The sequence below is a fragment of the Macaca nemestrina genome, chromosome 11 (genome assembly GCF_043159975.1).
Source record: "Macaca nemestrina isolate mMacNem1 chromosome 11, mMacNem.hap1, whole genome shotgun sequence".
Lineage (NCBI taxonomy): Eukaryota > Metazoa > Chordata > Mammalia > Primates > Cercopithecidae > Macaca > Macaca nemestrina.
Window position 1 is genome coordinate 69566554 of NC_092135.1, and position 576716 is coordinate 70143269.

Here is a 576716-nt window from a genome sequence, read left to right on the forward strand (position 1 = left end):
AATATTTTTGAAATGAATTCAGTCCCATTCATGACGTGGTACTTCCAGATTTCTCTGCCTTGTGACACTCAACAATGAAGGGAAACAATTCCAGGATGTAAAGAATACATCAAAATTTAATGAGAACAAGAGCCTTTTCACAAATAAGCTATGCTGATTTTCCAGGTTTTTCTATAAACCTTCAATTCTATGCTTTATGTTTCATAGATATCCTCCCTCTCCTTTCAAATAGCACAAATGCGATTTTCTTGATGGAGCATTATTTCTGGATGGTAAAGATTACTTTAATTCTCTGTAAGAAAAACCTGGGATGTTTCCCCCCTTTACTTAGTTGAAATGTAAATATTTTAAAACCTTCCATATCAATATGGAAGTTTTCTCCCAGTGACTTAGTGGCTAAATACCAAATGCTCTTTACAAAATGCAAATCGCTTATTCAAAATACAATTAAATTATAGCATACATAGTTTATAAGTAATTATAGTCATATAATGTATGTAATTTGGATTTCTTTGGGTAAAAATCTATAAATGCTGCTACATTCAAACCAAGAAATAGTTCTTTTTAGAAATACACTATAGCAAAAATACCATTTTCAGGTAAGATGTAAAGTAAGTAGGGTAGGTCTTTCTGAAAGAATACCAATTAAGCCTTCCTCTTCAGGAATTCTGTGGGGGTCCTGTCAGTTAATTCGATCATTTTACAATGAGAACAGATACCAACCTTGGAGTCTGGATTAATTCTATGGGTATGAATAATGATTGTTAAGATTACTAGTGTCCATTTTTTTTATCACTTCTTTTGAGCAGTACCCCCTCACCAAAAACAAAAACTAAAACAAAAAACCAAAAAACTTAATTGAATTGAAATATCCTAAAAGAAAGATTTCTGAGTTTTCATAGGTCTAACCAGAAATCCCATTAAACTCAATCTTTCGTGGACACTGTGATAAGTCACCTAGATGTCCGTCAGGAAGGACTTTGTGTTAGTTTCCTAGGGCTGTCACAAAAATTACCACAAACTGAATGGCCTGAAACAACATGGGCTTATTTTTTCAAAGCCATGAAGGCCAAAAGTGTGACATCAATGTGTAGGCAGGGCCTTGCTCTCTCTGTAGGCTTTAGAGGAGAATCCTCTATGTTTCTTCTGCTTCTCATGGCTCCAGGCATTTCTTGGCTTGTGGTTGCATAATTCCAGTCTCTGCCTCTGTCTTCACATGGCTTTTTCCTCTGTGTCTCTGGGTTGTCTCCTCTTCTATCTCTTAAAGGGATACTTGTCATTGGATTTAGGGACCCCCCCCCCAGGTAATCCAGTATGATCTCATCTTGGGGTCCTTATTTACATCTACAAAGATCCTTTTTCCAAATGAGGTCACATTCACAGGTTTTGGGGGTTACGATAGGGACATATATTTTGGGGGGCCACCATTCAATCCATTGCAGACTTATTCCCTGGACTTCTGGGAGAGGTGCCAGAAGGAAGTCTCAGCTGTTAGCCTTCTTTGGGGATTGCCTCAGCTGAAAGAAGCTGCCTTGTCCATGGTCAGGGTTCCTTCTAGGGGGAGCTCATAGCCAACACTGGTTAAAATGGGTACAAAGGCCAGCTTGGAGCTATACTTCAGAACTACTCCAGTTCCAGAGCTCACACTATGGTGAGCTGAGGCCTTCATTAGGTCTGCACCAGGCTCAACTTCTCCTTGGCCTTCGTCCTCCCCTTCCTCCTCTCCCTGGTCCTCCTGGTCAGTGTCTTCTGACTCAGCTTCGCAGGGAACCCAGCCTGAAACACTTAGATGAAAATCATTCATTCATTCATTCATTCACTCCTTTATTCATTCACTCATTCATTTTATTTCATTCGATAAACATTTATTGAGTACCTACTGTGTGCCATGTGCTTTCTTTCACAAGTTTGGCACAATGATCATATTTGACTCTTTTGTAAATCAGGATCTTCTAGTGCCTCAAACTAACCATCCTGAACCTCATTTGTTAGTTGTAGATCTTAAAGGTTTAAGACAGGAACTCATAATTTATCCTAGAATTATCTTTTGTTTTGAATAAATCCCAGCCTAACATAAGTTTTTTCTGCAGTGATATGCAATTTTTCCCCCAATAAAGGTACCTACAAAATACATCACTTGAGTGGTCTGATCTATCAGGATTTGTCTAGGTTCTGGATTTTCTGTGTTGTTTAAGGTCTATCTTTTAACCTTATTAAAATGGGTAAGTGGAGAAGAAGTGACAGACTTCCAGTGTTAGAAGCACCACAGGATTTCAGAAGGTTAAAGCACTGCCAGAACCAAGGAATTATCCAGCCAGCCCAAATTCCTTGTATGACAAATGAGAAAACTGGGAGTTCATCCCATAGCTGCCTTCACCATGTAGAGTATGGGACTTCTATCTGGTTGTTGTATATATGGGGCTGGGGGGTGTCTTTCCATTTCATTTGTAAACTCCTTCTGGGCAAGATCTGAATCTCATATTTTTCTGCCCTGCTCAGTGTGTAGAAAAATAAGAAGTAAGATTTTGAATAAATAATTGGTTGATTGAGCCCTCTTCATCTAGCAAAACTGCTCCAATCATGTAGGTAGTCAAGGGTCTTAATTTTTTATATGCAGACCTCCAGAGGAAATAATGTCCCTCATCACTTGAATCCTAGGCTTAACAATAATCACTGTCAAGGAGTTCCTCCTAAAAAATAACCCAGCTTTACAGAATAGCCCCAAAATGTCATAAATATGCACATAATTTGTACTAGCCCTTTTCTTTGTAAGTAGTTCACAGATAATAAACCAGATTGGAAATAAAATCAGTACTTTTTAAAATTTGAAATGTTTAAATAGCTACTTAACCATTATTTTTACTCCACCTCATTCCATAAAGGATTCAAGGTCACTTACAATAAGACACACATTTCGATATTTTAAAAAATAAACATGATGTGAGAAAACTGAAATAGAAAATAAGATAAAGTACAGCATAATGTTAATATCCAAAGTTCATAAATTGCTAGTGGGAGGCCTGAAATCTGGCTCTGAGCATTCCAATTAATTGATAATAACTACTTTTATAGAAGGCAATAGAGTGGTCCAAGTTCCTAGTCATCAGAGTCTACTTCAGAGTCTACTTCATCTGAGATAATAAATCTAAGTCAATCACAGTAATCCTACCTCTTGTTAGTAAGCGTTTTAAGGATCTACATATGACTGAATTCTGATAAAACAGACACAGGAGAAAGTCTGTGGGGGAGGAGAGATTTCCAGGAAGTCTCCTCATTCTTAAATGAAAGACAAGAAAGGTTTGGTTCCTTTCTTTTGCTGGATGGTGTTGTGGTTGGATATCATGCTTGGAACTGACAAGTGTCTTGCTATCAGCCTGAGAATGAAGCCAAGACACAGAGCAGGGAAAAGCCAATAGAATCCCTGCCAAGAGAAACTGATGCCTTGACAAGGTGCCCTGGAGCCACATGACCTCCGCATCTCTGGTTTTGTGAGTTATGACATTTTCTTTAAGACAATGTGAGTTGAGATTTTCTGTTACTTGCAGCCAAATGCATCCAAAATGATATAAAAGTAGCATTTAAGAACAAGGGTTTGAAATAGACCTGCTTCTGCCATCTAACTTGTACTATGTAAACTTGAGAAATAATTGAAGTCTTTAAACATGAGTCCTTTTGTCCATAAATCAAGGTAGATAATGGCTACTATACAGGGTGGATATAAACATGTAATGGAGAAAAAAGCATGTAAAGCGTTTAGAGAAACTAATGCATAGTAAGTGCTTGATAAAGAGATGATTTTAACACTGAGGAGAAATACAGATAATCAATACACAATTGTCTGGCTCTTTGAAACGACGATGGAGCTTTCTGAGGCTGTAATTCAGGCTCTTAACCTGTCTTTAGTGACCATGGAAGACAACTGACCACTTCTTGCTGTAAAATAAGCCATTACACTGGGTGCGGTGGCTCACGCCTGTAATTCCAGCACTTTGGGAGGCCGAGGAAGGTTGATCACCTGAGATCAGGAGTTCGAGACCGGCCTGGCCAATATGGTGAAACCCTGTCTCTACTAAAAATACAAAAATTAGCCGGGCATGGTGTTAAGCACCTGTAGTCCCAGCTACTCGGGAGGCTGAGGCAGGAGAATTGCTTGCATCCAGGAGGCGGAGGTTGCAGTGAGCCAAGATTGCACTATTGCACTCTAGCCTGGGTGACAAAACAAGACTCCATTTCAAAAAAAAAAAGAATAATATACTGTATTTAATTCTACTTAGAATAATATACTGTGTAACATTTCTGGCACTATAGAACAATTTATTCCTTTTGTATTTGTAATTTTTTAAAAATTATGCAAATCAAAAATACAGAAGCAAAACGAAAATAAAAATAAGATATAAACCACCCCTCAGAGATAACCACTCAGTATTTTGGTGACTACTTTTCCTGAACACACACACACACACACGTATATTCATATATATAGGATCATTATCTATAAACACTTATGTTAACTGGGGTTTTTTTTTTTTAACATAACATTGCAAGTACATTTCCATATCAACAAACACATTTCTGCAATTATATTTTTGCAACATCTTTTATAATCTCTACATAGTACTCTATTATATAGAATCTGTATGTTCTATATTATAAGTAATATGCACAACCAAATCATTAGTGTGGGATCCTGAGGCTTTTCTAAGTTTTTGTTGTTATAATTAAAAGCACAATGATAATTGTAGCCAAATTCCTTTTAAACCTTCTTATTAAACTCTTAAATTCCTTAGTGTAATTTCTGAAACATGGACTTGCTGGTTAAAAGTATTTGTACAAAAGGCATATAGCGTGGTATAATGGACACTGGAGACTCAGAAGGAAGGTCCATGGGAGGTGGATGAAGGATAAAAAAACTACATATTAGATACAATGTACACTAAAATCTCAGCCTTCACCATTATACAATTCATTCATGTAACCAAAAATCACTTGTAACCCCAAAGCTACTGAAATAAATATATATATATAATTTTAAAAATAAATACTTAAAAAACAAAGTATTTGTACAATGTTCTTTTAAACATATATTGCAAATTTCAAAATGTACATTTAAATATTTTTATAAATAATGTTTCTACTTACAGAAAATTATATTGGCCTTTTAAATAATTATACCAAAATTTTCAGTTTATTTCTCTATACCTAACAGCATCATAACAAGGTTATTACATTATGATGGTGATGAACTTACTATTCTGAAATTGTAGGTTTTATTTTTACTCAAAGTTAAAATTCTTCCATTATTTACTAGCTTCACGCTTTCTTGAATTTCTTCCACACTTGGAATACCAATAATTGGGTTTTATAGCCCAATCTTTTGGTCTCTTAATGTAGGTAAATCTCTTTTGTAGTTCTATTCATCTTTTGATTAACTTGATCATATTGCATAGAACAGTAAGCTGCCACTATTTAAGTGAATTCAATGAAGGCAATGCTAGGCCTTTTTGATTTGCAAATTTACTTGAAAAGCCATGTCCATATAGCAGTTAAATGCTCAGTCTTTTGATATTAGCACAGCATGAAAAGCAACAGTTTTTATATTTTGGTGGCATACATTTACTTTAAAAACACACATACATATATATAGGCATTTCCTACCATGATATGCTTTATTGCTTATAGACATGAAATAAAAAATTTAGCTACCAAGCCAAATATTTGAAAATGTGTTTTGTTATTGCTTCTTATCTGTATAAAAGACCGTAGTTGCTTCCTTTTCTGCTATCTCAACCTTAGCAAACAAGAGTACAATTTAGCACTTTTCCTTGATGATTAACTGTCTAAAGGCCAAGAAAATGTTGATGGTTAGGCAAGGGAGAGAGTATTTCTACTTTGTATTTTAGCCTATGTTCACAGCATAAACTACTTCATTCACACGAAACTGAGAAAAAGCTAGAAAAATATTACCATTTTAGGGACAACTGTTATGACATGCATGAGTCTCCCTAAGTAAATCTAATGTAAATAAAGAAGATGCATTAAAAGATAATACACTAATTCAATCTACTTGATGCACTGTGAACATGAGATTTGGCAGTTCATTTTTATGGGGAAATCTGATATTTAGAAATATAACAGATTGCACACTGGTATTATGACTCTAATCATCTGAATGAAACAATGAGCTAATTATCTATAATGACTCACTGTTATACTTTCAACACCTTTAGGGATCAATTTCACCCAAAAGTGAACCAAGCCAGTACCACATGGTCTGCTCTCAAGCAGTGACCTCTCTGATTCAAATGCAAAATGCTATTGCAGATGAAATTCACTGGTACAAAATGTTCAATAGAAAGATTACATTTCCAGTGGGGCAGAAAGATATTTGCCAGCATCTCATTAAGGCCTCGATACAAAGTCTTGGATTTCAATCAGCATTGAGATAGAATGACAATAATCCAGTAGCAAGAATGTAGCTAGGGCTTTGTTTCTGTAAGCATTATGCATTTTTCCCATCTAAAATAAAATCTTGAAAAAAATTCCAAGAGAATAGATATGGAAAGAAATAACCTTGTAGTCATTTTAGTGTCAGCCACAGAACGCGTTCTGTGAAGCCTCTGCGGCCTGATAACTTTGCCTCTCACTCAGGGAGGAGAAGGTGACATCATTTACATTTAGGCCAACACGTGAAAAAGGCTGAAATTCTCTGCACTGTAAATGTGGCATCAATTCTTCCACCTCTGCAGCCCCACCTCCCATCATTAATATAGTCCAGCCATTTTATCACCAGCATTTTCTTTTTCCCCTAGAAGTAATTTACTGACTTAATGGAAATGTGAGAGATTTGCTTTAACAGATTTTACGAATTTAAGCAAAAGGTCCTGCCGAAGATTTCTCTGTGGAGAGAGGTTATTCTTTGGCCAGGAGACATTTGTAATAGTTCAGTAATCAAAAAAGATTTGCCTTGGACTTGCTAATTTGCTCAATCTCTTAAGTAACAAAAGGGTCTAAACTCTGCCTCTCAATTTAAAGTGAGCCCCATAAAAGCTTCCAGCTTAGCAAGAAATCTAAGAATCCACAATGTGAGCTTTTAACCCCATTTCAATTTGTGCAAGTGTAATATCATTAGGGACCGATTTCTACTACAAGGTAGTTGTGGCTTTTCAGGGAATTTAGTTCTTTATCTAAGAGGTGGCGAGGTAGTGGAACACACGAAAGAGGACAAAGTACTGCAGAAATAAAGTTTGTTTTTCCTGAAGGATCAGAATCCGGGAACATTGCAAGAGAAAGCCTCATTCCTATGAAACTTTTGGTTAAATACTGCCAAGTAAGAATTTGCAAAATCTGGATTGGACTTTGATTAGGGGGTGAAAAATTCAACTGTACTCTTCTTAATTTTCATGGTTGAATCTGAAAAGGATACAAGTAGGCAGAACTGTGTCACTGTCTCCACAGCTGTGTCCCCAGTATCTAGAACAGTGCCAGGCACTAGGATACTCAATAAATATTGTCTGAATGAATAAACTGCAATAGAACAGAGTCGTCCTCATTGTTTAGTCATGGAAAGAACAGTTGCTTTGCCTTGGGTTGTATCAGTAGCCAGCCATTCTTTGACTGACTTTTTGGGGCTGGTTGCTGCGGCTCCTTCTGCATCCAGACACCTTTTTCTGGAATCAGCTAATCCAATTGTGCAACTTCATGGGAAAATGTATAATGAGTAATGGGGCCTCTTAACTGGGAAAACAAATAGAAGAAAAATAACCTGTGAATTTATCATCTTGCCCCAAACCTTGGTACGCTAAAAGAAATCTACACAATTGAGAGCCATATTTGCTGGAATTCCTGAAACAGTTTTGATTTTAAGTATCTTGTCTCCCTGTCCCTTAAGTCGTTGGCTGACCATGTGCTCATCACAGACTGGAAGGTAGGGAGAGCAAAGAACTAAGAGAGCAGGAAGGAGGTAAGAGGCTCTACCCAAGCTTAATTTGAACTAAATTATCTCCTCTAGATATGTCATTCTGTTAATTATTAAAAACTCCATCACGTATGGCAAGCCTCCTACAGATAAGGTAAAAAGGTAATACCAGGAGCTGCAGGACTAATTATGGTTGCCTCATAAAGTATGTATGAAAAATCGGTAGCTAAGAAAATACAACACATTTTGGAAACTTGGAATAGTTCAGTCTGACAGAAATATAAGCAAGAATGTTTCAATATTTTCAATATTATCTTTGCCTCTGGTAATATTCTTCCTAAACACCTTGCCACTTCTAGTACGGTTTTTCCTGATCATTTTGTACAGGCACTGTCTGAGGACTTTACCTGGTCTGTCTCATTGCGGCTAGTCATGTTTGTTAATTGGCTAAGTCTTACTGAAGTCTTTCAACTTCTGGAACCAAAGAACAATAACAATAAAATCACTTTGGTTAGAATAAACGTTTCTGGAAACTACTACTTGCCAGAGGCAGAAAAAAGAAAGAAAGAAAAGCAACAACACTTGCAAAAACACTTGCAGGGATTTTGCCCTTGTAAATAATCCCTACTTTTTTATTTTCAAAATAAATACGGGTAAATTTTTGTCTTAATTGTAATTTTTGCCAAAATAACACACATATGTCATTTACACAGTCAAATAGTAATAGAAGGGTCCCGTCCTGAACCTCCCCAGTAATAATATCTGTACTTTTAGCTGTTTCTTCTAATATTTTGATTTTTTTTTCTGACTTCCTACTATGGTAGATGAGAATTTGATTGTTGCCCACATATAGCCCCACCCTCCTCACCCCTGGTATATCTTCTTTCTCTTTTCATCCTCTTATGTAGTTTTGACATAATTTTCATTCAACCAATATTCAATGTTTACATTATTATCATTTTGTTAATATTATTCAGAACTAAACTACATAGTATACTATAAATACAGTTTCTTGATGGTATAATTTCCTTGTATTTTTATTTGATTAATTCACTATGAGTCATCATTAAACTCTCTAAAAGACATATAAATATCCTTCCAATACATTTGGACATTTCAAGTAATCTAGCAGTTTCATTATAATCATTTTAGCCATGTCTCTACTGCATTCTCAGGCTCATATCTGGCTTGTGTCCAGGCCTGCTGTATGCTAAGAACTCCCTTCCCTCCGGCCTAGATAATTCTTTCCAGGTCCCATGTCTTCTTCCTTGGCATACTCTTTTATTTTGTTGAGCAATGTTGTTAAATTTTCTTCATATATATATATAACAAATTTGTTGTAATATTAAAAAATGTTCTTTTGGGTTTTTTAAGCTACATATTTTTCTGTGTTGAATTTTAAAGCAACTTGCATACTACCTGAAAGTCAAAGATCACCAGAGCTTTTCAGACTGCCCTTTAAGAACTCTTATTCTATTAGCTTAAGAAATAACCAAAAACACATAGTTAGAACTATTCTTGTTGCTATGAGAAATACAGATAAAAATATGAGACATATATGAAGCTTACAGCATGTAAGATGCTGCTGCTGCTGCTGATGACTAGTGGGGTCAATGAAATCACCAGGGTCCCTAAATATGGGAGGGGGAGGCAGAAGTCAGAGTGTTAGAGTGATGCAATGTGAAAAAGACACTGGCAATTGCTGACTTTGAAGATGGAAGGAACGTGGACCTTCTCTAAAATCTGGGAAAGGTAAGAAAACAGACTTTCTCTGGCAGCTCCAGGAAGAAACACAGCCCCGTCAGCACCTTGATTTTGGCCTAGTAAGGCTCATTTTAGACATCTGAACTACAAAACTGTAAGATAATGTTTGTATTGTTTAAAGCAACCAAGTGTGTGGCGATTTGTTACAGCAACAATAAGAAACTAATACATGGAGATAAGATGAATACATACACAGTATTAGCAGTTTCATTGAATAAGATTATGTAATTATTATATGCTTAAACTGTGTTGTTTGGATCAAAACTTTAAAAGGCAATAGCGGAGAAAGGAAAAGGTAGTAGCTAACATTCATTGAACATGTACAACATACCAGGCACTACAAGACACCTTAGATTTGACATTTCATTGGGTCAATTCCAGTGCTCCAGTAATTGAATAGGAAAGATGGAAAATAGAGAAAGATATTTGCCTTTGCATAAGAGGCTTACATACTCATCAGGTATGAATTTAAATGAAACTTGGGTTGTGATGCTCTATGTTTCTATTGTTTTGTCAAAGATTCCATTTAAAATAGCAATCATTTCAAAGAGTACAACTTACGTATTTCCTTCCTTCCTTCCTTCCTTCCTTCCTTCCTTCGACAGACTGTAGCCCTAATCTCCCAGGCTGATCCTCCTACCTCAAACTCCAGAGTGGCTGGGACTACATGTGTGTGCCTCCATGCCCAGCTAATTTTTGTACTTTTTTGTAGAGCCATGTTGCCCAGGCTGATCTTGAACTTCTGGGTTGATGCAATCTGCCTGCCTCGGCCTCCCAAAGTGCTGCGAGTGAACCACCATGCCCAACCAGCCTATGTATTTTTTCTTAAGCAATGGACTTCCAACTTTTGAGTTGAACACAAATGACTTAACTCTACCCATTGCTAGTAACCATCAAATACACAGAGATGCAGACACACACACCTGCACTGAATCAGCCAACCTACTGAAGCACTAGGGAGAAGTTTGTGTTCTGAGAGAATCTGGCACAAGGTATATTAACCTGGTTGAGTTTTAAGTGTGTGAAAAAATATTTGTTCAAATTTCTTGATACTGGCTTGTCCTTTAAAGCCACTGATACATGCCACCTAAAACCTATAGCTAAACAAGAACAGAATAATTGTTCAAGCATCATAAATTAATCTGTTTGTTGACAGTTTTATTTCCTCTCATCAACTGGAGTTTGGTCTTGGAAATCTGGAAACCAGTGATCTATTTGGGCACAAAACCTACAACAAAAGAGCGAGATTGTTCCTTGATTCCTCCCAACTTGACAAAATGAATCCTTCCTACGAAGACCAGATGCTTTCAAAGTCAACTTGGTTATATCCTCCTAAAACAACCTCAGGGCCAATACAAAAAGAACACCAATGCTCACCTGCATATCCTTTTCACATGCAACAAATATATCTTGCTCTACGTGTGCTTTTCTAGGCAATAAGTGTTTCCATTTGTTTGCTTGAGGTCTTTGCAAGTCTTTTCTCTGAGAATCTGAACTGTTATTTTTAGTGATTTAGAATGCCAAGGCAAACATGCCAAGAATTGATGACAAGGGCCTGATTATTTATTTTTCAGTGGTTAATTATTTGTCGCATTTGTATTTAGAAATAACAAAAGGTTCTTCCCTTCCCTCTGCAGAAAGTTGCAACAATGTTTTCACCTCAGGCTTCAATCGCCAGGGCTATGGGGGTATTCTCAGTGTTGGGAACGTCACTAGTGTCGAGAATATTTATTTATTTATTTACTTGTTCATTTATTTTTGAGACAGCGTCTTACTCTGTCATCCAGGATGGAGTGCAGTGGCATGATCACAGCTCATGGTAGCCTTAGCTTCCCGGGCTCAAGCCATCTTCCCACCTCAGCCTCCTGAGTAGCTGGGACTACAGGCACGCACCACCATGCCCAGCTAATTTTTTAATATATTTTGGTAGAGATGGAATTTCACCATCCCAGGCTGGTCTGGAACTCCTGTGCTCAAGCAATCCACCCACCTCTGCCTCCCAAAGCGCTAGGATCATAAGTATGAGCCACTGTGCCCAGCCTGAGAATATGGGAATTTTTAAAGAGAGGGCTATATGTTTTTTAAAATGTCATTAAACAAGAACCTTATGTAATCAAGCTTTTCCTTGACCGGTCCCTCACTGGTTGTAAGTTCTTGTGGTTTATAGAAAGTAACTAGAGATAAAAAGGTGGATGAATCTTCTGTCCAATCTGCCTTGTCTCATTTGCGATTTGAAGTGAAACATCATGCATTTACAATGCAAACTTTTATTCTTTACCTATTCCCAGATGTGAAAAAAGAAACTGCACCAAAATCCTAGGAGACAGAAGAAAGAAATCAGAAGATGGAGATCAGGAAATGTATGTTGAAGGATCAGGGCAAGGAGGAAAGAAAAGCGTTCTGAAAGACCTCTATTCATTCCATTAGGTAAGTTGCTTAAGCAAGTCAGGAAGCAAGGGGCTTGAGAGACTCAAGATTTTTGTCTTATAATGTTTTAAAATTTTTAACTTAACAGCCGAGTTACATATTCGATCAGTTAATGACAATCATATAGAGCATATATGATTTCAAGTTCTTAAAATGGAAAAGAGGGAATATTGCATAAGGGAGTGTTTTTGGTTAAGATAATCAGGACTTGAGTAATATCCTCCTGCATTCCCAAGATAATAAAATCTGCCTTCTGGTTTTGGACCCAGTGTTTTGTTTATACCCTAGATCATGTCTCCAGAGATGTTTGAAGAAAATAAATTGTTGATTTTTAAAAATCACTACACTTTCTGAAGTGAACTGAGTGAATGGCAATAACTTTTTTTTTTTTTTTTTAAAGACAGGGTCTCACTCTATTGCCCAGGCTGGAGTACAGTGATGTGATCCCAGCTCACTGCAACCTCTGCCTCCTGAGTTCAAGAGATTCTCCTGCCTCAGCCTCTTGAGTAGCTGGGACTACAGGCACCCATGACCATGCCCAGGTAATTTTTGTATTTTTAGTAGAGACAGGGTTTTACCATGTTGGCCAGGCTGGTCTTGAACTCCTGAACTCTGATGATCTGCCTGCCTCGGCCTCCCAAAGTGCTGGGATTACAGGTGTGAGTCACCACACCCAGCCAATAATGCTTTAAAATAGTTTTTAAGAAAAAGTAAATTTTTAAGAAAAAGAAATTTTTCCTGATCAAATTCTGAACTAAGAAAGCAGTGTAATCTACATTATTTTAAATTAGCATTTCACAATGAGGTAAGCACAAAAAGCAAGGATTTTATTTTGTTTTCCTAAATCCAGCAGATTCTATTCTGTTCAATGAAATACTACAAAAGACACAAAGGAACTAACATTTACAGAGCGCCTTTTGTGTGATTTAGAGTGCCTCCTATGTTGGGGGCATTGTGTGGTGATTTGCAGTAAAAATAACCCTCAATATATTCCTAAAAAGTAGATACTAGTATGCTTATTTTTCAGAAAAGAAAACTGAAGTTCAGAGAGGTGAACCAATTTGTCTGCGATCATATAACGTGTAATTGAAAGGACCAAAAAATTTTTTAATTCCAGATGTATTTTGCCAAAGCATGTGATCATTCCACCTCCCCACTCTGTTCTCAGGGAGTTAACTGTCTAGTAAGGTATATGACAAATTCTCAAAAACATATAACAAAAGCTGAATGTTATAAATGTCTTTAGAGGCTGGGCGCGGTGGCTCAAGCCTGTAATCCCAGCACTTTGGGAGGCCGAGACGGGCGGATCACGAGGTCAGGAGATCGAGACCATCCTGGCTAACACGGTGAAACCCCATCTCTACTAAAAAGTACAAAAAACTAGCTGGGCGAGGTGGCGGGCGCCTGTAGTCCCAGCTACTCGGCAGGCTGAGGCAGGAGAATGGTGTAAACCCAGGAGGCGGAGCTTGCAGTGAGCTGAGATCGCGTCACTGCACTCCAGCCTGGGTGACAGAGCGAGACTCCGTCTCAAAAAAAAAAAAAAAAAAAAAAATGTCTTTAGAGATATATAAACAGTATCTTGGTCTTCAAAGGAGAGAGATTTCATTGGGTGGAAGTGGAAAGCCCAAGGCCTAGCCTTCTGTGTAGGACGTGGTTTGGAATTTCTTGGCACAGCAGAGTGGATACCACCACACTAGAATGGCCCTGGAGTCCTGCTGACCAATGGAGACCCATCTGATCAGGACACATGAGACAGTTGAGTCTGGCTGAGAAAAGAATAGGCCCAGCACATTTCCTACTTCTTTTTTTTTCTTTTTCTTTTTTTTTTTTGAGACGGAGTCTCGCTCTGTCGCCCAGGCTGGAGTGCAGTGGCGCGATCTCGGCTCACTGCAAGCTCCGCCTCCCGGGTTCCCGCCATTCTCCTGCCTCAGCCTCCCGAGTAGCTGGGACTACAGGCGCCCACAACCGCGCCCGGCTAATTTTTTGTATTTTTAGTAGAGACGGGGTTTCACCGTGGTCTCGATCTCCTGACCTTGTGATCCGCCCGCCTCGGCCTCCCAAAGTGCTGGGATTACAGGCGTGAGCCACCGCGCCCGGCCCACATTTCCTACTTCTATCACGGGTACCTGCTAGCTTGGACTCTTGCCTAGCTCACCCACTTGCACCCATCTTATCCACTTGCCACCTTTTCACTAACCCCAACCACTTTAGTTTCTTTCTCAGTTCCTCAAGTAATCCAAGCTCTCTCTCCACCTCCACTCCCACTTCAGGGCTTCTGCACATTCCTGTAATCCCAATGTCCTCCAACACTGCCGTGTACTCCAATTCCTCCCCTCACCCCCCATATTCATCAGGATTCTTAGACGGAATCACCAGAAACTGACTTGGGCTGATGTAAGCCTAAAAGAAATGTATTGGAGTGCATTGAGTGGCTCACAGAATTTCCGGGAGGGCTGGAATATCAGGTTTGGAGAACAGGAAGAAACAAAGCAAGCCTGGACAGAGCTTCAGGCAAGATCACACCTGAACCCAGTCTAAGAGGCCCCTGTTGCTTTTGCCTCTGCCGGTAAAGCTGTCATAGATAAAGGAACTCTGGAGTGGTTGCTCCAGAAACTGGAGGTTGCTACCACAGTCACTGCCACCAAAACCATTTCTCTGCTGTGCTTCTGAGTAGCACTAGTTCTTGATTCACTGACTTGGGCAGGTGACTCTGATCCGAGCCTGGCTCAAGTGCTCATACCCTAACTGCTAGGAAGGCTAAGAAAGTGAGTAAATGGGCTTTGGAGAAGCCCACCTCCTACCAAGACTCACATAGTGGAAAGTCCTCACACACAAGAAAAGAATTCAGACGATAGGCAGCCAAAAAATGTCACTCCTCTATTATTTCCTTGCTTGCCTTTTCAAGACTGACCTCTTTACAGAGGTCTTCGTTGAACTAACACCTCAAAGAGGCCTTCCCTTGACCACCTTATCTTAAAAGATCTTCAGTCTGTTCTTATCTGCACCTGGTTTGTTCCTTCGCAGCACTTATCACAGTCGATAATTATAGTCCCCAGGGCAAATGAACCCTCCTTGGATTATCCTAATTTGCGTGTATTATCTGTTTTAGCCTATTGGCTCTGCTTTAGTCAGTGAAAGTAAACTAGTATATGAATTTCTATTTTCAATTTTTTCTATCTTCAAATTGTATTCATAGAAAATTTCTTTGTTTCTAAACCCATTTAATAAATGGTGAACTTGGCCGGGCGCGGTGGCTCAAGCCTGTAATCCCAGCACTCTGGGAGGCCGAGACGGGCGGATCACGAGGTCAGGAGATCGAGACCATCCTGGCTAATACGGTGAAACCCCGTCTCTACTAAAAAAATACAAAAAACTAGCCGGGCGAGGTGGTGGGTGCCTGTAGTCCCAGCTACTCGGGAGGCTGAGGCAGGAGAATGGCGTAAACCCGGGAGGCGGAGCTTGCAGTGAGCTGAGATCCGGCCACTGCACTCCAACCTGGGTGACAGAGCGAGACTCCGTCTCAAAATAAATAAATAAATAAATAAATAAATAAATAAATGGTGAACTAAATTATTATGCTGCTCAGAACTCTTATGTGTCCCATAACCTAAATTAGTCATGGAACCCTGCTGCTTCTCCTTATAAATATTCCTCAGATCTATTCCCAACTCTCTCATTGTCTTCTTTCATCTCATTGTTTCTTACTTAAATTTTTAATTGGTCTCCCTACCCCTGCTCTAGATTCCCCACTCATCCATCTTCTATACAACTACCAAAAATATATATTTTTAATTTTTAACTTTTACTTTTTAATTTTGTAGATACATAGTAGGTATATATATTTATGGGGTACACAAGATATTTTGATACAAGCATGCAAGGTATAATCATTACATCAGGGTAAATGGTAACCTCAACCTTTTATCCCTTGTGTTATAAACAATCCAATTATACTCTTTGGGTCATTTTTAAATGTACAATTAAATTATTTTTTACTACAGTCATGCTGCTGTGCTATCAAATGCTAGTTCTTTTCATTCTTTTTAACTATTTTTTTTATAACCATTAACCATTCCCACGTCTCCCCTACCCTCCCACTACCCTTCCTAGTCTCCAGTAATAATCCTATTCTCTATCTCCATTAGTTCAATTGTTTTGATTTTTAGATCCCACAAATAAGCAAGAACATGCGATGTTTGTCTTTCTGTGCCTGGGTTATTTCACTTAACATAATGATCTCCAGTTCCATCCATGTTGTTGCAAATGATAGGATCTTATTCTTTTTTATGGCTGAATTGTACCTCATGTAGTATAAGTACCACATTTTTATCCATTCATCTGTTGATGGACCCTTAGGTTGATTCCAAATTTTAGCTTTTGTGAATAGTGCTACAGTAAATGTGAGAGTAAACATTCCTATACATGAATAACAGACAAGCAGAGAGCCAAATCATGAATGAAATCCCATCACAATTGCCACAAAGAGAATAAAATATGTAGGAATACAGCTAACAAGGGAAGTGAAGGACCTCTTCAAGGAGAACTACAAACCACTGCTCAAGGAAATCAGAGAGAACACAAACAGATGGAAAAACAATCCATGTAGATGCTAATATCCAGAATCTACAAGGAACAAACATGCACATCCTGCACATATAACCTGGAACTTTAAAATAAAATAATTAAATTTTGGTCTTTATGCCCGAATTGTGTCATTGATCATTAGTGCTCAACACTATAGTTGAATATAACAGTTCAACTGTTAACATTTGTTATTTTATATTATTGTATGTATTCTACTTGGGATGCCCTATAACCTGTCAACAGAACAAAGAAATAAATCCAAATGAATCAAATTTTTAAAAATACTACTTTCTCTTGGCTTTTTTGTTTTGTTTTGTTTCGGAGACAGGGTTTTGCTCTGTGGACCAGGCTAGAGTGCAGTGGCACAATCTCGGCTCACTGCAACCTCCGCCTCCCAGGTTCAAATGATTCTCCTGCCTCATCCTCCCGAGTAGCTGGGACTACAGGCGCATGCCACCACATTCAGCTAATTTATTGTACTTTTTAGTAGAGACAGGGTTTTGCCATGTTGGCCAGGTTGGTCTCAAGCTCCTGACCTCAAGTGATCCACCGAACTCAGCCTCCCAAAGTGCTGGTATTACAGGAATGAACCACTCTGCTTAGCCACTCTTGGATTTTCTTTTACCTACTTTTCTCCATTACCTTTTTATATTCACTTCTTCTCACCTATTCCTTGAGTGCTCGTGTTCGCCAGTATTCCAAAGAGTTATCTTCTCCTCTTTTTATGTACATAAATCCAAATCATTGTTATTCATATCCATCTCCAACTATTATTTATCCATATGTATATGACTCTCAAATCTACATTTCCAGCCCAACATCTCTCTTGAACTCCAGATCCATATATGCACCTTCCTACTGTATATCCCCAACTTAATGTTCACTTGCAACCAAAGTCAAACATTTCTCAAACCAAGTCACTATTTTTCCTTTCTTTGTATATTCTCTATTGGCATCCAGTAAGCCAAGATATTGTCTTCTATAGGAGAAGCACTTCCTCTCTCCTCATCTTAGTGTTTTTTGTAGTGGGATCTCTCCAGAGTACCACCCTTGCCCTCTCTCCATCCCCTCCCTTACTCCTCCCTGCAGGAGGGGGAGAGAATTATCTGATTGGTGAATTTGGGAGAAAAAAACTTTGGTACATGCAGCTTCCTACTTTCTCTCTACTTTATTCTTTCCTTTGGCATCTGTGCACCTAAAGAAAGCACACATACATTGCTGTCTGTTCTCTGCTATGAGTTTCATACAAGCAGGCCCTCCAAGGGGACCTGCCTGAGTTATTTGTCCTTGCCTCTGTCTCTCTGTCTCTGTCTCTTTCTCTCTCTCAAATAGTTCTAAGTTTGGCTAGAGAAAAAGCAGTGTTACATATCTACCCCATCAAATACATTGTCTTTAAATAATTCTTAAGTCCTTCATCTCCCTCTATTTCCTTATGTCTAATCAGTTCACAATAAAGGGCAGTGTTGGGTCATTGCTCAGGGGGCCCAATTAAAGGATTCATTTATTATTAGAATTAATTAGAAACATAGTGCCAATTAGCTCAGGGTTTCACGTGCAACTTCTTATATGAGTGGCAAAATGTACATTGGTCTTATTCCTGGAAAATATTGTCCTTGAATAGTAACAAACAACACACACACACACACACACACACACACACACACACACACACACACTCCTTACAGGCATTGTTCCAATCCCCATTGAGTGTTTTGTGACATGTAGCTACCTTGAGATGAGCTATCATTTGCCTGAAGCCAGTAGCTCCAGTCAGCTTAAATTGAAAACTTAAGAATGTATGGTTGTCTACCAGGAGCAAGTGCTTACCATTACCACCTGTAACATGTCATCTGATACCTTCCCTTTGCCCCTCCAGATGCACTTTCACCCTTCTCCACCCTGATTTCGGCCTCAGGAGGCTGACCTGGGTGAATGGTCTCCTGTGCCTACTGGTTTCCAGTAGGGTTTGGCCAATGGGAAGCCCCAGGAGGAGATCAGAGTGACGTCAGGGTCACTTATTCCTTGGTTTCCTCCCTGTGAGGTCACCTGAGCTGCCTGGGTTCAAGACACCTCACCCTGTACAATGTTCTTGGGTCGGGTTTCTGTTACTCTCTCTCCCTTTCTTTAGGTCTTGGGGGTGCTGATGCCCCTGCAGCTGTGGGCTCTGTGCTGGTTCCCGCAGTATCATTTGTAGTTATCTCACACTGTCTCATACCTGAGAGTACTAGTATTTTTCTATGATTTCCATGAGTTTTTGGAATGTCAATATTTGTTTATTTATTTATTTGATATGAGGTCTCACTATGTTGTCCAGGCTGGTCTTGAACTTGTGAGCTCAAGTGATACTCTCGCCTTGGCCTCCCAAAGTGCTAGGATTACAGGCATAAGCCACCACACCCGGCCCCTCAAAAATAATTTATAAGTAGCATCTTTATTAATTTAAATGTTTTGCTATAGAGCTGCTTGAAAACAATATATTGAACATCACTCCTAGTTTTACTTGTTTACTTTGTTACAATGAGAAAAGCAAGATTACAGTTTGTGATGTCTTAACTATTAGAATCTAAATCTGTAAGGTCCAAAGTAACAAATACCATTATAATTACATAGTTATTCAACCAAAATTAATGACTGTTTCTTGTATACTCTCCATGTGCTAGATACTATTCTTAAGGCTGAGGAAACAGTGGTGGCCAAGCAAGATGAGGCATTTGCCCTCCTGCAATTTACTGTCCTAATCCAGGTACCTTGGTAATCTAGTATATACCTGAGAACAGCCAAATATTAACACATGGCACAAACACTGTTCTTTTGAAACTGTGAAATTATTCAGAGAAAAATATCTTAACCAATAAATTAAAATGATAAGGGAGCTGTTAATGACACACAGATAGCATCCAGAGATAGCCATGTGATGACCTTTCTGGCCGCAAAGTCCCAGAAGATGGAAGCTGGGACCACCCAACTCCCATCTGCTCCTGCATTCCTATTCCAGCCTCTGAGCTTAATTTGGCTCCCAAGCCAGGGAAATGTAAGGACTACGGGATCCAGAGCTTTGTGGCTCTGCATTAATAGAAGTGTTTACTGCTGGCCCAGTTGTGACCTTTTATCTTACTTGTAGCAAGTGACCATTTAGGCCATATTTCACCACGTCCTGCTTGCCATCCCAGTTCCAGGAATATATTCCCCATCTTATGTCTCCAACCCCGGCATTCACTCATTACTGCTTCGTTTCCCCACTAATCTGTTAGTTATCTGAGCTTGGGACTATCTTGCCTGAATTTCCGCACTGCCAGTCCCGTGGCTGGATTCTCACTTCCTGTGTTCACCCTTCTCTCAGGAAGACCATCTGCCTAGATCTGATGCTAGATTCATGCTTGCTACAGCCTGCCCACTCACACTACAAATGTCTTCCTGTTGCCTCCAGAAAATATGTAGGAGATGGAATCAACAAATGTGGAGGATATGAAATCTGAAATAGGATGATTTTGAAGATTGTGGCTTGGTTGACTGATGGTTTCATCAGTGAGGTCAGAAACAGGGGAGGAGGAACAGGCTTGTTAGGAAAGGTGACAATTCAGTTGTAGACATGTAGAATTTGAGGAATCTCCTGCAGGATCTCCAGGAGATAGCCAGTGGAGAGTTGGATGCACGGCTTGAGAACTCAGGAAATGGTGTTACATTTGTGTGAGTATTTCTCTGTGCGCGTGTGCACACACACACGTTCAAGCATATCCACAAACAACATTTTAAAAACTAAAATTCTGGCTGGGTGTGGTGGCTCACACCTGTAACCTTAGCACTTTGGGAGGCCGAGGTGGGCGGATCACGAGGTCAGGAGATCGAGACCATCCTGGCTAACATGGTGAAACCCCATCTCGACTAAAAATATGAAAAAAAAAACAAAAAACAATTAGCCGGGCGTGGTGGCGGGCGCCAGTAGTCCCAGCTACTCAGGAGGCTGACGCAGGAGAACGGCTTGAACCCGGGAAGTGGAGCTTACAATGAGCAGAGATCCTACCACTGCACTCCAGCCTGGGTGACAGAGCGAGCCTCCGTCTCAAAAACAAAACAAAACAAAACAACCCTAAAATTCTGTCGGTGATCAAGATTTCTATATTTCTATACTTACATATAGCTGGAAAGATCACTGAGCAAACCACAGCTCTTTTCTCATTATGCAAATCTGTGCATGTTGTTAATCAACAGCTCTCCATAATTAGAAGCTCATTTCAACATTAATGTTGAAAGTCTTAACCACTCTTAAATTTATCTAAAGTCAGTAAGGTCAAATGTTGAATAAATATTTATTCAGTGAGGAGTATTACAGGTCAATGCTTCTAGCCTGAAAATTAATCAATCTGGGTCTGGTTTGGGCTTTACATAGGGTTTGTGGTTGTTTAAATATATTCTACCTGCCAATTAGCAATTTTTATTTTACATTCCCACATTCAAAAGATGATATATTGAATAGTCAAGAGGAATTAAAAATATAATACAATATTTTATTCTACCATAAGAAACTAAATCAGTACAAGAAACTCTGGTGAAGAAAGAGTATCCCCCTACCACATTTTGGGGGTATATGCTCCTTTAACAGGGCACTCATAATTCCCATTATAGTTAATGGGAGTTGCGTGTGTGTGTTATCAAGAGCACAGGCTCACCATCTCTATCAGAAAATGATTCCTTTTGTGTTGATCTCCTAGCTGTGTTTTCATTCTACCTTTTAAAACCATTACACCTAACAGAGTTTTTTTTAGTGCATTATCAGTAACTTTAAGAAGCCATCATTATCTCCTCTCTCTTAACCACATAATAGGGGGTAGGAAAGTGAGAGTGCAGTATATACACCATGCTGAGTAGAAGGAACTTGCCTTGAATTTGTGAGCCCCTCAGCCTATTTTCTGTAATGCTCAGTGGTGAATCACTCTTAAGTGCTCCATCATTCACTAGGATATGTGCTTCATGCCAAAGGTTACCAGATTACAAAAGTATTCTAGGCTCAGAAGGGACTCATAATTCACCGTCACCTTATTTTGACACTAAGAGAGAAAATATGTGCATCAAGACAAGTAGAGGTAATAATGAAAAAAAAACCTATATTAAGTTAACAATGCAGCAAACACTCCAAAGGGAAAAATACAGACTAGAACAATAATAAGGATAATAGAAAAGTAATGCTGTTAAATTATCAGAGACTTGCTGGTCGGCTCATGAACACTCCCCTGAGTGAAGATAGTTTCTTAAAGAGCTTCTCTTAGACATGAGAGGAAATGGGAAAGTCAAGATAGTTTCCAAAGTTGGAAGAAAATATTTTCTTATGCCAATGTTTCTAAAAGGGTCAAATACATTTCCCGAAGGTGAAGTGGAAATATTTAGAAAAAAATTAAAAACACAAGTGACTCAGAGCTGTTAACATGAGAAGAACGAACAATCTTAAGATTCCACAGGCAATCTGGTAGAAACCTCGTGAACTTAACCAAAGTGAAATCTTAGAGGGCCTCTGATTAAAATGTGGAAAAAATAATAACGATCCAATATTTATGAAAAGGTCCTGGGAAATATGTTCTTTGCATGGTAAGAAGGTCACAAGAATGTATGTATTAAATTTTACATGTCATTTTAGCAAAGTTATAAACCAATCAAGTGACATTTACACAAGAACACTGAAAGTATAATTACTAGAAAGTTTCATGCATTGCTATGGAGCCACAACTTTCTTTTCACAACATAATTTCATTAAAAACTTGTATGATGAGGATGTATATAACAAGGTTATCAACAAATGGCTACAGATGCTCTAGCTGATTACTTGGGACGTACTGGAGTTCCTGGAATATTTTGAGATGCCTGAACTGCTGGGTAGCAGAATACATTTTTAACCCCTTCAAATTCCTTCCTCTTCCAATTTGGTGTTTGCTACATCTTTTTGATGTTTTATACATTTGTTTAAGTCCCATGGTTTAATAGCTACTTTTTTCTTAACTATTTTTTAAATATAACATACATACAATAAAAAGGACCCATGTTGAGGGTAGAGGTCGATGAATGTTTTACAGATATGTAAATGTGTGTAACCCCCACCAGATGAAGAAATGAAAAAAAGCCTCCCCATGTCTCTTGCCATCAATACCCCTATACCTCAATAGCCACTATTCTGACATTTCATTAGTTTTACCTGCTTTTGCATTCTATATAAATGAAATCCTGCATTATGTCAATATATTAATTGTATTAAAATTTTGCAAACATTGGCATATTGAACTCAAATGTAAATCCAGATATGAATTTGTTCAACAAATTCATCTGTATATATTTCTACCCTCTCCTACAAACCATTATAAGAATTTTTTTTTTTTTTTTTTTTTTTTTTGAGACGGAGTCTCGCTCTGTCCCCCAGGCTGGAGTGCAGTGGCCGGATCTCAGCTCACTGCAAGCTCCACCTCCCGGGTTCACGCCATTCTCCTGCCTCAGCCTCCCGAGTAGCTGGGACTACAGGCGCCCGCCACCGCTCCCGGCTAATTTTTGTATTTTTTTAGTAGAGACGGGGTTTCACGTGTTAGCCAGGATGGTCTCGATCTCCTGACCTCGTGATCCACCCACCTCGGCCTCCCAAAGTGCTGGGATTACAGGCTTGAGCCACCACGCCCGGCCTGTAAGAATTTTTAAAATGCAAATTCTCCCTTTCGAAAACACCCTGCAGCACATATGCTTATTAGGATTCCTCCCCAGCCCTTCCAACTTAAAAAGTAGGAAGACATAGTGGTTTGAACTATGTAATGTCCAGGGTACAGTCTTTCTAATCAGTGCTGATAATGGGTTTCTTCAAAAAAGTGTTAAAAATAAAAACAAAAACATGGGGTTTTTTTAATTACATATTTTATATCTTAATACATTTTTTAAAATTTTATTTGTTTAAGCAACAGGATGTCACTCTGTCACCCAGGCTGGAGTGCAGTGGTGTGATTATAGCTCACTGCAGCCTCAAATGCCTGGATTCAAGCAATCCTCCTGCCCTCAGCCTCCTAAGTCGCTGGGCCTACAAGTGAGTGCCATCATACCTAATTTTTAAATTTTTTATAGAAATGGGGTTTTGTCATCTTGCCCAGTCTGGTCTCAAACTCCTGCGCTCAAGTGATCCTTCCACCTTGGCCTCCCAAAGTGCTGGGATTACAGGCAAGAGCCACTGTACCCACCTAAAAGCTATATTATCCAGTCAGCATATTTAGTGGTTTTCAGTGGGAAGGGGTATCTAGTCTGTTTTACTGCTGTAGAAGTCTCACATAATCTTAACATCTCTCCAATCCATCTGCTTTTCTTAATTCTCACTGATGATGCATTAGTTCATGCATTTATAAATGCTGGCTCTACCCAAAAGTCTTCCAGTTGCATTCCCTGCTTCCAGTCTCTACCTTACCTCTTTTCTCCACCTCTCATCCCTCTAGGCAAGCTGTATCAATAAGGGTCTCAACAAGAAACAGAATTCACAAGATAGTTCATATGAAAATACTTTAATGAAAGGACGAGTTACAGAGGGGTGAGCAGGTAGTAAGGGAACAAACAAGAGATGACGAGGCACTCAGAGACTAGCTACAGAGGAGGTGTTCAAGAGATAAAAGGAGAACATAAAATCACCAGAGAGCCCGGCGAAAACTAGAGCCATGGAGAAAGAGCCATCTGGCAGCTACTATAGTCATGAAGGAATGAAGCTGTTGCCGGACATGTGACACTCAAAGAAGGAAGGAGCAAGGAAGAGACGCCCCAATTTCCCTTTCTACCCACTTTCTGATATCCTTGCCTTGGCCTTCTTTATGTCCAATCACAAGGCAGTCCTTAAAGAAACTGAGGTCAACCCTCAGAGGCATAGAGCTTAGCAGAGAAGGGCAGGAAATGAATCTGGGGGGCAAAGAAAATAACCAGCATGTTAGTCTTTTTCCAGACTACTTTGAAAGGTCAGCTACCTAAAATGCAAACCTTATCATACCATGCACCCGCTTAAAATCTATCAGTGGATTTACACAATCTGTAGGACTAAATCTAAACTGGGATGTGCGACTTTGCCCCTGCTTATGGCTTCATTCCCCAGTTCCTGTCTTAGCCTATGGCCACTGTGAATTATTTCCAGATTCACCAGCATTCTATGCTCTCACACCTCTGTCCTTTGTCCATATTTTTTTCTCTTCCCAAGGTACCTTTCTGAATCTGCTTGGCTAACTTCTTCTACTCAGCCTCTGAGAATCAAAGACTTAGCTCTAGAATCACCTCCTTCCAGAAGTTTCCTGAAAAGTTTTTCCAGGTGTTTCTATGACTTCCTTACCTAATCCCATCATTATAGAGATGCTCCTTGAGTTATGTCCTGATAAACCCATTTTAAGTCGAAAATATATGTTGAAAATGCATTTTACTCTAATAAGCCCATCGTAATGAGAAAAAAAAAAATCGTAAGTTAAACTATCAGTCAGACGCCATCCATAATTAGTTGAGTGAGTGTCCTGTCTTTCTCCCTTGAGAAGAAGGATGTGCAGTTTTTTGTTTTGTTTTATTTAGTTTTTTGAGGCAGGGTCTTGCTCTGTCTCCCAGACTGGAATGCAATTGTGCGATCTCAGCTCACTGTAACTTCCGCCTCCTAGGCGCAAGCCATCCTCCTGCCTCAGCCTCGTGAGTAGCTGGGACTACAGGCACATACCACGCACCCTGCTAATTTTTTTATTTTTTGTAGAGACGGGGTTTCACCATGTTGCCCAGGCTGGTCTCTAACTCCTGAGCTCAGGTGATCTGCCTGCCTCGGCCTCCCAAAGTGTGGGATTACATCCGCGCCGGGTCCATTTTAGTTCTTAATACAGCACCCATCACCATTCCTGGCATATGGTAGGCAATCAATAATATATTTTTTTCAAATTAATAAATGAAAACTAAATATTAGGAAAGAAGTAAGAAAATAACATAGCTATAAAGCTCTTTGAATGTTAGGTTATTGGGAAAAGCTGTGGAAAGCCAAGGATTTTCTTTCTCAAATTCATTTTTAGGATTTTCTTTCTATACGAAAGACCACAGATAATACAGAGAAAGGTAAGAAAAAGACCACAAACCCAATGACTTGGAATTTGAATCATAAAGGTTCATTCTAGACTTGGGCAATATCTAGAACTTCTAGAACAATCAGTTTTCTATAACATAGGAAAGATATTGCCTTGATGTTAGCTTTAACTCCTGCCAAATAATGCTTTAAATTATTTAAACTTTAAAAAGGTGTATCAACGCATACATTGCCGGTAAATTCATGTTCCAGTAACTTTTCTTTGTATGTTAAAAATCTAACTGTGGAAAACATTCTAGCTTGGTTTGAGAGTCTAATAGTACAAAATGCTTTATCTCCTAAAATTCTTTGAGAGAAAACCAAAATGCTACCACACTGCAACAAAATACTGAAGAATTATTTGCTATGTCGGTTGACGTATTTTTATTTAGATTTTGCCTAAGATGCCACATGAAGCCTCTATAAGACATTTTTTCCCTAAAACTTACATACGTATGTACATATATATATGTTTTACATCCTAAAAAGTCTACTTCGTGTCTTCACCAAATGTGCAGCAGTGTGATTCACAGGTTCACCACTGGAAAATAGCCCTTCTTAAAATTCCGCCAATGTTGGGTCAAAGATCTTACACTACAACACATACTACACTGTGAGCACGGATCAATTAGACGAGAATACAGAGAAGCTTCTCAACGGAAGAAGGCCTTGGAGTTGGAAACCTAAAGGAGGGGACACACTACATGTCCCAGCACATCTTGCAACGCCCAGCGACTGCAATTCCCAGAATGCACTGCTCGTCGCACGCAGATTTTCCTTGTTGCCGGGGCTTGTAGTTCTTCCCGGTCGTGTCAGTTTGTAAGGCAAGGGCGGTAGTTGGATTCCTGGCCCGAGGATATTAGGCGTAGTTTTCCAGTTTTTGGCAAAGCGGAAATACTTAAGGCCCCTGGGTTTGCTGAGTTCTTTGTTTTATCTACCGGCTTCTGCTTTACGACAGGTAAGTCACGGAGGAGCTATAATTCCTCGTAGCAGGGCCCCACCTTTTATTTCTGGGAGCGACCTCGTTCTGGTGAGGATATTTGTCCCTAAGCTCTCGCCGTAGCAGCCGCCGCCCATCCCTCTTTGTGTGCTTTGGAAAGCTGCGGAGCTGGTGGTGGCTACAGTTGGTGTTGGGGGCTTAGGCGAGAGACGTTACCGGGAAGTTGCAAGCGGGAGGTGTCTTCCTCAGCCAGTCACCTGGCAGGTGAGTTGACTGTTGATCCCTCAAGGCCTCCCCGCCTGTGTTCCACGTCGCAAATCGAAGGGCGGCTTGGCAGTTCCTGCTGACAGCCCCTCCCGGCCCGGCTTTGGGGAGGAAAGGCGGGGAGACCCGGGTACGGTGACTCAGGGCGGCGCGGCGAGAGGAGTCCACTCCTTTCCCTTCTCGACCCTCCAGAGGCGGCCTGGGGAGCCTCGAGGCTTCTCCGGCGCCCACTGGCTTCTCCTGGACTCCCTGCCCTGGACCGCGCCCTCCTGGCGGTGACCCCAGGGGAGAAGGTGATTCCTTTTTGCCTTGCCCCATTTTACAAATTAAGGCCATCTCAACTTGCCTTGATAGGGTCTCCTCTCACCTTAAGTGTGATGGAAAGTCCCCGAACACGGAGGTTCTAGCACAAAACTCTAGAGTTTCTCTTCTCTTGAGTTTTAAGAACGTGAACATGTCAGTCATGGAGGAAGGCTCTGGCTTCTGTGAGGATGAGAGGATTGGTCAGCTATAGTTCAGCTGGTCAAGACTTTGTTGTTGGGCTTTAACTAAAAATGCTCTTGTTTTAATATCAATTAGTGTTGGTATATCTATTTTACAGTTGACGTTGAGCAAAGCATAATATGCCTAGCGTAGCATACAGTTACGTATGGAAGTTCTCTTCACCAGCCGTTTGGATGGAGCTGTTTAGAGGTGTAGAAAGGGTGGAATAAGAAACACGGTCGCTTGCTTTTAGTTTGTTCAAACAAATACTGTGTATGTATTTCAGGGTCTGCCATGTCAACTTTTCATCCTTTTCGTATGCTTGAAAATTGTCAATTCGCTTGCCAGTCTTAATGGAGTTTAGTAGCTGAAATTTGTTTTATCCATTTGTTAGTAGGTGAATTTCTCCTCTTGACTGACTTACCTTTATTCAGATTTAACAATTGTGCTTTTTAAGAGATTTTCCCTAACCTCTGGGAATACAAAACTGTCAGAGGTTATTCTCCTAGTTTTCTTGATCTAAAGCATTTAATACTTCACTTGTACAGGGACATTGAAAGAGATTGATCATTAGGCAATAAGTCAATCCTGTGGAAAAGGTAACGAGTTCCTGGCTCCTGCCTTATGCTCAGCTGCTAGGCTACTTTAAAAAAAAAAAAATCCTAATTCATTGCTTCTTCCTAAAACTCAAGCTGAAGTAGTGTTAATGCAATTGATTTTTGAAGCTCAGTTTGTAATTCTGTCTACCGTATCTATTATTCATTAGCCAGTGTCAATTGTAATGTTAAGAACCTTCTGCCGGATGTTGTGAAGACGACAAAAATAACTAAAAAACAGTCCCTGATTTCAAGTACATTACAATCTAATAGGGAACATTTCAGGTATGTCCACAAATAATTGTGCTAAAAGTGCCATCACAAGATATAGGTAAGGTGTTGTTGTGGAGAAATACAAAGTCGTTTGATTTGATAGCTAATGATGGTAACTCTGGCATTTTGCTTGTCTTTAGTATTACTACAGCACTTTTAGAACTTACAGAAATTTTCAGTTTGACTTCCTATTGTTTTTTGTCAAGTTTCTGTGAATGCAATAGAATTGGTAATAGTTTTGATCCCTGTCATATAGCTTAAGAGCTTCTAAATGCCAAACCTTCTCCTCTGTTTTATGAGCCAGTTTTGACCTTTATCTTGGGTACCTACTATATTGTCATCAAAAACTTTGAGACATTGTGTATGCAAACATTAAAGTGCTTACTATAGGCTAGCTACTGTGCTCTACTCTAGGTATATTATATATATTTGTTTATACATTTTTTAAGTCTTAGTAATAATATATATGCTTCCTTTATTTTATTTTTTAAAAGTTTATTTTTTAGAGACGCTCTGCTGCCTAAGCTGGAGTGCTTTGGCATGATCACGGCTCACTGCAGCCTTGACTTCCTGGGCTCCAGCAATCCTTCCAAGTAGTTGGGACTACAGGCACATGCCACCATGCCCCCCTAATTTTTTATTTTTCTTGCCTTTTTTTTTTTTTTGGTAGAGATGGGGTCTTGCTGTGTTGCCCAGGCTGGTCTCAAACTCATGGCCTGAAAGCAGTCCTCCCACTTTAGCCTCCCAAAGTAAGCTACTGCCCAGCCCCATTATTTTAAAAGTAAGATTTTTGTGCTCTTTTGAGATAGCATTGAACTATATGGCCTTTTGGGACAGTTCTCTTCTTGGAACACTAGTTTTTTCAACTGTACTGCTTTTACCAATGTAACGATTACATGTTTCTAAGGTCACAAACATGTCAGACAAAAGTGAATTAAAGGCTGAGTTGGAACGTAAGAAGCAGCGACTGGCCCAAATCAGAGAGGAAAAGAAGAGAAAAGAAGAAGAAAGGAAAAAAAAAGAAGTATGTTTCATTTTTTTCTTAAATAAACAACATAAAGTAATTGTGTTTTATTTCACATATTTATGTATTTACATATAGATTGGTGCAAAAGTAATTGTGGTTAAAAGTAATGGCAAAAACTGCAGTTACTTTTGCACAAACCTAATAATTTCAGGATACTTAAAAATCTGGCAGTTCTGACTGCAGACATAGCACTATAAGTGAATCTTGAAAGAAGCAAGATATGTGAAAATGACAAAACTGATAAAATATTTTTAAAAACAATTTCATATAGATTGATGCATTTCTAAAATTTCATTTATAAAAGTTCAGTTTACATATTTAGTCTTCTAGGAGTATATTTATTATAAAGTAAGGTGCATCTGTATTTTTTTTTGTTTTGGGGTTGTTTTTTTTTTTTGAGACAGCGTCTCACTGTGTCACTCAGACTGGAGTGCAGTGGTGTGATCACAACTCACTGCAGCCTCAATCTCCCCTGACTCAGGTAATCCTTCCACTTCAGCCTCTGGAGTAGCTGGGACTACAGGCACATGTCACTATGCTAGGCTAATTTTTGTATTTTTTGTAGAGACGGGGTTTTGCCATGTTACCTAGGCTGGTCTCCAACCGCTGAGCTCAAACAGTCCTCCTACCTCAGCCTCCCAAAGTGTTGGGATTACAGGCGTGAGCCACCACACTCAGCCAAGAGGTCTATATTATAATAGCTCATAAATATGGTATATATATATCATAACTTAGTTTGGACTTTGAATTTATCTGAATATTTTGCTAGTCTGAACTGCTAATTTGTAAGAATGGATAATATTAATGGCAAATAAAATATACATAATAGATGATTTAATTGACTAAGGGATTTGTTCTTATCTCTTATGAGTTAGTCATTGAAATATTTTTACCGAGTAGTAGGTATGATGGTACCATAAAGGTGGACCAGGTACTTCTTTTGATTTTTTGTATCAGAAATATGCATCACGTTATATACAGCAAATGTACATTGACCCTGAGCTGGAGACATTTTACTTGTTCCTACATTGAAATATACTTTTATCCCTATGGAAACTCTTTAGACATATCTGTGTACTTTTACTGCAGATATCTTTTAAATAGCTAGCGTAAGGTACTTTTTCCTGTGTGTCTTTAGGCCCAAGTTTTTATATATGATAGCATAAATAATAGCCAAGACTGCCAGAACTATCTCTTGGGGACTAAGAGAAAAACAAGTAGTAGAAAAGTTGAAGGTACAATTTATGTGCAGCTTTACTATGATGCTGTAAAGGCCTGTAATTGAAGAATTTGCTAGTTTATTCTGCACCTTTCTGTGATACATTATAAGAGGGTTGGAGCTTTACATTAGCTATTAGATTAAAAGCTGACTGGTAGAAGCATGATTCAGGTTGGCAGAGCTATTCCAAAAAAATGTTTATAACCCTAAACATTTCTGTGCTGAGAGCAGATTTCATTTTTGTTTTCTAATGATGGCCATAACTGGCAAAAGTGGCTTCTAAGGGATATCTATTGCATGATTTATACCTAATTTAAAGTTTATAAAACTATTGAGTCACACAGACCAATGGGAGAAAACAAAGTTTATAAAAATGTTATAAGAGATAACACAATGGTATTAAACTGTGAGTCTATTAATATATTTTTATCAACAGTGAAGCATCAGCTTGATACTACAACCTGTTTCGTTATTTTGATTAATTTTTCTGATGACTTTTAAGTCAAAATGGTATAGAATGTTATGGCTAACAAAATTCACTCCAGACAATGTCTAAGTAATAGTTGTCTAGTTGGCATAGGGATTTGAGATTTACATAAAAAAACTTTTCCTTGGAAAGCTTACATTTTACTTGAGATGTCTTGGATGATCTGAGAGTATTGAGGTTTATCTAGTTTAACCAGAAGATTGTGCTAAAACTATAAATGGCTGAGATAAAAGCTGGCGAAAATTTTCATAACAAAATGTTTTGTGCTATGCAAAAGTGAGTTTAATTTTACAAAACCCAATCCCAAATAAAATGAAGACATCATACAGAAGTCTGTGATACTGTTTTTCAACAAATATTGTTATTTACTTAAAATTTATTACCTCTTAAATAATTACACTGTAATTTTTTCATTGTATGTGATATTGTATCTAACCTTTTGTGCCACTTGGGGAAAATTGTCTATTATTCCTAACCATAGACAGCAATTTCATACTGTAGATAATTTGAAGTTGACTGTACTTCTTGAGTGTATCTGTTAGGAAAATTTTTGTGGAAACTCCTTGATTACATATAAAACAGAGCAGTTTAGTACATATCATTTGGAGGTTATTTACTAGAACTCTGTTGAGAATGATTTTCATTTAATGACTATAAAAAAACTTAACCTGTACTCAAAACTAAGTTCATGCCTTAAAAGTATACAGTGTTAGCATATTATTTAAAACATTTTTGCAAATAAATGTTTCATACTATATGTAAACGTAAGTTTTTAACCTAAAAATTTTAGACTGATCAGAAGAAGGAAGCTGTTGCTCCTGTGCAAGAAGAATCAGATCTTGAAAAAAAAAGAAGAGAAGCTGAAGCATTGCTTCAAAGCATGGGGCTAACTCCAGAATCCCCCATTGGTAAGGTTAAGAATATATCCATTTATAAGAGATAGGCATAGATTCTGTTCAGCTCAGACATAACTGAGTGGGTTGACTTGATATATTTTACATATTTTCCTTGTATCTCTAAAATTATTAATCTTATAATTTATTTGGAATTGTCTTTTTTCCAGATATGCTAGTACATGGTTATTTTATTTGTTCAAAAGAGCTGCAAGAGTAATTATTAACATATACTGAACTACCAATTGACTTCTCTTATTAAATCAGTAATTTATTTCAACAAACATTTGTTAAGCAAGTTTTGTGTGCTATACTGTGTTAAGCTCAAAGATAACTGGGATTCCTGATCTGAACTCTGTATTCTTTTCTGGAGATTAGAGAGAGATACAATCAAAATTATATTGTTAGTATGCAAAATATATTAATATTCAAAGGTACAGGATTGGAAGGATAAGCTTATAGCCTTCTGCTGTCATTGCTAATAAGGGAGATAATTTTGGTAGCTTACTTTGGCAGTGATTTGACTTAATCTTTCTATTTTTCTGGGTTATTAATTTTGATAACAGTACTAGACGAAAAAAGCTGAAATAGTAGAGGTACACAGGCAATCTAGTTACATATCAGGAACAAATGCTTACTTAAAATAGTTCTGTGCTGGGTGCTGTTACATAGTAGTTTAGTTTAACATGGCCTTTATCCTTTAGAGACCTAACATTTTAGGGCTAGTTTGTGGGCTTATTTTATCTAGTCCAGGGGACAAATACTGGAGATTGTAAATGCTCTATGCTTGTTGTGAAACTGCAACATAACTGTCCTTAGAGCTGATATTTCTAAAAGGTTTCAAGGTGAAAAGGCTGGCTACTCTTATGGTCAGCTTAATTATTTCTTTTCAGCTCCTTTTCTTTTCTTGTAGAATTTGAAGACTGAAGTATATTAATTTTATGTATTTATTCAATAAGCTTATGTTGAATATGCAATTTTAAAAGTAAATGAATCAGAACACTTTTTTCTTGTAACTAAACCAAGTTGCTTGTTAGCCTTTGTTTGAGTTACCTTTTTTTTCTGTGCATTGGCTTTTGTTTTTCTCCTATAGGGTTTTTTTTCTTTTATGTTCTTCTTAAGACTTTAGTTTCACTGAACTCACTTGTTCATATTTCTTTTTTTCTTTCTTTTTGTTTTTTTTGAGACTGAGTCTCACTTTCTCTCCCAGGCTGGAGTGCAGTGGCACAATCTCAGCTCACTGCAACCGCCACCTCCTGGGTTCAAGCAATTCTTCAGCCTCAGCCTCCTGAGTATCTGGGACTACAGGCTTGCGCCACCATGCCTGGCTAATTTTTGTACTTTTAGTAGAGACAGGGTTCAAACTCCTGGCCTCATGATCTGCCCACCCCCAAAGTGTTCATATTTCCTAATTTATGGCTGGGTTAGTTCTTTGTGTTGCTATGAAGGAATACTGAGGTTGGTAAACTTATAAAGAAAAGAGGTGGCCGGGTGGGGTGGCTCACGCCTGTAATCCCAGCACTTTGGGAGGCTGACGTGGGCAGATCACCTGAGGTCGGGAGTTTGAGACTAGCCTGAGCAACATGGAGAAACCCCATCTCTACTAAAAATACAAAATTAGCCGGGCTTGGTGGCGCATGCCTATAATCCCAGCTACTTGGGAGGCTGAGGCAGGAGAATTGCTTGAACCCGGGAGGCAGAGGTTGTGGTGAGCAGAGATCTGGCCATTGCGCTCCAGCCTGGGCAACAGGAGTGAAACACCATCTCAAAACAAGAAAAGAGTAATTGGCTCATGGTTCTGCAAGCTTTACAGGAAGCATGGTGCTGACTTCTTCTGACGAGGCCTCGGGAAGCTTCCAATCATGGCAGAACGCAAAGGGGTGTCAGCATGTCTCATGCAGTGAGCAAGAGCAAGAGGTGGGGGAAGATGCCACACAGTTTTAAACGAAACCAGGAGGGGTCCGCCCCCATGACCCAAGCAACTCCCAGTAGACCCCACTTCCAACACTGGGGATTATATCTCAACAAGAGATTTGGAGGTGATGTCCAAACTGTATCAATGGCCCATCGCCATCATTAATTCTTGAAAGACCATTCTCTAGGGTTTGTGTATGTGTCCCTCATTTCTCATATCTAATTCCATTCTCATTCCCACTAATGCATTAAGTGCCCGCTTTTGCAGTTTTTTTTGTTTGTTTTTCATTTTTTGTTTTGATTTTTGAGATGGAGTCTTGCCCTGTCGCCCAGACTGGAGTGCAATGGCGTGATCTCAGTTCACTGCAACCTCCACCTCCCGGGTTCAAGCGATTCTCCTGCCTCAGCCTCCCGAGTAGCTGGGATTACAGGCACATGCCACCACACCTGGCTAATTTTTTATGTCTTTAGTATAGATGGGCTTTCACCATGTTGGCCAGGCTGGTCTCGAACTCCTGACCTCGTGATCCGCCCTCTTCGGCCTCCCAACGTGCTTGGATTACAGGCGTTAGTCACCATGCCCGGCCCACTTTTGAATTTTTAACATACATCCTGCCGGGCGCGGTGGCTCAAGCCTGTAATCCCAGCACTTTGGGAGGCCGAGATGGGCGGATCACGAGGTCAGGAGATCGAAACCATCCTGGCTAACATGGTGAAACCCCGTCTCTACTAAAAAATACAAAAAAACTAGCCGGGCGAGGTGGCGGGCGCCTGTAGTCCCAGCTACTCGGGAGGCTGAGGCAGGAGAATGGTGTAAACCCGGGAGGCGGAGCTTGCAGTGAGCTGAGATCCGGCCACTGCACTCCAGCCTAGGCGACAGAGCGAGACTCCCTTTCAAAAAAAAAAAAAAACATACATCCTTCAGATTATCCTCTGTTTTTCAAGGTTTCACATGTCTGTGTATACACACTTTATATACATAAATGGCATAGTGCTGTATGTCTTTTGTTTATTCCATGTTGCTATATACAAATTTAGTATTTATTTCTAATATACTGTATCCTATTATGTACCACATTTTACTTATCCATTCCCCCAGTGCTATGCACTCAGTTTCCTTTTGTCTCTTTGCTTTACCATCATAAACAACACTGCAGAAAGTATGTGTTTTTTCCCTTGAGAACTGTGGAATACTTTCTCTGGGGTGTATGCCCAAGAATTGACTTGCTGTGTTATTGTATATAAGACTTAGCTTAATTAGGTTCTGCATATCACTCTCCAGAATGGCTACAAAGTTTAGCCTACCATTACCAGTGCCTGAAAAAGTAACTGCTTTACCATATTCACGTCATGACTGGATGTTATCCAGCTTTCTAATTTTTGCTAACTTGAATATAAAGTGGTACATCGAAATGTTTTAATATACATTTATCTGATTACAGTGAGATTGACCACCTCTTTATATATCTTTTAACCATTCAAGTTTTCCCTTCTGCGAATTGCATATTCATATCCTTCTCCCCATTTACTACAATTGAGGTTCTTTATCTTCTGATTTGTAGGCATTCTTTGTGTATTTTGTATATTTTAGGGAGGACTTTTGTCTGTTTCAGTCTTTTAAAAAACCCTTCTCCTAATCTGTTACCTGTTAACTGTTTATAGTATTCTTCATTGAACAGAATCCTTTATTTTGGTATGGTCAAATCCTTCATTTTGATATGGTCAAATCTAGCAATTACAGGCTAAGTATTCCTAATCCAAAAATTCAGCATTCAGAATGCCCCAAAATCTGAAACATTTTAAGCACCAACGTGACACTCAAAAGAAATACTGATTAGAGAATTTCAGATTTCAGATTTTTAAGTTAGGATACTGAACTGCTAGGTATAATGCAAATATTGCAAAATCCAAAATAATCTATCACCTTTGGTCCCAAGCGTTTTGGATAGGGGATACTCAACCTGTATGACCCTTTTTTGTGTGCTTTTGGTCTTTTTAAAAAGAAATCCTTTCCTATGTTGTGGATGCAAATATATTTTTCTGTGTTTTTCATATTTTATAGTTGTACCCTTCACATGTAGATATTTGGGTTATATTTTTTAAAATATGAGGTAGGGATCCAACCTAATTTTTCTCTGTATAGTTAGCTAATTTTCTCAATGCCATTTATTAGTCTATCTTTCCCGCCCCACTGAAGTCTGATGCCAACTTTGTCATACAGTAAATTTCCATATATTTCTGGGCTCTATTTTCACTATGGATCTATTTGTTTGATTCTACACAACTCAGTTTTAATTACTGTACCTTTGTGTTATATTCTAATATCTGGTATAGAAAATCACCCCCTGTGTTCCTTTTACAAAATAGTCCTAGGTTCACAAACATTTTTCTTCCCCTCAAGAAATTTGGTTTCCCTCCAAAGTGTTGCTATACCATACGTACATTGCGTTGCTATATGTTTTTATATTTTGAATTTTTATTACTATTTTTTGAGACAAGGTCTTGCTCTGTCACCTAGGCTGGAATGCAATGGTGCAACCATGTCTTGCTATAGCTTCAACCTCCCAGGCTCAAGTGATCCTCTCACCTCAGCCTCCTAAGTAGCTGGGACCATAGGTGCACACCACCATGCCCAACTAATTTTTTTTTTTTTTTTTTGTAGAGATGGGGTCTCACTGTGCTGCCAGGGCTGGCCTTGAACTCCTGGGCTCAAGCGATCCTTCTGCCTTGGCCTCCCAAGGTGCTGGGATTATAGGCATGAGCCACTATACCCTTCCTAATTTTAAAAAATCTAGAATATTCTCCACACACATACTACTTTTTGCCTCATGATATCTACTTGTTGAAGAGGGTGGGCCAATTGGTTTGTAGACTGTCTCCCCTCCTGGGTTTGTCTGATGGCATTCTCACATTTAGCTTTTATCCCTTATATTTCCTTTGAACTGGAAGTTAGATTAAAAAGCTTGATTTTGATCTAATTCAAACTGTGCGTGGTGGTTCACACCTGTCATCCCATTGCTTTGGGAGGCTGAGGTGGGTGGATCGCTTAAGCCCAGGAGTTCAAGACCAGCGTGGGCAATATGGCAAGACCCTGTCTCTACAAAAAAAAAAAAAAAAAAAAATTAGCCAGGCATGATAGCAGGCACCTATAGTCCCAGCTACTGTGGAGGTTGAGGTGGGAGGATCAATTGAGTTTGCAAGGTTGAGGTGCTGGCCGTGATCGCACTACTCAACTCCAGCCTGGGAGACATAGCAAGACCCTATCTCACAAAAAAGAAAAGAAAATAAGCTTGATTCACTTTAGGCTGAACTTTTTTGGCAAGAAAATCTCGTAAGTGATGTTGTGTCCTTCGTATTGTATCACATCAGTAGCACATCTCTCTGGCCATTGAGCGATGCTGAGCTTCATTATTGGGTTACAATTGTGATAAGCTGATCTTTCCATCATAATTACCCCCTTGTGACTAATAGGTAATATCTGAGGGTGATACTTGGGCACTATGTGACTATTCATTTCTTTATCAGCCTTTTATCTGATGGTGTTAATACTTACTGACCTTCCTCATCTAAGTTGTTTAATTAGGAGTTGCAACATTGTTTTTGTAATTCTGCCATTTGTTCTATGTTTATTGGCTAAAGTTCTTCCGTAAAGGGGAGCGTTTCCTCAATAACTAGGGCTTTTTGGTTACCCTAAATGGTAGAAAAGCAGGAGACATGTTTACTTTTTTGCTTTAGTTACTAATAGTCACCTCCAGGCGTGGCAGATGAGTTTCGCATGTATTTTATCTTTTTTATTTATTTTTTTGAGACAGAGTTTCACTTTGTCACCCATGCTGGAGTGCAGTGGTGTGGTTTTGGCTCCCTGCAACCTCCGCCCCTCCCAGGCTCAAGCAATTCTCCCACCTCAACCACCCGAGTAGCTGGGACTACAGGAACGTGCTGCCACCACATCCAGCTAATTTTTGTATTTTTAGTAGAAACAGGGTCTCACAGGCTAGGCGCGGTGGCTCACGCCTGTAATCCCAGCACTTTGGGAGGCCGAGGCAGGCGGATCACGAGGTCAAGAGATCGAGACCATCCTGGCTAATGGTGAAACCCCGTCTCTACTAAAACTATAAAAAATGAGCCGGGCGTGGTGGCGGGCACCTGTAGTCCCAGCTACTCGGGAGGCTGAGGCAGAAGAATGGTGTGAACCCGGGAGGCGGAGCTTGCAGTGAGCAGAGATGGCGCCACTGCACTCCAGCCTGGGCCACAGAGCGAGACTCCGTCTCAAGAAAAAAAGAAAAAAGATTAGCTAATACTTTATTGAGGGTTTTTTGTATATGTACTAATGAATGAAGTTTGCCTTTGATTTTCTTGTACTGTCCATGTTCATGTTTCATCATGGTTATGGTTTTAAAATAAATTGGTCAGTTTTTGTTTTTGCTATTTTGTAGAATAATTTATAAAAGATGCCTGTTTCTTAAAAACTCGATAGATTTCCATTGTAGAACTGCCTTGGATTATGACTTTTTTCTACAGAGAGTAGAGAGCAGGGGTTATTCATTTGGAGTGTGTGTGTGTGTGTGGCGGCGGGTGGGGGTGCAGTTTAGAGACAGGGTCTCAGTCTGTGGCCCAGACTGGAGTGCAGTGGTGTGATCTCAACTCACTGTGGCTTCAAACTCGTGGGCTCAAGTCCTTCTCCTGCCTAACCTCCTAAGTAGCTGGGACTACAGGCAGGTATCACCATGCCTGGCTAGTTTAAAAAAAAATTTTTGTAGAGATGGGGTCTTGCTATGTTACCCAGGCTCGTTTCAAACTCCTGGCCTCAAGTGATCCTCCTGCCTTGGCCTCCCTAACTGCTCAAGTTGTTTAAATAGTTATAGTCTCTTCAGATTTTCTATTTCTTCTTATATCTGTTTTTTCTCCCCAAAATAACAATAAACATTTATTATCTCTCACAGTTTCTGCTGGTCAAGAATTTGGTAGCAGCTTAGCTAGGTGGTTCTGGCTCAGGTTTTCTCATTGGGTCAAAGTCAATATTTCAATTAGAGCTTTAGTGATCTCAAGTCTAGACGGAGGCTTGAGAACTTACTTTCATGGTGGTTCATTCACATGGCTGGCAAGTTGGTGTTGGTTGCTAGCGGGACAGCTGAGTTCCCATCCTTGTGGGCCACTCCACAGATCTACTGGAGTATCCTTGTAGCATGTTGGCTAGGTTCTCCCAGAGTGAACATTCCAAGAGAAAAAGAGAGTTAGAAGAAAACTGTCCTTTTTATGACTCAGATTTGGAAGTCACAAAGCATCACCTTTGCCACATTCTGTCCATTAGAAGAGAAACACTAAGTCCAGCTCACATTCACAGAGAATTTACCCATAAATCAAAGTCACAAATTTTTGAGGGATTTTCTGAGAGATTTCAACATTTTAAAAAATTGTAGCCTTATAGGTGATGAAAGGCATTTTCATAGAGTTTTAAGCAGGGTAGTGTCTTAGATGGGTCATTAAACCAAACTACTGTAGAGACTAAAGACTGACTTGTTTAATCGTAGCTATAACCAGCTTTCAATTATCCTACTTTGTTTGTTTTTTTGAGACGGAGTCTTACTGTGTCACCCAGGCTGGAGTGCAGTGGCACGATCTCGGCTCACGGCAAGCTCTGCCTCCCGGGTTCACGCCATTCTCCTGCCTCAGCCTCCCAGGTAGCTGGGACTACAGGCGCCCGCCACCACGCCCGGCTAGTTTTTTGTATTTTTAGTAGAGATGGGGTTTCACTGTGTTAGCCAGGATGGTCTCGATCTCCTGACCTCGTGATCCGTGTACCTCGGCCTCCCAAAGTGCTGGGATTATAGGCGTGAGCCACCGTGCCTAGCCAATTATCCTAGTTTTATAGCTTCTCTTAGGTGACTCTGATTTTTGAGAGTTGACTCTGAGAAAAGTTGGTTAAGATAAAAAATATGTCTTGATAAACCATTTGTAGCCAGTAACAAACTGATTTTATCTTAATCAATTAGAACTCAAAAAAAAGCTTTTTGCTGGGGGTAAATATTGTAGTATTAGTATTTTATTTTTATATTCATCTTGAATGGGCGTGTTTAGACTATAAACTTTAGAAGAGATCATTCCCTTGCTATTTTTCTTCTTTTTGGAGACCGAGTCTTGCTCTGTCTCCCAGGCTGGAGTACAATGGTACGATCTCCGCCTCCCAGGTTCAAGTGATTCCCCTGCCTCAGCCACCTGAGTAGCTGGGATTACAGGCATCTTCCACCAAGCCCAGCTAATTTTTGTATTTTGGGTAGAGACAGGGTTTCACCATGTTGGCCAAGCTAGTCTCGAACTCCTGACCTCAAATGATCTGCCCACCTGGTCCTCCCAAAGTGCTGGGATTACAGGCGTGAACCACTTCACCCAGCCCCTTGTTTCTTTATGCCAACTTTTTTTTGTTGTTTATGAGTGTAGATATGAGAGAGAAAGGGAGAAGGAAGAAAGATATCACTAAACCTCATACTGTTAGTTTAATGTTATTACTAAATTAAGCCATGGAGAGATAATTTAGTAAGTAGCTACTTTTTAAAATAAAAATGTCCTTAGTGAACATGATTGGCTATAGAAAGGTTTTGAAGAACATTTTATATGTGATTTAAACTTTAGTTGAATATTTGGATTAGTTGCAAGACAGTGGGGAAGGTAGCATATTTTATTTCCAGTCATTTTATAAATAGATTATTAATAAAATTTATTTTTTTGCAGAATATATTTTCTGGCATAATTTTCAACCAAGGTTTTTCTCAGTGGGGTGGAATAGTATCTTCCTCTTTATTAAATATTAGCTTATCTATTGTGAACTATTTAACTTCAGAGTTTTTAGCTGTCAGTAATTAAGAGTAGAGACTCAATTCTGGTGAGGATACAACATTGTAGGGAGCAGTAAATAAATATGCTTTGAAAAACAATTCAAATGTCATTGCTTTAGTTTATTTAGCTTATGATATCAATTTGAACTTTTCAATAATGTGAAGGCATGTGAGATTGTGTTTATCAAAGCAGCTTGAGCTGATTAACAATCGAATTACGAGTTTCCTCAAATAGCTATAAACAGTGTTGACTATTCCTTCCCAAAAAAGGTTAACACTGTGTTTAGATGTAAGAGTTTAAGTTTCCAAGTTAGATCTACAGACATCTTTTCCTTTCTTTGAGGTTCTTATTTCTAAACGATTTTTCCCTTTCTTGTTGGCAGATTTACCATTATAATGGAATCTGTGAAGGGTTAAAGGCTTTCTGAAGATCTCATTACCTTTAGAAAATTAGGCTAAGTGCGTGTCATAATCCTTAAAACATATGCCTACAAGTCCAGTACTTATTTATAATTTGGCCTGAAAAATACAGGATACGGATGAAGGCAATGGCTTTCAAACCTTTTTTGACAGTAAACCACAGTAAAAAATCTATTTTGTGTCATGACTCAGGATGGATACTTGTTCTTTTCAATATAGAATGTACTCCTTGAGTATTTATTAAATATTTTTAAATTATAGTAGTATAAAAACACTGGGTTTATTTTAAAAAAATCAATCTATTGTTTTCCTAAAGTGGAATTTTTTTTCCTACTAAAAAGAATTTGTTTAAAGAAAAAAGAGATACAGCTAATCAAACCTCTCATAACTTTTCTTTGCTGGTAGTTTTTTGTTTTTGTTTTTGTTTTTTTTTTAACAGAATCTCACTCTGTTGTTCAGGCTGGAGTACAGTGGCACAAACTACAGCTTCTGCCTCCAGGCTCAAGCAATCCTTTCACCTCAGCCTCCCGAGTAGCTTGAACTACAGGCTCACTCTATCATAGCCACCTAATTTTTTTTATTTTTGTAGAGATGGGGACTCACCATGTTGTGCAGGCTGGTATCAAACTCCTGGCTTTAAGCGATCCTCCTGCCTTGACCTTCCAAGATGCTGGGATTACAGGCATTAGTCACCATCCCTTCCTACTGGTAGATTCTTAATTACTTGGTAACTTGACTACTTTTGTTAGAGATTCTTGAGAGCAAGCAGAATATATTACTTATATTTTTACCCCTGGTACCAGCACAGGCTAGACACCTAAATTTTTGTTCCATTATTTCTAGGTCATATATGTCTTACCACCTGGTAAGGGCGAATTAAAGCCATTCTGCTTTAGGTCAACAACTAAATTGTATTTTAATTTAATTTAATTATTTTTTGAGACAGGGCCTCACTCTGTTACCCGGGCTGGAATACAGTGGTGCAGTTATGGCTCACTGCAGCCTTGGCCTCCTGGGCTCAAGCAGTCCTCTCGCCTCAGCCTACTGAGTAGCTGGGACTACAGCCATGCACCACCATGCCCAGCTAATTTTTTGAGAGACAGAGTCTTGTTATGCTGGCCAGGCTTGTTTCGAATTTCTAGGATCAAGGAATCCTTTTGCCTCAGTCCCCCAAAGTGCTGAGATTATAGGCATGACACACCACACCCGGGCTAAAATTTTATTTTCACTTCTTTCTTTTTTTTTTTTTTTTTTAATGTAATGCTCTGAATCACATTGAAAAGGAGAATAAAGGAAATGAAACACTTAAGAGAGATTAGTAGAGGATATTTAAACCTCATTATGAAGAGAAGGAGCAAGGGGAAGGGATAAATTAATATTTCAGAGAGTTAAGGTTTAAAGTAACATCTTTCAGAAGGTCAAAAAAAAAAGTAAGGTATGATAAATAGTTATTTAAATTTTAATAATCCACGCTAAGAACACTTGTGTCCAGAAGGGGGCATTATTGTAACGTGGGCTATGTTTGAGTACTGAGTATCATTGATGAGCTTAGAAGAGACTTCACAACTTTGGGTTACATGCATCCCAAAATCTCACTCCTTGCATTTCACTGTCTTCTACCAACACTTCCAATCCCTACATTCACCTTACTTGGCTGTCTAGCTTTTCCAGGTCTTTCTTCCTGATAAAAACCCCTTCTTGCCAGAGGCTTTCTTCTACTTGAAAAATAATTCAGCTATGTGCTATCCTTTGCCCTTGAGACTTCTGTGTAGTTCTGAGTGATTGACCCAGACTTAATGCTAATTCTAAATCTAGGTGCATTCCCAGGTCCTTTGTGGTCTAAAAATATTCTAGTTGTTTCTTCACAGGCCAAAAGCCAGCAGTGTTAATTTTATATCCTTGGAAGGCCAAGGTCTAAGCTGGCAGGAAAGGCTTTCTTGATTGGCTTTTTGTCCTGGAAAGTTAAAGAGGTACAGAGGTACAGTCTTTTTCACATTACTTACATGATCAGTGACTGCCATGGTTTAGCTTTTTTTTTTTCTTCTTCTGCAGTGGTTGTCAAAACAGGTATCTGTGCTTGAAACTTCTAAGAAGATGAAATTCATTAACATACTCCCCTGTGTTTATATTAATTCCTTTATTTTATACCATTTAAAGCCTGTTTTAGGCTGTTTTATATACAGAACTGTGGAGTAAAGGTAATCTGATTGAATCACTGTTCTTACTAAGCAGATCATATCTCATATACTTGGCAAAAATTATTAATGGTTTATGTTATTTTCAAGGCTGATTAGACTTAAAAACTGTCCTTAAAAATGAGTTCCAGAAGCGAGTCTTTTCTTACGTTTGAGAACCTATGAGTTGATTAGTGTTTCTGTTTTGTTTTTGCCTCCCGAATGCATGCATTCGTTTGTTCTCAGGGGTTTATTGAAGTCTGGGAATATAGTGGTATTTGCCTTATTGTGTAATTATAGTATTCTTTGATTTTTCTAGACTAGTTGGGTTAAAATGTAGCAGTCAACAAATAACACTATCATTCCCCTTTTTAAAAATTAATTTTCCTCGTTTTGTAATGATAGTAATTTCTTTCTAGGATTGTCCCTTCTGTGGTATACATTATTTATTATTGCAAGATGTAGCTGTGGCTCAGATAATAGCTAAGAGTCCTTTATAGAGCCTTTTCCATCATTTGGCTTGAAACTATCTTTTGGTAAAAGAAGATAGTTCTGGAATGGAGATATTTATATAATTACAAATTTGAAGTCACTGATTTATTTTGCCTTTGTTTGGCTAAGAAACTGTGATAATATGGTAGCATCACCCTTTGGATTTTTTATTTCTGAAACTTTTATTTCAGAACTGGCTATGTTAATGTATCTATTTATGTCTGTATAATTAGTATTTAGCCTGTTTCTGTAAAGAATTTTTGATTAACATTTTTTAAAAATGTAGTCTTTAACCAAGTGAAATACTGTTGAACTTGTTCAGTGGAGTCATTGGTACTTGAAATCATCAGAAAGGGGGAAAAGCATGTTAAACTGAAAAAGAATTCTCTAGTTCATCACAAATAGATTGATGGGAATTTTACTAATTTTCCTTCAACCCCTCTGATATGTACACTTGGAAAAATTGTTTTTCTGAGTATGAAATTAAGTATGTAATTTAAAGCGTACAAAATTTCTTCTTTAAAAATCTTGTAAACGTTGTGGTACCTCACTATAACTTAATAAACATTTATTTGTGTTTACAGCACAGTAGGCAAACAACTGTTAAGTATTACTCTATTCCTATATCAGTTGGGACTTAGACTAGGGGAAGCCTCACAGTGAAAGATGGACAAAAAGATGAGGAAATGTAACCTAAGATAAATTAAGGGACATTAATATTCTTCTACTTTAGATAAAAATCATTTTTAGCTACTTCGAATTATACATATAGCACCTAGCACAGTGTCATCTACATGTAAACTATAGGAAACTATCTGGTCTTATAGTTTTTTCCTGACAGATTTAATCACAATATTAGAAACATTATGTTTTTATAGTCCTTTGAAATTTAAGCAGTTAGTCACTGTATCTTAGGAAAGAAATATTCTAGTTGTGATTTTTTTCTTCTAATCTTATTGGTGTCAATTAGAATTTGCCATTGAAAAAATAAGGATGATCAGTTTTATACCTATGTTTAAGATGCAAGTCATCATAATATATTATACATTTCGTTACATTACCAAACCCACTGTTTTTACTGCAGCGTGTATAAACATTTAGACCTAATTTTAAGGTTCAATGGATGTGACTATCCTAAAAAACACAGACTTTTAATTAAATACTTATTTCTTTAGTTCCTCTATAACTAGGAACTTGCCTTCTTTTCAGTAGACTATTAAAAGAAGGGCTTTCAGCTCAACATAAACTGTATTAGTCACTTAATATCATACACTGAAAAATTATTTTGAAAAGATACTTGGGATTGGGGACATTTATGGTAATATTTAACCAGAAGATGGCAGTGATGATCCTCCTATACTCCCTGCAACGGTAATCAAAAAGTTTTACAAATGTCATAGCATGAAATGTGCACGTTCAGCTGTTGTTATATAATGTTAAAAGTTGAGGATCTAGGGGAAAGCACTTGCTGTTTATTTTATATACTATGAAAAATGTGTATTTTTCTATAAGAAGGGATTAAGAATATTTTGGGTGTCTGTATCTTTGTCTGTACACTTCAGTTTTTTCTGAATACTGGGGTAAGGAAGTTCCCATAAGTCTTGCCTTGTTTATTTGCATGTGTCACTTTATGTTATGCATAATGTCTAGAAGGCATGCTGTTTTATGGCCTGTTTGCATTTTTCACCCAAATTGCTGGAAACTAATGAACGTTTTAAAGGAGCCATTCCTTTAGCTGCAGTCGTTTCTCTAAACTGACATCTTTTTGGGGGGTTTGGGGGGACTGAAATCATTTTAAACATTACTTTTTGAAGGAAAAAATTATTAGACAAAAGTTAATATTTTAAAATAAATCTTGAGAAACCAGAGATTAAATAACTTAATGAAACATATTTCCAAGTTGAATTTTGGCAGCAATTGTAAATAATATTTATAATCTGGTGATATTAAAAGTGCAAAGTTATAAAGGGGAGAAGGAATGCTCTCCTTTCAAAATTAGTGGCCACATTTGGTGGTGGATGAGATGAAGATGCATCCTTCCATAATCTTGCCTTTTAAAAAAAATTATAAAGCTCAGATGCATTTTGCCAGAAAAATTGCATGAATCTTCAGCATGCGTTGTTAACTTTTTGTCTTTTCCCCTTTCTTTCTGCTGTTCATTTTCATTCATATATTTTTGATTTTTGGTTTGCCATTGTTTTTTTCTTTTTTGTTAATTACTTCATGTTAAATTATTTTTGAAACGTCATAAGCTGAGCAACCTCTCCGTGTAGTAACAGCGGATACCTGTCTATTTCACTATTTAGTCCCTCCTCCTATGTCTCCATCCTCCAAATCTGTGAGCACTCCGAGTGAAGCTGGAAGCCAAGACTCTGGAGATGGCGCCGTGGGATCTAGGTACAGTAATTTTCCTTTTAATATTTTAATGATAGAATGCATTCAGTGCCCAAATACTGTTGATACTTTAAAGGGCCTCTAAATAGTTGTGTCAAGTTAGTCCTAACATTTTAAAATCTAAAATGGTATAGAAATTCTCTGTTGGACATTGGGAGAAAAAAAACTTTTTTTTGTTAATAATATTTTGACCGTCACATTTAATTAGTACTAGTCAACCAGTTTTATGCTAATTATTTTATATTAAAAATAGTGATATTAATGGATTTAGATTTTTCTGTTTAAACAAACTTTGTTGGTTATCATGTGAATGTTTTGGGTGTAAATAGTGTAAAACCTCTCTCTTGTGCTTGATTCCGCATTCAGTAATTGAAAATGTAAACAATTCTGTTAAACAGCTCAATTCTGTTCTATTAAGTCATTAGTTCTACTAATTAAGAGAGTGAATAATAATGCATAAAATGTCAAGAGTAAGGAGTAACTGCTAAGGACAACATTAAGAATGTTTACTGTCAAGTATTCCTGAACTTGCATCTTCCTTGTAAAATTACATTTCGTGTTTGTTTTAGGATCCCGCATACATGTTGGGTCTTGCTTTTCAAAAGTTCAGTAAAATTTCAGCTTTCTTTCAAAGATCATATTGGGAAAAGTATCACTACTTATTCCTCTTTGTCACACGCATACACACACAAAATAGTATTTAATAGTATCATACTTTTTGACTTCTGAAATGAAATTAAACATAGGTAGTCAAAATCCACAGCTGATTAAGAATGCTTATTTTGGGCCAGGAAGTTGCATGTCCTCACCAAGAAAATCTCTAACACACCTTTTAATAAAACATAAACTGTTAGAAGTTTTATCCTTTTTTTGTCTAGTCCCTCTAGTTGAAGTTGCAAACCAGTAATAAATATCTAAAAGACAGGGCAAGAAAAAAGAAGCAAGTGACTAGATGATCTGTAAACTCAATACTTCAATCAGCTCTTGAATAATCAGGTTATCATTAATGATTAAAAGGCACATAAAGCTTGCCAGCTTGAATTTGAGAAGTGCTTTCCAAATAGAACCAAAATTGCATATCTAAGCTATGCTCTCTTTGGAGGTAAATGACATAACTCTTTCATTTAAGAAAAATCAAAATTTTCTTTTTAGAAATAATGTTATTAGCTTATAATATAGTATGTGTTACAGAATAAGGACAATTTGTCTAATGTAAATTCACTTTTATAGGTTAATTTTTTTTTCGTATTTTGTACTTCTGTATTTTTATACAAATATGTCATTATTCCTTTATTTATTTATTTATTTTTTTGCAGACAGGGTCTCTGTCACCCAGGCTGGAGTGCAGTGGCGCAGTCTTGGCGCACTGCAACCTCTGCCTCCTGGGCTCAAACGATCCTCCCACATCAGCCTCCCAAGTAGCTGGGACTACAGGCACACGCCACCATGCCTGGCTAATTTTTGTGTTTTTTGCAGAGACAGGATTTTGCCATGTTGCCCAGGCTGGACTCAAATTCCCAGACTCAAGTGATCCACCCACCTTGGCCTCCCAAAGTGCTGGGGTTATCGGCATGAGCCACTGCACCCAGCCACTGTTCCTTTAGATAATTAATAATCAACTGGCATTTTTAAGTGAAGGGTTTTTTTTTCCCCTTCTACATTACCATAGTAAAAATATTTCCCAATATAAAAAATTACTATATTTATTAAATGTCTTTATTTGATATTATACATTATTTTATGTAGATACTATACTGTGTACATTATGACTCATTGTTCCTGATTTTGAATAGTAGATTATTTTAATTCGGTGTTGGCAAGGTTGCTTTCAAAAGTACTTTGACACCTACTTAAGTTTTTAAAATTAATATGAATTAAAACATGTCCCCATGAGTTTTATGGACAAGCCAGAGATTATTAGAGACCTTTTAGAATATTGTAAATTAATAGAGGGAGTAATGCTGGTAAGAAAAATATTTATTTGTCTATAGAACAAATATTAAGTTACCAACTTTATTAAATACTATGGCTTACCACAGAAGATAAAACATTGATGGTCCTTGCTTTCATAGAATTTACATTGTAGTGATTACATCATGAATTTAAAGATACTGTTGGCTTTATTGAAAAGCCATAAGGGTAGTGTGCTAACCTATGTTTAGTGTGAAGCGTAGTTTTTTTTTAAATAAATTGTAAAACACAAAAATAGTTAATATTTTTTAAAGTATTTGTTCTTGTTAGATAATGAATACAAAATTCGTTTCTTGTGAGTTTAACAGAGAGAAAAATCCTCTTTTTGAGTGAGGTGACCTTACATTTTTCTTTTTTTCTTTGAGATGACATTTCCTTCTTGATACCCAGGCTGGAGTGCAGTGGCACGATCTTGGCTCACTGCAACCTCCACCTCCCAGGTTCAAGTGATTCTCCTGTCTCAGCCTCCCAAGTAACTGGCATTACAGGCATGCACCACTGCGCCCAACTAATTTTGTATTTTTAGTAAAGATAGGGTTTCGCTCTGTTGGCCAGGCTGGTCTTCAACTCCTGACCTCAGGTGATCCACCCGTCTCAGCCTCTCAAAGTGCTGGGGTTGCAGGCTTGAGCCACCGTACCCAGCCACATCTTTTTAACCTTAATATGTACATTGTCTCCTTTGAGAGCACAGACTCACTTGGAAACATTAATTTTCAAGAGGGCTAAGTATATTCTTTTTTATGTATACACACACAGGCACACACGATAATAGAAAATGATGAATTCTACTGAATCATATACAGCTTTCATAGAGGCAGTTATAATTGTGATGGTGATATTGGCAGTGAAATAATGCATTTCTAAATATGTGACATTTAAAAAGAGTGCCCAGGTCTGAGAATGAAACCTAAGGAACTCATATTGAGCAAACACAATGTTAATGTAAGAATAAAGACAGTTAGAAGAAATATAATAGGAAAATGCATGAAGAAATGTGAGATATGTGTATGCACCTGTACATGTAGTTTCAGTTGGCCAAGATGGTCTAAGATTAGTACACTCAGGGAGTAGGAATAGATAAGACATTATAAAATATGCTATTTAAACATGTTTGAATCACTCTGAGTGCCAAGAATTTCTGTTGGGACTGGTGGTAATTTATGAATAAATATAAAAGGCCATGAGAAATGATCTCTCTCCAACTTTGCAGATTAGAAAGCTGCATTACATTTGTTATCTCAGAAATTTAGGAACAATTATTCAGTGGGGTAATCCAGGCCTCTTGTTCCTTTTTTCCTTTCTTTTTTTTTTTTTTTTTTTTTTTTTGAGTTGGAGTCTTACTCTGTTGTCCAGGCTAGGGTGCAATGGCGTGATCTCGGCTCACTTCAATCTCTGCCTTCTGGGTTCAAGCGGTTCTCCTGCCTCAGTCTCCCCAGTAGCTGGAATTACAGGTGTGTGTCACCATACCACACCAGCTACTTTCTGATTTTTAGTAGAGATCAGGTTTCACCATGTTGGCCAGGCTGGTCTCGAACTCCTGACGCCCACCTCGGCCTCCCAAAGTGCCAGGATTACCAGTGTGAGCCACCGCGCCTGGCCCATTTTTCCGTTTTTGATCAGTTTACTTCTCAAGCTTTGTACTTGGAATTGTACTCTATATGCCTGAAGATGCCCCTAATAAATGTAATCATCACTTTGGGAGGCCGAGACGGGCGGATCACAAGGTCAGGAGATCGAGACCATCCTGGCTAACATGGCGAAACCCCGTCTCTACTAAAAAAAACACAAAAAATTAGCCGGGCGAGGTGGCGGCGCCTGTGGTCCCAGCTACTCGGGAGGCTGAGGCAGGAGAATGGCGGGAACCCGGGAGGCGGAGCTTGCAGTGAGCTGAGATCTGGCCACTGCACTCCAGCCTGGGCGACAGAGCGAGACTCCGTCTCAAAAAAAAAAAAATAAAAAAAATAAATGTAATCATGTACATGTATGTCCAGTGCATTTTCAGTACTGGCTGTATTTTGAGGTACAGTCTTACTTGATTTTAGACTAAAATGACATCCTCAACAAGGAATTTTATGTCATTGGTAACAGAGCTCTTACTTACATAATGTAAAGGCTGTTGACAGAACATTCCTTGGAGACCATCTCATAGAACTTTTGATTTAACAAAGCCTAAGCTTGTTGCTATTCATTGCTTAGTACAAAGTAGATCTTCACTGTGGCTGCTTCTTACATTGCATACACATAACCTTGTTTAAATTCCAAGATCTTTCTTTATATTTTTTAAAATGAAGGATTTCTCTAGATTCATTATTATTTTTCTTGATAAATTATACAGGCAGGTAGAGAAACCATTTGTTGTATTAAAACATTGCAGCAACTAAAACTAGTTGTACATTATAATGTCTTACGTAAGTGAAAAATACATTTGACAAAAATGGTAATACTAAATGTATTGTGCTTAACTTTTTTTAGTGGGGACTGTGAACATTATATAGTATCGTACATAATTATCTTATATATTGCTAACCTATATAAATGTCAGTATGATAAAGTACCTTTTGTTCTATTAGTAACTAAGTTTGGCTTAAGTGGAAAAGATGCTCTGTAAGTTACTTAGCCAGCAGGCGATGCTAAAACTTATCACTGAATATTTAGGATTGATATTTGAACATAAAATATTTTTCCAGGGAAAAATCTATTTTTTCCTAGAGACAGAAATCTTTAGTTGTTTTCTTTAAGCAGATGATATGTAAGCCCAAGGCAGTGCTTAACCCGTTGATTATAGAAGGGTCACATTTTGGAAACTTTAGCTATTTTGTATCCCAGTGGGATAGTCTTTGGTTTTATTACCAAAAGGCTTATGTGTTGACTCATTTCCTTTACCAGTATGACAATTTCCTGCACACATTTAATGCTTTGGGGAAGATTAAAATGTTAAAGAGGTCTAAATGTGTTTGTTTTCATTGGGAATCTTAAAATTTCAACCATTTTATAGCCTAGCTTGTTATCCATAAATAATTACTTGGGTTGTGTGACTTTAGTTGTTCTAAAGCAGATCTATTATTATACAATATTAGTTTCCCATAATCTGCACATGATGTCTTTTAACTGTTCTGGGTTGTATGCTTGTATCTTTAACAATAGGAAGCCTATTGCATGCACTAGATGGTTGAGTGACCTGGTGTATTTTTTGTTTTGTTTTTTTATTTTTTTTTCCAATACTAACCAGAACATGTGTTTTTAAATTGTGAATAGTACTTTAGCTTTAGCTATTCATAGAATGTATTTGCTTGACTAACTTATGGCCTTTTTTGCTAATGCTTCATGGTTGTCCTACAACCATTTAGGACGCTGCATTGGGATACAGATCCATCAGTTCTTCAGCTTCACTCAGATTCCGATTTGGGGTATTGAATAGATTTTTTACCTTCCCTGTTTTATAATGAATTTGATTCTTTGTGAAACTGTCCTAATTTTATTTTGCTTAAGTTTATAATATTGTATCATGTAGTAAGGACAAGAGTTACATTTTACTGTGACACCTCATTTATCCAGTATCTTTAGTGAAAGGATATTCTATGTGATGTTCTAGGTACCCTAAGTCCATTTAAGTGTCCAAACTTTTAAAATTATTTCTGTATTTTTAATACAAGTTTTCCAGGATGTATTGAAAAACTTCTCAGACTTTTTCTAATATTCTACATGTAATTGAACCTTTTCAGGGTTACTTGATATGAATGTTAATTTATTTTTCTGTATTAAAATTCACTGATGATTTCTAAGGTTTTGAGAGTAACGGAGATACTGGTCCTTACACTGTTCATTCATTCATTACTATTTATTCATGAATCTAGAATAAAACTATTCATGAATCTAGAATAAATGAGTGAATGAATGGATGAATAGATTATTCATAGAATGTATGGATGAATATTCTTAATATAATTGTCATTGAGCCCCTATGTTAAATAAATAGATTTCTTTCTTCCTTTTATATATATATATTTTTTGCATATTTTCTTAGCGAAACATTAGAAAACTGATGCTTTATAGTTTCTATGTTTATGTCTTTGTTGTTTAGAGTTTTAAAACTTGTTCTTTTAGAAGTTAATGCTGTAAGCTGTATGTATGGTTTTTTAAAATTTTGTTGACATAGAGATAAGATTATTCATCCATTCATTCATTCAATTATTTATTCTAGATTCTAATGCAAATTATAAATGTTTGCTGCTGCCATTTTGCCTGACTCAGATAGCCCTTTTCCCCTGATAATTTACAGCTTCTAAAACATATGAATATACCTTTTGAAATTGTGTCTAAAGTAAGGTAAATAAGCCTTGATTTGAGGCATATAAGAAAAATATGAGTTTCTTGTACATGAACTGGAAGCCCTCTGTATTGGCCACACTGAGGCTTCCCCCCCTGCCTCCCATTGCTTCCTTATTTTCAGTAAAAGTAGCTTTTGGATAAGTGAGGTATTACTTCCCTACCCACCTCCTCCTATAAAATCTTGGAATATTTTGTTTGTTTAATATTATGGTTTTTGTCTGTTAGACTCTGTATGCATTCAAGTTGGTAATTTGTTCCTAATATTGTAGGCTTGACAATATTTTTCCAGCTATGTGAGTGATTTACTTTTTATATAATTTGCATCTTAAAAATCAGAATATAAAGTGTCTTCAAATTTTATTCTTAGACTTCTAGATTACTTCAGGTTACTTAAATTGTCCACTTAATTCTTTGACTATACTTTTTTTCCCTTTCTTTTTTATTTCTAAACTAGAAAAGACATTAAAAAATTGTTACGGCCCACATTTTGGAACATTAATTTTTTAAATGTACTAATTTTATTATACTTTATACTTTATAATACTTTATTATGCTTTATTAGATTGTACAGGGCTTGGATTTAGTTACTAAACAGAATGAAAAGAATATTTACATAAGAAAAAAGTTAGACTACCAGTGATAGCCTGCCTTATATTCTGAAAGTTGCAGCAGTGTCTTTATTGTGTATCCTTTTAAGGCAGCTTCATCACTGAGAACCTTTTTGGGAGTTTGGAAGCGTACTTTATTTGGTTTCGAATTTAAACATCTAATAAAACCAATAAAAGATCTTCCAGATAGCTAATAAAATATATTTTTCTTTTGGTTCATTTTCCTCAGCCACAGCTCTCTTTCATTGTCAAAAAAGAATGTGTTCCCTGTATTTAACTTAAACAGAAGTGACTTTAGTAGATTTATGATATTCAAAAGATCTGTTGCTTTAGTCTAAGTAGAATATCTGGACCTTAGTTTGTCCATATATGAATCAAGGACAGTATTGATCATGCAGAGATTAGAGATTTAAAAGTTTTAAATATTTCATTTTAAAGTCTAAATTGATAGTGTAATTCTCAATTTCTGCCAAATATAAGTAGAAAAACAGCTTTCAGTAGAAACCTGTTTTTCAGTCGTAAAGCTGAATTCTCCTAGTGGCGAGATCAACTAAATGTGGTCTGAGTGATATCCATGTCTGATTCTATAAAAAAAAAACCAGAAAGTACCATATCCCAGCTGAAACCAGTTCTTATAACAACCTTATTCAGTGGTCCACTCTGAAGTTCCTATTCTCTTACTGCATTATTGCCCACACATTTGTTCTAAATAATGAAATTACTTGCCCTTTTAAAATGAAAAATAAAAACACTGAATGATTCAGAAATATCTTTTGCTTTTGCTACCTTCTCATTCTTTTGCTAAAATAAAGCCAATTGTTAATCTAAAATTTCTTGAATAAAATGGATTGAAATTACAATGTTGGGTGCAAATGACTGTTTAATTCTTAATTTTTGAAAATAACATGGTTTGATGTAGTTAAAATGTATTGTTTGTATTTACTCAATTTAGACGAGGACCTATTAAACTTGGAATGGCTAAAATCACTCAAGTCGACTTTCCTCCTCGAGAAATTGTCACATATACAAAGGAAACTCAGACTCCAGTTATGGCTCAACCCAAAGAAGGTGAGTATCTATCCTTAGTATAATTGTCATTGAGCACCTATGTTAAATACATAGATTCTTTTTTTCTTCGTTTGATTTTTGTTTTATTTGTTTTTTGCTTTTGTATTTTGGCATATTTTCTTAGGGAAACATGAGAAAACTAATGCTTTACAGTTTCTGTATTTATGTCTTCATTTTTTGGAGTTTTAAAACTTACTAGAAGTTAATGTTGTAAGCTGTATGTATGGTTTCTTAATTTTGTTGACATAAATTTAAGTCTTTCAGCCCTTATTTTGTCATTAATATATACTGCCTTTAGAAGCCAAAAAGCTTAAGAATGTTCTATTTCTGTCATTGAGCATAATTCTTCCCCAAAAGAGAGTGGGTCCCATAGTAAACAAAGTCATGTAAATTATTTCTGAATAGCACACTGTACCCTGATGTTATTCATACTAATGAACAAATCTAGACTTAATTCTTAAACTTTCTCTTTTATGGTATAGTGGCTCTATTGTGTTGATTAGTTAGTAGCCTGTAATTTGTGTATAATATGGGGAAGTATGCACAGACCTATTGAATGTGGAGACCCTTTGGTTCTTAAACCAGAAAGCATTGCAAATAGCTAATGATTCCAGCATAAAGTACTATGATCTCATTTCCCAGTAAGGCTAATGAATTTATATCATACAAAAAAAAAAAAAGATTTATGTGAGATCCCTAATACACTTCACAGTATCTTATCTGAAGCTTTTGGGGCCACATATGTATTAGAATTCCGAATTTTTCAGATTATATAAAAGTAATAAAACATGTATATCATATGTTAACACTCCAGTAGTATTTTGGGCATTAATATTTTGGCAGCAAAGCATGTGAACATACTGAGTGAGAGAAGTAATGATTATAAATAGCTTTACCTCTGGTCATGTCAGAGTTTACCATCAAATGAGTTATGGATTTTAGAGCTGTTAACAATTTTGGAATAGAAGTTTTATCAAATGTTTGAATTAATGTATTTTTAAATTTTTAATTAAATTACCATGTTTCTCCATTAAGGAAAAACAAAAGTTATATTCATTGCAGAAAGTCAGAAAATACAGGTAAGCAGGAGCAAGGAGAAATCCTTGAAATCCCTGTCTAGTGCCAAAGAAAATCTTTAAAATTTCATATTTGCATATACCTAAAAAAAAATTAGGATTGTGGCCAGGCGCGGTGGCTCACACCTGTACTAGCACTTTGGGAGGCCAAGGCAGGTGGATTGCTTGAGATCAGGAGTTCAAGACCAGCCTGACCAACATGGTGAAACCTTGTCTCTACTAAAAATACAAAAATTAGCCGGGCGTGGTGGTGGGCGCCTGTAATCCCAACTACTCGGGAGGCTGAGGCAGGATAATTGCTTGAACCCAGGAGGCAGAGGTTACAGTGAGCCAAGATTATGCCACTGCACTCCAGCCTGGGCGACAGAGCGAGACTCCGTTTCAAAAAAAATTAGGATTGTAGCTATTTACAACCTTTTGACTTAATAATAGATCATCACAGACACTTTTAACTATTCTCCTTTTGCTGTCCTCTGAGGATGGAAATGAAATAAATACATTAAACTTTTCCTTTCGCTCTTCTCAAAAGGGGATGACAACATTATGATACATATAATTACACTTTCAAAATTTTGAGGAAATTTTGTTCAAGTTGTTTGTTTGTTTGTTTTGTTTGTTTGAGACGGAGTCTTGCTCTGACACCCAGGCTGGAGTGCAGTGGTGCCATCTTGGCTCAGTTCTCCCACCTCAGCTTCCTGAGTAGCTGGGATTACAGGTGCCTGCCACCATGCCCGGTTAATTTTTTGTATTTTTAGTAGAGATGGGGTTTCACCATGTTGGCCAGGCTGGTCTCGAACTCTTGACCTCAGGGAATCCACCCACCTTGGCCTCCCAAAGTGCTGGGATTACAGGCATGAGCTACCGCGCCCGGCCATGTCCAAGTACTTTTTACTTGGCCATGTAAATTTTCTGTGTATTCATTGTTTTTCATTCCTGCTGCTCCATTGGTTGGTAAGATAGCTTTTGTAGATGCAAGGTCCTCATCCTAACAGAAGAAAAACACTGATGATAAACTTGCTTGAGACATAAGCAACTTTTTTTAAAAAGGAAGGAAAGAAAGTGTGGAGCTGTCAGTATGAGAATACTAATACTGCAGGATTCTGTAATTTCTAGAAAATATTATTTTGTTAACTAGTATATTAATTTGGTGAGTATTATGTCTGCCATTTAGGAGCTACATTAGTAGATATGTTAACTCAGAAAGTGAGCAGAACAGCCAAAACGAAGGCACCGTAACTCATTTAAAAAAATAAATTTAGGCCTTTTTTTTCATCTGATAATTTGGAGAATGTATTTTTAGTTACACTATTACACTTATGGTACAGTGCATTTTGGATTGTTTCAAATATAAAGTATTCTGAAACTATTTTGAGTAATGCCTATTATATATATAGTTATACTCAGTTTAAGTGAAGCCTTTTTTTTCTTTTTTTTTTTTTTTTTTTTGACAGAGTCTCACTTTGTCACACAGGCTGGAGTGCAGTGGTGCCATCTCAGCTCACTGCAACCTCCATGTCCTGGGTTCAAGTGATTCTCCCTCCTCAGCCTCCTGAGTAGCAGTGACTACAGGCGTGCGCCACCACTCCCAGCTAATTTTTGTATTTTTGGTAGAGATGGGGGTCTCACCATGTTGGCCAGGCTGGTCTCAAACTCCTAGCCTTAAGTGATCCACCCACCTTGGCCTCCCAAAGTGCTGGGATTACAGGCATGAGCCGCTGCATCCAGCCAAGACTTTCATTTTAAAAAAAATTTTTTTCTAATTACTATAGTGGTATATCATAGAGAATTTAGAAGTACAGAAAGGATATAGAGAGGAAATGTCTTTGATACTGCTGTGTACCACCCATTGTTAATATTTTGGTTCCAATGAATATGTCTCCAAACTTCTTATTTAACTTGGTGACTCAAAATTATAACACCAAGAAGTGCCTACCACATATCAGGCATAGTATGAGACACTTTACATCATCAGTAATGCTGTCACCAAAGCCCTGAAAGTTAGGTATTGGTTTTGTTTACACACCAAGAAGCTGAAACTGAAAGAGTTAGTTTATCGAGCATCACATAGCTAGTAGGCTGTGATTGTAAACCAAATACGACTGATTCTAAGGTGTACTTTCTCTCGCCACTGAAGTAGCAACTCCTGTTTTTCTATAGTAACCTGTAGTAAGTTGTTTAGTTTATATTATCTAGCACTGATTCTACATGTTTATAGATTATTTGCTCTATATAGAGGCACTAGCTTATCCTTTCTTTGGATTTGTCATCCTTTTAGTTACAGGTTGAGGTATATAAGTGAAGGGGAGGAAAATAATGCGTCCTGATACGATGGAGGTATCCTTACCCTTTGGAAATATTTATAAAAATGAGATACTTGGGCAGTATCCTTTGGGGAAAAAATGAGATAATTTCTTTTCTCTATCATTATAGTTATTTTCATGTCAGGACCTCTTACATTAAGTTTCTTTTCCCAAATTTTATAAGTTTTAGAAAGAAGGAAAGAGAAAAACCTTGAAATTAAGGTTTTATAATGGAAACACTGTGTGCTTAACTGTTCTTTTGCTTACCCATCACTTTAATACAGTGGTTCTCAAACTTTGCCTGGTTGGTTCCCATTTAAGAATGATGTAATGAATTCCAAAACTCACCGTAAAACAAAATTGGTGAAATCACAATTGGCGTGTAACAGACAGCAAACTGAACTTCGGTAGGCAGTAAAATCCGTGCAGAAGTAATGTAACTTACCAAATTGAAGGTAAAAATTGGTCATAGACTTAACTCTTATCTTTCTTTTGTATTCTTTTTTTAAATAAAAATGGCCAAGCCTATTCCTTTAAAAAAGCAGTTTTTATTCTGCCTTGTTTTTCTTTTTCCACCTTCTGGCCACCTTCTTGCTTTCAAGTTTACTCTGTAAGTTGGTAGTACTGTCTCTGAACTGCGGTGCTTTGCTGTCTTAAAGCACCTACTGTGAATGAAATTGACTAGTACCACGTGACTTCAGTCAATTTTCTTCTCAGCAGGTGAAAGCTTCTCTTGGCAAGAACGTGGTGCCCACAGATATGCTCCTGAAAAAGTTACTTTCTTTACCTTTTAAAAGTTTTACCTCTTTTGAAAAATGGCATTATTTTTTCTTATTCACTTCTTCTGTATGGATTTTTTTTTTAATTTTGCTATTTTTTGAAAGATTATTAAAGGAAAAAGAAATCCTCAAGGTTACCTAATCTAATCAGCTTGTTTATCTCTGAGGAAACTGAGGTTTAAGGGGATTAATTGGTGAGCCTGAGTCCACCATCTGAGAGAATATCAGGCATACATCCAGAAACTGGTACTTGATTTCTAGTGAAGTGCCATTTCTCTTATTCCATTTCACTTTCTTATCTGTGAAGGAGTTTATAATTACTGTTGGTATTGGCTTAGTAGCCAGATATGTTTTCTTCAATACCTGTTGATTAGCTTCATAGTGTGTAGAAAATTATTATATGTGAATATCTTGTAATCACTTATTGCATGATCTTAACATTTGGAATTCACTCCCAGAAGACCAGATTTGTATGCCTTCTGGTTAATACATCGTCCTTATCTAAAGCACTTTGGGAGGTTGAGGTGGGGCAGATCACCAGAGGTCAGAAGTTTGAGACCAGCTTGGCTAACATGGTGAAACCCCATCTCTACTGAAAATACAAAAATTAGCCAAGTGTGGTGGCACACACGTGTAATCCCAGCTACTTGGGAGGCTAAGGCAGGAGAATCGCTTGAACCCCAGAGGCAGAGATTGCATTGAGCCAAGATTGTGCCATTGCACTCAAGCCTGGGTGATAGAGTGAGACTCTATCTCAAATAAATAATTAATTAAAATGGATTTTTAAAAGATTCTGGAATGAATAACACATTTAATAAATTAGTTTTAACCCTCAGAGGACCTATGAGAATATAAATATAATTGAAAATTGAAGCATTTGTTCTTAATCTTGATTGAAAGACTTTAACCAGCATATCTGAAACCCTAGCCTCAGAAAAATGTAATATTTGATGAGATCACAGATAACATGACCTATGTAAGAATGCTAATACTGCCAAAATGAAACCCAAATTTTATATAAAAAGGACTGTGATTGGTCAAGGTGGTGTGCACCTGTAGTTCCAGGCACTCAGGAGGCTGAGACAGGAGGATCACTAGAGCCCAGGAGTTTGAGGCCAGCCAAGGCACATAGCAAGACCCTATCTCTTAAAAAGAAAAAAAAAAAAAAAAAAAAAAAGGCTACGGAGAGACAAATTTTGTGTTAAAGGAAGTGGTATAATTAAACTATTAGTTGTTTCTTATTTCCCCCCCAAGCTAGCATTATATCTATATTGAAATCATTTCTGATTAAAAAGTCAGCTGTGTATTTTTCCCTTGTTGAAAAGCCAAAGAAAGCCAAGTGACCTTGCATCTTCTTCTAGATGGTGTAAAAAAAGAAAAGGAATGGATTCCATTGATACATTCATGAAGCTTTGTCCCAGTGAAGATTTTCTTTAATATACATTTGATTTTAAAGAGTAAGGTATAAGAAGATGAAATGATGGACAAATGGATTGAAATAGAGTGATTCAAAATGAAATTCACCCAGAAAAGAAGGGATTTTTTGAAAATATTAAAGGAAAATCATTCCTATGTAATCTGTATTTTTAAACTAATGGTTAAAGCATTTTCCTCTAATATTTTCATAGATGTTTGTGAAGTTATTCATAAGTTGAATTTTTATAAGTCAAATCATATTTTTATATGCAGCAAATGTCCTGACTTTTAGAATTCAGTGTCAGCTTCCTTTATACCAGGAATAATCAGACTACCTTGTAAGTTAGGAATTTTTCATAGGATATTAAATTATCTTAAAATGGGATGCACCGTTATAATAAAACTACATTAGTAAATTGATGGACAACAAACATATTTCCTAAACAACAGTGCACTAATGATGGGATTTTTCACTTCCTATTGAGATTTAATCATTAAAAGTGATAGATTCATAAGTAGCAATGTTTGTTCAGTAAGGATTTTCTAAGATACTGTATTACCTTTTAAATGTCTTGTAATATTTTAAAATAATTCAAAGTATGCTTTGTGGCATACTCTTAGCTTATCTTAAAGGTATCTTGAATGTAAAATGTATCTTAAATGTACCATGAGGTACAGATGAGAAAACTTGCTCTGAAGGCTCCTTCCTTCAGTTTAACAAAAGCCACCCATTTCACAGATGATTTAACTTTGATTAACCTACTCCATTGTAACAGGTTATTCCAACAACTGGAATTTCATTCTTTGGTGTTATTTCTAGGTGCAGCTTAATTTACAAAACAGCTTTTCTTTCTGTCTCACCAAAATACATCACAATTTTGATGTTAACTCAGTAAAAATTCAGTGGTTCATTAAACCTAGTTTTAGCATTCATTGACAAGAGATTTGTCATTTTAAAAGTAACTGCTACTTTTATGCACTCTTTACTGCTCAGTTTATAACCTTAGATTCCTTGTCAGAGAAAGCATGGAGTTAACCACTTAGCATATTGTAATGAATATTCATCAATAAATTGATGTGACATGGCAGCCCCATTTTTCAGTCTTCCTGCTCTGTTACAGTCTTTTCCAGTTTTAAATATAGCTCATCGTGTAATAAGGACTAGATTAGAAAATCTTTAGAACTGTAATTTTATTTTTTTGGCCATGTTAATAGTCCTTTGGTAGCTATCATATTAGCTTATAACAAGAAAAGCGTATTTGTTTCAGAAGAACATTCTTTAATCTGATGTTATTGATGTTAAGCATTTTTGTCAAATATTTAGTAAATTTGATAATTATTTAAGATCAACCTTACAGCAAAAAGATTGCATTTTACAGTTTTTAAGAACAGCGTTGTTTTTATGTTCCTTGAAATTTAATCATTTTTATGAAGCTTAAGTACCAATGATAGTTTTAAAATCTGGTTTTAATCCATGTAGAAAGGGAGGGTATGTACTTTAATTCTAAAATAAAACCCTGAGAGCATGTGTTTAAATAGTTGATACTCATCATTCAGCTACAACTGAAATAATTTATATGGACAAACAGGCATGGCACATGCTGTATAGTACACAGATATAGATCACTGTCTGACATATTTCATCTGCATTTTAAATTTTAAAAGGAAAAGAGTGTCTATAAACAAGATCTTTTCTGTTAAATATGTAAATTATGAGGTCACTTAGCACTAAAGTACTGACCATATGCATTATGACAGGAATTTGACACCTGTCATTGGAAATGGTACTTAGAGGCCGTATAATACAACAAAGTTGAAGGAGGAGAATAAGATGTGGGTAGGAGGCTGTAATTTATAATTCACAGTGCTCAAGAATGACCCGTCCTGGGTGATTCAAAATTCCTATCTTTGATTTTAGGATTTACATACAGTGAACCCTACTAGTAAACAAACTTGATTAGGGTAACTGGTAGCGTTAGCAGAAAGTGGAGAATATATGTATATTCTTACAGTGAATTTTTAGTTGAAGTAGATGTCCTATATTCTAAAAGACAACTTGTAAGTTAAATGTAATAAAATTATTTTATTACATTACACCTGCAGGTGACTTTATGGAAGAATTTCATTCTAATGCTTGAGTAATGTAGTATAGAATTGCTACCAGTTATACTATTTTCAGATTAATAATTCGTTGCATATGAGAATTCATCTAAAAAGGAGTAGTGTCTTTCTGTTTCTCTATGTGATTATTTTGCCCCAAAAAGCTTTTCATTTTTTTAAGTAGCACAAAAGCTGTAATTGGCATGCTTTGTAAGGAAGTGTTAGTGTGCAAGAGAGTGGCGATCACTAAGAATTCTTTTACGTGTTCTTTCCCCTTTGCACCACCGCCTCCTCAGCAGGGTCACTGAGATCACTAGCTTTTCTTGAAATGGCCATTTTCACTGGCAGGTGCATTATACCCTGTATTTTCAGATTGTTTTTCCATTCTGAATGTTTGGCAGGTTGATTGCTCTGGCTGCATTGACGGAGAAAGGGCTGACAAATGTGGTTGGGCTGGCTGAAAAGACAGTGATTACTGTTTTCCTTTGTGGCTGATTGAGGCCCTTGAAAGGAAAAATTTTAACCTTCACCATTTGGTTCAAAAGTATGAGCATATATTGAAATCACTCGTGCCATTTATCCTAGTTCTGTAAACTTGTCAGAACGTAAAAATCGCTCAATTTCAAGTAATGTAGGATTGGCATACGTCATTATCATTTTGATTAAGTTGGAGGTTGTTTCATTGTGTGCATTATACAGTGTCATTTAAAGCTTTCTTTCCACAGGTACAGTTATATTTTTATTGCTTATACTATAGAGTTAGAAAGATTTTCATAGCTCTCTAAACCTAACACTATGTGTGTGGTTTGGCAGCTGGTGTGGCCTACAAGCTGCATTTTGTTTGCTGGGTAAAGGCTTGTCTTTAGGCCTCCTGGAGTGCTGGTAATTTGCACAGACCCGCCATTGGGGAGAGACACAGGATTGGAAGCAGTGAAGCGGAAGAATGTTATGCCATCCCATTGCCACCTTGTAGCAGAAAGACACAATCCCAGCAGTGCCATCTGGTTGTTGCTGTCTAGTCAGCTGGCCTGGCTGCTGGGACCATGACTTGGCAGCTGGTTCCCATTCTTGACCATTCTTTTGTGTACGTCGTATGTATGTGTGTTTTAGATAATTTTGAACATGAGTCAGGGAAATGACTATAACAAGTAAAGTCCCCTTATTGAATAGGCTCTCATTACTTGAGCTGCACTCTGCTGCAGATGCCTGCTGCCTTTCCCTTGTAGACAAATAACGCATGTGTTTAGGCAATAAAAATAAACATTTTCTTCATAAAAACCCATCTCAGTGTGTAGCAAAAGAAAAGGTAGGCAGGCTTATGTGTTCTATAACATTTTAAAATAAATGATTTTAAATTACTTCCTGGTTTGGGATGTAAGAGATTTAGTAATTTTTTAGAAGTCTTATAAACATTGTATATTATCCCAATGTATACTTTTATTCAGATTAAGAAAACATTATTTTAAGTGCTTATTGCCACATCATGTAACAATAGATGATGAGACTTGCATTTAAAATGACAGAATAGAAAATGTGGTCTTATAGCTATTATCTTCAAAATCTGCCTCTCAAATAGCAACCTGAGAGTTAATGTAAGCCATCTTTATGCCATATGAAGACCCATTAGACACTGATGGTGTCAGATCACAAGTAAGCAGCCAGCCCTGTAGGCTATTTTAGACATTTGATTTTCCTCATTCTACAGCATTAATGTGTCAGCATGCTATATAAAACTATGCAGGAGTTGCATGTTGTTCTGTCTAGAATGATAAATGCTTGCAAGCTTTTAGAGACTTCATGAGGAATTCATCCTAGTTGCTTATATATCTTATTTCAGTTTATGTAGCTACAGAATTTAGGGTGGCTGTTGCTGAGGTACCACATAGGTATGTATAAAAACCAAGAGGTTCCACTTAATTATTTGATTATGTTGACAAAAATCCCTATTATTTGTCCTTGTTCTGTCCTGTCCGTGGTTTAGTTTTGCTTTTATCTTGGGAGTTGTGATACCTTCTGAAATACTGTCTCAAAAGTTACCAGCTATTTTCATTAAAATAATTTATTATATCCTTCTTTTTTTTTTTTTTTCAGATGAAGAGGAAGATGATGATGTAGTGGCTCCTAAACCACCTATTGAACCTGAAGAAGAAAAAACTTTAAAGAAAGATGAGGAAAATGATAGTAAAGGTATCTTAAAGAATTAAACTTTAAAAAATTTTGTTGATTTCTGTTAAGATCCCTTTTATTACTTATGTATTAAAGCAGTGTGAAATGCTGTAAATCAAATAAGTGAATCTGATTGAAAAAGAATGTGTAACATTCATTGATCCATACTGTGATAGTGAGTTGATGTGATTTGCCTGACATAAATCATACTTCAAAAAATTATTTATTTTCCAGTTCCCCCTCATGAGCTGACTGAAGAAGAAAAGCAACAAATCTTGCACTCTGAGGAATTTTTAAGTTTCTTTGACCATTCTACAAGAATTGTAGAAAGAGCTCTTTCTGAGCAGATTAACATCTTCTTTGACTACAGTGGGAGAGATTTGGAAGACAAAGAAGGGTAATGTTGAATTGCTATGATCTTTAGCTTCAATAATGTTAAATTACTTTAAGATTAAGAGTGATAAAAATTATAACACCATCTTTTGTGGGGGTTGGTCTTTTTTTGTAGAGAGATTCAAGCAGGTGCTAAACTGTCATTAAATCGACAATTTTTTGACGAACGTTGGTCGAAGCATCGGGTTGTTAGTTGTTTGGATTGGTCATCTCAGGTAAAATGCAACAAAATGGCTGCTCTTAACTCATTTTTAAAATTATAATTAGCAGGTCATTTTATTTTAATTATGGGAATTTTGTGTAATAAATCAATATGTATTATTTAAAATTAATTGGATGATGGCTCTAATGTTAACATACTCATCTTATGTACTTTAGAAGAAAGATTAGAAGCATTGTTTATTTTTAAAATTCAGGACTTGATGCTATAGGCCAGTTTTACTAATTTCAGTTGCTCACCAAATCCTTTGTGTAAAATTTGGACACATATTTTAATTAAATGTTTTAACATTAAAACGTTTAAAATAATTAACTGTGCTAATTTAAAATTGTACTAATGTCCCAGTGAGTGTAACGCTAGAGATGTCTCTCTTGATGAAATGTTAGGTTTTTGTATTTTCAGAATAATAATCTGATAAAGACAAATGACTAGGAATATAAAACAGTTCTTATTATAATGCATAGCCTTTCTTTTCCTCTTGATTCTTCTGAGCAGTATCCGGAGTTACTTGTGGCTTCCTATAATAACAATGAAGATGCCCCTCATGAGCCTGATGGTGTGGCCCTTGTGTGGAATATGAAATACAAAAAAACTACCCCAGAGTATGTGTTTCACTGCCAGGTATGGTGGTCTTTTAACAGTCTTCCTCAAGTTTAAGAATTCATTGATGAATTAAGACAAGTGCCTTTTTTCTTTTCTTGTCAACATAATGATTTCATTGGATTGGCATTTTACTAAACCACTCCATATTTGCAAACAGATGTTAACAGAAAACTGAAGACTTCTCAGTTCAACATGATCTGCCTTTTGTAGCTTTTCTGACACCTCTTATAATGTTTAATCACACCTAAAGTCCTTTGCAGTTGTGATTTTCTTTTATGGTGATTGACTGTATAAAAGGAATCTTTTATAAAATGTCTTTCCTACAGGGAGTTTCCCAGGAACTTATTTGTGAATATACAATTAGATGGTTGGCCCACTGAATTACTTATACATGGCCTGAGGAATTGGAACTAAATGGTTTTAAGTAGAAACATATGGTTGAAGTAGAAAACAGATGCAGATTTTTAAAGTAGATTTAGTAGAAGGTTAGAATTTGCAAGCCTTTTCTGGTTGCATAAGTTAAAATATTTTAATAATGTCATAATCTTGAGTAAACACTTACTTGAATCAAACTAGCATGTACTCTACTGTTAGATTACTGTCTCAGAGGCTAATGCAGGGCTAGTTATCTTTTTAATACTATAGTTAAATAACTTTTTGCTTTCTTTGATAAATTGGTTAAACCTACTTATGTAAACAGCCATTACATTGGACTTTTAAGCAAAGAATATCTTAAAGATACATTTTTATATTTCTGAAACAGTGAAAACTTTTAATTAATTTAGTTAGTTTTTTATAACCTCTAATATACAATGAAGAAAGAAATAATTCGGAAATAGATTGGTTTTTAGAACTTGTCAGGCTTTTTTCATTTGAATCTCAAGTATGAAAATCTTACTTATTTGCAGTCAGCTGTGATGTCTGCCACATTTGCAAAATTTCATCCAAATCTTGTTGTTGGTGGTACATATTCAGGCCAAATTGTGCTTTGGGATAACCGTAGCAATAAAAGAACTCCAGTGCAAAGAACTCCGCTGTCAGCAGCTGCACACACAGTAAGTAAATAAGGTTATTTCCATTAGACTTCTGAGCTCCTTCACCCTTAGCTATAATACTTAGTGTAGTGGCCATCAGAGTCATCTCAGAATGCACTTCCTTTGGTGTATGAATTCCTCACCATTTAGCAACCAAGAATGAAGGCCGTCTTTTTTTTTTTTTTTTTTTTTTTTTGGAGATTTATTGGAAACTCATCTCTCTTCTTTGACAACCTTCTGTTAATAGCAAACTTCACATTAAGAATACCCACAAGTTATGGGACTTGATAATAAACAGAATGCTTATAGTTAGACTAAAAATTTTGTTTTGCTTTTTGGTAAAATAATCCCTGAAAACTTTTTTTTTTAATATCTCTAGCACCCTGTATATTGTGTGAATGTTGTTGGAACACAAAATGCTCACAATCTGATTAGCATCTCTACTGATGGAAAAATTTGTTCATGGAGTCTGGACATGCTTTCCCATCCACAGGTGGGTTATACTTGGGAAACTGAAATTTTGAGGTAAATATTATGTTTTACATGTGTGTATACCTCAACTTATGTTTCTCATAAACTGTTTTATAGTAGTGTTACAACAGTTTATAAGCTGAAGCATGTTTAATATAGTTTTTTATGTATATATTTTACTTTGAAACCTGCTTCATTTAATTGAGGTAGATTTATGTAAATAATACAGTAAAAGAATTGTTTACAATCAAAGACTAGAAGTTTTTCTACAGAAATTTAAAATTGCAAGTTTACAAACTAATTTTCTCAGGTTTTTCTATGTAGGATAGCATGGAGTTGGTTCATAAACAGTCAAAAGCAGTAGCTGTGACATCTATGTCCTTTCCTGTTGGAGATGTCAACAACTTTGTTGTTGGGAGTGAAGAAGGTTCTGTGTACACAGCATGCCGCCATGGCAGGTAAACCTAAACTGGAATTTGCAATAATTTAAAATTCTTCCTTTAATCCTATTGAAACAAATTGCCTTATTTAAGTAGAAATCTGTCATAGATCTACTTGTTATTTGTGACAGATTTTTTGTGTTCAGGCACATAAAATTAAAACTTAATACCTTTTTGTATAAAAGATAATTTGGGATTCATGATGTGTGCTAGATTTTGTGGGTTGTGGTTTTGTGTGTGTGCATGTACTCACATAAGTTAGTGATAGGCAGGAACATTCAGTAGTTACAAATACAATATACACATGCCAATATTGACCTATAGACTTATAAATGAGATTTTCAGCTGTTTCCTATTTTGATGTAGTTGGACTTTCAGCATTAGTTAAGTCTCCTGATAATTGTACAGTAATGTCATACATATTTTAAACTGAGTAATATTTCTCCTTCCATTCTGTTTGTTTTGAAATCGTCTAGCTGTACCTTATTGCTTCCTTTAAAAAAAAAATTGCCCAGATTTCATCTCAAATATAGATCACCTTCACTTCAAAGCTTTTGATTTAAAAGTAGCCCTGATTGTCTCTCTTAAATGTAGTGTATCTTTGTTTCTATTACACCATTTCAGATACTGGACTTTTGAGGTCTGTTGTCAACAGCATGATGTTTACAGTTCCAAAGGTACTTACTGCTTTTGTAGTATTACTAAATGTGGATGGAATAACACTCAACAAGGTTAATTCTGATAAGTTATGAGCGCAGAGTTAAGTCTGTCAAAATTAAGTGAAGGCCTGATATATAAACCTATAATAAAAAGTGTGTGTATTTGGTCTACTTATAGGAGACTTCGCTAACATTTTCACTTTTATGAAATTAGCAAAGCTGGAATCAGTGAGATGTTTGAAGGGCATCAAGGACCAATCACTGGCATCCATTGTCATGCAGCTGTTGGAGCAGTAGACTTCTCACATCTTTTTGTCACTTCATCATTTGACTGGACAGTAAAGCTTTGGACAACTAAGGTATCTAAAATATAGATGTCTGCTATTTGCTCAGGTTTCTGACACAAGGTGGTGATCTGATACTACACAGGAATGATGAAAACCTTTTAAATCACAATTGTTTACTAATAGATGAAACCTGCTAAGAAGTTACACAGAGCATGAGTGAACTACTAGATGTTGTAGTTTTTATAAAAGTATGCTAACAAGTATGGTGACCCTACACAGAATCAAAGACCAGTCTTCCCACCACTTCAGTCTTTTTGAATACAGAACTGTTTACCCTGAACTGCATTGGGGAAAAAGCCCTGAGTATCTCGCATAGCACCTCATATAGTTGTCATTCAGCTCAGCACAAAAGCTATGCATTTGCCCTTTGGAGAGTTTTTAACAGCTTATTCGTAACTACAGTGGTTCACAGAGTTGATGAGAAATAGGGAAAAGAGAGAGAGAAAGTGATTTATAATTAAGTCGTGTATAATATGGCTGTATGTAGTAAACTGGAATCCTTAGGAAAGCATTGTGTAACAGCATGGATGCATATATTTTTTGTTATTCTATGATAAGCCATTTAAATCATTTATTTTGATTTTAATAAACTTCAGTATTTAAAAAACCCATTTATGTGATAAAATGATTCCTGATCCTTCAGTAATTCCAGATAAATGTGACATTGTCTTACCTGTTAAAAAGTCTCAAGACAAATCCAAGTAGGCAACATTACCTCCTGTGATAGACTTATAGTTTCATTTAATCTCATTTTATAATGAAAGTGCCTTAACTTTGCTGTCTAGTTTTTCTGTGGTATTACATTATTGTTGGGAAAATGCATACTAAGCATCAGATTCTATTTAAATTAAATTCTAAGGTTTTTTTTTTTTTTCTGTTTCCATCTGCCTTATCCTAAATATTGACTTTTTAAATAATCCATCATGAGACAAAGTTTAGAGATCTTTGGTTCTTCAGTTTCTGTGAGAAAAGCTAATGTAAGAGATGTTCTTCACTATTTTAGTGAACTCCTAATTATTTATCAAGTGTTGGCCTTAGAAGTCTGGGATGAACTCATTATTCATTCTTGTCCTTTCTTGATGCCTCCTTTCTGTCTAAATGGGTTAGAAAACTTTGCCTCTAAAAGCTCGCCTTTTAAAATTGAGCATTTTCGGGTTTATCATTAGCAGATATAAAAATAGTGTTTACCTTAACTCTAATAAAGGAGACAGAGATGCTTAACACAGTGTCCAGCAAATAATAGGCACTTACCGATGTTTAGTGTCTCTTTTACCTCTTAATGGGGATCAGACAGAGCCTGAATACATTTAATAAGTCGTCTCTTTCCTTTCTTGAATTGTTCTTGAATTTTTGTTCTTTTAATGAAATTTATACAGTGGGAAAAGGTAGAAGAAGATTCTCAAAGCTCACAAGCAAAGAAATGCATAATCTAGCTAGCATAGGTTGAGCATTCCTAATCTGTAATGCTCCAGAATTCAAAACTCTTTGAGCGCAGACGTGACCCTCAAAGGAAACACTCATTGGAGCATTTTGGATTTTGGATTTTTGGATTAGAGATGTATAACCATAAGTATGACACAAAAACAGCAGGTCATCAAATAGTGTGTTTTGTCATAAAATTGACAAGAATAAACACTGGCCGGGCTCAGTGGCTCTTTGTAATCCCAGCGCTTTGGGAGGCCGAGGCAGAAGGATTACTTGAGCCCAGGAGTTCAAGACCAGTCTGGGTAACACAAGGAGACCCCACGTTTACAAAATATTTAAAAATTAGCCATGCATGGTGGTGCGCATCTGTGGTCCTAGTTACTTAGGAGACTGAGGTGGGAGGATTGCTCAACTGGCGTGTCTAAATTGTCCCAGTCTGAATGAGTGTGCGTGTGTCTGAGTGTGCCCTGTGATAGAATAGCATCCTGTCCCTGGTGGGTTCCTGTCTTGTGCTCTGACCAGCTGTGACCTTGAACTGCAAAAAGCAGGTTGGAAAATGAATGAATGAATGAATACAAATTGTCATAAAATAAAAATTTGTAAGATACATAGTAATCATACAAAGGCACGGCAGTTAAAGGATGCAGTGTGAAACTGCTCAGCGAACCTGCTGTCTTTGTCATTGTTGTAGAACTGCCTGGTGATAGGGTGTGCTCCTTACAATTTTCACTTTGCAAAACATTTATTCCTTGATTTAACTTACTACCTCTACTACCACCATCATTCACTGGTTCACCAAAAATTGGGTTAATAATTATCTTGTTTTTATTAATCTTTCTGAAATGTGACCATGTAATCCCAGCACTTTGGGAGGCCGAGGCGGGTGGATCACCTGAGGTTAGGAGTTTGAGACCAGCCTGGCCAACATGGTGAAACCGCATCTCTACTGAAAATACAAAAATGAGCTGGGCATGGTAGCGGGCACCTGTGATCCCAGCTACTCGGGAGGCTGAGGCAGGAGAATCACTTGAACCCAGGAGGAGGAGGTTGCAGTGAGCCGAGATCGCACCATTGCACTCCAGCCTGGGTGACGAGCAAAACTCCACCTGAAAAAGTAATGATAATCTTTCTGGATTGTATGTGTAGCTCACATTTTATTTCAGTGTTTAATATTTGAAGTGTTTAGGGTCACTATTTAGAAATTTGGTGATTTTTTGTGACCAGATAAATGCCATAGGGACTTAACTCTTGTTTATATCAATTAGCCTGTGGTAAAACTGGTTTTGTTTTATGTTGTTTTGCTTAACATCAGTTTCCAAGAACCTATAAATGATGTTAAGTGAGGACTTCCTGTATTCTAAAATCTGAAAAAGTCCAAAATCTCAAATGCTTCTGGTTCTAAGTATTTCAGATAAACCTATAAAACCAAAGCAAGATGCAGAATTGGCGAGATGAAGCCAACTATTTCTCCAAAGGCTTCATACAGCCATGTAAGTTGCTAGATTTTTAGATGCACTTTCATCTTAGTAGTCCCGTGTATAGTCACAGGAGACACATTTTTGTAAGATTGTTAGCCAACTTCCTTTTCAGTAATTGAAAGTAATCTTTTTTTTTTTTAAACTTTCATTTTACATTCAAGGGTACATGTAAAGGATGTGTGGATTCGTCATATAGATTATTGTGTCACCCAGGTATTAAGCCTGGTATCCAGTAGTTATTTTCCTTCAGCCTCTCCCTCCTCCCACCCTCACCGTCCGATAGGCCCCAGTGTGAGTTGTTCTCCTCTATGTGTCTGTGTGTATGTTCGTTGTTTAGCTCCCATTTATAAGTGAGAACATGTGGTATTTGGTTTTCTGTTCCTGCATTGGTTTCCTAAGGATAATGGCCTCCAGCTTCATCAGTGTCCCCACATAGGACATGATCTCATTCCTTTTTATGGCTGCATAGTATTCTATGGTGTATATGTACCACATTTTCTTTATGCCATCTACCATTAATTGGCATTTAGGTTGATTCCATGTCTTTGCTAATGTCTCTATGACAGAGTGATTGATATTCCTTTGGGTATATACCCAGTCATGGGATTGCTAGGTCAAAAGGTATTTCTGTCTCTAGGTCTTTGAGGAATCACCACACTGTCTTCCATAATGGTTGAACTAATTTATACTCCCACCAACAGTATAAAAACGTTCCTTTGTCTCCACAACCCTGTCAGCTTTTTTTTTTTTTTTTTTACTTTTTAATAATAGCCATTCTGCCTGGTGTGAGATGGTATCTCATTGTGGTTTTGATTTGCATTTCTCTAATGATCAGTGATGTTGAGCTTTTTTTGATATGATTGTTGGCCACTTGTATGTCTTCTTTTGAGAAATGTCTGTTCATGTCCTTTGCCCTTTCTAATGGGGTTGTTTTCTTGTAAATTTGTTTAAGTTCCTTATAGATGCTGGATATTAGACCTTGGTCAGATGCATAGGTTGCAGAATTTTTCTCCTATTCTGTAAATTGTCTGTTTACTTGATAGTTTTTTTGTTTTTCAGGGTTTTTTTTTGTTTTTGTTTTTTGCTGTGTAGAAGCTCTGTAATTAGATCCCATTTGTCAATTTTTGCTTTTGTTGCAATTGCTTTGGCCATCTTCATCATGAAAATTTTGCCCATGGCTTTGTACTGAATGGTATTGTCTAGGTTTTCTTCCAGGTTTTTTGTAGTTTGGGGTTTTACATTTAAGCCTTTAGTCTATCTTGAGTTAATTTTTGTGTAAGATATAAGGAAGGGGTCCAGTTTCAGTTTTCTGCATATGGCTAGCCAGTTCTCCCAGCACCATTATTAAACAGGGAATCCATTCCCCATTGCTTGTTTTTTGTCAGGTTTGTCAAAGATGATGATTGTAGGTGTGCGGTCTTATTTCTGGGTTCCCTATTCTGTTCTCAGTCTGTGTGTGAAAATCTTTTATCTATTTCTTACTATCTCAGGGTGTCAGTTTGCCAGCATCCTTTGGCTTTAAATTTGAGGCTTCCATCCTTATATACATTAACAATAGGATTTGAAAGTAAGGAGTTCATCTTGACTAATCAAGAACAATTTATCTTGTGATAGCAGACTGATTGATACTTGCTTTTGTGGTACTACACAGCTAGTTGAGGGGTGGTTGATATTTTTAGTCTTGTATTTTAATGTGTTTCAACATAGAAGTGCCTTCTGAATAAGAATGACAAGTGGGCATATCTCTTTCTTTGCTAATTAGGCTAGGCATTGCTTCCTTCCTTGAGCCTTATATAGAAGACTCATTTATTCATTCAATTGTGATACATGCCTCTCACCCTGCCCCCAACGTCCCTCCGATGTTAGTGTACAAAGGATGGGCCACCGTAGAACACGGTGTTTTTACAAATGCCCAAGGACCCTCTGAAACTTTATCAGAATAATCACCCTTTATTCTAACTTTCTGCACACAAGTAGTTCTACTCTGTGAAGGGTAGAGAAGGAATAGTCTGTTGATGAATTCTTTTATATTTGGCCATACCGTGGCTCCAATGTCAATTTACACTTCCTGGTTAATTGTGTTGCTGGTATTTATTTCTGCCCTGCTGAAAAACTGATAGAGCCTCTATGCTGTAATAATGACTGATGGGCAATGTTAATTAATAATGAATGACAAAGAGTAATAGGCAGTGTTTTTAAATAATCTCTCTTTAAAAACATTGTTCCAATTTCATTTTAAACCAAAGTCTTCACACTCTTGAATTTAACAGACTTTAAATGTTTTGCTTCTCTGTCTCTACTTTTTAAGTGCTCTCTGACTCTAGGAGTTGAGTCCTCATAAACTGGAAGGCTGAATCGTGGGATATTGCTGTACCTTTGTGTCCTTAAGATCTGGCTCTGCCCTGATAGCAAAACAAGATTTCTTCCTTTTCTCTCTTTCTATGAGTCCTCTAAAAATCCCTGGGAATCTCAATTTGGCACAGCCTCATATTTAGTTTAAAGTCATCTACAGCTAGCCACTAATCTTTGCCTAGCCAGAGATTTATAATTCAGTCACAGAGTTCTGGTTCATCAACTTGTTTTCATTACTTTATTGAACTCAACTATTTTTTTTTTTTTTTTTTTTTTTTTTTTGAGACGGAGTCTCGCTCTGCCGCCCAGGCTGGAGTGCAGTGGCCGGATCTCAGCTCACTGCAAGCTCCGCCTCCCGGGTTCACGCCATTCTCCTGCCTCAGCCTCTCGAGTAGCTGGGACTACAGGCGCCCGCCACCTCGCCCGGCTAGTTTTTTGTATTTTTTAGTAGAGACGGGGTTTCACCGTGTTAGCCAGGATGGTCTCGATCTCCTGACCTCGTGATCCGCCCGTCTCGGCCTCCCAAAGTGCTGGGATTACAGGCTTGAGCCACCGCGCCCGGCCAGAACTCAACTATTTTTAATACAGGCTGAGCCCCCTAATCTGAAAATTCAAAGTCTGAAATGCTCCAAAATTCAAAACTTTTTGACTACTAATGTGACACTCAAAGGAAATGTTCTTTGAAACATTTCACATTTCAGAGTAGGAACGCTCAACCGTAAGTCTAATGCAGGTATTCAAAAATCCAAAAACATTTGAAATCTGAAACACCTCTGGTTCCAAGCATTTCTGGTAACGGCTATTCAACCTGTATAGAAGACAAACAGAAATAGATTATTTTCCATATATGGAAGTTTAAACCAATAAGACAGTGCTTCTAATATATTTAAAAGACTGTTACCATCTCAAAATACCAAATTTTAAATTCACAACAGAAGCACTTTGGCAGGTCTGAAAAATGGTTGGGAGAATAAAGAGTGAAAGCTGCTGCAGGGTAACAAGGATTCTAGAAGAGTTTGATTATGGGTAAACCTGGTAGATTCGCTTAATGTTCTACCACATTTAACCATACTTGTTACAGATTACTGTTGAAACATAAGAATTATTTACTTGGGGACAAGATGGATTTTGAGCTGTGTGCACAAATGCTTATCAGAACCGTATTTACCATAAAGTGATGAAAAGTTAAGATTGTTAATGTAATTTCCTGGAAGGGGGAGTTTTCACACTTTTGTAGTCCTTACACATCTTGAAATTATTCACACTTTCTGATAAGTCTTAGAACCCCTCCTTATTTTAATAGCTTACTTAGTTAACTCTTAGAGGGCACCAGCATTTAAACAGGGTGAAAAGTTCCTACTAGTCCTTAGAATAACAACTCTGCATATTTAGACAAGTTAAAATGAAAAAATGCTTTGAAGTTGGGTGTTCTTAGGGCAGGCTGCCTATTCATCTGGACCCAGGCCTGCACAGCAGCATTTGCCTCAGTAAGTTGCTACTGGCCAATGTCCAGGCTCTCCTTTGCATATTCAGAAACTCAATTTAATCAGTATACTAGAGTTGATTAGACAGGGAGTGCTAACTGGAGCTAACAGGCTCCTAAGACACTGGTACATTGGAGAATGTCAATTTATTAATTTACAATGAAAAACATAACTGCCAGAAGGTCCAGATACTCCTGTGAGCCTGACCAGCTCATTGTTTCCCTGTAGACAATCCACATGGGAAGCCAAATTATAATCAAAAGATTGCTTGGTGAGTAAGGAATTGGAACAAAAGGAGTTTTATAATTTGAATGTTTAATGGCACCAAGCTAAGATAGCCTGATTCATTCTAGCCTTGCCATGGGGTAGTAATTCTCAAAATCTATTGGTTGAGACTCCTTTCTCCTGGACGATGCTTGAATGGGTGCTGTCTTCATTTTCCTTGTAAGATTGTTTCTTTGTATTTCTATTTTAATAGACACATTTGGTCTCAAAAAGTTAATACATTCAGTCAAGTTATATAGAAAGGTATTTCTGACCTTGGAATTCATTTCTTTTGAAAGAGAATCCATTTATTTCTCTTCTGATCCAAATTGATGACATATTTATTTCCCAGTTCTCTGGGAAGCATCTCACTATTATCTTCACGTGTTCACTGTAGGGACTCTCTTTGTTATTAATCTAGAACTCCCCACTTACCCCAGCTTTGAAAAGTAATCTATATTCTTTTCCCGAAGCTGTCATAACAAATCACCACAAACTGGGTGGCTTAAAATGACAGAAATTTATTCGTTCACATTTCTGGAGGCTAGAAGTCCAAAATCAGGGTGTCGAGAGGCTAGTTACTTTTGGAGATTCTGAAGGAGAATCTGTTTCTTGTCTCTCTCCTGACTTCTGATGGTTGCCAGCAGTCCTTGCTGTTCATTGACTTGCAGCTACCGTCACTCCAGCCTTTGCCTCTGTGATCAGATGGCATTTTACGTGTTTGTCTCTGTGTCCGAATTTTTCTCTTTTTTTAAGAATACCAATCGTGCTAGATTTAGGACCTACCCTAATTCAATATGACCTCATCTTAACTTGATTACATCTGCAAAGGCCCTATTTCCAAATAAGGTCACATTTACAGATATCAGGTAGACACAAATTTTAGGAAGACACTATTCAACTCAGCGTGCAACCTTAAAGAGCTTAGTAAAAATATGGCTTGACTCGTGACCATGCTGTGTTGTCCAGGCTGGAGTGCAGTGGGGTGATCTCAGTTCATTGCAACCTCCACCTTCTAGGTTCAAGCGATTATCATGCCTCAACCTCCCAGACAGCTGGGATTATAGGCATGTGCCACCATGCCCAATTAGTTTTTGCATTTTTAGTAGAGACAGGGTTTTGCCATCCTTGACCAGGCTGGTCTCGAAATCCTGGCCTCAAGTGATCTGCCTGCCTCGGGCTCCCAAAGTGGTTGGGTTATAGTGTGAACCACCACGCCCAGCCCTGTTTTTCTTTGTATTGTCATCTTTTACCCAGTTACAATGCATCCTGTTTTTGTCTCTGGCTGCGTATTAGTCCACTGAGTAGGTGAATTTTTTTTTTAATTTTTAGGTTCAGGGGTATGTTTGCAGGTTTTTTATATAGGTAAAATCATGTCATGGGGGTTGTTGTACAGATTATTCCATCACCCAGGTACTCAGCCTAGTAACCACTTCATGATACATTTAACAATCTTCTTTTATATTATAAATACAAGTAAGTTTTAATCTAATTTGCATGTAGCTTTTTTCATATTTTGTGTCATATAAAAATGGAATCATACAGTATAAAATACTCAGCCAGGTGCAGTGGCTAATGATTGTAATTCCAGCACTTTGGGAGGCCAGGGCGGGCGGATCACCTGAGGTCAGGAGTTCGAGACCAGCCTGGCCAACGTAGTGAAACCCCGTCTCTGCTAAAACTATAAAAATTACCTGGGCATGGTGGAAGGCACCTATAATCCCAGCTACTCGCGAGGCTGAGGCAGAAGAATCGCTAGAAACCGGGAGGTGGAGGTTGCAGTGAGCTGAGATCGCACCATTGTACTCCAGCCTGAGAGACAAGAACGAAACTCCACCTCAAAAAAAAAAAGAAAAAAAAATACTCATTTGTGTCTGACTTCTTTTGCTTAACATTATATTTCTGAGATTCATTCATTTTTTTTAGTATAGTTGTAGATTATTTATTCTCTCTGCTATATATACTATTCCATTGTGTAAATATACCATAATTTATCCATTCTACTGCTGATGGTATTTGCATTAATTCCAGTTTGGGGCCATTACAAATAGTGTTGTTGTGAGCATAATTGTAGATGTCTTTTGATGGCCGTAAGTACTCATTTCTGTTGGGTATATACCTAGAGTGGAATTACTTGGTCTTTGGTGGAAGACATAACATTGCCTAAAAATAAGCTGTTTTGAAGTACACTATCACCTCAGGAGTCAGCAGCCTTAGCACAGTGGTTCTTAATCATTGGTGTGCATCAGAATCCGAGGAACTGCATCTGGAGTTGAGCCCTGCATCTGTATTTTTCAAAAACTCTGCAGATGATTTTGCACATCCTAGGTTGAAAACCACCTTCTCAGCTGGGCACGGTGGCTCACGCCTGTAATCCCAGCACTTTGGGAGGCCGAGGCAGGTGGATCACCTGAGGTCAGGAGTTCGAGACCAGCCTGGACACCATGGTGAAACCCCATCTCTACTAAAAATACAAAATTAGCCATGTGTGGTGGTGCATGCCTGTAATCCCAGCTCCTCGAGGGACTGAGGCAGGAGAATCACTTGAACCTGGGAGGCAGAGGTTGCAGTGAGCCAAGATCACACCATTGCACTCCAGCCTGGGTGACAAGAGTCAAACTCCACCTCAAAAAAAAAAAAAAGAAAACCACTTTCTCAGAGTGAGACTTCGTTTGGTAGTGTTATCAGGGAGAGTGACAGACAGTGATCGTAAAAGAAAAAGACTTTTAATTTTTGTGTTTAGCTTAGTTTTAAGTTTTATTAAAATTTTGGTTTTTAAATTAAAAACAAACATTTTTGGCTATTAAAATGATCATGCTGTTGACATTTACTATATCTCAAAAATTTTAATTCACAATTGAAAAACATTATGGAAAATCGCTGATACAAAAGGAGAGGGAATAATATAATGAAACCATTATTGTTCCCAGCTTCCACAGTTAACACATAACCAATCTTGTCTATACTTATCTCTGCATTATTTAAAATCAAACCTATACATACCATTTCAACTATATTCAATATGTATCGCTAAAAAATAAAACCTCTTAAAAAAATACTACCGTATCATTATTAAACCCCCCACAATGAACATTGGCTCCTTATTTTCATCAAATGGCCTATCAGTGTTCAATTTTTTTTTTTCTTTTTACTATGTATTTGAAGCAGGATCCAAAGGAGGGCCATCCATTTGCGATTGACATATCTTTTTTTTTTTTTTTTTTTTGAGATGGAATCTCACTCTGTTGCCCAGGCTGGAGCGCAGTAGCGTGATCTCGGCTCACTGCAACCTCTGTCTCCCGGGTTCAAGTGATTCTTATGCCTCAGCCCCCCGAGTAGCTGGGATTACAGGCGCCCACGACCATGCCCGGCTAATTTTTATATTTTTTGTAGAGATGGTTTCAGCATGTTGTCCAGGCTGGTCTCAAACTCCTGGCCTCAAGTGATCCGCCTGCCTCAGCCCTCCTCGGCTCTCCTCGGCCTCCCAAAGTCCTGGGATTACAGGCATGAGCCACCAAGCCCAGCCACAATTGACATTATCTTCTAAGTTCCTCTTTAAAGTAGGATTTGCATCCCTCTTTTTTTTCTTGCTGTTTTATTCTTGAGGAAGAAACCAGGTTGATCTCTGTCGAGTTGGTGCTGTGGGGTTTCTCAGTCTCAATTTTGCATTCCTGTGATGTCATTCATATTAATGTGTGTGGTTGCAGATTGTTTATGTTTCCATAATGAGATGTTTACCCTCGTAAATGACTTGGTTATCCACCAGACATTATGTTAACGTCTCTTCGGTCTTTTTGGTCATCTGAAGCTCATTCTATAGTATATGATACAGAAGGTGCCCACAGGTGCATTATTCCCATATTCCACAAAAGTATATGATTATGAAGGTTAGTTTGATTGTTTATAAAATCCATGACTTACATTTTCTTTCTTTGCATACCTTAGTTACTCTATGGACTTCTGGAAAAAAGCATTGCTGTCACAAAGTCTGATGACAATCTGATTTTCTTTTCCCTACTTGCAATTTGTTTTTTTTTAAAAAAACCTGGGTGATCAAATGATTTTTTCCCTTTTCTTTAAAGGGTCAGTGTTCCTAGATACGCAGGATACCCTTTCAATATGTAGTTTCAAGCTGTCTTATTTTAGGAGAGTTCTTTTGAGTTGTTTTTGGTATTTGTTCTGTATTACTGCTTTGGTTTTCTTCTTCAGGACCTGCCATTGTAGATGTACCTTTGCTGATCTTCTTTATCACTTTTTCTAAATCACCTTATCTCTTCTTTTAAAATTAGTTTCTTTTTAAATAACAGTTTTATTGAGCAAAATCCTTACACCATGAAATTCACCCTTTTAAAGTATACAATTCAGTGGTTCTTAGTATATTCACAGAGGCATGCATTATTGCCAGTATCTAATTCTAGAACATTTTCAAATTTTAGAAAGAAACGTTATACCCATTAGCAGTCACTCCACATTCTCCCCTATCCCCCACAGCTCCTGGAAACCACTAATCAGTCTGCTTTCTGTCTCTTTGGATCTGCCTGTTATGGACAGTTCATGGACATTTCATGGAATCATTCAACTGTGTACTGGCTTCTCTCACTTTGCATAATGTTTTCAAGGGTCATTCCTTCATATTGATATTTCTTGTATCAATGTATTGTTCCTTCTATAGCTGAATGATACCCCATTGTATAGATATACCACTTTTTGTTTATCCATTCATCAGATGAACAGTTCAGTTGCTTCTACTTTTTGGCTATTGTGAATAATGCTGCTGTGAATGTGCAAGTTTTTATTTCTCTTGGGTATATACCTAGGAGTGGGATTGTTGGGTCACGTGGTAACTAATTAGCATTTTGAGGAACTGCCAAACTATTTTTCAAGTGGCGGCACCATTTTACGTTCCCCAGCAAGGTATGAAAGTTCTGATTTCCCATATCCTCACCAACCTTTGTTACTTTTTTATTCTAGCTATCCTAGTGGTATGAAGTGATACCTCATTGTGGTTTTGATTTGCATTCCTCTCACGACTAATGATGTTGAGCATCTTTTCATGTGTTAATACTTATTGGCTATTGTAAGCACTGTGGACACAGTGATGTATCAGATACATGGTTTTGCAAATTTTTTCTCCCATTTTGTAGGTTCTCTTTTCACTTTCTTGATGATATCATTTGAAGCCCAAAAGTATTTAATATTGATTTAGCTCAGTTTACCTACTTTTTCTTTTGTCATTGTGCTTTTGGCTTCTTAACTGAGAAATCATTTCTGAGTTCAAGGACACAAAGATTTACTTGTATGCTTCCTTTAAGAGTTTCATAGTTTTGACCAGGCGCGGTGGCTCACGCTTATAATCCTAGCACTTTGGTAGGCCGAGGTGAGTGGATCACCTGAGGTGAGGAGTTCAAGACCAGCCTGGCCAACATGGTGAAACCCCTTCTCCACTAAAAATACAAAAATTAGCTGAGCATGGTGGTGCATGCCTGTAATCCCAGCTACTTGGGAGGCTGAGGCAGGAGAATCACTTGAACTCAGGAGGCAGAGGTTGCAGTGAGCCGAGATCATACCACTGCACTCCAGCCTGGGCTACCGAGTGAGACTGTCTCAAAAAAGAACAAAAAAAAAAAGTTTCATGGTTTTACTTTCCATTTAGATCTTTGATACATTTGAGTTAATTTTTCTGTATGACTTAAGGAAGGAGGGATCCAGCTTTGTTTTATTTTTTTTAGTTTTTTTGAGACAAGGTCTCACTCCCATCGCCTAGGCTGCAGTGCAGTGGCGTGATCTCAGCTCACTGCAGCCTCAACATCCTGAGCTCAAGCCATCCACCAGGTAGCTGAGACTATAGGTGCATGCCACCATGCTCAGCTAATTTTTGTATTTTTCATGGAGATGGGGTTTTGCCATGTTGCCAAGCTAGTCTCAAACTCCTGAGCTCATGTGATCCACCCACCTCAGCTTCTCAAAGTGCTGGGATTACAGGCATGAGCCATGGCGCCTGGGCCAGCTTTATTCTTTTGCATATGTATATCTAGTCTTCCCAGCACCATTTCTTGAAAAGACTATTCCTTTCCCATATAATTTTCTTGACACCACAATAACTTTTATGGAATCTGAGATCCTTTTCTTTGCTATTGTCTGCTAGTGAAATGAATTTTTCTGTACTTTTAGGAGGGAGGGAATGGGCAAGGATAGCTTTCCTAGCTCATTTTCTAGGTTAAAGCTCTCTCTTCTCTGGCTTTTGCAAAGTGAAAATACATGTATCTTGTGCTTTCTGAGATGTGCCTTTTCTGCTTCTCTCCACCACTTCTATCTGAACTTTTTGCTTTGTCTCTTTTGTCCAGCATTCTACAACTGTGATTCTATTCCCAGCAGTTTCTCTTCTGTGAGACTTTGTCTTGGAAAGGAACTTTGATTTGTTAATTTTGAGAGTTTATAGCACCCACACTGTACCAGGAGACCTTACTTATACTGCACTGTAGTCTGCTTGCGTTTACAGTTGACCCTTGAATAATGCAGGGGTTAGGGGTGCCAGCGCCCATCCCAGCAGTTCAAAATCCACATATAACTTCTGACTTCCAATAAACTTAACTACTAATAGCCTACTGCTGACCAGAAACCTTACTGACAACATAAACTATTGATTAACACATAGTTTTTATGTTATATGAAGTATATACTGTCATCTTAAGGGCAAGCTAAAGAAATGAAGATGTTAAGAAAATCATAAAGAAGAGAAAATATATTTACTATGCATTAAATGGATGTGGATCATCATAAAGGTCTTCATCCTTATCATCTTCACAGTTGAGTAGGCTGAGGAGGAAAAGAAAGAGGAAGGGTTGGTTGTGCTGTCCCAGGGGTGGCAGCAGCAGAAGAAAATATGAGTATAAGTGGATCTGTGCAGTTCAAACCTGTATGGTTCAAGGGTCAAATGTATTTATAAACGGAATTGTGCCAAACTGTCTCCTAGTTTTTGCTGCTGTTCTCAGATTGGCCCACCACACTGTCCAGTGAGCATCTGCTATGACTGAGGTTCTGTTCTCCACCTGTCAGAAGTTCTTGTGCCTTCCTTCATCTTCTTCCCACACAGATACTGATACCATGCAAGTCTTGTAGTTGTCAGAGGTTTGTTTCCACCTGATTTTATTTGGAAGTTTGTTTCCTGATTCTGCTGTAGATGCTGTCTGTGAATCTTTGCTCTTCCCGCCCTCATTGCTTTATCTGAGTTTATGGGGAGATCTAGAGGAGATTTAAAAAGTACACTGCTATTGCTGTTATCTTCCCAGAATCTTCTCATTGACAGATGTTTTTGAAGCATGTTCTATTTCTTTTTTTAAGCAGTATGGCATCTACAAGTTAAAAGGAAAATGCAATCAATAGTTGATTCTTAATTTATAATACCAGATAATTCTGTAGTGAAACAAATTATAGAACTTTTTCTCGGCTGAGTTAAATATCATAAAATGTTATACTTGTTGAATGTATGTCTTTTTTTTTAACAGTGATAAGTAGTTTAATGATTTGTATGTCATATATGGACTATGCTAAAAATCAACTTTTCTCCTTCAGAATAACAAGCCTTTGTATTCATTTGAAGATAATGCAGACTATGTTTATGATGTTATGTGGTCACCTACCCACCCAGCCCTGTTTGCCTGTGTGGATGGCATGGGGAGATTGGATTTGTGGAATCTCAATAATGACACAGAGGTGAGCAGGAAAATAACAAAAATTGCATTGAAAAATAGAAAATTGGATATTTATTGAATAATTTGCGAAATTCCTTTTATTCCAAAGAATGTAAAAGGGCTCTGTGATTGTAGCTTCATCACAAAGAACTCAAATAAGCTTTGTACCCTAAATAATAAACAGCATGCTGTGAAGAACTAAAGGGAGAAATAATGTTGACAGGAGTACTGGGGCATTTCCTTTTACTTCTGAAAAGCACTATCATGTCTCTAATGTCCTGGCAAAGTCTCATTCATAAGATAACTGGGATATTTTTCATTCATAGGCTAGCAGGCAGATAGTTTCAGACTGTTGAAGTATGTTAACCTTAATTCTGAATTTCTAAATTATCTCTTAGCCTTGATAGCATTATATATCATCCATAAACATTAATCTTAGCCTGATTTGTTTGAAGGAAGGAAAAATGTATTTTGATTTTTGATGAGTTTTTTTCATGAAGGATTGAAAACAGAGTATTACTATAAAATGAATATAGAAACTGTCAAATTTCCTAATTGCTGTACTAAAATCACTTATTAGCAATTAAATTTAATTGCAACTCTTATTTATTTTTAGTCACATGTATTTTTACCAGCTTAGAGAAGCTTAAAATGTTCTTAGAATTCTTTTATATTGCTATTGGTAATAGAATTAATATTAGTATTTCTATCAATAACAATTGTTGAGAGAGAGTCAACTCAGATCTCCCACATCTCTTCCTAGTTACCTAGAATGGTACCAATTCTGTTTTATTTGGATTTCAGTCTTAGAGATTTGAGGTTACAGTTAAATGTGGATTGAAATGTAATATTTCTTTATAACTATTTTGGTATTCTGTGTATGGGGTTAAATTATTTGGGGATGACTAATACAAAGGATTTTTTTGTCAAATTTCAAAAATTTTTAAAAATTTTATCATACTTTTAGTCTGAATCAAACACTGAATGTTTGCTCCATGTGTAGCAAATAAAACTCTTCTTCCTTAGCAAAGAAGAGGCATAGTCAGATTCCAAGGAGCTGGTGCCATTGTTTTGGTGCCATCATCCTGGCTCTTTCCCGCTAGCTCATGGAACAGGAGGCTTTAGACAGACTCATACTGCACCTTCAGTATGAACTGTTTCTAGGAACAATGAGTCAAATACAGGTTTCAGCTGATAGAGATACACGCTGCACAAGTGATTCCTGTCCTCTACAATCAAACCATAATCTGTTTATGAGGGCTTTTGAAGTGTTTTCTTTTTAAATGGGTTTTGGCCATGTGTTTTCAAACAGCTTGACTTCTTAAAGACATTAAAACAACAAAAAAGGACTCTTTATTAAGAGAAGACCTTTCAAAATAATGTGTCTAATCTTCTGAGAATTTTTTATACAAGGACTTACTTTCGCAAACAATTTTCAAGGATTGACTATAATGTCATTCATAATATGTCACTGAAGAAGAAAAAAGTTGGGGAAATTCTTTATTTTCATCTTTGTTTTTAAAAATGTAGCCAGATTGAGAGAAGAATTACTGTTTTACATGTTTATAGAAATCTTGACGAAACTTTTAACACTGTCCTTTATTTTAAATGACTTTAGGTACCAACTGCCAGCATTTCTGTGGAGGGTAATCCTGCTCTTAATCGTGTGAGATGGACCCATTCTGGCAGAGAGATTGCTGTGGGTGATTCTGAAGGACAGATTGTTATATACGATGTGGGAGAGGTATGGGACTCCCTGCCTATAATTTTGACACATCTATTTAGTTGCGTTGTAGTAAAGGCATCTTTGTGGCTAACCCTAGGCTTTGAGGTTTATGAGTTGTATAAACTATATCGTTGTAAAGATAAAATTTACTTTCTACCACAGAAGCAACTCTTGAAATATTTTCTTTCTAAACCAAATGGTCTGTCTCCCATGCAACAGATTTTGAGGGTAATATAATAAATACATTGAACGTACCTTGTTTCTTGAAGCATGCATTGCTGGAAATTAGAAATTCTTTGGGGAGAAGTTTGGAGTTATAGGTGGACTTTGGGGTTTTCTTGATATTGAAATAAGATTTATTTTTCTGTATTCATTAATTTGAGCCAAGTAGTAGAAACCAAAAGTAATATCTGCTACTACAACTGAAGAACTGAATTTTTAATTTTAATTAATTTTAATGTAAATAATCACATGTGGCCAGTAGCTACCCTACTGGATAGTATAGATTTAGAAGCAGGCACAGCCATTTGCCACAGTGAGTGGTTTGTGCCCTAACATGACAGTGTCAGACTCCTATGATATTATAATGGCAGTTATCGAAAATATTTGTTATTGGGGCCCGGCATGGTAGTTCACACCTATAATCCCAGCACTTTGGGAGGCAGAGGCGGGTGGATCACCTGAGGTCAGGAGTTCGAGACCAGCCTGGCCAACATGGCAAAACCCCATCTCTACTTAAAATACAAAAATTAGCCAGGTGTGGTGGCACATGCCTGTAATCCCAGTTACTCGGGAGGCTGAGGCAGGAGAATCACTTGAACCTGGGAGGCAGAGGTTACAGCGAGCCGAGATCGTGCCACTGTACTCCAGCCTGGGCAACAGAGTGAGACTCTGTTTCAAAAAAAAAAAAAAAAAATTTTGTGTGTGTGTGTATATATATATATATATATATATGTGTGTGTGTAGCTGCCTCTATGAAGTAAAGCATCACAAGCCTCTTTTGCCACCGGTGCAACACTAAAGCAGTGAATAGTAGCATAGCTTTTGATGAAGGAGTTAGGGTATCAAGAAAGATTACCTTATGTTCCAAACAAAAATACAAGAAACCAGCCCCCTTATGAAACCATGCTTCAAACATTGTTTCTTACAGAAAAAAACTCAGTTATTTACTGTATGCAAGAATACAGTAAAAAAAATTTTAAGGAATTCCTCTCCAGCAGAATCCATGAGATGGTGCATAGGAGTTATATTTACAAAGCATCATTGTTATTCTCTCTTGGATTGGTGGTGATAATAGCCAAGTCATTTCTGAGGCTGTCACAACACACTTCACAAACACCGTCTTTTGTTTTGAAATGTTGTAAATCATTGTTATAGTCCCCGTAATTATGGAAAGGCCATTCAGGTCAATTATTACTTTTTAACAGAAAAATTATTTGAAAACAAACTGAATAATAGTGGGTAAAATGATCTTTTATTTCATTGTATATAAAACATTGTCTTTCTTTTAATAGCAGATTGCTGTTCCCCGCAATGATGAATGGGCACGGTTTGGCCGAACACTTGCAGAAATAAATGCAAACCGAGCTGATGCAGAGGAGGAAGCAGCTACCCGAATACCTGCTTAGTTCCTGAAAAGGGGAGTGTAACTAGTGGATTTGGGAAAGGTTCTTAAGTAGATCCCAAGATTATTTGCATGCTTCTATCTAAATGATAATTAAAAGGAAATTTCATGGATTAAACCATGGGTTTAATGCAGTAAGGCAACTTACAATGTCCTTTTATATATAACATGCATCTTGTTTTGGATTTGTGTCATTTTTTAATATAGCTCATTGACTTCACAGAAAGCAGCTTTTTTGAATGCTAATACACAGGTGTATATTTGGTATTATTTTGAATTCTTTTCAACTTATAACACTGTATACAGTTATTTCTAAAGCACAGATGAAATAAGTTCTGCATATTTTTAAATGATCACGGTTCCCTATGACACAGATAATGTTCTCACTACCCATAATATATAGGAACATTGTTTCTCATTGGCCGTAGTATGCATACACCTATCCATGTTCCATTCTGACATCCTTTGTTGTCCTTATAATTCATGTGGTAGTTACCTATAAATAAAAACAAATATGCGTTAACTTCTCAAATTTTCATTTTTATTCCTTACAACTTGAATTTTTCCATCTTTTATAAAATATATTTTTTCCATATCTTTAAGCTCCTGCTGTAAGCAGCCATCTCAAAGCTGTGTGCTCTAAATATACCATGTGGTATATACTATAGATCTCCCAGTGCATTGTGAATTGATGTCTAGATAATCTGTTGGTGAAAAAATTTCCCCTAGGTTAACTTTTGTTTTACTACTTTATATTCTTTCCATCTAAGACATATTTCCTTTAAAGGATAAATAGAAAGCTGCCTATAATTTTCACTGATTAAGAACTATGTATGTGACCTCACTGAGAGTAAAACCTTTGAGAGAAATTGATTTCATAATTTCAGTAGCCATAAAGGCAAAGTGCTCAGATGGACCATACTTTGGCATTAAAATCTACATCTTGAGATCTGTTGCCACAGCATTGTCTACAAGTCAGAAAGGTAGGTGACAAATATCTAAGAATTAGTATTGAAATCAGTGAATTTCAGGAATAGAGGAAAGGACTATGATCAGATCTTGATTTTATCTACTTTAAATTGTCGATTTACTTGATCCCAAACTTTTGTACTTCTGAAATGTAACTGTCTTTTATTCAACAGAACATGAACTAGGAAGAAAGATTAGAAATCAGAATTTGAACATTTTTCTTTCAATAATTGTAACAAAGAATTGTTGGGAGAGAAATTTCCAAATAATGAGTAGTGTATAGTGTAAGGAATAATTGACCTGGAATTATTGGCCCCAAACTCTCATTCTTGCTGAAGCACCTATGAGAAGTGTGATTTTAGCCAAGTCTGTGCCTCATTCTTTATATGTGGGAATTAAGTTTTGATTTAATGATTTCTGAATTTTCTCTCAGCTCTACTCAGTTATGGGGTATCAATATATGAAACTGAATATAGAAAAGTAGGCAATTCTTTGCTTTTCTGTATTCAGTTTCATAAATTGATACCCCATAATTGCCCATTATATACCAAAGACAACATCTCAAGTTATCTCATTGTAGCAGTGTCTGTGAGTCAAATCTTCAATTTTAGCAGTCACACTGTCTTTATATAGAAAAATTCATGTACTCACTACTCATGTAGTTACTGTATCTCTACCTTTGGTTTGTAAAAATGACTAAAAGTAGGGAAAACAAGTGTTAAAATATAATGGACAAGAAAAGGTTGGAAATCCTATGTCAAATCAGATGTTCCTCAAACTCCAGGTGTTGTGTTTAGTTGTGAAAGAAAGAATAAAATTGTTTAAATGTTTCACTTTCTGGGAATGACTTCTCCCCTTCTCCCCCAGAAAATGCGATGTATACCTTTGCCCATTCAACTTTAGTCTGTATTTTTAGGAACACACAAATTTACTTTAAGGAATTACCTTAAGTTGACTATATAATAGCAAAAGAGAAAGTATTGAGACTGTCAGTGTGGATATAGAAGCTTGGATTAGGTTGACTAGAAGTGCATCACAGTTCTTTATACTTTTAGAACTAAAAGGCTTATAATTTTGAAAAATATCCAGTTACAGAAATTGTACCTTATCAGTTGTACTTTTTTTCTGAGTAAGAAAACAAGCTGTAGCTTTCTGGTTAATTTCTTAATTTTTGTTGTTTGGTTTTTGTCTTTTTGAATGGAACATTAAAGTTTATTACCTTTATGTTAAGGAATATCCAGCTTCACAGACAATTAACTTGCAGTAAATCTCTGAAATAATCATTTTTTGGTATTTAAACCAAATATTCATTGGTAGAAGCTTTCTTCCTATTTACAGATCCAGTTCCCTATAAAGTTTAGAAAGTCTCTTTATATAAAATGTTGTTACAATAATGCTGAAATACTGCATCTCGAAGGAATGGATGACTTAAAATTTAGTGGGAGGAACTATAGAAAAGTAGTTTTAGGAATGATTGGTCCTAGTCTTTCAGTGTTGTTAGAATGTTTTAGTCTGTTCTGTACTAGTGTGGATAGACTGTAATATCCACCCCTTGAACCATACAGAAAGACTTGAATGGATGAGTGAAAATCTGCTGTGAAGCATATCATACTATTTTTCCTTATATTGAGTAGTGCATTATTTTTAAGTCAGAAATCCAGTAGGGTTTTTTTTTTTCCTAAAGCGCTGTCATAAATTTCAGTGGTCACCCGCCACTCACTAGGCAGTGCATTTTTAAATGTCTTTTCCACAACCCCAGCGTTTCAACATTGATATTCTAATAGTTTTCTAAATGAGAAGACTGTATAATTAAATGTATGCTAAAGAGAATGGAGCTCCAAGTGCAGCTCCAGATGCTGCTTATCATCTAGGGTGCTGGTGTCATGTCTCAGTCTTCAGGATAAGCTAAGGTTAAATAGCCAACAGCTTTGCTGCTTCTTGATGACTTAGTGATGGGGTTCCCATTGAGTTTTGTTTTTAATCCAAGCTACACAGCAACAAGAAAGGAGTTCTTGCTTTCCCGATACCATCTTGCTGATTGCTAGGCCAGCAGTCCCCAACCTTTTTGGCACCAGGCATCAGTTTCAAGGAAGACAATTTTTCCATGGACCAGGGAGGTTTGGGAGGTGGTTTCGGGATCAAACTGTTCCACCTCAGGTCACCATCAGGCATTATTAGATTCTCATAAGGAAGGAGCTCACACAACCTAGATCCCTGGATGGGGAGCTCAGGTGGTATTGCTCACTCGCCTGCCTGCCTGCCACTCACCTCCTGTTACATGGCCTGCCATGGGTCACTGCTGGTTCTGGTTTGCAGCCCAGGGGTTGGGGACCCCTTTGCTTGGCAACTTAAGGACCTTACAGGTTTGAGGAACAGTCACTCCCAACTTGGACCTTATCATTTACTAATTAAAAATTATTGATGCTGTGAAATTATTTACTTAGAGATCTGGCTTACAAATCTAGGGGCTCCTAATGCTGTCAAAGAATTGGAAATTGCCCCAAAGGCAATATTAAGAGAACAGCCATTTTCAGTATTTCTTTTGAAGGGGAAGATTACAATTAGGAACATTCTTTTAATCAAGTTTTTCAAAAGTTTTACAGCCCCCAAATGGTAGTAATTTGCTTGTACTGTATTACATTTTGTAAATCCTTTTCATAAATAGGAAACATGTTATGGAGTCCATCTTAAAGAAAAATCCTACACTGCTAACCAGAATACCAACTATAAGACTTGGAATTCCTCACACTGGAATGCTTTTCACAATAGGCCAGTTCTCTCATTCCTTTTGTTGGACTTTAGGTATTTAGATTGTCTTTCTGCCTGCCATGTTCACAATTTCCAAACTTCTAAAAGTTCAAATGGATGGCAGGTATTTTAAGTTTTCAGTATGTAGCTTTTAGCCACTGATAGTTTCCACATAGCCAATCAGCAGACTTTTACAAACTTTTATAAAATTATGGTATTTTGTGTTGTTAGTTTCATAGCAGGAATCCCAGTTTTGGCTTCTTAATATTCCATTACCAGTTCCCAGTCAGAGGATGGAACAGCTTGCACTCAGGTAAGCTTTCTGAAAGGTCTGTTTCACTTTGTGAGGTCACTTATTCAGGTCTCTGGTAATGTATTATCCTGCCTCTCTTATAATGTACTTGATTTGGTCAGAAAGCTGTGGGGCGGTGATTGTATAGATGTAGAACACACCTGCGTTGGGCCGAACATGCAGAGACCTGACACTGTGACTCCTGAAATCAGATATGCCAGTGGTAAGACTTTGATAGCAGTAATTTTATCTTTTGTGAATTTTTGTACTAGGTTTTTGGTTTTTTTTTTTTTTTCTGAACAAGGTAATGGAAATGCATTGAAACAAAATTTCTTGTATTTAAGAGTGGCTTGGTATATAAGAGAAAGAACACTAGGCACAAAAGACCCAAGTTCTATTCCTGATTTCCCCCATTTCTAATAATGTAATCTAGGACAAGGGTAAGTATTATCATCTTTTAAATGAGGAAAATATTTGCTTTCTGTGACAATTATGTGAGAAAATGTATATGTGAAGGCCTTTGTAAATTATATTACAAAATACTATACAAATAAGAGATTTTATTTTTCATGTTCTTTTTAAGAATACAAGAATGGAGAGAGACCATCTGTGTACGCCTCTGTGCAATGTAACGAGCTCAGGATAAAGTGGGTTGGTGTTTAAGAAATTATTTTTTAATTCTAGGAAATCACATAACTTAAACCCTCAGCAGAATCCTCAGGTTTTCAGGAGTAGCAGTGAACTGAGAAAAATACCAAATGCTTTTAATCAGTGATATTTTTTCTAGGAATGTTTTATTACATTCTATGATAAAGTTACAGATTATGCTTAGTTGAAAAAAAATGACCCACTCTGAATTTCTATCGTAGACTCAGCTGTTGCTCTTCTGTTAGTTATATACAGAACATCGACTGTGGTATCTGGAGCCTGTGAAAAGGGGAAGTGGAACTCCTTTTTTGAATCAATGAGAGAACAAACTTGGTTCAAGACTACACAGTTAAATAGTGGCAGAACCGGAATCAGTCACTTCTCTATAAATCTAGGAACAACAGCTATTCAGCTGTTACACTCTTTACATAGTACTTCTCCCTTCCCTAGGGTTAGTCCCCTTGGAAATAATGTGTGCTTATGTGAGAAGATGATCACTAAAAGGAAGACCTTTGTTCCTTAAGGAACTGTGTATTGGCTGTCGGGCTTACAGGACACCTTGAGATCAGTCCTGCAGAAATAGCTCTTACCTGCTTCTTATCTGGATTGGCAGGTAGGGATCTCTCTTACTGTATCCAAAATGTGATTTCCAGAAACAAGGCAAAACCTGATAATAATAAATACCCACTGAGGAAGAAACGTGGTAAAATGACTAGCCCCTTATTAATGGGCCTTATTTCTAATAATGTTTGATATAGTCATGAATTTGTCAGTACTTTAAGGGTTCTTAAATGGATTTGAAGGAAACTTCATTTTCTAGAGGTAAAATAAATGATGAGGCTTATTTTTCCTCAAACTCAGGAGTTACTTAAGTTGTATTTGTATCAAGAAAAAATGTTTATTTTGTGCTAAAAGTCCAATAAGGAGTAATACAGTGTGATGCAAAGAAGACTGCCCCTGAGTTTCCTGCTCCTCATCTTAGACAAATTCTTCATCTCTCTAGACCTTCCCCCTCTTTGCTGTAAAATGAGTGCTGCAGTATCAGCATTACCAGGGAATAACTGGAATAATACATTCATGTAGATCAGATGCCCCAAAATGCTAAATGAATGTTAAGAAGATGTGGTTTAATTGGAATTACATCAACTGAGAGGAAATAATTGACTCCAAATATTAATATTTAGTTGGTAGATTAGCCTTTTCAAACATGATAGTCTTGAAATTTATATTTCTAGTTCTAACAGCCTTGAATTTTAAGAGTCAACTTGTGTTGAAACTCAGTTAACCATGTCTTTGGGCAAATGTTTTCACCTCTCTAAGCCTATTCTTTCATCTACCACTTCTCAAAGAAGTTATGAGAATTATACCCGAATATATGTGAAAATGCATGCTAATCTATGAAGCACCATACAGGTATGAAGCACTGGTATTATGGAAGGTGAACCTTCAACAGGTTCAGTATCTGATCTTCAGTAGCTCCTGTAAGCTTTGCAGGCTCTGTCTCCTGGCTGTTAGCGGTTAAAAACAGGCTCCTAGAAGTTCAGGTATCTTTGCTGACACAGCTGCTTTACCACACAAAGCCTTCCTGACCAGTTGGGATTCACTGATAATCTTTATCTTAGCTTTTTTATTCTGCTTTTGAAAGAGAGTGCTAAATCAGTATAAGTTTCAAAAAAAAAAAGAGATGGGAGTGATATGAGAACCTACTCAAAGATCTTTTACCATTACTTTATACTTAGTGGAAATGTACAGCTGTTTCTAAAGTTACCATTTCCTCTGCCTTACAAAGAACTGGCCTGTGTACATTCTGACCATGTAGTAGTAGTAACTGCTGCTATTTACTGAGCATGTATTAAATTATATATATATATATATATACACACACACACACACACACAGATGTGGGAAATATGATTGCTAATTTACAAAAGAGGAAACTGGTGTGTAGCCAGTTTGCATGATGTAGATGTTCCCACCATGGCCAATTGCAAACAACAAATGTAGTATCAATGAAAATGGAATTGGGAAGATACACACATAGTGGGTCCTCATTGGACTGGTACAAGCCAGGTCCAGCATATCCCTGGGACTAGGGGCATTAAGCGAGTCATAGTTTAGGAACTAAACACAAAGTCTTGATTTTAGAGTTGTGTACTTAACCAAGTTGCTGCACTACTTTTATGATAGTTTTCAGCTCAAATAAGCCTACATATAATACTACATATTTAAAAGACCACAAAGCAACTCTTTGTGAGAGAGAGGAACTAGGATTACTCTTCTGGCTTCTAGGAAAGTGATTCTAGAACTTTTTTTTAAAAAGTACTTTAAGTTCTAGGGTACGTGTGCAGAACGTGCAGGTTTGTTATATAGGTATACACGTGCCATGCTGGTTTGCTGTACCCATCAACCCATCATCTACATTAGATATTTCTTCTAATGCTATCCCTCCCCCTAATGCCCCACCTCCAGACAGGCCCCAGTGTGTGATGTTCCCCTCCCTGCATCCATGTATTCTCATTGTTCAGTTCCCACTTAGGAGTGAGAACATGCAGTGTTTGGTTTTCTGTTCTTGTATTAGTTTGCTGAGAATGATGGTTTCCAGCTTCATCCATGTCCCTGCAAAGGACATGAACTCATCCATTTATTTATTTATTTATTTATTTATTTATTTATTTAGAGATGGAGTCTCACTCTGTCGCCCAGGCTGGAGTGCAGTGGCGCGATTTCAACTCACTGCAAGCTCCGCCTCCCGGGTTCATGCCATTCTCCTGCCTCAGCCTTCTGCGTAGACTGGGACTACAGGCGCCCACCACCTCGCACGGCTAATTTTTTTTGTATTTTTTAGTAGCAACGGGATTTCACCATGTTAGCCAGGATGGTCTCTATCTTCTGACCTTGTGATCTGCCCGCTTCAGTCTCCCAAAGTGCTGGGATTACAGGTGTGAGCAACCACACCCGGACGAACTCATCCCTTTTTTACGGCTGCATAGTACTCCATGGTGTATATGTGCCACATTTTCTTTATCCAGTCTATCACTGATGGGCATTTGGGTTGGTTCCAAGTCTTTGCTATTGTGAACAGTGCCGCAGTAAACATACATGTGCATGTGTCTTTACAGTAGAATGATTTATAATCCTTTGAGTATATACCCAGTAATGGAATTGCTGCGTCAAGTGGTATTTCTGGTTCTAGATCCTTGAGGAATTGCCACACTGTCTTCCACAATGGTTGAACTAATTTACACTCCCACCAACAGTGTAAAAGCATTTCTATTTCTTCACATCCTCTCCAGCATCTGTTGTTTCCTGACTTTTTAATGATTGCCATTCTAACTGGTGCGAGATGGTATCTCATTGTGGTTTTGATTTGCATTTTCTCTAATGACCAGTGATGAGCTTTTTTTCATGTTTGCTGGCCGCATCAGTGTCTTCTTTTGAGAAGTGTCTGTTCATAACCTTTGCCCACTTTTTAATGGGGTTTGTTTGTTTCTTGTAAATTTGTTTAAGTTCTTTGTAGATTCTGGATATTAGCCCCTTGTCAGATGGATAGATTGCAAAAATTTTCTGCCATTCTGTAGGTTGTCTGTTCACTTTCATGATAGTTTCTTTTGCTGTGCAGAAGCTCTGTAGTTTAATTAGATCCCATTTTTCAATTTTGGCTTTTGTTGCCATTGCTTTTGGTATTTCAGTCATGAAGTCTTTGCCCGTGCCTCTGTCCAGAATGGTATTGCCTAGGTTTTCTTCTATGGTTTTTATGGTTTTAGGTCTTACGTTTAAGTCTTTAATCCATCTTGAGTTAATTTTTGTATAAGGTGTAAGGAAGGCATCCAGTTTCAGTTTTCTGCATATGGTTAGGCAGTTTTCCCAACACCGTTTATGAAATAGGGAATCCTTCCCCCATTGCTTGTTTCTGTCAGGTTCGTCAAAGATCAGATGATTGTAGATGTGTGGTATTATTTCTGAAGCCTCTGATCTGTTCCATTGATATATATATGTATCTGTTTCGGTACCAGTACCATGCCGTGTGGTTACTGTAGCCTTGTAGTATAGTTTGAAGTCAGGAGTGTGATGCCTCCAACTTTGTTCTTTTTGCTTAGGATTGTCTTGCCTATGCAGGCTCTTTTTTGGTTCCATATAAAATTTAAAGTAGTTTTTTCTAATTCTGTGAAGAAAGTCAATGGTAGCTTGATGGGGATAGCATTGAATCTGTAAATTACTTTGGGCAGTATGGCCATTTTCATGATATTGATTCTTCCTATCCATAAGCATGGAATGTTTTTCCATTTGTTTGTGTCTTCTCTTATTTCCTTGAGCAGTGGTTTGTAGTTCTCTTTGAAGAGGTCTTTCACATCCCTTGTAAGTTGTATTCCTAGGTATTTAATTCTCTTTGTAGCAATTGTGAATGGAAGTTCACTCATGATTTGGTTCTCTATTATTGGTGTATAGAAATGGTTGTGATTTTTGCACATTGATTTTGTATCCTGAGACTTTGCTGGAGTTGCTTATCAGCTTAAGGAGATTTTGGGCTGAGATGATGGGGTTTTCTAAATATACAATCATGTCATCTGCAAACAGGGACAATTTGACTTCTTCTTTACCTAACTGAATACCTTGATTTCTTTCTCTTGCCTGATTGCCCTAGCCAGAACTTCCAACACTATGTTGAATAGGAGTGGTGAGAGAGGGCATCCCTGTCTTTTGCTGGTTTTCAAAGAGAATGCTTCCAGTTTTTGCCCATTCAGTATGATATTGTCTGTGGGTTTGTCATAAATAGCTCTTACTCTTTTGAGATATACGTTCCATCAATACCTAGTTTATTGAGAGCTTTTAGCATGAAGGATGTTGAATTTTGTCAAAGGCCTTTTCTGCATCTGTTGAGATAATCATGTTTTTTTGGTCATGGGTTCTCTTTATGTGATGGATTATGTTTATTGATTTGCATGTGTTGAACCAGCCTTTCATCCCAGGGATGAAGCCAACTTGATCGTAGTGGATAAGCTTTTTGATGTGCTGCTGGATTCGGTTTGCCAGTATTTTATTGAGGATTTTTGCATTGATGTTCATCAGGGATATTGGCCTGCAATTTTCTTTTTTTTTGTTGTGTGTCTGCCAGGTTTGGTATCAGGATGACGCTGGCCTCATAATATGAGTTAGGGAGGATTCCTTCTTTTTTATTGTTTGGAACAGTTTCAGAAGGAATGGTATCAGCTCCTCTTTGTACCTCTGGTAGAATTTGGCTGTGAATCCGTCTGGTCCTGGACTTTATTTGGTTGGTAGACTATTACTGCCTTCATTTCAGAACTTGTTATTGGTCTATTCAGGGATTCAACTTCTTCATGGTATAGACTTGGGAGGGTGTATGTGTCCAGGAATTTAGTCATTTCTTCTAGATTTTCTAGTTTATTTGCATAGAGGTATTCATAGTATTCTCTGATGGCCGTTTGTATTTCTGTGGGATCAGTGGTGATAGCCCCTTTTCTTATTGCATCTATTTGATTCTTCTCTCTTTTCTTTATTAGTCTTGCTAGCAGTCTATCTATTTTGTTGATCTTTTCAAAAAACCAGCTCCTGGATTCCTTGATTTTTTTGAAGGGTTTTTTGTGTCTCTGTCTCCTTCAGTTCTGCTCTGATCTTAGTTATTTCTTGTCTTCTGCTAGCGTTTGAATTTGTTTGCTCGTTTCTCTAGTTCTTTTAATTTTGATGTTAGGGTGTCGACTTGAGATCTTTCCTGCTTTCTCTTGTGGGCATTTAGTGCTATAAATTTCCCTCTACACTGCTTTAAATGTGTCCCAGAGATTCTGGTACCTTGTGTCTGTTCTCATTGGTTTCAAATAACTTTTTTCTGCCTTCATTTCGTTATGTACCCAGTAGTCATTCAGGAGCAGGTTGTTCAGTTTCCATGTAGTTGTGTGGTTTTGAGTGAATTTCTTAATCCTGACTTCTAATTTGATTGCACGGTGGTCTGATAAACTGTTACGATTTCCATTCTTGTGCATTTGCTGAGGAGTGTTTTACTTCCAGTGATGTGGTCAGTTTTAGAATAAGTGTGATATACTGAGAAGAATGTATGTTCTGTTAATTTGGGGTGTTCTGTAGACGTCTATTAGGTCTGCTTGGTCCAGAGCTGAGTTCAAGTCCTGAATATCCTTGTTAATTTTCTGTCTCGTTGATCTGTCTGATATTGACAGTGGGGTGTTAAAGTCTCCCACTATTATTGTGTGGGAGTCTAAGTCACTTTGTAGGTCTCTAAGGACTTGCTTTATGAATCTGGGTGCTCCTGTATTGGATGCATATATATTTAGGATAGTTAGCTCTTCTTGTTGCATTGATCCCTTTACCATTATGTAATACCCATCTTTGTCTCTTTTGATCTTTGTTGGTTTAAAGTCTGTTTTATCAGATACTAGGATTGCACCCCTGCTTTTTTTTGCTTTCCATTTGCTTGGTAAATATTTCTGCATCCCTTTATTTTGAGCCTGTGTCTTTGCACTTGAGATGGGTCTCCTGAATACAGCACACTGATGGGTCTTGACTCTTTATCCAATTTGCCAGTCTGTGTCTTTTTTTTTTTTTTTTTTCCAGACAGAGTCTCCACTCTGTCGCCCAGGATGGAGTCTAGTGGCATGATCTCGGCTCACCACAACGTCCGCCTCCCGGGTTCAAGTGATTTTCCCACCTCAGCCTCCTGAGTAGCTGGGATTACAGGCCTGCACCATCACGCCTGGCTAATTATTGTATTTCTAGTAGAGACAGGGTTTCACCATGTTGGTCAGGCTGGTCTCAAACTCCTGACCTCATGATCCACCTGCTTTGGCCTCCCAAAGTGCTGGGATTATAGGCGTGAGCCACCGTGCCTGGCCAGTCTGTGTCTTTTAATTGGGGCATTTAGCCTATTTACATTTAATATTGTGTGTGAATTTGATCCTGTCATTATGATGCTAGCTGGTTATTTTGCCCGTTAGTTGATGTGGTTTCTTCATAGTGTCAATGGTCTTTACAATTTGGCATGTTTTTGCGGTGGCTGGTACCAGTTTTTCCTTTCTATGTTCAGTGCTTCCTTCAGGAGCTCTTGTAAGGCAGGCCTGGTGGTAACAAAATCTCTCAGCATTTGCTTGTCTGTAAAGGATTTTATTTCTCCTTCACTTATGAAGCTTAGTTTGGCTGGATATGAAATTCTGGGTTGAAAATTCTTTTCTTTAAGAATGTTGAATATTGGCCCCCTCTCTCTTCTGGCTTGTAGGGTTTCTACAGAGAGATCCGCTGTTAGTCTGATGGGCTTCCCTTCATGGGTAACCTGAACTTTCCCTCTGGCTGCCCTTAACATTTTTTCCTTCATTTCAACCTTGGTGAATCTGACGAGTATGTGTCTTGGGGTTGCTCTTCTTGAGGAGTATCTTTGTGGTGGTCTCTGTATTTCCTGAATTAAAATGTTGGCCTGTCTTGCCAGGTTGGGGAAGTTCTCCTGGATAATATCCTGAAGAGTGTTTTCCAACTTGGTTCCATTCTCCTTGTCACTTTCAGGTACATCAATCAAACATAGATTTGATCTTTTCACATAGTCCCATATGTCTTGGAGGCTTTGTTCATTCCTTTTCATTCTTTTTTCACTAATCTTGTCTGCTCGCTTTATTTCATTAAGTTGATCTTCAATCGCTGACATCCTTTGCTGACATCCTTTCTTGCGCTTGATCGATTTGGCCATTGATACTTGCATATGCTTCACAAAGTTCTCATGCTGTGTTTTTCAGCTCCATCATGTTATTTATGTTCTTCTTTAAACTGGTTATTCCAGTTACCAATTCGTCTGACCTTTTTTCAAGGTTCTTAGCTTCTTTGCATTGGGTTAGAACATGCTTCTTTAGCTTGGAGGAGTTTGTTATTACCCACCTTCTGAAGCCTACTTCTGTCAATTTGTCAAACTCATTCTGCATCCAGTTTTGTTCCCTTGCTGGCGAGGAGTTGTGATCCTTTGGAGGAGAAGAGACATTCTGGTTTTTGGAATTTTCACTCTTTTTGCGCTGGTTTCTCCCCATCTTCGTGGATTTATCTACCTTTGGTCTTTGATGTTGGTGACCTCGGATGGGGTCTCTGAGTGGACGTCCTTTTTGTTGATGTTGATGCTATTCCTTTTTGTTTGCTAGTTTTCCTTCTAACAGGCCCCTCTGCTGCAGGTCTGCTAGAGTTTCCTGGAGGTCCACTCCAGACCCTGTTTGCCTAGGTATCACCCAGGCTTCAGGACAGCAAAGATTGCTGCCTGTTCTTTCCTCTGGAAGCTTCATCCCAGGGGGCAGCCGCCAGATGCCAGCCAGAGCTCTCCCATATGAGGTGTCTGTCAGCTCCTACTGGGAGGTGTCTCCCAATCAAGAGACACTGGAGTCAGGGACTCACTTGAGGAGGCAGTGCTCAGATGCTGTGCTGTGAGATCCACTGTGAGATCCACTGCTGTGAGATGCTCTTTTCAGAGCCATCAGGCAGGGACGTTTAAGTCTGCTGAAGCTGTGCTCACAGCTGTCCCTTCACCTAGGGGAAGGTGACATCTGTCCCAGGGAGATAGTGGTTTTATCTCTAAGTCCCTGACTGGGGATGCTGCCTTTTTTTGTTTTTTTGTTTTTGTTTTTCAGAGATGCCCTTCCCGGAGAGGAGGAAGAGAGAGAGGCAGTCTGGCCACAGCAGCCTTGCTGAGCTGCAGTATGCTCTGCCCAGTTCGATCTTCTAGTTGGCTTTGTTTACACTGTGAGGGTAAAACTGTCCAGTCAAGCCTCAGCAATGGTGGACGCCTCTCCCCTCACCAAGCTCGAGCATCCCAGGTCGAGCTCAGACTGCTGTGCTGGCAGCAAGAATTTCAAGCCAGTGAATCTTAGCTGGCTGGGCACTGTGGGGTTGGGACCCACTGAGCCAGACCACTTTGGCTCCCTGGCTTCAGCACCCTTTCCAGGGGAGTGAATGGTTCTGTCTCACTGGCATTCCAGGAACCACTGGGGTATGAAAAAAAAAAAAACTGCGGCTAGCTTGGTGTCTGCCCAAACAGCCACCCAGTTTTGTGCTTGAAACCCAGGGCCTTGGTGGTATAGGCACCGGAAGGAATCTCCTGGTCTGCAGGTTGTGAAGACCATGGAAAAAGCGCAGTATCTGGGCCCGGAGTGCACTGTTCCTCACAGTACAGTCCCTAATGGCTTTCCTTGGCTAGGAGAGGGAGTTCCCAAACACCTTGCACTTCCTGGGTAAGGCAACGCCCCACCCTGCTTCAGCTCGCCCTCTGTGGGCTGCACCCACTGTCCAACCAGTCCCATTGAGATGAACCAGGTACCTCAGTTGGAAATGCAGAAATCACCTGCCTTCTGCGTCGGTCATTCTGGGAGCTGCAGACTGGAGCTGTTCCTATTTGGCCATCTTGCCAGCAGTCGATTCTAGAACTTTTTACTCCTCATTAGCTCAAACTACTGGAAGAAACTAGTTAGATACGGAATATGTTTCCACTGGCTGAAAAAAATGGTAGTAGCTATAAGTGGCTTACCTGCAACTCAGCAGGACTACTTTATGAGATCACTGTTTGCAGGTATGCTGCCTGAACCCACTTAGGAATCACTCTTTCTCCTTCCTAGGCCCTCCCCTAAAATTTGCAGGCCCTGAAGCAATAGGTAGGTCAAGATATTTCAGTGTTATAAATCAAGCTTAAAAGCTACTAAATTATATGCACAACATGCAGGTCCACCTTGGATTTTCATACTTCTCAGAATTCCATTCCCAAAGATGACAGCCAGCGGGGACCCAGCCTGCAGCACATTGCCCTCCTTCTTTCCACCCGCTCCTTCAATATTCTGAAGGGCTTCACAGGAACACTTGTGTATTCTTCAGCCTACATGCCTAAGTTTTTCCACAGCCTTGCACATAGCTGCCCCTTGGCCACCTTTTCGACCAGGGTAAGTTTGGGCAAAAGATAGGCCTTGTGAAAGCCCTGGAAGTTGAGCAGTTTAGGCAGGAAAATCAGGGTTTCAGGTACCTTGAACGTGGTCTAGAAGAGAATGAAGTGAGTTCCCAGTAGGCATAACCCATTGGCCCTGCAGACTTTTTGCCCCCTGGGAAAGAACACAACTACAGGAGGGCCTCTAAAACAAGGCACCCGAGGGCAGTGCTGGACCTGTCTTTTCTCCTAAAGTCAACTGAGTCACTTTTTAAAAGATAATTCTGTTGTCCTTAATGGTATTTTTTCAATGCAAATAAAATTGTTTATCACTGAATACTATTTCATGACTCCTAAGAGTATTCACTACTAGAAATCGCTGTTTAGTATTAACAGATTCATCACAAAATGTGTGTTAGGAAGCAGGGAAAAGAGCTGATATTTTAATAAAACCTTGTAAATGATGTTCTGCGAATTACTAGTTGCACAGCACATTTTGTAACTATAGGATCATCCCAGGAGTCACTTCAACAAGAGAAAGAAAAGAGTTTTCTGTTTGCTTTAAGTGCTATTAGTGAGATTGGATCAAGATGGCAAACAGAAGTATCTGCTCTCCCTCTAAACTCTAAATTCCATAAAGTGCTATAATAAAACAGAAGAAAAATAAGAAATCTGCTATAGCACTGAAAGATGAGAGGGCTAGCAATGGAATAGAAATATGGAAGAATGCCATAAACATCAAAAACTGGTAGGATCAGAGTTATAAGCAAACAAAATGATAGGGAATCATAATTGAAAACAGGCAAGACTACTATAAAAGGAGGCATGGGTTGGAACCCAGAGTCAACAGATGCAAAGAGCAGGAGGGTTCCCTGGAGTACCGGACAGGGTGATTCATTAGGGAGCTCATTCAGAATAGCTACGCAAGTCCCATTTCCCAACCACAGACTGAGTGGTGGACAAAAGGAGTGTCTCTGGCCAGCCTATAACATAACTGAGTGATGCCACTGGAGCTGGGAAAGCAGGGCAATACCCCCAGACACTTGCTGACGCGCAAGAGGAGAACAGAAGCCCATACATTAGTTGCCCCTTATCCATGGTTTGGCTCTCCACAGTTTGTTACCCATGGTCAACACAGTCCTAATATATTACATGGAAAGTTCCAGAAATAATTCATGAGTTTTAAGTTGCAGGTCATTCTAAGTAGTGGTATGAAATCTTGTACCGTCTGCTCTGTCCTTCCCAGGATGTAATCATCCCTTTGTCCAGTGTATCCACACTGTCTACACTGCCTACCTGTTAGTCACTTAGTAGCTGTCCTTGTTATCAGATCAACTGTCACAGTATCTCAGTGTTTGCATTCAAGCAACCCCTATTTAACTTAATAATGACCTCAAAATGCCAGTAGTGATGCTGGCAATTCAGATGTGCCCAAAAAACTGTAAATTGCTTCCTTTAAGTGAAAATGTAAAAGTTCTTGACAATTTTTTTAATTGTATGCTGAGGTTGCTAAGATCTAAAGTATGGCTTAGGTCTAAGGTATGAACAAATCTTCCATCCGTGAAATTGTGAAGAAGGAAAGATAAATTCATGCTAGTTTTGCTGTGCACCTTAAACTGTGGAAGTTACCCCACAGTGCAGGTAAGCACTTAGTTAAGGTGTAAAGAGCATTAAACTTGTGGATGGCAGACGTGAATGGAAAGGGTTCCAACTGACAGCAACTGGGTTTGGTACTATTCATGGTTTCAGGTATCCACTGGGGGTCTTGGAGTATATTTCCTGCAGATAAGGGGGACTACTGTACCCAGAGCCAAAATACTGACATATCCTCAACACAGCACAGCCCACCAGTCTCATCACAGGCTATGATAAACAGATATGACATCCATAAAAAGAGGCTCTCAGATACAAAAATGAGCAACTAAATAACTTAAAATTACAACTATGAATCACTAAAATATTTGAAGAAAGCCAGTAATATGGAAGGCCCCGAACAAATCTTTTTAAAAAGTCCAAATAACAGCATATTAAAGAAGACATCAAATAAGTGTATTTAACATCCCAAGAGTATACAGGATGATACAGCCATAAAATAAGTATAGGTTATTATAGAAGAACCAATCCAATCTTGGATATTACAATTATGGTTGTTAAAGTTGTTTTAAAAGCTAAATAGTAGAGGGTTACAGCTGGAGTAAAACTATCAGTAGAATAATCACAAGGTGTCTCTCAGATTCAACCAAAAAGTAGTAACAAAGAAAGTATCAAGGAAAGCTCAACGATACAGGGATGTGTCCCAAAACTCCAGTATCTAAATAGGAGATAAAAGATGGGACATAGGCCGGGCGCGGTGGCTCAAGCCTGTAATCCCAGCACTTTGGGAGGCCGAGACGGGCGGATCACAAGGTCAGGAGATCGAGACCATCCTGGCTAACCCGGTGAAACCCCGTCTCTACTAAAAAAACACAAAAAACTAGCCGGGCGAGGTGTTGGGCGCCTGTAGTCCCAGCTACTCCGGAGGCTGAGGCAGGAGAATGGCGTGAACCCGGGAGGCGGAGCTTGCAGTGAGCTGAGATCCGGCCACTGCACTCCAGCCTGGGCGACAGAGCGAGACTCCATCTCAAAAAAAAAAAAAAAAAAGATGGGACATAGGAAAATATAGACTAGAATAGCCTTCTTTGGTTTGAAAAGGCACAAGTCTTAGGACTATAAAGGAATTTATCTCTTTTAAATATGAATCATTGACCAAAAGTGTCAGAATATCTCAACAGGAGTGATTGTAGGTATATTTTTACCATAGTGCACTAAAACGTACATTTTTAAATGCAAGGCTTGCCGAAAAGAAAATTTTCAAATTCCCTTCTAAATAACTCAGGGTAAAAGTAAATAAAAAATAATTTAGTAATTAATACAGAATTAGGGCTCTGTGGAGAAATGACTAATGTCGGGTCTTGGCAAGAAATAAAAGCAAGAGTTTGGAGCATCTTGTCATACCAGAAAGCTAGGAAGCTATCAAAGATGACTGAGGGCCAAACACAGCTCATGTCTAATCCCAGTGCTTTGAGAGGCCAAGGCAGGAGGACTGCCTGAGCTCAGGAGTTTGAAACCAACCTGAGCAATATATTAGGTTGGCACAAAAGTAATTGTGGAAACTGCAACCTAATAGCAAGACCCCTGTCTGTACAAAAAATCGAAAAAAAACCCATAAAAACCCAGCAGGTGCAGTAGCATGCATCCGTAGTCCTAGCTACTCAGGAGACCGAGGTAGGAGGATCACTTGAGCCAAGGAGTTTGAAATCAGCCTAAGCAACATACCAAGACCCCATCTCTTAAAAAAAAAAAAAAATCCTGAGGTAGTATCAGTAGGACTCAGAATTTAATTGCAAGAGGCTCCCACTGGCTGAAAATGTGACAAGTTGAGTACTTAAAAAAAAAAAAAATTACATGGTGGCTCACACCTGTAATCTGAGTACTTTGGGAGGCTGAGATGGGCAGATCACCTGAGGTCAGGAATTGGAGACCAGCCTGGCCAACATGGTGAAACCCTGTCTCTACTAAAAATACAAAAATTAGTCTGGCGTGGTGGTAGGTGCCTGTAATCCCAGCTACTTGGGAGGCTGAGGAACGAGAATCGCTTGAACCTGGGAAGTCGGGGCTGCAGCGAGCTGAGCTCATGCCACTGCACTACAGCCTGGGTGACGGAGCAAGACTCTGTCTCAAAAAAGAAAAAAATCCCAAAGGTTTTCAAGTATGTTTAATTCTTTGACACTTTTCAAAGAAACTCTCATTGATCATCTCTGGAAGATGCTGGGGAAATATTTTGAAAATAGAAAAAATCAAGCATTTATCCTGTTTTTCCCCTCTGTGTAACCAAATAATTGTTACGTTTCTCTTTGTAAAAGTATCTCAGCTAATATATAAGATATAATAGAATACCACCATTTTGCAATTCCTGATGAAATAATGGTTGAAGGTAATTATCAAGGCCTGCTAGTATTACCAAAAGAGACATTATGTGCCTTCTTTTGGATGTACCCGTAACACACCCACAAAGTATTCCTTTTTTTTTTTTTTTTTTTTTTTTTTTTTGAGACGGAGTCTCGCTCTGTCGCCCATGCTGGAGTACAGTGGCACAATCTCAGTTCACTGCAAGCTCTGCCTCCCAGGTTCATACCATTCTCCTGCCTCAGCCTCCCAAGTAGCTGAGACTACAGGTGCCCGCCATCACTCCCGGCTAATTTTTTGTATTTTTAGTAGAGACGGGGTTTCACCGTGTTAGCCAGGATGGTCTTGATCTCCCGACCTCTTTATCTGCCCGCCTCAGCCTCCCAAAGTGCTGGGATTATAGGCGTGAGCCACTGCGCCTGGCCTCCACAAAGTATTCTTACCAAAAAAAAAAAAAAATCTTCAATGTTGTCAAGCCTCTAGAATACAACTACCAATTTATACAAAATTCAGGGAAATAGAAACAGCTAAACACCACCACAAGGATGCAACCACCAAAACTGAGAATGTAGGAAACTACGGGACAAACAGGCTGAAGTCTTATGTGCAAGTAAAAAAGAGGAGGAGAGGGAAACCAAAAGCTAAAAAGAGATTTAAGAGTGATACCAATCTATGGACTTCACTTGGATACTGATTCGAACTCTGTGTGTGTGTGTGTGTGAGAGAGAGAGAGAGAGAGAGAGAGAGAGAGAGAGAGAGAGAAGGCAGAAGGAAAAAGAGACTGAGACACAGTTGGGGAAATGGTGGTGTTAGATTTAAGAGAGATAACAACTATATTCCATGTATGGACTGGACTTGGATACTGATTCAAACTGTGTGTGCGTCTGTGTGTCTCTGTGTGCATGCGCACGTGAGAGAGAGAGAGACAGAAGGAAAGAGACTGACACAGCTGGGGAAATTGTGGTGTTACGTATTTTTTTCAAAAGTCCTTAACACGTAGAGGTATATAAGGAAATATTTCTGGATGATCTGATATCTGGGGTTTGTTTCAGAATAATTCAGTAAGGGTGGAAGAGACATGGATGAAGTATAATTGAAACAGGATTAGCTATGAGTTGATAATTTTTGAAGCTGGGTGATGAGTAAAAATTGTAAATATTACAGTATTCTGTTTACTTTGCATACGTTTGAATTTTTCCAAAAGTTAAGTCAATACAGCATATACCTTTGTTAATAAATTTGAAAGCCTTGACAATATAGAAGAAAAACTAAGGAACATATAAATTGGTGAAGTTGATCTAAGAAGTAAAAACTTAATTAGACCAGAAAACCAAAAAGAAGTTGAAAAGGTTACCAAAGATTACTCCCTTGAAATACATAAGCTTTTTTTTCAGCCAGGGTCTCATTCTGTCATCCAGGCTGGAATACAGTGTCATAATTTCAACTCACTGCAACCTCCTATCTCTAGGGCTCAAATGATTCTCCCATCTCAGCCTCAGTAGCTGGGACCACAGGTGCATGCCACCTCTCCTGGTTAATGTTTGTGCTTTTTTGTAGAGACAGGATTTCACCATGTTGCCCAGGCTGGTCTTGAACTGGTGAGCTCAAGTGATCTGCTTGCCTTGGCCTCCCAAAGTGCTGAGAATACAGGCACGAGCGACCACGCCTGGCTGAAAGACATAAGCTTTAAAGGCACAATTTCTAGAGCTTTAGTAACAGCTATTCCAGAAACTAGAAAACGATGGAAAATGCAGTGAACACCAAACCAGACATGGATGGTACAAAGTCAAAACAAAAGAATAAGCCAATCTCAGGAATGAACAAAAATGCAAAAATTGAATATAACACTATTTAAAAAGATTAAGATATCACAACCAAGTAGGGTTAATCCTAGAAATTTTTTAATGTTTCACTATGAGACAGTGTATTAATATTGCTAATCACATGTAAAAATTAAAGAGAAAAATCTCAGTGGAGGCAAAAAAGTATATGATAAAATTTAATACCTATTCTTGATTTTAAAAGAAAAAAGAAACACCAAAATAAATTAGGAATAGTGAAAACTCTTAAGTCAATAAAGGGTATCTATTGGCCCAGCATGGTGGCTCACACCTATAATCCCAGCACTTTGGGAGGCCGAGGCGGGCAGATCACCTGAGGTCGGAAGTTCGAGACCAGCCTGACCAACATGGAGAAACTCCATCTCTACTAAAAGTACAAAATTACCCGGGCGTGATGGTGCATGCCTGTAATCCCAGCTACTCAGGAGGCTGAGGCAGGAGAATCGCTTGAACCTGGGAGGCAGAGGTTGCAGTGAGCCAAGATCATGTCACTGCACTCCAGCCTGGGCAACAAGAGCGAAACTCTGTCTCAAAACAAAACAAAACAAAAAAAAAAAATTCGTATCTATCAGTAACCTATAGCAAACATCACACTTAAGGGTGAGATGTTAGAATCATTCTCACTAATGCTAGAGAAATGCAAGGATGCTTAGTATCACGCTCCTTCTGTTTAACATGGTGGTAGAAGTCCAAGCATCTGCATTAAGAAAATAAAATGTAAATATTGAAAAGACACAAAACCACCTTTGCAGATAAAATTTTTAACCACAAGAGGACAAGATAATCAGTCAACTGAAAAATATTGCAAGAGTTCATTAAGATGACTGAGTATAAGATTAGCATATCCAAATTGCCTATTACATTAGTTAGAAAATGTAATGGGCAATAACTCTGTTCATAATAGGAATGAAAATATTTAAACCTAAGCATACTACAATAAAAGGAGTTTGTAAAACCTACTTAATACTTAAGAATATAAAATTTTGCTGAAGGATATTTAGAAATCTGAAAAATGGACAGACCTGAGATAGAAAGATTCCATATTATAAAATCAGTATACATCCTAAAGCAAATTATAACTTTCCAAGGAAAATTCCAACAGAATTTTTAACTAGAACTTGAAAAAATGTTGACTGTGTAACTCATGCAAGAGAAATGATGGAAAAATAAGCAACACAATTTTGAAAGTGAACACTGAAGGTGAACTTGCTCTCCTAAATGCTACTTTATATTGCAACTGGCCTTCCCTCCATATTTGTAGGTTCTATATCCACGGATTCAACTAACCAACTTGAAAATATTGGGAAAAAAACTATTAAAAATAACAATACCCAATAAAAATAATGCAAATAAAAATCCAACACAGCTACTTACATAGTATTTACATTGTATTAGGTACAAGTAATCTAGAGATGATTTAAAATACATGGGAGTATGAGCGTAGGTTATATGGAAATACAACACCATTTTATTTGGGGGAATTGAGCATCCTTGAATTTTGGTATTTGTGAGGGATCCTGGAAATCAAGAGTAGATACACTAATTTCAAACAGAGAATACTCCAGAGCAAGGAAAGTTACCAGGAATAAAAAGGGGCATTATATAATGATAAAGGGGTCAATACTCCAGGAAGACAAAACAGTTCTTACGTATGCTCCCAACAAGACAGCATCAAAATATGTGAGGCAAAAACTGATTGAACTTCAAGGAGTTCACTATTATGGTTACAGGCTTCAACACCCCTCTATCAGAAAAGGACAGATCCAGCAGGCAGAAGATCAATCAGTAAGGACATAGTTGAACTCAGCAACACCATCAATCAACTGGATGTGATGGATGTCTATTGACTACTACTTAAAACAACAGCAGAATACATATTCTTATCAAGCTTACATGAAACATTCACAACTACCACATTCTGGGCCATAAAAACACACTTTAAAACATTTAAAAGAATAAACATATAATGTCTGTTCTCAGGCCTCAAAGGAATTAAACTAGAAATCAATAACAAAGATAGCTGGATACCTTAAAATACCTGGAGATTAAACAACACACTTCTAAATAACACATGGGTCAAAGAATAAATCTCAAGAGAAAATTTAAAATATTTTGAAATATATGAAAATGAGGGCGGGCACAGTGGTTCACACCTGTAATCCCAGCACTTTGGGAGGCTGAGGCAGGTGGACCACTTGAGGTCAGGAGTTTGAGACCAGCCTGGCCAACATGGTGAAACTCTGTCTCCACTAAAAATAAAAAAATGAGATGGGCTTGGTGGCACATGCCTGTATTCCCAGCTACTTGAGAGATTGAGGTGGGAGAATCACTTGAACCCAAGAAGTGGAGGTTGCAGTGAGCCAAGATCATGCCACTGCACTCCAGCCTGGGTGACAGAGCAAGACTCTATCTCAGGAAAACAAACAAAAAAGACAGTGAGCAAACGGAATAAAAAGAGATCAACATTTAGGCATGTAATATTCAAAAAGAGGAATTTTTGAAAGCAACAAAAGAAAGATGACTTACCATATATAAGGGAACAACAATATGATCAACAGTTGATTTCTTATCAGAAACCATGAATGCCATAAGGCAGGAAGATAACATATTCAAAGCTGAAAGGAAAAAGAAACTGTCAGCTAAGAATTCTATGTCCAGCAAAATTAGTCTTCAAAAATGAAGCTAAAATAATGACATCATTAAACAAATGACTGACAGTATTTGTTGCTAGACAACCTACCTTGCAAGAAATTATTAAAGGAAGTCCTATTGTCTGAAAAGAAATAGCAGTAGTGTTTTAGACCATTTTATGCTACCATAACAGAATGACACAGATTGGGTAATTTATAATGAACAGATATTTGGCTCACAGTTCTGGAGGCAGGGAAGTTCAAAAGCATGCATGGTGCTGGCATCTGGCAAGGACCTTCATGCTCCATCATCCCTTGGTGGAGGGCAAGACAGGGTGAGAGCAAGAAGGGCCAAACCCACTTTTATAACAAACCCACTCTTGTGATAACCAACCAACTACTGAGATAAATATGTTAATCCATTCATGAGGGCAGAGCCCTCATGACCTAATCACCTCTTAAAGGTCCCACCTTTTAACATTGTTGCATTTGGGATTAAATTTTCAACACATGAACCTTGTTGGATACATTCAAACCATAGCAGATGGTAACTCGAATTCACATGAATGAAAAACACCTATAAAGGCAGTACATAGGTAAATGTAAGACTACATTTTTTTTTATCTTAATTGATTTAAAATACAACGGCAAGGAACAGTAATTATAAAACTTTACTGTGGGGTTATAACATATACAAATGTAATATATATGACAATAGCAAAAGGAGGAAAAGAAATGGAGCTATATTAGAGCTATGTTTTTATATTTTACTGGAACTTACTGGCATATACTTTCCAGAATTAATATTACTCAGTACATTGTGATAAATTTATATATTTTAACCCCTAGATAAATCACTAAGAAAATAACTCCAAAAAATAGTTAAAACAAAAAACTTACAACGGAATACTATAAAATATATATTTTTAACACAAAAGAAAGGAGAAAGAAAGAAACAAGGAAAAAAAGAGACATAGAAAATAAAACCTGATTATCAAAACCAGTGAGTTCAGCAAGGTTGTAAGATACAAGATCAACATCTAAAAATCAGCTGTTTCTCTATATAACAATGAACAATCTGAAAATGAAGAACATTGCATTAATAAAAACATCATAAATAAAATATTTAAGGACTGGGCGCAGTGGCTCACATCTGTAATCCCAGCACTTTGGGAGGCCAAGGCGGGCAGATCACAAGGTCAGGAGTTCAAGATCAGCCTCACCAACATGGTGAAATCCCGTCTCTACTAAAGATACAAAAATTAGCTGGGTGTGGTAGTGTGTGTCTGTAATCCCAGCTACTCAGGAGGCCAAGGCAGGAGAATCGCTTGAACCTGGGAGGCAGAGGTTGCAGTGAGCTGAGATCACGCCACTGCACTCCAGCCTGGATGACACAGTGAGACTCTGTCTCAAAAACATAAATAAAATATTTAGGGATAAATTTAACAAAGAGGTATTAGACCTGTACACTGAAAAATATAAACATGGGTGAAATTTTAAAGATCTAATTAGAGATCCCAAGTGTGTGGATTGGAAAACTCAAGATTGTTAAGATGGCAGTTCTTCCCAAATTGATCTATAAATTCAGCAAAATCCCTATCAAAAAAAGAACAGCTGACTTTTTTGAAGAAATTGACATGCTAATCCTAAAGTTTATATGGAAATACAAAAGATCCAACATAAGCAAAACAGTTTTGAAAAAGAACAAAATTAGAGGATTTACACTTCCCTATTTCAAAACTTAATGTGAAGCTACAATAATCAAAATTGTGGTACTGTCTTAAGTATAGTGATATAGATGAATGGAACAGAAATGAGGGTCTAGAAATAAACTCTTACAGGCATTGTCAATTTATTGTTGATTAAAGAACACCAAGGCAATTCACTGAGGAAAGGATTGTCTTTTCAAGAATGGTGCTGAGGTTGGACATAGTGGCTCACACCTGTAATCCCAGCACTTTGGGAGGCCAAGGAAGGAGGATTGCTTGAGGCCAGGAATTTGAGACAAGCCAGGGCAACATAGTGAGACCTCATCTCCACAAAAAGTAAAAATAAAAAAAAAATTAGTAATTGGACAATTGGATATTCACATACAGAGTATGAATTTAAATCCTTACTTCATACCATATACAAAAATTAACTCAAAATAGATCATAGACCTAAATGTAAGAACTAAAATATTAAACTTCTCAAGGAAAACAGAAAACCTTCATGACCTTAGTTTAACCAGTTTTTAGATGACACCAAAAGCATGAAATTGAACTTAATAAAAATGTTAAGCTTTTGTGCTTCAACAGACGCCAGTAAGAAAACAGATTGGGAGAAAATATTTGCAAATCTGATATAGGACTCACATCCAGAACGTATAAAGAACTACTACAACTCAATAATAAAAAGACAAACCTCAATTAAAAAATAGATAAAAGATTTGAAGAAACATAGATACCTATAAGCACATGAAAAAACACTCAACATTAGTTATTAGGGAAAAGCAATTAAAACCACAATGTAGTATCACTTCACATCCACTGAATAGCTATAAGAAGATAGTCAATAATTAAGTATTGGTAAGGATGTGGAGAAACTGTAACACTCATCCATTACTGGTGGGAGTATAAAGTGATACATTTTACATTTAGAGCATGATATCAATCCACTAAAATTTTATTGTGGTGATAGTTACGTAGCTCTGTAAATACCCCTTCAGTAAAGCTGTCAGAAAGAAAACCGTACTGCTAGACTAACTTCCAGTTTATTATACTGGAACAAGTCAGATGACACCAGGAGGAAGCAATCAGATAAACAATGTGAGACATTCTGTAAGACAACTGGCTTCCAATGTTATGAAAAAACCGAGTTATATTCCTACATACCAGAAATGACATTTCCAAAAAAGATATTTATAACGGTATCCAAATGTATGATGTACCTAGGAATATATGTAACAAAAGATTTACAAGACCATCTTGGCGATTAATAAAATTTTATTAAGACATTAAAAGGACTTAGTGATATATCATGTTCATGGATTGAAAGGCCCACTGTGATATAAATTCTCCCAAAATAGCTTATAGATTCATTGCAACTCCAGTCAAATTTTCAATGTGTTTGGCATTTTTTAGTGAAACGTGATAAACTATTTCTAAAATATATAAAGAAGAGCAGAGAACCAAGAAGAGCCACAAGCTATTGATGAATAACAAGGATGTGAAAGGACTTTGATATATCAAAAAAATTTTTTGAAGATGATGGAGTAATGAAGAGGGTGTACATTAGCAGAGGGAAAAAAAAAACAATATAATAAAGAGCTCATAAAAGATCTTTGCATATATGGACAATATACAACAGAAAAGGCACTTCAAAGCAATAGGACAAGGAAGTTTTTTTTTTTTTTTTTTTTCAATAAACAGTGCTGGCACAACAGACTAGCCTTAAAGCAGCAAAAAAATTACCTCATACTATATGTTGAAGATTGTTCCAAGTGGGATGACACCAAAATGTGAGAGGCAAAACTACAAAGCATGTAACAAGAGAATATTAACTATATTTTTAACGTAATGATTTTTAAAAGTGAGCTAACCATAAAGGAAAACTATTGATATATTTGAAGATATTAAAATTAAAATGTTAATATATTTTATAAACACTGTGAAAAGACAAGCACAAAGTGGGAAAAGATTCTGCAACACAACTCTTAAAGGAGTAGTATCCAGAATATATAAAGAATCACCTGCAAATTAATGAGAAAAATGGTCAAACTTTAACATACTTCATTCACCAAAGATGAAATCCAAATGGCCAAAAAATATATGAAATGTGCTCAGCCTCATGAACACCTTTCATATTTTTTCCATATAAGGAAAATGGTCATTTAAACGACAATGTGATACCATTATACATCTACCAGATTGGGGTGGCTGGGGGAAAGCCAGTACACCCTGGGAAGAATGTAAATCAGTACAAGAATCTTTGGGAAACAGTTGGCATGATCTAGGTTCCACTCTTATGTATATGTCCTTTTAAAGATGCAAACTCCAGAAGACATGTTCAAAATATCCATAGAAGCACTGTTTGAAATATCCCCAAAGTGGAAAAAATCCAGATTGTCCATCAAGAGTAAAATGAAAAAAGTATATGTAATACATTCATACAATGGAATAAACACACTATAGCTACATTCAGTGATAAGGATGAATCTCATAATGCTTAGCGAAAGAAACCAGTCTCAAAAGTGTACATATGATTCACATAAATTCCAAAAACAGAAACTAAATATGGTCTTTAGAGACATATACATGAATGGTAAAACTGTGAAGAAAAGCAAAGCGAAAAGTAGGGATGATGTTAAAGTGGACGGCAGGTTGTGTTAGGGAGGGACATATAGGGAGCTTCTGAGATGTTGGAGATGTTCTATTTCTTTACTCGGTAGTCATATGGTACGCACATTATGTTAAAAATATATATGTGTGTACATATCTGTTGTATACATGCATACGTTTCACGTACTTTGTCTATATTCCACAATAAGAAAATATACAAATGACCAGTAAATATGAAAAGACATTCAGTCTCACTAGTAATTAGAAAAATAAAATAACCATGATCAGCTCTCATGATTTGCTGAAAAAGTAAAAGACTGATAATATCCCTCTTTGCTGAGGTTGCAGAGAAATAGGCATTCTCATATGCTGTCAACAGGAAAGTAAATTAATAATTCCTTTTTGAAGACCGATGTGGCAATATGTATAAAAACGTAAAGCTTGTCTTAAAAGTCTTCAATTCCAAGTATCTATCCTAATGAAATTCACATGCACTCAAGATATGTGTACGAAGATGTCTGCCATTCACTACAGCATTGTTTGCCGTAGTGAAAAAAATGAATAAATATCAAAAGGGGAGATTTATGAAAAGTATTATAACCCATAAAATGAAATACTATGCAGTCATTAAAAATAAAACTTTATAAACTGACATGGAAAGATATCCAAAATTACAAGCAAGACACAGAATAACACACACACAGCATAATCCTGTTAAAATATAAATATGTACATATATTTATATAGAGTTATGAAAAACAGACTACAGATTCATGCTGTAACCTATTAGCAGTGATTACCTCTGGGCCAGGAAGTGGTGGAGGTAGAAGGAGGGTAAGCGGGACACTTTCCCATCTTACTCTAGATACATACATAGGATTCTTTTATAATCACATATCCATGGACTACTCATATATTCCTAACAAGTGGTAGTAGCAAAACAACTGTATTATTATTTGTTCCATTCCTATGAGATCAATCTAACACATTTGAAAATAACTTGCTTTCAAAGCTAATTCTTTTGTTCCTGGAGGGCCTTCAAACAGCCTACAGTTGTGGTCACAGGGCTGTCAGCCATCAATCAAGGAGCCCTGTGCAGGATACTAAGTAACTTGGTCTGTCTCCAGGCTCGCCTCTTGAAAATATTTGCATACATTCTCATATTCCAGCTTACTGGCAGTAGCAATGTCTTCCAAGAGCACTTTGGTAAGGTAAATAAATTCTGATGATGCACATCAAATCACATCCATATCAAAGTATAGATGTGGCTGTCAAGATGTATGTTTAGATCCAAATTAGTAATCACGCCTTTGGTGAGTGACTTTTAGAACAGTTTGCATTTGGATTCCAAAGTAAGAACGTAGACCCCACTAAATCACCATATAGAGCCTTTCTTCTCTTTCTTCTTCCCTCCCTTCACTCTGCGCTAGCCCTTTCTAAAACTAATTTTTCTATTTTCTATAAAGGTGGAAGAAAGGGCGAACCTGATCATGAGATTTTTGGAAACAGTAGTCAATCAGAACAAAAAGCATTATCAGTATATTTACAAAGAAAAATCAAACTACATGTACACATTTTGGTGTGCATTTTATTTTTGACTGGAATCATATCCATATGAAGGAAAACTGTGGAAGTATCCTTTACTCTTTTGAAAGCTTGGCCTTTGCCTTGCTGTGTCAAAGGAAAGCAAAACTAAGCCAGTAATGATGGAGATATCCCTGTTTCTATATGCACACTGACAGGAGAGGAGCTGCCTAGGAAATGCTTTTTGATTGATGAACAGAGGAGGGTCTACACACACATTAAAATACAAATGGAAACATATCAGCACACACAAGTCATTAGCCTGGTCCTCTGGCATCCACTGGCATGCATCTTTCCAAAGTACCACTTATTCAATGGTATCAGCAATATGTCTCATTATGCCTTTTATCAGCAAATACCTTTTTATTCCAGAATGGAAAACAAACTAGGAATTAAATACATCCAATATTGATGCTTTATTTCCATAAGTCACCAATAAGAGAATGAATTTAATTTTAATACATTTATTTTTGTGTGATTCTTAATAAAACACTTTCAAAACATTCTGTACATTTCAAGTCACTCAGAACCGCATTACATTTCTACAAATGTGATTTGTTGGGATGAGGTGCCAAGATGTCTCTGTACAAAGATGTACAATATGTACAATCACTGTAAGTGCAAGCTGTGCAAAGCAGAGTCTAGAACACTAATTCATGCCAAGGCTTACGAAAACATTTCAACACATAAGACTAAAGCTTGAAACAGCATTGTGGTTTTTTCCCTGGGCAAATGATTATTTTATAAACAAGTATATGTATATGTCATATAGAAAGAATAGTTTGACTCCTCAGCTCAGTCAGCACCATGCAGCTGACTGGATACATTACAGGGCTGCTCTCCTAGGCCTCTTTCTTCAAGGTGCCATTTTGCCACACTCAACAGTTGTCTCATCACTGAGTGGCTGCCACTGCTGCCTTTGGCTGAACCACAGCAACACTAGGAGACTTAAATTTGGGGAGATAAAGGCCAAATTTGTTTTCGATGCCTGCAAACGTGGCTGTGGCGAGTCTGTATCCACCGATGTGATCAGGGTTGGCAGGAGGAAGGTCTGCAATGCGTGACTTAGGTGTTGGTTCTGAACCAGCGGGTTTGCTGTTGACAGAAAAAAAGCCAACGGTTAGCATGCTGAAGGTGGATGAGGGCAGCTTACCGCTGGACATTTTCGGACTGACCCATGTGCCACAAAGAAGAGTGTTTGTCTCAACTATTTCCATGGCACCTGTGCTGCATGACTAGAAACAACAGTCATGATTTATGGCTGCTTTGACAGCAACTTATCTACACATCTGATTTACAAGAGAAATGGCCTTATTTCCAATGCTTGTATACATATATAAACAGATCCATAGGAAAAAAGTCAGAAGAAAAGACATTCAAATATGAAGATTCTCTGGGAAGTAGGATTATGGATGATTTTTTTCTTTTTTCTTTTTGTAAAGATGGGGTCTTGCTATGTTGCCAAAGCTGGTTTCGAACTTCTGGTCTAAGCGATCCTTCTGCCTTGGCCTCCCAGAGCACTGGGAGGTGTGAGCCACCACACCCAGGCTGGTTTTTTTCTTTTATGCTTTATGGTTTTCCAAATTTTCTGCACTTATCATATATGAAAGTAATTTTTAAAGTATATATTTTTCTTTTGACATAACTTTAGAAGTTAACTTTTTACGTAGTAGACTCATAAAGATTATCAATTAAATTATTTAAAGAGAAATAGGCAGGGCACGGTGGCTCACGCCTATAATCTCAGCACTTTGGGAGGCCAAGGCAGGTGGATCACGAGGTCAGGAGATAGAAGCTATCCTGGCTAACACGGTGAAACTGTGTCTACTAAAAATATAAAAAAAAAAAATCAGCTGGGCGCAGTGGCATGTGCCTATAGTCCCAGCTACTCAGGAGGCTGAGGCAGGAGAATCACTTGAACCTGGGAGGTGGAGGGTGCAGTGAGCCGAGATCGCACCACTGCACTCCAGCCTGGGCGACAGAGCGAGACTCTGTCAGAAAAAAAAAAAAGAGAGAGAGAGAGAGAAATAAATAGCTTTAGTTCTTTTACAGAAGTTGAAAGCATGGAAAAGCCTGAAGCTTCACATTTCTACAATGCAACTGTAAGACTACTGTTCTCACTTTTTTTGTATAGGTCCCTCCACTTGATCCAACAGCTGATTCCATATATGGCCTTTGGGCACAGAGGAGTTCACAGGCTTCCGATGTGAGGACTCAGGAATGGTACTTGGTCTTCTGCTAAAAAGCTAATTGCTTGCTTGCTTTGGGTACAACTTCCCCACCCAGAAAATTCAACTAATAATTCCTCTTCTCAGTGCAAGCTTCAAATGATAAACTTTTAGAAGCCCAATTTCTGGCCTACAGCTCACTAGTGATTATATCCATGGGCAAAATCTCTCTTCAAGCCTATTGGTTTTTCCAGTAAATTAGCTTCAAGAACATCTACACCTAACTAATAATAAATTGTGGTGAATAATGAAGTATCAGAGATGCAAAAAGGCTTGGGACTTTGAAAGAAAATGCACAAAAGTGTTACTGGTATACATTTACATTACTTCTGTGAAAGGGCCATATAATAAAATCCACATAATGAGAACACCATGAAGTTCAGTATTTGCTTATGTGAAAAAAGACAATTATTTACACAGCATTTTAATCTGCTGCCTCCTGGCTAGGCACGGTAGCTCATGCCTATAATCCCAGCACTTTGGGAGGCCAAGGCTGGTGGAGTTCGAAACCAGCCTGGACAACACCGCAAGATCCCATCTCTATAAAAAAGTACAAAAATTAGCTGGGTGTGGTAGCACGCCTCTGTGATCCCAGCTACTCGGGAGGCTGAGGTGGGAGGATCACTTGAGCCCGGGAGGTTGAGGCTACAGTGAGCCAAGATCATGCCATTGCACTCCAGCCTGGGCAACAGAGGATATCCTGTCTTTTAAAAAAAATTTGCTGCTTCCCTAAAATCCCCCAATAGCTTATTAAAGGTTCTGTCTTATCAGTTTTCTAAGAGTTGCAACAATGCCTTTGTAGACAGAGCAAACATTTGTTTTGGTTTTAGTGATTTCTTTGTAAAGGAGTTGAGCAGCTGACTTACAGGCCTCCAAAATCAATGTAAAACCACCGCTGGAGAAGTTCATAAGTGACCAAGGTAACACCAAACTGGGGAGAGGATCGAAACACTCGAGCTGAAAAACAGAAGCAGGGGCAGGGGAGACTTAAAGCCAGAACAAATGTGGTAAAGACAGCCACTGAGTCACAGGGGAGGATGCTAGAGCCAGCCAGCTATTCTGTATGGCTCCAGCCCCTGCCTACCTGCAGTCCCTTTCCAAAATGCTGAGGGCCCTTCTTCCCGGAGAATCTTCCTGAAACAGTCGATGACACCACTGTATGTCGTCTGGCCAGCACGGGCAGCCACCTGCAGTCTTGTCTTGATGACATCAGCAGGGGTCACCAGAGATGCAGCTGGGACACCTTTCAGAATAAAACTACATTTATCTAGAGTACCTTATAAAAGATAGGAATACTACTAACATCTACTATAGAGTCTGCAACTTCAATCACTTGAGCGGAACTCAAAACTCTTTAAATAGATGTCTGGCCACTAATGGGAAAAGGACATAGAAGCCTATTAGCTGTTTCAATGTGATCAGTGGAAAATTATTTCTTTTTCCGAATTAAAAAAAAATCACTCTACATTGCACGATCCCAAATAACTGTGAAACGAAAAAAAAAGTAGCAATATTAATAAGGCAATTCCCGTGTTCTCTTTCAGTTTCAATTATTTTACCTCCTTTTTTTCTTAAATAAGATACAAGTATTTTTTATGTATACAAAAGGATAATGTCATTTTAGTGAGTCACTAAATGTATCTGACACCAAACTACTGTTTTTCCTGATTCTTGTCAACTGTAGTGTGGGAGGTGAGTATCAATACTCATAATCACTCGCTTGTTTGAAGGGCTACCTGAGAGTTAACTGTGACTCCTTTCAGACATGCTTACATGACAAAAGTCATTACAACTGGAGCGAGAGGTGGCCAGACAGCCAGTTAAGAAACAATAGGGGAGCTGGTCAGGGAAAGGCCCCTGTGCCCAAGCTCCCTGGGGTCATGTTGAGATTGATCAGCATCAGGACACAGAAGACGGATTTCACAACCACACCTTTTACTTATAAAATAAAACGGAGAGCAAAGGAGCAACATAATCTTCCCCAGGGGAAAGAAATTCAATTTGGCCTGAATATCATTGTATCCTCACTAGGCAGATGGAGCTGGCAGCCTTGTAGGGGGTTCTGCTAGAGAAGAATGCAAATACCTCCCCTTGGCATGGCCTTGCACCCTATTCAGATGAAACTAGGTAAACTGCCTGCCTTTGGAGACAGACTTTTGAATGTTGTCAGTTCCTGCTAGCAAATCTTGACTGGTAAAAATTAGAAAAAATAATTTCATTCTGAAAACTGACATCAAATGTCTATGGGGAAAAAGATGCTGCTGACAGTTCCATGGAAATATTTAGTTGGTTCAGTCAACCACTGGCAAATGCCTGTCCACAATTAGACTCTTCTTCCCTGGCTGTTTTTCGTTGTTGATTGGGAAGCACAAGGAAAAGCCTGGAAGGCAAATGTTGCCCCCATTTAAAAGTAGGAGACTGGGCCAAGTGTGGTGGTTCACACTTGTAATCCCAGCACTTTGGAAGGCCAAGATGGGTGGATCACCTGAGGTCAGGAGTTTGAAACCTCACATGTACAGCCTGACTCTTTTTTTTTTTTTTTTTTGAGACGGAGTCTCACTCTGTCGCCCAGGCTGGAGTGCAGTGGCACGATCTTGGCTCACTGCAAGCTCTGCCTCCCAGGTTCACGCCATTCTCCTGCCTCGCCTCCCGAGTAGCTGGGACTACAGGCACCTGACACCACACCCGGCTAATGTTTTGCATTTTTAGTAGAGATGGGGCTTCACTGTGTTAGCCAGGATGGTCTCAATCTCCTGACCTCGTGATCTGCCCACCTCGGCCTCCCAAAGTGCAGGGATTATAGGCATGAGCCACCGTGCCTGGCCTCAGTCTGACTCTTGAGTTAGGAAGGAGCTGACTTGGAAAAGGAGAGAACCAGATGTCCTTGGCTGCACCAACACTCCGAAAAGACAAAGGAAGGAAGGGGTGCATGTTTGCTCTCTATACAACTAGTAATGAACCATTACAGAGCTCAGTGTGGCTCTGACCAGCTGTGCTGGCCAACATGGTGAAACCCTGTCTTTATCTAAAATACAAAAATTAGCCAGGCATGGTGGTACACGCCTGTAGTCCCAACTACTTGGGAGGCTGACGCAGGAGAATCGCTTGAACCCGGGAGGCAGAGGTTGCAGTGAGCCAAAATTGTACCACTGCACTCCAGCCTGAGTGACAGAGCAAGACTCCGTCTCACCAAAAAAAAAAAAAAAAAAAAAAGGTGGGAGACTGGTAAGTACCAGAAAGGGGCTGCTACACACAACTCACTGCCAAGACTGAGCGGGTAACTTTACTGGCTTTTAAACGCAAAACTTACTGAAATTACCACCGCTAGGGGAGAAAGGACTTGCTGGGCCCCAAGTAAGGGCGGTAAGGTCCCTGGGGCCGTTTCTTAATGATCACAAGTCATCCCTGTCTTCACAAGCAAGAACAATGTGGTCCATCCCAACACTCTCAGGCCCAAGGGCTCCTGCCACACACCAAGCACAGCACACTCCAGGAGCTGCTCAGGTTGCCGCGATGTTTAGCCAGAGCCTCCAGAGGAGAATGAGCCCAGCAATGAAGAGCCACACACTGAACATAAGCCTGGCTGGTCACAGCCACACTGAGCTCTGCAATGGTTCATTACTGGTTGTATAGAGAGCAAACATGCACCCCTTCCTTCCTTTGTCTTTTCAGAGTGTTGGTGCAGCCAAGGACACCTGGTTCTCTCCTTCTATTCCAAGTCAGCTCCTTCCTAACTCAAGAGTCAGGCTGTACCTGTGAGGTCAGAAGGAAGCATCTCAGTACGTCCCTGCTCTTACAAGGCTCCTCTTTCAAATGGAATCTCTTCTGTGCCTAATTTGGTATCTTAGATGAGATGAAGGTTTTCCTTCATGTTATTGACATTTATTGAGCACCTATTACTACTACACTGGCCACACAGGAAAGGCAAGGATGAAGAGAATGAAACTCTTGCCCTCAAGAAGCTATTAGCCTAGTACAGAGGATAACACTTATGCAAATAACTATTAATAAAAGACAAACTGTTTTTGTTTTTGTTTTTTTTGTTTCTTTGTTTTTTTGTTTTTTTGAGACAAGCTCTCACTCTGTCACCCAGGCTGGAGTACCGTGGTATCATCTCGGCTCACCGCAGCCTTGACCTCCCAGGCTCAGGTGATCCTCCCACCTCAGCCTCCCGGGTAGCTGGGACTACAGGCACGCACCACTATACCTGGCTAATGACAAAGTGTTAAGGGTTAGAAAAAGTACAAAAATTGAGTTCAAGGTGGTTTGCTGAGGGGTACTGCTTACTTTGGTCTAATGAGGGCAATGGTAGGAAAAAGAGGGACACTTTCACGACAAAAGCTCAATTTTGGGCCAAACCATGTAGATTCCAATATACAGAGAAAGTAAGAGCATGCTAGATCTGTGCATAAGCATGAGATACAGCAAAGCAACTGATGTGAGGAAAAACTTTCCTACCTTAATGCTTAGCTTGGCTGTACTCAGGGTTTCAGGGGCACAGGAGACTAAGAAACATGTTAATGATGAAAGCCCAATTTAGATGGGCAGATCTAATTTGGCTCTGAGTTGCTAAGCTGCATTAAGCTGTTTATCCACATTATGCAAATGTAATTAACTCTCATCAGAATTACAGCACATCCCACAAAGGAGAAAAAGTGATATTTAAACTAAGTCAGGTACAAACAATAATCCTTCCAGAAATAAAAGGGGAAAGTACATAGAGATTCTGTACTTTTTAAATAATGGGAGAATTCTTGCAGTTAAAAAAAAAAAAAATTCGTAGTTACCTGCCATAGCTCCAGCTGCAAGAAGATTTAAACCTCCCACATGTCCATTTTCATCAGCCAGAAGTAGTTTGCAATGAGCATAAACAGGAAAATAGATCGCAGAGAAGGGAATGTCTCGGAGGAAACACGCTTTGGCACCCTGTCACACAGTGAGGAAATAGTGCAAAACAGTGTGAAACTGAGTATGAATGCCCAAATGGGATCCATGTGACATTTTTCAGTGACAAGCCTGAGGTGTCCCTCAAACAGCATTAGAACTGATGTGCAAGGGAAATGGGGGAGGCGGGAGATGAGTGGGGAATAGGGAAATCCGTATATCTCAAAGCTTGTGAAAGCATGGTGAATCCTGCAGTCCTAGAGTTAATAACTGGGTAATGATACTATCTGAAAACTAAGAACTTTCTGGCGTTTTTAATATAGATTCAGGGTTTTTTAAATTAATTAATCTCTTACTATGGTAAAAACACACAAGATCTACCCTCTTAAATTTTTACATCAGGTGAGAGTCCCCGCAGTGCCAGGTAAAAAGCTAGCAGCAGTGGTGAAGGAAGGTAACTACTCTAGAGCAGGGGGAAAAGAAACCCAAATCTTCCCTCCTCATTCCCCATGTCCTAAATATCAGACAAAATATTTTAGCAGCAGATTTCCACAGGAGTAGAAAATCATTACCCAGGGGCAGCTTGTCCCAATGACTGAGGTCTCAAAGAACCCCTCTCTCAGCTCTGTCAGAAGCCCACACCATCCACTACCTAGCTAGCCAAACACTCCACCTTGGCGCTTATTTTTTTAATGACTCTGTTTTATTCTTCTTCTTTTTTTTTTCTGAGACAGGGTCTCACTATGTTGCCCAGGCTGGAGTGTAGTGGCGCGATCACAGCTTGCTGTAGCCTTGACCTTCTGGGCTCAAGTGATCCTCCCACCTCAGCCTCCTGAGTAGCTGGGATGACAGGTGTACACCACTGTGCCAGCTAATTTTTTTTTTTTTAAAGTAGAGACAAGGTCTAGACATTTTGCCCTGGCTGGTTGAACTCCTGGGCTCAAGCAATCCCCCTGCCTCGGCCTCCCAAAGTGCTGGGAGTGCAAGTGTGAGCCAGTGCTCCCAGCCCTGGCTTTTTTTCAAAAAGACAAACTCAAACATTGAAAAAAGAAAAAAATCCACGGACTCGCTAAAGGATAATACAGAGAGAAGCAATATTAATAAATTCATCTCTCAAAGGGAATTCAAAAAGGATGGAAATTGGGAGTGGGGAGGAGGAAGCAAAAATGTGTACGAAACTCTCTTGAGACAGGCATCATTGTTTGCTGGTCTCCAGAGAACCCTGTAGCTGTGTGATTCCAATCTAGAGAATTTCTAATTTCTAATTTGCAGTTACAGAAACAAATTTACACATTTCTGCAGTGATGGATCTATATCAGATGCTGTGGAAACACAGTTGTCTATGGTGGCTAAATTTACGTATTCCCCTTACACGAGGCAAAGGAATGGAAAGAAATACTCTTCCTTGTTTAAGAAAAATAATAGCTTCTGCTCCATTACATCTGATCTGTAATGATGGGAGTAAGTATGCCCGCAGGGAAGGAATCTGTTGACTGGCATTTTGTTAAAGTACAGTACACTCTGTTGTTGTTGGTTTTTTTTTTTTTTTTTCCTAAATGGAATTCATTATTGACAAATCCTACCACTTAACTTCTTAAAGACCTGAATCCTACCAAACTCTACTACTGTTTTACTGTGGTCAAATTATTAAGACAAAGAAAAGCTCCCACTGGGAAGTTAACAATAGAGATAACTCAGACTGAAAATAAACATAAGACTATTTTGAAGCCCTAAACCAGTCCAAAGAGAGCACCAAGGAAAGTCTTCCCAAACCCCCCAGCAAATGAAAGGCTGTGAGCCTGAGGCCAGTAGGTCTGCGGTACTGGCCTCCTTGCTGACAGTTTCACAAAAGCCTGAAGATGACAACAGGAGAGGCTGCATATGTATTCCATAGCCTCTCATACAAGTGTCCTGATTCTTTTCTTTTTTTTGATTTTCTACTCCACAGACTACCCTGCTAGACAACATTGCTTTTCAAGTTGGAGGGAAGAAGTCTGGTTTCCACATTCTTTCACATTTTATTGAGTACATTATAACCTAAACCTACCCACCTTATACAGACCAAAAATTCCCAAGTCCCGGAGTACATTCAGGGCGCTGACTCTGGGTCCCGTGGTGATCTCTCCAGCTACTTGCAGACGAATCTTCACTATCTCCAATGGGTTGGTAAAAATGACCTGAGAGCCTCCGGCCTGTAGGCAAGGGAGAAGAGACAGGCAGATTCCACATCAGAGCCCGACTGGCAGCGTAAAAAAGGAAAATCCAGCAAAGCCTCCACGTCTTGCTATCTTGAAAAGAAGAAGGTAAAACCTCCTTCCTCATGGGGGAATGACAGTTTGACACTTAGGCCCACCCTGGAGAGGTTCAGAGGGATGGTCTCAAACTCTGTCTCAGATCAATCTACCCCTGGGTTTGTTTCTAGCTGAAATGTCAAGACTATTTCTCAGACCAGTGTTTCCAGGATCACCCCAGCCATATTCCAAATAACAAAACTAATAAACCCATTTGGAAAAAAAAGTAGAGACAGATGTGGCAGCAAGGTACTCAATGAAAGAAAAAGAGATAGTAGAAGACTGTCATATTTTACAAGCCAGAGCTAAAATTCAGAGCTACAATTATTTTTTTCCTCTTTGTGGTAAGCATTCTTGGCAGCAAACCCACTTGCTTCTGCTTCCTTGGATTGTAGAGCAATTAAAACTACTTTGGTGCCTTAAGTCAAAAGGGGAAAAGTCTCCTCCAGTTCAAATTCTAAAATGTATTATCCTAAGCAAAATTTGGATACAGGTACATGGCTACACCCACACAAAAGGGAAGAATTTAGAAAGATAAATTTCAGTATCATTTCAAGACAAAACCAGAAAAACTCTTCAAGGCAAAGCTGAGAAATGGAACATCTAGTTACCATGAGTACAACACCCTCAAGATCAAAGCCACATTCCATATTCCTGTGGTGAGTGACAGAGATTTGAATTTGGATAATGAGAGTATATTTGCATCTGAAATCTGTTAACTAGTAGAGAAAAAAAAAAGTTTAACAAAAACTTCTACCAACTTCTTTTTTTTTGGTTTCTGTAAGACAAGAAAGAAAAAAATGTGTGTGACCATGGATATATAAAAATAAATAAAATATATATCTCCTTTCATGAAATGAAAAATCCCATTTGTACATCTTCAACTGTAGCTGTTTATATTATATAATCATAACCATATTCATATAATATTCATAATGATATTCATATCATCATAATCATTGTATATAATCACATGTGAAATACGAAATCTGGGACACTGTAATTCCACAGGTAAAGATTACAAACAATACCAAAAATTCACATGCAGCTTTCAATGGTACTTCAGTGCTCAACCTTTGCCCACATTCCTGCTCGTTTATCTAAAACCCAAAGCCCTCCCAGACCCGCTTCCAAGGCGCAGCAACATGGCTCAGTCCATTTTCCTAATTGCCTTGGGACTATAAATCCCCCAACTACCCCTATTCCAATCCTGACTCCTTAACTCCTTTCAATATTCAAAATTGCCAGCAATGATACTAAATGCCTTCCCTCTTCATGGACAGCTTATTGTTCTGGATTCCCTAGGGCCTCAATCCCCTTTTTGTCCTTCGAGCAGGGAGGTGCAGCAATTTGCTGTCTCTCTCTCACGGTTTCCTCTAACTCCTCAACTCAACACAATCCAGACCACTGGCGCACAGGTCCCCCAACTATGTACTGACCCAATTTTACATGTTGATTTGCCTGCGTTTCTCTCTCTTTTAATCTGTTGCACTGCAGGCAGAAAGAAGCACTTTAATGTTTCAATCTAAGCAAACAATACTTTCAAAAGGATTGCTGGGTGAAAAATTATGTTAAAATGATAATCCAACTAATTGCTCCTGTAGCTAGTATTAAAGACCAAATCAACTGAAAAAGTTCACTACTTCCCTGAAATCTCTTGTTTAAATAATGGTTGCAAAGACTATCTTTTGGAAAATGTGCTTTATGTTTTAACTAAAGCAGGTTTAAAAATTAATAGAACTGAAAATTTTTATTCTAATTCCCCCAAATTTGCCACTACCAGACAGTGTCAGTCCCTGGGTGCCAAATGTTAAATGTGGACATTATGTTTAAATAAATACAAAGGTCTTTCATGTTTGTAATCATTAGTAAATTATAACATCCTGCTGGGCAGGAGTACTCCAATCCATGTCCCCCACCCGCACCTCACAGCTGCCTCCTCCCCTTCCTTCTCTCATGCACCCTTTTAGAAATAACTGCCAATTGATTGAGATTTATACTCCTTTAACAATGCTTCAAATTTTTTGAAGTATACAAGTAACAGGCTTTCTACTGAAACTACAAAAATGGTACAATAAAGAGAAATAATTGATGTTTTATTTGTTTGTGAGACAGGGTCTCACTCTGTCACCCAGGCTGGAGTGCAGTGGCAGGATCAGCTCACTGCAACCTCAACCTCCCCGGGTTCAGGCGATCCTCTCACCTCAGCTTCCCAAGTAGCTGGGACTACAAGCGTGCACCACCACGCCCAGCTAATTTTTGTATTTTTTGTAGAGATGGGGGTCTTACCATGTTGCCCAAGCTGATCTCGAACTCCTAGGCTCAAGCGATCCACTCGCCTTGGCCTTCCAAAGTGCTAAGATTACAGGCGTGAGCCACTGCACCCAGGTGGGACTACATTTTAAAAATACATACACCTTAATTGCTGTATGATTTGAAGATTAGTTACCTAGCACACATACCAAATCCCAACAATGCACAGGACATAACCACAAAACTCAATTGATGTGCATTTATAAACACATTTAATCTGGCAAGTAAGAGTGCAAACAATCAATGACACTATAGCAAGGCACACATCTATAAGTTTGTTTCATGCCTATGTTTGAAGGAGGAACACTTCTGACAATTACATCATTTGTATATGCTTTAAAAACTAACATACACGCCAAGTGCAATGACACATGCCTGTAGTCCCAGCTGCTCAAGAGACTGAGGCAGGAGGATTATTTGAGCCCAGGAGTTCAAGGCCAGCCTGGGCAATGGAGTAAGACCCCTACCTCTTAAATTTTTTTAGTAATTAGTATACATTTTTAAAACCTCATGATAGGCCTAGGAACATAAGGCAAATACTTTCCAGAAACGCTGAATAATTTTAGCAAAGATAAAGACTGCAAAAACCACAGTTACTTTTGTACCAACATAATAGTTTCTCTAAAACTCTGGATGTTTATAATGCTTAGAGGGAAACATACATGGCAAATATGCACTGTTCTTTTTCAAATTCTGAGGTTAATCACTCCGTCTCTCTCTCTCCTACATATTAAATTGGGGATAGGGAAGGGGGAGTAAAATCTGAGATTCGTTCAATTATACTGGTAAGAAATCAAGCAACACAGAATGAGGGACTATGTTATCAAACTATTGAACTGGGTGTTTCCTCTCTGAGAAACAAATACAGAGAAATAGAATATTTCTTCCAAGACTCTATTGATTATAAATGATATCATTAATAACAGCTTTCCAAAGGGGAAAACCACTGCTTGCAGTAAATATAATCTTTAATATATAGAATTCCATAAATACAGTAACTTTTCAATAAAAAATAGTACCTGTATTTCTACAAATATGCTAACATTTGCTATTTTTAATAGCAAAATTGAACAGGAAGAAATTCAAATTCCCAATAAAACTGCCAAGTAGATACAATTTTATGCTGTTAATTGGGCAATATGATTTGATAATAAAATCATGCCAAATGACAAAAACAGAACATAAGATATTAGGTACACATTTGATCATAAATATGTCAAAATTTACCTAAGTTTCTCAAAATCAAAGTGGCTTAAAGATTAAAAAATTGATTGCCTCCTGGATAAAGAAACTGAATAGCTGGGAGAAATAATTTTCATAGCATACTCTATTGTACCTTTTAAATTTCAAAACATATGAATGTATTAACTACTCAACAACAACAAGAAACACACCTGGTCTTAGAAACAATGGCTTCTTTATAGACTAAGTCTTCTCTCACATATTCTTCTTCATGGTAAATTTGGTAATTTGGCAAATATATTTTTTAAACTAGTTGGCATTAGTTACTGTGGACCTAAGGTTTTTTAAAAAGCTTATTATATATGAACATCAAAAAACCTAACCAAATATAGCTAGTGATCTGAAATAATCAACACTAAGATATATAAAATTTTAAATTAAACCACAATGATACACAGCTACATAAATTTAAATGGACATTGCTAAATTTGACATCCTGTTGCTTCTTTTATAAATGCTTATATTAGATAACATACCATTCAATACCATACCTTTGCTGAATTTTTTTCACTCATGAAATCACCAAAATTAGCTTCTAATTCTCTAATTGCTTAAATTTCCCTCATCAAATTTGCAGCTTATTTTTTAAAAGAGATACAAGCATTAATATTAAAACAGACTTAGATGCTTTCTACTTTTCAGTATTCTGTTGTCATTTCTTTGTTCTAGAACTGAGTTTAAAAGATACATAAAAGGGAACAAATCTCATTTTGAATGAGGGTTACCCATATATAACAGAAATGGAAAGAATAAAAAACTTCCATTTAATCTTATATGATTTTTTTAATGAGAAAATCAACTAAAGCTGACAGCAAAAGTTAGTGGGGAAAAGGATGTAATTTTGAGATGTCACCATGCTTCCACAGTGCCTAAGGCCGAGGGGCTATACACAGGATTAGGCCTATTCAACCTTCTGCCCTCTCAATCCTACCCCCGGGGCAAGTTTCACAAAGAGGTTGGAGACTGGGCCCTGTTTGTGCCAAGTCCTTTGTTTATTTCCTTCTTTGATCTGTTGTCTCCTATAGATTGAAATGATTTCCCTCCAACCACAAAATATCCAATCTAAGTAACTCATTATAAAGTCTTCCCTTTTAGAGACTGATGAAAATCTAACTTCAGTTTATTTAAGGTCACATCAACTCCAGATGAACACCATATGTGCACATAAAATAACCAGATAAACAATAAAAGTCACAGAACTAGGTGTCACTAGGACTGACTCAAGAGGAACAGGAACAGACAGTGAGTCAGCCTTGCACACCACCAACCATTCATATTTTTCTAAAGCAATAGGAAATGCTATGGTTCTTTCTAAAATAGGATAGTGATAGCTTAAAAGAAATAAACTGCAATGTGCTCATTGCTGATTGATGATATATGCGAGGGTGTTATGAATTAACATTACATATACCCCTAACTAGGGTAAGGGAAGTGCTATGATCTGAATGTTGGTGTTTCCCCCATTTCATATGTTGGAACTAATATCCAACATTATAGTATTAAGAAGTAGGGCCTTTTGGGAGGTGATTAAGTCATGATGGTTCTGCCCTAGTGAATGGGATTAGTGCCCTTATACATGAGGTTGAAGGGAGCTGCCTTGTCTCTCCTACCAAGCGAGCACACAGCAGCAAGGTGCCATCTTGGAAGAGAGAGCAAGCCCTCCCTCACCAGACGCTGAATCTGCCAGTACCTTGATCTTGAACTTCCAGCCTCCAGAACTGTAAGCAATAAATTTCTGTTGTTTATAAATTACTCAGTCGAAGGTATTTTTTAATAGCAGCCACAATTAACTAAGACAGCAAGAATGAAAATTCCTGTGTACCTATCATAAGCCACTTTTGACATAAACATATAAGGATTTTTAACTTGTATGCATATCTATATGTGTTCACATAAGTATGTAGGGATAAAGTTGGACCACACTAATTCCTGGGGATGGGAGGTGGAGGAGCTGTTTCCAAACTACTCTTTAGAGATATACAAGCTCGGCTTGCTGAGGAAGACACAGAATTCTTCATCATAAGGAGCTGGATAGTTACAGATCTTGGACCCCAGGATTAGTAAATGCTCCACCTAACATGTGGGCTTTTTGCTTTACCGATATGAAGGGAGGGTGTGTGTATGCAGTGTGGGCACACACATGCTTAAGCTGAGAAAAAGCATGGGAGAATTCAAAGATTCTAGGTTTGGAAGACTACTGACCTAGATTGTCATAGATTTTGCATTCAGCATAACCATTCCATTCCCACAACTGTGCCATCTGCCTTACAGAGGTCTTGTGCACTACTAACTCATGTGAGAGCACTATGCAGACCGAAAGCAAAACACAAAGGGAAAGAATGTGTTCTCCAGAAAGTGTGTTCGCATAGGGTTGTGGAAATTCACCTGCAACATTAGCACTTTGCTGAGCAATAAGTTTTGAGTTTCATGACTTCCATCCACTCAGGAGTATATACTCTCTAAAAGAGGTAATGCAGTCAGCTAGGTAAGTTTATTGCTAATCTCTGATTTGAGTTTAACAATTAAAAAAGAACAGGTACTTACCAAAGAGACCATTAGAAAGTACATATAGGTTAGTCCATTTAGATTTTTTTTTTTTGAGACGGAGTCTCGCTCTGTCGCCCAGGCTGGAGTGCAGTGGCCGGATCTCAGCTCACTGCAAGCTCCACCTCCCGGGTTTACGCCATTCTCCTGCCTCAGCCTCCTGAGTAGCTGGGACTACAGGCGCCCGCCACCTCGCCCGGCTAGTTTTTTGTATTTTTTAGTAGAGACGGGGTTTCACCGTGTTAGCCAGAATGGTCTCGATCTCCTGACCTCGTGATCCGCCTGTCTCGGCCTCCCAAAGTGCTGGGATTACAGGCTTGAGCCACTGCGCCCGGCCTAGATTTTTTTAATATTCTGTTTTGTTAATTTGGAAAGATATTTAAATTTATTCTCAGTTAAGTTTCTGGATCTACCCAAAAAACTACATAATTACTTTTTCTTTAAAAACTACTACAAACATCATTAATAAAAGTAATAAACAAGTCATAGACTGGCAAAAAAAATCCACAACACATCTATTTGACAAAGGGCTGTATCCATGACATATAAACAACTTCTACAAATAGTAAAAAATATGAAACCTAATAAAATGTAGGCAAAAGATTTGAACAGATACTTCACACACACACACACACACACACACACACGAATAGCCAATAACACATGAAAAGATAATCAACATCTTTAGGAATCAGGAATATGCAAATTTAAACCACAATAAGATACTATTTCACATACCTACAATGATTACTATCAAAAACACTACAGATATCAAACATCAGTGAGGATGTGGAGCAACTGGAATACTTGTATACTGCTGAGAAGACTATAAAATGATCCATCCACTTCTAAGAACTAACTGGTAGTTCATTTTAAATTGAATGTACATTGACTCTATTTTACTCTTAGATACCCAAGAAAAATGAAAATATAGGTTGACAAAAAGATTTGTACAAGAATGTTTATAGCAAACTTATATGTAACAGACAAAAACTCAAACATCTATCGATAGAAAAATGGATAAACTGTGGTAAATTTGTACAATGAAATACTACTCAGCAATATGTAAAACAAACACAAACCTGATACCCACACAAGGATGACTCTCTGAAAACATGTTAAACAAAAGAAGCCAGCCATGAAAGAATGCATCTTGTGCACTCCATTTACATGAAATCCAAGAACAACAAACCTTGAGACAGAAATCAGAAGTGTGGTTGCATGGAGTAAGGGAGAAGGGACTGATTGGAAAGAGGCATGAATGAATTTTCTGGGGTGAAATGTTCATTATCTTAGGTGGTGATTACATGGGTGTATACAATTGTCAAAACTCATTGAGCTGAATACCTAAAATCGGTTCCTTTTAAAAATGGTAATTATACCTAAAAAAACAACCAAATATATAAATATGTCATATTCATATATTTATTAAAGGAAGGAAGGAAAGAAGCAAGAAAGTCACTGTAAAGTGGAATAGGGTCATCTAGATTTATTTTGACACAAATCAATGCTTTGATTCCCCCAAGAGGACATTATAGAATAAAAGGACTTGGTCTAAAAAAATCAGAATACTTGGGTTCACACGAAACCTCCAGCATATATTAGCTGTGTAAATTGGGGTAAGAGAGTTAGCCTTTCTGGACTTCTGTTTCTCATCTACCTATTTTATAGAGGGTGACAATAATGCATAATAATGTACTTTGAAAATTCTAGGTTGACATTAAGGTACTATTTTTGCCCACAACAGATATCATAATCAAACATTCAACTATATTTGTGTCTTCTAATAAACATACATTTGTACATATAAATATTATGCATAAACATATATATATACAGGTGGTCCCCAACTTAACAATGATACAATTTATGGTGTTTTGACTTTACGATGGTGTAAAAGCAATATAACATTCAGTAGAAACAATACTTGAAGTACCCATAAAGCCTTTCTGTTTTTCACTTTCAGTACAGTATTCAACAAATTACATGAGATATCCAATACTGTAATATAAAACAGGCTTTGTGCTTTATGATTTTGCCCAATTACAGGCTAACGTAAGTGTTCTGAGCATGTTTTAGGTACGATAGGCTAAGTATGACATTCAGTAGGCTAGGTGGATTAAGTGCATTGTTGACCTAAAAATTTCCAACTCATGATAGGTTTATTACAATGTAACCTCATTGTAAGTCAAGGAGCATCTGGGTGTGGGGGTGTGTGTGTGTGTAGAGAAAGATACAGATTTTCTAACAGAAAAATATATGGTCTGACAAGAATGGTTTACCTATGAGAACAAGAGGAAAAATTATTTAAAACCTATTGTTACATATTTAATACTCATACAACACTCAACATTCATAAGAAATATTTACTGAGCAACTGTATACACACACATACAATCTTACCCCATCTCCACCTTAAAAAAGGTCAATTTTTAAAAATTATTATTATTATTATTTGTAGAGATGGGGGTCCCACTATGTTGCACAAGCTGGCCTTGAACTCCTGGGCTCAAGCCATCTTCCCACCTCAGCCTTCCCAAGTGCAGAGGTTACAGCCGTGAGCTACCACACCTAGCCAAGGTCAGGCAATTTAACCTAGAGTTCAATTTATAGATACTACAAACAAAAATCAAACAAAAAAACATATTGGGATAGCACATCTAAGTTATCATAAATTCTGAACTAGTAAGTTTTTTGAGAAGATTTTGATATAGATATAAAACAAAAGTTTGGTTAATGTTCACAATGAGATTTAAAAATCTAAAAATGGGCCGGGTGCAGTAGCTCATGCCTGTAATCCCGGCACTTTGGGAGGCCGAGGCGGGTGGATCACGAGGTCAGGAGATGGAGACCATCCTGGCTAACACGGTGAAACCCCGTCTCTACTAAAAATACAAAATATTAGCCAGGTTTGGTGGCACGTGCCTGTAGTCCCAGCTACTCAGGAGCCTGAGGCCGGAGAATCGCTTGAACCCGGGAGGCGGAGCTTGCAGTGAGCCGAGATCATGCTACTGCACTCCTGCCTGGGCAACAGAGCGAGACTCCATCTCAAAAAAATAAAAATCTGAAAATGCACAATCTGTTTGTACTACTATTCCCAAAGGTTATATACTACTTCTAAAATAAGACATTCCACTGTGACTCCCTCTTTCCTGTGGTAAGTGAGAGTTGCTTGCATTTCCAATCAGGAAGTCAGAGTCAACAAAACTTCCATCTGGTTTTAAAAAGTGTGTATGTATGTGTGTGTATATGCATGTGCACACATATGTCTATGCATAAGAGCACGTACACATGTATATGAAAACATTAGAAGGAAATACACCAAAACATTAGCAATCAAAAATAAAACAAAACTGACATTTAGTAATATCTCTCTCTGTTCAGGCAAAAAAAAAAAAGAAAAAAACCTAAAAAACTAAGGCTTAAAAATCGGAAAAGACCTAGATGTAAAAGCTAAAACTATAAAACTCTGAAAAGAAAAAAAAGAGGCATACATATAAAGTCAATTTCTATATACCAGGAAAAAAAAAAAAAAGGCATACATCTTCATGATCTTGGATTAATGATTTCTTAGATATAACACCAAAAGTACAAACACCAAAAGAAAAAATACATTAAATGAACTTCATTAAAGCCCAATTCTTCAAAAGACATCATCAAGAAAGTAAAAAAATATCTGAAAAGGGACTCACATCTAGAATATATAAAGAACTCTGTAACCTAAAAAACAATCCAATTTAAAAATAGGCAAAAATTCTGAATAGACATTTTTTCAAAGAAGATATACAAGTGGCCAATATGCACACAAAAAGATGCTCAACATTGTCAGTCATTAGACCACAATAAGGTATCACTTTTCACCCAGTAAGATGGTTATAGTAAAAAGATAGACAATAAGAAGTGTTATCAAAGATGTGGAAAGTAGCTGTGTGTGATGGCATATGCCTGTAGTCCCAGTTACTCAGGAGGATGGGGCAGGAAGATCACTTGAGGCCAGGAGTTTGAGGAGTTTGATACAGATATAAAACAAAAGTTTGGCTAATGTTCACAATGAGATTTAAAAATCTGAAAATGGGCTGGGTGTGGTGGCTCATGCTATGTTCACACCTGTGAATAGCCGCTACACTCTCAGCTTGGGCAACATTGTGAGACGCTGCCATTATTTTAAAATAAAAATACACACACACACACACACACACACACACACACGCAAAGATGTAGAGAAATCAGAACCTTCACACTACTAGTAGGGATGGAAAAGGATGTAGCCACTTTGAAAAACAGTCTGGCAGTCCTGCAAATGCTAATTAGAGTTGTCATATGACCCACCAATTCCACTCATACGTATATACCCAAGAGAAATGAAAACATGTCCACGTAAAACCTTATGCACCAACATTCATAGCAGCATTATTCATAATAGTCAAAAGGTAGAAACAACTCAAACATTTATCAACTAATGAATAAAACTGTAGTATATCCATATATTCAGCAATAAAAATGAATTAAGTACTGATACATACTACAACACAGATGAACCTTGAAAACGCACTAAGTGAAAAAAGGCACAATGTCATGCTTACAAAAGGCCACATATCAACATATCATGATTCCTTATTTATTTATTTATTTATTTAGAGATACAGTCTCTCTCTGTTGCCCAGGCTGGAGTGCAGTGGGCATAATCTCTGCTCATTGCAATCTCCGCCTCCCGGGCTCAAGTGATTCTCCTGCCTCAGCCTCCCAAGTAGGCGGGATTAAAAGCACTTGCCACCACGCCTGGCTAATTTTTGCATTTTTTGTAAAGATGGGGTTTTACCATGTTAGTCAGGCTGGTCTCAAACTCCTGACCTCAAGTGATCCACCCACCTCAGCCTCCCAAAGTGCTGGGATTACAGGCATGAGCCACTATGCCCAGCCTCCATTTATATAAAATATTCAGAATTGGTGAATTTATAAAAACAGAAAGTATATTAATAGTTGCCTAGAGGCCAAGTGCAGTGGCTCATACCTGTAACTCTAGTACTTTGGGAGGAGGAGGCAGAAGGATTGCTTGAGGCCAGGAGCTCAAGGCCAGCCAGGGCAAGTGAGACCCTGTCTCTATGAAAAATTTAAAAATTAGCTGAGGGTGGTGGCAAACACCCGTAGTCCTAGCTACTAGGGAAGCTGAGGTGGGAGGACTGCTTGAGCTGGCAGTTCAAGGTTGCTGTGAGCCTTGATCGTACCACTGCACTCCTGCCTGGGCAACACAGTTGCCTAGGTCTTAGGGATGGCGTGGGAAGACTGAGAAGTAATAGCTAAAAGGTACTGGGTTTCTTTCTGTGTTGATAAAAATGTTCTAAAATTGATTGTGGTGATGGTTTCACAACAAAACACTGAATTTTATATGCATTAAATGGGGGAACTGTATGGTAAGTATATCTCAACAAAGCTGTTATTTTTCCTTTTTTTTTTTTTTTGAGACAGAGTCTCACCCTGTTGCCCAAGCTGGAGTACAGTGGCACGATCTCAGCTCACTGCAACCTCTGCCTCCTGGGTTCAAGCGATTCTCCTACCTCAGCCTCCCAAGTAGCTGGGACTACAGGCACGCGCCACTTCACCCAGCTAATTTTTTTGTATTTTAAGTAGAGACGGGGTTTCACTATATTGGCCAGGCTGGTCTCGAACTCCTGACCTCAGGTGATCCACTTGCTTCGGCCTCCCAAAGTACTGGGATTACATGCGTGAGCCATTGCACCCAGCCTAAAGCTGGGTTTTAAAATTTGCATGAAACATATCAGGTATTCAATGAATAAGTGAATATATGAAAGAACAAATAAATGAAAACCTACATCAAGTGTAAAAGAATATGGATTTGGAGATAGAAGTGGTTTGAATCACAATTTTGACATTTACTAAGTCCAAATTTGGATTTCACTAAGGTTTTAGTTTTTTCAACTCTAGTTGGGAATAATAATGAGATAATCCCTATAAAATGTTCAGCCCAGTAAGAAAAGTATGTTTTGCTCATTAGCTGATTCGAGCTACATCAAAAGCAATAATCAGCATTAACAATAGTAAAGTTTTAGTTAAGTTGGGTGCTAGAACCATGGGGATGCTCATTTTATTATTATTCTATAATTATACTGTTTGTATTATTTTGCATGTATCAAAAATCACAGGCCTTGGCCAGCCTGGTGACTCACACCCGTAATCCCAAAACTAGGAGGCCAAGGCAGGTGGGTTGCTTGAGCCCAGGAGTTCAAGACCAGCCTGGGCAACATGACAAAACCCCATCTCTACAAAAAATACAAAAATTAGCAGAGGATGGTGGCATGCGCCTATAGTCCCAGCTACTGGGGAGGCTTAGCGATGGGAGGAGCCCCAGAGTCCAGGAGGTCAAGGCTGCAGTGAGCTGAGATTGCACCACTCGACTTCAGCCCGGGCAAGACTGAGATACTGTCTCGAAAAAGAAGAAAAACAAACAAACAAACAAAAAACAAAAATCACATGCCTTTAAAAATAGATCATAAAGACTAGGCACGGTGGCTCACGCCTATAATCCCAGCACTTTGGGAGGCCGAGGCGGGTGGATCACCTGAGGTCGGGAGTTCGAGATCAGCCTGACCAACATGGAGAAACCCTGGCTCCACTAAAAATACAAAATTAGCTGGGCGCAGTGGCACATGCCTGTAATCCCAGCTACTAGGGAGGCTGAGGCAAGAGAATCACTTGAAACTGGGAGGTGGAGGGTGCGGTGGGCCAAGATCGTGACATTGCACTCCAGCCTGGACAACAAGAGAGAAACTCTGTCTCAAAAAAACAAAAATAAATAAATAAATAAAATAACCAGATCATAAAACAAAACATACAACAACAACAAAATATATAATGCCCAAGGACTAGAGATTTTCACTTCCAGGTCACTTCATGATCTAGTTAACACACACCATTTTTCCTAAAAGAGAATATTGTCATTTCCATGGCAATAAAATTTCCCTCTCATCTACAGGGAACTCAAGGCCTAGGTCCTAGCTAATCCTTCCTCTGGGAAAAAATGCCTAGAACTCAGTTTGAGCCATTTCTTCCTAATTAACCTACATTAGGTTAACGCATTAGGTGCATCTTTAAAATTGGGTAATTTTTGGAAGAACAGCAGTATTCTTCACACTAGTGGCACTGACAGCACTCAGCCAAAAGCCACAAGGACATCATACATCGTATCACCACCACTACCCAGGATGGTGAGGACTCAGGGTCAGGCTCACAGGCAGCCACTCTTCACAGTGTTAATCTGTTGGCTGTTTGCCAGGTATCATTTAGGAAATGGCGTATCCTATGTTCCACAGAGCCTGATATTCTATAAAGAGAGACTCATCCTTTTGAAGACTTTATTCTCTGTTGAAATTTATAGACTTTGGGGAGAAACAGTGAATTATGCTTTAACAATCATTTATACCATGATATAAGTGAATTTGTCAGTAGAAACTCAATAATTGCACTTTTTTCTTCTTCCTGAAAGAAGAGATTTAGAGCAAAGGAGGAAGCAGAAAACGTTTGTGGTGAAGAACTGCAGACAACCTTATCATTCTGCCTAGAGTCCAATCTGATATTTTTCATGCTGTCAATTTCCCCCTAGATAATCCATCAAAGCCTCCAGAAATGAGTCATGATTAAGGAAGAGATTTAGAGTGTCAGCACAACCCTCAAGGCACCCCAGACTTCAATAAAAATTCCTAAAGTTCAAACCTATAAACAGGGTCGGTAGCTAGGAAGAACAAAGGAACTAAATATCTTATTTTGGTTTAACCACTTAGGTCACATGTCAGACATGGAAACAGGTCAGCTTCATGGCCAAAAACCTGGATATTGCAAATGGAAACAAATAATTAGTTACATGGAACAGAAAGAGCATGACTTAGAAGATTTCTGGCAAAGGTATGCATGTGCTGTGATAAAAATGACTTAGAAAGCTTAACCAAACAGAAACTTAAGCCGGGCGCGGTGGCTCAAGCCTGTAATCCCAGCACTCTGGGAGGCCGAGACGGGCGGATCACGAGGTCAGGAGATCGAGGCCATCCCGGCTAACCCGGTGAAACCCCGTCTCTACTAAAAAATACAAAAAACTAGCCGGGCGAGGTGGCGGGTGCCTGTAGTCCCAGCTACTCGGGAGGCTGAGGCAGGAGAATGGCGTAAACCCGGGAGGCGGAGCTTGCAGTGAGCTGAGATCCGGCCACTGCACTCCAGGCTGGGCGACAGAGCGAGACTCTGTCTCAAAAAAAAAAAAAAAAAGAAACTTAAAACGACCAAGAAAAAGAATATTTATAATTGGCAAAGATTCTCTCTCTAGACAAGAACCAATTACAGAATCTAATTGGAATAAAGGAAAAAGAGAAACTTCATTTCTGGTGATCCACCTAAGCAAAAGTTTTATTCTATGTCCACTGTTTACTCTTCATTAAAAAAGAAATGTAGCCAAAGAGATTTCCTTCCTGAGAATGTGCTGGGGCATGCATACAGGCACACACACACCCACACAGCAGTCCACCTCTACCAAAGCAACTCTGCAGAAAGGTGAGGACTCAGGTATGTGCCACACTGACACATATCAAAGAGAACCTGAAGCAACCTCTCTCTCTCTCTGACCCCCGAGGCAGTGTCTCTGAATTAAATGTTGCCAAGGTCACTGACCTCATCACTTCAGGTTTCACAAGCAACTGAGGAAGTTTTAGCCAAGACTGTCAGCCAATTCAACTGGAAGTTATTAATGTTTCCAAGAATAAAATGGACTAAACAAGTCTTAAACGAACCATACATTATCAAATATGAAACAAATACCACAAATGAAATTAGTTGAGTTGCAAACAGATTTAAGAATTGGTCCAAAGCCAATGTCATGCTTACACTTTAAAGACAGAAACCTTTGTGCCCTAAGTAAATATCAGAGTCTCTGGGTTCAGAATTTCTGTCAACAGCTGAAATGTAGTTACCATTATTATTGTTTGCCATACCCTCTGGCCTCTAAAGAAGAAAAATTATAATTAAACAATGGCTTACTCAGTCCTATATCTAAGATATAAGGGCCCAATTAATCAGCCATCTCACACTTGTTTTAAAGTTCCAGTTAACATATACGAATGGTAACTCTACCCACTACTATATTTTCTGTACTCCATTTCTTAAAAGGAATAGGAATTAGAACTTTTAAAAAAGTCTGGAAGATAATGCTTTAGGAGCATCAAAGAGATAGAGCTGATGAAAACGTTACCTCTTTTTTTTTTTATCATTATACTTTAAGTTCTAGGGTACATGTGCACAACGTGCAGGTTTGATACATATGTATACATGTGCCATGTTGGTTTGCTACACCCATCAACTCATCATTTACATTAGGTATTTCTCCTAATGCTATCTCTCCCCCAAACCCCCAACCCCCGACAGGCCCCAGTGGGTGATGTTTCCTGTCCTGTGTCCAAGTGATCTCATTGTTCAATTCCCACCTATAAGTGAGAACATGTGTTTGGTTTTCCGTTCTTACGATAGTTTGCTGAGAATGACGGTTTCCAGCTTCATCCATGTCCCTGCAAAGGACATGAACTCATCCTTTTTGATGGCTGCATAGTATTCCATGGCGTATATGTGCCACATTTTCTTAATCCAGTCTGTCACTGATGGGCATTTGGGTTGGTTCCAAGTCTTTGCTATTGTGAATAGTGCCACAATAAACATATTTGTGCATGTGTCTTTATAGTAGCATGATTTATAATCCTTTGGTTATATACCCAGTAATGGGATTGCTGGATCAAATGGTATTTCTAGTTCTAGCTCCTTGAGGAATCGCCACACTGTCTTCCACAACGGTTGAACTAATTTACACTCCCACCAACAGTGTAAAAGTGTTCCTATTTCTCCACATCCTCTCCAGCATCTGTTGTTTCCTGACTTTTTAATGATCACCATTGTAACTGGTGGAAAATGCTACCTCTTTTCTATACTCAAAACCAGTTAGCTTTTACAACAAAATTTAAAAGTTATTCCACATGATTATTGAGAAAACCTGCTTAGAATCCCTTGAGTTCAAGGGAAATGTCACTCAGATATCTATCATATCTGTGCAAAAAGGTTAACGGAATATATTTGTCACAAGAAGCGCCTAAGAGTAATACTTACACAGCCTCCAGCAAGGACTTCTGCTGGAAGTGGAACAGAGCCATCTCTTCTGGTAAATTTGTCCCGAACAAAATCATTAACCTAATTAGAAAGACAACATCAGTTAACCAAAATTCCCAACTGTTTCTCTTCTGGCACACTGTTGCTTTTCCAAGTCAGCAAAATATTTGTCTTATGATAAAATTAAAAATTATCAAATGCTTATATGTAAAATTAAAGTTTTACAAATTCTGTGATAGTGTGCCAGTGTCGGCAGTATCAATTTTAGTTTTGTTTTTGAGACAGGGTCTCGCTCTGTTGCTCAGGCTGGAGTGCAGTGGCATGATCATAGCTCACTACAGCCTCAAATTCCTGGACTCAAGCAATCCTCCCATATCAGCCTCTTGGCATGTGTCACCACACTTGGCTAATTTTCCATTTTTGTTGCTGTTGTTGTTTTGGCAGAGCTGAATTCTTACTATGCTTATGCTGGTTTGGAACTCCTGGTCTCAAGTGATCCTCCCACCACCCAAAATGCTGGGATTATAGGCATGAGCTACCATGCCGAGCCTTGACTTCAGTTTTTTGGCTTAATGGTAATCTAAACAAATGACACAAATTCAGTTAGAGAGAAACTTACAGTCAGTTTAATGGCCTTTTCTGGAGCAACCCCTATAAGCTGTGGTATCAGACCTAGGTAAAGGGACAGAATCATCAGCAATATAGATGTACCAGACACGAAAACACAAGCCCAACAACAAGGAGTTTCCCCCATATTATTTACCCATCAAACATTTTAGAGTTTTCATTAAAATGGGAAAAAGATTATCCTGAAAACTCTGTATATATATGTAATCATTATTTACAAATACAGTATAATGTCATGTTTCTTGAGGCTATAAATCCTCTTCTTAAGCATGCTTACTTTAAAGCCCGGTTATCCAACACTTCCCAAAAAGTCCATGAGGAAGAAACAGAGCCATGGGTCTTCTCTATTCTGGGAACACTGCCAATGAAAATGTAACCAAATTCCCTCCCTTGTTATAACCAAAAACATATAAACATACACAGACACTGTACACTTGGAAAAGCTCTGAAAAGCATGCTGTTAAGCATACCCAGATTTTGCCACAAACTGTACTACCTACATAATGGCATACAGTGGCTTGGTTATTATAGAACACTAACTCCCATAATCTCTTCAGAGAGACACAGCATTCAATATTCATTTATTTAAAAGGAAGCCAAAACTGCAAAGAAAAATGCAGTTTTAAGTATTGTATAATGAGTATCTCCTATAAGCAAAAACATATGCCTGTTGTATTCTTATTTACTAATATATGTCAAGCTTAAGACATTTTAAAAGAATCCCCTCAAAACAAAGGAAATCATAATCCTTAGAAAGTTACATTTCCCAGGCTGGTTGTAAACTGGAAAAGAAAAAAATAAACAACATCTGTTGGGCTCAGCTTTCTAAAGCACACAGCTTATCCGAATTGTTAGCATACTTTTTCCCATACATTTTTTAAAGATGCTAACAATAAACATTTTATATTCTTTAAATCATCCAGCCAAACGGGAGTTATATATGTGTTTGCCTGCTTGCTGACTGCTGATCTGCAGCCTGCTTTGAGGATACTGCTGAGTGATTTTCCATAAGCTGAGAACCAGCAAGTAATCATACATATTGGCTACTGTCAGTCAGACTGAATTATCAATGATACACACAAATCCACACACACTTTTCATGGGTAGCAGACTGATTTAAAAGAACAAATCAGCAGATGGCAGTCTTAACTTTCTAACCCTCGTGATTATCAGGCTCAATTACTTTTAATCTAACTCCCATACAACCATGTCAGCATGCATATTTGTTTTACAACTCGCCTCAATAAGGCTCATGGAATTTAATAAAGTACTGATTTGTGTCATTTTATCATTGTTGCCTGCAAAGAAATTTAGCTAATCTGTCAACAATTTTGTCAATCATCTGACAGAATAATGGACCAGTTCCAAGCAATATATGACAATCTCAATAATCATAGTGCTCACATACAGGACTCCTACAATGTTCTCCCTAATACAAAAGTCTCTCATTTAAAGAACTGCTTTTATGAGCTTACATCCTGAATAAAACCAACAATCCCCTCCCCTACTTGCTATATTGCATCCATTTAATTAACATGACATCCCTCTCAAATGAAATCTTCTATAAGCACCTATTCATTAAGAAGGCTAAACTGTGCAGTAAATATCTAGGTTCCTTTTAATAGGGGACATTTTCTTTGCAATTTAAAAGTATACCAAAGAGGAGAAAGGTCATTATTCAACAAAGAAACACTGAAGATATCAAGGAAAAAAACAACCTTAATGCCACTTAACCTTGATTCCCTATTACATAAAATGTGGATATGCAGGGTTTAATCAGTTAAAACAAGCATTCACACAGAAAGATCTGCGTTCTGGATACTGTTCCCCTTTCCACAGGGTACATGCTGTACAGGTGGAATTCAAAGAGGCTACAGTTCTGAATATTTGAGGAAAACTCATCACATCCATTCTCAAGAGCAAGGTACTTGAGCCTAGTTTGATTTCAGAATGACTCTCTCCTCTTATTCTATACATAATGCTAAAAATGAACATCCTTGTGACCCTCTACTTCAATTATGAGTTTATCGGAGTTATATTTTTTGATTGAATACCTGTATATAATGTTAACCAGAGGTGTTTTTTTTCTCCTGTCCATGAGCCCAAAGCTTTGTTCGGCCCAGTCTTTCTTAGGAAGATTTCTAAGCCAAATAGTTCAACAGAGCTCAGAATAGGCTAGGGATTAATGAGCTTGTGTGTGCAAACAAACAAGTACAGTAAATTACATAAATGGCCTGGACTTGAGCATGTAGAGAGCATTTTCAAAGAATCCCAAGTGGCGCCCAAAGAGATTAAAAAATTAATCTCCCTCCCAAAGGAAACCCTATATTCTAATGTGGAAACACATACATGAAAGTCATTCTCTCTCCAAAGAGACAAGTTCCTACAAAGACAACGAGGGGTGGGGAGAATTCTGCATGGGGCTGCTGCCTCTGTTGCCAACTGCACTGTGCTCAGTCTAGAATGGCTGCTAACATTCCCTGCAAAAGAAAATCTCTCTGTTTTGACTGTACACCTCTGAGCTAAGTGGGGGAAAGGAGCAAGAATTAGACTTGGAACCAAAGGGTTTTCCCTTTTTTTCTTTTTTTTTTTTTTTAAACCTTCACATGACTCATTGGAAAAAATTTATAAATGTTCCCTGAAAGAGACAAAAACATTTGATATTTCTTTCAGTTGAAACAAATATATGGAGGGTAAACTCATCTTTGAGTGGTAGCCTGGCTTCTTTTTCGCAGAAAAGAGATGTATTTCTCCTCTTTAATTCTTTGAGAAAAGCAGCTCTCTATTTCTTAGCTATCATCCTTGTATTCCACCTGCAGATATATGCCTTGGTTTGCAGAAGCATGGTGACATAGACCCATGTTGGGACAAACACATAATTTGGATACCAAGAAATATAAATAGCAAGAAGAAGAAATGAAGACCTTGTTTGCAGATTAATATTGCTAATCACCAGAAAGAATGTAAAAAGGGAAATGAGCAAAGAGAAAATAAAAAGAGAGAAACAGACCTAGTCTGGTTAGGCATACTACATATTGACTTCCATAATCAGTGAGTTAAAGTCTGCTGCTTGTGAGATCAAATCACTAACTTCAGCAGCTGGGATTTGCTTACTCACCCCGGTAGAGTCCAAAGAAGCCCTCATAACGCAAGACTTTCTTAAAACAGTCAAAGCTGTTTTTGTACATCAGCTCCCCAACAACAGAGCCAGAGCCACGCTGGTTTTGCATTCGGGTCTTCACCAGATCTATAGGATACACTGCAGTGGCTCCCACAGCTACAAACAGAAGAATTTTTAGGCTTAAAAAAGAACACAATTAAATGGAGAGTCCATAAGGATGACAAATCTTATCTTAAAGGATGAAAAAATAAAACACAATATGTATTCTCACAAAAGAGACTTTATGTTAGTATTTTTCTTTCCCTCACACACACCTTAGGGATAGCAGGCTATAGCAACCACTGAAATCCATAAATACAGCTGCTTCAGAGAACAACTGTCAAGAATGCTCTTTGATATCTTAGGTTCATAAATTACAGAGTGGATTATCGAGTCACTTCCCAAATTAGATAGTTAACACTCAGTTTTCTATAATAACATTAAACTATTATATAAAACATTTACTTATATTTTCCATTAAATGCCTAAATATTATGCCAGTTACTTCTTAAAATGACTATATCCGTACACTAGGTGGCTACAATTTTAAAATTTAGTTTAATAAAGCATCTCGGTAAATTAATCATAGTTACAACCACAATATTGGAGACACATTTCAACATTATCCTATCCCTATGTATAGAATTTGGTTTGAAAGAAAATGAGGCCGGGCACGGTGGCTCAAGCCTGTAATCCCAGCACTCTGGGAGGCCGAGACGGGCGGATCACGAGGTCAGGAGATCGAGACCATCCCGGCTAACACGGTGAAACCCCGTCTCTACTAAAAAATACAAAAAACTAGCCGGGCGAGGTGGCGGGCGCCTGTAGTCCTGGCTACACGGGAGGCTGAGGCAGGAGAATGGCGGGAACCCGGGAGGCGGAGCTTGCAGTGAGCTGAGATCAGGCCACTGCACTCCAGCCTGGGCGACAGAGCGAGACTCTGTCTCAAAAAAAAAAAAAAGAAAAAAGAAAATATGGCTATGCTTTAAAATTTCTCAGGGACTGAAAAATTTATTTACATGAACGAAAGTATTACACACTTTGACTGCTGAAAGCCGAAACCTGGTTTGCAACTTCTAAAACTGACAGTGAAAAGAAAAAAAAAAGTATTTTGAGTTCAGGCTTATCTTAAAAAATCGTAAGCATTTTAATCACACCTGCTAGTTTCTTCTCAACAAAGCAACTTCAGATTGTACACATTTTCTTTTTTTTTTTTTTTTTTTTTTTTTTTTTTGAGACGGAGTCTCCCTGTGTCTCCCAGGCTGGAGTGCAGTGGCGTGATCTCGGCTCACTGCAAGCTCCGCCTCCCGGGTTCACGCCATTCTCCCGCCTCAGCCTCCCAAGTAGCTGAGACTACAGGCGCCCGCCACCACGCCCGGCTAGTTTTTTGTATTTTTAGTAGAGACAGGGTTTCACCATGTTAGCCAGGATAGTCTCGATCTCCTGACCTCGTGATCCACCCGCCTCGGCCTCCCAAAGTGCTGGGATTACAGGCTTGAGCCACCGCGCCCGGCCGATTGTACACATTTTCTATGTAGAGTATCTAAGCAAAAACAGTCTCTCAAATTTTGACTGTGAACAGGGAGGGAAGGGAGGTTCATTTTTGCAAATAAACATCAAGTCCAGATATTGTCAAACAAGTGATAAGGGAAAGGAAAACATGTAAGCAGAAAAGCACAAGTGAATCACTTTGAGACGTTGTTTTATTTCATGAGGTTCTGGATTCATATCTCAAATCTCAATTTCTTTTTTTTTTTTTTTTCAGTTTTATTTTAGGTGTAGGGTATATATGAAGGTTTGTTACATAGGTAAACACATGTCATGGGCGTTTGTTGTACATATTTCATCACTCAGGTATTAATCCCAGTATCCAATAGTTATTTTTTCTGCTCCCCTCCTTCCTGCCACCTTCCCCCGCAAGTAGACCCCAGCGTCTGTTTCCTTCTTTGGGTTCATAAGTTCCTATTTAGTTCCTACTTATAAGTGAGAGCATGCGGTATTTGGTTTTCTGTTCCTGCGTTAGTATGATAAGGATAATAGCAAATCTCAATTTCTTAACCTGCCCCATAAACACAGTCTCATTTTCCACTTTTTTATACTGGCCTTAGCCAGTATGATTAAGGAGAGTGCAGCACTGCATCCCAGACTTTCACATCATTACAGAGGTTTTGTCCTGAAGACAGACTGGAGCCAGATGGTCCACAGTCATTGCTATGACAAGTCCCCTGATCATAGGTAAAAATAAAGAACACTTCAGAAAGCCCTGAAGTCGTGACCCATGGGAACAATGAACTACACCTTTGCTGATCTGCCTTAGTCTAGTGAGATAAGATTACATTAACACAAGCCTCAAACAGCACACAGACATGTCACTCACCTCCAGCAACTGAGCCCAGAGTGAATCTGTAAGCAGACTCGGCAATCTGGAGCCAGATAGGCCTACCTAATCCAGGAGACTGCTGCAAAGAAGAAGAAAGCAAGTAAAAAAAAAAAAAATCTTGAAAGAGCACACAGCAAGTGAAGAAAACTACAATTTGACTATTTTAAGACAAGAAAAAACAAAACCTAAAAGTGATATTGGTAATGCAGTAGTATCTTTTCCAAAAGAAGAAAATAGGATATTCATGCAGCCAAAAATGAAAGCAATGTATTTAAAAATAGATAACTCTATCATCAGCATTTAAAAACCATATTAAGCCAAATACACAGTAGCTTCCCCCTTACCCCAATTTTTACAAGCCTATTAATACCTCATTTATCTGCTACTGTTGGGGGAATACACTATCAGTTTACAGAAGTGAATCTTTCAGGTAAACAAGCATTTCAGTTATAAAATTTTTTTCCTTCTTTAACTTAAAATTTAAAAAGCTTTCTAAAGTATAAAAAATTAACTTGATTCTTAAATCGGAGAATATTGATCATAATCTACCATCTCTAATGACTACTGTCATAGTTCTAACATAAAATCTATAATAATAATAAAGAGAAAAATTCCACCAGATGTTATTTCACAGGTATCCCATAGCATAAAGAAAGGATCTAAGATAACTTGTCTATACTAGTGTGTCAGTCTTGTTCTTTAATATTCATTATGAAAAGACCTTCTATACTATGTAAACAGTATGAAATGACAGAATAAACTAAATAAAAAGTTAACATACTTGCCAATGTCTTAATTATATATACAAAAATCTAATATACATTATACAATTATATATAAGATGTATTTTAAAGTATATACAAAAATAGAAATTATAAAAGAATGAGATAAATGTTTCTAAGTAATTTTATATTTCACTTATTAATTAATGCAAAAATATTCTTTTTTTTTTTCTTTTTTTGGAGACAGAGTTTCACTCTGATACCCAGGCTGGAATGTAGTGGCACAAACACGGCTCACTGCAGCCTCAAATTCCCAGGTTCAGGCCATCCCACTGCCTCAGCCTCCGAAGTAGCTAGAACTACAGATGCATGTCACCATGCCCAGCTAATTTTTAAATTTTTTTGTAGAGATGGGGTCTGTCTATGTTGTCCAGGCTGGTCTCAAACTCTTGAGCTCAAGCAATCCTCCCACCTCAACCTCCCGAAATGCTGGGATTACAGGCACGAGCCACCTCACCTGGCACAAAAGTATTCCTGATACTGCTTTCGAATACCAAAATCCATGGATGCTCATGTCCCTGATCTAAAATGGTGTAGTATTTTCATATAACCTATGCACATCCTCTGGTATATTTTAAATCATCTATACATTACTAATACCTAATATAAGGTAAATAAGATGTAAATAATTGTTATGCTGAATTTTTAAATTTTGTATTTTTTATTGTTGTAGTGTTATTTTTTATTGTTTTTTTTTTCCCAAATATTTTCCAACCACAGTTGGTTGAATCCAAGGACATGGCACTCAAGCAGATGGAGGGCCCACTATATTGAATATGCTTCAGTATAATTAACTGAATATGCTTCAATGAGTTTCTAAAATGTTGATTAACCAGTTAATTCTGATACTTTGTTTCAAAGACAACAGTTGAAAACATAAACACAATCTGTCCTTTCAAGGCAGTGATGATATTTAATCTTATATACTTTGAAGGAATTCAAGTTATGGCATTGCTATGGATTCAATGCTTGTGACTCCCCAAAATTCATGTGTTGAGACCCTACTGCCCAGTGTGATAGTATGTGAAGGTGGCAACTTTGGGTAGTAATTAGGTCATGAAAATGGAGCCCTCATGATAGGATTAGTGCCATTATAAGAAAAGACACAAGAAAGATGACCTCCCTCTGTCTCTCCCTCATATAACAAGGATATAACAATAAGCCTGCTGTCTACAGACTAGGAACAGGGCCCTTACCAGTAAATGAATCAGCCAGCACCTTGATCTTGTAGTTTCTAGCCTCTAGAACTATGAGAAATAAATGTTTGTTATCTAAACCACCTATGGTAATTTGTAATAGGAGTCCAAACAAAGACAGGCATTTTAGCTTACATTTTAAAATCAATATAGCTATTATGCTACCTACTAAACACATTGGCATATGTTTTTAACTTCTTTAAAAATGTACTGGGCCGGCGCAGTGGCTCATACCTGTAATCTTAGCATTTTGGGAGGCTGAGGTGGGCGGATCACTTGAGGTCAGGAGTTCAAGACCAGCCTGGCCAACATGGTGAAACTCTATCTCTACTAAAAATGCAAAAATTAGTCAGGTGTAGTGGTAGGTGCCTATAATCCCAGCTACTTGGGAGGCTGAAGTGGGAGCATCACTTGGACCTGGAGGTGGAGGTTGCTGTGAGCTGAGATCACAAATCACTGCACTCCAGCCTGGGTGACAGAGCAAGACTCTGCTTCAAAAAAAAAAAAATGTATATAGAACGTTATTTCCCCCACTTAAGAGTTTCTCAATCACAAAACTGGATGAAAATAAATCTCATTCTCATAAATTATGAATTATTTTCAATCATGTATCCTTTCAAAATATGTTGAATTAAAACTCATAGAATAAAAAGCCTATGATCCTAAATAAGCATCAAGTAACCATTAATTCCCTTATTCATATAAAAGGTTTCTCCTGTATTCAACCACCTGTATTTTTCTTTATACTTTCTTCCTTTAAAGAACATTTATAAGCCCTACAAAATCCTATGAAAACTGAAGGATTATACTGTGCTTTAATTCTTTGCTAAAAACATTTCTTTTTTTTTTTTTTTTTTTTTTTTTTTTTTTTTGAGACGGAGTCTCGCTCTGTCGCCCAGGCTAGAGTGCAGTGGCCGGATCTCAGCTCACTGCAAGCTCCGCCTCCCGGGTTCCCACCATTCTCCTGCCTCAGCCTCCCGGGTAGCTGGGACTACAGGCGCACGCCACCTCGCCCGGCTAGTTTTTTGTCTTTTTTGGTAGAGACGGGGTTTCACCGTGTTAGCCAGGCTGGTCTTGATCTCCTGACCTCGTGATCCGCCCGTCTCGGCCTCCCAAAGTGCTGGGATTACAGGCTTGAGCCACCGCACCCGGCCAAAACATTTCTAACTATAAATACCCAAATGCCTTTTGACAGAAATGTCACCTTCGCCCTTATTAAATAACATTTAAAAGAAAACATACAATATATGGTCAGCAACATTTTTTTTAAGGCTTAGTTATCACTTATGGCTCGCTTGTATTCAGGTATGTAAATTAATGTAATTAATGCTATGGATTTCACTTCATGAATATTCATAAATGAAATGCTATCGCTGTCATCCCTATTAATGACTGTGTACTGAATTTTTAGCATTTAGGCTGAAGGAAAACACTCAGCACTAAGAAGATTGCCTGCCGTGAGCAAATGTGCCAAAGGAAAAGACGCTCTTTCCCTTAAGGTTATGATTATGATCATAAAGTTTGATATTTAACAAGGTTAATTAAGTGTTTTTCAAAACAAGAGTTGAGAATCTTAAATGATTTTTAACCTACTCCCTAAGCATATGTGTGTGATAGGAAATAAGTTGATTCCTCATTTAAAGAGATGTTCTCTTCATTTTTTTGTTATAGGTATCTTATTTTGTAAGTGAGAATTAGGTCTAGTGAGGTGGCTCACACCAGTAATCCCAGCAATTTGGGAGGCTGAGGCAGGCAGATTACTTGAGCCCAAGAGTTCAAGACCAGCCTGGGCAACATGGTAAAACTCCATCTCTACAAAAAATACAAAAATTAGCCAGGCATGGTAGTACATGCCTGTGGTCCCAGCTGCTCGAGAGGCTGAAGTGGAAGGATCACTTGAGTCTGGGAGGTTGAGGCTGCAGTGAGCAGTGATGATGCATTAGATAAGGCAAGATTATGTCAGTTAACAAGTCAAACCACACTGCCAACTCAATAGGGAGAATTACCTCTTTCAAATGACACACTATTAATGGGTAGAATAAAAGGGAAAAATAGCTAAAGTTTTTATCTCGAGCATTGGAAGGGGGGAAAAAGGCTAGATTCTATAAAAACAAAAATGTATGACTGGAATGGCAAAATAAGGCTAGGGGAAACAAAACAAAATTTTTCTGTCTGCAAATTACATCTATGACTTCAATAGTCTGGGATTTGAATGCAATATTCTTGGCCTTACAAAGTAAGATTAAAACCTAAAGCCATGACAGTATAGGAGAAGGAGATGAAGAGAAAAAAAAAAAATATATATATATATGTGTGTGTGTGTATATATATATTTTTTCCCCTGAATGCTAAACAATACATACTTTTCTCTCAGTAAAAAGGGAGTTAAGTTGTGTTAAGGACTACAGTAAGTCTTCAAATCTAATAATTTAAATGAGTTAAATGACTAATAAATAATAGCTAATACATAAACCTAATTTTCTTTTTGAGAACAGACTTCCTTTTGTGGTAAAGTATCACAGGTGAAAGAGGTAAAATGTTCCAAAAAAAGGAATTCCTAAATGGACTGTAATGTCTTCCTGTATGTGCTCATGAATCCAAAATTCAAAGAAGGGCCACAGAAATGCAAATTACACAAAGAAAACAAAGTCCTATGTCTAAGGAATGCTATACACAAAATAAAGATTAAAAAAATTATAATATGCAGCCATAAAAAAGAATGAGATCCTGTCTTTTGCAGTGACATGGATGGAGCTGGAGGCCATTATCCTTAGCAAACTAACACAGGAACAGAAAACCAAATACCGTTATGTTCTCACTTATAAGTGGGAGCTAAGTGATAAGAGCTTATTATGAACACAAAGAAGGAAACAACAGACACTGGAGTCTACTTGAGGGAGGAGTAGGGGAGAAAGGAGAGGAGCAGAAAAGATAACTATTGGGTACTGGGCTTAATACTTGGGTGATGAAATAATATGTACAAAAAATCCCATGACACATGTTTACCTATGTAACAAACCTTCACATGAACCCCCAAACTTAAAAGTTAAAATAATAATTCTTAGTAATTCAATAATGTTTTGACAGAACACAATCCAGCTTATATTCCATAGTTCTTTTAGTGAGTGGCCTATAGCTTTAATATAATTTCCCATAGAAACAAAACTTTTTTAAAGAAAGTACATATATACCCAAGCAGGTCCATCACAGATCATTTATCCCATACAGTTGAAAAAGTAATTATGTAATATACAGTAAAGAAAAAGAGAAGGTTTGTTTTCCCACTTTCACATAGGGCCAGAATTGGTCTATAACCTGGTTTTAATATCCAAACTGTTAACATGCTTCAAAAATATACATCCTCTTCTTTCTGCAATCCACCTCCTCTTTTATCTCATTTCTCTCAAATCAAAATTTCCATTTCTCTCACTGTAGGTCATCTTAATAGCACAACATATTTATCTGTTCTACTGATGGTGAGTATTTAGATTGTTCCAATATTTTTGCAATTGCAAATAATGTTGCTATAAACATTCTTTTTTTTTTTTTTTGAGACACAGTCTCCCTCTGTTGCTCATGCTAAAGTGCAGTGGCACATTCCTGGTTCACTGCAACCTCTACCTCCTGGGTTCAAGCAATTCTCATGCCTCAGCCTCCCGAGAAGCTGGGACTGTAGGTGCGCACCACCATGCCTGGCTAAATTTTTTGTATTTTTTTGTAGAGATGGGGATTCATCATGTTAGCCAGGCTGGTCTCAAACTCCTGACCTCAAGTGATCCACCCACCTCAGCTTCCCAAAGTGCTGGGATTACAGGTGTGAGCCACCACGTCCGGCCTAAACTTTCTTGTACATATCTCTTAACACACTTGTGTAAACATTTTTGTTAGGGACTACTCCCAGGAGAGGAACCGACAGGTCACGGGGTATGTGTTTCTTCAACTGCAGTGGTACTGACAAATAGTTTCCAAAGTTGTGATGCTAGCAATTTCCATTCCTTCACCTCTTGAACAACACTTGCCATTGTCAGAGTATAATTTTGATTAATCTGGATAGTATAAAATAGCATCCCATTGTAGTTTTAGTGTGTGTTTTCTTGTACTAATGGTATTAAACTTTTCTATTATTTTTCCTTACCATTTGGATATCCTCTTTTGTGAGGTTTCTCTTCAGGTATTTTGCCAATTTTTCTATTGCATTGCCTGCCTTTTGCTTATAAATTTGCAGAAGTTTATTATACTATATATTCTGGATACAGATCCTCTATTATTTAAATGTATTGCAAATATCTCTGCCTATTGTGTAACTTGTCTTTTCACACTCTTAGTGGTATATTTTGATAAAAGTTCTTTAATGAAGTTTAACTTATTAATCTTTTTCTTTATGACTGGTGTTCTGTACTATTTACAAAATCTCTGCTTATCTCCAGATCATAAATAGAATCTCTCATGTTATCCTCTTTAATCTTTCACATTTAGGAACAGGAAAAGACTTTTGTGTATGGTATGGGGTAGTGATTTTTTTTCCTTGTTGAATATCCATCATTAACTAAAAATTTTTAAAAATAGGCCTGGTAGAATTTCAACCAGCATTTAAAAATTAAAATATAAAACATTTCAGGCACTTAAAAAAATACAAAGAAATATTAATACTTTTTCCTCACTTCTCATCCCCTTTTACCTAATGGAAGTAGATGAGAGTAGATTAAGCGACTGTGTCACATATATGTTTCAGCCCATCTTGGAGTTTGCTTATACAGGCTTCTTATATTTGATAATAAGCACAATAATAGCAGTTAACATTTGTTGCATGCTTAACAGGTGTTAGGCTTAATGTAAGTGTATTATTACTCATGTAATTCTCATAATAATCCTGTAAAGATGAATACTGCTATCTTTATTTATTTATTTATTTGAGACAGGGTCTTGCTCTGTCATTCAGGCTGGAGTGCAGTAGTATGATCACAGCTGACTGCAGCCTCAAACTCCTGCGCTCAAGCAATCCTCCCACCTCTGCCTCCCAAATAGCTGAGACTACAGGTGCTACCATGTACCTGGCTAATTCTACCATGCCTGGCTAATTTTTTGTATGTTTTTGTAGAGACAGAGATTCATCATATTGCCCAGCTGGTCTCAAACTACTGGGCTCAAAACAATCTGCCCGCTTTGGCCTCCCAAAGTGCTGGGATTACAGGCACAAGCCACTGTGCCTGGCATACTGTCCCTATTTAATAAACGAGGAAACAGAATGAGAGGATGTTACATAATCAGTGGCCAACCTCTTAACTACTGTCTCCTTCATAACTTCTATTTCTGGACTCACAGATTCTCCATCATAAACAAGTGTTTTCATAATACCTTTCATAAGGTGAGATAACAAAACATACATCCTTCTTCCTATTTTACATTTAGGTTTCTAATATATTCATATAAGAGAATACTCTGCATAATAAATGTAAGTAATTATGTACTACTAATTTGGCAATATAGGAAAAATCAACAAGAGAATCAAATCAAGATATCTTCTGGAAGTAACATGGGAATAGCTATGGTTAGCATTACTGTAATTCTGTGAACTAAAGAATGTTAAAAACTGAGTCACTAGGATTGTAGTCTATATGGCTGCCTTAGAATGCCTCATAAACCTGAAATACGTTAACTGAGAATGTTTTTTCAAGGCTGAAAATTGAAGAAAGTTTATTCTATTACTTTGGTTGCTATAAGAACTTAAGCATATTTTCATATTATTCTACTTGAGTCCAGCCTGAATTCCTTACAAAATTTTAAATGTTACAAAGGAAAAAGGAGGATAAATTTAGAATTCTGAAAATAAAATCCATTGATACATACCATTTTACAGAATGCAGGAGCTTGAAGGCTTCTCAGAAATACATGAAGATACTCACTTTACTAAAGGGAAAACTGAGGCCCAAATAAACTTGTATCAGATCTCAAGGACAGTAAAGGTCAGATTTCACAATGGCCATTAGTGGACATTAATTTGAATCCTTAACCTTCACAAATCTGTTCCTATAAAACTCTAATAATTATTTATTATTTCGGTTGAGTTCTATTTTCTCAGATTTTATTCCTATAATAATGTAGAGGAAAACACATACTTAAGATCTTAATTTTTATTTCTCTGTACCTAAGCCTCAGTAGAAAGACTATTTTCTATGTGAGAGGAAACATTAAACATTTTAGCTGAACGCAGTGGCTCATGCACTCTGTAATTCCAGCACTTTGGCAGGCCAAGGCCAGTGGATTAATGTAAGCTTAGGAGTTTGAGACCAGTCTGGGAAACATGGCTAAACCCTGTCTCTACTGAAAAAAAATTAGCTGAGCATGGTGGTGTATGCCTATAGTCCCAGCTATTCAGGAGGCTGAGGTGGGAGGATCACCTGAGCCAGGGAGGTCAGGGCTGCAGTGAACAGTGATTGTGCCAATGCACTCCAGCCTGGGTGACAGAGTGAGACTCTGTCTCCACCAAAAAAAAAAAGAAAAAGTGTCCTGAGACTCTGAGGTTCTTCCTTTGGGGACAATGTAAGAATACCTAAGACCTCTACCAGCTCTCTAGAAATTCCAGATCCCTGTACCATCTCACTGGTTAAGGAAAGGCAGAGAAAGCACTCCCCATCACTCTGGATACCAATCAGAGACCCAGGGAAGAAGAAAATGGTGGTTTTTATCACTGCCCATTTCCTAAATATCTGACAAGACCCTTGAGGCCACCCAACCCAGCATAAAAGCATCAGCACCGCCACTGAAGACAGGCAAATCATCTTGAATCTGTCTTAAAAAGAATTCACAGCAGTAGCAAAATTACATCACTTTCCTAAGGATGAAGAAACGTGAAGGACGCAGACTCAGGGTACCAAAGATTGCAAAACAAGCTTCAGATATGGCCTCTAGGAAAATTGCTAGGGGCAAGAGAGGTGGGTGAATAGAAAACTAAGCGGCAGAAAAACTGAGGAGGAGGAAATGAGTTGAGACTTTTAAATTCAGTTTACAATGTTTTTAATACGCTAAATGAAATATTTCCCAATTACAAATATTAAGGACACCTTCAGGGAGAGTTATATCAATAGACACATGTAATACTGCAAAATATCTTCTTTTGAAATGCAATTTTTCAAAATTCAAGAGCAAATTTTCACAAATGTATATACTACAAAAAATAAAATTAAATTCAGTAAGAGCTCTTTAAATATTTCAATGTCTTTTTTAACTTTATTAAAAAATTTTCACCTTCTTTCCTTTTATTAAATGTTGTAATTTTATAAAATTTTATTTTTTAAAAATCACTGAACTGAAATAAATCCATCTATTTTTAAAGGATTTGAGACCTCATAATGGAAATAAACTTTTTTCTTTTTTTTTTTTAAGACAGGGTCTCACTCTGTTGCCCAGGCTGGAGTGCAGTAGCACAATCACGGCTCACTGCAACCTCAACTTCCTGGGCTCATCAGTCTCTTCCTCCCCATCAGTCTCCGAAGTAGCTAGGACTACAGGCACATGCCATCATACCTGGCTAATTTTTTGCTTTTTTTTTTTTTTTTTTTTGGTAGAGATGGGGTTGTGCCATGTTGCCCAGGCTGGTCTGGAATTTCTGGGCTCAAGCAATCTGCCTGCCTCAGCCTCCCAAATTGCTGGCATTACAGGCATAAGCCACTGGGCCCGGCCTGGAAATAAACTTTGATGGCAGCAGGTAAAAGAGTTTTTCTGATACAAAAGAAGCTAAATTGCAATGAGTTACAATACATTTTAATTTGTAGGAAGTTTATTACACATCTAGTAAACAAAGTATTAACACAAAACGTAGATATAATGTTTCTTTTCCATTTTCAATTTGCTTCAACCTGACTACAAAATGTTGTTGTTCCTTATGTAAAGTAGAACTGGAAATTCTAATTAGTTTCACAGGCAGAATCATCATTCCATGGAGCTCAAGTAGAAGAAAGGTTTCCGACCAAGTCTTCCCAAAGTGAACTACACTTAAACATATCTTGATGTTTCATTAACACATTTGGTGAAGGTGAACAATAACAGCAAACCAACCCTGGCTACTCACCAATGTGGCAGCAATGAAGAAAGAGCAGACATAGCCTCTTTCTACAGCATGCACATTTAGTAGCGTGCTCTCTCTCTCTCTCTCTCTGTCTCTCTCTCTGTATCCTGTCTTCTTTATCCATGCCCTCCCCATGTTGCCTAGCCTAGTATGGCATCACACTCTCCTAGAGAATTATGAGGAACGCAGGCTCCATGTCTATTGGAGCAGGAAAGTACCAGGAGGACAATGACTGGCCTTCCTAACCCTTATCCACACACAAAAGCAATGTGATCATCTGCTACCACTGAAACTTCGAAAGTGCTATAGAAGTAGAGGTTTCAACTCAAAACAAGATTTGTTAAAAACTGTTCCATTCCACTCTTCAAGGTAATTTCATGGAATTTCTTTTTCTTACCAAGATAGTACTTGTAATCAGAAATGGGACTGTATTAATTTTATAGGACTCAGAAGCTACTGTTTTAATCATTCTTAACATTTATATTTATCAAAAATGTAATAACAGTCAAGGTTTTCTTTCCGGTTTCACTACTTTTTTTTTCCCCAGGTTGTAATCTGTAAGGCACAATCCCAGTGAATCAATTATTTCATTTGAGGGAAGTTTTTTTTATTTTAGAAACCCTATAAATGCCAGTTTAATGATACAAAGTAAACCTAACAATTATCTTCAAATGTGACGAGGCAAATGAAAAGAATGCTAATTCTAAGGGGAAGGGGGTCAAACCGATGTATGTTTGAACTCTTATTTTCCTTATCTGAACAAAACAAAAAACAAAACACAAACATAAATCTAGTTATCTCATAAAAATGTTCTATAGGCTGGGCGTGGTGACTAATGCCTGTAATCCCAGCACTTTGGGAGGCCGAGGTGAGTGGATACCTGAGGTCACAAATTTGAGACTAGCCTGCCCAACATGGCAAACCTTGACTCTACTAAAAATACAAAAATTAGCCAGTTGTGGTGGCGCATGCCTGTAATCCCAGTTACTCGGGAGGCTGAGGCAGGAGAATCTCTTAAACCCAGAAGGCAGAGGTTGCAGTGAGCCGAGATCATACCATTGCACTCCAGCCTGGGCAACAGAGCCAGACTCCATCTAAAAAATATATATATATATATATCTATGTGTGTGTATATATATATTCTATAAAAGTGGGGGTAACAGTAGTTCTATAAAGGTAATCTTTAAGCTAAGTAAAGTCTTTCTCTAGAAAGTAATTTTTAATTTTTACAGCATTCAGAAGCTGTCAGCTCCTACTCAGGCTACTAGTTCAGCATTTTTTAAGGTGATCATATTTATGAGACTACTCATACCTGTCTCTGAAGTTCTGCCAGGTTGTAAGGTAAGGCCCCCTCAGCCAATGGGGCTATTCTCTCAATATCTGCCAAAGTCAAGCGCCTTCAGGAAAAATATAAGAAAGAATTGTTAGACACTGACAAACTCCTCATGCCAAAATCATCTTTTCTCCAAAAAAAAAACCAAAAAAAAAAACAAACTCCGAACTATAGTTTAAAATCTTTACTTCCCTATTTACACAAATCATTTTAGTGACCAAAAAACCTTTTAACTGTTTTCATCAACAAAAACCAAAAGACTCCAGAGAAATAATGTGGAGTGAATAAATTTAGTAAGACTCCAGTGATAGATACTAAAATCAAATAATTATTGCCAGAAGCAAAATATAGAGGTTGACTGTCCGTACCCACTAAATGTGTCCCCTAAGGATATCTATTTAAAGCACAGGTACAAAGTATCTGGGAAGGATACATATAAATCTGATAAATACTGGTTGCCTCCAAGGAAAGGAACAAAGGTAGGAGGGAGACGACTTCTTTTTTTTTTCAACGATATGTTCTTTCCAACCCTTTGAGTTTTGACCCATTTTTAGGCAGGAGAATAGGGTCTGGAGACAGGGAGACTTCACTTCAGCCTCATGGGCCAACTCTTCATTTGCGTAGGATAACTTCAGCCTCTGATTGGTTGCAGGCTGAGCCTTCACTTTGGCCTCCAATTGATCACGGGCTGAGCCTTCACTTCAGCCTCCAACTGGTTGTGGGTCAAGTCTTCATTTATATAGGGTGTAACAAATAGGAAACTTCTAACGGGTACTAAACCCCAGATGATTTGCAACTAAGGCTCTTGAGCTGCTTGCTCAAGCCTGCTCCTGATATGTGGAGTATACTTTTGCTTCAATAAATCTATGCTTTTGTCTTCTATTGCTTTGTGTGTTTTGTCCAATTCTTTGTTCAACATGCCAAGAAACTGGACAACTTATAGTCAAGACCCTCCACTGGTAACATATCTTGGCAAGTCAGCCAGGAGGTAAGCCCAAATTTGGGGATTTATTTCTCTTTGCCTTTTCCCTTTTTCTTTTCGGACACAGGCTGGAGTTATCTCCATGCAGGGCTCCCTCCACTCCACAGAGGGGAACCCCTTCCGCTCTCTTTCCCTTTTCCAACACGGGATTCTTCACAGACAGCATCTAAGCATGAAGGCAACAGCAGGTGTCAGGCCAGGGCCACTCTCCCAGGAGACTGAAAGGTATCCATGTGGAAGCACCTGACCACCACTGCCTGGTTTGGGTGAGGGACCTGAGTCCTTTTCTTTTTTTCAGTCTTTCAGAGGCTGTTTCCTAGTAGATCCTTGGTAATTGAGGGCAACTAGCCAGGGCCACTCTCTGGTGTTACCTGAAGGCCAAGAAGTGAATGGAGATAGCTGCCCTGCCCAGAATGGGTAAGTACTCTTTTCTGTCTTTCTTAGTTACAGTCCCTAACCCCTACGTATGATGAAATTGACAGTGGCAGCTCTTCTAGAACAAATTCACACGTTTCAGTCAACTTAAGCCCTCTTTCCTTACGCCAAATGCTCCTAAAGAGTTAGCTTGTAGGCCGGGCGCGGTGGCTCAAGCCTGTAATCCCAGCACTTTGGGAGGCCGAGACGGGCGGATCACGAGGTCAGGAGATCGAGACCATCCTGGCTAACACAGTGAAACCCCGTCTCTACTAAAAATACAAAAACTTAGCCGGGCGAGGTGGCAGGCGCCTGTAGTCCCAGCTACTCGGGAGGCTGAGGCAGGAGAATGGCGTGAACCCGGGAGGCGGAGCTTGCAGTGAGCTGAGATCCGGCCACTGCACTCCAGCCTGGGTGGCAAAGCGAGACTCCGTCTCAAAAAAAAAAAAAAAAAAAAAAGAGTTAGCTTGTAATGGCAAAAGATATCTCTTAGGCATTCTGATTCCCCTTCAACTTGCTGAGGACTTTTGGGGCCCACAATCTTTAGAATACATTCTACATCTTGTTTCTTTTGTCATCACCATATTATTCTTATAGAATGACCTGCCCTTACATGGAGTCCACTGTCATGATGGTGGATTTTTAAACATTCCCTCTCTTATTGAGGGCCTGAGTGGAAGAGCCAACCCTATTATTTCATTTTTCATGCTCCAAATCTACCTTTCCCCCCTGAGACTACCTGTAAAATCCACATGACAAAAGAAATCCATCCAACTTCTAGTTCCTACTATTAAAGTTCATGGCTATCACTCCAGTGGAACAGGAAACAATGGCCTTATCAAATTATAAGGATGCTAGAAGTCAAGGCCTTCATCCGGGGACAAAAGGAAGGTGGTGGAGAGAACCTTCCCAAAGTGGTACCAGCACCCATCTAAGGTCAGACTAAGATGGGGCCCTAAAGGGGGACACCCCTGAGGACCCCAATCAAGGCCCAGAGATTTTGCAGGGGGATGCCCCGGTAAAATCTGAGTCACCAAATAAGCTAGGTTCTCTTCTTTCTTCCAGACCACTATGGGCAACTCTCCATCCATTCCATCTGATTCCCCACTTGGCTGCATTCTCAACCACTAGGAATTCTCAAATGTCAATTCTCAAATGTCAATTTGACCCTGACAATCTAAGGAGAAAAAACCTGATTTTTTTTTTTTTTTTTACTGTAATACTGTATGGCCCCAAAATTAGCTGGACAGCCGGGAATAATGGGAAGTCTTAATTACAACACCATCCTGCAATTAGACCTATTTTGCAAAAGGCAGTGTAAATGGTCAGAAATCCTACATGTGTAGGCCTTTATGGCCCTATGTCAAAACCCAACCATCAGCAAAACTCCCAGAACCTGCCCCCAAAAGGAAGGTTCTAAGGCAGAACTGGATATTGTGGATGACCTCCTTTATGCAAGGGCCACCTGTCTCTTGGGGCAATGGCAACCACCCCCATATAACCTCTTGCCAAGTGTTTCTGAGGCCCAAACCCAAGAGCTAAAGCCAAGGGCCCTGCTAAGTCCCCCTCACATTCAGAGGGGAACACCCTATTCAACTACCTCTATAGCCCTGCTATCCCTTAGGGAAGTAGCAGGAGCCGAGGGGCTGGTCCGAGTTTCGGTCCCCTTCTCCATAAATGACATACAACAATGTAAAGAAAAAGCTAGGAAGCTATTCAGAGAACCCCAGAAAACTTGCAGATAGGTTCCAAGCTTTGACCTTAGCCTTTCATCTCTCATAGAGAGACGTTCAATTCATTCTAGCAACTTGTTGCACCCTCTTGGAAAAGGAATGAATCTTTGAGGTCACTTGCCAAGAAGCAGACAATTTACTTGCCCAAAACCCTCAGGGTTATCGCCCAAACCCAGACACAGTCCCCGCTACTGATCCTAACTGGGACCATAACACCCCCATGGGAATGAACAACTGGGCCAAATTTCTTAAGGCTCTCCTTGGAGGAAAGAAAAAGGGAGTAACTAAGGCAGTAAATTATGATAAAGTAAGGGAGGTTGCACAAGGCAAGGAGGAAAATCTAGCCATGTTTTATGGCAGGCTGGAGGAAGCCTTTAGAAAATATACCAATCTGGACCCTTCCTCTCCTGAAGGCAGTGTTGAGCCCTCTTTTGTTCCTAGTATTACTACCTTCAGTGTGAACTCTCTTGTTAGTGATTACTCCATTTAGAAGTTTGTACTTTTGGCCGGGCGCGGTGGCTCATGCCTGTAATCCCAGCACTTTGGGAGGCCGAGGCGGGCGGATCACAAGGTCAGGAGATCGAGACCACGGTGAAATCCTGTCTCTACTAAACACAAAAAATTAGCCGGGTGCGGTGGCGGGCACCTATAGTCCCAGCTACTCAGGAGGCTGAGGCAGGAGAATGGCGTGAACCCAGGAGGTGGAGCTTGCAGTGAGCCGAGATCGCGCCACTGCACTCCAGCCTGGGGCACAGAGCGAGACTCCGTCTCAAAAAAAAAAAAGAAGTTTGTACTTTTTACTGACTACTTTATAGAAACAAATAATCTATATTGCATCATTTTCAAGCCCACAGAAATGTATAAGCTCTATAATCTTGACAGTTTTCAATTATGTTTAATGTTACAAGCATGTAAAACACAGGTGATATATGTAAGAATATGTATAAATACCACTAGATAGCTTATTTTGAACAGATATTCTCTAAATTTTTTTAACAGTAGATTGACTGCAGTTTCTTAGGTGTGTTTCTCAATATACTCTCTCAATGTTTTAAAGCATATGGAAATTTGAATACTGTTTAACCTCATGTATTCCTTTGTTTACAGGTTGGTTGACTCATTGATTGATTTATCTTGAGATGGAGTCTCATACTGTTGCTCGGGTTGGAGTGCAATGGCGCAATCTCAGCTCACTGCAACCTCCACCTCCCGGGTTCAAGTGATTCTCCTGCCTCAGCCTCCAGAGTAACTGGGATTACATGCGCACACCACACCAGGCTAATTTTTTGTATTTTCAGTAGAGACGGGGTTTCACTATGTTGGCCACACCGGTCTCGAACTCCTGACCTTGTGATCCGCCCACCTTGGCCTCCTAAAGTGCTGGGATTACAGGTGTGAGCGGCCACATCTGGCCAGGTTAATGTTTCTGAGGATTAAAGACATCATGGCTCCCTTTAAGATTCAGTAATATTGATACGTTCGTCAGCTTGCTCCTTTCTGCCCGTGGACGCTGCCAAAGAAGCATCGTTAAAGTCTCTTTTCTCCCTGCTGTCATGTCTAAGTCAGAGTCTCCTAAAGAGCCCAAACAGCTGAGGAAGCTCTTCATTGGAGGGTTGAGCTTTGAAACAACCGATGAGAGCCTGAGGAGCCATTTTGAGAATGGGGAACGCTCACGGACTGTGTGGTAATGAGAGATCCAAACACCAAGCGTTCCAGGGGCTTTGGGTTTGTCACATATGCCACTGTGGAGGAGGTAGATGCAGCCACGAATGCAAGACCACATAAGGTGGATGGAGGAGTTTTGGAACCAAAGAGAGTTGTCTCAAGAGAAGATTCCAAAGACCAGGTGCCCACTTAACTGAAAAAGATATTTGTTGGTGGCATTAAAGAAGACACTGAAGAACATCATCTAAGTTATTTTGAACAGTATGGGAAAATTGAAGTGAATGAAATCATGACTGACTGAGGCAGTAGCAAGAAAAGGGGCTTTGCCTTTGTAACTTTTGACGACCATGACTCCGTGGATAAGACTGTCATTCAGAAATACCATACTGTGAATGGCCACAACTGTGAAGTTAGGAAAGCCCTGTCAAAGCAAGAGATGGCTAGTGCTTCATCCAGCCAAAGAGGTCGAAGTGGTTCTGGAAACTTTGGTGGTGGTCATGGAGGTGGTTTCAGTGGGAATAACTTCAGTCGTGCAGGAAACTTCAGTGGTCGTGGTGGCTTTGGTGGCAGCCGTGGTGGTGGTGGATATGGTGGCAGTGGGGATGACTATAGTGGATTTGGTAATGATGGAAGCAGTTTTGGAGGTGGTGGAAGCTAAAATGATTTTGGCAATTACGACAATCAGTCTTCAAATTTTGGACCTATGAAGGAAGGAAAGTTTGGAGGCAGAAGCTCTGGCCCCTATGGCAGTGGAGGCCAATACTTTGCAAAACCACGAAACCAAGGTGGCTATGGCAGTTCCAGCAGCAGCAGTAGCTATGGCAGTGGCAGAAGATTTTAATTAGGAAACAAAGCTTAGCAGGAGAGGAGAGCCAGAGAAGTGACAGGGAAGCTACAGGTTACAACAGATTTGTGAACTCAGCCAAGCACAGTGGTGGCAGGGCCTAGCTGCTACAAAGAAGACATGTTTTAGACAAACACTCATGTGTATGGGCAAAAAACTTGAGGACTGTATTTGTGACTAATTGTATAACAGGTTATTTTAGTTTCTGTTCTGTGGAAAGTGTAAAGCATTCCAACAAAGGGTTTTAATGTAGATTTTTTTTTTTTTGCACTCATGCTGTTGATTGCTAAATGCAATAGTCTGATCGTGATGCTGAATAAATGTCTTTTTTTTAATGTGCTGTGTAAAGTTAGTCTACTCTGAAGCCATCTTGGTAAATTTCCCCAACAGTGTGAAGTTAGAATTCCTTCAGGGTGATGCCAGGTTCTATTTGGAATGTATATACAACCTGCTTGAGTGGAGAAACCATTGTCTTCGGAAACCTTGGTGTAATTGAACTGATAGTTACTGTTGTAACCTGAAGTTCACCATTAATAGGGATTACCCAAGCAAAATCATGGAATTATTGGTTATAAAAGTGATTGTTGGCACATCCTATGCAATATATCTAAATTGAATAATGGTACCAGATAAAATTATAGATGGGAATGAAGCTTGTGTATCATCCATTATCATGTGTAATCAATAAACAATTCAATTCTCTTGAATGAAAAAAAAATTCAGTAATATTAATAAAATTTGAGATATATAGGATTAGAATCCAACACATTGAGAGGAAAATTGTTAAATTATATAGCTGTAGAGCAGGAAATGAAACCCAGGTTGTAAGCTCTGAGGGGGCAGGAAAACTGTTGGTGAAGTACATCATGAGCTACCATACAAGTGTATCAGTGACTGAGCAGTAAGCTGCGGAGCCTAGCTCTATGTGAATGTGAATTTTTAAACTGCACCGTGCCTCAGTTTATCCATCTTTACAATGAAGTTTTGCTTCTCTTCTCAGTTGACTGGACTATTTCCCCAGTCTATCTTCTTGCCACTCTTGATGCCCATAAAAGGACCTAAGGTAATTTCTGACAGCCTGGGACTCCTTGGGAAAAACAGAAGGTGCCATAGACCTCATTTTAGGAGAAACCCCTGTTTTCCTCATGGAATCCCAAGAAACGTAGGCAGACAGGTCCCTCTCAAAATCTAAAGCTCTGCTCAGTTTTTCATCACATTACCTGACCTTTTTGACTTTTGGGGGCTTCAGCATTAGTAGGAAAGAGAGAGATAAAGAAAGTTATAGCTATGAAGATGTATTTATGGTAAGGAAGGTTATGAAGAAAAGAAATTTTATATGAGAAAGAATCTTGTATGGCACATTCTTGTCCTAAAGTAGAATGCCTAATTATTTAGGAAAGAGGGAAAGACAGGACAAGTCAGAAAGTCTAAGTATGTCATAGACGGTCTGTGGAAGTTGTGATAGGATTCATAAAGTGGGAAAGAGGCTGGGCCCAGTAGCTCACACCTGTAATCCCAGCACTTTGGGAAGCCAAGGTGGGAAGATCATCTGAGGTCAAAAGTTTGAGACCACCCTGGCCAACATGGTGAAACCCCGTCTCTACTAAAAATACAAAAATTAGGCAGGCATAGTGGTACACACCTGTAGTCCCAGCTACTTGGGAAGCTGAGGCACAAGAATCACTTGAACCTGGGAGGCGGAGGTTGCAGTGGGCTGAGATCGTGCCACTGTACTCTAGCCTGAGCGACAGAGCAAGACTCTGTCTTTAAAAAAAAAAAAAAAGAAAAAAAGAAAAGAAAAAAAACTAAAGGGAAAGAAAAACTTACAACAGCTAGATCTTCTCCTGTGTGTGTGATGTTCATATAAAGGAGCTCTAATTGGCTTCAAATCTACACCGTAGAGATTAACCCTTCACATGATCATGTAAGCTATGCAGTTACCCAGACTGCATCATTTGGTAAACCTGTATGGTTTCACGGAAACCATTCCTAGTTCAGGGCACTTTAAAGGATACACAGTCTAAGTACTGCCAAGATAGGCCCAGTAGCTGTGTTCACACTTTCCCTTGGGAAAAACTATACTAATCCTGAGACATCTAGTTGTCTTTTCATTCCCCAGTACGAAAATACCTCTAAGTCATTGCTGGTGGACACTAAGTGTAACTACCTCCACTGGAAAATTTCTGCTGGGGCAACTCAGGATACTTCCCAAGGTCCTTTCCAGCCTTTAACCGGGGCCACCTTAGCAGGGACCTTAATCACTTGAGAAAGTGAAAACAACAAGCTAACCCATATGTTCACCATAGACAACAATTTTTGTCTCAAAAACAAAGATCCTTTTTCCTGTGTGGAACTAGTTGTACTTATGTTTATCAGCCAACTGGACTGGAACCTGTACCCTTGTATATTTACCCCCTCAAAATCAACATAGCTCCCAATAACCAGTCTCTCATTATACCTTTAACTGCAACTGCCAAGCACAAATGAGCCATCCAATTCATACCCCTTTTGGTAGGGCTAGAAATAACTGCAGGAATAGCAATGGGAGTTAGCGGGTTTCCAACTTCCCTATCCTATTACCAATGCTCATCCAAGGATCTTTCAGACAGCTTGGAAGACATTGCCCAAAGTATCGTCACCTTACAAAATCAAATAGATTCCTTGGCAGCAGTCACTTTACAAAATAGAAGGGGACTGGATCTCCAACTGCTCAAAAAGGTGGCTTATGTCTTTTCCTACAAGAATGTTGTTTTTATATCAACCAATCAGGATTAATTAGGGATGCCACTCGAAAATTAGCTGACAGGACTTCTAAAATATAACAACAGCTGTCCACATCATAGAGCTCCTGGTCAAGGGCACTAAGCTGGGCTTCATGGCTCCTTCCCTTAGCCAGCCCATTGTTAATAATTATACTTGCATTGACTTTTTGGACCATGTTTGTTAAATCTTTTTACCAGATTATTTCTTCTCACCTAGAGATGATTAAGCTTCAAATGATCATGCAGCAGGGCTTCCAGCCAGTTCCAGATGATGACGCCCACCCCGGCCATCAAGAAGTAACCCTATCTCCACTAGACAGAGCAGTGCTAGAGTTCCATGGTCCCCAATAGGTAGGAACTGTGCCCCAATCAGCATGAAGTAGTTACAGAAGAAAGACAATTGGTCCTTCTGCCTCCCATAAAGATTTATGAGGATCACGTCTCTCAGGGGGAGATGAGGCAGAAGAACAGTTTATTTGAATAGTTTAGGATATAAATTCCAAGAAAAAAAGACAAGCAGATACAACAGAGGAGAAGAAAGAAACACAGGAAGGGTCTGGACACAAGGAGCCTTCACTTCAGTCAGACAAGCCAAGCCTCTATTTGTATAGGTTGTAACTTCACTTCAGCCTCTGATTGGTTGCAGGCTGAGACTTCAGTTCAGCCTCCAATTGGTCATGGGCCAAGTCTTCATTTCCACAGGTAACTTTACTTCAGCCTCTGATTGGTCACGGGCCAAGTCTTCATTTACATACGGTGTAACCAACAGGAAACCTCTAAAGGGTACTTAAACCCCAGAAGATTTGCAACCAGGGCTCTTGAGCTGCTTGCTCCAGCTCACTCCCACTCTGTGGAGTGTACTTTCATTTCAATAAATCTATGCTTTTGTCTTCTGTTGCTTTGTGGGTTTTGTCCATTACCTTGTTCAACATGCCAAGAACATGAACAACTCATAGTCAAGACTCCCTACTGGTAACAATGTGAATGCACTACTGTTTCCCAAAACCTTAAATTCCATGAACTAGCTATAAGGTCACTTTACATCCAGTTTTGAGAACTACTTTTTGAAATGTGTCATCATGAAGGAAGATCAAAACCTTTGTTTAAAAATACGAATTACAGGCTGGGCGTAGTGGCTCACGCCTGTAATCCCAACACTTTGGAAGACTGAGGTGGGTAGATCATCTGAGGTCAGGAGTTTGAGACCAGCCTGGCCAACATTGTGAAACCCCCTCTCTACTAAAAATACAAAAGTTAGCTGGGTGTGGTAGCGGGTGCCTGTAATCCCAGCTACTCAGGAGGCTGAGGCAGAAGAATTGCTTGAACCCAGAAGGTGGAGGTTGCAGTGAGCTGAGACTATGCCATTGCACTCCAGCCTGGGCAACAAGAGTGAAACTCCATCTCAAAAAAAAAAAAATATATATATATATATATATTCATATATATATGAATGAGATGTGGCCTGGTATTACATGTCAATCACCAAAGACTGGCTGATACTTAGTATCATCTCCAGTCCCACAACTCATTAGAAAGCCTGAAAGCAACAAATCACCTATGAAGACCCAGCTTCTATTAGTACTCAGTTGTAGGGTTAACGCTCATTTTTTAGATATTATCATACTGAAAGAACTACTAGAGGTGACTTTTAAAAATCGTGTCTCTTAATAGACTGTAAGTTGCTGGCTGGGCTCAGTGGCTCACGCCTATAATCCTAGCAGTTTGGGAGGCCAAGGAGGCGGGATCATGAGGTCAGGAGTTCAAAACCAGCCTGGCCAGGATGGTAAAACCCTATCTCTACTAAAAATACAAACATTAGCTGGGCATGGTGGCACACGCCTGTAGTTCCAGCTACTCGGCAGGCTGAGGCAGGAGAATAGCTTGATTCCGGGAGGCAGAGGTTGTGGTGAGCCAAGATCACACCACTGCACTCTGGCCTCGGCAATAGAGCGAGACTCCGTCTCAAAAACAAAACAAAACAAAAACAGCCATAAGTCCCATTTCCCACAGATCCTTCTGGATGCCCATAGACAAGGGTTTTTCTTTTGGATTTGCATGTGCTTTGTTCTTTTATGTTTATAAAGTAAAGGCATAAAACATCTGAGCTTGTCTATGATGGTAACTCTGATGACAATGTCACAGGCATATCTCAAGAAAACAATACTCTCGGCCAGGAGCAGTGGCTCATGCCTGTAATCTCAGCACTCTGGGAGGCTGAGGTGGGAGAATCAGGAGGTCGGGGGTTCGAGACCAGCCTGACCAACATGGTGAAACGCTCTCTCTACTAAAAATACAAAAATTAGCTGGGTGTGGTGGCATGCACCTGTAATCCCAGCTACCCAGGAGGCTGAGGCAGGAGAATCGCTTGAACCCGGGAAGCAGAGGCTGCAGTGAGCCGAGATTGTGCCACTGCACTTCAGCCTAGGTGACAGAGAGAGACTCCATCTCAAAAAAAAAAAAAAAAGAGAGAAAAAGAAAGAAAATGATACTCTCTAATGCAAAATGGCACATACTGTTTAGTGAAGGATCATTTACGGTGAACCAAAAAGATTACAAGATTCTTCCATGTATCTTAGTCTATTTTATAAAGTTAAAAATTTGGGCAAATTTCCACAAATCTCTTGAAATTAGTAACACCTTCAGAGAGCCCAGATTAAATTAATCTTTTTCCCTCCCTTTCTTCTTCTCACTTCCCTTCTCTTCTCTGTCAGATTTCTTTCTTCTCCCATTTCCCTCTCTCATGCACCTCAACCCCTTATTCCCTTATCTCACCTCACTCCTGCCTCCTTTTCCCTCCCCTTTCCTTCCCTTCCTTTCCTCTCTCCCTTGTTCTCTCTCTCCTTTTCCCTCCCTCCATCTTCTTCTACCTCTATCTGTCTTCCTGTGTTTCTTTCTTCTCCTTTGTTACATCTGCTTGTCTTTCTTGGAATTTATATTCTGAATATAAACTATTCAAATACATGGAATAAACTCATGTTAGAATGAACTAAAAGGACACCACAGCTTCACATTTTACAACTACTCTATAATAAGTATCGTGAAGAATTATTGAAATACTTACCCTGAAGCGTTATATAAGTCTGCAAGCTGATATAGAATATCAATTTCTAGTGGTGTGACTTGTCCATAGCGTATGGCACTCTGGGCAAATTCCTCTGGAACAGAGGAAGAAAAATGTTAAAGTCTTGAATGATTCTTAATATAAAACAAAGTTCTACCTTCACCAACTATAATACAACCTGAAAGCTACAGGCATTTTAGTATCATTTTTAAAATCTAAAATTGAATTTAAATATTTAAGTTCAACTATACAAGAATATGCATTTCTGAAGGCTAGTAAAAGATAAATTAACTTCAAGAATAAAACAATCTCTTTAGAATCTCCTCTTATCTTGCTTATTCACTTTGGTCTCCAGAGTTATAATGCAAAAAATGTAAGTGTTCTCCAGTCATTCAAAACATCCTAATACCACTGACCAAAAGGAATAGGCTTGCCCATCCTTCTGTGGCAACTCCTTCCTAGTACAAACAACCTGCTGCCACAGTGCCACTGACCTGTTTGACAGACTGGGCCAAGCTTCTTTTCAAAACTGTCAAAGCCACTTTTCCATTCCTGACCTCAGTATCACATTAAATCCACCTGGATTTTTGGAGCCCAAGTAAAACATACATATACATGGTAACATACTTTCTAGATCTGGCTTTAAAGTGGTAAGCTTAGATCAACATCATGCCTCAATGAAGAAAAGTGAAAATGCTGAGATTCTTATTTATATATATTTTAAAATCTTACCCTTTGTGACTTCAACATCTTTCCTTGTGCCAGCTAGAGTGCTATATATCTTACGAACAAGCTCCATGTTATTCAGTAAGGAGTTAAATGCATTGAAGTAGGAGAAGCTAACCTGGTGTGAGATACTTCCTCCAGCTGCCTAGAAAATGACAACACAAAAAGTTTAAAAAACAAACAAAAACAAAAAGACAAATGTTTATGGACACTGTACTTTTCTCAAAGAGGATTCAAAGGAGTCTTCATTATTAAAATGATGCTAACAACCAGTCCATAAATACAAGGAAAGTATCACCCTGAAACAGTGCATTGCATGCCCTCAGGGAAGCCTATGTAATTTAGGTCTGAAGGAAGAAAGCAACATCTGGAAGTTGGACTTCATGGTTCATCTACCTATAAGGTCAAAAACAACAAATATAATTATCACAGATCAAAACAATAGTTATTTAAACAGGATCTTCAAGACCCTCAACTGTGAAACTCTTGCTAGTCCTGGATAAACAAAACATCACTGCACAATCTATGGAACACTTTTTAACCTTGTTTTCTTCCTTCATACACATACACAAAACCCAACTGATGACTTTAAATTTTAAGACAATTTTATTATATCAACTTTTCCTAATTGTTAAGGCCATTGTTATAATTAAAATACTTAACAGTCTGTGCTAAGCTCTAAATTTGGATCATGAAGGGTACAATTATAAAAAACTCCAAAAAATGTAGAAAATCTGGAGAGAATTTATTCACTGTTGAGTTATGTCTTCAATGGAATACTGCAAAAGAGGCTCTCTCATGCATGAGATGGGGGGGCAATGTAGTCTTCATTACCTCCGCAGGATGAAGAGGTAATTTGTTCTCTGCCTACCACTTGGACATAAACTCAGAAGAGAATATCTTGCATAGTTTGCAAAAGCTTCATTCCCAAGTCACAAGTCAGAGGAACCCATATGATTGAAAACATTCTCCCTTAAAAATGCAAAGAAATGCTTATGTAAATACCAATGTGACAACTTTAATCATAAAGGTCTAATACAAATAGTATAGGTAATGATGAGCAAATATATCCCACCCCACCACCCCCACACACATGCCTTAATCTAAATACAGTTTATATTTGTGTTAGCCTGAATTTGGATATCAGCAACCCAAAAGTTGGACTCAAATTATTTCATACATTCCTCTGAGGATTAGAATTGGCTTTTGGTAAACTGAGGCTATTATAGTAGGTCTATCTAACCTAGTTGGAAGAGACTAAATGAGTCCCTTCCCACTAAGGTACTGAGTCCCTCCCTCTAGGGTTCTCTTCCTTCTCCCTCCTTTCCTCCCCCCTCTTCCCTCCTTCCCTCCTTTCTCTCTTTCTCTCTCCCTTTATCCCTTTCTTTCCTTCCTTCTTTCATTTTTTTGGTTGGGGTATGAGGTGAGGGCAGGGGAGTGGGGGACGGTGTCAAGGAGGTGAAACGTGTAGGAGAAAGTGACATGCTCCATGTTCAGATTCACTGAAGAAAAAGAACAGAAGTTGATCTTTCTACCCCAGTCTAAATCAGGGATAATGATCTTCAGCTGAAACAACAAAGGCACTCATTGGCTTCCCTCCATTCAAAACAAGCAGTAATCAAAAACTTACACGTAAGTACAATGCATGGACAAGAAAACGGGTAAGCGAGGAAAGTTTCAACACTCTATGTGAGGAAGTGGATGACATGAGTTTGCTATTGGTCCAGATGATTACTTTATAGAGATTAGCAGTTTGACAGAACAAAAAACTATGTCTGGTGCATACAGACTGAATGCACAGGTGAAGGGGCAGAGAGAGGAGTAGTGAGCCACAGAGGCTGATGGCCACATACTTCCTCCATACCTTCTGCCATGGGTATGGTTATTAGGACAGTGCAGAAGCCAGTGACGATCCCTCTGGCAGATAGCACCACCCTGAAGGCAACAAAGGAAGGAGCCATCTTTGTAGCAAGACCTTGGGAGCCTGGTGGTGTGGAAAGAGGCCAAGATGAAGGCAGTAGTGTCTGGGAGAGTTACTGCCCACTGGAAAAAGTAATTGCTCACCCTTGTCTATAAACTCTTGTTTCCCTTGAACTGGACTCTGTAAATGGAAATAAACAATTTGGAAATACATGAGAGCAAGATGGTGGCTCTGAAAAAAGCTATGATCTGGGAAAAGATAACTCACCGTCACCTCTACCTCCCTCACACACACACACACACATACACACATACACACATACACACGCACACACACACTTGTTTACTTTCTAACAACCAAGCATGAAATCTGAATAGTTGAGAGTCATATGAGTCCCTGGAGGCAATCCAGGACTCAATGGATCAAAAGGTTTGAGGAAATAGAAAGTTAAAGAACTTGCTTTTTACTTACTGAAACTAAGTTCTCCTCCACAAAAGGAGTAAGCATGTGAGATCTAATGGTAACCATGATGTCACTGAAATCCAGACCAGAAATCATGCCACTTTTGCTTTTGTCTTTCAGTGCAAAGGCTTGTCTTGCGTGTTCCAACTGTAGCTCCTGTGAGGAAATTAGAAACAGGGCATTAAGCTGGTTAAAACATTCCAAGTACATGGTCTGGAAAGGAAGGAAGGACAGATATCCTTCCCACACATGTACTTACTACAAAACAATGCACAGATCTGAATTTACAACAAAGCTTTTAATTTCTTTGTAAAAGCATGTGCTTTCTTAAAAATGTACTATATACTACTCCTCAGGAAAAAGAATGAATGAGAGCATACCAATAAAGGAAAGGTAGGAAAAAATAACCCTTAGATTTTACTTGACAAGTTTTCATTACTGAAAACAGACAATAATGTTTTCGGTGCTTCATTTCAGCCTTTAAAATATACAGTAATTTATCTCTCCTGCTTGAAGGCTTACCTGTCATCAAAGAGTACTTCATGAATTAAGAGTTTAGGTTCATTTTCAGTTTTTCAATTTTAAATGTTGCAATCAAAGTCTCTCTCTCTCTCTCTCTCATTCTATAAATGAATTAGAGACCATTTTTTCAAACAAATTTTTCAAATAAACTCAGTGAGAAACTCTACCAACTGGTAAGTGCAATACTCAGTCATTCTAAAATGAAAGTCAGGAATAACAAACTGCAAAAGTAGTGCTGAGCTATCACTGGCTCTGGGCACTGTTACTCATAAACTGTAAGACAGTCCAGAATATCTCTGAACTTTTAAACTATTGGGCAACCAAACTTTGTAATAAGTGATATCCACAAAAACAACAAAATGTGCCAGTAATCTCCTGTATACTATACAAAAGTCAAAATCAGAGCATTTCTGTTGTGGGGATCCATGACTAAATCCAAAAAACTTGTTAGCAAACATAATAATGGTGTTGCTATTGGATGCCACCGTCATACTCTTTGCAACTCTGGAAATAATAGTCATATCTAAGTATATACATATTATTTAAAGATAAGATTACATAATTTTCATTCACATTTACTGATCAAAGACTACAAATTAATGTTGCTTTACCTTTTCCTGACTTTAAAAATGTTTTTTATAGAAGTCTCACCATTTTTATTTAATTATATTTCCTATGGACTTGTGATAACTCACTCCATTTTCCCATGACCTCAGCTCCAACCACTTCACACTTCAAATAAAGCGTATACATCTACATCATTAGATGGATTGAAAATGGTCCCCATGGCAAAGACATTCCTAAAGAGCATCAAAAGCAGACACAGGTTCACTCCCTGTCTTATATACCTTTTTCTTTCCTTCTACCTTCTTTCCATCTCTTTCTTATGTCTTTTTCTTCCCTATATGTCTTAATCTCCCAGAAACATCAAATGGTAGCCATGGGTACAATTTAGCCTTATGAATAACACTCAGTACTAAAGAAGATGTGGACCTTTACCTTCAAGATGAAGCAGAACGCTCACTGAAGGAGTAGTGTTAGTAGAATAGATTGTCTGTTTTCTAAAAGGTCAATAGTTAAAGGACTCTTATTTATCTTTTAAAGATACATATTTGAAGGATCACACATGAAAAAATCATAGAGTATGGGCATCTGGCTTCCAAATGATCCTGCAGGAGGCAGGGTAAAGGGTATACATAAAAAAGATTGGCCAAGAAGTGGTAATTATTGAAGCTGGTTATAGGTGCAGGACGTTCATTACACTATTCTCTCTGCTTTTGAGTATACTTGAAGTCTTCCAAAATAAAAAGGTTTCAAAAAATAAAATGACTTAAAAATGAGAAGTTAAACACAGAAAAAAAGGAGTTACATACATGCGGCTCTCAGTTTACACAGTATAATTAAAACATCAGGGTATAATAGATATTGTAAAATAGCCTCTGTAAATGCAAGGAAAACAGTGAGAGAAAGAGAGAGAAAGTAATCTTCGGAAGAATCTTAAACACTAGTCAGGCAGACATTTCCTTTTTTAAAAAAGTCAGCTCTCAAATGCATATATTTTCAACTTTTCAAGTTTGAGAATTTTATAAGGTGAGTTAGATAAGCACTAACAGGGAAAGTGTTAGAATAAGCACTGGCATCTCCAAATACCCACACCTAAAGCCCACAGTTTCAAATCTGTGATCGTCCTAATGAAGAAAAACAATACTGTGGGCTTATAAAAGGTAAAATAAATAAATCCTGGGTTAAAAAGGCAGGTAGGTAGGTAGGAGGGTGGGTGGATAGGAGAATTAAAGGGAAGATAAAGAAAGGCAGTTATGCTGAAGGGAAAGATCCCATGCCCTTGAAAATGCATTTCATCTAATTATGAGATGAAAATTAGCAGAACTTCAGAAACAATGTGACTTTGGATGAGACTGAACTTGTACATTTAACTCCACTGTCTTCCAAAACGCCACTCTTCACTTAAATAACAATAAAAGAACAAAACAAAATAAAACAGAAACGCAAGGACAAAGACAACAGAAAAGAAAATAGCAACTATATTTTTAAGATCAGAAAGCAGAAAAGCAAATGACAACCGACTTAATAGACTCAAAAAAACTAAGCAGAAAAAGCCAAAAAGGAAACCAATGTACATGATAGGACCCCCAAAAGATTCAGTTATTAGCTGCACTGGTACCTCTGGAAGTGACGGTGAAGGTGGAGCTGAAAACAAGGGGCTTAGATGGAAGTCTAAGAAGCAGTTAGTTACCTGCCTTACTCCAAATAAGGCCTCCACCCTTTCCCAACCTTGGCAGAAGACTAGAGGTCTACTGTCTGAGGAGTTTAACAGAGGATCTCTGAACCAGCATAGACTACACACAGTTGAGAGGGAGAATACTACAGTGAAAAAAGGTAATAAACTGAAAGTCCTTCTGCAAAATTGAACATTGAGACCTCCAACTACTTATTACTCAGCAACCAAAACATCAAAAGCCAGATCTAATATTCCAGATTGGAGACCAGATAATTTTTCCCTGATTCCCTAATCCAAAATAAAAGACCTAGCCTAGGCAACCTGGCAAAACCCCATCTCTACAAAAAATACAAAAAATTAGGTGGGCATGGTGGCACACGCCTGGAGTCCCAGCTATTCAAGAGGCTGAGGTGAGAGGATCGCTGGAACCTGGGAAAGTCAAGGCTACAGTGAGCTCTGATCCTGTCACTGCACTCTAGCCTGGGGGACAGGGCAAGACCCTGACTCAAAAAAAAAAAAAAAAAAATGTGGAGAAAGCAGACACTATGCAAGAAGAAAGCTTTAAAAAAACAACAACAAAGAAACCTGTCTTTAATATCTTTGAAGAAGTGAAAGAAAAGAGTACATCCATGAAACAAGAACAGTATGCTATTTTTTAAAAGGAATATTCAGAAAAACCAAAAGAGCTCCTGAAAATTAGAAATACAGCAGAAATACAAAATAGAAGGCTCAGAAGGAAAATAGGAGAGAAAAGAAAACTAAAAGGTCATAAATGTAACATTTAATAGTCTTAGAAACTAAGAAAATACAATAAGAAAAGTAATAAAATTTTCAAGAATTGAAGGACATAAGTTTCCAGATTAGAAAAGCCCAATGAATGAAAAGCCCAGACTAATTAATAAAAATAAACTCACACCAAGGAATACCACCATGAAATTTCATAAACACCAACGAAAAGAAAAAAATATTAAAACACTCCAGAGTGGGGGTGGAAAAAGTTTCAAGACTAAATCAAGAATGAGAATGGCACTGTGGCAACACTGGAAACTAGAAAACAAAAGAGCAATGCTTTCAAAATTACAAGGAAAATAAACTCTTACTAGAATTCAATAACCAGCCAAACTATCTTAGTGTAATGGTGGAACGAGAGGGATATGTTTGTTTGTTTGTTTGTTTTGAGATGGAGTCTCGCTCTATCGCCCAGGCTGGAGTACAGTGGCCTGTCCTTGGCTTACTGCAACTTCTGCCTCCCAGGCTCAAGAGATTCTCCTGCCTCAGCCTCCCGAGTAGCTGGGATTACAGGCACCTACCACTGTACCTGGCTAATTTTTGCACTTTTAGTAGCGACAGGGTTTCACCAAGTTGGCCAGGCTGATCTTGAACTCCTGACCTCAAGTGATCAGCCCGCCTCAGCCTCCCAAAGTGCTGGGATTATAGGCATGAGCCAAAACACCCGGACTGTTTGTTTTTTGAGACAGGGCTCACTCTGTCGCCCAGGCTGGAGTGCAGTGGTGGGATCATGGCTCACTGCAGCCTCTACCTCCCTGGGCTCAAGCGATCCTCCCACCTCACCTCCTGAGTAGCTAGAACTACAGTCATGTGCCACCACACCTGGCTTATTTTTTATTTTTTGTAAAGATGGCATTTTGCCATGTTGCCCAGGCTGGTCTTGAACTCCTGGGCTCACGCGATCTGCCCACCTTGGCCTCCCAAAGTGCTAGGATTACAGGTGTGAGTCACTGCCCTCAGCCAGAATAAGAGGTTTTTACATATGAAAAGTCTCAAAAATATTTTATTCTACTTTCCTCAGGAAGCCACTGCAGGAAGTATTCTACTATAAATAAGTAAACCACCATAAAAGGAGAGACAACATGCAGCAAACAGGAGGTTCAACGTAACAGAACGGCAAATGGATTCTCCAAGATAAAAGTGAAGGGCGATCACAGAATTACTCCCATGCAGCAAGCTTACACAGTCTGGCTTCTGGCCCTGAAGTAGGTCAGGAAGCAATACGAAAATGGTGCAAGTGCTGTGGAAAACAGTCAGGTGGTTCCTCAAAAAGTTAAACAGAATTACCATATGACCCAAAAATTCCACTCCTACGTATATGGCCAAAAGAACTGAAAACAAGTATTCAAACAAATATTAGTATACATATGTTCACAGCAGCACTATTCACGATAACCATAAGGTGGGAACAACCCAAAGGTCCATCAGCTGATGAACGGATAGACAAAATACAGTACATTTGTACTATATTATACAATGAAATAGTATTCAGCCCCAAAAAAAGAATAAAGCACTGATATACGCTATGACATAGATAATTCTTAAAAACATTATGCTAAGTGGAAAAAAAAAACGATGCAAAAGTTCATATTGTTTGGCCGGGCATGGTGGCTCACACCTGTAATGCCAGCACTTTGGGATGCTGAGGTGGGTGGATCACCTGAGGTCAGGAGTTCGAGACTAGCCTGGCCAACATGGTGAAACCCTGTCTCTACTAAAAATATAAAAAATTAGCCAGGCATAGTGGCGCATGCCTGTAATCCCAGCTACTCAGGAGGCTGAGGCAGGAGAATTGTTTGAACACGGGAGGCAGAGGTTGCAGTAAGCTGAGATCGCGCCACTGCACAGCAGCCTGGACAAGAAGAGCGAAACTCTGTCTCACCAAAAAAAAAAAAAAAAAAAAAAAGTTCATATTGTACAATTCCATTTATATTAAATATCCACAATAGGTAAATCCATAGAGACAGAAAGTAGGCTGGAAGTTGCCAGAGCTTGGATGAAAGCAGAAATAGAAAGTGACTGCTTAATGGACGAGGTTTCTTTTTGGGATGATAAAAATGTTTTAGAATTAGATACACGATACTGCAAATGTACTAAATGCATTAAATTGTGCACTTTTATTTTATATTTAATATTTTGTAGATGGAGTCTCCCTCTGTCACCCAGGCTGGAGTACAGTGGTGCAATCTCAGCTCACTGCAACCTCCACCTCCTGGGTTCAAGCAATTCTCCTGCCTCAGCCTCTCCAGTAGCTGGGATTACGGCACTCGCCACCTCGCCTGGCTGATTTTTGTATTTTTAGTGGAGACAAGGTTTCACCATGTTGGCCAGGCTGGTCTTAAAGTCCTGATCTCAAGTGATCTGCCCGCCTCAGCCTCCCAAGTGCTGGGATTACAGGCGTGAGCTACCACACCTGGCCTAAATTGTACACTTTTAATTGATTAATTTTATGCAAATTTTACCTCATTTTTTTTAAAAAAGAAAGAAAGCTCCTGGAGAGCTCCAAGAAGATGAAATTAATAGAATACCTAATGTGTTTTAAATGCATTAAAAAGAGATCTTAATAATAGGGCCAAGGTTTGAGAATGACTTAGTATTAGTACATAGAAAACTAAACAAATGAAAACTAGAAACTCCAAGAACAATAACATAAGCCAGTTGCGGTGGTTCACACTTGTAATCCCAGCACTTTGGGAGGTCAAGGTGAGCAGATCACTTGAGGCCAGGAGTTCAAGGCCAGCCTGGCCAAAATGGCAAAACCCCATCTCTAACAAAAATATAAAAATTAGCCAGGTGTGGTGGCACACTCCTGTAATCCCAGCTACTCGAGTGGCTGAGACATGAGAATTGCTTGAATCAAGAGTTGGAGGTTACAGTGAGCCCGGATCACACCACTGCACTCCAGCCTGGGCGACAGAGTCAGACTGTCTCAAAAAAATACATAATAGTAATAACTTCAGCCACCAATAGTATTTACAAAATTCTAATAACTCATAGGATTACTGATCTAAGCAGAATCATGACAGAATTATATTAGGGGGAAAGGGGACAGAAGTCCAAGTCTGTGATAGACAGGGAGAGGAGAGAGGTGAAAGAGCTAGCTTCTTTTTTTGTTTTTTTTTTTTTTTTGAGACAGAGTCTCGCTCTGTTACCAAGGCTGGAATGCAGTGGTGCGATCTCAGCTCACTGCAAGCTCCACCTCCCAGGTTCATGCCATTCTCCTGCCTCAGTCTCCTGAGTAGCTGGGACTACAGGTGCCCGCCAGCACATCTGGCTAATTTTCTGTATTTTTAGTAGAGACGGAGTTTCACCGTGTTAGCCAGGATGGTCTCGATCTCCTGACCTTCTGATTCACCCACCTCGGCCTCCCAAAGTGCTGGGATTACAGGCGTGAGCCACTGCACCCGGTCATGAAAGAACTAGCTTCTAATCTTCTATAGTTAGGATACAATTTAAAAATACTTAAAAGTAGAAAATTAAAAAGTAGAAGTGCTCTACTATTTAAATAAATGGAAGTAAACACTGAAAGAAATAGTTACTAAGAGTTTAAAGAAGTTGCCTCTGGCAAGGGGAAAATTTTAAAACTAGGGGTGAAATACCATGGATAACTTCTATTTTTGTAATAAACTTAATAAATACAAAAGGGAAGGACACAGAAGAATAGTATATATTGATACCTGTTATGAAAACTAAGCTTACCTGGAGAAACTGTGTGAATTCTGTGTAGTTAAGATGCTTCTTCCGGTTATGCCCAAAATGCAGTCGGATAAATTCACAGTCCCAGTTAAAAGGGATATGATGATGAATTATAGTCTGTCCAAAAATTTCTTTGACATTTTCTTAAAAGGGAAAACAAAAATAAATCAATTACATCTGGAATAAGTAGTTTAACCCACTGCAATGTTCCTACAGAAAAAAATTAAGAGAAGTTTTAAAAGTCAGTATTATCTGCTTCTATTAAAATAACTGCAATTTTTTTTGTGCCCAGAAACCATGCACAGGAACACAATTGATACAAAAAAATATTTTACACTTACGATTATGTACCATTGCATATAAGGCCATGAGATTCTTAATTTCTCTTTATTTAATTTTAATTAGAAAGTGATTTCTATCTCACATTATAAATGGCTGCTACTTTACATCCTGTACAAAATCAATAGTGTTTTCCCAGTTCCTCAAGGAGTCGAATTAAACCCTTTATCAGAAGCATGAATACCTAAATTACAGTATAATGCAATATTTGTCATACTAAGTATGGTTTGATTGAGGCTTGATTATTACATTCACACTAGCCTGAATGTCTATTGAAGATAGGTATAAGGAAAACTACCAAAAGCGTATCATTAGCTCAGCAGCAAGCACCTTATTAAAAGCTTCTGATATTGTTAAAAATATGGTCTTGACACAAAGCTTCAAAATCCCCATAAAATCCATGATTATTAGTCTGAACTATTAAAATATTTTAAGATAAGTTAAATTAGTGATTCACTTTTAAATAAAGAGTTAAATACAGTACACTAATTTTTAGATAGGAACTAGTCGCACTGTGTAACATACACCCAAAACCCTCTGACAGCTTGTCTTCATGCACTAACAACGTCATTTTCATTCTTACAGCGATCTATACTTACAATAAAAGTCAATTCACAAATGACTGGTACTTTAACAAGCATAGACTGAATAAACTAATTTAGAAGCTCATGCCAAAAAACAAAAAAAAAAAATCATGAACGAAGTTAAGAAAGCAGGAAGCCTGTTTTACTGATGTCTTAAGAACAAAATTATTTTCAAATTTCAGCCAATTTTATTAGTGAAAGGGTTTTGCCATCAATAGCTATCAGTTATACTACAGAATCAGTAAATACACGTTTAAGATTTTATAATCTCCAACTATGCTATTTTCTCTAATTTCTGCAAATTCTTTAAAGAAGATACTGATCTCATATTATAAATGGTTTAATGGATTCCCTTTAGTTTTATATATATACACTTTTTCTTAATAAAAGCATTATTATTGGGATAGGGGAATGTAAGAATTCTGAACTGAACGTTCTACCAGTCTAGAGTCAATATAATAGCTCTGAATAGATTGCAGCAATCAGCAAAGTTGGAAGAAGGCATTGGATGTCACTGGGGAGATGGGATTCTCATCTTTTCTTTCAAATGGAATGCAGGATTCATTTCCTCTCTAAGTAGGGACAAATACTTCAGAGTTTTCAAATAGGTCAAGCATTTTCACCTTACATAAATACAAATTTAAAAAGCGAAGAATTAACCCAATAGCAATTTGTGGGATCCCGGTTTCAAACCAACACAAAAGATGATCCTTAAATCTATGTGAAACTTCCAAGTTGTAAAAGATGTTAAAGTTTATAAAACAATTAAAATAATAAAGATAGCAGAAAAGGCCGGGCGCGGTTGCACAAGCCTGTAATCCCAGCACTTTGGGAGGCCGAGATGGGCGGATCACGAGGTCAGGAGATCGAGACCATCCTGGCTAACACGGTGAAACCCCGTCTCTACTAAAAAAAAAAAAAATACAAAAAACTAGCTGGGAGAGGTGGCGGACACCTGTAGTCCCAGCTACTCGGGAGGCTGAGGCAGGAGAATGGCGTAAACCTGGGAGGCGGAGCTTGCAATGAGCTGAGATCCGGCCACTGCACTCCAGCCTGGGCAACAGAGCGAGACTCCGTCTCAAAAAAATAAATAAATAAATAAAAAATAAAGATAGCAGAAAATATTCAGGGCTACAAATATTGTAGCAGATAATTAAAGATTTTTAGGATCTAACTTAATTAGCTGTTTCTAGTCCCAAATTAATTAATTTATTACTTTTAAGGTCTAACAAAAAGAAGTGTTTCATCTTCAAGTTAAAAAAAATTAAAAATGGAAAGCAAATTAGAACAAATTACTACATTTATTTAATTAAGTAACATTATAATTATAAAAGAGAATAGTTATTTCATGGTAACCTTTTAAAGGTGATTTCAAAAGTTAAAATATAATTATTTGACAATAAATGTATTACTACCTAGATAATTTTTATATAATGGTAGAATGAAATTGAATCCCTTTTATATAATAAGAAAATATCAGAACTTCAAATGCGAAACTATATAAAATAAAGTCCAAAATGCAAAAGCATCCAAGCTAAGAAAATTTAACTATAAAAAATTTTTTGGCTGGGCACAGTGGCTCACACCTGTAATGCCAGCACTTTGGGAGGCCAAGGCAGGCAGATCACGAGGTCAGGAGTTGGAGACCAACCTGGCCCCCATGGTGAAACTCTGCCTCTACTAAAAATACAAAAATTAGCCAGGCATGGTGGTGCACACCTGTAGTCCCATCTACTCAGGAGGCTGAGGCAGAAGAATTGCTTGAACCCAGGAGATGGAGATTGCAGTCAGCCGAGATTATGCCACTGCACTCCAGCCTGGGTGACAGAGCAAGGCTCTGTCACATAACAAAAACAAACAAAAAAAATTGTTTCTATTATCACAAAAAGGATATTTATGAACTAAATTTATAATGTGTAATTTACATCTGGAAAATATCTCTGTAATAAAAACTTTAGATATCCTATTTCATAAACTTCTTAGCCATCTCTAAATAAGATCTTAGAATGTCTCTGAAACAATCAAAATGATGGCCTAAATTAGTCATAGTGATCTCCCCAAATACAGAAGTGTCATTTTCCATGAGTATTTGGACATTTTCTACTTCTCCCAAAGTGGTCACTTGACAGCTTTGTATATGGTTTTGTTATGATCACTATTACATGCTGTGGTTTATTTACCCTGATACTTTTAGGGTTTTTTTAAGCCACATCATGGACTACTATAATTACTAGAACTAATAAGATTACAAACCTACTTTGGCACTTCTGGAGATGTGTTCTACTTCTCTTCTGTTATTATTGTTTCTACTTCCAAGTGCCTGAGGCTGATTCAGATACACAGACATAATTACTAAAACTATTGTTTTCAAGTCCAATTAATAAATTGCCACTTTACTTTTATCAGAATGTGATAAATAAAATTATATAAAAGCTCCAGAACTGGAGAGCTTATACTTGTATGAGGTAATAACTCAAACAACTGGTGTTTTTATGTTACCCAGCTTTATCAGGTCCTGCATGACATGAAAGGGAACACCAATAGTCTCAAATACATCAAATACATCTAACTGAAACTGCATAGCAAGTTCCACCCACCCCCAGAGAGAATCCCATCTTTCCAGTGGCAAACAAGGATCTTTTTTGCCATGTTTAAGAATGCTATTTCTGTAGCATAGTTCTGGCCTGGAAGAAAGGGAAATGACAGTCACAACTTATTGGCAGCAAAATCACGATATAGTATTTTATACTAGGTTGGCATAGCTAAGAGAACCAGGAATCCATTAGTTTTCTGACATATAGAGAACAATAGACAACTTTTTCACTTCCTGCAGAGCATGGGCTTATGAAAGGAATGGTTTATACTTCCATTGAAAAGGGAACTGGGGCCAGATACAAAAGTAGCCTGTCATTATGTTCTCTTTGCTCAAAGGAGAGGAGCACAATGATTTGTCAGGAGAGCAGGTAACGGTGACAACTGTGATTAAGTAAAAATGTTCACAGATGTGTAACAGTCAGTTTAGCTGTATCAGTCACTTATGATGATTGGACTAGATGAAATACACATTAAATCATATATATATTATGTAAATATGTCTTAACAGAGGTTTTAATTTCCCCAGCAGCCCATACTGTGTCTCCCCATCTCATCCCCCCTCATCCCTCCCCTGGTTCTTATGGGCACTTCCTACTGGTCTTGTTCACCTTTCTGCAGTACAAAATTACCTCTGACCGGGGCTGGCACTCTTCTCCAAGACTGCCACCATGCCTGTTCCATGAATGAGCCTGGAAGGAGCTGCTGTACCAACGGTGTGGCCAGAGAACTCCTCCTGTAGGTATACAAGCCATCAGCCCTGTGACACAGCCCACCTACCATCAGCCCAATGACATCCTTATTCCAAGGATTCCAGCCCAGCAGGAGCCACTACAACCAACTTACAGGCTTGAGACCAAACATTCTTATTGTCAGGGGGAATAGTTCCTCAGTAGCTGAGTTTCACCTGCACAGTTCTTAAAGTGAAGTCAGAGAGGTTTTTAGGACTCCCACCATGAATGGTGAATATCCTTGTATATAATTGAACAAAAACAATGGTGAGGCTTGTAGAAGTGAGTTTTTCAGTGAAGGAAAAATTGGGAGGAAAGAGGAGGCACAACTGGGAGCCAAAAAAGAAAATGAAGGAAAACAAACAACAACAACAAAAAGACCAACAACAGGAACTTGTAGAGGAAGTCCCAACCAACATGGCATGCAGACTCAGTCCCAGACTTCTGGGTTCTACTCTCAGATGGTCATTAGTTTTCTGAATGACCTCCTGTTTCTCTGAGAGGAAGTATTTCTATTAGCCCTTTACCTACCTCTACAGGGGACTACTGCATAGTCAATAGAGTAGTCCTGCTGTCAAATATATGTAAAGGTCCATTTCTCAGGAAAGATGAGTTCATATTTAAAGACTATCTATCGGTTGGGCGTGATGGCTCATGCCTGTAATCCCAGCACTTTGGGAGGCCAAGGCAGGGGGATTACCTGAGGTTAGAAGTTTGAGATCAGCTTGGCCAACGTGGTGAAACTCTGTCTCTACTAAAAATACAAAAAATTAGTCGGGTGTGGTGGCACATGCCTGTAGTCCAGCTACGCGGGAAGCTGAGGCAGGAGGATCACTAGAACCCGGGAGGTGGAGGTTGCAGTGAGCCGAGATCACACCACTGCACTCCACCCTGGGTGACACGGCAAGACACTGTCTCAAAATAAATACATACATACATACATACTATTATTATTGAAGCTAGATGCTTCAACAGTCTATCATCAAATAGCATAAAAACTAATAACAATCCATCTTTTTTTAACCTTGAACTCTTAAGCTACTCTAATAGCCTTTAGTACTAAAAAAAAAAAGCAAAAATCAAAAAACTTCTCTACAATATCCAAAAACACCACAAAGAAAAAAAATATCAAAAATTCTTCCTGATTTAATCTGAATACTCAGGTGAAGCTCTACTTCTTACCAAATTAAAGTACATATTTATTATCATAGAATTTTCATTTCTTTTTATGAAAGTCTTTCTCTGTCATGCAGGCTGAAGTCAGTGGTGTCATCTTTTTTTTTTTTTTTTTTTTTTTTTTGAGACAGAGTTTTGCTCTGTCGCCCAGGCTGGAGTGCAGTGGCACGATCTCAGCTCACTGTAACCTCAGCCTTCCAGGTTCATGCCATTCTCCTGCCTCAGCCTCCCGAGTAGCTGGGACTACAGGCGTCCGCCACCACACCTGGCTAATTTTTTTGTATTTTTAGTAGAGATGGGGTTTCACCCTATTAGCCAGGATGGTCTTGATCTCCTGACCTCATGATCTGCCCACCTCGGCCTCCCAAAGTGCTGGGATTACAGGCGTGAGCCACCGCGCCCGGCCCAGTGGTGTGATCTTGGCTCACTGCAACCTCTGCCTCTGGGTTCAAGAGATTATCCCACCTCAGCTTCCCAAGTAGCTGGGGTCATAGGGGCACACCACCATAACTGGCTAATTTTTTTGTATTTTTAGTAAAGACAGGGTTTCACCAGGTTGCCCAGGCTGGTCTTAAACTCCTGGCCTCAAGCGATCCTCCTGCCTCGGCCTCACAAAGTACTGGGATTATAGGCATGAGCCACCATGCCTGGCCACCATGGAATTCCTTTATTTTTTTTAGACAGAGTCTCACTGTGTCACCCAGGCTGGAATGCAGTGGCATGATCTTGGCTCACTACAGCCTCTGCCTCCCAGATTCAAGCAATTCTCCTGCCTCAGCCTCCCAAGTAGCTGAGATTACAGGCGCATGCCACCACGCTCAGCTAATTTTTGTATTTTGGCTAGAGACAGGGTTTCACCATGTTGGCCATGCTGAGTTTTTTGTTTTTTGGGTTTTTTTTTGAGACGGAGTCTCGCTATGTCGCCCAGGCTGCAGTGCAGTTGCCTGATCTCGGCTCACTGCAACCTCCGCCTCCTGGGTTCAAACAATTCTCCTGCCTCAGCCTCCCAAGTAGCTAGGATTACAGGCATACACCACCATGTCTGGCTAATTTTTTTGTATTTTTAGTAGAGACAGGGTTTCACCATATTGGCCAGGCTGGTCTCAAACTCTTGATCTTGTGATCCGCTTGCCTCAGCCTCCCAAAGTGCTGGGATTACAGGCATGAGCCACTGCACCCAGCCCGGCCAGGCTGGTCTTGAACTCCTGACCTCAGGTGATCCTCCCACCTCGGCCTCCCAAAGTGCTGGGATTACAGGCGTCAGCCACTGCACCTGCCCACCACAGAATTTCATATTATTCCATGTCTATAGCTTTGTTTCCAGTGAGAAAGGGTACATTTTTCATAACTACACTTCCATCTCCTGGCTCTTTAAAATAATAACAGAGGTTGTGCCTAACCCACCCCAATTTATTCTCTCCTTCAGGGAAAAACAGCCTATTTCAGAGGCAGAAATGGAACACATTTTTATTTGCTATATGTATTAACGGTCAAACATAGTACTACATTTAAAGAAATCTCTGCTTTCTGAGGTTTCTTCAGTCAGAGGGTGAGGATGTGTCCGTGGAAAAGTTTACTTTGAAGAGTGTCCATCCCTAGGCAAACACTAAATTTGGAACACAATGTTGATTTTAATAGAGAACTCAGAACATATAACATGTTTCATACTCATTTTACTAGTAAATAGACAAGAGTTTGTTGTGGGTTTTTTGTTTGTTTGTTTGTTTGTTTTTGTTTTTGTTTTGGAAACAGAGTTGTACTCTTTCACCCAGGCTGGAGTGCAGTGGCGCAATCTCAGCTCACTGCAACCTCCGGCTTCCGGTTTCAAGCTACTTTCCTGCCTCAGTCTCCCAAGTAGCTGGGATTACAGGTGCCCACCACCACGCCTGGCTAATTTTTGTATTTTTGGTAGAGACAGGGTTTCACCATGTTGGCCAGGCTGGTCTCAAACTCCTGACCTTGTGATCCGCCCACCTTGGCCTCCCAAAGTGCTGGGATTACAGGCGTGAGCCACCGCACCTAGCCCCTTTAAAAAAAAAAAAAAAGATTAAATCTTTAGTAAGGCAATAGGCCTTTTTTTAAAATTTGAGACAGGGTTTCACTTTGGTCCCCCAGGCTAGAGAGTAATGGCACAATCTCAACTCATTGCAACCTCTATCTCCCAGGCTCAAGCTATCCTCCTGCCTCAGCCTCCCGCATGGCTGGGACTACAGGCATGCACCACCACGCCCGGCTAATTTTTGTGTTTTTAGTAGAGACGGGGTTTCACCATGTCACCCGTGCTGGTCTGGAACTCTTGGGCTCAAGCAGTCTGCCCACCTTGGCCTCCCAAACTGCTAGGATTACAGACATGAGCCACCACGCCCGGCCTTTTTTTTAACTTGGATTTTAAATGCACAGCAGCTACTGACAACACAATGTAGTATAACTGCTTATCTAGGTTACCTGAATCTAATAGTACTGAACAGGATCTCCAGTACACTTGTGGATAATGGTGAGACCAAGGCAAACTTACACTGTAGCTAGCACACACCAGTCATGCAATGGCCTCTACAAGGCTCATGCCACCTGGCAGTAACAGATATACAAGCCATTAAGTAATTATCCACAGCATGCATTAGAAGTTTTATTAAAGAAACATCAAAGAGGAAACAATTAACTAATATTTTATTCACTCTTAAAAAAACTCCAGAACCCTTTCCTGAGCTTTCAGATTCTGAAACGGATTTTCAAGGCCTCAATCTAAGGCTTCTCCCCAGAGCAGAGGTATCTTTAACAACAAAAAACCTCATATAAGCACTCAAGTAAATGTTCAATATTACTACTTATATAAATACTTGCAAAGATGCACACAGTTTAAGTATATAATTTGATGTGTATAAAATCGTATCTAAAAAAAGCATAAATGAGAATATATAGGAAGTACAGAGATAACATTATCATCATAGTCTATAAGAGATGCTGATGACGTAACAGGTTTTCTCCCCTTCCTTACACCTTGCATCTAATATCATCTTCCAACTTTCTCTCATGCGCACAAGAGAAAACTATAAATAGCTCCAAACTAGAAAACAGAAGGCCATTTGGTGGAAAAGGATTTAACTCTATTTAGAATTGATCTAAAATTTCCTTTTACCTAAACATGTGCCTATAAATACATAAGCACAATTCATTTTATTAAGTGGGTACAAACATGAAAACTGACCTTCACCCCAGATCCAAAATCCTATAAAAATAAACTCCAAGTTAATTATTTCCTTATGCAGAAATTCTGTAGTCTTGAACATGGCTTGAAATAAGCAGTCCCTAGAAATCTTGTTAAATGCCATTTATCTTTTTTTCTTCTTAAAATATTTTTCTTCTTAAAAATACGAAAGGAAACTTTCTTTTATTATTTCTCTCATTCTACTTAAGAAAATTTGTCTCAAAGTGGATCCTTAAAACTAGGAAGGCAGGGACAGAAGGTGAAATGGTCAAAGTCCTTAGGAAATAGGTGAGCACCATCAAGAGAGCCAACCAGCTAGCCAGGCAACCCAGAACAGAAACAGGGTACAACTTTTAAAAATTTTTTTTAATTTTTAGAGACTGGGTATCACTATGTTGTGCAAACTGGCCTCAAACTCCGGGCTCAAGAGATCCTCCCATTTCAGTCTCCCAAGGAGCTGAAATCACTCCTTTGGGAGCTGAGACTACAGGTATGCACCACTGTACCTGGCTTCATCTTTTTCTTATTCCATAATAATATTCCTGTCTCTAGATTATGGAGGAAAAGAATGAAAGCAAGATTCTTGAGGGCTCATATGTTCTTCAGTTTATACCTGGTACTATAAAAACTAAAACTGATTTGTGTTTAATCCTAACTATATTTCTAAAAATTCTAACTCATAAATAATAGTCTGAAAGAAAAACAGAAGACCTATAAAAAGCTAAAGTTGGCTGGGCACAGTGGCTCACATCTGTAATTTCAGCACTTTGGGAGACCGAGGTGGGTAGATCACCTGAGGTCAGGAGTTTGAGACTGGCCAGCCTGACCAACATGGGCGAAGCCCCATCTCTACTAAAAATACAAAAACTAGCCAGGCGTGGTGACGGGCACCTGTAATCCCAGGTACTTGGGAAGCTGAAGCAGGAGAATCGCTTGAACCCAGGAGGCAGAGGTTACAGTGAGCCAAGATCGCGCCACTGCACTCCAGCCTGGGTGACAGAGCGAGGCTCCACCTCCAAAAAAAAAAAAAAACTAAAGTTGAGATCTAATAACTACAAGCTTTCATTTACATTAAATAAGGCATATATAAACTTAGCTACTTCCTACACTCATTTTAATCTATTTATCAACAATGGCATGTGTCTTTATTATTAAGTTGGTCTTGACAGTCTGTTGGATGAAGTGACTTGAGTTACTAATTTTATAATAATAGAAACTAGGAAAAGTAATTAAATGGAGGAGACACAAAGAACCATGATATTAAGGTAGAGGGACAAAAATTAGAATTTGATTGTGAGATCTAATTCTTAATGCACACAGGATATAAGCACAGGGCACTGTCACTAACTCAGACATCTGAATCAAGTTATTTTCCAGGCATTTCTGCATCACATTTGTGAGATATGTGAGCATGTGTGATACCTACTGAAAATAGAAAATGCAGCATTACTAGTAGTACATGGTTAATGCTGAATGAGATGATGGAGGTTTTGTGCCTTAAACTACAGAACCTAGGTGTTTCTGAGGAAAGTCAACATTCTTCAGGAGGTAAGATGGCCAAAGCTTGCTCCAAAGGAGGAGGATGCCAAGATTTATATGCAAAAATCAAAATAACTCTGCATAGTGGGCCAGGCGCGGTGGCTCAGGACTGTAATCCCAGCACTTTGGTAGGCCGAGACAGGCGGATCATGAGGTCAAGAGTTCGAGACTAGCCTGGCCCACATGGTAAAACCCCATCTCTACTAAGAATACAAAAATTAGCTGGGCATGGTGGTGCATGCCTGTAATCCCAGCCACTCGGGAGGCTGAGGCAGGAGAATCACTTGAACCCGGGAGGCAGAGGTTGCAGTGAGCCAAGTTCAAGCCACTGCAATCCAGCCTGGGCGACAGAGCAAGACTCTGTCTCAAAACAAACAAACAAACAAACAAAAACAAAACAAAACAAAAACTCTGCATAGCATTTTTTTGGAAAGTCTTCTCATACAGAAGATAGTTGAGTCAATGGGCAGAAGGAAGAAGGAAACAATCAATGCCAAGCTAGAAAAGGTGTCCACCAAAATTACAGTCAAGGCACTACCGGTCCTTCTGATTGAATAAGTGTTTAGTGCCATAGCTCGGGGAAAGTCTGATTTTTCAAAGGTGTTTCTACAAATATCCATGCCAATTCACACTATAAAAGGGGGCTTAAGTTTAATTTTGCAAGATGAAAAATTTCTGGAGATCTCTTTCACAACAATGTGAATATACTTAATACTACTAAACTGTACATTTAAAATGGTTAAGACAGTAAATTTTATCTTATGTGTTTTTTGCCACAATAAAAACAATTCAAATGTTTTTAAAAGGTGGGGACAGTACTCAAGGTCCTTGAACTACTACATGGTTTTTATTTAAAAAATTGTTCCAAGAAAAATTAGCCAATACTTTTACTAAACATATACTAATTTCTGTAAAAAAGTGTCCTTACTATATGGTTACAAATAAAAATCCTAGTGTATACACCTGTGAAACATCAACAATGTGTTAGATTATGCGTCTACTAGAGGATTTAAATAAATTTCTACATCCAAGTCAGATGGCAATTTTAATATTCCAGCCTCTTTCCTAAAACTGAAATCTAAAATTCAGGTTCAGAGAACATTAATTTTGCCTTGATATACTCCTTCAGTTCCATTATTGGTGTTACAATGACATAGCAGCAATTTTCCAAGGATGCTACAAGAGAAGCTCTGAACTCCCTATCTAAAAATCACTTAAAGAGTGAGAAAATTGTTTCAAGTTGTTCAAAATCTACCTCGTAAGGAATTTTGCCCAGGCTGGCCCAGAACAAGAAAATCTTACACCATTTATTTTAGGAATGTGAAAGTGTCAGTGACTCAATGAGCTAAAGCAACAGCATTCCTACACTTCCTCATCTTTGGCAACAGTTTAATGCTTTGAAAAAATAAAGCCATCTTTTATCTGCATAAATCCTTTTAGGAAACTCAATTGTGGATCAGGTCCTAAATAAGCAGTAATCTATGTTTAGTTACTAGATTTAGCAATTGAAGACTGGACCAGCATCATTAACTTATCACTTATAATCTTCTTTTTCCCTTACCAAATGTCACCTCTCCATTTCCACTCTTGTCAAACAACTGGAAAGCCACTATGAACATGGAATCTGGAGCACATAAAACAGATTCAAATGCCAAGAACTCTTGATAGGAGATCAACCTGGAATAAAATATAAAATGTCATTGGCTGGTGAAGAAAGGGAAAGCATCAGGCATTTAATCTGCCTTTACTATATGAACTGTAGCTCAGGGTAACCAATTAATTGATAAAGGGTAGTTTCTTTTTATAGAGGTACTTCAGATAAGGAAGGAAGGGAGAATTAGAATATTACCCTTTTGTAAGTCCCTAGCAAATTAATGAAACTGGGCAATAATCAATAGCTCCTAACATCATGAAAAGAGAGAGGGCCGGGCGCGGTGGCTCAAGCCTGTAATCCCAGCACTTTGGGAGGCCGAGACGGGCGGATCACGAGGTCAGGAGTTCAAGACCATCCTGGCTAACACGGTGAAACCCCGTCTCTACTAAAAAATACAAAAAACTAGCCGGGCGAGGTGGCGGGCGCCTGTAGTCCCGGCTACTCGGGAGGCTGAGGCAGGAGAATGGCATAAAAACCCGGGAGGCAGAGCTTGCAGTGAGCTGAGATCCGGCCACTGCACTCCAGCCTGGGCGACACAGCAAGACTCCGTCTCAAAAAAAAAAAAAAAAAAGAAAAGAGAGAGAACCAGGCAAAATATAATTAAACGTGAATCTGATCAAGTCTCTGGATCAGTTTCTCAACCTCAGTACTGTTGACATTTTAAGTTGGATAATTCTTTGCTGTGCAGGTTTTCTGTGCTTTGTAGCATGTTTAGCAGCAACTCTGGCCTCTACTCACTAGAGGCCAATAGCATCCCCAAGTTGTGATCAGTGTGACTAGCAAAAATGTCTCCAGACATTGCCAAATATCCCCTGGAGAGCAAAATCACCCCTGTTGAGAGCCACTGCTCTACAACTAATCATTGATTTACAGAAAATACAACGAACAAAGGAACATGTTTGCTACCACCACATAAATGCAGACTGTAGGAAATGACAGAAGAAACATTCCATAGTTACTGAAAAATAATTTTTAATGAAGCTATGAAGAGTATTCTTCTTTTTTTAAGGGGCCATGCTAATCTCTGTATCATTCCAATTTTATTATATGTGCTGCTGAGGCAAGCACAGGGAATCTCAATCTTAAAAGACCTAACAGATATAACAATGAATCACAATATACATCCTTATTTGGATTCTAATTTAAACAAAGTAAAAAAAAAAAAAAAAAAAAGTTTTTTAATTTATAAGACAATTTGGGAAATGGAAATACCAACATAATGCAAATGCTTGATGATATTAAGAAATCAATGTTTTTAGGAGGTTTTTTTGGTTGTTGTTAAGCATTCTTATGTTTTAGAGATACACAGTGAGACATTTGCAAATGAAATACGTCATCTAGAATTTACTTCAAAATAATCGAGAGGATGGAGAAGAGATGGAGATATAAAAAAACAAATAATTATTTGGGTAATGATTAAAAGTAGGTGAACTTACATTATTCTCTGTGTTATACGTGTTTGAAATATCACTAATAAAAATTTTGGCCAGGCACAGAGGCTCACATCTATAATCCCAGCACTTTGGGAGGATGAGGCAGGAGGACTGCTTGAGTACAGGAGTTTAAGACCAACCTGGGCAACATAGGGAGACTCCATCTCTACAAAAAGTAAAAATAAAAAATTAGCTAGGCATGGTGGCACACACCTGTAATCACAACAACTCAGGAGGCTGAGGTGGAAGGATTGCTTGAGCCCAGGAAGTAGAGGCTGTAATAAGCCAAGATCATGCCACTGTACTCCAGCCTGGGTGACAGACCAGACTCTGGCTCAACAAATAAATTAATTAAACTAAAATAAAATGTTTAGAGGCAGGGCACAGTGACTCATGCCTGTAATCCCAGCACTTTGGGAGGCTGAGGCAGGCAGATCACTTGAGCTCAGGAGTTCAAGAGCAGCCTAGGCAATATGGTGAAACCCCATCTCCACAAAAAATACAAAAATTAGCCAGCCGTGGTGGTGTGCACCTGTAGTACCAACTACTTGGGAGGCTGAAGTGGGAGGGCAGTTTAAGCCCAGGAGGCAGAGGTTGCAGTGAGCCGAGATCATGCCACTGTACTCCAGCCTGGGTAACAGAGCCAGACCCTGTTTCAAAAAAAATTTTTTTTTAATTTTTTTAAAATAAAAATGTTAAAAGGAAAAATCAAAACAAAAATGGTGGGAGCCAGGTGCAATGTCCTGCACCTGTAGTTCCAGCTACTCAGAAGGATGAGGCAAGAGGATCACTTGAGCCCAGGAGTTCAAGGCTATAGCATGCAATGCTGGTGCCTGTGAATAGCCATTGCACTCCAGCCTGGGTAACAAAGTGAGACCCATTTCAAAACAAAACAAAACTTAACAAAAAGTGGGAGAAACTCATATGTTGGGTTTCTAGAACTTAACATGTCCTATCATACTCAAGGTTATAAAATTAACCAGTGATCAAAACTACACAGAAATTGCCTTCAGTGACCGTACAAAGCCAGCATATGCTAGACCTTTCATAGCAAGCTTGCTACAAAGATTCCATACCATCTTGCTGCTCATTAGTAATGAGTGTCCAAGTAACAGCATTATAAAAATGTGTCTCATATGCACACAGATCTGCATACTGGTCTTCAATGAAGTATTTTCCTATGAAACTCATCTTTCCTTGATTGTCCAGTGTTAATTATTCTATATATTTCAAAATGTGTTAATTGATACAAGGATTTTCTATAGTATATCTTTCATGCGATTTCTGTTTGAGGAAGAAAAAAACAGACTGACCAATAATTTTAAATATAAAAAATAGGCTGATTATGGGTTTTCTTTAAAAAGGCATAACATACTGGTTTTTACAAAACAGCATCAAGACATAAAAAATACACCTACCCTGAAATACAGAATAAGTAGCTTTAAAACAAATTTCATGCTCAGTAGTAAAACCAATATAAAAATATAAAACCTTCTCATAAATATAAAACCTTCTCATAAATATAAAACCTTCTATATTTATGAGAAGAGGCAAAAACTTCTTCCTTAACTAGCAAAGGTCACAAACTGTCAGCTGGCAGACTGAATTTGGTCCAAAGATGTGTTTTCTTTGGCATGAAAAGTACTATTTTTTTAGTTGCATTAGCTGACATCAAGAAATCACAAGATTTCCCATAAATACTCAGTTTTTTCTGGTTTATTTTGATAAACTGCAAGTGTAAACAACACTAGGTTTCTGGTCCCAAGTAGCACCAGCCCCTTGAAGACAAGCAGTCTTTTTCCTTCAGAAAAGCAACCAAACAGGGCTCATCAGTCATATATCTACAGACCACACTGTCCTTGTGGATTTGAGACTCTTGTCACATAGGTTTCCAATTAAGTAGCTCTTTGTTTAAAATAGAAAGTCTATGGAATTTACTAAATTATCTACATTTTGTCTGCCAGCATATTCAAAAGGCAAATCATATATTCATGCAACTTTTGAGCCAGAAGGACCCTTAGAAAGGCAAACGTTAAGTGATCTTCCTCAAAGACATTCAGCAAATCAGTGAGGCTACCTGAAGACTCCTAACTCCTGCCTTCAATTTGGTGTTCTTCCATTACTGTGTATCTCCTAACCCTCTCCCAATTTTAAAGTTATAATTGAAAACCAGAAAGGGTATCTGGCATTAGTAAGCAGACCATTATTATAAGAAGCTATTGCGGTAATACTCAGCCATCCCTCAATACTCAGTTACCTTCAGATATATTCAGATCTGTATCACATGAGACACATATTCAGATGTATCATGAAAATACACAAAAGCACCAACAACTTAAAAATTAGTCAAAAATCAGCCTGTTACAGTGACACATGCCTGTAGTCCTAGTTACTCAGGAGGCTAAGGCAAGAGGATCACTTGAGCCGACAAGTTCAAGGCTGCAATGAGCTGTGATTGTGCCACTGCACTTCAGCCTGGGTGACAGAGTGAGACTCTATCTCTAAAAAATAAATAAATAAAAAATAAATCAACTGAGTACATTATTCAGCCTTAAAAAGGAATGAAATTCTGACATATGCTACAACATAGATGTGCCTTGAAAACATTATGCTAAGCGAAATAAGGCAGACACAAAAGGACAAATAATGCATTATTCCACATATGTGAGGTAGCTAAAATAGTAGCAATAAGAAGTAGAGTACTGGTTATCAGAGGCTGTTTGGAGTGGAAGGAAAGAGAATGGGGAGTCATTATGTAATGGGTATGGGGTTTCAGTATGGAATGATAAAAACGTTCTGCAAATGGATATGATAATTTTTTTTTTTTTTTGAGACGGAGTTTTGCTCTTGTTGCCCAAGCTGGAGTGCAATGGCATGATCTCGGCTCACTGCAACCTCCGCCTCCGCCTCCTGGATTCAGGCGATTCTCCTGCCTCAGCCTCCCCAGTAGCTGGGATTACAGGTGCGTGCCACCACACCCAGCTAATTTTTGTATTTTTAGTAGAAACGGGGTTTCACCATGTTAACCATGGCTGATTTCGAACTCCTAACCTCAGGTGATCCGCCCATCCCGGCCTCCCAAAGTGCTGGGATTACAGCCATGAGCTACTGCGCCTGGCCTTGGATACGAAAATAGTTGCATAACAATGTGAATGTACTTAAAGCCACTGAACTGTCCTGTCCACTTAAAAATGATTAAAATGGTAAATGTTATTTATGTATATTTTAACACGATTTTTAAAAGTCACTTGAGGTTACCTAGGTGCATACATTTGTCAAAGCTCAGCAAATACACCTTTGAGATTCACATTTTCTTACTGTGTGTGAGTCTTACATTTAAAGAAAAACACTCAAAGGCTGGGCATGGTGACTCACACCTGTAATCCCAGCACTTTGGGAGGCTGAGGCGGGTGGATCACTTGAGGTCAGGAGTTTGAGACCAGCCTGGCCAACATGGTGAAACCCCACCTCTACTAAAAATACAAAGAAAAATTAGCCTGGCATAGTGGCGCATGCCTGTAATCCCAGCTATTTGGGTGGCTGAGGTACGAGAATTGCTTGAACCCGGGAGGCGGAGGTTGCAGGGAGCTGAGATTGTACCACTACACTCCAGGCTGGGTGACAGAGACACACACTGTCTCAAAACAAACAACAACAACAAAAAACCCTCAAAACATATATTAAACACTAGTAAATAATGTGCATGCTAATTTAGAACTGTATCAATGTCTGACTTTACTCTGAAATGTATAAAAAAATAAGATGGACTGATGGAAGGATAGAGGGATGGATGGATATATGAAAAAGCAGGAATAGTTAGATGTTAATAGTAGAATCTGGCCAGCTGCGGTGGCTCATGCCTGTAATCCCAGCACTTGGGAAGGTCAAGGGAGGAGCACTGCTTAAGTCCAAAAGTTCAAGACCAGCCTAAGCAACATAGAAAGACCCTATCTCTACAAAAAATACCAAAATAAAGAAAAATTAGCTGTGCATGAGGCAGGCGCCTGTGGTCCCAACTATTTGGGAGGCTGAGGTAGGAGGATCATTTGAGCTCAGGAGGTTCAGTAAGCCATGATTTGAGGCTCAGTAAGCCATGATCACGCCACTGCATTCCAGCCTGAGTAAGAGTGGGACCCTGTCTCAAAAATAATAATAATAAAAAATAATAAAATAATAATAAATATAATCTATGTGGTAGTGTAGGTGGTAGATATATGGGTGTTCACTATAAAATTCTTTCAACTTTCTTTAATGTTTGAAAATTTTCATAATAAAATGTTGGGAGGAATGAGAGAAAAACAGGTCACTTGACAGTCTCTCTGATACTCTCCTCTATTTTAAGACCACAGTCATTATATACTTATTGCATTATAATGCAACAATATTTTTCTGAAAACAAGAAATAGTCTGCAATGCTTAAAGCAAGCATGTTTCAGAAATTTATTTATTTATTTATTTATTTATTTATTTATTTTGGGAAACAAGGTCTCAATCTGTCTCCCAGCTCGAGAGCAATGGCGCAATCAGAGCTCACTGGAACCTGGAACTCCTGGGTTCAAGTGATCCTCCTGTTTCAGCCTTCTGAGTAGCTGGGACTATAGACAAGCACCATGATGCTCGGTTAATCTTTAAATGTTTTTGTATAGATGGGGTTTTGCTATGTTACCCAGGTTGGTTTTGAACTCCTAGTCCCAGGAGATCCTCCTGCCTTGGCCTCCCAAAGTGCTGGGATCATAGGCGTAAACCACCATGCCTGGCTCCAGAATATTTTTAAGGCTCCTTTTCCCTTTATCCTGCCATGGATCCCTTTATTGCTAGAAGGGCCCAATCAAGACTTTAATAGAACATATGCAAACCACAAGCTACTAACTGTTGAGTGAAGAAACTACTGATTAGTTCACACTCTATTCGTTTTTCTTGTAATGGGGATAAGGAGGTACTTTCACTTTTTACCATATTACCCCATTGTCTGACATTTTAGAAAGAACATGTATTCATTTTATAAGTTTGAAAAATATATTTTCTGAATTTGGTGTGTTTTTCAAAAATTTTCTACGAAGCCCCTTTTCAATTTAGTAAATAGGAACTAATAAAATGACAAAATATTAATATGTTAATTTTACAATTTTTAAAACAATCAAGATTTCTGCATAAAAAGTTCCTCTATATGCCTGTGTAACATAAAGGAAAACACTTGGGGGAAAAAGTAGTAGAAAAGAAAACTAGTTTTCTACATCATAGGAGAACAGAACTTCCAGATAAAATTCTGACTAGGACTAAATATAGAAACTATGGTTCTATAATTTACAATTTCAAGCAAGCAACTGTCTAAATATTTTAGATTAGATCACACAATTACACTCTCTGAGATCTGCATTAAATGCATAAAATCATTTTGCTTTTCATTATATACCAGAACTTCAAAATTTAAGCCACAATCCCACAAATAATACTTGGCTAACGGCTTTTACTTTTAGACACTGATTGTGCTATTTATAATATATAATGCTGTATTGTATGTTACACGGCTTTCTACAGCAAGCACCCATATCCAAACATTCCTACTTATTTTACTATCTAGTGGGGGAAAGGAGATGTGGAACAAGAGAGAAGGAACAGTTAACATCCTAGAAAACATGGGGGAAGGATTGCAGAGCACAAAAGAGCATGTTTCAACCACTCCTAGACCAGCTTTTCTCACACACTCAACCAAATCACTTGAACTTGTCTATACTAGTTCCACTCAGACTTGGTCTTGAGTGGTTATAAGCAATATTATATGTTGCCATTTCACATAACATATCTATAGGACTCATCATCAAAAAACTACCATAGAAGCAAGGAACACATTTTGGGGCAGAAAACAATGTACCAAGTAAGCTATTCTAATATTTCATCACCGCCCTGGGTTAAGGGGTATAAAACAGAAAGAGGGAGAAAAGAGAATATCTTTTTTCTTTTTTGTTAATACAGAGTCTCACATTTTGTCCCTCAGGCTGGAGTGCAGTGGCTCAGTTATAGCTCACAGCAGCCACAAACACTTGGGCTCAATCAATCCTCCTGCCTCATTCTCCCAAGTAGCTAAGGCTACAGGCACACACCACCATACTTGGCTAATTTTTTTCTTTAATTTTGTAGAGATGGGGTTTCACCATGTTGTCCAAGCTGGTCTCAAACTCCTGGCGTCAAGCGATCCTCCCACCTCAGCCTCCCAAAGTGCTGAGATTACAGGTGTGAGCAACTGTGCTCAGCAGAGAATATCTTTTTAAAAAGATGATTATAAGAAGAAAAATGGGCTGGGTGCAGTGGCTCATGCCTGTAATCCCAGCTCTTTGGAAGGTCGAGGCAGACGGATCACAAGGTCAGTAGTTCAAGACGACAAGCCTGGCCAAATGGTAAAACCTCGTCTCTACTAAAAATACAAAAATTAGCCCGGCATGGTGGCATGCACCTATAATCCCAGCTATTTGGGAGGCTGAGGCAGGAGAATCACTTGAACCCAGAAGGCAGAGGTTGCAGTGAGCTGAGATCACACCACTGCACTCCAGCCCGGGTGTCAGAGTGAGACTCTGTCTCCGACAAAAAAGAGAGAAAAGAAAAGAAAATGTCCTACTTTAACAATACAACTCAGCCTAGGAGAACCATATGAAGCCTCAAAGAAGATACACTACTGAGACAGAATAGAGCAGACAGTCACAAAAGGAAACATTTGAAAATATATGGATATTCTGAAATCAGGTCTTAGACCAAATTACTAACAATAAATACTCTGATAATTTCTAAAAGAGCTAAATATATATGTTACCTTTAATAATTTTGAATAAGGAATTCTGATAGGTATAATTAATTTTCATATGCTTTATTGTCTAATCACTGTTGAAAGATCCTATGATTGAATGATCCACAGTGATTTATCAGCTGATATATTTTGATTAGAACTAAAATGTATACAAGTTCCCCAATACCTGCCATTTATAAATGATATAAAATCTTTCCAAAACAAACATTTGTTAAACACATAGTAAATTTCACACACTGTGCAAGGTTCTATGGGACAATAAAACTGAATACATTACTAATCCTGGACTCAAAGAACTTAGACACCAATCTTTCTACTTTAACTATTACAATAGCCACCTAAATTGATTCTACTGCATATGAGTCTTGTCCCATTCCAACCTACCATTTCTAAAATCTGTTTACATCTGTGGCAATGGAAATAATTTTTAGACTACTTACTGCCTAGTTTCTCAAAGGTTGTCACATAAGCACCTCAACAGGAAGGAGAAAGAGCCTAGGCCCTGGAGGCCTGGAGATGTAGATTCAAACTGCCATAACAAGCCAAAATTTTCTTTATCTAATTCATGCAAATATTACATTAACTCCATAAAACAGCCATATATGATTTTAATACAAATAATGATCGCTTTTCTCCCCTTAGTTGAGTAAACTGACATTCTAGCAAGATGCTCCTTGTTATTTCTGTGTTTTCGCACACCCATACACTAGCAGGCCAAAAATACCTGCAGGACAGAGTCAAAAGCCTTCAGCCACTCCAACTACATTTCCCCCAGCAACAAAGCAATGCCACGCCACAGCCACATCAAAGTACTTGCAACACAACCCTCCTCCATTGCCATTCACTAATGCGCACACACGCGTGCGCACACACACATGCCCCTTAATATTTCATGCCATTCCTGTTCCCTTTCCTGGAATTCTTGTCCCTACTTATCCAACTACTAACAAGCTTGTACTCATCCTGCCAGATTTCACTCAAGTATCACCTCTTCTGTGATGCTGTCCTGACCACACAAAACAGGTAACCATGCTTTCTTGGGTTACCTCTGTACCTCTTATATAGCTATGACAGCACCTCATTTGTTTAGTCATTTTCTTTCTCACTAAGCTAGTAGCTTCTTTTGAAGGCCAGAAGCCTCATAAAATTTATGTTTGTATTTGTAAGGCCCAACAGTGCCTGACAAACAATGGCTATTCAATTAATGTTTACCAAATAAACAGAGAGATAAATGACTAAATATCACTCCCTAAACTCTCCCCTAATTTATTTTTCATCATAGTACTTATAGCCTTCTAACAAACCATAATTCACTTATTATCGTTTTGTGGCTTTTTCACTGATATATTAATAATCCCAGCACGAAGAACAGTACCTGAGGCATAGTAGGCACTCAATACCTATTGAATGAATGAAAGAAATATACTTGGTTATTTGGAACTCATTCTGCTCAGATTATTCAACATAAAATGTGGCTTTTCCCATGAAATATTTTTTCGAAAAAAAGAAATGCCTGTATCCTTGATAATCACAGTAAATAACACCATTTTTATAAACTTTTAATAAAATATATAGTTTAATTATACAACTAGTATATATCATTTTTTAAAGGCTGGGCATGGTAGCTCACACCTCTAATCTCAGTAGTTTGGGAGGCCAGGGCAGGCAGATCACTTGAGGTCAGGAGTTTGAGATCAGCCTGGCCAACATGGTGAAACTCTGTCTCTCCTAAAAATACAAAAATCAGCCAGGTGTGGTGGTGCATGCCTGTAATCCCAGCTACTTGAGGTCTGAGGCAGGAGAATCACTTGAACCCAGGAGGTGGAGGTTGCAGTGTGCTGAGATCACGCCACTGTACTCCAGCCTGGGCAACAGAACAAGGCTCCATCTCAAAAAAAAAAAAAAAAAAAAAATATATATATATATATATATATATATATATATATATATTTCTTTAATGTAGACCAAAACAAAACAAAACATAGATCTCCAGTTAGTGTGGTTTAAAAATTATTGGCTCAGAATTTGACCTATAAAGTAGAATACTTACTTGCCTGGTATCTTAATTGTTTTCAACATAAAGCTTCCCATTATTTTTCCAAATAAATTTTTTTGAATACATTTTTTGTAATGATTTCTGTATCCCAAAAGTATAATAATAATATATTTATTTTAAATACATATTTTCTAATTACTAAAGAGCAAATTGATAATTACTAATTACATGTTTACTAATATTAAAATTCTAGATACTCATAGGTAAGCCTGTGGGTTTTTTTAATTTTTATTTTTTTTTATTTTTGAGATGGAGTTTTGCTCTTGTCGCCCAGGCTGAAATGCAATAGCTCAATCTCAGCTCACCACAATCTCCAACTCCCAGGTTCAAGCAATTCTCCTCCCTCAGCCTCCTGAGTAGTTGGGATCACAGGCATGGGCCACCATGCCTGGCTAATTTTGTATTTTAGTAGAGATAGGGTTTCTCCATGTTGGTCAGGCTGGTCTCCAACTCCCAACCTCAGGTGATCCGCCTGCCTCGGCCTCCTAAAGTGCTGGGATTACAGGCGTGAGCCACCACGCCCAGCCAGTTTTTTAAATTTTTAACAATATATTCCAGAACATTAGTTTTCAGAAAATGCATGAAGATACTTACCCATCCTTGGTTTGATCAGCTACTCCTGCCAAGAGCTGCACGATCTTTGGGTTACTATTTGGATCATTATACAGTCCAAGATAGCGCTGAACAAAGTCTTCTGGAGTCATGTAATGCTCTCCATCAACCTCAGTACTGGCATACTAAAAAACAAATAAATAATGTATACTGAAAAATTATCCAATATCATTTTATATCCAATAGATGTTTTGTGAAAAGGTAAATTATAGGCCAGTATTAAAATCAAAATAAAGATAATAAATGCAGAATTTTTCTCTGGATACTGAAAAATCAAATATTCAGAGTCTGATTTTAAAACATTTTATAGTATTAATATATGCACAACATGTATGAACCTTGAAAACTTTATGATAAGTGAAAGAAGCCAGACACTAAAGGCCATGTATTATGTGATACTATTTACGTGGCATGTCCACAATAGGCAAGACCATAGAATCAGAAAGCAGAATATTGGTTGCCAGGAGCTGAAAGGAGAGGGAGAATGGGAGTTAACTGCTTATTAGGTATCAAATTTCTCTTTGGGGATGATGAAAATGTTCTGGAATTAGATAGTGGTAACATCATAAACATTGTAAATATACTTTAAAAAAAAACACTGAATTGTATACTTTAAAATGGTTAAAATGGTGAATTTTACGTTATGTGAATTTTATCTCAATTAAAAATACACATACTGGTAAGATAAAAGATATGAAAAGACTAAGAAAGGTGAAAGAGCAGCCAGGACCTGAAAGTGACTCCCAGAGGCTCCCTGTCTACAAGAGCACCAGGGAGACATGTAACCTGCCAAACCTTCGAAGTGAAATGAATGAAAAAGGAATAACAAACAAGACCTTTCATCATACCAAGTTCCAGCAGCTGGAAATAGGAAATAAATTAAAATATTCTTTGACATCAGTAATTTTTACATCAATAATTTTTTAAAATAAAGTAATAATAATACTTGCATCAAAGAAACTCATTGAAGTGCTTTATATACTATGGGATAACCAAACATGAACAACCAAAGCTCTTCTCCTTGAGTTGCATCAGATTGATCATTACTTCAGTCACCCAACAAAGCAGTAAGATCAGAACTGAAGAATACAAGGGCTCACAAAATGTCAAGCACGAAAAATTAAAACTAACATCTACACCAGGGCCTGGCCCATCACTGTTAAATTGCAGAACATCCAAATGAAGTGAAAATTCTACAAGTTTTCAGAGAGAAAAACCAGGTCACATATAAAGAATCATGAATCAAGGGCATCATGCTCCTCAACAGCCCTGCTTTTTTTCCCTCAGCACCTCTTTCTAACATACTTTATATTTTACTTATGGTTATTGTCTATCTCCCAATTAGAATGTGTCACAAGGCAAAGAATCTTTGTCTAATTTGTTTACTGATATATCCCAAACACCAAGAATGATGCCTGGCTTATAGTAGGCACTCAGTAAATATTTGGCAAATGAATGAATTGGTAATAGGTACACAAATAACTAGGCAAATCAAAAGTTTGGTAATTTTTAACTATGAGAAATTATTTTTATTGTACAAAAATAGAAAATATCATAATCTATGACTTGGCTCAAAATAAACAGTATTTATAGTCATAATAATATAGATATCAAATGTTAATTTAATAAAAATTATAAATAGGACAGGTGCAGTGGCTCACACCTGTAATCCCAGCACTTGGGGAGGCCAAGGCAGATGACTACTTGAGCCCAGAAGTTCAAGACCAGCCTGGACAACATGGCAAAACTCCATCTCTACAAAAATACACAAATTAGCTGGGCATGATGTCATGTGCCTGTAGTCCTAACTACTCAGGAGGCTGAGGTGGGAGGATTGGTTGAGCCTGGGAGGTGGAGGTTGCAGTGAGCAGTGATCATGCCATTGTACTCCAGCCTGGGCAACAGAGCAAGACCCTGTCTTGGAAAAAAAAATTATAAATATACTGAGAGGAATGTGAGAGGAAGTAGTATAAGGAAGCTAGGACCTCAGCTACTATAACAAAGTCAAAAATGTCTAGACATATCAATATAGAAATGTGAAGGAAAATACCAAAAGAAATAGCTAAGAGAGTTACAAGTGGTTGCTTCTGGGAAACAAGATGGGGAAGAAGAATCAGGGCAAATGATTGTTGGTTTGCTTTCTGGTCAAGTATTGCAAGTGTCTCCATTTGTGGATCTGACTAAACAAAGCCACCTATTCTTTCAATAAGAAAAGAGTTAGCCCAGGCACAGTGGCTCACACCTGTAATTCCAGTACTTTAGGAGGCCAAGGCAGGAGGATCCCTTGAGTTCAAGAGTTCCAGCCTGGGCAACATGGAGAGACCAGATCTCTACAAAAAATTTAAAAAGTAGCTGGGCATGGTGGTGCACACCTGTAGTCCCAGCTATGCAGGATTCTGAGGAGGGAGGATCACTGGAACTTGGGAGGTCAAAACTACAGTGAGCCATGATTGTGCCACCACACTCCAGTCTGAGTGACAGAGCAAGACCCTGTCCCAAAGAATAAAAAACAAACAAAAAACGCCACAGAGACTACCACCCCAAGTGCTATATCAGCCTGCATAAGAAGTAGCCCAGTGGCCAGGTGCAGTGGTTCATGCCTGTAATCCCAACACTTTGGGAGGCCAAGGCGGCCAGATCACTTGAAGTCAAGAGTTCGAGACCAGCCTGAACAACATGGTGAAATGCCATCTCTACTAAAAATACAAAAATTAGCCAGGCATGGTGGCCTGTGCCTTTAGTCCCATCTACTCAGGAGACTGAGAGGAATGGGAGAATCACTTAATTTGTATTTTCAGTAGAGACTGGTTTCACCATGTTAGGCCAGGACGGTCTCGATCTCCTGACCTCGTCATCCACCTGCCTCGGCCTCCCAAAGTGCCGGGATTACAGGTGTCAGCCACCGTGCCGGGCCCTCACCTGCATCTTTGTAATAGCCACTTCTTAGTCTCCCTGTCCCAAGTTAGTTCCTCTCTCCTCCACTCACCTTTCATGTTGCCATCAGGGATAGCACAGATCAGATTATGTCTCTCCTTTCTTCTAAAACTTTTAGTATTGTTCCATGGCTTGCAGAATAAAGTTCAGACTCTTCTGGTTAGCATTCAAAGCATTTGAGAGGTGGGAGAATCACTCGAACCTGGGAGGCGGAGGTTGCAGTGAGCCAAGAGCCAAGATTGCACCACTGCACTCCGGCTTGGGAGACAGAGCAAGACCCTGTCTCAAAAAAAAAAAAGTAGCCCAGCGGTTGCTTGATGACTTGTGCTACAGAACAAAAATAAAAAGAAGTAGCCCAACGTGGACTTTTTTTTTTTTTTTTTTTTTTTACTAATTGGTGCTACCAAAAGCATTCAAGAAATATCACCCCAAAATAAAGTCATGTTCTCTATACATGACTATAAAAGCCATTCTTGAAGGGGTTTTGAGTTTAAACCTTGGCTCTACCACTAACCCTGTGTGAGTCCCTAGACAAGTTTATTGACCTCCCAGGCCTCTAGATATTTCACACACTTACACAATGAAGACAAAATAATCTTTAAAATTTCAAAACCATAAATATATAAACATAGGATAAAGAAAACAATAGGCTGGGCATGGTGGCTCACGCCTGTAATCCCAGCACTTTGAGAGGCCGAGGCAGGCGGATCACAAGGTCAGGAGATCGAGACCATCCTAGCAAACATGGTGAAACCCCGTCTCTACTAAAAATACAAAAAAATTAGCTGGGCATGGTGGCGGGCGCCTGTAGTCCCAGCTGCTCGGGAGGCTGAGGCAGGAGAATGGCGTGAGCCCGGGAGGCGGAGGTTGCAGTGAGCCGAGATCGCGCCACTGCACTCCAGCCTGGGCGACAGAATGAGACTCTGTCTCAAAAAAATAATAATAATAAGTTTCAAAACAATAAGTATATAAACATAGGATAAAGAAAAAGCAAACTGAAAGATATTTATACTAACAGTAAGTAGATTCCATCAATTCCTGTCAATTGCTTCTTTTCTTCCTCTTCTTAACATGTACGAGACAACTGGACATGTTCCACCAAGATCACAAAACCACCAGAGTTAAGAACACGCAGGAGCGAGGAAAGGCACAATATGAGGAAGACTGCTGCAATTGGAAAGAAGGATGGATACAAGGAAGTCTTAAAACAGAATGTAAGGAGACTGACAAGTTAGTTACTAGTCAATTACTAGTTACTGTTACTAGTTCCGTCCACCAGTAACTAGAATATGAGTTGCAAACAATGGCATGAGAAATATACTACGGGAACCAAAAAGGAGTGATTCATTCCCAGGACTGGTGGGATGGGGCCAGAGAATGGAGGGAGAAAGGCAACACTTGGAATGGACCTTAAAAGTTAAATCCAATTTCAATTGCAAGTGGAGAGAATGAGTACTTCAAACTAAAAACAAAAACACAAAAAACTAATGTGAACAGATGTTGAAACAAAAAATACCCTTTTTTCTGGGAGAAGGGTTAGTTGGAGAGAAATACGGTAATAAAGAGAGTGTATAGAAATACATGTAGTAGAAAAGGCAGTTTGAGACCAAATGGTGGAAGACTTTGAATGCTAAACAGAAGAGTCTGAACTTTATTCTGTGAGCCGTGGGACACTACTAAGTTTAAGAAGAAAGGAGAGACATATCTGATCTGTGCTATCCTTGATGGCAACATGAAAGGTGAGTGGAAGAGAGAGGAACTAACTTGGAACAGGGAGAGTAGTAAGTGGCTATTACAGAGATACAGGTGAGGGCAGGATGCAGTGGCTCACGCCTGTAATCCCAGCACTTTGGGAGGCAGAGGCAGGCGGATCACGAGGTCAGGAGATTGAGACCATCCTGGCTAACACGGTGAAACCCCGTCTCTACTAAAAATACAAAAAATTAGCTGGGTGTGGTGGCACACACCTGTAGTCCTAGCTACTCGTGAGGCTGAGGCAGGAGAATCACTTGAACCCGGGAGGCAGAGGTTGCAGTGTGCTAAGATCGCACCACTGCACTCCAGCCTGGGCGACAGAGCAAGACTCCGTCTCAAAAAAATAAATAAATAAATAAAAGATACAGGTGAAAGAGGTTGAGGCCTGAACCAACACAGTGGGCATGAAAAGGAAAAAACAGTGGGTACTTTTACCTATTGCTAATAGCTTTTTATTTATTATTTTAATAGTATTACATTCATACCATTCAAAATTCAGAAGGTAGCAAAGAATATACAGTGAAAAGTCTTCCTCCTACTTCTGTTCAATTCCCCACCCGAGAGGCAATTGATTTCTTATGTATCCTTCTAGAGATGTTTTATGCATAAACGAGTAAATTATATATATGTTAATATATATACACCCAAATATATGTGTGTATATATGAAATTCTTATTCATTTCTTTTTTATATAAATGATAGCATACTATTTATACTGTCCCATATATCTAGCTTTTGTCAAATTCAGTCCTTTTGAAAAGAAACTTGGCAATATACAGGTACATATACACAAGTATACATTATATATAATCATAAAAACGCTCAAATCCTTTGACAAGGAATCCTGGGCCTGACTCCTGTGAAAAATTAAAAAGAAGGAAAAACTAAACACAAAATACAAAGTAAGAAAACACTAGGTCAGGCACAGTGGCTCACGCCTATAATCCCAGCACTTCTTTGGGAGGCCAAGATGGGCAGATCATCTGAGGTCAGGAGTTCGAGACTAGCCTGGCCAATATGGTGAAACCCCATCTCTATTAAAAATACAAAAATTGCCCAGCCTCAGTGGCTCACACCTGTAATCCCAGCACTTTGGGAGGCCGAGGTGGGCAGATCACTTGAGGTCGGGAGTTCAAGACCAGCCTGACCAACATGGAGAAACCCCGTCTCTACTAAAAGTACAAAATTAGGCCGGGCGCGGTGGCTCAAGCCTGTAATCCCAGCACTTTGGGGGGCCGAGATGGGCGGATCACGAGGTCAGGAGATCGAGACCATCCTGGCTAACACAGTGAAACCCCGTCTCTACTAAAAAAATACAAAAAACTAGCCGGGCGCAGTGGCGGGCGCCTGTAGTCCTAGCTACTCAGGAGGCTGAGGCAGGAGAATGGCGTGAACCCGGGAGGCGGAGCTTGCAGTGAGCTGAGATCCGGCCACTGCACTCCAGCCTGGGCGGCAGAGCGAGACTCCATCTCAAAAAAAAAAAAAAAAAGTACAAAATTAGCCGGTATAGTGGCGCATGCCTGTAATCCCAGCTACTCGGAAGGCTGAGGCAGGAGAATCGCTTGAACCCGGGAGGCGGAGGTTGCAGTGAGTCGAGATTGCACCAATACACTCCAGCCTGGGCAACGAGAGTGAAAATCTGTCTCAAAATAATAATAATACTAATTAGCGGGCATGGTGGCAGGTGCCTGTAATCCCAGCTACTCAGCAGGCTGAGACCAGAGAATCTCTTGAACCCGGGAGGCAGAAGTTGCAGTGAGCCGAGATTGCACCAAAGCACTCCAGCCTGGGCAACAAGAGCAGAACTCCATCTCAAATTCAAAAACAGAAAATACTAGAGATGGGATTATGGTGATCTTTGTTCTCTCTCTTCACAACTGCTTGTGTTGCTTCTTTGTTTCATTAACAGATGACAAAAGAGGGGGGAGCACACGAAAACATTTCAGAAATTTTGTATTAACAAAATTTGGCAACAATTGTTCTTTTTGCCACAGAGGTGTCTATTCTCTAATATCTGAATTTGACCTCCAGGACTACAACCACTAAATAGAAAACATAAACACACAATAAAAGTGCTCTGTATGTATGGCATCTACTTCATAGAATACTATGCAGCCATAAAAAAGGCTGAAATCATGTCCTTTGCAGCAACGTGGATGCAGTTGGAGGCCACTATCCTAAGCAGAATTAATGCAGAAACAGAAAACCAAATATCACCTGTTCTTATTTAAAAGTGGGAACTAAATATTGGGTATGAGGCAGGAGAATGGGGTCTGGAGGCCGTTTCACACCAACTTCCTAGAACTAAATTGAAAGGAAAACCCTAACTTTCCACACCTAAGTAACAAAAGGACCAGAGGCTACTCCCTTTGCAAACCCCTACCTTTTCTGCACGGCAAATTGGAAATTGGCTGTTCACAACCAATCAGACTGACTGCAGGCAGTTTGCATATAAGTACCACTTCGTAACTTCATAACTTTCCTTTAGCCTCTGATTGGTTGCTTTCTACAGCCAATCAGATGTTTGCACAGGAGTGTGTCCTTTACAACTTCACTTCAGCCTCTGATTGGTTGCAGAAAGCAACCAATCAGGCCGATTGTGGGCCACCACTTCATTTGCATGAGGTAAGCACCAAGGAGCCAATGGGAAACCTCTAGGAAGTATTTGGACCTGAGAAGATTCTGTATCCAGGCCCTTAATCCGCTGCTCATTGGCTCCCACACTGTGGAGTGTACTTTCATTTTCAATAAATTCCTGCTTTCATTCTTTCGTTGCTTCATTCTTTCCTTGCTTTGCTGGGCGTTTTGTCCAATTCTTTGTTCAAAATGCTGACAACCTGCAGTCAAGACCCTGGACAACTTGCAGTCAAGACCCTCTACCTGTAACAGGTACACATGGACATAAAGACAGGAACAATAGATACTGGGGACTATTAGAGTGGGGAGAGAGAGAAAGGGCAGGGGGTGGAAAGATTCCTGTTTGGTACCATGTTCACTATCTGGATGACAGGATCAACAGAAGCCCAAACCTCAGTATCACACAATATACCTTTGTAAGAAACCTGAACATGGACCTCTTGAATCCAAAATTTAAAAAATTTTAAAGTATACTGTATGTATGGAATCGCCAAGATGTCAATATTCTTGACTTTAAAACTATCAGGAAATAGAGCAGCCTTAGCATAAACCACAAAGGACACAGCGGCTAACAAAGAAAACAAATTCTTTAGTTGACATGTACTGAAATAGGCTGTGCCAGTATCTGGGGTTATAAATGATACCAAAGAACCACTTACCCTGAGGTATTTTGCCAGTGTTTTCTCCAGCTCTCCTAGTCTATTTTAACTTAATTTTCACTGAAAGATAGAGTGAACAGCTTAGAGGAAAAAAGTCTTCTCCCATCCATAAGGAGTCAGTACTTGACTTCTACAGGAGACAGTTAACTAATTAACTCATTAAATTAGAGACAATTACTTGGCAATGTCTGTAAGCCTGTTGCCTGAACAGCAGAACCAAAGAGGGAGTTTATATCTGAAACTAGAATCTGTCTACCCACAGTCAGTCAAAAATGCTAAAATATTTTAGGTATTATGCTAATAAAGCTGGTACCTCAAAAATTGGTGATATATTTAAATCAGGGGTCTGGGTTTTGTTTTTTTTGGGAAACAGGGTCTCTTTCTGTCACCCAGGCTAGAGTGTAGTGGTAGGATCACGGCTCACAGAAGGCCTTGACCTCCCAGACTCAAGTGATCCTCCCACCTCAGCCTGCTGAGTAGTGGGGACCACAGGTATGTGCCACCATGCTCAGCTAAGTTTTTCAATTTTTATTTTTTTGTAAAGATGGGGTCCCACTAGGTTGCCCTCCCACACACACATACATACTTAGTATATCAAGCAATTTAATAGTTTCATAATATAATTTTCATTTTGTTCCTGTCTTTTCAAAGGATGAACTAAAATGACTTTAGATGAAATTACCCAAGTATGTCTATACTCCAAGTAACTTTAGAGTTCATCATTTGCCATTTCAAAGATATCTCTTAAGCAGTTGTATTCCCTCTTGGGCAAGAAGTCAAGGACACACGGAAGACATTGACATAAAGTAGTTGACAGTATCTGAAATAGCTTGTCCATTTTCTTTACTAAACTTTTTCCAAGCCAAACTCAAGTATCTGAAATATAAAAGAACATACAGCTTTGACATTTCCAGAAATATTTAAATTTACATTGAATATAGTTAGCATGTGCTTGGGAAAGCCTTAGCATTCTAAAGCTTGAGAAATAAAATAGATCTTATGAGAGATTAGAATCCTCATATATTTAATCAAAATTATTGTCTATAAAAGATGGCAGGGTTTCATATATAGATGTGTATCATAATTACACTGAACTACCTCTAGCTCCAAATGAGAAGATCATGCCATTTAAAAATGTTTTGCCTACCAAGCCAACAGATCAACATACCAAGGCTTCAACTGACTGTAATAAACTGGATAGCAGTACCTCCTTTGCAATTTACCAAATTTAACCTTATGTGACCTTTAGGATGTATGCAACTGGCTGGGCACAGTGGCTCACACCTGTAATCCCAGCACTTTGGGAGGCCGAGGTGGGTGGATCACGAGCTCAGGAGTTTGAGACCAGCCTGGCCAACCTGGCAAAACCCCATCTCTACTAAAAATACAAAAATTAGCCAGGTCTGGTGGTGGGCGCCTGTAATCCCAGCTACTCGAGACGCTGAGGCAGGAGAATCACTTGAACCGAGAAGGCAGAGGTTGCAGTGAGCCGAGATCCTGCCACTGCACTCCAACCTGGGGGACCAGAAGAACACTCTGTCCCGGGGCGGGGGGGAAGGATGTATGCAACCTATATTATTATATTAACTACACATTACAAAGACTGACACACAACCCTAAATTTCCACTAAGAAAAAAAGGTTAACTTAAAATTCAATGATTTGAATGAGTATAAAGCCCAAATACTCTAAATGATACCAATTACTTGTTTAAATAGTTTGAGTTCATAAACAGATCATTTGATGTTTTATATCTCTAAAAGATATTCCAGAGACTATAAAGAAAAATTCTGATGTGTTAGGACTAGAAAACTGGTTACTTTTAAAAAATTATATGGTATTTCAAGATTAAGGATTTTTCAAGTATGCACACAAAACTAAGGCAATATATCTAGAAACACTACTTTTTAAGCCAAAAATCTGCTAAGATCAAATCTTTCAGGTTATTTTGCATTGATTTTGAAACTGTGTGCCAGCCACTATGCCTGCTGCCCAGTACTGGGGATGCAGAGATCAACAAGACACAGTGCCTGTTGTCAAGTAGCTCAGAGATGATGGCATGATGGACACTAAAACTGGGTCAGAAAACTTGGGTTCTAAACTCCTGTGCCATTAACTCGAGAACTTTTGGGCAAAACATGCAGATTCTTGGAGCCTCTTCTTTAACAAGGGTTTGCAGAAAAACTGCTGTCCTATTGTGAGGCAAAAATGACACCTTGAACACCAAAGTACTTCAAAATTGTAAAATATAATATGAAATAGTTACTGTAAAATGCTTAGAAACAGAAAAGCATAGGATCTCAATTTCCCTCCTTGCTTAGTGAATTTTTCTGCTTTTGCCCAAACATGAAGAAATTACTGTTCTAACCTTTCATCTCTCTCCAAGCCAAAGTTTCCCTGGGTTGGCTGCCAGTATTTCTGGGCTTACCACGAGATCAGTCCTGACTGGTCTAGGCAGCTTTATCTCTGTCTAACCAACATGTGGCTGTAATATGAGTCAAAACAAACTGTTCCTCCATGACTTTGTTCCAACTGAGATGAACTGACATTTTCAGATCTTAACATCCTTTCAATTTCAGTAACTCAAATGACAATGTCATGAAGTTTAGTAACTACAGATATCTCATAGAGCATTTCCCACAAAGAAAAATGAATTATTTGAACAATAAAAGAGGACAATATGTACCAAAGCAAGAACTGAGCATATGAAGCTAGTTCTCTTACTGTCCTTCACTGTTACGGCTCTTACTTCCAACGGAAGCCAAATTTAGTCGGGAATGCATGCCCTTTCACTACACAAGCACTCTGCATAAGGAGCAAAGACCACAGCAGATCTGACACACAAACCCTGTTAAACAGTACAATGTGTAATTTGCCTTATCTTATTATGTTAGTTCAATTAGAATAAAAGAGCATTCTATCATAAATACTTTATAAGAAAAAAATTATTTTAAACACATATGGCCACTTGGACTTTTTAACAACTTTATTAAGCCATATTAATTTTTTAAAACAGGGATTTTAGTAATGTAAAATTTTTCTGATGTTACTAAAGTCAACTACCTGAGCGTTAGGGAAAAGCAGTTGTATATATCTAATTTTGATTAGCACTTTCAGTTGCATATTTTGGATAAACTAGAAACAAAACATTTTACTGATTTTGCTAAAAAAAAATTCTTCAGTGCTCTGCCTTCCTAACTCAGACTGCTTCCATGAATACTATGTGCTTATTTTTGTTGTTGTTTTAATATATTTTCACTGTCCACTACAGTAAGCCCTACTGAATTATGCAATTTCTAACACAGCAGGGAGGTCAAGACCCTTATTAATCACTGAAATCAACTGAAGCTACCATAATAAAGAAGATCTACCAAGACAATTTTCCACTCAAAATAACCAAAAACCTTGGAAATAAAATAATGACCCAAAGAACTCAATAACTGGAACTAGAATACTTCCCAGGACAGATTAAGTTGAGTAATTAATTTGCATCATTTCTTAAATAAATACTTTCGTCTCTTGGTCTATGTAACCATGGGAACATACAAGGAGCATATATATGTATAAGCTTGGGCAAATCACATCATTTTGACAATGAAGGTGCTGCTCCTAGGGGGATGGAATGCCTTAATGTTGATAAGCCTTGATTAAATACCAAGATTTTTACCAAAGAGAAATAAGGACCTTTAACATAGTAGGGTGCAGAAAGTATTAAAGGATCTAAGAAACAGATCAACCAAATGCAATGTATGAACCTAGCTTGGATTCTGTTTTTAACAAAGCTACTTAAAAATCTATGAAACAATCAGAGAACTTCAACACTCAAAAGAAATTGATGACAAGACATTTTTTAGGTGTGATAATGGTATTATGATTTGGTTGGTTTTTCAGAGTCCTTATCTTTTGGAGATACATAGTGAACTATTTATGGATACTGCAAGATGATGTCTGAGAACTGCTTCAAAATAAGCCAGTGTGGCTGTAATACAGATGAAGCAAGGTTAGCCATGATAATTGGTGACAATGGAATGACAGATAGATGGTGATTCATTATACTGTTTTCTCTTTTTTTTTTTTTGTATGATTTTAAAGAATATTTATTAATTCAGTTAGAATTACAACAAACCTTTTTTAAAAAAATTTCAAATCATATTTTATTTTTTTGAAATGGAGTCTCCCTCTGTCACCCACGCTGGAGTGCAATGGCACAACCTCAGCTCACTGCAACCTCCACCTCCCAGGTTCAAGCAATTCCCCTGCCTCAATCTCCCTAGTAGCTGGGATTACAGGCATGCGCCACCACACTAATTTTTGTATTTTTAGCAGAGACGGGGTTTTACCATGTTGGCCAGGCTGGCCTCGAACTCCTGACCTCAAGTGAGCCACCCACCTCGGCCTTCGAAAGTGCTGGGATTACAGGCATGAGCCACCGCACCGGGCTCATATCAATTCGTATTTTAGATTCAGAGGGTACATGTGTAGGTTTGTTACAAGGGAATACTGTGATACTGAGGTGTGAGGTACAAATGATCCCATCAGCCAGATAGTTTGCATAGTTCCCAATAGTTTTTCCACCCTGTTCCCCTCCTTCCTTTCTCCCTCTAATCATCCATGGTATCTATCTGTCATTATTCTATTTTCTCTAGATTCGTATATGTTTGAAATTTTTCATAACAAAGTTTTTTAAAAGGCTACAGAAAAATAATTAAACAATTCTTTACAAACTAACATACCTGTATCTCCAAATAATAATAAGTTAAAAAGGCAAATTGCATTAAAATATATAAAGCAAGGCTCTTCCGTTTATTGTATATCCTTGAACAAGTTACTTAACCTTTCTGGGGCTTAGTTTCCTCACCGGTAAAATGGGAATATTAATAGTACCTACCTTATAGAGTTGTTCTGAGGATTAAATATGATGATTTACATAAAACACTTAAAATAGTGCCTGATACATAACAGTGACACAGTAAGCATTAGCTATTATTGTTTATGTTTTTTAAAACCACAAAACCCCATATTTTCTTTTTGTTGTTGTTGTTGGTGTTGTCTCACTCAGCCACCCAGGTTGTAGTGGAGTGGTACGATCTCAGCTCACTGCAACCACCGTCTCCCAGTTTCAAGTGATTCTCCCGTCTCACCCTCCCGAGTAGCTGGGATTACAGGCACCCGCCATCACGCCTGGCTAATTTTTGTATTTTAGTAGAGACGGGGTTTCACCATGTTGGCCAGGCTGGTCTTGAACTCCTAACCTCAGGTGATCCATCCGCCTTGGTCTCCCAAAGTGCTAGGATTACAGGTGTGAGCCGTCGCGCCTGGCCAAAATTCCATATTTTCTATGTAAATGTATGGGGAAAGATCAGAAAGTAACACGACCAAGAACAGTGGTTACCTCTTAGGTGGCAGGGAATTATTGGCTTTTGGGGTAGAGCTCAGGAAGGACTTCAAGCCTTCAGCTTTATACAGAATGTTCTATATCAAAACAAAACAAAACAAAATGTATTAATGTAGGGATGTGTAATTTAAGTAACTCTAGGCTATGAGTCCTTTAAAAACAGGGATGCCTTATTCATCTTCATACCTCTAGCACCTTGCACAGTACCTGGCTCTTTGTAGGACAATCAATAGCAATCTGTGTTGAATAGAGCTGCTGAAAATAATCAGCCATGGGATGGGAGGGGTAGGGTGAGGACAGAAAAGAAGATGGGGAGAGGAAGATCACCATAAGAAAAAGACTAGAAAGAAGACTGAGAGGTATCTGAAGAAAAAATGAGGTGAGGATACATTTCTTCTTCAGGGGTCCTAATTTTGGTTATTTTTTGTCATTTCACTTAAGGCATTTTTGCAGATAGTATAACAGCTGCACTGGAATGTTCTAGAAAGCTACCAAATACAGCAGTGTTGACTTGGAGGCACAGAATCTCTTGCCATCTCTGTCTCCCAGCCTCCCTGAGTCACCCCTAGGCTTCCAGGTGAATGGGTAGGGTTTTAATCTGGGGATGCTCCATATGGCAAAGCCTGTTTGAGAATGAAGCTAGCACAACAGAAACCGAAACTAAGAGATGAGAGGTACATGATCCCTGGTGATAGCAGTTAAGCTCCTGACCCACTCATCGCTACAGCCAGTACATTCTAGCCCTACGCATGTTTAACCAAAATGCCTGTCACTGAAGACTGAAATAGTACTGACTAACATCTTTTCAAAATGTGTGTTTCTTCCAGTTCTAGAAACCCAGTGCTGGCCATAGTAATGGTTTCCGTGGAAGATGCTTTCAGAAATTTCCACAGTACTAACGGAAATCTGCACAGAACAGGGAGGTGGTGAATTTAAAAAAGAAAAGAAAGCTACGCACAAAAAATAATATGTATTTCAAGTCTGTGTCTTGGGATTTCAGAGCCTATGGTTGGACTGTTACTCTTTTTCACGTCCAGACTGAGCAAATGAAGTTTCAGAAGAAAACGGCAAACATCTTCCATGGTCTCTCGGGTCTCCCAGCCTTAGACTGTGACTATACAACATCTTAGAACCTCATAGACTTGGGAGAAATAGGTATTTGTCAATAACTTCAGATGGATGTCTCAAGAATGTAAGTAATTAACTGATTATATGTACATAAGCATAAATACATATTAACATCTTAGTCTCTTGACTAGGTCCAGCACAGTCATCTGGAGAAGACAAAAGACTCAGATCTTACTAAAGAAACAAACAAACAAAACACCCTAATCTCAACTTAGAAGAGAAGGAGGCCGGGCGCTGTGGCTCAAGCCTGTAATCCCAGCACTTTGGGAGGCCGAGACGGGCAGATCACTAGGTCAGGAGATCAAGACCATCCTGGCTAACACGGTGAAACCCCGTCTCTACTAAAAAATACAAAAAACTAGCCGGGCGAGGTGGCGGGCGCCTGTAGTCCCAGCTACTCAGGAGGCTGAGACAGGAGAATGGCCCGAACCCGGGAGGCGGAGCTTGCAGTGAGCTGAGATCCGGCCACTGCACTCCAGCCTGGGCGACAGAGCGAGACTCCGTCTCAAAAAAAAAAAAAAAAAAAAAAGAAGAGAAGGAAATAGATAAGGAACTAAGCTTTACTTGGTTCTGCATAGTTTACATATTATTTTATTTAATCTTTAGAACATCTCTATGTGCTAGGTGTAGTAATCCCTTCTTAGATGAGAAAACAGGCTCCAAAAGTAAACACCTAAAGCCAAAAGGTTTCAAATGAGGATTCAAACCCAGGTTAGACTACAAATCCCATGTAGGCTCCAGGTACATTCTGCTGCCTCCTGGATGAAAAGGAGTTTCATCCAGCTCAAGATGTTCTAGGAACTCTATAGACGGGAGGACATTACATTGAAAGAATCAGCCGGGTGCAGTGGCTCAAACCTGTAATCTCAGCACTTTGGGAGGCCGAAGCGGGAGTATCACCTGAGGTCAGGAGTTCGAGACCAGCCTGGCCAACATGGTGAAACCTCATCTCTACTAAAAATACAAAAATTAGCCAGGCAAGGTGGCGGGCACCTATAATCCCAGCTACGTGGGAGGCTGAGGCAGGAGAATCACTTGAACCTGGGAGGTGGAGGCTGCAGTGAGCCGAGATCACACCATTGCACTCCAGCCTGGGCGACAGAGCAAGACTCTGTCTCAAATAAATAAATAAAATAAAATAAATTGAAAGAATCACTGTCTACTCAAAGCAGTCATCCATAAACAAGCACAGAAATGTATAAGAAACAGTTTCTATTGCAGTATGATCTATTTAAACTGTAAATGTAATCATTCCACTCACAAGGTGAACAACTTTCAGTGGTTTTCATGCTGGTGTTAGAAAAAAATCAAAATTTTTCTTTATGGTCTACACAAGGCCCTGCTGGATGTGGCTCCTTCCACCTCAGCTCTCACTGGTCATTCCTTTCTGTTTGTTGAACACATCAAACCCTTTTCTATATCTAAGCTTTGTACGTGTGAGCCCTCTGGAATTCCCTCCACTTCACCCTCATTCCCTCTTAGCTCTTAATATTGCCTCCTAAGGGCCCTTCACTGACCACTCTCTCGAAAAATGATTTTAAAAACGATGGCCCTTCTCATCATTCTGTTTATTTCCTTGCACGTGTCACAATCTGTAGTAAGCTTTTTTTTTTTTTTTTTTTTTTTTAAGAGATAGGGTCTTACTCTATCACCCAGGCTCGAGTGCAGAAGCATGACCCTAGCTCACTGTAACCTCAGACTCCTGGGCTCACATGATCTTCCTTCCTCAGCCTTCCTAGTAGCTAGAACTACAAGCACGTGCCACCACACCTGGCTAATTTTTTTTCTTTCTTTTTTTTTTTTTTGTAGAGACAGAATCTCATTTTGTTGGCCAGGCTGGTCTCAAACTGCTGGCCTCAAGTGATCCTCCTGCCTCAGCCTCCCAAAGAGGTGGGATTACAGAGATGAGCCAGTGTGCCCAGCCAATCTGTGGGCCTGTTTTTTTTCTTCCTGAGATTGAGTCTTCCTCTGTCGCCCAGGCTGGAGTGCAGTGGCACAATCTCAGCTCACTGCAACCTCCACCTCCCAGGTTCAAGCAATTCTCCTACCTCAGCCTCCCGAGTAGCTGGGATTACAGGCACCCACCACCATGCCCAGCTAATTTTTGTATTTTTAGTAGAGACGGGGTTTCACCTTGTTGGCCAGACTGCTCTCAAACTCCTGACCTCGTGGTCTGCTCTGTGGGCTTTTTTTATTGTCTACCTTACCCATAGAATGTTAGGTTCTAGACTGGGTATAGTGGCTCTCATCTGTAATCCCAGCACTTTGGGAGGTCGAAGCAAGTGGATCACCTGAGGTCAGGAGTTTGAGACCAGCCTGGCCAACATGATGATACCCCATCTCTACTAAAAATACAAAAAAAAATTAGCCAGATGTGGTGGCACACACCTGTAATCCCAGCTACTCAGGAGGCTGAGGCAGGAGAATCACTTGAACCTAGGATGCAGTTGTTGCAGTGAGCTGAGATTGCACCATTGCACTCCAGCCTGGGCAACAAGAGCAAAACTCTGTACCCCACCAAAAAGAAAAAAAAGAATGTGAGGTTCTACCTTCACTGAAGTCCTTTGTATTGTCCCTACCCTGACTAAGCAGCTCTATATTATCTCTATAAAGGTAGAACCTAGTAAAGTGCTTAGCCTGGTACATAGTAGGCAATTAAAAGTGTATTGATTGGCCAGGCGCAGTGGCTCACACCTGTAATCCCAGCACTTTGGGAGGCTGAGGCAGGCGGATCACGAGGTCAGGAGCTTGAGACCATCCTGGCTAACACGGTGAAACCCCGTCTCTACTAACAATACAAAAAATTAGCTGGCCGTGGTGGCGGGCGCCTGTAGTCCCAGCTACTCAGGAGGCTGAGGCAGGAGAATGGCATGAACCCAGGAGGCAGAGCTGGCAATGAGCCGAGACTGAGCCACTGCACTCCAGCCTGGGTGACAGCGAGATTCCATCTCAAAAAAAAAAAAAAAAAAAGTGTATTGATTGGTAGCAGAACATCACATGGCATTTAATAACACTAATTTTCAATTATTTTTGAATCCTTCTGCTTGATTCAAGGACAAAGTCTCACCATCCTGCTAGTCTGCCTTTAATGCCTAATACTGTTTGTTTTTTTAACGAGAACGCTATATAGTTTATGGTAAATACTTTCTAAAGTATTTAGAAAAGGCTGGGCATGGTGGCTCACGCCTGTAATCCCAGCACTTTGGGAGGCTGAGGCAGGTGGATCACCTGAGGTCAGGAGTTCAAGACCAGCCTGACCAAGATGGTGAAACCCCGTCTCTACTAAAAACACAAAAATTAGCTAGGCATGTGCCTGTAATCCCAGCTACTCAGGAAGCTGAGGCACGAGAATTGCTTGAATCCGGGAGGCAGAGGTTGCAGTGAGCCAAGATTATGCCACTGTACTCCAGCCTGGCAACACAGTAAGACTCTGTCTCAATCAATCAATCAATCAATAGGTTATCATATTCAAGTTCCATATTTCTGAGGAACTGGTGAAGACCCTCAATTATAATAGCATGGTTAATAAAACTGTAGATCCTATTCTGTGTGTCTCATACTGGGTTTATTCAATCCAAATTATGCTGGGAAATCCTCTTGTAGCTTCAGGCTCTGAATTGCTAGATTCCTCCTTTTTAAATTACTCACTTGCTCAAAGCTTAATACATACACATTGAGACTATTTCTATTTTCCTCTTTATTCTTCCCCCAAGTTAACAACCTAGTATTTATCCTCTCATACCTTTCTCAGTCTCAGTGCTCATTAAATCATACACAAACATATTATACGTAAACATTACACACAACATATATAAAATGACTTTGTTTTACAAATCAGAATCATGCTATATATACTTATTTCCATCTTTCTCACTTAATAGTACATTGAAAAATTTCTCTAAATTGGTGGTCTAGGCCTAACTCATCCTTTTTAGTATCTACATAACTTACACGGTATGGCTATTCCATAAGTCTTCTATCACTCCTCTTTAATATAATAGCTTTTTTGTTTTGTTTTGTTTTGAGACAGTCTCACTCTGTCACCCAGGCTGAAGTGCAGTGGTGCAATCATAGCTCACTGCAGCCTCAACCTCCCAGGCTTAGGTGACCCTCCCACCTCAGTCTCCCAAGTAACTGGGACTATAGGCTCATGCCATCACACCCAGCTAGGTTTTTGTATTTTTTGTAGAGATGGGGTTTCGCAATGTTGCCCAGGCTTTTTTTTTTTTTTGAGGAAAAATTCAGTGCTGCAGTTAACCCTGTACACACACACACACACACATATATATATATATATATATATATAATTTTTTTTTTTTTTTTTGAGACAGAGTCTCACTCTGTCACCCAGGCTGGAGTGCAGTGGCGCGATCTTGGCTCACTGCAACCTCAGCCTCCCAGGTTCACGCCATTCTCCTGCCTCAGTCTCCCGAGTAGCTGGGACTACAGACGCCCGCCACCATGCCTGGCTAATTTTTTGTATTTTTAGTAGGGACAGGGTTTCACCGTGTTAACCAGGATGGTCTCGATCTCCTGACCTCGTGATCCACATGCCTTGGCCTCCCAAAGTGCTGGGATTACAGGCGTGAGCCACTGCATCTGGCCCTATAGCCTTATATTTTTACAAATATTTTTATGTCTCTGGGATAAATAATCCAAAAGAAAATACCATTGTTTGTTCAAATGATGTTTTCTTTTTATTTTAAACCACTGTCAGATTGTTTTTCAGAGTCTTTGTTTCCACAAATACTGTATCACCCTTTAATACTTGATAATCTTATTGTTACTCTAATATTGTGGTACACCTTCCACACTTTTGGAAACACAGCCCTAATGTATATTTCAACAAAGAGTAAGGGTCTCCTGCTAAAAGCCCTGCTTTACTGCCTTCTCAGCCCCAGCCTACTGCCAAAAATAAGTAAAATACATAAATTATTTGAATAAAAGAACATATCTTTCCATTAAAAAGTAATGTTATTAAAAACTCTAAGGAGGAATCGCTCTTTGCTTTACATTAACAGTATCTTCTCCTCTTTATTCTCTAACCTAAAATAAGACAGGAAAAAAGCACATTTTCATAATTTTGTATGGGATATGATCTTCATTGTTACACTGGTGATAATGAAAAAAGAACAAAATTAAAATAATATTTGAGGTCTACATTTCAGTAAATTTTTGATCTGGCAAATATAGTTGCAGTCTTTTTTTTTTTTTTTGAGACGGAGTCTCACTCTGTCGCCCAGGCTGGAGTGCAGTGGCGCGATCTCGGCTCACTGCAAGCTCCGCCTCCCGGGTTCACGCCATTCTCCTGCCTCAGCCTCCCGAGTAGCTGGGACTACAGGCGCCCACAACCGCGCCCGGCTAATTTTTTGTATTTTTAGTAGAGACGGGGTTTCACTGTGGTCTCGATCTCCTGACCTTGTGATCCGCCCACCTCGGCCTCCCAAAGTGCTGGGATTATAGGCGTGAGCCACCGCGCCCGGCCTATAGTTGCAGTCTTAACATATATTGCCTTTATTATACAATATACCAGCAAACAAAAGAAGTCTATTAACAAGAGAGAGATTTAAAAATAATTCATTTAAATGTTTTTGATAAATCTGCTTTGCCACAAGGGACAGACAAAATTAACTCTTCATTTAGAAATTTGTCAGACTTATAACAAACGGCCTGTGATGTTCCTGCTGTCCCACCTCACCTCCTTCTTCGCTGCTCCTATCGTCTCCTTTTGCTACTGTATACTGCTGATGTAGCTAAATTAGATCAATGACAGTGTGTGGGTGAGAGAGGTTAAAAGAAGAAAGGGATAAATCAAAAAATGACAGTTGTAAGGGTGGTAATGGTAAAATCTTAGCTTGAACCAGTTGTAAAATTACAGCACAGCCTAACACATAAGAATTCATTTGTTGTACTCCAATTTCATGAACTTAGCAGAATGAAGGTGGGCAGAAAAAGGCAGACTCTTAGTGCATATTGTTGTTGTTGATGTGTTTTAACTAATAGAAACATAGCTCATCAAAACTTGAGAAGCAATGAACACCACAGGAAAAATGAACCTATTTCCCTATATTCAAAATAATAATGCTTTACTCTTACAAAGCCCTGCTTATGAACTCTCGCACCAATTCTCATATAATTTCACTAAACATAGATATATAGATAAGTCAGTTGCCAGTTTCTTTTCTTTTTTCCTTTTTTTTTTTTTTTTTTTTTTGTTGAGACAAAGTCTTGCTCTGTCACTCATGCTGGAGTGGGTGATAACTCATTACAACCTCGAACTTCTGGGCTCAAGTGATCCTCTCATCTCAGCTTCCAGAGCAGCTAGGACTACAGGCATGTACCACCACACCCAGCTACATTTATATATATATATATATATATATATATATACACATACACTTCTTTTTTTTTTTTTTGTAGCCATGGAATCTCGCTTTGCTGCCCAGGCTGGTCTTGAACTCCTGGCTTCAAGTGATCCTCCCACCTCAGCCTCCCAAAGCACTGGGATTACAGGTATGAGCTGCCGCACCCACCTGATATACCAGTACTTTCAAATAAGAATATACACATACACATTTTTTAATTTTTTTTTTTTTTTGAGACAGTGAGTCTCGCTCTGTCACCCAGGCTGGAGTGCAGTGCCACAATCTTGGCTCACTGCAACCTCCCTTCCTGGGTTCAAGCAATTCTCCTGCCTCAGCTTCTCTAGTAGCTGGGATTACAGGCGTGCGCCACCACACCTGGCTAATTTTTTATATTTTTTACAGAGACAAGTTTTCACCATGTTGCCCAGGCTGGTCTCGAACAAGTGATTCAACTGCCTCAGCCTTCCAAAGTGCTGGAATTACAGGTGTGAGGCACTGCACCTGGCCATTTTATTGTTTTACAAATGACTTTTGACCTATGACTCAAAAGTTTAACGAAATATTCTTATTTGAAAGTAGGAATTTTTACTATTTGTGAACTTAGACAGTTAATGCCACAGATCTATATTTTACAAAGAGTTTTCAACTGTATTCTAAAATTTAAAATTACATCTCTTTATAGTCTTTAAGTAGCTCAAATAATTCTAAACTCAAGTGACCCCAAAATCCTCCCCAAACTAAATCATACTAATAACAGAATAATCTACATTTTAACCTTTAATTACACCCTTTTTGTGAAACTCCTACTTTAAACTTTCATGGGACCATTCTCCCTATTTCTCCTCCTCCTCCTTCCCACTTCAATTGGAGATATCACTTTTAAATCAGCCCCTGATCCTCTGCCTTGCTTTATATTTTTAATTCTTTTAACTACAAGGAATTCATCTACCACCTGCACAAATTTGTATCTGTCCAAATCCAACTTTAACTTAGTGAGATACATTTGTTTAGAAACCAAACTAACCCCACCCCCCCAAAAAATTATCCAAATAGATGCCTTATCAATTAACATCTATCCTAAAACTGACAGGTTCACTACTTCTTCCCTTACTTCCACATTTAATACCAAATTTGACAGATTCTTCCCTTATAAGTCGCTGGTACTCTCCTTGCTTTTCATTTCCCCAGTCATCAGCCACTGTAGGTCATTAATTCTCACAAGTATTATTTCAATAGCCTCTCAGCTGATCACCTAACCTACTTCCAATCTCTTCATACTTTATCCAACATATACAAAAAGCTGCCAAAATTCACCACTTCAATTTGCCTACTTGGAAACCCACAGTGGCTCCCTACTGTTTCAAATCCAAATTCCTTGGCTAACTATTCCAGACAGTTACACTGCAAAGAAACTTTTAAAATTTCATCACCTAAGTAACCAGATTTTTTTAAATTTCTTAACAAATACACCGCCATTATCCCCTGACATACCTCTGTCTTTCAAATGTCACCCCATTCAATATCCTACCAGTAGTATAAGGGTATGGGTTTGGGCTTTGGAATTGATTTGAATCTGGGCTCTACCACATAGTCTGAATTAATTGACACTAATTTAACCTCATCTATATTACAAGGATATTAAACCTGCTTCATAAAGTTGTTATGAAAACTAAAGTATCCTTAAAGCACTAGGCCAATCTCAAGCACACTCTAAATGATCAATAAATGTTAGCCATTGTCAATATTATTACACAGCCACTATGATGTAGGAAGCCAAACTGATTGCTCTACCACAGGTTAGTCTTTTGCCTTCACTATTCTTGATTCCCTCAACCACAGGCCATTGGAGATGGAATGGGCCTCAGAGAGCAGCTAGTCCAATCACTTGTCCATCAGCATTTAGGTCTTGGCTCTATTCTCTCTCTTGATATTTGACTTGGTGTCTGCTACTGAACAGTATTTGAAGGGGTGGCCTGCCCCTCCACACCTGTGGGCGTTTCTTGTTAGGTGGAATGAGAGGCTTGAGAAAAGAAATGAGACACAGAGACAAAGTATAGAGAAAGAAAAAGTGGGCCCAGGGGACCGGCGCTCAGCATACAGAGGACCCACGCCAGCACCGTCTCTGAGTTCCCAAAAAGGGAAGTGACAGGATAATAAGATCATTATAGGGAGAAGGTTAGCAGTAAGACAGATGAATAAAGATCTCTGTGACATAAGTTTAAGGAAAAGTGCTGTGCCTTGATATGCATATGTAAACATCTCCATAAACCTTTTTAGTGCATAAAGAGCAGCATTGCGCTAGCAAATCCCACCTTTTGCCCTAAGGTGGTTTTCTCCTTTCTCAGTAAACAGAACATACAATCGGGTTTTACACCAAGATGTTCCATTGCCCAGGGATGGGCAGGAGACAGATGCTTTTCTCTATCTCAACTGCCAAGAGGCCTTCTTTCCTCTTATACTAGTCCTCCTCAGCACAGACCCTTCACGCGTGTCAGGCTGGGGGACGCTCAGGTCTTTCCCTTCCCACGAGGCCATATTTCAGACTATCACATGGGAGGAAACCTTGGACAATACCTAGCTTTCCTAGGCAGAGGTCCCTGCGACCTTTGTGTCCCTGGGTACTTGAGATTAAGAGAATGGTGATGACTTTTCACAAGCATACTGCCTTCAGGCACTTGTTTAACAAAGCACATCCTGCACAGCCCCAAATCCGTTAAACCTTGAGTCACCACAGCACACGTCTCTTGCAAGGACAAGGTTGGGGGTAGGGTCACAGATTAATAGCATCTCAAATACAGAACAAAATGGAGTCTCTTATGTCTACTTCTTTCTATATAGACACAGTAACAGTCTGATATCTTTCTTTTCCCCACAGTATTGTATTGAATAAAAGTGCATGGTACACAGCAAATAACCCTTTTTAAATATTGGTTGGGTAAATATGTTAAGTGCTAAAGAAATACATGGTTGGCATGTATTTTTGTCTTCTATTATAGCTAAAATATTAATCAACTATATGCATCTATAAAACTGTTTCTAAACAGTACTGCAAAGCTTCAAACAACTCCAGTTTGAAGTATTCAAGCCAGGAATAAACATCTTTTACTTGGTAACTATCCTCAAATTGATCCAACTAGCAATACTGTATCGTGTGTGTGTGTGTGTGTGTGTGTGTGTGTGTGTGTGTGTGTGAGAGAGAGAGAGAGAGAGAGAGAGAGAGCACAGGAGAGAGAGAGAGAGAAACAAGGTCTTGCTCTGTTGCCCAGGCTGGAGTGCAGTGGTATGATCTTGGCTTACTGCAAACTCCACTTCCCAGAATCAAGCAATCCTCCTACCTCAGCCACCTGAGTAGCTGGGACCACAGGTGGATGCCACCAGGCTTGGTGCCAATTTTTAAAATTTTTTGCAGAGATGAGGTCTCACTATATTGCTCACGTTGGTCTTGAACTCCTGGGTTCAAGTGATCCTCTGGCCTTGGCCTCCCAAAGTGCTGAGATTACAGGTGTGAGCCACTGCACTTAGCCTATATTGTTATCTTTCTTACTGTTTTAGACCTTTCTGAAGGTGAGTATTTACATTCTATTGCTCTCTTATCTATAAATAATGCTTGGGTCAATGTTTCATACTTAGTGCTAAATAAGCAGTTACGAATTCCACAAATTTTCAATATAAAAATAAAGGCATCATCAAAATAATGTGTAAAAAGGTAATAATATGTAAAACAGTAAATGAAAAGCTAAGATTTAAAAGTTGTCAAAGAAGCGGCAGAGGTTGCAGTGAGCCAAGATTGTGCCACTGCACTCCAGCCTGGGCGCCATCTCAAAAAATTAAAAATGAAAACACACACAGGGTCGGGCGCGGTGGCTCACACCTATAATCCCAGGACTTTGGGAGGCCAAGGCAGGTGCATCACGAGGTCAGGAGATCAAGACCACCCTGCCTAACACGGTGAAATCCCGTCCCTACTAAAAATACAAAAAATTAGCCGCGTGTGGTGGCACATGCCTATAGTCCCAGCTACTAGGGAGGCTGAGGCAAGAGAATTGCTTGAACCCCGGAGGTGGAAGTTGCAGTGAGCCGAGATCACGCCACTGCATTCCAACCTGGGTGACAGAGCAAGACTCCACGTCAAAAAATTTTTTAAAAGTTGTTAAAGAGCTAGGGACAGTCCTGGCCATTCTCCTCATACCTCTAACCCATCTCTACCCCCACTCAAAAACAAAAAACAAATCCATACAGAATCACAGTACGTTTTTTTCCCATAGAATTTTTAAAGCTAGAAAGACCTCAATTCCCATTCCCTTATGTACCACTGAGTCCCATATGAGAAGCTGAAACTCCGGAAGGCCAGATGATTAGCCTAAGGGTACAACAGCCAGATAAATGCAGGGCTGGGAATTAACTCCGTATTCCTAGGCAGTACTCAGATACCTAGACAGTATTCTTTTCACTACATCATACAGCATTTCAACTGATTTCTTCCATATCTACTTAGTCTAGAACATAAAATTATATCACAAGAACTCTTCACAAAACAATTGAGTATAATCACATGGTATGGTGAATACTGATATATTTTTGGCTATTTTCAAGAATGCCTGCGAGGAATAAAGTCTTCAAATCATAAATGGACCATTTCTGTCATTATAATTACTTCTGTTCTGGAAAAAAATGCTTCCCGTATCAGATTTTATAACCTTTAAGATTCCTATTTTCACAAATTATTTTTCATAAACTACACATACGTATGGTCAACTATGCAGCGTCTTCCCCAACAATAGCTTAAGCAAACCACATGTCTCGAAAACGTCATCTATTCCAGGCTCATCAGCATATGTTAGAATCTATTCCTAATATAGACTCATAGACTTTTGGAATGGGAAGGAACCTTGGAGATCACCTCTCATTTCACAGAGGAAAATAATACCCAGCAGGGACCTGCCCAAGGTCAATGTGTCTTCGTAAGAACCCACGTCCAGAATAGAAAGTTCTCAAAAGATTTCAGAGAGAAACGCAGTATTTGGTGAAACACCTTAGCTTGCCTCCCTTTACATTTACTTCTTAAGTACAACTTCCAGCATAGGAAACTTTAGAAATTTAAGAAAAGCAAGCAAAACAAAAAACTAAACCAACCTTTTTTTTTTTTTCTTTTCTTTTTAAGTCTACAGCCAAGTCACTGATCCTAAAAGCTTAGAAGTTAAGGTAGACCATTGCAAGAATCTTAAGAGGTAACATTTTGTAACAAAATCCCCAAAGGCTTAAGGATACAATATAAGTAAGACACACAAATTAAGAATAGCCATAATATTCTTATCTGTCAAATTACGTGAAGGATAGCTCATAAGCAGGAGAACTTCGTAAACATGCAACTTTCAAGGAAGAGAATTTTAGTTATCATAACTATTAACCATACAAGAGTGCCAATACATTTTGAAATTTTATCTTGGTCTCTGTGCTTAAGCTGGAAATTATTTTTTTAATACATATCTTAAGTCATGTAAAAAAAAAAAAAAAAGCAGTAACTTGAGGAAAACCTTTTACCAACCCTTAATTAAAAGAAGGCCTTTAATCAAAACTTAATAAGAGAAGTATAAGCTATACTGTCCGGTCATGTTTGAAAGAATACATGAAAACTGAACATTCCTCAAAGTTAAGGCATGACTAGGACTAAGGACATGTATGTTTTTTGTTTTTGCAATGAAAGGCACACTCTGCAAGCCAATTTACCTGTAGAAATATGTTTCTTAACTCATGAGGATCCCCTCGCTTAGTTGTCTGCACCTGTAAGCAAAAAAGCAAAAAAAAAAAAAAAAAAAAAAAAAAAAAAAGCCAGTTAATGCTTCACCAGAGACCACACAATCTCTTCAGATTAGAGTTCACATGGCTAACAATCAATGCTCCTATCTTTTATCATTTAGTTTAAAACAAACTAAAAGCCCTAATTGCTGATAAGAACTGTCAAACTGGATAACTATGACTATAGGGCAGAAAAACAGGTGTGAATAGCCTAAGATACAGCAAATCTACCGGACAGTGCTTCCTCCGGACTGGAAAGGGAAGGCAATGAGGATCTTTTACTTTACTCCACATCTACTAGCAACACAGTTGTAACCACCCACCTTCAAATCAAGAAGCTAACAAGAGTGGATCAACAGGAAAGTTAAATCACCCAAATTAATCACTTGGCCTAGCAGCCTTTCTCCATGAAAAGCAAACCCAACATGTAATTATCTCCGCGTCCCTCTCCCCATCCAACCTAAAATATAAGAGCTGCTACAAATACAAATACTTTCGATAGCCTGCAATCTGCAACGCAAAAGCCAACCATTGCCCTCGGCCTTGAGGCCCCAAATTATTCAATACTTGCTCCCTCCCCCACCGCAATTCACTGATACCCTGGCTATCCCCAGCTTTATTTCCCACTTCCTCCCACGCCCTTTCTGATGCCCTCCAACTCCGGGCTCACAATCCCATGCACCTAGGACAGGACATTACTCTTCCTTCACTGACCAGTGTTACCGTACGAGCCCCTTCAACTCACAATCCCTCCTCCTTCCCCTCCCCCAGCCGGGCATCCCCTCCTCCGGTCCAAGCCCCGCACAGCTCTCCCCGCAGCGAGCCGGAGCCCCAGGACAAGCTATCTAAGACCTAGGCAATGAATGAAATGGGAAGCAGTTGGGGGCTGCAGGCAGGGCGCTCAGAATGTCTCTTATGCAATAAAAGCAGCAGCAGAGAGTTGGAGTCACCTTGACCGCCATGCTGTGCTCGGAAGCCGGGGACGAGCGAGTGAGCGAGCAGGGCCGAGCTGTCAGGGCGCGCGCGCGCCGCCTCCCCGGCCGCGCCCGCCCTCCCTCTCGCCGTCGCCGCGCGCGTCCCTATGCAAATGAACTCGGGACGCGCCGCGTGCGGAGAGAGGCCCGGCGCCCAGGTCAGAAAGGCAGCTGGCCCCGGGCCCGCCGGCCGGCCGGGCGGAGGAGGGGGACGCGCCTCCCACGGGGAGGACAAGCGCGACCCGTGGGATCCTGACGCGCCGCGTGGTTGCCAGAGCTAGGTCGCCGCCAGGAAAGCCCCGGGTTTCCTAAGGCCTCTTAGTGGGTGTGGCTTTGGGCACCGACCAGCCAAAGTCGTTTTCCCCAAGGCTTTAAGGAACATTTGGGGCCTATATTGGGCAAGATTTCCACGGATCAAAGAGCACTTCCCATTAATAACAATGAATTAATGACAGCTGATGGCAAATACCGACAAAAAAAGATTGGGAACCACTCACCCTAGGAAAAACTTAAGTAAACATAACTTGAGACATATGCTCCTAAATTGGCATGGGATGAATACGCTGAATTTATTTTTGCTTTGCGTCCTATTATAACGGTTTATTAGTAGACTCACTCCACTTTCCTAATCACCCAAATCCTGTGTACAATGAGAAAAAACTCCATTTGTCTTTGACAGGGCTGGCAATGAATCGCTTGTCCATATATGAACAGAAAGTAATTCTCCATTGGATTTCTAGCCCTACCTAAGAAGTAGAAGTAGTAACTCTATCTGGAACCAAAACAATGTTTCTAAACCCGAGTCTTGCCAATATGACTGTATTAGACTACATATTGATTCAAACTTGTGTGGGTATCCATTATATGCCTGACATGGTCCTGCCTGTAAATAATGCAAATAACTTATAGCCCCCACCCTCTAGGGGCTTACAGATGGTCAATGTTTCTCCACAATCCCAATCACATGTGTATCATGTGTATGTGTGTCTGTGTGTATGTCTGTGTGTGAGTCTCGCTCTGTCGCCCAGGCTGGAGTGTAGTGGCGCCATCTTGACTCACTGCAACGTCCACCTCCCAGGTTCAAGAGATTCTCCTGCCTTGGCTTCCCAAGTAGCTGGGATTACAGGCACCCGCCACGATGCCCAGTTAATTTTTTGTATTTTTAGTAGAGACAGGGTTTCACTATGTTGGCCAGGTTGGTCTCAAACTCCTGACCTCTGATGATCCGCTCACCTCGGCTCCCCAAAGTGCTGGGATTACAGGCGTGAGCCACCGCGCCCGACCCTATGTGTGTTTTCATTTTTAATTTTTTGAGATGGAGTCTTGCTCTGTGGCCCAGACTGGAGTGCAGTGGCGCTATCTTGGCTCACTGCAACCTCTACCTCCTGGCTTCAAGCGATTCTCCTGCCTTAGCCTCCAAAGTAGCTGGGATTACAGGTGCACACCACCATGCCCGGCTAATTTTGTATTTTTAGTAGCTATGGGGTTTCGCCCAAGCCACTTATAATTAGACACTATAAATGACACACTTTAGGGCTTCTCTATACTGTACAACTATTCTCCCTATATGAACATTTGCTGTCATTGAAATAAATTCTCGTTTTGGTGGAAATGGAAGAAAGGGGTATCAAAAATCAGAAGAAATAGTTGTACTCCTGCTGTTATGTCTTTTCCTGAACTGTCTTCCTCATACTCTGACTCTAAATCCTATAAATTATGCGGTGGAGATGATGGTGATCTTATTTTTGGACCACAGCCTTCTTTATTCCCTTGGTGAAGCAATAACAAACAGTTTTCTTTTCAATGAATTTTGGAAGGAATTCATGGAATGAGCTGCTCTAAACATATACGGCTGTGAATACACTATCACTATACTTATTATGTATAACCTGGTATTTAGTAGGACACTGTATAATCAGATGGAGGATTGAACTAGATGAGCTTTAATGCTTCTTCAAACATTCTAATTTCATGATTTAAAAGGAGCCAAATTTTAGTTAATAGACATTTATTGAGTGCCTTGCGTTTGTATAAAACGTGTTGCGGCCAGGTACAGTGGCTCACACCTGTAATCCCAGCACTTTGGGAGGCCAAGGCAGGCGGATCACAAGGTCAGGAGTTGGAAACCAGTCTGTCCAATATGCTGAAACCCTGTCTCTACAAAAATACAAAAATTAGCCAGGTGTGGTTGCGAGCACCTGTAGTCCCAGCTACTCAGGAGGCTGAGACAGAAGACTCTCTTGAGGCCAGGCACGGTGGCTCACACCTGTAATCCTAGCACTTTGGGAGGCCAAGGCAGGTGGATTGCCTGAGCTCAGGAGTTCAAGACCAGCCTGGGCAACACAGTGAAACCCTGTCTCTACTAAAATACAAAAAAGTTAGCCAGGCGTGGCGGTGTGCCCCTGTAGTCCCAGCCACTTGGGAGGCTGAGGCAGGAGAATTGCTAGCACCCGGGAGGTGGAGGTTGAAATGAGCTGAGATAGTGCCACTGCACTCCAGCCTGGGCAACAGAGCGAGACTCTGTTCTCTGAAAAAAAAAAAAAAAAGAAGAAGAAGAAGAATCACTTGAACCCAGGAGGCAGAGGTTGCAGTGAGCCGAGATCACACCACTACACTACAGCCTGAGCGACAGAGCAAGACTCTGTCTCAAAAAACAAAAAACAAAAAAACTTGTGTTGCAGCTACAGGAAACATAAGAGAAATAGCATAATTCCCAAAGTAGAGAGAATATTTTACCGAGGCAAGTGCTACCATTCTTTTTTTTTTTTTTTTTTTTTTTTTTTTTTTTTGAGATGTAGTTTCACTCTTGTTGCCCAGGCTGGAGTGCAATGGCATGATCTTGGCTCACCGCAACTTCCACCTCCTGAGTTCAAGCGATTCTCCTGCCTCAGCCTCCCGAGTAGCTGGGATTACGGGCATGTGCCACCATGCCTGGCTAATTTTGTATTTTTAGTAGAGATGGGGTTTCTCCATGTTGGTCAGGCTGGTCTCGAACTCCCGACCTCAGGTGATCTGCCCAACTCGGCCTCCCAAAGTGCTGGGATTGCAGGCATGAGCCACAGCACCTGGCTTACTATTCATTTTTTAATGAATAATGTGAAATGAATTATATTGAAACCTGTTGTCCTGTGCCAGTGCCCAAGGCAGCTTTAGGTAATGAGGGAGTAAAGACTGTGTGGCTTGCCACATATTCTCACTCCAATCAGAAATATATAACTGGGAGAATAAACATCCTGCCGGGTCCCTCAGCTACCCACCCCTACTCTACCCCTGTGGATTTATTTGGATGATTTTTGTTTCCCTCCTACTTAGAGGTCAGTGAAGAAGAATACTTTGGACCTGATCCAAAGTAAAGAATAAAGTGTCACTTTAAAACTTGTGTGGGAGAAAAGCAAAGGTCCCAAAATAGCCAAAACAAATTTGAGAAGGAACAAAGTTGGAGGACTTAGACTACCTGGCTTCAAGACTTACTCTAAAGCTTAAGAAATTGCTACAGTGTAGTGCTGCTGGCTGGCATACGAATTGATAAACAGATCAATGGAACAGAATAGAGAGCCCAGAAATAGATCCAAAATTATAAAGTCATTGGACCTTTCTTTCTTTCTTTTTCTTTTTTCTTTCTTTCTTTTTTGTTTCTCTTTCTTTTCTTTTTCTCTCTCTCTCTCTCTCTCTCTTTGATTTTTCTTTTCTTTCTTTTCTGTTTTTTTTAAGACAGGGTCTCACTCTGTCACCCAGGCTGGAGTACAGTGGCATGATCATGGCTCACTGCAGCCCCAACCTCCTAGGTTCAAGCAATCCTCAGACTTAAGCCTCCTGAGTAGCTAGGATTATAGGCATGCACCACCATACCCAGCTAAATTTTTAATTTTTGTAGAGAAAGCGTCTCACTATGTTACCCAGGCTGTTCTTGAACTCCTAGGTTCAAGCAGTCCTCCTGCCTTGGCCTCCCAAAGTGCTGGGATTACAGGTGTGAGTCATCTTGCCTGGCCAAAGTCATTTGATTTCTAACAAAGTTGCCAAAGCAATTCAGTGGGGGCAAGGAATCTTTTCAACAAATGATGCTAGAATAACTAGATATCAGTGTGGGAAAATTAATGAACCTAAATCCCTACCTCACACCATATACTAAATTTGATTTGAGATGAATCATAGACCTAAATGCAAAAGCTGAAGTCATAAAGCCGCCCCCAACAGCTTTAAAAACAAAGGTTTTAGTGGGAAACATAAAAGAGTATCTTTGTGGCTAGGTGCCATGACATGTGCTTGGAGTCCTAGCTACTCAGGAGGCTGAGGCAGGAGGATCACTTGAGGCCAGGAGTTCAAGGCTGTAGTGATAATCATGGCTGTGAACAGCCACTGCACTCCAGCCTGGGCAACACAGTGAGACCCTGTCTCTCTAAAATATACATACATATAACGTATATAACATATATATTTTATATATATACATATTTATAGAATAGAGAGATCTATCTTTGTAACTTGGAGGTAGGTAAAGTTTTCTTAATCAAAACCTAAAAAGCAATAACGATAAATTAAGAAATTGATAAATTAGATTTCACTAAAGGTAAAAATGTCTTTTCTTTTTTTTTTTTTGAGACTGAGTCTGGCTCTGTCGCCCAGGCTGGAGTGCAGTGGCCGGATCTCAGCTCACTGCAAGCTCCGCCTCCCGGGTTTATGCCATTCTCCTGCCTCAGCCTCCGGAGTAGCTGGGACCACAGGTGCCCGCCACCTCGCCCGGCTAGTTTTTTGTATTTTTTAGTAGAGACGGGGTTTCACCGTGTTAGCCAGGATGGTCTCGATCTCCTGACCTTGTGATCCACCCGTCTCAGCCTCCCAAAGTGCTGGGATTACAGGCTTGAGCCACCGTGCCCGGCTAAATGTCTTTTCCTCAAAATATAGCATTAAGAAAATGAATGGCCGGGCGCGGTGGCTCAAGCCTGTAATCCCAGCACTTTGGGAGGCCGAGGCGGGCGGATCACAAGGTCAGGAGATCGAGACCACAGTGAAACCCCGTCTCTACTAAAAATACAAAAAATTAGCCGGGCGCGGTGGCGGGCGCCTGTAGTCCCAGCTACTCAGGAGGCTGAGGCAGGAGAATGGCGGGAACCCGGGAGGCGGAGCTTGCAGTGAGCTGAGATCGCGCCACTGCACTCCAGCCTGGGCAACAGCGTGAGACTCCATCTCAAAAAAAAAAAAAAAAAAAAAGAAAATGAATAGGCAAGGTATTAACTGGGAGAAAATATTAGCAAAACATATACACAATAAAGGACTAATATCCAGGATATATCCTAAATCTCAATGATATCAATGATAAAACAACCTAGTTCTAAAAATTGGCAAAAGACTGGAAAAGAACTTTACAAAATAAGATATACAAATGGTCAATCACACATGAAAAAGTGTACAACATCACTAGTCAGCAGGGAAATGCAAATTAAATCACAGTGAGAAGGTACTACTACACATCTACTAGAATAGCTAAAATTAAGGACTGAAAACACCAGATGCTGGCAAGGATATGGAGCAACCAGAGTGCTTATTCACTATAGTAGGCGTGTAAACTGGTATAATTATTTTGAGAAAAAGTCTAGCAGGTTCTTGTAAAACTAAACATACACCTACCTATGACCAAGCAATTCTATCTCCCAATATTTACCAAAGAGAAATGAAAATATATGTCTATTAAAAGACCTGTACAAGAATGTTCACAGCCACTTTATTCATAATAGCCCAAAACTGGAAATAAGCCCAAAACTGGAAATAACCCAGGTGTCCATCAATAGAAGACTAGATAAACTATGGTATATTTGGAGAATGGAATACTATTGAGAAATAAAATGGAGTAAACTGATGATACACACAACAACATGGACAAGTCTCAAAAGTATCATGCTAAGTGAAAGAAGCCTTGCATAGACTCATGTAGTACAAAAGAGCATATACCATATGATTCCGTTTATACAAAGTTCTAGAACCAGCAAAATAAATCACTGGTGAAAAAAAATTTGAGCCATGATTGCCAGAGAGTAACTGACTAGAAAGAGGAATAAGGGAACTATGTGAAGTGATAATAGTAGTATATGCCTTGCCTAGGGGCTTAGATAACAGGTGTATGCATTTTTCAGAACTTAGTGAATGTAAACATAAGGTTTGTACATTTAATTACAAATGTGTGTAAATTTCCTTCAAAAGGAAAAACAAGTTGAGCAAATATTGAACTCTAGCCCATGATATATTTAGGGGAGAGAATACTAGTATTTTAAATTTACTTTGAAATGCATTAAAGAAATAAGAAAGATTTACGGATGGATAGAGAAGTGGATGAATAGGAATATGATTTCTAACTGTGGCAGTGTATACAGGAGTTCACTGAAAAAAATTCTTGCAACTTTTCTAAATGTTCTAAAATTTTCATAATAAAAGGTCAGGGAAAATTTGTGTTGGTCTTTGTGTTTCTAAAGATGGCTATCCATGTATGTAATTCTGTTGTTTGGTCAGAAATTGTACTGGGACTTATTTCTTAACCACTAATAGGCCTCTGCATTGTTGGGGAGGAGGAGAAAGAACTGAAATTGCTTGACAAATAATATACTTCTTTTATGGGGAGGGGAATCTGTGAAAATTATATTGCATTGAGAAGGCTGGGCATAGTGGCTCATGCCTATAATCCCAGCACTTTGGGAGGCCAAGGCGGGCAGATCACTTGAATCCAGGAGTTCGAGACCAGCCTGGCCAACATGGTGAAATCTCATCTCTATTAAAAATATAAAAATTAGCCAGGCGTGGTGGTGCCCACCTATAATCCCAGCTACTCAGGAGGCCGAGAAAGGAGAATTGCTTGAACCCACAAGGCAGAGGTTGCAGTGAGCCGAGATTGTGCTACTGCACTCCAGCCTGGGCGACAGAGCGAGACTCTGTCTCCAAAAAAAATAAAAAAATAAAAAAATTAATTTTATATTTATATCTATATAGCATCAAGAAATAAAATGTTTTCCTTAACATCAGAACTAATTATATGTCCTTGGAATCACGCACGTTTGGGTGTATATGTGTGTTCGGTCTAATAGTTATCCACAGGAAAACTAGAAAAAGAATGTGAAAGTATATTTGCATAACATACTGACAGGTACTTTGGAAAGAACCAGACTTGGAATCTAAAGCCTAACTTGGCACTCCTCTACTGAAATGCAACCGGGATGTAATTCTAGACCGAGAAACTCAGACTTAGGTGAGGAAGATCCTGCAATTGGTCATTGTGTCCTTGGATTGCCCTGTTGGGGGAAGGAGAACTAATCATAGGATGACACCAACTCTTTTGAGTAGGAGGTTTCTAAAAAGGGGAGGACAGGTTTGTACTCATTAAGGAAGAGAAGTCTACAGACCACAAGGCAAGTAAGCTAGGAGTTGGGATATGCCCAGGAAGAAACTTCTCCTGAAGAATTATGTTAGAGAAGTAATGTAATATTGATCAGTATCAAATCGTATGAATCAGAAGGATAATTGGGAAGTTTAAGCTAGAAAGTTTTGGAGAAACAGTATGAAACAGCTAGACCTTAAGGAGAAACAGATCTTGTGAAGAGAGACAAGTCGAGGAGAGAAGTGGGTAGAATTATGGAATTCTTGACTCTAGTCAAGCCAATATAGACAATACATCATGGAGTAACTGATCTACATAGTCTTGCCTGTACTATGCCTTGCTATCACTGCTTGAAAAGAAGAAGAAACAGTTGCTATTTGCTCACTCTCCTGTTACTTTGCTCTTCTGTCACCCTGAGTGAATGGGCTTGCCTGGATGGTTTGGGGTGAGGATAGGAAATAAAATAGGGAGTCAACAGTTATAATTCCTCTAATCATCCCCAACCCTTCAATAAAACACTATCTGTGAACAAGTGTTGTGTTGATGGCATGGAAGAAAAATCACAGTAATAGGAAGTATAACCTTCCTCGGTGAAGTGCTAACCCCTTCACTGAGATCCATGTGGCAGTAGCAGCAACATCATCTCATTAAAAACAGTAGGCTCAGCGTTCTACATGGATAACAGCACCTAAGTGAGTGTAAGCCAAGACCTAACAGAATGGTAATGAGGAGCATGGACCACGGAGAAGCAACTGCTCAGTAGATGAGACAAATCCTTCTTTGTCTTAAACATACTAAAGAACATTGCAGGGGGAGGCCGAGACGGGCGGATCACGAGGTCAGGAGATCGAGACCATCCTGGCTAACCCGGTGAAACCTCATCTCTACTAAAAAATACAAAAAACTAGCCAGGCGAGGCGGCAGGCGCCTGTAGTCCCAGCTACTCGGGAGGCTGAGGCAGGAGAATGGTGTGAACCCGGGAGGCGGAGCTTGCAGTGAGCTGAGATCTGGCCACTGCACTCCTGCCTGGGCGATAGAGCGAGACTCCGTCTCAAAAAAAAAAAAAAAAAGAACATTGCAGGGAGAGTGGGATGCTTCGTCATATGGAATTCTATATGGCTATGAAGTTCTACTCTATCTCCAAGACACTATATGTGCCTTCTTATTATTGATATCTGTAAGCAGGAAATATGAAGGGAACATAATCATCTAAAATGATTAAGTAACAATGCACATATGAGGATTCTTAATTGTGTGGTAAATTTATGCGAGAGAGGTTTAGACAAAGAAAAAAATCAATTTAAGCTGGATGGTAAACAAAAGGTTTCATGGAAACAATAACTCACCACTTCTTTAATTCAGCATTTTTCTGCATTCCTTCCAGGTCTTATTATTGTACCCTTCTTCCTTCATTCATACCCTCAGTCCTAACACTTATCTCAATGCCTGCTGTTAATCATGTAGGTATTAATTAAATGGTTTATTGATCATTCCTAGCCAGTTTCTCTACCAATAGCCAATTAGTCCCCTTATCTTTCCTAAGTGAAGGACATTACTATTGCCCTTGTTGCTTGAGTCAGAAAGCTGAGTATCAGACTCTCCCTTGTTCCTCACATTCAAATAGCCACCCAGTCCCGCATTTTCCATTCCCTTCAGTACTTTTAAAATCTCTTCTCTTGGCCAGGCATGGTGGCTCATGCATGTAATCCCAGCACTTTGGGAGGCCAAGGCGGGTGGATTGCCTAAGCTCAGGATTCAAAACCAGCCTGGGCAACATGGTGAAACCCCTTCTCTACTAAAAATACAAAAAATTAGTTGGGTGTGGTGGCAGGCACCTGTAATCCCAGCTACTTGGGAGGCTGAGGCAGGAGAATTGCTTGAACCCGGGAGGCGGATGTTTTAGTGAGCTGAGATCGTGCCAGTGCATTCCAGCCTAGGTGACACAGCAAGACTGTCTCAAAAAAACAAACAAACAAACAAACAAACAAACTCTTCTTTTAATTATAATAGCCTTTATTGTGCCTTCTAATTCCTCTCTGTTTCCAGTTCTCCATTTTCTGCCTCCTGTCACTACCCTCAAATCCATTCTCCACAGTGCTACCAAGTGTTTGATCTAAAATAGAAATTTAATTTTGTCACTTGCCCATCCTTCACTGGCTCTCTACTGACTTCAATATAAAATCCAAACTTGGCCGGGCACGGTGGCTCACGCCTGTAATCCTAAAACTTTGGGAGGCCGAAGCGGGCGGATCACCTGAGGTCGAGAGTTCACGACCAGCCTGACCAATATGGAGAAACCCTGTCTATACTAAAAATACAAAATTAGTCGGGCATGGTGGTGCATGCCTGTAATCCCAGCTACTTGGGGGGCTTGAATTGCTTGAACCTAGGAGGTGGAGTTTGTGGTGAGCTGAGATCGCGCCATTGCACTCCAGCCTGGCAACAAGAGTGAAACTCAGTCTCAAGAAAAAAAAAAAATCCAAACCCTTCTGTATGGTGAAGAGTGGGGGTTTCCTAATCTGGCCCCTTCTTCTTACTTATATCTTACTACTCCTGTACTTGTTCCTTTAGTCATAAGAATGTGAAGCTTTTGTGCTATTTCCTTTGCTAGGAATATTTTACTCTACATCTACTCCAATTGAGATACAGCTTAAGACGCTCCTCCTCCAGGCCGGGTGTGGTGGCTCATGCCTGTAATCCCAGCACTTTGGGAGGCCGAGGTGGGAGGATCACTAGGTCAGGAGATCGAGACCATCCTGGCTAACACGGTGAAACCCCATCTCAAAAAAAAAATACAGAGATATCCCAGAGTTCCGCTCGCCGCCAGCCCTTCCGCCAGGGCCGCCACGGGAGAGCAGTAGCCATGGCTCTACGCTACCCTATGGCCGTGGGCCTCAACAAGGGCCACAAGGTGACCAAGAACGTGAGCAAGCCCAGGCACAGCCGCCGCCGCCGCGGGCGTCTGACGAAACACACCAAGTTCGTGCGGGACATGATTCGGGAGGTGTGTGGCTTTGCCCCGTACGAGCGGCGCGCCATGGAGTTACTGAAGGTCTCCAAGGACAAACGCGCCCTCAAGTTTATCAAGAAAAGGGTGGGGACGCACATCCGCGCCAAGAGGAAGCGGGAGGAGCTGAGCAACGTATTGGCCGCTATGAGGAAAGCTGCTGCCAAGAAAGACTGAGCCGCCTCCCCCGGCTTCTCCGTGAAATAAAGAACAGCTTGACCGAAAAAAAAAAAAAAAAAAATACAAAAATGAGCCTGGGCGACACAGCAAGACTCGTCTCAAAAAGAAAAAAATAAAATAAATAAATAAAAGAAGCTCCTCCTCCAGAAAACAATTCCTAGCCCCCTTTTCCCATTTAGGGTAGCCTCCCTCTGGGCACTAACTGTATCCTATGCATAGTATTTATCACACTTTGTTGTTGTTGTTTTTTGAGATGGAGTTTTGCTCTTGTTGCCTAGGCTGGAGTGCAATGGCACCATCTTGGCTCACTGCAACCTCTGCCTCCCAGGTTCAAGCGATTCTCCTGCCTCAGCCTCCCAACTAGCTGAGATTATAGGCATGTGCCACCACACCCAGGTAATTTTGTATTTTTAGTAGAGACAGGGTTTCTCCATGTTGGTCAGGCTGGTCTTGAACTCCTGACCTCAGGTGATCCACCCACCTCGGCCTCCCAAAGTGCTGGGATTACAGGCGTGAGCCACCGCACCTGGCCTAATTACACTGTTATAATTACCTCTTTTCTTATTATCATTTCCACTGGTGGCTTTCAAACTACTTTACTAACCCACACCTATATATTAAAAAAAAAAAAAATCTTTTTTTTTTACGACTCCAGTACATACCAAAATAAAAATTTCACACAGCAGTACTGAACCTTAAAACATGCAACACACTCTGATATTTACTATTCCACAGTATATTTCTTTATTCCTAATTTTGGTTTCAACACACTAAATTGATATGCATGACCCTTTAGTGAGCCAAATTTACAGTTTAAAAATATTGCAATAGAATGTGAACTCACGTAGATTCTACAGCATGGTAGATGCTCAATGTAGGAATTGAAGAAAAAGATAAATATCTGTGTATCCCTAGCAATTAGTGCAAGGTAAGGTACAAAGCAGTGGTTAATAAAAATGTTTGAGAACAAAATAAACACAATTCTGGGATAGATCATCTCCATGAATCATATTCCCCCCCATCACTTTCCTTTTTAAGAATGAAGATTTCTTGGTCAAGCGCGGTGGCTCACACCTGTAATTCCAGCACTTTCGGAGGCCAAGGCGGGTTATTCACCTGAGGTCAGAAGTTCGAGACCAGCCTGGCCAACATGGCAAAACCCCGTCTCTACTAAAAATAACAAAAAAATTAGCTGGGTGTGGTGGCGCATGCCTGTAATCCCAGTGACTCAGGAGGCTGAGGCAGGAGAATCACTTGAACCCAGAAGGCGGAGGTTGCAGTGAGCTGAGATTGTGCCATCGCACTTCAACCTGGGCAACAAGAGCAAAACTCTGCCTCAAAATAAATAAATAAGTATTACAAGATATGAAGATGAAAGTATAGACATGTAAAAACATATACAGAGACAGGCAAAACCAGAGAAAGAATAAAAATTGTTGTAAAGGGGATGATGAGATAGAGAGGCACGATTCTAAAAGCCAGCTGTTAGGTCTTCTTCCAAAAATGGCTTGATGTGGTAAAGTCACCAATGTCCAAGATATGGTCATCAGTTCTCTATGTCATAAATCATCTTGTAAATGACCCAAATATCACTTAAGCTAAAGAAATTAACAAGATACTGATGAATAACCAATATTTATAACCAATATTGGTTATAAATAACCAATAGCTAATATTTATAGAGTACTTACTTTGTTTCAGGCACTATTCTAATCACTTTCTATGAATCTATCCACAAACAACTCCGAAGTAGGGTAATTTCATATCATTATCTCCATTTCAAAGGTGAGGAAACTGAGACTGTGAGATTAAGCAGCTTTCCCAAGGTTATAAAACTAATAAATGGTAATAAAGTTATAAAAAGAATAATAATGCAAACGTAGTGAAAAGTCTCTCAGAAAGTAGAGCAACACGCCAAGAAAGAGAGGGAAAGGATTTAAATACAAAGAACGAATTCAGGTGGCCAATAATTGAATTCTAAGAGGTCTGGGGAAAATAGAAATTTAGCATGATAGAAAAGAAATTATCAAATAAACAACACGAGAACTTTTCATATCCAAAAGATGAGTATTCAAAGTGTTCTCTGTGTACCCAAAACAATGAATAAGAAAGCCTCCATACCAAGGCACATTTTGAAATATCAGAACGTTGGAGATAAAAAGAAAAAAAAAAAAAAAAACAGGAGGAGGTGAAAGCAGCCTCTCTCATTATCTCACAAAATAATCCACTGGAGAAATTTTTTTTTGAGACAGAGTCTTGCTCTGTCTCCCAGGCTGGAATGTAGTGGCGTGATCTTGGCTCACTGCAACCTCCGCCTCCCGGGTTCAAGTGATTTTCCTGCCTCAGTCTCCCAAGTAGCTGGGACTACCAGTGCGCGCCACCATGCCCAGCTAATTTTTCTATTTTTAGTAGAAACGGCATTTCACCATATTGGTCAGGCTGTTCTTCAACTCCTGACTTCATGATCCACCAGCCTCGGCCTCCCAAAGTGCTGGGATTACAGGCATGAGCCACCACGCCTGGCCTCCACTAGAGAAATTTTTGCCTGTTTCCCCACAACCTTGGGCTCACAGATTTTGAGGCCCTAGTGTCCAAGGAAGAAATGCTTCCACCGAGAAACACCATCATGGGTCAGAGGAATTGGAAACTGAAACTGCCCCCTGGAGATTATGGCCTTCTCCAGCTGCAAAACTAGAAGCAGAAAAGGGTCACCACAGCCAAGGGGTGATTAATCCCCAATATCAAGGAGAAATTGTGTTGTTACTATAAATGAGGCAAGGATGACCATGTCTGAATCCCAACTGAGGCAAATCGTAGAGACAGCCAATTCAACAGAAGTCAGTCCATGGTGCACTCAGACCATTTGGAAATTAGGGTTTGGGATACTGTACTAAAGAATAAAACATAGTCAAGGTGCTTACGGAAATGAGGGGACACAGAATGAGGGGTGGAAAAAGGAAGTTATGATTATCAACTTAGGCCTTATAACCACCCACAGAAGTGGGGTTCAATAGCAGCTTCATTTTACATTATTCTTCATCCTTATTCCACCTGTACCTTATACGAAGAGCATTGGCATTGGCTAACATTTCAAATTTCATCATCCTCTGATGATATGATAGGTGTGGGACTATGTGTGTTTACTGTGTTAGCAACACTGATTGCCACACAAGGGATGATATGTGAATTTCTTACAGGCAAGTGACACCTGTAAGACATTGGGGCTTGAATTGCCTTTACAGTATTCCACCTAGGCCTACTGACAGGAGACCACAGCAGCAAGAAGCCAGAGTTTCCTTGTCAGGAAATTGGTATAATGTGGAGGCCCCTGTAGGCTCTTTGAAGTAATTAAGAATGCATGCTATGCAAGAGGCAGTAAGAACACCGATGATCAATGTCAGCTGGAGAAGCAGAGATGACCAAAAGTGAATATAGTTAAGTAGCAAGATTCATTTCTTCTCTATTCCTACTTCTAACCCCTAACCTGGAGGAGTTAGCCTTGAAAAAAAAACAAAAAACAAAGAAATATCCTAGAACCAGACACCATCCCCCACCTGCCCCCAACCCCAATCTTAAGGAGCTTAGAAGGGAGAATGCATAAAAAATTAACCATGATCTATTACACATTTCAGGTCCGTATGGCTACATGTCTGGCCCAGCAATGGGGAAGTTTTAAAACTAGTCCAAGTTTAAAACTCTGAAGTTTTAAACTAGTCCATGCTAGACTTTGAATAACTTAAAAGACCAGGAAGCTGGCCGGGCATGGTGGCTCATGCCTGTAATCCCAGCATTTTGGGAGGCCGAGGTGGGTGGATCATCTGAGGTCAGGAGTTTGAGACCAGCCTGGCCAACATGGTGAAACCCCATCTCTATTAAAAATACAAAAATCAGCCAGGTGTGGTGGCATGTGCCTGTAGTCCCAGCTATTCAGGAGGCAGAGGCAGGAGAATCACTTGAACCTGGGAGGTGGAGGTTGCAGTGAGCTGAGATTGTGCCACTGCATTTCAGCCTGGGTGACAGAGTGAGCCTCCATCTCAAAAAAAAAAAAAAAAAAAAGACCGGAAAACTATGGAATCTGCCTGGGGGGAAAGGATATTCAACACAGTACTGAGGAAGCAGTGACTTGAGAAAAAACATTTTATGTTTGAATCTCCACCAAGTTCAGATTCCTCAGTAATCTGGTCACATAAAAGTATGAGTTGAAAATAGTTTATTATATAATGTTAAGTGAATGAATCAGAACTTGAAATTGTATGTATGTGATAGGTACAATTGTATAAATAATCTGAATATATTAAAGTCTGGAGCAGATACTTGAATTTTCTCTAAATCACAATTTTGCATAGGGTCAGCAATGATCACATATCTAATCAAACGTACTATAATACTTCTTTGTGCTATTTATTTGTTTAAGATGTAAAATAGGTTTATTTAGCATGATTGCTTTTCACAAACCTATGTTAGATGACGGATACTTGGCTACCCTCTGTGGACCTATAAATTGCAGGGGTTTTTTTGTGGGGGCTGGTTATTGTTTTTCAAAGATTAACACGATAGTCTTTCAAAGAAGCAGACTAAACAGAGCATGATCCCTCAGTTCCTCCCTTTTCCATTAAAAATTGAGTATTTTGCTTGACTTTTCCCATTATCTGCAATCATTCCAGTTTGCAGGGAGTCCATACATATAATTGTTAATATTGCAGATATTTCAGAGAACATGTCTTTGAGCCTTCCAGTGAAGATTCCTTTGGCCCACCTGATGTGAAATCATCTATCCTAACCTATTCTATCTCACTCCAATTTCTATAACATCATTGGTAATATTTGTATGAGGACTCTAATTTATGAAGTCTTCCTCCCACACTGAAACATTTTAGGGCCCTGGAGCAAGGTAAGAATCTCCTGGAACTATTTGTGGTACACTGATCTCATATGTAGGAGTGCCTTAACCTCAAGACTGGCACAAAAAAAGATTAAATGTTCATGGTTATCATTTTTTAAAAAAATCTCAACCTTATATGACCACAATGAAAAATACATATGAACTAAACAGCATAAAAATAATGAGGTTTACCAAAGAATGACCCTTTCAAATCACAGCTATTGTTCTTATCTGTCACATGATTTAGATAATTATTTTTCTACCTTGAATAAATGGATGTGTTGTGTAATATACTAACTATACAACACAATTTTCATTTGTGGTTAGACATGTATTCATATATAATTAAACCTTATAGTAGTAAATAAAATTGTCATTTGGTATTTAAACATATAATCTATTTCATTTAACAAAAAGCAAAGCAAAACCTAAGGAAATTAAGCCATACTGATACTATTTGAATTAATTGGATATTTGTCATCTCCCTGCTGCAGTCCTGTATTTACTCAAAAGAACAATATGAACTTCAAAATATGAGAATAAAATAATGTTGAAGTTCACATGCAAAACAAAAAATAGCAAAAATCTTTACCAAATGAAAGAAACATACAATTTAGCTCAGCAGGACTTCTACACATCCAAGGACAATGTAGGTGTGCAGCCACAATTTTTTGAAAAAGTAAATTTCTTGGTCGGGCACGGTGGCTCACACCTGTAATCCTAGCACTTTGGGAGGTCGAGGCAGGTGGAGGTCAGGAGTTCAAGACCAGCCTGGCCAAGATGGTGAAACTCCGTCTACTAAAATTACAAAAATTAGCTGGGCGTAGTGGCAGGTGCCTGTAATCCTCACTACTCGGAAGGCTGAGGAAGCAGAATTGCTCGAACCCAGGAGGTGGAGGTTGCAGTGAGCTGAGATGGCACCACTGCACTCCAGCCTGGGCGACAGAGCAAGACTCTGTCTCAAAAAAAAAAAAAAAAAAAGAAAGAAAATTTATTTTTGGTCTTTCTTATGATCCTTTCTCAACAAAGCTGGCATAAAACAAAATGTTATAGGCTGGGCGCAGTGGCTCACGCCTGTAATCCCAGCACTTTGGGAGGCTGAGGCGGGCAGATCACTTGAGGTCAGGAGCTCGAGACCAGTCTGGCCAACATGGCGAAACCCCGTCTCTACTATAAATACAAAAATTAGCCGGGTATGGTGGCAGGTGCCTGTAATCCCAGCTACTCAAGAGGCTGAGGCACGAGAATCACTTGAACCTGGGAGGCAGAGGTTGCACTGAGCCAAGATCGTGCCACCACACTCCAGCCGGGGCAATAGAGTGAGACTCAGTCTCAAAAAAAAAAAAAAAGTTATAATTATCTGTTAATATTTTAAAAGATTTTAGAAACCTTTTGAAATGTTATTTTTTTAAATGAAAAATTTCATTTCTCCAAGTATTCAGAATATTACATGTTTTTTAAAATGTTACATTCAGATTTTTAGATAAGATTCAGTTAATGAGAACATAACCCAGCATCTCAGGGTAAACAAATAATTCCATTTATGTAGGGATTGTCCTTAAGGATCAGGCAGGGAAGGAAGGGGATAAAGAAACCTGAGAGGGGGCCTAAGAAGAGAGGATATGGGCAAACTTAAATAATGTCTTCAATAGAACAATTAATCTGAATAAAAATCTTTAGTAAATGTTAGTTAAAAGAATTTGCTGTCACTTCAAGTGAGAACTCAGGGATGAAGATAACATAGATCCAGCCTTGTAGGGTATAAGGAACATGGCTGTGCTTTGGTCAAGGAGGGGCCAAGGTAAACATCCAGAGTGACTCAGAGAGTTTAGAGCGTATAACTCCACCTGTTATCACAGCCATGTAGCCATAACGTGGGAAGGCCATCACTTGGCTCTATACCACATTGTCTGTAAAAGGTAAAAATGCCCTACTGACACTGTACAGGCAGGCTCGCACCCAGAGAAATAGAGCAAGTCAAAGCTATCCATCTTACAGATGGACAGGAGGGAGCCAGGACATAGCTAGACTTGCTTGTGCTCAGAGAGAGAAAGAATTAAGCTGCTGACCCTGAAGGCAAGGGAGAGACAGCCGGCCTGTGCAGTTGTGCATGGGAGCCACAGGCTCAAGCAGCCCAGACAGAGCAGACAGTATAAGAGAGCTGCTGAATAAAGCTGTATTTCACCTACCTACAGCCCCCCGAGTGTTCTTTCACCTATTTGCCATTCATCCTGTAACTGACCAAGGGGTTCACCTTGCCCGCTGCCTAGACAGAGCCAATTCATCAAGACAGGGAAATTGCAATTGAGAAAGAGTAATTCACGCAGAGCTGGTTGTGTGGAAGACCAGAGTTTTATTATTACTATTATTATTATTATTATTTGAGATGGAGTCTCACTGTGTCACCTAGGCTGGAGTGCAGTGGCACAATCTCAGCTCACTGCAAGCTCTGCCTCTCGGGCTCACGCCATTCTCCTGCCTCAGCCTCTCGAGTAGCTGGGACTACAGGCGCCCGCCACCACGCCCAGCTAATTTTTTGTGTTTTTAGTAGAGATGGGGTTTCACCGTGTTAGCCAGGATAGTCTTGATCTCCTGACCTCGTGATCTGCCCGCCTCGGCCTCCCAAAGTCCTGGGATTATAGGTGTGAGCCACCATGCCAGCCAGGAGTTTTATTATTACTCAAATCAGTTTCCCTGAGCATTCGGGGAGCAGAGTTTTTAAGGATAACTTGGTGGGTTGGGGGAAGCCAGTGAGCCAGAAGTGCTGATTGATCAGAGATGAAATCATAGGGAGTCAGAGCTGTCAGTCAGTTCCTGGGTGGGGACCACAAAATCAGATGGGCCAGTTTATTGATCTGGGTGGGGCCAGCTGATCCATCAAGTGCAGGGTCTGCAAAATATCTCAAGCACTGATCTTAAAAGCAGTTTACGGAGGGTCAGAATCTTGTAGCCTCCAGCTGCACGACTCCTAAACCATAATTTCTAATCTTGTGGCTAATGTTAGTCCTACTAAGGCAATCTAGTCCCCAAGCAAAGAGGAGGTCTGCTTTGCGAAAGGGCTGTTACTGTCTTTGCTTAAACTATAAACTAGAAATCTCTCCCAAAGTTAGTTCAGCCTACGCCCAGGAATGAACAAGGACAGCTTGGAGGTTAAAAGCAAAATGGAGTAAATTAAGTTAAATCTCTTTCACCATCTCAGTCATAATTTTGCAAAGGTGGTTTTAATCTACCTGCTCTCCAGACCTCAGCATGGGCTGGAACCTGACCCTGAGCCTAACAGAGAAGTTATCAATAAGGAGCAAATAAGCTTAAGAGTAGAGAAGGTGATGATTCATCATTATCCCCAGAAGGACAGATCAGAAAGTTGAGGCAGTTTTTCTGTGATAAGTAGGCCTACCTTGGTGAATGAACGTAGCAGGCCCTCAAAACAGCAAGCCTCAGTGAAGCCTGCTGGAGAGAAGTGAGAGAATATAAAAGTCTTACTCAGGGTGAAATGTGGGACTGCTGCATGGTACAGCAGCGTGTTCCTGTTTGTTGTAGGAAACCCAGGGAGAAGAGGAGGAAGGATATAATATTCACTGTATCAATTTCCCATACCTCTCCTTGACTCCATAAATGTATTCCAAACAGGACTCTGGATCTGGGAAGATGACAGTTTACGTTTAGTGTTTGAGTGTTCGGGTGCTTAATTGATTGAAGGGTAGAGAGAAGGAGGGTAAGCTCCTGATGGGGAATAGCTAGACTTTCTTTGTTGTTTTTTTTTTTTTCTTTTTGAGACGGGGTCTCGCTCTGCCACCCAGGCTGGAGTGCACTGGCGCGATCTCGGCTCACTGCAAGCTCTGCCTCCCGGGTTCACGCCATTCTCCTGCTAATTTTTTTTGTATTTTAATAGAGACGGGGTTTCACAGTGTTAGCCAGGATGGTCTCTATCTCCTGACCTTGTGATCCCCCCGTCTTGGCCGACCAAAGTGCTGGTATTACAGGTGTGAGCCACCACACCCGGCCAATAGCTAGACTTTCTTAGAGCTTGGTAAGAAAGTTAGAATCCAATCTGAGTTAAAATTGTCTAGGGAAATCCAGAGCTACTGGTGGGCTTATCTCCAAGAATACTCCCATGTCCCAGGAAATTGTCTCTCTAGAGCTATTGTACCAGGGATACAATTTACTGTGGCAAAAGATCACCTCTTGGAAATTGTGTTGCTTACTCACCCTCGGCCACAGCTAGTCCCTGGTGACATTTCAGAGAGAAAGGCCTGTGTTATACACGTGTTGGTAGTAACGGGTTAAATGTGGATGAGGCAGTTTTTAGTTCCTGATTCTAATCACATGCTTAAGGATGTTTTTTAAAGCAAAGAAACTTAGCAGTTTTCAATCCCAAGAGCCATGAAATACTTGAACAAAAGTGAAAGCTTAGTTATTTGGGAGGAAAATTATGTTCTTGGTATTACTACATAGTCATTTAACCAACATTTAATAGGTGTCAACCATATGTCAGACACACAGTGACTTTCTCTGCAAAGTAAAGGCAGCAAATTGGCCCTTTCTACAACATGAACGGAGAAGAAAAAAAGTAGAAAACCAGAACCAATTTGAGAGACTTGGGCCATAATATCAGCTTATCAGTTTCTTACTGAGTAACCTCAAGCAAGAGTGTGAAATTAAGTCAGGGACCTTCACGGGTGCACAAGTGATCTACTGGGATATAAAGTATTAAAAATGCAGCTAGGCACAGTGGCTCATGCCTGTAATCTCAGCATTTTGGGAGGCCGAGACAGGCGGATCACTTGTGGTCAGAAGTCTGAGACCAGCCTGGCCAACATGGTGAAATCCTGTCTCTACTAAAAATAAAAAAGTTAGCTGGGGCCGGGCACGGTGGCTCATGCTTGTAATCCTAGCACTTTGGGAGGCTGAGCTGGGCTGATCACTTGAGGTCAAGAGTCCAACCAACTGGCCAACATGGTGAAACCCAATCTCTACTAAAAGTACAAAAAATAAGCTGGGCATGGTGGCACGTGCCTATAGTCCCAGCTACTCGGGAGGCTGAGGCAGGAGAATTGCTTGAGCCCGGGGGGTGGAGGTTGCAGTGAGCCAAGATCGTGCCAGTGCACTCCAGCCTGGGCAACAGATCAAGACTCTGTCTCACACACACACACACACACACACACACAAAAAGCCGGGCATGGTGGTACGTGCCTATAATCCCAGCTACTCAGGAGGCGGAAGGCTGAGGTGGGCCGATCCCTTGGACCTAGGAGGCAGAGGTTGTAGTGCGCTGAAATCATGCCTCTACACTCCAGTCTGGGCAACAGAGTGAGACTCCATCTCAAAAAAAAAAAAAAAAAAAGTATTAAAAGTGAATATTTACAATCTTTTTTGTCTAAAAAATAATTAATGGTAATATTTAATATGTGAATTAACAGTAGTAAAAAGCATAAATTTTTAAGGAGCTATGACCAGAAGTTGTTATACATATGTGTGCCAAATAAAAATGTATCATAATGACTAGATTATCTGATTTCTAAAGCCACTTGGCTCTAAAATTCCTGATCCTGTATTATTCAACTGCCTCAGTTTCTCTTAAACTATATTAAAAAATAAAATCCTGTCTCTACTAACATTGACTTCCTCACATAAAACAAAATTTAATTTTGAAAAGATTTAAAAAAGCAAACCTTTTATTCTTTAAATGCATCCTATCCCTATCGACTCACCCTTCTTACCTGATAAAGCAGGTTCTCTTTGTGTCATATGGTGCCAGTCAATATGACTCATTCTTCCTCTTAATTCATTCAACAGATCGGCAAAGGGACTGGCCCTGTGTTTATGCGATTAATGAAGTTAACCTTAAAGTCTGGATTCCCCTAGAAAATTTTTGAAAACAATCTCTTTAATTTTCACTAACCTGCACAGTGGTTGATTTAGCTTGTTGACTTCATATAGTCCCTCAAAATTCTAATTTGTAAAGAGAATTAGAGAAAACACTACCATAAAACTACACTTTATTTTTATTCTTTTAAGGTTTATGAACTAAACACTGAACTAGCACCATTATGTAGTTGGTATAAACCTTGTTACTTTGTGTGTCCACATCATGGGAAGTTAAAACTCCTGCTGTACATAGCGATATAGGTAAATAGGTTACAAAGGAGTTGACTGAAAAACAACCCATTAAAATGACAGATTTCACAACAAGGTGAATATATTCTTAATATTACTGAACTATAAACTTAAAAATAGTTAACATGGTAATTTTTATGTTATGTGTTTTTTTACATTAAAATAAAGTCAATGGCCTGGTGCAGTGGCTCACACCTGTAATCCCAGCACTTTAGGAGGCCAAGGTGGGTGGATCACCTGAGGTCAGGAGTTCGAGACCAGCCTAACCAACATGAAGAAACCCCATATCTACTAAAAATACAAAATTAGCTGGGTGTGGTGGCGCATGCCTGTAATCCCAGCTGTTCAGGAGGCTGACACAGAAGAATCGCTTGAACCCAGGAGGCAAAGATTGCGGTGAGTTGAGATTGTGCCATTGAACTCCAGCCTAGGCAACAAGAGAGAAACCTCATTTTAAAAAAACAAAAAACAAAAATACATATTGACTAGGCCGGGCATGGTGGCTCATGTCTATAACCTTAGCACTTTGAGGTGCCAAGGCGGCCAGATCACTAGAGGTCAGGAGTTGGAGACCAGCCTGGCCAACATGGTGAAACCCCGTCTCTACTGAAAATATAAAAATTAGCTGAGTGGTGGGCACCTGTAGTCCCAGCTACTCAGGAGGCTGAGAGGCAGGAGAATCGCTTGAACCTGGGAGGCAGAGGTTGCGGTATGCGGAGATTACCACTGCACTTCAGCCTAGGCAACAGAGCGAGACTATCTCAAAAAAAAAAAAAAAAAAAAAAAAAAAAAAAAAAAAAGGGAGGAGGGGCGCAGGGAGGGATCGGGTGTGATGGCTCACGCCTGTAATCCCAGCACTTTGGGAGGCTGAGGCGGCCAGATCACTAGGTCAGGAGATCAAGATCATCATGGCTAACATGGTGAAACCCCGTCTCTACCAAAAAACCAAAAAAAAAAAACCACACACAGTACAAAAATTAGCCAGGCATGGTGGCACACGCCTGTAGTCCCAGCTACTTGGGAGGCTGAGGCAGGAGAATGGCTTGAGCCTGGGAGGGGGAGGTTGCAGTGAGCCAAGATCGTGCCACTGCACTCCAGCCTGGGCGACAGAGCCAGACTCCGTCTCAAAAAAAAAAAAAAAAAATTGACTAAAATAATAAGTCAGTTTAAAATGCATATTTATAGTCATTTTTTTTTTTGAGATGGAGTCTCACTCTGTCGCCCAGGCTGGAGTGCAGTGGCCGGACCTCAGCTCACTGGAAGCTCCGCTTCCCGGGTTCACGCCATTCTCCTGCCTCAGCCTCCCGAGTAGCTGGGACTACAGGTGCCCGCCACCACACCCGGCTAGTTTTTTGTATTTTTTTTTTTTTTTTTTTTTTTTTTGAGAAGGAGTCTCGCTTTGTCGCCCAGGCTGGAGTACAGTGGCCGGATCTCAGCTCACTGCAAGCTCCGCCTCCCGGGTTTACGCCATTCTCCGGCCTCAGCCTCCGGAGTAGCTGGGACTACAGGCACCCACCACCTCGCCCGGCTAGTTTTTTGTATCTTTAGTAGAGACGGGGTTTCACCATATTAGCCAGGATGGTCTCGATCTCCTGACCTCGTGATCCGCCCGTCTCGGCCTCCCAAAGTGCTGGGATTACAGGCTTGAGCCACCGCGCCCGGCCCTTTTGTATTTTTTTAGTAGAGACGGGGTTTCACCGTGTTATCGAGGATGGTTTCGATCTCCTGACCTTGTGATCCACCCATCTCGGCCTCCCAAAGTGCTGGGATTACAGGCTTGAGTCATCGCGCCCGGCCTATAGTCATAATTCTTTTTACCACCTTTCAGTATTATTTCTTTTGTATCTAAGTAATATTGATAAAGTGTTCTTCATCCTCCCCTCACCCTGAAGCTCTTCTACTACATCAGGAAACAGCAGCAAAAACAATGAAAAGTAATGGCCATTTTTGTTGGCTAAAACTGGAAAATAATTAATACTTAAGGCCGCGCATGGTGGCTCATGCCTGTAATCCCAGCACTTTGAGGGGCCAAGACAGGTGGATCACCTGAGGTCAGGAGCTCAAGACCAGTCTGACCAACATGGTGAAACCCCATCTCTACTAAAAATACAAAAATTAGCTGGGTGTGGTGGAGCATGCCTGTAATCCCAACTACTTGGGAGGCTGAGGCAGAAGAATTGCTTGAACTCAGGAGGCAGAGGTTGCAGTCAGCCAACACTGCACCACTGCACTCCAGCCTGGACAAGAGTGAAATGCCATCTCAAAAAAAAAAAAAAAAAAGAAATAATACTTAAAATAGCATTTTAATGATAGAATGTATAATATCACAGTTATTATTGTATTACCTACCCAAAGTAGACAAATACATAATTAGTGCCATTTTAATAAATTAGTTTCCAAAAGTAAAGCAGGTATCACTGCACAGTCATTTTGAAAACAGGTATAATAGTTATAATGCTCATTATTTTGGCTAATCTTTGCTTGTAAATAATGACAAAATGCAAAACGGAAAATATTAGTTTTCAACTAATTGTTCCTAGTTTTGATTAAATGGCTTCCCTTAGAGTCTGTGTACCATATGTTGAATGTAGAGAAGAGGGTAGGGAATTAGCGACCATGTCTAAAAACCTCCAAAAAGATGGATAAGTTTCTTTCTTTTTTTTTTTTAAGACGGAATTTTGCTCTAGTTGCCCAGGCTGGAGTGCAATGGTGCAATCTTGGCTCACCGCAACCTCCGCCTCCTGGGTTCAAGTGATTCTCCTGCCTCAGCCTCCCAAGTAGCTGGGATTACAGGCATGCACTACCACGCCTGGCTAATTCTGTATTTTTCTTAGAGATGGGATTTCTCCATGTTGGTCAGGCTGGTCTCAAACTCCGGACCTCAGGTGATCTGCCCACCTCGGTCTCCCAAAGTGCTGGGATTATAGGTGTGAGCCACTACGCCCAGTCAGATGGATAAGTTTCTAACTGTGAAAGAAATCATTACATCATCATTAAAAGAGACAAATGGTTATTAAAGAAGAAAGAAAACTCATTAGTCTGGGTGCAGTGGCTCACGCCTATAATCCTAGCACTTTGGGAGGCCAAGGAGGTAGATCACTTGAGGTCAGGAGTTCGAGACCAGCCTGGCCAACATGGTAAAACCCCACCTCTACTAAAAATACAAAAATTAGCTGGGCTTGGTGGTGGGTGTTCACTGTAGTCCCAGCTGCTCGAGAGTCTAAGGCAGGAGAATTGCTTGAACCTAGGAGGCAGAGGTTGCAGTAAGCTGAGATCACGCCACTGCACTCCAGCCTGGGCAGACTCTGTCTCCAAAACAAAAACAAAAACAAAAAACCTCATTAATCCCCATATCTAAATTCCCCCTAAAGGCAACTATAGTTAAGTTTGTGAGGGATGCTTTCAGATGTTTTCTGTTTATATAAAATACATTTTTATACGAACAAAATAACATATATTTTGTAATTTATTTTTTAACTTATTGTATCGGAGATAGAATATATTAGCTAGCCCCTTGTGCTAGTTTAGGCTATTTTCAATTTGCCAGTGAAAATAATACAGCATTGAACATCTTTGTTTTAGTGTATCTTTCCATTTCTGTGAAATAGTTTTGCAGTACAAATGTGGAACTGTTGTTGCCTCAAAGGATATACAAATTGAAAATTTTGTTACATTTGTAAAAATTTGTTAAAATTTCTAAATTGCCCCTCAAAAGGTACTAATTTATACACCTATGGGTAGTGTATTAGAGTTAGAAAATAAAAACTGTTGGTAATTTTTGTGTATTTAGGATATTCCTCTTATAGTAGTTTTCAACATGAGCTGGTCCATTTTTCTTTTCTTTCTTTTTTTTTTTTTCTTGAGACAGACTTGCTCTGTCGCCCGGGCTGGAGTACAATGGCGTGATCTCGGCTCACTGCAACCTCCGTCTCCCGGGCTCAAGCAATTCTCCTGCCTCAGCTTCCTGAGTAGCTGGAATTACAGGCGTATGCCACCACACCTGGTTAATTTTTGTATTTTCAATAGAGACAGGGTTTCACCATGTTGGCCAGGCTGGTCTTGAACTCCTGACTTGATGTGATTTGCCTGCCTTGGCCTCCCAAAGTGCTAGGATCACAGATGTGAGCCACCACACCCAGCCTATTTTCTTTCTTGTATTCCATTTGGAAGTCATGTAGTCATGTAGGATAATGGTTTCTGGATAATTGCTTTGGGAACTGAAACTCATAACTTTACCCTCATTAGCACTATAAGCTAAAAAAATGAGCTAACTACTGTTACTTGTCTGTGTTAAGGTATGTATTTTGAAATGAAGACACATTACATACATGCATTTTTCTTTTAGGTCTTAGATTTCCTGCATCAATTTTCTGATGACCATTTTTTTTTTTTTCTTTTTGAGATGGAGTCTGTCTCCCAGGCTGGAGTGCAGTAGCACAATCTTGGCTCACTGCAAGCTCTGCCTCCCAGGTTCATGCCATTCTCCTGCCTTAGCCTCCTGAGTAGCTGGGACTACAGGCACCTGCCACCACGCCCAGCTAATTTTTTGTGTTTTTAGTAGAGACGAGGTTTCACCGTGTTAGCCAGGATGGTCTCAATCTCCTGACTTTGTGATCTGCCTGCCTCTGCCTCCCAAAGTGCTGGGATTACAGGCGTGAGCGACTGCACCTGGCCTGATGACCATATTTTTTACGCCAAATTTTAAACTATTCTGGAGGTTTCAAAGCAAGATAGTGAAATTTATCAGTCCATGTGAACTTGAGCCTGTACCAACACATGGTTGCTGCTTCATACCTAATAGTGTAATATGGCCCTTTTCTCTGAAGAAAATGCCTTTGCCAAATCTCCCTTACTACAATAAATGTTATCATAGTAATACCACTTCATACCTACATAGAGTTTTAGAGTTTACAAAGCTCGTTCACAAATATTCCGTTTGGTTTTTACAACAACCCAGTGTGGTAATTGGGCAGTACTATTATCTCCACTTAATAGATGGAACAAGGTTGAACAAGCATGAAGTAGTAGAACTGGGACTAGTAGAGCACTAAATTTCCCACAAGATATGTTGTCTCTTCCATATATATGAGGAGAGCATATTCCTTTTGTAGAAATTTTATTTATTCCATGATTGTAATAGTCACTTTCTTAAATTCCCTTTAGAACAAAGTAAAATATAAGTTAAAAAAAAAAAAAAAAAAAGAAATCCCTACAAAAAAAGAGAATGTTTTTTCCTTTTGGATAATTTTACCACTACCTTTCCAAAATAAGTCATTCTTTTATCTTCTAGGTAAACTGTACCAAAACATCTATTCTGTAACATTAAAAAAATATATGTGAGGATGGACGTGGTGGTTCACGCCTATTATCCCAGGATTCTGGGAGGCCAAGCTAAGAGGATTGCTTGAGGCCAGGAGTTTGGGACCAGCCTGAGCAACATACTGAGATTCCATTTCTATCAAAAAACAAAAAAATTAGCTGTGCACAGTGGCACACATTTGTAGTCCTGGCTATTTGGGAAGCTGAGAGGCAGGAGGATCTTTTGAGCCCAGCAGTTGGAGGCTGGAGGCTGTAGTGAGCTATGATTGCATCATTGCAATCCAGCCTGGGTGAGAGTGAGACCCTATCTGAAAAAAAACAAGTGAACCTCTAATACGAGGACAATATAAAACCTCAATTTTGCAAGCAGATCACATTAAATGCTAGTCACACAATGTATCAGTAAGTTTCATCATATTTTTTCCCTACAACCATAATATCACAGGACTAATAATCTGTGATATACCACAGTTAAAATGTAATTCTTCTTGATTTCTTACTTATAAAGAACATAATTGCTTTTGATCAGCAATTGATCCATAGATACGGTGATTTCAGAAAGAAATGATGAGTCTTGCCGTTTTGAAAAGAAAAGATTTTTTTTTTTTTTTTTTTTTTTGAGATGGAGTCTCGCTCTCTTGTGCAGGCTGGAGTGCAGTGGCGCTATCTCAGCTCACTCTAACCTCTGCCTCCTGGGTTCAAGTGATTCTCCTGCCTCAGCCTCCCAAGAAGCTGAGATTACAGGCGCATGCCACCAAGTCTGGTTAATTTATTGTACTTTTTAGTAGAGACAGGGTTTTACCATGTTGGCCAGGCTGGTCTTGAACTCCTGACCTCAGGTGATCTGCCTGCCTTGGCCTCCCAAAGTGCTAGGATTACAGGTGTGAGCCAACGTGCCTGGCCAAAAATGATTATTAAAGAAAAAGATTGTTTTCCTTTTTTGATCCATAATGTCATTAGTCCCATTGATTTCAGTTTTCTGTCTTAACATTATGACTGTAATTTCTTGTGTATCATTAGGTTTCAAGAAAAAGGATCTGGCCGGGCGCGGTGGCTCACACCTGTAATCCCAGCACTTTTGGAGGCCGAGACAGGGAGATCATCTGAGGTCAGGAGTTTGAGATCAGCCTAACCAACATGGAGAAACCCCATCTCTACAAAAAGACAAAATTGCCAGGCGTGGTGGCGCCTGACTGTAATCCAAGCGTCTCAGGAGGCTGAGGCAGGAGAATCGCGTGAACACGGGAGGCGGAAGTTGTGGGGAGCCGAGATTGTGCCATTGCACTCCAGCCTGGGCAACAAGAGCGAAATTCCGTCTCAAAGAAAAAAGAAAAAGTAAAAAAGAAAGAAAGAAAAAGGATCTGGGCATTCTCAGTACCTTTTCTGATCTTTATCTTCGGGAAAGCCATCTCTGTATCGTTCAGCAAATAAATACTGGGCTGAGTATCTGATGAACTGCACTCTGCATAGGTTGCATTCTGAGAGAGAACTTGGGCAGTTTATCTTTTCTGGGATTTGGTTTCCTTATCTCTAAAATGAGAAGGCGTGTTACTTCTAGACCATCATCCCAAGGGTCCATTTTAGCTTTAGCATGCATCAGTGTAAAACCTGTTAACAAATATTTGTTGAGACAAGGAATTCTGGTGTATAGCCAACATTGTGGGAATATTTGTGGATACCTAAACAGTGCTTTATCCTCTGGGCAAAACAGTTCCAACAGCTACTAAATACTAACAAGGCCTACGGCTAAAATCAGGTAGCACCTTGTGATGTAATTCAAACCACTAGAACATGTGGCATGCAAGACTACATCAGGCCACTTAGGTATTTATTAGTTAACAATTTATTTATTTATTTATTTATTTTTGAGACGGAGTCTCACTGTCTCCCAGGCTGGAGTGTAGTGGCGCAATTTCGGCTCACTGCAACTTCTGCCTCCAGGGTTCGAGCGATTCTCCTGCCTCAGCCTCCCGTGTAGCTGGGATTACAGGCGCCCGCCACCATGCTTGGCTAATTTTTGTATTTTTAGTAGAGACGGGGTTTCACTATGTTGGCTACGCTGGTCTCGAACTCCTGACCTCAGGCAATCTACCTGCCTCGGCCTCCCAAAGTGTTGGGATTACAAGCGTGAGCCACCGCGCCTGGCCTAGGTAACGATTTTTCCGCGTTAAATGATTGCCTACTAACCTGAAGAGTGAAAGCAGAGTACCTAAATATCATACTGTATACGTTAAAAACAGGGGAGAAAGGAAAAAAGATGTTAAAGTTTACAGCAAAATGAGAAACAAAGGAGGAAAATAAGTGAAAACTTCTTCCGAAACTGAGACTCAACCTCTACATTTTACCCTAGGTAAAATCTTACCTAGGGTAAAATTGCCCACAGGTCTCAAGTGTTTGGATGCACTGTCCAGGCCAAGAGGAAAGATTTTCAGCCAGTCTCCAAAACATCTCAGGGACGGGTAAGGAAAACAGGCGTAAACTGTCTGTATTGATCAAATCAACCCCAGAGAAACTTTCCTAGGGCCGGAGAGCATCTCAACCGCGAAGGTTCATTTGCGGCCTCCTTCTCCACTTCAGGCCTGCAAAGCGGCCGACAGCATTTGCACTGGCTAGGCAATTCGCACAGCTAACGGCCCGTGCAGACTTCTCCGCGTTAGCCCCGCCTCCTGAGGCGCTTCCGCCGCCGGGCTCCTGGACACGCCTCCTTTAATTGGCTAACGTCACGCTGGGAGTGGGCGGGGACAATGTGTCAGACTGTGCGGTCACTTCCGGCCCGGGAGCGCGCGGGTTGATTCGTCCTTCCTCAGCCGCGGGTGCTCGTAGCTCGGAAATGGCGGGTAAGTTCCCGGGAAAAGTTTACCAAGGGGAGGAGGCGGCCAGATCTGGGATAGAACGCTGAGACGGTGGTGACAATGCCCGCCTGGAACTTTCGGGCTGTAGCCTGGGTTCCAGAAGGCCTGCTTGGGACCGGAAGCGCGGAACTCTCAGCCCAGCAGCTCCCTGTTGGCCGCGGTCCGCGCCCCCGCCCCCAGCTGCTTGGGGTTCTGCGCCTTTTGCGAGCACCCCGACCCCTACCGAGGGCCGAAGAGGCCGGGGGAAAGCGTCAAGATTTGAGCTTGTAAAATGCCACATGCCTTGGGGCCTGTTTCTCTTCCCATTCCTTTTGTCCACTGCTGCTTGCTTCAGATCTTGTAGATCTGGTCCTGTTCCCGCCAGCTGATTTTAATGCTCAGATCTCCTCCTCTTCCAGGTCTCCGTCTACCTTCCAATACAGTCAACTTCTGAGCTAGCGCATTGCTGACTTGCCCTGCTCTAGCGCTCCCACTTGGATCTCGACTGACTTCATAATCGTCTCCTTAATCTCTCACACTTTAGTATTCCGAGGATCGTATTTAGATGCCTTTTGAGAAAGACTTTGTTCCTGAACTCCTCCCTTCTCTTTTAGGGTTGGACTACTATAATACAATTCTCTTGAGTACATTCTAGCGTCCCTTCAACTTACAACATTTAATAATGTATAATTGCTATTACTTTATACGTGTATTAAGGCTGTTTTGGTGTGATTATTTTTTTCGATTACTTATCTTTTGAAGTTATGGACAGTTTCTTTTTCCTGAGACAGGGTCTCTCTCTCTGTCGCCCAGTCTGGAGTGCAACAATCATAGTTCCCGGCAGCCTCCAACTCCTTCTACGCTCAAGCTATCCTCTTGCCTCAGCCTCCCGAGTAGCTAGGACTACAGGCATGCACCACAACATTCGGCTAAAAAAAACACTTTTTAAAAACCTTTTAGAGACGGGATCTGGCTGTATTGCGTCAGGCTGGTCTGGAACTCTTGGCCTCAAGCCATCCTCTCGCCTCTGCTTCTCACAGTGTTAGAATTACAGGATTGGGCCACTTCGCTGGCCTCTGTTGCTTTTATCATCTCTTTACAGGGCATTCCTCGTAGTCTCCATTTTTATGGATATGTGGGATAGATGAGCTGTTGTGTGAGCTCTAGAGATGTTCAAAGGAGGACTTTTCTACCAGATAGAAATTGTAGGATCTTGAAGTACAACAGAAGAGGGAGGACATACGTTAAGAATTACATCTAAATTCGAATTTGGGGCCCATCATTTAGTAGTTGGATGCCCTTCAACTCAACCTCTTTCTAAGCCTGAACTTCTGAATATAAAGTGGAGTTGATATAATACCTACTTACAGAATTGTGCGGATTAAGCTAATATATGATTTCGCAGGTTAAATTTTGTTGCTTACATTCCTCGAAGTAAATTCTGTAATCTTAGTTCTGTAGATTAGGGTCAGCGGGATTAAGTAATGTACTCTAGTTCACTGAGCTCACTAGCTCAGTAAGTGTGTGAAATAGTCAGAATCCAGAAATTCTGACTCCAAACTATTAATCTATACTGCTTCAAGTCTCCCATTTTCTGTGTGTGTGTTTTAACCCCTTATTGAAGTTCATAGCACATCTAGCACATCATTGTACCCATTTTTACTTTTTGCTTATGGCTTTTTTCTGCCTGAAATTTTACTAATTTTTTTTTTTTTTCGGAGACTCTGAGTCTTGCTCTGTCACCAGACTGGAGAACAGTGGTGCGATCTCCTCAACCTTTGCCTTCCAGATTCAAGCAATTCTTCTGCCTCAGCCTCTGGAGTAGCTGGGACTACAGGCGCGCACCACCACGTCCAGCTAATTTTTGTATTTTTAGTGGAGATGGGGTTTCACCATGTTGGCAAGGATGATCTCCATCTCGACCTCGTGATCCCCCTGCCTTGGCCTCCCAAAGTGCTGAAATTACAGGCGTGAGCCACCGCGCCCGGCCCATTTTTACTAATCTTTATATTCATTTTGTCAGGAGATTTGTTACCTTGAAAGTTTCTTTTGATAGTGATATCTTCTAGTGTTATTTATTATATATATTATTGAGTAACCACTTTGTAGTAAAACTACTTTATTGTGCCAGTAGCTCACAGTTTATGACTTTAGGCACACATGATTTTTAAATATTTAATACAGTGGAAAGATGTTTTCTTTGTGCCCCTGTTCCTCTTCCTTCTTTCTTACCTAGGGTAACTGTGGTTACCAGATATTTGTGTATTCTTCTTGAGACATTCCATGCATTATCATTTCCTTATCTGAAGCACTCTGGTAGACTTTTTCCAATACTTAAAATGAAATTCTGTCATAATTATCAGAGGACATTCTCATTTTGCTTTTTACATCTTATAATGAAAAAGACGACTTAGGTATAAATCTTAGCAGATTATTTGTATTAGTAAATGTTCAGAAATGTTAGTAATCTATCATGTTAATTTTCAGGTTTATTCATTTATATTAAGTATGCCTAGTTTATAAACTTGTATCTCAAAAGTGATTTCTTTTTCTGTTTTGTAATGAGGCACCTTTTTTTTTTTTTTTGAGACGGAATCTTGCTCTGTCGCCCAGGCTAGAGGGCAGTGGCGTGATCTCAGCTCACTGCAGCCTCTGCCTCCCGGGTTCAAGAGATTCTCCTGCCTCAGCCTCCCAAGTAGCTGGGATTACAGGCACCTGCCACCGTGCCTGGCTAATTTTTGTATTTTTGGTAGAGACGGGTTTCACTATCTTGGCCAGGCTGACCATGAACTCCTGACCTCATGATCCACCCGTCTCGGCCTCCCAAAGTGCTGGTATTACAGGTGTGAGCCACCGTGCCCGGCTGGCATTCTTAATACATTTATTTAAGAGTATGTGGAGAATGACTTGTGCTTTTATGATCTGTCAGCATGTTTTAAATCATACCCCTATTCCACTTCTAATAACCCTATTGTAAGTTGGACGATTTAAATCACTTCCAATTAAACGTTTTAAAAACCTTTTCTCTTAGGATTTGGTGCTATGGAGAAATTTTTGGTAGAATATAAGAGTGCAGTGGAGAAGAAACTGGCAGAGTACAAATGTAACACCAACACAGCAATTGAACTAAAATTAGGTATGTATGCCATTTCTAAGTAATATTATGTACATACTGTGTGTGTATATATAATCTTTCATTTTAAATTTGAAGTAAAATTTAAGAGCAGTTATTTATGCAAATGTATAGTTTTCTGCATTTATTGAACATACTCAGATTTTATTCAGTCTTGATTTATGTCATGGAAGGGGTAGACGTTTGAAAGGTGACAGAATTTTATGTAAAAAGGAAAGACGGTGGGGCAAAAAGTAGTAAGTATGTATAGTTTCAGCTTCTTAAAAATATTTTTAACGTTTTTGCCTGTAAGAATAATAAACAATAGCAAACATTGGTGAGGATGTAGGAAAAAACACTTGTATATTGCTGGTGGGAATGTAAAGTGATACAACTACTTGGGAAAACAGTTTGGCTCTTTTCTTTGTCTTTTTTATTTTCTTTCCTTCTCTTCTTTCCTTTCCTCCCCTCCCCCCCTTTTTTTCTTTCTTTCTTTTTTAAAGAGACAGGGTCTCACTCTATCACCCAGGCTGTAGTGCCATGGCATGGTCATAGCTCACTGCCACCTCCAACCCCTGGCATCAGGCAATCCTTCTCCCTCAGTCTGCCAAGTAGCTGGGAGACCATAGGTGTGCACCACCCAAGCCTGGCTAACTTTTATAAATTTTTTTTTTTTTTTTTTTTTTTGAGATGGAGTTTCGCTCTTGTTGCTCAGGCTGGAGTGCAGTGGTGCAATCCCAGCTCACCGCAACCTCCATCTCCTGGGTTCTAGTGATTTTCCTGCCTCAGCCTTCCAAGTAGCTGGGATTACTGGCATGCACCACCATGCCCGGCTAATTTTTTGTATTTTTAGTAGAGACAGGGTTTCTTCATGTTGGTCAGGCTGATCTCGAACTCCCAACCTCTGGTGATCCGTCCACCTCGGCCTCCCAAAGTGCTGGGATTACAGGCATGAGCCACCACTTATAAATTTTTTCATAGAGATGGACCTTACGTTTCTGTGTGTCCAGGCTGATCTTGAACTCTTGGCTTCAAGCAGTCCCCTGGCTTGGCCTCCCTAAGTGTTGAGATTATAGCTGTGAGCCACAGCACCCCTCCTGGTTTGACAGTTTCTTAAGAAGTTAAACATAGATGAATTATATGACCCAGGAGTTGTACTGCCAGGTATCTGTCTACGGTAGAGAAATGAAAATGTAGTTCACGCAAAAACTTGTACATGAATGTTCATAGCCGCATTATTCACAATAGCCAAAAAATGTAAAAAACCTAGATATATATCAGCTGGTAAATGGATATAGTATAGCTATACTACGGAATAGTATTTGACAACAAGAAGGAATGAAATTCTGATACCTATTGCAATGAACCTTAAAAAGATTGTGCTAAGTGAAAGAAACTAAACAAAAACACTATATATTAAGTAATTCTGTTTGTATGAAATGTTCAGAAAAGACAAATCCATAGAGACAGAAAGTAGTGGTTGCCTGGGGCTAGAGGTAGGAGCACAGAGTAACTACAAATGGGCCTGATGTTTCTTTTGGGAATGATGGAAATGTTTGAAAGTTAGATTGTGGCACAGCTCTAAATTTGCTAAAATTTTAAACTTAGAACAAGTGAAAAATAATATATGCTCATGATTCCTGGTTGCATTACTTTCTATGCCTGAATTTCCTCATTGTTAATAGTACTTCACAGTAGTTACAAAGATTAAATATGGAGTTAAATGCCAGTAAAGTGTTTAAACTCCTTGACATATAGAAAATACTTGATAAGGGCTGAGCAGAGTGACGACGTGGTTGCTGGGATCTCTGTATTTTTTACATATCCCCTCATTTTGCGATTACTTCATTCTTTGATACCTTGATTACCTTGGAACATCCTGTCATCTGTTATCTCTGTCCCAGCCTTGGAATCAGCCATTTCTCCAAGGATCCCTAGTTTCTTTTAGTAGGAAATGTCATTTTATTTTATTTTAGAGAGAGAGTCTCACTCAGTCGCCGAGGTGGAGTGCAGTGGTGCGATCTTGGCTCACTGTAACCTCTGCCTCCCGGATTCAAGTAATTCTTGTGCCTTAGCCTCTCTAGTAGCTGGGATTATAGGCATGTGCTTACCAGGCCCAGGTAATTTTTTTGTGTTTTTCGTAGAGATGAGGTTTCGCCATGTTGGTTGTCTCAAACTGACCAAGTGATCCGCCTGCCTCGGTCTCCCAGAGTGCTGGAATTACAGGCGTGAGCCACTGCACCCAGTCAAGAAATGGTTTTGTTTTTGTTTTTGTTTTTGTTTTTGTTTTTTTTGAGATGGAGTCTCGCTCTGTAGCCCAGGCTGGAGTGCAGTGGCGCGATCTCGGCTCACTGCAAGCTCCGCCTCCTGGGTTCACGCCATTCTCCTGCCTCAGCCTCCCAAGTAGCTGGGACTACAGGTGCCCACCACCGCGCCCGACTAATTTTTTGTATTTTCAATAGAGACGGAATTTCACTGTGTTAGCCAGGATGGTCTCGATCTTCTGACTTCATGATCCACCCACCTCGGCCTCCCAAAGTGGAGGGATTACAGACGTGAGCCACCGTGCCCAGCCCGGAAATGGTTTTTTATTTTGAGATGGAGTCTCACTCTTGTCACCCAGGCTGGAGTGCAGTGATGCGGTCTTGGCTCACTGAAACCTCTGCCTCCTGGGTTTAACTGGTTCTCGTGCCTCCGCCTCCCAAGTAGCTGGGATTACAGGTGCCTGCCACCACACCCAGCTGATTTTTGTATTTTTAGTAGAGACAGGGTTTAAGCATGTTGGCCAGACTGGTCCCGAACTCCTGACCTCAGGTGATCTGCCCACCTTGGCCTCCCAAAGTGCTGGGATTACAGGCATGAGCCATCACACCCATCCACAGGAAATGGTATTTAAAAGCCAAGATCTGGGTGCTGAAGCCAAGATCTAGGTGCTAGATGAACTCATTGCTGTTAGTATTGCTCTAACATTAATGAGAGCAGGCTTAGGAGATAGAACTTTGTTCCTTACCATTCTGTCCCTGCCACCTGCAAGGTGACTACAGTCTCATTTCTTTGTCCAAAATTAGCTTTCCATGTTCTAGCACTTTATATAAATGGAATTATACCATATATACTGGCTTTGTGACTGGCTTGTTTCATTAAGCATAATTTTTATGAGGTACATCATATGTTGTCTGTACCAGTAGTTCATTCCCCAATATTTTTTTTTTTTTTTTTTTTGAGACGGAGTCTTACGCTGTTGCCTGAGAGTACAGTGGCATGATTGCGGCTCACTATAATCTCTACCTTCTGGGTTCAAGCGATTCTCCTGCCTCAGCCTCTGGAGTAGCTGGGATTACAGGCGCCCGCCACCATGCCTGGCTAATTCTTTTGTATTTTTAGTAGAGACGGGGTTTCACTATGTTGGCCAGGCTGGTCTCAAATTCCTGACCTCATGATCACCTGCCTCGACCTCCCAAAGTGCTGGGATTACAGGCGTGAGCCACTGTGCCCAGCAGTTCACTCCTTTTTATTGCTGAATACTGTTCTGTTGTTGGATACATCATTATTCACCAGCTAATAGATATTTGGGTTGTTTCTAGTTTTTGGCTGTTACTGTATGAGTTTTTTTGTGGACATATGATTTTATTTTGGATAAATTCCTAGCTGTGGATTTGCTGGGTCAGTAGGGTATTTGTATGTTTAACTTTAGGGGATACTTGCCATACTGACTTCCAAGTACTTTTATACTCACATCAACTGTGTATTAGAATTTTGGTTATTACATATTCTCACCAACATTTGATGTTGTCAGTTTTTTAAGTTTTAGGCATTCTTCTGGGTATGTAGTAGTATTTCTTTGTTAGTAGTACTTCATAGTGGTTGTAAAGTTTAAATAGATTTTAATTTACCTTTCCCTGATAACTAATGCTATTAAGGATTTTTTTTTAATGTGGTTATTGACTGTCTCCTTTTGGACTCATGTATTCACATCTTTTGCCCATTTTAAAATTGGGGGCCGGGCGCAGGATTACACACCTGTAATCCCAGCACATTGTGAGGCCGAGGCAGGCGGATCACGAGGTCAGATCAAGACTATCCTGGCTGACACAGTGAAACCCCGTCTCTACTAAAAATACAAAAAATTAGCTGGGCGTGGTGGCGGGTGCCTGTAGTCCCAGCTACTTGGGAGGCTGAGGCAGGAGAATGGCATGAACCCGGGAGGCAGAACTTGCATGAGCCAAGATCACTCCGCTGCACTCCAGCCTGGGCGACAGAGTGAGACTCCATCTCAAAAAAAAAAAAAAAAAATTAGGTTATTTGTCTTTTTGTTATTAGTTGTATTTACCTACATATTCTGGATGAGTCCTTTATGCAGATTACATGTTTTGTGCACATTTTTCTCTCAGTTTGTGGCTTGCCTGTTCATATTCTAAACTTTTTTTTGATAACCAGAAGTTTTTAGTTTTAATCATGTCCAGTTTATTAATTTTAAAAATTTCTATTAGTGTTTTCTGGTTCATACCTAATATCTTTGTCTACCCCAAGGAGATAATGAAGCTCTCTTAATGTTTTCTTCTGGAAGGTTTTTAGTTTTAGCTTATTAAAATTATGTCCATGATTCATCTCATGTTATTTTTCATGTTCAATATGAGGACGGGGATTAAGGTTTGTTTTTCCATGTGGATATCCACTTGTTTCAGTATAATTTGTGTGAATGCCTTGGTGCTTTAACAAAAATAAATTGAACTTCCACGTGTGGATCTGCATCTGGACTTTTCTCATCCATTGTCTGTTTTTCTGCCAATATCGTACTGTCTGGATTAGTGTAACTTTCTAGTGAGTCCTGGTAGTGTGAGTCCCACATCTTTATTTTTTCAAGATTGTTTTGATTATTCTTGACCTTATTTCTGTATACATTTTGGAATCAGGTGGTTAATTTCTATTTAAAAAGTTCTGACTTAGTTAAGGTTACATTGAATCTAAAAATGAATTTTTTTAGTGGGGAGAATTGCTATCTTAATAACATTGAGCCTTCCAGTATATGAACATGACATATTTCTGTATTCTAGAAATGTTTCGGGTTTTCAGTCTTGCGTGTATTTTGTTACATTTATCTGAGTAAATCTACATCTTTTGATTGTTGATGCTCTTAAAAATGGTATACTTTTTAATTTTTTGTGTGTGACATGTTCTCACTTTGCCACCCAGAATGAAGCGCAGTAGAACGATCTCCACTCACTGCAACCTCTGCCTCCGGGCCCAAGTGATCCTCTTACCACAGCTTCCTGAGTAGCTAAAACTTGGCATACACCACCATGCCTGGCTAACTTTTGTATTTATTTGTAGAGACAGGGTTTCGCCATGTTACCCAGACTGGTCTTGAACTCTGGATTCGAATGATCTGCCCACCTCGGCCTCCCAAAGTACTATTACAGATGTGAGCCACTGTGCCTGACCTAAAAATAATATACTTTCAAAATTTTCTCTTCCAATTGCTTGTTTTATGTGTGTGCATGTACATATACATGCACACATAATGGCACAGTTTGTGTAATTGTTTTGTATCCTGCAACCTTGCTGAATTCACTTATTATAGTGTTTTGTATTCTGGGCTTTTTCTGAGAGAGTGTCTCTCTCCATTACCAAGCCTGGAGTACAGTGGCATGGTTGTGGCTCACCATAGCCTTGACTTCCCAGGCTGAAGCGATCCACCTCAGCCTCCTGAGTAGCTGGGACTGCAGGTGCATGCCACCATGCCTGGCAATTTTTTTTTTTTTTTTAAATTTTTTTCCTAGAGACGGGGCCTCACTATGTTGCCCATGCTGGTCTTGAACTCCTGGGCTCAAGCAATCCTCTTGCCTCAGCTTCCCAAAGTGCTAGGGTTGCAGGTATAAGCCACCACACCCAGCTGTAGTATTTTTTTTAAGTGTAGATTATTTCAGATTTCCTGCACACACACATTACCTGTTAATGAAGAAAATTACAGTTTTTCTTTGTCTTATACAGTTGTCCATTGGTATCTTCAGGGATTTGGTTCCAGGATCCCCTGTGGATACCAAAATCTGCCGATGCTCTGGTCCATTATACAAAATGCCATAGTGTGGCTGGGCATGGTGGATCACATCTGTAATCTAGCACTTTGGGAGGTTGAGGCAGGTAGATTGCTTGAGCCCAGGAGTTTGAGACCAGCCTGAGCAACATGGCAGAACCCCATCTCTACAAAAAATACAAGTATTAGCCAGGCATGGTGGTGTGTGTCTGTAGTCCAGCTACTCAGAAGGTTGAGGTGGGAGGATCTGCCTGAGCCCGAGAGTTCCAGGCTGCAGTGAGCTGTGATTGTGCCACTGCTCTCCAGTGTGAGTGACAGAGTGAGAACCTGTCTTGATAGATAGATAGCCATATAGCTGGGCGCGGTGGCTCATGCCTGTAATACCAGCACTTTGGGAGGCTGAGGCAGGTGGATCACGAGGTCAGGAGTTCGAGAAGACAAGCCTGGTCAACATGGTGAAACCCTGCCTCTACTGAAAATACAAAAATTAGCTGGGCATGATGGCACACACCTGTAATCCCAGCTACTTGGGAAGCTGAGGCAGGAGAATCTGTGGAGCCCAGGAGGTGGAGGTTGCAGTGAGCTGAGATTGTGCCACTGCACTCCAACCTGGGTGACAAAGCAAGACTTTGTCTCAGGGGGGAAAAATATAGCCATATAGTACAGTCAGCTCTTTGTATCTGCAGATTCTGTATTTGAGGTTTCAACCAATCTCATATTAATCCATAATTGGTTGAATCAGTGGATGTGGAACCTGCATATATGGAGAGCCACCTATGTTTCATTTTCTTGCCATATTTATTGCACTGGCCAGAACCTCTATTGTAATGTCAAATGGAAGTGATAGAACAGACATCCTTGCCTTATTCCCAATTTAAGTAGGAAAATTTTGAGCCTTTCACCATTCACTATGATGTTAGCTATAGGTTTTTCATATGTTCCCTTTATCAGGTTGAGGAAGTTTCCTTCTATTCCTAGTTTGGTGAGAGTTTTTATTATGAAAGTGTTACATTCTAATGCTTTTTCTTTATCAAGATAATCATAAGATTTTTCTCCTTTAATTCTGATAATGTGAATTACATTGATGAGATTTTAAGTGTTAAATTAGCCTTGCATGCCAGTATATTATCCTTTTTCTGCCTTGCTGGATTTGACTTGGCGATGTTTTGTTAAGACTCCCTTGTTCATGACAGGTGATGATTTCTTTATTCATACATCTTTGTTCGATTTTGGTATCAAGGTTTCCTGGCCTCATAAAATGAGTTAGGAACTGTTTCTTCTCTGTCTTCTGGAAGAATTTGTATAAGACTGCATTATTCCTTTAAACGTTCAGTAGTATTCACCAGTGAAGTTTTATGTGCCTTTTTTTTGAAGATTTTAAACTATAAATCCAATAAATAGATTTAATACTATTCTGATTTTCTGTTTCTTATGTCAGTTTTGGTAATTTTTGTCTTTGAAAGCATTTCTCTATTTTATCTAACTTTCTTGGCAGAAAGTCGTTTACAGTATTGCCCTGTTACCATCTAAATGACTGTAGAGCCAGGTGCAGTGGCTCAGACATGTAATCCCAGATCTTTGGGAGGCCAAGGCAGAAGGATTGCTTGAGCCCAAAAGTTCAAGGCCAGCCTGGGCAATATAATGAGACCTTGTCGATAAAATAAAATTTTAAAATTAGCCAAGCATGGTTGTGTGCACCTGTAGTCCCAGCTACTTGGGAGGCTGAGGTGAGAGGATCACTTGAGCCAGAGAGGTGGAGTGGAGGTTATAGTGAGCTAGGATCACCCCACTGCACTCCAGTCTGGGTGACATAGCCAGACGCTGTCTCAAAAAACAAAATAAAATAAAATAAGTGACTCTAGAATCTATAATCCCTTCTTGGGGATATCGGTAATTCTTTATCTCTTTTAATGTCTCCCTACAAGTTTATCAGTCTTAGTGATCTTTTCAGCAATTGCCTTTGTCTGTTATTTATCTGTTTTCTTAATCTTTCATTCTTCTGACTTTGGGTTAATTTTTTTTCCCTCCTTTTGAGACAAGGTTTTGCTCTGTTGCCCAGGCTAGAGTGCAGTGGTGTGATCATGACTCACTGTAGCCTCAACCTCCTGGCTCAAGTGACCCTCTCACCTCAGCCTTCCAAGTAGCTGGGACTACAGGTGTACACCACCACACTCAGCTATATATATATATATATATATATATATATATATATATATATTTTTTTTTTTTTTTTGTAGAGATGGAGTCTCACTATGTTGCTCAGGGTGGTCTCAAACTCCTAGGCTCAAGTGATCCTCCTGCCTTGGCCTCCCAAAGTGTTAGGATTGTAGGCATGAGCCACCTTACCTAGTCTAATTTGCTCTTTTTAAGATCTTTCTTTTTAAAGTAGATGTCTATATAAACTTTAAACTTTCCTTTTCTAATACTAGCATTAATGTTAATAAATTTACCTCTAGTTGCAGTGAGCTAAGATTGCGTCACTGCACTCCAGCCTGGGTGACAAAGCAAGACTCCATCTCAAAAAAAAAGAAAAAACAATTTACTGCTAAATATTGATATAGTTGCATCCCACCAATTCTGTTATGTTCTATTTTTATTATAGATCAATTCAAAATATTTTTAATTTCCCTTGTGACTTCTTTTTTGACCCATGAGTTATATAGAAGAGTGTTGCTTAATTTCCAAATATTTGGGACTTTTCTAGCTGTCTTAGTGTCACTGATTTCTGAATTAATTCTGTCAAGGTCAGACAATATAGTCTTATTTCAGTCCTTTTAAATTCATTGAGCCTTGTTTTATAGCTCATCATATAGGATCTGTTTGGTCAGTGTTCTAGGTGCACTGAAAAATAATTTATATTCTGCAGTTTTATGTAGTGTTCTATAAGTGTAAATTGACATAATAGTATTAAAGTCTTTTATATTTTTACTGTCTTTCTAGCAATTATGACAATTGAGAGAACTGTTGAAATCTCCAGCTGGAATTGTGGATTGTCTGTGTCTTCAGTCATTAATTTTTGCTTGATGTATTTGCAGCTCTGATATTAGGTACATACAGATTTAGACTTCCTATGTCTTCTTGATGAAATGACCTTACTCATTATAAAATGTTTCATCTTTATCTCTGTCCCCTCTTTAACCCATCTTGCTTTATATTTAAGTCTACTTTGTTAGATATTAATATAGAAATGAGAATTTTTTTTTTTTTTTTTTGAGACGGAGTCTCGCTGTGTCTCCCAGGCTGGAGTGCAGTGGCGCGATCTCGGCTCACTGCAAGCTCCGCCCCCTGGGTTCACGCCATTCTCCCGACTCAGCCTCCCAAGTAGCTGGGACTACAGGCGCCCGCTACCACGCCCGGCTAATTTTTTTGTATTTTTAGTAGAGACGGGGTTTCACCGTGTTAGCCAGGATAGTCTCGATCTCCTGACCTCGTGATCCACCCGCCTCGGCCTCCCAAAGTGCTGGGATTACAGGCTTGAGCCACCGCGCCCGGCCAGAAATGAGAATGTTTTAAACCTGTGAGAAATAAAAGCATGTTTATATGCTGATGCCAATGATCTATCAGAGAAGAGGGAGATTATATAGGAGTATTTCTGGGAGTATCAGAGAAGGGGAGTATTTGTTGAGTAATATCCTTGACAATGTAAGAGGGGGAAGTATTTTATTAATCAATGGAAGGATTAGCCTTAGATAGGAGCATGGAGAATTTCTACCATAACAAGATGAAGGAGAGTATACAGGAATTGCTGCAGTAAGCTAGACGGTGTAGAGGAAGCATTTTGTGCAGTTTCTTTCTGAATGCTTCTGTTTCCTAAGTGAGATAGGAAGCAAGGTCATCTGTGCAGAATGTGCTTATAGAAGAAGGCATTGGAGGTTTGAGGAAATAGTCATCTAGGTGAGTGGGAGGAGTGAGTAGACTTGAGAACTGTTACAATTGTCAGGTAGCACTAAGGGCCCACTTCAAGTTCTCATGAATATAAAGTGAGGTCAGTCATGTCCAGATGAAAGTGTGCCACAAAGAATAGACATATAGTCAAATTCGACTAGAGTAGGTTTTGTTTTTTTTTTTTGAGACGGAATTTTGGTCTTGTCATCCAGGCTGGAGTGCAATGGCACGATCTCGGCTCACTGCAACCTCCGCCTCCGGAGTTCAAGCGATTCTCCTGCCTCAGCCTTCCAAGTATTTGGGATTACAGGCACCCACCACCACGCCCGGTTAATTTTTGTATTTTTAGTAGAGGCAGGGTTTCGCCTTGTTGGCCAGGTTGGTCTCAAACTCCTGACCTCAAGTGATCCACCCATCTCGGCCTCCCAAATTGCTGGGATTACAGGCGTGAGCCACCGCGCCCAGCCTAGAGTGGGTTTTTTTTTTTTTAACCAGTCTGCTATAAAAAAAATTAAGGGCAAGGGATTGAGGATGTTTAGGATGGAGTGATAATATTGATGGGCTGTGGAATTCTGCACTGGAAAGGGAGGAAAATGAAGATATGAAGTAGAAGAGGGACAGTGAAATTATGTTCAAATCAATTCATTGTGGCCAGGCACCGTGGCCCATGCCTGTAATCCCAGCACTTTGGGGGGCTGAGGCAGGTGGATCACGAGGTCAGAAGTTCGAGACCAGCCTGGCCAACATGGTGAAACCCCATCTCTACTGAAGATAAAAAAATTAGCTAGGCGTGGTGGCACATGCCTGTAATCCCAGCTACTTGGGAGGCTGAGGCAGGAGAATCGCTTGAACCTCGGAGGCTGAGGTTGCTGTGAGCTGAGATTGTGCCATTGCATTCCAGCCTGGACAACAAGAGCGAAACTCCGTCTCAAAAAAAAAAGAAAGAAAAAATTCATTTTAAGTCTTGGTGGGGGTTTAAGAATTGTTAGAATTGGGATATGGTCGGGTGTGGTAGTTCATGCTTGTAATGCCAGCACTTTGGGAGGCCGAGACAGGAGGATCACTTTAGCCCAGGAGTTTGAGACCAGCTTGGGCAACATAGGGAGACCCCATTTCTATAAAAAATATTAGCCGGGAGTGGTGGTGCATGCTTGTGGTCCCAGCTACTCAGGAGGCTGAGGCAGGAGGATCACCTCAGCCCAGGAGGTTGAGGTTGCAGTGAGCTGTGACTGACTGTGCCACCACACTCCAGCCTGGGTGACACAGCCAGAACCTGTCTCAAAAAACAAAAACAAACAAAAGAATTGGGGGTATAGAGAGTGAGGTAGGAAGATAAATGGTGATGGTAAGATAGTACAATGTTTGAAATAGAGATTAAGGGGGTGTAATTGTAAACAATGATAAATAAAGGCTAGGGCACAACATGAGAATAAGTGGCTAAGGTACAGTAAAGACAAAATTCTTGGGGAGGAATCAAGGAGCTCCAAGGCTGGATTGGAAGATTGATTTTCATTAATTTTGAAGTTACCAAGATTTAAGGCAGTCGTAGTGTTGGAAAGTGCAGCAGTGAGCCTGGAGCTAAATTATTCAAAGAATGAGGGAGAGAGATGGAGCATGAGCTTCAAAGCAGTTTGTTCTTAGGGTGTGGGGAGAGAGACATTAGTCTGAAACCAGCAATGAGCAAGGAGGATACCTTGTTCTAGCAGTATGAAGATAGAGAAAACAACCACTACCTGAGAGGTCTGTAAGAGAGGAGCATCCTTAGGGGAGACCCATGTGTGCCAAAGAACTGTTAGCACAGGATAGGAGAGCATTTGATAAAGAGGTTGGGGTTATGGAGAATTTTGGTGGTAACTGACTTCTGAGTTTCACAGTGGTCACAATGAGTTGGGAAGGGGTGGGAAATTAGATGAGTAGTTTTATACTACTGTATAGGGATGAGAATCCCAGTGATAAGGGAATTTTTAAGAATTGGGCTGCTGTTAATGGGAATAAAGAGTGTGATGGGATTAATTATGGCATCTCCAAGGAATATTTAATGTTGAGATACCTCATCTTGCAGATTGATTGTGCTGATGGGAATGTTGCCAGCACACTGGGGCCACCCTTATGTTTTAAAATTATATAATTAAGCTTGTTTTTCAATTCAGCATGGCTAGGAAAGGATGTATCGGGCAGTACGCTAAGATTTCAGTTATTTAAAGAACACAGGATTATGAATAAACTTAGATATAGTCCGGAATACAATTAGATACTATGCCCTGTGGGGGCCAGAATCCATTTATGTCTGCATTATGAGCACCTGTTGATAGATCATATATATTAAATGTGTTAAATACTTAAGTATTTATTTATTTATTTGAGATAGGGTCTGGCTCTGTTGCCCAGACTGGAGTGCAATGGTGTGATCTCGGCTCATTGCAAACTCTGTCTCCCAGGCTCAAGTGATCCTTCCACCTCAGCCTCCCAAGTAGCTGGGACTACAGGTGTGTGCCACCATGCCCAGCAAATTTTTATATTTTTTGTAGAGATGGAGTTTTGCCCTGTTGCCGAAGCTGGTCTTGAACTCTTATGTGTTTATTAAACAAGCGTTAAAAATTGATTAAAATAATGTGCCTTGGTGATTTCTTAATTTTACTTTTGGTTAATAAGACATGTAGACTATATCTTCTTCCATACATCTTGCCTCTCCAGAAACTACTGAAGTGATTCTGAGAACTAGGAAGTATATGAACTTATCGCCATACATGGTGGTTCATGCCTGTAAAAGGTGGTGCCACTGACAGAGACACAAAGATTGGAGGAGAAAGCTGGCTCTGGTGGTACTGTTGCTGCTGGTAGTTGAAGCCAGGAAAAAAGATGAACTCTTAAAGAAACACACTGAAAGAAGGGCAGACCAAGGGCCAAGTCTTGGAAAATGCCTATTATCTAAGGAAGTGGAAGCTAAATAAACCAGGTTAAGTCAGAAGAACAAGGAAGTAAATCAGGATAGTATATAAGTGAGAAAGGAATAATAATATTTTAGGTAGAAAAAGAGTTTAATAACATCCACTGTTATGGAGTTCAACGAGAGTGAAGAAAAGCAAAACATCACTAATTGTACAATAAAGTCATTAGTAACCCTGAAATAGCAGTAGCATGATGGATAATTATAGTAACTGAGCTGTAGGAAAAAGGGTGGCTGAAGGAGGAGGATCGCTTGAGGCCAGGAGTTTGAGGCCAGCCTAAGCAACATAGCGAGACTTTGTCTCTTAAAAAAATTAAACAATTAGCCAAGTGTGTGGCACACACTTATTGTCTTAGCTACTTGGGAGGCTTAAGCGCAGGAGATCAAGGCTGCAGTTAGCTTTGATTGCACACTGCCCTCCAGCCTGGGCAAGGGAGCAAGACCCCATCTATCTATCTGTCTACTGATTCTCTCTCTTTAAAGGAACCATATCTAAGAGTAGAAGCAATAGGGCAGGGCAGGCACGGTGGCTCACACTTAAAATCCCAGCACTTCGAGAGGCCAAGGCAGGAAGATTGCTTGAGGATGGAGGAGTTCAAAACCAGACTGGGCAACATAGCAAGACTCTGTCTCTACAAAAGAAAGAAAGAAGCAACAGTAAATATATTCAAAAGGAAGAATCATTGCAGGCCCTATGTTCTATATAGCAGCAGTCCCCAACTTTTTTGGCACCAGGGACCAGTTTAGTGGAAGACAATTTTTCTTCAGACCAGGGAGGGGGTGCTTAGGGGTAATGGTTTTGGGATGATTCAAGTGCATTACATTCATTGTGCACTTTTTCTATTATTACATTGTAATTATAATGAAATTATTATACACCTCAGTGTGGAATCAGTGGAAACCCTGAGCTTGTTTTCCTGCAACTAGACAGTCCCATCTGGGGGTGATGGATACAGTGACACCTGAAGTGTTTTGCTTATGTCCAGTCTACTCTGTAATCTCGTTTTGGTTGCTGTCATTGCAGAAAACCCTACCTCACGAAGATAAGATGTTGGAAATGGAAGCAGGCTTTTCAGTACTTTTGTGGCAATCTCAGGATGTTCTGCCTTGATTTTAATTCAGAACATAAGGAGATTTGAAGTTGTCTGAATACTTTTTTTTTTTGAGACAGGTCTCACTCTGTTGTCCACACTGGATTGCAGTGGCACGATCTCAGCTCACTGCAACCTCCACTTCCTGGATTCAAGCGATTCTCATGCCTCAGCCTCCCAAGTAGCTGGGACTACAGGCGCATACCGCCAAACCCCACTAAATTTTATAATTTTAGTAGAGACGGGGTTTCGCCATGTTGCTCAGGCTGGTCTTGAACCACTGGGCTCAAGCAGTTCGCCTGCCTCGGCCTTCTAGAGTGCTGGGATTACAGATGTGAGCCACCACACCCGGCTTCAAACGCACTTTTAAGGCCACCTTCATTTGCAGTCTCAAGCAGTTGACCCTGTTCCAGCACGGACAAAGTCGATTCACTTGACTTATTCAAAAATGGGTCACGGATCCATTCCTTCCCAGTTCAGGGTTCTTTTGTGGTTGGGAAATAATGCTCAAACTCTTTTGAAAGCTGAGATAGGTGATTGTGCACCAGCTGGGAGTAAGAGGACCCTGTGAGCCAGGGCCTTTCAAAATCTCTGCTAATGTTTGAAACATGTCAACAATCCCAGTGTTCACTTGTCACCCTCATACTTCCACTTTGGCTTTGAATGCAGTCACTTTATCTGCCAACTTGAACACAATTGTTGTTCTCCCTTGAAGTGATAGATCAAGTTTGTTAAGCAGGTTGAATATGTCGCAAAAATAAGCAAGTTTTGTGACCCATTCTATGTCACTGAAATGTGCTGCCCGTGGTGACTGTTTTTCTAAAAGAAATCTCTGGAGCGGCTGTTGTAACTCAAAAACTTTAGCCAGTGATCTACCTTTAGAAAGCTATCTCACTTCTGTGTATAAGAGAAAATATGTGTGCTCTGTGCTCTGTGCCCATCTCCTCACGGAGTGGTGTGAACAGGTGTGAGGTAAGGGCATATACTTTAATGTGGTTTATAATTTTAATTACATCCTGCAAAATGTTAAGTTCAGGTGACATTTTTTAGCTAGCCAGCATTACTCAATGGATGAAATAGTGCATAGATTCACATTTGGAAGCGACTTCTTTTTCTTTTCTTTTTTTTTTTTTTTAAGACAGAGTCTCATTTTATTGCACAAGCTGTGTGCTGTGGCACAGTTATGGCTCACTGTGGCCTCAACTTTCTGAGCTCAAGCAGTTCTGCCCGGGACTACAGGCACATGCCACCACACCCAGCTAATTTTTTATTATTTGTAGAGGAAAGGGTATCACTGTGTTGCCCAGGCTGGTCTCAAACTCTTGGACTCAAGCGATCCTCACACCTCAGCCTCCCAAAGTGCTGGGATCACAGGCATGAGCCACTGCGTCCGGTCAAGGTGACCTCTTTGACCTGAATAATGAAACCAGAAAGCTGTTCAGTCATGGCAGCCGCTTCGTCCATGCATATACCAACACAAAATGACCAATTCAGTTTTCCTGATACGTAATCATTCAAAGACTTCAATAGTTCTGCAGTGTGGTATTGGTTGGCAAAAGAAGTATACATAACGTATCCTCATGCACATCCTCCTGAAATATATTGCACAAAAACAAGCGTTGTTGCCGTGTTGTCCACATTGGTAGACTCGTCAGCCTGGGTTGTACACCACGGTGACTCACCCCTCTCTAACAATTGTGCCTCAGCATCCCCTGCTATTTCATCAATTCTTCTAGTTATGGTATGAGCCTAAGGAGGAACATGTGCCACCTTTTGAACTGGAGCCTCTCCTAAAAGTTCATGACAAATGTCCTTAGCAGCAGGCAGGATCAACTCTTCACCAGTAGTAAAGGGCTTCTTAGTTTTAGCAATGTGGTTAGCCATTGAGAATGATGCTCTCAGTGCAGACACATTTGACAAAGTGGTGGCCTTCAGTAAATTGCTTCTATTCTTCATGTTCTTGAAGGTTTCGTGGCTTTGTTGGATAGCTGGTCAACATGTACTATACAAAGAGAGCTTGGAGAATGTGAATCACCTGTCACAGTGAACCCATAATTTAAGTAGGACTCTTGGTATTTTACATGCAGCTTTATTTTTGTTGGCAGTCTTAGAGTCTTCTGCTGTCTCATCATTGGGTCTTTCCCCTTTTTCAGAGAAGCTCTCCAGTGACATTTGTTTTTTACTCATTTTGGCTAGGGTTAGCAAAAAGACTTAACCAAAACTGTGACTGAGACAAGTGTACAGTGTGAGAAAGAGTCACAGATGGAAGTGGCAAATAAAATAATGGGTTGGCAACATGGGGACTAAAATAAATGTTGGATTCTGACTTAAAGCCTGCCACTAGATGCAGCTGTACAATGGAACTGCATGAATTCACTTGCCACTATAAAGCCTGCCACCAGATGCAGCTTAATTGTCACTAGCCACTCACTACTCACTGATATGGTTGGTGGGTTTTTTTGTTGTTTTTGTTTTTGTTTTTGAGACGGAGTCTCGCTGTGTTGCCCCGGCTGGAGTGCAGTGGCGCGATCTTGGCTCACTCCAACCTCCACCTCCTGGGTTCAAGTGATTCTTCTGCCTCAGCCTCCGGAGTAGCTGTGATGACAGGTGTGCGCCACCACGGCCGGCTAAGTTTTGTATTTTTAGTAGTGACGGGGTTTCTCCTTGTTGGCCAGGCTGGGCTGATAGGGTTTTCATATGAGTCTGCAAGCAATTGATTTATTATGGTCTCTATGCAGTCAAACCTCTCTGCTAACATTAATCTGTATTTGCATCCCCTCCCTAGTGCTGGTATCACTGCCTCAGCTCCACCTCAGATCATCGGGCATTAGATTCTCATAAGGAGCATTCAACCTAGATCCCTTGTATGTGCAGTTCTCAATAGGGTTTTTGCTCCTATGAGAATCTAATGCCACCGCTGATCTGATAGGAGGTGGCACTCAGGCAGTAGTGCAAGCAGTGGGGAACAACTAAGTACAGATGAAGCTTTTCTAGGTTACCCACTACTCATTTCCTGCTGTTCAGCCTGGTTCTTAACAGGCCACAAACCGATATATGGGGTTTGGGGACCCCTCCTATAGAGCAATAAGGTGCCATTTAGTATTCTAGACCAAGCTTCCATTTTTCTACAAAAGCGTGAGTGACATAGATTTGTTTTTGTTTTTGTTTTTTGAGATGGAGTCTTGCTCTGTCGCCCAGGCTGGAGTGCAGTGGCCTGATCTTGGCTCACTACAACCTCTGCCTCCTGGGTTCAAGCGATTCTCCTAGTTCAGCCTCCCGAGTAGCTGGGATTACAGGTGCACACCACCACACCCAGCTAAGTTTTGTAATTTTAATAGAGACGGGGCTTCACCATGTTGGCCAGGCTGGTCTCGAACTCCTGACCTCAGGTGATCCACCTGCCTCAGCCTCCCAAAGTGCTGGGATTACAGGCGTGAGCCACTGTGCCCAGCTGTGACATAGGTTTTTAGTACTTATTTTGAATTGTTTCAGTTTTTTATACTGTTTATTTTTTCTGGGTATCGGGGTAATACATATTTTGCAGAAAATTTGGAAAGTACATAGAAGTTTATGAAATAAAAATTATCCATAATTCATCACTCAAAATACCTACTTCTGTATTATAATTTGGGTTATTTTCTTCTAGTATTTTTTATTATATATTCATTTCTATTGTTTCTCTTTTATAAAATCGAGGTTACCATATCATGTTCTGTTCACTTTGCATTGTGAACATTTTTCTGTTTGTCATGATAACATGTTTAATAATTATGTAAGCCATTTCATGTATTTACTGTAATTTATTTAATCATTCACCTGTGACATTTGGGTTGCTTGTTTGCTGTGCTGCCATAACTGCCTTATAAAGACTTGAAAATATTTAATGTTTCTGATATCCTAGAGAAAGTTCACATTATATACATGTTCTCAAGTAACATATATATATGTCACACTGATTGAACCTTAAATCCGCTAAATACCAACTTTTAGTTCCTGTCTTCTGTGGACCTAATTTTTTATTATTAAATATTAAAATATTAAAACTCACTAATTTGGATGACGGGCATCAGAAGAAGGCCAATCTGAATTTTAGAAATAATTATCATAAGTAGGCTTAAGATAACTTTTCTTACTCATTACTTGTTCTTTGTGTCTTTTTACCCATCACTACCAAAATGTCATGTAATATACATATTATATTTGAAAATTAATTTTTCAGAATTTCTAGATATTTCCAAACATTTTCAAACACTAGAGATGTAGTAGTTGTGAATTTTTAGGTTAATGAGTCTGGACATACTTGACTATTTTTTTTTAACGATTACAGGCATAAAAAAAATACAGTGCTGGCTGGGCACGGTGACTTTGCCTGTAATCGCAGCACTTTGGGAGGCTGAGGCGGGCGGATCACCTCAGGAGTTTGAAACCAGCCTGGCCAACATGGCGAAACCCCATCTCTACTAAAAATGCAAAAATTAGCTGGGCACTAATTTTTGGGTGGTGGGTGCCTGTAATCCCAGCTACTCGGGAGGCTGAGGCAAGAAAATCGCTTGAACCCGGGAGGTGGAGGAGGTTGCAGTAAGCCAAGATCATGCCATTGCACTCCCCCGCTTGGGCGACAGAGAGAGAATCTGTCTCAAAAAAAAAAAGGAAACTAAGCAATGTCTGTGATCCCATCACTCTGCTTTTTCAAATCTTAACATTTGGCTGCATTCCTAGACCTCTTTTTTTTCTTTAAATTTTGTTATGAAAAATTTTAAACACAGAACAATTGAGAGAATAAAACAATACTCATGTATATTTAACACCTTGATTCAACAGTTAACATTTTGCCATATTTGCTTTAGTATGTGTGTATTTTTGCTGAATTATTTGACAGGAGGTATCTAAATATCACGACACTTTCCTATAGTGTATCTCCTAATATATGGACATTCATATGTATATACCCATAATACTGTTATCACACTTAAGAAAATTAATGGTAATTTTTTTCAATACTGTGTAATTTCTGGTTTCCCTGGTTGCCATCAAAACACTTTAATAGCTTTTTAAAAAATTAGGCCAGGCATAGTGGCTCACACCTATAATTCCAGCACTTTGGGAGGCTGAAGTGGGAGGATGGCTTGAGCCCAGAAATTGGATACGAGCCTGGGCAACAAAGTAAGACCCCCATCTCTATAAAAACTTTAAAAAATTAGTTGTTCATGGTGGTTTGCGCTTGTAGTCTCAGCTATGTGAAAGGCTGAGGCTGGAAGATCTTTTGAGCCCAGGAGTTCAAGGTTGCAGGGAGCTGTGATTGTGCCACTGCACTCCAGCCTGGGTGACAAGGAGACCCTGTCTCAAAAAAAAAAATAAAAATAAAAAAAATTACTTAAACAAGGATCCAGTAAGGGATTATGTACTGCATTTGGTCATAATGTTTCTTAAATAATCTCTTTTAATGCAGAGCAGTCCCTTTCCGTCCACATGCAACTTTTCCCCTACATGATATTAATTTATTTGGGAGAGTAAAGTCATTGCACAGAACTATTAGATAAATCTACATTCTGGATTTGTATATTTCCTTTTGATGTTAGTTTAACTTCCTCCTCTATCCTCTGTATTTCCGGCAAATTGGAAGGTAAAAAGCTTGATTAGATTTAAAATAAAAAATTTTGGTGAGAAAACTTCATGGGTGATGCAGCATACAGTTGGTCCTTGAACAACACTGCTTTGAATTGTGTGGGTCCACTTACACACGGATTTTTTTTTTCTATCAAATGCAGATAGAAAATACAGTGTTTGGGACACCAGACAGAACTACAGGACTTGAGTATCATGGATTTTGGTACAGTCAGGGGTCCTGGAGCCAGTCTCTTGAGTATACTGAGGGATGACTGTACTTCATATTGCATTGAATCAGGAGGCACATAATGTTCTGTCCCACAATGAACGATGCTAAGTTAGATCATTTGGAAAGTAGGTGACTACCAGATCTCTACAGTGAAAATATACCTTTTCTTCTGTAAATTAGTAATCTGCTGGTGATACTTTGGCATGCAGGGAATGACCTGGTCTGTGAGGACAGTGTTAGAAATTTTTCATCTACAATTTATCTTCCCCCCCCCCAACCCCCCGAGACAGAGTCTCTCTTGGTCACCCAGGCTGGAGTGCAGTGGTGCAATCTCAGCTCAATGCAACCTTCTCCTCCCAGGCTCAAGCGATTCTCATGCTTCAGCCTCCAGAGTAGTTGGGATTATAGGGACCCACCACCATGCCTGGCTAATTTTTATATTTTAGTAGAGACGGGGTTTCACCATGTTGGTTAGGCTGGTCTTGAACTCCTGACCTCAAGTGGTCTGCCTGCCTCAGCCTCCCAAAGTGCTGGGATTACAGGTGTGAGCCACTGCGCCCAGCCCTGCAATTTATCTTTTTATTCTTCAATTGCTTAAGAATTGTTCAGCCTGGCGCGGTGGCTCAAGCCTGTAATCCCAGCACTTTGGGAGGCCGAGGTGGGCAGATCACGAGGTCAGGAGATGGAGACCATCCTGGCTAACACGGTGAAACTCCGTCTCTACTAAAAAATACAAAAAACTAGCTGGGCGAGGTGGCGGGCGCCTGTGGTCCCAGCTACTCGGGAGGCTGAGGCAGGAGAATAGCATGAACCTGGGAGGCAGAGCTTGCAGTGAGCTGACTCCAGCCTGGGTGACAGAGTGAGACTCCGTCTCAAAAAAAAAAAAAAAAGAATTTTTTAATGAATAAAATTTTCTTCATAAGATAAATTTTATCAGGAAAATGTCCAGTATTTCAGTACTCACAACAAATACAAATAAAAATAACAAAAGGATACCCATTCCATCTTAGATTGATAGAAATTAAAGTTGAGGGTACAGAGTATCCTTGAGTACAGCAGAGTGCTTTCAAGGATGTAGGGAACAAAGGAGTTTACAAACTATGGGTATATAAACTGCTTGTGGGTATATAAACTGTTAAAATATTTTTATAGGGCACTTTAGCTATATATATAATTTTTTTTTTTTTTTTTTGAGACAGTCTCTGTCGCCCAGGCTGGAGTGCAGCGGCATGATCTTGGCTCACCGCAATCTGTACCTCCTGGATTTAAGTGATTCTCCTGCCTCAGCCCCCCAAGTAGCTGGGTCTACAGGCATGCGCCACCACAGCCAGCCAATTTTTTTTTTTTTTTTTTTTTAAGAGAGAGAGAAGGTCTCACTCTGTTGGCCAGGCTGGAGTGCAGTGGCAGGATCTCAGCTCACTGCAACCTCCGCCTCCTGGGGTCAAGCAATTCTTCTGCCTCAACCTCCCAAGTAGCTGGGATTACAGGTGTGTGCCACCATGCCTGGCTAATTTTTGTATTTTTAGTAGAGATGGGGTTTCACCATGTTGGCCAGGCTGGTATTGAACTCCTAACCTCAGGTAATCTGCCCATCTCGGCCTCCCAATGTGTTGGGATTACAGGCATGAGCCACTGTGCCTAGCCTAATTTTTGTATTTTTAGTAGAGACGGTTTCACCATGTCAGCCAGGCTGGGTGTGAACTCCTGACCTCAGGTGATCCGCCTGCCTTGGCCTCCCAAAGTGCTGGGATTACAGGCATGAGCCACTGCACCTGGCCACTTTAGCAATATTTATATAGCAATATTTATACAAATATTTTGGTACTCTCCCCCTAGTTTTTTACTGCCAGGAATTTCCCCTGTGTATACTTATAAAAGTACAGCAGGATGTATATAAAGATGTCATTGCAGTATTACTTTTTAATAGCAAAAAACAAACATGAGAACAACATAAATGTCATCTAGTAGTCAAAAAGAATGACTTCATCAAACTCAGGTTATTGTTATTATCAGAATGTTTCTTACAGCATCCTGTTTTCATTTGCTGTAACTTTTCTTATCTCAAAGTGTCTTTTTGTTTTTCCTTTACTCTTTGCATTGTGCATAAACATATGGAAAAATAAAAATAAATCACGTGCCTCTGTCATACCTCGCCTTCTAATTCTTAGAATAAGTAAGCACTCAAAGTAATATTTTAATTTTCATTGTTCATTAGTCTCTTGAGAATACAGTGTAAATAAATCACATAATGGAGAAGTGACACTTTGAGTAAGAAAAATGTTGGCTGTATCCTAGTTATACTGAAATTCATGGAATAGAAATACCTGTCACCTTCAATATCTTTAATATCTTTAATATCTCTATTTTTTGTCCCTTTAAACAGTTCGTTTTCCTGAAGATCTTGAAAATGACATTAGAACTTTCTTTCCTGAGTATACCCATCAACTCTTTGGGGATGAGTAAGTAACTTAGTAAAATGTTTGCCAAATTAGTGTGGAAAAAAAATTTCATTCTTTTTCTTTGAGGAAATCAAGTTTTATTTTCTTTGCTCTTATTTTTTATGTGGTTTATCTTAAAATATATGTTATAACGGTGTTTTTTTTACATTGAGACACCGGTCATTTTAATACCTACCATTTAGTGCTATAAATGCATTATTTAATTCTCACAACAGTATTAATAATGGTATTATTATTTGCTACTTTGTATATTGATGGAATTGGATAATTGTTCATGAACATACAAATGGCTGGAGTGTAGACTTTAGGCAATCTGACTCCAGAGCCCATAATCATAACTACTACTTTTTTCTGCCTACCATTTTGCTAAATTACTTCTAGTAGCATGTATTCCCCTAAAGCTGTAATAGAAAGCTTAAGTTGTTGTTCTGTGATTAAATAAGCAGTTGAGAGAAGTTTGTTTATTTATTATTTATTTATTTATTTATTTTCGAGATAGGGTCTCACTCTGTCATGCAGGCTGGAGTGCAGTAGTGTGAACCTCCTGGGCATAAGCAGTCCTCCCACCTGAGCCTCTGAGTAGCTGGGACTACAGGCACACACCACCATGCCTGGTTTTTTCTTTTTTCTTTTTTTTGTAGAGATTGGGTCTTCCTGTATTGCCCAGGCTGGTCTTGAACTCCTGGACTCAAGTGATCCTGCCACTTGCACCTCCCAAAGAGCTGGGACTACAGGCATGAACCACTGTACCTGCCCTGAAGTTTATTTTTTAGAAGGAACTTTAAAGATATGTCCCAGGCCGGGTGCAGTGGCTCATGCCTGTAATCCCAACACTGTGGGAGGCCAAGGTGGGCAGATTGCCTGAGGTCAGGAGTTCCAGACCAGCCTGGCTAACATGGTGAAACCCCGTCTCTATTAAAAATAAAAATACTAAAATTAGCCAGGCGTGGTGGCACACACCTGTAGTCCCGGCTACTCGGGAGGCTGAGGCAAGAGAAACACTTCAACCCGGGAGGCAGAGATTGTAGTGAGCCGAGATCTCGCCACTGCACTCCAGCCTGTGCGACAGAGCGAGACTGTATCAAAAAAAAACAAAAACAAAATAAAGATATGTCCCAGTATATTTAACACTGCTCTTTAATTTCCTATACTTTGATTACATCATTGAAATAGTTACTTTTTAAAAAATTTTGAAAACATTTCACATTTGCAGAAAGTTGCAAGAATTGTACAGTGATCTCTGTATATTTTTTTTACCTGGATTCACCAGTTGCCATTTAGCTACATTTGCTTTAATCATTGTCTCTTCTTCTTCTTCTTGTTGAATCATTTGAGAGTAGGTTGCAGATATATCCTGATCCTTTACCCCTCATTTCTCTTCAGTATGTATTTCCTAAAAGTAAAGTTAATAATCATGGAAGAGTTGTAAAAGTTCAGGAAATTTAACGTTGATATAGAGTCTCGCATTGTTGCCCAGGCTGGAGTGCAGTGGTGCTATCTCAACTCACTGCAACCTCCGCTTCCTGGGTTCAGATGATTCTCTTGCCTCAGCCTCCCAAGTAGCTGAGCTTATGGACGCCCGCCACCACATCCAGCTAACTTTTGTATTTTTAGTAGAGACAAGGTTTCACCATCTTGGTCAGGTTGGTCTCAATCTCCTGACCTCAAGTGATCACCCACCTTGGCCTCCCAAAGTGCTGGGATTACAGGCATGAGCTACCTACCATGCCTGGCCTGATACAGTACTATCTTCTAATATACAGTCCATGTTTCGGATTTTGTCAGTTGATTTCTGGTAATTCTTTTATAGCAATTTTCTCCAATCCTGGATCCAATACAGAATCATACTGTATTTCGTTGTCATATTTCTTCATTCTTCTTTAATCTGAAACAGATCCTCAGCATTTGTTTTTTCCTAACAGACATTTTTGTAGGGTATAGGCTAATTTTGTAGAACTGTTATATTGGATTAATTTGATTGGTTTATTTGTGATTAAACTCAGATAATGCATATTTTTGCTGTGCCATTACAGAAATGGTATTGTGTCCTCAGTGTATCAAATCAGGAAGTCCGTGATATCACTTTGTCCCTTGTTGGTTAAGTTAACTTGGGTCACCTAGTTTAGAGGTGGCTGCTAGGTTTTTCCACTATAAAGTTAATGTTTTTTTCCTTTGTAATTTATAAGTAGTTTGTAGGGAGATACTGTGAGACTGAAAATAATCCTGTTTTCCATCAAGCTTTCACCCAGAAGTTTTAGCATCCATTAATGATTCTTGCTTGAATCATTTACTATGATGATTGTAAAATGGTGATTTTGTAACTCTTCCATACTTTTTTCATTTATTAGTTGGGCGTGCTACTATAAGAAAGAGCTCTTCTTCTTCCCTTTATTTATTTATTTATTTATTTATTTATTTATTTATTTATTTTTTGAGACGGAGTCTCACTCTGTCGCCCAGGCTGGAGTGCAGTGGCCCGATCTCAGCTCACTGCAAGCTCCGCCTCCCGGGTTCACGCCATTCTCTGGCCTCAGCCTCCTGAGTAGCTGGGACTACAGGCGCCCACCACCTCACCCGGGTAGTTTTTTGCATTTTTTTTTTAGTAGAGACGGGGTTTCACCGTGTTAGCCAGGATGGTGTCGATCTCCTGACCTCGTGATCCACCCGTCTCGGCCTCCCAAAGTGCTTGGATTACAGGCTTGAGCCACCTCGCCCAGCCTATTTCTTTATTTATATCAAACTCAGAGATTTTGTTTTTGTTTTTGTTTCTTGAGACAGATCTTGCTCTGTCACCCAGGCTGAACTGCAGTGGTGCGATCACAGCTCACTGCAGCCTTGAACTCCCAGGCTCAAGCAGATCCTCCCACCTCAGCCTCCTAAGGAGCTGGGACCATAGGTGGGTACCACCATGCCCAACTAATTTTTAAAAATTTTTTGGCCGGGTGCAGTGTCTTACACCTGTAATCCCAAAATTTGGAGAGGCTGAGGCGGGAGGATTGACAGAGCTCAGGAGTTGGCAACCAGCCTGGGCAACATGGTGAAACCATGCTCTACTAAAATACAAAAAATTAGCCAGGTGTGGTGGCGTGCGCCTGTAGTCCTGGCTACTCGGGAGGCTGAGGCAGGAGAATTGCCTGAACCTGGGAGGCAGAGGTTGCAGTGAACTGAGATTGCACCACTGCACACCAGCCTGGGCAACAGAGCGAGACTCCATCTCAAAAAACAGAAAAAAAATTTTTCTTTTAAAAAGAGATGGGGATCTCCCTATGTTGACCAGGCTGGTGTTGAACTCCTGGACTCAAGTGATCCTCCTGCCTTGGCTTCTCAAAGTGTTGGGATTACATGCGTGAACCACCGCACCTGGCTAAGGATTCTTTTAAAATTCAGTGAGTTATGTACAGTCTGTTTCTGCTACTAATTTTGATGCTCAAATTATCCCAGATTTGGCAAGTGGCCACCCTTTCAGACACTTTTGATTCTTTCTGATATGTCCTTATAATTTTGGTGATACTTTACTTTCTCGCACAATAAGATGCTTCCAGATTCATCTTGTACTTTCCCTATTAGTTCTGTAGTCAATCAGTCTCCCATGGAACCCCTGGTTTGTTGTAGTAGGAAAGGGTTATTTAGACATAGTGGACATTTAAATATTTCCCTTCATGTCTTTTTCCCCCCATGCATTATTTTAACATCATTGACATATTTCTTTAATGTGTGGGAGTTTTGGGGTTTTTTGTGTGTTTGTTTTTTGAGATGAAGCCTTGCTCTGTTGCCCAGGCTGGAATGCAGTGGCACGATCTTCTTGGCTCATTGCATCCTCTGCCGCCTCCCAGTTCAAGCGATTCTCATGCCTCAGCCTCCCAAGTAGCTGGGACTACAGGCCTGCGCCACCCCACCCAGCTAATTTTTTTTTTTTTTTTTTTTGTAGTTTTAGTAGAGACAGGATTTTGGCATGTTGGCCAGGCTAGTCCCAAACTCTGGAGCTCAGACAGTCTGCCCACCTCAGCCTCCCAAAGTCCTAGGATTACAGGCGTGAGCCACTGCACCCAGCTATATTTAATGTGTGGCTTTTTGTTGTTGTTGTTTGCTTGTTTTGTTGAGATGGAGTCTCACTCCGTCGCCTAGGCTGGAATGCAGTGGTGCAATCTCAGCTCACTTTACCCTCCGCCTCCCAGGTTCAAGCGATTATCCTGCCTCAGCTTCTCGAGTAGATGGGACTACAGACATGTGCCATCACACCCAGCTAATTTTTGTATTTTCAGTAGAGACAGGGTTTCCCCGTTGGCCAGGCTGGTCTTGAACTCCTGACCTCAGGTGATTCACCTGCCTTGGCCTCCCAAAGTGCTGGGATTACAGGCATGAGCCACTGTGCCCAGCCTTAATGTGTGTTTTGTTTTGAGATGGAGTTTTGCTCTTGTTGCCCAGGCTGGAGTGCAGTGAATGGCGCAATCTCGGCTCACTGCAACCTGCACCTCCTGGGTTCAAGTGATGCTCCTGCCTCAGCCTCCTGAGTCACTAGGATTACAGGCACCTGCCACCATGCCCAGCTAATTTTTGTTATTTTCAGTAGAGATGGGGTTTTGCCATGCTGGCCAGGCTGGTCTTGAACTCCTGACCTCAGGTGACCCACCTGCCTCGGCCTTCCAAAGTGCTGGGATTATAGGTGTGAGCCACTGCACCAGGCCCTTATTGTGTTTTTAAGTCAACAAATGTCTCTTCCTGCAACGAATTTCTTGTGAATTTTTCATTATTAATGTACAGATTAGGCATTTTATGTGCTTTCACATATTAATAATTATATCTTATAATACATAAATTAATGCCAAAATTTCAGCCTTTTATATTTTAAACAGGTTTTACTTTATTATAAAAATAATATTTTCTCTTTGGAGTTCTATCTTTAAAGAGACATTGTTTTATTCTCTACGTTTTACTACTTTAAAAAATGTGTATAGTAATATCTTAGTGGATAAGATCTAGTTTTACAGATAGTGCTTCTTTTTAATTTTTTGAGACACAATCTTGCTCTGTTGCCCAGGCTGGAGTGCAGTGGTGCAATCTCAGCTCACGGTAATCTCCACCTCCTGGGTTCAATCTATTCTCCTGCCTCAGCCTCTTGAGTAGCTAGCTGGGATTACAGGCAACCACCACCACACTGGCGTTTTTTTGGTGTGTGTGCGTGTGTGTGTGTTTTTAGTAGAGATGGGTTTCACCGTGTTGGCAGGCAGGTCTTGAACTCCTGACCTCAAGTGATACCCCCCCGCCTCAGCCTCCCAAAGTGCATGACACTGCTCCTTTCAAACACTTTTCTTTCACAATTCACTTTCTTAAAAAATCAGAATACAGCTTTATTGCGATATATACTGTGCAATTCATTTATTTAAAGTGTACAAATCAGTGGTTTTTAATGTATTCAGAGTTGTGCAAACACAGTCAATTTTGGAACATTGTCATTACTTCCATCAGAAACCCTAGAATTCATTAATAATCATTTTCCTTTACCCTGACCCCAGTCTTAGGCAGTCACTAATCTACTTTCTGTCTCTATAGATTTACCTATTCTGGATAATTTAGAGTTCACTTTTTAGAAGACTTTTAAGCTTGAAAAAGGAATATTAAGCATAAATGTGATGGCAGGGAACAGGGGTGGAAAAATTAGCAGCAGTTCCATATCTGCCTGTTGAGTTCGTAGAGCAGTTTACTTGTGGTCAGGTAGGTGCTATCGCTGCAGCTCTGGATTTTGGTGATTCAGTAAGCGGTAAGTTGGAGGGACTGGTCCAAGGCTTGGTAGCTGCTTGCTTAGCCAGCTCCTAGTTTAACACTACTTCTCTCATTTGAAATGCCTTCTAATACTGGTAATAGTAGCAGCAGCGGCAACAGTAGCAATAGTATTAAATGTCTGACATTTATTGAGTACTTATACAATGTGCCAGTTTTATAAGTAGTTTACATGTATTAACCTACTCTTTTAACTCAAACAACATTCCTGACTTAGGCAACATTCCTGAGTTATTCTATTTTAGATGAAAACTGAAGCACATTTTATTGTAGATGATTTTTTAAAAAAATATATAGTTTAAAATCTTGAAACTGCCCATGAAGTTAAACTTGTTTATATGTAGGGTTAATACTTTTTAATGACTGCAGAAATTCATTCTCATTATTGCTATTTTTTCCATTTCAGTGAAACTGCTTTTGGTTACAAGGGTCTGAAGATCCTGTTATACTATATTGCTGGTAGCCTGTCAACAATGTTCCGTGTTGAATATGCATCTAAAGTTGATGAGAACTTTGACTGTGTAGAGGTAAGAACAGAAATGCTTTTTTAACTGTTTTCCAATTGAATTTATTTTAAAATAGGTTTTAGGCCAGGTGCGGTGGCTCACACCTGTAACCCTAGCACTTTTGGGGACTGAGGGGGGCAGATCTTTTGATCTCAGGAGTTCAGGACCAGCCTGGCCAACATAATGAGACCCCATTTCTCAAAAAAACCACAAAAATTAGTGGGGCGTGGTGGCATGTATCTGTAATCCCAGCTACTCAGGAGGCTGAGGTTGGAGGATGGCTTGAGCCCAGGAGGCAGAGGCTACAGTCGGCTGAGATCATGCCACTGCACTACCGCCTGGATGACAGAGCTAGACCCTGTCTCAAAAACAAAACAAACAAACAAACAAATAGGTTTTAAAAATTAAAGGTTTGGGCTGGGCGCAGTGGCTTGTTCCTGTAATCCCAATGCTTTTGGAGGCTGAAGTGGGAGGATCTCCAGCCCAGGAGTTGGAAACCAGCCTGGACAACCCAGTGAGACCCTCAGCTACTTGGGAGGCTAAGGTGGGAGGATTACTTGGGCCCAGGAGCTTGAGGCTGCCAGTGAGCCATGATGACACCACTGCACTCCAGCTTGGGCAACAGAACAATACCCCATCTCTAAAAAAAAAAAAAATTAAGGTTTGAGGGAGGAGAGAATCTGTTACGTGGTAGTTTTAAAATGACATTCTCAGGCTGGGTGCGGTGGCTTACACCTATAATCCCAGCACTTTGGGAGGCCAAGGTGGGCGGATCACCTGAGGTCAGGAGTTCGAGACCAGTCTGGCCAACATGGTGAAACCCCATCTCTACTGAAATTACAAAAGTTAGTTGGGCTTGGTGGTACGCACTTGTAATCCCAGCTACTTGGGAGGCTAAGGCACGACAATTGCTTGAATCCAGGAGGCAGAGGTTGCAGTGAGTTGAGAATACACCACTGCACTGCAGCCTGGGTGACAGAGTGAAACTGTCTCAAAAAAAAATTAATTAAATAAAATCATATACTCAGTCTGTAGTTATGGAGGCATTTGCTGCCCTGTCATTACAGTTAACCCTGTGATCATGATCGTGTTCTGTTTCCTGCATGGACCTTCCCCATAAAAATTTTTGCCTTTGTGACCAGAGTTTTATTTTTTTTGCCAACTTTTGTTTTTTATTGTGTTTATTTCCTATAAGTCAAAGATGGAGGAGGGAAATAGCTAAATTTTCCACTTTTACTTAGTGTAGAATCTATTGAAGTTTCTCTTGCTGCATTTCTAATCCCACACATTTTGCTAATATATTCCTTTATGAATGGAATACATGGATGCTCAAGCTGATCACATTATAAAACTATTTAAAGTGAGTGGATCTAAAGGGGATAAAGGTAAAGAGAGAGAGAAGGCTGGGCACGGTGGCTCACGCCTGTAATCCTATCACTTTGGGAGGCTGAGGTGGGCAGATCACCTGAGGTCAGGAGTTTGAGACCAACCTGGCCAACATGGCGAAACCCCGTCTCTACTAAAAATACAAAAATTAGCTGGGTGCAGTGGTGCATGCCGTAATCCCAGCTACTCCGGAGGCTAAGGTGGGAGAATTGCTTGAACCCAGGAGGTAGAGGATGCAGTGAGCTGACATTGCACCACTGCACTCCAGCCTGGTCAACAGAGTGAGACTCTGTCTCAAAAAAAAAAAAAGAAAGAAAGTGCCGCTTCTACTGAGGAGACTGAGGCAGGAGGATCCTTTGCGGCCAGTAAGTTGAGGCTACAGTAAGGTAAGTATGATCATGCCACTGCACTCCAACCTGGGTGACGGTGAGACCCTATCTCTTACAAAAAAAAAAAAAAATGGCCAGGCCTGGTGGCACATCTGTAATCCCAGCACTTTGGGAGGCCAAGGCAGGTAGATCACCTGAGCTCAGGAGTTCAAGCCAGCCTGGGCAGTATGGTGAAACTCCATCTCTACCAAAACACATACACACACAGATTTGCTGGGTGTGGTGGTACGTGCCTGTAGTTCTGGCTACTCTGGAGCCTGAGCTGGGAAGTTGGCTTAAGCACAGGAGGTGAAGTTTGCAGTGAGCTAAGATTGTACCACTGCACTCCAGCCTGAGTGACAGATGCAGACCCTGTCTCCAAAAAAAAAAAAAACAAAGAAGTGCCTCTGGTTGGTGAGGGCTTAGAACAAAATGAGGAACATGTGTTTGGCAACTGGAGAAAAGGATATCCTTGTTTTATAGTGGCAGAAAGCCTAGCTGAGTTATGTCCTGCAATTATATGGAAAGGAGGACTTACTGTAAGCAGTGAACTTGGATGTTTAGCTGAGGAGGTTTTTATGCACAGTATTGGAGGTGTGGCCTGATTTCTGGCTGCTTAAAGTGAGGAAAGAGATAAATTGAGGGAAGAACTATTAAACAAAAAGGATACAGGAGTTGATGATTTGGGAAATTCTTAGCCTATCCAGATTTCAGAAGACACTAGTTAGCATATTCATTGTCAGGAAAGTGGGAAGTGTGTTCTGGAGAGAAAGCCGTGAGTGTGACAGGATAACCTTTTGCTAGTGCTGAAGGGATTAGGCATGTGACTCATGGGTCTCCTCAGTTGTCTCAGCAAAAAGCTGGGAATATAGATCTGGGGAACATCTGTGGAGGACCCTCTTGTCTAATGGTATGAACCCTCATGATGTACACAGGTGACTCAAGGGTTTTGAGAATTAAAACTTTATAGTGCAGCTTGGACTGACAGGACAAAAATGAAGGAAGGCTGTATGAACTCTCCAAATTCCACAGATAGGAAACAGGCTGATAAAACTGCTCAGTTGCAAGCATGTGCTACCTTTAAAGAAAACGGAAGAATGACTCTGAGGGCAAAGCTTTGGGTCCAGAGGGTGGAGCTGCAGGGCACAGTTTTTTTTTTTTTTGAGACGGAGTCTCGCTCTGTCGCCCAGGCTGGAGTGCAGTGGCCGGATCTCAGCTCATTGCAAGCTCCGCCTCCCGGGTTTACGCCATTCTCCTGCCTCAGCCTCCCGAGTAGCTGGGACTACAGGCGCCCGCCACCTTGCCTGGCTAGTTTTTTGTATTTTTTAGTAGAGACGGGGTTTCACCGGGTTAGCCAGGATGGTCTCGATCTCCTGACCTCGTGATCCGCCCATCTTGGCCTCCCAAAGTGCTGGGATTACAGGCTTGAGCCACCGCGCCCGGCCAGCACAGTTATTCTTAGGCCTTGAAACCTAATGGAATTTGCCATGCTGAATTTTGAAATTGCTTGATAGCAGTGGCTCCTTTTTTCCTTCCATTTTCTCTTCTGGAATGAGAGATTCTATAACTGTTGTCCTATGCCTATCCTACTATTGTCTTTTGGAAGTGATACTGTTTTCTAATTTCACAGGTTCATAGGTGGAGAGGAATTTTGCCCTACGATGTATCATAGCCAGAGTCTTACCTGTAGCTGATTTAGATGATGAGATGTGTGACTTTTGAACTGATTATATCTAGATGAGATTTTGGACTTGAGTTGATATTATAATGGTTGAGACTTTTAGGAATGTCTGGATAGAATGAATGTATTTTGCATCTGGGATGGACATGAATCTTTGAGGGCCTTAAGAAAATTTTATTTTAGACTTGTTCTGTTTCAGAGCATTCCTTAAGGGCATTGAAACTTCATCAAGCGTTACTTCACAGAGGTGATTTTTTTAAAGATTAAATCCCATTTTGTCACTAAATCATATGTATAAAATTGAAAGTTAATTCTTATAGCAAAATCTCTTTCCTTTGCACTTATAAATCCAGCAAGTTTTAGTAAATTATATCTGATATACTGTTGGTAATACTGTGTTAGACACAAGTATGGAAAACGAAATATATTACTTCATACTGTATGTCATAACTTTCTTCTGCAGAAGTAGCAGTTCCTAATGAATTAACAATGAAACCAACTTTTTCAGGGCTTTAAACTGACTTTAACTGCTGACTTTACCTCTTTTGCCACCCCATACCCCATCTATATTTTTGGTTAAAACCTCCTCTCATTACTGGAACTGACTGACTTGGCCCTTTTTTATTATTTACATTTTGAGGGATTTGTTATATTGTAAAGGTTTTGCCCAAAGTCATACAACTAGTAAATAATCAGTATTGGACTAGGAGATGATTATTCAGTGTTAGTATGCATAATATATAATAATACCTTGATTAAAAGATGTTAGGAATATTTTTGACCTGTTCTAAGAGGATCCAGGCTCTTGTGCTTACTGCTTTTTCTCTCTCTCCCTTTTTTTTTTTTTTTTTTTTTTTAATTTTAAGTTCTGGGATACATGTGCAGAACATGCAGGTTTGTTACATAGGTATCTTTCTCCTTTTTACCGTGTGTTTTTTTTCCCCTCATTAAAAAAATTTTTTTTAAAAATTTTTTGTAGAGGTGGGGTCTTGCTATACTGCCCAGACTGGCCTCAAACTCCTGGCCTCAAGCAATCTTCCCACCTTGGCCTTACAAAATGCTTGGGATTACAGGCTTAAGCCGCCGTACCCAGCCTTCTCCTGTGTTTTATGCCATGCACTGCCAGTTTACTGCTATCATTGTAAGGGGCTTCACACTAGCAGACCCCTTATGGTTAAAAGTACCATGTTGGTGAGCTTGATGGAATCTGATTACTTCATACTATATGTCATAACTTTCTTCTGCAGAAGTAGCAGTTCCTAAAATATTAACAATGCAACCAACTTTTTCAGGACTTTAACTTCTGACTTTACCTCTTTTGCCAACCCTATGCCCCATCTATAACACAAATTATGCATAGCATGAAAAAGATCTGAAATAAGTTTCATGTAATACAAATTGTGCATAGCATGAAAAAGATCTGAAGTAGTTTCATATTCATTCAACTTTAGTACTAGAAATATTTTGAGTACTACTTGTTTTTTGTGTGTGTGTTTTTCCCCACTTCCCAGCCATGTTTGAGATGACTGAGCTTGCCAGATAAATAGTATGTCACTACATTTAATATTTGTTTTAATATAGTTTGTGTCCCAGGACAACTTTTGAAATTGTGCAGATACAGAAGTGATTCTGAGTAATACTGTAGTGGTTTGATGTTTGAAAAGATTTAATCTTAGATGAACTAGCATTTAACACATTTATTAAAATAGAGTTTTTTCATAATCAAATATATAGATTGCTAAATTCTCCAGACCCAAGCCCAGCTAGATATTCTTATTAAAAATGCAGGTGATATTTTTCCTTGTGTGTAAATCCACTGTTGGAGGGTTTTTGTTTTTTACAGTTGCAGCTGATAGCACTGAATTGATTTCTTCCAAAGGAACTATTGACTTAGTTATAGATAAATCTTTTAAATACTTCATGCAGTGAAAATAGCTGTGTATTTGCATTGACATCTAATTGTTCCATTCTTGAAAATTAGGTTTTTCCATTTAGAAATACTGTGTTAGGAGTAAGGAATCAATATTTTATAATGTCTTTTTGTAGAGTTACTTATTTGCTTTGTGGTCAAAGATCACTTATATTGAGTATTCAAACAAAGACTTTTTTCCCCTTATTAAAAACGATTGGGTAGGGGATACGTGGGTCATGGGCTTGCGTCTTCTATCTCAGTTTGCAGTGAGTGTTCATTCCATAGTGCCTTCTGTTCTTGATGCCAGCGATACAGTGGCAGACAAAGTCATGGAGCTTACGTTCTAGCCAAGAGGAACAGTCAGTAAACAAAATAGTAAATACACAAATTCAGGTAGTATTATGAGGATGCATTTTGCTCATTTCTGAATAATGAAGGAGGAACCAGCCATGTTATAAGCTGAGGGTAAAACTTACTAAGCAAAGGGACTAGCAGGTACAAAGGCTCTAAAAAATATAGCATTTTTGCTAAAAAATATAGATTAACAGGGTTAAATCATGGTGATGGAGAGAGGGGTAGGAGATGGTTGAAGGGGATGCAAAGCTAGATCTGTAGGATCTTCTGTGATAGGTGTTTGCAAGAAATAAGAGTAGTTGGTGTTCTTCAGAGGCATTCTTAAGTAGGTAGAGGTCATAAACGATGTGATTTATATTTTTAAAATATGATTCTAGCTGCCGTGCAGAGAACACACTGTATGGGGCAAAAGTGAAAGAAGAGAGACTGGAATATTGCAGTGTTAGAGGTGACACTGGACTTAGTTGTCAGAGTAAGGAACATTTTGGAGGTTTGCTGTTGAATTAGATGTGACAGATGAGGAAAAGAAACAAGGAGAACCCCATTGCCCAAGCAACGGGGGTTCAATTATGGTACTGTTAACTGAGAAGACGATAGAAGAAATAGGTTTAAGTGGAAAATATCAAAAATTTTATTTTGGATGTTAGGTTTGAGACTATATATTAGGGCTTTGCAGATCATACTACATAGGTGGTCAGCAGCCATAACATCTGCTTAGAAGTTATGTATTAGGATTATGTCGTTACATTAATTTTTAATCATCCATTCTTTTTCTTTTCCAAGCTGAATGCTCTAGTTGCACCTAAAATCCTTTTTTTTTTTTTTTTTTTTTGAGACGGAGTCTCGCTGTGTCGCCCAGGCTGGAGTGCAGTGGCCGGATCTCAGCTCACTGCAAGCTCTGCCTCCCGGGTTTTTACGCCATTCTCCTGCCTCAGCCTCCCGAGTAGCCGGGACTACAGGCGCCCGCCACCTCGCCCGGCTAGTTTTTTGTATTTTTTTTTTAGTAGAGACGGGGTTTCACCATGTTAGCCAGGATGGTCTCGAACTCCTGACCTCGTGATCCGCCCGTCTCGGCCTCCCAAAGTGCTGGGATTACAGGCTTGAGCCACCGCGCCCGGCCTACCTAAAATTCTTTAGTCACAATTAAGATGCCTATAAAATCTCTACTAGCCATCATCTTTAAAGGAAACAGTTCTGAATTTTACAATACAATAAACTTGATTATTCAGACACTGATGATTTTTTCGTCTGGTTGTCCTTGACCTTTGCTTTTATTAACACCTCCTGTTCTGTGCTTGTAGTGCCAGCTACTCTGTAGGCTTACTCAGGAGGATCATTTGAGGCCAGGAATTTGAGACCAGCCTTGGTAACATAATAAGACCCTGCCTCTTAAAAAAAAAAAAAGGGGGGGGGGCTGAGCATGGTGGCTCAAGCTTGTAATCCCAGCGCTTTGGGAGGCCAAGGTTGGCGGATCACTTGAGGTCAGGAGTTTGACAACATGGTGAAACCCTGTCTCTACTAAAAATGCAAAAATTAGCCAGGTGTTGTGGTACATGCTTGTGATCCTAGCTACTCGGGAGGCTGAGGCAGGAGAATCACTTGAACTCGGGAGGTGGAGGTTGCAGTGAGCTGAGATCATGCCACTGTACTCCAGCTTGGGCAACAGAGCAACACTCCGTCTCAAAAAAAAAAAAAAAAAAAAAAAAAAAGCTGGGCATGATGGCATGCTCCTGTAGTGCTAGCTACTTGGAAGGCTGAGGCAGAAGGATCTCTTGAGCCCAGGAGGTCAAGGCTGCGGTAAGCTATGGTTACACTACTGCATTCCAGCCTAGGTGACAGAGCAAGACTCTTGTCTTAAAAACAAAAACCTCCTGCCTTCTCTTGGGTGTAATTTCATTGCCTTTTAGTGAAGTGGTACGTAACTAAGATTGTTGTCTTCCTAATTGCTAGCATTTTTGGGAACGGTTTGATACAGGAAGTTGAAATAGGTGGATAAAGTTTGTATTAACTGTGAATTTCAGTTATTTTATCCTGGTGTCCCACTAATTGGATTGAATTTGAGAGTAGATAAGAGCAGATTTAAAAAATTTTATGGAGTGTTTAACCTCTTTCTAGGAAAATCCTACATACTTCCAGAAATTTCATCTTGAGGAAATGAAAATATCTTTGGTAGACTAGTAAAATTTCAAATTGTGACAGTGTTCTTGATAAGTAATACTTTTTATGAAATATCATAAAGAGCTTTAAAAGTATATATTGACAAGTTTATCTTGTTTAGTTCAAGTAGCAAAATACTAATGCAGTGTAAATAAACATAATATGACCTTTGTTTTTCCATTAGTGAAAAAGTTCACACTTTTAATTTCTCAACAATACATTCTGTAGTTAAAGCTTAAATATTATCAGAGAACGTGAGATTGAGAAAATTAAGTAGATATAGAATCTCTTTTGCTTGTTTTTATAGCATATTTTAGGTAGTCTTAGAATATAGTTAAGTCTATGTACCACTTTAGCCAAGTAAAGAACAGCATGTTACCACCTACTTAACGTGTCTTTAATTGCAATCTCAAAAATAACTAGACAAATTTAGACAAATGGTGTTGCTTAAGATAAGACATTAGAAAGGTTATTGGGTTTTCAAATGTGTATAAATACAAATATAAACATTTATTTTAAAAAATTGATTACTAATTATCAGGCATATCGCTTTATTCAATAATGAGGAAATGCAAAAATTGCTCCATATGAACATGTTCATGTGTAACAAAGTACAGAACATTGGAACTTGAAATGACCATAGTTAAAGAGTATACGATCTAAAAATATTTCATCATGACCCACCTACCAGAATATCTAACTAGAATACTTTTGCACTTTCCTTTTTAAAAAGAAATTGCCAAGTGTTAGGAAACCATTTGTAAGAGATGTCTTTGTTAATTAAACATATCTGGTTGTGTTCTGGTTTCTTTTTTCGAGATGGAGTCTCATCCTGTCACCCAGGCTAGAGTGCAGTGGCGCAATCTTGGCTCTCTGCAACCTCCGCCTCCCAGGTTCAAGTGATTATCCTGCCTCAGCCTCCGGAGTAGCTGGGGTTACAGGCGCGCGCTACCACGCCCAGCTACTTTTGTATTTTTATTAGAGACAGGGTTTCACCATGTTGGCCAGGCTGGTCTCAAACTCCTGACTTCAGGTGATGCACCTGTTTTGGCCTCCCAAAGTGCTGGGATTATAGGTGTGAGCCACCATGCCCAGCCTGGTTTCTTTTTAAAAATTTTTTTGAAATTCTAGTTCCCTGGTCTGTCTAGTCAGCTGAATTTCTTACCCTTTCTATATTTCTATGTAATTTTAGTTGAAGTTTAGAATAATGTTCTGGAAGACAGGGAATTTTTCAGTGATCTTCAGAAATAGATTCTAAACTTTTAGCCACAAACACTGTAATTAAAAAGTTTCTGTTGATTTTTAACTCTATTCAATTAACAATGATTACATGAGGTTTTGCTCTTGTGCTGATTTTATTATCTGATCAGTAATCCAATCTGAAAAACAAATATTTTAAACTGAACTAAATTATGTATTTGAGAAAAGAGTACAGATCTCTAAGACAGTAGTCAGGATTTTTTTTCTTAAAACAGAATCCATTTAATAGAGAAATGCAGACATTTTCCCTTTAGTGAAGCAAAGTTCTAAATTCTAGATTGAAGAACTGTTTGGTTTTCAGTTGTATATTTTATGTAAGTATATCAGATGCATGTTTATATACATAACTATGAATATATATTTATATAAATAAAGATTCCTTGCTTTAAAATTGCCCTTTTCCCCTGTAAAAATTCTTAATGTGTAAACTTATGCAAAGCAAAATATTTTATTTGAAGATATTTATTACAGTAAATAAGCATCCTTTGAAGTCTTTGTTGGGCTCAAACCTTCGGGTTGCTCTGCCCGCCACCAAAAGTGCTACTTGAAACTTAGAGTTTCTGAGAAATCTTTGAAGTAGATTTGATGCAAGATATGTAAAATGATTTGTAATGCCTTCTTGAGAAGACAGGACATAAGGAAAGTTTTTAAAAGTTAAAATTATACATGCTATGAAAGTCTTAAAGTGATTTTTAAACTGATAGATTATAAATCTCTTTTTAAAAGTAGTTTTCCTTGACTTTTTAAAAACCTTAACTAACATTATGCTATACTGTTTTACTCATCACTACTTTGGATTTTAATTGCTACACAGCATACCTATTACAGCTATCCCTCATTATGACAGTTTCCTTGATAGTGGTTGAAATTGTACTGATTCTATAAAATATGCTTAAGATGGCCTCTTCACGTTAGCAATTGCAAGGAAAAATATTTATCAAATAGTACTTTAAAAATAAACAAAAACGGTCCTATGAAATGCAGTTTATTTGATCTCGAGTGTGAATGAGTTGTAAGGACTGATGTACATATTAGAAATAAACTGTTGGGCAAAATGCTGAAGAGCTATATTTTCAATAATAGGTCTTTTTTTATAGCTATAAACAAATTATATATAAATGTTGGTGGTACCAGAGCATTGAAAATAAAACTTGTTTGTGATAAACGTCATCCCTGGTTCTCTATCCTAAAATGTAACTGAATCATAATAAAGTGCTATTCATCTGCAGGTGCATTGCCTCTACTTAGTTAAAAGATGGTTGAAAGGACAGGAATTAGTAGCATGTTGTATTAGCCTTTTGTAGTGTATTTTGTCCTAAGCATCTTAATTTCCCTGTTTTGAATGCTAAGTAGCAAGGGTCTTGGTTTAGAACTAATACCCATCATGCATGTAAACGGTATGAAAGAGCTGCTTAGTAAGTTAACACAAAGTGTTCTTGTGTCAGTCCTTGTGGAAATAGATACAATACAAACATTACAGCTGAACTCACGGCAAACTCCATTAAGTAAAAACCTGGCCTCATTGTTCAGGAAAAAGTTTGAATAGAATACAAGCTCATTTTGTTGAATGTAATGTCAGGCTTTTAGGGACTGTATTGAGGGATAAGGTTTTGTTAAGTTGAGACCAATTCATTAAGTTTTATTGCCTGGTGAGAAGCAGCAATACTTTATTGTAAGACTTCATCAAATATTCATGGTTAAAGAGAAGTAGTAAATGTATTCAATCAAGTGGTCTTTTGGGATTTTGAAAAGGATTATGAAGTCTGCTCAGCTGATAACATTGATAGAGGTTGTTTAACAAGGGTAATTTTAATCTCCAAGTTTAGTTTTGTTGTCCAGTCTTGTCTCTTTTTTACTGTCACAAATCCAGGTCTCTAAGAATTGTGTCACATTTTAAGGATGAAAGAATGATATATCCATTCATATAATTTATGTTATTTCCTAAATAGGTATATTTTAAAATTATCATCTTAGTTTGAGTTTGGCATATGAGGGAATTGTGACCCATCTAGTTGTGAGATTGCTATTCATTTGGTCTGACTCTAGCCTCATCTCACTACCTCTGGTGATCTTTTCATGTCTTGGATAATATGATTTCTTTGACACATATAAAATAATAAGCAGCCTTTTGCCTTGGCCAGTTCAGACTGTCATGAAGGGGTATAGTCAGCATTTTCTACATAACAGAAACATCCATAGCATTGCCCTTATTATTGTACTTGGTATCAGATTACCTGCCTTCTCTTATTTACTTTTATGTTATGCTTATCTCAGTTTTGTGTGATGTAGTTTGTGCACAGGAAGCTCATCCTTTTCCAGTTCACTGTGTGTTTACTTCTTTAGTTTTCAACCAAAATTTTATAATTTGTGTTGGTTTTGTCAGTTTTAAAGAAAGTAACCATATTCAACTTAAAGTTGAATTTGTTATTGATTTTTTATATCCTTTATTTTTTAGGCAGATGATGTTGAGGGCAAAATTAGACAAATCATTCCACCTGGATTTTGCACAAACACAAATGATTTCCTTTCTTTACTGGAAAAAGAAGTTGATTTCAAGCCATTCGGAACCTTACTTCATACCTACTCAGTTCTCAGTCCAACAGGAGGAGAAAACTTTACCTTTCAGATATATAAGGTAAAGATAAATCTAAATATTTATTGAGTAAAGTTCTTTTTGCCTGAAACCTGTATGTAGTTTTGTTGTCAGTGATTTATTCTAACTGCAGTAAACAAGTTTTAATCAGCATTATAAACAAAGATCTATTTTGTGTGTATGTCTGTGTCTGTGTCCACATCTTAATCTGAGACTTCTAAACATTTTCCCACAGGATAATTTTGTGTTCTGCAGACTTTCACTTACCTTTGTGATGAGTTTCACCTGACTTTTCCTGGCTTTTTCCCTAGGCCGACATGACATGTAGAGGCTTTCGAGAGTATCATGAAAGGCTTCAGACCTTTTTGATGTGGTTTATTGAAACTGCTAGCTTTATTGACGTGGATGATGAAAGATGGCACTACTTTCTAGTGTAAGTACAGTTCTAAAGCAACAGTAGACCTTATTACCTCCACAAAGCCAGCATTTTAATTGTGGCAGCCCAATTATTGGGACAGTATAATGATATTTTTCCCAGGAAAGAAAAACTATTGTTTATGAGGCTTGAGTTTTCCTTCATTATGCTTTGGGAGACCTTGAGAATAGAGCTGAATTAAATGCTGTTGTCCGTTAGGGCCCTGAATGTAGGCTTAAACAGTAAAATGAGCTTTGCCTGTGTTTTCTTTTACTTGCCACCTATTCATCTTTATAATAGGCAAGTGCACTGAAGTGATGTAAAGAGGTCTGATTTATCCAAGTTGCTGCACACCAATTAAGTGAATTGTACATTCAGAACATAGCAGGTGTACCCATTGGGCCCTCACAGAGTAGCTTGCTGACACTGAAAATTCAGTCAGAGAATGGAAAAGAAAATGGACACTGCATGGGAGCGCGACTGTAATTGACCTGCTTGGCTTTCTGTTTTATCTGCAGATTTGAGAAGTATAATAAGGATGGAGCTACGCTCTTTGCGACCGTAGGCTACATGACAGTCTATAATTACTATGTGTACCCAGACAAAACCCGGCCACGTGTAAGGTAATTGGCAGTATAACACGTGCCTTGTCTTTTATTTCAGCAGAAGGAACTGCTGAAGTTTCCAATACTTGTTATAATAGTGTTGATTTGTTTAAAAAAAAAATCACTATTATTCATGGACTATGTACTGATTTATTTCATTGTTCCCTTTGAAACAGTGTAGAAGATTAAACTAATTTTGAGTATCCTGATAATTTTTGGGTATCTCAAAGGTGGATTGAAAAAAGATCACACAAACTTTAAAGTGTTTGTAATACTATAGTGATTTGCAAGTTTTAAACTGGTCATGTTATGATATTTTAATTTTAAAATAATTTCTTTACTGTAGTCAGATGCTGATTTTGACTCCATTTCAAGGTCAAGGCCATGGTGCTCAGCTTCTTGAAACAGTTCATAGATACTACACTGAATTTCCTACAGTTCTTGATATTACAGGTATGTAAAATTTGATTTGTTACTGAAAGAGCCTTTCTAAAAAATGTCTCCTTACTGATTGATTGTATTTTTGTCAGAAATAACTATTTTAAACAACAACATTTTCCTAGGGTGCTTAAGCCATCTAAAGATGGCTTAAGTTTATGTTTTAAATCATAAGGCTTTGTGGGGATTGGATTACATCCCTAACTGTGAAGTGCTTAATGGAACAAATTGAAGATAATGAGCGGAATATATATGGGGAAATCTTGGTCAGGCATAAATATGTTGAAAGTATGGTATAACTTATTTGTTCACTTTATTTGACAAACAGTTGCATTATTTAGAGGCAGCCTGCGCTTTAATTTACATGTAGGGTCAGAATATTCTAAACTTTACTGAGAAAAAAAGTCAAGGTAAATACTTCTTAAATACAATACACATTTCCTAAAGTGTGTGTTTTGTATTCCTAAAATACATGCCTTCACAACAGTAGTAGATAAGGTGAAATGTAGGCCTATTTGTTTTGGAAATGTCTTTCAGTATGGATTAGCCATAGAAGTAGTAGTATGAATAGAATGCTTAGGAGAAGGAAAGACAATTTACTCGACTTGACTCTTTAAAAGGAGAAGGCATTATTAGATGGAGTTTCAGATGATAGTATGTTAAAGTGTGAGCCACCAAAAAACAAAGTGGCCCAAGAAATATTTATGTTATTTTCTAACTTTCACATTTGTTCATAAAATTGCTGATGAAACTGAAAGTTGCCTTTTTCTTTTCATGAAAAATATTTTACCAGATGGTTACATACAAATTGGTATTAAAATGTATTAATCTTACAAGTTTGAATTGGGATACATCTTTGTTACAAACTATAATATTTAACATGCACTAAAATATTAACATGTTAAAAAATGCTATTTGGGAATTTTGTTTAAAGATACCACCTCCCACCCCCCCACCCCACCAAAAAAAAAAAAAACCAAAAAAAAAAAACTGGATGTGAGACTGGCAACCACATAAATAAGCTGGTAAGCAGATTGTTTCATCCTTTTTTATATAGACTAGTAATCTAAGGTAAATAAAACTGAGGTTGCTTCAGAACAGTGAACTGATCTGTAGAATAATAAACTGGAGGGAAAGCATGTTGTTTTTAAAAGGGAGTTCCACATTTACAGAGGTGCATTATCTTTTCATCTGACTTTCCTGCTACTGTTAAATGGGTTGGAAACTCAGGAGATAAAGTAGTAGTTACTAAACTTCATTTATAACAAAAGTTATAAATTGTTTAAGCAACAACTTCACTAGCTCAATGACTTATAAAATTGTAGAAACATAATACAGACTATGTCACTTCTTTTAGTTGGGCAGAAAATTGTTTAGCTTCTATTGTAGAGCTTAGACTTGCTGATACATGAAGGGACATTTTTGGTGATTTTAATGTGGAGTTCACATAAGTAGTCTTTGTCTACTCTAGTGGGTAATGTGCCAGCAAGGGGTTGTTTCTCTGAAGCCTCTTAACCACTTTCTTCTGTCTACTCCAACCAATAAAGTCCTTGATACTTAGCACCAATTAGCAGATAAAGAATTTTATTTCTTAAATCTCAGTGAAGAGTCATCAATAATGGTAGCCTTTATTCATTGGTGTTATTCATTAGAAACTGAAGTCTCTAAAAAGAAAAGACTAAACATGCTAAAGGACTTCTGAATTTGACAACTGGGTATTGGTGTTTATTTTCAGCATTAACATTTCTCAGCATTTAAAAATACTAAAAATGCCTTATCAGCTGTTCTCATTAAGATACTTATTTCTCCTAGATTTCCATACCCAGTCCTTAAAAAACAAAAGAAACTGCAGATTTTTCTACTCTTCTGTAATTTAGTTGTTTCTCCATTATTGTGTGTGTTTTTTTAGCTTTGTGGTTCTTTTGCAGGCTTTGGACCTCCATTTGCAATCCAGAATATTCTTTATATTGAGATGGCCTTTTGCTTACTTGACACATAGCCAGATCTAATAATAATTGAAACTTCCTGTAGACGGCCTAAGTTATATCTTACTTCCGATGGATGGGTGTTTGTGGTATAATTGCCACCCATTTTCATTTTTTTGCACTCAATTTTAAGGTAAAATACCGGCAGACAATTCCTTATATGCCATCTGCCTTTTGAAGATGTCATTCTCTTAAGATGTACAGCATTTGAATATATCTCAGTTGTTTAACTTTATAAATAGAATCAATGATCTGTTTCCTCTGGCCTTCTGAAAGGAGTTGCATCTGGCAATAGAAATTGATTCTGGGCTGGAATACATATCAGTATTATTACCTGTCAGTAGTACATTAAAACCTAATTATATTTGTCCTTTAAATGTCCTTTATTGTTCTGGGATGTGCCATATAGCTTTTTAGAATATTATGTGAATTGTTTATAGTTAGGTGATTGTGCTGTTATCTCATTTCTCTGCTTTAGAATATGATTTTTTTTATCACTAATATAGTGCGTTAATATGGAGAAGCTTTTAAAAAATGATTGCTAGATGATGTATTAAATTTGGAAAAAACTCAGTTTTTGATTCTGCATATCACTGTAGATTTAAATTCAAGAAAATTTTATCTTTAAATATGTTGCTTATCTTTGTAGCATAGAAACAAAGGAATTGAAGGATGTCACAAATTATTGGGTGTCATCATTTTAAGTTCATTTCAGACCGACACTTTCAAAGGGCTTAAAGATTGAGTGGTGACTTGGTTCCTTATATTAAACTGCAAACAAAGTATTATCAGTCTATAACGGCTTATTTAAAATTGGAAATTTTTTGCATGGTTTTTTGACTTATGTGAAAATTTCAGGTAAAAATGTGGCCTGAGTACTTCAGTTTTTCTCAACTGTAACTCATTTTCCTATGATACTTATTTCCTAAACTTTTCTGAGGGTATAGAAGTTACTTAAAATTTCACTCAGCTGGGTACAGTGGCTCATGACTGTAATCCCAGAAGTTTGGGAGGCTGAGCTGGAGGGTTGTTTGAGCTCAGGGGTTCAAGACCAGCCTGGGCAACATAGGGAGATTCCCGTCTCTATAAAAAAAATTTTTTTATTAGCTGGATATGATGGCACACACCTATATGGTCCCAGCCAGCCACCTGGGGGACTGAGATGAGAGGATCGTTAGAGCCCAGGAGGTCAAGGCTGCAGTGAGCTGTGATTGCACCATTGCACTCCAGCTGGGGGGACAGAGCGAGACCCTTTCTTAAAAAAAACTCACTTTGGGAGGCTGAGGCAGGCGGATCACGAGGTCAAGACATTGAGACCATCCTGGCTAGCATGGTGAAACCCCGTCTCTACTAAAAGTACGAAAAATTAGCTGGGCGTGGTGGCATGAGCTTGTAGTCCTAGCTACTCAGGAGGCTGAGGCAGGAGAATCACTTGAACCTGTGAGCCGAGATCCCGCCACTGCATCCCGCCCTGGCGACAGAGTGAGACTGTCTCAAAAACACACACACACACACACACACACACACACACACACACACACAGAGCCATACACACATACACTAAATGTTACTTTAAATCAATATTAGCAATGCAGTTATTTTTCTTTTTTTCTGTGTGTTTTTGAGATGGAGTCTCCCTCTGTCCCCCAGGCTGGAGTGCAGTGGCACGATCTCGGTTCACTGCAACCTTCGCCTCCTGGGTTCAAGCCCTCCTGCCTCAGCCTCCCAAGTAGCTGGGACTACAGGCGCCCGCCATCACGCCCGGCTAATTTTTGTATTTTTAGTAGAGATGGGGTTTCACCATATTGGCCAGGCTGGTCTTGAACCCCTGACCTCATGACCCGCCGGCCTCAGCCTCCCAGAGTGCTGGGATTATAGGCGTGAGCCACCACCCCTGGCTGCGATGCAGTTGTTTTTCTAAACCAATTTAGAAAGAAGAAGACTTGGAAAAACTGACATTGGATAAGCTTGTACCTCATCTATTATAATTTTAAAAATGTGGCTGGGCACGGAGGCTCACATCTGTAATCCCAGCACTTTGGGAGGCCAAGGTAGGCAGATCACAAGGTCAGGAGATCGAGACCATTTTGGCTAATATGGTGAAACCCCGTCTCTACTAAAAATAAAAAATTAGCTGTGCGTGATGGCAGGCGCCTGTAGTCCCAGCTACTCAGGAGGCTGAGGCAGGAGAATGGCGTGAACCCGGGAGGTGGAGCTTGCAGTGAACTGAGATCGCGCCACTGCACTCCAGCCTGGGCAACAGAGCAAGACTCCATCTCAAAAACAAACAAACAAATGTTTTACAAGAGATACTTGCTTAAGCGTTTGTCTTTAGTAGAGTTTTTAATTAAAACAACTTTATTGAGGTATAATTTCCAGACCATAAAATTCACCCATTTTAAGTGTACAGTTCAGTGGTTTTTAGTAAATCTGCCTGTTTTAGAACATTTCCATCACTGAAAAGATCCCTCATATCCATTTGTAGTCAGTTTCCATCCCTACACCCAACCTCCATTGAGGTCCTTGGTCCATTTTGAATAAATTGTTGTGTATGATGTGAGGTAAGTATCTCAGTTCATCTTCTTTTTTTTTTTTTTTTTTTTGTTTTTTTTTTTTTTTTTTTTTTGAGACGGAGTCTCGCTCTGTCGCCCAGGCTGGAGTGCAGTGGCCGGATCTCAGCTCACTGCAAGCTCCGCCTCCCGGGTTCACATTCTCCGGCCTCAGCCTCCCCTTTTTTTTTTTTTTTTTTTTTTTTTTTTTTTTTTTTTTTGATCTCAGTTCATTTTCTTACATGTGGATATGCAGCTGTCTTGGCACCATTTGTTGAACAGAGTGTCTTTCCTCATTGAATTGCCTTGGTACTTTTCTTGAAAATCAGTTGACCATAAATGTGAAGGTTTATTCCCAGACTCTAATGATCTATACTTCTACCCTTATGCCACTACCAAACCGCCGTGATTAGGTTGATATAGCTTTATATATAAATATATATTTATATATATATTTTTTTAAACGATAATGTCAAGTTTAACCTGCCAAATATATGAGTTGAATCTGTGGAAGATGTTTTGCCTGTGTATTGCAAGGTAAACAGAAGTTTCTTGAAATGCTCAATGGCATAGGGTTAAAAATGGGTCCTAGCCCTGGCCAGGCAGGTGGGAATGGGACAAGGAAGGGTAGAGATAGAGGCCTCAGAGCGGACTGGCTGGGCTTGGGCCATAACCCTCAAGGACACAGGAGTACAGGGTCCCAAAGGGCAGCCCTTTTCTGAGTGAGCACCCAAGCAGCACACACTGGGACTGCATGTTGCAAATACATCAGTGCTCGACCCCTGGCACAACCACCCCCTACTGTATAATCTACCTGACAAAATCCTGCCTTTTAAGGCACCCCTCCCAGGACCCCCACCAGGATCCTGAACTCTAAAAACAGTTTTTAAGAAAACATCCAAACGGTTACATATGAAATGCTGTCTGCATCTTTCTGGGGTTTTTCTTTTGTTTTTTGGGGGGAGGTAGGGGTAGTGTTTGAGACAGTGTGTTGCTCTGTCACCCAGGCTGGAGTGCAGTGGAGTGATAGCTCACTGCACCTTGAACTCCTGGGCTTAAGCAAAGCTCCTGCCTCAGCCTCCCAAGTAGCTGGAACTACAGGCACATGCCACTATACCTGGCTAATTTTTAAAGCATTTTCTGTAGAGATGGGGTCTCACTATGTAGCCCAGGCTGGTCTTGAACTCCAGGGCTCCAGCTGTCCTGCCTCGGCCTCCCAAAGCAAGGGATTACAGGTGTAAGCAACTGCACCTTGCCTGGCACACACAAAGTTATAGCAGGTGCCCTTCCCCGACCCCCACAGGCAGCAGGCTGTGGGGTCTCCTAGCTGTAAAGGGCTGCTGCAGTGGTGACAACACAGAGTGGGCAAGGCACAGCAGAGGTTTTGGCAGCATGGCCCAGTTCCTGGTATCTCCTCCTATATAGTCCATGCTTACTTCTTCAGGGAGAGTGACTGCATTCACTTTCCTGACAAAGATGAATCATCTTTTGCTTTCCTGTCTTTCTTCCTCTTGGCTTTCTCCTGCTATTTCCAGATAATCACCTGCTCTGTCTTCCAAGCTAAATGCAATTTCATGTAATGCTCTTTTGCTTTCTCTTAATGTCTTCTTTTCTTGAAATCTCCTTTGGCCTGCCCAGATTCAGTTGTGTGACCTTTCTGGTTATCTGTGGCACCCAATTGGGGTTCTTCATGTCAATGAGCTGTTCTATGCCTTTGTACTTTTGTTGGCAGTCAGTCATCTTCATTCTCAGGCAATCTCTTGCCTGATGCTAGAGATTTCTTCTTTTTGGGGTTACTTTCAGCTTCCATTCTCCACTCTCTTCTTGTGTCTTCTCTGGCCTTTTGCTTTTCAACTTGGAGGTGTACATTGATCTGCTTGGGGAATTATGTACTGCCTTGCTTAGCCTTTGTGGCCTCCCTTTCTCCTTCCTTTAGGCACAGAGGCTCTGGCAAAGCAGCACCTCAACCATATATGAGTCTTGAAATCAGAAGTGAAAGTCCTCCAACTTTGTTCTTTTTCAAAATTATTTTGTTTATACAACGTCCCTTGTATTTCCATAAAAATTTTAGCATAAGCTCGCCAATTTCTGCAAAAAAAAAAAAAAAATCTCTTGAGTCTTGATAGGGATTGAGGGATTACATTGAATCTGTTATTTATTTGAAGAAAATTCCCATCTTAACAATTCAGAATCCTCTAATCCGGGGTCTCAAAACCCCGGACTACGGACTGGTACTGGTCCAGAGCCTATTAGGACTGGGCTGCACAGCAGGAGGTAAATGATGGGTGAACAAGCATTACTGCCTGAGCTTTACCTCCTGTCAGATCAGTGGCGGCATTAGATTCTCATAGGAGCACAGACCCTATTGTGAACTGCACATGTAAAGGATATAGGTCAAATCTAACTAATGCCTGATGACTGATCTGAGGTAGAATAGTTTCATCTAGAAACCATCCCTTGTCTGTTCCCCTCACCCCCAGAGAAAAAATGCCTTCCACAAAATCCCTGGTGCTAGAGATTTTTGGCACTTCTGGTACCAAAAAGTTTGGGGACCACTGCTCTAATCCATTAATATGAAATGTCTTGGGCCAGGCGTGGTGGCTTGCACCTGTAATCCCAGCACTTTGGGAGGCTGCAGCAGGTGGATCTCTTGAGCCCAGGAGTTCGAGACCAGCCTAGGCAATGGCGAAACTCCATCTCTACAAAAATACAAAAATTAGCCAGGCGTGTTGGCAAGCACCTGTGGGCCCAGCTACTCACGAGGCTGAGGTGGGAGGATCACTTGAGCCCAGAAGGTCGAGGCTGCAGTGAGCCAAGATCGTACACTGCAATGCAGCCTGGGTGAGTGAGACCCTATCTCAAAAAAAAGAAAGGAAATATCTCCATTTAGTTAGATCTTTTAAAACTTTTCTAAACAATGTTTTCAGTATACAAATTTTGCACTACTTTTGTTAACTTTATTTGTAAATGTTTTATTTTTGATGCTGTTGGGAATGGGATTATTTTCTTAATTTCATTTTTGGATCATTGATTGTTTTAGTATGTAGAAATACAACTGGGTTTTATATATCGATGTTCTATCCTGCAGCCTCGCTGAACTTGTTTATTAGTTGTAGTGGTTTTTTGGTTAGAATTTTCCACATACAGGATCACGTTGTCTGTAAAGACATTTTTACTTCGTCCTTTGCAGTTAGATGCATTTTCTTTCTTTTTCTTACCCGAATGCTTAGCTGAGAACTCCAATATAATGGTGACTGGAAATGGTGAAAGCAGACAGCTATGCCTTGCTCCCAGTTTTAGAGAGAAAGCATTTGGTCTTTCACCATTGTCGATGATGTTAGCTGTAGCTTTCGTATGTGTTAATTATGAAATTGAGGCAGTTCCCTTCTATTTCTAGATTGTTGAGCATTTTTATCATGAATTGATGTTTGATTTTGTCAAATGCTTTGTTCTGCATGTATTGAATTTTTCTCATTTATTTTGTTAACATGGTATGTTACATTGATTTTTTTTGGATGTTAAACCAACTTTGCATTTCTGGTATAAATCTCATTTAGTTCTGGTATGTAGTTCATTTTATATATTGCCAGATTTGGTTTGCTAATATTTGTTGAGGACATTTGTATCTACATTCATGAGGGATATTGATTTGTAGTTTTTATCTTAGATCCTTAGTGTCAGGGTAACTCTGACCTCATAGAATGAGTAGGGAAGGGAAGGGGGAAGCAGGGAAGGGAAGGGTTTCCTCTGTCCCCTCCCCTCCCCTTCCCTTTTAATGGAGATGGAGTCTCACTCTGTTGCCAGTGCAGTGGCGCCATCTTGGCTCACTGCAACCTCTGCCTCCCAGGGTCAACTGATTCTCTTGCCTCAGCCTCCCGAGTAGCTGGGACTACAGGCCTGCACCACCACGCCTGGTTAATTTTTGTATTTTTAGTAGAGATGGGGTTTCACCATGTTGGCCAGGCTGGTCTCGAACTCCTGACCTCAGGTGATCCACTCGCCTCAGCCTCCCAAAGTGCTGGGATTACAGGCATGAGCCCCCGCGCCTGGCCTGTTTCCTCTATTTTCTAGAATAGTTTGTGAAGGATCATCATTATTTCTTCTTCGGGTGTTTCGTGGAATTTACCAGTAAAGCCATCTGGTTGTAGATTGTCTTTGTGGGAAGATTTTTAGTTGGTAATTAAATGTCTTCGTTATAGTCAGTTCACATAGTCATTTACTTTTTGAGTCATTTTGGTAATTTGTGTCTTTCTAGAAGCTATTTCATCTAAGTTGTCTTATTTGTTGACATAAAGTTCATGGCATATTCCCTTACAATTCTTCTAATTTCTGTAAAGTTGGTAGGAATATCCCTTCTTTCATACCTGATTTTGGTAAATGTTGTTTTCTTTTTTTTTTTTTCAGTCATTCTAACTAAAGGTTTGTCAATTCATCGATCATTTCAAAGAACCAACTTTGTGTTTATGTGAACTTGTCTATTTTTGTTTTCTTTTTCATTGATTTCTACTCTTTTTTTATTATTGCTTCTTACTACTTTGGGTTTAATTTGCCCTTCCTTTTCTAGTTAAGATAGAATCTTAGGTTATATTGATTTGATGTCTTCTTTTCTTTTCTTTTTTTAGACAGAGTCTCGCTCTGTCAGCCGGGCTGGAGTGAAGTGGTGGAACCTCCTCCACCTCCCAGGCTTAAGCGATTCTCAGGCCTCAGCCTCCTGGGCAGCTGGGACTATAGGCATGCGCCACTGCACTCAGCTCATTTTTGTATTTTTGGTAGAGACAGGGCTTTGCTTTGTTGGCCAGGCTTGTCTTGAACTCTTGGCCCCAAATGATTGGCCCACTTTGGCCTCCCAAAGTGCTGAGATTACAGTTGTGAGCCACCATGCTTGGCCTTTCTTTTCTAATATAGACATTTTTTTTTTTTTTTTTCTGAGACGGAGTCTGGCTCTGTCGCCCAGTCTGGAGTGCAGTGGCCGGATCTCAGCTCACTGCAAGCTCCGCCTCCCGAGTTTACGCCATTCTCCTTCCTCAGCCTCCCAAGTAGCTGGGACTACAGGCGCCCACCACCTCGCCCGGCTAGTTTTTTGTTTTTTTAGTAGAGAGGAGGTTTCACCATGTTAGCCAGGATAGTCTCAATCTCCTGACCTCGTGATCCGCCCGTCTTGGCCTCCCAAAGTGCTGGGATTACAGGCTTGAGCCACTGCGCCCGGCCGACATTTTGTTTTTGAGACGGAGTCTCGCTCTGTCACCCAGGCTGGAGTACAGTGGCGCGATCTCGGTTCACTGCAAGCTCCGCCTCCCAGGTTCACACCATTCTCGTGCCTCAGCCTCCTGAGTAGCTGGGACTACAGGCGCCTGCCTCCGCGCCTGGCTAATTTTTTGCATTTTTAGTAGAGACGGGGTTTCACCGTGGTCTCGATCTCCTGACCTCGTGATCCGCCCGCCTTGGCCTCCCAAAGTGCTGGGATTACAGGCGTGAGCCATCGCATCCGGCCCCTAATATAGACATTTAAATACCTAAATATTTACACATAATATACATTTATGTATAAATATAAGCATTGATGTAGCTGCATCACATACTTTTTAGAAATTGTGCTTTCATTTTCATTCAGTTCAAAATATGTTTTAATTTTCCTTGTGATTTCTTTTTTGATCCAAGGATTATTTAAAGCCTATTGTTCAATTTCTAAATAATGTGGATTCCCATGTTTCCTTTTGTAAAGTTTGAATTTAATTCCACTGTTGTTAACATATTTTAGGGCCGGGCGTGGTGGCTCACGCCTGTAATCCCAACATTTTGGGAGGTGGAGGCCAGCAGATCATCTGAGGTCAGGAGTTTGAGACCAGCCTGATCAACAAGGAGAAACCCCGTCGCTACTAAAAATACAAAATTAGCCAGGCGTGGTGGCACCTGCCTGTAATCCAAGCTACTTGAGTGGCTGAGGCAGGAGAATCGCTTGAACGTGGGAGGCGGAGCTTGCAGTGAGCCGAGATGGCACCATTGCACTCCAGCCTGGGCAACAAGAGCGAAACTCCGTCTGAAAAAAAAAGGCCGGGCACGTTGGCTGACGCCTGTAATCTCAGCACTTTGGGAGGCTGAGGCAGGCAGATCATGAGGTCAGGAGATTGAGACCATCCTGCCTACCACGGTGAAACCCCAACTCTACTAAAAATACAAAAAATTAGCCAGGCGCGGTGGCAGGCGCCTGTAGTCCCGCTACTCGGGAGGCTGAGGCAGGAGAATGGTGTGAACCCGGGAGGCGGAGCTTGCAGTGAACCAAGATCACGCCACTGCTCTCCAGCCTGGGCAACAGAGCGAGACTCTGTCTCAAAAAAAAAAAAAATATATATATATAGAGAGAGAGAGAGAGAGAGAGAGAATGATTTCGGTCCTTTTTCATTTACTTATGTGATTTTATATTTAATTTTTGCATGACCTTCCAGTGAACCTTTTTCATTTATTCTATTTTTTCTATTTCATTTATTCTACCTACCTATCTTTTGAGACAGAATCTTGCTCTGTCGCCCACACTGGAGTGCAGTGCCATAATCATGGCTCACTGCAGCCTCAACCTTCTGGCCTCAAGTGATCCTTCTGCCTCAGCCTCCCAAGTCGTTGGGCCTACAGGTGCACGCCACCACACCCAGCTAATTTTTACTATGTTTGTAGAAACGGGGTTTTGCCATGTTGCCCAGGCTGGTCTGGAACTCCTGGGCTCAAGCAGTGCCCCCGTCTTGGCCTCCCAAAGTGCTAAGATCACAGGTGTGAGCCATCATGCCCAGCCCTTTTTCATGTATTGAGTTTTGTTTTCTGTTCAAGCTTAGGGGGTCAGCAAATTTTTTTTTTTTTTTTTTTTTTTTTTTTAAGGATAGGATGTATTTTATGCTTTGCAAGCTACACACAGTCTCTGTTGCATACTCTTGGTTTTTGTTCTTATTGTTTAGAAACCATTCTTAGTTCACATACCATACAAAAACAGGCCACAGGCAAGATTGGCCCGTGGGCCATCATAGTTTATTAATCCCTGGCCTAACATTAAGTCTTTCCTGGATGAATGTTCCTTGCACACTCATAAAGAACATGTATTTTGCTGTTATTGGGTAAAGTGTTCTATAAATATCAGTTGGGCCAAGTTGATTGATAGTGCTATTCAGGCCTTCTATATCTTTGCCAATTTTCTGTCTAATTGTTTTCTCCATTATTGAGAGTGCAGTATTGAAATTTCAAACTATTTCTGTTGTCTGTTTCTCCCTTTAATTCTGTCAGTATTTTCTTCATGTATTTTGGGGCTCTGTTGTTAGTTGTGCATTTGTTTATAATTGTAATATCTTCCTGATGAATAAACTTTTTTTATCATTATAAAATGTGCCCCTTTTTTGTCTTAAACTCTTAAAAAAAAAAAAAAATAGAGACAGAGTTTTGCCATATTGCCTAGGCTGGTCTCAAACTCCAGGGCTCAAGCGATCTACCTGACTCGGTCTCTCAGAGTGTTGGAATTACAGGCATGAGCCACTGCATCTGGCTTTAAACTCTATTTTGCCTGATATTAATATGGCCACTCTAGCTTGCATACTGTTTGCTTGGTATATCTTTTTTTTTTTTTTTTTTGGAGACGAAGTCTCTGTCACCCAGACTGGAGTGCAGTGGCACAATCTTGGCTCAGTGCAACCTCCACCTCCTGGGTTCTCCTCCCTTGGCCTCCCAGGTAGCTGGAATTACAGGTGCCCACCACCACATTTGGCTAATTTTTGTATTTTTAGTAGAAATGGGGTTTCACCATGTTGGTCAGGCTGGTCTCAAACTCCTGACCTCGGGTGATGTGCCCGCCTCAGCCTCCCAAAGTGCTGCAATTAAAGGCGTGAGCCACGGTGCCCGGCTATCTTTTTTCATCATTAGACTTTGAACCTATCCATCTTGAATCTAAAATGTTTCTCTTGTGGACAGCGTATGGTTGGATCTTTTAAAATTCAGTCTGACAATCTTTGCCTTTTGATTAGAATATTTTAATATACATGCATTTAATGTAATTATTATTATGGTTAGATTTATGCCTGCCATTTTGCTGTTTGTTTTCTATATGTCTCATTTATTTTGGTGGGGAGGGGAGGACAGGGTCTTGCTCTGTCAGAGTCTGAAGTCCAGTGGCATGATCATGGCTCACTGCAGCCTCAAACTCCTGGGCCCGAGCTGTCCTCCCCTCTCAGCCTACCAAGTAGCTGAGACTACAGGTGTATGCCACCACACTTCGGCTGATTTTTTTAATTTTTAGTGGAGACAGGGTCTTGCTATGTTGCCTAGGCTAGTCTTGAACTCTTGAGCTCAAGTGATCCTCCCGCCTTGGCCTCTCAAGGTGCAGGGATTACAGGTGTGAGTCAAACCCTTTTTGTTATTTTGTTTCTTTTTTACTGCCTTCTTTTGCGTTAAATAATATTTTCTATTGAACCACTTCAATTTCTTTGTGGTTTTTTAAATTTTTTTTTTTTAAGTTATTTTCTTAGGCTGGACTCAGTGACTAATGCCTGTAATCCCAGTACTTTGGGAGGCCAAGGAGGAAGGATCACTTGAGGCCAGGAGTTTCAGACCAGTCTGGGCAACATAGCAAGACCCCATCTCTTTACCAGAAAGAAAAAAAGAATTAGCAGAGTGTGGTGGCACACACCTGTAGTCCTAGTCCTAGCTGCTCAGTAGGATTACATCTTTTTTTTTTTTTTTTTTTGAGACAGGGTTTTACTCCTGTTGCCCAGGCTGGAGTGCAACGGTGTGACCTGGGCTCACTGCAACCTCTGCCTCCCAAGCTCAATCGATTCTCCTGCCTTAGCGTCCCGAGTAGCTGGGACTAAAGGTGCATGCCACCGCACCTGGCTAAATTTTTGTACTTTTTGGTCTCATACTCCTGAGCTCAAGCAGTCTGCCTGCTTTGGCCTCTGAAAATGCTGGGATTACAGGTATGAGCCACCGTTCCTGGCCACATCCTTATGTATTACTATAAGCCAAACACTGGTTTATAATTATTGCTTTATGTAATTGTCTTTTAAATTAGTTGAGAGAAGAAAAGAGAAAAAATACTTATATTAACTTTTATGTATATCTTTATGAGTATACTTAATTTCTTCATGTGGATTTCAGTGGTACCATGTTCTTTTAGCCTGAAGCAGTTCTTTAATATTTCTTTTGGGCAGGTCAGCTGGCAGCAGATTTCCTCAGTCTTTGGTTTTCTGGGAATATCTTTATTTCACCTTTATTTTGAAGGATAGTTTTGCTGGATACAGAATTCTTGGTTGATAGGTTTTTTTCTCCTGTTGGTACTTTGAATATGTCATCCCACTGACTTCTGACCTCCTTGGTTTCTAATGAGTCATTTTTCCCTTGCTGCTTTAAAGATTTTTTGTTTCACTTTTGACAGTTTGATTATGATATGTTTGGGTGTAGATCTCTTTATGTTTTTCCTAGTTGAAGTTTGAGCTTCCTAGATGTGTTGACCAGTGTTTTTCATCAAATTTGGGAAGTTTTTGACCATTATTTCTTCAAGTATTTTTTCTGTTCCTTCCTTTCCTCTCTTACATGCTTGAACAATTTTAATATAGGGTGGTGTCAGAGTTCAGTTTATATTTTATAAAGCAGGGGAGAACAGGTAAGGAGGATGAGTTAAAAAAAAGGTTATTAGTTGACAAAAATACTAGTGGAACCAGATGGAAGAAATAAATGTCCTCCAGGTTTCTGGGTGGCTTGTATAATGGATGATGCAGGTAAATTAAAGTGAGAAAAGACTGAAGAATGGGATAGGGTGACAAATTATATAACAGTCTTAGGTTTACTTGATTTTCTGTGTCGGTCTGTATTTTACTTATTTTGTTTTACTGTTGATTTCACCATTCTTAATAGATCATAATTTCATCCCAAATTGATGCAGTGGCTTGATTTCAATTCTTACTATTTTAAAGTCATAGTCAAATGGCACTTAATAACTACATGCATATGATGTGAATAATTAACTGTGGCATAGAAGCATAAAAAAGGTATTTAGTACAAATGAGTTGAATGAATGAATGTGTTTCTTTTTTTTTTTTTTGAGATGGAGTCTCGCTCAGTCGCCCAGGCTGGAGTGCAGTGGCCGGATCTCAGCTCACTGCAAGCTTCGCCTCCCAAGTTTACGCCATTCTCCTGCCTCAGCCTCCCGAGTAGCTGGGACTACAGGCACCCGCCACTGCGCCCGGCTAGTTTTTTGTATTTTTTAGTAGAGACGGGGTTTCACCATGTTAGCCAGGATAGTCTCAATCTCCTGACCTCATGATCCGCCCATCTCGGCCTCCCAAAGTGCTGGGATTACAGGCTTGAGCCACTGCGCTCAGCCATGAATGTTTTTCTTGGAATCATAAGACATTACCCTGTCTCAGGCTTTTTTAAAAAATAGCTTTATTGGTATATAATTAATATACCATACAATTCATTCACTGAAAGTAGACAGTTTTAAGATGATATTTACAGCACAACCATCACCATAATATTTTTGTTTGTTTGAGACAGTCTCAGTCTGTCACCCAGGCTGGAGTGCAGTAGGGTGATTGCAGCTCACTGCAACCTCTGCCTCCTCGGTTCAAGCGACTCTCGTGCCTCAGCCTCCTGAGTAGCTGGGATCACAGGAATGTGCCACCACACCTGGCTAATTTTTGTATTTTTAGTAGAGACGGTGTTTGGCCTTGTTGGCCAGGCTGGCCTCAAACTTCTAGTCTCAAGAGATCTGTCCACCTCTGCCTCCCAAAGTGCTAGCGGCCCTAGCGAATAATCTAATTGTGGAATATTCTGTTCCCCCAATAAAAGAAACCCCCAAAAGAAATCCCTGTTAGCACTCCTTTCCTCCCCTCAACTCCTATCCCTAGGCAACCACTAATCTACTTCCTGTCTCTATAAATTTGCCTATTCTGGACATTGGAATCATGCAATATGTGACTAGTTTCTTTTACATAGCATAATGTTTTCAAGGTGCATTCTTATAGCATATAACAGTACTTCATTTCTTCTTATTGCCAAATAATATTCCACTGTGTGTTATATCATTTTATATATTCATTGGTCAGTTGAACATTTTAGATTGTTCCCACTTTAGATTGTTCCCAGTTTTTGGCTCTTATGAATGAATAATGCTACTAGGAACAGTCATGTACAAATTTTTATGTGGACCTGTGTTTTCCTATCTCTTGGGTATATACCAAAGACTGGAAATTATGGGAAATCTGGTTTAACTTTTTGAGGAATCACCAGACTATTTTCCAAAATGGCTACACCATTTTACATTTCTATTACTGTAATATCAGGGTATCAGGGTTTCAATTTCTCCATATACTTATCAATACTTGTTACTGTGTTGTTAATTCTAGCCGTCCTTGTAGGTATGAAGTGGTACATCATTGTGGTTTTGATTCACATTTCCACTAGGGAGATTGTGCATTTTTCCATGTGCTTATTATCCACTTGTATATATCTTATTGATAAATGTCAATTTAGATCTTTTGCCTATTTTTTAGTTGGGTTTTTTTAAACGAAATTATAAGAGTTTTTATACCAATTTATATGAGTCTGGATACAAGTGTTTTATTAGATACATGATTTACAAATAGTCTCCCATTCTGTATGTTATTTTTTTCATTTTCTTACTAGTATCATTTGAAATACAAGAGTTTTAAATTTTTTGTCACCTAGTTTATCTATTTTTTCTTTTGTTGCTTATGCTTTGGTCTCATTATCTAAGAAACCGTTGTCTAACCAGAGGTCATGAAGATTTACTCTGTGTTTTCTTTTAAGAGTTTTATAGTTTTACCTCTTAAATGTGGGACTATGATCAATTTTGGTTAATTTTTATGTATGGTGTGAGGAAAGGGGATCCAACTTTATACTTTTGATGATAGAGATCCAATTGTCCCATCACCATATGTTGAAGACTCTTCTTTCCCCCATTGAATTGTCTTTGCAACCTTCTCCAAGATTAACAGACCTAAATCTATGGTTTTATTTCTGGACTGTCAGTTCAGTTCCTTTGATGTATGTGTCTGTCCTTATGCTAGTGTCACATGGTCTTGATTATCTTAGGTTTGAAGTAAGTTTTAAACTCAGAAAGTGTTTAGTCCTCCATGTTTTATTCTTTTTTTTTTTTCCCCAGATGGAGTCTTGCTCTGTTGCCCAGGCTGGAGTGCAGTGACACAATCTCGGCTCACTGCAGCCTCGGTTCAAGTGATTCTCCTGCCTCAGCCTCCCAAGTAGCTGGGATTACCACCACCACGCCTGGCTAATTTTTGTATTTTTAGCAGAGACGAGGTTTCACCATGTTGGCCAGGCTGGTCTCAAACTCCTGACCTTGTGATCCGCCTGCCTTGGCCTCCCAAAGTGCTGGGATTACAGGTGTGAGCCACTGTGCCCGGCCTGTTCTTTTTCAATATTGTTTTGGCTATTCTGGGTCCTTTGTCTTTCTGTATGAATTTTTTTTTTTTTTTTTTTGAGACAGTCTCTGTCACCCAGGGTGGAGTGCAGTAGCGCAGTCTTGGCTCACTCACTACAACCTCAGCCTCCAAGAGTCAAGTGCTTCTCATGCTTCAGCCTCCTGAGTAGCTGGGAGGAGTGTGCATGACCACACCTGGCTAATTTGTTGTTTGTTTGTTTGTCTGGAGACAGAGTGTCACTCTGTCGCCCAGGCTGGAGTACAGTGGTGCGATCTCAGCTTACTGCAGCCTCCGCCTCCCAGGTTCAAGCAATTCTCCTGCCTCAGTCTCCTGACTAGCTGAGATTACAGGCATGCACCACCATGCTCGGCTAATTTTTGTATTTTTAGTAGAAACAGTTTCACTATGTTGACCAGGCTTTCTCGAACTCCTGACCTCAGGTGATCTGCCTGCCTTGGCCTCCCAAAGTGCTGGGATTACAGGCGTGAGCCACCACACCCAGCCTAATTTTTGTATTTTTAGTAGAGATGGGATTTTGTCATGTTGGCCAGGCTGGTCTCTAACTCCTGGCCTCAAGTGATCTGCCTGCCTCATGTCTCCCAAAGTGCTGAGATTACAGTCGTGTGCCACTGTGCCTGATCTGTTCATCCAAATTTGAATCTCCCACTTATACAGCTACTTTAATTGGAATCAAAACTAAGATGCATGTGATACCATGCCAGTTAAAAAGTTTAAATTTGAGGCTGGGTGTAGTCACTTATGCTTATAATCCTAGCACTTTGGGAGGCTGAGGCAGGTGGATCACTTGAGCCCAGGAATTCAAAACCAGCCTGGGCAACATGGTGAAACCCTGTCTCTACAAAAAATACAAAAATTACCCACGTGTGGTGGCGGGAGCCTGTAGTCCTAGCTACTAGGGAGGCTGAAATAGGAGGATCACCTGATCCTGGGAGGTTGAGGCTGTGGTGAGCCATGATCATGCCACTGCACTCCAGCTTGAGTGACAGAGTGAGAATCTGTCTCAAAGAAAAAAAAAAGTTTAAATTTGAAATAGGTGGCTCTTGATTCACAAATATTAATACAAATGTCTTTGCAAAAGGATTGGATTTATAATAGTTTTACTTATAAGGAATAATCCTTTCATGTTGTAACTTTTGTGTGTGTAATTCTTTTAAGAATATTTGCCTTCTTAGCCTACCATATATGTTGAGATTGCAAATGATGAAGAAATTATATTGAGTATAAAGGAAATGTTAATATTATTTTGCCTTATTTATTTAGCGGAAGATCCATCCAAAAGCTATGTGAAATTACGAGACTTTGTGCTTGTGAAGCTTTGTCAAGATTTGCCCTGTTTTTCCCGGGAAAAATTAATGCAAGGATTCAATGAAGATATGGCAATAGAGGCACAACAGAAGTTCAAAATAAATAAGGTATTTTTATTCTGTAGGAGGAAAACAGATTTAAATTACAAATTTTTAAAGTGTATACCTTAACTAAAATATTATAAGGACATTAAGAATACATGTGTGGGAACCAGCAATGGTTAACAGTACAGCTTTGAAGCCAAATTGCCTGAGTTCAAATCTAGCTCCAACACTTGCTCTGTGATTTATGGCAATTTAATTTACCTCCTTGTGCCTCAATTTCCTCATTAATAAAATGGGAAGATAATAGGTGTTATTGCTATATTAAGCATAACAAGCAGAGGAAAGATGGATAATAGGATCTTATTTTTACTCTCTCAAGTAGTTGTACCCCTGGAGACATTATTGATGGGAAGAAGGGTTGAAGTAAAACTTGTATTTCATTTTATATACTTTTATATATTTATTTAAATTTTAAAGTGGTAAATGTCTTAAGATAGGTACAGAAAAAATAATATGAAAGTTCAGAGAAGGGAGTTTATTACATTTATGTAAGCAAGAAAATCAGTAGTTATTTCATAGAAAGGATGGCATTTGATATAAACCTTGAAGAATGAGTAGGATTTAGATTATGAAAGTATGTGGGATGGGCTGGGTGCGGTGGCTCACGCCTGTAAATCCCAGCACTTTGGGAGGCCAAGGTGGACAGATCATGAGGTCAGGACATCGAGACCATCCTGGCTAACACAGTGAAACCCCGTCTCTACTAAAAATACAAAAAAGCCGGTCATGGTGGCATGCGCCTGTAGTCCCACTTACTCAGGAGGCTGAGGCAGGAGAATTGCTTGAACCCGGGAGGCGGAGGTTGCAGTGAGCCGAGATGGTGCCACTGCACTCCAGCCTGAGCGTCCGAGTGAGACTCCATCTCAAAAAAACAAAAAAAAAGAAATTTGTTTAGGCCAGGCAGGGTGGCTCACGCCTATAATCCCCGCACTTTGAGGCCAAGGCGGATGGATCACGAAGTCAGGAGTTTGAGACAGCCTGTCCAATATGGTGAAACCCTGTCTCTACTAAAAATACAAAAATTAATTTGTGGTGGCGCATGCCTGTAATTCCAGCTATTCAGGAGGCTGAGGCAGAAGAATCGCTTGAACCCGGGAGGCGGAGGTTGCAGTGAGCCGAGATCATGCCACTGCACTCTAGCCTGGGCAACAGAGACAGACTCCATCTTTAAAAAAAAAAAATTTGTTTAATAGCTCAACTTTTAAAAGAAAGGGTGTATGAATATATATATATATTTTAATGGTGCTTTCTTTAAAAAGGAATTCAAACTCCCTACCTAGGGCACAGAGTCCATGATAATCTGGACCTTGCTAGCTTCAAGCCTGTTACTACTTTGCCACATGCTCTGGCTTTATTGATCTTCTAGCCATTTCCCAACTCTGCCACATCCTTCTTCCTTCTGTATTCCTTTACATATTCTATTCTCTTTACCTGAAATACTCCCTTTTCCTATTTGCCTGGCCAGATAGTACTCATTTTTCCAGGCTCAACTCAGGTTCCCTTCCAGAAAGTCAGAAAATACTATCTTCCCAACCTACCCATACCCTAACTCCCTGCCCAAATAAATATACAAGTGAAACAACACCAACAGAAAAACTGTGGTTCTCCTTTGGCTTCAGTGCTACCGAAAACTTCCTGATTCTTCTGATATTTCCTTGATACTATTTGTCTTTTTTTTTCTTTTTCTTTTTCTTTTTTCTTTTTTTTTTTTTTTTTTTTTTTTTTTTTTTTGAGACAGGGTCTCTTGCTCTGTCATCTGAGGTGGAGTACAGTGGTGTAATCACGGCTCACTGCAGCCTTAACCTCCTGGGCTCAAATGACTCTCCCACCTGAGCCTCCCGAGTAGTTGGGACTACAGGGGTACGCCACCACACCTGGCTAATTTTTGTAGAGACAGGGTTCCTACAGGCTGTTCTCAAACTGCTAGGCTCAAGCGATCTGCCCACCGTGGCCTCCCAAAATGCTGGGACTACAGGCATGAGCCACCATGTCCAGCCCTATCTGCTTTTTAACTGTCACTGTACTACCAGGTTTCTGACTTTTCTCCTTTTATCACTGTATATGCTTTCTTCAGGTGACCTTAACCAACCTTATGGTTTTAACTCTTACCTATATACTGACATTGCTTAAATCCTTGCCCTTAGACTAGAATTTTCTTCAGATTTTCTATTTTCTGCGCCTCCCATCTCTCTCCTAGGCTGTGAAAACTCACATTTTTGCATCCTTCTCTAAGTCAGTTTTTCCTCTCATATGTTTCTAGAGTCCTTGTCCCCTTGGTCTTCTTACTTGTGCTGTTCCAGTTCACGCCCTCATGGTTTTTTATCTGATGTAATAACTCAGCTTCTTGATTGGTCTCTCTGTACTTCTTTTTGCTACCATTTCTACGTAGCTGAAAGAGTGACTTATTTAAAACTCAAAATTTGTGCATGTTGCTTACTCTTCTATTTAAAATCTGTCACCAAGGCTGGGGCAGTAGCTTACGCCAGTAATTCTAATACTTTGGGAGGCTGAGGCAGGAGGATTGCTTGAAGCTGGGAGTCGAAGACCAGCCTGGGCAACAAAGTGAGATCCCATTTCTACAAAAAAAAAAAATAGCCGGGTGTGGTGGCATATGCCTATGGTCCCAGCTGCTCAGGAGGCTGAGGTGGGAGGATGGCTTGAATCTAGGAGGTTGAGGCTGCAGTGAACTATGAACGTGCCACATTAAATTATCCATACCACAATCATTTGTGTTACCCACTAGACTGCTTGAGGGCAACTACTTTTATTGCCTTTCCTCTGGTATCTAGCACAATTCCTTGCTCATGGCAGATATTAAATATATCCTGTGTTCTTTTTTTTTACTTCGAAAATATATCCTGTGTCATTATTTTTACTTTGAAAATGTTCACATTTTCTTTTGTTTCATTCTAGCAACATGCTAGAAGGGTTTATGAAATTCTTCGACTACTAGTAACTGACATGAGTGATGCCGAACAATACAGAAGCTATAGACTGGATATTAAAAGAAGACTAATTAGCCCATATAAGGTAGGACTTTCAAGACTCTTAAACACTGTATTCTTTTCACTGTTTAAAACAGAAGAAAAGCTACCAAATGCCAATGTATGAGAGTCCAAGTCATTTTGTAAAATTAACTTTTACAAAAGTAGAAATATTCTTCCAGTTATTTATAAAAATTCTCACTCATGGCCAGGCGTGGTGGCCCACACCTGTGATCCCAGCACTTTGGGAGGCCAAGGCGGGTGGATCGCTTGGGCCCAGGAGTTCTAGAACAGTATATCCAAAACATGAAAGCTTCATATTTTTTTGCATAATGCCACCCAACCAGGAATCTTGGAGTTATTCTTCATTCTTCCTTCCTCATATCACCCACTATTTTCTCCCCTAAATCTGCCCTGTCCTCTCCGTCTCTGCTGCTGCTGACTTGATCTAGGCTTTCATCAACTCTGGCTTCAACTACTGCAGTAGCTGCCCAGTCCTCCAGTCCCATCCTAAACATCTCTGACACAGTATTGTTTTGACACAGTGTCCTGCATAAAAGTTGTTACCAGCTCCCTGTTGCAAACTCCTCAGCATAGCGGTATCAGTTAAACAGGGAGGGTTTAGTATGATAATGTATGTCTGGAACTTAATAAAGACTCAAATTCTCATTAATATATTTTTAAAGTATAAGTTTCCCATTTGTGTTTCTGAAACATTTCTAACAGTTAATGTTAAAATTAGCATGTGGCCCATAAGTACTTCACTGGGTGGAATTTAAAATGTAATTAATTAATGATTGAATAGTAAAATGAAGAATAATAGCACTTAATCTCAGTTGTCTTTCTTTAGCTAATGTCTTGTATTTATTAAACAAATATTTGAGTGTCTATACTGCCCAGAGTTCTTTAAAGTTTTGGAGGGGCTGCTAGTCACATGTCTATATTTACCATCATTGGACACAAATACCAGGTCTTCTTGTTAACTCTTTTTAGAGAGTTTGCAATTCATGGTTAACATTACATTTAAGCTTCCTTTAAAAAAAAAAAACACAGGGACAAGTTTGGGCGTATTCATAGTATTCTTCGTTTTAACATTGGAGACTTAAAATTGTAAGACTATAAGGAAATATATTTGCTTTCTTAATCTAACAAATAATTGTTTGTCACTTAGAAAAAGCAGAGAGATCTTGCTAAGATGAGAAAATGTCTCAGACCAGAAGAACTGACAAACCAGATGAACCAAATAGAAATAAGCATGCAACATGAACAGCTGGAAGAGAGTTTTCAGGAACTAGTGGAAGATTACCGGCGTGTTATTGAGCGACTCGCTCAAGAGTAAAGATTATACTGTTCCGTACAGGAAGCTTGCAAATTTTCTGTACAATGTGCTGTGAAAAATCTGATGACTTTAATTTTAAAATCTTGTGACATTTTGCTTATACTAAAAGTTATCTATCTTTAGTTGAATATTTTCTTTTGCAGAGATTGTATATTTTAAAATACTGTTTAGAGTTTATGAGCATATATTGCATTTAAAAAAAGATATAGCTTCTGAAATACTACTGCAATTGCTTCCCTTCTTAAACAGTATAATAAATGCTTAGTTGTGATATGTTAATGTGTGATATGAGTCTTAAATAGTTACAATAAACCTCATTCTTAAATATTTATCATTCCTTCCACACTTTGCTTCTAAGATTTTACATCTGACACCTTTAAAACATTTCTTTAAGGTTATCCTGGTAATTTTATTTTTTCAATATGATTTTTCTTTCTTTTTTAACTTTCAGGTTCAGGGATACATGTGGAAGTTTGTTACATAGGTAAACTAGTGTCCCGGGGGTTTCTTATACAGATTATTTCAACACCCAGGTACTAAGCCTAGTATCCAATAGTTAATTTTTCTGCTCTTCTCCCAACCTCCACCTTCAAGTAGGCCCCAGTGTCTGTTGTTCCCTTCTTTGTGTCCATGTGTTCTCATCATTTACTCCCACTTGTTAAGTAAGAACATACAGTATTTGGTTTTCTGTGCCTGTGTTAGTTTGCTAAGGATAATGGCTTCCAGCTGCATCCATGTCCTGGCAAAATACATGATCCTGTTCTTTTTTATGACTGCATAGTATTCTGTGGTGTGTATATACCACATTTTCTTTATCCAGTCTGTCACTGATGGACATTTAGGTTGATTCCATGTCTTTGCTACTGTGAATAGTGCTGCAGTGAATGTTTGCATGCATGTGTCTTTATGGTAGAATGATTGATATTCCTCTGAGTATATACCTAGTAATGGGATTGCTGGGTCAAATGGTAGTTCTGTTTTTAGCTCTTTGAGGAATTGCCACACTGCTTTCCACAGTGGTTGGACTAATTTATACTCCCACCAACGGTTTATAATATAGTGTTCCCTTTTCTCCACTACCTTGCCGGCATCTGTTATTTTTTTACTTTAATAACAGCCATTCTGACTGGTGTAAGATGGTATCTCATTGTGGTTTTAATTTACATTTCTCTAATGATCAGTGGTGTTGGGCTTTTATTCATATGCTTCTTGGCTACATGTATGTCTTCTTTGAAAAGTGTCTGTCCATGTCTCTTTTTAATGGGGTTGTTTGGTTTTTTCCTTGTAAATTTGTTTAAGTTCTTACTGATTTTTCATAATAGGAAATGTTATTAGTATAGGTTTTATTTTGTTTTAAATAAAATCCTATTAACTGTTCTGGAAGGCAGTTAAGAGAAGGAAATCAAACTAGATACAGCCTAAAAGCTAAAATTTTGGCATCAAATATTATTTGAAGATAACTTAGAAGTTAGCATAAACATATAAAAATATAGGAAGATACAAATCAGTGTATAAAAATCCAGTTTACACATCATTATTAAAATATGTCTTGTGTAAAATGAAATGCCCATCTATTAGGATTTGCTGTAAGGTTACCAAGGTATTGAAATACAGCAAGAAAAAATAATGACAAACTGCTTAATATAGTTTTGTTTTTAATGAAGTAGAGTATAAATAGCTGGAAACAGAATCATTCAAAGTAAAAATTTATAATGTGTGCTAGTAAACCAGTTATTATATAACAAAAGCAGGATGTAAGTTGAAATTTACTTTTAAAAATCTGATTTGATGGATGCTTGGGGCAAAATCCCAAGTTGGACAGGCATTGTCTTGTCCTTTGATCAATTTCCATCAGTAAAATCTGTCAGAGAAGTAAAGTAACTGGTAGCCTCTGGACACAAAATAGCTGTGACCAGCAGCATACCAACAGTACCACTATTCTCTTAAAATGAGGGAGCTGTAAAAGTTTCAAACCGTCTCATCTTAGAAGCCTGTATACAGATAAAACTTGTTGACTTCTGAGAGATTATATCTGTGTACATAATTTGCTACAGATAAAATGAACTAGTTCAGTTAAAATCCTTTCTGAAATGAAAGCAATTTGTCTTTCATCTAAACTGGTTAATTTTTAATTTTGTTATCGACAGTTTACAATTGATACTTAAAGATGAGCTCTGAGGAAAGCATCAATACCATCTAAACCAATTATCTTTCAAGTTTTTTTTGTATAAAAAACAGAAAGAAAATGTGATGCTGATTTTCCTGTTCTTTTGTTTATTTGTTTTGAGATGAAGTCTCTGCTGCCTAGGCTAGAATGCAGCTCACTGCAACCTCTGCCTCCCGGGTTCAAGTAATTCTCCTGCCTCAGCCTCCTAAATAGCTGGGATTACAGGCCTGAGCCACCACACCCAGCTAATTTTTGTATTTTTAGTAGAGACAGGGTTTCACCATGTTAGCCAGGCTGGTCTCGAACTGCTGACCTCAAATTATCTGCCCTCCTTGGTCTCCCAAAGTGCTGGGATTACAGGCGTTGAGCCAACGTGCCCGGCTTCTTAATTTACTTTTTCCCTGTCCTCTACAAATTGCATTTTCTTTACATATATCTCCTTCTGAGCATCAGGTTTTTCATCTGTAAAACTGAGGTTGTACTAGAATCATCTCTAGGCTCACTCCTTCCCTGTTCTAGGTTCTGTGCTTGTCATTTTCATATCCTTTCTCCTTACCCTTATACTTTTATACTCAGATGTGGGTGTAGATGTGGTATATGTCTAAAATAAAACACTTTTCTAAGTCACACAAGGATATTCATAGTTTATATGTGACATAGTTTGTGTGAGAAGGAAGGGAAAAAGGACTGTGTCCCTGATTGTCTCCAAATTGCTGGGGGCCCAGTTTGTTGTACTAGAGCCTTGTCTAGGCTGAAAATCTATCAGAGCTGATCGACTGCCATCTTTGCCTACTAGAGAAAAGCTGGCAGCAAAGCTACCAAGGCCATATTTGATAATAAGATTAGAATCATACACCTTAGAGGTCAACTGATTTAATTCCTTAAATTAGTTCTTAAGTTATTTTTCTTAGAATTTAAAAGGCAGTTTAACCATTAAATACTGATTTAATAAAGTACTCATGATTTCTTCCAAATAAAATTATTTTTGCATTTGTATATCTCTGTGTATATACTTGGAACATAGTAGTATATCTTTGTGCAGGTATATATTTGTATCTGTAAAATCATTGCCTGGGAAATTTAGTTAACTGAGTTAAAGGATAAGAATATGTCTATGGCTTCATTACATAAACATGCCATATTTTGCAGAATCGTTAAAATACTACCTGATGTGAATGTATATGCAATTTTAACAGAATTTCAATGACGTGGGATGTTTGTTGTTTCCATAGATATAATATCTTACTTACATTTATTTTACTGGGAAGGTTGAATTGTGTGTGTGTGTGTAAAATCTTTTCCTTGATATGAATTATCTGTTTTTTAAAAAAAAATGTTTTGCAATCTACACTGTCAATTTATAAATGGACAATAAATCCAGAGGCCACACTACAAGTAAGTGGCAAAGCCAGGAATATACACTAGGCTCCTTACTTCTACTCCATCTCATCTTCCATCAAGTAGACCAGCCAAGTAAAGCATGCCAGCCCACTAGGCTGTTCCTAAGAGGGACTTTTAGAGGAGCAAGTATTAAGAAAAGTATGTTTGGCCAAGCACGGTGGCTAGTCCCTGTAATCCCAACACTTTAGGAGGCCAAAGTGGGAGATTGCTTCAGGCCAGTAGTTCAAGACCATCCTGGGCAACATAGCAAGCCCCCGTCTACAAAAAATTTTAAAATTAGGCTTGGTAGTGCACACCCGTGGTGGTGCAAGCCAGGCTACTTGGGAGGCTGAGGTGGGAGGATCGCTTGAGCTTAGGAGTTCAAGGTTGCAGTTAGCTATGTTCACACCACTGTACGCCAGCCTGGGTGACAGAGCCAGACCCTGTCTCCTAAAAAAAAAAAAAAAAAAAAAAAAGCAAGAAAGCTGGACTTGGTGTGTCACATGCCTATAGTCCCAGCTACTTGGGAGGCTCAGGCAGGAGGATGGCTTGAGTCCAGGAGTTCAAGACTAGCCTAAGCAACATAGTGAGACCCCATCTCTAAAAATAAGAAAAAAGTAAAAAAACACAAAAAACCTTAAGAGTATGTTTGATAGCAATGACTGAAATTATCAATGCCTCTTGAAGTATGGCCTGAAGTTACTCATTTTCTCTCAACATTTAATCTTCAACTTTTCTGTGTTCCCATATGCCTTTACATTTCTATTAAAAATATTTCATTCTTGGCCGGGCGCGGTGGCTCAAGCCTGTAATCCCAGCACTTTGGGAGGCCGAGACGGGCGGATCACGAGGTCAGGAGATCGAGACCATCCTGGCTAATATGGTGAAACCCCGTCTCTACTAAAAATACAAAAAACTAGCCGGGCGAGGTGGTGGGCGCCTGTAGTCCCAGCTACTCGGGAGGCTGAGGCAGGAGAATGGCGTGAACCCGGGAGGCGGAGCTTGCAGTGAGCTGAGATCCGGCCACTGCACTCCAGCCTGGGCGACAAAGCGAGACTCCGTCTCAAAAAAAAAAAAAAAAAAAAAAAAAAAATATTTCATTCTTATCTTATGAGGTGTGGTGGAAGTATACAGTGCATTTAGTTTACTCACTGAGTTGGGCAGAGCTGTGTTTACGTATATATGATATTTCAATAGGAAGTATGCATATGGAAATAATAAGCAACAGGGCATACAGTGAAAACTTCCTCACTGCATTCCTCCAGAAACAACCAGTTACCAATATCTTGTGTATCTTTCAGAGATACATGCATAAGGGAGCATGTTTGTATATATACTTTTTATATACCATATGTATATGTGATGACCCACGTTTTCTAACTGCTTTTTTACTTTTATTTTGGAGATTATTTGAGCTATCTTGTTTAATGGCAGCATGGTATTCCATTGTGTAGATATATCATAAGTTACTCTACCAGTAACATATTTATGTTGTTCCCAATATTTTCCTTTACAAACAATGCTGCAATGCCTACTGTATATGTGCTATGCATACATATACAAGTATATCAGTAGATGAAAGTCCTAGAAGTCGTGGACATTAGTCTAACCTCACTCTTAAAGTGACTCTACTACCTTTACAACAGTTAAAATTATCACCATAAACTAAGGTTGTGGGAACTTTATAATGTCCCAATTTGAATAAATTCTGTGCAAACAGGAGCATATTGGACTTCTCCAACCATCTCTTTCATGGCCAGAAATTTGAATTACCTTTTTTTGTTGTTGTTAGAGACAGGGTCTCACTCTGTCACCCAGGCTGGAGTGCAGTGGCATGATCTCGGCTCACTGCATCCTCAGCCCCTCCAAGTAACTGGGACCACAGGCAAGTGCCACCAGACCTGGCTAATTTTTATATATTTTTGTTGTTATTGGTAGAGACAAGGTTTCACCATGTTGCCCAGGCTGGTCTCCAACTCCTGAGCTCAAGCGATCCACCACCTCTGCCTCCCAAAATGTTGGGATTACAGGCGTGAGCCACTGTGCCTGGCCTTATCTTAAATGCACAATGATTTGAATGGTAGGCATATGCACCTTTCTGTTTATTCCTTTAGTCTTGGCTTAGCTCTTCTCAAACCTTTGCATCCTTACAAATCACTGTATTTCTGGGTGTCTCAGCTTCAGTCCTACTGACATTTTGGGCCAGATAATTTTTTCTTGTGTGAGGCTGACCTATGTATTGTGGGATGTTTAACAGCATCCCTGGCTTCTACCCACTAAAATGCCAGTAGTGCCACCCCCACCACTAGTTGTGACAACCAAATATGTTTCTAGACATGTCCTCTGGGGAACAAAATCATCCTTGGTTTAGAATCATTGTTCTCTGGGATTGAATATCCATCTACTTTAAGCACGATTTTTAAAAATAACGTAACATATACATAGTAAAAAAAATCAATGCAGTCATGGACTTTCTAAGTAAAAATAAAAAATTTAAAATTTATGAAAGTATTTGATGAGAAATAAACTATCCTCCCACACCGCCACCCAGTTCACTTGTTTACAATTATTTTTACCAGTTTCTCTTTTATCCCCCAGAATTATCAGTCTACAAACATCCATTTCTATTATAAACACAAATACTGATATACTACATGCAGTACTCTTTGAGTATCTTTTCCAGTTAATGCATATCTCTACCAGCACATGTTACTTCAGTTCTGAACACCTTAATGCTAAACAACGGTATAATATTCCATAGCTCGATGTCAATGTTTGACCCAATACTGTATTAAAGGACATTTAGGTTGTTTCCTATCTCCTACTACAAGCAATGCTGCAGCGAATAGCCTTTTGTATACACCATTTTATATATGTGGGAGTGTATATGTAGGATGAATAGTGATGGAATATCTGAGTGAAAAGGTATGGACATTTTACATTTTGGCAGATTTTGCACATATTTGAGACAGAAGGAATTTTTTTTTTTTTTTTTGAGACGGAGTTTTGCTCTGTCTCCCAGGCTGAAGTGCAGTGGTGCGATCTCGGCTCACTGCAAGCTCTGCCTCCCGGGTTCACGCCATTCTCCTGCCTCAGCCCCCTGAGTAGCTGGGACTACAGCCGTCCGACACCACGCCTGGCTAATTTTTTGTATTTTTAGTAAAGGTGGGGTTTCACCATGTTAGCCAGGATGGTCTCGGTCTCCTGACCTTGTGATCTGCCCGCCTCGGCCTCCCAAAGTGCTGGGATTACAGGCGTGTGCCACAGCGCCCAGCCAACAGAAGGAAAATTACGGACACAATTGGTAAGGAATTTTGTTAATTTTCAGAGTTGTAATAATGGTACTGTCATTATGCAGGACAATGTCTTTATTCTTGAGAGTCATATGCCTTAGCATTTAGGAGCAAAGGGTCATGACATTTGTAGCTTACATTCAAATGGTCCAGAAAAATATGTTTGTGTATGTGGGGCGTGTATGTGTGTGTATATATACATATAAAGCAAATGTGACAAAGTTCGTAAAAGTGTCGAATATAGGTGGAATTAAATACAGGTGTTCTCTGTATGGTTCTTTCAACCTGTATGACTGATTGATTGACCGATAAGGTCCTTGTCTGTTACCCAGGCTGGATTGCAGAGGTGCAATCTTGGCTCACTGCAATCTCCACCTCCTGGGCTCAAACGATCCTCCCACCTCAGCCTCCCAAATACCTGGGACCACAGGCGCACACCACAATGCCCAGCTAGTTTTATATATATATATACACACACACACACACACATATATATATATTTGGGGGGGTGGGGGAGGTATAGACGGGGTTTCGCCATGTTGCTCAGGCTAGTCTCGAACTCCTGGGCTCAAGCGATCAGCCTGCCTAGGCCTCCCAAAGTACTGGAATTACAGGCATGAGCCACTCTGCCTGACCTGCTGTATCTTTTTAAGTGTTTAATGATTGCTCTAACTCAAGCATCAGAAAGACTGAGATATAAAGTTGAGGGAATTTCCCAGAATATCAAAAAGAGAGACAGAAAATATGAGAAAAAAAGATAAAACAGAGGATCAATGTGGGAAATTCAATAACCAATAATTTTCGTTTCAGAGAGGAAAAGCAAACAGAACATAACCAAAGGAAGAGGATAATTCCTCAAAGTTGAAGAAATGAATCTTCAGACTATTATAAGAGCTCCCTGAAGTTTGAGCAGCATTGCTAACATTTACTGAGCACTTTCTATTGTTGGCTAAGCACTTGCATGAGTTATCTCAATTCTCATTAACAACCCTTTGAGGTACTTTGTATCCTCAACTGAGGCCTAGGAAGGTTACCTTGACCGAGGTCACACAGCAAGTAAGTGGCAGAGCTGGAAATTTGGCCCATGCAATATGACTCACTTAGATTCTCAACCACTGTACTGCTACTACTTAGCTAAAAAGATCAACTCACAGGCCAAATTATTAAGTTCAGAATCCACAGCATAAAATTAAGATCCTAAAAGCTTTCATAAGGGAACACGCAGACAACCTGGGGGAGGAAGGGGGGATTCAGCATTACAGTTTATCAGTCATACTGCATGTTGAAAGATAACGGAACAATATCTTCAAAGCACTGATGCTGAATTGTTTTTTGTTTGTTTCTTTGTTTATTTGTTTTTGACACGGAGTCTTGTTCTGTCACCCAGGCTGGAGTGCAGTGGTGCTATCTCAGCTCACTATAACCTCAGCCTCCCCGGGTACAAGCGATTCTCCTGCCTCAGCCTCCAGAGTAGCTGGGACTACAAGCCCAGGCCACCATGCCTGGCTAATTTTTGTATTTTCAGTAGAGATGGGATTTTGCCATGTTGGCCAGGCTGGTCTTGAACTCGTAACCTCAGATGATCCACCCACCTCAGCCTCCCAAAGTGCTGGGATTACAGGCATGAGCCACTGCACCTGACCTATTGCTTTTCATTGTAAACCTTGTTATAATTGTATGGTTATTTTTTCACTATATATGTCTTTGATATAAAAATCTGTTTAATATTACTACAGGTATATTGTTCTGCCACTGAAGCTCCATATTATTGTCAAATAAAACTGTAAATCCAGGAAATTTTTAAAATAAAAGTTTACCTGAAGCAACCAAATGGCACCTTTAAACAATGGAACTGTGCTCCACCTGACTCCGACCAGGTAGAATTCACCAAAAGATAGTGAAAGTTTTCTTAGGAAAAAAAAGAGCAATACTCAATTCTTTTCTTTGGAAACTGATTCTCAAAGGAATCATAATTTACCATGTACTTTACTTGGTAAAAGACGAATCTGGAAAAAATTTGTTATCAAAGCAAATTGTCTCCATCTTTGATACACTGGTTTTATAAGTCACCAAAGCTCTGAAAAACATACTTCATAATTTTTTGGGCTTCCCATAAACTCAGTGGAGAAATGTAATGCAATAAAAGTATAATATCATCATTTATGAATATCTGCTGAGCTCTTGTGTGTAAGATGCTGCAAGAAGTGCTGTATTAATGTAAAAAATTGTTTTTAAAAACCTCCAGTGTTAAAATATATACAGGCTTGAAATGGAATAAATCTTCTATAACCTCCCTGGGTCTCACTGTCTTTATCTTAAAATCAGAAGGGGTAGGGTTAGAGTTGGATTAGGTGATCTTGAAGCCATTTCTAGTTCTTCAACCATATCCTCGCTCCTCCATCTTAATAAAAGACTAGTTGGAACATGTGCTTTAGACTCTCAGTTCACCTGGATAGCTCGTTACATGTTTAATTAATAATTTTGGCAGGTGAATCTGTGCGGAAGCCTTGGGCTGGATGTGTGTGTTTGCCCGGCTCTCTGAATCCCCTTTTGTGAAGGCCGTGGGGCTACCACAGAGAGGCTTGTTTGCTGTCTGCTCCTAGAGCAGCTGCCGCTTTCTTCCTTTATCCTTCATCAAGCAAAAGAAAATGCAGTGATGTTTTTGCGTGCTTTAGATGAGGAGAATGCACTCCAGACAGGTTATTCTCTGGGTTAAAGTGGATGGGGTGAGCACAGAGGAGCTCGGTTCAATGGGAAGAGAGGTCGTGGCAGCATCTGCCCTCCTATTTCAACAGTTTCAGTCTTGAATATAGAATGTGTTCAGAGAGAGGCGAGCGAAGAAGTTAAAAAATGCACTACTGCTTAGTTTCTCAGCCAGTTTGGGGAGTGGAGGTGGAGAGTGGGAGGGCAGAAAGGGACATACAGCTAGTTTTCTCTTTCTATTATTAAATCCCTTCTCATTTCATGATCTCCACTTCAGAGATTCTTATAGCAGTCTCTTTTGTGTAACTGCTAACTGACTAAAGAACACTATTTCATACTTATATGCAGGAAATGGCAAAATTAAAAATATTTTCATCCTCTGATATTAATGATCAAACTGCTTTCCATAGGCACTGGCCTCACACAGTCCTACAGGACCAAATATTTTAAATCAAAACCACTAAGAACGTAACAGCAAACACAGAACCATAAATATAGCAAAAGAGTAAACAAAAATGGAAAAATATGAGAAGATAACCAATATCACCACTTCATGAGGGAAAGGGAAAAAAGCCACAAGAAAATAAGTAATTTTACAAGAGAGGGAAAAATAAAAGAAAGAAGAGAAACAGGTGCGGAGCGAAGGCAAAAGGAAGAGAGAGAATGCACAGTAGACTGCAATAAAGACATGAATATGGCCGGGCGCGGTGGCTCAAGCCTGTAATCCCAGCACTTTGGGAGGCCGAGACGGGCGGATCACGAGGTCGGGAGATCGAGACCATCCTGGCTAACACGGTGAAACCCCGTCTCTACTAAAAAAATACAAAAAACTAGCCGGGCGAGGTGGCGGGCGCCTGTAGTCCCAGCTACTCGGGAGGCTGAGGCAGGAGAATGGCGTGAACCCGGGAGGCGGAGCTTGCAGTGAGCTGAGATCCGGCCACTGCACTCCAGCCTGGGCGACAGAGCGAGACTCCGTCTCAAAAAAAAAAAAAAAAAAAAAAAAAAAAAGACATGAATATTATTGTGCATTCCTATGCTTTCGTGTGTGACTTGCCTAGTCTGCTGTCTTTTATTCTATATACCTATGTGACTGGTTGTGATAAAAATGGGTATCTTCCTTAGAAAGTCCAGCAAATAGTGTCAGGCACAGTGGCTCATGCCTGTAATCCCAGCACTTTGGAAGGCTAAGGTGGCAGCATCGCTTGAGCCCAGGAGTTTGAGACTAGCCTAGGCAACACAGTGAGACCCAGTCTCTACAAAAAATAGAAAAATTAGCCGGATGTGGTGGTGTGTGCCTGTAGTTCCAGCTACTCAGGAGGCTGAGGCAGGAGGATCACTTGACCACGGGAGGTTGAGACTGCAGTGAGCCAGGATCATGCCACCACACTGTCTCACATATGGCATTACTTTTCCTTGCAAAACATGAAATATTTACACATTTTCTCTAACAGTACCCTTAGATTACTCAGTAATATATTCATGATTGTTTCAAATGATTGGTATAGGAAACATGACATTCTGCCAGCAAGTTAGTTGAGAGTGCCCTAGAAACTGTCTGCCTGAACCTATAATCCTTCAAACATAGACCCTAACTTTAGAGGGGCCCAATCAGCTACTAAGACAGATCTTTGTTGTACATGCAGTTTATGTTTATGCAGGACTCCTAGTTCCTGAAAAGAATGTTCATTTGACTTAAAATATGTAAACAAGTAGCATACCAACATATTAAAATTAGAGAAGCTAGAGGACAAGACTGGAGATTCTTCTCCAACCACAGAGTTGCTAAGAATTGATCGTGAAATCAAATCAAAAGGCTAACTTTACGGATTCAGATGGCAAAATGAAGAGGCAGGGTCAGGAAGGGAGAATGAGGTCTAGATGACAACTGCGCTGAAGCTGTGTGGTCCCAGGGTACCAGTTTCCCCTAGCAGTCACATTATATCAGTTAATCTTACAATGTGTTCATATAAAACAGCTTTTTACTACAGCTATGTAAGCACCTTGGCCCCTATTTCACGGTCTGTGTTTTCTTTCTCTTTCCTTCTGTCCTTCCCTCCTTCCCTCCTTCCTTCCTTCCTTTCTTCCTTCCTTTCTTCCTTCCCTCCTTTCTTTTTTTTTTTTTTTTTTTGACAGAGTCTCTCTCTGTCACCCAGGCTGGAGTGCAGTGGCGTGATCTCGGCCCACTGCAACCTCCGCCTCCCGGGTTTAAGCAATTCTCCCTGCCTCAGTCTCCCGAATAGCTGGATTACAGGTGCCCGCCCCATGCCTGGCTAATTTTTGCATCTTTAGTAGAGATGGGGTTTTGCCGTGTTGACCAGGCTGATCTTGAACTCCTGACCTCAGGTGATCAGCCCACCTTGGCCTCCCAAAGTGCTGGGATTATAGGCGTGAGCCACTACTCCCGGCCTGTGTTTTCAAATATATTATAGTAATCCTAATATATATATATATATAAATATATATATATAAATATAAATAAATCTAAACTTGTGAGACAAATTACAAGATGATGTTATTTACTGTAAGACAAACATTTTAAAAAAAATTATTTACTTCATGTCGCATAATCCCTTAGAGCATTTAAAAATGCAAATATTCAATTAAAAATTCAATACATACGGCCGGGCGCGGTGGCTCAAGCCTGTAATCCCAGCACTTTGGGAGGCCGAGGCGGGCGGATCACAAGGTCAGGAGATCGAGACCACAGTGAAACCCCGTCTCTACTAAAAATACAAAAAAAATTAGCCGGGCGCGGTGGCGGGCGCCTGTAGTCCCAGCTACTCAGGAGGCTGAGGCAGGAGAATGGCGGGAACCCGGGAGGCGGAGCTTGCAGTGAGCCGAGATCGCGCCACTGCACTCCAGCCTGGGCAACAGCGTGAGACTCCGTCTCAAAAAAAAAAAAAAAAAAAAAATTCAATACATACATTACAGAACCTGCATAATTTAAATTTTATTACAAACTATATACAACTTTAGAAAAACTCATGGTATAAGTCTATAATATCATTAAGTTCAAGAAGGAGGAAGGAAAAATGGGCTTTTCAAAAATATGCATATCGGAATTTATTTGATTTATACATTTTATAAATAAAAAGATTTTAAAAGAAGTGAATAAGACATGGTCTTCTGAAAATCAAGGTAAAGACCTATAAAATAATAATCACAATTAATAAAAATATTTTAACATTCAAGAATGAATTTTTGGACATAAACTGAAGGTATTACCTTCTTATCCTTTATTTCTTGAACCCTGGTTTTGAAAATTTATTCAACTTTTTTTTTTTGAGACAGAGTCTTGCTCTGTCGCCCAGGCTACAGTACAGTGGCACAATCAGCTCACTGCAGCCGCAAATTCATGGGCTCGAGCGCGCCTCCTGCCTCAGCCTCCCAAGTAGCTGGGATTATATGCATGTGCCACCACATCTAGCTAGTTTTTAAATTTTTTGTAGAGATGGGGTCTCACTGTGTTGCCCAGCTGGATCTCCAACTCCTGGGCTCAAGCTATCCTCCTGCCTTGGCTTCCCAAATTGTTGGAATTACAGGTGTGAGCCACTGCATCCGGCCGAACTATTCGATTTTTTATTCAAGAATCCCAAGTACATAATCTGACTAATGGTGAGAATTCAAATCAGTGAAGTGCCATAATATAATTAACCTTCATTTCACAGATAGGAGCATGGACAGAAATGGAGTAGAGAAGTGACTCAGTAGTGGTTACTCATCTAAATAAAAGCACTCTAATGCTCAAGATCACAGAATGTTAAAATTGCAAGGGATCCTAGATATCAGTGATCCAGCCCTTTACCTTGTTGGTCACTATGTATATATCCGCCCCCCCCCCCCGCCTTTTTTTTTTTGAGAGAGTCTTCCTCTGTGGCCCAGGCTGGAGTGCAGCAGCGGGATCTCGGCTCACTGCAAACTCTGCCTCCCAGGTTCAAGTGATTCTCCCGCCTTAGCCTCTGAGTAGCTGGGATTACAGGTGTGCGCCACCATGCCTGGCTAATTTTTGTATTTTTAGTAGATACAGGTTTCACCATGTTGCCCAAGCTGGTCTCCAACTCCTGGCCTCAAGTGATCTGCCTGCCTCTGCCTCCCAAAGTGCTGGGATTACAGGCATGAGCCACCAAACCTGGCCTATATCCTATAAATTGATGGCTTTGGCAGACATGTGCTGGCAGCTTTTAACCCTTCTACTGTGAGAAGGATGTGTAGGAGAGAAGCCAGATCCAGGGTCAGTGGATGAGCTATCACCTGTGCAAGTTCATATTTGCTTCATTTCTAGCTCATCCCAGATACATACATTCCATGCTGAACTTATTGAGGATTTCCTCACTGGATTCCACTACTGCTGGTGCCACCTGGGTCCTCATAGTGTTTCCTTTTCCTTCTAGTTGTAGGGGAATAAAGCATTCCTTTATTTTCCAAGGGTTGGCTGAGTCAAATCACATGAACATGTGTTCTATTTCAAATGTGTTTGAAACTGGGCTTGATGCCTTAAGGAATTTTGCTAGGGACATCTAGATTTCTTTTTTCTGCACACTTCTTAAGACTCTGTGGCCAGCTAACTCTCAGGCTCCTTTGCTGCACTCAGATTGCTGGCTTCAGTTATACAGAGGAAAGACTTGCCACATTCAAAAATGCTTTCCCTGGAATTGAAATGAGTTTGCGAAAGGTAGGGCTTGAAGTAACCCATAGGATTACATTTTATTCTCAGTCTTGTACATCTTATTTACCTTGTTGGAAAGCATTATTTCTCTTTATCTTTCAAGGTGACCCAAAAGCATCCAAAACCAGGTTTCCAAGAATTATAGCCTGTGTCCTCTAATGAAATGCCAACATTCACTCTCTTTAAAAGTAAAAATATCAAGATTATGTAGTCATTAAAAAGAGTAAATTTGAACTAAGTGTTCTAAGATTTGATGTCTATGATGAGTGGAATGGAAAAAGCAAGTCATAACAGTAAGTATATGATTCTGTTTAAAATACTTACATTTGCCTGTGTGTAAAAGGCAAAGATCTGGATTGAGCACACGGTGGTTAACTGGGGAGTGGGACTGTGGTGTGTACAGAGGGCGAGGAAGGGGCTTGCACTTGTTCCTTAACTCATTTCTGAATTGTTCTGAATTGTCTAGATTATTCACTGAGTTAGTAGTGCTTAAAAATTAATTAGAAGACATCACACACATTCACCGAGAATCCTTATCAATCTTTACTGCATTTAAAGTCTGGAAACGGTTACATTCTCAGTTTGACTGGTTTCATGCAGTGTTCAATTGCTTCACCTGACACTCCTCGGGTATCAGGTTCTGTGCCAGGCACGGAAGCTACTAAGATGAATAACACCTGGTCCATGACAGGATGGCATCTACCCCAGAACACAGGTAAGAGAGACAGTGAATTTGGTAAAAATGGGCACCGTCATCAGTAGGCATACATCAGCTCCCTCATTTGATTCACAATTGGCCTTCTGCAGGCTTCATCTCTTGGCAATGCAATTGGCAGGCGTCATCCTTTTATACTTAAACTCCAAGTTTAGGATTAAGACTCCAGTTATTACTGCCAAGTACAGAAGGCGTCCTTGGGGAAAGAGAAGTCTCCTGAGCATACCCACTGGGGTACCTAGAATAGATTTTGCAGCGACACACAGATCCTGTGTTGTCTGGAGTCTCTGCTGAGTAATGTAGATTCTGGGACAGCAAAAGGGAAGCTGGTGACTTTGAACCAAATTTTACCTTTCAACTGAATCCAGGGGAATAATTTGCAACAGAGTGGCAGATGATACAAAGTGCTATGTTGAACACTAGATTGTGCTTTATTTTTTCCGCCCAACTTCACGTTTCCATGCACCACAGTGTTGATGCTATAAATATTGGATGCCACGCTTACCTGACAGGCTTCTTCCATCCCACCTGGGCGCGGGGGCTCAGAGCGAGCGCGAGAGCCGCGGCTGGAGCCCGCCTCTCGCGGCTGGAGAGGACTCAGCCGGCCGCAGGTTCTGCTGCTTGCCCGGGTGCCCTAGTCGCTTCCCCGCCAGGGCTCCCGCAGTCAGCCCCACGCGCGCACGCGCGCTCACCTCGGGCGGCCTCGACGCCTCAGGGCTTCGGCAGAGATGCGACTGGCCGGCTCCAGCTGGCAGGGCGGTGAGCGAGTGCTCGCGGCCACGTGACCGACGCCAACATGGCGGCGCCCAGCGGCGTCCACCTGCTCGTCCGCAGAGGTAAGCGCGTGGAGGACAATCCTGTGAGGGTTCACACGGTTGTTCACTCGGTACGCACCCGGGTCCAAAGGGATGCACACCCGCGCTGAGACTTCTCGGCGCACACGACTGTACTTTCAGTCTTTACAGACACACGCAGGCACACACGATGACACATTCACACACCCCAGGAACACACGCAAAAAATTTGTTCACTGATCACCCGCCTAGACCACGTCACCACGTGGCATCTATTCGCAATTACTCCTTGAGATTTGCGGGCCATCGTCTGAAGTTTTTTTTCCCAACTTCGGTTGTATCATTAGTGTAACAAACATTTATTCTGTATGCCGAACGAAGAAACCTATGGTAATTCTGAAATGCATCTGGACACCCGATTTCCTTCCCTAGAGCTTATGTAGACATGCCTTTTGGGGACTTGCAAAATGTGATTGTTTTCTTCCAGTGACTTAAAGTTAAGAAGGTAAGAAAAGATGTCTGGGCAGTTCTAAGTAGGTTTTATCCTGCGTGAGTGTTGAGATTTTAGTAAATATACAAATGCCTTTGCAGCAGAATTGGGGAAATCTTTGTTGGATTTGAACTAGGTTCTGAATCTTTGTTGGAAAGAACTGGAAAGTTTTTTCAAGGACGGGGAAAGAGGAAAACTCATACTTTGAGGAGCTACTTAAGTGTCAGGCATGTAGGAACAGTTTTGTGAGGTAAATATTATTTTCATAGTAATAGCTACTGTTTATTAAGTGCCTTTTAAGTACACGATACTGTGTTAAGCGCCTTACATATGCTTGCTTCCTTTTAAAACTCAGTGAGTGAGACCCTGGGAGGTCGAGAGGCTGCAGTGAACGGTGATCTTACCTCTGCACTCCAGACTTGGCAACAGAGCCAGACCCTGTCTCAAAAACAAAAACAAAAACCCTGTGAGTTAGGAATTATTTTCTCTTTGCAGAAGGGAAAAGTGAGGCTAGAGAGGTTAAGTAACATGACTAAGGTCACACAAATGGTAAGAGGCAGAATGTTCATTTGAACATGATTCTAATTTTTTTTTTTTAAACTCATTTCTCTGTACTGCATGACATGGTCACTCCATAGAAGTCTGTGTGTAAAGTTCAGCAGAGACAGTACAAGATGAGTGTGTGCAAGAAGTGAAGAGAGCCCGGGCACGGTGGCTCACGCCTGTAATCCCGGCCAAGGCGGGTGGATCACTTGAGGTCAGGAGTTCAAGGCCAGCCTGACCAACATGGTGAAACCCCATCTCTACTAGTATACAAAATTAGCTGCACATGGTGGCACATGCCTGTAATCCCAGCTACTTGGGAGACTGAGATAGGAGAATCGCTTTAACCCAGGACGTGGAGGTTGCAGTGATCTGAGATCGCATCACTGCACTCCAGCCTGGGCAATAGCGAGACTGTCTCAGAAAAAAATAAAATAAAATAAAAATAATAAAAAATAAGAAGTGAAGAGGAAGATATTTTTAGAGAGGAAGAAGGTTGGTAATGGAATAGACTTCAGTGTTAGTGGAGATGAGAAAGGAGCCACAGGAATATTGGAGGGAGAGATGTGTATGGGAAAGGTGATGTAGTGAGCATTGTGGACTGGTTGCATGGAGGAATGGAGATGAGCATGAGAATGTAGCCTTGTGAAAAGACAGCCAATTTATATCTCTTAACATCTGGGCTCCAGGCCTGGCAAGGTGGCTAATGTCTGTAATATTACCCAGCACTTTGAGAGGCCAAGGTGGGCAGATGACTTGAGGCCAGGAGTTCAAGACCAGCCTGGCCAACATGGTGAAACCCTGTCTCTACTAAAAATACAAAAATTAGCTGGACTTGGTGGCGCATGCTCATAATCCCAGCTACTTGGGAGGGGGAGGTGGGAGGATCACTTGAACCCAGGAGGCGGAAGTTGTAGTAAGCCGGAAAAAAAAAAATCTGGGTTCCAGTCCAGACTTTCTTTACTAATTAAGTTACTTTTCTGTTTCTTCTTTTCACAAGAAATCATGGCCTTCAGACTTCATTTTTGTGTGCTTCTGGTAATAGTGAGAAGGATCTGAGTAGATAGTCAATGTAGAGGAGGAGCCAAAAAACAAAAAACAAAAAAACCTGAAAACATACATAGGTGTATATATATACACCTATGCATGTATAAACATATTCTTGTATGTACGTATATATGTATTAGGTTGGTACAAAAGTAATTGCAGTTTTAGAATCACTTAATGACAAAAACTGCAATTACTTTGCACCAGCTTTATATATAACATCTCTTTGCAGATTACAGAAATAGCATTAATCTTTTCTTTCTTTTTGATCACTTGTGATTTTGACAAATGGTGGTTTAGACAATCTTGAGAAAAGATATATGGAAGTCAGGCCAAATTATTGGTTCCTATAATCCATCCCACTGTATCCCAAAGTGTTGCAACAACCAAGAAGTGGATCCTCTGATTAGAGGAGAGAAGGAAAGTGTGTCATCAGGAAGCTGTTTTAATGATGGGAAAGGGCCCTTTTTTGGACTATCCATAGCTAGTTTTAAATTGCAGAGAGGTTTTCCTGCTACCTGATCCCCACCCCCAATAATTGAAAATGAAGGGTAAATTCAGGAAGACTCCTCTCTCCACTCTCTTCCTCCCTTTCACCCATCTAGATTGATATAAAGCAATCCATTACAAGTCTTCGTGTACCAGGATTTATCATCAGCATCTCCGAGCATCATTTCTTCTTGAAATATAGGAAGACTTTTTTTTAACCTTTTAAAAAGGGCATGAGGTTTCTCTTGTGATGCCTCAACTCATTGTGGCTTTGGTCACAGTATACCCTGTAAACAGTAGTTACCTAGCTCCTCTCACCATTTCTACTCCTTACTAGATTATTAATTGTTGTTGAACAGGAGCTTTGTCTTATGTATCTTTCTGTCTTTATAAGCACAGTACCTGGCTCAAAGTTAAACTCATTAAAAGCATACTGAATTGAGAGGCTGTTAAGACTTGTTCTCTTCCATCATGGTCTAACGAGGGAGGGGTAGAAACTTTGAGTAGTGACATTGGAAAGAGGAAAAGACAGATCAGCCTTCTGGAACCAAGAGAGAAGGTAACAGGGGCCTTTAAGGGACTAAAATACTCCCAAGTACTAGCACTGGCAGGAAATCCCTTACTCAGAGTACAGAATCCCTACCCTGGGGCCCCAGGAACTCACTCCCAGCCCTCACTTCACTGGAATCCCTGGTCTAGCTCAGGCCACTAAGTAAGATCCCAGTGAGTATGAAAAGGAATAAGGAAATCTCACCTTGAATTGTAATAATCCACGTGTCAAGGGCGGGACCAGGTAGAGGTAATTGGATCATGGGGATAGTTTCCCCCATTCTGTTCTTGTGAAAATGAGTGAGTCTCAGGAGATCTGATGGTTTTATAAGCATCTGGCATTTTCTCCTGCTTGCACTCATTCTGTCTCCTGCCACCCTGTGAAGAGGTGCCTTCTGCCATGATTATACATTTCCTGAGGCCTCCCGAGCCATGCGGAACTGTGAGTCAATTAAACCTCTTTTCTTTATAAATTACCCATTCTCAGGTATTTCTTCATAGCAGTGTAAGAACAGACTAATACAGCAAGTAAGAGGGCATATTTTCTTTCTTTCTTTTCTTTTTTTTTTAATTTGAGACAGAGTCTCGCCCTGTAGCCCAGGGTGGAGTGCAGTGGTGTGATCTTGGCTCACTGCAACCTCTGCCTCCCAGGTTCAAGCGATTCTCCTGCTTCAGCCTCCCGAGTAGCTGGGACCACAGGTGCCCACCACCACGCCTGGCTAATTTTTGTATTTTTAAGTAGACACAGGGTTTTGCCGTGTTGGCCAGGCTGGTCTCTCTCAAACTTCTGACTTCAGGTGATTCACCTGCCTCAGCCTCCCAAAGTGCTAGGATTACAGGCATGAACCACTGCACCTGGCCATTTACTTATTTTTAATAAATATATTAAAAAAAGTACTTTTGTTGACTTGTAACTGTAAGGCCCTAGACTCTTCCAACTGAGAATTTTGTTACCTTAGTGGTTTTTTTCAAAAATGTAATATCCAGGCAGGGGAGGGGGAATTTTGTTACCTTAGTGGTTTTTTTCAAAAATGTAATATCCAGGCAGGGGAGGGGGAATTTTGTTACTTTAGTGGTTTTTTTCAAAAATGTAATATCCAGGCAGGGGAGGGGCTATTATACACCATGAGTTAAGTACTTTAAACGTTTGCTAACTGCCCTGAGATCCTTGCTATCTTGTATAGCTTCTGCAGGAAAATGTCTGCTCAGTTTTGCCAAACCAATTTTTTTTTTTTTAATTGAGACAGAGTCTTGCTCTGTCGCCCAGGCTGGAATGAAGTGGCTTGATCTTGGCTTACTGCAACCTCTGCTGCCCAAATTCAAGTGATTCTCCTGCCTCAGTCTCCTGAGGTATCCGCCACCATGCCAGGCTAATTTTTGTATTTTTAGTAGAGACGGGGATTTTGCCGTGTTGGCCAAGCTGGTCTCGAACTGCTGACCTCTGGAGATGCACCTGCCTCGGCCTCCCAAAGTGCTGGGATGACAGGCATGAGTCACCATGCCCAGCGCCAAACCAACTTATAATTAAACTTTTGGGATGCAATTCATGGGTGATTTGGAAAATGCTAATATTCCTAAGTTTAGTTTCCTATTACTTAGACTACATTCCTGTTGACAACCAGAGAATGGAAATGGAGTTTTGCCGTATGACATCTTTTAACAAATACATTCCAATTGTATTATAATGTGGCATGTTACTACACAGATTAAGAAATACTTACAATGAAACCATGCCTCTAAAGTCCTAAGTGCTCCTAAATCCATACATACTTGTATGTGTTTTCCTCTATTTGAAACAGCTAGCTTCCTTCCTTCCTTCCTTCCTTTTTTTTTTTTTCCAGGGTCTTGCTCTGTCACGCAGGCTGGAGCGCAGTGGCACAATCACAGCTCACTACAGCCTCAACTTCCTGAGCTCAACCAGTCCTCCCACCTCAACCCCCTGAGTGGCTAGGTGCACACCGCCACACCCAGCTAATTTTTTGTTTTTTCCATAAAGACAGGTTATCATCATGCTGCCCAGGCTGTGAAACAGCTTTCTTTCTTATTTATTTTATGTTTTGTTTCAGTAGTTTTTGGGGTACAAGTAGTTTTTCATTACATGGATGAATACTTTAGAGGTGAATTCTGAGATTTTAGTGCACTCATCACCCAAGCAATGTACACTGTACCCGATATGTTGTCTTTTTTCCCTCACCCCCGTGTCCCTAGAGTTCATTATATCGCTCTGTAAGTTTTTGCATCCTCATAGCATAGCTCCTACTTATAAGTGAGAACATACAGTATTTGGTTTTCTTTTCCTTCACTTAGAATAATGGCCTCCAGTTCCATCCAAGTTGCTATAAAAGATATTGTTTTTTTCCTTTTTATGGCTGAGTAGTATTCTATAGTGTCTTTTTTTTTTTTTTTTTTTTTTTTCTGAGACAGAGTCTCTCTGTCACCCAGGCTGGAGTGCAGTGGCACAATCTCGGCTCACTGCAACCTCCATCTCCCGGGTTCAAGCGATTCTCCTGCCTCAGCCTCTGAGTAGCTGGGACTATAGGCACCCGCCACCACACCTGACTAATTTTTGTATTTTTTATAGAGGCAGGATTTCACCATGTTGGCCAGGCTGGTCTCAAACTCCTGACCTCAAATTATCCACCCACTTTGGCCTCCCAAAGTGCTGGGATTACAGGCATGAGCCACCGTGAATACCACATTTTATTTATCTACTCATTGGTTGATGTGAAACAGCTTTCTGTACTACAAATAGTTCCTGTCTTCTGTTGAAATTAAGAAATTTCAATGTATACTGCAGGGCATATAGACCCTCAGTGATGAATGCTTTGCAGTCATTAAAAAAAAAAGATATTGACCTGCATTTGTTGGTATGGAATGATGTCCACAAAATACATTATTTGGGAAAAGCAAGTTGTAAAACAATATAAGATACTCACATTTTGTAAATAAAGTATCAATATTTCTGTGTGTGTATACATGTGTCTAAGTTCATATAACATGTATATACACAGAGTATGACATACAACTAGATATTTATAGTTTCTATTTTTTTTTTTTTTTAGACAGAGTCTCGCTCTCACTCAGGCTGGAGTGCAGTGGCGCGATCTCGGCTCACTGCAAGCTCCCCCTCCCGGATTCATGCCATTCTTCTGCCTCAGCCTCCTGAGTAGCTGGGACTACAGGTGCCCACCAACACGCCCAGCTAGTTTTTCGTATTTTTAGTAGAGATGGGGTCTCACTGTGTTAGCCAGAGTGGTCTCGATCTTCTGACCTCATGATCCGCCCGCCTTAGCCTCCCAAAGTGCTGGGATTACAGGTGTGAGCCACCATGCCTGGCCAATATTTATAGTTTCCATGAAATACCCACTTTCCTCAAGCATTAGAAATCCATGAAAATCAGTGTGGATGCTACATATCTTAGGGAACTTGGCAAAGATGGGAGAACTATTACGTGTATGCAGGGCTTCATTTGAACAACATCTTGTTTTATAGCTGAAACAGCTTGTTCTTGTGGAGATTGAATTTTCTTTTTAAGCTTTTGAACATGGAGACAGTTAAACATAATGCAAAAGTAGAGAGAACAGTACAATGAACTCCCACGTAGCCATCATCTGGTTACAGTAGTCATCAACCTATGGCCACTATTGTTACATCTATACCCCCAGCCACTTTGCCTCCCCACAGCTGGATTATTTTGAAGCACATTCCAGCTATATTATTTCATCTGTAGATTTTTTACCATGTATCTCTAAAAGATAGGGAGCCTTTTTTTTCTTCTTATGTTGTACATATCAGTTCTAGAATTTGCATTATAATTTCCATTTCTCTGTTGAGATTTCCCACCTGTTTACTCATTATGTTCATCTTTTCCCTTAAGTACTTGAACATACATATTTATAACAGCTTTTTAAAAGGCTGTTAATTCTATTATTGGGTCCCCTCAGAGTCTGTTTCTGTTTTATTGACTGCTTTTTTTTTTTTCTTTTGGTTGTACATTATATTTTCCTGCTTCTTTCCATGTCATGTAATTTTTTTTTTTTTTTTTTTTTAGAGAAGGGCCTTGTTCTGTCACCCAGGCTGGAGTGCAGTGGCACAATCATAGCTCACTGCAACCTCAAACTCCTGGGCTCAAGTGATCCTCCTACCTCAGCCTGCCAAGTAGCTGAGACTATAGGCACACACCACCATGTCTGGCTAATCATGTAATATTTAGTTTTATAAGTGACATGACAGATAATATCTTGGTGGAGATTATGTTGTTTTTCTTTAGCATATGTTTTAAAGAACCGCCAGGCAGTTTGTTAAATCTGTTTGATTCTTTCAGGCTTGAAAGAGTTTTGATTCTTCATCTTCTGTTAGGAGTTTTGATTCTTCATCCTCTGTTAGGATGGATCTATTTGTGTTTTGCTGTTGGTTCTAGGGAGTGGCTGAGGCCAGTGTGGGCTCATGTGTTGTATTGTTTTCTTTTAAGTTTCATGGTCCTGCATTGCCTGATATCCAGTGCCAAGATATAGTTGCTTCACATGTTTTGTCTAATTGCTTAAGACAGGTGGGAATTCTAATACCAGTTATGCTGAAATGGATGGAAAAGGATATATATATATATATATATATATATATTTTTTTTTTTTTTTTTTTTTTGAAACAGAGTCTCTGTCGCCCAGGCTGGAGTCCAGTGGCTCATTCTCAGCTTACTGCAACCTTCTCCTGGGTTCAAACAGTTCTCCTGCCTCAGCCTCCTGTGTAGCTGAGATTACAGGCACATGCCACGACGCCTGTCTAATTTTTGTATTTTTAGTAGAGACGAGGTTTCGCCATGTTGGCCAGGCTGGTCTCCAACTCCTGATCTCAAGTGATCCGCCTGCCTCAGCCTCCCAAAGTGCTGGGGTTACAGGCATGAGCCACCACACCCAGCTGGATATTAATTTTTTTTAAATCTATAAGTTTACTTTCCAGTTTTTTTTTTGAAAATTATTTATTGAAGCAACTGGTTAATCTGTTGTTTCTGTGGAGCTTTGCATTTTCTGGATTTTGCTGATTGTAGTATATTCCACAGGGCTTGTTGAAGATGTTCCTCTATAAAATGGTAATTAGATCCAAGGCCTGACTTAAGTTAGACATTTTTTGTTACAAGTACTTCATAGTGGTGTTGCTGGAGACATTGTGGCCTGGAGACATTGGAGACATTAGTGGCCATTGGCGATCATTACCTGGCTCATTAGGAGTTTACATATGACAATATTTTAATTACTCCTTATTTATCAGCTAGAAAACATCTGCAAAGAGAAACTTTCTCATCAAGTATTTCATTACCCTGACAGGCCCTGTCCCAGCAAGGAAAGTTAAATGGTTTGTTCTCTTTATTTATCAGTTTTAAAAATACCATAGTCGCCCGCTTATCCAATGGGGGTATGTTCCCAGACCCCTAGTGGATGTCTGAAGCCACAGATGGTACTGAACCCTGCACTGTGCTGTACTATGCTTTTTCCTATACACACATTTCTGTGCTAAGATTTAATTTATAAATTAGGCAGAGTATGAAATTAACAACAATCACTAAAACTATACTGTAATAAAAGTTAGGTGAATGTGGCCTTTCTCTGAAAATATCTTTTTGCACTGTGCTCACCCCTTTTTTTAATGATGATGTGAGATGACAAAATGCTTACGTGATGAAATGAAGTGAGGTGAATAAGAAGGCATTGTGATGTAGTTTTAGACTGCATGTCTGAAGGAGACTCATCTGTTGAAGGAGAATCATCTGCTTCAGGTGATCCTGGATCACTAAGCCATGACATGGATGTCAGAAGCAGAGGATGTGGATGACTAATGGGTCGGTAGTGTGCAGGGTGTGGACCTGCTGACAAAAAGGGCAGAATGGAGTGGGCCAGTGTGAAATTTCATCACACTGTGCAGAACACTGTGCAATTTAAAAACTTGTGAATTGTTTATTTCTGGAATTTTCTACTTAATATTTTGAGACCTTGATTGACCTTGGATAACTGAAACTCTTATCTAAGAGGAGACTACCATAACAGGTTTATCCTCCAAAAGTGACCAATGAGTTTTTGTTTAGGGTCACTATATGGGCTAATTTTTTTAAAATATGGGTTTATTTTTAATTGTGTATCTACTTTAATTTTCTGAAAGTATATGAAATGTCATGGAGTGTTGAAATTGTGAGGCAGGATTGCAAGATTCAAGATAGAAGAGCTATTGACAGAAGTAGCATTTCTAAAATATGAAATTTAAGAAATTCTTACTATACCTTAATGTTAGAGTGGAAGATTGTAGGGTCAGAGGATTGAACATCCTCCTGAGCTTGTTGCAAATTGGTTCTCAGGGTATTGGGCATTCGCATTATAACAAGATGCTCATTTCTTCATATAGTGAAATATCAAACCTTGTGCTTAGAATAAATAGAACTATGCTTCTTAACATCCACAGAGTGATTGTGTATAGGAAGATGAGGCAACTAGTAAAGATCTGGTTTTGAATCTTCTCCCTACAAATTATTATCACATAAGTTTAAAAAGTAACTTAAATTTCCACTTTACTTTGCCATGAACCTAAAACTGCTCTTAAAAAAAAAAAAAAAAAAAAAAAAGTGTATTTTAGAAAAAGTTAATTAAGATAACCTGTGAAAACACCTAGCACAAGAAATGTCTTTTTCCTTTTAGCAGATGTGCCTCTTATGCCCCTGTCTCTGTACTCTATTGATTGAAGCAATCACAAGGTAGCCCAGATTCAAGGGAGAAGACATAGACCCATACATGCAAAATTTTGCATATATTTTTGTGTCTGTACTCCCCCTTTGAATATCAAAATTCTTTTTTTTTTTGGAAACGGCGTCTTACTCTGTGGCCCAGGCTGGAGTGCAGTGGCATGATCACGGGTCACTGCAACCTCCGCCTCCCGGGCTCTGAGGCTCACAAAGTGCTGGGATTACAGGCATAAGCCACCATGCCCAGCTAATTTTTGTCTTTTTAGTAGAGAAAGGGGCCGGGCGTGGTGGCTCATTCCTGTGATCCCAGCATTTTGGGAGGCCAAAGTGGGCAGATCACGAGATCAGTAGTTCGAGACCAGCCTGGACAACATGGTGAAACCGTGCCTCTACTAAAAATACAAAAATTAGCCAGATATGGTGGCGGGTGCCTGTAGTCCCAGCTACTCTGGAGGCTGAGGCAGGAGAACTGCTTGAACCTGGGAGGCGGAGGTTGCAGTGAGCCGAGATCGTGCCACTGCACTCCAGCCTGGGCAACACAGAGAGACTCCATCTCAAAAAAAAAGAAAAGAAAAGTAGAGACCGGCGTTTCACCAAGCTGACCAGGCTGGTCTTGAACTCCTGACCTCAGATGATCCGCCTGCCTTGGCCTCCCAGAGTGCTGGGATTATAGGCATGAACCACTGCCCCTGACCTCAAAATCTTTTTGATACTTCTCTCATCAAGCGGTGGAGTCTTTGTCCCTTCCCCTCAAATCTAGATTGTCCTATGACAGCTTCAACCAAAAGAGTATGGGGGAGGTTATGCTGTAGGACTCAAGGCTGTCATAAAGCAGGGTACAGCTTCTGCCTTGTTCACGGGAACCCTCCTGCTCAGAGCATGAGCTGCCTTAGGAGAGACCCAAGTACCCTGGGACTGCCATGCCTGGAGGAAGCCAAGTCGCTTGCAGAGGCTGTGTGAAAGTACTTCAGTCAGTAGTCCTAGGCTTTGACTCATCCCATCCCAGACACCAGACACATGAGTGAATGAGCCTTCATGTGGTTCCAGCCCCCAGCCACTGAGTCACCCCCAGCCTTCAAGTCTTCTTGACTAAGGCCTCAGATGCCATATAGCCTTAGACATTTATTTCTGAATTTTTGATCCATGTAATCCATGAGCATAATAAAATGGTTGGATTTTTTTTTTTTTTTTGAGATGGAGTCTTGCTCTGTCACCCAGGCTGGAGTGCAATGGCTTGATCTTAGCTCACCGCAAGCTCCGCCTCCCGGGTTCACGCCATTCTCCTGCCTCAGCCTCCCAAGTAGCGGGACTACAGGCGCCTGCCACCACGCCTGGCTAATTTTTTTTATTTTTTAGTAGAAATGGGGTTTCATCATGTTAGCCAGGATGGTCTTAATCTCCTGACCTCATGATTCGCCCGCCTCGGCCTCCCAAAGTGCTGGGATTATAGGCGTGACCGTACCTGGCCTGGTTGGATTTTTTTAACACTCTTAAATTTGGGGTAATTTGTTACACAGCAATAGAAACTAGAGCAGTCTATAATCTCTAATAGCTAGTAACAATTATTTCTCAGTGGAAAGTTGAAAGAACCACTTGTAGGGAGTACCTGTAGGCAGGAACAAAATGTCTGCCCCAAATCCGGAGTTACCACACACAGCAAAGTATGGCTTGTTACCAGATATTTATTATTTATTCATAGTCTAGATGAGGTTTACCAATCAGGAGTCATTTTTATTATAAGTGATATTGTTTCATATCACAGCTGACATTCTCTTTTTACCAGGTTTCCAGGGGGAAGTGAGCTATAAGGTTAACCCAAGGTCAGATTTGCCCATAGAGAGGTGTCCATTGAGAAAAGCCAGGTAGCAATATTAATACTGGGCAGAATAGAATTTAGGACAAAAAGCATCAAACAGAACAAAGAAGTTCATGGACTTTTTCTGTATCTACATTCACTGTCTGCTTACTGATCTCATCAGTCTGGTGACTCTAAACAACAAACATTAAGCTGTTGACTCCCATATTTATGCCCCAGCCAAGACCTTCCTCCTAAATCCTAGACTCGTACATCCAACTGCCTACTGAACATTTCCACTCGATGTCTTAATAGACATCTCAAAATTAACATGTCCAAAATTCTAAAACTGGACTTCCAATCTCTCCCCTCCCTCCAAAATTTGCTCCACTCCAGATATTCTCACCTTAGTTTTAAGTCTGTCCTGTCAGTTTCTCAGACCATAGACCTTCAAATCACCCTCAATTCCTTTCTTTCTCTCACTCTATATTTAATCTGTCAAGAAATCTTATTGGATCTACCTTTAAGATATACCCAGAATTCAAGCATTTTCTGTCACCCAACTGTCACCACCTGATTTAAGTCACTATGTTATCTGGAGTAGATTACTGCAGACCTTACTACTGGCCTCCCTGTTTCCACCCCTGCCCTCTGCACTTGATTTGCAACACACAGCCAGACGGATCCGTTAGAGATGTAAGTCAGATCAGGTCATCCTTTGCTCAAAACCTGTTTCACTCAGAGTAGAAACCAAATTCCTTATTCCTGTAAGACCTTGTTCATAGTACTTAATGCTTTTTAACACACTGTATGATAAACTTATCTGTCAAGCTTATTGTCTGTTACCACTCTCCCTCCTAGAATATATGCTCCACAAGGAGAAGGATTTTTGTTTGTTGTTTTTCTTGACGTACTCCAAACATTTAGAACAACACTTGGTACATAATGTGCATTCAATAATGAACGAAAAGTGGTTAATGGTGATGCAATAAAGTTGTTAGCAATGAACCTTTATGAATCAAATAACATGTTGAAATACATAAAGCAAGAGCAGTTAGAAATAAAAAGAAAAATGTATACAATGACAACATAGTGGGAAACTTTAGCATGTTTCTGAGGATTTGGCAATTTAAGTAGCCATAATAAGGTTACTGAGGGTCAGAATGTTATAATTATGTGTATTTTTTACAAATACACATAAAATAGGATAAAACTTGATAAGTTATGTCACTAAAACCTTAATAAGATTTTCTGGAGAGAAAAAATATATAAACTACTTTCTCTGACCACAATGCATTATAATGCATACATTAATGGAAGGAGAAAAGAGGTTTGACCCAAGTGTTGTGGAAATACAAAAAGAACCTAAGTAGTGGGGGACGTGCAGGTAACACTATACTGGCCTTGGAATACATGGTTCTTGTCTTCCATGAGTTTACATTCCTTTAGGGAAATCAGACATGTAAATCCATTATGGCAACAGAGGAAGATGTAGGCACAGACAGATGCAAGTAAATAGTGCGGTGGGATCATTCCAGTAGAGACTGAGGAGTCAGCTTCGCAGAGGACATGAAGACTGGCCCGAGTCTGAGTCTTTGCAAGTCCTGTGCTTGGTCAGATGAAGAAATTTAGAGATAGAGAGGGCCTCTTGTCCAAAGACAGAGAGAGATGTGAGAGCCTATATAGCCTTCCTGGGATCATTGCTGGTTTAACATGACAGACAAGTAGGGTGAGAGCTAGCAGGTAGCCAGAAGGTAGGTTGGAAGTAGCTAGTTTTGGCCATAGAATATGCAGGATTTGAGTAACTGCAGGGGAGAGCTGAGACATGTGTGTGAGGGGTGAAGATAGGCAGACTTCTGTTCCCTTAGGGTTAGAGGAAATGATAGATGTTCATGCAGATAGTTTTCACATGGGAGAGGGGACAGAAAATTCAAAAAGCTGCGTGTCCCTAGTGACTTCTATTTCTGTACACGTTTGCAGAGATTAGAGATGAAATGATGAGGTAGGGGAAAAGGAGAAGAAACTGGTAAGGGATGAGTGGAAGGATTGCCCAGCAGAGTTGAGACCCCAGTGAAATTAGAGACAGTGTATTTGTTGTGGCTTCATTCATTGCCACTGTGTGATTTTCTTCAAACACATGTCACTGTGGGTGTGTAAAAGAGTGGAGGTAGGCCGGGCGCGGTGGCTCAAGCCTGTAATCCCAGCACTTTGGGAGGCCGAGACGGGCGGATCACGAGGTCAGGAGATCGAGACCATCCTGGCTAACACGGTGAAACCCCGTCTCTACTAAAAAATACAAAAAACTAGCCGGGCGAGGTGGCGGGCGCTTGTAGTCCCAGCTACTCGGGAGGCTGAGGCAGGAGAATGGCGTAAACCCGGGAGGCGGAGCTTGCAGTGAGCTGAGGTCCGGCCACTGCACTCCAGCCTGGGTGACAGAGCGAGACTCCGTCTCAAAAAAAAAAAAAAAAAAAAAAAAAGAGTGGAGGTAGATCATTGGATTGGCTGGATGCACTAGAAGGACCAGGGAGTGAGAGGCACATGGTTGGCAAGAGAGGTATTGAACTGATGAATCAGAGTCTAGCCTAGGCTGGAAACTTTATAAGGACATGAACCATGTCTATTTTGTTTGTATTGGCATCCCTTATTGGTAAAATGAGCAAACTGGAGAGTAGAGGTCAAGAGAGAAAAGACCGACAGTTTGGGGAAAAAAGGAGTGATCCAAAGATAAGAATTCCCAGCCAGGTTAAAGAGCAGGTATAGTGGGAAGGAGGACGGAGAGAACTGGCAGGGTGAGGTACGGTCTGGAGTTTTACGATGGATGTGACTTCTGAACTTGGTCAAACATTCTTAGTTTAATTGGAGAAAGAAGGCTCATACATATCATAATGCAGAGCAGTATAATAGTGCTCTGTGAATAAGAGAAAGGAAAGATAATTTGAGGCTAGTGTGGTCACTTCACTGAAGAAATTAGTGTTGAATTAGGCCTTGAAGGATGGGTCAAGTCGTCAGCAGAGGGGCTGAGGGGGACATTGCAAAGGGGGGAAGGTAGGGCAGTGGTGGGAAAACCATGTGGACATAGAAGAAGTCAAGACATGTTAAGAGGGTTCCAGAATGGAGAATTTGGCTGGAGTTGAGAGTTTTGTATGGGAGTTATAGGAGATGATTAATAACACAGGTGAGGAGCAGATTGTGGAGAAGGAGAACCTGGAAGGCCAGCTTAGGGTTTATCTTTATAGGCAGCAGAGACCACTGAAGCTTTTTAACAAGGAAGTGAGATGGTGTCTCCATTTCAATCTGCCACTGGTGTGTTCTGAATGTATTGGAGAGGGAAAGCCATTGCAGTCAGTTAGAACATAGTGGCAGAAACAGAAGGACCTGAACTAGGGTAATGACTGCAGGATGGAAAGGGAGAGATGGAGGCCAAGGAAATGGTACAGAGGAGAAATCATCACGACCTGGTGGTTTGTTGGGAAGGAGACCCGAGGAAGGGGAGGGGCCATCAAAGCAGAAAAGGAGGAGTTGGCAGGAACAGAGAACCTAGTAGGAAAAAGAGTCTCTAAGATGAAGTTGCAGGATGACTAAGTAATTATCAGTGAATTTGGCCACTAGGGATGATGGCAGATTGGAGCAAAATTTAGCAGTAGAAGGAGCTTTGAAAAGTGACAGTTGGGTTGTAGAGAATTGTGGAGGGTTTTTTGTCCCTTCTTTTTTTTTTTTTTTTGAGACGGTCTCACTTTGTCATCCAGGCTGGAGTGCAGTGGCGCATTCTCAGCTCACTGCAGCCTCAACCTCCCAGGCCCAAGCAGTCCTCCCACTTCAGTCCCCCAAGTAGCTGGGACTACAGGCGCACACCACCACACCCAGCTAATTTTTTGCATTTTTTTGTAGACATAGGGTTTCACCATGTTGCCCAAGCTGGCTTCAAACTCCTGAGCTCAAGTGATTGATCTGCCCACCTTGGCCTCCCAGAGTGCTAGGATTATAGGTGTGAGCCACCACACCCAGCCCTCTTTTTTTTTTTAACAACTTTTTTCATTTCCTTCCTTCCTCCTCTCCTCCCGTCTCCTCTCCTCCCCTCCCCTCCCCTCCCCTCTCCTCTGTCTCGCTCTGTCACCCAGGCTAGAGGACAGTGGTGTAATCTCAGCTCACTGCAACCTGTGCCTCCTGGGTTCAAGTGATTCTTCTGCCTCAGCCTCCCGAGTAGCTGAGATTATAGGCGTGTGCACCTCGCCTGGCTAGGGTATTTTTAGTAAGAGACAGGGTTTCGCCATGTTGGCCAGGCTGGCTTTGAACTCCTGGCCTCAAGTGGTTTGCCTGCCCAATCTTTTTTTTTTTTTTTTGAGATGGAGTCTCTGATCTTTCACCCAGACTGGAGTGCAGTGGCATGATCTTGGCTCACTGCAACCTCCACCTCCCAGGTTCAAGCGATTCTCCTGCCTCAGCCTCATGAGTAGCTGGGATTACGGGTGCCCGCCACCACACCTGGCTAACTTGTATTTTTAGTAGAGGCGGGGTTTCACCATGTTGGCCAGGCTGGTCTCAAACTCCTGACCTCAAGTGATCTGCCTGCCCCAGTCTCCCAGAGTACTGGGATTGTAGGTGTGAGCCACCACGCCCAGCCTGCACGCTCAATCTTAACAACTTTTTTTGAGATATAATTCACAGTCCATACAGTTCACCTATTTAAGGTGTATAATTCAGTGATTTTTTAGTATATTCAAAGAGTTGTGCAAGTATCACCACAATCAGTTTTACATTTTATCACCCCAAAGAGAAACCTCTTACCCATTAGCAGTCACTCCCCAATCTGCCCATCCCCTCATCCTTAAGCAACCACTAATCTTTCTGTTTCTATAGATTTGCCTCTCCTGGACATTTCATATAATGGAATCATACAACATGCAGTCTTTTGTGACTGACTTCTTTCACGTAGCACAATGTTTTCATGATTCATCCCTATTGTAGCATGTGTCAGTTTATTGCTGTATAATATGCCACTGTATGGATATATCACATTTTGTTTATCCATTCACCAGTTTGTGGACATTTGGGTTATTTCTACTTTCTAGTTCTTACGAATAATGCTACTATGAATATTTGTGTACATGTTTTTGTGCGGGCATATATTTTGTTTTGGTTTTGAAATAGGCTATGTTTAGATACAGAGGGAAGCAAAGAAACTGGTAAGGATGTGGTAAAATTACCACATCCACAAGACAATGTTTATTAAGTACTGAAATATTCCTTTATGAAAGTTAACTTTTGCGATCCTTTCGTCTCTCACGTTTGGAGTCTATATATCACAACCTTGTTTTTCCTTTGAGTCAGCATTGTGATAATTCTGAACATGGGGCCCCATACGCCCTGTGTCTGTCATCAGGAAGATTATGATTAAGATCAAATAGAAATAGGTCAGGAGAGAAAAGAGCTCCCTGGCCTTATTCTCCTCAAACTAGCTGACGTTCCTGAATACCAGCCTCTTTAAGAATTGATATTTCAAAGGACAACTCCTCTCTGTCATCTTCTGTCCTCTCTCCCCTACTTTGTGCTCTGTGCATAGCAGCTGTTCAGGACATCGCCGAGCGCAGGGGCACTGCAATCAGAAAAGCGAGGGACACAGCAGGAGAAGGCTGTTCTGGGGCCAGTGAGTGGGAGACAGGACAAACAGCTAGACAGCAGTGTGATGGCTTCACTGTGGGGTGAAGCATGGGGGAGATTATCAATTACCTAGATTTTTAAAAGAGAGCCCTCGAACACCTCTGTCACTGGTCACTTTTACCAAAGCCTTCTAACTCAACGGAAGGAGACGCTGCACTTTAAAGAAAAATCACCGCTGCAGAAGAGAGTCTTGCAAAGCCAGTTTTAGTGGCTTCGTATTTTGGGGTAGCTTGTTTCATGAGGGTCAGATTAATTTTCTAATGCTGTTTTCTACCTTAATGTTACTGCTTTAATCATTAGAATACCACCAGTTCCTTCAGGCAATAGGAAGCTATTGAAGATTTAATGAGATTCATACTGCTTATGCTTAAATGTTGATGACTTCCTGCATGCATATTAATCATTCCTGACCTTGATCTCAAATTCCTTCCCGGTACAAATTCTCATTAAACATACCTACTAGATCTCCCAGTGTTCACTGAATACCTGGTTTGTTTCCAAAAGTACATAAAAGAACATTAAGTCTCATGTTCAGTGTGTGTCAGATGTTCAGTACCCTTGTCTGATTTGTTTTCCAATTCTTATTGTGACTGTAAATCTGGAGAATTTGGGGGAAGAAAAATCAGTAACTCTTAACAGGGGATTTAGCCTAGTTTACAAGACTGTACGATCTGTGCAGCAGACCTTGAACATGCCTAATTGCTTGTCTAGGTCAGTACGTCCAACTGCCAACTCTCAGAGCCCATCCAGGCCACAGAGCATTTCCGGGTGGCTTGTGTGCGTGCTCCGGCTGTCGAGCAGCAGGACTTGGCCTCTGTCCCCAGCTTCACTGGCCCCATCTTTTAGTTCAGGTCCACCCCCTCCTGCCTCAGAGGCCTGGGAAACCCAGCCTGGCCACCTGGTGTCCTCATGCCCAGCATCTACGCATCTGCCCCAGTTGTCCCCTCAGCCACAGTGGCAGATTTCTTGACTTAACAGTTCTTCCCTGAACTAGGACTGGGGGCAGGAGTTGTTAGAGAAGGGAGAGGAAAGGTGACAGGTCTCAGGAGTCTGAGGGAAGATGAAAGTGAGAGCAAAGGAGTGTGGGAGAGGGAGATCATATCCGTGGAAGAGAAATATGTCAGAATATGAGGGTGATGAGGCCTGTATACAAAGACAGGATGGCAGGGGGAAGAAGTAGGTGAGTACATAAAGGAGCTTGGATATGTGGGTGCTGGTCACTGAAATGAGGAACAAAAGAGGGAAATTTGCGTGTGAAAGAGGCCACATGTGAGAGAATAGAGAGAGCAAAACGACAGCTTTGCCTGGCAGAACGTGACCATGCACAGCATTGGGAGATATAGTCTGGTGAAGCATTTTTTCCAATTTGTAAATGTATTTATAACAAAGAAATTTATTATTATTATTACTTTTTCTTTTTTTTTTTTTTTTTTTGAGACAGAATCTTGCTGTCACCCAGGCTGGAGTGCAGTGACATGATCTTGGCTCATTGCAACCTCTGCCTCCTGGGTTCAAGCGATTCTTCTGGTCAGCCTCCTGAGTAGCTGGGACTACAGGTGCGCACCACCATGCCCAGCTAATTTTTTGTATTTTTTTAGTAGAGATGGGGCTTCACCATGTTGGCCAGGCTGGTCTCGAACTCCTGACCTCAAATGATCTGCCCGCCTCGGTCTCTGAAAGTGCTAGGATTACAGGCGTGAGCCACTGTGCCCAGCCTACTTTTTTTTTTTTGAGAGGGAATCTCGCTCTGTCACCCAGGCTGGAGTGCAGTGGCGCGATCTTGGATCACTGCAACCTCCACTTCCTGGGTTCAAGCAATTCTTCTGCCTCAGCCTTCCCAAGTAGCTGGGATTACAGGCGCCAGCCACCACGCCTGGCTAATTTTTGTATTTTTTTTTTTTTTTTTTTTGAAATGGAGTCTTGCTTTGTCCCCAGGCTGGAGTGCAGTGGCACCATCTCGGCTCACTGCAAGCTCCACCCCCTGGGTTCACACCGTTCTCCTGCCTCAGCCTCCTGAGTAGCTGGGACTACAGGCGCCCGCCACCACACCTGGCTAATTTTTTGTATTTTTAGTGGAGACAGGGTTTCACCGTGTTAGCCAGGATGGTCTCGATCTGCTGACCTCATGATCCGCCTGCCTCGGCCTCCCAAAGTGCTGGGATTACAGGCGTGAGCCACCGCCCCCAACCAAATTTTTGTATTTTTAATAAAGACAGTGTTTTACTATGTTGGCCAGGCTGGTCTTGAACTCCTGACCTCAGGTGATTTGCCCGCTTCAGCCTCCCGAAGTGCTGGGATTACAAGCGTGAGCCACCGTGCCTGGTCAGAAATTTATCATTATAAAAACACAGATATATACTTAGCATATTACATTACATTGGGATTATTTTAGGTTGTCCCAAAGGTGTAGTCATTTGATTCAGAGACATAGCCTGCTTGCTGGCATGTTGGTTGTTTAAAATGTGGCCTGTTCTGACCAAGAAGTTGGACAGTATTGGTTTTGATGACTGTCTTGCCACTTATTTTTTAAAATGTGGTAATTTTTACATCCAGATAGTTTTTCATCTTTTTTTTTTTTTTTTTTAGACGGAGTCTCGCCCTGTTGCCCAGGCTGGAGTGCAGTGGCACTATCTCGGCTCACTGCAACCTTCGCCTCCCAGGTTCAAGCGTAGCAGGGACTACAGGCGCCTGCCACCATGCCCGGCTGATTTTTTTTACTTTTAGTAGAGATGGGGTTTCACCATGTTAGCCAGGATGGTCTTGAACTCCTGACCTTGTGATCTGCCCACCTCAGCCTCCCTAAGTGCTGGGATTACAGGTGTGAGCCAGGGTGCCCTGCCTAGTTTTTCATCTTTTTAAAGCACATTTCTGCTGATACCATTTGACTGGATAGGTGAAAAGATATCCATTTTGCAAAGTAGATTTTTTATATTTAGTGATCAAAAATCTTTATCTTTTAAAAACAATTTTTATAAAATAGCCACAAAATTTCATACCCTTTAACTTATTTACTTAACTCCACTTCTAGAAATCTATATTTAGAAAATAATTCAGTCGGCACGGTGGCTCACGCCTGTAATCCCAGAGGTCAGGAATTTGAGACCAGCCTGACCAAAAATGGTGAAACCCGTCTCTGCTAAAAATACAAAAATTAGCCAAGCGTGGTGGTGCCCACCTGTAATCCCAGCTACTTGGGAGGCTGTAGCAGGATAATCACTTGAACCCAGGAGGTCGAAGTTGCAGTGAGCCGGGATCGCACCACTGCACTCCAGCCTGGGCGACAGCGAGACTCCCTCTCAAAAAGAAGGAAAATAAGGCCGGGCGCGGTGGCTCACGCCTGTAAACCCAGCACTTTGGGAGGCCGAGGTGGGCGGATCACGAGGTCAGGAGATCGAGACCGTCCTGGCTAACATGGTGAAACCCTGTCTCTACTAAAAATACAAAAAATTACCCGGGCGTGGTTGCGGGCGCCTGTAGTCCCAGCTATTCGAGAAGCTGAGGCAGGAGAACAGCGTGAACCCGGGAGGCGAAGCTTGTGGTGAGCCAAGATGGCGCCACCGCACTCCAGCCTGGGCGACTGAGCGAGACTCCCTCTCAAAAAAAAAAATAAAATAATTAGAGATGCTGGCAAAGATTTAGGTTCAAGGATGTTTATTACAGTGTCGCTTATATTAATATTAGCAAAGAACTGGAAATAGCCTAAATGTCCAATAAAATAGAGAAATTATTAAGTAAGTTATGATTTATTCGTAAGTTGAGATGGGCTGTTGTATGGTCATTAAAATACTGCCTATTAAACTATTACACTTCCTCCAATTCATTCTCCACACTGCAGTCAATTGACCTTTGAAAAAGTACATTGTGGCCAGACATGGTGGCTCACGCTTGTAATCCCAGCACTTTGGAAGCCAAGGTGGGAGGATCACTTAAGGTCAGGAGTTCAAGACCAGCCTGGGCAACACAGTGAGACCCCCATCTTTATAAGACATTTAAAAATTAGCTGGGTATGGTGGCATGTGCAGGTAGCTACTCGGGAGGCTGAGGCAGAGGATTGCTTTAGCCCAGGAGTTTAAGGCTGCAGTGAGCTATGATTGTGCCACTGCATTCCAACCTGGGCAACAGAGTGGGACTCTGTGTCTTAAAACTATAAAAATAGAGAGCCAGGTATAGTGGCTCATGCCTGTAATCTTAACACTTTGGGAGGCTGAGGACAGGCAGATCACTTGAGGTCAGGAGTTTCGAGACCAGCCTGGCCAATATAGTAAAACTCTGTCTCTACCAAAAAAAAAAAAAAAATTACCTGGGCGCAGTCACATGTGCCTGTAATCCCAGCTACTCAAGAGGCTGAGGCAAGAGAATTGCTTGAACCCAAGAGTCAGAGGTTGCAGTGAGCTGAGATCATGCCACTGCACTCCAGCCTGGGTGACAGAGTGAGACCCTGTCTCAAAAAAAAAAAAAAAAAAAAAAAAAAAAAAAAAAAATATATATATATATATATATATATATATATAAAAAAGGCACAGTGTCTCATGCCTGTAATCCCAGAAGTTCGAGGCCAGCCTGAGCAACAGGGCAAAACCCTGTCTCTACAAAAAAAATACAAAAATTAATTAGCCAGGCATGGTGGTGTGCACCTGTAGTCCCAGCTACTTGGGAGGCTGAGGTGGGAGGATTGCTTGAGCTGGGGAGGTGGAGGTTGCAGTGAGCCAAGATGGCGCCACTGTACTGCAGCCTGGGCGACAGAGCCAGACCTTGCCCCCACCCGCAGAAGGAAGGAAGGGAGGGAGGATTTTAAAAGTACATTGGATCATTTCACTCCCCCTTAAAATCTTTTCTTGGCTTCTCATTCTAGTCACTATAAGTTCCTGACCTCCAAGGCTCCCTGGCCTCATCCCATTACTCTGGTCTCCAGTCCTTCCACTCCTGTCCACTGGCCTGCCCCTCAGGTGCTGTAATTCTCTAGGCACTTTCCTCCTTGGGATCTTTGCATATGTTGTTCCTCATGCTTGAACCATCTTTCCCCAACTCTTCATCTGGTTAATTCCTGCTTGTTCTTGAGGTCTTCATCTCATTGTCATTTTAAGAGAGGGATTTCCTGACCTCTCTACCCAAAGGAAAGGCCCCAGATATATTCTGTCACTGTGGTCTATGTTTCTTCTTTGTAACATGTATCACATTTTAAAATCATATGTTCATTTGTATGGCTCTTTAATTCCCAGATTCCCTCTGGACTTGGTCTTTTTCCTCTCTTTTCTGGAGGAGTTCCTCAAGTTTCTTCTCTATCCCTTCAATTGAGGTTTTCATTTCTGTTGCCATATTTAAATCTCCAAGAGTCTGTCTTGTTCCATGAAAGGTTTTATATAAAGGTTTTTTATATATATAAAATATATATATACATATATATTATATATATTATATATTATATATGTATAAAACCTTTATATGTACATATATTATATATATATATAAAACCTTTCATGGAACAAGACAGACTCTTGGAGAGAGTGCATATATATATATATATATATATATACACACACACACACACACACACACACAGTCTAGGTCCTTTCCTCCTTGGAAATATATAATATGTTTTTTATATATATATATACACACACACGTGTGTGTGTGTGTGTATATATATATGTATAAAATAGAGACAGAGGGGTCTCTCTGTGTTTCTCAGGCTGGTCTTGAACTCCTGAGTTCAAACAATCCTCCCGCCTCAGCCTCCCAAAGTACTGGAATTATAGGCGTGAGCCACCATGCCCAGCCCCATGAAAGTTTTTAAAAATAGAATTCTATTCTTGTTTTGTGGTTGGAATATTTTTCTTGAGTATATTATTAATAGTTTTCTAGAAAATTTCTTCTCTGTATAGTCTCTGAATTCTTCTTTCTTTCTAGCCTAGGATGGAGTGCAATGCAGTGGCAGCTCAAGTGATCCTCCTATTTCACACTCTTTCATAGATAGGACTGCAGGCATCCATTACCACACCCAGCTAATTTTTAAATATTCTGTAGAGATGGGGTCTCACTGTGTTGCCCAAGTTGGTCTTAAACTCCTGGTCTCAAGTGATCCTCCCACCTCAGCCTCCCAGACTGCTGGGATTACAGGTATGAGCCACTGCACCTGGCTTCTTTCTTTTGTTTGATATTTGTCTTTTATATTAGAGGTTCTCAGATATCTGGAAATCCATGGTTGTCTGCTTCTATGTAAGAGTGGGGGATTTAAAAACCTCAGTGGACTCATGAAAGACAAGGAAAGATTATAGAAGACTAAAAAGACTTTACAACTAATTACATTGTGGAATACTGAATTGGATCCTGGAACAGAAAAAGAATTTTAGTGGAGAAATTGGTAAAATTTACCTGGAAAGTCAAGGCCTTGCTGCCAACATTCTGGAAGATAAATAGAAGGGCAGAAAGCTAACAGCTGGTGGGAGGTGGCGGTGGGGTGGGGAGGGGATGGGGGTGTCCTAGCATCCAAGTATGCAGTTGTTCACTTAATCTCCCTCATCACTCATCATAGTACCCCACCCTTAACTGGGATACTATGTTGCTAGGCTTCTCCAGTTAGAGACCTCTCTGTTTTATTCTCTCTTAAGAATGTTTTACTCTCTCCTAAGAATAATTCTGCCAAAATGGTAGAGGGGTAGTCATTACATTTTGTAGAGTATGAAATCTGGAGGTTAGCAGTTCTTCGTTTTAGTTCCACTTTACTGTTGTATCGAAAGATACCTTATGTCACCAGTTGACTCCTGGAAATTCTTGCCTTTCTCTACCACCTGAACAGGATTATGTTTTCTTGGTTCTGCTGCCATTTACTTCCTATTATCTGCTTTTCAGCTTCTGGTCTTTTTTTGCTTGTTTCCTGTTGTCTCCTCTCCTGTTCCCTAATCTTATAGGGTCATGCCTTAATCTACAAGAGAGGCAGCAAAGGTAGATGTTTATTTGAACTTTGGACTTCTGAAATGAATTTTCTTGCATCTTGACCAGAAATATTGCCCTTATATATGTCATATTTTGTTTCATTTTAATTCAGTTTTATAATTTCTTTTTTTTTTTTTTTTTTTGAGATGGAGTCTTACTCTGTCGCCCAGGCTGGAGTGCCGTGGTGTGATCTCATCTCACTGCAACCTCCTCCTCCCAGGTTCAAGCGATTCTCCTGCCTCAGCCTCCCAAGTAGCTGGAATTACAGGTGTGCACCACCACGCTCAGCTAATTTTAGTATTTTTAGTAGAGACAGGGTTTCACCATGTTGGTCAGGCTGGTCTCAAACTCCTGACCTCGTGATCCACCCACTTCAGCCTCCCAAAGTGTTTGGGATTACAGGTGTGAGCCACCACGCCCAGCCCAGTTTTATAATTTCTTTTGTGGGACTAACCCTTATCTAATTTTCAATCCTTTTCCTTTACCTAGTGACAATTACCCAATTTCTCAAACAATTTACTGGGTCTTATCACCTCTGATATGATGATAGTGTGAACGGCCTCAAGTTTTCTGCAAGTCCTTTTTTTTTCTTTAATTAAATTCAAGACAACACTGTTAATCTTTGAAGACTATCCATGAATCACATTTTTGTCCATAGCCCTAATTTTTCCTTTAACTTTTTTTGCTCTAATACTTCATGTCTGGTAATTTGGTTAGTCAGAAATCTACCACTTACCACTCATGGGATGAAAAAAACACAGTCCTTACCCTGAGGGAACTTACAGTCTAATGGAAGGTACAGGTGAATGTGAAGGTAATGGCAGTCTGTATTAAGGGCTGTGATGAGGGGAAGCACGGTGGCTGTGAAGCACAGCAGCAGGACATCTCCTCCAGTCTTAAAGGATCAAAGATGTCCCAGAGAAGGAGACATTTAAGAAAAGACCTGAAGGATGAATGGTAGTGAAGCAAGAGTATTCAAGGTAGAGGAATAGCATAAACAAAGGCCTAAAAGGAAAAGAATGTGTTACGTTTGAAGCAATGCCATGAGAGTCCTGGGACAAGGGCCAGGTTTTAAGTGATGAGGCCTACGAGGTAACTAGGGTCTAGATCATAAAAAGTTTGTTTATGCTGAAGGTGGGTTAAAAATAAAAAAATAAGGCTGAGCACATTGGCTCAGCCTGTAATCCCAGCACTTTGGGAGGCTGAGGCAGGTCCATGACAAGGTCAGGAGTTCAAGGCCAGCCTGGCCAACATGGCGAAACCCTGTCTCTACTAAAAATACAAAAATTAGCTGGGTGTGGTGGTGGGCGCCTATAATCCCAGCTACTTGGAAGACTGAGGCAGGAGAATTGCTTGAACCTGGGAGGCGGAGGTTACAGTGAGCCGAGATCATGCCATTGCACTCCAGCCTGGGTGACAAGAGCAAGACTCCATCTCCAAAAAAAAAAAAAAAAAAAAAAAAAATATATATATATATATATATATATATGTGTGTGTGTGTGTATATATATGTGTGTATATATATATGTGTGTATATATATATATATTTAAATTTGTGAAGTATATTAATGTGGTAGATTACAAAAACGCTACCAGTTCTTCCCCTCTCTGTATGTTCCTTTGTAATACGACTTGGAGGCTCCTCCCATCAAAAAGTCAGCTCTGTTTTTAACAGTCTTTTAATCTAGGTTTGGCCATGTAACTTCTTTGGCCAATGGGATGACCATAAGCAGAGGCTTGAAAGGCACTTCTGTATTGGAGCTTACTTTCTGCTGCCCCGGGAACACTGAGACCATCACCATCTGATTGAGCCAGGCTGGTCTGCTGGATGATGAAAGACACATGGCTAAGTTTTCACTATCACCCCAGGTAACACTCAGCCAAACTTCAGACATGGAACTGAGGCCATCTTGGACCACCTCAGCCTCAGCTGACCTCTGGCTAAGCTGACCCAGACCAGAAGAACTAGCTAAAATATAGACTCATAAAAAATTTAAATTTTGTTTGTTTGTTTGATTTTTGAGAGAGAGGGTCTCACTCTGTCGTCTAGGCTGGAGTGCAGTGGCGTGATCATGGCTCACGGCAGCCTCAACCTTGCTGGGCTCAGGTGATACTCCCACCTCAGACTCTCGGGTAGATGGGGCTACAGGCGCATGCTACCATGCCCAGCTAATTTTTGTATTTTTTTTAAAGATGGGGTTTCGCCATGTTGCTCAGGCTGGTCTTGAACTTGTGGGCTCAAATGATCTACCAACCTCAGCTTCCCAAAGTGCCAGGATTATAGGCCTGAACCACCATGCTCGGCCAGAAGTGTTGTTTTAAGACACTAATTTGGCCAGGCGCAGTGGCTCATGCCTGTAATCCCAGCACTTTGGGTGGCCAAAGTGGGCGGATCACGAGGTCAGGAGATTGAGACCATCCTGGCTAACCTAGTGAAACCCTGTCTCTACTAAAAATACAAAAAAAATTGACCAGTAGTGGTGGTGGGCACCTGTAGTCCCAGCTACTCGGGAGACTGAGGCAGGAGAATCGCTTGAACCCAGGAGGTGGCGCTTGCAGTGAGCCGAGATCACGCCACTGCACTCCAGCCTGGGCGACAGAGCGAGATTCCGTCTCAAAAAAAAAAAAACCAAAAAAACAAAAGACACTAATTTTTAGGGTGACATGTGATACAGCCAGAGGTAACCCATACAGTTAAGATGTTTAGACTGTATAATAAGGGTAGATGGGGAGACGAGGAGGATTATAAGCAAGGATGTGACGTGTTCAGATTAACATGGTGTAAAGATCTCACTTCAGGGAGAAGGATGATTTGGAAGAGGATGACTCTGGAAACAGAGAGACTAGTGGGGAAGCAATTGCAAGCATTTTGAGTGATAGATGATTGCCTGAGTCAGGGTGATGGGAGTAGAGGGAAGTGAATCATTTTAGGAGATATTTGTGAAGTAGATTCACATTGGTGTTGCTTGGGTTTGGGGATGATGATGATGGAAAGGGATGAGAGGTGACTGACCCCCTGAGCCCCAGGCTCTGTCTTGGGTAGTTGAGTGAGGAAGGATGAAATTTGGAAAAGTATATCATCAGTTTGTTTGTTTTTTGAGACGGAGTCTCACTCTGTCACCAGGTTGGAGTGCAGTGGCACGATCTCGGCTCACTGCAACTTCCGCCTTCCGGGTTCAAGCGATTCTCCTGCCTCACCCTCCCGAGTAGCTGGGACTACAGGCGCGTGCCGCCACACCTGGCTAATTTTTGTATTTTTAGTTGAGATGGGGTTTCACCATGTTGGCCAGGATGGTCTCGATCTCTTGACCTCATGATCCGCCCACCTCAGCCTCCCAAAGTGCTGGGATTACAGGGGTGAGCCACCACACCCAGCAGAATATGATCAGTTTAACTTGGGTCATGTTGAGTGTGAAGTGCCTGGAGACAGCCAAGAGGAGAGTTCCAGTAAGTAGAGGAGATAAACAGGTCAGGCAAGTTCTGGAGAGGGACCTGGGCTGAAGGTACAGATGTGGAGGTCAAAAGCATATGGTGACAATATAAGCTCCATAGGGGAAGGTGGATTGTTTGAGAAGAAGAGGAGCAAGGACAGAACCCTAAGGAAAACTGATATGTAAGGGGTGATCAGGGAAAAGAAGCCTACAAAGGAGGATGAAGAGTAGCCAGAGAAGTAGGAAGGCTCTATAGTTAATTACTTTTTAGTTAATATTTTAGATAAGTTGTCATCAGATGTTGAGGTAAGTTTCCAAATGTAACATGGCTGGCCTCTCAGCACCAATCCTACATTTCCAGGTGCCCCTAGACACCCTCACGTAGGGTGCCATTTCACATTCAGTAAGTCCAAAGTCAAACTCTAAATCTTCCCTGGACCGGAAGCAACTCATATTCCTGTGTTGCCTCTTTCTGTTAGTAGCACCTCTGTTCTCCCAATCACCTTTTTTTTTTTTTTTTTTTTGAAAACAGAGTCTTACTCTGTTGCCCAGGCTGGCTCGAACTCCTAGGCTCAAACAATCCTCCTGCCTCAGCCTTGCTGGTAGCTGGGACTGTAGATGTGTACCACTACACACGGCTCAGAGTAATTTTGGAACACCTTTTCTCTGATATGTATGTATTCAACCAATTGTCAAGTTATGTAAAGGACACCTCTGCAGTCTCTGGTATTCATTCACCACTTTGTGGTGATTCCCTAAATCACCACAAAGTTTAATCTCTCTTTGCTTCTCATCTGGCCTCTTGTGATAGCCTCCTAACTGTATCATCTTCATTATCCACTCCAAGCCATTCTCCCCTTTTCATTTCCCTAAGGAGTCATGTTTGCTATTGGCATTACCCTATTGAAAAACTTTAATAGTTTGCTGAATTAAAGGTAAGCTGTTTATCCTAAGCACTTTAACTCCTTCAGAGTGTGGTCAAAGCTTACTCCTCTGCATAAGCATACTCATTACCTTAGCAAAAACTAGATCAGTCAACCCTAATGTATTATGGGCTTTTATAACTCTGCTATACCTTTACCTTCAGTCTAGAATGTTGTTCCCTCATTTTTGTCAAAATCCTATCTATAAATAAGGACTCTTACAAGCATCATTATCTTTGTAGAGCCTTTCTTGATCTTCCCTAATAGTTATGACTTTGCCTCTCTGCGTACCTGTCTGTCCATCTCTTCCTTCCTTCCACCCCATGAGTTAGGGCTCAATTGCAGGAAACTGAAGGCATTCTAGCTATTTAAGCAAAAGTGCCTTTAATATAGGAATTGGGTGTTTCTAATTGTTGAGAATTTAGAGAAATAGCCTGTAGACTGAGCCTGAAGGAACAGCTTCCAGAACAGTTGCTCTGAACTGGCCCATAAGGGGAGCAAGTAGAACTGGCCTACCAGGGAAACTAAGCTGCCACCACCTCTAACTGCTTCTCAGTATTCACAAAGCTATTGTGGGACACTAGAATGCTGCTGCAGGAGAACCTAACACTGTTTGGAATGAGATGATTCAGTACAGTAGGTGGAAGTGAGTCCTGTAAACTAATGTTTGCTTATTAAGAATGGAGGCAAGCCAGGCACGGTGGTATGAGCCTGTAGTCCCAGCTACTCGGGTGGCTGAGGTGGAAGAATGGATTGAGCCCAGGAGGTCGAGGCTTCAGTGAGCAGTGATCACACCACTGCACTGCAGCCTCGGCAACAGAGTGATACCCTATCTCAAAAAATAAAAATAAAAAATAAAATAATACAATTGAATTTGAATTTACATCTTTCTCTGAAATAAGAGGCTCATTTAAGAGACATTTCTGGGTAGTACAGAGGTAGGAACACAAGACTATAGGAGGAGGAGTAACCTCAGTTCTGGATTTAACTTCCCCTGTGACCTTGAGCAAGTCTCTTAGCTGGCAGCCTATGGCTTCGGCTGCCGTGTCTTTATTGATGGCTCCTGAAATCTGACTGTCCTGTGAAGCTGGAGATTAGTCTGTCCCAGTGGTTCTAAACCTCAGTGTGCATTAGAATCATCTGGTGGGCTTGTTGACTGATCACTTAGCTCCTTTAGAACCTGTGTTAAAAACAAGAGCTCGTGAAGAGGAATTCACCATCTCTGGCACCTGGATTGTTCTAACGAGTTCCCAGGTGATGGTAATGATGTACTTGGCGGAATCACACCACTGCAGTGTCTGTGTGTCCAAAATGGAGCTCATCATCTTTGCCTGCAAATCTGCTCCTCCTCCTCTTTTCCCTGTTTAGGTTAGTAACTTTAGCATTTACCAGGGTCATAAGCCAGAAATGGCGGGGGAGAAGAGGGTAGGTAGGTAGTTTCTAGGCTTCTCCTTCTCCTTCATCCCAACACACAGCCACTGTAGATTCTGCCTCCTTGGTGGCTTCCCAATCAGGCCATTATCACTTGTCCCCTTCCATAGTACAATAACCTTTTTGTTTATTTTCATCTCCAACCTGCCCCAAACCCCAGCCCAACCCAGCCAATCCATTCTGCAGATATTTCTACAGTGTAATAGATCGGCCGGGCGCGGTGGCTCACGCCTATAATCCCAGCACTTTGGGAGGCCGAAGCAGGTGGATCACCAGGTCAGGAGATCGAGACCGTCCTGGCCAACATGGTGAAACTCCGTCTCTACTAAAAATACAAAAATTAGCTGGGCGTGGTGGTGTGTGCCTGTAGTCCCAGCTACTCAGGAGGATGAGGCAGGAGAATTGCTTGAACCCAGGAGGCGGAGTTTGCAGTGAGCCAAGATAGCACCACTGCAATCCAGCCTGGGTGACTGAGCAAGACTCCATCTCAAAAAAATAAAATAAAAAAGAAGGTAATAGATCATAACTTTTCTCTGCTCAAGATGCTTTATTGTCTTCCTGGCCGGGCATGGTGGCTCACACCTGTGATCCCAGCACTTTGGGAGGCAGGCAGATCATCTGAGGTCAGGAGTTCGAGACCAGCCTGGACAACATGACGAAACTCCGTCTCTGCTAAAAATATAAAAATTTGCTGGGCATGGTGGTGGGCTGAGGAATGAGAATCGCTTGAACCTGGGAGGTGGAGGTTGCATTGAGCCAAGATTGCCCCACTGCATTCCAGCCTGGGCAACAAGAATGAAAAAAAAAAAAAAAAAAAAGATGCTTTCATGTCTTCCCATAGTTTCTAAGATAAAATTTAAGTTCCTTATTTTAGAATACAAAGCCCTTCCTATTCTGACCCTCAGCCTACATCTCTAATCTTGTGAGGGACCCTCTTCCGTCAAGCCTTAGCACCTATAAACTTTATAAAACCTACTCTGTGAATTGCGCATGCCACTAATTTTCATCTAGCAATACATTTCTGCTCATTCTTTAAAATTCATCTCAAGTACCATTTGATTTAGATGAGCCACCTCTTGATTCCAGTGGCTTCCTGATCATACCTCTAGTGCTATATTGTAACCATCACTTAATTAGTTCATCATTTTTTCTCTTCTAGACTATAAATTACTTGAACATATGGATTTGAGTCAATAGGTATAGGTAAGGCACGGGAATCTGCATGTTCAACGAATTCCTCGGGGCATTCTAGGGCTCCAATCTCAGGTTTGTTTGTCTGTTTTTCTTTTGTTTTGTTTTGTTTAGACGGTGTCTTGTTCTATCTCCAGGCTGGAGTGCAGTGGTGCAATCTTGGCTCACTGCAACCTCCCGGGTTCAAGCAATTCACCTGCCTCAGCCTCCCAAGTAGCCGCGACTACATGTGCATGCCTGTAGCCTGGCTAATTTTTATATTTTTAGTAGAGATGGGGTTTCACCATGTTGGTCAGGATGGTCTCTATCTCCTGACCTCGTGATCCACCAGCCTCAGCCTCCCAAAGTGCTGGGATTACAGGCGTGAGCACCGTGCCCGGCCTAATCTCAGTTTTAAGTGGTTTTTAAAATCTACTTCAACTCTGAAATATCAAGGCTTTTTTTTTTTTTTTTTTTTTTTTTTTTTGCAATTTAACTGGTATTGGGGAGGGCAGGTAAAGCTTTCGGGTAGTTGATTAAAAACAGCAACAAAGAAAGCAGAGGCTGTCTTCTTTCGTGCCCACAATAAGAGCTTATACTGAAATTTAGAGTAAAGTAGATAAATAGAAATAAGATAAATACCCTTATTTCATTTAAGAGTGTTTGCACAATGTGTCCAATTCTTATTCACTAGTTCTAAAACTATTTATTGAGGGCTTACTATATGCCAGACACTGTTCTAGTCATTTGGAGTACATCAACACAGAGAAAACCCCTACCCTCTAGGAGTTTCCATTGGTAGGCAATAAGCAAATAAAATAAGTAAAGCAAAGTATCTTAGAAGGTGATGAGTACTATGGAGAAAATAGAACATTTAAAGGGGCTTTCTTTTACTTGTCAGTGTTTAGTAATAAATTACTAGAGAGAGTAATTTTTAAAAATTTGAGCTATTTAAATAAGCCATACTTTAAAAGGCAGGATTTAACCTACATGTAATCAGAAGAGAACTTGGGATTTGCAAAATTCAGGTCTGGTTTCCTTTTATAAAGTTGACAGTAAATGGCTTTCCCATTATGTCAATAGGAAATAAATAATTTAGTGACTCAGGGAATTGCTTCCAAGGAGTCAAAAGTAAATTATGTTTATACAAATGTTTTTACTACTGTTAAAAAAAAGCCACAAACCAGAAAAAAATTGTTTTGTACTTGTCTACAAGGCAGAGTTAATTTTATTATTAAAAAAATACCTATACTCTAAAAACTCTTCTATTATCTCCTCACCTCTTCGTTTTTTTTTTTTGTTTGCATTTTCCCGTTTGGGTAAAAAGATATTGGTCCTTTTAGAATTTATAGGGATGGAATGGTATGAAGAAGCACAGGACTTCTGGTATGGAATGAGGAAGCTGGAGACTTAGCTTAACCTCTCTGGGGTGCTTAGAACTAAGTAAGAGAAGCAGTCTGTTTTTGCAAGGAAAATCACTTCTCCATCTTTACTCTCAAATAACTTACTTAATCAAAAGGTCTAATGTTTCATTGTAAACAGTCTTAAAAGTCAAAATTAATGTCACCTGCAGAGTAAGCGAAAAGAGTGATGAGCACTGTTTTGCACAGCAGTTGAAACTGATTTTCAAAGTCCTACCAAACAGTAAAAGACTTTTCTTGCGTTTCTGAAAAACTAGAACTGTGTGGTGATTCTGATGACTGTCAGTTCCTGTGGGGTGTTTACACAAAGGTACTTTTAAATGAAGAGTCATTTTTAGAGCAATTAGAGAAAAGGCTAGACAGAGAAGAGCGGCTCAGGGGCTTGGCAGGTCGGGGTTAAGGTTTATTGACAGGACAGGGTCAGGCGTCTGCTCAGCCACCACTGCCCCGAGTACCTGCCCTCCGGATACACCCAAGACCTCCCTGGCCTTGGCTCCCTGCCATAGGCCAAACTCCCATGCAGAATGAGGAGAAAAGGAAGGGGAAAGGAGGAAGAGGAGAGCAAGTTCTGCTTGCTCAGTATGGAACTGCAAGTATGAAAATATTTGTGTCTATTTTTCTGGCCCAGATGTTGTGTTAACAGTAGGAAGAAGAAACTTTAAAACAAAGAATTGTCTGTTCTTTCAAGTTTGTAGTTTGCAGTTATTGCATCCTGAAGAAAGAAATTGCCTAGCTAAAGTAGTCTTTTAATTTCATTTTTTAGTTTTGAGTTACAGGTTTCTGGCAAGCTCCCTGACCACTACTGTTACCTGGTGGCGCCTATATTTCATCAAATTTAGACATGCAGACTACCTGGATCCAGGCCCAGATGAACTGTTGTGACTGATAAACATGATCCCACCCTGCCCCCCATGCAGACTCCTGCTTTTCCCTTTAAGGGAATTTAAGACGTTGAGTCGCCGGATCCCCAAGGGAGTTAAAGAAAAATGTGTTCCGGCATTTACATTTGCACTGTGGTTTTCTTGAGCTGCATCTCTCCTTGCCCAGAGGCTGGTGAACATCCTAGCAGTGCCCCGACTTCTCCAGTGTTGGTAATTAATGGGGGAAAATTTTTTGTTTTTAATAAAAACAAGCAGAGACATCTATCAGTACTCACAATCAAGGCAGAATTTGTTTGACATCTTGTGATTGCTGCGCACAAAAAGAATGACAGCAGTTATTAAACAAATAAGAAAAAAGATGCTGTTTATTGGTAGTTTTCAGATGTCCTAAGAATATTCTTAGTAATCTTACTGCCTTTGCTTGTGTAAGTAAAAAATAGTAGAATTGTTAATTTTTGCAATCTGGGTTGTATTAGGTTTGGAATCATAATAAAAATGTAAATTTTTTTTTTTTTTTTGAGACGGAGTCTCACTCTGTTGCCCAGGCTGGAGTGCAGTGGCCGGATCTCAGCTCACTGCAAGCTCCGCCTCCCGGGTTCACGCCATTCTCCTGCCTCAGCCTCCCGAGTAGCTGGGACTACAGGCGCCCGCCACCTCGCCCGGCTAGTTTTTTGTATTTTTTAGTAGAGACGGGGTTTCACCGTGTTAGCCAGGATGGTCTCGATCTCCTGACCTCGTGATCCGCCCGTCTCGGCCTCCCAAAGTGCTGGGATTACAGGCTTGAGCCACCGCGCCCGGCCAAAAATGTAAATATTAAGCAAATCTGTGCTGTTTAGCTATGTAACATACTCGTGGCTTTTCCTTTTATTAGAATTTATTTCAAATACTTGTTTTTAAGATGGTAAGGTATTAGCAGTCAATGCAATTAAACTTAATTGCATTTTCTATATGAATTGTTTTTGTCTCTTTTTAAATGTATTTATGGTTCTTTTCCTCCATACTAGCCATTCCTATAGATTTGTCTTGACAAAAAGTTATAAAAAATTGTTTGTTTGCTGCCGGGTACGGTGGCTTACACCGGTAATCCCAGCACTTTGGGAGTCCGAGGCGGGCTGATCACCTGAGGTTGGGAGTTTGAGATCAGCCTGACCAACATGGAGAAACCCCATCTCTACTAAAAATACAAAAAATTAGCCAGGTATGGTGGCACATGCCTGTAATTACAGCTACTCAGGAGGCTGAGGCAGGAGAATCGCTTGAACCCAGGAGGCAGAGGTTGCGGTGAGCCGAGATCGTGCCATTGCACTCCAGCCTGGGCAACAAAAGCAAAACCTCATCTCAAAAAATAAAAAAATAAAAAATTGTTTGCTTGGAAACAGTCTGAAGTCACAAATTTGATTTCAGTTTAATTTGGAAATTTTGAAATGAAAAATTGGGACATAGTCAAGTGGGAAAAGCGTTTAAACTGACTGTTAAGTGACTGAACTTTTGTTTTCATATCATGTTAATGTGATCTAAAAAAAATAATTAATTTCAAGTGGCCTAAGTTATCCCACTTGAGGATTGTTACAGTGATTTCAGTCCCTGACCTCATCAGATGATGTGGAAGCATCAGACCACATATTTTTATAAGTACTGGGTGAGGGCAGGGATTTGCTTGGAAGGGAGGAGAGAACCTCCTGGAAGGTTGATAATAGTTTGTGTTTTGGTAGGTGTTGGTTACACCGGTACATGCATTCGTCAGGACTCATTGAATGGTACCTTAAGATTTGTGCATATAATGGTATGTATCTTGAGGTATTTTACCTCAAGATACCAACAAAGGAACTTATAAACGTATATTAAAATCTAGCATGTTAAAGTATGGTAGGAGAGTGGATACTGATCTTGATTGTTAAAACTTCCTTTGAAATGTACTCCCTAAAAAAGATGGATGGATGGATAGTGAAACGTTTAGAAATGTGGTTAAGAGTAAATATAGTGCTGGGCGCGGTGGCTCACGCCTGTAATCCCAGCACTTTGGGAGGCCGAGGCGGGAAGATCACAAGGTCAGGAGATCGAGACCATGGTGAAACCCCGTCTCTACTAAAAAGTACAAAAAATTAGCCGGGCGCAGTTGCGGGCGCCTGTAGTCCCAGCTACTCGGGAGGCTGAGCCAGGAGAATGGCGGGAACCCAGGAGGCGGAGCTTGCAGTGAGCCGAGATCGCGCCACTGCACTCCAGCCTGGGCGATAGAGCGAGACTCCGTCTCAAAAAAAAAAAAAAAAAAAAGTATAGTAAAATGTTAATGGTAGAATCTAGGTAGTGTGAATGTTCACTGTATCTCTCCTTTTTTTTTTTTTTTTGAGACGGAGTCTCGCTCTGTTGCCCAGGCTGGAGTGCAGTGGTGTGATCTTGGCTCACTGCAAGCTCGATCTCCTGGGTTCACACCATTCTGCCACCTCAGCCTCCCGAGTAGCTGGGACTATAGGCACCCGCCACCATGCCTGGCTAATTTTTGGTTTTGTATTTTTAGTAGAGATGTGGTTTCACCATGTTAGCCAGGATGGTCTCAATCTGCTGACCTCGTGATCCGCCCACCTTGGCCTCCCAAAGTGCTGGAATTACAGGAATGAGCCACCACGCTCGGCCTCATTGTAAAATTCTTTCAGCTTTTTTGTGTGTTTGACATAAAATGTTGTGTTTCATAAAATATTGGGAAAAGATGAAGGTACTGGTTTTTGCTCATTTAAGGATCTGTGTACCTCCATTTTAAATCCCCTCCTTAATTCAAAATCAGACCACTTGGATTAATACCAAAAAGGGGAAGGCTGTGAAAGTAGCTATTTAGATAAACAGAAAAATGTACCCACTTCATACTTTCTCTAATTACCTGCTGAAAGACCATTACCAAGCATGGAAGCCAAGGGTGTCTTTACAAACAAGAATAATTCTGAGAAACCCAAACCACAAAGCCCAACCAATGACCTCTCCAGGCAGATAAAAATTGGCCTCCAGAACCCTAACCATGAAAAAAGACATGACTTCCTGACATGTAATCTTCACCAATGGCAAGGGTGACCCCCCGCTATATACCTTATACTAAGACCCTATCAAATGAAAATGGGCTTTCGGTTTTCAGCCAAATCCCCAGGATTTGTCCATGAACACCTCCACTTTATCAGAATGCCAAGCTATTTCTTACATCCTGATAAAGCCTCCTTTTTAAAGACATATAGATTGTGTGTGTGTGTGTTTGTGTGTGTGTGTGTGTGTGTGTGTGTGTGTGTTAATCTTGAAGGGTCAAAAGGACAAATTGGTTCTGGTAGAATTTGAACCAAACTTTTAAAAGCTAATGATAATACATTTTTTAATGAGGCCATATTGTTCAGTTGATGCTTGAGCAGTAAACTAGAAAATCAAGACTTGAGAGGCTCAGTGATCCCAATTCCTTCAGGGTCTCATAGTGAACTCTGGTAAGTTAATTTATGTCCAAACTTTGATTTTCTCATTTGGAAAGTGAGAATAAAGCCTGACACAAAATGGCTAGCCCGTGGTTCTCAAACTTTTGTGTAGTAGGAATCATTGGTTAAGAAACCTTGATGTGTGTAAACATAATTTGATTTGTTAAAATAGAGATTCCTGGGTTCCAGACTGGGTTTTCTCAATCAATTGTCCTAGGGCAGAGCCCAGAAATCTACATTTTAATAAGCACCCAGTGTGATACTGATGCAATTATTGGCTATTAGAACTCTTAGAGCTGTGAAAGCTCTAAAAGATATGGTGTAGATGTGTTTTGATGGGTATTATATTAACTGACAATTTTTTTAGCTTTATGTTATGAAAAAAAATTATTATTATATTGAGACAAGGTCTCACTCTGTGGCCCAGGCTGGAGTGCAGTGGCACGATCATGGCTTACTGCAGCCTTAACCTCCAGGGCTCAATCAATCCACCCACCTCAGCCTCCTGAGTAGTAGGGACTACAGGCGAGTACCACCACACCTGGATAATTTTTATGTTTTTTTGTAGAGATGGGGTCTTGCCATGTTGCCCAAGCTGATTTTGAACTCCTGGGTTCAAGTGTTCTGCCCACCTCAGCCTCCCAGGTCTTCCAAAGTGCTGGGATTACAGGCATGCACCGTGTTATGGAAAATTTTAAATATGCATTAGAGAGAATAGTATGAGTCTCCATGTAAGAGATAGAAGTATCACCCAACATCCATCAGATTTTTTTTTTTTAAGAGTCTGGGTTGCTCTGTTGCGCAGGCTGGAGTGCGGTGACACAGTCAGCTCAGTGCATCCTCAAACTCCTGGACTCAGCGTGCCTGTCTTCACAACTTCAATAATCTTGATTCACTTCGACTTTCACCCTTTCCTGCACCCCTCCTCCAAGGTGATTTGTAGAAGCAAATGTTAGATATATCATTACATCTAGTAAATATTTTAGTAGGCATCTCTAAAATATTAAAATATAAGTATTATTTTAAAGATATATGACAGTTAAACCTTACCAAATTTGAGAGTGATTTCTTAGTATCAAATATGTCAGTGTCTAGATTTCCTTGATTATCTTTTCTGTTTGTTTGTTTCAGTTGTTTTGTTGGAATTAGGAACCAAACATAGTCCCATGTTGCATTTGGCTGATATGTCTGTAATCTTTTATTCTGTAGGTTCCTCCTGTCTCTGTTTTTTTCCTTGTTATTTATTTGTTGACGAAACCAGGTCATTTGTTCTATAGATTTTCTCAGTCTAGATTTTGCTTTTTGGGTCCCCATGATGTCATTTACCTTTTTTTCCCCTCCTGTTTCCTGCAAATTGGTGGTTTAATCACTTCCCTCCTGAAGTATGATCAGATTCAAGTTCAGTTTTTTGGCAGGAATACATCACAGATAGCGTCCTGTCCATCTTTCAGGAGGCACACGTTTGGTTGTCTTGTTTTTTGTCATGTTAGCACCATTGATGGTCATTGCTGAGATCCTTTATTTCCTTAGGGAGATCCTCATATTTTAACTTAGTGAGTTGCTCATGAATCTCTCCCCCTCATCATGGAGGTTTTTCTTTTCTAAGTTAGACTTTTAGAGCTTTCATAGCTTTCACAGTGAACCCATAGCTGCCTACCTAGACATTCTGTTTGCTGTAGAAACCAGAAAGGCTTTCTTGCTCTCATATCTTAGTTTCATTTACACAATATAGTAATCTTTAAAATTTGTCCTAGTGTCCCCCAAATTTATTTCTGTTTCTGAGACATGTTAAGATGAATGGATGACAGAACAGAAAGTTGAGGGCCCTCAAGTGAAATTACAGTTGCAGGTAAGTTGCCCAGGTGCAAATACAAGTAAGACAGTCACCAATTCTGTACCATCATCCTATCCAGAGGGAAGGGGATAAATTTTTATTATCTATATTTACTTATTTTGTCCAACATAAGGTTTCTGGGTACACAATTATGGGGCACACAATTATGGCTTAGAGCATTAACTAAGTCAATTCCCCATACCCCAGTACCCTCCTTCAGGGCAACATGAAGGGGTCTAGAAGAAGAGGGTCTAGAAGAATGAGGTTGGATATGCCAAGATTACTCCAGGAACTGAGAATGAATGGAATTATTCCTTTATTCAGCAAACTCACTGATTGCCGGCTGTATGCCAGACACTGGGGTAGATGATAAATACTAGAAAACTCCCAACCTAACACACAAAACCATGTGCCTCTGTGTCTAGAGTTAGGCATCAGGTGTCATCTTGTGCTTATAGGTAAATCACATACCCATAGTTACATGCCCTATAATGACATTTTGGTCAACAATGGACTGCATATATGATGGCAGGTCCCATAAGAGTATAATGCTGCTTTTACAGTACCTTTTCCATGTTTAGATACACAAATGCTTACCATTGTGTTCCAGTTGCTGACCATATTCAGTACACTGACATGCTATACAGGTTTGTAGCCTAGGAGCAATAGGCTATCCCATATAGCGTAGGGGTATAGTAGGTTATACCATCTAGGTTTGTGTAAGTACCCTCCATGATGTTCACACATGACAGATCACCTAATGATGCGTTTCTCAGAATGTATCCCTGTTGTTAAGTGATGCATGACTGTGTGTAAGGATATGAGTGTGTATATGTATTTACAATTGTAAATAGGTAAATCACATACCCATAGTTACATGCCCTATAATGACATTTTGGTCAACAATGGACTGCATATATGATGGCAGGTCCCATAAGAGTATAATGCTGCTTTTACAGTACCTTTTCCATGTTTAGATACACAAATGCTTACCATTGTGTTCCAGTTGCTGACCATATTCAGTACACTGACATGCTATACAGGTTTGTAGCCTAGGAGCAATAGGCTATCCCATATAGCGTAGGGGTATAGTAGGTTATACCATCTAGGTTTGTGTAAGTACCCTCCATGATGTTCACACATGACAGATCACCTAATGATGCGTTTCTCAGAATGTATCCCTGTTGTTAAGTGATGCATGACTGTGTGTAAGGATATGAGTGTGTATATGTATTTACAATTGTATACGTGTACACATGTGTATGTCATATTCCCTTCTGACTTATATTACAATTTCTAAAAATATTTTTCTTCATTTTTAATTCATCTTCAGTTGTCATTTGTGCTAAAGTTTGCATGAAGTTTTCTCATCCCCCACTTTCCAGGTAGCAGTGGAATTTACTCTCTGCCTTCTGTTGTGTCTGCTCATGTGACAAGTTCTTTTGGTAAGAAAGTAAAGTCCAAACTATAGAAGTTAAACTCTGAAAGAAGAAAATTCAGGTGCAAAGTGATAAGGATTTCACCAGACTGAAGAGACCTAAAGAAAGGGAGGGCCAGATCTCCCAGCTGCAAGTCTCTTGATTTGGCGAGGGATTAAATGCGCCAGGTCCACTGGGACTGGTGGGGGCTGGGGTTTTAGACCTCACGTAGTTGCCATTCTGATGGGGAAACAATAGATGCAATTAGACAAATAAACATGATAACTTCAAAATGAGAACTGTGCGTGTAGGGAAATAAACAAAGCTAAGAGGGTGCCAGTAACTGGGGGAGGGGACCACTTTAGAGAGAGAAGTCTCAGAAGGTCTGCTGATGAAGTGACATTTGAGCTGAGACTCAAAGGCCATGAATGGGCCAGTGATGTGAGGACTTGGTGAAAGAGCAAATGCAGAGCCCAGAAAGGGCTTAGTGTCTCTGAGGAGCAGAAAGGGGGCCCCTGTGACTGGCGGCAGTGAGTGACAGGAGGGTGGAGTGCCAGGAGGCCAGAGGGAGGTGGGGTCAGACCATGCAGGCCCTCAAGGCCATAATGGGAAGTTGAAACTATGTTCAAAAAGCAGTGGATAAACATTGAAGAGTTTGAAGCAGGAAAACTTAGTAATTATTCTCACCTAGACTTTTTTCCTACACATGAGCAGACTTCTGTGTGTGTGGTTTTTTTTTCTTAGTAGTAACATGCTGTGTATATAATCTGCAACTTGTTTTTCATTTACCAATAATATCTTGGTCATCTCTGAAAGGAAGACTTATAAAGAAAAATAAGGTTTGCCACGAACTATATAACAAATTTAGATATGTAAAAATATGAAGCTATGGTGGAAAATTAGTTTCTTAGGAGTCAAAAAGGAAGGAGAGTGCTTGTTTTCAATGTCTGTTATACCTATGAATTCCCTGTAATAATTTAATGATATTAAAAATGTATTCTAACTTGATTCTTGATTTTCTCATAAACTTGTCATGATTAGTATGTTACTTTAATTATGCATTTATTGTTAAAGCATCTTTACACACCATTTTTAGTCTTCTAAAGTATAGCACCGCCTGAACAAAGGAGGAAAATAGAAGAATAAGAATTCAGTAGACGTACGTGGTCAAACCGTAACAAACCCAAAGATACTGAGACTCTAGAGAGAATGTGTCACCTTTCAAAGTATGGCTTACTATTGCCATTAGTTATAAATGTACTTGTTACCTGGACATGGTGGTTCACGCCTGTAATCCCAGCACTTTGGGAGGCCAAGGCATGAGGATCGCTTAGCTCTGGAGTTTGAGACCAGCCTGGGCAACATGGTGAAAACCTGTCTCTACTAAAAATAGAAAAATTAGCCAGGCATAGTGGCATGTGCCTGTTTTGGTGCACGCCTGTGGTCCTAGATACTTTGAAGGCTGAAGTGGGAGAATTGCTTGAATCCAGGAGGCTGAGTTTGCAGTAAGCTGAAATCACACCACTGCACTCCAACATAGGCGATAGAGCCAAACCTTGTCTCAAAAAGAGAAGTACTTATTTATTTGCTTTTAAAATATATTTTTGTGAAAAGATATACCTAAAAACCCTTGAACTACAAAAACTCCAGCACATTTTAGTTCTTATCCATTTACAAAATAGTATATAGACAAAGCCTGACTAAGAGAAGCTGTCAATATTACAGTGAAACAGAGACAGGGATTGTTTTCTGGTCTTAGAGTTACCGTAGCATGAGCATCTATGGTCAGCAAATATTTTCCAGAAAAGCAGGTGAATGAAAAAACTATAGCCCACAAAATAACCACCTCAAACTCATGGTCCCTAATGTAGGCTCATTTTTAAGTCTACATTTTATTTTTATTTCTACTTACTTATTTATTTTTTGAGACAAAGTCTCACTCTGTCACCCAGGCTGGAGTGTAGTGCCACCATCTCAGCTCACTGCAACCTCCACCTCCCAGGTTCAAGTGATTCCAATGCCTCAGCTTCCCTAGTAGCTGGGATTTACAGGCATAAGCCACCACACCCAGCTAATTTTTGTATTTTTAGTAGAGATGGGGTTTCACCATGTTGGCCAGGCTGGTCTCAAGTGATCCACCCGACTTCAAGTGATCCACCCACCTTGGCCTCCCAAAGTGCTGGGATTACAGATGTGAGCCACTGCACCCGGCCTTTAAGCCTACATTTTATTTTATTTATTTATTTATTTGAGGCAGAGTTTCACTCTTGTTGCCTAGGCTGGAGTGCAATGGCGTGATCTTGGCTCACCACAACCTCTGCCTCCTGGGTTCAAGCAGTTCTCCTGCCTCAGCCTCCTGAGTAGCTGGGATTACAGGCATGTGCCACCATGCCTGGCTAATTTTCTTGTATTTTTATTAGAGATGGGGTTTCTTTATGTTGGTCAGGCTAGTCTCGAACTCCGGACCTCAGGTGATCCTCCCGCCTCGGTCTTCCGAAGTACTGGGATTACAGGCGTGAGCAACCGTGCCTGGTCTAAGACTACATTTTTAAAAAAATGTATTGCAGAGGTGAAAATTAACTAAAGTAGGCACGAAGTAAGGGTCGGGGTCCAAGGATGTGCAACACAACACTGCTACCATGTTATGGAGGAATATTCTACACAAAATCTCTGCATTCTTACCCCATGAACCCTATCTTCAGTCTTTACCACTGGAAAGCATCTTTCTAAATTCAAATCCTTGATTTGCTTCTGCTTTTGTCTTAAATTGGAGACCATGGAGCGACATCAATTAGCAGGAAATATATTGTTTCTTAAGAAAGTCTTTCATTTAACTTTCTTCTGTACTTAAAATTGGAAATATATTTAGCTTCTCCAAATATTTAGTTGTATGCAAACCAGTTGTTAAAGAATGTCTTAATTCTACAATTAAGCTCACCCACATGTATGTATGTATCATACATTAAAAATGTCATCCTGTTGTGTAGTTTTAAGAAATTACTTTCAGAAGTAAATACTTTAGGTATGATAATGATAATTTAGTAATGATAATTTAGCAAATGATAATTTAGGAAAATTTTCTCAAGTACTCATCATTTTTAAAATTTATAATTCAGAAATATTTTAATGGGAGACTAAAGATATTTATAGTATTTTCCCCCAGTGTCATATTTTTATAAAACAGATTATTATTAACAAATGATATAATTTGAAATAATTGGAAAGGTCCACTGGCCCCAAAATATGTCCCCTACAGCCTTCTTGGAACATAAAATGTCCAGCTACGTATTAGAATTTCTTTGGGTTAATGGAGTATCCTCATAAAGGCTTAGTTTAATAGGAGTTATCACTCTGTGTTTTGCCAAGATTGCTTTAGAAGGAATGAGTTGGGTATGTTTTCAGTAGTCTTGGTGAAGACCCCAGAGGAAGAGGAGAGGGTAGGGATCTTGGTGGGAGAGAAGGGAGACACTCCCCTACCAGGGGCTCTGAAAGAGGGCTTTAGGCTGTGGGAAAGGCAGGCAAAGCCTGTCCTTTATAATAATAAAATGTTTAGTTAGAGGGGAGCCATATTTAAAACTATAGTACTATACTTATCTGAGTTGTAAAATGGATATTATATAATAAGATGGAGGAAGTCATTCACATATGCTTTCTCTCTCTTTTTGAGCATAATGCCAAAGTGTTTCCAGAATAATTTGGCACCTTCACTTCCTGCACAGACTTGGGGTAGAGTCCAGAAAACAGTCTAGTTGAATTCTCAGATGGGTTTTTGGCAAGAATACAAAGTAGCTTTATACAGCTCATCTCTGATGCTTTTCACTGAGTGTCTGAAAGAAAAGGGAGGATTTGAGGACCTGATTTAAACAAGGAAGTAACCCAGTGACTTAAAGAGGAGTGTTGTGGAATTCGAATCCTAAAATAAAGCCCTCCATCGTTGACTTTTCAGCCGTGGGAATAACCAGTTGCTTCACTGTGTGTTTTGTCAAAGTGCCTCAGCCATTTGGTCGGCCTGATGGTTACCTGCTGCCTCTATTCATAGTTTCTGCGTCCTTTGTTGTTGCCCGGCTGGTCAAACATGTGTAACAGTGCCCTAGGGCACCAAGCGTGCCCTCAGGGAGATAAATGCTGCCAGATGTAGGGAGCAAGGGTTGATTCACATAGCCATAATTTCAATAGCTAATTTTACCTGTTTTCTTTTGGTTTTGGGTTTCCTTCTTAAAGAAAAACCCATTTGGAGTTGAGCTTTCCCCCCTTTAAATTGCAGTCTTATCTTGTTACCTCTAATCTCCCAGCCCCATCCCACTCCCAAAATAAAAGTGTGAGAAGAAAAGAATAGAAAAGATACGTGATTTATTAAATCTGAGAGATTAATAGTTTTACTTTACGATAAAATCAGTAAAATGTTTCTGTTTTACTGGATTCTGACCAATATTCTTACTTCAAAGTGAAATTATGTTTCATTGACTCAACCTTTCCTCTAGAAATCATTTAGATAGAAATAGATCGTCTTCTAGATAGATATTTTATGTAATCTCTGATTAGGAACACTGAGTTTATTGTTGAAAGCCCTAGATTTTTAACTCATTCTTGAAAACTGGTTAAGTAGAAGGAAAGAATCAAGCCCTTAACTTGATATTCTGTATGGAACTGAACCTCAGATTACCAAATATTTGATGAAAGAACGTTTCTCTTTTTAGAAGTATTTCTGCCAACAAATTAAAAAGTACTGAGAGAACATCACCATTTAGGCAAACCCCTAGTGAAATAATGGATCTAGCTATTGGTCATCAGTGGTTGCTAACATCACAAAAAGAGCCACAGCTATCAGAGCACACTGCTGTCCATTAAATATTCTTGCAAAAAGACTGAACTTGAGGCCAGGCGTGGTGGCTCACATCTGTAATCTCAACACTTTGGGAGGCCAAGGCAGGTGGATCACGAGGTCAGGAGATCGAGACCATCCTGGCTAATACACTGAAACACCGTCTCTACTAAAAATACAAAAAATTAGCCGGGCCTGGTGGCGGGCGCCTATAGTCTCAGTTACACCGGAGGCTGAGGCAGGAGAATGGCGTGAACCTGGGAGGCGGAGCTTGCAGTGAGCTGAGATCGCGCCACTGCACTCCAGCCTGGGCGACAGAGCAAGACTCTGTCTCAAAATAAATAAATAAAAATAAAAAATCATACTTGAATCAGAACAAATCCCTAGGTTTAATATGTCTACAGGAAATACAAAGGACAGAGAAGCATGTTAATTGACACCACCCAGATACAACTAGTAAATTACAGAATGTGAGAAGTGCTAGAGACAAATTCATTTCCTTAACAAATAATTTACGAGAAAGAAAAAAGAGAAGAATTCATTAAAACTGGCATAAGAGACATAGCAATCAAGTACAATAGACCTTATTTGGCTCCTATTTTAATAATCCATTTGTTTAATTTTTTTTTTTTTTTTTTTTTTTGAGACGGAATCTCGCTCTGTCGCCCAGCCCGGAGTGCAGTGGTGTGATCTTGGCTCACTGCAACCTCCGCCCCCCAGGTTCGAGCAATTCTCCTTGCCTCAGCCTCCCAAGTAACTGGGATTACAGGTGTCTGCCACCATGCCCGGGCTAATTTTTTTGTATTTTTAGAGAGGCAAGGTTTCACTATGTTGCCAGGCTGGTTTTGAATTCCTGACCTCAAGTGATGTGCCTGCCTCAGCCTCCCAAAGTGCTGGGATTACAGGCGTGAGCCACCGTGCCCAGCCCATTTGTTTAATTTAAAAAAGAATATATGACAAAAGGAGAATAAGGCTGATGAAATATTCGATGGTACTAAGGAACTATTGTTGATTTTTAAAGGTATAATATTATATTATTAAACCATTAAAGAGAGTTCTCCTCACAGACCTAGTATGGTGGCTCACGGCCTGCAGCACTTTGGGTGGCTGAGGCGGGCAGATCACGAAGTCAGGAGTTTGAGACCAGCCTGGCCAACATGGTGAAACCCTGTCTCTGCTAAAAATACAAAAAATTAGCTGGCAGTGGTGGTGCACGCCTGTAATCCTGGCTACTCAGGAGGCTAAGGCAAGAGAATCACTTGAACCCAGGAGGCAGAGGTTGTGGTGAGCAGAGATCATGCCATTGTACTCCAGCCTGGGCAACAGAGCAAGACTTCATCTCAAAAAAACAAAAAAACAAAAAAAAAAAACACCTCATCTTTTAGATACACACATGGAAATATTTACAGATGAAATTATATGATATCTGGATTGGCTTCAAAATTATCCAGTGGGAAGGGATGATGATTATAGATGAAACAAGATTGGCCATCCATTGGCCATTGTTGAAGCTGAATGATAGATACATGGGGATTTGTTACACTAATCTACTTTTGTGTGGTTTTGAAATTTTCTATAATAAAAAGTTTTTCAAATAGGCTTAGGTAAATCCCAGATTTACCACTTGTAAATTTGTGATCGTGGACAAATTCATTAACCTCCACAAGTCTCAGGTTTTTTTGTTTTTTGTGTTATTTCTGGTTGGGGGGTTACCTAAACAATAGGTACAAGTGTATATTCCCAGTTTACCACCTGGTTCAGGTTGTTGTGCCAAACTTAATAATATGTATGAGGTTACTTTGTAAATTACTACAAATATATCAACTGTTTTATTATTATAAAGTTCCTGAAAGGATCCAGGTTTTCTGCTTAGAAAATTTAGTAGCTTTTTCTGCTCCAACAAGCAGTATGGCTGTCTAGATAGATTATATCAATTAAGAAGCTTTGGAATAAGAATATAGTTATGTATCCAACAAGGGTTTTATCCATTAGTTTGTAGTAATAGAGTAATTATAAGACTTTATTTTTAAAAATTTGCAAAAGAAATTTCTCATGGCCTAGTCAATTAAATGTCGTATAGACAACTGTGCTATTAATGTTTTCCCTGTATAGTAAGAATTGCAAATTATTGGCCGGGCGCGGTGGCTCAAGCCTGTAATCCCAGCACTTTGGGAGGCCGAGACGGGCGGATCACGAGGTCAGGAGATCGAGACCATCCTGGCTAACACAGTGAAACCCCGTCTCTACTAAAAAATACAAAAAAAAAAAACTAGCCGGGCGAGGTGGCGGGCGCCTGTAGTCCCAGCTACTCGGGAGGCTGAGGCAGGAGAATGGCGTAAACCCGGGAGGCGGAGCTTGCAGTGAGCCGAGATCCGGCCACTGTGCTCCAGCCTGGGCGACAGAGCAAGACTCTGTCTCAAAAAAAAAAAAAAAAAAAAAAGAATTGCAAATTATTTCTGATTTCTTATTTTTCTTGATTTAAAGAAATTGCTTGAATTTAACACATCAATAAAGATTTTAAATTTATTTCTTCAAAATATAGAGAAACCCTGATTGTTAGAATTTTTTTCTTTTTTCTTCCTTTTTTTTTTTGGTTGCTTTATTTTCTAATTCTGGCCTCATTTCTTCCTTCCTACCTCCCAGCATTTTATTGTGAAATATATAGAGAGAAACTTGTAAAAGAAATGTACAATTTAATGAATGATTATAAAGCAAATACCTATATAACTACTGTACTGTGTTTTATTTTTTTGTTTGTTTGTTTGTTTTGTTTTGAGATGGAGTCTCACTCTGTCGCCCAGGCTGGAGTACAGTGGCATGATCTCAGCTCACTGCAAGCTCTCCCTCCTGGGTTCACGCCATGCTCCTGCCTCAGCCTCCTGTATCTGGGACTACAGGCACCCGCCACCACTCCCGGCTAATTTTTTGTATTTTTGGTAGAGACGGGGTTTCACTGTGTTAGCCAGGATGGTCTCAATCTCCTGACCTCATGATCTGCCCACCTTGGCCTCCCAAAGTGCTGGGATTACAGGCGTGAGCCACTGCGCCCGGCCCGATTCCACCTTTTTCTATGACAAACATTCTGTGTATGTCTTTTGGGTGCACTTCTGTATGTATTTCTTTTATGTGTATACCTAGGATTGAATTAGTGACTTCATAATTGACAGGCAGTTTTCCAAGGTGGTTGTACCAGTTGACTCTCCAGTAGTATTTGAGAGATCTTGTTGTCCTACATCTTCCACCTGTACTTGGCATTGTCAGACTTTTAAAATGCTTTCTTTTAAAATATTAGTAGTAAAACAACATAGGTAAGTTTACTCTTGTCTGTTACTTATATGTACTTGTAATGTTAAAGTCTAGGTTTTATGGCTGGGGGCGGTGGCTCACGCCTGTAATTCCAGCACTTTGGGAGGCCAGGGTGGGTGGATCACTTGAGGTCGGGAGTTGAAGACCAGCCTGACCAACATGGAGAAACCCTGTCTCTACTAAAAATACAAAAACATTAGCCGGGCATGGTGGTGCATACCTGTAATCCCAGCTACTTGGGAGGCTGAGGCAGGAGAATTGCTTGAACCTGGGAGGCAGAGGTTGCCGTAAGCCAAAATTGTGCCATTGCACTCCAGCCTGGGCAACAAGAGCGAAACGCCATCTCGAGAAAAAAAAAAAAAAAGTCTAGGTTTTATTTGGTGTGTGTGTGAATATTTCAGAGGTACAGAGACTCTTTCTGGTCATCGCTATCTACTTGCTAAATTACATCTTCCTACCTAACAATTGCTATGCTAGAGACCAGAAAAAAAAAAATAGTATAGCTTTAAAAAAGGAGAGAGCATTTTTGTACCTTTTTCACTTGTTGTGATATTAAACCTATAAGTGATAGCTCAATTTATCAATTGCTACATGCCTGTGCTAATGAACTCTTAAGATATGTAAACTCATTTAATCTTTACAACAGTTTTTTATTTCCCCATTTTTTAACAGATGAAGAAACTGAGGCATTAAATGGTTAAGTAACTTGCTGAAGATTGTAAGCTAGTAAATCATAGAGCCAGAGCTGAAGCTCAATAGTTGAGCTTCACTGGTTCCATCTGGGTTCTGAACACTTAACATCTAGACCTCCTATCCCTGTTGGTGGGTTCTGGTTCGAGTGACGTTAGTCCTCCAGAGCCACCATGTTTTGTCTCCGGGTGACTGTATTTGGGCTTGACATGTTCTTTCTGGTGATAACATTTAGGAAAGCAGGTTTGCTCGAACTTCAAGACAGATACTTACTTCCTTTCACTTGCTATAGAAGCTGAAAGAAGCTGAAGCAGCATGAGAATCTTGGCTCTGGGGCTGGTACAGGTATTACAGGAAGGGACAGGACTTGGCCCTCTCCCTTTACTCTCTAGATTTTCCTGGGGACACTCAGCCTTCACCTTCTGTCGCTTAGGGTTTGGGTGGAAATGGCTGAGAATATGTGGTAGGAAGCAGTAAGTGGATGTTTCATTTTCCTTAATTGTCCAAAAATGTGGAACATGTTATCCTTTAGAAACCATGTTGTAAATGGCAGCAACATTCCCAGGCCAGCTGAAAAAACCTATAATGTGGCTAAAATATATGCTTACAGCTGTATTGTTTCCTAGTTTTTTGTTTTCATTGCAATTGTGTAGTAGTTTATTTGTCTTATGAGCTTTTGGGCTAGCTGAGAACTTAGCTGCATTGTTCATGTCGGAAAATGCATTCCAAACAGCTAAGACCATGTATGTATCTTAGTGTAGAGCTAACTTTATCCATGGCATAGATCATTGACCACCTGAACACTGCTCCAAGTAAACTGAACAATACTAACATCATTTTTTTGACGGTAAAGAGAAAAACATCTCAGTAAGATAGAGAAACATTTTCTATGGATATACTGTGACTGAGACCAAATTTTAGTTAGCTAGGATATTTTTAAAATTGTAGCAATATATATATTCATCTGTTTTTCATTTGTGACATATGGGTTTTTATTTACCAACCCCCCCTAAAACACTGAAATATATTCATGTAGCTACCTGAACCACTCGTAGATCTTCAGACTTGTGCGGCAAAAGGAATGATAATTATAATCTGCTTCAGGCTACAGGCTAGAATAATTCAAAAGGAAATGTGCATTACTAATGCAGCAGAGCTCATAAATTCTCAATGTCAGTTTGCCATTTATGCAGTCAGTCTGGTTGGCTAGAGGCAAAAAGACTAGGGTTACATAATATTTATGAGGTCTGAAGTTAGCCATCACCAAACCCAAATATTGCCAGTGTTTCAGATTACTCATTAAAGTCAGCATCATCTAGTCACAGCAATGGAGTTGGGAGCAGGGTGGATTTGGTAGTGATGAAACATTAGCTATAAGTATAAATTCTGTCCATTTTAGTCCACTGCTACCTCCTTTACAGGATTTATAGCCTTCCTATTTTATATATTGTCCCTGAGATACCTACATTCTGCAAAAATCTACTTGCCACCTAAGGTTTCATAACACAAAGGTGGGAATGGGACTTTCTTCACTCTGCAGTGTTTCTCCAACCCTCCTCGTGTTTAACTCCTGAGAAGACCTCCTGCCTCTCTGTACATCATCACAATGGCCAAGTCTCAAAAACTTTTAGATCCCAGCTAGTACCTTATGTCATACTATGCTCAGAAATAATTAAGTGTCCAGACCCACACTCGTGCTCTAGTGCACTTCAGGAGTTTGACTTGTATGGGGTAATGAGCAGCTACAACTCCAGGCCTCAGGGTTACTCCCAGGAAACACTGTGGCTGTGAACTGCAAATTAAAAATGTGTGTACAGTTGTATAGTTTTGACCATCAAGAAGCACTAGTGCTGGGGCTGTTCCTAACTGCTTTCTTTGTATTTTCACATAAGAACAGGGCATCCCAGAATTAAAATAACCCTTTCATTTCCTACGCTTCTTAGAAGTCTTCAGGAAGGATGAGTTTTGGTATTGTTGGTGGTGGGTTTTTTGCGGGCTGGGGGTGATGGAGCAAATACCTTTAAAACTTTTTTTTTTTGAGACCAACTCTCACTCTATCGCCCAAGCTGGAGTGCAGGGGCTCCATCTCGGCTTACTGCAACCTCCGCCTCCCGGGTTCTGAAGCGATTCTCCTGCCTCAGCCTCTCCAGTAGCTGGGACTACAGGCGCCCACCACCACGCCCGGCTAATTTTTTGTATTTTTAGTAGAGACGGGATTTCACCGTGTTAGCCAGGATGGGCTCAATCTCCTGACCTCGTGATCTTCCCGCCTCGGCCTCCCAAAGTGCTGGGATTACAGGCATGAGCCACCGCGGCCCAGCCTTTTTTTTTTTTTTTTTTTTTTGAGATGGAGTCTTGCTCTGTCGCCCAGGTTGGAGTGCAATGGCGCCATCTCAGCTCACTGCAACCTCCGCCTCCCGGGTTCAAGTGATTCCCCTGCCACAGCCTGCTGAGTAGCTGGGATTACAGGCATCCGCCACCAGTCCCAGCTAATTTTTGTATTTTTAGTAGAGACAGGGTTTCGCCATGTTGGCCAGGCTGGCCTCGAACTCCTGACCTCGTGATCTGCCCAGCTTGGCATCTCAAAGTGCTGGGATTACAGGCGTGAGCCACCTTCCTGGCCAAAACTTCTTTTTGTTTTGTTTTGTTTTGAAACGGAGTCTCACCCTGTCGCCCAGGCTGGAGTGCAACCGCCTCCCTGGTTTAAGAGATTCTTCCGCCTCATCCTCCGGAGTAGCTGGCATTACAGGCGCCCGCCACCACGCCCAGCTAATTTTTGTATTTTCAGTAGAGATGGGGTTTCACCATGTTGGCCAGGCTAGTCTCGAACCTGTACCTCGTGATCTGCCCACCTCAACCTCCCAAAGTGCTGGGATTACAGGCGTGAGCCACTGCACTCCGCCCAAAACTTTTTTTTAGTGAAAAAAAGTTGTAAGGATTTCAGGTATACCAGGGTTATAGCTTAACTTTAAGGATTTCATTTTACCCCTTTCTCTACTTTTACCTATATTTAAAAATATCAACAAGTCTTGTTTTTTCTGTCAACTATACAGCATAGTAATTTTCTTCCAGACTAGTAGGTGGAGTCGGAAGTCGTATTCTGAAACACGTGGAGGAAACTACATCAGGAGAGCATTTGCCCTAAGGGAGCAATAGTGAGAGGATCCCCACACTTTCTTCGAAAATTTTAAGACATACTGCTATTCCCAGGGGAAAATCAAACTAAATACACAGGGTTCTAGGAACTAGAGCTATACAGAGTCCTTGTTCAGCAGAGTGTCAGATTCGTTTTAAATTTATTTTTATTCAAAGTTTTTTTTTTTTTTTTTTAAATCTCTTTTACTGTTATAAGACTAGGGGAAGCATCGTAATTGATTGTGCTGTTTGCTTTGTTACATTCAGGCCTTCTTGTACGCGATAGCCACAGTTACAGAACTGAACAGTATACAAGAACTGAATGAGTCTGAGGCCCCCCAAAAGCATATTATATAAAGCAAAAACAAACAAACAAACAAAAAACCCACTTAAGGTTGGGTGCGGTGGCTCATGCCTGTAATCCCAGCACTTGGGGAGGCCGAGGTGGGTGGATCATGAGGTCAGGAGTTTGAGACCAGCCTGGCCAATATGGTGAAACCTCGTCTCTACTAAAAATACAATAATTAGCTGGGCGTGGTGGTGCGCGCCTGTAGTCCCAGCTACTTGGGAGGCTGAGGCAGAAGAATCGCTTGAATCCAGGAGGCGGAGGTTTCCATGAGCCCACATCGTGCCACTGCATTCCAGCCTGGGTGACAGAGCAAGACTCTGTGACAAAAAAAAAAAAAAAAAAAAGAACCCACTTAAATGCTCATCATTGGTTAAAGAAGGTGTTGTGTGGCCTGTCCATAAAGGAATTAATGAAACAACTAATTTCATCCCCCAAAAGAAATGACCTAATGTATATATAGTTTTGTTTTTTTTTTTTAAGATGGAGTCTTACTCTGTTGCCCAGGCTGGAGTGCAGTAATGCCATGTCAGCTCACTGCAACCTCCACCTCCCATATTCAAGCAATTTTCCTGCCTCAGCTTCCCCAGTAGCTGGGATTACAGGCACCCACCACTATGCGCAGCTAATTTCTATATTTTTAGTAAAGACGGGGTTTCACCATGTTGGCCAGGCTTGTCTTGAACTCCTGACCTCAAGTGTTCCACCTGCCTCGGCCTTCCAAAGTGCTGGGATGAACCACCGTGCCTGGCCAGAAATATATTTTTTTAATTAAAAAAAATATATATATATGTGTGTGTATATATGTGTGTGTGTGTGTGTGTGTGTGTGTGTGTGTGTGTGTGTGTGTGTATATATATATATATATATATATTTTTTTTTTTTTTTTAAAGACAGGATCTCATTCTGTTCCCCTGGCTGGTCTCAAACTCCTGGACTCAAGCAATCTTCCCCCGTCAGCCTCCCAAGTAGCTGGGATTTTAGGCACCCGGCTATGAGAAATATTTTCAATATCAGATCCTTACAAAAAAAAGTAGTATTCTTTTATTGGAGCTTTACTTTGCTGGCACTTCCAACACCTCTTAGTTTATCCAGTCCAGCACTCCATATTTGGAAGGAGGGAGGATAATATTTGGGGAGAGGCAAGGTAAGAGAGGGGTGAGTTGGCAGTGATGGAAAACAAAGTCAACTTAACCCCAGTTGGTCACAACTCACTAACCTCCAATGGAGAAAATATGTGCGTCTGCATGTATGTTTGATTTTTGATATATGAAAGAACATAAAAATATGACATTAGAGTATTACACTTCAATTTTTAAAACAAGTTTTTTTAAAATAAGTTTAATGTTTTATAAAAATTATTGTATTTATGTATAATAGCATTATATTCCATTATAAAAATTTCATTTATAGTAGCAACCAAGGAGTTAAAAAAACCCAAGGATAGACAAATAACAAGAAATGTACAAGGCCTTTATGAAGAAAGCATTAGATCTCCACCGATGGACATTTAAGAACACTGTAGGAAATGTGAAGACATTTCTTATCTTAAAGAAGACAGTTAAATATTTTAGAGTCAACTGGACATGGTGGCTCACACCTGTAATTCCAGCACTGTGGGAGACCGAGGCAGGAGGATCACTTGAATCCTGGAGTTTGAGACTAGCCTGGGCAACATAGTGAGACCCTGTCTCTACAAAATAAAAAAAATTATTGGGCATGGTGGCATGTGCCTGTGGTTCCAGCTACTTGGGAGGCTGAGGCAGGAGGATTGCTTGAGCCCACGAAGTTAAAACTGCAGTGGGCTATGGTTGCACCACTGCACTTCGTCTGGGTGGCACAGCAAGACCCTGTCTCAAAAAAAAATTATAATCATATTGTCCTTAATCTGTAAATTCAATGTAAACCCAATTTTGTGGCCAAAAACACTTTAAACATGGTGGAAATACAAAAAGCAAGCTGAAAAACATAGTTGAAACAATGTAGTACACACGTTTAATGTTTCTAATTCACAGAGTACTCTTAAAAATAAGTCAAGTGGGCCGGGCGCGGTGGCTCAAGCCTGTAATCCCAGCACTTTGGGAGGCCGAGACGGGTGGATCACGAGGTCAAGAGATCGAGACCATCCTGGCTAACACGGTGAAACCCCGTCTCTACTAAAAAATACAAAAAATAAAAAAAAAAAATGTCAGGTGGGCTGGGCACGGTGGCTCATGCCTGTAATCCCAGCACTTTGGGAGGTTGAGGCGGGTGGATCACAAGGTCAAGAGATCAAGACCATCCTGACAAACACGGTGAAACGCCATCTCTCCTAAAAATACAAAAAAAAAAAAAAATTAGCTGGGTGTGGTTGCATGTGCCTGTAATCCCAGCTACTTAGGAGGCTGAGGCAGGAGAATGACTTGAACCCGGGAGGCAGAGGTTGCAGTGAGCCGAGATCGCGCCACTGCATTCCAGCTTGGTGACAGAGCAAGATTCTGTCTAAAAAATAAAAATAAAATAAGTCAGGTGAAGAGGCTGGGCTTGGTGGCTCACGCCTGTAATCCCAGCACTTTGGGAGGACAAGGAGGGTGGATCACTTGAGGTCAGGAGTTTGAGACCAGCCTGGCCAACATGGTGAAACCCTATCTCTACTTAAAATACAAAATTAACTGGGCATGGTGGCACATGCCCGAAATCCCAGTTACTCGGGAGGCTGAGGAAGGAGAATTCTTGAACCTGGAAGATGGAGGTCGTGCCACTGCACTCCAGCCTGGGTGACAGAGTGAGACTTTGGCTCAAATAAATAAATAAATAAATCAGGTGAAAAACAACCCAAGAGGCCTAATAGAAGACTTCACAAAAGAGGATACAGAAATAAACAAAGGATAAGATCTTTAACCTCAGGAGTATCTGAAGAAAAATAAGTAAAAGTGAGATACCATTTTTCATTTATCAGACTAACAGATTTTAACGTTAAACTATTGGTAAAGGTATAGAAAATAGGCATCATTAGTAATACAAATTGCAGTGTTTGTGAACAGTTTTGCAAATAAGTTAAAGTTTTGCATATTTCTTAACCTACAAGTACTTTTTTTTTTTTTTTTTTTTGAGACGGAGTCTTGCTCCGTCACCCAGGCTGGAGTGCAGTGGCCGGATCTCAGCTCACTGCAAGCTCCACCTCCCGGGTTCACGCCATTCTCCTGCCTCAGCCTCCCAAGTAGCTGGGACTACAGATGCCCGCCACCTCGCCCGGCTAGTTTTTTTGTATTTTTAGTAGAGACGGGGTTTCACCGTGTTAGCCAGGATGGTCTCGATCTCCTGACCTCGTGATCCGCCCGTCTCGGCCTCCCAAAGTGCTGGGATTACAGGCTTGAGCCACCGCGCCCGGCCCAACCTACAAGTACTTTTACACATTTAAACTAAAAAGAAGTAATCACTTATGCAACTGTACTTGAAAAAGCACATTATATAAAGCAAAAAAATCAAACCAAAACAGAAAGGACCTACCAAAATGCTCATCATTGTTTAAATAAGGTACTACATAATCCTTTCGTATAAGGGAATGCTCCAAAACCACTAAAAAGGATCATATATAAACTGGGCGCAGTAGCTCATGCCTGCAGTCCCAGCGCTTTGGGAGACCGAGGCGGGCGGATCACTTGAGGTCAGGAGTTTGAGACCAGACCGACCAACATGGAGAAACCCCATCTCTACTAAAAAATATAAAAGTAGCCGGGCGTGGTGGCACATGCCTATAATCCCAGCTACTCGGTAGGCTGAGGCAAGAGACTCACTTGAACCTGGGAGGCGGAGGTTGTGGTGAGCCGAGATCGCACCATTGCACTCCAGCCTGAGCAACAAGAGTGAAAATCCATCTCAAAATAAAAGGATTATATATATATATGACGGAGGATATATATATCATGGAGGATATATATATATGATGGAGTTCTTTAGTGGTGATTTGTGAGATTTTGGTGCACCTATGCTGTTGTGTATTTTCATATATACAATAAGCCTGACCCTACTCTCAGGGCTCAGCCTCACTTAGCGCTGGGCTTCCCAAATTTTATTTTATTTTATTTTTTCTGGAATGAAAAAAGTTTCAAAGATTGCAATGTAATGCTTTTTTTTTTTTTTTTTTTAATTACACTTTGGTGTCTCAGAAATCTCTTTCTGTGGGTGTTTACTTCAATTCTGAAAATAGAGCTAGGGTCTTGAAGTGGTTTCTGAATAAATGATGAAACATATGTTCAAAGTCTGTAACTCTTCCTTCTCCTTAACCACATCCTAGATAATCCACTGATGGTAAGTGTCATTTGTGTGAATAGATTCTCTAGTTTTAGTTTTCAAGGACCTTTTTTTTTCATTTTAGCTGTCTGGATGATTAATGTGACTAGGAAAATACTGTTGACCCATTTAAATCATGTCAGACAGCATCCATTGCTCATCTACATAATGAAATACACACTGAACATTACAGCTTAAGTGTGGGAGGCAGTGAACTACAAAATAATATTTTACTCATTTAGATTATGAAATAAAATATAAGACATTAGGACTAACTATAGCATTAAATATTAAACTCTTCAAATGGTAATTGTCAGTAAAAACAACTTTTAAACCAAAACAACTAGTAGCATTTCTGTTTTAGTAGCTAATTAGAGGAAGTGGGGGTGGTTGCATGCAACAGAATGAATTTAAGGTAAGTCTTTATGTCAAAGTGTCTGTTAATATTACTTGACTATTATGGGACTTATTGTAAATAGCTGAGTTTTTCAGTTAATCAGTGGTTGTGAAATAATAGTTTTCTGACAAAATTAGAAAAAATTGTTTGACATTTTTATCATAGTTTCATTAAACTGGTCTCTGAATAATTTTAAAGATAACTAATTTATAGCTGAAACTATTTCAATCAATGATCTAATAACAAAGATAAGCTTTGACAGCTTTAAAAATATTTAAATTTTGTAAGGACATCATTTGCACAGTGATTAAATAAATGCAAAATTTAAAGGCACTGAATTTAGGCTATCAGGTTTCCATGGTTACACCTTTCCAAGTTATTTTGTGTATTGTGTAAATAGGTCTGTGAGGCACTGATAATTATTTGTTTTTTTGTTTGTTCTGTTGGTAATTCTGTGTTTAGCTGAGTTTAATACAGTTCACACGGCGTGCTTTGGTTTATGTATATTTTAGTGTTTGTGATTGACAGTGATTGAGCATTTCTTATGGAGTGCTTGCCTTTTTTGTCATAAGTGATGTTATGTTGGTAGTGCTTGAAATGTAAATAAGTTCTTCCTGTATCACTGTTTAATAAAGAGGAATTTTTATGCAAAGAAGACTTCTTGATACATTTAAACAATAAGGTTTGTTGAGCTCTGAAATATTTCTGCTAAACAGATTGCACACCAAGACAAATAGGTTTAGATTCTTACAAACTGAGGTTACCAAGGGCAACATTAAAGTTTATGGCTAAGCACGGCATTGGCTGAATGGTATTTAGTAACAGAATAAAAAAGGCTGAATTCTTTTTTCTTTTTTTTTTTTTTTTTTGACAGGATCTCACTTTCTTGCCCAGGCTGGAATGCAGTGGTGCGATCTTGGCTCACTACAGCCTCAGCCTCCTGGGCTCAAGTCATCCTCCCACCTCAGTCTTCCGAGGAGCTGGGACTACAGGCACATGCCACCATGCCTGTCTAATTTTTGTATTTTTCATAGGGACGCGGTTTCACCATGTTGCCCCAGGCTGGCCTTGAACTCCTGAGCTGAAGGGATCCGCACACCTCGGCCTCCCAAAGTGCTCAGATTATAGGCGTGAGCCACAGCGCTCAGCCAAAATAGCAGCATTCCGATCTAACTCTTAAAATTGTTTGATAGTACACTTTACAGGGAATGTCTTCAATGCAAAATAGAATCTTCCTATAACATAATTTCTCCCATCCTACCCTTTCACAAATTTAAGAAGTATTCTTATATATTTAGAAAGATATGATTCTTGAAAAAAGCCAGGGCCTTTTATGCCTATGGATGTAGGACGGAATTTTCCTTAGACCTCATCATTAACCATCAGCATACTAGCAAGGGTCCAGCAGGAACTCTCAGGAAAACATCAAAATTAGGCTGTCCATAATTCATCCTAGTGAGTGTGAGCCTTCTCTCATACACTACAATCATGAAATGCTGTCCAGTTTGTAAAGTGTTTCTACATCTGCAGTCTCATTTGGGGTTCAGGTTGGCCCTGTGATGGAGTGAGGAGAGGCCCAGTGCTTTGGATAGTGTCACTTTTAAGTAGCAGCTCTGGGACCCAACCTAGGATCTCATGATTACTTTGTGAATTACTTGCTTTGTGGATTATCCAAGGCACGTTGTAAAATTCAGGCTGGTTTCTACCTACTGATTAGTCCGTTTTAGAGTGACCTCCTCCCACAGTCAGGTAACCAATGATAGTAATTACCATTTATTGAGTGCTTACCTTATGCCACCTTCAATATATCATGTCATACAATTATCATAGCAACCCTGTGAGGAAGGTATTGTTATCCACATTAACAAATGAGGAAACTAAGGCTTAAAAAATTTAACTAACTTGTTTAAGTAAACCAATAGTACTCAGAGAAGGAAAACCAATTTAAACAAGAGCTCAAGTAAATATAAATAGGAAAGCATATCTTTTGGAGGAAATTCTCATGGTGCATTCACAAGCAAAATACAAAATTTAAAATTTCACACTGTTTCCTTCTTTTTTACCCCCAAATTGACTGTACCTTATTAGGCATTCAAGGGTTGAGGTTTCTTTGTAACACTCCAGTAGCAGTATACTTCAAAAAGTGTCCCATCCCCTCAGACAATAAATATGTTTCAAATGTTTTACACATCAAATATTTTGGTATTGTGGCAATATTAAAAACTTTAAATATGAGATGATGAATTTGTCATTTTACTGTGTGAATAATCTTGGTGTTGGCTAAGTGTTTTCAGATATGAGAAGCAAGCAGCCTGCTATATACAGATAAATGGTACATGTTTTGTTGGTGATTGTGGTGGTTTTAATTTTTAACGTTTTTAAATTTTTATTTTATTTTATTTTAACTTTTTTTTTTTTTTTTTTTTTTGAGACAGAGTCTCTCTCTGTCGCCCAGGCTGGAGTGCAGTGGCCGGATCTCAGCTCACTGCAAGCTCCGCCTCCCGGGTTCACGCCATTCTCCTGGCTCAGCCTCCCGAGTAGCTGGGACTACAGGCGCCCGCCACCTCGCCCGGCTAGTTTTTTGTATTTTTTAGTAGAGACGGGGTTTCACCGTGTTAGCCAGGATGGTCTCGATCTCCTGACCTCGTGATCCGCCCGTCTCGGCCTCCCAAAGTGGTGGGATTACAGGCTTGAGCCACCGCGCCCGGCCTATTTTAACTTTTTTAAGGCAGGGTCTCACTCTGTTGCCTAGGCTGAAGTGCAGCAGCGCAATCTCGGCTCACCGCAACCTCTGCCTCCTGGACTCAAACGATCTTCCCGCCCCAACCTCCCAAGTAGCTGGGACTACAGGTGTGTGCCACCATGCCCGGCTAATGTTTGTATTTTTTATAGAGACAAGGTTTCACCATGTTTCCCAGGCTGGTCTCAAATTCTTGGACTCAAGCAATCTGCAGCCCTCAGCCTCCCAAAGTGCTGGGTTTATAGGTGTCAGCCTGACTTAATTTTTAATCTGTAGTACAAAAAGTAACAGATAGTTGAAAATTCATATCCTTAAATATGTAAGTATATATATTTAAATATTTATATTTATGTTTACCTATATACATATATTTACTTATATACATATTTATATTTATGTTTATATACATATACATACACACACATATATATGGGCCAAATTGTAAGCAGCCTTCTATGGAGCTCCCCTTTTAAGCCTGTGCCATTTTAACACATTGTACTTTTTGCATTAATACCCAAAACTGTCGAGTGAGTATTCATATGGTCAACCAAGTATACCTAGTGGAATTGAGTGTAAAACTATTTGTGGCAACATAACTATACCAGTCCAAAAAGCTGCCTTCAGAAAATTTGGAGCTTTTGCTTTTACTAAAGAGGTTACTGTATACTTTCTCTTTATTTTTCTGGTTGAAAATAACTCCTTGGTGAGTGATCTTGGCTTCTGTTGTCGTGAATCTGTGTACTCTCAACTGCAGAAGCCTGGAAATATGTTGTTTTCCTGAAGCATTAGCTTTCTTATTTTAGGTGGTAATTATTGACCTATCTACCTACCGATTTACCACTCCTATTGACTGGTTACAGGGCAGAGACAAAACTCCTACTGTTGTCAAAATACCACGATAAGACTGATATTCACATGTTTTCTTTCTATCCCATGCCTTTCACTTAGAGATGTACAGTGAAAATTTTCTCGGGAAGTTTAAGATGTAGGGTTTTTTGTTTTTTGTCTTATTTGTTTTTGGTATTGATACTACAATTTTGGTCAAAGCTCTGAGCTATTTCATCCCAATGGTTTGCTTATGTGGCAATAACTTTAAATGGCCCATTGAAAAGAAAAAAGGAAAGAAAAACATCCAACAGAATACCTAGGGCATGCTGTATATAGAATTTAGTTGACACTATTGTAATATGAAGACTGAAATCATGCTCTTTTCAAATGCTTTAATATACTTTAAAAATATATTAAATCTGTGCTTTTGATCATAGATTATAAGCCCTCATATCTTCTGTTATTGGTATTTTAATACGAAATAACTAATATTTTAAGTAGTATATGACAGTAGTATTTATGAATGGTCTGGAGGTTTTTTTAAGAATTAAAAGGCCGGGCGCGGTGGCTCAAGCCTGTAATCCCAGCACTTTGGGAGGCCGAGGCGGGCGGATCACGAGGTCAGGAGATCGAGACCATCCTGGCTGACACGGTGAAACCCCGTCTCTACTAAGAAATACAAAAAACTAGCCGGGCGAGGTGGCGGGCGCCTGTAGTCCCAGCTACTGGGGAGGCTGAGGCAGGAGAATGGCGTGAACCCGGCAGGCGGAGCTTGCAGTGAGCTGAGATCCGGCCACTGCACTCCAGCCTGGGCGGCACAGCGAGACTCCGTCTCAAAAAAAAAAAAAAAAAAAAAAAAAAAAAGAATTAAAGAAGGATTTTCTCACTATATCAGTTTTTTTAAAAAACTCATGATGTTTTTATATAGACTTTATCTAAAATTGAGTTCCATGTGTGATTCCTATGAAATTGCACTTCTGGTTCTGATTTGTGTGCTTTAATATAAAATCGTTCTGTTTTCCTCTTCTTTAACCAAAGTGTGTGAGGTAACAGGAATGTTTCTTTTGAGAGACTTTGGAAGGTTGAAATTTGCCAGATGTTCTGTGCTAACCTAGAAGTGTGCATTCCCTGGGTACCAGGACTGTGTGAAATTCTTTCCTGTATCTTTGACAGAGCATTTGGTTTTAGTTCATTTTAGTGTTGTGCTTATACTCTGATCAGAGCTTGTCTTTTATTCTGTGTTTAAATGATATTACGGCATCCAGAAAATCTGGCAAAGAAAATGATATTTTGATGACATTTTTCACAGGGCTCAACTAGAATGAATTATTACATTTTAACCATGGCCCTAATAAACAGCTTCTTTATTTCCTCTGTAAGGATACAGTATTTCTTTGTCTAAGAAGTTGCCTGAGTATGTGTATTGTTGAAGTGCTAAAAAGCTGCTTTTCTCTAAACTTTAGCTGAGGGACAATGGGATTTGCCAAGTATATACCATTTCATTGTGACTCAATACTTTATGATTATAAAGATGAATTTAATTTAAATTTTGAAGTAAACTTTTTTGTCTCAAATGGAGAAATTCCATGCAATAGCCCTATTGTACAAATTAAACATTTCTATGTAACTTCTACTTACCCACCAAACAATCAGCTTTTAGTTTTATATTTGATTTCTGACTATAATCTTTGGCACCCTTCCCCCAGCTATAATTCGGCCAGCCTAAAGGAATTTTTTTTTCCTAGACTCACAAGCAGGAGCCTACATTATTAAGTAGGAATGTTTATAGATCTGTATTTCTAGAGTAGGTTGAGGTGTTTTTGTTTCCCAAAAAGAGGGGAATGCTTCTTGTTTAAATACAGATGCCTGTGGGCTGGTGGTGTACATTAGTGAATAATCACATATTATTGGATTTAGCTTTTGTAAAGAAGCAAAATGAAGTATTTTCGTAAACCACTTCTGAACTTGTCATTGATGTTATTCTCTATCAGTTGCTATTAATAATTTTATTTAAAGGAGGAGGGATATAGTACAGAGCCAACTTCCTGATTAGGCCTTGGGGAAGGTCATGTTTTGCAGTGACCTGGGCACCATTCTTAAATGTTGTTATTATTGGAAGAGGGTACCCTCAGGCTGCTGCCCTTCCTCTCCCCAGAAGTGCTCTATGACCGACTTTCCAGTTCATCTTTTCTAGAACCAGGACTCCCAGGCTGTAGATGAATTCTGACATATACAGACCAGTATCCATCTCAACTTCATTTGAGGTGAAGTTTTATTAGTAGTAGTGGCCCAGTCCTACCTTAATATGAGAATGATGCATCCTCATAAAAATTGCAAAGTTAGAGCAGTAAACAACTAGGATGAACTTTTATACTTCAGCATAAAAGTGAATTATGACTTTTTTGTCACTTAAAATATTTTACACATTTCCTTTTTATTTCTGTGGGATCTTTGTTACTGTTTTAGTGGTCTTAGGTAAAAATAATTTCAAGGATAACACTGTTGGATGTGAAGTAGAATATTTATTTCAGACAAGTATTATGCCCATATATTTTAGATTCAGCTATGTGCTTTATTTTCAGCATTAAAGAAAATGAGCTGTTTTCCAACACCTGCATACCAACTGGGCCTGCATCCTCTTTAGAAATGTTGTTTAATAAATAAACACTGTGACTTTATCATCCAGAGGCTGTTGCCAAATGCTGTTAATTAGGCCAAAAAATATTTTTTAAAGGTTGGCGAAACAGATCCACTTTTCTCTCTGTAATGGCATCTTAGCTTGAAATCCAGGAAGCGGTGGTGTATGGTGTCCATATCCACGATTTCCTGCATTGGAGAAAAAGTGTGGAAAGCATCTGGGGAAAAGGAGGCTCTTTACCAGCTTGTTTCCTGTAAGTTCAATTGGAAGACCTTGTCTGTGCAAATAGATTTCAAAATAGAGCCTGCCCTTTGACTGTCTCCATAATTACATGGCTCACTCTGTATTTTATTTGGCAGCCAGAGCAGTTAACCCCTGGAAGGAAGGGGCTGATGGCATGGCCAACTTGGCTTCCCAGACATGTCCATGGGAATGAATAAACCACTGTTTGGAGAAGCCCATAGCTAAAAACACACTAGAATAGTTTGTAACTGAACTGGAACTCTTTTAAAACAAGTTTACTAACGTTTATTATAAGTTAAAAAACTTAACTTTGTCCTTATTGTGCATATTGTAGAGCTGTATTAATTGTTTTAAAAAATTGGGAATTGGGGGAGTTCCTTATTGCTTTGATGTAATCAACATCTGTCAACAGATGAATTTGCTTTTGTTTAGTTTCAAGGGTTCTTGTCCTTTAGCTTTGCGCAGTCAGTATCTGCTTCAGCCTGGGGCATTCCCTAGTAGTGCATGTGGTTTTTTTTTCCCTCAACAAATGCACAGGTTATTTCTTGTGAAATGTGAGCTTCCCTTCTGCTTTAAGTTGCCTGGAGATGGGAAGGAACCTTCAATCTTTCTCATTTATTTTGAAACATACACCTTAGTACTAGATTATAAAAATCAATAAAAGAGTTATATCGAGTGATGCAGACTATTTAATTTTTCTTTAGCAACATTTGTACACGTTATGAAACCTGTTAAGCAATCAGTCAGTGTTTTAGGTCAAGAAATATAAGGCATGGATGCATTTGCAGTGTTCTTGTGGACTTGAAGCACACAGCGCTGTAAGAGCCTGTGCTCCTACTCTGAGTAATTGGTTGGAGTTCATGAAGTGTAATCTTTCTGTGGGTCTAAATCAGCACCTGGAAAATATATTCCTATGATACCATCCCTTCTGAGCTTACTGTAGGAGGCAACATTTTTAAACAGTTAAAAATGTATCAGATTGCTGTCACAAAGTAAATTGGGGTTTTTTTGTTGTTAAAGTTAATATATTATTAAGCAAATCATTTGGTTTAAAATTAAAATCATCAATGAATGTAAGAATCATATTTGAAAATGAATTAGCAAAACGTTGTTTTTCTCTCTTGGTAATCATAAATCATTTAAATCTGGCAGGCATTCCTCTCTTCATCCAAAATAATTGCCTCCATTTGTAAAATCAATTAGATGTTAACATGCTATAAATAATAGTTTTGTTACTAGACTTTGGCGTTTACTGATCATTATGAAAAAAAATATATTCAGTAAGACATTTTACAGGGTGTCTTTTAAATCACATATTATCTCTGGTTGACATTGGTAGCTAATGTAAAGTAGTGCCAAGCTACTTTATTGTGTTGTTTTCTACCCAGATATTTGATACCTCTGCAATGTAACGTAACTGAGGATTGATGGCACACTGCAGGGTGAAAGTGCTTCCCTGGAAACATACAATGAAAAATATGTGTGTTGGTAGCCCACACTTGAGTACAAATGTACTTTGTTCAGTTTTACAACTTCTTAAAATAATCAGCATTTTAAATGTCTCTTTGAAAGTTCATTCAGACCTCTCCCTTAAAAATACTTGTTGACCAAAAGAAAACTCACATTTTCAGGGATAAAATCAGCTTAATTAAGGGTCATTAGTAAAGGTGCACATGAAAACCCAGGGCTCAGTGGGTGAAATGGAAGCATTTCATTATGTAGTATAGGATGCATGAGCAGATAACAATTAAAATGGACCCTGAGTAAGAGGCCAATAAATATAGGGCATATTGTGTGCAGCAACATTAGTTATTTAAAATGCATTCCTCCCTCCATCATACTTGAATTCTATAATCCCACCTTCAGGCTTAATCTATAAAGGAAAATAAAATGCAGCTTTTAGAAGTGGATGTTATTACTGAATATGAAAATATTTAAAACTGTAACCTAGATTTACATTCCAAATACAAATTTGAAATATGAAAAAATGTGCTGCAGGATCCGGAGGACACAGAGCAATTTCAAGAGACATTCAGGCTGCACAGTGTGTCCTTCCATGGAGCGCAGGAAGCAGTTACCTATAATTTTCAGCGTTCAACTCAGACTAGGTGCTGATAGAATTCTTGTAACACTAAAAATAAGTCTTATTATTACCTTTGATAACAATAAATATTCTAGTATTCATAACAAATAACATATAGATTTACTGCCTAAAAAAATCCGATATAGAGTTGGTGTTAGGTCATCACCAGTAACAATACTACGATCATCTCTTACAAGATCAAATTAGTACAAAGCAACTCCTCGCTGTTCTGGGCTCTTCTACTCCCCTGAGGTTTCTTGTGATTTCCCACTGGTGTCTCTAAAACGTCACATTAGTCCACTTGCCCCTTATGGTAATTAGTACGCACTTGAGTCTTGTTTCCCCAAATAGCTTTATCAAAACACAGTGTGCAGTGAATCCTGAATGAATGATAGTGTGTGGGAGACGGAGGGGCCATTTCTGTCTCTGAAGATGGTCATCATGCATCAGATTTGTTGTAATATTGGTGGTAGCAAGTTGGAAATTAGATGTAGTTATAAGGTATCAGCAGTGCTTTTGTCAAGAAATGAATTATATATAGGAAATTCAAGAGACCATTTCTACGTTGATCTACATTAGTTACTGTAGTTTGGGTATCCTTTCTGTGACCCTGAATATAATGGATACTGGGGATTTTAATTTTGCTCATTCAACATTTAGAAAATTTACTACTTATTTATATTATGATAAACAAAGTTGAGGGCCCACCCCTCTTTCTTTGCCAGGCTAATTGGAGGACCATTATCTTCTAAAGGTACCATGACTTATGCCCATTTCTTCATTTCACCTGTGAAAATACCAGATTTTATTTCTAATAAAAAGATGGAATCATTTGTAACGAGTAGTTAGTGGAATAAACACAGTATGGCACCTTATTATCCTGTTGCCTTGTGACAACATTTATAAGGGTGTCTTTTATCAGATTGAAAGAAAAGAATTCGTTTCAAATACAAAAGTGTCTTATGAAAGTGAAATTGCTGAATACAGTGTAGAACCATAATTGTCAACAGATTGGATATGTTCAGGCTGTGTTCCTGACGTTTCGAATTTTACCATCCAGTCATGTGTGGGTGTGTCTGCATCTTTTCGGCAGTGAGGCTGTCATTTGGCAGGGCAGGTACCTTGGCAACACTGTTCATCCTAAAAGTGAATGTCTCAAAAGCCTCATCCAGATATCCTAGTCTTAGAGGCCTGATGACTTCATGCTTCAAGTTTAAGTACATAGAAAAGATTCCCCCTATAATGATTGTGTACTTGAACTTGATAACACTGATAAAGATGATCTTTCATGTAATCAACCACATTGAAAAAAAATCTTCATGAGTCCTAAAATTGATCAGAGGCTACATCTTCCCGATGCCTGGGATGTAGCATGACAATCAGATGGTGCTGAATGAAGGCACACGTTTCAGAGCTGAAGGGACCTCAAAGATTGTGAAGCCCAACTCTCTCATTTTACTGAGCTTCTGCACCTCAGAGGATAATGTCTTTGAAGTACTCAGCACCGAGCTTGGCACCAGTAAGCTCTTGGTCAGTCAGTGTCAACTGTTATTGTTATTGCTCAAGATCACATAGCTCTTAGCAGGACCAGGGGTAGAACTTTCTGTCCAATGCTGTGCCACTTTGGTTCTTTTTTCATCATGCATAGCACTATCTGATGTAATCAAATGCATTTGTTGATTTGTTTATGTCTGCCTCCCACTACAAGGATGTAAGCTCCCTGACAGTAGGGACCTTGTCACCTCGTTCACCACTGAATTCTCTAATCCAGAGCATGGCACATGCAATGAGTTCATCAAGTAGTTGTTGAATGAATGAAGGCATTTAGAGACCCCTCAGGTAAACATGTTGAAGAGTAGAGAAGGAAAAGGAAAAGAAAGGAGGATTTATGGAGCACCTATTTTTTAAAAGATGGTTTATCTATTTATCTTGTCTCAGCAAATGCTTGCATCAGCTCGTGGTAGAGAGAACACTACTACTTCCATTTAATAGTGAAGAAAATGAGTCTCAGAAGTTTTGGTAACTCACACCTGTTTGACCTCCAAGCTCATGCTGTTTTCACTACCATAGTGCCTCCCAGTTGGATCATTTCTAAGAATTTTCATGAAAAGTGTCTTCATTCTAAATGCTAACTAGTTACATGATATGTACATTTTTCATGATTAAAAAACTGACCTTGAAATCTAATCCCTGAAATAATACATTATATAACAGAACACACTAGCGAATAGAACTCATAGAGCCCCTGCACATGGCTGAGAGGCAACTGGAATGGTAGACACAGCACTGGATTTGGACTTAGAGGATTAAGCTTGGGGCCAGGTCATTGATTACCAGACATGTGAGCCTTAATTCCTCATCTATAAAGCAGTGATGTTAACAGCTACCTGCCTAATGACAGAGCTGGTAAGAGATAATGTATGTAGAGCACCTAGCACTGAGCTTAATCTAAATGTCTATTAAATTTTAACCATTGTTATTATTAGTATTTATATTAGTATTGTCATTATTAATAGTAATTATAATACTTTCCTCAGAAGGGAAACACTTGTGAGTTTGTGTCTTGTATGTGGTCCTGCCTAGCAATGCAATTAGGGAGGTGGAATCACAGATCGAGTCCACCTGAGTCTTTCCAAAATTTCCATTTCATATCCACAGACTGTCCAACTAATAGTTCTGGCAGCCACCTCCGCGAAGAGTGTGTTTGGTCAGCGAAGGCAGCTTGGTTTGAGGTAGTGGATGGGTTAGGTCAACCCATCACCATCCAAGTTATTTTGGAAAAATAACTTAATAGTAGTAGTAACAATAGTTTTGTGATGACTTTTAAATTTTCTGGGTGTTTCCCTGTGTTTTAGCTCCTGTTTTTCTCATGCCTGTGAGAGAAGTAATATATTTTGTAGAGGCAACTTAGCCTGCTTTCCCTCTCAGCTTTGGGACTTACTGCATGTTCCTTTGTGTGCCTCAGTATTTTCAACTGTGACATGGAGTAATAACAGTTCACAATTCATACAGTTTCTGTGAAGATTAATGAGCTAACATATGTAAAGTGCCTAGTACAATAATTGAGACATAATGAGTGTTCAGTATTAGAAACTATACTTGAGCCCTGTTTTCTTTCCCATTTTATTTTTTATGTAGTCTTTTTTTAATTTTATTATTATTTTTTATTTGTTGAGACAGGATCTTACTCTGTTGCCCAGGCTGGAGTGCAGTGGTGTGATCATAGCTCAGTGCAATGTCAGACTCTAGGGCTCAAGTGATTCTCCTGCCTCAGCCTCCTGAGTAGCTAGACTCCTGAGTAGCTGGACTGACTCCTGAGTAGCTGAACTTCTGAGTAGCTGGACTACAGTAGCTGGTGGCCCAAGCCACCACATCTGGCTAATTCTTTTATTTTTTGTAGAGATGGGATCTCACAATCCTCCCACCTTGGCCTCCCAAAGCACTGGGATTACAGGTTTTTATGTATTCTTGAAAGAACTATTATTTATTGGGTATCTTCTAAATGCAAGGCACTTTCATATTTCTTATTTCAATTAATTCTCACCTGAGACTGAAATGAAGAAACTTGTGCAGGGCCACACAGCTAATAAGTGGTAGAGCTGAAACAAAAGTCCAGGCTTCTACTTTCCAACTGTCTGCTTTTCCTAGGATACTACCCTGTCCCTCATATATCAGTTGACAATACTAGGGTTGGTGGTATTGTCATTTGGGAAATACTATACTTTAAAAACTTTACAGAATACATACCTGCCTCTATCAAGCAACTTTTTTTTTTTAGAGAGACAGGAGTCTTACTTTGTTGCCCAAGCTGGTCTCAAACTCCTGGGTGTAAGCAATCCCGCATCAGCTGCTCTCCAGAGTAGCTGGGACTACATGTATGTGTCACTGGACCTGAGTTTTGCAACTTCTTTTTAAAGAAATGATATTATTGACATTTTGTCTGATGCTTGAAATTGTTTAAAATAGTACCCAAACACCTCTATAAGTTAGATTCAACAATATTACAGTCCACTTTAAGGAGGAACATAATTGAGTGAAACCTATCACCCTGAATCACTGACCACTGCGGTATGTTTGCATCAGTAACTTTCCCCAAGTCAATTAGATATCCAGAGTTTTGAAGCCAGTACTTACCTGCAATTCATGTTTTCATTATGTTTCACAGCTGAAATGTTACTCTAGGCCAGTAGTTCTCAAGCTTCCTGTGCGTCAGGATTACCCTGAGGGCTGGTTAAGGCACAGATTGCCTGCCTCCATCACCAGTTTCTATGTTTGTAGATCGATACGGGGCCCAAGATTTTGCATCTTTTTTCTTTTTCTTTTTCTCTTTTTTTTTTTTTTTTTTTTTTTTTTTTTTTTTTTTTTTTTGAGACGGAGCCTTTCTCTGTCACCCAGGCTGGAGTGCAGTGGCGTGATTTTGGCTCACTGCAACCTCTGCCTCCCGGGTTCAAGCAATTCTCCTGCCTCAGCCTCCCAAGTAGCTGGGATTACAGGCTTGCGTCACCATGTCCAGCTAATTTTTGTATTTTTAGTAGAGACGAGGTGTGGGATTACAGGCGTGAGCCATCGCACCCAGCCTTGCATTTTTTTTCTATGTGACATTATAGTGCTGGTCTGTGAACCTCATTTTGAGGACTACTGCTCTAGACCAGGATTCAGCAAATGTCTCCTGTAGAGGGCCAAAGAGTACATTTTTTAGGCTCTGTGGAACACATGTTCACAACTACTCAACTACCACTGTAGGTCAAAACCCGCCATAGACATTTGTAAGCAAATGAGGGTAGCTGTGGTCCAATAAACCTTTTATTTATGGGCACCAAGATTTGAATTTCATGTATTACAAAATATTGGGTTAAAAAGTTTTTTTCAACCATTAATAAATGTACCATTTTTAGGTTTTGTGCTATATAAAAACAGTCAGCAGGCCAGATTTGGCCTTTGAGCTATAGTTTTCTGACCCCTGCCATGTAGTTGTGACCTGTTGGGGACTTTTAAAACTATTGTCTGGACAGGCGCAGTGGCTCACGCCCGTAATCCCAGCACTTTGGGATTCCGAGGCGGGCAGATCATGAGGTCAGGACATTGAGACCAGCATGGCCAACATGGTGAAACCCCTTCTCTACTAAAAATACAAAAAAATTAGCCAGACCTGGTGGTGTGCCCCTGCAGTCCCAGCTACTCTGGAGGCTGAAGCAGGAGAATTGCTTGAACCTGGGAGGCAGAGGTTGCAGCGAGCCAAGATCGAGCCTCTGTACTCCAGCCTAGGCGACAGAGTGAGACTCCCTCTCAAAAAAAACCAAAAAACAAGCAAACAAACAAACAAAAAAAGATTGTTCTAAATATGAAAGTAATGAAATAAAATGAATCAAAATGTCCTCCTGGCTGGATGCAGTAGCTCACGCCTGTAACCTCAACACTTTGGGAGGCCGAGGTGGGAGGATCGCTTGAGCCCAGGAGTTTAAAACCAGCCTGGGCCACACAGCAAGACCCTGTCTCTACAAAAAATACAAAAATTAGCCAGGCGTGGTAGCATGTGCCTGTGGTTCCAGCTACTCAAGAGGATGAAGTGGGAGGATTCCTTGAGCCTGAGAATCCAAGACTGCAGTGAACCATGATCACACCACTGTGCTTTAGCCTGGGTGACAGAGCAAGACCCTGTCTCAAAGAAAAAAAAAAAAAAGTCTTCCTCTCTACCTCTAGCCCCAACCACATGCCACAGAAAGAGCTACTGTTTATGAATATTAATTTCCAGAAATTGTATGGGCATGTGCAAGCTTATATAAATGTATAAGCTCCTTTTACATTAATGGGTTTTATATATGTATTTGTTAAGCATTCACTTTTTTCCTAACAGTGTATTGTGACCTCTTTCCGTATCAACACATAGAGATGATGATTTAGCCTATTCTTTTTAATAGCTCCAGAATTTTCTGTAAGTATACCATAATATATTTAATCAGTCCCCTACTGGTATTTCCTATTTGGAAACATTTGAGTTGTTTCCCACTTCTTTCTACCACAAATAATGCTGCAAGGACGATACATCTTCATACATCCATCATTGCATAGTGTCTGCAGGATAAAGTCCTAGGAGATGAACTGCTGAATCAAAGGATATGTGCATTTAAAATTTTGATAGATATTTCTAAATTCCTGTTGTGAGTATTTTGAACCCTATATTCATTTTCTTTCAGTGTTATACTTACATTTTTGCTATTTAGTCTTTATCTGACTTGAACATTCATCACAATGAATTTCAGTATAATGCCTCACTGCACGTGAACTTAACACAGAGTAGTAATCCTATGGAGGGCAAAAAGTGCAGCTGGCAATTTGTCTGTGATTCTTGAAAGGAAAACGGCTTTACAGAGTATAAAGCCATCAAAACAGTACCCTGAATCTAGGGTCGTCTTGGACATTGTCACATAAGGTATCACAGCAGAAATTGTTCTTTTTACAGCCCTGGTGCTTAGCAGATGTTTCTATATGTCTGTTTCCCGTTTACCATTGTCACGCATTTATGTAAACATAGTATTAGCTAATAAATACACTGTTACTATTGTACTAGAACTCAGAATACCACTGCTTTCCTTTCTATTTGGGGCTTTTCCTTTTTCAGTCAATAAGGTATTAGAATAATGATTTAATAGACAACGCCACAACATCTTAAAGTGGAGCACTGTGTTAGGTTGGTTTTTTACTTAGAATATGTCTATTTCTGCTCACAGGTTCTCATAGAATTTTCTCTTCACCACTCAATCATATCTACTTACACAAGCAGTCAAGCCGTCAACAAAGAAGAAATTTCTTTTTTCGGAGACAAAGAGATATTTCACACAGTATAGTTTTGCCGGCTGCAGTTTCTTCAGCTCATCTGGTTCCTAAGGTACTGTATTGCCTATTATCTGCTGCTTTTTCCAGCCAAGATAAAAGTTGACTGCAGAAGCGATCAAATATTTTTGCACCTTTGATTTCTGAGCCATTTGGGTTTTAATTTTCAGACTAGGTTTGTGATCTAAAACTGTGATTTGAGAAGTTTTAATATCCTACAGTTCTATAGCATTAATTTTTTAAAATAAAGCTCTAAGCTTTCAATTGCTTAGTGTATTTAGAATTAAAAGTTCTAACGTGAAATTTTCTATATTAAATTTCTAACATGAAGATAAAACTATATGTGCGTAGTTTTCTGTTTTAGAGAAAAAAAATAATTATAAAATCGTGATGATTCAAAAGAGATAACTTAAAACTAGCATACTAGCTTTTTTAAGCCTGTTCTTATACTTTCCTTGTTATTGATGCTGGTGTCTTTGAATCGTCTTTTAGACTAAATTAAATAAAATATGTCTCAGAGCAGTCTTTTTTTTTTTTTTTTTTCAGAGATTACAGTTCTGTGGAAAGGCAATCTATCCATTTTTCAAAATGTAATATAAAGAGAATGTGCAAGCAAGCCCTTTAGGAAGAAGGAGAATAGCTAAAGAAATATAGATTGGTCACAAAAATCATCTGCTTTCTCCCTTTTATGAATTTTTTTTACAGTGAGCCCACATTTAGTACGTTACACTTCTGAAGATGAGTGGCCCACTTTTATGGCAAAGGCCGATGACACAGAAAGGCCACCAGGATGTATTCCCTGGCCTGTCACAGTGAGAGTGAGAATTTGGTATTAGTCACAAAATTGACACTTTTTTTCCTTAGAAGAAAAGATAAATCTCTGGTGAGGTGAATTGCATTGTTTTAGCCATTTCAGTCAATTTCAGCGTGACAACCCAACAGCCCTTCTGCCTGCAAGTGATAACCTTGCCAGATCACAGAGCAGAGTGGAGACAAGACACAGGCTCTGTGGGGGAGACCTGGTGAGCATTTGTGGGCATTCGTGGTGTAGCTGTGGGAGAGTAGATGTTCCTCCAGAGCTCGGCTGTGGCAAACCAGGCAGTAGTGTTACCTGTATCAGAAAACCCATCTGAACAAGGGAGTAAATGAAGAGCCGTAACTCCTGCAGGACAGGCTTCACAAAGAGGAGAGCCCTAACCTCAGCCCTTCCAGAGCTGCTGTGGTGTTTCAATTGAATAGTGTTATTTCCCTCAGATTCCTGTCCCATACTGCTGTGGAGCCTTACTGTGGACTGTCCAACAATGCTTATAGTTTGTCATGCATTATAAACTATAAATAGTTTGTAAAGAGCTGTGCAAAACCTTGGGACTGAAAGAAGCTCTGTGTGTAAGATGGCATTTATTTTCTGAATACTGCCCATGGTGGAGAATGGTCTGCAAAAGTGATCAGGGTTGCATGTCTTGAGTTTTGGGGTGGCTTTTTGTTTACTCTTGACAAATAATAGAAATGTTTTAGGTAATTTTTATGTACTTGAAGAATAAAACTTGTTTCATTTTATTCTAGCCTCTCAGTGTTGAGTATGGTTACAACATGTAAGAAAAGTGTATATGTAATAGGCTTTAGGGAAGTTGACAGTCAGCCTTTTTACATATATTCATTTGGAGAGGGTGTTGGGAGCTATCTTTTGCATAAATTATATTTTTGTGTTAAGAAGACGAAAGTGCTCTTAATTAACCATTTGGTGAATTGGAAGCTTGGTGCTATTTTTCATCAATGGTGAAAATGCTTCTAACCGGGTTGGGAGGAGGAAAAAGAGAAAACTACTGTTTGTTTTGACCAGAAGTCTGCTTCAGTCCAGTTTGACTCAAAGCATGGTAAGGTTAACAGACCATCCAGAGGCAGCACTAACAGGCAATGTTAAGTTCAAAAGGGCAGGGGAAGGAACTAGGGGCAGCCTGGAGGGTCTGTTGTGCTGGCTTCGGAGGTCGGTGCTCCGGCAGGAAGGGCAGAGCTCCATGAAGCAGTAGGCTGTGTCTGAAAAAATGATCCCATTGTCGTGCGCTGGGTTCTGATCTTCGTTTTCAATCCTTTTTCCTCAAGCACATAAAGAAGCCAGACTATGTGACGACAGGCATTGTACCAGACTGGGGAGACAGCATAGAAGTTAAAAATGAAGATCAGATCCAAGGGCTTCATCAGGCTTGTCAGCTGGCCCGCCACGTCCTCCTCTTGGCTGGGAAGAGTTTAAAGGTGGCGTCTCACCAAGCCTCAGGATGACTTACATAAGGGGCAACAAACACTCCTCTTTTTTTTTCCTTATCCTTAACTCTTCTTTTGTACACATCTAATTTGTTTTTAAAAAAAATAAGTGAAGCCTTGGGATGGGGAAAAGGAATTTTATTATTTTATGTGTTTATTCAAGAAGTAATTTAAAACCCAAATTCAATTTTAACTAGCAGAATTCTAGAGATACTTTGGTCTCAGTCACCCTATCCAAGTTGATCAATGGCAGACAGCTTTGATTTTTGCCCCCTACTCCTGCCTGTAGTTTCAGCTTGTACTCCCCACATTATTTCTGTGTGCCTGAAGATTTGCTCTACCTTGTCCTTTGTCTCCTATTTTCTTGCATTTGCCCTGCAAAGAAAGATCAGGTCACATACAAAAGGCTGTAGGTAATATAGCAATGCAATTATATACAACTTCCTATTACAAGATTTAGTTCTTTCAGGCCAGACACAGTGGCTCACACCTGTGATCCCAGCACTTTGGGAGGCCGAGGTGTGTGGGTCATTTGAGGTCAGGACTTCGAGACCAGCCTGGCCAACATGGTGAAACCCCACCTCTACTAAAAATACAAAAATTAGCCGGGCATGGTGGCGAGCACCTGTAGTCCCAGCTACTTGGGAGGCTGAGGCAGGAGAATCACTTGAACCCAGGAGGTTGAGGTTGCAGTGAGCCGAGATCATGCTGCTGTACTCTAGTCTGGGCAACAGAGTGAGACTCCATCTCAAAAAAAAAAAAAAGAAATGATCTAGTTCTTTCATTTAGTTCTTTCATAATAATCTGAAGCACCATTCTATATAAGGATTAGAAAAGAAAAATGTGAGCCTATTTTCTGCCAAAAGGTGGGCAGAATTTAGGAAGTGAGATTCAAAGATAAAATCACTCACAGTATCTTCTGTGTACCAAACTTACAACACGACTAAACATAATGTATATATAAAATAATGAAGAAAATTACTGAAGAAATGGTTAATTTTTAATAAAAGATTTTATTTTTGTTTTAGAATTTTATTTATGTTTATGGAGTTTATGGAAATAGTCTTCATATACTTATAAAACTCAATTTCAGTTTTCTTTTAGTTTGGGAGCAATTTCGTTTGGAATACCTTTAGTAAGGAAAAAATATTTTTAGAAATACATTTATTTATTTAGACATGAAAGAAATCAAGATTACTTAAAATCAAGTCTCTACAAAATGTATTAGACTCACTCTTTTAAATATCAACCATAATCTCTATGCCATTGCTGCAAAACCCCTGTAATGTTTTATTGAGATAAAAAGATGTGGGTTGACCTACTTTTCAAGTTTTTCAAGGTTCAACTGATGAACCTTTTGAGCATTTATTCATATGCGCTGGGTAGCCCAGGGCACCAACCATTGAGAAAGAGGAAGGAATTGCCGAAGAACATAATTTTGAAATCCTCAGGCCAAAAGGGAGTTATGTCATTTAGTGACTCACAAATGATTTAGAGGATCATAGGGCTTAACATTTCTATTTCCTAATGGTCCATAACACCATCACATGCCCAAATGATTGTCCACGAGGCACAGTTGAGAATTGTAACACTAATCATAATTAATTCAATTGTTGTACCATAAGTTTATCACAGTAAATTTATACAGTCTCACATGGAAGTGCTGTTGCTATAGCATAGTTGATAAATACAAGAAATGTCTTCAATTGTTGCTGCACAATTTCTTTATTTAACATTTTAGGTTGACATGACAACTGAAGAGATAGATGCTCTTGTTCATCGGGAAATCATCAGTCATAATGCCTATCCCTCACCTCTAGGCTATGGAGGTTTTCCAAAATCTGTTTGTACCTCTGTAAACAACGTGCTCTGTCATGGTATTCCTGACAGGTATTCATTTCTTAATAACATATTGTTCTTTGGAAACTAAAACATAAAGCTAAGATCTGTAACATATGTTGAAAGACACTATCATTCAATTGAAACCCACCAGTAAACTTCTGAAATTGATTATGATACAACAGAAATTTTAAAGTATTTTACTTCTAAATGGACACAATACCACCATTTAATGTGTGTTAAAGCAGTACGTAATCTAGATGGGAATTGTGCATTACATATGTCTTTTACTTCTTAGATTTTAATCATATAAGTGGTAAAAATCCAAATGTGGCAAATTTTTCTTATCAACTCTCGTTTCGGTTCTTGGCAAAATTAAGGTAACAAATTAAGTGCATCTTTTGAAATAAGTTAAAGATTAGATTTAGTTATCCCGTGTATTCCTCCTTCACTCCAAATTATCATTGCGACTCATTGGGTTTGTAATAGTAGTCATTAAGTATTTATTTTTATTTTCCTTTTATTGAGATCTGTCTATCACCATTTTTTTTTCTGTTTATGTTTTAGTCGACCTCTTCAGGATGGAGATATTATCAACATTGATGTCACAGTGAGTAAATCATATAAAAAATCGTCTTTGATCAACTTCAGAATTGCTGGTAGCAACAGGAAGAGTGGATTGAAAATGTGAACTGCACCAGTGGAAGTGCTGTTTACTTCTAGACCCAGACGCAAGCAGCTGGTTTCCTTTTTTGTCTTTAACTCTGTGTTTATTCCAAGTAAACCCAGGCCTGAGTTGAATTTAGGGCTGCAATCAGATGCACTGAGATCAATGTTGGCCTAAGTGAAATGTCAACCCAATCCTGCTATGTGTCATGTTTTTGAGAAGGTGTAATTGTTATTGATCCACTGTGTAGTTAACGCAGAGCACCACAGCACTGGGCAGCTGCTGAAGCTAGATATGTATGAGATGAGCTAACACGAAGAAAGCCAGCATTTTTCCTTCACTCTGCCAAGATTGATCTTCCTCTTCCTGCTGATTTTGAGTGGGGCCTGTCATTATCTTACTCTGTCATTAGGGGCTACATTGGCCTGTGTATGTCAGTCTATTTGGACAGCAACTCTTTTGCTAGCAGTGTTCCCTAGATTTATTAAAATCCCTGAAGGTAACGTCGAGTTCCATTTCTGGTATAGAGAGCCTTGCGCTCAAAGTAAGCAGAGGGCTTTTTGTCTGAACTTAACTTTTCACCAAATGGTTAATAGCCTTTCTTTTAAGTAACAAGCCTAAGTAATTTAACATAGGGACTTCAAATTGTACAAGATGTAACTTTTTCTCATTTTCTTAGCCTTTTACCATTCTCAGACTTGGATTATGTGTACTTTTACATTTCTTTTTATTAAAGAATTTTGTAATGATACCTTTGGATTATGTAGATTATAAATAAATTCTGTACATCTAATGATTAACAAATATATTTTAAATAAATAAACAAAATTTAAACATCTTAGGAGAACTAGTTGAAATGACAACATTCAAGGAATACAGTTTCTATTAATAAGGAAGTGTTTTTTTTTTTGTTTTTTTTTTTTTGAGACGGAGTCTCGCTCTGTAGCCCAGGCTGGAGTGCAGTGACCGGATCTCAGCTCACTGCAAGCTCCGCCTCCCGGGTTTACGCCATTCTCCGGCCTCAGCCTCCCGAGTAGCTGGGACTACAGGCGCCCGCCACCTCGCCCGGCTAGTTTTTTGTATTTCTTAATAGAGACGGGGTTTCACCGTGTTAGCCAGGATGGTCTCGATCTCCTGACCTCGTGATCCGCCCGTCTCGGCCTCCCAAAGTGCTGGGATTACAGGCTTGAGCCACCGCGCCCGGCCGGAAGTGTTTTTAAGAATAGTAACTAGACCATGAAACTTAGGTAGGAGTGGGAATGAGATAAAAATAGGAATCCAATGGTGGAATTCAGTCTGATTTTTAGTTAAGTTAACTCAACCTTTTTTCTTCATATCAATCATATGAGGAGATAGCCAACGATTCTTTTATTGCTGATACTATTTCCTGTATCATTTTGTCGTACTTAAAATGCTTGAACACTTGCACCACATACATCCTGTTGGTATCTTTCCAACTTAGAATCATGCAGAAGGAGGTATTTTATGAAGCATACCTAAAATAAAGTGCTTTTCATAAGACACTTTTATTTTGGATTGTACCTGATTTTAGGGTTTTACATCTATTATCTCATCTAGTCACCCTATCATGAAATGTTACCATTTTAATGTTTTGAATGAAGTCAGCTGCTCTTCCCTACTGTTTCCAGTGTATCTAAAGAAAATACTCTATTCCTTTTCTAAGTTTCCTGAATACTTAATAAACAGTTTTGTATCTAACATTCAAATTATTTCACAATTGTAAAACTTATAAAGCAAAGTGAAATACTTCCAAGTGTCTAGAAATGTGAAGGAATCTAGGAAACATATAGGTCCGTATCTTAACAAATTACATTTCTTATAAAATATTTTATTAAGTGAAGGACTCCATTATCAGATCCTATATATCTATCAGAAAATACTCGTTGCATTTTAGAATTATTTATGTCTAGTATACATCACAAGAAAATAGATTTCCTTCCCCCCTTTAAAATTGAAAAATGTTTTTCTTAAAGACAATGTAATGTCCATAGTAGTTGCTCAGTAAATATTTGTTAAATAAATGAAGTACAAGGACCAGGCACAGTGGCTCATGCCCGAAATCCCAGCACTTTGAGAGGCCAAGGCGGGTGGATCACCTGAGGTCAGGAGTTCAAGACCAGCCTGGCCAACATGGCGAAACCCCATCTCTACTAAAAATACTAAAAATATAAAAATTAGCCCGGCTTGGGGGCAGGAGCCTGTAATCCCAGCTACTTAGGAGGCTGAGGCAGGAGAATTGCTTGAACCTGGGAAGCAGAGGTTGCAGTGAGCTGAGATCACGCCCCTGCACTCCAGCCTGGGTGACAGAGTGAGACTCTGTCTCAAAAAATAAATAAATAAACAAACGAAGTACAAGACAAGACTAGTTTGTGGGTATAAATAGAAATTGTAGATGACTACCACAGACTTTCAAAAGTATTGTATTTCTCTATATAGTGAATCTTTCAAGTAGTCTTTTTTTTTTTTTTTTTTTTTTGAGACGGAGTTTCCCTCTGTTGCCCAGGCTGGAGTGCAGTGGTAGGATCTCAGCTCACTGCAAACTCCACCTTAAAGGTTCAAGTGATTCTCCTGCCTCAGCCTCCCCAGTAACTGAGACTACAGGTATGCGCCACCACACCCAGCTAATTTTTGTATTTTAAGTAGAGGCAGGGTTTTACCATGTTGTTCCAGGCTGGTCTTGAGCTCCTGACCTCAAGTGATCCGCCCGCCTCCACCTCCCAAAGTGCTGGAATTATGGGTGTGAGCCACTGCACCAGTCTCAAGCAGTCGTTTTGATGTTCTTTCCTTCCTTCCTTCCTTCCTTCCTTCCTTCCTTCCTTCCTTCCTTCCTTCCTTCCTTCCTTTCCTTCATCCCTCACTCCCTCCCTCCCTCCCTTTCTTTTTCTTTTTCTTTCTTTCCTTTTTTTTCTTTTTCAGAGATAGGGTCTTGCTCTGTCACTCAGGATGCAGTGCAGTGGTGCCATCAAGGCTTACTGTAACCTTGAACTCCTGGGCTCAAGTGATCCTTCTACCTTAGCTAGAACTACAGGCGTGTGCCACCACACCTGGTTAATTTTTTAATTTTGTAGAGATGGGGTTTCACTATGTTTCCCAAGCTGGTTTTTAAACTCCTGGTCTTACACAATCCTCTCATCTCAGCCTCCCAAAGGATTGCAGGCATGAGCTACTGCACCCAGCCTCAAGTAATCATTTTCAAAGCTAGCAAAAAGTAATACGAAAAGATGAATAAAGATTTTTAAAAATAGTACATTTTTACTTAAGAAACAGTTATACAAACATTCATTTATACATCTTCTTGACTACGCCTATATTAGCAAAATTTATATTCTTGTATTTTTTTTTTTTTTAGATAGAGTCTCACTCTGTCGCCTAGACTGGAGTGCAGTGGCGCAATCTCTGCTCACTGCAAGCACTGCCTCCCGGGTTCACGCCATTCTCCTGCCTCAGCCTCCCGAGTAGCTGGGACTACAGGTGCACACCACCACGCCCGGCTATTTTTTTTTTTTTTTTTTTAGTAGAGACGGGGTTTCACTGTGTTAGCCAGGATGGTCTCCATCTCCTGACCTCATGATCCACCCGCCTTGGCCTCCCAAAGTGCTGGGATTACAGGCGTGAGCCACATGCCTGGCCTCTTGTATTTTGAATGAAATAGTATTTTGTATTTTGAAATAGCATTCTTGTATTTGAATGAAATACAAGAATATAAAATTTTGAATTTTTGAATGAAATCAGCATACTCTTCCCTACTGTTTCCAATGTGTCCAAAGAGAATACTCTATTCCTTTTCTAAGTTTCCTAAAGACTTTTAATAGTTTCATTATTAACATTCAAACTATTTCAAAATTGTAAAACTTATGAAGCAAAGTGAAATACTGCCAAGTGTATAAAATGAAAACTTGTGCTTTCCTGGATTGCAAAGGACTGTAAATGGGAGTAAATGTATAAAACACTATTCTGTTGCAAGGTAATTAAGATAATTTGATATAGTAGAGAAAACACTCGATTAGAAGCCAATAATCCATCATATTAACCTGAATCTACCTGTGTATTAGCCACCAACCTTAAAGAAGTTACTTATCTGTGCCTCAGTTTCCTGAATTATAAACTGAAGATCTAATAAAGACCTTTCTTGCTTCCTTCACACAGTATGAGAGCATTTTTTTAAGAAATGCCGAGTAGTATACGATTTAAGACATTAATTCAGTATCACAACAGACTGAAAGCTCAGATAAACATCTTTTTTATAATAGTTTCTACATTCTACCTTATGAGCAAGAGAAATGTCAAAAGTAATTAGATAGGACAAATTTATGCAAAGTAGCAAATTCCATGCTACATCAAAGGATCAGTATCCAAACAGTCGCTTCTGCCTTTTATATTTACTATAGTGCTTGGTTATCATTGATTTATAATGAATCTGGTATCTTTCAAGATCCTACTTGGCTTCTGAATCACTGAAGAATGATAAAATTATCCTTTCTGTAAATGTGCTTTTAAGCCTGTTTTATTATATTCTAATTCTTTAGATATCCATATATAGTGCTTTCTGTTAACATTTGGCCATCTGGAACATTTGATTCAGATTTCACTTCTTGGCCGGGCGTGGTGGCTCACACCTGTAATCCCAGCACTTTGAGAGGCTGAGGCGGGCAGATCACGAGGTCAGGAGATCGAGACCACGGTGAAACCCCGTTTCTATTAAAAATACAAAAAATTAGCCGGGCGTGGTGGCGGGCACCTGTAGTCCCAGCTACTCCGGAGGCTGAGGCAGGAGAATGGCGTGAACCCGGGGATCGCGCCACTGCACTCCAACCTGGGAGACAGAGCGAAACTCCGTCTCAAAAAAAAAAAAAAAAAAAAAAAAAAAAAAGAGATTTCACTTCTAGACATAGGGTTTTTCCGTAACACATTTTATTCCTATATGGAACCAGTTCTGTTCTTAGAACTGAATTATCCTATTTGTCTGTTATAATACAAACATGTCTATCTACTTCTTCTTGTCATTATATATCACTTCAAATGTAGAACTGGTAAATACAAGATCAAGTAAGTCTTCATGACCTGGAAGAAACTTTTCGCTATGTTAAATACTCCTTAGTTCTCTAAACCTACTGTGGTAATTGTAGATCAAGGTCTTTGGCCACTAATTTTTGCTTATGTAATTTTGTCTTCTCAGAAATAAAGTGAGGAATCAAAATATTACAGTAGTATTGCTCATCATAACGCTGAAATAACCATACTAGTTAACACATTTGTTTTTAAATTTTGCAATATAATTGCATGGCTTCATCTTTTAAGTTTCTGCAAGTTTCAATATATCTATTTCTTCTTTTTTTGATAGGCAAATGAATAATTCTGGAAGGGTAAAACACATGAGTCTACTAAATACATAAATGAATACAATGTATACTTTAGGATAGTAGATTTTTAAACAAGGACATATTTTTAAATTTCTGCTTATGTTTAGGTCTATTACAATGGCTACCATGGAGACACCTCTGAAACATTTTTGGTGGGCAATGTGGACGAATGTGGTAAAAAGTTAGTGGAGGTTGCCAGGAGGTGTAGAGATGAAGCAATTGCAGCTTGCAGAGCAGGGGCTCCCTTCTCTGTAATTGGAAACACAATCAGGTAAGCCTTACATTGACAAGTAAAGGGAGGGTTGGCAAATGGTACAGAGGTTATTGGTGGCTTGGTATAAAGTTGATGACATGTTTTATGATTCAGAACCATCATTTCAGTCTGATATCAGTATGTGAACTGCCAGGCTGCAATATTGTTCCCTGAGTTGAAAAAAAAACAAAAAAAAAGGTTTTATAAAAGTGAATTATACCAGGGTCAGCAAAGAAACTTATAGAAGGAGTAAGCAATAGTTACATAGCTGCTTTTGTTTTAGCTTGATGTACTGGTCTATAGTTTCCCTTTATTCAAAATCACACCAAATATGGAAGGGAGTACCTAAGAAGGGGATGAGCATCTCAACCCTGGGGTTTTTAATAAGACAGGAGAAAAACTAAATTTTATAAAGGAATGAAGTGAAATGTATTCCTATGATATGAAGATAATAAAGTGTTAGTTCAAGCAAGCCTTACCTTTCAAATTGGCAGATTAACAAATAGCCTGAAAGGGTGATCTGTTCTTTTTTTGTCTGGTTCATTTTTCCTGTAAACCATTGTTTATTTTTCACAGAGTATTCTATCCTTACTTTTTGAGTGTATGTGTATTTTCTGAATTTAAGACTTTTCTTTGTAATCTGTTACCTACTTTTAGGTCTTTTTTTCCCCCGTAACTGTTTTGAGGTAGACATGCCGAATATATGTTTTCATTTTAAAGTAATGCATTCTGTTAAAGATGATCACATCAGCATCGTTTAAAGTACTGTTCTCATTAATATGAACCATTGAATACTTCCCATTTGTCTAAAGGATGGAAGGCTTAGTCACCTTGAAAAGATGCTGCCTTTTTTTCTTCGTAAGCCTTCAAATACTTTAAGAAAAAAGCCAGTAAAATATCAGTTAAATGTATTTATGGCTTTAAAAATATTGTAACAGTGTCTGAATCAAACTTTAGTAAAATCTCTTTGGGTTATATCTGAGAAGCTTTTATTGAAGACTTTGAACAAAATTGTGTTTTTGACAGTTTTAAATTATAGGCTAACTAGCCTGGGAAAAAAGGATAGTGTCTCTCTGTTCTTTCATAGGAAATGTTGAATCAGACCCCTACTGGGAAAAGAAATTTAATGCATATCTCACTATCTTACTGTCCATGAATATAATAGAAATGAATTCAAAATGCAGTTTTATTTTTGCAAATGGGATGAGTCGATAGATGCACCTCATATTTTTGAACACCTAGGGTTCAACAAATTTACTGGTGGTGCTCTTGCATTTTAACAAAATTTATTCTTCAGTAGAAGGGGGCAGAGAACACTAGATTCTTATTCAAGCATTCTATCGAGCTCTGCATTCATGGCTGTGTCTAAAGGGCATGTCAGCCTTTGATTCTCTCTGAGAGGTAATTATCCTTTTCCTGTCACGGAACAACAAATGATAGCTAACTACAGAGGCACATTTGCAGTAGTCACATTCATCAACTGCAGAAAAAAAAATTCAATTTAATTGTGCAACACAGCTGCACATGGGCTTTTGAGCATTTCTGTTGTTCTCCCTGTCTCGCTATTCCTCCCTCCAGATCTATTTTTTAAACTTTTTTTCTGGTTATTTTTTCCCCTTTTTGTCTCTTCTTCCATTTTTACTCTCTGTACTTTCTTGTTAAAGTAATTTTCCTTTGTGGCTCTCATTCTTTTTTCCCCATTGAAGGCTATGAATGTAGAAAATTATCACAATTACTCATATAATTGAGCCTCTTTGTAGCAAGTGCAACTCCAGTAGCCTTTCTCCATCATGAAAATGGTTTCATTATAGGGTTTTTCATATTCTCTGACACCATCTACACAGAGGAACAGGCGTGCAGATGAGATGTACTAGGAACAGGCTAGATCAGTAAGGTCACAGTAGGAATAATTAGCTCTGCTATGGAAAGAGCATCTAGGCCTTTTACTGCTACATAAATGTACTGTCCATGGCTTTTAGTCACAAAAAAAACTTACTAACAAATGGAGCTCCCGCCTACTACTTTGAAAAAAAGATTTGTATCAACACTACAATTTTCCATCATTAAGACTAATAACACAGAGCCTAGTATACATCAAGGGGAATAAAAAGAAAAATCTCACATTCAAGTGGCGGCTGGGTGCTGACCTTTGTTCCCTTTTTTTGTGTACGACTTAACTCTTTACAAAAAAGAGCCACACGCCACACCAACATGCAGGTGAACTCCAGCTAGTACTAGCAAAGCATAGCATTCAGTTGGAAAATCTGATAAATCTCCATGCAGGATAATGCATTTCATTACATATTCACTACATTAATTCTAGCTACATTAAAAAAAAAAAAAAAAGAAGAAGAAGAAGAAGAAGAGTAGAATTGAAAGTGACATTGGATTTTAGCTATCTGGATACAAGGTCAGTTTTCACAGACTATGAATTTGCATGTACAAGCTTTTTTGAAAACCAGATCAGTCCCAACAACTGCACTTTAAAAAACTATGTGGAAAATAACAGACAATGAACTTTTTACTTGTACCCTAATACGTTTCATTATTTAGATGGTTTATGTCTGCCACCAGAAAGGAAACTGGCCCCGATTCTAACAAATGTTTGTTCTGATGTGTTAAAGCAGTGTTTCTGGACACCTATTATCTTGCCTTTTCTTATTCTGGCAAAATCTTAGGGGAATAAGTAAATAAACCATATTTACCTTTAAGCCAAAAGTACTTGAAATCATTATAGACCAAAGGTTTACAAACATCTTTCAACTCGGTCTTGTTTATTTTAAGATATTCACCATCTTTTGCATAGCCTATCTCTACTGATACACTAGGAAAAGAACAAACAACTTGTATTAGTATTATGTTATCAAAAACCTTGAGATCTTTACAGGAAATTTTTGAATTCTCCTCTGAAACCTAAAGAAGATAATGTCTCTGAAGAAGTATCAGCGAAAATGTTTTAATGGAAAGAATTCTCTCTGGGCCCTTTTGCTTTGTGAGGAATGCCTAGTAATCTTTAGGTCATAGTGTTATTAGACTCACTGAACCTCCATTTGCTTTAAAATATTTCTAAATCTGTATTTTTATAATTATCTCTAGATTATACAATCTGTACATATGAGTATATTGTGAATGTGTAGATTTATGCATCATAAATATGTGACAGTTCAATCAAAAATAATTTAAACTTATAAATGTCATGATGAAAGTATCAATAAATGGTTTTTAATGTTTAATTCATAACTATATGTTTTGATATTAATTTGGAACAATATGAAGCAGATTTTTAAAAAATAATCTCTTTCTATTAGATTACACACATTTAAACAATAAGTGGCTCAGGCAAAATAAGTCATTTTAATGTCATCTGTGATGGATTTTTCTTGACAGCTACTGTAAATTACAATTATACTGCTTCTCTCTGCACATGAAAGTAAGCATTGCAATAAATTATCTTTTATTTCAATCCATCATGTCTGCTTTTCAGAAACAGAAAACCTCAAATAAAAGTTCAGCACTATTGTAAGAAAAATACAGTAATTTGTGATCTAGTTTGAAACAAAAAAAAATGTACTACTTTTTTGGAAAACAGTTGTTGGCTTTCAAAAATATTACTAATTGTACTTAAACATTCCTTTTCATTAGAAGGAATCCCTGGATTTGTGCATTCCTTCATTCATAAGTACTGCCTAAAATAAATATCTAGAAACAGTAAAGAAAAATTTCATAACATGAAATAGCGTGCCATTTGAGATCATTTATTTGAGATGTGACTATTTGGAGATTAGTGCTGTTTATAGGATTAATGTAAAATTGGCAATAATCTATTTTCATGTGCATTTTTATTTCTTTATAAGAGCCTGTACTTAAACATAGTACTCCTCTGCCCTCTTGGGGAATGTATTTTTAGTCCAAAAAAGTAGTTGAAAAGTATTAAAAAATTTAATTTACCCAGATGACATTTAAATTGAGTATAACTGCCTCATGAAAAGGAATTAAACTGAAGAAAATGGTCACAAGATGAAATTCCTTGCAAGAGATATCTTTTTCATGTATAAACTGTAACTGCACCGCAAATTGTAATAAGACAGTATAATAGGAAAGTAAGTTCATAAACAACCTTTATATATCCTCCTCTCCCTCTCCAAATATTCCATAAAAAAGGCCTCAAATCATCAGTGTGCTTGGGCTCATGAGTAGATATCATACTGTCTTAAAGGATTTTTAATTAGAGAAAATCAGAAGAGCTAACACCAGGAGAGTTCTTTTCAGTAGGTTTCAGCAGAGCGAAGACAGATTTTATCCGTGAAATGTTCAGGGCAAGAAAACTCTTGTGCACAGAAAAGGGTCATGGCCTGTGGTGACTGGTGTTTGGGAGTACTTGGGTGCTTCTGCCTGCCCTGCTGTTTCCATTTTCCCCAGCATGCCAGTCAAGGGGTGCAGACACACTCCAACTTCCCATGCCACAGTAAGGGTTACCAGTACTTTCTTTCATATTAGAGGAGTGAAATTTGCTACTACTGGTCACTTGGGTTATCTCTGTGAATTTGGATTTAAACCCTACAATGAGGTAAATAATCTTGTGCTCCCCATTTATTCCAAAATAATAGAAAGGGAATGCTTTTAAACATTAATTAGGAATATTAATGAGATTCTATCTGACTTAGTTCCAGTAAGTACTAAAAACCATCTACCAATCCAAAAGGAAAATACTCTGAAAAGCAAACAGGAGTGTATACTCAGCTCCTGGGAGTCAGGCATTAAGATGTACTCAAGCAGGCAACCGGGGGAAATTTGGCCTGTTCTTTTCCTCTTTCCACCTGGCTGTGAAATCCTCTAACCTTTGCATCCATGACACATAGATTCTATGATACTCCTGGAGCCAGAAGTTCCAGCAGGACCCAGGGAGTAAATTTTTATAAGAGAATGCTCTCAGATATCTTTAGCCACCTAGTAATTGCACAGCTTCTTTTATGCAGAGGAACGAGAGGTATGATGGGGGGAGGGACCCCAAGTGTTTTTTCAGAGTGGGCTTTCTTCCTCTCCTCTCATCGGAAATTAAAATGAAGATTGCCATTGTAACACACATTTAAGATGTAGCCGTGATGCCTGCCAATCAGCCGGATCCTTTAAAAAAAAAAAAAACCTAGATTTTTTTTTAAGAAGAGAAAATAGAATAGTTTATATTGAATGTTCTTAGAATCATTGAGGTTTGTTGGGATTGAACTAACATAATTTATAGGTTTTGGTAGAAACTGCTTATATAAAAAAATCTAGATTATTATGTCCTATTTAATCATCTTTCTTCCACCTGTATTCACTCTTCATCCTCAGTTTTTATTCACAAACTGTGTGGCACAAATAAAAACACCTTGGGAAACACCAAATAGAATTACTTGCCCACCAAAGATCCACAGAAATAACCATGAAGTACAACATAAGAGATAAAAACCTTGACTTACCATTCCTGTCCTCAACATATGCATTGCTTACCTATTTCTGCACTAACAGTTATATCAAAATTAAATCTGAATAAGAGGTTGCCCATCTGCTGGTTATAGTGACATCCTGGTCTAAGTGAAGCTATCTTACAAGTCTGGGGATGGTTAAAATTATTTAAAAAAACATATAGACATGAATGACCATAAAGATGCTGGCTGAAAGCCTTTGGGTTCATGTTAAACTAAGAGTCAGTTTGAGACTCTAGTTTGAGATCTAGAAACTTAGTTCTGTTAATAATTGAAATAGTAGTCCTGTAAATCCCAATCTATTGTTAGGGTTAGGGGTGTTGTGCCCTTTGTCCACCTGAAAATATAAGTTCTTAATAGTATATATGTTCTTGTTTGTCTGATGCTCCCCAAAATAAACATGTTCAGCTGATTTCAAGGACTACTTTTCAATCTTGTAGATAAAGATTTTAGAGTTGGATTCTGTGCTTGGTTTCAGATGGAACGTAAAACATTTGCTTGTAACTAATGTAGTGCATGCAATGTACTTCATTACATACATGTAATGAAGTAACTAATGAAGCACTAAGAATTGGGAATCACAATACTAGCTTATCTTAAGCATCCTAGTGATCAAAAAGCATTCTTTATGAATTTTGTTAATGGTGCAGGTCTTGAATGGAACTCTCAAATGATCTCACAGTTTTGGAGTGTTTCAAGAATACTGACAAAGTAGATTGAGCTTTTCATGTGAGTGTGCCTGTTGGTAAAATGCATAACGCTTTGAAATAGAGCAGAAAAAGGGAACCATAGTAAGTCATATTTCTATATTGTAATTTGTTTTATTTTTGGTTCCCCAATCAGGAGTAATTTATAGTCTTTTTGTGAAATCTCAAAAAAACCAGGCAGGTTTTTATGACCTGCATTATATGCACATGTATCCTGGTTATGTATGGCAATCACTATGTGTGTATACATACTCATTTGTTGTCTAAAAGTGGCTTTGTTTGAATGCTATACAAAGGTAAATGACTCAAACGACTGTGTTAGATAGATATGTACCTTCTTTCTTCATATATCCAAAGAGAGTGGTTGCAAGCAACAGCAAAAATTAAAATTATTACAGCATAATGAAAATATATGAATATTATTATCTGACTCTAAATATTACTGACTTTTTCTTTTTCAGAGAATATTTTAACGTGACTTTGTTTTATCTTAGTATGCCTGAAAAACTTACCTAATTTAATTAAATATTTTTTGGTCACTTTTAAAGCCACATAACTAATCAGAATGGTTTGCAAGTCTGTCCACATTTTGTGGGACATGGAATAGGATCTTACTTTCATGGACATCCAGAAATTTGGCATCATGGTAAGAAAGTTCATTGGGAAGCTGTTTGTTGATCAGAGATCAGGATGTGGCAGCTTTGCCCCTGAACTCTTACTCTGACTTTGAATCTGCATTATCAACCTTGTGTTTGTGTGTGTGTTTGTGTGCGGTGGGCAGGGGAGGGGAGTCTGCTTAATTTTAACCGGGACATTACTGTGTTACTGGATTAGAGCCCAGCTGTTTCAATCCCAAAATAAGGTTTATTTTGTTTTCTGTCTTCTCCTGAAGGGTGTATGGCTGGAAGGCACAAGGGATATTTGTTTAGAAAGAGTTACTGAAAACAAAACGCCACTGCATCAGTGTCCCAGCAGCATGCACATATGACTGTTTTCTGTTTTTCTTTTTCTACCCCCTTTTCTAGCTGCTGACTGTTGTGGTTAAACTTCATTACATCCTACACAGCGTTGACAGCTGATGTATTTAGCAGCATGTACTCTTTAGAGATTTCTAGATTATGCCCACCCTTGTCTTCCTTCCCCAGAATCTTCTGTTTTTCACTGCCTGGGTGTGCACCCTATAGTGAGAAGACAGGTGTGGGCCCGCAGGGGTGGGAGGATTTGGGTTGAGGTAGGAGGCAGCTCAGTGGAGCACCCTCAAGGCAGGTCCACACCTGGACAGGGACCAAAGGAAAGTTGGTCCTGGGGCATTGACCTGTGCCCCTATGGACTTGGTTGGTCCATAGAGGGACTACTCTTTGGGACTTATGCCCTGGAGGATCGCTGGACACCCAGCAGGTCTGAACCCTCTTTGGACCAAAGAGCCCCCACCTAGGCAGCTCAGAAGAGGTTCAGGTGAGAGTGCAGAAAGAGCTTGTGAGCCTTGTGCCTTACCTGGTGCCAATGTCTGGAGTGAAACTATTTGAAGTCAGGCCCCTGCTCCCCACAACCTGCACCAAAGGAGGTTGCCGTCCTTTGCAACATTCCCCAGGACTTCTTTCTCTTTGAGGGAGGGGTGTGGGTGAGACCCAGGACCCAGTAGGCTGGGAGACCTAGTAGCCTGGGGGACAGAGAGCGGGGAGAGGAAGCCTGACATGTGTCTGAAACACCCAGTCTGCCCCTGCCAGGCCTTGGAAAACTCTTCTGGGGGAGTCTTGACCCAGAGCACAGATAATGCAAAGACTCAGGCCCAGTAGCCCCATGTTTAACTTCTGGTCACTGTCCAGGACTCCAGAAATCTCCACCCTTCCTTCTCTAAAAGAAGAGAAATAAAACGACCAAGTTTTTTCAATGGGCCTGACCCCTGTAATCTGTTTTTTTCTGTCCTCCCCATTTCCTATTCTCACACCCCCTCTGATGTTTTTTGTTTTGCAGCAAATGACAATGATCTACCCATGGAGGAGGGCATGGCATTCACTATAGGTAAATGAAGCTCCTCTTCCAAGTGCGTAGCTCCTGGTGGAAGCTGCTGCCACTGGCCTAGGCCCGGCAGTCCGGTGAAGGACTAATAAAGCCAATCAGCGTAATGAAATAATTCAGATGCACTGGAAATCTGATTAAATAATATCCTCAAGCCCCATCTTCCTAAATCAGATACTTACCGACACATTTAGGAGAAGGCAGCCATCCAACCTCTAATCCTGTTACCAGCATAATGTGGTGTTGGGTTTTTTGTTTTGTTTTGTTTTGTTTTTTCATTAACACCCAGTAACTAGGCGCGATTATGTCCCTTGCTCCCTGTCAGCAAGTGGCATGTGCTCTCTGGTGGCCCGTTCCTGGCTGATCCTGTGATTGGTATCACCACCAAATTCCAGTCACCTAGGGCCGTAAAGGCATCATATTTCTGACTGTGGGACTTAATAGAGAAGCAATTAGAGTGAAATAAGAAATTTGTTATTTGCTGATGAATGAATATTTTGAGCATGGTTTTAAAATTGAAATTTTTTAAAAAAATTCGTATTTATAAGAGGGACTGGTGTTTGGGTGGTTATTATCCACGGGGTCCTAATTAAGGCTTGATTAAAATGCCCTTCTTTCTCTAAAAAATTACGAACTAGGCAACTTCATACATTTTGAATGGCATAGTGTTTCCTCTTCCTACTGTTTAGTTTGTAGTATACTATGTAAGCAACATCAATTATCAACCCTTGCAAGATGACAACATGAGCCTGTGGGGGAAGCACTTGAGGGGAGGGAGGAGAAACTTCTATTTTTTAATAATCAGCCCGAAACAATGTTTAACAAGAATCTGATGAGGTCACTGCAGTAAATATTTTTCCTCTTACAGAGCCAATCATCACGGAGGGATCCCCTGAATTTAAAGTCCTGGAGGATGCATGGACTGTAGTCTCCCTAGACAATCAAAGGTGCTTTCTGCCCCGTTGCTTTTAAATTGCATGGGAAGGGAAGATTGGTCCGACGGCGCTCTTGACGCCCGGCCGGAGCTTGCGTGCGCGTTCTGACGGCTGGGTGCTGTGTTACAGGTCGGCCCAGTTCGAGCACACGGTTCTCATCACGTCGAGGGGCGCGCAGATCCTGACCAAACTGCCCCATGAGGCCTGAGGAGCCGCCCGAAGGTCGCGGTGACCGGGTGCCTTTTTAAATAAATTGCTGAAATCTGGCTAGAGAACTTTTAGAAGAAACAGGGGAATTACCGGTCATGCGGTAACCTACGTGGCACCTAATAGCATCTTGGAAAGACCCAGGCGCGGGGGGGACTGGAGGGCAACTGGGAACTCGGATCTGAAGCCCTGCCGGGGTTGTGCGGCTATGGAAAAACAAATCCTGGCCCTGGACTCGGTTTCCCAGCGCGGTCAACGCATCTGGAGGGGACTGGAGGAAACCTCTTCGTCTGGAAGACGAGAGATTCCAAGAGAAGCACGGTTTTCTCTTTCCCTTGTCCTGACTGTTCCAGTAAAAAACCTCTTAAATCCATTGTGTCTGAGGTCCTTACCTCTCTGACAGTTACAGTGATCTTCGTGTCTGAATTTTGCACGTCTGCCGAAAAACCCCAACCTGTTGACTGGGATTTTAAAAAATCCGTTTTTCCCTCTTGTGTATCCCACATTGGCCGGCCCCAAGGATGCTCACGGAAGCCAGTCCCCAACTCCAGCCCTTCCGTATCTTTCCCCTCCATCGCGGCTTTGCGATGAAAGATTAGCCTGCGAACAGAGGCATTGATTACAAACATGTCCTTGGCAGTGGACTCTGGGCCTGGCCATTCTTCGGGTTTCTGTCAATCCAGAAACGCGACTTTCCTGGACCACTGCTGCTCTTCCTCCCCTGCCCACATCCAGCCCTCCAAGGCCATCCCAGAGGTGAAGTTTGAGGCCCTGCCCCCAACCACCCCACACGCACGCACGCTAGACCGTTTGCTGCACTAGGAATTCGAGCTTGGGCCCCACTCGCCCAGTTGTGTACAGTGACTGGTTAGTGGGCGGTCAGGTCTCTAAAATGACCCCTCCCCACACTGGCCCACTTCGCATCGGGACCTGCGCTCGCACGCTGCAGGAGCCGCAAAGGTCAGCTGTTCTGGAAACTGAGAGGGTCCCAGAGAGAGGAGACACCGGCGCATTTGAGAGCAAGGGCCTACTTGGCTGGGACTGAAGCTTGCGAGTTGAACTCCAGTTCGGCCGGCAGCTCCATCCCGCTTCAGGAGCAGGAATCCAAGGACCCACGCTGTGTGCGCCAAGGGCCATTCCTCCCCGGAGCACCCTCCTTTCCCTTGCGCTTGCTCTCCAGTACCAGTTCCGCACCTGAGCTCAAGGGTAGGGAGGGGCCGGGCCTCTGGCAGTCCACGAAGGAAGCCGTCTGCCTCCGGTTATGATTTTAGGAACAAGTCCAATGAGGGTTTTCAAGCAGTTAATGGTTGTGCTAACTCTGGTTTCTACTGAAGCGGGTTTTGCAAAGCTGACATCCCTTAAAAATAGCTTGGGCTTTCGGAAGCGGCAAGGAAATGGCACCTGTAATTGCCAGGACGGGTGGTCTCCTCGGCCAGGACTAAGAGCCAGCTCATCTTTGTAACACTCACAATACGGGAAACTGAGGACCAGCCGGCTCGGAAAAGTGATGAGTTCCAGCTTTTACCTAACACAGGGTTCTCCCCGTCGTCCCTCAACCCCTCCAGCTCAGCTTCTTTGTGTCCAGGGTTGTAGATTTTTGGATAGAGGTGTTTCTGATTCTAGTGAGTCTGATAACTGGAAAAGACCAGGGAGTGGCTGACGATTTACAAGGTCCATAGAAAAACTTTTTATGTGGTCAGAAGTTGGCCAAGCAGAGGCCCACAGGCTGATGCTACTGCCCACCCCCCACCCCCCAAAGATCTGAATTCCCTAAAGTGCAAGCGGGTTCAGCTGGCCTTGGGAGATGTTTGCTGGAGAATGACTTCAGTTTTCTCCTAAGGCAATCAGATTGCAACCATTAGTATTGTATCTTATCTGCAAAGCAGTTTACTCCGAGGTTCCCCAAGGATACTTTTATTAGGACCACAGGACTTTACCAACCACTGAGGTAACACGCTGCTTGTGCAGCAATTATTTTGAGGTGGAGGTATTTATGGGACAAGTTTATAATTCCATTTATTAAAGGGACTAACCTTTAATGTGTGTGTGTATATATGTGTGTGTGTATGTGTGTACCAACACTCAGCAGCTCCATAAAGAACTCCCTTTTAACATGCTTTGAAGTTGAGATTAGGAAGTAGATTTAAAAATACCTCGTCCACGCCTTCTTGTCCCTTTTCCAGCTGAACTGGCCCAAAACCTCACCCAGAGCCACTGGGATTCCAGCCAAGAGTGGCTGTGGCTAACACCACCAGGACCTCCTGGTTCTGAGGTGACTCCAGTAGGTTCCATGAGGAATCCAGGACCCTCAGGACAAATGGGAGGGTTTTGTTTTCTCTCAGAGTGAGGGCAGGCAACAATTTAAGCAAACCGGCATTCAGAACAGGTGTCACCTTAGCAGTAGAGAGTGGGAGGGATCCACTCCAAGCTCACAAAGTGCGGCTAAGATCCCACATTGAGAAACCAGCTACTGCCAGCGGCTCGGCATGAGAGGGCCCCTGCTCAGTGCTCCTCCCTAAACCTGCTTTTCTGGGCTAAGAAATAATTCCGGAGTGTAGCCATCTCTTGCTCACACACAATCCGCTTCTAAATTAAACAAGGCTCTGAAACAGTATCCCGAGGGGCGCATGCCGGACTTTTGTTCCAAGAAGGCAACCAGGTCCCCTGTGCTGCTGCAAAAGTCTTTGATCCCTCTCCAGCTGTGGACACAGAGCACCCAAGAGACTGTCGCGAAGTGCGGCCGTCTCTCCCCTTCCCCCCTCCTTGCAAGTCTCTGGAATACACTGTCCCTAGGCAGCCCGGCCGTCGGGATTCCTCACGCCTTGCCCTGAGCTCCCGGAATTACCAATTCCACTTTCCCCGGTCCCAACCCCGACCCCGCGCCCGCCGCGGCGATCACTTACGTGGGCAAGGCCCTCAGGGCACGCGCAAGAGACCCGGGGCCCGGGCAGTATCCAAGCGACTGTGCTAGGCACACGGCATGGCACTCCGCACCCTAAAACAGGCACTAGTAAGGAGCAATTAAAAGCACAAGTGCGACACAGAAATCAGGACGAGCCGAGCGGCTCCAGGAGTTGCCTGGTGGCGGAATCATTAGCTGGCTGTTGCTACAAAGCCTCACCGTGTGGTTCGGTGATTAAGAAAAAAAAAAAATCTTTTAAACGTTGGCAAACCCGTTATTGGTTTGGCCTATTGGGTTTTTTTTTTTTCTTTTGTTTTTTTTTGCTCCAACCACGCTGCCTGAAATATTTCTGCCCCCAGCACTGTGCCCTTAAACCAAAGGAGAGGAATTCTGCGGGCAGCAGCAGCTGGTACAGAAGTTAAAAAAAAAAGAGAAACCCCCTCTACTAACATCTATAACGACAGCACCGATGTAATTTGTTTTGAATGTTCATTTTTATTGGTGTTCCCTCTGCCAAAATGCGCTTGATTACAGAGGTTTGTCCTGTGATCATTGCACACTCCAGACAGGGGAAGGTGCAGCGATGAAGGTTCAGCTCAGGCCAGATCAAATCCCGAGCTGTTTAACGCTGAAAGGCTGCATGTTGCTATTAGTGTTAAATATATGGCTAATTATGCGTATGAAAATTAAACATCAGTGTTATGCTAATGGGGCGCCTTCAGCTGCGGATCTGAGCACTTGAGACTACCATTTAATCAAATGAATCAGTAACTAATACATCTGCACGTGTGAACTTTCACAAGATCATTTTCCCGTTCCCGTCACACCGCTAAATTATGAAAGAAATAATTATCAACACTTTCTAATTACCTAACAAAGTAATTTGGGATTCACCGTGGGACTGGCGGGTTGGGGAACCAACATCCACTTACAGCCAGGGTGGTGTGCGCCACACCGCGAGGGGGTGGCTGTATTGGTAGTAGTGGCGATGGGTTGGGGGCTTTTGTGCAGTTTTTCGTACCTAGCACCTCAGAAGACAGAGGGAGCAGCGGCAGCTCTTGCCTCCACTAGCCCTGCCCCCTAGGCCCGGTGGCGCGCGCTTTGGCCACTGGAGAAAGATACTGGGTGGCAACGCGAGAGGTATACACAGAGATAGGGGAGCCTACTACAGGCCTGGGTTTGCTGCGGGTTTCGGTGTCCCCCAGGGACTCCTAAACTCTGGAAGTCTCGCTAGACCTCAGGAGGCCGGAAAATGATCACCTGGCGTCCGCGGCTTCAGCAGATCTGAGCCCCTAGGCCCCCTGGGCTCCACGCTGAGCCGCGCTCTCGGGGCGAGTGAGCCCGGGGCTCTCCGCGCAAGGGAGTGGAGAAGGGAGGGGGAGGAGGAGGAAGGCTGGGAGGGAAAGAGGATGTGTGTGTTGGGGGAGGGGGCGGCGCAGTCGCCTTTCCTGGGAGGAGAAGCGCGGGTTCCTGGCTCTCCACGCGCACTGCTTTAATCAGACCGTGCAGCCTCGAGCTGGAGTGGCCAGCTGGGCCTGAAGCAATGCGAGCGGGCCCCAGGGAGCGACGGCGGCGGCGGCGCAGCGGCCGAGCGAGTGAGTTCGCAGGGAGGGCCCCTAAGCCCCGACTCCAGGGATGTGGCAGAGCGTACCCGGGCCGGGGAGGCGCGGCCGAATGGGCGCCGCGCTAGGCACAAGGCTCTTGGGAGGACCTCTGTCTGTTGGCCGCCTCGGGCGCCCCCCAGTGCGCGACTCCGCGCTCCAGAGGCAGAGGTCAGGCTCCTCCCCAGCAGCCCTAGCTCTGCGCCGGACTGAGTGGCAGCGACGAGAAGCGGTCCAGGGTGTCTGGCGTTAGGGACCGCTGAAGGGTGGGGACAGTGGCAGGGGGGCGGCGGCGCCGAGCCGCTGGTTGGTTCCTGGGGAGGAAGGCGCGCGAGGGAGGCGGGAGGCCGATGAGCCGCGGGCCGCAGCGGTCCCGGCGCAGACGCCGGAGCCCATTGTGCTTCCTGCCCGGCGCGCTCTGTTGCAGAGCAGCCCCGGCCGGGAAGTGTGGATGCGACTCTCCCGAGGCCGGGCCGCCTCGCCCGCTCTAGTCCAGCGGAGCCCGAGCGCCTCGGACCAATCCCCAGTGATTATGCAAGACAGCGGACCAATCAGCTCCGCCAGCTCATGAATATTTATGACCTTGGCTGAGTCAAAGCTTTGAACCGAGTTTGGGGAGCTCAGCAGCATCATGCTTAGACTTTTCAAAGAGACAAACTCCATTTTCTTATGAATGGAAAGTGAAAACCCCTGTTCCGCTTAAATTGGGTTCCTTCCTGTCCTGAGAAACATAGAGACCCCCAAAAGGGAAGCAGAGGAGAGAAAGTCCCACACCCAGACCCCGCGAGAAGAGATGACCATGACCACCATGCCAGAAAGTCTCAACAGCCCCGTGTCGGGCAAGGCGGTGTTTATGGAGTTTGGGCCGCCCAACCAGCAAATGTCTCCTTCTCCCATGTCCCACGGGCACTACTCCATGCACTGTTTACACTCGGCGGGCCATTCGCAGCCCGACGGCGCCTACAGCTCAGCCTCGTCCTTCTCCCGACCGCTGGGCTACCCCTACGTCAACTCGGTCAGCAGCCACGCTTCCAGCCCCTACATCAGTTCGGTGCAGTCCTACCCGGGCAGCGCCAGCCTCGCCCAGAGCCGCCTGGAGGACCCAGGTACGTGCGCTTGCCAGGGAGAGGGAGAGGAGGAGGTACAAGGGAGAGAGGGAAAGAAGGAGCGGGGGAGAAGAGGAGAGGGAGAGAGAAAGAGAAGAGAGGAGAGCGAGGTGGGGTGGGGGTGGGGAGGGCACGGGAGCAGTGGAGGTTTCGAATATCAATCTATAGATCCTTGTCACAGCAAATAAATTTTTTTTTAAATTCACTCAATTTGCAACTATCCAGCAAAGGATAAATCCCAGAGCGTCTCCTGGCACTGGCTGGGCCTCTGGGCGGCTCGGTGTGCAGAGCACACAATGCCCCGCTGGAAAACAGAAACCCACATGTGCACGTATTAGTCTCGGTAATTATTTATTGCGTAGTGCTATAAACAATGTATGCAATTAAGGGTAATTAAACCTCAACTACCGCCTGCAAAAATAGCAAACTTTCCCTGCAAAGGCAGGGGCTGCGCTTCTGGGAACGGCTCTATCCCGCCTGCAGTGGCCCGGGACAGGCCCTCGGATTTTGGGGGACCCTTCCCTGGCTTTCAGAGTTTCTTGAACGTTCTCTCCCTGGTCCTGCCTCCGCCACCCTTCGGTAGCCACTCGCTCTCGGCTGTTCGCACTAAAGGCGGCCCCTCGTATTAACAACGGGCCCTGCTTCTGCTGTCCCTCCAGGGGCGGACTCGGAGAAGAGCACGGTGGTGGAAGGCGGTGAAGTGCGCTTCAATGGCAAGGGAAAAAAGATCCGTAAACCCAGGACGATTTATTCCAGCTTGCAGTTGCAGGCTTTGAACCGGAGGTTCCAGCAAACTCAGTACCTAGCTCTGCCGGAGAGGGCGGAGCTCGCGGCCTCTTTGGGACTCACACAGACTCAGGTACCTCGCCGCTGCCGCTCCGTTCCGCCACGCAGGCTTTCCGCGGCCTGCCTGCGCCCGGGTCTTCATTTCTTGCTCGCTGTGCCTCACGGTCGGGGTGTCACTGTGTGTGTGTGTTTGTGTTCACCCCTGGCTCTCAGCGTGTCTCCTTCCTCCCTCATCCTCCGCCCTAGCTCTGTCGCTGCTCTCGGTATCCCGAGCTGCCCGCAGCCCGGCCCTCTGTCCCCGGACAATCTGATTAGGGCGCAGGAAGGAATTCCCTAGACGTTTTGTTTGGGAACTCTGAGGTCACACGTGCCTAAACAACTGGAACAATAGACTCGGGGCTTAATCCCTCCCTTGCCTTTAAATTGTGTGACTAATCACTCGGGGCCTGGGTCTGCGCCTCGGCCTCCCTCCTCCTCCTCCTTCTCACAGGTTGGGGGTGGGGGGAGAACCTTTCCTCCGCCCTCTCACCTCTCAAGTCCCAGATCTTAGAGGAGAAACGGGACCGACCTTCCCGGCTTTCCCTAAGACTCCGGGGAGCCCGTGAGCGTTCTGACGGCGGCGGGCGCGGGCTTCCAACGTCCGGTCCGGGATTTGGAGCAGAGCTGGAGAAAGCAAACAGACCGTAGGGCAAGAAAGGTTTTGAATCCAAAGAAAAGTTCCCCAAAACCTTGAGGCCTCCTTAGTCCGTCCCAACTCAAGGGCAGAAAGGATGTCGCATAGAAAAGTTGGGTCGCATTGCAAATAAATTTCCTCCACTCCTTCCTAGGTTTTCGATTCTTTTATTGATGTTGATATTGGAATTGCGGGCTCGGTGTTGTGCAGGCGCTGTATCTTCCGCAGGCGGTAGCCACGGTCGGACTGAGCCCCTGGCAGGCTAAGGCCTGGATCCCAGTTCGCCCCTCACCACAACTCCTCCCTGGCTCTCTGAGAGCTGCCCCCATGGGCTGACGGCGGAGGGCGGTTAGGCCTTCGAGGCTTTGGCTCTTATGGGGGAAGGGAGAAAGGAGGGATGGCTCTGCTTCTCTGGCAGAGGGCTGCCAGCTGGCGCAGGGTTGGGAGGTCTATCTCTGCTGTTCTGCGGTCCCTTTTTTCCTCCCTGTGACCTAGGTAGGCTCAGTGGTCCCAGCCTGAGTCACGTTGTTGTCCGCTCTTGCAGGTCAAGATCTGGTTCCAAAACAAGCGATCCAAGTTCAAGAAGCTGATGAAGCAGGGTGGGGCGGCTCTAGAGGGTAGCGCGTTGGCCAACGGCCGGGCCCTGTCTGCTGGCTCCCCACCCGTGCCGCCCGGCTGGAACCCTAACTCTTCATCCGGGAAGGGCTCAGGCGGAAACGCGGGCTCCTATATCCCCAGCTACACATCGTGGTACCCTTCAGCGCACCAAGAAGCTATGCAGCAACCCCAACTTATGTGAGGTTGCCCGCCCGCCTCCTCCTTGTCTCCCCGGCCCAGGTCCCTCCCGCCTCCAGGTCCATCCACCCCGTCAGGAAAAGAAGGACCCAGAGGGAAGAAGAAGGAACAGTGGAAGCAGGACGAGCTCCATCTCCTCAGAGCCCCGCGAGGTCCGGCCCAGCAACTTCCCGGCGCCCGCGCTCTGGCCTGAACCCTGGCCTGGGCCGAGCAGTAGCAGCAGAGAGTGGCCTCGGAGGGAAGGCACTGCCACCTGAGACAGGCCAAGCAACAAGATAAACCCGGCTCCACCCGACCCACCGACCTTCAGCTTTGTGGGACTATCAGGAAAAAAAAAACAAAACAAAAACAAAATGTAGAAAAAGCAAAAGCTCTTTTCTGTCCTGTCAGTCTCCTGTCTCCTTTTGCTCTGTGCGCTGATAAAGTCAAGGTCCTCATCCGTCCGCTGTCCTCATTCTGCGGCCTCTGCAAAAAGCCACCAGGTCTGAGAGGCCCGGGTCCTGCCCGGCTGACCATCTCCGGATCCTGGGACACTGCCTGATCATCTGTGTAGCTGGTGTGGGAATCTGGGGGCATTGAAGGGAGGGGGTTTTATTTATTGAGAAATGGACTTCGCCTGAGGCTGTTTGCCAATTCGAGGTTCTGCTGGGCGCAAGAAACTCACTGTTCAAACGCACTGTTTACTTTAAACGCACGGGGAGAAACGAATAAGGAGGACGTGGTGATTTTTAATTTATACAGTAACTTTTGTACTTCTCTGGCGTGGAGAGTTTGGAGCCGAACGATTTGCATTTTTTACATGTCCGACATTATTTAATAAATACTTTTTAAAAGAAAAGAAAGATAAATGAAGTCAACACGATTTTCTCATCTGGGGAGGAACTCTTGGTTGCTTCGCCTGGACAAGATGGAAAACACTGGTTTCCTCCTTGGGTAGAAAGAGGGAGCGAGGACAAATGGGGAGTAGAGAGAAAACAGGCGAGAACAAGCACCCTAATTCCAGTGGGCTTTACAATAAGACAAAATCAGCTTTACAACAATCCCTAGAGGCTCAACCACAGAATAATGCCAGTCACCACCCTGAACGCACAATCTTCAGTGCAGGCTCTAATTACTGTACATATTATTGTTATTATTATTATTATTGTTCTGTAAACATGTTGCACAAGCTTAGCCTTTTTGCGTTCTGTTGTGTGTGGCTGTAAAACCCCATGCTTTGTGAAATGAGAATCTTGACATTTTACTTGTGAAATTTGGAAAATGTGATCAATTAAAATCAACTGTGTTTTGTGTTCTCTATGTCAAAGTTTAGTTTTATATTGAGAATGTTAACTTATTGCTTTGTATCTTGGGAAAAAAACCTTTGTAAATAAGTTATAAAGTTTCTTTGAGACAGTAAAATTATGATTTCTTGAAAGAACTGCTCTCTCTTGTGCTGTGTGAGGGTGTGCCAGGGGGCCAGGCCAGGTTCCCACCTCTGGAGATAGTTCATACAGGGTCAGCGACTTATCAACTTGTCGGTGATAGAATGGGGACCCTGTACTCCAGAAACACCAGGATATCGTCAGAGGCCTGTGGGGTGCCCCATTGGACCTTTTCTTTTTGCCTTGCTCCCTGGACCCCCAAGGTGTCTGATTCCTACCTGAATTGGAGGGGTAAGGAGAGAATCCCTGGCGAGGGTTCCCCGGGAAGGGGGCTCAGGAACAGGTGCATCAGGGCAGAGCTGACGCTCAGGAACCAAAAGGATGTTGAAGACCGGCTGAGAGGAGATGAAGTCAGAGTTCAAAGTCAGCCGGCCAGGACGATTTCAGTTTTTTCCACACCCAGCCAGCTCTTGGGAGGCCGGGATGTCGGGAGGCTGAGAGGCCTGGAAGCGGAGACACTGCTTTGCCTCTAGTCTTTCTCCAGATCTGGCCTCCCGGCTTTTGCATGCCCGGAGGCGCTGGATTCCATCGCGGAAAAGACGCAGCCAGACGCCAGGCAGGGGCCGGAAAGACACGTCTGTCAGACTGCCCCTCTATCAATCAGTGCGCTCCAGGGGACAGGGCACAGTCCCAGGGAGCCACCCTGGGAGCTCCACAGTGAGAAAGGCAGGTTCCTGTCTAATGATTCGGGGTCTTTCTCTGCACCTCACAGGAATGGAGGTGGTAAGGAAAGGGTGGCTGACTCTTTGGAACCCCAAAATCTGACCAAAGTCAAGCACGCCACTCCCACCTCATCCCAGTCCGAAAGTCCCAAGGCCAGGCCCTTGGGGGAGCACCTCTAGTGAAGCATTTGCTCAGATTAGTTCCCTCCAGAGGAACACGGGCTCCAAGGGACTAGAACCAGATTGGTTCTCTTCTCGTGGCCCTGCGTCCCAGCCCAACCCCAACCCCAGATCCCGCAGCCGAGCCGAGGCAGTCCCAGAGAGCTGCGGGCCCAGACGGGCTGCCAAACGCTATTCCTGCTTCTCCTGCACTCGCCTTCCAGCGCTCCTGCCCGCGGGAGCTGGCCCTCCACCTTTGGGGGCCCCTTTCAGGCGCACGGTGGGGAGCAGAGCCCGGAAGGCAGTGATCTGTGTTGTGACAAGCACCCATTTTTCAATTGGTGCTGGTGAAAGATCAGATGCGCCAGGTTCTTCCGACGCCCTTTGTGAAGGGGAGGAGGAAGTGGCGGGGCTGCTGGGAGTGGGGGGAGGCGGTATGATAAAAGCAGGGAATGTCGGGGGCGGGGGGATGATGCTGAGGACCTCCAAGCCCCTTCCAGGCCTGAGATTAGGACTTTTCTCCGCAGCACCTAGAAGCACCAGCGCTAATGGGAGAAAGCAGACCTTGGAGACCGGGATATGGGCAGTCAGATGGGCCTCAAAGCTGAGGAAAGAACCAATTTCCCAACTCCGGCGCGGGGTAGGGGGTCTTCCTAGGTTCAATTTCCCCTGGGAGATGTGACTTTGCTAGTGCGAAGATTTCTGTCCCGCATCTGACTCAGGTCCCCTAGAAGACAGCTAGGGCCCAACGCCTCAAGTTACAGGCAGAATCTGTTTGGTCAAGCGGATTGTAATACTTTGAGATATTAGCTTATACTAATTTAATAATCTCTCGCTAACAGTTCAAATAGAGAAATTATTAGTTTTAGCTAAACGAAAACGGTCTTTAGTTAGGCTCTATTATAATTATAAGCGGTTGTACTTTTAAAAAATGTTAATCTCAATATAGGCCTAATTAATGCTGCCTTGTTACTGACAAGTAGTTCATCAAATATCTGATTCAAAGATTTTCGTAATGAGTATATTAATTAAACTATGAATAATCTAAAGGTGGTTATATTTAAACAATACCTCATTATAATGATTAAATACTGATTTCGAATATTATGTCTTAACAATTGTCACTTAGAAAACACAACCTTTCCTTATGTATGAGTCTGTAATGGCAAAATGCAATTTTGGGATTTTTTTCCCTTGTTCAAAAAATGTGAACCTCATTTTAAAACACTTCTGAAATAGGTTACACACAGCTTAATGATTATCAAAATGACTCTTTTCTGCAAAAAAAGACCCCAAAGTGCGCGTACAGCTGCAAACCCAAGAGGGTCAGCATCATTTCACTGTATTCTCTTCTTGATTACAAGCCGGGCCCATCAAACACAACATAATTACAGTAATTTCAGGTTTATTTATTCTAATGCAGTTTCCCCATCTCTCTGGTAATTATGAGCAATTTTTTCGCCCAGGGAATCTTTTTGCATTAACAAAAGAGATAACGCACTGAAAGCCAAATTTGCTGTGCATTGAGAAAAGGAAAAAAAAAAAAATCAAATAGGTGCGAGCTGCCATCTCTGCAATTCTGCGGTACCGGAGCCGGCAAATTGCTTGCAGGTGTATGGAGCAAGCTTGTCAATGGCCAGGCCTCCAAATTAGCAAATGCACAGCAGCAAAGTAATGAAGACAGACTTAGCAAAATTGCCAAACAACAGATATCCCTTTAATATCTTCTCTCACTCACACTAGCTCTAAAAGGGGTAGGGGTAGGGACAGAAGCAACAGTCCCCAGCCCCCTCCTCACTGCTCTTGGCTTTCATGAGCCCGGAGGGGCTGGGTAGCCTTGTGAGTGGTAATCTAATTGTGGGAGAACTCAGATCCTAAATCAAGGCACTATTTTACAAATATAAAACTGGAAACATTTATAGTTCACAGCTTTTCCTCACTGATCATTATGTTTTATTTTTATTTCTTTCTTCCGGAAATCTGCACCTGGGCTGGGTTAGATATAATAGCTCTTCAGCCTTCTTGATTCTGTACGAGTTTTTAGAGCCACAAGAAGTTTTAAGATTCCCCCATCTATATGCACAGAAGTGTGAATTTATTCATAGAGAGTCATCTGATGTAGAAACTAACTGAATCTTTCACCTTGAAGAAATTGTCAATTTCTGTCACCCAAGGAAAGGTAGGTCTGTGCGCTGGATGTGGAACATGAGATACTAGATCAAGAAAAATTGGGAGCAAACAAGCAACCCAGGCTTCCTAGCTTTAAATCTTTATCCTGGTATCCATCTCTTCCTTTCTGTATCTTTTATAAACTGATTTCAGAACTATCTGGTTTTCGTCATACCACCGCCTGGATTAAACACCTTTGAAATTATAGGCTAAAGCAAACTTTTCTGCTCTTCATCCCACATGGCCATAGGAACCTCCATCAAATGCAGTATAGAGGGCAAGGGTCCTTCCCTGCCATGCCTCAAAGAAATCCTCCTCCGGTCCCCAGCTCCACAACAAACCCCCAGCTCCAGCGTAGACAGACAAACGGCTGTAAAGATTGCCTTCCCCAGGCTCAAGAAACATGTCACCCCCACCCACCGCTTTCCTACCCCCTCCCTCATCCCTCAATCTTCGGGGATTAACACTTCCTGAAACATCAAGTGTTTTTATAAAAAGGAAAAAAATAATCCTGACATCGCTGACAAGAAGTTTTGATGGAAGAATTAGCTGGTGCATACATAATCACTCCCCCACCCTCCTACTCCCGGAGCGGGAGCCACGGCGGCGGGCGCAGCGCAGCCTTCCAACCCTCTGAAAAATGAAACCGGTTTCCACCCTTACCTTCTTCAGTGTCAATTTCAGATAATCTGGACACACACTCTTTGCTACATCAAATCAAAAGGGTCGAAGGTAGCTTTTGGCTGGGAGAATAACAGGAAAGAAAAATCAAAAAAGAAAAAAGGGAAAAAAAGGAAAAATAGAAAAATACAAAACCGACCAAACCAGAGTAAAACAAAACCAGAAAACCAAAAACAATCCCCCAGCCCCATCCTCCTATCTTGAGAGTAAAGAGTGGAAAGAGGTCCCCAGGACCAGGCGCCTCAGAGCGCCGCAGGCTTTTTGCAGCGCTGCGCTTGCAGAATAGGACTGAAATTTTCGGCTATATAGCCTCTGTCTTTATAGCTGATGAAAAAAATTGCAGATTATTAGCATAAATGTTTACTCTTCATTACGCTGATGACATTGTGCACTCGAGATCTTGGTAATCTTTGGGAAAATTATGAGTAATTTTTAAAAATTTTAAAGCAGCAGCAGTTACCATGCAATTCAGGCTAATTCTGCGTAGGCTCCGAACGGATATAATTATCGAGGAGTCAAGATGTTATGCTAAAAACTATGCATTGATATTCCCATTTATTATGTACATACAACTTTGACAATGTTGATGCTTGAAATAGCAGGAAATTGTCTTGCGCAAAAATTACAGTCCATATTAGGACATCTGAAATTGCGAAGAATTATATAGTAATTGCAGGCTTTCAGATGGGAGAGCCAGAATGCTCAAACTAGTGCAAATGTGGATAAAATTACAGATCAGAGCAAAAATTAGGGAAAAAGGGGGTCTGGGATTTTTCAGGTTGGCTATAGGATTCCGGAAGTGTCTAATGCCACATGATTGCTACAGCTTTAGGGGAGACATTCATGCCTCAAATAGAGCCTTGGCCAGGGTGGCTTTAATTGAATTTCTTGGGCTTTTTCTTTTAATAGGGGCGAATGAGGAAATTGGCCACCCAAGGCAAATTTTCGCTGTCCTCCCGTGAACGTGCGGATGAGAGAATCCCTTTCCTGTACCTGCTCTCCCCAGGTGAATGCCCGGGAGGCCCCGAGGGGCTCCCCACCCTAAAAGCAGCAACTGAGAAAGTGACTGAACCGGATCCCCCCTCCCGCCACCTCCTCTTTTCTTTTTCTTTCCCGTTTTCCCCTCCTTCTTCCTTCGGCCCCCTTCCCGGATTCTGGCAAACCCCTCCACAGGGCAGCCGGGCCGGGCCCCGGGATGGGCAGGCCGGCCCCAGGGGGCAGGGGGGCGGGATGATGGGGGAGCTGGCTGACTGTGCTGTCGGTGCCAGGCGGGGAGCATCTCGGGAGATGCCCAGGGCGGTTTTGGGAAGGTGGGAAGTGGAGGGTAGGAGCGGAGGGTCGGACTGGCCCGCCCCGCGACCGCCTAGGCTCTTCTTTTGTCTCTACCGCCCGGAGATAGCGTTCCCCCACCTCCCAGACATTCACTTCCCACTTGGGCGGCGCTTCTCTCGGGAACCGAGACACCCTGCGACTTTAAGAAGCCGAGGCCAGATCCGCAGAGGGAGGGGGCGGGGCGGGGGCTGCCCCCGGGGCGGGGAGCGCGGAGGCGCCTGGCGAGAGAAGCCGACTGGAGCGCGGCCACCGCTCAGAGTTGCCGTGACTCGGTCGGGTTCTCCGGCCAGAAGTCTCCATTGTTCCGGGAGCGATTATTTCACCTCCCCGCTGTCCGAGACTCCTCGACAGCAATAGGGACGGAGAAGCGGCAGCCTGGGCAGCCTACCACGTTTGCTCCGTGCGGGCCCCAGTCTGCCCCCCGGGGTCACCGGAGCGCGCTCCAAGTCCAGTCCTTTCGCCCTCGCTTCTCGCCCCGAAGTTGTAATCCTCTGCCCAGCACCCCCGGCCTGCCTCTTGGGTCGGTTCTGCACCTTCTCCCACTCGGCACCCGACCCTCGGCCCGCATCGCCCTGCCGGGGACCCGACGCGACTGGGGACCCTCCCCAAAAAGGCCTCTCTCGGAGCGCTGCCACTCAGCCCGCAAACTGCCGGGACACTGCAGCTTGTGCGCTCTGGCCCCGGAGGACTAGTGGGAAAGCCGGAGCCGGAGCGGCCGAGGGAAGAAAGGTCTGTCTGGAGGCTGTCTGCGTTCTTGGCGTGAAGGCGCCGAGCTGCTACTCCAAGACCTGCCTGCACTTTCTTTTCCTGAAACACAGTCTCCCCGCCCCGCCCGGCCCCAGGCCCCAGGGCGGAATGTAACATCTTGTAATGTGGCAATCACTGCCAAAACCGTCCCCGCGAGGGGAACTCCCGCGGGGGAAGGGGGATCGGAGGGATGTGGGGCCTCTGCATCCGCCTTCACTGGTGTGTGTGGGGGCGGGGGTGGTGTGGGGTGGCTGCGGCGTGCCTGGCAGATCCTGGGTGGGAGGGAAGGGAAAGGTCGGCCTGGGGGAGGCTTCCCTGGGGCTGCTTTGGGTGTTAGGATCCTGCTAGAGGCCTCCAGTCCCCGCAGGACCTAGTGCCCTAGCGCCAAGGCTGGGAGTAACGCTGCCCCCAGGATAGCGCCCCATCCTACAGCTTCTAGGATTCCTGGACCCCAAAGTTGAATTCGAAGGGAAGGGACCTATCTGTCTTTTTGGAGGAGGAGAGGATCTGTAGCTTAATTCTCAAAGGAGTCTTCGACCCTAAACAGGTTAAAGCCACTGGTGGTCGCTGTTCCATGGAGGGAAAGAAGCGGGCTTGTGACTTTTGAGCGACCGCAGGGGACACCAGGAGTGAGGGAGTTGCACTCGAGTTTTACTGCCCGTAAGAACGACTTTTTGAGAGGGGACGGGGCGTCTTCCTCCCCGACATTGTTCTCTTGGGCGCAGGGGACCACTTCGGAGCTTCTCTTTCCACCCGCCTCTTCTGCCCCTTGTCTTCTACCACCGAACTGTTTGTAAACAAAGTTCCAGTCTTTCCCCGCTCTCTTCGCCTCCACCAAACCTGATATGTCTTCCAAATTCGCTTCATCAGTCTGGGATCGTTACACAGGGCGGATATTCACAATTTTCACAAGTGATCCTGAAAGAAGGCCTAGGGGAAGCCTCCTAAACGGTCCCACATTGCAGCAGGGCTGGTGAGGCCTGGGATCCATTCTCTCTCTTTTCTGCCCTTCCCATCTCGGAGTCTCAGGGCCGGCGGAGGGAATTCGGCGCACCCGGAGGGGGGTCTGCGCCCAGCAAAGCACCGCGCTGGGGCGAGGTGGCTGTGGGCAGAGCGTGCACGGGGGTTGGGGGGAGAAGGGGACTGAAGGGGCCGGGGGCGCAGGAGCACCTGGGCGGCAGGCAGTTGGCCCTGGAGCTCAGTGCCCGCGCTCTGTCTGAGTTGGGAGAGCCCTGCCAGAGGGTGGAGCGGAGAGGACCGTGCACCCCTCACTCTTCGGCTTCCCTCCCCCTGCTTCCCAGCGCTTGTCATATCCTGTCTCTGGCCTGATATTTCACGCGAGCAATTGGAAGGAGATTACAATGGAGATTTATGTGTGTTCTGAGCACTGCTAGTTTCCCAGTGTAGAGAGCCGAGATCGCTGCTTCCCATTTCCATTTTTCATTCGCGCTTTGGGGAGCTCAGTAGAGCACGGGGGGAGCGTGTCTGCGCGGCGGCGGGCTGATCACAGGACTCCGCGTCTCCGGGCGGGCCGGGAGACTGTGAGAAAGGCTTGCCAGCGCGTCGCCCCCGGCGGGGCTGGCCCCCGCCTCCAGGAGCCAGGCTTTGTTTCCTCCCTCGCCCACTCCTCCCCCTTTTCTCCCCCTCATTTCTGGGACCTGGGCGCGTCCTTGCAAACCCTTCTCTTTGCCCCTCTCCTCGTCTGCGGAAACACCTCTTCCTCTGGCCCCTTCACCCTCCTGCTCTCGGCTTCGCAGGCTCCCTGGGGAAAGGCTCATCGTGGCCCAGACCGACCCCTCCGTCGCTGGGTGCCGGGTTAGGTGACTCCGGCGAGTCTGTGGGGCCTCAGCCCACCCCGGAGCTGAGGGCGCCCGCCCTCCCGGCTCCCAGGCTTGGCTCAAGCCAAGGCCTGTTGCGTGATTCCAACTTGGGCTGACATTCCCTGCCCCGGGCGCTCCAGCATAGGCCTCTTAATCATCTTGTCTGCTGCAGATCCTCGACACCAGCCAATTTACTGCCCGTCTCTCCCCGCTGGTTTCGGGAGGAGGGAGGGGAGTGCGCGCAAAGGAGGGGAGGGCACAGTTAACCTCAGGAGGAAGGCTGGCACCAGTTAGTGGCACTAAAAAAAAAAACCCACAGAATTTGGAGCTGGGGTAGGGGTGGTGGACAGGGATGGGGGTCTGCCAGGCAGCGGTTGCTTAGGGAAACCCAGGATCACAGGTCAGTGGGCTTCAACCCAGGCCTCCCTAGCCTGGGAAAACAATGCAAAAAATGCAATGGGACACTAGATTGTGTAGCCTCCCTGCTTTTTCCAAAGCCGCAACTCTCTGGACCGCACCATTGTAAACCAGACTCAGAGCAGGCCCAAAAGCAATCTGCCCAGAAAAGTCATGATTCTCCTCGGGATGATGCCACTGAGCCCAGAAAGTCACCTCCGCCCTGTGTCTGGTTTTGGCAGATAAGTTGAAGACACACAACACAGATGGCCTCATCCTAGAGGAGAGGAAGCCTGGACCTGGCAGGCGGGGCTCTGTGGCTGGTATCCAGCCCCTCTGCAGTAGCAGAGAGTCCCTTCAGAGGGCATGGCTGAGGTTCAAACCCCAGGTAAGAAGGGGCTCTCTCAGCCCCAGGATGCTGCTCTTCCACACAAGGTGAGGTTGAAAAGCCTCTGGGTAACTGTGGGTTTCATACCCCTCTCTGGGGGCACTGTGATAAAACAGTAATACTAAATATTAAATAGATAAAAGTTAGTTGTTACCATGTGCCAGGCACTGTTACATTGTTGCCTCATTAAATGCTCACAACTCCAAGCTATAGCTGTTAATGTCTTACAGATCTGCAAACTGTAACACAGGATGGTTAAAATGGGTTCCCCAAGGTCACACAGTCAGTGATTGAAGCCAGGAAGCTTCTACCTGTGGGCCCTAGCACTTTCAGGGGAAGGGACTTTTAGTTCAGGCCTTCATTAACCACCAACCCCTGGCCTTTGTAGGGAATGCCAGAAAGTAGGGTCACCGCCAAAGTTGGAAGCTGGTTGTGTGGGGCCCAAGGTAGAAAGCAGAGCCCAATGGTGTGTGGACATTTTCCCCTCCAAGAGTATGAAGTGGAAAGATGCCACTCTCATACCAGTGTATATAAGTCTGTGACTGTGTATACATGAGTGTGCATATGTGAGTTTCTCTATCAGTGTGTAAAGGTGTGAATCCGAGTGTGCATGAGTTCGTGTGTCAGTGTTGTGTGTAAAAGTGTGATGGAGTATGAGTGTGTGATGTGACGGTGTTAGAGTATGTGTCATTTTGTGTGCGCCTGAGAATATTTGAGCATGAGTGTGACTGTGAGAGTGTGTATCAGTATAGGTGAGTGTGTGTTAGTATAGATGGGCCTGTGACAGTGTGCTCAGTGTGTGATTGTGTGTTAGAGCGCGCGAGCACAGCCCCGTGCCTTTGGGGTCGCCTTGCATTCCAGAGCAGCCAACCGTGCCTCACGAGGGTGACTCACAGAGCTCTCAGTTCAGTCCCGAAATGCCGTGGGACAAACAGAGGGGAAGGTTCAAAGTAGGGGTCCGACCCTCAGGTTGCTCAGGTCCCTGATGGGAGGTCCCCCGCGGCGGCTCGGATGCCTACCCTGGCCATCCAGGCGGGCGCGGGGGCGGTGGCGCCAGAGCCGGAGGGTCTGGGCAGGCGGAGGCTGGAGCCGCTCGGCGCTGAGTGCGTCGACTCTCCGCCGGCTGGAGAACCACTCGCAGGGACTCGGGAGGGGGCGGGGCGTGAAACCCCGGTGCGGCCCCACGCCCAGCGTGCCTGTCCTCTCCTTGCCGCACCTCGCGGTGTCGCAGCCTCGGAAAGATGGAAACGTAGCTCTCGGCCGGCTGGCTTTCCGGCCTGTGCAGCTGCTTGAGCTCTGAGCACATGAGTGACCGGACCCTGGCACCAAGAAAAAAGCGCACACATCCAATGAAAACAATAATTTATTTAAATAATCTCTTCATATTGTAAAATCAACATTAAGAGCATGTTGTTTTCATAATAAATAACCCCAAAATACCTTTCATTTCAACAACAAAGACTTTAGGATACGATAAAACAAATCCAAATCAGTAGCTTAATTTAACTGAAACGTTTTTAAAGGAAAAAATAAAAAGGAGGGGTTGCCGAGGCCACTGCTAAACTGCAGTTTTCACAACTGGGGGTTTACAAAAAAGTCTGAAAAGATGGGTATTTTTATACAAATAAATCAGTGGGAAAATACGCACAGACACCTTTATTTACAAACTCTGTGTCCAAGTCCAGGCTAATAATCCTGAATAGGTTTTAAAAAAGATAATTTAAACACATTTTTGCAGTGTTCACATATTAAAAAATCATTTTTTTTCAACATCAAAATGAGGTCATCCGCAAAGGCACCTAAACTTTTAAAAAAATAAAAATAAAAAAACTCCACTGGTGATGGATGAGGAGAGAGCTGAGGGAGCGCTCCTTGGGGAGCACGGTGGGGGAAGAGAAGGGATGGGGGCTCCGAGGGCTGGGAACTGCAGGGAGTAAAGTGGCCAAGGGTCAAGGGGCTACGTAGGGGAGGGCGGGCAGGCGGGACCGGGAGGTCAATAACTGCAGCGTCCGAGCTGAGCCCAGGGGCGGGCGAGGAGAAAGAAGCCTCAGAGCGCCCTGGAAGCCTCGCGCGCCTGGGAGGCGTCCATCTCCCGAGACCCAGCTCTCAGCCCGGGGCGAGGAAGGCGCCAGACAGGCTCACCCGGAAGGGAGGGAAGGCAAGTCAGAAGCGGGGCTCGAAACGGCCGAGACCCGGGGCTCAGGTCAGAAATGCGGCCTTTTAGGGAGGCCTTCGCCAAGCTGCTGTCAGGTTCCCCCGAGAGAGAGGCCCGCTTGGTGGCCCCGGGAGGGAGCAGGCCCTGGAACGGGCCACTGCAGGTCGCAGCCTCCAGGAGAGGTGGGTGGCGGAAGCGGGCCGGGAGGAGAGAACCCCGGCTCGGGGTAAGCACTGAGGATAACTGGTCTCTGCTCTCAGTCTCTGGCGAGTTCTCCCTGGGGTTAGAAAATCGTCCCCGCGCTCACCGGGGCGCCCCCGCCGCCGTGATGGTGGTGGTGGTGATGCGGCTGCGGGGTCTGAGTGGGGTGCAGCAGCGGCGCCGTGGCCTGCAGGTGTGAGGTGGATCCCGAGGCCTGGTGGTACCATGGGTAGTTGCCCAGAAAAGCCGAGGCCGCGCTGCTTGGGCTGGAGCCTGAGCTGCCGGCGCCGCTGCCGCCACTGCCCGGACCGCCGCCGCCCGCCATCCGCTGCGGCGCACCGAAGTCCCAGGAGGCCGGCGCCGAGATTGGCGGCGAAGCACAAGGTGGAGAAGCGCTGGCCCCAGGGTGCTGCTCCGAGGGAATCTCACCACTTTTCCACATCTTCTTGAACTTGGACCGGCGGTTCTGGAACCAGATTTTGACCTTTGAGGAAAAAGACCTGAGCATTAGTGGAGGAACCTAGTCTTGGGGCAGTAGGAGTTCGAAGAGGAGAAAAAAACAGCAGAGAAAAACCGCCGGCTAGAGGTGGGCAGCTAGCGCCCTGGAAGCGGATCACGGGCGGCGGCCTTTGAGACTCTGAGGGTTCCTGCTCCCTGGGGAGGTACTTGCCAAAAGGCCAGGACTGCTGGTGTACGTGCACTGTGATGATGGTGACAGCGGGAGGGTGAGGAGGGCCAGTTATTTCACCCGCTTAATCAGTAGCGAGAGGTACGGGATTTCTGTCCACCGGGTCCCTTTCCTTCCCTCCCACGAGGCGGCCCCTTGAGGGTTTTCAGCTTTGGGCCTAGAAGCTTACTTAGGGCCGCTCGAGGCGTAGGCCTGGAAATCCTTAAAAGTACTTAAAGTGAGCTTTTAAAAGCATTGTCCTGAACCCGCCTGCTTCCCAGCCATCTCAGGCCCGCGCTCTCCTCGCCCCCGCAGGGCGCGAGCCCCACCTGAGTCTGGGTGAGGCCCAGAGACGCCGCCAGCTCGGCTCGCTCCGGCAAGGCCAGGTATTGAGTCTTTTGGAAACGCCGCTGAAGAGCCGCCAGCTGGAAACTGGAGTAGATGGTGCGGGGTTTCCGGACTTTCTTTGGCTTCCCGTTCACTATCCGGATTTCAGGCTCAAGGTCCTCCTTCTCTGCAATGATACGGAATTGTGAGAACCGCGCAACCCAGGGGTCCTGGAGTTCCCGCGCTCCTAGAAGGCCCGGAGGGGGGACTTGGCTTGAGCCAGGAGGTGGGTGCACTGAACTGTGGCGCCACGGGCAGGCGCAACTTTGCAGCTTGCGGATCGGAGCCGCCACCGACCCCGGGAGCTGAACCCTCCAGGGAAGGGGGAGACAAGTGCACACCCAAGAGAAAGAAGCAGGTGGCAAGGAGATGCCCTTATGAGGCAGGCGGAGCACGCCCACTTGGCCCTTGAGGCCACCAGGTCCCACCAACGGAGAGAGGGAGGTAACCGGCGACCTGCGGCAGATTGGAGGCTGGGGAGGGTAAAGCGCACAAGCGGGCGGTGAGCAGGCAGCGTGAAAATCCAGGGCTTTAGACGGCCCCCCGCCCAGAACACGTTTACCCATCCATCCCATTAACTAGACCGACTCGACACTCTTGACTCCAGCGTTATGCATACCAGGCTCGTTGTTGGCTGGGGACGAACTGGTTCCATAGGGAGCGTAGGAGGTGTAGGCGGCGGTGTAGCCCAGGTCGTAGCTGCTCTTGGCGGAGTAAGGGACATTGTTGAGACCGCTGGCTTGGTACTGGTAGGAACCCATGTGCGCGAAGGGCGAGCCCCCGCCGCCGCCGCCGCCCGCCGGGTGCTGTTGGTTGGTGTAGTAGCTGCTGTCGGTGGCGGTGGACACCGGAAGGGTGGGCGACTCCTGGGGCTTGTGGAGGCTGCTGCTGCTGCTGTTGTTGCCACCCGGGCCGGCGCCGCCGCCGCTCGGGGGCTGCTGGTGCTGGTGGTACGTGCTGGAGGCGGCGATCTGGGTCGAGTGCATATCAGCCACTAGACTGTCAAAGACTCCAGTCATCCTGGCCCGGGACGGGAAAGAGCAGAGGTGGCGGGCGTGCGGGGGAAGCCAGGCGCCTCCTCCGTCTCTCCCGGTCCCCTCCAGCAGCCAATGTAATTACGGGGGTGGTTGGGGGGAAACAAGAAAGGAGGCAACCGTCTAGGCGCCTCCTCCTCCGGGGAGGCGATCACTGTGCGCTGCTCGGGACAGCTGCTGGTCGCATCCTCTTTCGGCCTCTGGGCCCTCTCGGCTCCTTGCCCAGCGCGAGCGCGGGCTCGGGCGGGGGGCGGGCAGTGAAGGGGGCAGGGGTGGCTGGGCCGGGTCGGGGATCCGGGAGGCGGGAGCAGGTGAGCGGCCCTGAGCGGCTTTACGATTGTCTGCCAGGCGGGCTCCTGCAGTGTGGGCATTTAACACTCGTCACGTGAGCGCTGGCGACGTCACCTAGCAACAGCCAATCAGAAGCAAACGGCCGCGGAGCTCCGGGAACGCCCGGCCAGGGGGCGGGCGTCACATGGTGGGCGCTGTGGCTGCGGCTGCGGCTGCAGCGGCCCCGGGTGCAAGCAGACTGCCGCTGAATGTGAGCAGCGAGGCAAGGGGTCGAGGTAGCGGGAAGTAAGGGTGGCCCGCAGCAGGAAGATAGAAGGCGTGGAGACAGACTGGCGTTTTGCCTCAGAGGAAGAAGTGGGGTCCCCCATCCCATTCTGTGCAAGTGCCAGTTCCAGTGATTCGTACTTTCATGTCCGAGGTCAGTTTTCAAACACATTAAAGTACATCGGTGCCCAGAGTCCAGCTAGCTCTATCTCCACTTTTCCTCGAAGTGTCTGGCACTTACTCTTGTTAGCCACTCGGCACTTGACATAGTCAATTGATTTAATTATCCACAAACCACGTGTAATGCCCGCTTCCTAACCAATCCGCAGAGATATTAGGACAATTAATTAGATAATATTAAAACGGGTTTTCCTTGTTGCTTGAAAGAGAAGCTACATAAACTTAAAGGTATTATTGCTAATAGTATATTTGAAACCAGTTTCCCTGGTACTTTCCCGACACGCGAGGCTCTGAGTAATTACATATGTTTGATAAGTAAATGACACCCTGAAAGCCATCCCGAGGACTTCCTCCTTCGGGTGAGAAGGTTCACCAGTTGGCCTTGAAAATTCGATGCTGTTGCGGAAAAGGAAATAGGATAATAGGTGAGATTATAGATTTATCAAGTAGATACTGGATTTATCACTTCTCTGTAAATTTAAAACAAATATAAAAAGTTTTATCTGGTTTGTTGAATTTAATCCTGTTTTACAGTTTTGCATTTTGGGACCCTGTTCTACTCTGTCATTGCAATTTTTTCTTTTCATTCTCCTGTTTTTTAAAAAGTCGGAAAGGGCAACTTCCTCTGTCTCTATAACCTTGTAGTGGGAAACCTTGGCCCGACGGTGATGGACGGCAAGACTTGCTGGACTCCCATGTCCGAAGATCCTGCAGCAGCGCTTGCTTTGTGGCGCCACCTGGTGGGCAGTGTGCGAGGTTACCGGGGGCGGGGTAGACGGTCTAATCACGCCCAGGCGCCAGCCTCTGAAACCCCCCAAAAGAACAAAATAGTAATTAAAAGCCACAAAATTGTGCTAGTGCGCACCATCTGAAGCACCCTTTCCTAAAGACCTAACATGTCGCTGAAAGAACTTGTTACAACAACTGTCTGATAGAAAACAAGTTGATACCTTCAAAAATATGATCTTTGGTCTTCTTCCCCAGAAAAAGCAAGTGTGTAATTAAAACTCCAGCATTCACGCAGAGGAATAATGAGATAGGTAATGCGCCTTCAAGTCTACCTGGATTTAGTTCCCAGCTTTTTTTTTGGTTAAGGAAGGCCCCTAGATGGAAAGAGCCAGCTTATGAGAAAAGGTTGGAGGTGGAGCTCACCCCCACCTACCTGCATTGCTATGCGGTTCTCTGCCTACTTTGTAGGCCTCAGCTGCAAAACTAACCTCTTGATACTGAAACATGATTGCCTTTTGGTGTTTTTTTGTTCGTTTGTTTTTGTTTTTTTGAGACGGAGTCTCACTTTGTCACCCAGGCTGGAGTGCAGTGGTGCAATCTTGGCTCACTGCAACCTCCACCTCCTGGGTTCAAGCGATTCTCCTGCCTCAGCCTCCTAAGTAGCTGGGATTACAGGCGCGCGCCACCACCCCGGGCTAATATTCGTATATTTAGTAGAGACAGGGTTTCACTATATTGATCAGGCTGGTCTCGAACTCCTGACCTCGTGATCCCCCCGCCTTTTGGTGTTTTGACTTCAAATTCCAACTCTTTCTTTCTGTCACCACGGTGGGGGCTGCTTTGACCTAATATAGAAAAAAATTCCCTGAAAAAGAGATTTTAAAAAATCCAACCTCCTGCCAGACGCGGTGGCTCACGCCTGTAATCCCAGCACTTTTGGGAGGCCAAGGTGGGCAAATCACCTGAGATCAGGAGTTCGAGACCAGCCTGGCGAACATAATGCAACCCCATCTCTACGAGGTCAGGAGATCGAGACCATCCTGGCGAACACGGTGAAACCCCGTCTCTACTAAAAAAATACAAAAAACTAGCCGGGCGAGGTGGCGGGCGCCTGTAGTCCCAGCTACACAGGAGGCTGAGGCAGGAGAATGGCGTAAACCCGGGAGGCGGAGCTTGCAGTGAGCTGAGATCCGGCCACTGCGCTCCAGCCCCGGCGACAGAGCGAGACTCCGTCTCAAAAAAAAAAAAAAAAAAAAAAAAAAAAAAAAAAAATTAGCCGTGCGTGCTGTTAGGCGCCTGTAATCCCAGCTTCTTGGGAGGCAGGAGAATCGCTTGAGCCTGGGAGGCAGAGGTTGCAGTGAGCTGAGATCATGCCATTGCACTGCAGCCTGGGTGACAGAGCGAGACTCCGTCTAAAAAAAAAAAAAAATACGACCATGTCTTTTTCTCTCTGTTCTTTGTTCCCACCCTAAGTATGTTCTCCAGGCTTTTTCATGGTGGCAAATTTGTTGTATTTTATTTATTCAGTAACTTCCATTAATTAGCAGCCCAAAGTCTATATCAGCTGAGATCTGGAAAATGGTATCTTTCTGGAAGGAAATGACTGGAGCCCCACTTTATCTGGAAAACAAGGGATTGTGTACGTGGGGCAAAGAGGGGGCAAAGAAGAGACCAGAGGCAATGAGCAAGCAGGGAGAGTGTGAGGGAGGGGGAGAGGGAGGAAGAACCCACGACTGCATTTGGAGAATCAAGTAGAGACTTGAGGTATGAGTTCTGATAATTTGAACACAAATCTGGGTTTAGCCAAATTATCCGATTACTGCATCACAATGTCCAAACAGTTTGCTTACTTTGGTCTAAAGTCAGGGAAGCAGTGGCAAGGGAATTGACAGTTTTGTTTACAGTCAGAGTGATGCCCATCTCCTTAGTGATATGAGTGAAGGGGAGGCTTAATGGCCGGGCGCAGTGGCTCAAGCCTGTAATCCCAGCATTTTGGGAGGCCGAGACGAGCGGATCACGAGGTTAGGAGATCGAGACCATCCTGGCTAACACGGTGAAACCCCGTCTCTACTAAAAAATACAAAAAACTAGCCGGGCGAGGTGGCGGGCGCCTGTAGTCCCAGCTACTCGGGAGGCTGAGGCAGGAGAATGGCGTAGACCCGGGAGGCAGAGCTTGCAGTGAGCTGAGATCCGGCCACTGCATTCCAGCCTGGGCGACAGAGCGAGACTCTGTCTCAAAAAAAAGGGGGGAGTCTTAAAACGAGTTAGGGGAAACACTGGTGCTTGAGGGCGGCCAGCTACTTCTTCTGCCCCAGGGCACCTTCTTTCCCCTTCTCCGTTTTCGGATTTCTCTGACTTCGGCATTCTTTTGCTCCGCAGGAACCTAGAAAATGGTGGGGGTAAATAAGGGGAGGGTGAAGTTTCTGCTCTGGCCTTGCGTGTCCCAATCCCATCGCTGAGACTTTCTTCTGCATTGGAACGCTTGTCCCAGGCTGTCGCCGCGCTGCGGCGTCTCCCCTGCGCCAGGCAGGGATGGAATCATCATTCTCATTGTACAGAAGGACACTGAGGCTTGAGAACGGAAACGACTTCTTTTGAGTTGGGTCCCCCTCCCCCCTTGCCAGGCAGCAGCCTTTCTCTGTTGCCATAGCACAAATCACAAGGGTATTTATGTAGTAAGCCTTAGTTGAGCAGCTCCAGGTCTCCATAAGACGGCGAGCTGGAGACGACAGGTCTGCGCTTTGCTCTCAGCCCCTTGCCCCACCGCTAGCCTGGGGCAGGATTCCAGCCTTCGCCTAGCCCCGCGCTTTGCCTCTGCAGGGCTATCGGGTGTCCTCCGCTGCACAAAAAGCCAGCCCAGTTGGGTATTATTGGGGAGAGGATGCCTCCTGCCGGAAGGGAGCGAGGGTGGGCGCCCGGGTGCCCTCGGTGAGAGGCGGGGCCAGGCCCATTTTCACTCTCCTTCCCCCACCAGGGGTTGGGGGCCGCACGCGCTGCTGCTCCTACTCCTCACAGTCTCGTCGAGGGTCCCGGAGACGCGGGTTTCCGGGCCTCTGGTCCAAGAGGCAATGCCAGTTTCGGTACCTTTGTGTTTTCGCTCCCGAAGTAGTAGCTCTAGGAACCCGCGCTTTCGAATTCCTTTGGGGTTTGTCCTAAAACTCAAAGACGTTGGAAGAGGGCGGGGATTTGGTTATGAGAACCTCACAGCTCAGCCTTTGCGACCAAACCAGCAGTGCTTTTGTTCTCACTTCATTGGCTAATTGCAGATTCTTGGGACAGCTCTGGCCGGATCCTTTCGCATTGCTGGTCTCCTCAGCATGATTTTCCCCTGCGGCTCCAAGGGCAGCCTCAAGGGACTCCGGGAGCCATCAGCTATCCGTAGCCCCTGGGACCGGTAGGCAGACGGGACCCCTGACTCGGGATCTGCGTCCTGAGATGTCACATTTTTTCTTTTCCTGCATGGACCTGGCGAGAGGACACAATGGAATCACTCTTGGGGGGCAAAGACTCCGCCTGTGCAGGGAATGGGTGGGTCCTCTGGTCTCCGCTGCCACGGCTCCCCGGCTCAGAGGTTGTCTCGGGTTTCCACCATTTGAAAAATTATTATTACCATTATTATTTCGAGACGGTGTTTTGCTCTTGTTGCCCAGGCTGGAGTGCAATGGCGCGATCTCAGCTCACCGCAGTCTCTGCAACTGAGGCGATTCTCCTGCCTCGGTCTCCCGAGTAGCTGGGATTACAGGCATGCCTCACCACGCCCTTTTTTTTTTTTTTTTGGTATTTTCAGTAGAGACAGGGGTTCTCCATGTTGGTCAGGCTGGTCTCGAACTCCTGACCTCAGATGATCCTCCATCTTGGACTCCCAAAGTGCTGAGATTACAGGCCTGAGCCACCGCGCCCGCCTATTGTTATTATTTTTAAGAGTCAGAGTTTCACTATCTCACTCAGGTTGGAGTGCAGTGGCGCGATCACAACTCATTGCAGCCTCGAATTCCTGGGCTCAAGGGATCCTCCTGCCTCAGCCTCCGGAGTAGCTGGGACCACAGGCATATACCACCATGCCCAGATAATTTTTTTATTTTGTAGAGACGGGGTCTCACTATGTTGCTCAAGCTGGTCCCAAACTCCTGGCTCAAGCGATCCTGCAACCTCGGCCTCCGAAGGTGCTGGGGCTGGGATTACAGGCATGAGCCACCGCTCCCGGCCCACATCTTTGGCTCGACACTCCCTCCTGGCTCCCGAGCTTGAGAGTCTCAGTCAGCCATTCCTCTTCCACCTGCCTCCAGGCACTGTCCTCCAGCAGCGTGCAGTCTAGTGCAGAGAACGACTGCCTGCGTGTATTTACTGAGCGCCCAGCGTTCTGCCAAGCCCTTTACCTCCGGCATCTCACTGACTCCTGGGAATCGTCCTGTGGGGTGGGTACAATATCACGCACATTGAGGAAACCAAGGCCTAGAGCCAATCACATGCTTACGGACGCCCAGCAGTGTCCGACCTCGGACTCAGATCTGGGCCACAGAGGCAAGGCCGCTGTCGCTCTGGGCTGTTTCTGGCCAGGGGACGCGAGAGAAGGCGGCACCACACTTACCTCTCCCGGGCCTGGTGCTGCCAGCTCCGCGGAACAGACGGGAAAGGGCATTGGCCGTCCTGAGGGCGACCGCGCCCCTTCCTCCCCAAGGAGCGTCCTGGAAGGGAGGTCCCCCTGGGAGAGGAGGAGGCGCGCCTGGCTGCACAAAGGGTAGCCCCGGGAAGATTCCCGAACAGACTCGAGCCTCTGCGGAGAGGGCGGGAGGCGGGTGCCCCCTGGCTTGGCACGTAAATCCGAGCTTGGGGACTCGATGTTTTGTTCCCGCTGGGATTCCGCCCGGAGTTATCTTTGCTCCCTGCTGGGGTGTAAGTAAACCTCAGGAGCTTGAACTGGAATCATCGGACGGATACTAGACGCTCTCAGCCGTGGCCTTTCCGCGGCGCAGGGCTTCTGGTGCTTTCAGACCCAGTTTCGCCTGTTGCCTTCCAGAACTAACAGACTCTCGTCAGGTCCATTTCACTTTATTGTCTGTTCAACGGTTAAAGCAAAGAGAGTGACAGCTGGGGCCCTTGATCCGGGAGGGCGCCCTGTATGGAGCGAAGGGTGGCCCAGGTTCTGAGGCACACTGATCCGGTGGCCTAACTGTGGGATCCCAGCGCACAGGCCCCGAAGGCAGGCCACCGGTGGTTGAGCTTCCAAGGGCGAGAGAAATTCATTCCCCTTAGACGGTGAAAAGTTGCCACATCACAGTGTCCAGGTCCCTCCTCCTTTCCCCACCGCCCCCGCCCCCTCCAGGAACAAAAGCTCAGACCGCTGAGATGTTCACTTTGCACTTTTGGCAGCACTCACATTGACATATGAGAAGAGTGCAACAAGGTTCTCAATCCGAAAGAAAACAATCTCAGAGAACACATGGACACGGGGAGGGGAACGACACACACTGGGGCCTGTCAGGGGGTGGGGGTGGGGGTGGGGAGCAGGGGTAGGGAGAGCATCGGGAAAAATAGCTAATGTACACTGGACTTAACACCTAGGTGATAGGTTGACAGGTGCAGCAAACCACCATGGCATACATTTACCTATGTAACAAACTTGCACATCCTGCACATGTACCCTGGAACTTAAAATTTCAAAAAAAATGAAAAAAAAAAATCTACGAGATTTCCCACCCCTGAAGTGAGGACCATTTGTGCCCGGCGTTCGTGGGGGTGCCGGGAGGGGGCTGTGCGTGGGGGGAGGCGGGGGTGGGGACTGAAAGAGGGGGGTAAGGGTAGCCGGGAGGGGAACGCCGCAGGGGTGTTGGACCTCGGGTCTTCCTCGTGTCTGGTGTTGATTGGCTCCAGCTGTCAGGTTGAAACCACAACTCCTCCCCTAAGAGCCGCAGGGGTGAACCCCTGTGCCGGCCCTAGGTGTTCTCAGAGTTGGGTTGTCAGTGCAGCATGCTTCTGGAACTTTCAGAGCCTCGCAGGCCTTAGATCCTAGTTAGGCCCTTTTCACTTTAGTGTCTATTCAGTGGTTAAAGCAAAACACACACACACACACACACACACACCCCACCACCACCACTATCACCACCAAACGGGAGAACTAGGAAGGAAACGTCTGGAACTCAGAGAGTACCCTTGGACACAAAATTCCCTTCTCTTCGACAGAGTCTTTCTTTCCACTGCCTCGTCTTAGAACAAAAGGGTTGTGCCACCTCCTATGGATGTGAAGAGGATGTGCTGACACGTGTGCTCGGGAGCCAGACTTTGTGGTCTTGGGGGAAAGGAATGAATATTTCTGTGCTTCGTCGTTTGCATCTATGGAATGCGGGTGATACTGAGCTCTTCCTCGTGGGATTATTGCCTGGAAATACACCGTTGTATGTTCATCGCCTCCAGGTTTACCGCGAGACTCGGCATTCTCGGGCCTCAGCTGAATGGGTTTTAAACTGCGGAGGGAGGCCCAGGTGGAGAGGGTGTAGGCCCACTTTTCTCACTCGTGCCTAAGCAGGCCTTGTCCTGGCGGCAGCCAAGGTGAAGGCAGACGCTGTTTCTGGGATCCAGTGCACCAGACCAGGCCAGGGGATTTGGGCGTGGGCCTCCGTCCGAGGCGGCAGTGGGTGGTCCAGGGGCGTTGTGAAGCGGTCAGGCACTGTGCATGGGGAAGTGCAGGGCCCTCCTGCAGCACTGAAGTTTGGAAGGCCAAACGCTACCCCTAACCCGTTTGGCCTTCCAAAGGACTGCCCCATTCAGTAAGCGGGGCAAAGTCCCGCTGTGGCAAGCTTCTCCGTAGTCTCCCTGTGTGCTACACCTGGGCTGCTTCTGCTCGCTTCTTTGAAAATGGAGAGGGGAGCAGAGGGAAGAACCTTGCAGGTTATTCACAGGGAACTGACCCTAGGCGGTATAGGCTCAGTTATTGTTTGCCGTATGGCCGATTGTTTGCATGTACTTGTGCACACGTTTTCAAATGCATAAAACCCTATGCATGTTTCAAATGTGTAAACACGTAAGCATTTTTATTTGTATTTCTATTTCTTTTATTTATTTATTTTCTTTTGAGAAGGAGTTACCCTCTTGTTGCCCAGGCTGGAGTGCAATGGTGCATCTTGGCTCACTGCAACCTCTGCCTTCCAAGTTCAAGTGATTTCCCTGCCTCAGCCTCCCGAGTAGCTGGGATTACAGGCGCGTGCCACCATGCCCAGCTAATTTTTGTGTTTTTAGTAGAGATGGGGTTTCACCATGCTGGCAAGGCTGGTCTCCAACTCCTGATCGCAAGTGATCCACCTGCCTCGGCCTCCCAAAGTGCTGGGATTACAGGTATGAGCCACTGCGCCTGGCCAGCATTTTTATTTTTTAGAAATCTTTTCTTTCTATGTCAGTAGTTACAGAGCAATCATTTTCTTCTTAAGGAGAATGAGGAAGGTATCATCACTTATTTAACTATCTTCTTTGCCTTGTCATCTAGATGATTTCCAATATTTACAAACAACACATGAGTGAATGTCTTCTGGAGAGCTTTACCCACGTGTTCAATTACATTTGTAAACTAGAATCCTAGTAACTGAATTGTGTGTCAACATTTTAATAGCTACCACTAAGCTCCCCTGAAAAAACAAGCAATTTAAGCTCTATACTCATTTCTCAGCACTCTCACCAAGAATATTAGGAATCTTCAGTATTTTTTGAATATGATAGGCTTAAAATAGTGCCATATTTTAACTTGCAAAGGCTTTACATTAGTAGAGTGTGGGTGTTTTTTCTTTCTTTTCTTTTTTTTTTTTTTATTGAGGGGGTGCTCTGCTGTATTTTGTCCAGGCTGATCCTGAACTACTGGGCTCAAATGATCCTCCTCCTGCCTCAGCCTCCGGAGTAGCTGGGACTACGGGCATGTGCCATTGCATGCTTGGCTTGTGTTTTTATATAGGCATTTGATTTTCTTGATTTTCTTCTGTGAATTACCTATTTCTGTTCTCTGCCTATTTTTCTGTTTTTAAAAAATTGATTTATGGGAAATCATTACATATTTTGGAGATTAACTCATTATTGTGTTTATAGTCAATATTAATTCCAAGTTAATTGCTTCTCTTTTACTTTTGTTTATCCTCTTTTCCAGTTCAGAGATTTTAAGTTTTGTATGGTCAAATATGTGACTCTTTTTTTTTTTTATGCCTTCTGGGCCTTCAGGTCGTGATTATAGATGCCAATACTTTATTTTTTTTGAGACGGAGTCTCTCTCTGTCACCCAGGCTGGAGTGCAGTGGTTCGATCTCGACTCACTGCAAGCTCCACCTCCCGAGTTCACACCATTCTCCTGCCTCAGCCTCCCTAGTAGCTGGGACTACAGGCGCCTGCCACCACGCCCGGCTAATTTTTTTGTATTTTTAGTGGAGACAGGGTTTCACCATGTTAGCCAGGATGGTCTCAATCTCCTGACCTCGTGATCTGCCCGCCTCGGCCTCCCAAAGTGCTGGGATTACAGGCGTGAGCCACCGCGCCCGGCCTATAGGTGCCAATACTTTTAGATGTTAATACTTTTAGAGTTAATATATACAGTGGTTAAAAGTATGGGCTCTAAGCTCAAATCCTAACTTGGCTACTTGCTAACTGTATAAATTAAGGAAGGTTATTTAACTTCTCTGTGCCTCAGTTTAATGTTTAATCAAACAAAACTTCATTTGGACTACTGACGGATAGTTGCGGAATGGATCAAGTGTTGTCTCTCCAAATCAGATTTTTTAAGAATGTGGCTAAACCACTCCCTAGCCCCCCTTGCACTTATGTGTAACCATGTCATTCAATCCAAGACAATGGAACATGAGTGGAAGCCATGTGTGCCTCTCCCGGGACAGGACCTTTTAGACAGAGTTGAGACTCCTCTCTCCTCTCTTTTTCCTTCTGCTGTCCGGAACCAGCTTCAACTATGCAGATGACATGGCCCCAGAAGCTCCTAGAAGCCCTAGGGGACTCACCGCCTAGGGGAATCTTCATCACTTGTTTGGAAGGTTATCTGACCAAGAAATAAACTTCTTAATTTTAAGATACTGACTTTTCTTATATTTTAAGATACTGACTTTTAAGTATACATATGTATGTATATATATGTGCCACATGTGTGTGTGTATGTATATATATATATATATATGGCAGCTTAGCTACTATAACTAATACAATGACCTTGAAGTCAGGATGCCATGACTTCATTAGGAAAAAATTACAGGAAAAAGTCCAGAACATCCTTTACCTGTGAAAATCAGATGAATGGGAAGCCAAGCACAGACCTGAAACCATTTGATTCCTAGGTGCATTCAGTCCATGAATAGAAAGGGGCTAGCAGCACAGCTGGTTGTTATCCTTAGGAACATAAGTCTTAAATGATCATTACTAGGGTTCTGGCAGATCTAAGCCCCAGTCATATGCACTTCCTTTTAAAGGTGATGGATTGCAGAAATTTTGTCACCCTGCCACATGGGACCCTCCCCTCCATGTCAGTGTCACTCTTGCCTTGGGCACATGCTTATTATGCTTAGGAGTTGTCATGGGGTGATAAGCCAACTTTCTACTTTAGTCTTTTTTGGACGACAGTGCCTAGGATAATGGAATGAACAAGGGCAAAGGCAGCACAAAGACAAGAGGTACTAATAATGAAATAACTTCAAATAGGAAAAAGAAAAAAAAAAAAAAAAAGGAAACTTCACACTAAAAAGGCCCAAATGGCTTTCATTTGAGGAAAGTATACAAACTTCAGTGAATGAACTTTGGAATGTCATTTTGGGCCATTTCAAGACATTGTTTTTGCCTATTTCCCAGTCCTCAGTTGTGTACTCCTTGCCGGTGTTACTACATAGCTAAGTTCTGAATTGATGATGTGCTTTGGTTTCATTTAGAACTGAGCACAATTGATCACCACATTCCAGAAAAGACTGAATACTAAGGAGCCACACCAAGTCTTGTGTAAGACAGTGATGACACCCAGTGGTCATGTAGGGTCTTCATTTACATTGACCCAATTCATAGTAAAGCTAACAAATTGCACATACTAGTATACAAAAAGTGCTATGTATGTGTGACAGCTGTGAGGGAAGGGGCAGCTAGACTTTACAGCCCTGACTGTTGTATCCTTGTAGTTTCATCTTGGGCAGTTCTTTTTTTTTTTTTTTTTGAGGCAGAGTCTTGCTCTGTCACCCAGGCTGGAGTGCAGTGGTGCGATCTTGGCTCACTGCAACCTCTGCTTCCCAGATTCAAGTGATTCTCCTGCCTCAGCCTCCCCAGTAGAATAGCTGGGACTACAGGCATGCACCACCATGCCTGGCTAAATTTTGTATTTTCAGTAGAGTTGGGATTTCGCCATGTTGGCCAGGCTGGCCTTGAACTCCTGATCTCAAGTGATCTGCCTGCCTTGGCTTCCCAAAGTGCTCAGATTACAGGTGTGAGCCACTGCACCTGGCCTTGGGCATTTCTTTTCTTTTTTCTTTTTTTTTTTTTTTGAGATGGAGTCTTGCTCTGTCACCCAGGCTGGAGTGCAGTGGTGTGATTTTGGATGACTGACTGCAACCTCTGCCTCCCTGGTTCAAGCGGTTCTCCTGCCTCAGCCCCCCGAGTAGCTGGGATTACAGGTGCGCACCACCATACCTGGCTAGTTTTTGTATTTTTAGTAGAGACAGGGTTTCTCCATGTTGGCCAGGCTGGTCTGGAACTACTGGCCTCAGGCGATCCGCCACTTCAGGCTCCCAAAGTGCTGGGATTACAGGCATGAGCCACTGTGCCCAGCTGGGCATTTCTTACTATGCAATTACCTTCCCTGGTTGAACTCAGTAAAGGGTTTCACTCTTATCTCTATTATACTTTTGATACTCTGTCATAATCCAAATAATAACTGCTGGAATCCTGAGATGTTTAAACAAGGTTTTACTTAAGTCTTGGGATAACAAAAGGGAAATAAACCTCAAAAGTAACCTGTACCCAGATGGCCAAATACTGTAAACTCTGTTGGTATGAACCATGTATTTATTGTATGAAATATCCCCATCACATAGGGGGTGACTGAAGGGAAAAAATGACATATAAAAGACTTAAAGGGTAAATGAGAGTTAGCTAGGTAAATAGTTGAGAGAAAGGCATTGTAGAAAGAAGGAAATAGCATGTGTAAAGTTCTGAGTCTGAAAGGGACATTTGAAAACCTGGAAGAAGGTGAGCTGGGCCGGACCACAGTGAATGAGGAGAGCATGTACAGTGGGGCTGGCAAGGTAGGCAGGGAATACATCATGTAGGACCTAATAGATTTTTGGCCCAAGAACAGTAGAAAATTCTAAAGGTTAAAAAAATTTGGCCAGGCGCGGTGGCTCACACCTGTAATCCCAGCACTTTGGGAGGCAGAGGTGGGTGGATCATGAGGTCAGGAGTTCGAGACCAGCCTGGCCAACATAGTGAAACCCCGTCTCTACTAAAAATAGAAAAATTAGCTGGGCATGGTGGCGTGCGCCTGTAGTCCCAGCTACTCAGGAGGCTGAGGCAGGAGAATCCCTTGAACCTGGGAGGCAGAGGTTGTGGTAAGCTGAGATTGTGCCACTGCCCCCTAGCCTGGGCAACAGAGTGAGACTCCATCTCAAAAAAAAATAAACTTTTAATTTTGAGATAATCATAGATTCACATGTAGTTGTAAGACATGATAAAGAGTGATCCTTTGTATCCTTTCCGCAATTCCCACAGTGGTTGTGTTAAGTTATAGTGCAAATCAACAAAGTTTTTTTTTTGTTTTTTTTTTTCCAGGAGATGGGAGTCTTGCTATGTTGCCCAGGTTGGACTACAATTCCTGGGTTCAAGTGATCCCCTTGACCCAGCCTCCCCAGTAACAGGGACTATAGACATGCGCCACCATACTTGGCCTACAACAAGGATATTGACTAATCTATTCTCTATTCCTATAATTTATCATTTCAATAATGTTATATCAGTGGAATCTTATAGAATGAAAGCTTTTGAGATTGGCTTTTTTTTTTCTTTTTACTCAGAGAATATAATTTTCTGGAGATTTTTCTAGATTGTTGTATGTAACAATAATTTATCCTTTTTTATTGTTGAGTAGTATTCTGTGATATTATATCCCACTGTTTGTTTAACCATTTACCCATTGAAGGACATCTGGATTTTTTCCAGATTTTGATTATTATGAATAAAGCCACTATAAACACTTGTGTATATGTGTTTGTGTTAACACAAGTCTTCATTTCTCTGGGATATGTGTTTAGCTTTAATGCTGAGTTTGAGGTATCTCTATCAGTTAGCTACTTCTGTGTCACAAGTTACCCCAAAACTCAGTTACTTCAAACAATAAGTATTTCTTATTATTTGTATGTCTAAGCTTGCTTATATGTTTGTGGAGGGCTGACTGAATTGGACGCTGGCTTGTTTGGAATGGCCTCGCTCACATGGCTGGCAGTTGGTTGGCTGTTGGCTGAGGTGACAAGGGTCACTGGGCCATCTCATCAAGTAGCAGGCTAATCTGCAGGTGGCCTGCAGTGGCAGGGATCTGAGCAAGAGGAGAAATGTAAGATACCTTTTGAAATCCACGCTTGGAACTTGCACATTGTCACTTCCACTGTATTCTACTGACCAAAGCAAGGCATGAGGTCAGCCCGGATTCAAAAGGGGAAGTGGACTCGTGGGGACAAACTCATCCTGGTTTGCTCACGATTTTGCTGGTTTCAGCACTCTAGTCCTATGTGCCAGGAAACCTCTCAGTCCTGGGCAAACTGGGATAGTTAGTCACCCTAAGCAGATGCCACCTCTTGGTGGAAAGAGCAGCAAAGTCACATGGCAAAGGGCGTGGTTATAGGGGGAGATAAAGAATTGGGACATTTTTACAATCAATCTGCTGCAATGCTTATGAGATTTCCAAGCAGAAGTATCAAGTATCATTTAGCTCTTAGTAGACAGGTCCATCTGGAGATAAATTTGGCTTATATGTAAGTGATTATCTAATATTTATTGAGCAATTAAATGACAGATGCTAATGCAATAAATCACTAAATTTTAATTCTGACAAATTATTAGGAAATATGTATTATAGAAGTTTAAGATATTGTTTCTCAAGATAAAAAGAAAGCAAGATAAAAGGAAATTGATGGTTAGAAATAAACATAAAAGAAACTATCGAATGCTGATATATGGCCCCCTAATGCAGCCATTGGGGGCTAATTAGCATAGGGAGACTATCCTGACACACCTTGATGAGGTTCTGATAGAGCCTGAAAATTGTTAATATTTAGAATAGTGAGTCTTGACTAATTCAGGAAAGATTGGAGTATGTTCAGCATTGCTCTGCCTGACATGATAATGATGTCATCACAGTTTAAATGGTTAAATGGCTTTCTATCACTAACAGCAATGTTTCTCAAATTGGGGCCTGGAGATACCTGGGGCCACACTGTTTTTGCAAGAATTATATTCCAGGTTTTTGCTTCAATAACAAAAAATTAATGTAAGTATGCCCTGGATCATTTGGATGACTACATTATAACAGTTCTGTCATATGATTTTAGCATTCATATTTGTGTTAATAATAAAATTTGGGCCAGTAAATTCCACAGGATGTTATGGTGTGCAGTAAAAAATAAAGATGTGGCAAATTGCTCAGAGGAGAACTTTGCATAGCGCAAGATACAACAGGCAGGGTGAACTCAAAAGGATCTTCTAGTTGGTTAAAGCAGCATGTCTATAGTTTCAGCTACTTGGGAGACTGAGACAGGAGGATACTTTGAGTCCAAGAGTTCGAGGCTACAGTAAGCTATGATTGTGCTTTGTGCCACTGCATTCCAGCCTGGGCAACATAGCAAGATTCTATGTCTATTATATATATATATATATATATATAAAAGAGATATATGAGACTACCTTCATATATATGTGTGTATGTGTGTATATATATGTGATATATGAGACTACCTTCATATGTGTGTGTGTGTGTGTGTATATACACCTCCTTATCCTTTATATAGCTTATACCTACTTGCCACATTTATCTATAATTATCTTTATTATATATAGCTCCTTTATATATAGGAGGTAGTCTCATATTCTCTTTGAACATTGATACATTCAGTGGATTCTGTCTTTGTATAATTTACAGCAGTTTATTATTATTAAAGGCAGCAGCAAATGCTCAACGAAGAACTTGTTTCCCATTTTCAACAATAGGTTATTTATGCCGGGTGTGGTGGCTCATGCCTGTAATCCCAGCACTTTGGGAGGCCAAGGTGGGCGGATCACAAGGTCAGGAGTTTGAGACCAGCCTGACCAACATGGTGAGTGAAACCCTGTCTCTACTAAAAATACAAAAATTAGCCAGGTGTGGTGGCGTGTGCCTGTAATCCCAGCTACTCAGGAGGCTGAGGCAGGAGAATCGCTTGAACCCGGGAGGCAGAGGTTGTAGTGAGCCGGGATTGTGCTTCTGCACTCCAGCCTGGGCGGCAGAGTGAGACTCTGTCTCAAAAAAACAAAAACAAAAACAAAAAACCCCAAAACACAAAACAAAAAAACCCACAATAGGTCATTTATTTATTTATTTATTTATTTTTGAGATGGGGTCTTACTCTGTCACCCAGGCTGGAGTGCAATGGCACAATCTTGGCTCACTGCAACCTCCACCTCCAGGGCTCAAGCGATTCTCCTGCCTCAGCCTCCCAAGTAGCAGGTTATTTATTTAATACAGATTTCATTAATGATCAGTTATAAGTATTAAAAACATAATTTAAATCTGTTTAAGCAGAATATAGAATTTATTGTCTAGGGGTTCATCTGGATTCAAGCAAAGCTGGGTCCAGTGACTGAGATAATGTCATCAGGATACAGACACTTTCTCTTCGGCTTTCTGCCACTACATAAAAGAATCCACCCTTCCTCCAGTTTTCAGTAGCTGCTTCCTTAATTTCCTTTTTTTTTTTTTTTTTTTTTGAGACGGAGTCTCGCTCTGTCGCCCAGGCTGGAGTGCAGTGGCCGGATCTCAGCTCACTGCAAGCTCCGCCTCCCGGGTTCACGCCATTCTCCTGCCTCAGCCTCCCGAGTAGCTGGGACTACAGGCGCCCGCCACTTCGCCCGGCTAGTTTTTTTGTATTTTTTTAGTAGAGACGGGGTTTCACCGTGTTAGCCAGGATGGTCTCGATCTCCTGACCTCGTGATCCGCCCGTCTCGGCCTCCCAAAGTGCTGGGATTACAGGCTTGAGCCACCGCGCCCGGCCCCTTAATTTCTTTAGAATTTTCATTTGTTGTGTCTTCAGTGTCCAGAATTCTACTTATAGTCTACTCAAAGCAATTTAGACTTTCTCTATAATCCTTCTCCAAATCCTGGCAGCGTGTACCTACTGGCTACATTTGACTGTAAATATCTTCTCACACTGTTCTTCCAATATATACATTCTATTCTATACATTTCCCTCTCAATCTGAGCCAAAATATCTGGGGCACTGTGGCAAACTCACAGGGGTGACATGGGATATTTTCAAAATTCAAGGAAAATACAATGATACCATACAAACTAAAACTATATAGCTTGAGGTAATTCATAGTTTCAATAGGAGATTACAAAACAGTCTTTTTGATGACATATCTTTGTGGTATGTCATCATATTCAGTACAACTATGTTAAAGGCAAGTAGCATGTGAAAATCAATGTGGAGCAGGGAATAAGGGTAGTGGTTCCAAGGTTTGAGAAGTAGTACAGGGCTCAACAGGTACACACATTCCATAATGATGCAATTCTGTTATTTAACTGTGATGAAATATGAATATTATCTATTCTTTCAACTCTGTATTCTTTTTTTCAAATGGCTAGTAAGTTGTTAGGGTTTAAATACTTATTAAATTGTTTGGCTATAACTACAGTCATGTGCCACATAACAATGTTTTGGTCAACAATAGGCAACATACACGATTAATCTTATGTTTTGTTCATTACAGCCCTTAGCATTCAAAAATCATGGCTAATGTTGTTAGTAAGAGCCACATTGAGTGATCGACCCAGAAAAAAGATTGAAAGTGATTGGGCCGGACGCGGTGGCTCACGCCTGTAATCCCAGTGCTTTGGGAGGCTGAGGCAGGCAGATCACGAGGTCAGGAGATCGAGACCATCTGGCTAACAGGGTGAAATCCTGTCTCTACTAAAAATACAAAAACAAAATTAGCTGGGCATGGTGGTGGATGCCTGTAGACCCAGCTACTGGGGTTGGGGAGGTGGGAAGCTGAGCCAGGAGAATGGCATGAACCCTGGAGCTGAGAAGCGGAGCTTGCGGTGAGATGCAGTGAGATCTCGCCACTGCACTCCAGCATGGGCGACAGAGTGAGACTCTGTCTCAAAAAAAAAAAAAAAAAAGATTAAAAGTGATGATTAAGAACCGGCCGGGTGAGGTGGCTCTTGCCTGTAATCCCAGCACTTTGGGAGGCCAAGGCGGGCGGATCACCTGAGGTCGGGAGTTCGGGACCAGCCTGACCAGCCTGACCAACATGGAGAAACCCCGTCTCTACTAAAAACACAAAATTAGCTAGGCATGGAGGCACATGCCTGTTTCATTCCAGCTACTTGGGAAGGCTGAGGCAGGCGAATCACCTGAGCCTGGGAAGCAGAGGTTGCGGTGAGCCACGATCGCGCCATTGTACTCCAGCCTCGGCAACAAGAATGAAACTGCATCTCAAAAAAAAAAAAAAAAAAGTGATTAAGAACTACAAAAGTGCAAAGTCAGTGATAATGTTTGTTTATCAGGCAGGCATGTCCCATTCCACCATAGCTATGATTTTGAAGAATAAGAATAACTAAATGATGGAAGCTGTTAAAGTATTTGCTTCACTAAAGGCAATGGGATTAACACAAATTTGAGAAGGGTCCTATATCAGATATGGAGATACTTCTAATGACCTGGATTGAAGGCCGTACACAGAAGCACATCCCTCTCAGCACCATGACCAACACAGCCAAAGCAAAAAGTTTGTTTGCAGTGATCAAAGAAAAGCCTGGACCTGACTATGATGTTGAATTTACTGTTTGCTCTGGGTGGTTTAAACAATTTCAGAATTGTTATCCATTACATAATGTGAAAGTGAGTGGCGAGTCTGTGAGTCCTGATGTGAAGACAGCTGAAGAATTTTTGGAGACTTCAGATAAACTGATTGCGGAGGAAAATACTTGTCAGGGCAGACTTTCAATATAGACAGAACTCTTCTGGAACGGATGCCTAACAGGACTTTCATCTGCAAGGACGAAGGTCAAGGTAATACCAGGTTTCAAGGCTTTTGAGCACAGGATAACAGTCTTGCATGGGGATAATGTTGCAGGCTACAAATTGAAACTCTGTGTGTGTGATCTGGCACAGTGAGAGCCCCAGGAACTTCAAGCATATCTTTTATTTTATTTTATTTTATTTTTGAGACGGAGTCTCGCTCTGTCGCCCAGGCTGGAGTGCAGTGGCCAGATCTCAGCTCACTGCAAGCTCTGCCTTCCGGGTCTATGCCATTCTCCTGCCTCAGCCTCCCCAGTAGCTGGGACTACAAGTGCCCGCCACCTCGCCTGGCTAGTTTTTTGTATTTTTTTAGTAGAGACGGGGTTTCACCGTGTTAGCCAGGCTGGTCTCCATCTCCTGACCTCGTGATCTGCCCGTCTCGGCCTCCCAAAGTGCTGGGATTACAGGCTTGAGCCACCGCGCCCGGCCTCGAGCATATCAATAAGCTCCCACAGGCCAGTGTACTGCATTACTCAATAGTCATGAGTCCTCTTCCAGGATTCTCTCCTGAATTACTATGCCAGTAGAATGGAGAAGTTCTGTTTGGAGGATTATGAACTTTCCAAGCTTCTGCTTATTGTTTTTTAGTTTATTTTGTTTTTGAGACAAGGTCTTGCTCTGTCACCCAGGCTGGAGTGCAGTGGTATGATCTCGGCTCACTGCAACCTCCACCTCTTGGGCTCAAGCAATTTTCCCACCCCAGCCTCCTGGGTAGCTGGAACGACAAGTGCAAGCAACCACACCTGGCTAATTTTTGTGTTTTTTTTGTAGAGACGGAGTCTCTCACCATGTTGGCCAGGTTGATCTTGAACTCCTGCCCCAGCCTCCCAAAGTGCTGGGATTATAGGCGTGAGCTATTGCTTACTGCTGATAATGCTCCTGCACATCCTCCTTTTATTTGCGCTCTTCATCCCAACATCAAAATGGTGTTTCTTTCTCCAAATACCACCTCTTTGATCCAATGGATCAAGGAATTACAGCAGCTTCTTCTTTTTTTTTTTTTTTTGAGATGGAGTCTCACTCTGTCACCCAGGCTGGAGTGCAGTGGCGCCATCTTGGCTCACTGCAACCTCCGCCTCCTTGGTTCAAGCAATTTTCTTCTTCAGCCACCTGAGTAGCTGGGATTACAGGCGTGCGCCACCACATCTGGCTAATTTTTGTATTTTCAGTAGAGACAGGGTTTCGCCATGTTGGCCAGGCTGGTGTTGTACTCCTGACCTCGTGATCTGCCTGCCTTGGCCTCCCACAGTGCTGGGATTACAGAGGTGAGTTGCCATGCCCAGCCAGTTATAGCAGCTTTTAAAGCCCACTACCTGAGGAGGACCTTCTTTCAGGCTATTGCTGCAACTGAAGAAGACCTTGAGAAAACAATTATGCAATTCTGGAAGGATTACAACATCTATGACTGCATTAAGAAGAATCTTGCTTGGGCTTGGGGTGATGTCACCAAGGAGTGTATGGATGGCATCTGGAAGAAGAGACTCAAGAGATTTGTCCATGACTTTAAAGGATTTGCCAAGGATGGGGAGGCTGCAAAATCAGCAAGGCTGTGGTTAAGATGGCAAACAACTTTAACCTAGGCGTGAATGAGGATGACAACATTGAGGAGCTCCTAGAGGTGGTTCCTGAAGAATTGACTAATGAAGAGTTGTTGGAAATGGAAGAAGAACGTGTAGCTGAATAAGAGGCAAGAGATAGGAAACCGTAGGAAATATAAAACAAGAACTGCCAAGAAAATTCACAGTGAAGGGTTTAGCAGAAGCTTTTGCAGACCTCAAAAAGCTCCTTAAAAGTTTGAAAACAGGCTGGGTGCAGTGGCTCACGCCTATAATCCCAACACTTTGGGAGGCCAAGGTGGGCAGATCACTTGAGGTCAGGCGTTTGAGACTAGCCTGGCCAGCATGGTGAAACTCCATCTCTACTAAAAATATAAAAATTAGTTGGAAGTGGTGGCAGGTGCGTGTAAGAGATTTCAGTTACTCGGGAGGCTAAGGCAGGAGAATCGCTTGAACCCAGGAGGAGATTGCAATGAGCCCAGATCACACCACTGCACTCCAGCCTGGGGAGCAAGAACGAGACTCTATCTAAAAAAAAAAAAAAAAAGTTTGAAAACATAGACCCTAACATGGAAAGGTTTTCATTAAGAGAGAGGAATGTCCATGGTACGTTACCTGCTTACAAGCAAATCTACCGTAAAAAAAAAAAAAAAAAAAAAAAAAGACAGAGAGAAAGAAAGAAATCAAGCAAACCACCATGAACGTACTTCTAAAAAGAGTGACACCACCCCAGTAAGAGCCTCAGGCAGGTCCTTCAGGAAGCATTTCAGAAGAAGGCATTGTTATGATAGGAAATGACAGATCTGTGCATGTAATTGACCCTGAAGACCTTCCAGTGGGACAAGATGTAGAGGTGGAAGACAGTGATATTGGTGATCCTGACCCTCTATAAGGCTAGGCTGATATGTGTGTTTGTATCTTAGTTTGTAACAAAAGTTTAAACAGTAAAAAGAAATAGTGAAAATTTTTTAAAATAGAAAAAAACAGGCCGGATGCCATGGCTCATGCCTGTAATCCCAGTAATTTGGGTGGCCGAGGTGGGCAGATGACTTGAAGTCAGGAGTTCAAGACCAGCCTTGCCAACATGGTGAACCCCATCTCTACTAAAAATACAAAAATTAGCAGCGGAAATAGCTTGAACCCAGGAGGCAAAGGCTACAGTGAGCCGAGATCACGCCATTGCACTCCAGCCTGGGCGGAGAGCGAGACTCCATCTCAAAGGAAAAAAAAAAACCTTATAGAATAAGGATATAAAGAAAAAAATATTTTTGTACAGCTATACAATGTATGTTTTAAGATAAGTGTTATTACAAAAGAGTAAAAAAGTTAGAGAAAACTTTAAAAGTTTATAAAGTAAAAAAGTTATAGTAGGGTGGGTGTGTTGGCTCATGCCTGTAATCCCAGCACTTTGGGAAGCCGAGGCGGGTAGATCACTTGAGGCCAGGAGTTCAAGACCAGCCTGGCCAACATGGCAAAACCCCATCTCTACTAAAAATACAAAAATTAGCAGGGTATGGTGGCAGGTGCTTGTAGTCTCACCGACTCTGGGGGCTGAGGAATTAGAATTGCTTGAACCTGGGAGGTGGAGGTTGCAGTAAGCTGAGATTGTGCCACTGCACTCCAGCCTGGGTGACAGAGTGAGACTCTGTCTCAAAAAAAAAAAAAAAAAAAGAAAAGAAAAGAAAAAGAAAAACGTCTAACAGTAAGCGAAGGTTAATTTATTATTGAAGAAAAAAATTTTAAATATATTAAATGTAGCCGAAGTATCCAGTGTTTATAAAGTCTACTGTAGTGCACGGCAATGTCCTAGGCCTTCACATTCACTGACTGACACCCTGAGCAACTTTCAAGTCCTGCAAGCTTCATTCATGGTAAGTGATCTATACAGGTATACCATTTCAAATTTTTTATGCCATATTTTTACCATCTTTTCTTTTTTTCTTTTTTTTTGAGACGGAATCTCGCTCTGTCGCCCAGGCTGGAGTGCAATGGTGTGATCTCAACTCACTGCAAGCTCCGCCTCCTGGGTTCATGCCATTCTCCTGCCTCAGCCTCCCAAGTAGCTGGGATTACAGGCACCTGCCACCACATCTGGCTAATTTTTTGTATTTTTAGTAGAGACGGGGTTTCACCATGTTGGCCACGCTGGTCTCAAATTCCTGACCTCAGGTGATCTGTCCGACTCGGCCTGCCAAAGTACTGGGATTACAGGCATGAGTCACTGCTCCCGGCCTCTATGTTTAGATATATTCACATACACAAATACTTACCATTGTGTTCTCATTGCCTACAGTATTCAGTATAGTAACATGCTATACAGGTTTGTAGCCTAGGAGTAATAGGCCCTATTATATAGCCTAGGTGTGTAGTAGACCATACCATCTAGGTTTGTGTAAGTACACTCTGTGATGTTTGCACAATTATGAAATCGCCCAATGATGCCTTTCTCAGAATGTATTCCCTCCATTAAGCAACATATGACTGTACTTAATAAATGTAACTCTTGTGTGGTTTTTTTTTTGGGCCAGGGGAACTGTAAAAACTTACTGAGACAATGAAAGAAGGCATTGTGAACCAAGAAATTTGGGGAACCTCTGGCCTAATCACTGATTATCTGTATTCCATATATTCGATATGTTGTATTTTCATTATCATTCACTTTGAAATGTTTAAAATTTTCCTTGCAATGTACTCTTTGACCTATTGTTATTTAGAAGTATGTTGTTGGCCAGGCGTGGTGGCTCATGCCTGTAATCCCAGCACTTCGGGAGGCTGAGGCAGGTGGATCATCTGAGGTGAGTTCAAGACCATCCTGGCCAACATAATGAAACTCCATCTCTACTAAAAATATAAAAATTAGCTGGGTGTGGTGGCAGACACCTATAATCCCAGCTACTTGGGAAGCTGAGGCAGGAGAATCACTTGAACCCAGGAGGTGGAGGTTGCAGTGAGCCAAGATGGCACCATTGTACTCCAACCTGGGTGATAAGAGTGAAACTCCATCTCAAAAAAAAAAAAAAAGAAAATTTCTATGTCTTTGCTATTTTTTTGGATTGCTCTATCAATTACTGAGAAAAAGATATTAAAATCTTCAATGATGATTATAGATTTGTTAGTTTTTTCATTTAATTCTATCAGTTTTTCTTTATGTATCTTGGAGTTCTGTTTTTAAGTACATCCATGTCTTCCTGATGAATTAAATCTTTAATCATTGTGTAATGTCCCACTGTATCTCTGGCATACTCTGTCTTGAAGACTGTTATGATCATAAGATAGCCAGTCCAGTTTTTTCATGCTTATTGTTTGCAGGGTATATCTTTTTACATCTTTTTCTTTTGATCTATCTGTCTTTATATTCAAAGGTCAAATCAGTGAAGGTCTAATCAAGAGACAGAAATGATACAGCAATTTGAAGTGGGAACACTTAATATAAAGAATTATTAAATAAAACGAGATTGAAATAATGAGATATTGGCTAGTAGTAAAGAAAACTCTAAAGAATATAGAAATAGCAGATATAAGGAGCAGCCACTATCCTTAAGGCTGAGATAGGTTGCCCAGAGAAGAATGCCCTTCCTCCCTACTACCTCTCATGCCCTTCTTGCCAAGCTGAGAGCTAGACCTTGTTGAAGAGGGTGGCTCATTGAATGGCAGAGAAGCCAGTGTGATGCCACATTAACAGAACTTGCTGTGGCCAGGCACGACAGCTCATGCCTGTAATCCCAACACTTTGGAAAGCCAAGGTGGGTGGATCACCTGAGGTCAGGAGTTCGAGACCAGCCTGGTCAACATGGTGAAAACCCATCTCTACTAAAAATAGAATAATCAACTGGGCATGATGGCGGGCACCTGTAATCCAGCTACTTGGGAGGCTAAGGCAGCAGAATCGTTTGAACTGGGAGGCAGAGGTTGCAGTGAGCCCAGATGACGCCACTGCACTCCATCCCAGGCGATAGAGTGAGACTCTGTTTCTAAACAAACAAACAAACAAACAAAACAAAACAAAAACCCAGGACTTGCTGGAAATCCACCCTCCAAAACTTGCCACTTATTTTTTAGGGTACTGGGGAGTCGTTAATGCGGAGTGAGTTTTGCTAGAGGGATTTTCTGCTATGAAACTGCCTGAGAGGGTATGGGAGAAGTTGCTGGCTTCTGTTTACTTCTGACCACTGTGAACCTCAGGAGTTGGGCACTAGAGAAGCTGAAAGTGCTGCAGGTTATCTGCTGAGAGAGCACTGCAAAACCAGGAAAATCTTTCTTCCTGCAGTGTTTCTCCAGTGCCCTCTACTGACAAAACTTGGTATTTTGCTAGATGGTAAAGGGAAAATATCTGAAGAACCTAGCTCCATTTTTACAGGACCTGCAATGAAAGGTGAATTTGGGGCTGAGAGGCAATAAATTGGTAACTGGTACAAGTATGTCTCTTGTAGAAAGCATATAGTTGGGTCTTGTTTTTTTCATTTAGTCTGATAACCTCTGCCAAATTTGGTCCATTTAGATTTAATATAAATATCAATAGATGTGGATTTATGTCTATTTGTTTTCTGTTTGTTTCATTGGTTTGTTTTTGTTCCTCTGTTTTTCCTTTGCTATTTTTTCTAGAGTCAATTGGGTGTTTTCTTAAAATTACATTTTATTTATTTATTTATTTATTTATTTATTTATTTTTGAAGACATGGTCTCACTCTGTCACCCAGGCTGGAGTGCCTTGGTGTGATGATAGCTCACTGCATCTTCACGCTCCTGGGCTCAAGGGATCCTCTTGTCTCAGCCTCCTGAGTTGCTAGGACTATAGGTGCATGCCACCATGCCTGGCTATTTTTTTTCTTTTTTGTATAGATGCAGGTCTTGCTATGTTGCCCAAGCTGGTCTGAACTCCTGGACTCAAGAAATCCTCTCACCTTGGCTTTTCAATGTGTTAGAATTATAGGTGTGAGCAACTGTGCCTGGTCCCATTTTACTTTTCTATATTGGCTTTTCTGTTATTCTTTGCATTTTTATTTTGAATAGTTGCTCTAGGGATTGTAACATTATGTCCTTAACTTTTTACAGTCTACCTGGAATTATGGTACCACTTCATATTAAATATAAAAATTTGGGACCATACAGTTTTATTTACCCCCAATCCTTTATGCCAGGGGTTGGCAAACTCTTTACTTGTGAGTCAAATCTTGCCTGTACCTGCTTTTGTTTTATTGCAAAATAACAACACACATTCACTTATGTATTGTCTATGGCTGATTTCATGCTGTGATGGCATAGTTGAGGAGTTGTAACAGAGACCACATGGTTTATAGAACCTAAAATATTTCCTGTCTTACTATTTACAGAAAAAGTTTGTTGACTCCTGCTTTATGCTGTAGTTGTCATATGTATTATGTATGAGAATGCTGTAGCTACCACAATACTTTGTTACAATTTTGCCTTAAATAGTCATATGTATTTAAATAAGAGAAAGAAAAGATAATCTTTTATATTTGCCTACATATTTATTATTTCTGGTGATCTTTTCTTGTTTTAGGGATGGACTCTCATTCTGCCACCCAGGCTGAAGTGTGGTGGTGTGATCATAGCTCACTGCAGCCTCGAACTCCTGGGCCCAAGTGATCCTCCAAACTTAGCCTCCCAAGTAGGGGGCACCACAGGCACGCACCACCATGTCCAGCTAATTAAATACTTTTTTGTAGGATAGGATGTTGCTTTGTTGCCCAGTCTGGTCTTGAACTCCTAGGTTTAAGCATTCCTCCTGCCCTGGCTTCCCAAAGTGCTGGGATTACAGGTGTTAGCAACCATACCTGGCCATCTGGTAGTCTTTATTTCTCCCTGAAGAGCTGAGTTTCCATCTGGTTTCATTTTCTTCCAGCCTAAACTTTTTCCTTTAGCATTTCTTGTACTACAGGTCTGCTGCAATGCATTCTTTTAGTTGTCATTTATCTGAAAATGGCTTTATTTTACTTTCATTCTTAAAATATATTTTTACTCAATATAGAATTTTGGGTTGACGGTTTTTTTAAAAAAAAGATTTAAATATAACACCACTGCCTCTGGCTTCCATTGTTTTAGATGAGAAGTTGTCTATTAAAACTATCATTGTTCTCTTGTAGTAATGAGTCATTTTTCCTTGGTTGCTTTAAAGATTTTTCTCTTTATCTTTGGTTTTCAGCAGTGATATACCTAGCTGTGGTTTTTATTTCTCCTGCTTTAATTTGCTGAGCTTCTTAAAACTGTAAATTTATGTTGTTCACTAGATTAGGGAACTTTTTGGTCATCATTTCTGGACAGTTTTTTTTTTTTTTTTAGCTCCCTTTTCTCTCTTTGGTCATTCTGGGGTTCCAATTATATGTATGGCAGATTGCTTGATATTGTCCTATAGGTCTCTGAGCCTCTTCTTTTAACCTTTTTTCTCCCTGTTTTTCAAACTAGGTAATTTCTAGTTTACTGACTCTTTCTTCTGCCATGTCAGTCTGCCCATTCAGTGGGGTTTTTATTTCATATATGTACTTTTTATTATTTATATTTTAATTAATTTATTTAGTTTTTGGAGACAGAGTTTCACTCTTGTTGTCCAAGCTGGAGTGCAATGGCGTGATCTCAGCTCACTGCAACCTCTGCCTCTTGGGTTCAAGCAATTGTCCTGCCTCAGCCTCCTGAGTAGCTGGGATTACAGGCATGCACCACCAAGCCCGGCTAATTTTGTATTTTTAGTAGAGACAGAGTTTCTCCATGTTGGTCAGGCTGATCTCGAACTCCCGACCTCAGGTTATCCACTTGCCTCGGCCTCCCAAAGTGCTGGGATTACTGGTGTGAGCCACTGTGCCAGGCTTTTTTTTTTTTTTTTTTGACAGGATCTCGCTCTGTCACCCATGCTGGAAGGCAATGGCATGATCACAGCTCATTGTGGCCTCGATCTCTGGGGTTCAACTGATCCACCCATCTCAGCCTCCCTCGTAGCTGGAACTACAGGCATGTGCTACCATGCCCAGCTAATGTTTGTAGAAATGAGGTCTCACTATGTTGACCAGGCTGGTTTTGAACACCTGGGCTCCAGCAATCCTCCTACCTTGGCTTCCCAAAGCGCTGGAATTATAGGCATGAGGCACCATGCTTGGCCTGTAGTTTTAAGCTCTAAGATTTCCATATGATTCCTTCTATTTCTTTGCTTAGATTTTCTTTCTTCTTCTTTTTTTTTTTTTTTTTTTTTGAGAAGGTATCTTGCTCTTTCACCCAGGCTGGAATGCAGTGCTGTGTTCACAGCTCACTCTCGCCTCAGACTCCTGGGCTCAAGCAATTCTCCTGCTTCAGCCTTCCAAGTAGCTGATACTACAGGCATATGCCACCATGCCTGGCTAATTAAAATTTTTTTTTGTAGAGACAGGATCTCACTATGTTGCCAGGCTGATCTTGAACTCCTGGCCTCAGGTGATCCTCCTTCCTTGGCCTCCTAAAGTGCTGGGATTACAGGTGTGAGCCACCACTCCCAACCTTAAATTTTTAATCTGTTTATTATGCACATATTTTCCTTTATATCTTTGAATATAGTTATAATGATTTCTTTAAAATCTTTGTCTGCTAATTCCAACATCTGGGTCATCTTACTGTGAGTCTTTCTTGATTGCAACTCACTACTGGGTTGTGAAACGAAATTAAAGCATTGTGGTCAGCACTAAAAGAGAAAAGGGATGAAAAATAGAAGTGTGAATAGTGAAGATGTTATTTTATGGAAAATTTATTTATGTATGTATATATAAACATGCATATTCTTAGTCACTGTGTAAAGTGTATTTCTTATTGTGGTTATGGTAAAAAAAATTTGAAAGTCACCAGTAGAAGACAAATGTGGAGTGGAATCTGTTTTAGAAGAAATACTTCAAATTCTTAGAACTAGAGTTTTCCTAAGAGAAACAAATGTATTTATGGTCTAGTGGACACTTTCATTCCAAAGGAGTAAAAGCACAGGATAGAAGCACTTGCTTGCCGTTTGTCAATGCTTGGCTCTCTGCATAAGAACCTCCAGGACTTTTATTAAAACATTCAAGGCTGGTCACGGTGGCACATGCCTGTAATCTCAGCACTTTGGGAGGCCAAGGCAGGCAGATGGCTTGAGCACGGGTGTTTGAGATCAGCCTGAGTAATATGGCGAAAGCCTGTCTCTACAAAAAATACAGAAATTAGCTGGGTGTGGTGGCAGGTGCCTGTAGTCCCAGCTACTCAGGAGGCTGAGAGGTGGGAAGAGACCTTGAGTCCAGGAGGTTAAGGCTGCAGTGAGCTGAGATCACACTCCAGCCCAGGCGACAGAGTGAGACTATCTCAAACAAAACAAAACAAAACAAAAGAAACATTTAAATAGTGCCTCCTGGACCAGGCTCAGAGGTCTGAAGAGCAGAGCAGGAGTAATTTGCATTTAAAAAGTTCCCCTAGGTGGTCCAAAGGAAAGTTTGAGAACAGAGGCTTACACTACAGATTAGCATCTGAGAAAGAAGTGATAATAATGGCTACCATTCATTAAGCTTTGACTTGGGTAACTGAAGCCAGAGAGGTTAAATAATCTACTTGAGGTCACACAGCTTGGAGGTAATTGGTCTGAGACTCCAACTAGGATGATCTAACTCCAAAACCCTAATTCTGAACCACTGAATGGAGCTGAGTCTGATGCCAAGTCTGCAGGGAGAAAGGGAGATCACTTGCACCAGCAATGGCTTGGCCGGGCTCCACTCTGTCAGCTGTGTCACCTCAGGCAGATTTCACAAGTTCTATGGACTTTGATTCTTCTTCTCTGTAAAATGAAGGTCTAATGACTCTACCCTCTCAGGCTTGTGAGGAGTTTGGGCTGTTGCACATGGTGGGTGGGTGCTATTGGTCCTTGCATTCTGTGCTTTTATCACATTCTGCCCTTTTCTCAAACTAGAGCAGTAATGAAAGGAGTGTTGGGGGACACCATAGGCCCTGTTACAGCCGGACTTGAGGGGAGGACCTTAAGGGCTAGGTGGAGTGGAGGCCAACCTTGAGAATAGAGGCCAAGCTCCTGGGGTTGGCTGGTAAAGGCAGGAGAATGCAAAGGGCTTGTTTAGGCCTGGGCAGAGTTTCTGGGCTGAGTTGCCCAGGGCCTTTGTGAGGTTTCCCTGTACCTGTGATCTTCATGAGGTCAGGGCAGTCTGCTTTCCACTTGGTTAAAGTATATTTCCAAAGCCGAGGGACTTCTTTCCTTAGTGGAATGTTTTCAGGATTTGTATTTTCAAGTGAAAAGTGTTGTAGAAGGAGGGCAAAGAATCATTTGATTACTTAATTTTCATGTTTACATAGCATTTGTTTGAAAGTAGTAAGAATCTAAATTCCAAATGCAGTTACAAAATCAGCCTCCACTTAAACTGGTAAGTATATTTTAATGAAGTGTAATTTAAAAGCAGACATTTGCATATTGAAATTTGCCTGAGCCAACTTTTAGAGTATGATCTTCAGAGTACTGGTTTCTAGTATCCTGAGGATATGGAAATTCTTTTGAATTGCTTTTCATGGCCTGGAAATGAGCTTATTTGGTATAATAAGGCTTACCAGAATGGGGACGACCTAAATCAAACATTCATTATAATACGATGCTCTTCAAGTCATTCTTAGAATGGTCTTGTGAAACTTTGGAACCCAAATGTCACTATTTTGGAATAGTAAATATATTTATTCAACAGCTAGTCTGTATTTAAATCAACTGGCAGAAGAACCTTAAAATAACATACGAGAATTTGTCAAATCAGGAATAGATGGCTTTCTACTGATACATTCATGCAAAAATCAAGCTGTATTAACACACTTAATCATAAGTCCAGCAATTTCAGGACTTCTATAGTCCTCCATAAAGGACTTATTTTAAACCCTTTTTAATAATAAAAGATAGCACACAGAGAAATGTGTATGACACACTTTTAAAGCATGATGAATAATTATAGAAGAAATGTAATTACAAAAAACCATGAAAACACTGCACAGGTTAAGAAACAGAACATTGCTGTCTTTCCCAAAATCTTTTTCCATGTGTCCCATCCTGATCACCTCCTTCTCAACCTCCCCCTTGTCCCAGGTAACTATTATCCTGATTTTTATGGTAACCATTTCCTTGTTTGTCTGTCTTTCCTTTTTTTGAGATGGAGTCTCCCTCTGTCCCCCAGGCTGAAATGCAGTGGCACAATCTCGGCTCACTGTAAACTCCGTCTCCCAGGTTCAAGCGATTTTCCTGCTTCAGCCTCCTGGGTAGCTGGGACTAAAGGCGTGCACCACCATGCCCGGCTAATTTTTGTATTATTAGTAGAGGTGGAGTTTCACTGTGTTGGTCAGGCTGGTCTTGAACTCCTGACCTCAGGTGATCCACCTGCCTCGGCCTCCCAAAGTGCTGGGATTACAGGCGTGAGCCACCGCGCCTGGCCTCAAGTTGGTGTTTGTAAGATTCATCCATTTTGATGAATAGTTGTAGTTTGCTCATGTTCACAATATATGATTGTAATATGTCACAACTTATTTATCCATTATATTATTGATGGACATTGGACCATCATTCACCTAGGAATGGAATTGCTGGATTATAGAGTTTGTGTATCTTACATTTTGGCAACTAATTCTAAACTTTTCCAAAGTGATTGTAATGTGTATTTGCTCAACAGATTTAAAAAAATGGTCACTATAGAAAAGTAAAGGTAAAATAAATCATTCTTCGGTTTGCAGCTGTTACTTTTAGTCATTGAGAACTGTGCCCTAAGAGATGGACGTCGGGCTCAAGTAAAGTGGTCCATCTTCTTTATTGTTCCTGCTCTGCACAATTCTAGTTAACTATGATAACCTGGTGGCTCCCTAGGTGAAACTAGTGTACTTGTAAGTACAGCACACTTGGTAAGTACTAGTGTACTTGGTAAGATACCAGTAGATACCCAGGTGGGTGTCTTGGGGCAGGTAGGGCAAGGTCTCCAGGCTCTTTTCACAGATCTGGTGTTCCACCCAAAGAGGCCCCTTGGAGGATGGCTCTTTTTGTTCCTGCTTCTTATGGAGCTGTAATCTTCTGGGGTATGATTCTTGCTCAGTGTGTGTTCTTCTCTTCCAATGTGATGCTTTAGTTACAAGGGAGGGCCTCATTTAAATTTCCTGCCCCCAAATTATATGGTCTATTGATTTGTAAATGACTAAATCAACAATAAGTTAGGGAAGTGGTTTCCTACTTTTTTTCTTTTTTGGCATGATGACCTATTAAATTTTTTTAAATGATGGACTTATTTAAACATACACAAAAGAATGGTATAATGAATCCCCATGGAGCCATTTTTGAGATCTGACAGCTATCCATTCATGAGCAATCTTTTTTTTTTTTTTTTTTTTTTTTTGAGACAGTCTGTTTCTTATCATTCAGGCTGGAGTGCAGTGGTGCTATCACGGCTCACTACAGCCTTGACCTTCCAGGCTCAAGTGATCCTTTCACCTCAGCCTCTCAAGTAGCTGGGACTACAGGTGCGTGCCACCACGCTCAACTAATTTTTGAATTTTTTTGTAGAGACGGGGTCGCTCTATGTTGCCTAGGCTGGTCTCAAACTCCTGGGCTCAAGCAGTCCTCTCCCCTCAGTCTCCCAAAGTGGTAGGATTACAGGCATGAGCCATAGCACCCAGCCACTTCATGGCCAATCTTGTTTATACCTCTCTCATTCTCCTTTCCACTGGATTGTTTTGCAGAAAAAAACAAATGTTAAATGATTTCATCCATAATACTTCAGCAAGTGCTCTTTTAAAAAGAACAATCATCTTTTTAAAATGGTATGTGTTTAAAAAACACAGTCATCATACCATTATCACACCTAAATAAAGTTAACAGTAAGCAACTCATTACAAACTTATTATTTTATTAAAAATGGAGATGAAGTCTCGTTATATTATCCAGTCTGGTCTTGAACTCCTGGGCTCAAGAGATCTTCCCGCCTCGGCCTCCTGAAGTGCTGGGATTATAGGCATGAGCCACCGCACTTGGCCAACAATAACTCTTTAATATGATGAAATATCTTCTCAGTATCCATGTCTCCTAAGAGTTTTGTCATTGTTGGTTTGTTAGAAATCAGGGTCTAAATGGAGTAGTTACATTGCATTTGGCTTATTTATCTTTTAAGTCTCTTCTGTATTTTACTAGTCTCCTTTCTTTTCTTGCCATTTGTCCAGTAGAGTTTTTCTATTTTAGATATTTTATTTTATTTTATCCCTGTGGTGATGTGAATTTTATTTCCATTGGTGATAAAGGTCATTTTAAGCTATGTGATTCTTTTGGTATACTTTAAGAAAATACAGAATGACAACAAACTGCTATAAATTCAGTAACAGTTTCCAATTTAATTTGTATTTCATGTGAGCAGAACTGCTGAAAAATGGTAGATTAGTGGGTTTTCAAACTTTTTGGTCAGGACCACTTTACACTCTTAAAATTAGTGAGGAGCCACAAAACATAAAAGCCACTTGTTTATTTAGTGATATTTACTGTATTAGAAATTAAAACTGAAAAATATTGTTAATTCATTTAAAAATTTGAACAATTAATCCATTAGATATTAACTTAAATAACATGTGTTAGAAAACTAATATTTTCCAAAACAAAAAAAATTAGTGCCGGGCGCGGTAGCTCAAGCCTGTAATCCCAGCACTTTGGGAGGCCGAGATGGGCAGATCACGAGGTCACGAGATCGAGACCATCCTGGCTAACACAGTGAAACCCCATCTCTACTAAAAAAAATACAAAAAACTAGCCGGGCTCGGTGGCGGGCGCCTGTAGTCCCAGCTACTCGGGAGGCTGAGGCAGGAGAATGGCGTGAACCCGGGAGGCGGAGCTTGCAGTGAGCCGAGATCCGGCCACTGCACTCCAGCCTGGGCGACAGAGCCAGACTCCGTCTCAAAAAAAAAAGAAAAAAAAAAAGAAAAAATTAGTGAGAAGCATGACATTGTTTTACATCTTTGCAAATCTCTTCAGTGTTTTGCTGGATAGAAGACAGCTGGATTCTTAGATCTACTTCTGCGTGTACTCTGTTATCATGGCACACACCATGTCATCTCTGGAAAACTCTGCTATGTTTTTGAGAGATTGGAGTGAGAAAAGCAAACATAGCAGTAGTATGAGAATAGTTTTGACCTCATGGTGCCTCTGAAAGGGTCTTAGCACCCCTGTGGGTTCCTGGGCCACAGTTTGAGAACTACTGCTATAGAACATTTCTCTGTGGAACACATTATTATTAGTAGTAGTATATAAATAATGCTTAGTGAACAGGTGTATCTGAGGGTCCTTTGCAAATACTTCTCAGCTCACCCTCTGTCTCTGCATCCCAGTATTCTTTTCTTTTTACTCCAAGTTTGCGACTGGCAATACAAAAACATTCTGTGGATGCAAAAATGGCATTTTAAAAAATTTTATTTTGTAGAGACAGAACTTCACTGTGTTGCCCAGGCTAGTCTCAAACTCCTGAGCTCAAGCAATTCTCCTGCCTCCAGTTCCCAAGTGTTGGAATTACAGGCATGAGCCACTGCATCCAGCCAAAAAAGGGATTTAATCATGTTCTATGTTTTTTAAAAAAGTCTTCAATTTATAATAACTCCCCATCCCCCCAAATTCTGTAGCAGGCTCCTTAACTTTCTCCTACGAGTGCAAATGTAGGTAATAGAGTGGAAGCAGCCTCCAACTAGAAGTCCGAAATGTGGACTTTAGTCCCAGGTTTGCTTCTAACAAACTGAGTGGCCTTGGGCAAGTCATTTACTCTCTCTGTCCTTCTATTTCTTTAGCTGTAAAATATAGAAAATGGGTCAGGTGATTTTAAGGCTTTTTCCTGATCCCAAATCGAAGACATCTTCTTACTGCTCATTAATAAGCCCATTCTGATATTTCCTCTAGCTCAGGGACGTAACATTAGCCTAACATCTAGTGGAGGGTGGGAGGAGGGAGAAAAGAAGAAAAGATAACTATTTGGTACTGGGCTTAACATCTGTATGATGTAATAATATGTACAACAAACCCCATGACACAGTAGGAGTCCACAGTAACCTGAGGAAAGGGAGTTAGGACTCTTTGATGAGTCAGAGAGAAAGCAAGGGTTGAATATGCTTTGGCTGACCAGGACCAGGGTGATGAGATGTATACACCCCTCCTCAAGGAGTTTTGCAAGATGTCCTACTCACATCAACAGGCAGCCTAAGAACAAGAAGCCCGACATTTTTTTTTCTCCTAAGATTTTTTGTTTTTGAGATGGAGTCTCACTCTGTTGCTCAGGCTGGAGTACAGTGGCACAATCTTTTCTCACTGCAACCTCCACATCCCGGGCTCAATAAATTCTCCTGCTTCAGTCTCCTGAGTAACTGGGATTACAGACATGGGCCACCATGCCCAGCTAATTTTTATATTTCTAGAGATGGTGTTTCACCATGTTGGCCAGGCTAGTCTCGAATTCCTGGCCTCAAGTGATCTGCCCGCCTTGGCCTCCCAAACGTGCTGGGATTACAGGCATGAGCCACAGCTCCTGGCCTCTCCTAAGATCTTTATAACCTTCTAAATTCCATTCCCTAAAGCTGTGGTCAGCAAACTATGGCCTGGGAACTAAGAATAATGTTTACATTTTCAAATGGTTGAAAAAAAACCAAAAGAAGAATAACATTTTGTGACACATAAAAATTATATAAAAATAAAACTTCAGTGTCTATTAGTAAAGTTTTATTGGAACACAGACATCACTCATTCATTTATGCAGCATCTGCTTTTGGGCTGCCATGGCAGAGTTGAGTAGTATGGCTTTCTAATGTATGTTATCTTGCCCTTTACAGAACAAGTTTGCAAACCTCAGCCCCAATGCAAACTTATAACTTTCATTTTATGGGTGCTCTCTTAAGGGCTAACTACAGCCAACAAATACAGGCACACCTTGTTTTATTGTGCTTCACTTTATTGTGCTTTGCAAATATTGTGGTTTTTAGAAATTGAAGGTTTGTGGCAAGCTGGCATCAAGCAAGTCTATTGGTACCATTTCTCCAACAGCACGTGCTCACTTCATGTCTTCGTGTCACATTTTGATAATTCTTATAACATTTCAAACTTTTTCATTATTATTGTGTCTGTTATGATAATCTATTATCAGTGATCTTTGATGTGACTATTGTAATTGGGTTGGGGCACCAAGAACCATGCCCATATAAACATTGAACTTAATTGGTAAATGTGTGTATTCTGACTGCTCCACTGACCATTCCCCATCACTATTCCTCTCCTCAGGCCTCTGTTCCCTAAGACATAAGAATATGCCCCTACAATGGCCTCTAAGTGTTCCAGTGAAGGAAGAATCACATCTCTCATTTTATTTATTTGAGACAGGGTCTTGCTCTGTTGCCCAGGCTGGAGTGCAGTGCCACGGTCACACCTCACTGCAACCTTGACCTCCCTGGCTCAAACAATCCTCCTGCCTCAGCCTTCTGAGTAGCTGGAACTACAGGCATGCATCACCATGCCTGGCTAATTAAAAAAAAATTTTTTTGTAGAGATAGGGTTTGGCCACATTTCCCAGGCTGGTCTGGAACTGCTGGGCTCAAGTGATCCTCCTACCTCAGTGTCCCAAAGTGTTGGGGATAACCGGTATGAGCCACCATGCCTGGTCATATCTCTCACCTTAAATCAAACACTAGAAATGATTAAGCTTAGTGAGGAAGGCGTGTTGAAAGTCAAGATAGGCCAAAAGCTAGGCCTCTTGCACCAAGTTCTTAGCCAGGTTGTGAATGCAAAGGAAAAGTTCTTGAAGGAAATTAAACGTGCTACTCTAGTGAACACACTTCACTTTTTGTTGACATAGAAGAGGTTTGAATGGTCTGGATAGAAGATCAAACCAGCCACAACCTTCCCTTAAGCCAAAGCCTAATCCAGAGAGTTCAGACTCTGAACTCTCTTCAATTCTATGAAGGCTGAGAGAGGTGAGGAAGCTGCAGAAGAAACCTTGGAAGCTAGCAGAGGTTGGTTCATGAGCTTTAAGGAAAGAAGCTGTCTCCATAACATAAAAGTGCAAGGTGAAGCGGCAAGTGCTGATATAGAAGCTACAGCAAGTTATTCAGAAGATCTAGCTAAGACCATCGACGGAACAAAAGATTTTCCATGTAGATGAAACAGCCTTGGAAGGAGATGCCATCTAAGACTTTCACAACCAAAGAAGAGAAGAGAATGACTGGCTTCAAAGCTTCAAAGGACAGGCTGTCTTGTTAGGGGCTAAAGCAGCTGGTGACTCTAAGTTGAAGCTGATGTTCATTGACCATTCTGAAAATCCTAGGGCCCTTAGGAATTATGCTAAATCTGCTCTACCTATGCTGTGTAAATGGAACAACAAAGCCTGGATGACAGCACATCTGTCTATAGCATGGTTTACTAATACTTTAAGCTCACTGTTGAGACCTACTGCTTAGAAAAAAAGATTCCTTTCAAAATACTATTGCTCATTGACAATGTACCTGGTCACCAAAGAGCTCTCTGATGGAGAGGTACAAGGAAATTAATGTTTTCTTGTCTGCTAACACAACATCCATTCTGCAGCCCATGGATCAAGGAGTAATTTGGACTTTCAAGTCTTACTATCTATTTATTCATTTGTTTAGAGAGGGAGTCTCATTCTGTCACCCAGGCTGGAGTGCACTGGCACAATCATAGCTTACTGTGGCCTTGAACTCTGGGCTCCAGTGATCCTCCTGCCCCAGCCTCCCAAGTAGCTGAGACTATAGGCATATGCTACCATACCTAGCTAATTTTTTTTTTTTTTTTTGACTTGAGGTCTCTGCTGCCCAGGCTGGAGTGCAGTAGCACAATTAGGGCTCACTGTGGCCTCAAACTCTGGGCTCAAGTGATCCCCCTGCCTCAGCCTCCTGAGTAGTCGGGACTACAGGCATGTGCCACCACTCCTGGGTAAGTTTTTCTATTTTTTGTAGAGACAAATTTCTCTATGTTGGCTGGTCTGGTCTAGAACTCTTGGCCTTAAACAATCTCCCTGCCTTAGCCTCCCAAAGCGCTGGGATTACAGATATAAGGCACCACCCTTGGCAACTCTTATTTTAAAAATATATTTGGAGTCAGGCTTGGTGGCTTGTGCCTATATTCCCAGAGACTCAGGAGGTGGAGGTGGGAGGATTGCTTGAGGCCAGGAGTTTAAGACCAGCCTGGGTAACATAGCAAGACCCAGTCCCTAAAAACAAAAATTAACAACAAAAGAAATACATATCATAAGACTATAGCTGCCATAGATAGTGATTCCTTTGATGTACCTGGGCAAAGTAAATTGAAACTTTCTGGAAAGGATTTACCATACTACATGCCATTAAGAACATTTGTGATTCATGGGAGGAGGTCAACACATCAACATTAACAGAGGTTTGGGAGAAGTTGATTCCAATGCTCATGGATGACTTTTGAGAGGTTCAAGGCTTCACTGCAGCTGTGGTGGAAATAGCAAGAGAACTAGAATTAGAAGTAGAGCCTGTAGATGTGACTAAATTCCTGCAATTTCATGATCAAACTTGACTGGATGAGGAGTTGCTCCCTTTTTTTTTTTTGAGACGGAGTTTCACTCTTGTCACTCAGGCTGGGGTGCAATGGCACAATCTCGGCTCACTGCAATCTCCTGAGTTCAAGTGATTATCGTGCCTCAGCCTCCCGAGCAGCTTAGATTACAGGTGCCCGCCACCATGCTTGGCTAATTTTTGTATTTTTAGTAGACACGGGGTTTCACCATATTGGCCAGGCTGGTCTTGAACTCCTGACCTCAGGTGATCCACCACCTCGGCCTCCCAAAGTGCTAGCATTACAGGCGTGAGCCACTGTGCCCAGCTGGAGTTGCTTCTTACGGTGAGCAAAGAAAGTGGTTTCTTGAGATGGAATCTACTTGTGGTAAAGATGCTGTCATTTCAGCATTGTTGAAATGACAACATGGGATTGAGAATATTTCATAAACTCAGTTGATAAAGCAGTGAGAGGATTTGAGAGGATTGACTCCAGTTTTGAAAATTCTATTGTGAGTAAAATTCTCAAACAGCACCTCATGCTACAGAGAAATCTTTCATCAAAGGAAGAGTCAATCGACACAGAAAACTGTATTGTCTCATTTTAAGAAATTGCCACAACCATGCCACCCTTGAGTAACCACCACCCTGATCAGTCAGCAGCCATCAACATCAAGGCAAGACCCTCTACCAGCAAAAAGATTATGACTCACTGAAGGCTGAGGTGATCGGTAGCATTTTTTAGCAAAAATATTTTTAAATGAAGATATGTACATTTTTAAAGATATAATGCCACTGCACATTTAATAGACTACAGTATAGTACAAACATAACTTTTGTATGCACTGGGAAATCAGAACATTTGTGTGACTTGCTTTATTGTGATATTCATGTAATTGTGGTGGTCTGGAACTGAGCTTGCACTGTCTCTGAGGTGTGCCTATACTTCTCTAATCATCTATTTGTATACCACCTGTGACTTACATTTGGTTCAATTTTTAGGTTACTTTGTCTCCTGTGACTTCTGCATCAAACTTTTCCTTTGTATATAAACTTGGTCTCTACTTTTTTTTTTTTTTTTTTTTTTGAGATGGAGTTTCGCTCTTGTTGCCCAGGCTGGAGTGCAATGGAGTGATCTTGGCTCACTGCAACCTCCGCCTCCCGGGTTCAAGTGATTCTCCTGCCTCAGCCTCCCAAGTAGCTGGGATTACAGGCATGTGCCATCACGCTCGGCTAATTTTGTATTTTTAGTAGAGGCAGGGTTTCACCATGTTGGTCAGGCTAGTCTCGAACTCCCGACCTCAGGTCTCCCAAAGTGTTGGGATTACAGGTGTAAGCCACCATGCCTGGCTGACAACTTTAATTTTTAAATACAGACAGGTTCTCTCTACATTGCCCAGGCTGGTCTGGAACTCCCAGTCTCAACTGAGTCTCCTGCCTTGGCCTCCCGAAGTGCTGGGATTACAGGTATAAGCCAGTGTACCTGGCCCTGATGACTTTTAAAAAATATTTTATTTTTAAAAGACAGTCTCACTCTGTCGCCCAGGCTGGAGTGCAGTGGCATGATCTCAGCTCACTGCAACCTCTGCCTCCCGGGTTCAAGCGATTCTCCTGCCTCAGCCTTCCAAATAGCTGAGATTACGTGTGCCCGCCACCATGCCCAGCTAACTTTTGTATTTTTAGTAGACATGGGGTTTCACCATGTTGGTCAGCCTGATCTTGAACTCCTGACTTCAAGTGATCTGCTGGCCTCAGCCTCCTAAAGTGCTAGGATTACAGGTGTGAGCTACCGCACCTGGCCCCTGACAAGTTTAATTAGGCACCTGGATGCCTGTTGTATAAAAATGTGAAGGCTGTAGAGGTGCTCTTCTGTGACACACCCCTATCCTGGCTTCCCTTACAGACTTTCTCAAATTCAAAACTATCTGCACTCTTTGCTTTCCATTTCCAAGGCCTTTCTACTTGCAACAATTGTTGAGAGCGGAGGGAGGAGGATGTGCTGTGTGCCTGTTTTTTTTTTTTTTTTTTTTAAACTAGGGCAAATCTCTTACCTAAATCAGTAGAGCAGCTTCAAATGTGCAGTTTTGCACACCCCTCTCCACAAGCCGGAACTCTCCCAGTGCGCTGCTGCCTCAGAGCCTTAGATTGCATTATTGCCATGCTCTTCCTCCAGAGAGCGGCCTCCCCACTCCTTCACTCCTCAGTTCTTTACTCAAATACACCTCAGAGAGGTCTCCCAGACAGGATGGTGGCTACGTACCACACATTTCCTGTCGCCTTCCCTGATTTATTTTCATTCTTAGCAGTTTGTACGTAGTAAATATTATCTGACATATCAAGGAATAGGCATGCTGGTTATCAAATATTTTGCAAGCAGATTAGTACTATATATGCCACGTATAGATCACCAATATTCCAGTCATGCACCTAAAGTTATTTAATGATATTTAATGATATATTATGCTCTGAGATTCTATGATTTTTATTTTCTGTCTCCTCTGAGTGGAACAGAAGCACACAGATTTGTATGTATGTATAAACATACATACAAACATCTGAGTACACCCACATACATAATATACACATACCTAACACATGGGAGATACTCTGTATATTATGAATAAATGAATAGACAATAAACAGAATTCAATCTTTTTTATTCAGAAGGTACTTTAGAGTTGTATAATTTTTTTTTTTTTTTGAGACGGAGTCTCGCTCTGTCGCCCAGGCTGGAGTGCAGTGGCGGGATCTCGGCTCACTGCAAGCTCCGCCTCCCGGGTTTACGCCATTCTCCTGCCTCAGCCTCCCGAGTAGCTGGGACTACAGGCGCCCGCCACCTCGCCCGGCTAGTTTTTTTTTGTATTTTTTTAGTAGAGACGGGGTTTCACCGCTTTAGCCAGGATGGTCTCGATCTCCTGACCTCGTGATCCGCCCGTCTCGGCCTCCCAAAGTGCTGGGATTATAGGCTTGAGCCACCGCGCCCGGCCAAGTTGTATAATTTTTTAGGATTATCATGTACTGTATGTGCACAAGTGTGCCCGTTAATGAGGTCCTGATTAACAGATTGCTAGATAATGGGGTTACTGCATTTTCACTTTAGACAATTAAAACGTTGATTGAGCATCTAATTCACACTCTACACTTAGTTGCATGAACAGGCAAATAAAATGAAACATCTGACTAATCTCTTACTATGAGATTTCAGTCCCCACCCCGTAAAAGAGGTCAGACTAAAAACTATCCGCTCTTGTCAACTCCAAATGTCTCTCTGAATGTCGTCCCCAGTACACTTAAGCCAATGGCAAGGGAGATCACAAATCATGCTCTGACTGGCTCATTTATCTACCATGTGCCTTCAGTATTAATACCTGACACTTCATGTGCCAGCCAATTTCTCTTCTCAGTAATCACATCTTTCTTCTATTCTCTATTCATGTAAACCCCACTTCTCAGTCTTCTCTTTAAGAGTCTAGTCATGTGGTCTCTTTCTCCACTGGCATCTGTCCAACCCTCTGGCATCTTCTGTACAAATGTCCAAGCCTCATCTCTCAATGTTGGTTGATGATAGGACTTCGTCTTGCCTTTCATTTCCTCCCTGGCTTTGGACCAGTCCCTCTGTTCCTTTCCAGGATCTCTGTAGCTTTAATCAGTTGTGCCTCTGATCTGTGCTGGTCACACCTGCAAGCCCAATCCATGTAATATGCTCTTCCTCCCTAAACTTTAGAAACTCCATCTGCTTCCCTGAGCAATTCCAGCCTTCCCTGAGCTATTTCTCAGGCTACTTCAGCTACGTTCTCTTGGGGATCAAATGCTGAAATTTCATGTGCTAGTCCTTTCAGCTTTTTGAATATTCCGTTTGACTTAATTAGGGCGCTGCAGGATCCAACTTGGCCTTCATACCTTCAGAGAGGCCCAGCATCACCCGGCAGGCACAGGTAGGGTAGGAACTTCCAGGTGATCTGCCAAGCCTGGTATTGCTCCCTCAGCTCCTCCACGAGCCAGTGGGGGACAGGCCACTATTTTCAGGAAGGAGGAGCAGTTAGGTTTAAGAAAATCCTGTTGGATTTAGGAGATATTTATTTCTTCTAATAATATTTATTAGGAGATATTTATTTATTTATATAGTGGTTTTAGTGTTTTATTTTTTATTTTCTCAGGTGGTGGGCCTTTTGATGACAGCTATGGAAAAGTCTTTCCAGAAAAATGCATGTGCATATAAAATTAGAATGTTTCCAAGATATGCATGGACCTCCTGAAACCCACTGAAGATTCCATGGCCCCAGGTTAGAACTCATTTCCCTAGAGCATATTTCATGTTTGTTCTTTGTGGGTTTTTTTTTTTTTTTTCTGAGACAGAGTCTCGCTCTGTCACTCAGGCTGGAGTGCAGTGGCTTGATCCGGGCTCGCTGCAAGCTCCGCCTCCTGGGTTCACGCCATTCTGTTGCCTCAGCCTCCAAGCAGCTGGGACTACAGGCACCCACCACCATGCCCTGCTAATTTTTTTGTATATTTTTTTAGTAGAGACAGGGTTTCACCGTGTTAACCAGGATGGTCTCCATCTCCTGACCTTGTGATCCGCCCTCCTTGGCCTCCCAAAGTGTTGGGATTACAGGCGTGAGCCACCGTGCCCGGCCTGTTCTTTGTGTTTTTTCTTCTACCTACTTGTCCACTGACTGGTTGGAAAGCATTGTCTTAATGAGACAATCAAATAGACATGAATGATTCTGATGTCTTGGCCTTTTTTTTTTTTTTAATTTTTAAAGCAAGCTTTGCTTGTCCTTGGGACTTAAAAGAATTAGGTAGTGTTTTTTCTCCTACCTTCCAGCCCCCCTATCCTCCACCAATCCCATAACTTTAAAATTATAAGGTTCTGTCTTTTGAGTTATTTGGTGGGAATTCTCCTTTGAGTTTACACCGAGAGTTCTTCAGTATTGGCTTTTTACCTCTTTCCCACACAACTCAATTTACATCTGGTGGACTGACTAGGAACAAAGGGACTGATAGCGAAGTGGGATAGCCTAGGAGTTAACCGAATGGACCCCATAGCCAGGCTGAGCTGAGTTTCTAAACTTAGTGATCTTAAATTGGTGGCTCAAAGGCTGGAGAAGCCAGAGGTAAGTTTTGTTTTGCCTGCCCAGCCTATCCAAAAGCAAAGTTACCATAATCTCAATAAAAGAGGTCAACTATTGTCTTATGCTGATCCTCTAAAAACATTTATGCCAATCGCTTGCCCCAAGGCAATTGAGTTTAGGATTTCACTTGCTCATCCATAAAGGGGGCACACTACCTACCTCAAAGAACTAAATTAATTTATGAATGTAAGAACTAAATGAGTTAGCTTGGTTCCTATAAGTTCTTAACAAATTGTACATTTGATTATTGATAATAATTTACATTGATGAATGCCTTCGGAAGTGCTTCGAGAGGGATCTGCAAGCATGGGGGTGGAGGGTGGGAGGGAGACAGGATGAGGGATATTGAGTCCATTTGAAAATAAAATTAGGCCTGTCTCCTGGGAAAGCCACATAAAGCGGAAGAAATAATTTGGCCCAGAAAACTGAGGAACAGTAGCCTGAAATTGCTGGCACACAGCTCAGAGAAGTCAATGTCAGGAGTTCCGCCAGAATGGCAATGAATGGTTTAGTGCTGCTTCCTGCAGAGGGAAGGAAAGCCTCTGCCAGGCCTCTTTCCCACGGAGTCTCACCCTCAGGTCTTCTTTGCTGCTCACAACTGCCCTCTTCCACTGCCCACGCCTTGGATTTCACAGGTGTTTCCAGACATGGAAATGCTTTTGATGGGTGGCCTTCTCTGCAGCCCTGGAAGGTGGGCCTGGGTGCCATGGCCCAGGCCTGGGTGTCTGGAGCTCATTTTTGTCCGTGGCTGGGATGCTTTCTGCCTGGGCTCCCTCAGGCTTCCACGAGCTGACCACCTCAGCCTGCATAGTATTGACCTCTCATCGACTCAGGTTCTGTCATTGGTGGAGGCAAAAAAGCATATTGAGAGAGCCCTGATGGGGCAAGGTGGGCAGACTCTGCCTTCTGACTTTGGGTGGCAGAGCGGTGGGGCTCAGTTGGATTATTAAGGAGCTCAGGCTCCCATCAGAGCTGGGGGTTGGGTTGACACTGGCTTGAGGGCAGGGACTAAAACTTTTAGTGTTGGTACAGGCTAGAGGTTAGGAGTGCAGACCCTGGGCTCGAATCTATTCTGTTGTTTACAAGCTATGTGACCTTGGGCAAGTCACTTAATCTTCTGGAGTCTCAGTTTTCTCATCTGTAAAATGGGAATAATAATAGTATCTACCTCAGAGGATTGCTATAAAGATTAAATAAATAAGTGAAAAAGTACATTTATAAATGTTAGCTATAGTTAGTAATGATTAGCATAAGGCTAGGGCATGCATTGCTGAGTTGGGTATTAGGGGCAGGCACTGTTCAGGCAGGTCTGGGGCCCAGAATGAAGTTAACCAGGGAATTAAACAGATTTGGGGACAAGCATTAGGATGGTTGAGGTTAGGGTTGGTGCTGGAGTACAGCTTGGCCCAGACTTTCATTGAGGGGTTAGAGGAGCAGGGAGGGAACCCGGTGGAAGCAAAGGCAGCTTCTGTTTGGCCCCGAAACCTTGAGTACCAATATGGACACATGTGCAGACTCTTGTCCCTCCCCTCCACTCCCTGCTCTTGCCAGCCAGACCAGGGTGTCTGTAGTCATGGAGAGGGCTAAGAAGCGGGAGGGAGGGCTCTGAGCTCTTCTCACAGGGGTTGGGATTGGTGGTGGCTGTAGAGACAGTGCCAGAGGCTGGCTGACAGGTAAGAATCACTGCTGTTGTCATCTGCCTCCCAGGTCTCCTACCCCTAACGGCTCTCTTATCCCCATAGTTGGGAAAACCCGAGAAAAGTCTTGAGAGTAGTCTTGGATCCTCAGGACAGTGAAGATGACACTGTGGAGGCCAAGGGAAAACTTCACCTTTACCCTCTGAAGTTTTGCTGAAAAATCAACTCACAGAAGGAGATTAATAAGAGAAATGACACAAATTTATTAACATTCACATGGGGAAGAACCACAGAGTGATTACCCCAAACCCCAATGGGGTTCAGAAGCTTATATACCCTCTTAAAAGTATAGAAAGAATGGGGGCTCGTATCCTGGCAAAACAGGTTATGGGAGGGGGAGAAGGGAAGGCCTGGCTAGCAAAGGTGGTCATGTTATGCAGGTGAAACCTCACAGGTAGCAGCCTTCAGAGTGCAGAGATGGTGAATGTTCTTTCAGATCTTTAAAGGTGTCAGACTCTCAGTTCATCTCTCCTAGATCTGGACAAAGGAAGGCCTCCGAGAAAGCCTGGCTGCATCAGTGCAGGTTCTCTGCAGATGCAAATCTCACCCCGTCAAAAGACAGCTTTGCAGGGCTGCTTATGATTGCAGGCCCTCTGAACAGCCACCTCAAAGTATGCCAAAGAAGTCTATTTTGGGGTCCAATATTTTTATTTCCTTCAATACCAATCTTCCTCCAGGCAGCTCTGACGGCTCCGACAGCTCCAAAGCTTGGACAGTGGGCTGGGGAGGACATGGCTGTCTAGGGAGGACCCCTGCCCAGGTGGTGCATCGGGTCCTGGTACCATTGTGCCTGGTGAGTGGTCCCCAGTGTTTGTGATCATGGTTTTCATAACCTGCAGGCAGCTAGTGGAGAGCTTGGTTCTGTAGAGAAGGAGAAGTGTATAGCAGGTCGAGAAGGTCTGAGACTCTAGAAAGGCAGTCTCAGCCTGCTTTGAATCAAATAGCGGGAACAGACAAAATCATTTCCTGTAGCATGGATGGGTGGGTGGACCAAATGAAAGAGCCAGAATTCACCAGACTTGGTCTCAGGGGCAGGAGTAGAAGTAATTATTTTTATTTCATTTCAATATCCTGTTCACTTCTTATGCTGATTAGGGCAAGCCCACAGTTGCTATCTATCTATTTGTGTAGCACTGCCAGGACTGCCAGCACTGCCATGGGAATGCACATATTTATGCCAGGGGTGCTCTTGATGTTCTCAGAGCTGCGGGCACTGCCCTAGCCAGAGTACTGTGGATGTGCCGGAGCCCTTAAGGCATCAGCATTGCTTCACGCCCCCCAGATCCCATGAATCAGAAGAAAGCAGGGGTTGGACAGGCTGCATCGGCTGTGTGTGTGTGCATTTAATAGAGGCAAAGGAATGCTCTTGCATTGTGGTTTAGGGACGGAAAGGAAACTTCTTTGAGGGCTAACCATCCTGGTGTTGTTAAAACTTACATTATTACATTAGGATTATTTTAAGTGGTCTGTAATAAGATAAAGTGAAAGGAAATGAGAAGATGAGAAGCTTTCTGGGCTCTAGTTGTGAAAATGAGAATGAGAAACACCAGAGTCCTTTTTCTTAGAAGCGTGAATGGGTTATGAAACACCCACCATTTCCATCATTTGATGTCTGTCTGAGTGCAATTAAAGACGAAACAGAAATAAGATTTAGAACTTTGGAAAGGAGAAGACAAAATTTTATTATTTGCAGATGATATGATTTTATATCTAGCCTACTAAAAAAATTCAGGGCTGGGCGCGGTGGCTCGCGCCTGTAATCCCAGCACTTTGGGAGGCTGAGGCGGGCAGATCACAAGATCAGGAGTTCGAGACCAGCCTGGCCAATATGGTGAAACCCCGTCTCTACTAAAAATACAAAAAATTAGCTGGGACCTGTAGTCCCAGCTACTCAGGAGGCTGAGGCAGGAGAACCGCTTGAACCTGGGAAGTGAAGGTTGCAGTGAGCCAAGATCGTGCCACTGCACTCCAGCCTGGGTGACAGAGCGAGACTCCATCTCAAAAAAAAAAAAAAAAAAAAAAGCAAAATGAAATTCCAACTATTGGATTTTTAAAAAGAAACAGGATCTTACTCTGTTGCCTAGGCTTGAGTGCAGTGGCATGACCATAGCTTACTTCAGCCTCCCGGGCTCAAGAGATCCTTCCTCCTCTGCCTCTCAAATTTCTGGGATTACAGGTGTGAGCCACTGTGCCTGGCCCCAACTATTGCATTTAATGAGAATTGAGTGTGTTGGCTGCAAGCAGGATATATTCAAATCAAAAGGTTTTCCATATGCCAGCATTGATAAACTTTAAAATATGGGAGAGAGAGAGAGGAGAAAGAGGGATAGAGAGATTACATTCTTTAAACTCATAAAATACTCAGGAATAATCTATGTAAAGAAAACAAACAAAAAAAAGTTGCTCAGCATTATAAAGAAAGATGTGAATAAAGAAACATAAGAATGAAGAACCATACCATACTTTTATTTTTTCTGATTGTGTATGTCTAAAAATTTCATGTCCTCCTTCATTACTACTTATTGCATTTGTGCTATGTGCTAGGGGGTGGGGATTCAATGGTGAAAAACACAGATACAGTTCCCGTCTTTATGGAATTTACATTTGAATGGAAGAGATGGGCAGTCAAAGAATAAACAAAACAAATTATTTAAATAAATATGGCTAACAATAAGTATCCAAGGGAAATAGCCTTTCCCTTTGACTTCTCCTGTGATAGATCTCTGATTGCCCCTATTATTTAGCTATATAAAGTGCCCAAAGTTTTTTTTTTTTTTTTAAACCACAAATACACTGACAATAGTAAATTTGTGGGGTGAGTAGTGCATGATCAATCTAATTTAACTGGTAAGAAAATATGCAAACAGGGGCACCGCAAATCACCTCAGCTCTCACTTGCGAAGGTCAGAACTCCCTGAGTACTAGGTTCTTTTCTTTATTATTCATGTATTTATTTTTATTTCAATAGGTTTTCAAGGAACAGGTAGTATCTGGTTCCATGAATAAGTTATTTAGTGGTGATTTCTGAGATTTTGGTGTACCAGTTACCTGAGCAGTGTAGTGTATACTGTATCCAATGTGTAGTCTTGTATCCTTCAGCCCCCTCCCAACCTTTCCCTTGAGTCCCCTAAGTCCATTGTATCATTCTCATGCCTTTGTGTCCTCATTGCTTAGCTCCCACTTATGAGTGAGAACATACAATGTTTGGTTTTCCATCCCTGAGTTACTTCACTTAGAATAATGGTCTCCAATTCCATCCAGGTTGCTGTAAATGCCATTATTTCGTTCCTTTTTATGGCTGAATAGTATTCCATGGTATATGTATACACCACAATTTCTTTATCCACTTGTTGTGATGGGCATTTGGGTGGTTCCATGTTTTTGCAATTGAGAATTGTGTTACTCTAAACATGCATGTGCAAGTGTCTTTTTTGTAATGACTTTTTTCCTCTGGGTAGATACGCAGTAGTGGGATTGCTGGATCAAAAGGTAGTTCTACTTTTAGTTCTTTAAGGAATCTCCACACTGTTTTCCATAGTGGCTGTACTAGTTTACATTCCCACCAGCAGTGTAAAAGTATTCTCTTTTCATCACATCCATGCCAATGTCTATTATTTTTTGATTTTTTCATTATGACTATTCTTGTAGGAGTAATGTGGTATTGCATTGTCGTTTTGATTTGCATTTCCCTGATCATTAGTGATGTTGAGCATTTTTTCATATGCTTGTTGGCCATTTCTATATCTTCTTTTGAGAATTGTCTATTCATGTCCTTAGCCCACTTTTTGATGGGATTGTTTGTTCTTTTCTTGCTGATTTGTTGAGTTCCTTGTAGATTCTGGATATTAGTCCTTTGTTGGATGTTTAGATTGTGAAGGTTTTCTCCCACTCTGTGGGTTGTCTGTTTACTCTGATGATTGTTTCTTTTGCTGTGCAGAAGCTTTTTAGTTTAATTAAGTCATATCTATTTATCTTTATTTTTGTTGTATTTGCTTTTGGGTTCTTGGTCATGAAGTCTTTGCCTAAGCCAATGTCTAGAAGGGTTTTTCCAATGTAATCTTCTAGAGTTTTTATGGTTTCAGGTCTTAGATTTAAGTCCTTGATCCATCTTCAGTTGGTTTTTGTATAAGGTGAGACATGAGGATCCAGTTTCATTTTTCTGCATGTGGCTTGCCAATTATCCCAGCACCATTTGTTGAATAGGGTATACTTTCCCCACTTTATGTTTTTGTTTGCTTTGTTGAAGATCAGTTGGCTGTAAGCATTTGGCTTTATTTCTGGGTTCTCTATTCTGTTTCATTGGTCTGTGTGCCTATTTTTAGGCCAGTACCATGCTGTTTTGGTGACTATGGCCTTTTAATATAGTCTAAAGTCAGGTAATGTGATGCCCACAGATTTGTTCTTTTTGCTTAGTCTTGCTTTGGCTAAGTGAGCTCTTTTCTGGTTCCATAAGAATTTTAGGATTGTTTTTTCTAGTTCTGTGAAGAATGGTGGTATTTTGATGGGAATTGCATTGAGTTTGTAGATTGCTTTTGCAGTATGTTCATTTTCACAATATTGATTCTAATGGGTTCTTTTCTTTAAGTGGAAATGTTTCTTCTTTTTCCTTTGTTTAAATGTGTTCTTGCATAAGTCATGGGAAAGACAGGAGGGTTTGATTTGGCCTGTGTCCTCAGAAGTAGACCAGGCCTACTTCTGGATGTCATCATGCTGGCCAAATCTAAACTTGACTAGCAAATCATAAGAATGCAGTTAGTTCGGCTGGGCACGGTGGCTCATGCCTATAATCTCAGCACTTTGGGAGGCCGAGGCAGGTGGATCATGAGGTCAGGAGATTGAAACCATCCTGGCTAACACAGTGAAACCCTGTCTCTACTAAAAATACAAAAAATTAGCTGGGTATGGTGGCATGCGCCTGCAGTCCCAGCTACTTGGGAGGCTGAGGTAGGAGAATCACTTGAACCTGGGAGGCAGAGATTGCAGTGAGCCGAGATCGCACCACTGCACAGCCTGGGTGACAAAGCGAGACTCCGTCTCACACACACACACACACACACACACATGAATGTAATTATTTCTTCAATGAGAACACATGGGCACAGGGAGGGGAACATCACACACCAGGGCCTGTAGGGGGGTGGTCGGGGGCAAGGGGAGGGAGAGCATTAGGACAAATACCTAATGCATCTGGGGCTTAAAACCTAGATGATGGGTTGATGGGTGCAGCAAACCACCATGGCACATGTATACCTATGTAACAAATCTGCATGTTCTGCACATGTATCCCAGAACTTAAAGTAAAATAAATAAAAAAAAGAATGCAGTTAGTTCTTCTTGATGCTGGAGACTATCACAGTTTGTGGACCTCTGCTTGACTTGAATGGTTAGCCAGGGAAGAATGTAGTTTAAATATTTTTGCATCATTATTTATTATAAAAGTCATATAAATGACTTTTCTAGAGATAGAAAATACCATTATAGCATAAGGGCGTTGAACTTAAAGTGGAAACAAATCTGCCTCCAGAAAGAAAAATCTGTTTTTTCTTCTCCATTTGTTACCGGCATCTTAAACTTTTCATCTTTTTCCATTCTGGCTACACCCTGAATGAAAGTTTGCCCATTTCCTCTGCAATGTCTGCCCAAATCTTCTGTCAACTCCTTTCCTTTTGCCCTATCAGAGTTTTCCAAGGGGTCCCACAGCCAACAGACAATGCTCAGCTGGAGAGAATACAGGAAGCAGATAACCACATTCTGCACAGACGGTCCTCCTTTGATCCTCTCTTTATATAGTGTGCTAAGTACATGTGGAATTAATTTTGCCTCTGAGGCTTCACTAATTGCCAACTGACACATTTGTTTCTAGAAAAAAGGTAGGTGTAGGCCAGGTGCAGTGGTGGATTAGGCTTAAAAAGTGTTTTTATTTTGCCCCGAGAAGAAGGGCTGAGGGTGCTGCTTCCCTGTTGGAGCATCCAGGAATTTGAGGACTGTGCTCAAGGAGAAGAACTGACCCTTCGCTTTCTCTTTTGGGCCATGATTCTATGTCTGGGGAAGCAGAAACTCCAGTGATAAACCGTTAGTGCTGGAAGGGAACTTTAAAAGCATTCATTGCAATCATTCCCTTTCACAGATGAAGTAACTGAAGCCTTGAAAGGTGAAATAACTTTCCCCAGGAGATTCCCAATTTTTAGCCCAGTGGTATTCCCAACACACTTTGGCATCTGTTATAAACTTCAGAAGCCATTACTGGAATCTGCTGGGCATGGCCCCTTCTTATACAGCAGTGAGGGAATCCATGGCATTATCTTTTTCCCTAGAGATTGAGAGAATGATTCATCTTTAAGTTTCAAAGAGACAGTGACATATTCCTAAAGCTCCCTACATCCATGAGATAATGTCAAACATGTGAGGTGCCGAAACAGAAAATGCTCCCAGCGAGACAGCTGCTACGAGGAAATCCCTGCACACTTGCAGGCAGTGGAAACAGTACTTTGGCTTAGACCAGGTATGTGTTGTTTCTTTTATTTGAAAGAAAAGATAGTCTAAGAAGACATGGAAAATGCTTTAACACCCAGCATCATGAAGGAAAAAAGAAAGCAACGTTGAGGCCACATTCAAGTCTCCACTCTCTGTTTTATCTGAAAAATTTCAAACTTGCAGGGAAATTGAAAGGATAATACAATTAGCACCTGTACATCCTTCATCTCTATTTACCAATTGTTGACATTTGAAAATTGCAAACATTGTGATGTTTCACTTTAGCGTGCATCTCTTGAGAGTAATGTCATTCCCCTAACCATGACAGCATGATCACACCTAAGAAAATTAGCAATGATTCTGATGTATAATGTGTATTAAATTTCCTTTCAAATGCCTTTTTTATAACTTTTTTCCCCTCAATCTGAGATCCGATCAAATTCATGCATTATATTTGGTTGTTATGGCTTTGGTCTCATTTAATATAGAATAGTTGCCCTACCTTTTTTTTTTCTTTTATGACATTGGCTTGTGTGAGGAGATCGAACTAGTTGTCTTGTGGAATGTACCATATTCTGTATTCGTCTGATTGTTTTCTCATGATTACCTTTGGGGAAACATTTTTGGTGCCAACACTACTTATGAGATTGTGTGTATCTCTTTTTCCGTTACACCAGAAGGCACACAGCATGTTACTGAGTGTGATCGCTCAGTTGAGGTGTTTGCCATATCTTGCCACTCCTCCCTTTACAATTATCAAGTCCTTTGTGCAGCGATACTTTGAGTCCATGTGAATATATGGTTCCTTTACAGTTTTAGCATCCACTGCCTGAATTGATAATATCATAGGTTCCAAAATGGTCATTAAAAAAAGTTTATAATGCACATTTTTGAATCCACGGTCAGGAGTTATCTTTGAGTGACTATGGACACAGACTGCCCCACATTACACACCCTATCTGTCCAGGACTAAGCTGAGAAGCAGAATGAGCAATCAGGAGACTGAGCAGTGGGCATGAAATCACAGTCCAATGTGTGAATCGCTTCTTACTATAAGACTAAAATTTGAGGGCAGGCCCTCATTCAGTTTATTTATTCTGTATATCACCCCAACACCTTGTTACCACCCCCAACGCCCTGTTACCCTCAATCCCTGTAACACCAAGCACAGTGTTTCACACAAAAGCTCAGAGGATGTTGTGAAATCAATGGAATTAGAGGAAAGAGAAGGCAGTGATTTCACAAGTTTCCTGGAGGTTGAGGCAAAATCTGGTGTTTGGCTCCCTCATGGGATCAGCTTGTTTGTGCCTCTTTTTTTGTGCTCTCTCCCTTTTGGAAACTCACCGTCCAGTCCTCATGCTGCGTTCAACTCCATCTAAGTTTAGAGGGACTCTGTTTCCAAACTCCAAATCGGGAAACAAAGCTTGATGGAATACTTGAAACCAGGAGCCTACATTCCAGAATGATCTGTGCCCTTCTGTTTGCACTTGGATTTATACTATCCTCTTTCTGCATTTTGCCAGATTTTTCTCAGTCCAATTTGCCAGTTTACAGCTTTCCTTATAATCATTCGGTTACTCCTAAATACATCTAGGGAGATCCCTTAGACTCACCAGTAGACTTTCACATTATCTAACTCCATGGCTTGTTGATATTATTCTGAAGTCTGCTCGTTTCTCCATTTCCTTCTTCCAATGTCCTTCTTGGAGTCCACTAGACCTGAGGTCCCCATGGTACTGGTCTGTGGCCTGTTAGGAACTGGGCTGCACTCAAGCAGGCTGCTTGAGTGGTGAGCAAGCAAGCATTACCGCCTGAGCTCTGCCTCCTGTTAGATCAGCGCGGCATTAGATTCTCATAGAGCACAAACCCTACTGTGAACTGCGCATGCGAGGGATCTAGGTTGCGCACTCCTCTATTTTTTCAGGTCAGATGGGTAATGTGCTAACGTCATAACAAGGTTCAAGGGTGGCAGATCTCACACATGCACGTGATCACCCAATCATCATGCTCAGGTGGCACAGTCCTTATGAGAATCTAATGATAAATGTAATGTACTTAAGTTATCCTGAAACCATCCCCGCCACTCTCTGTTCTCCCTTGATCTGTGAAAAAATTGTCTTCCATGAAACCGGTCCCTGGTGCCAAAAAAGTTGAGGACCACTGCAATTCATCTATTACCCACAGCACAGGGCAGGTCAGTAGGAGGTAGGGAGGAGTATGCCCATGGAGAGAGCCCTCATGTGCTGGGTGGCGCAAGAGAGGTCTTGGATTCTGATTCCGGTTCTGCCTCTACTCATTGGTGTGTGCTTTGACAAGTCAGTTCCCTTGTTCATCTTCATAGGAAACTTGGTAAAATAGTTATTTATACAGTTGGCACTCCATATCCATGGGTTCCACATCCATGGCTTCCAGCAGCTTAAATTATCTTTATCTTCACAAGGCTCCCCCTAGAAGAGGGGAAATTCCACAGCTTTGATGTGATGTGAAATGTGATCTCAAAATGATCATTTTCTAATACTATCATTCCTTTCACGTTTATTAGTTGACATTTCTGTAAGATCTCTCTTTCTCCCTCTTTCTTTTGAGTATCACCATGGACTGTGGATTTTTTTTAGGCAATTCATTGTGTTATCATCCATTACTATCATTATTCTTTTATTCTATTTGCTGCTCCAGTTCCTCCAAGTTTGGGTAGCAGGAGCTCTTTCAAGCTGGTTCCTGTAATCTTTTGACATGTCTTGGTTGGTCTTTGAGCACTTCGTTGCTTTTTGGTCCAACAAAATGTCCCAGGCTCACTTTTTTTCCATTTCAGACCTGGAATGAGGATTTCATCAAAGGATTCTTAGGGGGACTGACATTTATAAACCATGGCTCAGGGGCTAGTACATTGCTACTGGGGCACATTCATGTTAAAATAAAATCAACTTAACGACAAATTTTAGTTACATTTTTTTTTCTGAGATATATAAATAGTCAACTTCTCTGATCTCATAATTAGGTAAATCAGGAATGAATAACCAAAGTCGGTAATAAGAATTCTCAAAGAAGCCCCAAGAATTTTTTTTTTTAAGTGTCTGAGGGGCCAGGCGTGGTGGCTTACACCTGTAATCCCAGCACTCTGGGATGCTGAGGTGGGCAGATCACAAAGTCAGGAGTTCGAGACCAGCCTGGCCAACATGGCGAAACCCCATCTCTACTAAAAATACAAAAATTAGCTGGGCATGGTGGGGGGTGCCTGTAATCCCAGCTACTCAGGCTGAGGCAGGAGAATCGCTTGAAACCAGGAGGCAGAGGTTGCAGTGAGCCAAGATTATGCCATTGCACTCCAGCCTGGGTGACAAGAGCAAGACTCCATCTCAAAAAAAGAAAAAAAAAAAAAAAAAAAAAAAAAGAAAGAAAAAGAAAAAGAAAAAGAAAAGAAGTGTCTGAGGGACACTTTCTTAGGGCTGCTGTGACAAAATGTCACAAATCGGGTGGCTTAAAATAATAGAATTTTATTATCTCACAGTTCTGGAGGCTAGAGTCCAAAATGAAGGTGTTGGCACCCTCTAAAACCTGCAGTGGAGAATCCTTCCTTGCCTCTTCTAGTTTCTGGTGTTGGCTGGCAATGCTTGGCATTCTCTGGCTTGGAAATGCATCACTCCAATCTCTGCTGCCATTGTCACATGGCTATCTTCTTCCTGTGTGTCTGTGTCCCTGTGTTTCTCCTCTCTTATGAGGATACTGGTCATATTATATTAAGGACTCAGACTATTCCATTATGAACTCATTGACAAGCATGATTACACCTGCACACACCCTATTTCCAAGTAATGTCACTTTCACAGGTACTGGGGTCAGGATTTCAACATATTTCTTGAGGGGATAAAATCCAACCCATAATAGACACCATGATTCAGGAGTTAAACATTCGAGGAGTGTTTAACTGGAGTATGGAAACATGAATTTTGTAGAAACTCCGTCCTTTCAATTCTGACAAATGCTCTCCTTATAATTCCAAATTGGATGAAAAAAGTGTCATACATAAGAAATATTTACACTACTTGTTGTAATCAGTTTTCTATACTCATTAGATAAGGATAAAAGAGAAATAGAAGAAAGAGGTATGGAAGACACTGGGAGACATATTGAAAGGAGAGCAGGAGATAAGAGATTTAGGGATGACTGAGAGAGGGACTAGAGGGGAATTTAGAAGAAGAAAACAGGGAGCAGGATGCCTGTCTTCAGAACAGAAAGATCATTATCTGTCACCCATTCAGCTAGATTCAAACTGTGTGACCTCACGCTCCATTCTGGCTCTTTACCTAATATTACATTTTTGACTTGTGCCTGTTTGATAATGAGGCTGAATATTATTTTGTTTTGCTCTGTGGCACAAGTGGATAGGGACTGAGTGATGTGCATATCTTTTGGTGTGGTTACTCCAGGTGAGGGGTATCTGAGGGCTGAGGGCCCGTGAGAAAGACAGGAATGGAGTAATGGGGCCAGATTTGAGCTGGGTGAGGCCACTGTCTAGGTCACTAAGTCAAAGGGGTTCTCCTGAAACCAGAGCTGGGTGTGGCTTGAGGAACCAGTCCAAAGGCCGTTGCCAAATTTGGTGATTGTGGAGGGAAGCAGAGCTTGTAGCTAGAGATGGCTAAATAGCCCATAAATAAGAGTATGGCAAGAGGATGGACAGGTGTGTAGCTCCCTGTGGTCAGCAAAGGGGTATGCCCAGGACAGACAGACACAGGGAAGGCTCAACCGTGTGTCTTCCTTTGGGACCTCTCTTCTGCCAAGCCCTGTAGCATCTATTTGATGGAAGCTGATAGAGTGGTGCCTTTCAGAGGTGGTAGTGTGAAAGTCTCAGCTCATGCAGGCCACTGCCTCCCCTGTCTCTTTCACCTCAGCCTGTGTGCCTGAACCCAAGGGCCTTACTCTGACTGTGGTAACTGTTTGTCTCCTGGGTTACAGCATCTAGATCTCTCAGGGAAGCTCAATAAACAGTTATTGCTGTGCACCAGGCACTGTCTGAGGGCAGTGAAGATATATGGGGAACAAGACAGACAAGGGTTGTGCTGTAATGGAGCTGACATCCTAGTGCACTTTGCTTTTGAAGCCTGAAGTGGAGGCCCACACTGGCATATTGAGGTCAGTTTACAAGAGCGCATTTAGTTTTGTTGTTGCTTTTGTAAAAGTTTTTCAGGTGAAAGTTTTTAATAGATAATGCTTAAAATAATAGCTGCAGACTAGTCTCAGATATCGTTCTTAGCTTTTATGATCTTTATCATAGATAAAATAATAGTTATTATAATAACATATATATATATAATTTTCTTGTTGTAAGAACTTTTAACATGAGGTCTCTCCTCTTAACACATGTTTAAGAAATGTGCAACACATTATTGTTGGTTATAGGTACAATGTAGTACAGTAGATCTCCAGAGCTTGTTCATCTTGCTTAACTGAACTTTTTGCCTATTGATTGACACGTCCCCATTTTCCCTTCCCTACAGCCCCTGGTAACCACCATTCTAGTTTTTTATCTTATGAATTTGACTATTTTAGGTTATCTCATCTAACTGGAATCATGCAATATTTTTCTTTCTGTGTCTGGCTTATTTCACTTAGCATAATGACAAAGTTCATCCAGTTGTCACACATTGCAGAATTCTTCTCTTTTTTGAAGCTGAGTAGTATCATATTGCTCATATATACCACATTTTCTTTATCCATTCATCTGTTGATGAACATTAAGGTGGTTTGGTTGTTGGTTATTGTGACTAGCTCTGTAATGAACATAAGAGTGCTAATATGTCTTTGAGATTCTGATCTCATTTTTTTCAGATGTATACCCAGAAATGGATTGCTGGATCATCTGGTAGTTCTATTTCTAGATTTTTGAGAAACCTCCATACTGTTTTCCATAGTGGCTGCACCATTTTATTTATTTATTTAGAGATGGGTTCTTGCTATATTGTCCAGGCTAGCCTTGAGCTCCTGGGCTCAAGTGATCCTCCCACCTCAGCAGTGGCTACATCATTTTTCATTTTCACAAGCAGTGTTCAAGGATTCCAATTTCTCCACATCCTTGCCAACAGTTGTCTTTTTGTTTTTTTGGTGTTTTGTTATGTTTTGTTTTGTTTTGTTATAATGGCCATTCTGATAGGTGTGATGTGATATCTCATTGTGGTTTTGATTTGCATTTCCTTGATTATTTGGTGACCTAGACACTGGCCTCACCCCAGCTCAAATCTGGTCCCCATTACTCTACTCATGGTCTTACTCATGCACCCCAGTCCTCAGTGAAAATGAGCATTTTTGCATATGCCTGTTGGTCATTTGCATATCTTCTTTGGAGAAACGTCTATTCAAGTTCTTAGCCTAAAAATTGGGTTATTAATTTTTGTGTTATTGAGTTGTAGGGGTTCCTTATATATTTTAAAGATTAACCCCTTATCAGTAATATTGCTTGCAAATGTTATTTACCATTGCATAGGTTGTCTTTTCACTCCATTGATTTTTTTTTTTCTTTGCAGTGCAGGAGCTTTTTAGGCAATGTAATCCCACTTGTTTATTTTTGGTTTTGTTACCTCTGCTTTTGGGGTATATTCATAAAATATTTATATTCATATTATATTATAATATGATGAATATAAATATTTTATGATTTAATGAATATATAATATAATATATTATAAATATAAATATATATTTATATATAAATATATATATTTATATATAATATAATATATATAAATATAAATATATATATTCATAAAATCTTTGCTAACACCAATGTCATGAAGTTTTTCCCCATGTTTTCTTCTGGGAGTTTTATAGTTTTATAGGTTCAGGTCTGAAATTTAAGTCTTTAAGCCATTTTGAGTTGATTTTTGTGTATGATATAAGGGTCCAATTTCATTTTTTTGTCTGTGGATATCCAATTTTCCCCACACCATTTGTTGAAGAGACTATCCTTTCCCCATTGTGTATTCTTGGCACCCTTATTGAAGATCAAGTGACTGATGTATGTGGATTTATTTCTGGGCTCTCTTTTTTGTGCCATTGAGTATATGTCTGTCTTTATGCCATTACCATAATGTTTTGATTACCGTAGCTTCATAATATATTTTGAAATCAGGAAGCATGGTGCCTTCAGCTTTGTTCTTCTTTCTTAGGATTGTATAGCCTTCTTTCTCAGGCTATACAATGAGTGATATATTTTGAAAATTATTCTGTAACAAGTTTTCTGGGCATCGCTTATTACACTTTAATACCAGGTTTGCTCATATTGCTGTACTGTTTTTTAAAGAATGAAGTGAACTTCACACAACAAAATTAACAACTTTAAAGTGAACAATTCAGTGACATTTAGCAAAACATGCAACCACCAACTCTATCTAATTCCAAAATATTTTCATCACTCCAAAAGGAAACCTCATACTCATTAAGCAGTTGCTTCACATGTCCCCCTCCTCCCAGAGTTGTGGGATCCTTGGTGTGTGTGGGATGGGAGGTGTTGCTTTTCTGGCTGGAAGCCTCTGTGGCCAGTGGCACCTTTGCCTGAGTTTTGCTTGGGCCTAATAAGCTCACTCGTCCTGGCAGGCTGTGCTCAGCAGGCTGTGCTCAGCTTGCATTACTGGCCTGGATCCCATGCCTCCAAAGAGACTGGAGCAGAGTAGTGAGAGGTGTGTGAGTGAGCAAGCATGGGGTTTGGCCACTGTGCACAGTCAGGCAGGCTGGCTGCTGCAGTGGGACAGGTGCCAGCACAGGTGCCAGCTCATTGTGAGGCTGCAGCTGGACCAAGTGCACCACAAGCAACTTTCATAGCTGGCAATGGGGAACACAGTGGTGCCCTGAGGCTTGGAGACTCCAGAACTGCAGGGCCCAAAAAGGGGAGTCACAGCCCTGGCTTGGGGAGCTCCCAGGTCTGGCCCCCCAACTGAGGGCTGCAGCGCTTCTCTCCTTCTCTCTTCTCTCCTCCTTGCTCCCCACAATGTGGTGAGCAATGCAGGTGTTTCAGCCCTATTTGTATTACAGCTCTTTTAGCCTCACCATTCAGTGGATCCTGGGTTTTTGTCCTGTGTCCAGGAAGAATGAGGTACGCAGACAAGTGGAGGGTGAGCAAGGCGAAGAGGAGCTTTATTGAGCAACAGAACAGCTCAGAGGAGACTCGCAGTAGGAAGCTCCTCTCCTGGGCAGCTCCTCTCCATAGCCAGGGTGTCCCATCCTCTCTTCAGTCTCAGCAGAAAGGGTAGTTTCTCTCTACAGCTGGTTGTTCCATTACTTTCTGTTGTTTCCCTGTCATCTCTCCATCCTCTCTCCTTCCTCTCTCCATCTTCTGCTTGAGTCTGTCTGAGTCTGGGGGTTTTTATGGGCCTCAGAGGGGAGGAAGTGCATGCTGATTGGTCCATGAGCAGCCATGGGCAGGCTTAGGGAAAAACGTCACAAGTTCCCCCTCAGGTCCATGGGACTGGCTGACAGCCCCCAGGCTTCAGGTCCTCCCTGATTTGAAGGTGGGGCTTTACTGGGGACCAGCCCCTTTCCTCCCAGGAGCCTGCTTGCCTCCTGCCACTATTCATGGAGCACAGGCTGTTTATGCCAAAAGGCACCTGCAGTCTGGTGCTGGGCTGTCCTCAGCTCCCCCTTGGCCTCCCTCCTGCGCTTGTCAGTGCCCAAAGTCTGGAGGAGGCTGAGGTGGCAGGGGGCTGGTGTGTCAGCACTGCCCTGCACATATGAACACCTGGCCAGGCTGCAATAGTGCCTAGCTTGGCCTCTACTCCACTCTGTGATCCGGGTGGGTGCCCACAGTGGGGAGAGGCCAGGCAGTGGGACTGGACACCTCTGAGACTGTGGGGGAAAGGGAGGCCTTTCTGGGCCCCCTAAAAGTGCACAGATGTCTGGGTCCACAGCCGCAACCTGGGTGGCCACAGCCATGTGTGGGAGGGTGGGACTCCTGCCTGCTCTTGCCCGCTCCATGGGGTGCAGCACCGCCCTGGGTCCAGCTCTGCCTTGGGGCCCCTCTCTGCCCACCCCTGTGTGCCAGACTGTGCTGCTCCCCTGCTGGTGGGCAACTCAGCCTGGCCCCATCGCAGTGGCTCCCAGGGTGGCGGGCTCCTGGGGGGCCCCAGGGGTGGGCTCTGGGTACTGTCTGCCTCCTCCCCACATCCTCCCTGCAGCAGTGATGTGGGGCTGGGTTCTGGAGCAGCTGAGGGTCTGGCCTGGCCATGTGAGAGTGGAGGTGGTGCAGTTGGCTGCTTCAGGGACGTGGGACACAGGGGACGCAGGGCACAGGGGTCCCACCACTGCCACTGCTGCTCCCGCTACTACCACCTCAGCCCAACCCCTCTGCCACAGCCAGCATGATGGGGCCACTCCAGATGGCCCGCCACTGCCATCAGCAGCAACCACCAATCTGTGTTCTGGATTTATTTATTCTAGATATTTCATATAAATGAAATCATAAAATATGTGACTTTTTGTGTCTGGCTTCTTTCATTTGGTGTAGTATTTTTGAAGTTCATCCACTTCGTAGCATGATTGGTACCTCATTCATTTTTATGGCTGCGTAATATTCTATTTTATGTATATACCACAATTTGTTTATCCATTCATCTGTTGATGGGCATTTGGGTTGTTTTCATTTTTTGGCTATGGTGAATAGTGCTGCGCTGCTATGAACATGCATGTACATGTGTATATGTGTATTTGAACACTTGATATCATATCTGTGGGAGATGGTTCTAGAACCCCCACAGATACCAAATTCCACACTCCCTGCAGATACCAAAATCTACATATGTTCAAGTCTTTTAAATAAAATGGCATAGTGTGGTTGGCCGTCTGTATCCAAGGGTTCTGTATACATAGATATAGAAAGCTGATTCAACCAGTTTTCAATTCTTTTGGGGATGTTTTAAATCATTAAGATAGAGAACACATGACTGACTCTGCCTACCCCAGGTCCTCAATGCCATCACCATTCTGAGTTTGCCATTCATCACTACTAATTGGATACATCTCCAACCTTGAATAGCCCAGTCTACTCTCATCTGGGAAACGGGGAGGGGAGGAGTCTTAGATGGCACTTTTACATCTGCATACATAGTTCCCAAGATTTTCTTTTCTTTTTTGAGACAGAGTTTTGCCCTTGTTGCCCAGGCTGGAGTGCAATGGTGCAATCTTGGCTCACTGCAGCCTCCTCCCCCTGGGTTCAAGTGATTCTCCTGCCTCAACCTCCTGGGTAGCTGGGATTACAGGTGCACATCACCATGCCAGGCTAATTTTTGTATTTTTAGTAGAGACAGGGTTTTGCCATGTTGGCCAGGCTGGTCTGGAACTCTTGGCCTCAGGTGATCTGCCCACCTCAGTCCCCCAAAGTGCTGGGATTACAGCCATGAGCCACTGCACTTGGTCTCCAAGATTAATTTTCATTTTTAGTCAATTAACACATTTCTTTTGAGCATTTATTCTATAAAAATCAGTGTCCTAGATCACTTGGAGGATATAAAGAGATCTAAGTCATGATCCTTATTTGCTGGTGCTTGCTGACCAGTGATAAAAATAATATCTACATGCAAAGAACTCTAAAACAAGATACTTCACAAGCATCCTCTGCCAAATGCACTGGGGTGACAAAGCAGGTTTTATTTAGGAGGTATCCACTGACATGAACCTCAGCTATTAAAAGGGGAGTTGTAGGGAGAAGGCATATTTCATGGAATGGCAGTAGGAAATTCAATGTGTATGTGAGTTTGGCTGGAGCAAGGATAAATGTAGGATAGGAATGGGTAAGAAGATTGAGGTAAAGGATTGTAAAGGATTGGGAGTTTGTACTTTATCCTGAACCAGAATAGAACCTGATGTGAGGTAATATGGTTTGGTTGTGTCCCCACCCCAATCTCCACTTGAATTGTATCTCCCAGAATTCCCATGTGTTGTGGGAGGGACCCAAGGGGAGGTAATTTAATCATGAAGCCAGATCTTTCCCATGCTATTCTCATGATAGTGAATAAGTCTCACAAGATCTGATGGGCATATCAGGGGTTTCTGTTTTTGCTTCTCTTGCCACCACCATGTAAGAAGTGCCTTTCACCTCCCGCCATGATTCTGAGGCTTCCCCAGTCATGTGGAACTTTAAGTCCAATTAAACCTCTTTTTCTTCCCAGTCCCAGATATCTTTATCAGGAGTGTGAAAGTAGAATAATACAGTAAATTAGTACCAGTAGAGTGGGGCGTTGCTGAAAAGATACCTGAAAATGTGGAAGCGACTTTGGAACTGGGTAACAGGCAAAGGTTGGAACAGTTTGGAGGGCTCAGAAAAAGGAAAATGTTGGAAAGTTTGGAACTTCCTAGAGACTTGTTGAATGTCTTTGCCCAAAATGCTGATAGCAATATGGACAATAAGGTCCAGGCTGAGGTGTTCTCAGATGGAGATGAGGAACTTGTTGGGAACTAGAGTAAAGGTGACTTTTGTTATGTTTTAGCAAAGAGGCTGGCAGCATTTTGCCCCTGCCCTGGAAATTTGTGGAACTTTGAACTTGAGAAAGATGATTTAGGGTATCTGAAGAAATTTCTAAGCAGCAAAGCATTCAAGAGGTGAGTTGGGTACTATTAAAGACATTCAGTTTTATAAGGGAAGCAGAGCATAAAAGTTTGGAAAATTTGCAGCCTGACTATATGATAGAAAAGAAATACCCATTTTCTGGGGAGAAATTCAAGCCGGCTGCAGAAATTTGCACAAGTAGCAAGGAGCCTAATGTTAATCCCTAAGACCATGGGGAAAATATCTTGAGGCCATGTCCTAGACCTTCATGGCAGCCCCTCCCATCACAGGTCTGGAGGCCCAGGAGGAAAAAAAAAATGGTTTCATAGGCCGGGCCCAGGGTCCCGGTGCTGTGTGCAGCCTAGGGACTTGGTGCCCTGTGTCCCAGCTGCTCTAGCTGTGGCTGAAAGGGGCCAATGCAGAGCTCAAGCTGTGACTTCAGAGAGTGGAAGCACCAAGCCTTGGTAGCTTCCACGTGGTGTTGAGTTTGTGGGTGCACAGAAGTCAAGAATTGAGTTTTGGGAACCTCCACCTAGATTTCAGGATGTATGGAAATGCCTGGATGTCCAGGCAAAAGTTTGCTGCAGGGGTTAGGCCTTCATGGAGAAACTCTGCTAGGGCAGTGTGGAAGGGAAATGTGCGGGTTGGAGCCCCCACACAGGGTCCCTACTGGGGCACTGCCTAGTGGAGCTGTGAGAAGAGGGCCACTATCCTCCAGAACCCAGAATAGTAGATCCACAGGCAGCTTGCACCGTGCACCTGAAAAAGCTGCAGACACTCAATGCCAGCCCATGAAAGCAGTTGGGAGGGAGGCTGTATCCTGCAAAGCCACAGGGGTGGAGCTGCCCAAGACCATGGGAACCCACCTCTTGCATCAGCGTGACCTGGATGTGAGATCTGGAGTTAAAGGAGATCATTTTGGAGCTTTAAAATTTGACTACCCCAGTGGATTTCAGACTTGCATAGGCCCTGTAACCCCTTTGTTTTGGCCAATTTCTCCTATTTGGAACAGCTGTATTTACCCAATACCTGTACCCCAGTTGTATCTAGGAAGTAACTAGCTTGCTTTTGATTTTACAGGCTCATAGGCGGAAGGGACTTGCCTTGTCCCAGATGAGACTTTGGACTGTGGACTTTGGGTTAATGCTGAAATGAATTAAGACTTTGGGGGACTGTTGGGGAGGCATGATTGGTTTTAAAATGTGAGAATATGAGATTTGGAGGGGCCAGTGGTGGAATGATATGGTTTGGCTGTGTCCCCACCCAAATCTCAACTTGAATTGTATCTCCCAGAATTCCTGTGTGTTGTGAGAGGGACCCAGGGGGAGGTAATTTAATCATGGGGGCCAGTCTTCCCCATGCTATTCTCATGATAGTGAATAAGTCTCATGAAATCTGATGGGTATATCAGGGGTTTCCGCTTTTTCTTCTTCCTCATTTTTCTCTTGCCACTGCCATGTAAGAAGTGCCTTTCACCTCCCGCCATGATTCTGAGGCCTCCCCAGCCATGTGGAACTGTAAGTCCTATCAAACCTCTTTTTCTTTCCAGTCTTGGGTATGTCTTTATCAGCAGCTTGAAAATGGACAAATACAGGAAGCAGTTTAGTAACTGGACATAAATATTTTATTTCATGTTATGACCTTATGGCTGTGATGACCTTTAGCAGAGTTGCATGGTTATGGCTTAGAATAGTTACTCTTGCCAAATCCTTGAGAACCTTTGACTGTTTAGTCACTTATTTTTGGCTTCTCTGATACTTATTGACATTCTTTCTGAGGTCTTGCCCAGCAGGTAAATTATGTCTATGCCAGAGTGTGTTCTATGGAATATTGCTTCTGCAAATAGGATTTCATGGTTGAATAAATTTGAAAATCACTGTATACTGTATCTCACTCTTGGAGATTCACAATGCACATGTAGTACGTTAAAGGTTTTGCAAAATCCTGCAGCAAAGAAACCAATTTAATTTGTTTAGCCCAGCATTTCCTAAACTTCCTTGCTGTAGTGGGTTGAATGGTGGTCCCTTCAGAACACCCATGTCAAATCCCTGGAACCTGTGACTGTTACCTTATTTGGTAAAAGAATCTTTGCATATGTAATTAAGTTAAGGATCTTGAGATCATCCTGTATTATTCAAGTGGGCTTTAAGTCCAATGAAAAGTGTTCATACAAGAGAAAGGCAGGGGAAATTTGAGACAGAAGAGAAGACAGATACAGAAGAGAGAGATAGTAAGGCAGAGGCTGAGGTTGGAGTGGTGGCCACAAGCCAAGGAAGCCATAAAATATTAGCCACCAGAAGCTGGAAGGCCAGGCCCCTAGAAGGAAATGAGCCCTACTGATACTTTGATTTCAGAATTCTGGCCTCCAGAACTTTGAGGGAATACTTTTCTATTGTTTTAAACCATCCATTTTACGGCAATTTGTTAGGCAGTCCTATAAAATGGATACACTTGCCCATAAAGATACTAAAAAAAAAAAAACAAACTTTTCATGAAATAATTACTGTGTATACTCGAATATGAGGCAAGGGTTTTTTTCTTCCAAATTATCTCTCAGAAAAGATGGAGTATCCTAATATTCAAGGGCTTCCAAGGTCTCATATTTCAGGGCATTTTCTGGATTACTTACTTTTAAACGACTAAGGTGTTGTATGGAAAAAGCACAATACTGAAACTACTTCAATCAATACTAGTTTTAGTTGATGATAAAAGTAATCTGATGGAATTGGTTTTAAAAAAAAAGAGGGGGAAAATACATTTAGCTCAAAATTAGTAACTATTCTTGGGAGTATGAGGCAGTTGCTGTGGACTACCTTACTCACCATGTAGTCTAACTTTCTTCAGTTGTCTTAGGCCAGGCACTGTGGCTCATGCCTGTTATCCCAGCACTTTGGGAGGCTAAGGTGGGAGGAATTGCTTGAGGCCAGGAGTTTGAGACCATCCTGGACAACATAGTGAGACCCAGTCTCTACTTTTTATATATATAAAAAATAATCTGTCTTCTTATATGGAAGAATCTGGAAAGCTAAAAACAGTCTTTTCTAGACCCTCTTGCAGTGAGAATTTTGGATGTACTTTAGGTTCTGACACTCAGATGCACTTGCTTATATAAATCTTGCCTTTGGAAGGAGGCATTCATTTTTGTTTGTGATTGGTAGCAGAGGTGATATGCAGCAGCAGCAAGCTTGGCCGGCGGCTTCTTGATTGTAGCAGAGGTGGCATCATTTCACATGGGGCCACCATAGCGGCAGAGCCAGATTTGGCTTGGGCCTTTTTGTTCTCTGGCCAATTCTCTGAAGCGACTTTGGAATTATTACTAGAAGCTCAGTCTAGAGTCCGTTTCTTGCCAAACCCTCCCCTACTATCTCCAGTTCAGTGATTCTGGAAGTTATATGACACCCTATTACAAATCTCTTGCTTAAACTAGCCAGGAGCTAGACCCTTATTCTCTGTAGCTAGACCCTTACTGATTGATGCAGGGCCTGACCTCTCCATGTGACTACTGACTGGGTGTTGGTGTAAATCAGCAATGACAAAAAAGCAATACAGTTAGTGAATATGTTGAAGAGATCACAAATCTATACCTATAGGATACATTTTTTAAAACTCTGAATTTATCAAATTATGGCTTATTATTAAATGTCCGGTGATAGCTCACACATGGGTTCAAAAAATACTGTCTGTAAATAAAAATGACTGTGTTATATGCCCTAAGATGTGTCTCTTCTTCTGACTAAGATATTGAAAAACTCAGGCAAGAGTTTAAATAAAATTGCTTCATAACATGTCAGAGTGGAAAAAAAGCATTATTTCAAAATCAATGTATTATTTTACATATGTGATTTAAGTTTTTATGTGTAACTAAATGAATAAATCCAATCCTATACACTGATATTTAACTCTTATCTATATCCTAAACATTTATGTTTTCAAGTTGGCTAAAAAATTCCCAAAACCCCAACTTTTGTTTTTGAGGAACTTTTCTCTGACAACACGTGGGATCACCGTATATTCAGGGTGCTCTGATGTTCAAGTTATATGGTATTCATATGGCCTGAAACTGACGTGCAGAGGGCATCCATTGAAAAATGCTGGTCTACTGGATCAAGGTTCACCATAATATATGGCTATTCGGTGTTCAATAAAACTTTTTTTTTTTTTTTTTTTGAGACAGTCTTACTCCGTCACCCAGGCTGGAGTGCAGTGGTGCCATCTCGGCTCACTGCAACCTGCCTCTGCCTCCTGGGTTCAAATTATTCTTGTGTCTCAGCCTCCTGAGTAGCTGGAGTTACAGGCAGGTACCACCACACCCGGCTAATTTTTGTATTTTTAGTAGAGATGGGGTTTCACCATGTTGGCCAGGCTGGTCTCAGATGATCCACCCACCTCGGCCTCCCAAAGTGCTGGGATTACAGGCGTGAGCCACCGCGCCCAGTCCAATAAACTTCTTAAATGACAAATATAATTGGCAAATAAGTGTTGCTGTTGTGACTTTGCTTCTTTTTTTCTTTCCTGTTCTTAACCTCTGCAGGGTTTCTGTCTTGGTGCCTATTCCTAACACAGAAGAGGAAGACAGGATCTCTGCTTCAGGGAGCCTGTAGGGTCTGTTAAAGGCAATGACATGCCAGTGAGCCAGGGCACATTTCCACTTAGCCAGAGGCCAACGTCACAAAGGAGGTGGCGTTTTGGTCGAGCCTGCTTATAATCCTAGTGTCTATAGATTTTATTAAATCATTAGAGTCATTCTTCAGGTAGAAACGAACCTTCCTTGACTTCATAAATTATCAGATGTCTGGAATTCTGAATTTTATCCCTTCAAGTCCCTCCACCAGAACTTCCCAGCACGTCCATTTTCTTCTACAGCGTGAGGGAAGGGTCAGGTTTAGCAACATTGTCTTGGCAAACAGATTAGCCCTCTCCATTTAGGAAGGAGGAAGGAGGCTGCTCTCGCGGCCACATTTCCTGGAAGACTGCCGGTGAGGAGGGCTCGGGCGGTGGCGGGCCGCGGTCCGGCGCAGTTTCCCCGCGGCCCGCTGGGTCGCACTGTGGCCTTAGGAATGCGGGCCGGGGCGGGGCGGGGCGGGGAGGCTTGGGAGTGCGCGACAGCCACCGCCGCGTTCAGCCCCGGGCGCAACTGCAGCCGTGCCTGGGGACTCTGGGGCCGCGACCCACCGAGAACTCTGCCAGACCGCAGCGAAGTTTGCATACACGACAGCACGTCCCGGGGCTAGGACCTTGCCCGCCTACGGGGCTGACCTGCACCACCCTCGGGGAAGCGCGGACCGCCGCCCCGCTGCCGGGAGTTAGGCACCCGGGCCTGGGTCGCCCCCACGGACGGCTCGGAAGGCACGAACGAGCGCCCCCCGGGGAGAGTGGGCTGGGGAGGGGTCCAGTCGTGGTCACGGAAGCGGGTGGTGCTCGCGCCAGGCTGCACTCATTCTGACTAGCAATATGCTGGTGGAAAGTGCTACTCCAATGCCTTCTTCGTTGCGCTGCTTTCATTTTCTTTAAATCTGCATAAAGCTTTTTATTTTATTTAAAAAATATTTTTTTGCCTTGCTTCCTCCTCCAGCGTTTGACTTTCCATTGTTGCTCAGTGCTTGGGTGGGATGTGGACTCTCTTTCCTTGTGACACCAGAGCTCAGAGTACCATGAATCCCTCTCCCCTCCACCTTGCTTAAATGGCTATTTTTCGTGTGTGTGTGTGTGTGTGTGTGTGTGTGTGTGTGTGTGTGTTGGTGGGTGGGTGTTTTAATTAAGTAGTTTTAAAAATGGAAAAATTAGTAAGTGCACATGGAAGAAAATTCAAACAGTACAGAAGCCTCTTCCCCTTTCAGACCAGGCAGCCACTGCTAATATTTTCTTTTGATTCCTTCCAGAACACAAGTATACGTTTCAATGCGTCCCCATCCCCAGATTGGGTCATCTGCCCTCCCGCCTCAGCTCCCCCTTTATCATGTATCTTGGAGATGACTTCACATCAGCGTGTGTGGATGCACGGCATTCTTTTAGATGGCTGCCTGGTGTTCTGTGTGTTATACCAGCACCCCGTAATTATTCTATCGGCCACGATGGAAGGATATGGCAGTTGTTTCCATCCTTTTGCTGTTACAGACAATTCTGCAGTGAACATCTGTGTCTATGTCTTTGAGTACGTGTGCAACCATGTCTATAGAATAAATTCCTAGAAGTGGAATTGTCTCCTTGAAAAATACTTGCATTTAAAATTTTATAGATTTTGCCAGTTGACCACCAAAGGTGGTACCTATTGATACTCTCATCAATGACCGCTCCCCATTTCCCCCCTTGTTCACACTAGGCTTACTGCACTTTTAAAATATTTGCCAAGGTGAGCAAATAGGCTTTAAAAGTAGAATTTCATTGTAATTTTCATCTTTTAAATTTTGAGTACAATTTATTCTTTTCCACGTGAAAAAAGAGCTACTTGAATTCTATGAGCAGATGGTTCACATCCTTTTCCTATTTCTATTGGCTTAGTGGTCTTTTTCTTACGGATTGCAAATGATTTTTATCCTTCTTGCACATGACCAATTAATCTCTGGTTGTAATATGCCAGGACCCCATAGATTCTGTGCCTTCCTTTAATATCTTTCTGAAAGAATTCGTACTTTTTGCACTTAAAAGAAGCAAGTCAAAAATCTAGTTCCTTAGTTCCTTACAGTTTTCATCTTCTAATGCTGGCCTCTGCCCTACTATTTTTTTTTTTTTTTTTGGGATGGAGTCTCACTCTGTTGCCCAGGCTGGAGTGCAGTGGCGTGATCTCGGCTCACTGCAACCTCTGCCTCCCAGGTTCAAGCGGTTCTCCTGTCTCAACCTCCTGAGTTGCTGGGACTGCAGGTACGTGCCACCGCGCCCAGCTAATTTTTGTATTTTTAGTAGAGACGGGGTTTTGCCATGGTCGCCAGGCTGGTCTTCAACTCCTGACCTCAAGTGATCTTACCCATCTCAGCTTCCCAAAGTGTTGGGATTACAAGCGTGAGCCATTGTGCTCAGCTTTTCTGCCCTACCTTTTACAATGTGTAAATCTCGGCTGGGCGCGGTGGCTCACGCCTATAATCCCCGCACTTTGAGAGGCTGAGGCGGGTGGATCACCTCAGGTCAGGAGTTTGAGACCAGCTTGGCCAACATGGTGAAACCCTGTCTGTACTAAAAATACAAAAATTAGCCGGGCATGGTGACAGGTGCCTGTAATCCCAGCTACTCAGGAGTCTGAGGCAGGAGAATCACTTGACCCTGGTGGCAGAGGTTGCAGTGAGCCGAGATCACGCCACTGCACTCCAGCCTGGGCGACAGAGCAAGACTCTGTCTCAAAAAAAAAAAAAAAAAAAAGTGTAAATCTCTTAGGCTCAGAGTGAGAAACTACAAACTGTATTGCTTGTGCATTTATAAAGGACCTCAGAGACCATCTACCAATCTCTTCATTTACAAGTGAGGAAACTGAGGCTCAGAGATCTTAGGTGCCCCACTCAGGATCATGGCTCAGCTACATGAGGTGGCACAAGATTCACATTTTGTTTTTTTGTTTGTGTGAGACAGTTTTGCTCTGATGCCCAGGCTGGAGTGCAGTGGCCTGAACACAACCCACTGCAGCCTCGACCTTCTGGGCTCAAGCAATCCTCCTGCTTCAGAGTAGCTGGGACCACAGGCATGTGCCACCATGCCTGGCTAAGTTTTAAAATTTTTTGTAGAGACGGGTTCTCACCATGTTGCCCAAGCTGGTCTCAAACTCCTGGGCTCCAGCAGTCCTCCTGCCTCTGCCTCCCACAGTGCTGGGATTACAGGTGTGAGCCACTGCACTTGGCCCATATTGGATTTTTTTTGTTACCCATTATCTGATTGCACGTTTTTTCTTTATTGCCAACTTTTAAGGTGAATTGGCCATTGCTAGCTGTGATTATAGAATTTCTGAATAGTGACACGCTTCTTAGAAAACTAGCTGTGCCAAATGCCCAGCTGCAGAGGAAATCTCAACTCCACATATAGAGCTCTTATCTTCCCTTTCTAGTTCTACCATTTGCACTGAAAAGATTCCTTTAAGAATTTCCTTTCTTGTCTACCATTCTGTTACAAGGAGTTTAATTTTACACTGAGTTTTTGCCTTAGGTACTCATCAGACTTTTATTCTATTTGTCATTGAGAAAACAGAACTTTTTGTTAACTCAATGTTTTTCTTTTTAACTCTTTAAAATTTTATTTTTATTTTTTCAGTAAACATGATTGTGTATATTTGAGGTTTACAACATGATGTTATGGGATACCTGTAGATAGTAAAACAGTTACTATAATGAAGCAGATTAATATAGCTGTTATTTCACATAGTTACTTTTTTGGTGACAATAGCTAAAATTTACTTATTTGACAACAATTTCTAATACAATACAATTTTAATACCTATAATCCTCATGTTGTACTTTAGATTTCTAGACTTTTTCATTCACTAAATCTGCTACTCTTTTTTTTTTTTTTTTTTTTTTGAGAAAGGGTCTTGCTCTGTAGCTCAGGGTGGAGTGCAGTAGTGTGAATACGGCTCACTGTAGCCTTGACTTCTGTGCTCAAGTGATTCTCCCACCTTAGCCTCCTGAGTAGCTGAGACTACAGATGTGCGCTGCCAAACATGGCTAATTTTTGTATTTTTTGTAGAGATTGGGTCTTGCTATGTTTTGAACTACTGGGCTTAAGTGGTCCTCCCACCTTGGCCTCCCAAAATGCTGAGATTATAGGCTGTGAGTATATCTGCTACTTGTATCATTTGACCTATATCTCCCCATTTGCCCCCATGCCACCCAACATGCATGGTAGCCACTGTTTTATTCTCCATCTCTGTATAGTTGACCTTCCCCCCCGCCCCAGATTCTACATATAAGTGAGAGCATGCAATATTTTTCTTTCTGTGTCTGGCTTATTTTACTTAGCATAAGGTCCTCCAGGTCCGTCCATGTTGTGACAAATGGCAGGACCTCCTTTTTTAAGGCTGAATAATATTCCATTATATATACATACCACATTTTCTTTATCCATTCATCAGTCAGTGGATGCTAAGGTTGTTTCCATATTTTGGCTATTGTGAATGATGCTGCAATGAATGTAGGGGTGCAGATATCTTTATGTGGTGGTGATTTCATCTCCTTTGGGTATATATCCAAAAGAGGGATTGCAGGGTCAGATGATAGTTCTAGTTCTAATTTTTTGGGACCCTCCATGCTGTTTTCCATAATGGCTGTACCGATCTACATCTCTACCATCAGTGTACTAAGGTTCCCTTTTCTCCACACCCTTGCCAGAATTTTTTATCTCTTGACTTTTTTTTTTTTTTTTGAGACAGGGCCTTACTTTGTCACCCAGGCTGGAATGCAGTGGCACAATCTCGGCTCACTCCAACCTCCGCCTCACAGGTTCAAGCAATTCTTCTCCCTCAGCCTTCTGAGTAGCTGGGATTACAGGCATGTGCCACCACGCCTGGCTAATTTTTATATTTTTAGTAGAGATGAGGTTTCGCCATATAGGACAGGCTGGCCTTGAACTCCTGGCCTCAAGTGATCCGCCTGCCTCAGCCTCCCAAAGTGCTGGGATTATAGTCGTTGGCCACCTCACTCGGCCTTGAATTTTTCATAATAGCCATTCTAACAGGAGTGAGACAATATCTCATAGTGATTTTAACTTGCATTTCCCTGATGACTGGTGATGTTGAGCATCCTCCCGTGTATCTGTTGGCCATTTTTATGTCTTCTTTGGAGAAATGCCTGTTCAGGTCCTTTGCCCATTTTTAAATTAGGTTATTTGTTTTTCTACTATTGAGTTGTAAGTCTGTGAATTCTCTTTATGAGGGCTTTCACTTACAGTATAAAATAATGCTTTAGACAAACATTATGAGAGCTTTAGAATCATTTATCTAATTGTCTAGAAGATAAGTATAGTTAAAAACACTTGGATTCTAGACATGTTATGTAGAATAGACACACAGTTGCTGAGAATCTTTCTTTTTTCTATAGGGTCTCATTCTGTCAGCCAGGTTGGAGTGCAGTGGCATAGTCATGGCTCACTGCAGCCTCGACCTCCTGGGCTCTAATGATCCTCTTCCCTCAGCCTCCCAAGTAGCTGGGGCTACAGGCACAAGCCATCGTGCCTGGCTAATTTTTGTGTTCTTTCTGGACAAGAACTCATCAAAGTTAGTTTGATAAAGCTCAGCTAGTTGGAAATTTGAGGAATTTGAAGTTGATTTGTTTTGATCCTTGCTCTCTCTTGAACCAAGACATCATCAGCACAGGTTCATCTCCCTTTTCCTTTTCCTAGCAGATTTTGCAGATAACTTTTGACTTTACTTTGACATAGAATAAAGCATTTATTTTTTTAGAAGAAAAGGTCTAGGAAATTATTTTTATTCTGGACTTGGCTTCAGATGAATTGTATGACCTTGGGGGAAATTCCATATAACCAATTCCTTATGCCTCCTTTTCCTGAAGAACAAATAGGATATCCTACTTTAAACTAATATTTGGAATATTAAAATATAAACTTTAATTTTGGGTCTTAAATGTGGCTGGTATTCACAATCATGGAATGGGTTTTTAAAGTGAAAAAATTGTGATATTAATTATCCAGTGAGAAAATTGTGATATTAATTAGCTAGGACCCTTTAGGTTGCAAGGGAAAGAAAACCAGCAAAATCCAGCTTAAGCTACGAAGGGGAATTTATTGACTCATACAAATGAGAAATCCAAGTGGGTGATTATGGCTTCAAACGTGGCTGAGTCAGGAATTCAGGTGATGTTATCAGCTCTATCCCTCACCCTCCATTTTCAACTCTGTTTACCTCTGCCTGGCTTTATTCAAGCCTTCGTGGTCTATATAGCTCAAGATCCTAGAGGAAGAGAGACAACATTTCCCTTTTAGTGCCCATGTGTCAGATCTTAGGGAAGATTCAGATTGGTCCAGCTTAGGACACTTGCCTCTTCCTCAACTAATAACCGGGGCTTGGAGAACGGGGTGCTCCAGTGGGCTAGCCAGTGTGTGGGCCTATCTCTTTGACAGAGGGAGATTTGGGGCAACATGATAGACCACCCCTCCAGGATCCTATGGAGTCAGATGAGGGTACTTCTGTTGTTTCTAGACAAAGAGGGAAGGGATTTTGGCCAGGCCAGACCAATAGGGGTCCACTATAAAGGCTTTTGGGTGAAATATGAGTGTATCAGCCTTCTATTTATTCAATGTTTATACACGTTTTTGTCTGCCTCCATAAATCAAACTTGTTCATCTGCTCACCTTTAATTTTTTTTTCACTATAAAGCTTAATCCCCATTGTGTAGAAGCAGCACCTGATATGCCTGCCAAGATGTGGTATTAATATAGAAACGTGTATTAGGCTAGAGAGATAAAAGTAAGAAGATGATTTTTATTTTTAGCTTCTGTTAGCATAGAGACATATTTATAATAGTTTTTCTTGGCCTCATTCATCATATAATTTAGAAAAGGTCTTGACTATTTTTAAAAATTATGCAAGTAGTACAGAAGGGCAAAAAGTGAAAGTGAAACTCCCCCTAGCCCTCCCATCCCCAGAAACAAGACAGTTACTTCCATTTAATATAGCATTCCAGAAATGTCCTATGTATTTACAAGAATATATATATACTTTACATGAACCTATGGGCTCATTCTCTTATGTCTGCTCTGCGCTTTGCTTTTCTCACCTAGTACCATATTATGGAGGTGACCTCCCTTGTCAGCACAGTAGAGCACTTTCTTTTTAACACACAATGTTCTATAGTGTGGATGTGACCAGATTTATGTAAATCATTTCTCATCAGAGAACTTCAAGGCACTTTACAATGCATTCCTCCTTTTTTCTTCTCTACTCTCTGCAGCAAACCTGGCATGACCAGAGAACTGGCGGCTCTGAGTTGGGCCAGGCATTGCCGATTGATGGTAGATGCAGCAGATGCAGCCATGAGGGATTTCCCAGAAGGAGCAACATTTCCCCAAGGTTGAGTTAGAGCCAGAGTCTGATCCTGTGACCGCCCCACCCACAGCCCTCCCTGTGGTTAACCAGGAAGGTGGCTCATTGTTGGGTGGTTTGGCAAGTGTCTGAGAAAATTGCAAGGTGTAATGGCCTCCTCTCTAGCTTGTGGCCACACGCTAGGGTACCTATACTAATTTCACAAGATGACAGCGGCAGTTTCTATTCTCCAGTTCTGTGAGTTGGCTCCCTGGTGTTACGTTTTATTTATTTTATTTTATTTATTTATTTGAGACAGAGTCTTACTCTGTTGCCCAGGCTGGAGCGCAGTGGTGCAGTGGTATGATCTCCACTGAATGTGCAACTTCTGCCTCTTGGGTTCAAGTGATTCTTGTGCCTCAGCCTCTTGAGTAGCTGGGATTACAGGCATGCACCACCATGCCCAGCTTTTTGTCATTTTTTAGAGACTATCTTTCCAGACAGTCTCATTTCGAGTCTTTATTTCAATAAGCAAAGCCATAAGGTGAGAGCAATGCAGAGAGAAGAATCTGAGGGAAACCAAGAGAAATGAGACAGCTTCTGGTTTTTTACCTAGGTCATCTCAACTCCAGCTGACGTCCGGCCAGGAGACTCCAGGAGCAGGGGCATCTTTCCTTTGGCCTGAAAGCTGAAGGGAGTGAAGCAGGGAAGGGAGTAGGAAGGACTATTTAGAGAAATAGTTTCACCATGTTGGCCGGGCTGGTCTTGAACTCCTGGCCTCAAGTTATCCTCATGCCTTGGCCTTCCAAAGTGCTGGGATTACAGGTGTGGGCCACTGTGCCTGGCCCCTGGTGTCCTTTATCTGTTTGCAAATATCAGCACAGATTTCTGGACTATGGTGATGACAGGGGAACTAATTGACATTTTGTTTGAAAATGCTCATATCCGATGTAATTCTCCCAAGTGTCTGTTTCTTGTCACCTAATCCCCAAGACTGTCTGAAAAAGCCAGCAGTTTAGAGAGACAGTGACTGGGATGGGCTGACAGGGCAGCCCTAAGGCCAATGAGTCAAGAAGGCATCTGCAATTCTTCCTTCTCTCTGACCTCTGCCTCCGAATAGTCCTTCCCATGCCTGTCCTTGCTTCACTCCCTTCAGCTTTCAGGCCAAAGGAAAGATGCCCCTGCTCCTGGAGTCTCCTGGCCAGATGCCAGCTGGAGTTGAGATGACCTAGGTAAAAAGACCAGAAACTGTCTCATTTCTCTTGGTTTTCCTCAGATTCCTGTCTCTGCATTACTTTCTCCTCATGGCTTTGCTTATTGAAATTCTTGTCCTTTTTTTTTTTTTTTTTTTTTTTTTTTGAGACAGAGTCTCACTCTGTTGCCCAGGCTGGAGTGCAGTGGTGTGATCTCAGCTCACTGCAACCTCCACCTCCCAGGTTCAAGTGATTCTCCTGCTCCAGCCTCCCCAGTAGCTGGGATTATAGGCACCCACTATCATGCTCAGCTAATTTTTTTTTTTTTTTTTTTTTGGTATTTTTGTAGAGATGGGGTTTCACAATGTTGGCCAGGCTGGTCTTGAACTCCTGATGTCAGGTGATCCGCCCGCCTTGCCCTCCCAAAGTGCTGTGATTACAGGTGTGAGCCACAATGTCTGGCCAAAATTCTTGTCCTTCTAAACACAGCTCTGATGCCCCCATGATGGTGTCTCTGGTCATCTAAGTGAAAAGGAGGTCCTTCATCTTTGCTGCATGTGTCACTGCCCATTGTTCCCTCACTGGAGCCCTGGACGTTCTTGGAGGTGCTTGGATAGATAAGCGTTGTCTCTTCTATACTGGACCATTCTACCTCCCCCAAGCGAGGCTCAGCAGGCGCTGTTTTCTTGTCCCATAGCAGATACTCAATATGTTTGTTGAAACAGTGAACCTGTCTGGTTCAAGATCTGATGTGGAGACTTGGACTTAGTTTCACAATTAAATTGCTAACTTTTTAAAAAAGCCATTCATGTATTTCCTGTGTTGCTGTTTGACTTCTGGGGATGCTTTCACATTAAAAAAAAATTGTCTTTTCAAATAGAGCCAGGCATGGCAGTTGTGCCTGTAGTCCCAGCTACTGGGGAGGCTGAGGCTGGAGGATTGCTTGAGCCCAGGAATTTGAGTCCAAAATAGTGAGACCCCCTTCTCTAAAAAACATAACATAACATAACATAACATAACATAACATAACATAACATAACACAACACCTTCCCCCGAATCCCCTAGTAGATCTTAAAACCATCAGATCTTAGGGGATGTAACTGCAGGAACAGGTTGTATGTAAGTCTAAAATGTTTTGTAAATTCTAAAGTCAGAGGAAAAAGAAAAAAAAAAAAACTGAAAAGACCCCAGGAAATAGCATCTTGCCCTGTGAGGGGTTGGGCCAATCCCCATCTTACTGTGATATATTTTTGGGTCCTGGAAGCCCTCCTGAGTGTCTCTCCAGCATAAGGAAGAAGCTGCAGTTATGACTACAATGGCACTACTTTATCTCCCTAGGCTGAGCACAGAGGTTTCAGGGAGGCTGAGGGCCAGGCAGAGCAATGCACCTGGGTGGGGGTTGTTTGCTAGAATGTGCGCCATAAAAAAAGGTTCTGTTTGTTTTCTTTTTTTTTTTTTTTTTTTTTGAGACGGAGTCTCGCTCTGTCACCCAGGCTGGAGTGCTGTGGCCAGATCTCAGCTCACTGCAAGCTCCGCCTCCCGGGTTCCCGCCATTCTCCTGCCTCAGCCTCCCGAGTAGCCGGGACTACAGGCGCCCGCCACCTCGCCCGGCTAGTTTTTTTTTTTTTTTTTTTGTATTTTTTAGTAGAGACGGGGTTTCACCGTGTTAGCCAGGATGGTCTCGATCTCCTGACCTCGTGATCCGCCCGTCTCGGCCTCCCAAAGTGCTGGGATTACAGGCTTGAGCCACCGCGCCCGGCTGTTTTCTTTCTTGACACAGATGAAAATGGTAGCCCTTGAGGCCTTTGTTAAAGCAGACATTTACTCCCGGGGTTCTCTGTCTGGGACATTGCCTCCTTCTGCTCCCTGGATGATGCCTGAAACATGCCACAAAAGCTGTCTTTGGCTTTTGATTGTCTTCTGAAAACACTCCAGCTCCTTTTTGTGGGTTTTTGAGACCTCCCCAACCAACCCAACTCTAGCTCTGATATATGGTTAGAATGGTAAATCTAGAAAGCGACAGGAAAATCTGTTTTCTATTCTTATAAGTGGAAAGGATCATGATTTCTCTTATTTCCACAGACCTCTTGCAAAATTTCTATGACTTCTATTTGGCAACCAATTTCTGTTTATGATAGCTCTCCCCTTAGGGAAGTTCTCATTGACCTCCACATCTTCACTTTCTTTATGAAACCCATCATGTGGTTTAGGGCTTTTTCCCTTTATTTATTCTTTTAAGACCTTATATGTAACTAAACTTTTTTCCCCTCTAGAAAAATGTACATGCTCATTAAAGAAATTAGGGAAAACAAAGAAGTTTAATGAAAATAAAACTAGTCATAATTTTAAAACACTTTAAAAATATTTTGGGGTATTTATTTTTTAATATTATTACTTAATTATTATTTTCACACTGGTTTGTATCTTGCTTTCTTCTCTACTCAATTTGACATTTGAGAGCATTTTCTTTTATTCTTCTTTTTGTTTTTTTTTGAGACCTGGGTCTCACTCTGTTGCCTAGGCTGGAGTGCAGTGGTGCAGTCAGGCAGTGGAGGTCACTGCAGCCTTGACGTCCTGGGCTCACACGATCCTCTCACCTCAGCCTCCCAAGTAGCTGGGACTACAGGCGTGTGCCATCACAACTGGCTAATTTTTGTATTTTTTGTAGAGACGGGGGTCTCACCATGTTGCCCAGGCTGGTCTTCAACTCCTGGGCTCAAGCAATCCACTAGCCTCGGCCTCAAAGTGGTAGGTGTGAGCCACTATGCCTGGTTGAGTGTTTTCCACTTCAGTAAGATACTTTATTAACACTTTAGATGTTGTAGAGTGTTCACATGAGAAGTTGCATGGTTTACTTTAAACTTTCCCCTTTTGCTAGACATTTAGATAGTTTTCATGCTTGCAACTAAATCTTTGCTTTTTCTATTTCCTTAGGATACAGTCTCAAAATTGGAATTACTAGGTAAGAGAGAATAGCAGTCTTTTTATATTGTGATAAAATATACATAACATAAAACTTACTATTTTAGCCATTTTTAAATGTACTGGTCAGTGGCATTAAGTATATTCACATTATTCAACAGTCATTACCATCATCTATCCCCATAACTTTTTCATCTTCTCAAACTGAAACACTATACCAATTAAACAATAACTCCCCATTTCCTTCTTTCCCCAGCCCCTGACAAGCACCATTCTACTTTTTGTCTCCATGAATTTGACTACTTCACATAAGTGGAATCACACAATATTTGTGCTTTTGTAACTGGCTTATTTCACTTCGCATAATGTCTTCAAGGTTCATCCATGTTGTAGAATGTATCAGAATTTCATTCCTTTTTAGGATGAATAATATTCCATTGCATGTATATACCATGAATGGACATTTGGATTGTTTTCACCTGTTGGCTATTGTGAATAATGCTGCTATGAACATTAGTGTACAAATATCCAGGCCCTTACTTTCAATTCATACACCCAAAAGTCACAATACTTCCTCTTAAGTAAGAAGTATATACCCAAAAATAGAGTTGTTGGATCAGATGGTAATTCCATATTTAATTTATCCATGAACCACCACACGGTTTTCCACAGTGGCTGCACCATTTCCCATTCTCCCTAGCAATGTATGAGGGTTCCAGTTGCTCCACATGCTTGCCAATACTTGTTATTTTGTGTGTGTTTTATATTTTTTTGGTTATAATAGCCATTCTAATAGATGTGAAGTGATATCTCATTGTGGTTTTGATTAGCATTTCCCTAATAATTAATGATATTGAGCATCTTTTCATGTGCTTATTGACGTCTGTGTATCTTCTTTGGAGAAATGTTTATTCAATATATATATTTTTTGAGACATGGTCTTGCTCTGCCACCCAGGCTAAAGTACAGTAGCGCCATCATGTTTCACTGCAGCCTTGACCTCCTGGGTCCAAGTGATCTTTCCATCTCAGCCTCCCAAGTAGCTGGGATACAGGCATGCACCACCACACCTGGCTAAGTTTTTTATTTTGTGTAGAGACTGTGTCTTGCTGTATTGCCCAGGCTGGTCTTGAACTCCCGGGCTTGAGTGATTCCCTCGCCTTGGCCTCCCAAAGTGCTGAGATTATAGGTGGGAGCCGCTGAGCCTGGCCTGTTTTTTGCCCCTTTTTTCACCAAGACATTTACATGTATAAATTTAATATTTAAGAGATTAAAACATATAACACATTCATGCAAATGAGAAATGGACATATTAAAAAGCATTAGATAGCATTAAACTATCATAACATCAAACTTTTGGTATACAACAAATAATGAATATAGAGAGTGTTAAATATCTTTATTAGAAAGTTTGATGAGTTAATCAGGTAAACAAACAAAATTTATGACAGGTAAACATAGTGTACATGTTATTTTTAAATACCAGACAAAAGCATTTAAAAGAAAAAGTTGGCCGGGCGTGGTGGCTCATGCCTATAATCCCAGCACTTTGGGAGGCCGAGGCAGGTGGATCACGAGGTCAGCAGATTGAGACCATCCTGGCTAACACGGTGAAACCCCGTCTCTACTGAAAATACAAAAAATTAGCTGGGCTTGGTGGCGGGCGCCTGTAGTCCCTGCTACTTGGGAGGCTGAGGCAGGAGAATGGCATGAACCCAGAAGGCAGAGTTTACAGTGAGCCGTGATCACGCCACTACACTCCAGCCTGGGTGACAGAGTGAGAGTCTGTCTAAAAAAAAAAAAAAAAAAAAGAAAAGTTTTAGGCCCAAAAATGTCACTAACTTTATGAAAGTAGAAATCTGACAGACCATATTTTCTAAACTCTGTGAAATGACAGTAGAAATGTCAGTGAAAGCGAAATCAACAAGTAATATCTAGCCACATGCAAATTTTATTTAAGATCAACTTAAATAACTATTGGATTAATATGAAAATTAAAGCTAAGAATATTTTACAAAGTCATGGAAGTACTTAAGAGGAAGTCTTGTTACTGGAGTGAAAAGACTTTAATTCATCTAATTACTTCTTTTTTTTTAAATTTCCATTTTATTTTAGGTTTGGGGGTACACATGCAGGTTCGTTACATGGATATGTTGTATAATGCTGAGGTTTGGGGTAGAAATGATCCTGCTACCCAGATAGTGAGCATAGTACCCAATAGGTAGTTTTTCAAGTCTCTCTCCCCTCCCTCCCTCTGTAGTAGTTGCCAGTGTCCATTGTTCCCATATGTGTACTCAATGTTTAGTTCCCACTTATAAGTGAGAACATGCAGTATTTGGTTTTCTGTTCCTGTCTTAATTCACTTAGGATAATGGCCTCCATCTGCTTCCATGTTGCTACAAAGGACATGATTTCATTCTTTTTTATGGCTGCATAATATTCCATGGTGTATATGTGCCATGTTTTCTTTATCCAGTCCACCTTTGTTGGGCATCTAGATTGATTCCACATCTTTGCTATTAAGAATAGGGCTCTGAGGAACATACAAGTACATGTGTCTTTTGGTTGAATGATTTATTTTCTTTTGGGTATACACCCAGTAATGGGATTGCTGGGTCAAATGGTAGTTCTGTTTTCAGTTCTTTGAGAAATCTCCAAACTGCTTTCCATAGAGGTTGTACTAATTTACATTCCCACCAACAGCATACCAGCATTTTCTTTTCTCTGCAACCTCACCAGCATCTGTTATTTTTTGACTTTTTAGTAATAGTCATTCTGATTGGTGTGAGATGGTATCTCATTGTGGTTTGATTTGCATTTCTCTAATGATTAATGATGTGGAGCATTTTTCCCTGTTTTTTGGCCGCTTGTATGTCTTCTTTTGAGAAGTGTCTGTTCATGTCCTTTGCCCACTTTTCAATGAGGTTATTTGTTTTTTGCTTTTTGAATTAAGTTTTTTATAGATTCTACATATCAGACCTTTGTCTGATGCATAGTTTGTGAATATTTTCTCTCATTCTGTAGGTTGTCTGTTTACTCTGTTAATAGTTTTTTGTTTGTTTTGTTTTGTTTTGTTTTGTTTTACCATGAAGAAGCTCTTGAGTTTAATTAGGTCCCACTTGTCTATTCTTGGTTTTGTTGCAATTGCTTTTCAAAACTTCATCATAAAATCTTTGCCAAGGCCTATGTCCAGAACGGTACTTCCTAGGTTTTCTTCTAAGATTTTTATATTTTTAGGTCTTACAGTTAAGTCTTTAATCCATCTTAAGTTGATTTTTGTGTATGGCAAAAGGTAGGTGTCCAGTTTCATTCTTTTGTATATGGCCAGCCAGTTAGCCCAGCACCATTTATTGAATAAGAAGTTCTTTCTGTATTGCTTATTTTTGTTGATTTTGTGAAGATCAGATGGTTACAGATGTGTGGCTTTATTTCTAGGTTGTCTGTCCTGTTCCATTGGTATATGTGTCTGGTTTTGTGCCAGTACCATGCTGTTTTGGTTACTGTAGCCTTGTAGTATAGTTTGAAATTGTGTAATTTGATACCTCTGACTTTATTCTTTTTACTTATTTGCCCATTTTTGAATTGAGTTTGTTGTTGTCATTGTTGCTAGTGTTAAATTGTAATTCCTTATATATTCTGGATATTATCTTCTTATCAGGTATATGATTTGCAAATATTTTCTCCACATTGCAGGTTACTTTTTCACTCTGTTGATAGTATCCTTTTGTTTATTATAAACAAAAGATTTAATTTTGATGAAGTCCAATTTATCTGTTTTTTCTTGTGTTGTCTATGCATTTCGTGTCATACCCAAGAAGTCATTGCCAAATCTAATGTCATGAAGATTTTTCACCTCAGAGTTTTATAGTTTAAATTCTTATGTTTAGGTGTTTGATCCACTTTTGGGTTAATTTTTGTATATGGTATAAGGTAAGGATCCAACTTCATTCTTTTGCATGTGGATATTTAGTTTCCCCAGCACCATTTGTTGAAAAGACTGTTGTTTCCCCATTAAATAGTCTTGACACCCTTGTCAAAAATTAATTGATTGTTTATTAAAGGGATTATTTCTGGGATATCAATTATTTTCCATTGATATTTATGTCTGTCCTTATGTCAAAATCATACTGTTTTCATTACTGTAGCTTTGTAGTATGTTTTGAAATCAGGAAGTATGGGTCCTTTAACTTTGTTCTTCTTTTTCGACATTGTTTTGGCTATTTAGGATTTGTTGATATTTCATATGAATTTTAGGAGTTTTCTTCCTCCTTCATTTTTGAAGGATAGTTTTGTAGATGTAGAATTCTTGGTTGATGGTCTTTTTCTTTTGTCACTTTATATATGTCATCCCACTACCTTCTGGCCTCCATGATTTCTGATGAGAAATCAGCTGTTAATCTTATTGCAGATCCATTGTAGATGATGTCTGACTTTTCCTGCTTTCAGAATTCTCTTTGTCTTTTGAAATTTTGGTGATAATGTGTCTAGGTGCAGGTCTCTTTGAATTTATTCTTCTTGAATTTTGTGAAGCTTCTTGAATGTGTAGCTTAATGTTTTTCATCAAATTTAGACATTTTAGCTATTATTTCATCAAATATTCTTTCTATCTCTTTCTTCCCTCTTCTTCTGAGACTTCCAGTGGGTGCATCTTGATATACCTGATGGTGCTCCACATATCCCTGAAGTTCTGTTCATTTTTGTTATTCTTTCTGTTCCTCAAATTGTATAATCTTATTTGACTTACCTTCAAGTTTACTGTTCTTTCTTCTGCCTGACCAAATCTGATGTTAAGTCCCTCTAAAGAAATTTTTATTTCAGTTATTGTACTTTTCAATGCTAGAATTTCTATTTGTTTTTCTTTTTTTTTTCTTTTTTTTTTTTTTTTTTACTATTTCTAGCTCTTTTTTTTTTTTTTTTTGATGGAATGTCACTCTGTCACCCAGGCTGGAGTACAGTGGTGCGATCTTGGCTCACTGCAACCTCCACCTTTTGGGTTCAAGCAATTTTCCTGCCCAATTTCTAGCTCTTTATTGATCATTCTTATACTTTTCTTTAGACATGGTTTCCTGTAGTTCTTTGCATATATTTAAAATACTTGATGTAATGTCTTTATCTATTAATAGTAAGTCTAATGTATCAGCTTCCTTCTAAGGTCAGCCAGAGGTAAGAATTTAAGGTCTTTTGGGGTCTTTCCTGGGCATTTACACAGTACTGGGTATGTGCACATCCTATGCATTTGTGTGATCTTCTAGATTCCCAAGAATATGTGGAGCTTTTCAAACCACCAATGGATATCTCATTTGCCAGCTTTTCCTTTTAATTTTTTTGGTACACTTATTGTTTGTTTGTTTGCCCCAACTGTTATCACAGCCTCAGACAGCTGTGATCTTAAACAACTGCCACTATTTTTGATGAATGTGTTTCAGGGAAAAGGCTATTTGCACTGAGATCTGAGACTGGTCAAAGATAAAAACTGTGAGTGGGTTTTTCCAGATAACTTCTAGGTAGATGAAATGATGACAGTTCTATGTGAATTAAGATTTGGAGAAGCTCCAACCTTTTTCTGTGCCCTTTAGAGGCTGCTAGGCTACTGTTTTTCACAATAATTGTGTGGCTATTGGCTTTCAGAGCAACCATGGGTCTAGGGATAGAGGAATGAGACTAAGGCAAGTCAAAATGCCACAAAGCTTGCTGTTGTTACTGAGGTTTAACCATTTTCTTCCTTTTCTTTTCCTTTATTATTATTTTTTCTTTTTTTGAGATAGGGTCTCGCTCTGTTGCTCAGGCTGGAGTACAGTGGTGTGATCTCGGCTCGCTGCAACCTCTGCCTCCTGGGTTCATGTGATTCTTCTCCCTCAGCCTCCCAAGTAGCAGGGACTACAGGTGCATGCCACCATGCCTGGCTAATTTTTATATTTTTAGTAGAGATGGGGTTTCACCATATTGGCCAGGCTGGTCTTGAACTCCTGATCTCATGATTCCCCTGCCTCAGCTTCCCAAAATGCTAGGATTACAGGCATGAGCCACCACACCTGGCCTTAACCATTTTCTTAAATAAACACTTCCTATATTATTGCAAGCCTTTGGTTAATTACCAGGTTCTGAAAAAGTTGGTTTTGACAATTTTTGCAGTGTTCTTATAGTTTTTATATAGAGGGGAAGATTTCCAGAGGTCCTTGCTCTGTCATTTCTGCTGATGTTACCGCCTCCATTGCTTCTTGAAATTTGTTTGTTGACAGGAAGTCAGATGGTAATTTGACTCTTGTTAATATTAGGTACTTTGTTTTTAGGCATTATGAACTTTTACCATAATATGTCCAGGTTGGTCCTTTCATTCAAGCACATGTGCATTTCCTCAGCTATAGGAAATTTTCTTCTACCATTTCTTTAATGAGTTCCTTTCTTAGATTCTCTTTCTTCTGGATGTACCCTCCATGTCTTTGTCATACGTTTAATCTATTTTTCCTGTTATTTTTTTGTGGAGGAGTTTCTCTCCTCTACCTCTTTGCTAAGTCTATCCTATGCTGTGTCAATCTGCTGTTCAGCCCACCTGCTGGGCTTTGATGACTTTCATTTTTGAAGGTTAGTTCTTTTCTTAGTTGTAATTCGTCCTCTCTGTCACAGTAAGAGTTTTCTTCAAATCTTTGGTGGTTTATGATTGTGTATTCCTTTCTGATTTGAGAGGCCCAGAAGGTGTGTCTGAGAATGTGCTGCCTCTGGCGGTAGGGCAGGACATGGGGCCGGGCAGGTGAGTCAGTGGAGTCTTCTGGCCAAGATGCTTCCCCTCCTTCTGGGTGAGGCCAACCCCCAGAAGCATTGCCCTCCTTCTCTGTGCAAACACTGGGTGTGGATGCCTCTGGGGCTTGCTGTGCCTACTGTTTGGCATGCATGTGCATGTGTGTGTGTTTGTGTGCATGTGTGTTTGTGTGCATGTACATGGGAGCACCTGCCTGACGGTCCTACTGTGATGTCCCACCAGCTCTGATGGTGACCCAGAATCACCCTGGTCTGCAGAAGCTCCCAATATCCTCTTCATCTAATTTAAGGAGTCATCCCCACTCCATGCAAATGCCTCTCCTGGATGTGTTTTATATTCATTACTCTGATTTGATCTGTCTTGTGTCTTTCAGGAATGGCTCATTATTTCTGGCTAGATGCTGCCTTTCTTTATTTACCTTCACCGTTTCCAATTCACTTATTTAAAATTATTTTCTGTCATTTCTAGTGACTTGATGTGGGGGAGTGTAGGCTGTGGCGTGTCTTCAGTCACCCTTCTTTATTCACCCTTCTCAGGTGATTTTGTCAAAGTCATTTGAGGTTTGCCTGTGGACTATGAATTCAGATAAACTACTCATTGATAATCAGAGGAGGAGATAACTTTTGCCCCCAATATCTTTGTAAATGTTGAGAATTTCAAACCTGAAGGCAGAGAAAGCATGGCTTTGGGCCATCCACTTCACTAAAATGCAAACTTTCCTTATCCATCATTAAGGGCTACTTTCCCTCAGAAGCTTCTCTCTTGACTGCCGACTACCTTGTTGCTGGAGAACTTCAGTGGCCTAATCTAAGGCGGCACCTCCTTGGCTGAGGGCCACTGTTTTAAAGCTTTGCAATTTTAGGAGAGGCCTGGGTGGAGTCATGTTGTAACTGCATCCCGAAACATTTCCCACGCACTGGCTACGTTAATGGCTGTTGGTGTCTGCGGTTCTCCGTTTCAGCCCATGAAGACAGAAGCATTGCTTGTGTTGAGAAAGCCCTGACTCACCCTGCAGCCTGTGGCTGTGGTTTGCTCACATGTGTTTCTAGACCTCTGGGGCTGGCATTTTTGTGAATTATTTCAAGTTCATTCCTGTTCCTCGGGCTCATCTCTGTGCAAGTGCTTGCTTGCCCCACATGCCTAAAATGGCAGAAGGACCTCAGCTCCACCTGATAACTTGTCAGCGATTGTTTGTTCTAGGCTTTTCCGGCACTACTGCATTATCATCTCCATGTTTGTGCAACGTAATCATAAAAATCATAAAGATACGTTGTACTTCTCTGTAACTTTCCCCTGAGGAACTTTTGAACATCTAAAGACCATAGTTTTGTAATCCTTGTAATTTTCCAGTCTGAGATAAATGTTTCTTTGTTAATTTTTAAGGAAATGGCTATGACTTTGATGTTAGCACCCTGAGCTTTTAATTTTACCATAAAACAGAAGAACTCTGTATCCTAAGCCTATGTAGAAATGAGGCATATCATACTTATAGGCGTGTGGATATGTGTATAGGCATTTTTCACTTAATGATATTTTGGCAAAGTTGACTACAGGCTATTTGTCATACAAACTTCTATTTCCTGCAAGACTTTTTTATATGAAATTAAAGATATATTTTTCCAGAAGAAAAACTTCTAACAGAAAATGTCCAGATTTTGTGAGGCAGGACTAAAGAGAGAGTTTAGCTCTATGGTGTCTAGAAGGGTCATTTTTTTTTTTTTTTTTGAGATGGAGTATCGCTCTTGTTGCCCAGGCTGGAGTGCAGTGGCGCAGTCTTGGCTCACTGCAACCTTTGTCTCCCAGATTCAAGCGATTCTCCTGCCTCAGTCTCCCAAGTAGCTGGGATTACTGGCACCCATCACCATGCCCAATTTTGTATTTTTAGTAGAGACGGGGTTTCACCATGTTGGTCAGGCTGGTCTTGAACTGACCTCAAGTGATCTGCCCACCTCGGCCTCCCAAAGTGCTAGGATTATAGGTGTGAGCTACGGGACCAGGCCTAGAATGGTAGTTCTTAACCATGTCTGCACACTAGAATCACTTGGAAAGCTTTTTGAAAAATACTGGTGCTTGCAATCTTTAAAGACTGTGACCAGACCAGTGCTGCCTGGGGCTGGGGTGAGGATGGGGCCTGACTACACATTGGCACTAGGAGACTTGTTGGAGAGAAGAGAAGGTTCTATACATTCTAGATTGTACTGCTGGTTATACAACTATATATCTTAATAAAAAATCATTACACTTACAAGGGTGTACAATCAAAATTGGTAAAATAAATATTGATGATGAACAAAATATCAACATATTAAATAAAGGCAGGATCCTCCTAGTCTCCCCAAGAAGGTGTGGTATCCATCCCCTTCTCCTCAGAGTCTGGGCCACATTTAGCTTGTTCTGTAAGAAGGGCCTGATGTCTGTCTGGGCCTGAGACAGGAAGACTCACCCCCAGTCCTTGCTGCTGCTGTTGTGCCTGTGGGTGCACAGATGTCCTGTCTTTCTTCTTGTTGAAAGATAAAGAAGCCAGCTTTCTGGGGATCCGTGGGTTCCTGAAATACCACAAATGTGCACTGAGCCCAGTCTGGGTAGGAAGAAACAATTCCTTACTCTCCCCAGGGCACAGGAAAGTGGGCGTGGTCTCCAAGGTTGTCTGTGCTTCTACCTGTGTTCTGTAGGCCTCTGTCTCTGTATAAAGAATCCCTTCTTGGTATCCAAATCCGGAGCTAGAAAGTAAGTCTCTAGTTCATAAATTTATGATCTCATCCGGGGATGGATTCAGGTTTTCTGGGATGTGAAGCCTATATCATTTTGGAAGCTTTCCTTAAGAAAAAGAATACAAATTCATAAATACAAAATTAAATTTAGGGCTTTGGAAGGGGCCCCTTGCAAATGAAGGGCACTTAAATTACATTACCCTTATGGTAAAATTGTCTTCAATCTCACCTTAATATTTTATTTTCCTTATAGCATTGCAGGATTTCTTTCTGCAATTCACAGCTCCATCTGCCCAGAGATCTTAGGACTATGTCTTGAGTCTTGTCTTTCAATTTCATAATTCCAAAAGCCCTAGTATTTTTTCTTTTGTGAGATAGTGAAATACTTAAGATAATTAATTATAGCGTCAAACTGGCTGATTTTGTCTCCTGGCTCTGCCAAACTACTTGTGTGAGTTGGGAAAATTATTTAGTCTTTTTACCGCTATTTCAGGCTCTGATCTTACCTCCTAGGGTTTTGTTGGGGGAGGACTAAATGAGATAATGTGTATGTGGGGCGAAGAACAATGCTGGACAGATAGAAGACAATAAATGTTAGGTAGTGTATCAGCCAGGATTCTTGGTTGTAAGCAACAGAAACTTACTCTGGTTTCCTTAAGTGGAAAAGGAGATTATTGGATGGATGTTAGTTCACAGAATTGACAGGAAGTTTGGAAAAGCAGGTGCTGAAAATAGGCAAGTACTGAGAGAGGCCAGACAGCAGAAATAAACTGATAAGGGCATTCAGTTGCTGCTGCTGGACCCACATACCACTGCTGGATTCTGCCATTGCTGCAACCCTAATTTACCCATCCCTTCTTCATGGGGTCCCTTACTTAAGATTCAAAAATCACCGGTAATCCCAACTTGCTGAATCCAAGGTTAGAGAGATGCAGTTCTATCCACGTTAAATTCTGTAGTAGAGGTTGGGGTGTCTTACAGTGAGGGATTCTACCCAAATAGGAAGATGGTGTGGTTGTTGGGGAACAGAAATCCCCCAGACTAATCCTGTTGTTTTTGTAGTGATTCTGTTAGTGTATTATTAATAGTTAATGCCTAATAGAACTATGCTGCAGTATGAGATTCTGCCAGTAGGTGCCACTCTTTGACATGAGCATGTACCTTAACCTCTTAACTCCTCAAAAGTAATTGGCTATTTTTTTCCACTGAAATCAAACTGTGATGGTCAATTCTTAGGTTACAGAAAATGGATTCAGATGGTCAATTCTTAGGTTATAGAAAGTGGGTTCAGTTCTCTTAAGTGAAAGCTTGCTGTCCATAAATTTATATTAATTCTTTGGTACCTATTGCTATTTATCTGACAATAAATAAGAGGATCTAGTAAATTAAACAATGGAAAAACACAGTACAGCTCATTTTCTTCATGATGTGCTTTCAGAATTATAACATTATATTGCTTCTATATAAAATATTATTTTCTGCTAGAAGTATTTTCTTGGAACATGATGGAATTAGATCAATGAAACGTGGCATTTCCAAAGGCCAGGCATGGGTTGGTGTTACTTGAAGAGCACTGTTAAAACGTAAGTTCTCCAAAGGCAGGTATTCCATCTTCTATTTATCAGTGCATACTCTGCGTAGTTCTCAATACATAGTAGGTACACAGATAGCTCTTAAATAAATGGGGGAAGGAAGGAATGAGCATCACAGGTTGTAGGTGCAGTACCACCTGGTCCCATGTGAGAATCATTGCCAATCTGAAAAGTCCTTAACCTTGAGCTTTGACTCAGGTCCCAGTTTATGGGTGTGATTTCTTTCCATTAATTTATTCATTTGCTATTTTTTTCATATCTTCAACCAAAATACACTGATTACTTACCAGACAGCAGCACTATGCTGAGTACAGCTGTGAGGATTTGTCAGCAGCGTCTCTTGCCTTTGTGGATTTCATGTTTGAGTTTAGGGACAGACACACAAAGAGAACTACAAAATAGTGGAGTCAACTCAAGGATAGAAATATGCACATGTTATTAGGACAATTCAGAAGAAGGATGCCTCCCCCAGCCTGGGAGGGTCAGAGATGATCTTTGGGAGGATAGAAAACTAAACTGAATTTTGAAGGGATTCTTCAGATATCTGACATGTACATAAAAATCAACATACATTTTAATTGGTCTTATAGGTTTGATATTGTAGACATCACTATGAAGTGAAGAACCTAGTGCAGTGTCTGGAACATGGTAACTGCTCAGTAATGAACAGTTGTGGGTTAATTAATTAAACAATTGTACTATCTAGGCTGGTGTAATCCACAGCATGCTCTTAAATATAGGATTGATTTTCTAGTACACATGAATTGAAACTTATGGATTTAATTCCCACATCATCTGGTTAGTTATACACACAGAAAAAGCTTCTGTTTCAAGGTCACAAAATTGAACCTCAAAGCCCATCTGATCCCAAGAACAGCAGCAGTAGAGTGCAATGGCTTATGACAAATCCATCCTCAGTACTAGAAAAAGTGAGGAAAGCTGCATCCCACAGATCACTGTCAAAGAACAGTGTGGTGTCCTCATTTTCATCAGGTTCCCATCTATGTGGGCATCAGTGTGGAAGATACTCTTTATTTTGAAGACAGAAAATCAAACAATAGCTAACCAATAGCTAAGCTGGAAGGGCTAACTAGAATATTTATTAATTAGATTAAGATTATATTTTTATTCCCTACAATGAATGCTTACATCTATTCCTGTAATAAAAGAGCCCCCTAAGAAATCTTGATTAAAATCTATTAGCATATGGAAGTATATTTGCCTTGCTGCAAAAGGAAAATGTTGTCTTAACTTTTTTTCTTTTGATATATGAAAAAATGCTCAACATTACTAATCATTAGAGAAATGCAAATTAAAACCACAATGAGATATCATCTCACACCAGTCATTATGGCTATTACTAAAAAGTCAAAAAGCAACAAATGTTGGTGAGGATGCGAACAAAAGGGAATGCTTATACTCTGTTGGTAGGAATATAAATGAGTCCAACCTTTATTGAAAACAGTATGGCGATTTCTCAAAGAACTGAAAATAGAACTACCATTGGATCCAGCAATCCTGCTAATGAGTATCTACCAAAGGAAAATAAACCATTATGTAAAAAAGATATGTGCACTTGTGTGTTCATTGCAGCACTATTCACAATAGCAAAACTATGGAATCAGGCTGGGTATAGTGGCTCATGCCTGTGATCTCAGCACTTTGGGAGACCGAAGTGGAAGGATCCTTTGAAGCCAGGAGTTCAAGACCAGTCTGGGCAACTGAGCAAGACTTCATCTCTATAAAAAATAAAAGATTAGCTGAGTGTGGTGGCCCATACCTATAGTCCTAGCTACTTGGGAAGCTGAAGCAGGAGGATTGCTTGAGCTTGGGAGTTCAAGGTTACAGTGAGCTATATTCAGGGCACTGCACTCCAGCCTGGGCAACAGAGTGAGACTTTTTCTTAAACAAAAAAAATCAACTTCAGCGTCCATCAACAGATGATTGGATATAAAGAAAGTGTGGTATATATACATAATGGAATACTATTCAGCCATAAAAAAGAATGAAATCATGTTTTTGTGGCAACATAGATGGACCTGGAGGCCATTATCTTAAGTGAAACAACTCAGAAACAGAAAGTCAAGCACTGCCTGCTCTCATTTATAAGTGAGAGTTAAAGAATGTGTACACAGGGATATAGACTGGAATAATAGACAGTGGAGACTTAGAAGGGTGGGAAGTTGGGAAGGAGGAGGGTGATAAGAAATCACTTAATGGGTATAATGTACATTATTTAGGTGATAGATACACTAAAAGCCCAGACTTCACCACTAGGCAATATATCAGTGCAATAAAATTCCCCTTGTATCCCATAAGCTCATACAAATTAAAGAAATTTTCTCTCTTTTGCAATAGAAATGCAACTGTAAGTTTTATAATATTTCTATCTGTTTCACTGCTTTGCTTATAGATTCAGGTCACAGTTTGGTTTGGTTTGACTTAGAAGCAGTACCTGAGAGATGGGATTGGAAGTGGCCTGGGTCACAGAGGGAAAGGGAGACTTTTCAGCTGTGGTTGATTTAAAACAAAATGCCGCCTGCATTTTGTGAAGATTTTCATGGCCCTGCCCCTGTGTAATCAAGGGGTCAGCTCTCTGTTCTTCTTGAGTGTTAAATCTTACCTCTGACTCTGAAAGTTTCGAGTAAAACACTTTGCAGCATGCCTAATAAACAATGATCCACCCTGCATATATAGTTTGTTACTGTTATTGTTATTATTTTTTGACGTAGAGTCTTGCTTTGCATGAACACAGCTCACTGCAGCCTCAACCTCCCAGGCTCAAGCCATCTTCCCGCTCCCCAAATAGCCAGGATTACAGGCACATAACACCATGCCCGGCTAATTTTTGTATTTTCTGTAGAGACAGGGTTTCACTGTCTTGCCCAGTCTGGTCTCAAACTCCTGAGCTCAAACGATCCACTGGCCTTGGCCTCCCAAAGCGCTGGGATTACAAGCATGAGCCACCACACGTGGCCATGCTGTTGTAATTAATAAAATTTACAACCCAATGAATCTGGTACATGGTCAATAATATAAATGATTTTGTGCTCCACTGGAGACAGTTTATAAATGTGGGCACTTCTTGTAAATGAAGATATTTTTAATAGCTAAACCAACAGTTTAGATGCTGTTTTCCCACTCCATCCAGGATTTGTAATATCCCTACTGCTTATCTTTTCTCTGACGCTCTATACGTTTTTTTTTTTTTTTTTTTTTTTTTTTTTGAGACAGAGTCTCGCTCTGTCGCCCAGGCTGGAGTGCAAATAGCGCAGTCTCAGATCACTGCAGCCTCCGCCTTCCAGGTTCAAGCAATTCTCCTGCTTCATCCTCCCAAGTAGCTGGGATTACAGTGCTCGCCACCATGCCCGGCTAATTTTTTGTATTTTTAATAGAGACGGGGTTTCACCATGTTGGCCAGGCTGGTCTCGAACTCCTGACCTCAGGTGATCCACCCCGCTCCCTGGCCTCCCAAAGTGCTGGGATTACAGGCATAAGCCACCACGCCCAGCCGACGCTCTATACTTTTTAATGAAAAGTGTTTCACACTCATTCTCACATACCTTCATGCAGAAGCCCCAAGCGTCACACTCTAAGCTGAAGCTCTCTGCTCTCCAGCCCAATTCCCACTCCTGGAATTGGTATTCCTTGTGATTTCCCCCTGCATTTCTAGTATAACTTTTCAAACTTGAGGAGTTGAGCAGTGGTTTCTGGCCCCCATACCAAGCAAAATCCTGGTTTCTCCTGTGGGTCAACAATCCTTCCTTTAAGAAAGGTGTTCATTCTTTTCATTTGTCCTTGAGAGGCAGTATGGTGTGATGGTTGAGAGCATGGATGCTGAAGCCAGGTTGTCTGGGTTTGTACCGCAGCTCTGTAACCCTGGGCAAGGTTTTCAACTTCTCCTTCCTCAGTATGGAGATAGTCACCAGGTGCAGTGGCTCATGCCTGTAATCCCAGTGCTTTGGGAGGCTGAGGCAGGCGGATTGCTTGATGTCAGGAGTTTGAGACCAGCCTGGGCAACATAGTGAGACTCTGTCTCTACAAAAAATTTAAAAATTAGCTGGGCGTGATGGCGCACATCTGTAGTCCTAGCTATTCAGCAGGCTGAGGTAGGAGGATTGCTTGAGCCCAGGAGTTTGAGGCTGCAGTGAGTTATGTTGTGCCACTGCACTCTAGCCTGGGTGACAGAATGAGACTCTGTCTCCAAAAAAAATTAGGCAGGGGGATAGTAATTGTACCTGTCTCACAGGGCTACATGTGACAGCTATCTGCATTTGTCTCTGGTGTACTCAGCACAGAGTTATGCTCAAGTGTTTCATAATGATAGAATAATAATAGCTATCAGCACTGGAAAAATACCATTACCTGGAGAGATAGAATACATTCTTGTGATTATTTCCAATTACATGTAATGATATCAGATTATTTCCTGTATTTATTTGTTTTGAGTGAAGAGAGCTGTTTTAAAAGCAAGAGAGTATTCCCTCCTTCATTGTATTTAAAGTCTCTTGGCATTAAATACTATCTCCTGATGACTTTCAAATTCATATCAAATTCATATTTCGAACACAGGACTCTCTCACCAGCTCCAAGCTCCTCTATCCAACTGCCCTATTCAACATTTCTTTTTTCTTTCTTTTTTTTTTCTGAGACATAGTCTCACTCTGTCACCCAAGCTGGAGTACAGTGGTGCAATCTCGGTTCACTGCAACCTCTGCCTCCTGGATTCAAGCAATTCTCCTGTCTCAGCCTCCCGAGTAGCTGGGATTAAAGACGGCACCACTACGCCTGGCTAATTTTTTTGTATTTTTAATAGAGTTGGGGTTTCACCATGTTGGCCAGGCTGGTCTAACCTCAAGTGATCTGCCCACCTCGGCCTCCCAAAGTGCTGGGATTACAGGCGTGAGCCACCACGCTCGGCCCCTTATCCAACGTTTCTATCTGGATGCTGGCCTCAAACTTCACATGTTGGTATAAAATCTTATTCCATCCACAGTCTTCCTCATGTCAGTTTCTAGAAATTGTCTTTTTGGTTGCATTTGGAAACCCCTTTCCTTCCTTGTATCTCACATCTAACTCATTCAGAAAGCCTATTGGCCCTCCCTTCCAAGTTTATGTACAGTCTGACCACTGGTCACCTCTCCACTGCAGCCACCCTGGCCCCAGCCTTTATTGCCTCCAGCCTGGCTTACTGGTCTCCCTGCATCTGGCCTCCGAGTGCATTCTTAACACAGAATTGAGAGTGAGCTTTTAAAAACACACATCGGATTGCATCACTCTTCTGATATATCATCCTTCTGTTCAGGGTTTTTGCACTGGTCATTCGCTTTGCTGGGAAATCTCTTTGCCCCAATATCCCTGTAGCTAACTCCCTCACTTCCTTCAAGCTTCTGCTCAGGGGTCAGGCTTTCCGTGAGGCCTATTTTAAATTGCGGCCACTTTCCCTCAAGCACTTCCAGTCTCCCTCACCCTGCTCTGCCTTCCACAGCACTTGTGCCCCCCTAAACCATGATATAATTGCTGAATTTCTGTGCTCATTGTTTACTGCCTGCTCTCTCTCATACACAGTAAGCTCCCCAAGGACATGAGCCCTTGTCTCTTGCAGTCACTGATGCAGTCCAAGCTCCAGGAATGGTGCCTGCCACCTAGTAAGCACTCAGTCAGTACTGACCAGCAAAGTGAATGAATGAATGAAGGGGATGCCACTGAAGGGGAAATATAAAGACATGGAAACCCAAGGACATGAAGGGGAAACTGCTTACTTGGCAGTTTTGCAGCTTTGGTGGGTGCACAGACAAAAGAAGTTCTTCAGATTATCTCATGTGCCTCCTGAGTAATGCTCACCCTAGAGAAACCGTGGCTTGAAGTGGCTTGATATTCATGGCCTGTGCCCCGGTTTAGGAGACTCCACAGAACTGCCCCTCCAGCTCATGTGATCTGCCCTCATCTGTCACCTGGAGCTTGCGCTGTGCTTGGGCAGGGCTTGAATTGGGGAGTCCTGGGACACTATTCTTTTTTTTATGAGGCTTTGGGATGGTTCCCACTTGTTTGACAAGCAGAGATAAACAGCTAATTGCCTTAAATAAGTTCCAATTAGTGAGAGAGAAAGCAACCATTATAATTCAGGGACATGAGTGCCCTGTAGCACAAGGAAGATTGATTGCAGTGTGTGATGGGACACAGCAAGGGCTGGCACTAACAGACCCTGGGGGGGCCAGCAGGGTCTCCCAGGGATGTGATGTCTCAGCAGGGTCTTGGAGCACAAATGAGAACAAGCCAGACAAAGAAGGATGGGAAAGGCATTTCAGATAAAGCGAGCGTCATACACAAAGGCAGGAGATTGCCAGCAAGGGGATGGAACCACGAGTAGCCCAGGCAGATGGCTGGTGCAGGGTGGAAGGAGAGGGTGGTCAGACCTGAGGCTGAGAGGGGGGCAGGCCATGTCCTGGGGGGCCTTGTGTGTCTTTCTAAGGAGCCAGGACCTGGTACTGTGGAAAGCCACTGCAGAATTGTAGGCAAGGGAGGGACACGGCCAGATTTGATTTTAGAAAGATCATTTTGGACAAGCTAGATTTGGTTAGGATGTGATCAATGTCTGAATTAAGATAATAGCAGGGGAAACAGAGAAGTGGAGGGATTCCAGAGATATTATGCAGGTAGAATTGATAGGACAGTGTACCCTGTCTGTCCAATATAGGACATGGGGGAAAGAAGAGTCAGGTATGACCCCCAGGTTTCTGGCTTGGGTAACAGAATAGATTTCTGAATTAGGAGGAGAAGGAAAGGGCTTCACGGAAAGGTGCTGAGGTCAGTTTGTGACATGTGGACTTCAAAATGCAATGGGTGCCAGGAACGTTGGCTCACGCCTGTAATCTCAACACTTTGGGAGGCTGAGGCAGGTGGATTACCTGAGGTCAGGAGTTCAAGACCAGCCTGTCCAACATGGTGAAACCCCATCCCTACTAAAAATACAAAAATTAGCTGGGGCATGGTGGCATGTGCCTGTAATCCCAGCTACTCGGGAGCCTGAGGCAGGAGAATCACTTGAACCCAGGAGGCAGAAGTTGGAGTGAGCCTAGATCACTCCACTGCACTCTAGCCTGGGTGACAGAGGGAGACTATGTCAAAAACAAAACAAACAAAACCAACAACAACAAGTAATGAGGCATCTGTCTTAGTCTGTTTGGGCTGCTCTAACAAAAGGCCACAAGCAGGATTTCTTGTCACCAACAGAAATTGATTTCTCGTCACCAACAGAAATTGATTTCTCACAGTTTTGAAGGCTGGGAAGTTCAAAATCAAGGCAGATTTGGGGTCTGCTGAGGGCCCACATTCTAGTTCACAGATGGCACCTTCTAGCTGTGTCTGTACCTGGTGAGGGTGAGTTAGCTCTCTGGGGTTCCTTTTTTTTTTTTTTTTTTTGAGACAGAGTTTTGCTTTTGTTGCCCAGGCTGGAGTGCAGTGGCACGATCTCAGCTCACTGCAACCTCCGCCTCCCAGGTACAAGTGATTCTTTTGTCTCAGCCTCCCAAGTAGCTCAGATTACAGGCATGCGCCACCATGCCTGGCTAATTTTTTTTTGTATTTAGTAGAGACGGGGTTTCACCAGGTTAGTGAGGCTGGCTGAGAACTCCTGACCTCAGGTGATCCACTGGCTTTGGCCTCCCAAAATGCTGGGATTATAGGCGTGTGCCACCGTGCCCAGCCTGGGGTCCCTTTTATAACGGCATGAATCCTATTCACTTCCCAAAGACCCCATCTTTTAATAACATCATGTTAGGGGTTAGAATTTTAACATATGAATTTTTTGGGGGGATACAAACATTCAGACCATAGCAACATCCATCTTGAGATATCCAGCAGGAAGTGGGGTCTTTGAGGGGGACCCCACTTCCTTGGGGGAGTAGGGTCCTTCCTCAAAGGGGGAGTCTGGAGTGGAGGAGTAGGTGGGCTCACTGATGGAGAAAGCCGCTGGGACTATTGAGTCTCTTCCTGTCCATCATTCCTAAGGCATAACAGGGTAACCTGGCTTCCTTCACAAATGTTGGCTTGCTCTGGCCTCCCTGACTCTGCATCATCCTGGCTCCTGACACTGCCTAACTAAGATCGTGCTTGGGGGAATGAGGGAAAGTGAGGTTCTAGAATGTGGGAGAGTGAAATCCACTGGTGATCTCTTAGCTTGCCTAGCCCCTCTGTCTGGAAAGCTCCTCACTCAAATATCTCTGTAGTTCATTCCCCAGCTTCTTCTTCTTCTTATTTATTTATATATTTTTTGAGACAGAGTCTTGCTCTGTCGCCCAGGATGGAATGCAGTGACATGATCTCGGCTCACTGCAACCTTCGCCTCCCAGGTTCAAGCAATTCTTCTGTCTCAGCCTCCTGAGTAGCTGGGATTACAGGTGTGTGCCACCACACCTGGCTAATTTTTGTATTTTTAGTAGAAACAATTGGCCAGGCTGGTCTCGAACTCCTAGCCTCAAGTGATCCACCTGCCTTGGCCTCCCAAAGTGCTGGGATTACAGGCGTGAGCCACCCCGCCCGGCCTCATTCCCCAACTTCTTTCAAGCTTTGGCTCAAAAGTCATGTTTTCAATGAGGCCTGGGTTAAATGGCGTTATTAGAAAGTCCGGAGCTATAGTGACTTGGTTATGCAGTAGCTTGTAAATCACTTGGCTCTGCTAGTCCCCATTAATACACCTTTTTTGGTATATAGAGTATTTTTACAAATAGAGTTCTCTGAGAGGGACTTGGTGGTGGGGGAATTCTGTGAGTTCCATCCATTTCATCATAACTCAAGGGGTGAAAGTTGAGACAAACATGTAACAGCTGTGTACTCAGCTGGCAGCTGCTTGGGTCATCATTACAGCCCCCTCCCTGAGCTTCCTGCCTTGGTAGACAGTGTGTGAGTAAGTTGGAGCATGGGGGTTAATGGCTGAGGGGTGTGTGGCCTTGTGCCCTGAAAGTGAGCTTTGATCCATTTTTACAGCAATGCATTGCTACCCTTGAAAGTTCTGTAGCTCTCCAGTTCCACAGTAGCAGGAAGGACTCTGATTGCTGAAGACAGGTGGGAACTCTGACTTAGGGCCAGATATCCTTCTCCACTCCTGTCCCTCTCCTGTTCCCTAACTGGGAGTTTCCTGGGGGTTTATTTTGGTAGGTTAGTGTCACAGGTGACATCTTGTATGAAGACAAATTAGTACACGAGGGAGAAGCATATATCTTTCACAGTATATTCACTGTAGCAATGGCCTCCTTAAGATAGAGCTACACATCTTTATGTAATTTTCTTTCCAGGGGCAATACCCACCTCCCTCATTGACACTGTCAATGGCATCTCCAGTTAGTTATTTCCCACTCCACGTCACAGCAGTGAGGATGAGCCCCTCTGCCATCTGTTTTCTTCACCAGGTACACGGGAGAAGCAATGTGGGTGATCCCAGTGCTGTCCTTCAGTGGAGCTCATGAAGGGGCTGGCAGATGAATTCTAGATCCACCAGGAGGGATTTTGGTTAAAAGGAGGGTTGCATTATCAGTCAGAGTTGTTAGTCCTGAGGAGGCTGTGGGCTTCTTTTTCTCTAGACCTTCACAAATAAAATAGCTTATTATTAGATAGGAATATGTACTCCCATCTGAGAGCTGGAAGAGGCTTGAAGGACCTCTTTGGGGACACCGTTCCCCCCTGGCTATTTTTGTTTTTGTTTTTGACTTAAGGGAGCCAACGTTCAGCAAAGGCTGAGGTAGCAGAAGAATGTATTTATGGCACTTATGTTGTGAAAAACAGAATCAGGGCAAGAGCAGATTTTCTCCTCTGGAATGGCAGTTTTCAAGGCTGTAAATTGTGCAATAACCTAAAGAAGGAAGTGGCCTCAGTTTGATTCATATCTAAACCGTCTTTCCATGCTCATAAAGGATGATGAGCCCAGGGTCAGGGCAAAGGATGCCCTTTCCCTTGATGATGCAATTGTCAAATATTTTGTACAGGTTGCAGGACATGCTTGGTGCAGCTTTCAAAGGTTCCTGACCCACTAAATTCCATTCCTCACTCTTGCTTAACAGTCCCAGAGAAAGCACAGGAATATGAAAATCGTAGGCTACAGGGAGGCAAGCACTGCTGAGCAGTGGATACAGCCAGAGCCAAATGAGAGGATTTTTCTGTACTGCTTGAGTATTTTTCTTTATGAAACTTTGAGATTATTCTAGCCCTTATCAATCTCTCTGATGAATTTTTATTAGTTCTTGCTTCAAAGTTTTAAATTTGTTTTTATATTCTAAAATGAAATATTGTGAAAAACCCAGAACAATGAGCAGAAGCCCATGTGCTTCCTGGTCATTCTCTGTCTGCACCATGCCGTCAGATGGTATATTACACATTGAGATGAACTGCTCTGTGGGAAAGGCCACCTCGTCAGTGGCGTGGAAAGAGCTTGGGGAGGTTTGAAATCATCTGAGCCTGGGGTAGTCAGGTCTGGGTAGGGGGGATTTGAGCTGGGCCTTCATAGGGTGCCTTTGGCCTAGAGGAAGTGAACAAGGGAGGCCTTTGAAGAAAAGGGAATGTCTTAAGTGAAAGCACAGAGGTAGGAAAGCAAAGGGTTGACTTAGGCAGTAATGAATGGCCAAGAACAGTGGAGGATGAGGCTGGAATAGTAAATTGGACCAGACAAAGGCCAAAAGTTTGCTCTTTAGCACACAGGTAGGGAAAGCTAATGAGAGGTTTCTGAATAGGGGATTGCCTCCACGATGCTCAGACATTTTTGTTGCGGTAGATAGTCTCTGAAGTTCCTTCCTTCCCTAGATACCCGGGTTGTCTTTTTCCTCAAGAGGTGGAGTCTATTTCTCTTCTCCTTAAATCTGGGTTGGCCTTTGTGACTTTTTTTTACTGCTGCAGAAATGAAATTCTAGGATTTTTTTTCTTTTCTTTTTTTTTTTTTTTTTTTTTTTGAGATGGAGTTTTGCTCTGTCACCCAGGCTAGAGTGCAGTGGCATGATCTTGGTTCACTGCAACCTCTGCCTTGTGGGCTCAAGTGATTTTCGTTGCTCAGCCTCCCAAGTAGCTGGGATTACAGGCTTGTGCCACCATGCCAGGCTAATTTTTGTAATTTTAGTAGGGACGGCATTTTGCCATGTTGACCAGGCTGGTCTTAAACTCCTGGCCTCAAGTGATCTGCCTACCTCAGCCTCCCAAAGTGTTGGGATTACAAGCATGAGCCACCACACCTGGCCTATATTTTAGGACTTCTAAGACTAAGTCTTAAGAAGCCTTGCAGCTTCCTCCCAGGTCCCTCTGAACGCTCAATCTGTGGATGCTCCCCTCTTGGAACCAGCCACTCTGGGAGAAGCCCAAGACATATGGAGAGGACATGTGTTTATGCTCCCGTTGACAGCTTCATCTGAGCTCCTATGCCATCCCAGAGCAGAGTGAAGGACAGAAACTGGATCCTTGATTATATACTCAAGTCACTAAACAAAATTTGACCCCGACTTCCACTTATAGGAGCCAGTGGATCAGTTTTATTGTTTCCAGCCAGTTTGGGTTTATTTTTCTGTTTCTTGCAACTACATGCATTTGAAATGATACAAAGTAGTACTGGTTATAAACCCAAGTTTCAGTTCTCACCTCTTAACTGTGTGATGAGGAAATGTCTCTGGACTGGTTTCCTTATTGCTCTATCTTTAAGGGATGTTTTATGTGGCTGATTTTCAGTTGCCCTAAAATATTCCATTTATTTTGCTCCAGATAAAAGTACTTATCCCTCTGAAACCTTGTTCTGTGCAAGGTTCAAGAAGTTTCTTTCCTTGAACTGTCAACTATCAACACAACCTTTTAGAACCACTTCCTTTTTATTTGCTTTATGCATTAAAATAATCTCACCCTTCATTTTACATATAATACTTATTCTCAAATGTCTATTTTTTTCTCAATAAGGCCACTCTCACTAAAAAACAAACAAACAAAACCCTCCATATAGAGGAAGGATGCCCTGGTTTGAAAATACAAGTATCTAGTCATAGGAAAGTTTTTACTCAATTTAAGCCAATAAATTAGATCTTAAAAATCAATGTTCCATCCTGGCTAACACGGTGAAACCCCGTCTCTACTAAAAAATACAAAAAACTAGCCGGGCGAGGTGGCGGGCGCCTGTAGTCCCAGCTACTCGGGAGGCTGAGGCAGGAGAATGGCGTAAACCCGGGAGGCAGAGCTTGCAGTGAGCCGAGATCCAGCCACTGCACTCCAGCCTGGGCGACAGAGCGAGACTCCGTCTCAAAAAAAAAAAAAAAAAAAATCAATGTTGACAGAATTTGGTTATAATAAGTTTGGATGAAGATCCCTTGGGTCTAATTACTTGTGGTTAAGCTGACTTTTAAGGCTGTGAACTTGCAGCCCTGGGATAACTTACCAAGATAGGCATCCAGTGACACACAGATGCTGAGCTCTCTCCTGAGCTTACTGGACTCCCCATCTCCAGGGATTTTAGAGGAGGTGTATTAGTTTGTTTTGCATTGCTATAAAGGAATGCCTGAGACTGGGTAATTTATAAAGAAAAGAGGTTTATTTGGCTCAAGTTTCCGCAGGCTGTACAACAAGCATGGCATGAGCATCTGCTTCTGGTGAGGCCCCAGGAAACTTACAATCATGGCAGAAGGTGAAGGAGCAGCAGGCTGTCACATGGTGAGAGAGGGAGCAAGAAAGGTAGCATGCTCTTTTAAACAACCAGCTCTCACGTGAACTAATAGAGCAAGAACTCACTCATTACCACAAAGACAGCACTAAGACATTCATCATGGGTCCAACCTCATGCCCCAAACACTTTCCACTAGGCCCACCTCCAACATAAGGGATCACATTTCAACATGAGATTTGGAGAGGACAGATATCCAAACTATATTAGGAGGTATCTGGGAATTTTCTCAATTCTGCAACATAGTAAATCAAAAGATGTGTGGGTCTTATGAAATATAACAAATTTCATGTCCAAAACAGTTACTAGGCTAGAAAAAATATTGTCTTGGGCCTCTGAGACGTTCTGCAATTGCCATCCTTTGTAGTCATACGTGGAGCGGTAGAAACTCTCATTCTCTCATTCTCCCTGCACTGTGAAGGAAGGGGCGGGGGTCAGTGCCATGGTTAGGAAGCTCTCGTTTAGAGACAGAAACCTCACAGATTCATATGCCAAGCCCTGACACATCTGTCCATCTCCATCCTGCCACAGGGCTTCTTTTGTATTCCACCTTCATGTTAAGGGAATCAGAACTGCACCTCTTTGAAAGCTTCCCTCCTGTAAATACATTCTAGTTCAATCTCAGAGCATTTAGGAGCAGGGGACTTGGGTTCTAGGGAATCCGACTTTTTAGCCCCTTGAACTTGGGAAAGTCACTTGAAGATATTGTTTTCATACGTGTTAAATAATCTCTAACTCCCCAGGGCTGTGGGATGAAACAAATGAGGCATTTTGAAAACTGGGAAGCACTAGGTCTGCATCTCAGCTACTTTGTGTTCTCTTCAGTTTTTCAAAGAGGAACATTTTTGATGAATGCTTGAAACCATTAAAAGTGGACACCCATTAAAACAAAAGCCAGCTTTGGATCATTGCAAGTAAATCCTTTTTATAAATCATAGGCCCAGATGGCCTGTCTCCTCTTACTAGCCCGAGTAAGTTTTGAGGGGAAAAGGACGAAGGAGTAAATAACAACGTATGGAGAAAGGAGGAGTAAAAGGAGGAGAAGCCCCCAGTAGCTGCTCTGCAGCTTGTCTGCACATTAGGTTGGCAACTCGGAAATTATTTGGTTAATTTGGTGGTTGCAGACAGACACCAGATAATTACTTTGGGACCTGATTTGCCCAGATTGGCTGTCTAGAATGATCTAATTATCAAGCAAAGCAGCAACTTTTCATTTCACTTGAGGCTACAGAGAGTTAAAGTTGGTTTTGTATCACTGAGATCAATGTTTAGAAGCATATAGTATATTTGTGGTTTAGTGCTAAAAGAGTTTTTTGTTTTTTTTTTAATGGAGTTTTCCTTAGCAAGTTCAATTTAGAGCGAATACTACAGCAAATTTCTAGGCCCTCATTTTATTTCCATCTCAGAATGTATGTTCTTGATGTTGCTCGTGCATTTAGTTATGGATTATTTAACACCACCATATATTCTAAACTTTCCCTTCCCCTCATTTCATTAGTGACGGGAGGAAGATTACAGCCTACAATCACAGCCTTCATAAAAAAGAAAAAGGAAATTGGTTGCTTCCTCTCTTATTTATTCATCTTCTCTGACTTCTTACATTTCCCAAATTACCTTATGGGTTGTGTGCCCACCGGGGTGGTTAGCATTCTATTGATGTGGGGAGTCCATTTCCTGCTTGATGGGCCTTCTAACTGGAGTTCCACATTGCTTTATTTAAATTAAACCTCTTAGAGCAGTCCAGCTAAGAGTTGGAGTAGCAGTACTTACGGGCCTGACTTGCATTCAACTTAGATTCACTGTAGCTACATGTTCTCCGCCGTTAAAATGGCGGCCTATTATTCCAAGGGTCGGGGAAAGCACAGCGGAAAGCGGCAACATAAAGTAACACTGCAGTGTATTGTTCTCGGGGCAAAAGGGTTTCGAATCTAACGGCGCAACAAAAGAGTAGAGAGAAAGTGCTTTTTGTCACCCTGGAGAAAAAACTCTCCTCTTTGCCAAAACTCCCCTCTACTTGGAAAGGATGAAGAGCTTTTACAATGTTGAAAAAAAGAGCAAGGAAATATGGTTCCATTCCCATGTCAGGACCTGCTATTTCTTGGTGGGTGCGGAAGGGCACTTGTGTGCATTCAGTCAATTATAGGAAAGGAGCATTTACCAGCAGAAGTGTGGCATGCTTGGAAGACGCATACAGCCTTCCTTTCCCGCCAAACATAAAATGGACAGTTTGGTAGAGGGAATTTGTTCATTTTAACAGGACAATAGCCGCAGTGTTCTAATTGCCATTGTATTCTTGATTTAAATTACCCTCCCTTAATAAGAAAAGCCTGCCCGATGTCATGAGTAATGACATCATTGGCATTAGAAGGACTGTAGATTTCAGATTGCGGGGAGGTCGGGGATTTAAATTAAAATTTAGGTAATTAGAGAAAAGACCAACAATATGTTTCACGTGGATCAGTCTCAGTTTTTTTCTTTTTTAGCACAGTGGTTCTCAAACCTTACGTACACCAGAATCACTTGGGGGTCTTATTAAAAAAACACAAATGGAAGGAAAATGTTAGTGTCTACTTCACAGATCAGTAGTTCTCAAACTTTGATGTGCATCAGAAACACCTGGAGGGCTTGCTAACCCACAGGTTACTGAGACCCACCTGCCACTGTTTCAGTAGGGCTGAGGTAGGGCCTGGGAATTTGCTTTTCTAACAAGTTCTCAGGTGAGGCTGCTGTTACTGACTTGGGAAACATCTGAGAAACATTGGCAGGGCAGGGCTAGTTAAAACATCTGAAACCCTGCCCTGACTTGTGTGAAATCTGCTATAAAGTAAAAAGTGGAGTTTTTGGCCGACTGTTTGCTAGTTGGACTTAAGAAGACTTGGTCAAGCTGATAGATTCAGTTCACATCTGAGTTCCAATTGCTAAAAACAATGTCAGAGAAAAGATTCTTTTACACACCCTGGGAACGAGATGTAAGGAAAAATATCTTTTGTATGTATTTCTATATTTTTATAAAATTCATAAATATATATTTATAAATATGTACATATATGTATATATGGGGGCTTTGAGAATGGTAAAGCTATAAATCGGCACGATAATTTCATATAAGCCCTGTGCTATAGAAACGTTTCCTTCTTCTAACTTTCCCTTCATAACTTTGAATTATTTGAATCTACAAATAATTTATTTATAAGGAGGGTTAGATTTGAGAATGTATTATACTCTGTGCTGTTCCTAGGATAAGCCTCGGGGTTTTTTGTTCCTAAAATACCTCTTCAGTGAACAGAAAACCACTCTGCACCAGGTCTCAGGAATTTGGAGATTTGTATTTCTGGCTAAATTATAACAAAGGCAGGCAGAGAATATGCCCAGGATTCGGCCTTCCACAATGCACACTGTAGTATTATAGCATGATGGGAGTGGAAGAAGACTAGAGGCTCTTTCAATCTGCTCCTTCTACAGATAGGTGGACTTGGCCCGCAGTGTTTGAAGGAGGCGTATTTGTGGCAAACTGCACGGTTCTAACATGGCCCACTGGTGATGGGTCTGGGCAGAGGGAGAACAGTGGTATAAAGGGCCAGCCCGTCCTGCTGCCCTGCTCGTGCTGGCACCACATTTGACACGTGGTCATGCCTGTGCAACCTGGTGTGGGGAGGCAGGGCATTCAGGTTTTGAGAAGAGAACATCATTGCATCTGGCAGCTAAAATGTGAAACACCATCCCTCGGGCTTCTCGGAGTCTGTAGTCTCATCGGGAGGCCAGCCAACTTGCTGTCTGCTGTTGAGTGTGGGCGAGGAAGTGGGAGGAAAGCACTGGGTGATGAGAGAGTAGGAGGACAGAGAAAGCCTGAGGAGTGGAAAATGTGTTGAAGAGGGTGAGGAAAAGGCAAGTGAGCCCCAACTTAAAATACACAACTTAAAAGACCCTGCCACCAGCAGTGGACCAACTCCTAACAATCCTTACTGGCTCTGGGCCTGCTGGCCCTCAGGTGTAGCTCCTGCTCTGTGCCACAGAGAGTCAACCTGCAGGGTGCATTTTCCAGGCTGCCTCTGCATGGCCTGTCCAGTGGTGGGATTGAAAGGTTGGGGGAAAGAAGGGGCCAGGGAATCCCACTTCCCCTCCCCAGGTGGCTGCTCTGGCAGGTGCTGGACAAGTCCTCAGAGACTCAGCCTCCTCAGGTGGGCCTGGACTTCCACAATTCCAGCTCCTCTCTGTCTTCCACCCCACGGTTGGTAGCAGCTTTTTCCTGAGCTCAGTTCCCTCTTCATCTGTAGAAATAATTCCCGGCATTAAGCTCTTTCTATTGTAAATACTTAAAATAGTTACTGTTTTATTGGTTAGATCCTGACTGATACAGGTTAGAATTATTATTTTCAGTGAATTTATCAGGAAACAGAGGATTATATAGGTTAAGTAACTGTCCAAGGTCATCACAACTAGCAAATGATGGACTCAGTATCAAAATATAAGACTGCAGAGCTCATACTCTCAACACAGTACTCTGTGGCCTCTCACAATGAGTTTGAGGGAATTCAGAAAAAGGAAGACAAGAAATATCTTTATGTATAAAACAGTGGTAATAAAAAACAGTGGTGTGAAAACGTTGCTTTGACCTCAAGAAATTAGGTAATCTCTGTGCTAAGTTGGGTGTACGTGTCTGTCTCTGGTGTTCCAGGGTCCTAAATCTTGAGGAATTAATTCAGCTCTGGCATTGGTGCTAGTCTTTTATTATTCCTCATTTTCTCTTGATCACAAGGGGTTACTTATTTCCACTCATCTAGTTGCAGTTTGTGAAAATGTGGCCTGAACCTTGCTTTGGAACTCAGGTTGCTATAGAAACCTTTGACTGGAGGTGAGGGATCAGGAAGGTTTGTTAATGAGAATTTCCCCACTTTACCTCTGGGCTCAGTCTGTGTGAGATTCCCAGAAAGGCTCATTAGTTTTTGTATTAGGGTCCTCCAGAGAGGCAGAACCAATTGTGTGTGTGTGTGCGCGTGCACGTGCGTGTGTGTATATTTAAAGGAATTGGCTCATGTGATTATCGAGGCTGACAAGTCATAAGATGTGCAATTGGCAAGCTGGAGACCCAGGAGAGCTGATGGTGTAGTTCCAGACAGAATGCCGGCAGGCTTGAGACCCAGAAAGAGCTGATGTTTCAGTTTGGGTCTAAAGGCAGGAAAGAACTTATGTCCCAGCTCAAGGCATTTAGGAAGGAGGAGTTCCTTTTTATTCTCTGTTGGGTCAGCCTGTTTGCTCTGTTTCAGTTGTAGGATGAGGCCCACCCATGTTTGGAAAGGCAACCCACTTTACTCAGTCTACCCATTTCAATGTTAATCTTATCTGGAAACACCTTCACAGATAGAACCAGAATAAGACTTGACCAAATGTGTGGGCACCCCAAGGCCCTGGCAAGTTGACACATTAATCATCACAGTTTTCATTACGGAAGACTAACTTTTCAGCCAAGTAGTTTTGTAACAAAAGCTGATGAATCTCTCTGCAATCAACCCTACAGAACTCTGGTCTTCAGGCATCAGAGGAGAGCATATGCTTGAGTTAATTGCTGCCTAGCTCCTTCCTTGGAGCTCTGTCTTGAATTGATGGGTATCAGAGAGTCACTTGATATTTGAAAGATAGAAGGCAGTGGTTCTCAAGGGGCAGTCCCCAGAGCAGCAGCATCAGTTTCAGAATTGTTAGAAACGCACATTCTTGGGACCCACCCCAGACCTACTGAATCAGAAATCCTGTAAGTGGGGCCCACCACTCTTTGTCTTAACAAGCCCTCCCAATTGATTCTGATGCATGTTCAAATTAAAAACCCAGTGGTCCAGGCTATGGCAGTGTTTCTCAAACCAGAATCCATGGGTCAGCAAATGCAGTTTTGGGGAAATAAAATTTTGCTAACAGAATGAAAAATGGAATGTTAATTTTTGTTTGTTTGTTTTTTCAAGATAGTATCTTGCTATAGTACCCAGGTTGGACTTGAATTTCTGGACTCAGGTGATCCTCCCACCTCAACCTCCCAAGTAGCTGGGACTGCAGGCATGTGCCACCACACCTGGCTGAAAATGAAATGTTTTATTTTTGGCAAAAATCTCCAAAAGTGAATATAAATATATTCTAGGTAACCTAAATGATCAATGAATAAACAACGACTGCCATAGTATTTCTTCGTCCATAGTTTGTGTGTGTATTTCTTTTTGTGCTGGTATAGAGTAGAATTACTTTGTCATAGGTTAATGAGCCTCATTTGTGCTAAGTGAAGACTGGGTGAATAATGTTGTTGCAGGTGTTTGAACCTAGGAAAGTGATGGAAAACTGAGGCATCACCTAGTTTGATGCTATATGCATGTCAAACATGAGTGACCTGTGCCATAGATATCAATGTTTTTGCAAGTGTGATTTGGTTTCAGCAAATAGCATCATTTCCCATACCAATTTAATGTTTGTAGCTTGATTTTATTGATTTTGCAGTTTTGAATATGTTTAATTTGTAAGGTTATTTTTTATTTTTATTTTTAATTAATTAATTAATTAATTAATTTGAGATGGAGTCTCGCTCTGTCGCCCAGGCTGGACTGCAGTGGCGTGATCTCGGTTCACTGCAAGCTCCGCCTCCCAGGTTCACGCCATTCTCCTGCCTCAGCCTCCTGAGTAGCTGGGACTACAGGCGCCCACCACCACTACAGGCGCCCGCCACCACTCCCGGCTAATTTTTTGTATTTTTAGTGGAGACGGGGTTTCACCATGTTAGCCAGGATGGTCTCGATCTCCTGACCTCGTGATCCGCCTGCCTTGGCCTCCCAACGTGCTGAGATTACAGGTGTGAGCCACCGCGCCTGGCCTGTAAGGTTATTTTGACTTTATTACTACTTGTATATCTAAGCCTAAAGACCTTACACTGAAATTTCTATTTGCATATATTTGAGTAATATATAATGAAAATAATTTAAATTAACTTTGGGGTCTATAAAATTTGTTTTTGTTTTTTTTTTTTTAAAAGGAATCTGTTTTGGTATTAGTAAGGATAGGATAACTTATATAGCAATATACAAACAAATTTCAGTTACTTTACTCAATAGCAGTTGAGGGAATTTTGCTAATTGAGGTCACTCAGCGACCCAGGCTGACTGAGGCTTCATTTTGACTTGAACATTCTTTTAAAAAATATTGCATTGAAATATAATCCACACATAATCACAATATACCACTATGAAGTGTATAATTCAGTGTTGCTTAGTATATTCACATAGGTGTACAATCTAATCTCTCACCACCGTCTAATTCGAGAACATTTTTGTCATCCTGAAAGGAAGCCCTGTGGCTACTAGCAGTTACTCTCTATTTTCCCTACTCCCTAACCCCTAGCAACCACTAATTTGCTTTCTGTCTCTGTGGATTTACCTATTCTGGATATTTCACATAAATGAAAGCATACAACACCTGGCCTCTTATGTCTGGCTTTTTCCACCTAGAATAATGGTTTCAAGGCTCATCTATGTGTTGTTTTGTTTTTTGAGACAGAGTCTTGCTCTGTTGCCCAACCTGGAGTGCAGTGGAGTGATCTCAACTCACAGCAACGTTTGCCTCCCAGGTTCAAGCAATTCTCCTGCCTCAGCCTCCCCAGTAGCTGGGATTACAGGCATGCACCACCACGCCCAGCTAATTTTCGTATTTTCAGTAGGTTTCACCATGTTGGCCAGGCTGGTCTCGAACTGACCTCAGGTGATCCACCTGCCTTGGCCTCCCAGAGTGCTGGGATTACAGGCGTGAGCCACTGCACCCAGCCCAAGGCTCATCTATGTTATACCTTGGATGAGGACTTCATTCCTTTTATATTGCTAAATAATATTTCATCTTATTGATGCACCACATTTTGTTTATCCTTATTTATCAATTGATGGACATTTGGTTTGTTTCTACCTTTTGGCTATTGTGAATAATGCTGCTATGAACATTTATGTGTACATTTTGTGCAAACTTATGTTCTTAATTCTCTTGGGTACATACCTGGGGTGAAACTGCTGAGTCATAAGATAATTCAACTTTTGAGGAACTGCCAAACTGTTTTCTACATTGGCTGCACTGTTTTACATCAGCAATGCATAAAGGCTCTAATTTCCCTATATCCTCTCCGATAGCTGTTGTTGTCCTTTTTGTTTATAGCCATCTTAGTAAGTGTGGTTTTGATTTGCACTTCCCTAATGACTAATGATGTTAAACAACTTTTCATGTGCTTATTGACCATTTATATATTTTCTTGGGAGAAATCACCATTCAGATCCTCTTGTTTATTTTTTAATTGGGTTAAGTTGTGAGATTTTAAAAAATATACATATGTTCTGGATGGTAGATCCTTATCAGACATGATTTGAAAATTCTTTCTGTAGGCTGTCTTTTCACTTTCTTGATAGTGTCCTCTGATGCACAGAAGTTTTTAATTTTTACAAAGTTCAGTTTATTTTTAATTTGGTTGCTTATGTTTTAGGTGTCATAGCTAAGAAACTTGTTAAGCATCTTTGATAAATGTTATGGCAAAATGTACCCTGGCTTTAAAGCTTCCAACTGGTAACTCCACGTATTGCTGATGATCGCCTTTTGTTGGCCACAGAATGCCACATGGTTTCACCTAAGAGGGCAGAGAAGCACAAATCTTGACATGTTTCTGGAAATGAGGAAACTAGAAGTATTCGGTAAACAGCACTAATGACTGCCATGATTTAGCTCATGTTTTGGAAACATCAAAATTGGAATCACCTAAAAACAATATATCTGGTTTATGTTAGAATCAAAAGATTTGTCTTCACTGAAATACTAGATCTAATGTCTTTGCCTTTTCTCAAGGGCCTTTAGAAGAAATGGTCATATGGAAAGTTTTATATCTTCAGAAAGTTTGGCCCAAAGTATACTCTTTGTTATGTTACTTGGTGCCTGTTACATAAGGAAATGCATGGCAATTCTTCTTAGAAGTTAGCAACAGGAAGATATTTATTTCTAGATAAACTTATGTGCTTCTCTTTTATTTTAGAATGGGAAATATGCTTCTATTTTTACTTTTGTTGCTAGGAAGCTCAGAGCTGAAATTAATGACCACCTTATATCTTCCCAGTATAGCTAACACTCTCTTCTCAAGTATTAAGATTTTTTTTTCCTTATACGTGTAAGTGTCTGTCATGCTTTTATTCTGCACTACCTCATTTATTTTCAGTTAGTGTATAAATCATAAATAAATTACAAATTTGATTACATTTTACAAATATACTACTTGGAGAAATATGCTTAATTTTCAAATTTTACAGCTCGTTCTGCTATGTGTATCAAAAATACAATAATTTAAGATGCAAAAATACGACATGACTAAGGGTTTGAGAAAATGGATAGAGGCATCTTTTAGAGTAGACGCTTTGTATGATACTCTCAATTTACACTTTTGTGTATATGGGATAGTTTGGTAATTATAAGTCTCAAAAATGTGGATGCCGTTAGACTCAAAATTGAACTACTGGGTATTTATCTTAAATAATTTGGAATGTGGGCAAAGATTAAAGATTAATAGCAATACAGTAGCTAATGCTTTTTAACCTCCTAGTGGCCAGGCACGGTGGCTCACGCTTGTAATCCCAGCACTTTTGGAGGCTGAGGCGGGCGGATCACTTGAGGTCAGGAGTTTGAGACCAGGCTGGCCAACATGGTGAAACCCTGTCTCTACTAAAAATACAAAAATTAGCCGGGTGTGGTGGCACACGGCTGTAATCCCAGCTACTTGGGAGGCTGTGGCATTGCTTGAACCTGAGAAGCGGAGGTTGCAGTGAGCTGAGATGTCACGCCACTGCCCTCCAGCCTGAGCCATAGAATTAATAAGCAATTAATAAGCTCCTAGTTAGTGCTTTATATGTATTGTATCATTTAAAATGTAGGCACCACTATTATCCCATTTAACACATGAGAAACCCAAGGCTCAAAGAAGTTAAACTCATCTCTTGGTTTTAGTACTGAGTTCCACGTCCCAGGAAACTCCGCAGTCCTGAGCAAATGGAATGGCTGGTCACCTGTTCCTGCTCTGGTGGGCACTCTCATCTCATGCGCTCCACTCAGGCTGTCTCTGAGCCAACGCAGTGCCAATCTTTCCAGGTGAGCTCTGCTTTTCATAACCACCTAACCCAGTGTGGGGAGGGAAGGGGGAAGCAAACCACATCAGTGTCTTCTCTGGGGATAAAGTACAAAGGAGAAATATTTTTCCTTTTTCCCTTTGTTTAGAAGAAGGAAGATAGCTCTAAGCCCAATGGTACCAGGATTTCTCTTATTTTGCTCTGAGCTGTCCAAATGGCCTTAAATATGTTCAGTGTTCTCTTCTATAGGAGAGTTATGGGTATTCTTGCTGAGTAGTACATTTCTTTAATATTCCTGAACCATAATATATGTCTACATGCTAGAGGCCTGCCAGCTAGCCTCTCAATGTGACTTACCTTCCGTGGGGTTTTGTGAAAAGTTGACCTAGATTTTGCTTAGATGGCTTTAGAAATGGAATCCATCAAAAATATATTTCTTCGTATCTCTCTCTTTCTAAATTGCTGTTTGATCTTGTCATTGTCTGCTAAATCTTGGTACTTGCTTCAAGTTGCACATCACCCTTTTTACATGGTTTGATGGATATAACCAACTTTCATTTGAAATACATACAATATATCAAACATTATCGGTTATACATAACACCATTGCACATATGTAACTCATTTTTAAAATTTAGTGCATCTACATAAAAAGGAATGAATTAACAGCATTTGCAGTGACCTGGATGAGATTGGAGACTATTACTCTAAGAGAAGTAACTCAGGAATGGAAAACCAAACATCATATATTCTCACTGATATGTGGGAGCTAAGCTATGAGGATGCAAAGGCATAAGAATGATACAGTGGACTTTGTGGACTTGGGAAGCATGGGAGGGGGCGAGGGATTGAAGACTACCAATAGGGTATAGTGTATACTGCTTGGGTGATGGGTGCACCAAAATCTCACAAATCACCACTAAAGAACTTACTCATGTAACCAGGCCATGTGCAGTGGCTCATGCCTGTAATCCCAGCACTTTGGGAGGCCAAGGCGGGTGGATCACTTGAAGTCAGGAGTTCGAGACCAGCCTGGCCAACATGGCAAAACCCTGTCTCTACTAAAAATACAAAAATTGGCTGGGTGGCACGTGCTGTGGTCCCAGCTACTTGGGAGGCTGAGGCAGGTGAATTGCTTGAACCTGGGAGGCAGAGATTGCAGTGAGCCAAGATCGTGCCACTGTACTCCAGCCTGGGCAACAGAGCGAGACTCTGTCTCAAAAAAAAAAAAAGAGAGAAAAAGAACTTACTCAAGTAACCAAATGCCCCATGTACCCCCAATAACCTGTGGAAAAATAATAAATAAATAAATTTAGTGCATCAAAAGTTTATCCATTCATTTGCAAAAATGCCATCTTTACCCATCAATTCCCACTAAATAATGATACACAGCTGACCCAAATCAGTTAAACAGAAATGTCTTTGAGCTGTTACAAAAAAAGCGTAACCAAAGGTCCATTCCCAAGTTACAGTAAGATCTAGTTTGTCAGACAGAACTAAAGATTCAAGGCCAAGGATTGTGTGAGGGATGATAGGATTGTATGTTCTCTTGACAAAAGTGGAAATTAGCCAGGGCACCGTGGCTCACACCTGTAATCCCAGCACTTTGGGAGGCCAAGGGGAGAGGATCACTTGAGGCCAGGAGTTTGAGACTAGCTTAGGCAACATAGCGAGACCCTGTCTCTGTAAAAAATTTAATAATTAGCCAGACATGGTGGTGTGCACCTGTAGTCTTAGCTACTTGGGAGTTTGAGGTTGCAGTGAGTTATGATCATGCCACTGAACTCCAGCCTGGGCGACAGAGCGAGACCCTGTCTCTGAAAAAAAAAAAAAAGAAAAGAAAAGAAAAGAAAAAAAAAGACACTGGACATCATAATTGACCAGAACGGGGCTAAACATTTGCCCTCCTTTTGCTATAGCTACTCACTTGGGAAAAACTGATTTCGTTAGGCAGAATTTCCCCAGGCTCTGTACTTTCTGCAGATAGCCTTGGTATGTTAGGAAATGTTTGCATTTACCAGAGACTAAATGGCTGTTTTTTCTTTTAAAACTTGTAACATTTCCTTCAAAAGGTGAATACAAGACAACCAGCCCTCCCTGCAATTGGCTGAGCTAGTGTATTGGTAATACGGGCTGAAGACTGTGATCTCTTTCTAGAAACACCTGGCTGGTGACAGACACACAGGAAGAAAAATGGAATCAACACAACTAGCTTCCCGTCAAGTTCTGGTGGGGGCCACCCTCACCACTTCAACCGAGAAGACACAGTTTCCTCCCAGAAAGTTCTGGGGGGTAGAGGATTGACTATCCTGGACCTTGGAACCACTGGCTACCTCGCACCTCTTTCCTGCACCCTTAAGAAATGTTTCTGTTCCATTTCCATTTCCTTTTGGATAAATGCCTTGGTTTTAATGCTAATGATTCAACGAAGGTTAGTTCTTTTCCTTAGTTATGGATGCTTTTGCTCCTTTTAATTTCTAATCTTATTTCCTAAAGCTTTTCCCCATCTCAGCCCCCACCACAGCAGGAATAACTTTATTTAGAAAAAATATTGGGGCTGGGCATGGTGGCTCACGCCTGTAATCCCAGCACTTTGGAAGGCCAAGGCGGGCAGATCATGAGGTCAGCAGTTCGAGACTAGCCTGGCCAGCGTGAAATCCTGTCTCTACTAAAAATACAAAAAAATTAGCCAGGCATGGTGGCAGGTGCCTGTAGTCCCAGCTACTTGGGAGGCTGTGGCAGGAGAATTGCTTGAAGCTGGGAGGTGGAGGTTGCAGTGAGCTGAGACCGTGCCATTGCACTCTAGCCTGGGTGACAGAGAAAGACTCTGTCTCCCTCTCTCCCTGTCTCTCCCTCTCTTCCTCCATCCATCTATCTATCTATCTATCTATCTATCTATCTATCTATCTATCTATCTATCTATCATCTATCTATCTATCTATCTAAAACTTTCTAAATGAGTAAGATCCACTTCCCATCTTTAAACCTTCCCTGTCAGCGGACCTTGTCTTCCAGTTACCGAGAGTGAGGCCACCTGACCTGATGGCTTTCTTTCTACCCACCTGAAAATCTGTTTTTACCTATTTCCTCTCCCCTCCTCATATCTGAGGAGCAGAAGTGTCCGTCTTCTTTACGTAGTTAGTATTTTCCTCTGTATCTTCTGTCACCTCCCACCACACCTCTTTTGGACCTTGCAGAGTCCCTTTTCTCTGTCTCTTTAGTCTCGTGTTTTCATTCTTTCCTTCTCCACTGAGTCCTCAGCCTACAAACAAGTTCCAGCTCCCAAGTTTTATATTTTTAAATATTTTTTTGAGGCAAGGTCTGTCTTTGTCACCCAGGCTGGAGTGCAGTGGCATGATCACAGGTCACTGTAGGCTCAAGCAATTCTCTCATCTCAGCCTCCAGAGTAGCTAGGACCACAGGCCTGTGCTACCATGCCTGGGTAATTTATTTTTACTTTCTGCCCGGGCTGGTCTCAAACTCCTTGGCTCAAGTGATCCTCCTGCCTCAGCCTCCCAAAGTGCTGCTATTACAGGTGTGAGCCACTGCATCTGACCAGCTTTCACATTTTAAGGAAGTCACCTGCTCCACTGTTGCTGCCCTTTCAAGCTACTCCCCTTCCCTTCATTGCCAATCTTCTCCCTGTGTTATCTGGAACATCCCATCCTTCCAGACCCTGCTCAATTGCTCAAAAGCCTCCAGGTGGGAAGGACCTTGTGCTGCTGCTCTTTGCTCCCTCTCTACCAAAAATCTCTCTTCCTCCACAGGAAAAACTCATCCTCAAGACAGCCTCCCCTGTCCCCCAGTCCTTATGACAGTGTGCTAAATCCAAGAGGAAAAACCCAAGATCCAGTTTTCCCTTAGCAGAGCCACCAGTGGGAACAGTAATCTGTCTGATCCCTGCACTAGTTGACTTGTTCAATTTAGGCATCTTCCAAGGACAGATGCTAGTTGGGGATGAGGTTGGTGAATAATTAAATCTGAAATTACATTAAGAAAAGAAACAGTTCCACCTTTAGCAAGGAGTCTAGTCCAGTTTCAGGGAGTTACTGGGCTTCCTGTGTCATGTGGCTTAGCATTTGGTTTCTATCTTGGGTCTGGCTGTGGTGGGTAGGGGAAGGATCTCCCAGTATAAAAGAGGAGCTATACCGGTCTTTAATGGATCTTTTGCTACTCAAAGAAGGGCTCTGGGCATTCTATTAAATATTAAGATTCTTTCTGTTTCATTTTGTGGCTGTTTCTCAGTGAGCGTCCTATGAGCCTATAATTTGTCCAGGACAGTTCTTCCTCGATCACTATAGGATGTCAGGTATCCTTGTTTTCCTCGTGTCTCAGTAGCCCCTTAGGGGCTGCCGACAACAATGGTTGAGAAGACACTTTTCCCATAAATGTTTACATGCTGTGGCAGGCAGAATTCTCAGATGACCCCCAATGACCCACCCCAGTATGTAGTCTCCTCTCCCTGAGTGTGGGAAGTACCTGTGAGTATGATGATATCATGATTGTATTCTATGAGATGGTAGAAGGAAGAGTATCCTGGTGGACTTGACCTCATCAGTCAAGCCCTCTAAAAGCAGAGAGTTTTCTCTGGCTCATTCCAAAAAACAAAGTCAGAGATTTGAAACAAAAGAAGGATTTGACATGGAATTGTTGATTTGAAGGTAGAGGCCACATGGCAATGAATGTGGATAGCTCTCTGGGAGCTGAGAGCTGGACCCCAGTCTTACAAGAAAGTAAATTCTGCCAATAACCAGTGAGCTTAGGCAAGGACTCCGAGCCCCAGATACCAGGTGAGCAGAGAACCCTGTTCTGTGCCTGGACTTCTGGCCTACAGAACTGTGAGATGAGAAGTTTGTGGTAACTTGTTGCACAGCAATAGAAAACCAACACCCCTGTGTTTGTCTTTTAAAAGTATACAGATTTCTTCAATACATTGTAATGTTCTCAGTTGTCAGATTGGCCCTTGCTTCATCATTGTGTCTACCACCATGCCCCGGGTGATGGCTAGTGGCAGAACTCAGCTAATGCTTGTCTAGTGAATGAATGACATTTTAAGGTTCACCTGGGTGGAGGGGGTGGGGAGTAATAAACATTCTTTAAAGTTATGCCAGTTCAGCTGAACAACATTTGTTTAGTATCTACTTCATTCAAGTCACTAATTTAATGTGTCTCATCCTGATTTCTTTCAGTGGCTGCAGGTTTTTCATTAAAATTGAATTTTCCTGGACTTCCCTGAAAAGTTTCTTTCTTTGGCAACGATTTAACAAGAGCCATATCGGCATATGATTTTATTTGTGTTGTCCTATCAACACCCTGCAGCATGTGTACAGTCTACCAGACTGTTGGAAATGGCAAAGTAATAGTTTTTTTTTGTTTGTTTGTTTGTTTTGTTTGAGACAGAGTCTGTTTCCTAGGCTGGAGTGCAATGGTGTGATCTCAGCTCACTGCAACCTCCACCTCCTGGGTTCAAGAAATTCTCCTGCCTCAGCCTCTCTAGTGGCTGGGATTACAGGCACCCGCCACCACACCTGGCTATTTTTGTATATTTAGTAGAGATGGGGTTTTGCCATATTGGCCAAGCTGGTCTCGAATTCCTGACCTCAGGTAATCCGCCTGCCTTGGCATCCCAAAGTGCTGGGATTACAGGCTTGAGCCACCGAGCCCGGCCCAATAACTCTATCATTGTTTTTTCTAATTCCCACTATAGACTCAGGGCCCTGCGGCGGGACAGAAAGCCAGTGGTATCTGAGGCGATAACTGACCGTGAATTTGGCCACACCAGAGGTCCTCATCCTTGGACATGGTATTTAGTGATTTAGGGTTTGATCCTGGAGTTAGAGTGCTTCGATTCCAGTTGCTGCTCTACCCCATACTGGGACATGCCTTTGCTTCCCTAACTTGAGCAATGGAATAATAGATTACCTCAGGGGATGGCTGAGGAGAGTAAGCGAGGTCATGCAATGTAGAGAGTTTAGCATAGTGCCTGGCATAAGGTAGCTCTCAAATATTAGCTATTATTGCTCTTATAAAATGTGAAAAATTGATTCTTGTAAATTCCAAGAACTGAGCTTTTGCTTCCATAGTTGGTACTGCAAAAGCAATAGGTGTTTGGTTTTCCAAATATAAAATGGCATATTAATTACACTTTTTCAAATGAAACATCATTTTGGATAATCTCATACCAGCTCCTCTTGGCAGGAGAGGCAGGTTCCCTTGCTTGAGAATCACTGGTCCTGGGCCCGGATAAGAGTAACTGTAACTGCCTCCAGAGTCATCCAAGTTTTCAGGTCACCAGGACTTTCCCCCAACACTGGAACTCAAACTAACGAAACCAATCTGTTAGGAAACTAGAGGGGGCTGTCTTTTACAGATGTAGGTAGCCTGGGGAGTTTTGGCTTGTCCAGAGGAAACCAGGTTCAGGCTGTTGGCCCTAAGTTCT

At 41.0% G+C, this 576716-nt stretch overlaps 7 protein-coding genes, 4 long non-coding RNA genes, 1 other non-coding gene and 2 pseudogenes across 41 annotated transcripts; 7 read left to right on the top strand and 7 right to left on the bottom strand.

Annotated features, from left to right (window-relative positions):
* Positions 1 to 26232: 26232 nt before the first annotated feature.
* Positions 26233 to 88004, top strand: LOC105483243 (dynein cytoplasmic 1 intermediate chain 2). 19 transcript variants are annotated; one of them, XM_011743996.3, is made up of 18 exons: positions 26236 to 26727; positions 29233 to 29349; positions 31849 to 31966; positions 45347 to 45364; positions 46091 to 46181; positions 51497 to 51556; positions 54039 to 54154; positions 63917 to 64012; positions 64226 to 64388; positions 64500 to 64599; positions 65100 to 65225; positions 66116 to 66262; positions 66621 to 66734; positions 67037 to 67170; positions 68026 to 68170; positions 82734 to 82874; positions 84471 to 84596; positions 86093 to 88004. In XM_011743996.3, the coding sequence occupies exons 2-18, from the start codon at positions 29242 to 29244 to the stop codon at positions 86204 to 86206; spliced, it is 1917 nt and encodes a 638-aa protein (XP_011742298.1). In that variant the 5' UTR covers positions 26236 to 26727; positions 29233 to 29241; the 3' UTR covers positions 86207 to 88004. The 19 variants fall into 19 exon arrangements, with proteins under 19 accessions (XP_011742293.1, XP_070929035.1, XP_011742298.1 ...); XM_011743995.3 differs by lacking the exon at positions 26236 to 26727 and adding an exon at positions 26821 to 26973; XM_011743998.3 differs by lacking the exon at positions 26236 to 26727 and adding an exon at positions 26821 to 26973 and having other exon boundaries at positions 86096 to 88004.
* LOC139357144 (uncharacterized) lies at positions 80756 to 82735 on the bottom strand. The gene is made up of 2 exons (XR_011609857.1): positions 82076 to 82735; positions 80756 to 81977 (listed from the first exon to the last, which is right to left on the bottom strand). It is a non-coding gene; the product is annotated as an uncharacterized lncRNA (long non-coding RNA).
* Positions 88005 to 115476: 27472 nt separating the features above from the next.
* On the bottom strand, positions 115477 to 343249 carry LOC105483242 (solute carrier family 25 member 12). 6 transcript variants are annotated; one of them, XM_071072930.1, is made up of 18 exons: positions 343113 to 343249; positions 229410 to 229463; positions 202792 to 202934; positions 191817 to 191932; positions 180093 to 180232; positions 172853 to 172999; positions 170467 to 170605; positions 169735 to 169828; positions 158253 to 158337; positions 146895 to 146973; positions 144476 to 144634; positions 141350 to 141402; positions 140731 to 140811; positions 124243 to 124383; positions 122095 to 122233; positions 118392 to 118550; positions 118174 to 118264; positions 115477 to 116174 (listed from the first exon to the last, which is right to left on the bottom strand). In XM_071072930.1, exons 1-18 carry the CDS (start codon positions 343128 to 343130, stop codon positions 115973 to 115975), a joined length of 2040 nt encoding a protein of 679 aa, XP_070929031.1. In that variant the 5' UTR covers positions 343131 to 343249; the 3' UTR covers positions 115477 to 115972. The 6 variants fall into 6 exon arrangements, with proteins under 6 accessions (XP_070929031.1, XP_070929030.1, XP_070929033.1 ...); XM_071072929.1 differs by having other exon boundaries at positions 146895 to 146976; positions 343113 to 343248; XM_071072932.1 differs by lacking the exon at positions 343113 to 343249 and adding an exon at positions 249279 to 249324 and having other exon boundaries at positions 146895 to 146976.
* Positions 162926 to 164353, top strand: LOC105483241 (heterogeneous nuclear ribonucleoprotein A1-like; annotated as a pseudogene).
* On the bottom strand, positions 192872 to 192977 carry LOC112426976 (U6 spliceosomal RNA). Its single transcript, XR_003018383.1, has one exon. It is a non-coding gene; the product is annotated as a U6 spliceosomal RNA (small nuclear RNA).
* On the top strand, positions 240617 to 241060 carry LOC139356980 (large ribosomal subunit protein eL36-like). Its single transcript, XM_071072466.1, has one exon. The coding sequence runs from the start codon at positions 240676 to 240678 to the stop codon at positions 240994 to 240996; it is 321 nt and encodes a 106-aa protein (XP_070928567.1). The 5' UTR covers positions 240617 to 240675; the 3' UTR covers positions 240997 to 241060.
* Positions 251056 to 259117, bottom strand: LOC139357142 (uncharacterized). The gene is made up of 3 exons (XR_011609855.1): positions 258696 to 259117; positions 251602 to 251742; positions 251056 to 251203 (listed from the first exon to the last, which is right to left on the bottom strand). It is a non-coding gene; the product is annotated as an uncharacterized lncRNA (long non-coding RNA).
* On the top strand, positions 260062 to 327956 carry LOC105483239 (histone acetyltransferase 1). 2 transcript variants are annotated; one of them, XM_071072936.1, is made up of 11 exons: positions 260062 to 260154; positions 263180 to 263284; positions 285437 to 285512; positions 291697 to 291817; positions 303370 to 303549; positions 303819 to 303940; positions 304441 to 304545; positions 304874 to 304980; positions 323212 to 323363; positions 326274 to 326390; positions 327516 to 327956. In XM_071072936.1, exons 1-11 carry the CDS (start codon positions 260148 to 260150, stop codon positions 327681 to 327683), a joined length of 1260 nt encoding a protein of 419 aa, XP_070929037.1. In that variant the 5' UTR covers positions 260062 to 260147; the 3' UTR covers positions 327684 to 327956. The 2 variants fall into 2 exon arrangements, with proteins under 2 accessions (XP_070929037.1, XP_070929036.1); XM_071072935.1 differs by lacking the exon at positions 260062 to 260154 and adding an exon at positions 260435 to 260567.
* LOC105483240 (methionyl aminopeptidase type 1D, mitochondrial) lies at positions 343002 to 437683 on the top strand. The gene is given in 10 exon segments (XM_011743984.2): positions 343002 to 343443; positions 415810 to 415967; positions 418013 to 418162; positions 419913 to 420061; positions 420578 to 420620; positions 426166 to 426329; positions 433032 to 433129; positions 434458 to 434505; positions 435371 to 435449; positions 435567 to 437683. Coding segments are annotated over 10 exon segments (1410 nt in total). The 3' UTR covers positions 435646 to 437683.
* A 2840-nt stretch (positions 437684 to 440523) lies between these two features.
* Positions 440524 to 444927, top strand: LOC105483237 (distal-less homeobox 1). 2 transcript variants are annotated; one of them, XM_011743981.3, is made up of 3 exons: positions 440668 to 441253; positions 441913 to 442112; positions 443257 to 444927. In XM_011743981.3, exons 1-3 carry the CDS (start codon positions 440941 to 440943, stop codon positions 443509 to 443511), a joined length of 768 nt encoding a protein of 255 aa, XP_011742283.1. In that variant the 5' UTR covers positions 440668 to 440940; the 3' UTR covers positions 443512 to 444927. The 2 variants fall into 2 exon arrangements, with proteins under 2 accessions (XP_011742284.1, XP_011742283.1); XM_011743982.3 differs by lacking the exon at positions 441913 to 442112 and having other exon boundaries at positions 440524 to 441253; positions 443257 to 443480.
* LOC139357143 (uncharacterized) lies at positions 442108 to 448876 on the bottom strand. Its single transcript, XR_011609856.1, has 3 exons — positions 448585 to 448876; positions 445150 to 445374; positions 442108 to 443264 (listed from the first exon to the last, which is right to left on the bottom strand). It is a non-coding gene; the product is annotated as an uncharacterized lncRNA (long non-coding RNA).
* Positions 448877 to 454630: 5754 nt separating this feature from the next.
* On the bottom strand, positions 454631 to 458072 carry LOC105483236 (distal-less homeobox 2). Its single transcript, XM_011743980.2, has 3 exons — positions 457315 to 458072; positions 456638 to 456822; positions 454631 to 456125 (listed from the first exon to the last, which is right to left on the bottom strand). Exons 1-3 carry the CDS (start codon positions 457712 to 457714, stop codon positions 455724 to 455726), a joined length of 987 nt encoding a protein of 328 aa, XP_011742282.1. The 5' UTR covers positions 457715 to 458072; the 3' UTR covers positions 454631 to 455723.
* A 52690-nt stretch (positions 458073 to 510762) lies between these two features.
* Positions 510763 to 510873, bottom strand: LOC112426986 (small nucleolar RNA U13; annotated as a pseudogene).
* Positions 510874 to 522006: 11133 nt separating this feature from the next.
* On the top strand, positions 522007 to 572839 carry LOC105483235 (uncharacterized). Of its 5 annotated transcripts, XR_011609576.1 has the most exons (4): positions 522007 to 525342; positions 536445 to 536472; positions 570159 to 570299; positions 572350 to 572839. It is a non-coding gene; the product is annotated as an uncharacterized lncRNA (long non-coding RNA). The 5 variants fall into 5 exon arrangements; XR_988127.3 differs by lacking the exon at positions 536445 to 536472 and having other exon boundaries at positions 572350 to 572836; XR_011609578.1 differs by lacking the exons at positions 522007 to 525342; positions 536445 to 536472 and adding an exon at positions 547382 to 547483 and having other exon boundaries at positions 572350 to 572838.
* Positions 572840 to 576716: the final 3877 nt, after the last annotated feature.

Bases quoted from the DNA above. Each gene is read 5' to 3' on its own strand.
- LOC105483243 (XM_011743991.3), top strand. From the start codon at position 29,242: ATGTCAGACAAAAGTGAATTAAAGGCTGAGTTGGAACGTAAGAAGCAG. The intron at 31,967-46,036 runs GTAAGGTTAAGA...AAACGTCATAAG, and splicing joins AACTCCAGAATCCCCCATTG to CTGAGCAACCTCTCCGTGTA. The intron at 66,263-66,620 runs GTAAGTAAATAA...TAATATCTCTAG, and splicing joins TGTCAGCAGCTGCACACACA to CACCCTGTATATTGTGTGAA.
- LOC139356980 (XM_071072466.1), top strand. From the start codon at position 240,676: ATGGCTCTACGCTACCCTATGGCCGTGGGCCTCAACAAGGGCCACAAG.
- LOC105483239 (XM_071072935.1), top strand. From the start codon at position 260,543: ATGCTCAGATCTCCTCCTCTTCCAG. The intron at 303,550-303,818 runs GTAAAGATAAAT...CTTTTTCCCTAG, and splicing joins TTACCTTTCAGATATATAAG to GCCGACATGACATGTAGAGG. The intron at 323,364-326,273 runs GTATTTTTATTC...GTTTCATTCTAG, and splicing joins AGAAGTTCAAAATAAATAAG to CAACATGCTAGAAGGGTTTA.
- LOC105483242 (XM_071072929.1), bottom strand. The intron at 173,000-180,092 runs GTAAGCTTAGTT...ATTTCCTCACAG, and splicing joins AATTCACACAGTTTCTCCAG to GAGCTACAGTTGGAACACGC. The intron at 169,829-170,466 runs GTAAGATTTTAA...CCTCTGTTCCAG, and splicing joins AGATGTTGAAGTCACAAAGG to AGGAATTTGCCCAGAGTGCC.
- LOC105483237 (XM_011743981.3), top strand. From the start codon at position 440,941: ATGACCATGACCACCATGCCAGAAAGTCTCAACAGCCCCGTGTCGGGC. The intron at 441,254-441,912 runs GTACGTGCGCTT...CTGTCCCTCCAG, and splicing joins GAGCCGCCTGGAGGACCCAG to GGGCGGACTCGGAGAAGAGC. The intron at 442,113-443,256 runs GTACCTCGCCGC...CCGCTCTTGCAG, and splicing joins TGGGACTCACACAGACTCAG to GTCAAGATCTGGTTCCAAAA.
- LOC105483236 (XM_011743980.2), bottom strand. From the start codon at position 457,714: ATGACTGGAGTCTTTGACAGTCTAGTGGCTGATATGCACTCGACCCAG. The intron at 456,823-457,314 runs GTATGCATAACG...GTATCATTGCAG, and splicing joins CCCAGCCAACAACGAGCCTG to AGAAGGAGGACCTTGAGCCT. The intron at 456,126-456,637 runs GTGGGGCTCGCG...TTTTCCTCAAAG, and splicing joins TGGGCCTCACCCAGACTCAG to GTCAAAATCTGGTTCCAGAA.